At 44.5% G+C, this 576,716-nt stretch overlaps 9 protein-coding genes across 17 annotated transcripts; 4 read left to right on the forward strand and 5 right to left on the reverse strand.

The window, feature by feature from the left end:
- The first annotated feature begins 3,736 nt into the window (after positions 1-3,736).
- Positions 3,737-210,284, forward strand: SYN3 (synapsin III). 2 transcript variants are annotated; one of them, XM_087765028.1, is made up of 15 exons: positions 3,737-3,842; positions 7,278-7,352; positions 24,415-24,915; positions 38,744-38,801; positions 50,721-50,812; positions 64,011-64,167; positions 70,853-70,942; positions 173,618-173,680; positions 183,198-183,340; positions 188,196-188,270; positions 191,671-191,773; positions 197,313-197,447; positions 202,480-202,564; positions 204,062-204,359; positions 205,830-210,284. In XM_087765028.1, exons 3-15 carry the CDS (start codon positions 24,599-24,601, stop codon positions 205,960-205,962), a joined length of 1,749 nt encoding a protein of 582 aa, XP_087621154.1. In that variant the 5' UTR covers positions 3,737-3,842; positions 7,278-7,352; positions 24,415-24,598; the 3' UTR covers positions 205,963-210,284. The 2 variants fall into 2 exon arrangements, with proteins under 2 accessions (XP_087621154.1, XP_009472433.1); XM_009474158.2 differs by lacking the exon at positions 7,278-7,352 and having other exon boundaries at positions 3,755-3,842.
- Positions 73,949-115,727, reverse strand: TIMP3 (TIMP metallopeptidase inhibitor 3). Its single transcript, XM_087765247.1, has 5 exons — positions 115,257-115,727; positions 86,520-86,602; positions 79,991-80,102; positions 79,181-79,302; positions 73,949-78,543 (listed from the first exon to the last, which is right to left on the reverse strand). Exons 1-5 carry the CDS (start codon positions 115,378-115,380, stop codon positions 78,346-78,348), a joined length of 639 nt encoding a protein of 212 aa, XP_087621373.1. The 5' UTR covers positions 115,381-115,727; the 3' UTR covers positions 73,949-78,345.
- A 431-nt stretch (positions 210,285-210,715) lies between the features above and the next one.
- FBXO7 (F-box protein 7) lies at positions 210,716-222,787 on the reverse strand. 2 transcript variants are annotated; one of them, XM_087765030.1, is made up of 9 exons: positions 222,503-222,786; positions 220,947-221,244; positions 218,734-218,961; positions 217,218-217,359; positions 215,972-216,055; positions 214,784-214,876; positions 213,648-213,824; positions 212,917-212,954; positions 210,716-212,539 (listed from the first exon to the last, which is right to left on the reverse strand). In XM_087765030.1, the coding sequence occupies exons 1-9, from the start codon at positions 222,622-222,624 to the stop codon at positions 212,135-212,137; spliced, it is 1,587 nt and encodes a 528-aa protein (XP_087621156.1). In that variant the 5' UTR covers positions 222,625-222,786; the 3' UTR covers positions 210,716-212,134. The 2 variants fall into 2 exon arrangements, with proteins under 2 accessions (XP_087621156.1, XP_087621157.1); XM_087765031.1 differs by lacking the exon at positions 215,972-216,055 and having other exon boundaries at positions 222,503-222,787.
- A 5,360-nt stretch (positions 222,788-228,147) lies between these two features.
- On the forward strand, positions 228,148-269,016 carry BPIFC (BPI fold containing family C). The gene is made up of 26 exons (XM_087766009.1): positions 228,148-228,166; positions 230,460-230,585; positions 232,909-233,020; positions 234,799-234,927; positions 237,879-238,037; positions 238,767-238,830; positions 238,918-238,978; positions 240,520-240,611; positions 242,213-242,386; positions 243,364-243,417; positions 244,419-244,589; positions 245,226-245,293; positions 246,705-246,747; positions 247,758-247,824; positions 248,860-248,936; positions 249,483-249,549; positions 256,843-256,954; positions 258,645-258,800; positions 259,614-259,677; positions 261,449-261,568; positions 263,448-263,621; positions 264,330-264,383; positions 265,697-265,867; positions 266,414-266,481; positions 267,789-267,831; positions 268,828-269,016. The coding sequence occupies exons 1-26, from the start codon at positions 228,148-228,150 to the stop codon at positions 269,014-269,016; spliced, it is 2,634 nt and encodes an 877-aa protein (XP_087622135.1).
- A 4,356-nt stretch (positions 269,017-273,372) lies between these two features.
- RTCB (RNA 2',3'-cyclic phosphate and 5'-OH ligase) lies at positions 273,373-285,759 on the forward strand. The gene is made up of 12 exons (XM_087767505.1): positions 273,373-273,612; positions 273,761-273,839; positions 275,048-275,115; positions 277,318-277,417; positions 278,676-278,832; positions 279,451-279,607; positions 280,728-280,887; positions 281,206-281,381; positions 281,984-282,172; positions 282,649-282,759; positions 283,466-283,585; positions 284,663-285,759. The coding sequence occupies exons 1-12, from the start codon at positions 273,520-273,522 to the stop codon at positions 284,768-284,770; spliced, it is 1,518 nt and encodes a 505-aa protein (XP_087623631.1). The 5' UTR covers positions 273,373-273,519; the 3' UTR covers positions 284,771-285,759.
- A 20,885-nt stretch (positions 285,760-306,644) lies between these two features.
- Positions 306,645-307,211, reverse strand: ASCL4 (achaete-scute family bHLH transcription factor 4). Its single transcript, XM_009474160.1, has one exon. The coding sequence runs from the start codon at positions 307,209-307,211 to the stop codon at positions 306,645-306,647; it is 567 nt and encodes a 188-aa protein (XP_009472435.1).
- Positions 307,212-314,098: 6,887 nt separating this feature from the next.
- PRDM4 (PR/SET domain 4) lies at positions 314,099-332,965 on the forward strand. 3 transcript variants are annotated; one of them, XM_087766192.1, is made up of 11 exons: positions 314,099-314,363; positions 315,982-316,115; positions 316,764-316,949; positions 319,018-319,812; positions 322,912-323,061; positions 324,269-324,408; positions 325,161-325,246; positions 326,700-326,827; positions 327,387-327,701; positions 330,245-330,413; positions 331,769-332,965. In XM_087766192.1, the coding sequence occupies exons 1-11, from the start codon at positions 314,353-314,355 to the stop codon at positions 332,076-332,078; spliced, it is 2,424 nt and encodes an 807-aa protein (XP_087622318.1). In that variant the 5' UTR covers positions 314,099-314,352; the 3' UTR covers positions 332,079-332,965. The 3 variants fall into 3 exon arrangements, with proteins under 3 accessions (XP_087622318.1, XP_087622320.1, XP_087622319.1); XM_087766194.1 differs by having other exon boundaries at positions 324,290-324,408; XM_087766193.1 differs by lacking the exon at positions 314,099-314,363 and adding an exon at positions 314,709-314,730.
- A 1,685-nt stretch (positions 332,966-334,650) lies between these two features.
- On the reverse strand, positions 334,651-353,130 carry PWP1 (PWP1 homolog, endonuclein). Of its 3 annotated transcripts, XM_087766195.1 has the most exons (15): positions 352,947-353,130; positions 352,804-352,862; positions 350,284-350,438; positions 349,757-349,842; positions 347,283-347,379; positions 345,650-345,760; positions 344,778-344,908; positions 343,340-343,413; positions 341,169-341,265; positions 340,206-340,267; positions 338,316-338,427; positions 337,187-337,277; positions 336,236-336,357; positions 335,929-336,034; positions 334,651-335,194 (listed from the first exon to the last, which is right to left on the reverse strand). In XM_087766195.1, the coding sequence occupies exons 1-15, from the start codon at positions 353,010-353,012 to the stop codon at positions 335,079-335,081; spliced, it is 1,485 nt and encodes a 494-aa protein (XP_087622321.1). In that variant the 5' UTR covers positions 353,013-353,130; the 3' UTR covers positions 334,651-335,078. The 3 variants fall into 3 exon arrangements, with proteins under 3 accessions (XP_087622321.1, XP_087622323.1, XP_087622322.1); XM_087766197.1 differs by lacking the exon at positions 352,804-352,862 and having other exon boundaries at positions 352,947-353,092; XM_087766196.1 differs by lacking the exons at positions 352,804-352,862; positions 352,947-353,130 and adding an exon at positions 352,179-352,531.
- Positions 353,131-372,136: 19,006 nt separating this feature from the next.
- Positions 372,137-551,245, reverse strand: ABTB3 (ankyrin repeat and BTB domain containing 3). Of its 3 annotated transcripts, XM_087765463.1 has the most exons (18): positions 550,086-551,245; positions 446,714-446,863; positions 433,071-433,275; positions 421,123-421,275; positions 407,858-408,023; positions 404,369-404,458; positions 401,075-401,176; positions 399,870-399,963; positions 399,625-399,760; positions 397,724-397,944; positions 396,096-396,274; positions 389,628-389,699; positions 384,060-384,165; positions 383,156-383,258; positions 381,325-381,406; positions 380,249-380,317; positions 377,409-377,522; positions 372,137-373,553 (listed from the first exon to the last, which is right to left on the reverse strand). In XM_087765463.1, the coding sequence occupies exons 1-18, from the start codon at positions 551,038-551,040 to the stop codon at positions 373,344-373,346; spliced, it is 3,207 nt and encodes a 1,068-aa protein (XP_087621589.1). In that variant the 5' UTR covers positions 551,041-551,245; the 3' UTR covers positions 372,137-373,343. The 3 variants fall into 3 exon arrangements, with proteins under 3 accessions (XP_087621589.1, XP_087621591.1, XP_087621590.1); XM_087765465.1 differs by lacking the exon at positions 401,075-401,176; XM_087765464.1 differs by lacking the exon at positions 389,628-389,699.
- Between the last annotated feature and the right edge of the window lie 25,471 nt (positions 551,246-576,716).

Genomic DNA, 576,716 nt, shown 5'->3' on the forward strand with positions numbered 1-576,716 from the left:
TATTGTGGGTCCAAAACGAGCCCACATGGCTTGTATGCAGCCCAACCTACTCCTGCTGCTACAATGTCATTAGCGAATAAATGCTTTTTGCAAGGCTTTGGCAAACTACCAGGGGAAGGCGGGGAGGGGGCATGAAAAGAAATAGCCAGTCTCATTTGCAAGTAGATGACCACTTAAACACTTGTTTTATATTCAGCTCCAACCAATCAGAGGTTGGACCTTATTAGCAACCTGTAAAAGTGGTACCCAGGCACAAAGAAGATGACCCCATCAGGAGATCCACACCTCCAATTCAAGGTGCTGAAATATTACCACACCATCCCAAGTAAGGCAGACTGGCAATCAATCTTGGGACTCAAAGGGTGAACATGACATCAGATAAGGGGGTACTTATAACTTGAAAATAAATATTTATTATTAGTGTTTTTTTAATAATTTCTTGAACTTTTGAATCCCTGTAGTATGTATGTTTTTGCCCTTGCAAGTATTCTACTTGGAGTGTAACACTTGCAACAATACAATCATATATCTCTTCCTAAGTTTCTCAGTTACTTCTTGTTTTTATCTCTAAACACAGTTCCTCTCATCTGGGGATGAAGAAGGAGGAGGAGAAACTTTCACAATTTACTCCATTTGCCTGTATGTTTAAGTTTCCCTAATTTTGAATATGCTCCCACTTATTGTTCCTACTCTCCAAAAGGGGCTTATGCCCAGTGAGGCATCATTTCAAAGGAGAACACCAAACAAAGCTGCCAATGGCAATAAATTGTCTGATCAAAAATAATTATAAGGAAGGAGAGATCTTCCAAAACTACAAATTTTTCTGAAATTTTTCCAAATAAATGTTCTTTGTTTTAATCCAAAAATACCTTAGCTAATGCAATTGAGAACCAAAAGACTTCACTGAAAAATTTCTACTAAAATAGTGATTTTCTTAGAAGGCTTGCAACCACAAAAATGTTCAGCTGAAAAAAAATTTACACAGAAAACAAAACAAAAAAAAAATTACACAGAGAACCAGCTTTGGTGGAAAATATTCAACAATCCTACCAAGGATTTAATTCCTGCAAAAGACTCTTAGTACCTTGTCTTCCATTTGCTCAGCCTGTCAGCTTCTTCTGACACCTTTCATCCAGCTTTTTGTCTTGCCATTTTGTTCTCTCATTTGGTTCAATTCATTTCTTGGGGTCGGTGGAAGACTTTGCTCAGCTTATTCCAAGTTACGGTGGGTTTCCACGAGCATCAGCTGAGACCCTGCTTCCTTCTCTCCCTCCCCATTTACTCTGTGATAGTTGTCATTCACCTTTACCGCACCACAGAGTCATGATCTGCCTTTTGATTCGGTGCTTGTCTGCAATGAAGCCTCCTGCCACTTCTCCCACCCTGCCTCATGTGTGTTTATGTACTACTTTCTGCCACTTCTGTGATTGCTCTGTTGGGCTCTCAGCTGAGCACCTCTCACCAGAAGTAAATTCACATTAGTGCTGGGAGAGTTGGCTTGTGCCCTCTTTAGCCAAAGATTTGCTCCAAATTATTAAACCTTTTGTCAGGGAGACTTTGATGCTAGGAATTAACTTGAAAGGGATTTGATAACCAAGGGCCATATTCATGATGCGAAGCTCTCCATTGAAGAGCTCCCTCCCTGCCCCAGCATCTCCTGAATTTTGAGCAGATTCTCTAGTTGTCATGGAAACAGCCTAATTTGTTCTCTTTTTGTGATTTAAGTAAGCATCATGTAAAAACTCTTCAATAAATGATGCTAAAACATCCTGAGTTTTGGTAGTGACATTGGGCAACTTGCCATGTGGCTTAATTTAATTGCTCTGAAGCTATCACCAAGTGCATAATTCAAGGTTTCCTTTAACAAAAAAGCTCTTAAAAGTTTGGATGGCTGCAAAGGAAAGAGGAGGGTGGAAAAGAGCAGCTGCTATTCTTCGAAAGTGAAGCATCTTCAGGAGTAGGAGGGCAGTTTTGTCCCTTTTTGTGGCAGAGAAATCCATAATAGACAAAGGCAAAAATTTGGTCGGGACTCTTTTTTTCTCCTTAGATCACCTGGAACTTGGTGAGAAAGGCAAAAGCATCTGCCATTCCTGTGCCCTGTTCTCCTGGGGAAGGCAGCATGACTCTCCATCCTGCACCGGGGCTGTGACAGAGGTAGACAGCCCAGCAATTTAGAAGGTAGCAATAGTCATGGGTTGTCCCAGCTTCCTGCCAGTCCTTTGCCATGAAGGCAGTGCCTAAAGAGAGACATTGCCTTTAGGAAAACTGCTGGTCTCTCACCAGTGGTCTGCCTTTGTAGCTATGCTGGTACTTGCGCTTGACTTCAACCTTGTGTCCCTACTGCCTCTAGAGGCAGAGCTAAGGGCTACCCAGCCAGCCAGTCCTGGGAGATGAGCCAAACTGAGAGCTGGTGTAGGAGTTGCTTGAAGGAGTTTGAGCTCTATGGCAGATTTGAACCTCACATTATGATGATAGTAGGTATATAGGCTCTGCTGAGTAAATGTTAGCACAGGGGAAGCAGAGTGCAAAGCGTGTTCTTGGACTCTAAGGGACGCAGGCTCCTGTAAGGGAAGAAGAATGGCTTCTTCATCCTGCCTATTTATTTTTCAGTGACGGTGGAATGATATGGCTGTTTGTAAGTACTGTGCACGTGAACATGTATTAGCAATAGCTTTCAATATTGCTGTGAATGGTCATTAAAAAGCCCTGCTGGCTGCTTGGCCTGATCTGGGAGTGGGAGGGGTTGTCCCGCTGAGCTCCTCCACTTTCAACACTGGTCCTATAACAAAAAACTCTTCAGGCAAATGAGGTGGTCTGAGGCTTGACTTAGCAGTGACCCTGTTAAGCGATGCTGCAGTGTTCTGTAACTCTTCAAGCAAAGCATCACCTGAGGAAAAAGTGTTCATTTTGGGAAAACTGCTTCCTGGGAAATATAGGTGTAGTTAGTTGTCGCTACAAAATTCTGGTCAGGGAAAAAAAAAAAAAAAAGCAAAACAGAACAGCTTAGTCATTTGGCTTGGGGGAAAACTGCCACTTTGGTGTGTTTTTTTGATGTGGGGATTCAAACTCCCACAACAGGCATGTGAAATCACAGTTCCCGAGCCCTGCGTATATAAGCCTTTCTCTTTCGGGAACCATGTACTTGCATCCCTTGGGTGTCTGAACTGATGGGATGACAGCGCAGCTGCTGAAAAGAAGATATCGTGATACAAGGCAGACTCTTGCGTTTCCTTGTGATCTGCTTGTCTTGTCACTCCCTTCTGCAGAACAGTTTTATTCTTTTCTCACATCTTGCATTCAGGAAAGAGGGAAAGTGTTTGATGTGCTGCAGTATTTCTTTGCCTGGGCAGAAATCTCTGCATCCACTGAGATGGTAATGACCATTCACCAGGGAAATACTGTGTTGTGGGCTGGGGATAGATGTATAACAATAAAAAGAGAATGCCATGGCTTTAGGGGGAGGAGAAGAGGGATGGAATGGGAAATACAAGTGGGTAATCTAAGGTCTCCTTTTCAGGAGAGTGACAGATTCTGGTTTCTTTACCCGCCTGTCTTTGATAAAAGCCTGCCAGTGGGGGTGAAGTCTGTGACACCAGAGCCTGCACACCCTTGTTATTTTACTAAATTATTCATCCTGTTCCTCTGATAATATAGTTATAAGGAGGAGCCTAATTGAATTTACTGTCTAGCTTTGGCCAATAGGGTGATAAGGATCCAGCAGAATGGGATGACGGTGAATCCTGCTAGTGTGCTGTGAATGTGAAGCAGGAGAGACTGACAGTTTGTGTGCAGGAGGGAAAGCAAATCGGTCCAGGGCCCCTGGATTAGCAGACTGAGGAAAGGTAAGGGAGCGAGTGGGAATGGGATTTGTCAGAATCATATACTGACCCTGTGCTGCAAGGGTGGTTTGTTTATAGGAAAGCACTCTGCAGGCAATGTTTTCTTGCAGGGTTTGGAGGGAGCAGGAATGCGTGTGGTGGCACTTGCTCAGCGCAAGTAGTGTGTGCCTTTGTCTTTATATGTGCTGCAGGGGTTTATAACATTGGGTGTTCATTGTGCATGTCTGTATGGTGATGCCTGTGTTTTATGTGGATACAGCAGCAACATACGAAGCCTCTGCATTATAAATATAATGACAGGAGTCAAAAGGGAGAAATTACTTCATGGGCAGCATGGGGAAAACAGTACTGCTTCCTGGTTTGATTGAAAATGCCGAGGATCTTAGTGAGCTGTTTGCAAACAAAAAAGAGCAAGCGCGTGTGCATCTGTCTGTTTACGTATTGGATCTGCAGTGAGATGTGAAAATGGGAAAGAGGAGGTCAGACTGGAGCATTAGTCATGGCAGGTGGAGATAAATTGCAAGCAATCTGTGTAATCAGATTCTCTAACATGGAGAGTGCAAGTAAGTAAGAAAGTGAATTAATCCTATCTGCTGAGCCAGCTACACCTGGAAAGCAAGGTGGGGAATCAGGACAGGTTATCTGACTGGTTAGAAGAACTGATGACCAAGCTGTCCTGTTTGCCTGCTGCTAAAGTGATAACCTATTGAGGTGTTTCCACAGATTTGCTATCTCCCTTTTAAGGATGTGAAGAAAGGGTGAGCATCTCTGAGGATCAGGTTAGAGCCCACAAATTAATGTTATCTGGAAGGGCAGGAGCACATCAAGCAAATTAGCCTCTGCTCTTCCCTTTATTTCACTGACTTTGCTCTGATAATAAGTGAGTGCTAAACAGACAGGGCAGGTGGAGGAAGCTGGATTACAAATGTGACAAGTGGCATTAAGCCATGTAGACAGGGAATGTTGTTTGTGGTGATGATGCTATAATCGCACTTCTGCAGCTTACATCTTTGCAAGCCTTTAAGACAAGGCTGTCTGGAGCTGGGTAACCTTAGCCCAGCCACTAACCGGAGTGAGGATTGTAGCTTACTGCAAAGCATTAACAGGTTTAGCTGCCTCTCAGATATTTTCACCACCTCATTCTTTTTAAGCCAGGATCCAGAGGAAAGTGTTGTTGAGACAAAGATGTTGCTCACCTGTAGATATCTCTGTTGGAAATTAACTCATGATGAGTGCTGAGGGAGGTATGCTTTTTCTGCTTGCTCAGAAAGTAATAGCCAGAGGCTCCCTCCAAAAAGAGCAGTGAGGCAGAAAGCCCCACAGGGAGAAACAGCAAAATGGCTTGTCTTGGATTAGCCAAACCGGTTTGCCCAAATAAGTTCTTCTTCCCTGACTCCAAATCTCTTACATCAGGGGTTAACTTTCCCCTACCCAAACTTGTTTCTTTTCTGTGGTTTTCTCACGCGGCCTGAAAATGGGAATATCAGTCATGTTTGTATTTTCCTATCAGAGAGCATCTCCCTGCTCATATCTACCCTCTGCCCATGAGCTCTCCTGAAGTCTCTGGAATGTGCTGCTGGGGGTGGCAGGCTGAGTCTGACCCCCTCTGCCTCACAGCTTGTGTACGTGCCCCAGGTGAGACCGAAGGGGCACTCACCTGGCACAGGTACAAAAAGGCTCCATGTTACAGAGGATATTTGTACTTGATGATGCAAAACGTAAAGGGAACGCACTGCAGATTCCCATAGGACAGAGCCATGCTCTCCTCATCTCACCTGGAATAGCTGACTGAAAGCCAGGTCTATGACAGGGCATACACTGTAAGCTAGCAGTTTTTTGTCTCTTGGTTTCTCATGCCTCTGCTGTCCTTCAGCTCCTCTAAGTTAGAAAATACATGGTCATAGTTGAGTTTAACTCCAACTTTCAAAGCACTCACAGCAACAGAGTGAGCTGACAAATGAAGCAAAACAAGCCTGGCCATCTGAAAATAAACTCATCAGTAAAGTCGGCTTCTCTCCCCTTACCTCTGCCCCAGCAAAAGAGCAATAATTAAATAACTTGCTTATTCACGTACTCTAAAAGGCTGCAGAGCTTCCAGGTGCAGAACAGGAGGCTTTCCTTACTAAAAAGGGGGTAGATACTGGACGTGCTTGGAGAGTCCATCTCTCTGTGCATCAGAGGAAGCCGTTCGCATTTGCCTGTTTCGGGATACGTATCTTCCTTGGGAGAGGCACGCAGGGGGTTTGGCTGGAGAAGCATCCCTCTGATGCTGCAGTGGCAGTAGCCTGGCATTCGCTTGCAGCGTTTATCACCGGTTGGGCGACTACGTTGTTTGCTTCTGCCCTCAGAGTCAACAGCGAGGCTCAGGAACGGGCAAAATGCCAGCATATTCCCAGGGAAGCTTACGTCATTGCCAGTTCATTGGTGCCAGAGACTGTGCTGGAAACCTGAGGTTGCTTTTGCCATTAATTGCCCAGATGATTAATTCATGCAATGATATCATTTTCCTGGGTGGAGGTTAGGAGGTTATGTACTTTAGTAATCAGGGGCGTGATGGGATGCAAAACTTGTGCTCCTTATTGATGTTAACACTAATTATAAGCTAGCCACAGTGTCCTCCAGATCTCCAGATCATTCTTCCTCCCCCAGAAAGGGCACCATTTTTCTCTGGCACTCCACTCTTCCCCTTCCTTTTTTTTTTTTTCTCTTTTTCTTTTTGCATGTGATGTGTGAGCAATTGCTCTTATGGGATTTGTAGTATTGCAAATTCTACCCTAGAGGACTGAAACATAGTGCCCTTAACTTTTACAACTCCTTCTTAAGAAGGCTTGTTGCTTTAATTTTAACACTTAATTTGGGCTTTTTCTACCTTGCAAATCTCATTCCACCTTCCAAAAATTCATTGTATATATGTCATTTATGTTGTACTTTCCAGCAAGAAAAAAAACCTGATTATCTTCCTTTAAAAAAAAAGAAAAAGGGAAAAAGGCAAATTTGGTGTATTGTATTGTGGCATTCTCCCCTCAGAGGATACTGCTTTGTCTATAGGGGTGTAGGTTCACTTTTTAGTCAGTTTGGAAATTCTCCAGAATGTCAGGTTTTGCAATAAACACTCTAGGATGTTTTACTCTTTTTTGAAGTTTTTAGGCTAAAAATCCCTTTCCTGCCACTTTAATAGCTAAGCAAATAAGCCCAAGAATTCTCAGATGGGCATAACAAAGAGCTGCCCTTGCCCAGATGCAATTAATAGCTGATAAAGGTGCAGCAACTTGATCTGATAACCTATTGGTAGTCGAAACTGTTAACTCAAAATGTCAAACAAAACACCCAGGGCATTTTCAGAGCTGTTGTAAGAGCATTTTCTTTCAAACAACGTCACTGCTCTGCCTCCTGTCTCCCTCCCCCTCTCTCACTCCAGTGTTTCTCTTCTCCCCGCAGGCCACTGTGTTTTCTGCTGGCTTGTGTCCCCAGAGGTGTATAAAGCCCTGGATCATAAGTTTTCAAACAGACTCGGTAAGACCAAATGGAAACCTTCCAATTTCTAGATATGCTTGTTATTTGTGGAATAAAATGGTTTCCTCTCTGTTTAAGCAGTGGGGAAGCCATGCTCTTTCTCCATTCTGGATAATTTTTCACTTCTTCCCATCCTTCATGGTTTGTCGTGATATTCCCCTACCTCATCTAGAGATTAGAAAATGTCAAGGAATTTTTCTTGAATGCTGACAAACAGCAGAGATCTGATTAACAATTGTAGCAGATCTGTTACTTGTGCGGTACTGTAGACTCATATATTTATAATATGGTTATCAAGGAAAATTAAGTGACTATGCAGAACTAACGATGTCTGTATTAATGGCTGTCAGGTTCCAGACACTCATCTATTGTCTGTTTAATGAGAAATAATCCTGCTGTGTCTGTGCAGATCAAAAGCTAAAGTGAGGGTACAGTATGACTTTTCTGCCATTAGCAGACTACACTGGCCACAGAAAAGGTGGCCCAGGGCACATGCTTGTAATGTAGATCCTGCTTGTAAAGGGGGAAAAAATAATGAGATGGCCTTTGAAAAGTAGGAGAAAGAGTCTGTGATGTGGCCTTCAGGGTGGAAATGATCTTTTGTCCTGGTGACAGTGCTCTGTTGCAAAGGGCTGAATTCTGCATTGCCACTAGAGTGACATGAGGGGGAAGAAAAGATCGTCTGCTTCCCAGGGTGGCCTGTGGTGGGCTGTCATGGGGGGAGACAAAGCAGATTGGTGGGGTAGAAAAGACCCCTTTTCCAGGCTTCCTGAAACTGGGAGTATTGCCTTCAAATCACTTCTGAGAGAGTAACTGCAGTCATTTTTAAAGGCACATTAAATTTTGCTGTAAACTATCAGACTGGGATATGAACAAGACAGACAGCTTCTGTGTTGTACAATACCCCAGCCTGAAGAACATCAGCAGCATTATTTTCCTATGGGCCAGAAAAAGAAGTCAGAGTTTATGTTAAAGGAAGGAAAACGGAAGGACTGGAGAGACAGGTGAAGAGCTGTATAAAGTGGGGGAGAGGGGTGTGCTTTTTTTTGAAGAAGGAAATTTCATTTTTGCCAATCATTGTGGAGTTTGGCTGATATATTTTCTGCTCTCAGCACAAACCACAGCCAGCACTTCTTCCCTGTGTACTTCAACTGGTAAGCATGGAAAAGTATTGGCTACCTTATTTCTTCTCGTACACAGGAGCAAACACACACATGCCAACTCCTTTTAAAAGATAGCAATCAGTGTCTTCTGCCAGGTTCTTCATGGTTTGAAATGTCTGTTTGTTCGGCTCCCTTGAGTGTTACCTCAAGCCCTACGTTTTCATTTACAATTTAATTTTACATTTAGTTGACAATGGCACAAACATAGAAGGAGATGTTTTTTTAACTTGCTGGTTCTGGCCCTTTAAAACCACAAGGTTGTTTAAGAGAGGATACTAGTAAGCCACTTTTTGGTAAAAGTGATACCTAAAAGCATTCACGTTATTTGGAGCAGAATAAGAGGTTAGCTGATGCATCATTCCCATCCAAGTAAATGGAGAAAGTCCCACTCCACTGGGACTTAGGACTTCCAAGCCTGGTGCAAAGTCAGAAATACTTACGCCATACCTCTTATGTAGCCAATGCAAATTTTTTTTAATCTAGAAGGACTGGTAGACTTTCACCAGCACTAAATTAACTTCATAAGCAAACACAAGCATATTTACACAGGACTATTAGAAAAGCAAAACTAATAGCAGAGAACATTCAGCTCCAAGATGATTCAGACCTTTAAAATCTGTTGTTTAAAATATAGTAACGCTCCTTTTTTTAGATAAAATGCATTATTTTTAATAGAGGATATCTTTGCCCTGTGTGATTGGCTGCTTTTCTACAACACAATGAACACATCCGTTACGCTGTCATCTTCCTCCTCCACTTCAGTCTGTAACTTGCTGGGCTTAGAGTAAGGCTGAGCAGCCCTGTAGTACATTGCAGCCTAGGAACATGTCAAAGACCTTCTTGGCTACAGATGGTAAGAAATATAGAGCCTCCTTGGAGAAAGAAGTCAAGAAAATCAGGATTTGTCTCATTCAACTTATCAGCATAGCACAGTTGCTTTTAGCCACAGCTATAGAAGAGTGGACCAAAAAAAAAAAAGAAATTTGGGAAAAAGAATGATCACACAGTCCTGGAGGTGATGGACTGGATGTTTCTGTCCCTGACTGACTGCATGCACCTTTGATGTACTGTGTCCATCACAGGCAACTGCCAGGGACTGCGGACACAACATGTGGGCAGGGAAACATATGCGGCACCTGGCTGTTTTCTGAAGTGGGCTTGACAAAACCAAATAATCTGACAAGTTAGGAAGCATTTATTCTTTTTTTAGCCCCAAAGTGTTTGGTTTTGCTGCTTAATAATGAGGCTCAGTGCCTGTATTTCCCTGCTGGTTGCTAAAGCATTAATGCGCTTTGGTGAGAGGGGTTGGATGAAGCGCTGCAGCTCCCTCCAGCAGCTGAAGGCTGCCGTATTTAGCTTGATGCATCTATCTAAAATAGGCCTCTGTGTATTTAGTTAATATTGCGGGCAGGCTTTCTTACTTCAGCAGCCTTGTGAAGTTTCTTTTAACAGGAGAGAGAGGAGTAGGCGAGGTACTGAGGGTGCTGTTTTATAATAAAACTGAAAGAGGCTGTCAGGAATTAACATGAAGGTTACCCTGGTTTACTCTGGGCAACCTCAATAATTCAACAGATCCTTTCAGTCAGGGCTTCCCCCGCTGTTCCCCACAGGGGAAGTTTCGTTTATGAGAGTTTCTTGAGGCCATTCAATGCACCAGCTCCTAAGAAACATATGGCATAGGAGGGGATGGCGCCTGTCAAGAGCTAGAGCTGACAAACCCTATTAAAGTGCAGGCAGGCTTTTCCCAGGAAGATCCTTTGATGTCTCTGACTCTTGGTCACAGGGCTTTGGCTTTACATGTCATGCCTCTGCCTTGAAAGAAAGTGCCACCTCTTTTGCTAAGCCCCACAGCCAGACTGCGTAACTATTGTCCCCTCCCTAGGAGCAATGGACAGAAGGAGCAGGACGGTGCCTTCAGTTACCCAGGGCAGTCGCAGATCTTCTGCAAAAGTCATATCAGCTGTGCAAGACCATTTGCTTTCCACTGCAGTCAGAAAGAGAGAGGGATCAGATCCAAACCCAAAACTTTTAAGTAACTTTTAGTTCAGCAGGAATCCCGTTGAAGCTGATGAGAATTTTGCTTGAGCTGGAAGGGAAAGAATTGACTCTCTGCTTTCTGAGATAGTTGCCAGTTAAATAAGTAGCATTGCAAGTTTTTCTGTACACTCTGTTCTGCTAACTTGCACACAATATTGGAGTTTGATAAATGTTCCGGTAAAAGTAATGCAGTAATAAGAGGAAGATATAAGATATCTGCATTGCTGTGGCATTTCATCTTTTGGACAGAAAAGTTTTGTGGCCAGCTTTGATTGCCTGGAATAAATAATAACTGTAACATGCTGTTAACTTGTGATATCCAAACCTCATAATGCTTCTTCAACCCCGCTGTTAGAAGCAGTAAGCCAGCAACATTTCAGTGCAGCATCTCTCCACTGAAAGACCACAGCTCATTGGCTGTGAGACAGACTCTGGATACGCCATCTTTGAAAATTTGTTTGGAAAAGAATGCCTATGAATGAATGGGGTATTTGAGACAACATTTACACGTTACAAGAAATTTTGGACTATTTGTTGTGCTGTTTTGGAGCAGAAAATATTTTGAAATTGTAATATTTCTTTGAAATGAGCAGTCTGGTTTTCCACCTACTCTTACAAATATAAAAATTTTCAGCTGTACCATTCTTAGCCCAGCTACGTATGTCTCCCTGTGCTGTAATTCCTACCATACAGCCACGGCTGAAAAGACCTTAGTGCTTCTGTTCAGAAGAACCTACACCTTCAGCTCTGTCTCTCAGTCTGCCTTTCTCTCCATCTGGTCATTAGATGGTTGTGATCTGCTGAGGACCCTGAGGTAGTTCCGAGGTAGTTGTCCTCTGGCTTGAAAACAGAGAGGACATCAACAGGGTTTAATTCTTATTGAGGCATCTACAACAGCAACGTTCTCTAGAGCCTCCCCCACCTTGGACTAATAGAAGCAATAGCTGTTTACCTTCACATGATGCTGTAAGACCAGTATATTTTCCCAGAGCAGAGTAGGTGGTGAAGAATGAATAGACTCTTCAGTTGTCTAACCTCCTAAGTGCATGTTTTTATGCTTAGTGGTAGAGCATCAAGGGCTGTGGGCAGGTAAGAAAAACTCTGATATTTTTAAAGAGAGTATAGCATATGCCTGTTTCATGGTATGGACAGGGCTAGCAGCTGCCAGGGGGGAGGGGAGGTGGAATAAATCAGCAATAAATCTTTGTGAGCCTCTAAAAAGCACTTCTGAAACAGAAAATACAGCCAGGGTGTCCATTCTAACTAACAGCAGGTTCTGCGCTTCCTCTTGGCAAAACTTACGTTTCTTTGCTAACACAGAGCAGTTGCTATACTTACTAGGTGGGAATACTCAGTTACTAACTAGGTTTTCCACCACAGTTTCTCTAGCCAGAAGGTTCCTGCTGCTGCTTCGTTAGAATTAAGGAACATCAGGCAGGTGCTGTGATTGCATGGAGATGCCAGCAAAGACCAACAGTTTGATCGAAGTCGGCAGCCTCACTGCTGCTTGCTAGCAAAGAAAGTTTGGTGGGCTGTGGCTGGCAGCAACCCCAGGGGATAGGCTCTGCCATGAGGCTCAGTGATGAACAGGCAGAGGGAGGGCAGGGACAAGGCTGACAAACCAGCTGCCATTTTGTGCACTGTTTGGTGACGTTTCTTGTTCAACCTTCAGGGTAGCGCAAACTGAAAAATCAGCTCAGGTAGGGATTGCTGCCAGGCACTGACTAGCCCTGCAGATGATGCACTGGCAGCAGCTGCTGTCCAAGATCTAGCTGTCCAGGAGACAGCTGCTGCTTTACAACGTGAACATCTGAGCTCTTCTGGGGTGCTTAAGCAAGTGTCTTTGTACTGGGGTATCATATGGTCACGCAGTCCCTGATGAAGTTGGGAGATCATCACAGCTAGACAAAATGCTGTTTTCTTCACTCAGGCTTTCAGGGAGCTGCTGTTTTGCTCTTGCTGCAGTGGTGATGGCTTAGATACAGGCCTGGTTTGGACCACACCAATGAGTATTTACAAACTAGCCCTGGAGTTGTTTTTTCAATCAGAAATTATAAACTCACGCCCGGAGTTGCTGGGAGAAACTACACAAGCTGCACTACGTGGGAGGCCAAGCTCAATGATCCTAGTCTTCAAATCTATTTGATTTTTCACAAGTGCTCTGCCATGCTTTAGTAGTAATTGAAGAGATCCAAAGCAATTATCCTCTTTCAGGAATGAGATACTAATGATGGGGAGCTGAAGCAAGAAGAGAGTAAGTGATTAAGCTGATAATAGTGAAGGACTTTTATGTATTTGTTATCATGCAGTGTACATTATTATTAGTGCTCACAATATGACTCTCTCTTGCCCTGGTTTTACATGTGGATTTCCATATGAAGTGATTTAACCAGGGTTCTTCCTTCAGCTCTTAAGAAAATACATGTGGATGTGCAGAGTCTATCAACAACATGTGAAGGTGATCCACTACTTCTGTGGAGTTGACTGATGATACCAGATTTTCATAGCCTCATCACTCCACTCACTGGGTCATATTTGGATACTGTGTTTGCATTGGAGTAGATAGGAAAGGGAACAGAGATCCTTGTGTCTAACCTGGCTTATTTATAAAACATCACCCATGCACTACTTTCTTGCACAACTAACATCTTCTGGGTATCCACAACAGTTTTTGCAGTGATCAGCTCTGAAACTGGACTCCAGTGGCCTTAGCAGCTCTTACTTGAGCTGAGAACTCTGTATATTCTTCCATGTTAAAAAGTAATACAGTTTTCAGGTAGATTTAATTTTAAATAGCTGCTATACTTACTTTGTGTATTACAGAACACCTCTGCAATCTGTATTTATATCACTGTGCATCTCAGTCTCTCTCAAACTTGACCCAATTTAGCCTTTCCATGCTTTATTTAACAGAAATATCATTATACAATCGGGCACACTAAGGCACAAAGCAGTTAAGTGACTTGCTCAAAGTAAAAAGTCCATAAGAAAAAAAAAAAAAGTAGAGAAAGGAACCCCTCTTTCTATCCACAAAACCCATAAGATTGGTTTCCTTTTGTGTGCAGTCTTGAAATAGAGAATAATGTTTTGTGTGTTTTAATGTACTGACTGCCATACTACAACATGCAGGAAGATGAGCTCTGCACTTCAGCTCAAGCCTACGGAAAACACAGTATATGCAAGTGTAAGTGCAGGCAGAATTTGGCTGGTCGCCTTAACAGGGGGAGGCCAGGTTCCATGAGTGCGTAGCTTTGTGCAAAGCTGCAGGGAATAAACATACTGCCTTGGCCTGCTGTAGTTAACACCCTGCCATCCATGCCAGCCTCTGAAATCCTGAAGCTAAGAAGTTGTGCCCCAGGGTTTGGGGTTTGTTTGTTTTGTTTTGTTTTGTTTTTTTCCAACAGTTCTGTGACTGCATAGGGTTGACAAAATGATGCAGTTATTACAAGGTGGCCAGTTTCAACATGAAAGGTTTTAAACCCACGGGCGTTTATGAACCTGAGGACTCAGGCACCGGGTCTGGGCAAGCACTGAAAATAAACCCAGCAGAGCAAAGCAGCTCTCTGGCTATTACTCAGAGCTCTGTTGAGTTTGCTTTGGACTCTTCAGCTGATCTTACAGTCTACTTTTGGACACGTCTTTTTTTCTGTAAATACATATCCACAGTAAAAGTGGCTTTCACCAGTAAGCTTCAGTCACATGGGACTGCACCACTTAGCTCTGATCAAATACAGATTGTCCCACAGAGAAATAGGAATACTTAGCAATACTGCTTCTATCGTTGGCTATATCATTGTATAATTATACGTAAATATTGACTGCCTACCTGTCCTGCTAGTCAGGACACAAATGCAGAAAGGGAGACCCCAGTGTGGCTCTCAGATAACCTCTGTCTGAGATTTGTAGGATATCCCCATTTCTGTTCTGCCTGCTTCAATGCTTGTGCTCTCTGTAACCAGTTAGTCGTGCCGTATTTGTGCGTGTACCCAGCAAGAGCTCAGGCCAATGCATGTGGCTCGAGTTCCTCCCACTGCACCTTGCTCAGGTTGTCCAGCTGCAGAGCCACTGCATGCTCTCCCTTCCTCTTTTTCCCTTCCTTCTCTCCTTTCTAGGCTTGGGAAAGAAGTTCTGCAAGTATGGGAGAAGGAGAAACTAAAATAGCTGTGCAGATCCGTCCTTTACATTCCCAATTACAACTTGGTTCCAAGTACCACATTTTTTCCTCCAAGAAAGCTTTGGGTATTTTTCCCCCACTCATTGTGGCTACGTATTTGCCAGCCCTTGAAAGGCTTGGTGGTTGGGTTCTTAAATAAAGCTGGCCAGTTTTGTCACACTTGAAAGCTTTGTAATTCAGCTATTGATCAGTAGGGGAACCAGAACTCTTGAAGTCACTCCTGCTTGGTTCAGTGGTGCAGTATGCAGGCGTGTGAGCTGAGCCTTACAATATCTCTGCACTCTACAAAATAAAGCTTATCTTCTTAAATGAGGAAACCAAGGCACTGACATTGAGTGACCTTTCCCCAAGCTGATGGCAGAGGACTCTTAAAATCACATGCTTTACTTCCATGTCTGGGCCCAGCCCACTAGCCTACTCTCTCAGAACTTTGGGTCCACAATCTATTCCGGTTCCCACACTCATGTATTATATTTTCTGATGCTTTTTGCCTAAACATAGCTTCCAGTGTTCGGAGCCAATTATGAAGGGCTCCTACACAGTCCAGCATGAATGCAAAGACTGGATAGGCAAGCAGACAGCAACTGGCAGAGAAGACAACTTGACAAAGGACAGTTAGTGAAATAAGCTAATGAAATAATTTATTATTAGGCTTTTAAAACATACTTTCTAATTACAGCCGTGCACCTCTGGTGATACAACTCTTTGTTAACACATTATCCCTACAGAGCTGACATAAATTCTTAAATGACATTTGAAACCTGGCCAGATGCTTTATCAAGGAAGCAAAGCACCTGTCCCCTGACCGTCCTGCACAGGCTCCTGCTGGCACCGCAAATATATTTGGCTTGCAGCTCCAACCAGCAACCATGCTAGAGCAAGATCTCATGGACATTTGTGAGGCTGCAGCTGGGAAGCTGGCACTGGTAATGGCGCGAAGACTGGGGTGCTCAGTCCAGCTGTGGGAGAGGGGATTGTAACCCTTGCTGGGGTGAGAAGTGTGTGGGTACATGGTGCGAGCAAAAGGGATGTATTACACAAACCCACACAGCTTTTCATGTGTCTCCATGTGATCAATAGTAATGATGAAAAAAAGTGAAGAAAAACAGCTTCTACAAATACACAGTACAGTTTGGGCTGGTCATCACAGAGCTTGAGACAGACATAGCCAGCTGGACCCCTACAGTGCTTCAGATGAAGGTCTACCAATCCCTGTTTTCTCTGCCTCTTTGGGGGGAATAGTCTAGCCAGTCAATCCCCTACCACTTCTGCATCACATGAAAGAATTTGGCATCAAGCTATCTTAGAGTTGTGTCAGAAATCTTCCCCAGAGTGCAGTAAAACATTGTCTTTCTCTTCCATCGTCAAAATATATCAGTAAGTGTGCTCTAATTCTCAGCTTATTCTTCTCTTTGTATTAAGTGCTGCTACATGAGATGGGCATGTATGGTTAGAAAGCAAATGAGCACCTTGCCGCACAAAGGCAAATTACAGGCTTTATTTCTCCAGATATCTGCTGTTCGCATTATCAGGTTAGGTAAATCTCAAGTATTATAAGGGGTTCCTTGCCATATGGGAAAAATCTGGGAAACTGGGATATGATGGTGTCTGGAATGGTGCAGGGGGGAGAAAAGGATGCGAACGGCAGCAAAACTTAAATGGAATGTGCTAGCACTACAGACGGTTTAGAAGACTTCAGATGTTTGAAGGAAAACTTTTTAACCCCCGGAAGCATAGAACATTTGGGAAAGAAATTGAATTTTTGGGGCATTTTTAAAATGAGTTAGAAGCATTGATGCAAGGATTGCAGAGTTTTGTTTGAAGATATGTTATTTGGAAATATGCAATCCATTTTTATCTTGAAAAAAGTACATGTATGAAAAGTATGAAGTATGAAAAGTAATACAATTTGTGCTTCAAACAGAAAATCTTTCCTATCATCATCAGTTAATTAATAATTATCTCTTTGGTGTATATTATGACCTCTTAGTGAATTGTTTCTTCCCTTTCATGACCCGTAGCACTTTTTTCCCCCAACATATCTAGTTAACTCTATAGTGACAAAATATTCTGTTTACCTGCATGTTGAGTACCCAGTCTATTGTGGCAGAATTGAAATGCAGTATAAGGAAAATGGTATAGGAACGAGGAAGAGTATGTGTTCCTAATCAAGAGAGGAGCCCCATTAGCACTGGGCAGGCTGCTGCAGTTTCCTCTGAGAACCTGAGTTGTCACTCCCTAAGGCATCTTTTATCTGGACGAGCCCTAATGCATATTGGCAGGCCCTACATATTAAATACATCCAGTTTCTTGATTTTATTCAGATCAGCACTCTTCAAAGCAATGTGTCTCTCAGCTGAAGGAAATCCCTGCTCTATTAATGGCATGTCTGGTGCTACTTTCGCTCTTATCACCATGAAATCTGGACTTGTATGGTTACTGCAGGAAACTTAGAACATGTCTCTCAAACACAAAACATAAACTGCATCAGATCCAAGACTGGGAAGGAAAAAGATGAGGGCTTCAGAGCCCTGCTTGCTTCCTTCTTACAATTTCAACTGCTTAATATGCAGAGCATTTATCTCTACAAATTCTCCGGTTTGTACTGCTGTCTCCTGCTTTTCTTTAATATAATCTTGAGGAGCCACTTTGGCATGTGTGTAAGTATTAGCGTTAATGAAAGCATTAGTGTCGTTATTGCTTGGGGTTGGAATGACCACAATACTCTAGGGAAATAAGAAATGGAGACAGTACGCCAACTCAACTGACTTTCAGATGGAGATGGTTCTATAGTATTCAAGGATTAGCACGGGATTTCTTTGCCCCATACTGCCTGCTCCAGTTGAGCTGGGTCTGGCTTTGCTGATAAGCAAGTATTGATATTGAACAGGGACAGGTCACAAAAGGCCTCCCTAAGCTTGTCGACAAGGGAGTATTACCACTGAGACAACACTGTGGCCATTAGGTGCCAACAGGATTTGCACAGTGAGAATAAAATGAGGAAATAATGTATTGTTTCCAAGAAGCAGCAAATCATAATTTTAGTTCTTGAGGGTATTAAAGCCATAGAGTATTATCATAACATTCAGATTTATTTTTCACTAGAAAATTTTTCACTATTGTTCATGGCTTTAATCATCTTCCTTTGCAATCTACTTGAAAGCCTGATGATCTTACAATGACATTTTGTCATTTTAGAGTCTTTTTTTTCCTTCTTCTTTTCCTCGCCTGCCATTATGAAATAACAGGCAAAAGGGGAAACAGACTAACTTGTTTTCTGTGCTAAGTGTAGATCTTGGGAAATGGTCACACTTGCACTCAGTTTGGTATGCACCCCCCCATTATCTTCAGGACCAGATAAGGGAAACCCCCTATGGTGAAACTGCTATATAGAAAGTACTGACAGCTTTGCAAACCAAAAAAATAAATAAGATGTGTGAAGCCTAGACTTTTCCAGTTAAATAACCACCCAAGAAAGCAGAGAGGATTTTTTTAAGGTCTACAAGAGTGCAGCAATAAGACAAGAGAGTTGTTGCACTTTTGTATGTATCAGTGGCTTAATGAAGCATGTTGAACATTGTAAAGTGATCCATTTCTGACAAAGAGGCCTCCTAGCATCTGTGAGGATCTCTCTAAATGGAGAAATTGGATGCACAAGACACTGGCTTCTTGCAAAAATCCTTAAAGAGCACATTTCCAAAGGAAATCACTACTGCTGTGAAAGGCAATACAGAATTTGGGAAGCAAGTGAATTTCTGGCAAGTAACTGACTAACACACAACAGGGAACTCAGACTCTGGGTAGCATCATTGTTCTGATGGCATGCTGTCTCTGCTCCCCTGCCCTGCCACCCCCTCCAGCTGCAGGGACCTGACTTCTTGCGACCGCCTCAAAGAGACAGCATGGCTCTGCTGGTGTCAGTCATAGCAGATAACAATTTCCAGAAGTGTCTCTGGCACCACGGTGCACTGATTTTAGATGGAATTTGTGCTGTAGTTTTACATGCTTTGGAAAATTTCCACCGGTGTCTACGTTAGAGCTGTATCGTGTTGGTGATGCTTGGAAAAGATCTCTGCAAACTGAACACCAGCATGGAAACTCTCTGCTTTCCTCTGTTCTTTGGGACGGTATACAGTCTTTCCAGCTCTTATGCTTTTTGTATACGCTTCAGGTTTACAAAACATGGAGATTTGGTGGGGTATCCTTTTCCTTTTCTTTTTCTAACCCCTATTGTTTTAATTTCCTGATTTATGGAATTTCAGCTTGCACTGAAAAGTACTAAGAAGTGCTTGAACACGTGAGCCTCTTGAGTCCAAAACTCTGGCAAGTGAGGTAAACACCCAACAAAAGTTCTAATTCATTTCAGAACTAATTGTTTTATTCTGCTTTCAATTCTTTCCAAGAAATGCCAAGCCATGCAAAACTATGCCAGTCTTGGGAATGTTGAAGCCATTCAGGGTGAAACACTGAAAGCTTGACAATAATAAATAATCTCTTGCTTTCCCCTTTTTGAAAATATATGGAAAGCTATCCAGATGGATTTGGAGCTCCCTAACATGGCTGTCCCTCCACAGAAGTCCACTCCCACATTGTGTCAAATATGTGAAGGCAGAAAGGGACCCATGGGAATATCTTAAAACTTAAATATATGCCAAAGGCTATCCACAAAATGGATGTGAGAGGTATCAGTAAGTGGCTGTTGCCAGGTGAGGAGCATCCCCTCATCTTTCCCTCCACCACGGGGCAGAAGTAAGTGTACAGTCCCTTATGGCAATGTGGGGGGATAATCTCTCCACGTTGGTTTTCCATCTTGCTGCCCCCAGCATTGCTCCATTGAGGCTGTCAAGGGCAGGAATCAGACGCAGGCTGGCATGGTCATGTCAGTTCATTACCTAACGACATAGATAACAAGCTCAGGGGAAATCTAAGCATGGTTTCCTTCCCTCTGGATGCTCCCGCGCATTAGAAAGTAACCCGACAAGAGGTTTAAGTGAACATTTTGTTCTTGTTTTCTAACACATGTCAACAGGTACTCTGAGATAACTTGCAACTCTGTGGAGTATATCCTTGAGAAAAAGCAGGTAGGTGCCTGGCTGCTGTCAACGTGCTGAGGGAGCAGATTGCTTACCCTCCCCTGCCCTTCCAAAAATATCAGCCAGGAAGTTCAATGCATGCTAGTAAGGGGCTGACGGTGCCAGCCTCTTTGCTGTTGTTTTCGAGGTCAGCTCTAATTGACCTTCCTCTTGCTTCATTTAGTTGCCCACATTGTTTCCTTTTGATTCCTTGACTGTGCTCTCATTGTTGGGATTTCCATGTGTTCCCGTGTTGTCTTTCATTTAAGCCAATTCCCTCTTACTTCCTCCCTTTCTGCTGGTGCCTTCTCCTTCTCCTCCTCTCTCCTTCTCTCCTGCCTGCTCTCTTTCCTCAGGACTCACTCATTCTCCTATGCCTTGTTTATTATTTCCCCATCCTGAAATATAGCCCAGATCCTCAACCTGCAGCTCCACAGCCCAGATGCTCACTGTTTTCCCAGCTAGCTTTGGGAGCAGCTGTTTCACACAGCAGCAGGTTACTCCTGCGTGGTGGGAGGCAGCTGCTGTATTGCAGCTTGAGGAACTCAGCAGGAGCTGCTGCCTCTCCTGGAAGCAGCCCGTGGGCTGTATTTCAGCTGTGCAGGGGGCTACAGGCCTTCCTATGGGCAGGTTCATGCCTGGCACGGCATTAAGTAGGTGACTTGTCTCCATGTGAGCCATAGGAAGACACTGGTGTACACAGAAGCAACGTACAACTTGATGGTGTAGAGCCAGCAGCTCTCCTACCTGTGGCTCTGGAGTGACAAAATGCCACTTAGCAGATTTGTCTTGCTTCTGAAGGAGGTGTTAGCTCCTGGCTTTCTTTTGAAGTTACAGCCCTGCTTGCCTGCTAGGGTAGGATCTGTATATACACTGGGTCAATGCTGCGCTGCGTGAGAGCTGCATGCTGTGAGAGCTGCACAGAGCCAGATTTGGCCTGGCATGCTGAGCCCTCAGGATGTCCACGGGGAGTTTCAAGCAGTAGGAAAATGAGCTCCTAGCCTACTCAGCCTGTGCCTGTATGAAAACTTCTACTGCTGAAAGTTAAATAACAGCAAGTGCGCATGATGCAGAAGCAGACCATGAGGTTTTCCAGTAAGCAAAGGAATCTGCTGGCAGTTTACACTGCTCCCATTGTGAAGATCTCCTCTGTGGTGGCACTAATGGCAATCGATAAATCAATACAGCGAAGCCACCAATAACTTCATTTTTAAAAAAAGATAAAGTCTATTTTAATTACATTACCCAGCTCATTAGAAGAATGTATGTAATGAGAGGAGGACTGTCTGTGCTACAGCTTCAACAGACCCAAAGTCAAAGTTCCTGGCAGGTTTGCCATCCCCCATCCCAGAGTAGAGCCAGGCATTACTCTGCTGCACCAGTGTCATCCTGTTTGGATTTAGCCTCCGTGTGCTTTGCTGGAAGGAGATTTCCCTGTGACATCAGTTGCTTAGGTTTTTCTCTCCTTCTTTCCTGAGCCAACGGCACACAGCCCAGTCTTCGCAGCAAGTGGAGGCAGTGCCAGCCAGCAGAGGGCAAGGCCAGCCTCAGAGCAGCATCCCAAACTCTCTGGATGAGAGAGCTTTGCCAGCTCCCAGTGTCTCCAGGGCAACATCTTCCACTACCAAACACCTGGTGGAAAAAATGATGGGTGACTGTAAATATTGCTGTTTAAAAGGGTCCAGGAGGCGAGTGGTCATGGCCTTGCAATAAGTATGATAAATTGTTTATTGGAAACAGTGCACTGAAGGGCACAATTTGGGAAACCCTGTTGCGGAGGAAACCTGTGTGCCTTCCAAGCGCGTCATGGGATACTTTGGCCCTTCCCAGCCCTGGGACACCCGCATGCCTCCATGCCCTTCTTCCGCAGTGCAGGGCAGAGCAGAGCAGAGGCATTTGCCCGTTGCTTTACTTGCCGATGCTTTGTAAGGAGCTCACGTTCTTTTGGAGAGTGCAAATCTCGCAGAGGAGGAAGCAGCCATGCAAGCGCCTGGCAGTGGGGGAGAAACACTTTCAAGAGTATGCAAGTCCTGCTGGACCTTGTCTCAAGGATCCTGGCGTGTGAAAAGAGCCTTGTCCAGCCTGTATGGCTGGGGCCAGGTTCCCTCCTGCGGCTGAGAGCTGCCACAGCAGGAGCCAGCAGCTCTGTGCGATGCTGTGCTAAGCGTGCAAGGGGCAGGCATCTTGTGCTAAAACCACTTCTCCTGCAACTGGTATAGAAATTACGTCCTACCTTTTGCCAGTTAACGCCAAGGTCCTCCAAAAGAGCATACCTAATTGCCGTACACAGTAACAGGATAGTCATTTGGAGCCCTTCTGACAGTAGACAGACCTCTGGGATGCTCCTCTTAATCAGGACCAGAACTACTCTTCAGTGGACTGTCATTAAAGTGAGGGGATTTTTCTTATTTGTGTTACGCAAGGCAGAAAATTCAGGTTCCTGAGCCAAGGACAGCGCAGAGCATTTTTACCTAGCCTGTAATATATAAATCCCCTAAAGTCTTTGTAGTCTCTACCACTCTGGTCATCCAGGACAGGTAACTGTGGATGGCTCTGTGGTGGCATCCACAGTCACTGCAGTAGGACATGAGTAGGCCAAGTGCTGTGTGGGTATATGTATGAGGTGAGTAGCTAGCTCATAACTAATGGATATTGTATGTTACCAGCTTTTTGGAACAATTGCTGCATAAACGGTGCTACTGAAGCGCTCACCAGTGCATGTGTTTGCTGATGTTGTGCAGTCACCAGGCACGCCAGGACCAGGCGGGAAGTCAGCACAATGCCTCGAGATACGTTATCGACTGTAAATGTGGCAGGAAGTCATTAAAGATTTCCTGAGCTATTCCCTGGGAAAAGACTACCTCCAGGCTCCAGCAAAGTCAGACGACTTGTACTGCCAGGGCTGAGAAATCAAAAGAAAAATTGCTCTAATAAGCTGATGTCAGCAGCTTCAGCAGGGAGCCCTCTGCTCCAGACGAATCCTGTGCCCACGGGGTTGGGGTGGTGATGGATGACGAGATTTGGGGGACATGTGCCAAGGGACTCTTTGTAGCTTGCTTACTCCAGCCAGGCTCATCCGAGCCTCCCTAAGACTCTGGAGGCTGAGAGAGGTACAGGCATAGACAGGTCTGAATCCTTTATCTCTAAAGCTTTGTAAATCCCTATAGGTGAAAATAAATGGTATTTTATTTTAAGAAAGCTCTTTAGTTGCTCCATGAGCTCTCAGCCACAGCTCCAGGAGGGAGATTCACAGATGCCGAGCTCTCTTGGACCAACGAGGCAAAGACAATTTCCTGCCATCAGGAGGCAATCAGAGACTGGGACAAGAGCGTGAGCAGTGAGGGAGACCAAACCAGGCAGGTCAGGGCAAGGAGCCCCAGCGTTTGTAGGGGGCTCATTCAAAAAGACTTGAAGGGGGTTGGGGCATGATTTAACGATGATACCAGGAATTCATGTGACTCGTCTCACTTGATGTATGGGATAACTCTCACTTTTGTTGCTTCAGACACATCTGTCTTGAAAAACATTTATGTTACCAGCAATATGTTTCTATCTTCCCCCCCGCCCCACCTAAATGTCACCAACCAGCCTCTGGTCAAGACTCAAAGGCTGTCTCAGCAGATAAAAGGTCTTGGGGAATTACTGTGGAACTCTCATTTCTGGGCTGTGCCTACAGGTGCAAAATTAAATAAAAAAAAAAAGTGACTATTAACTCTGTGATATTATGTAACTGCTGAAAAACTTAGTGTTCTGGGTAAAAACAAAGACGTCATACTATGGTCAAGGGAAAAGAGCCAGATAGTTATATTTCACAGTGTTCATTTTCTTACTGGAAAAGATGAGCAGAGTAAGAGACCTTTCTTCTTAAAACAAAACAAAACAAAAAACCCAACAAGAGCCAAAAAAAAAAAAGTATGTGAGGTTTAGGCAGCCAAACTTCCAGTTTTGAGTACCTGCAAAAATCCTACAAGTGAACTTGTAAAATCAGGTAATCTGCTATGTCTAGCAACCACTAGTATGCACCTGGCTCAAAGTCTAATTTTGAGTGCCGAGAGCAGCAGGGACAGAAATGAGTAGTTTGAAGCAGCCACTGAACTTGATCAAGATGTGTATGGGGTTTTTTCCACTATTTATTTTCTACATGCTATTTTGATTTAGGATGTTTGTTCCTTAAACGCAGAGCTTTGCTTACAAGCCTGCCAAAGGTGATACAACTTTTTATCCCATTGGATCATTTGCTGGTTATTCTGTAACAAGCATGTGTTATTTCTAACACACATAATACCAGAAATGTGCTGTCTTTCTTTTGAAAATTAACATTTACAGTCAGAGTAATTTTTCTTTCCCCATAGGGAACAGTTATAGAATTGTTAGCCCCTAAGCTAGTGTAAGCTGGTCTGCCCCAACTTGAAAATGTTTTTGGATGAGAGAGAACCATGAAACATACTTTGTCGTATCTGTTTGTCTGTACTACTGCAGCATACTGCATAAAAAACAGTAGTCCTTTTTCCTCTCATTGTTGATTAAAGTACCCATTTAAATGGCCAAAAGAGTTTTTCTTATCTCAGACTCACAATATGTATCTCACATATATGTATTTGATGCTCTTCCCACAGGAGAGAAAGAAAATATAGCTGAAAAACAAAGGCATATTTCTCTAGCAGGATTTCAAGGGGGAAAGCCTGCCTGCCTGGACTGCAAGGAGGTACCCTACATACACAGAGAAAACTTCCCCAGGACTGGTGACACCGTTGTTCAGCCTCGCTCTTGCTGAGAAGGTTTCCACACAACGCTTCAACAATGAATTTCCTCCGGAGGCGTCTCTCAGACAGTAGTTTTGTGGCGAATTTGCCCAATGGCTATATGATGGACTTGCAGCGCCCTGACAACTCCACGAGCTCCCCGGTTTCTCCTGCCATGGAGAGAAAGCATCCGCAGCCACCACAGCCCTCGCACTCTTCCTCTGCTGGCACCAGCATCTTCAGCTCCATCTCCAGTGCCATGAAGCAAACCACACAAGCGGCTGCAGGACTAATCGACCACTCGGCCAGCCCCGCACCACCTCTGGCCCAGAAACCCAAGATCCTCCTGGTGATCGATGATGCGCACACAGACTGGTAAGTCATCACAGTCCTCCCTGCTGAATTCAGCTCTGCAAAGTTCAGGGGATGAGAGGGATCTGGGAAGCACGGGGCATCTGCAGGGGAGTACACAGATACTTTCACACCTAGGTCATCAACACTGGTCCCAGGTCAGTGTCTGTCCGGTGACTTGCATAAATGGCAGAGTAGGCTTTTCTCATATCTTTCTTGAAAAAAGATGTTCATGTGGTACTCATTGGCAAACTTCTTCATAGCCTCCATATATGAGCACACATAGGTCATTCTTGGCTCAGCAGGCTTAGCTGAGCTGTCACATCTAGCAAAGATCCTTAAGAGGTCACAGCTGAAGGTGTGTTAGTGATGTGGTTCAGAACCTTAGCCTACTGTTTGTGCTGACTCTAAAAATGGAAAGGGACTCAATCTCTCCAGCTCTCAATCTCTCTTGAGCTTTTTTCTGTATGCAAATTTGTATATAAATTACAGAAAGATAACCCAAGCTTACTATTACCAATAGTAATGCCTGGAGTTCATTCGCTGGTCAAGGGACCTTCACCTGCTAAGCACAGCGGCTATTGGCAAAAGGTAAGAACCTTTGAGGCTCAGCTAAGCCTCAAATTTGTCTTGTTCATGCAGGTCTCTGTTTACAAACAAAAGTTTAGAAGTTTGTTTCCTGTGATATTGGCAACAGAGGACACTTTCTAAAGTGTAGGACAACTGAAGTCTTCTGAAATGTTAGAGAAATGACTTACCACTTGCTGTGTGCTCCCTTTCAAAGTCGGCTAGTTCAGAAAGCTTTAGGCAAGCTGGCTGAGAGACTTATTTGGGGGAAAAGCCAGAGCATGTGTTGAGGAGATGCTCTTGTTTCATCTGCCAGCTTGTCACAACACAGAAAAAAGCTTTTAGCTAAGAGCTTGGCTCTTAGCTAAAAAGGAGCAATGACTGAGTACAACTAGGTCAGGCTTCTTCAGCCATCTTGAAGTAAGAAAGGGAAAACAGTGGGATTTTTCTCAAAAGAAAAACAACTTTTTAACTGAGTGGGAAAGTCCCTGATAAGATGGTCATCATATCAAACGTTTCACCATCCTAGTGTCTTTTATCACAGTAGCAGCCTCTTAATGCCAAAGAGTTCAATCGGCAGCACCAGTCTGGCTCAAGCCTGATCTCTCCTTCCTGGGTGCATCTGCAGGTCTCCCAGAAGGCTGATGCTCACCAACCTCTGTCTCAGCTTAGCGTTTTTGCAGTTCCTTGAAGATGCTGCCAGGTGGCAGTCCCTTAACATAGCATTCTCCAGCTGGGGATGGGAATGCCTCTAATGCACAGCTCTAGCATCTGGGGCTTAGCCGACACTGCTTTGTCCAAACACTGTAATCAGAGAGGAATGCCCTAGCTCAAAGGCCAATCTAGTTTTTCCTTGAGATTAATGGTGCTGAAGGTAGTCTGGGCAGGGGAAAGGATGAGGAGGGTTTGGACTCTGTTGCAGTGTTTTCATGTTTTAAAATACACACCACATTCAAATCCCTGCCTTTATATCTCCCAGCTGCTGTTCTGTCATGAAGACTTTGTGGTCTGTGAGCTAAGCCTTGCCCAAGGAGCAGCAGCTGGGAGATATAAAGAGGAGGTATGGCTACCCATGCTGTCTTCACTCCTCCACTCGTGTAAGCACTCCGTGCATCCTGCTGTCTTGGCTATCCCTCTGCTGTCTATAACTTAGCAGTTTCTACACGTGATGGGGGACCCCCTTCATTCCTCCCAGCTCTCTGCCTCTGTCCACAGGCTTGAAGATACCAAATAATGCTGCTTGCAAAGGCTCCCTGCCTTCACTCTCTCTAAGGTTGTGAGGGCACTGAACAAAATTAGTGTATGCATTCATGACCATATCCTGACATATGTATAACATGAAAACCAAGGAAACAATATTATTAACGCTTGCCTGCCACAGGTTTCCATGGCTCTTTGTAGCATGGACAGAAACACATACCTAGAAACTTCCCCAGCCTAAAAGTAGCCTGTGGTCCTTTCTGAGAGACCGTACCAGTGCAGCCACTCCAGTAGGCCAGGAGTGCTACTTGGCAGTTGATTTTTGTGTCTCCAGGAAACTCAGTGAGCCCTTGAGAGCAGCACTGGAGAGCAGTGGCTCTATGGCTCCATGGATGTTTATTCTTGGTAAGGTAGTTCTGAGCAATTCCAGTCATCTTCTTGGTCTCAGCCAGGGTGTTATGTATGAGTTCAAGCTGATCAGCCCAAGGCAGCAGTGCTTGCCTTGTGAGAGCACAGCTGAGGAAGCTGGTTATCCAGGAATTCTGGCTGTCCACTCTGCATTACATACAGAAACAGTCTCAGACTTTGGATGGTGAACAACAACCTATTGTTACTTCTGTGCTGGTGATTTTGGGTTTGGAAGGAGCATCATGTTTGCAATGCATTTCACCTCTGCCTGCTCTGGTTCTTGCTACTTGTGAAACCTTTGTATTTGGTTTTCAAGAAACCCTTTCCTTCTCTTTTTGAAATAGTTAACTCTACTAGAAAAGATCCCCAAGAAATAACTACTGAAGCACTACCTTTATTTTAAGGGTGGGGGGCTGCCACAATGCCTCCTCCCCCACAGCAAGTTACATGGGGTTTATAACAAGGACTAGCTTGTTCACAGACAGGAAGGGTGAGACGGTGGAATCTGCCATTTGATTTCTCTTCTCTAAATGAAAACACTTTCTCATAATTGGAGACTGTAGCAATATTGCCAAGCCAGACATTAATTTATCATCACTGTATGACAGCAGAAGCAAAGAGCTGCAATTGTGGATTAGGATGAGGTGTTGCACAAGTGCATGACGAAATGCTCTAACAGCCCAAATAGGCGAGTGCATGTTGAATGCACTTTAAAGTGACAAATGGCAATCCTTTCTATTTTTAAGGAGCTACTATGTCTCTGCTGGTACAGTAGAGCACTCAACTTCTCTCAGAGGTCTGGAGGAAGTGAAGAGCATCCATGGGAATACATGGCCTGTCATCCTTCATAAAATCCTTACCACTCTTGACATGCAATATGCTCTGGTTTGTTCCAGAGACAAAGTACTACAAAAATAACATGAGCCCCACAGAATATGATCAGCTGCTTTCTGCATTAGCAGCAGTAAAAGAAAGGTACGTTCTATTAAAAGCAAGGGAACTCACCCAGCTTTCTGTTAAAGGGGCAACATTTTGACAAATTTTCCATCCTTCTCCAAGACCCTGCCCTAGCGCATTGCAAGGAAGCACACAGTGAATCTGCCACATGCAGGATGTGCACGAGAGGAAAACGCTATCTGTACAGCTCCCTTGTGCTCTTGGCTTTGTCAGGCAGCCCTCAGAGGCACCCACAGTAGTGAATGTATCCGTGCATCAGCACACTAGGGAAAAACTGCTTCTCTTTAGTCGTTAATGGTACGTATCTCAGCTGGGTAGCCTCCTCCTGGAGAATGAGGCACCTTCTTGTGGGTTGGGAGTATCTGTGCCTTGGAAGACTTCCAAAAATGCATCCACAACTCACCTACAGCAGCTGCCAGAAAAAAAGGAGCTCAGACATGAATACACATGCGCGCGCACACGTACAAACACGCAGCAAAAGGGAGTGGGACCATGAGGAAGGGGGATGGCAGGACTCCATGTAATGGCAGATGGGCCAGCTCTGGCAGCCCGACCGCAGCCAGGAGGAAAATGTCCCACCTCTGGCAACTTCCTCGCCCGACGCATTAAGTAAAATCATGCTCTTGCTGGATTGAATTTCTCAGCAGATCAAACAGGATTTAGTACTGTTAACCCCCATCCTCTGTGAAATTGCTCAGCTTTCTAGCCTAATGCTTTGTGTTTAAACAGCTTATTTGGGAAGTGATCAAGTATAGGCTATAGTTAATAGGCTCCTATTAACAACATATGCTAAAAACATTGCTTTTCAGACCAGACAGCATAACAAAGTTGTTCTTGTTGCATTTGTTAGATATCTCAGTTGCATTTGCAAAATATCTCATGTCACTTTTCAAAGCCATTGGCATGATTTGTACAAATTTCAGGCCATTTCAAGTGCTAACAGAGTTGCTTGCTGTCTTGCACAAAATACTTGTGCCCTACATGCGGCAGTTCTACATGTGAGGATTGTGCCATGTTTCACAGAAAAAAAAAGCCACAGAGGATATTTTAGGAGACACAAAATTGCATTGCTGTTTTCCCATTTACTTTACAGCCAAATCTGCCTCAACATACTGTTTCCAAAAATTTAAAGATGAAGGAAGAGAAAAACTGTGATTAATACTGAATTAAATCCTCTTAATATATCTGAAATTGTTCTTTGTATAACAATAATGTCATGATTCAGGTCTAATTATGGCCTGACCTGACAGGATTACTGTTTTATACTGTTCAGAGGAAGTTATCAACCTATTTTTATTAAAATAAAACTATTTTTACTTCTGATAGTACATGACAATATTGAGCCTTAAATATGTCATTTGTCCAAAAATATAATTGGTCAAATAATAGTGTTCTGATACTGAATTTTAGTAACATGGGGCTTCCTAAATCCTAATTTTTTGCAAGGAATTCCTTTTCAAAAATATTCAGTGAGTGTCATGAGTCATTTCATGCTTTCAGTAGGCTGAAGATGATACACTAAGGCTCCCATTCAGAGGAATATTTCTGTACATAACTCAGATATAATGGGAAGTTTTAGACTAGCTTTTGGCTTTGGACTTCATTATCATTTATCTTTATTACTATTATTCAGCATTGATGCTTCAAGCTTGACCTCAGGAATTTACAGGTTAAATTGCAAAGTTTTGTCTATATTTCCTGATAAGAAGCCCAAAATCATCTAGTGGAACTGTCGATCTGCTGGAGGGTAAGAAGGCCCTACAGAGGGACCTGGACAGGCTGGATCGATGAGCCAGGGCCAACTGTATGAGATTCAACAAGGCTCAGTGCCGGGTCCTGCACTTCAGTCACAACAACCCCATGCAACACTACAGGCTTGGGGAGGAGTGGCTGGAGAGCTGCCCAGCAGAAAAGGACCTGGGGGTGTTGATTGACAGCTGCCTGAACATGAGCCAGCAGTGTACTCAGGTGGCCAAGAAGGCCAATGGCATCCTGGCTTGTATCAGGAATAGTGTGGCCAGCAGGACCAGGGAGGTGATAGTGCCCCTGTATTCGGCACTGGTGAGGCCGCACCTCGAATACTGTGTTCAGTTTTGGGCCCCTCACTACAAGAAGGACATGGAGGTGCTGGAGCGTGTCCAGAGAAGGGCAATGAAGTTGGTGAAGGGTCTAGAGAACAAGTCTTCTGAGGAGCAGCTGAGGGAACTGGGGTTGTTTAGTCTGGAGAAGAGGGGGCTGAGGGGAGACCTTATTGCTCTCTACAACTACCAGAAAGGAGGTTGTAGCAAGGTGGGGGTCGGTCTCTTCTCCCTAGTAACAAGTGATAGGATGAGAGGAAACAGCCTCAAGCTGCGCCAGGGGAAGTTTAGGTTGGATATTAGGAAAAACTTCTTCGCCGAAAAGGGTAGTCAGGCACTGGACCAGGCTGCCCAGGGAAGTGGTTGAGTCTCCATCCCTGGAGGTATTTAAAAGATGGGTAGACCTGGTGCTCGAAGACATGGTTTAGTGGTGGACTTGTTAGTGGTAGGTTAACGGTTGGAGTTGATGATCTTAAGGGTCATTTCCAACCTTAATGATTCTATGATTCTATGATTCTAACATGGTGGTTACTGACAATAAATGATTATTAATTAGCTTTTATTATACAGGGGTGACCTTTTAAGGTTTCACAAGTTCTGTGTAACTATGCGGCTATAATTTGAAAAACTTATAAGTAAAATTACGGTTTTCACAAATCTGGCTAAAAAACTTACATTTTCATTGTTTAACCATGTCTACCCAGGACTGAATATTTCTGGTCATATAATTCATGCCAAGTGTGACTTGAGGGCAAAATGGAATTTTAGGGAAAGAGGAGGCAACTTTGTGTTAAGTGTGTGTGTGTGTGTGTGTGTGTATGTGTGTGTGTAAGCACGCTCGGAAGCAGCATGAAGAGTTTCTGTATTCCCTAGCACACAGGCATAGGGGTGAAAAGGAGGTAAGGCTGTCAAAGTTATTCAATAAATTGCATTTATCACATCGCTTTCCAATCTGTTTTAGGTATATCACCATCTTGTCTGCCTGTATTTTTGTCCTGCATATGTAAAGCAACTTGGGATCTAGTCCTCCTGAATGAAAGGTGATACAGAAATGTAAAGGATTAGTATCATTACAAAAATAGACACAAGGAATATGGAAAATATTCCCCACCAGGTTATAAATATGCTAATGCAAGTCAAATCTGGGACCTTAATTGCTTTACCAGAGTTCCTATAAATGCATAGAATTTAACCTCAGAATGTCCTGCCTAGTCCCGTACATATTAAAAAAAAAAAAATCCCTCAGATGTATTTCTCAGGGTTTGTGAGCCAGATTTCTTCTGCTTGAAAGCCAGCAGTGCTGCCTCAGTGTTGGTTCAAGTTAGCCTGGTTCCCCTGCTCCTCAGGTTCAGGGAGGGCAGAAGTGAGCTGGAATAAAATGTTGCACAATCCTGAACAAAATGATACCCCTTGCAAACAGCTCCAGGCCATACCATCTAGATTTAGCAATGTAGAAATGTTCCAGCAATGTGCTATTTTGATAATGCGCAAAATAAAATTGCTGCCTCATGTTGTACTTAAAGCAGCCCCCCACCTCCACCGCCTCTCCCCCCCGCCCCAGTTCTTTGTGGCCAGGAGGAATGTGACCATGATGTAGCCTGGGTGGGGGATCAGACCTACAGCAAAGTGTTCTTCCTATCCTGACAGCTCGGAGAAGCACAAAAAGCCCTGCCCAAAAGCAATAGCGCTGCACTAACTAGTGCTTCTTCTCTTGGCGGGGGATGGCTTTGATCACCCTGTTTCATGAGCAGGAGGTGGCACAGGAAGACGCTGGGAGGCCAGTATTGTGTGGGACTCCGTAGTTCCTTGAATAGAGAGAGCAGCCTGAATGGTTCTGTCTGTGATCGTTAAAGTGCTGGTGGCTTGCCAACCTAGGTCTGCCCCAAAAGCAGACCTTTGGTTCCCTGAGAGAACGGGAGGATTCACAAAAGAAGATTTAAAAAACCCTTCTCCCTTCCTGCCCCAAAACTTCCCTTTCTGTGTACGTTCAAGCCAAGAAATCCTTCCAGCCCTGTAGGGTGGGACCTCGGACCTCATCAAGGACCTCACCACGAGGACTTCCTTTATCCAAAAAAACCCAAAACCACACCGCCATCACAGCCTGATATAAACCTCTTCAGGAGAGGCGTTTCTTTCCTTGGTGTGATCACATAACCAATAATGCCTCGGGGGTTGTTTTACAGTAACCAGAGTGGGCTGGGTCTTGCAGTTCTTCCCAGAAGGCAACAAAGGTGGTCTGTTCCCATGGCCCGACCTTGGACACCAACGACCTACCTGCAGCGCAGATGAGCTGGCTCTCCATTCAGTGGCTCCAGCAAGCCAGGTGGTGACAGCATCGAGAGCAAGGTGATCTCACCCCAGGGAGGCACGGGGCTGAGTGCAGCAGTACTGCACCCCAGGGCTGGAGCTGAAACTTTTGTGGAGCTCCTGGCAAAGTATTTAGGGTTACATTTTGACCCAACCCAAAACTTAGTTTTACCTCTTGGTCCCTTCCTGTCTGCCTGTACAGTGCAGGTACTCTTTCCTTCTTTCTGCACTTGCCTCTGGTCCATTTAACCTGTAATTCAGACCTTGTTTTCTGACGTGTCGACGCACACATCCGTCATGCTTATCCACCATCTTTAGCATCCTGACACCCCCCCACCCCTGACCCAAGGCACTCTTACAGAATAAATATTAACTGCCAACCAGCCCATCCCACAGCTGAACAGTGCATAAAGGTCTCTGGGTCAAAGCAGACATGGACAAAAGTTCCAGTAGGTTGCAGACCTCGGCATTTGTGGAGTGATTTTTCTCTTCCCTATGCCCTGGGCAGTCAGGACTTGACCATCTCAAAAGTCCTTACTATTTGCAGCTGGGAATTGCTAAACTGGGGAGAAGTGGTGAAGGGGTTGAGGTCTGGCCCCTGAAAGGAAAACCTTCCTTGTTTTCACCCCTGAAGAAAAAAGGGCACAAATGCATCTCTCCACCCCCCTCCCCTCCCCACTGCCTTTATAGCGTGTAGGGGCTGGGGAGGTCGAGGCATTCCAGCGGCTGCTGGCCAGTATCCTGGAAACTGCCTCCTTTTTCCCAGTCCCAGCCCCTTTTATGAAGGAGACAATGCAGACATACAGTGAGTGCCTTGTGCATCACTTGGGCCCCCAGGCCCTTTGACACAGGGATTTCATACAGTGGCTAACCCCCTCCCTCCCCGAGGTCCCCCCACACCCAATCCAGGGGGCTTCAGCCTCGCCTTTTCCGGGCTGATCCAGAAAGAAATTACATGCCTTATTTTCCCAAGGGGCTTGAGAGAAGTATGTGTAATGTGATTCCAGGGAAATAATTCAGATAATTCCAGCATTTACCCGTGGATCCCTTTTGGTTTATTTACCCATGTCTCTTCTTCACCATTTGTCTCTCTTCCACCCACTCCCTTGCCCACCTCTCCCCAAGAGTCCCGCACATTTCCCCTTTCCTCAGCATGTTTTGCTCTGGCCCCTCCGCAGGGTGGGAAAGGCTGCTTCCCACTCCAGATGAAAAGTGGTCTCCATCCAAAGTGTGGCTTGGCTTTCTTTGCTTGTTGTGTCTTGCTTCAGAGGCACAAGCTCAGTCAGAGAATTTGGAGGAATTTGCTATTACAATATCCTAGTACCCCTCTTTGGCACACTCCCAGAGATACTGAGCCCATTTCTGGGGTGAAGGTACAAGCCTGCTCCTGAGTTTGTAGCTCAAGGCCTCTGTCAAACAGCGATGCCCCAAAAAGTGCCTGGGTTCATTCACATCACAGGGGATTTGGGTTCAAGCTTATTTGTTTGTCTGAAGGATGGCTTCCCAGTTACTCCAAGACATGCTACCAGCAATTGCAATGACATTTGCTACATCAGATCCACTGAGGTCTCTCACAGGAAGATTTGAGCTATATTTCTTTGATCTCCTCCTATCCTATAAAATTCCTTCATGCAGGAGCCGTTTTAGAGGATACCTGAAGAAGTCCCATGAATTTAATACAAAATACCAGCCTGTGTTCAAAGCTGCATAATGTGTCATAACCTCTGCTTCACCTAGCTAATGGACCTGCAGGAACAGCTTTAAGCTTTGAATCACTGCACTCCTCCAGTCCGTCATGATCACTTCAGATCTCCTGCCCCTTCTGGCCACTCCCTTCCCGATGCTGAAGCTGGTGTTCTGCACTTTTTTTAATATGGGCTGCTGTCTAGTGACACTGTACCTGGGGAAGAGCTCCTTGGGCACTTTCTCTAGCTGATGCTTGATACCTGGGCATCTTTTCCTATTCCTCACCTCTGCAGAGCATTTTCCAGCCTGGCAGAAGTCCCCTGCTGGAATCTTGATGTCTCTGTTTCCCACAGATCCAGAGGAAAACACTGAAGCAGTCCTCTGAAGCAGCTTGGACATACTTCTTTGCGCCGAGAGAAAAAAAGCAGAGGGAAGAGAGGAAATAACTCCAGGAGAGACAGTACAAGCTCTGCACAAATCGTTTCTCCTGGGTTCCTGTGCCGAGCACGTGTATTGGCTGATGGGTTGAGCACTCATTGCACCTACATTTGTTTTAAAGCATAAAGAGAAGGCAGATGTAACTGGTTATTTATCGTACAGAGAGAAATTGCAAGATTATCTGTGCTCTTCTAACAGAAGTAGCTTTTGGCCCTTTGCTGCTGATCCTGGAAGCCCCTACTCCATGTGCAAGAGTTGTTTCTCTTGTGCCGTGTTTCCCCATGACACAGGAGTGGGGCAGGCTATGGGCATTAGTATGAAGGTGTAGGGGAGCATGCCAATTGGGGCCAGCCCTCGCATAGATGCAGTACAAGCTGTCCCAGCTGTTGGTGACACCAGAGGGACAAACTCTGGTATTCCAGTGTCTTACAGGTATGTTTGCAGTCTTGGATCAGTGCTGGCATCCCTTGCTCAGATAGATGCTTTGCAAACACCTAAGGGCACTAATGTTATACATGGACTTTCTGTGAATTAGCTCTTATGTAGGTAATCGGAGGTGAATTGATCATTTATTTTTCCCTGCTGCTATTAAGGATACACTCTGTATCGGACAGAAAATTGTGTATATGCTTCCTCCGGCCACAGTCGCTGAGGCAGACTGGGGCTGTTTCATGGCAGCTCTGGAAAATAAGCTTTTATTCTTTCCGAATTACTTCATAAGAAGAGGTATCAGGTTTCTTGTGGCCCTGTAATCATGTCAGGGCTGAGGCAGAAAGCAGAAGTTATGTTTGTCTGATGCCCTTGCACCCAGAAAATATGTCCTTTTCAGGGCATGCAGCTTCTTCATGGTGAAGAAAGAGGGGTTCAGGGCAAGTTTTCTCCTTGGAAGCCAAGATAGATATTTGGTTCTTTATCATGGTGCTTCCTCCCTCCCAGCTGGTGCAGCCACATTTAAATGCATTGCCTAGCACTGTAAATCCCACCCAGGAACTGCTCTTGAGCATGGCCCTGCAGTTTTCTTCAGTCAAAACATGTTTACATGCTAATTTACTGAGATCACAGCAACTGCACCACCCCATCTGCACCCTGCCTAGCCAAATTATAACACTGTGTTCTGGCGGGCTGAACATCTGACATGCTTTAAAATAAAGGGGTGGCCAGCCAAGCAGTGGTCAGTGTTGCAGGCTGCCTGGGAGAGGGGGTGGGTTTGCGTGGCCAGTGCCTTGCCTGGTATCTTGAGCTGGGGGATGCCAAACAGCCCCTCTCCCGGGGCAATGAGCCGCTCCTCTGATCACTGGCAGTTGGCTGTGCTGGAGGTGAATGGGGACACTTCTGATGCTCCCCAGAAAGGCTTTTGGCTGGTCTTCTGGGTGCCTCTCCCCTGCAGCACTACAGGCTGTCTAGATAAACCTGCAGCATGTCACTTCCTAGGCAGAAATCTGGAAGAGCCTTTCTCAGGTGGTTATGGGGCAGAGAGCATCCACACACGTCTTGCACAGTCTCACCTGTCAGAAATATCTATCTTTCTTTCTCCTGCATCCCCACCAGATCAGCGTGATCTTCCTTTCCTCCATCCTATATCCACTTCAGGGACCAGAAGCCATTTCCTACATTGCACAATACTGACCAAAAGACTCTTCCTCTTGCAACTGAAGTTTCATGATGTTTCTGCAGCATCAGCAATGATTCCGGCTTGCTTGAAATGTCAGGATCTCCAGGGTGAGGCTAAAGCCATTTTTCATTTCAACATGATAGCCTCTACTGCCCAGGGGCTCCAAAACCCCAGGTGCACATTGAAAACATCACTCCATCCATTTCAGTGATGTTTCAGTAAGAAGTGTTTCAGTCTTACCCTGGGTTGTGTCAAAATGATAGGCTGACCAAAATATTTGGCTGCAAATTGCTTAGCACCTGTAGTCTTCAGAGATACTCGGAGCAGGTTAACCCTCCTGGGGGGCTGTCCTTGAAAGAAAGTGATATATTGTGCTGTTAAAAGAAAGTTATCTGAGACACAGAATGAGACAACCTGTGTGGAAAGAGGGATAAGAAGGAGAGGCCACGCGGTGTCTAAGTCGAGGTCCCTTGCTCTACTCAAACGATTCCTCACGCTGGATGTGCCCTCTGTGTGACTATCCATGAGCAGAGCCAGTATTGTAGAGATGAGAGAGGGGATTTTTTAACCGTGTGAAGGCTAATTTCCTGGACTAGGCAGTGGAAGAGTCTGCTCCATCTGTACCGGACTGAAGACTGTGGTTAATCACACTTCATTACAAGCTGAAGCAAAGCAGCACCAAGGATTTTGCAACCAGCTGGTCAGCAAAGAGGAGAGGCCATAGAGGAAGGAAGTGTGTTTTATAAACGTGGATAAGGCGTGTACATTATGAGCATGCTGGGAATAAAACCAAGCTTCTACCAGTGAATAGTGCGCCTCGAATTTCAGACCAGTTCCTGTGGGCCCACTTAAAGCTTATTCCAGTTTTTGATAAGTCACTGGTTCCAGCAATATCCCCAATGTTTAGGAGTGAGGAATGTTGCCAGACCCTCTAGAGCCATGCCTCCAGAAATATGATGCAATTATTAAGTGCATTTAGGGTTCCTGTTTATTGTTAGAGGCGTGATGTCTCAGCTTGTTTGTTGAGTTGCTTTTTTTCATGCAACAGTCATAAATTCAAAAAAGGGAGGAAAAATGGCCAGAGCTCTGCTTTTTATACTGGACAGGGGTTGTTCGAGCCACTTGGTCTTGGTCACACCTGGGTGCTACACTGTCCCTCACTGACATCTATGCAGAGGTCTTATTAGCACCATGCTGATGGATGGGCTGTCTGGGAAGGGAAGCATGATACAGCCTTCAGATACCCTCATTAGAATGAAGCAGAAAACTTTTGACATTTTTTATGTCTTTTTCTAATAAAATGAAAACTTTTGACTTGGTTTTGAGCCAGAAGGACAAAACAAAATAACTTTTTTATTTACATTTCACATTTCTAGGGGAGGGGAGCATTCAGCTGAAACTGGTGTGTTTCAGTCATGGGGAAAATTGCCTTCCTACTGTCTCTCCTTTTTTTATTGGAACAAATAGACACATAGTAAAAATGTGAGCCAGGTTCTTTTTTTGCTAATACTATAAAATAGGGAGCAAAGCCGGCTTCCCCTCATTTTCCTTTACTTCTTTATTCTGTCCTCTCTTTGCCAATTGGAAACAGAATGCAGAGAGTTACTTTGTCTCTGGAAATAGCTCTTGCAAGGCTTAACTGTGTTTTCAATGCTTTCTAAATAGAAGAGGTTTTTGGAACCTACATGGTCTTCCTGAAGTTTTAGGGGGGGGGAGGTCTGAGAAAATAAATTCATATTTTCTTCTGTCAAGCTTGTTTGGTAAGGGGAAGAATTGGGGAGAAATATTCACAGGGGAAATTATATTGGCAATTTCCCTACTGACTAATCAATATAAGGGGCATTATACACAAATATGAACAAAAGAGCTAAAACTGCCTACCCTTTTCCTATGCTTTCTTCTCCAACACTACTGTCAGCCTTTCCCTTTCATGAACAACCAATCTTTCTGAAAGTGCTTTGTTGTCTGCATAGCATAGGCAATTAGGAGCAGAGGTGGTGGAAGGTATATGTCCTTCTCATGGTACTGTTCAACTCCAAAGCAAATGAAGTTTCTCAGTTCCATAGAAGAGATCCTTCATTAGTGACACTGTAGATGCAGATACTGTTTCTCTAAATCAGTAGCAGAAAGACAAACAGAATCAAAAAGCAGCTCTGTAGCAAGAGAGTAATAGAATAGGCTTCACAAGTACTTCAGCTGTGATGATAAAGATCCTTACTCAACATCAGAAGAAGTTTCCAATGCCGTGCCATATGTTGCTCTCCTTTTACAGAACAAAGATTAAGTATTAAATGAGATATAGCAAGGAATCATTGATTAGAGTTGTTCCTCTGGAAAAGATTAGGAGAGCATTTGGTTTTCAGTTTGAAAATAAAATGAAAAAGTCACAAGCCTTGAAGGAACTTTCCAATGTGGTTTTCATCTGGCTTGGCAGGTTTCTCCTGGAGAACAGGAAGCTGAAAGAAGATAGGAATTAGGAAAACATACTGTGACCCGGATAGAAATTCTTCAGCAACAAGGGAAATGCAGAAGCAAACAGTATGTAATGAAAGCCAAAAATCTTCTTTAACCATGTCTGTCTGTCTCGTTTCTTCTGCAGGGCCAAATATTTCCAGGGGAAGAAGGTGAATGGAGAATTTGATATCCGAGTGGAACAGGTCAGTGACAACTGAATTTGACTCTAAGAAATGTGTGTGGACAGGGCTGAGGTCTTAATGACAGATAATCTGTGGATATTTCTTTTCTTGAAGAAAGGAACTAACGAGGAGTTATAAGACACGTCCATTTTATAGAATTGTGGAAGCTATAAATGAAAATATCTTATTGGGCCATCCCTTCATCCTTCCTACCTTTGCAGAATCAGTTGCTATTTCACCTTAAAATGAAATTTTCTTTTCTGGTGATGGGATTATAATTTCTTCCATTGGAAGACTACCTCACAACTCTGTATATATGCTTGAAAAGGTGCAAAGCCAGTATGCCACAGCACATGTTGGTGATGTTATGTTCGACATGCGATGTATACAAGTCTTCTGACTTACCCTGATTTAAGCCTAAAACCTTTGGTTTAAGTACACAAAATAACTACATAAGGCAAAATCTTTTTATCTGTTGAAAGTCCATAGGAATAGTAAGGAGGTTCATGGCCTGTTTTCTGATGTGCTCTGCAGGGCATTGGACAAATTCTCTGTTTCTCTGTTAGCCTTGGCACCAGCCATTCATTTCAGTTGAAAACTCTTCATGTTGGGGTCTGTCCTCTCCTCTCTGTGTTGGTGCAGTGTCTGTCAAAACGAAGTCCCAGTATTGACTGTGACTTTGAATTATGTTGTCAAAGTAGAAATTATTATTAATAATTATCTGCAGGCACCTAACTTGAAAGCAGGCATAAGAAGAGAGAGAGATGTAGAGATGAGCTGGTGATCCTGAAGGAGTCATATGCTTATTTTATACTCATTAGGGCTATAAAACTGCTTGGATGGATTAAGAAACCTGGTGAATATTGTTTGAATGACCTGGTATTTTCAGTCTTTATAAAGCTGTTGATTCCGCAGTGTGTGTGTGTGTGTCTGCATGCATGTGTGTGTGTATAGAATTATTAATGTGGTGGTTTTGAAGACTTTCTCAGGACCCATTACCCTTGACAAGGTGTTCCTTCTCTTTTCAAAGAGGTGCTGTCCAGTTTTCTAGGACTATACATGAGCACACACATTCTGATCAAAGGCTGTGAACAGAAAAGTTAGCAAGTAATTTTTTTTGCAACTATGATACTATGAACCCTTCATTTTCCTCTTTTTTTTGTTATCACACTTGCCAGGACTGGGTGGTATTAGCAAGAACAATTCTTACTTGCACTTTCTTATCAAAGTCTTGATTTTGCCTGCTGCCTCAGTAAATGTCCTAAAAGAGAATAGGAAAAAAAAAAATTAAAAATCACACTTCTCGCATAGAAGCATGGAATCAAATAATAATTCAGATTTGCCTTTCAAACCTCTGATCCAACCTGCTCTGCCGCTCAAAGCAGGGTCAGCTTCAAAGCTAGACCTGGTACTCTTCAGGATGACCTATTAATTCTTTCCTAAACCTCCAGCCTCTGCCTTTCCCCTTACAGTCCTTCTCCTCAAATGTTATTGCACTTGAGGTCCTTATAAAGGAGCTGTCTTCAAATGGTTGGTGAGTAGAGAAGGGGAGAAGTGGACTCTTGATCCCTGATGGGTTAACCCTGGTAATTACCCTTGTCATCATCACTAGGTAGCTTATCACATTTCCCCAAGGACTCTTTCAGGGAGACTTTCCCAGTCTGTCTCTTGAAATTCTTCACATATGCTGAATGTCCATGTTTGAGACAAGGCACCAAATTGCTCCAAGCAAAGACCATAAGGCTGGTATGACTCTGCTGGTGAGGACCATTGCCAGGCCCCTTGCAGCCTTCTTTAAATACTCAGCATAGTGACTGCAGCGTTGCCCAAGGGAATGAGGTGTGCAGTGGGTAGGAGAGTTGAGGAACAATGAACAAGGGCCCCGGCTGCTTCCCCTCGCCCCCTCCCTGCCCCTCAGATCAGGCAGCAGAGCCTCCACGTAGCAGGCAGGGAACTGCTCTTGAACTCCCCCAGATCTTGAAATCAGAAGGGATGATCACTTTCCCCAGCTGGATCACTGTCAAGAGAAACACAGAAGCTGCATTGTCATGGGCAGTCCTCGAATCTGACCTCAGGCCCTTCTGCATATCATTGAGGCCAAGAGAGGGGCACGTCTTTCTTCAAACTCTGTCTTTTTGTCCCCTTCTTGTTTTGCCCATCCATCCTTGCTCAGTATTTCTTGATATTTAATTTTCATTCATTGCTCCTACCCCAATTATCTGGAGCCTTCCTTGCTTCTTCATCCTATTCCTCAAGCACAATCCAGAAGCCTAAACAGTTATGGAACAGGTCCCATGAGGCTGAACGTGGTCCCTCTGAACCTGAAAAACAAATGTTCTTCCACAGTGTCCTTATGGAAAAAAAAAAGCAGGGAATAATTGTGTTTACCAGCCTGGTCCACACCTTTCTTTTTGAGTTTCCAGCTCACCAGTCTTCACTATTATAACTGTCCCATGACTGGCACACAGACTGTGCCATGATGCACAAGCCCTAACCTGTCTGTTCAGTTCTGAATAAATTCTGCATCAGATCAAGGTTTGACTCTTGGGCACCTCTTGAGCCACTTGGTCTGTTCAGTAAGTTCATTTAGTTTTTCAGTTTTCCATTTGATCCTGCTGCAGGTAACCACACATTATTGACTCAGCCAGAAACACAGCTTGCCTTAGGAAATTTTTTTTTTACATTTTATAGGAAAAAACACTTCTGATCTGAAAAACTAAATAACAAGAAAGTTTGAATGGCAGAAAGCAGTGAAAGGAAATATCCAAATGTTAAATACTCTTGAAAAAACACATTGGGAAAAAGCAACTGCCCTATTTTTTCTGACCGTGCTAATTTCTCTGCCATTCTTCCAGGGTGCTCTGTAGTTGGTTTAAACTGAAGGAAGAGTTTGCCTTGTTGCTTTTTCTCTTCCTCTTTCATCTCTATCTCTATTACATCTTGATTCTTCTTAGCAAGCCATTTCAGCAATCTTTGGGTGAAGCAGAGCAGGAGAGTAGGTGATATTTTTTTTAAAGTCATGACATCACTTATTTGTAATGGAGCAGGAGTGCTGAAAGCAGTGCTGTCTCTCCCTCTCTCAGCAGCGGGAAGTCAGTTATCTAATCTGGTTATACACCCCTACCAGCTCTCTGAGCTGCCTCTCCCCCTTGGCTGTCGTCCGAGGAATGCAAGACGTATGTGATCATGCTGTCTCGCTCTATCTATCCCCCACACCCAACACTGCGGAAGGCATTGACTGACTTCAGCCAAATTGGAGGAACAGGCAGAAGTTTCAAGATACTAAGTTTCTACAAGAGGTGAATTCAGTTTGTATTAGACACTGGATAATCCACAAGGAAGAGACTGTTACATGCCATCCTGCTGCTCAGTGAGCTGCTTCTGTAAGTCTCAGCTTGTATGAAAATAGGTTTTATGGACTCTTGAAGGAGGTTTGCTGGTTCTTTAGCATAGAAATTAATTGCATGACCTCAATACCACCCCCAGGCCCTTGTTCTTCAGCTAAGTCCATTACCACTAGCAAGAGACATTGTGGGCACCTCCTGGTGCCAGTGAATAGGAGAGAGAGTTGTCAGGGACACTGCAGTGGGTACACCCTCTCCAACCTCTGTTGTCTCCTGTCATTCATTAAAATGAACGTGAGGCCTGACTTAGTTTCCACCTTTGTTTCTTCTCTCCTAATCTTCAGCGTAATACCCAAAACATATTTATTAATGTGCTTTAGAGGCTGCAGGATTTATTATTGCCCACCCTTGACTGAAATCCAGGCATGCAATGCCATTGCCTTCTCCCTGCTGGCTGCAGGCAGAGAGGCGCAGGGCTGAGTGAGGGCTGGGGCAGTGGGAAGCAAGTGCGAGTGCTCTCCTGAATCAGGGCCCCTTTTTCTTTGGAAGCAGTTTGGATTACATTTTGATTATTTGGATATTTTTCCACTACAAGTTCTTCTGCAGCAATGATAGTCATTCGTAAGACTGAACGAAACACTGATCAAAAAGTGAAAATCTATTTGACCTATTTCCACTAAAACCCTGATGGTTTAAGTTTTACTCAGTGTGGGTAACCCCCTAAGCTTTAAGGAGCAGCTGAGTCTAAAAATACTATCACTATTTTATGCTAAAAATAAGGTTCTTAGATTTTGATCCATGTTGTTGCTTTTACTTGCCTTGTGATTTCTAGCTTTGAGAACTGCAGTGTATATCATCTCCAGTTCTTTTCTCTAGAAATACAAATGCTAGATAAATTATTTTAGAAATGAAAAGTATAAGTTTGATTAAATGGCTCTAAGGCTAAGTTGAGCTTAAATAAGAATCTTAAAGTGCTGCAGGAGTTGACCATATTGCTTTTAGTTTCTCCCAAAATTAATTTTGCTTTTATCTTCTCAGTCCTTCACTGGCCAGAGCATAGGAGGCATTAGGAAACAGTATATTCAAGAAGAGGAGGAATTATACCATAGGCCTTATGCTCTGTCAAATGTTCTCCATCACTAGAGGCAACTGGTAGTAATTCAGCACCTCCTTCCCTACCCTCTCTGCCCTGTCCCAGAGAAAACGAAGCCTTGCATGCTCTAAGGGTTTCATATGACTCTTGAGGTTTCCCATATGGATCATAATATACCGCAGGTGGGGATCTCCTTGGGCGTTAGGTATGCCCCATGCACAGGGGGGATGCTGCATGGCTGTGCATCCACAGCACACCCAGGTACAAGCAGAAGAGGGCAGGAGAGCCGGGGCTGAGACAAGGACAGCCACAGGTCCATCGGACAGACCGTGACACTGTGGGCCATGGCCAGACGAGTAGGACACTTGCCACCTGTCTGGGAAAGAGAGATGCCCACAAAGCAGGAGATGTGCAGAGTGGGGTCACTGGGATGACCATGGAGACCTGACTTATGAGAGGCGGCCGAAAGAGTTGAATTTGTTTATCCTGCCAAAACAGAAGCTAAAGGAGACACGGCTGCTTTTAATAAATACACTGATTTAAGAAAGGGTTTCATGACATGGTGCCTGCAGTAGCAAGGGTTAGACCCTTTGACTCTGGTGGGCTTTTCCAGTTCTGTGCCCTGTGTTGACCGACAAGAGCCCAGGGGGGAGAGAGGAGAGCACAGACCTAGCAGGCAAGAGCAAGCAGCACTTCTTAAAGTCTGCCACCTTCGGAGTACCTTTCCTTCAGGTATTTCCCAAAGGCATTTTAATATAGCCAGAGACATCTTTCCTGGCATTGACTAATTGATGGTGGAGGGGGGTGAAAAGAGTGAACAGGGAGTCATGAGGCCAAAAGGTTCATCTCAATTTTTCTTCCTCTTGTTTGTCCACCCGTCTCCTTCCCACCATTTCCTGCTGTGACGAGGTGGGTCTGTCTGTCCGTCTGACACGCATTCTTCTCGCACAGCTCATTCACTTGTTCCCGCTGCCTGGTTTATTTTCAGGGAATGATATTCAGTGAACTCCTATGTACATGCTTCTGGAAAAGTCTTGTGGTATAGATTATGACTCCATTGGCAGCATTGTCAGGAAAAAAGTTGTACTTGGCACTCACAGAAGGTAATTGTAATACAAATCATGAATTCCAGCTCCATTGTACTTCCCATCCTAAAGAGATATTTTCATGTGCAGCATACAGTGGGCCTTTCAAACGGTAGAGCCTGATAGGCCCATGTGTGATGAGAGGAAAATTAGACTCCCATAAATAACTGTATAATTTTTATTCATCATATGCTTAGGGTTTCTTTTTCCAACTGAAAGCCAGAAAGCAGTTCAAGAACAGCAACAGCAGTTCTCATAGCTTTGCCACATACAAGCATTCAGAAACCATGAATAAAGGGAACTGGAGAAATAGCAAGAATGACTCAAAAATAATGAATTTCTTAAATAAATAGTATCTTCAACTTTTTTGTTTTTTTTCCATTGGCTTTTGGAGGCTTACAGAGTTCATGTTTTGAGCTGTTTCCTGGGATGAAAAGGTTTAGAAACGTGCTTTTGCTAGGGCTCCAATTTTTGGGCAGTCACACAACTTCTGAAAAGAAAATTTAAGAGGCAATTCCAAATGCCATCAGAGCTGATGCACCAAAAGGCACTCACACAGGTCAAAGCATGTGGGCCTTCAGCATCAGTGTTGTCTGTAGGCTAGGAGCATGCATCCCAGCTTCAGAACTTGTGAAGAGCAGTTGTGGAAGCTCCTTTGGAGCCACAGAGCAGCATCCCCCTCCCAGCTGGACCCTCTCCATCCTTTTCTCCCAGAAAGCAATCCCACGGCTGGGGGAAGGTGGGGAGCAGGGTACCTCCCCAAGAGAAAATGTCTCAGGAAAGAGACATGGGGAATCGGGGTGTATAATCTCTAATTCTGCATGCATACGCACACCAAGCACACACAGTCCCAGCCCTCCCCCTGTTCACATCCATACGATCTGTTCACCCTTCTGCCTGTGCAGGATTTAGGGATTGCTTACTTCCCCTCTGAAACGCTTGTAATGGTTGTAGTGAAATGTGCTGTTACAGGAATGCGGTCTGGTGTCTGCCAAAGTCTTTCTTTCCTTGTACATATTGGAAGATCCACCAAAAACTAAAGCATGAAATCCACTGAGGAATGTACGTGATTTGATTAGGCAGTAGTAATTCCTCATCTCAAGTGCCTAAGCCATGACACAGACCAGCCTGGTATTCTGACTGTATTTTGTGTCACAGGGCAGGGGGAGAAAAACAGACATGTAGTGATAATTGGTGAGGAGTTTCAGGAGCAAGACTGGGAGAGTGGAGAGCCCAGGTCAGATCACAATCAGCGGGTAGTGAAGAGCGAAAGGAGACATGGAGACTGGGGAGCTCCGGCCACACAAGAGACCCAGTGCCCTGCAAGCCACCTGTAGCTCCAGTGCCACGAGTCAACCCACCTTCCCCAATGCCCATGTGGGTGAGAGGGGCTGGTCAGAGTAACTACCAAACTCATCCTTAGGATCTTGATGTGAGTACTCTGCATTGTCTTATGGAAAGCTCCATGTTGTAGTGGTAGCTCAGTGCTATGATTTATGTGATGGAATAACCCCCCAAATGCCAGTGTGTGTGTTACAGCACATGGTGTGTTACACTGAGGAAAGTGCAAAGGTTCCCTGGCAGTGCTAAAACCCCTCTGCTATTTACGTGTATGTGCGGTATATATGCAAACGGAGGTATGTATGCAAATGATCACACAAGAGTCTAATATAACTTTGTGTCTCCCTTTTAAGCAATAACCAACCTGAGTAGCTTTTAGTTAGGCTACGTACAGATGAGGGCTTAGAAAGTTCAGTAGCTAAAAAAAACCCAATGTGCTTGTTGCTGCATGGACACACTAAGCCTGTTTGCTTTAAAAAAAAAAAAATCAGCCATCATGCCCCCAAAACACAAATCCAAAAAGCTGTCTTGCATCCCTATTCCTGCGTTCCTGTGCCACAACGAAGATGAACTGACCCTCAGCATCTGCTCAAGGAGCAAACTGGGATGCTTTCCTGGTGTTTCCCCTTGACATGCAGGGAGAAGTTTCATAAGGACATCTGCCAGATACCAAACTTATCACAGTACAGTTGAGGCTGGAAGGCACATCTGGACATCTCGTAGTCCAATAACCTGCTCTGAGCAAGTTCACCTAAAGCAGGATGCCCAAGACCATGGCCAATAAATGTTTTAGTATCTCCAGGGATGGAGACTCCACAGCCTCTCTGGGCAACCTGTTCCAGTGTTTGACCATCTTTACAATAAAAAGGGTGTTTTCTTGTGTTTACATTGAATTTAGTGTATTTCATTTTGTGCCCATCTCCATCTTCTTTACTACCTCCCATCAGGTTTTTATAGACATTGACAAATCTTCCCCTTATGCATCAGTCATCAATGGCAAATGCACAATATGGGGAACTGAAGACAAGTCAGTAGCCTGGACAAAGCAATGCAAGGATTACAGCAGATCTCAGCCAGAATATGAGTTAAAAATAGGCATGTTGCTGCACAAATGACAAATCCATACTGGAACATATGGACAGCAGTATTATATGTAAGATGAGTGGCGTTACATCTTACTCAGCAATGGTTATGTCTCTGCTGAAGGACCATGGTGAGTTTGGGCCATTACAACTCAAGAAAGTTGTGGACCTGTCAGAGAGGATCCCAGTGACAGCAACAACATTGGTCACTGTGCTGAAAAACATCACCTACAAGAAAATCTTACAAGAATGGGGTTGTTTTTGTCTAGGGAAAAAGAGAAGAAGGAAGGGTAAGTCTTCAAGCAGTAAGTCTTCAGGTTCTGCAAGGAGGAAGTAATGGACAAAAAAATTACAGTCTTAAAAAGTAAGGTGAGAGATTTAGGTTGGACATTGGGAAACCTTTCCAAGGTTGTTAAGGCACAGATTGCCTGAGGAGGTCCCTCATCTGTGGAAGATACAAGAAGGTTATGTAGTATCTGCACACAATGGCAGAGGTAGAGCTGATCCTGCCTTAGAAAAGAGAGATAAACTGTGTGATGTCTTGAGGTCCTTCCAAGCCAACTTTCTGTTATTCTATAAAAAATGCTTAAAATTCACCTTGAACATACGCCTCCCATGCAGCATTAAAAGGTATGGCTACCAAGCCAGGCATTTCTACTATCGCATGATTTAAAATTACAAAATCCTCCTTGTTTTATCATCAGCAAACAGAAACAGAAACTCTAAAGTAGCTCACCAAAAAGATCTCCAGCACCTAGAGAACACTGATGGGAGAAGCTGAGTAGCTTAAGATTTAGTCCAAATGTTCTGGAGAGATTTCTGAATCTGAATACCTGAAATAGGCATTTTTAACAGAACTATCCTTCAAAATATCTGTGGGCATCTTCCCAAATCTGGGCCTCACAGAGGTACAAAATATTTCTGCTCCCACAGTCTGTATTACATTATCCTTCAAGATGGATTGTGTCACGTTTGTCACACATGGTTCACTCTTGCCCTAAATGTTTTTGCAGCCACTGGCACCATTGCAAAGCAAGTATAAAACACCATCAGTCTAATGTAATGCCTTCTTCTATTCGATGAGTCTTAACGCAAATGACTCCGCAAGGCCACAGGGAGCTGCGCTCTCCTGTTTTATGCATAGTTACCTGTCACTGTATCTGCATGGGCTGCTTTCAAAGACCTCTTTGTCTGCAAGGTAAACTCAGGCTGGAGATGATCTCAGACTTTAAATCCCAGCCAAGGGAAGTCATCAGGCTACAAAACCCACAAAGTTAAAAATACAGGGAGCACTGGAAAATCAACAGGAAACAATTTCTGCTGACTGAAGTTTTCAGCCTTCTTCCAAACGCCAGCTAGCAGCGGCCTGTTGGATGGGACAAAGCAGCTACATGAAAGCAGCAGCGGTCCTTGACTTAGTCCATTAAAGCAGGACCAAATGCCAGGAAAAGATTAGGATTGTGCCTCAGCTGTGATTGTATATCTGGATGTTTCAGGGGCTAGGTAGCTGAGTCCTGCAGACCCTCTTTCCACTCCTCCCTCCTTGCCAGGGTGCCCTGGACAATGGCTGCCAAAGGGGATTTCTCCCTTTCTTCTGGCTCTTGACATTAGCAGGCCTGAAATTGGTCCTGGCAGTTTGGCATGAAGTATTTACCATCTCGGGGGATTCCCAGGCCTGTTTGGACGTCAGGTGTCTGAACACAGCTTTGTTTGGTCCGACTGCCTCAGGGCAACGCCTGTCAGACTGACTTAGTTAGATTGTAAGTGCCACCCATCAAATGAAGAGTGCCCATTTTCACCCCTAGCAAAGTGCAAAAGGTTTACTACAAAACCATTATGGAAAAAATTACAGAAGAAAAGCATAAAAAACATGAAAACACAGACCTAAAACTTTCCTCTCTTGCTCTGATGTTCACTTCAGATGATGCATCCCTCAGCTGCAGAAGCTGAAGGTCCAGCTCAGTAACACTCTGCTTTCAGAGTGGGACATCTCTGAGGCATACCCAGACAGAGAGGTGAGAAAGCCATCCTTTCATCTCGCCAGTCCATAGAGCCTCTCGAGCCCACATGCCAGCTGGCAAGCTTGCCTTGACCCACTGGGGAGCACACTGATGGTACCCAGGGCATCTGCTCTTGCTGAATTTGTTCAAGGTGGACTCCCCCCTCCCTACATCTACTGAGATTTTTTAAATGTATAAAATGTAAGTGCCTTTTAGAGGTACATATTTTCTTATCTCTGATCCGATATGATCACTGAAGAAGCATGGCTGTGGCCAAGGCAGCACTGTGCAATCTCATAAAAAAAGCCCAGCCAGTCACCTGAACTACTGCCATTCCCTGTGTGTGTGTGTGTGTGTGTGTGTGTGTATGTGTTTGAAGCAGGATTTATTTCTTGGCCACAGGAATTTTCCCCCTCCTTTCATTGTAATTGGGAGTTACAATGATGTAAGATCATGTAAGGGTGTTGCTTTAAAAAGTTTACACAGGGCCGCAGACATTAAATCTTATTACATCATTGGGTCACCAGTCCACGGTCATCGCTTTAAAATTATGTGGATTTTAAAAAAAGAAAGTTGGAAGTGATTTTTTCATTTGTCGTCTGGTCTCTGAGTCTTTACAGGTGCACTAGTTCTCCATTGGCAAGTTTTTTCCATGCGTTCATGAGGATAAAACATGCTTTTTTTCTTTTTTCTTTTCTTCTTTTTTTTATAAAAGTTGTTCCTGGCACTGTCTTTTGGTTCCAGCTAGTACAAGTATCAGAAGAACGTTAAATACTGCAAGAATATCAATAAAATCACAAGCATTAGCAACACCATCTGAGTGCTCTAATATTAGGTAGCCACTGGTTAGAAGATGATTTTACTGCTGCCCAGTCTCCATCATACTGAGTCTGAAAGAAACGCATTAACAGGAAGGGCAGAAGGGAAAGCTGTTCAAAGGGAGAAGACTATATTTTCTGTTTCAGAAATTGAAACCTGATTATTTACATACACAGGCACTAATTTAATATAGGATTCTGAATCCATATAGGTATGTTTGCATTGTGCTGGAAAGGGAGGACTGGCATGGCACAATAATAAGCTATGCTAGTCTGGGTCTACTCATTTGCTCATAAAGGACAGAGTTATGATTTGGAGCCCAAGTCGAGCGCTGATCAGCTAATCCTGCCATCCTCCTCCTACTGAGAGTGGCCTGAGACCATGAGTCTTGCTGGCATTCCTGTCTGAGGGGCAGCAGAGCCAGTGGCCATGAGGGAGGATTATCACACCTCTCGCCTAGTTAATCACTCTGATTTGTGTCTTAACCTTCACTGACACCCACTGCAGTCGTAATCGCCCCGTGCACATTGCCTTTTGCTCCCCATAGCTTAAATATTCCTTGCAAACATTTCCGGCCTTGTAAATATAAAGTGTTTTAATAATTAAGCAGTACTGTTAATATCCTACCCAGCTTTGCTAACCCTTTAATAGTTAAAATCTTAATAAGTAAACCGCATCAGGTGGATTTCTCTGCTTATCACCTTCCTGCAGCATAATGAGGCTTTTTAGCTATTTAGGGAGGTTTAAATCTTTTGTATTAGGTTTATAGCTGGCCAGTGGCATGGCAGCCAACTCAGACATAATTCTAAATGGATGTTTCCAAGTGGAAACTTGGAATTTGAATTCAAATGACCTTACCTCTTTTTATTATTATTATTCTTTCCTGTATGCGTTTTTCAGCTTGCTCATTCTTAATTCCTTCAGTACTTATTACTGCAATAAGCCTAATCCTGTATACTTGTACACCCCAAGTGTGGGAGCCGTGAATACTTCTGCAGACTCCCCAGGGCAAATCAGCTGTAATTGGATCTCCCATTGCCTCACGAAAAAAAAAAAAAAGAAAAAAAAAAGATGAAGGAAAGGCACATTCCAGCCGAAGACAATTCTGTGTCTGTGTCCATGTGTTTGTGTCTCTGCTGCCCTTGAGTAACACTCTGTCCTTTTGCTCCACTCCAGGCTGAGTTCTCCGAGCTGAACCTGGCTGCTTACGTCACGGGCGGCTGCATGGTGGACATGCAGGTCATGAGGAATGGCACCAAGGTGGTAAGGTGAGGAGCAACAGCTTGTCTTGAAAATCAGGCTTTCTGGAGCAATGTTGGGGCAAGCAGGATGACCTCAGAGTCTGACCAGTATCTGAACTGGGGCAGCACAGTCCTGATGACTTCAAGGTTTCCTGGAAGCGGTGGAAAGACTGACCTGACTGGTGGTTTTGTATCAGGTCTCAGTTGCACATTATGCCATACAGTCATTGTTTCCATGCAATCACAAATGCCTCCTTTTCAGGTTCTTTTTAGCCTCAGGCCTCCCAATACAAGGGACAATGGATCTTCCTTTCTCTTGATTTTTCTCTACTTCTGTGTCAACTAACCTTCATTGTAAACAGTGGCTTGCATTCATTAGCCTACCTGTGTTAGGTCCTGATTCCGGTGCAATAGCCACAAAGCCTTTCCATGATCCTGATCCTCGCAGCCTGATTTGCTCCTGAAATATCACCCTTTTTGTCAGAGATTCCCAATGCTCTGGCCTTGCCCTGTGGTATATCTCAGAGGTAATACCATATCTCTTTTTGATGGGGATTTCTGTCCCTACTAGCATTACTTCATAATTGCAGTCATTGCAAGCGGACTCTTTTCCTGAGCAATGCTTCCCCAATCACGCACCCAATTCACTTTCCAAAAGCATTGCTCCCCTTCTTTCTGACAGCAGAGTGCCTGCGATTTGGAGTTAATGTTAGATGCATTCTTACTGGTGCTACATAAAGAGCAGTGTAAGTTGTCACATCTGTGTATGACGGTAAAATGCCTCTGTTTACATAGCCCTGATACTACCTTTCACCCTTTTATTCCCAAGCCTACATCTTTATGAGTTTCTGTCATTACAACTTCTAATTCTGCATTTCATCTTTGATACAAGAGCTTTTCTTTGTTCGTGTTGAAATCTCATTGCTATTTCCAATCCATTTTTTCTAGCCTCCCTGCTTCTTTTTGTACAATTCTTTTGCGCTTTTTGGTGTATACAGCGTCTCTGTGTTTAATATTGTCCTCACATTTAATCAACGCCTCTGTTTGTTTGCTTCTAGTTCAGAAATAAAGACATATAATATAGCATGCAGGGATATTTTTGAAAGGGATTATTAGAACAGCTGAAAAACAGTGATTCTGAGCATGCTGGCCTGGCCTCAGTTTAATTTCTCAGGATGTCATTTCCAGTCCAAACAGTGCAAAACAACACTTGTCACTGTCAATTAGCTATGACTGTGGTCCATCAATTCATTTCAGGTCTTGACAGCTCTTAGTAGGTCCACAAGTCTCCATTCGCTCTTTGGTACAATTTCACGAGCCTCTGCTAAAAACTTTTAAGGTTGGGTCTGTTACATCCATTTGCTTTCTCTCATCCCACAAATGTCTGTTTCTCAGTGAAATAAAGCGTATGTCCCGTGAACCAGCCGCTGGAGCATCCATCAGACAGCGCACCATGTTAATGCATTCTTGTGTTCGCTTCCTCACAACGCTGGAAGGTTTCCCAAGAACCATTTCCTAGGTTGTTCACATCTCCATTTTCCTTCCCGTGCCTTTCCTCCCAAAGCCATTCATACATCTGGCAGAAAGATCTTGAGCTATTAAACTGAAACTGAAGACAAAATTTATTTCACAAGAGTGTCTGGGGCATGGTGTTCGTGTTTCTGCTTGCAGTAAATACACAGGTATGACAGCTAGCCTTTTTGAATGGATATTTATATATGAAAATGCATGTTTTTATGAATGGCAGTAGTTCAGGTTTTTTGTTTTCATTTATGCATATTTAAGGACACCTGCATTTGTGTGGTGGGAAGAGGATTTGGCAAATACATACTTGTCTGAATACCCAATTCATAAGGCATGTATTGTCCGTGGTTTGTTATAGTCCTTACAAGCACTAGCCGTTTGTTTACAGCCTGTGCTGATGTGCCCCTGTCCTGCCCAGCTCAGCGAGTTTAAGAGCTCAGGCCAGCCAACTTCCACAGCCGTTGCTACCAATACTTTAGAAGTTACAGAAATAAAAACTCTTCTTCACTTTAGAAGGTGAATTACAGAGCGCACTGCTACTGAGCTGTGTGGAGGCCCCTCAGCCCATCCACATGGGTGCAGCTTGCTTCCTGCTCCCTCCAAGTCCCCCCATCCCACCCACAGTGGTGTCCTGCCTGGCCACAGACACCCCTTGTGGTGCCCAGCCACAGGGAGACACCACGCAGGACACCTTCAACTCACGTGTGCACCAGCTCTGCTGCTGCTGATATTGTTTTTCCATCACTTACTAGGTCTCTGTTAATTATTAAGCAAAATATTCAGTCACAAATCAGAATGTTTCTAGATGGTGAGATATAATACTCATTGTGGTTTTTGAATACTCAAAGTCCTTGGAAATCCCACTGACAAGTTATAGGAAGCAAACACAACAGCATCTTGCTAACAGGCACATTTGGGATTGCCCCCCTGCAGGAGACCTGCCTTCTTCACACTCCAAAGTTAAGGCAACAGAGCGTGGCAGTTTAGTTGAAAGACAGTGAATATACTACAGACCAGTGGATTTTAAATCAATGAAATAATAAACGTTTATAACAACAACAACAATAACAATAACAATAGCAATAAAGCAACCACTGGGGTATTCTCTCCAGATTGAAATTATGTTAGCTGACAAACTACCTAAGAATCTATTAGTTTATTAAACTCTGTCATTTTGCAGCAGGTCTCCTAGGTCTTTCTTGAAACTGGGGACATCCTATTGTACATCTAAATCAAAGCTCTTTCTTTGCTGATCCCTTGATCCTTTCTGACACCCTGGAGTTAAGGCATTCTTTTAGACCCTGTGCTAACTGATTTGAGCTGCACCAGGAAAGAATTGTGGTTCTTTTACCTGGAAGATAAAGCCCCTAATAAGAAGGTATAACAGTCCTTGAAGCCCTACACTAACCACTTGCCTCAGGTAAATTTAAAAAAAAAAAAAAAAAGGCACTTTAGAAACATTATTGTTAATTAAAGAGAGCAAGGAACTGGCAGTATACAGACCTCCGTGACTACTAGGCTGTGTACCTTGAAACAAGTAGCTACAAGTAAGTCAGCAAACAACATAGCTGAAGCCAGACATTACTTTGCTTGCTTGATTTTTAAAACAAGTGTGTCTCCCAGAATTCAGTTTTACAGTAATAAAATTCTGGGTCTCCACCTCCTCTTTTTTTAGCTACTCATTTCTGCACATCTGTAGGATGGGATGCGGGATTTGATAGTTTCAGTGAAATGTGCTACTGGAGAGAGAGACTATCATCTAACAAATCTAAAAAATTGCATGTGTTTTTTTTCTGTGCCAGTTCCACCATGGTATGCGATGGCTCCATCAGCCTATTCAGCACATTTTCTTCAGAGTTAGAAGAAAAAGAGCTGGCCATGGAGTACCTCGTGCAGTCTCTAGCAAGTGCTTTCTTGTTTTTTTTATTTTATTTATTTCCTATTACAGGGCCCTGTAACATGTGCCCTGACTGAGAACAGTGCAGGGGGATGAGCTGGGCACCAGGAGCAGTGTTGGGCTCAGCCAGGGCTGGCAGCGGGGGGGTCTCCCACATGTTGGTCCTTGTTACCCCAGCACTTCTTTGGGTAAAATTGGCACCAGGGCTTCCCTAGTGAAAAGTTAAATATAGGAAGCAAGAGATGGCACTTATTCATCTCAAAGGATCCTTCACCAACTTACACATAGCAACCCCTTCAGCAGAGCAATGGAGTCATTTCTGGGTGCAATGGCTGGACTGCTAAGTCCAGTAAGTGAAAAAACAAGCGTGGGCTGATGCCTGCTTTTAAAGCACTTAGGTGGATTCTTCATCCTCCTTCCAGTGCAGGCACAACTTCCTTTTGCACAGGTCTACACACACACACACAGACAGGGTGAACCGTCTGGAATCTGATTTACCTTAGAAAGCTGTTGGGCTGTGTCACCTCTGCTGGGGTTAGATGTAAGGAATGGGATTTTCATTTTCACTTGTCTTCATTTCTCTGAAGGGCCCTTCATACCAATGTTTCCACAGTGCAAAGAGGCTGTCAGTGCTGGCACTGCACCCACTCTGAGGTGCATTTATGCTTTCAGGATATTATAAAAGTGTCTTAGTATAAATGAGAATTTGGGCTGTCTCTGCTTCTGACAACACTTAGACTCCCAAACTATGATCTCAGCCTCTGCATTAGATTAAATGCAGTCCTGGGTTTGCCTTTTGGGCTTTACAAGGCTTCAGCTATTAATTCCAGTAGATGTGGGAATAAGACAGGGATATGTTGAAAATCTGGACAGCTTTCTTACATGGGGAATACTAATGTCTTTGGGAGCATTTCAGACTTTTAAGGATATAAATTAATCATGCATCAAACTGCTCTCGTCTCCTGTCTCCCCGTGGAGCTGGCTCTTTTGCCATTGGGGCTGATCATCCAGGGGAGAAAGCACATTTTTGTGTGTCTGCATGGGACCTACCACAGTGGCGGCCATACCACTCACAGTGTGGTGTGCAAGCTCACTGTAATGCCACAGCACAGACAATGGCTGATGGACCAGGAGATGCCCAGGAGGGGCAGGACCCTGCATGGAGTAATGGCCCTGGCAAGTGGGGAGGGGTGACAAAACTGACAGCGAAGTGAAGAGGAGCTGAGCGGTATGGACAAAACCTTGCTGTGGGGAAGGATCTCTGCTGTGGAGTGGTGTTTGGTCCTACGGGCCTTGCCTGAATTTAGCCTGTTAGTCTAAGAAGGTGCATGTCTCACCCTGCTCGCCCTGGGTGATATGCCCTTGTCACTCGCAGCTGTGGTGGGGTCAGTGAATGCTTTGATTCCTCCATACAAGCGCATTCATTCCTGTAATTAACAGTGTCTTTCCTGGTGGTTCCAGCTGATTCAGTGCTTCTACCGTGCTCTGCACTCTGATAACAGGACAGCAGCCTGTTGAATCACTATCCCAAACAGACCAGGACCTGAAAGTGCTTTTTTCCCAAAGCATATTTTTGCACTGCAAGCTGCAGTACAATCACAGCATGAGGAAGCAAATCCTTTTACATGGGAGGAGTGGGAAAGAAACTGGCCAGCCCAGCAGCAGGTGTTTTCCTGCTATTCAGAGCTTGCAGACCCCAGGAGACGTGTACTCTGGCTAAAAACATCTGCCTGCTCCAGGATGAAAGACTCTTTAAAGTCCAGTGAGGACACTGTCCCCTGCCCGCTGCACCTTTTCCCACCTCAGTAGGTTCACCCACCCCACAGGGCCATTGACAAGCTGCCCCCTGAAAGAGGCATGTGGGTTTTCTAACCTACAGAGGCCATGCTTTCTCACTACACAGTAGCTGCACATTGCTAGGAGATGGATATTTTCTTGTCTCTTGAGGACTATTCATTCACAAGCGTTGGTGGTTTCTTGCAGTTCTTCTACAGTGATAATATCCAGGGAGGTCATGGGAGTAGCTACTGTCCCTGGACACTGATGTAGGATATATTGGTAGGCCCTAGGTCACTTTCCAGCTTCTTGTCTTCCAGGGACCTTGTGTCAGAGAGGAACCCTAGGTCCTGCCTGGTCCCTGTCTTTTTTATTTTAACTCTTGATCTAATTGAGGTCTTTTTTTAGAATGTCTTTTTCTATTTTTTTGTGCTTCCAAAGCAAAATTCTGAAAATTTCTGCAAAGATGCAGATGAGAGAAAAAATGGGAGAAACTGATTGGGCGAGTTTAGGTTTGTAGAAGCCAGATGGAAAAATATGTTGAGCGCATGGTTCTCCCAAGATTCACAGAATGTGCCACATGGTATAGTACAATATGTGCTATATATTTAACATTGAGCAACATTTGGGTAATATTTTTGTATTGATGGCATGGCAATCTGTAAATGTAATGGAGAAGCATGTATAACAACATGTAAGTTTTTGAAAGTGCACTTTAGGCAAAACACCAACGTTCCAAATGACCACTTCCCTTACTGAAATACCCTGCAGAGACAATGGGCTGGGACAAGGTGTCAAACAGGATAAACCCTAAGCAAGCTGCAGTTACTCATGAAGCAATTTAACACCTCCAGTAAACATTTATAAACCAAGGAATTATTCCCACTTGGGGGATGATTTACTATAATCTTTCACTAATATCTCCCCCCTCTTCACCTACCTGTTCCCATCCTCTTTCTTTTGAGCAGGAGCTAAAAAAAGAAAAGAGAAGTTGGAGTGTGCTTATTTATGTGTTTATTCTCAGTTGCTTCCACCTCAGCTCCTGCTGCTAAACAGCTGCTTGGAGGCCTGCTTCTCCCTTCGGGGTTTACTGACCTCCCAGATGAATAATGTCCCCCTTCACCTCCCCAGCAGCTGGCGCCCAGCCGACGTTCAGGCAGGATGCTGACAGTTATTGGGAAAGCATTTGGCATGCAGGCAGCTGCCAGAAAGCAAAAGTCACCCTGAGCAGACCAGGGTGGGGAGCATCTCAGAGACTAAACGACTCCCTGGCCCTTTTCGCATTTACAGTAATTCTTTCCAATAAGAAATGTGCTGCCAGAGCACTCATTAATTAGTTAATCCTGGACTGAATGCAAGAATGATTAAAGACTGTTGTAGATTGTTTCAGTCTTGATCAGCTTTTTTTCCCTTCCAATCCTGCCTTAATTTGTTTCCTTTCTACATGTTTTTTTACTAAGGCTTCTTCCAGGGAATGGTAAACAGAGAAGTGAAGGGCTAAGTCCTGCTACACCTGCGCTATACTGGTCAAGGTGGATCTTCATTAACGACCTGATATTGGGACAGAGTGCAGCCTCAACAAGCTCGTTGGTGGCAACGAGTTGGAGGGTGGGGAGTGACAGATATGCCAGAGGGCAGAGCTGCCATTCAGAGGCAACTCAACACCTGGGGAAATGGGCCAACAGGAACCTCATGGAGTTCAATAAGGACTATCGCAAAGTCTTGTGGTGAGGGAGGAATAATCCCGGTACTGCTGGGGGGCAGCTGGAGAGAAAACAGCTCTGCACAAAAGGACTGGTAGGTCCTGTGTGCCCTTGCAGGGAAGAAGCCCTATGGCTCACTGGGCAGTATTAGCAAGCATGTAGCTAACGAGACACTGTTCACATCTGGAGTGCTGTGTCCAGCTGTGAGCTCCCCATACAAAAAAGGCATTGACAAACTGGAATGAGTTGAGTGAAAGGCCACCAAGCTCATGAACTGGACTAAAGACATCCAAGGAGAGACTGAGAGAGGGCTTTGTTCAGTCTGTAAGAGGAGGCTGAGGGTAATCCACCTACAGCCATCAGGCAACTAAGAGGAGGGTGTAGAGAAAATGAAGCCAGACTCTTGTTGAAGGTGTGCAGTGAAAGGAAAAGTAAAAACAGACACAACTTGCAACAGGTGAAATTCTAATTAGAGACAATTTTTTAAAAGATTTCCACAGTGAGGGTGGTTAAATACTGGAACAAGTGCCCAGAGAGGCTAGGAGATCTTCATCCTTGGGAATATTCAGATTTTGACTGGACAAGACCCTGATCAACTTAATGTCACTTTGAAGTTAGCCCTGCAATGAGCGGGGTGTTGGGCCACATGATTTCCAAAGATCCTGTCTGACCTAAATTACTCTATGACTTTATTCTGTGATGTTGGAAAGTATTTGGGTCACCTTCTATAAAAGCTTTGGACCACAAGCATTTTGAAGGCAAGCTGCTGTTGGCAGGTGTGGTTGTTACTACTCTGAGGCATCGTCCAGGTCCACATGCTTTTCCTTCTCAAGGCTGATAAGTTTACAAACAAAATACATGGCAGACTTAGGAGACTGCCACAGTACAGTTCAGAGAGTATGTGACATGCGATTTTATGGCTCGTTGACCATTGTTCTGTGGCTGAGAAGCAAATCAGAGCATCTTCCAGGGTGTCCTTGTCTGCATCTAGTGGTACTGGTCCTACTTCAACCATGATTCCTGGTTCCTGTTGCTTTTGCTACAGTGATCTCCCCCACATCCCATGGGTTTTTTCCCAGCCATTCTCTATTACAGTGTCCCAAAATACCTCCTGCTCCTCTCCTCCAGCCTGGTAAAGAGAGGTCATTCTTTATTCTATGTTGCTTTCCTGTTTCTCTAAAACCAGCTCTGTGTTACCTTATTCATATAAGTAATCACATTTATTCTTTCTTTAAATAACTTCAGCAGAGTTTACTTCTTTTTGTGGAAAATATGACATGAGGTTTTGACTGAAATGGGATTTTTTTCTTAGCAATACTCCCATTTTACTATGACATCCAACATAACATTAAATCTAACATCGTGATAGGTGAAAATGTCATAGATTTCATATTACTTTTCAGTAATGTAATAACAATACTATTAACACCCAAATAAAGCACAAAAAAAAATTGTTCCTATTTGTAAATGCCATTTTCTCTTAGCTCTCAGACACCTGAGGCACTGCATAGTTGGAGGGATTATTGCACTTCTCAGGGAGTTGCAGCCACTTACGTCTTGGACTTGCGCCTCAGAAGCTTGCCTGAAGGCTCCATTAATTCCCAGCAATGCAAAGCTTGTTGTATCACATTGCTTAATTATGCACTTTTCTTCCTCTCTGAGTCATGCCAACCAGATAGGAAAGGCTTTGGAAGAGAACTTAGTCAAAATGTGTTGATCACTGGGAAGTGTCAGAAAACTGAAAAATGGAGGGTAGACAGAACCTGAAGTGAGAACGTGCATCTTCTTTTTCTGTTGACATGAAGGGCAAAGTGTCTTGTAAGACTGGCATTCTTTGAGAAAGAGAGCAGGAGATCCCATCCTTCTCCAACAGCACGGGCAAAAAGCTCTCTAAACCCATCATGGTGCTAAAGTATAAAGCAGGTCTACCCTTTGGTTGCAGGTGATTATTCACAGTGGAAGGGATCATTAAAAGGTATTTTGACAACTTAATCTATTCTTGTATGTTCTTTCTTCATGCCCATGAAGCTCGTTGTGCTTCAGTGAGAAAAGCTGAAGGATGAGGAAGCAAGCCAGAGTTATGGCTATATGCAGAAATAAGAAATAGGAAATCTCTTTAGGCATAAAAACTCTCAGCAGGATTTGCTGTCATCACCTTCTCTACTCCAAAGCAGGCTAGGGACCTGCTTTCTGCAGAGAAATGTTATTGATGATCTTTTCAGAGCTGATCCTTTTCTCATAATGAAAGAAGTTAGACACATGGTCACCAGAATAGCTACTGCTGCTCCTGAGATGTTTAACTTCCATATTTAACATCAGGAATCTCTTAAATTGTTTTATATTCCCTCATTTCTGACAAAACCATTTCCAAGACAGCTAATGCTGTCACAGATTTAAGGGTAGATGGGTCCAACCTAAGAAATTATATTCTGCAGTCAGATCTCTTCCTATTAGGTATTTTGGATCCAGGCTTTATACTTAGGTTTATCTCTAAAGTATAGTTTTACCACTAAGAAAGAAAGAGACTGCTAAAATGCATTGGAACAAGTTGAAAAATAGTTAGTTAAGTGCAAATAAGCATGCTGCACTGCAGTATCAGAGTCCAGGCTCAGGACTGGCAGCACCAGCAGCTTCCTAGCCAGACACTCATCATCACCCGGGGGTGATTGACTCTGGTAATCGCTGGCTGATCTCAATTGCCAGGAGGCTGAGTGGCTGCCATATGCCTTGGCTAGCATCTGGGACAAGGAGGCAACTACTGAAAAGGGAGATAAGCCACAGGGACCTGTGGGGGGCTGCTTCACTCTGAGGGTGGCCAGTTCAGTCGTGCACGACTCAGAGCCCTGAAAGGCTCATGCCATGCGTGACAGAGGCCATTGCCTGTGGCGACACAAGCTGAAAGGGAAGCACCTTCCCATTCCAGAGGAAAATGAAATCTCACCAGCTATTTCAATCTGAAAATGAAATTTTTCCAGTCTCCTGGATTTTTTTTTTTTTTTTTTTTTTTAAACAAAGGATTCTTGTGTCTCTACGCCACTCTGGGATGTGTTATGTGCATTTTAGTGGCCTTTATTTTGCCAGGTAGTGCTAGGAGCCAAACTCTAAATGAGAACTGAGCTCTTGGGGTCCAAGAAAGGACTTCTGTAAAAGAGTTGTGGCCAAAGATGGGCTCCAGTTTTCTCCTGGAAGCTTCATCCATCTGGCTATCATGCTAAGGAAGATTCACGACTTCAAGTAGGTGTCTATCACGCAGCCCAGGAAGGGCACCACACCAACATGCAGAGCACAGCTTATTAGCAACATGTTTTAAATCTGTGGTTTACCTTTAGTTCCATTTACCTAACCCGTCTCCCTGTCCATTAGATGTTTGAATGGGCTCTCCTGTATTCTTTCTGTGACCAAACCCATTCCCATGACCTGTCTTTAGCAGGGGTCTAGGTACAGTTTTATTCAAGACTGCTCGTGGCCATCTAAACTCTGGCTGGACAGATGTAGTGGAGAGGAAAGGTACGTGCTCCTGCCACAGCTCTCCTAGTCCTGCCGGACATGGGTGCTTAGGAGCTCAGTACAGTAGGTGCTACTGATTCTGGCTTACCCAAAAGTTTTGGCAACAGTGTTTCAAATGTGGGACTTCTGCCTAACCTGCCTGTCTGCCAAGGGTTTCAACTTTCTGTCACGGGAGATGTTACTGGGTTGGGTTGAACTAGCAAAGAAAACAGATATGCTACTAGCTATTCCAAATCCAAGGCTCGCTATGTTAGCTTAAGCTTTACACTCTGAGAATGAGCAGTAGCTTGCAAAAGTAATCTTCTACCAAAAAAGCAAGAATCCTTGTGTGAAGCAATTAAGTTATTTTCTCCCCAGATCACTGGTACCCCCAGTTATTCAGTTTTCACGCCACCACTCCTACCATGACTATTCATTTCCCTTTTACTGCCTGCTGTCCTTCCTAGCCCCTTGCCTCACATTTTGCCACTGGTCTCTGTTTCTCTGTTACAGACATCTCGCAGACTCCAGGGCTCTCCAGCTGATGTTTATTTGCAACTAGTCCCAGGCCCTGCACTCCTCTGCCTTGTTCTCAGTATCCATGGGAACACCTTCATTGTCCCAGGGCTCAAAGGGGTTCAGTGTCCACCTTCGCTTTAGAGATTCACTCCTCATCTGCTGCATGAGAGAGTGCCCTGCCTTCCTACACGATGCAGAGTTTGAGAATAGGCTTTTCTACATTAATTCTGTATTCTTGTGTCCATCTTCTAAGTTGAGAAACTCTTCCTATGCCAAGATCTGAAAAGACAAGTGCTTTTTTTCTAAACTTTTGGCTGGCAAAAGTAAAGCCATTGCAGGCGGTTACCCAGCCGCTGTGTGTCCTCCCCCCTGAGCTGGCCATGCTCATTTACGTGCTTCCTCCCACCACAGCACCATGTCCCAACCCTGGGGTGTTGGGGAAGATGTTCAAGGGCAAATACTGCTGCTTCCTCTGGGGAGGCCGGAGCAATGGTCTAAACCATGACTGTGCAGCCCCAATAAGTGCTGTTCCCTAAGTCAAGTCTGGGGAAAGACTTGAGCTGTAATAGGGACCATTTTCTTCTTCGTATGCTCAGAAAGCAGAATGAAGGAGGGACATACCTGAAGCTCCTGCCCCTTCAGGCACCACAACTGTTTAGTAACTCAGCGCAGATATCGAATCTTGGTCCTAGGAAGCTGATTAATCCTTCCTAAGGACCTGTGTCTGCCTCTGGGGTACTTTCTACACGGCAAGTCCAGCAGAATGGAGTAGCTCAAGCTTTCCAAGATTTGTATTCGCTTGCTGTTTCTCAGCAGGGGGTCACCACTTGCCTCACCCCCATTGACACCAGGGAGGTCCATAAATCAGCTGCACAGTGATAGCACAGCCCTCCCAATGCTCATTATGCATCTTGCAGCTGGAGGAAAGTACCACCTTTGGTGCCAAGTACATTAGGGAACATGCCTGGGTTTAAAAATGCTCCATGGGAGGGAATTACAACATTTCCAAAGCTTGGCCTCTTGCATCACAAAAGCAGAGCATGCTCCTCACCATGTTTCGGGCCATAACAAAAGCCCAAGGCCAACAAACAAAATGAACCGCTTTAAAACAAAGCTGCGCTGGGTTTTGTATACAGTGTTTGTTGCCACAATCTGGCCCAGAGTCACCATCTCGGATTTCCCTGCCAGAATGATGGAAATATAAATAGGGGCTATAAACCCGAAGTATTTCCAGCTCATACATCCAAAGGATAGAAATTATAGTCTCTTAGCAAGGAAAATGTTCAAGGGTAGTGAGGTAATGGGACCTGGTTACAGAGCTCATTTCTCTGAAAAACTTTAATACAGCATGGAAATTTTTCCAATGTCCTTGATGCAACCTCTGTTAGAGCATAAAATAACCCCTTGTTTCAGTGGAAAAGCCCCTTCCATGCCTTCGAGAATGCAATGCTGAGCTCCATTTTGGGAACAGTTTCTTTCCAGCTGCTGTTGCCAGAGATTCCTGAATGGCTCCGAAGACACAGCGTCAGCAAGGAGTGAAATCTGGCTGTTCGAAAGATAATCCGTTGCCTGTTGCTTACCTAGAAAGGGCCTCACTTTTCTGTGCATTTGCTGAGAACGGCTGCTGTTGAACCATAGGAGTCCCAGCTCCAGTCTTGCTAAATAATATTCTGGAAGTCCATGCCATGAGTCACAGCACTGGATGAGGGGCTCTGTTCATTTGATTAATTACATTACCATGCCTGCCCTTTACTTCTTGACTCATAGCCATAAGAGCCTGGGGTGTGCTGCGTATGTAGTAAACTGATTAAAGGGGGAATGTATGTCAATGTATGGATGTGTACAATAGCTTTTTGAAATCCCTTATGATCTTCCCACCCACTGGCATTGCTTCAATATCGAGTTCAATCATCAGGAAACAAACTCGCTCCCTCATCTGCGTCGCACATTTCAGCGAGCTTGCCAAATATGGCCAAGCTTTTAGAAAGAAAAGAGAATCCCCCCACCCGTGAATTTATGACCCTTGGCTCCACTTGGGGCTTGTTCCTGTGCATGCCTGAGTGACATGGAAACTGCAGCAAATCTGTTTGGCCTGTTTCTACACTCTCACACTTGTAGCTATGTTGGATTTTTCCTTTTTTTAATGACTAGGGGGTTTTGTTTGGTTTGTTACCTTCTAACGCAAGCAACACATGACAAGAGACCCAAAGAAGAGCAACATGTGTTAATGAAAAGGGGAAGGGTCGAAAAGAAACAAGGAGAGGCTAGAAGTGTTGCTGAGCATTTGAAAGTAAAACGTCACTCCCCTCATCTCTTCCAGGTCCTTCAAGCCAGACTTTGTTCTGATCCGGCAGCACGCCTACAGCATGGCGCTGGGAGAGGACTTCCGCAGCCTCATCATCGGCCTCCAGTATGGTGGCATCCACACGGTCAACTCCCTCTACTCCATCTACAACTTCTGCAGCAAGCCCTGGGTGGTAAGTGACGATCCAGCTCTACTGCATACCAACACTGCAAAGTAGATATCGGGTACCAATAAAGCACCAAACTCAACTTGCAGTCTGTTTTATACGAATTCGTCTCTTCAGCTTAAAATCACCATCTAAACACCCTTAGGAATCCAGCTGGGAATTCTTGGGGAAAAAACCTACCAGCACTGCTCCTTTTTCAGCCTCTAGTAATATCAAGGTGTTATTTCCTCACCCTGAGTAGGACGTTTCAGCTGTCCCAGACTCTAATGTGTCACAAACAGCTAACAGTACAGTAGCACCTAGATTTCTTGTAAGGCAGAGTAGATGAATAGTAATAGATCAATAATATCAGGTCAATAGTAGCATGTCTCTGTGCTGACCAAAACACAGTAAAGCTACCTTAAAAGAAACATTAACATTCGCTTTTTTAGAAGGTATCTTAACCGAGCTATTTCTAGCATCTTTTATTAGATGCACACTTATGGTATCCAGGTGCCCCAGCCTAAGACTAAGATTATCCATTCCTTGCAAAAGTGCAGCCTGCACTTATCTTCTCTTGTATTCTCTTCCTACTTTTTCTGGGTGGCACTTTGTTGTGAGGAAATTAGCTGAAAAGGGGAAGAAAGGTAGAGAGATGACTTTTTCAACAGCTAGGTCTAGGAAAAAAAGGGAACATAGAATGACAAAGAACTGGGAAAGAGGCAGAAGGAAAGGGGAAAGCATGTAGAGTTTTTCAGCAGTTTCAGAAGGAAATACAAGATTATCATAAAGTGTCGGTTCATTGAACCTGAAAGACTGCACCTCGGAAACACCTTGGGCTGAGTCAGCTCCTGGGGAGAACAGGACAGTGTTTTGATATTTTGCACTGGGAGCACCCTTCACCCATTCTTTAAATTTTGTCAAGTTCACTTAAAAAATCTCAGAAAACCTTTGAAAATATTATCATTGTCTTGTCTCAGCCCCAAATCAGAGTTTGTAATAATTCCCCCGTCCTGTTTTATAACCAGCTCTAAGTCACCAGGAACTGCAGGAGCAGGAGAACCAGAGGAGTAAGGCTGGCCATCATGAGCCAGAGGAGCAAGGCTGGCCATTGTAGCATCTGCCGGAAGAAGTCAGATGCCGATACCATTTTGGAGTCCACATCTGGGTCTTCCAAGCAGTTTCATCCCAAAGTGCCCTCTCTGATGACTGATGCTCGCAGAATGGAAATTTCCCTGTATTGTTCTAAGTCCGAAGCAGGGAACTACAAGCTATATGGATGTGACAAGGAGATGGGACTTTCCAATATGTCCCCATGGAAAACTTTTAGATACGTTTTTAGGAATTCCCCTTACTCATTGCACAAATATAGCTTGGGGTGAGATGGAATGTTTATAGCAAGTGGTAACTATCTTCCTCATTACCTAATGAAGTCTTTTTTGTTGTTGTTTTTTCCTTGGAATAAATATCCTATTAGTCTTCAGTGTGTTGACTGGTAGTTTAAATCCAGCTGAGGTCTGTAATGACTCAGGCTTTTATTTCCATGACTATGCAGTGTTGGATTTAACTAATTTCTTACCAAAAAGGTACCAGTGTAACAGACATGGTCTTCTCAGTTTTAACCTCTTTTATGACATTTGGGGGGTTTTTTTGAGACCAAAAGCAGGGTCCTGCCTTTTCCAAAAATGTTGCAGTGCAGTAACGAGAGTAGTGTGAAAAATCTCGCTTTTCCATCACTGTATAGGTGGATGATGCACATTTGGCCTCAGTCCCCATTTGAATGATGAGGGTTGCTGGGATCAGAAAGGGGAGAAAGAGAGGGCTCAAGTACTGGGCTCAAGTGCCAGGCTCAGTACAACACCTTTGCATTGTTTTCTACAGTTGGTCCTATGCACAAGGACTTGTTGACCCCAGTGACCAGACAAAAAGCTTCCGCATTTACACTGGCTTTTGCTGAGGGAGACAGTTATGCGGTCTATTCCATCTGATTTTAGGGTTGAGTCAGTCAAGGTTTAGTTGACATTTTTCAACTCGTGCCTTGTAATTACATTTCTGATGGTGTGCAGGAACCTTAAGATGTGACAGGCCTATTTTTAGGTATCTAAAATAAAAGAAAACAAACAAACTCAGCACAAAAGAAAAAGAAAAAGAAAAAGAAAAAGAAAAAGAAAAAGAAAAAGAAAAAGAAAAAGAAAAAGAAAAAGAAAAAGAAAAAGAAAAAGAAAAAGAAAAAGGAAGAGGAAAAAAAAGGAAAAGGAAAAGGAAAAGGAAAAGAAAAAGAAAAAGAAAAAGAAAAAGAAAAGAAAAAGAAAAAGAAAAAGAAAAAGAAAAAGAAAAAGAAAAAGAAAAAGAAAAAGAAAAAGAAAAAGAAAAAGAAAAAGCAGGGCTGGCAAGGCAGTGTGGGAGAAATTAGCTCTGCCAGTAACTCGGCTCTAGCTGTTCTCGGTTCGGTTGTGCCATGCTTTCCTCACAGGGAATACAGCTGGCTCAGACAACCTTCCTAGAGGAGTCAAGGAAACCACTTGTAAATACTTAGGTTTGCAGGATGCCTCCTTTCCCTTCTGCCCCTGCACACTAATCACCACCCAAACCAGCAATTGTAACGCACTAAGTAATCTAAGAGCTCAGATGGGATCTGAGCTCGTATTTGGCACCACTGAAATTTTATCAGGTTGAAGCTCAGGTAGAGATTGCACTGGGGCGTTTGAGGGAAGAAAGCTTCACTGGCAGCAGAATCAGAAAATTTTGATTTTGTGATAGCTGGGAAATGAGAGATAGGGACAGACCACTTGGGTGCATGTTCCACTCAGATTGCAAAACAGGCATCTTGAAATAAGGGATCTGCTTAACAAAGATTACTGGAAACTTTTTGGACCTAGAAAACAGTTGAGATACATGAAGAAATGAAATTAAATACCCCTGGGAAAAGTGCTTTTTACTCTCCCGTTTTATTTTTTCCAAAAATGGTTCCATTTTGTAGAAATGTTTATGATTTTGTGGAGGGGGATGGAAGTGAGACTGTTTTTCTCTGGCAATTTGCAACAATGTTTTTTCTCAGCAACTCTAATTACAATCAGCTGAGTTTGGGCTTGAGTTTACTCAAACATGCAGCCCCATTTTTTAATGACATTTGCCAGGTTTCCAGTACTGCAATACACAAATTTCTTCAAAGGTTAAAATTTGCATTAAACACAGGCACAGTTTGAAATAAGTGTTTCTGAAAGAGAAACAAACACATTCAGAGGGATCTCACACACAGCAAAACATCTAAGAAACCTAAGTTTTACGATGATCCCAGAATAACTGAGAAATAAGGCTACAAGCAGCCTAAACACAATGCTTCAATAATTTTTGTGTTATAAAAGTTACAATACAAAATACAGTGGGAACAATGCTCAGAGTAGTACTCATATTACATGGAGTAAGGTCTGTAATTGTAAGGCAACTTCTGCATCTGTAAGACTGCAGGAAATACAAAGTCTTGAAGATAGTCATCTACAGAGTCCAAGAGACTCCCAGCCAAACTCTTACTGACTGTCAAGGGATATAGGCTCCCTAATGACCTAGACACTTTAAAAATATGCAAAAGGCCTTGAGATTCTCTGAATGGATCTTTTTATTTCTCTGTAAAGACTCTCTGCAAGTAACTCTGATGTCCAACCAGCCAGGCAAGGTATCTCACTTAAAACCCAGACTGTGCCACATTGCCTTGCCCCATGTCTTGTTTTGCGGTCTGGATGCAATCTCACTAAAACCAGTGGAACCACGGAAAGTAAGAACCGATACCAAAATGTGGAAGGGGCAGTTATATCTAGCTGAGGTGCTGACAGTAACATTCCTACCCATCTAAAATGCACTGGGAGGTGCTACTTAAGCTCTGCTATCAGGTATCTAAGAGGCTGTTGCACCACATAACATGGGTGTCTCTATGCCAATATCCTGTACCTAACAATTGCCAAAACAAAGGAAAAAAAGGAGGTAATTGTCCCATGAGGGTCAATACTAAAGTCAGACCTTTTTGCAGGCTTGGCCCACTGGGGGTGTTCCCAGATGGGGCTGTCTCTCATGTGTCCATCTGAAATGCTTGTTATTTCAGCAACAGCAAAGAGCTGTATGCTTCAAAAGGAAGCCCAAGGAACAAGTCAGGACACTGTCTGTCAGCTGCACCGTTGTTCCAGTTATTTTCTTTGAGCTGTTTTCCTAAGATAAATGTATGTCGCCTCAATGTCACGGTGTCCATGTTTCGCCAGGGCTGCGTGCACGCGCAGTGAGGGGCATGGGCTGCTCTCAGCCAGGGTGTTTTTCCTCCTCTCCCTGTTTCTGTCGCAGTCTGTTTAACTTTTAAGCCCTGTTTGCTCACTTTGCTAGTTAAAACAGGGCTTTATTTTTCTTCTCTAGGATGTGCAGGGCTAGTGCAAGTAGTTAAGCAAGCTGTCCTCCTTCCCCAACGTCAATACTCTCCTTGCCAATGATAATTATTCTACAGAGGGAGTTTTTCTCTTATCTGCTAATGCATGCGAGGGGGTGGTGGTGTTAGTGATGTGATATGCCGCCTCTTGATATTTTCTGGGTTTGCTTGAATGCCACATTTTGACGTACAAGATTAGCAAAAGGATTCTTTGCATTTGTTGGCAAATCTGCTGGCAGCTGCCCCTTCAGCATGTGGCCTGGGACTGACACACACCTTGCAGCTTAATTTTTTTACATACAGGCTGGATTTTTTTTTACAACCATACCACCCTTTAACTCCCAAAGAGGTATTGCTTCTCCACTGCCAAGTGAATTTTCAACTTGTTATACAGAAATGCTTTTGCTTAGACTAGCCCAGTAACCAGGACAGGAGCCCTAATGTAACCACTCAGCAGCAAACATTCTCAGCAGTTCTCTCTTTATCTGCAGTGTAACCTTGGGGTTGCAATTTGGCACATTTACTGGCTTCAACCGTTGCTCGGAAGTGCTCAGAACATGTAAGATTAGGCAGCTTATGCTACTGGGAAGAAAGAGGGCTTTCTTTCCCTTCCCTTGTTTCCTAGATGTCTGTCTCCTTCCCTTAATCCATGTGTAACTTCCCTGTGTGTTACCACCTGTCACACAGGTGACACAAAGGTCTCCTTCAAGATGAATGCATCCCTAGCTTTGATGGGGAACTTGAAGGAACTTTTGTAAAGGACTTACAGTGAGACTTGGCCCAGACGGGAGGCCTTTATTAATTTAACTTGGTTTTACCCAATTCCAGCGGGCTTGGAAACAAGATGCAGTTTCTAAATTATTTTGCAAGTAGGACATCAATGGGGACTTCAGTCACATCTACCAGCTCAGCAGGAAACAAGATTCTTATCTATGGAGCAATCCCCAATCACTTTGTTCTCTTAATGTCCATGAAAATAACCAAGCTACCTTACTCAGCTTTACTCCCCCTTCTGCAAGGCTGCCAGTCTAACCACTTCACCCACACACCCACAGCACTTCCAGTTCAGCATTGCCCGTGGTAACGGGGCTGTACCGCTTCAGAGAGACAGCAGAATGGCTAGAGTTGTGATTGTAAAGAATCCAAGTTGCTCCTGAGATCCATGTTTCAGATACATATATCTCACCTCTTATTCTCTTTGGTATACCAACCCTTCTTCGGCAACATTTTCTGTTATGGTTATTAAGTTTCTTTCTTATAGTTTTGGGTTTTTTTTCCAGCTGATCAATGACAGATTGAACAGGGAGGCTGCAGACAATGCACAGAATAGTCTGCTCGCTTCACAGATGGCCGAAGCGGAGCAGGAATTTGAACGGAAATCAAAACTCAGTCCTACCATGGGGAGCTTTGTGTCTGGCTGAGCACAAGCCTGAATGATGAACAGTTTATAATAGTGATGGTAGTGGTGATAATGGTGAAGTTCATGCTGACAGGCTGGGACAATGGCAAATGTTTGCCCTTGTACGTGAAACACCAGCACTGTTGCTTTCCCCATTGATGTTACATACTGCTTTCTCTAGCTACCATCCTCACAGACTGGTGCTTCCCTCAGACGTCACTGGTAGGTGGGACAGCAGCAGCAGATGATCTCCCCTTTTTCCTGCCATGCATGGGGGGCTGTTGGGAGACCCTTGGTTTGTAACAGATGTCAGTTATGATTGCCAGTGGGTTCATGCTTGCTTGGTCTAACAACTCAAACCAGGTAGCACAGGCAATTCCCTCCAGTCATCTCTGTCCCTTAGCAATTCTCCTTCCCTTCGGCACGATGGGTAAATGTGCCTTGCTTTGATTTGGCTGTGGGGCAGAGATCCAAGGGAGATCTTTGGCTTATTTTGTCTCTGCTCAGGAGTGGTGGCACTGCTTTCCTGCCTGGTCACTCCTCTGAGCCCTTTCCTCTACCAAGAAGAGCCCCCTCACCCTCTCCCCAGCCACATTTGGAAAACAAAACTTGTTCATAGCAGATCTGTAACTAAACCCAAACGGATCCCCTGTTGGCTCTTGAAACCCTTCTCTGCTCTCTTGGGCCAAGATTGCGTACACAGGCTGGCTTGTCCCTGAGTAAATACAGTAACTTCATATTCTCTTGCTGCTCTCAGGTCAAGAAAGCAAGGTGGGAAAGGCATAACAACATGTTTGTCTCACCTCCTTCACCAGTATCAGAACATTTTGCAAGCACTTACCTGCTACACAGTAAGACACTGATATCCACTGTGTCTGTTTTTCTGTTCCCTCCCTCACCCCAAGTTCTCTCAGCTCATTAAAATCTTCAACTCGTTGGGTCCTGAGAAGTTCCCCCTCGTGGAGCAAACGTTCTTCCCAAGCCATAAGCAGATGGTGAGTACCTTTGCTTTCTTCTGGCTATAGGGTGGATGGGGGAGAAGCAACGAATGTCAGTTGGGCATAAGACATGGTGGTGGGAATGCTGGGAAGAGTCTCAGCTTCACTTCCGGAGAATTACTAGCTAAAAGCAATATGCAAAAAGCAGTGCTCGGAAACCTCTTCCCCTTCTTGCCTGGCCCTCCCCCAGGTCACATATGGACCCTGAAAAAGTGAAAAATTAGAACAGGCTCAACATCAGAACAAAAATCCATTGTAAAGTCTAATCAACAAAAGCTCATCCCTTAGAGTACGGAATCAGAAAAAGCGGGGGTTTTCCCCTCCTGGAATTGTTGAAAATACGTTGACGATTTGGGACATGGGCCATAAGAGATGTTTGTGTCACAGTGTTAGTTTGCTTGGTCTGTCACGTGGTTGCCATCCATGAAACATTTATCAGCCAGACGAGGTACTCAAAGCAAACCGGAGTTCTTGAAAAAGAGGTTGTTTTAGCTTGTAATGTTTCCTTTGCACAGCGGCCCTGGGGTCTGGTCTTCCTGTCAACAACTAAACACTCAGTGCCCTGTGTGGCTACTGGGCACGCTACCAAACTCTTAGGCCACCTTCCAAGAGATTTGCGTAGGTGCCTTTAGTCCTGGACAACACGGCAAAGTGAGTGCCTTTGTTTAAAACTGTTCATGTCTCTTATTTTCCCTGGGTTAAAAGGGTGGCTAGTCCTTCATGCATTTTTGCTCCCAACTTACATCCACGAATTAGTGACTCTTCTTACCTGGCTGAGGCTTTCATCTGATGAGACCCTGAGTGAACCACAACCCCTCCCCATGTGAGCCATTGGCTGTCTGAGCTTATTTCCCTTACTTGTGAACTCGAGCAACATTGGCAGCCCAAAGGTTGGGGTTGTTGAGATGTCAAACTAGGGCTCAAAAAAACGTTCAAACAACTCCTCTTTTCTCACGCGCCTGTTGCAACACTGTGGGCCAACCACAATGCATAACAGGGTGTAGGTACCTGATGGTGGATATAGGCACCTAGCGGGAGCTTCAAAATTCAAAAGGAAGCCTCATCAAGATTCTTGTGAAAAATCCCACCGGTGCTCGCTAGGTACCTGAATACTTGAAATGCCAGTCCTTCGTCTCTGTTCCAATACTCTGTTCTCTAACTGTGCTGTGTGGACCACAGCACTTCCGTACTTCACAGGCACGTCATGGAGGTAAGTGCAGCCACGAGCGCTGTGAAGCACTCAAGTAATGCAGCGGTAAGACTGGTATTATCATTTAAGACGTAAAGAAATGGATGGTCCTTAAACACGGTGTGACAGTTTGTTGCAGACTTCTAAGGCAAATCAGTTGATAGATCCCATTGCATTTAATTCCCACTGATTTATAAAGAGGGTTTGTGACACATGTAATGCTTCAGACAGTTGTGACTTTGTGTGACCATTACTTCAGGAATGGTATTTTTGGAAGACTTGATTAAGGTTTTCATTGCAAATATGTTAGCTAGCACTTTTAGCATTATTTTCTTGTCTGGAAATCTGATTCTTGATTCCTCAGCATGTAAATGCATTTGTTTTACCCGCACAGTAGTTTGGTTTAGCAGAGCACTGATCTTAATTTCACATATTTGTCATCTTTATAACTGATTACCTACTTGGAGATGCTATTGCTTACTTGCAGATGCTATTGCTTACTTTCAAAAGAATACAGGAACGTTTTTGAACTGTGGATAATCTCATGTGAACACAAACGCTATTGTTGATATGCAAGCTTGAGTAATCTGGTTAAATCAGTCACTCTCCAAACGTTTACACAAGCAACAATCCACTTGGGCAAATTCAGGCCAGCCCTTTGCAGGTGGGGGGTCTGCCTCACGGAATGAATCTACGCAACTTCTCAAGATATTTACTAGATGCGCCTTCACAGTATCCTGGGCTGTGAGAGGCTGAGAGAGTAAGCAAGCACTTAGGCCAAGCAAGCTGTGTTGCAGTCATCACTCCACAAAATACCTGTGAAAGTCGCTTGCCCACTGGTGCATCAGCTTCTCCCTGTGTCAGACAGGAATATCATGATCCCCCTTCCCCACTCTTTTCTTCCCTTTCCCGAGGCATTTTCAAGCTGTACCAGTTAGCACTTGTAAAATACGCTGTGGTCCTTTGATGGCTAACCCCCTGGAAGTGTTTATAACTAGTGTTATGGTTTTACCTCTTTGCAAAGTGATATAGTTTAAGCAATGACGTTCTCACATAAGAGATCCTCATCCTTCTATGTCCAAAACTTTCCAAAGCTTACTTTCTAAACCTTTGGATTAAATATACAACAGATTTTAAAATATGTTTCATTCTTTCATCTGTGTAGAGAAGAGATTTTCCTAAAGCAAAAGTGAGATAGATAAAGGGAATTTCTAACAGTAGGCCCATTTTGTGAGCATTTTAACTTAGTTGAGAGCTCTTTCTCTGAAGCTTCCTTCGCATGACAACAGGGCATTTTTAACCAGCCTTAAACAGTAAACATAAAGAGAGGACACAAGGCTCAGACGTTTCACAGCAGAAAAGATCTGAAAGACGAATCTCTCTTCCCTTTGCCAGAGGCATATACCTTTCTACCCTCCCCCCAGTGATCAGTTTACTGGAAATAAGAGCAATCTGGCAACTGTTCTTCTAAGGCCCTACTGGTGCTACATGACAGCCATAATGACTGCCTGGCTCTGTAGTGACCCCCTATGGCCAGTTAACAAGTGGGATACATTAACTTCAGAAGGGATTTTTTGCCTCTCCTGTGCTTATGACCCCAATAACAATTCTTAGAGAGGTCAACCTCTTAAAAAGAGGGAGGGACTCCTGGAAGGATCTTTGCCAAAGAGCAAGAATTGCCAGAGGTGGAATATCTGCTTTGGGCCCAATAAAACGGTATCAAGAAAGGGAAGGAAATTAATAAATCCACTTGCAAATCCATTTGTGTACATCTGAAGTGGACAAAAACTAATATAAGTGAAGCAGAGACAGAGTGTCTGTGATAGAAATAAAACCACTTTACTGTTTAGAATAAAAGGACACTATAAAAAGTGAACATTATGCAACATTACCTTAAAAGACAATATACATTCACTGAATATAAAATTTATAAATAACATGGAGGAAAACTGTAAACAGTGCTAGAAAATTTAGCAACAAATACATTCCTTCTGGACAAGATTTTTCACATGGGTTTGGTTCCCTCCCCAAGTTTCCATGACTATCAGGAACAGCAGAGTGGCTCTATGAAGGAAGGACAGTGTCAGAGAGAATGAGAAGCCAGTACAGGCAAAGCAGCAGCAAATGTTTAGTGGATTTTTAAGATTTTTCTCAAGACTGGTAGCCCCAAAAGATACTTATTCTAAAAAAGACAAAAAATTTTTTTAGTTCCCTAAGTTTTGTTCTGCCCTTCTAAGTATAAAATACATTATAAGTGAGATATACTTTCAGAGACATCTGAAAGAATGGAAACTTGTTCCCATGGAGGCCTTTACTTCAAAGAGTCTTTACTGTAAAAACCACAACAGCGTGTTTCCCATCACCCTGAGGTACCATTTCGCTCCGGCCAAGTATGAATGGGATACAGTGATATATTTAAGTTTTAGAATAGTCCTACCTAAAGGGTAATTCTTCAAAACATGGGACATTTAGACCTAAAATGGCAGTTTTGTCCCATATAGGGGAGGGGGAAGCCTCCCACAAGAAGACTTTATTCAAGGTACTCCATGCACAGATCTCCTTCTGCTCTCTACCCTCTCCATTTTGGAAAAGGAAAATCAAATCCAATCTTTCCCAAACCTTCAATATATTTTTCATATTGTTTTTAATTCTAAAGGGGAAAACACTCCCAAGCAAATAAGGAAAAATATCTATAAATAAGAAAGCAAATAGCAACAGTCTAGAAATGAGCTATGCATTTTAAAAAGTACTTTTAATAATGTTGCTATATCTAAAGCATGGTGGGGGGAAGCCCTCATCCTGTACATGTCCAAAGGTCACGCTCACATGAGCTGTGCCGTTGACAGTTCCTCTGACCTTAGGTTATGGGATGGAGTGAGAGGCGCGTCAGAGGTGACAGGAAGATACTTGTGCTGCTGCAAGCCATTGTATGCTCCATAGCCTAACATTTTGGGAACTTCACACCTGCCTCCTTCCTCACATCTCCATGCCTGGCGTTCCCACATACTGCATGGCCTGCTGTAACGAGGGAGAGAGTTTTGTCCATTGGCAGGCAGAAGTGACTTAGGAGGACAGAAGAAAGGAGAGCAGATAGAAAGGAAGAAGTCTTCGAGTCTGATTTAGAGCCTGTTCAATCCATTAAATGGCTCCCTCCCACTTCAAGGGAGCCTTCAGTCAGGTTCTTAATGTAAGCACAAGCTAAAGCTTAGCCCAAGAAATACATGTCCCTGATAGCATGCACAGAAACAAAATTAAGAAGCCTCCCAAAAGAAATGTATTTTTACTGGATTCTTCCCCCTCCTTTTGGCTCCACTTTTTTAATAGCCTTACAACTGTTTCTTTACACAGCAAGGGGAAAGATTTGCTACCAAACCACCACCCCTGCCGGTGTAGCTGTCTGCATCTCAGAAATATTTTACCCTCTGCAATACAAAATGGGAATATGCTTCATTTTCTGGTAATGCATCTGCTGTTTTGTTGTTTACAAAGCATATAGTTACATTATATCCTACTTAGGGACACAAGTCCTCATAGCATTAGAATGCAAATATTTTCACAATAATTTGAGTGCAATACTGTGATGTCTCAGCTAGCTAAATGAATCAGTGACAGGTAAAATATGCAGAGCTGCAGTTTAATGAAAAATTCAAATCAACACCACTGCATCGAGGTGCATTTTCATTTAGCCTTCCAAAGCTGTGAAAAGTGGCTGCAGCTCAAAGAGACGTCAGCTTTGTAAAGTTGCCTTGAGCGTGAGGAGGGCCATCTCCAGCGATGCCGACTCCACACGATGCAAACAGTGAGGGTGGCGAGGCCGGCTCCACTCTGCCCTCAGTGACCTTCAGACATTTTGTCAGCCGTGCACAGCTCGAACAGAGATTGCTCCACTGTGCCCAAAGCCCAACCCCATACTCTGCCAAAAGGGGCAACATCCTGACCCATCACCTGATCCTATGATGGGTGCTGTGAAGCACCCTACTCTCCCTCTCATCTCCAACCCATAATTTAGGAGTAGTCACAGGGAAGAGGACTTCTGAAAAGTGTTCCAAGCCTGAATCACAGGAAAAGCCAACAGACTTTCAATGTGTTTTGTGCTGCGTTGCCACTCAGAGCAGCTGTAAAAAAAAAAAAAATTACACAGCAGACCTAGGCACCTCTTCCATCAACTCTTTGAAAATGCCCTTTAAAGATCATGTCAAAAATGAAGCTACGCACTTTTTGCTGCAACAATTCATCTAGTAAATGGGGCATTTCAGGGGATGTACGTCTGGCAGAGCTCTGGTAGCACGCCCATCTCAGACACCCTTTCCTTTCCATTTGGCAAAGAGGCCTAACAACTCTCCAGTAATTGAGGTCACTGACTAAAATGCTGTATTGCCCCAGGCTGGAATCACTGCAACACTTTTTTCTGCTGGTGGCAGCTCTGCTTTCTAAGTGGAATGAACTGAAGATATATGGAAACTTAAGATAAATAATCATAATAATACAAAAATGAAGTTAAGCATAATCTTCTCCCTGCCCAAGCCCTCCCCATCCAAAACTCAGTCACCCATTTTGTCGGCACCCCTTCTTCACCATCATTAAAACTTAAAATACTTTTATTTGATAAGAAAAATTATATTATAGTTTTCTTAATAAAAAACAAAATAGAACGAAAAAACATCTCCAGTCGACAGCAAAGCACAAGACAGTAAGGCTCCTCCTCCCACATCACTGCAGGATATGGTGTGAGCACATGCATAGAGCTATGCTTAACAGTGCCTAGAGGGAAACACAGCACTCTACACAGAAGGAATCCTCTGGGCAGCTGAAATTTTATGATCCCAGCCAGCACTTATTAGGAGACCACTTTTCCTTGCCTAGCCCCCACACACACTTCCTTTCAGTATATAAACAAATGCAGCTAGTGTAGCTGCAGGGGCGGAACCGTGGTGCAAGGAGGTACAGAGGAAACAATGACTGTAGCAACTACTGCAGATACACTGGAGCTTCAATATCTTAAAAACAACTCACTGACTCGGAATGTCAATATTTCTGTCTTTAAAACACAATCAAACCATTCTTTTGTTTATAATACCAAAAAAAAACCCACATCCTGTCAGAAATAGCTTATGTCATTATGTGTATATACATCTTAGTTCAGCAAAACACTATTTTGGCAATAGATTTTTTTTTATAGTAAGAGCTCTATAGCAACTCTCCCCTTTCCCTCTTCCATGTGATTGATTTATAGTTGGTATTTTTGCTTCTGTTTGGTTCAAGGTGTTCACAAGCTGGTTTTGCTGGTGAAGCTAAGCTGCAAAAATTTCAGGGGCCAATGCTGCTCAAAACAGGATGGCACAGCACTTCATCTGCTCTGCTGTAGGTGGATTTACCTCCCTGAACATAGGGGATGGGGCTTTTGTTTTTTAAACAACAACAAAAATACAAAATACTCTCTGTTTTGTTCTGGGGAAAGCCAGAACTTCAAATGTGCTGTTGCATTCACACTGTGACTGCATTAGCTAGGACAATCAGTCAATAATGCTTTTACCAGATGATGTGGTCAGATACACCAGGTGAATTCTCCCACTGCTGGAGTCAATCACATTGCCAATCTCTCCCATAGAGGAGGATTTCTTTTGGACGTCATTTTTTCCAGAGTTTAGGCTGGGTTTCTTTTCATTTTGTTTCATTTGCCAATCTGATTAATGAAACCTGTTTTCCTTCAAATAGATTTCTCTAGATATTTTCAGCACTTAGTGCATGAGGAGCGGTGACAGAAAACCAGCGCATAGAAGAATACAGTGCCTAATTGGCGTAGTTTTTAGGTTTTTGTTTTCCTAAAAAAATAGAGATTGTATTGCTACAGCTAATGATACATGTAAGAGAGCAAGAGCTCCATCTTTTTTCTTTTTTTTTTTTTTTTCTTTTTTTTTTCCCTCCCATTTTTCCCTCTGGTGTGCAAAAGTAAGCTCCCAAATGTCGTCTGATCAAAATCAGTGGTATCAAAACATGGAAAAGGTGATTACAAATTCAGTAAGGTAGCACAGACTTTTTTTCTTTTCTTTCCTTTTTTTTTCCTTTTCTTTTTTAAGTGTTCGAAGTGCTAAAATTTGCATGAAAACAGGCACTAATTTCATTGTCATCATCATGATCTGGTAAGAGTTAGTGTCCAAAGGAAGATCAGCCACAAGTAAGGGAGAGGGGAGATAAGGAAGGGATAGCGTGCTCAGGGATCTGTGGCATTGATTATCGTTTTATCTGGAGGCGCCCATCCTCTGTACCAGCTGCAGTAACCTTCCATCCTCTCAATGCAGGCAAAGTGCTTCGCTTGGTATCCTGAGTGACCAAAGTTGGAAAGCATGTCCATCCAAATACACTCATTCTTGGAGGTGGCAAAGCAGGGCGAATAGTAGCAGGGCCTAATCTGCAATTGTAAAGAGCAATCAGGTAAGGCTACATGGAAAAACAACATTATATAAAATGTCTTTTTACCAGAGACAAGGGATTCACAATTCCACTCCCTCAAACCTTGCTTACTAATCCAAAATTCAGCCTCAGTTTAGTAAGCACATAAGCATGTGCTTAGCTTCACATACACAGGTAATTCCAGAGTCAAGCGGGCTTTTCAGGTGCAGAAAAGTTGAGCTTGTGTCTATGTTTTGGCAAGCCTGGGGCCATGAGCAAAAATCTTAGTGCCAGTGCCAGGCTGTGAGGTTTTAAGCGCTCAAAATGTTTACACAGGAAAAAAGCTGGACATATCTTGCCAAGTCTCTGGTACCTGATTTCATTCACCTGCAAATGATTCTGTGTGGATTCTGAAAGCCTTCCCCAACCACAATTAACTCTAACAGGGCACTAAAAAGGCATAGACTCTGCATTTTTATTTGATTGTCTCTTCTCTGGTCTCAACACTAAAGCTGAGCTTTACTTTTTCCCTGTAAAAACTGTTGTCCTCCATTTCTCTTCCTGGCTGTTCACCAGCATCATTGGTATTACCAGCCAGGGAAACAGAATTCTAGGGTTTGAATGTCTTCACGCCACCTAATTAGAGACACACATACCTTGCATCCACAGCCCAGATTATAACGATGATTCAGTCCTTTACGCTGGGACAGAGTCAGCCGGTCCCACTTCTCATACCAATTGCAAAGGCCAGTGTAAACCTTCCCTTCATACACACGGCCTTGAAAACAGAAACATGGTCACAAGTTAGCACTTCGCGGCTCAAGCACTTTTCTCGTTTCCTGAGATTGCTAATGCTCTCAATATGTTTGGCTTCAGTCACTGCTCAGCAACTGCTTTCTTTTTATTAACTGGTTCAGGAATCTCTGGCCAGCAAGATTACAGCACTTCTGTAAGTTAGGAGTGTTGTGCCAGCTGTAAGCACCAGCAACAACATGCAGGTGAGTAATGCTGTCAAGCTCCTCTCAACAACAGAGCGAACTGACACCTTCACTAGAAACAAGACTTGGCAACTGCCACATCTCTATCTCCTTGCATCCCCCCATCTCAGCAGCCTGCACTTCTCCAGCTCATTCCAAAAGGGATCTTCCATTTCTGGTGCAGCTGAATAGCAAACAGTTCCCTGTGACAGACATGCCAGCTCAAGTATGAACTGACAGCTGTGCACTGTCATACAGCATATTTGTCACAACATAGCTGGGTATAAGAGAGACTTTAGGAAAGAGAGGGGAATCAAGAGAGTAAAATGACTGTCAGCATTAAAGAATACTGAACATCAAAATACTGTTGGCCATCTTAACACTCAAGAAGCTGCGTATAGAGCTGTCTACAAAGCTGCCCATGTCCTTAGCAGGTGTATGTATAGAACAGAAGAGGTTTTGATTACGAAGAAGTACACTGTCCTTTACCTGTAATCAGATATTGATACTTGTTGACCTCCAGCTTGACTCCACAAAGACTCTCAGAGGCTTCTGTGTAGATGTACTGAACATGTGGCATTATCTGGAAGCCCCTGTACATCTAGAGAAACAAATAAAAATGCTTTAAGTCATCTTAAGATGACGACTTTTCACTTAGATTCTTCACAATCTATGTTCCTAGACTCTGGTAGCAAGCAGTGAATTTTTCATCTTTACAAGGGTGAAGGACTTACGGCACTAGCTGGACTTTGACGCAAGTCTCCCCACCAGCTCTCCTGGTAGAGAATACCCACCTGTTAACAAGCCATTGGAATTCAGCACAGGGACCACTTTTCTCCACTCACATTAGTTCCAGTGGCACTCAGTGAGCAAAGCGCCAACATTGGAAGCTCTGCCAACATCCTGAAGAATTTTTTTTTTCTTTATATAGCTCATAACTAGGGAGAAATTAAATTACTTCAAGTTTGGAATCTTTCTCCTTCATGTGATTTAAACAATTTCTTCCAAACCAAGGGATTTTTCTTTTAAACAATGACCCTGTTTTCCAGTGTTGCTGCTTAAGAGTTTCAAACCTTTGGCACGTGATCTATGCCAGACACTTCCTTCTCCAACACCTAGCATAAGCAACTCCTGCTGACTTCAGCAAGGATTTAATGTTTCTCTAACTAAATGAATGCAGAAATAGAATTCTACCCCACCTCCTAAAATTAGACTAGTACCGATGAGCACCATAAAGAACATATCATGTATATATAATTCTTCTATGCTCCTTCTCCTTTTTCATAATCTTTAAGTGGAAGCCAACATACAGTTCAGTTTAATTGAAATATGAACCCACAGATATAATGGCAGTTGGATTCAGGCAGAAATTAGCATGTGTCCCTATCTGACCTGACCTCACCACTGCAATTCAGGGAAACTCATGCACGCCTGTTAGTAGCATAAGGAAGTCTGTGCATAGCAATGAAACAACCACTGCATGCATACACTGGAACCAATAAAACATATCCTGATTTTGAAACATTTAGGATGATTTTCCTCCAAATTTCATCTTTAAAATTTGGTTATCTTTTCAAAGTATGCAGTCTCTCTTTCTTCCCCACCAACTGTATGAATGGCCAATGTTTAAACATTAAAGGAAAACAACAGGAGTCAGAGACAATCACAATTTCAAACCATTTCCCAGCCTATCCTTTTCTCTGTCAGCTTTATTGATAGAGAGCACATTCACATTCAGTTTAACTGGAAATATTAAAGTGAGACAAAAGAGGAAAAAAAATCCCAAACAATCCCAGAGATATAGATCCTTGCTGCTGTGTCACCTGAGTGGTGGCATTCTCCTCCATGCTGTATTCTATTTCTTGAAGTCCCCTATTACCCCAGGGTATGTGTCCCCATTTGTTCATCTTTCACTATTCCCCAGCTCCTTTAAGAACAACAAACCTTTTTCTTCTACAGAATTCATCTGTGCTATTCTTTCTGGTATTAGGGGCCTGATTCATACCTCTATGAAGTCAGTGAAAGGATATCTGTTGATTTAATGGATTTTATGCTAGGCCCAGATACTGCATACAAAAAACCAAAAAGCTACTACTAATTCTGCTATGCTGAGAGGTCAAACTATCTTCTGGGCATCCGTGGAATGTCTGCCAGATTTTTTTTGCTCCTTATATTACCCCAATCAGCATAATCTTATAACAGTATCACAACTCAGTAACAGCACTGCTGCGTACAGTAAAAGACATGCTAAAGGGTTTGCATTTTCCAGCCTTCCTTCTACACCCAGCAAATATGCAAGGAAAGCATTTTTTTAGATTAATCACACTGTATCAACAAAAGCTCACAGATCGTGTTTCGAATACACCATTGTGTCCATAAGTGAGCAGTCTTTCAATGAATATGGAAGAACTGAACCTTGCCTAATCTCCACTTTATCCCTGCAATTTTCTTGGTATGGGATGATCTACTCAGATTTTCCAATTATGCTCAAGATAGTTGGAGATCTAGGTTCTGGCACAAGAATCCTGTCTGGTTTTGGATGAGTTATTTAGCCCCCAGCACACTTTTGTTCCTCCTCTGTACAACAGCTCTGCCTTGCTTCACAAGGGTACTGTCAGGAAAGGCACATAGAATAAAGATCATGTGTTCAGACCCCATTCTAGCGGGCGTCACACCAAGAAGCTATGATAACAGTATCTAAGCAGATAAGACTAGCTAAGATAACAGCTAGGGCTGCCCAGTCTCTCCAGGCAGTGCATTATCTACACTCCAGAGAGCTGTATGCTGTGCATGTGCAGTACAAGTGATCTGTCACTCAGAGTGCTAAGCTTCAAGTAGTGTTAGGCTAATTAAATATCTGCGCTACAAAGTCTACATGTGCATGGGCACACTTTGAGCCCATTCTTCCCCTTGCAGAAAGGGCTATAAGCTAGACTAATCATTCTTCTAAGAAGGTGCTCAGGCCCTTCCTACAGGACCCTTCCTTACAGTCATCACTCCTTGCATCTTCTGCACCGTCAAGCTTAACATGACTGCCTATAAAGTAACTAGTGATGCTGAACTGGGGTTTGTTTTTTGACTCCTGGACCTAATTTCTTGTTCATGTTACCATCAGGGACAGCACTGTCAGGGTTGCTGAAGGAAGCATGCTCAGCCTCTCAAAAAGCACTTCATCTCACCCCTCAGTGACCCTCATCAATGCTAGCAACTGTCACGCTAATTGACCCAGTGCTGGGGGCAGACAGGGCCTGCCTCATCGTCTGTTGACTAAAGAAAATTCACCATGACCTTGGTTCTCAGGGGAGGAAAAAGAAAGTTTGGCAAGGGGGAATCTTCTACAGATGCGCTCTTTCAAAACAAATAAAACAATACCTTAAGCGTTATTTTTGGATACACAAAATATCCTGGAAGTGCTATTAGACCAGTCAGAAGAAAGCCAACCATAAAGCTAGCCTCTCTCCTAACTGCTACCCTCAGAGTCCTCCTGTCGCCACAAATGTGTATTTTCAGAAGCATAATGACAGGGAACAAAGTATTAACAAGCGTCACATGGTGGTGCCTGCTAGTGCTGCTCTATTTCCAGCTGTGTCAGCATTCCCCTTAGCAGCCCCCATACTGCCTCAGAAATGCACATCCAAATCCTGTGGTGGTTCCTCCTACATGATTAACTTCACCCTGTAACACTATGTTCCTCCCTCTATCCCTCCCATGTGAGGTCGCACTAGATACCAAGGCCCAGAGTCATCTTGCCTAACCTTCAGCTACCTAAAAGTTACACGATTCATATGAATTAGGCATCCTCTCTAATCAAACACCAAGGACGGGCACCTCCAGAACAACACAGCCCATCCTAAAATAGCTGTCTACAACTGGTCGGCTGAATTACTCTGGTGGTTCCTGTCTCTCTCCCTTGACAATCAAGAGAGCAGGAAAGACTCAACACTTCATTTTAGTCTGTCTAAAATTAAACTAAATTAATCCCACCTCGCTTCTTTTCTCTTGGGACTATCAGGTTTCACCCCTCAGACTCATTTTACAGATTCGCAACAAACTAAGGAAAGCCTCCTTGCTTCTGGCAGCCTGTGCAGAGTGCTGCCATGGTCAACCAGGACTGTTTGTGTACAAGGAGATAAGATACTTCTACTCCATGTTTCCTTTGCAGTTTCCTGAAATAGCTTTGGGCCATTCTCAGAATCCACTGCAGCACCACAGAACATGCAGGGTTAGATCAGTCCTGTGCAGATTTCTGACACGTGATCTTGAAATATTCTTAAATTACTTGAGCAAGCAGTGGGGGAAGGCAGAGGGTGCTTGAAAAAGCACAAGGCCTTTTCAGACAACAAACCTGAACGCTAGAAAGCCTGGCACCGTTCTGTGCCTGTGGGCTGACCTTGTACTCCAGTCCAAGCCCCAAGCTGGTTTAGTTGTGAAATTCAGCAACAAGTTCAGGAGTGTTAGTGAGAGCAAGAATCAGCCACAGCAAACTCCAAGGATCCCATGAAAGAAATACAAAGATTGTTTGTCACCCTTTAAGGCTCTCAATGCTTTTCGCAGGCAATTCAGTAGACACTGATAAACTAAATGGCTTGTTTATTTTTCATCTGCAGGTGCAGATGGGTTTACAGGTGGCCAAAAACCACTGAAATGTTAGTTTTATCTTCAGAGTTGTTCCCATGCAGCTGTGCAGAGTATAGGCCTCCTTAGTTTTCTTTTCAGCGGGAGGACAGTCAGTTTTCATTGGGGTGAGCAAGGGAGAAATTTGCTGCGTCATTCTGAGCTCCCTCACTGCATGGAGCTGAATCCCTCTTTATACTGAAGTCTCTAAGCTCAGCAGAAAGACAGCAGGGTTTCAAATAAGACACTTGGTTTGTTTGTTTATCAAGAACTATATGCTCCAGACATTCCAGTTCTGCTGAGCACTTTGACTGCTTCAGGTTCCTTCCTGCCAAAGGTCACAGTTAAATGTGCAAAGCAACATCTCACCAGCCCACCATCTATGCAGCGGGCATAGAGGCAGTTTGACCAACACACGAGCTCCCCTTTAAAATCACTCTCACTTTTGTTGGACACATAGCTTCCTAACAAAACACCGTGGAACTGCTCCTGCAAAAAGGCAACTGTTCGCTTGTGGTCTCGGCATGAGGACACTGCAGATTACTGCAGTATATGCTGTAACCACCCTCGCCCTGTGCTGCAGAATAACCCAATGAAAACAGCAAGGGCAGGCTCTGGCATGTTATTTAAAGACTGGCACAACGGTGTCAATCATGATGGTAGAGTGGCTGCTGCTCCACTCAACATGCTCACCTTGCCTGGGCTTATGCTCCTCCCCATGCCAGCAGACACAGAGAAGCCTTTTCTATTCATAGCATGGACACTACTGCAAACTCACAGGTCAGAGGAGGAATGCTTAATGCTGCTCCAGAAATCTCTGACACTGCAGCTCACTGGCTGACAACAGGGCAGGCTGTTAGGAGAGAGGCGAACGTTATGGTTGGTAAAGGGTAATAATTCATTTTGGGGACTACTGTTTTTCTAGATCACCACTGGACCCTGTTCATGGTCATGTTAGAAAGAAAGCACCAAACTCTTTGAACTAAGTAGCAGAAAAAGTAGGGGTCCTGGACAGATGTGGACAAAATCATAAAAAAACAATTGATGAAGTCACTGCAGCATGTGGACATTGAGTAGTTCTGTGAAGTGGGGTACACTGGCTGAGCTAAAGGGTGACAAAGCTGGACAAGAACTGCACAGAGTGCTGCAAGCCTGATGAAGCCAGGGACAGCCATCAGGAAAAAAAAAAAAAGAGTGGCAGCGTTGTCTCACTGTTGCCGACATAGCCAGTTGCCTTTTTTACAAATGCAAGTTAATTAGCAAATGTATATATTTCCCTTTGAATCTTAAAAACAAATTTTAAAGATGAAGGAAATTAGTAAGCCCAACCTCACGCCCTCTCATTCAAAGCACAAGCATTCCACTCTAGTGGAAGAGCCATGCCAGGACCAGATTTGGCTACGTGTGTGGTTTTGCGACAGCTTATGAAACAGGCTTTCCGTCTCCTCCTCCCAGCTTTCGTGCTTAACTATAAACTGCCTTATAAAGAGAGTTACTGTTACAAGGCAGGCAAGTGACTGTTTTTTTCTGAACCTTTACTTTGTCTAATATGTTTCAGATTTCTGCAGTCTCTGCCAAGCTTTTCCATTCCCTTTCTTTTTTTTTTTAAGGACATAAACCAGTCTTATGACTGGAATGGCATAGCCAAGAAAAACAATGTAGGGCTGATTTTTAGCATTACATAACAAGGGGTCAGTTTAAGAAGAAAAAAAAAAAAGGTCCAAAGCAGCAGGTTGAGTGCAGTTTGTGCAGCAAAGAATTAGAGCTCAGAAGAGAGGAACTAGAGAAATGAAGCAACTGGTGTAGGAGATCTACCTCTTTTCACCTCGGAGTCAATAGTTTATAGCTCTTCTGAGCTGATGATATTTGAAAGCTGAAGTGTTTGGTTTAGCTTTACATAAAAACTTCACTGTACGAGTTTCATTTGTTCTATACATGGAAAAAATTGCCATCATTCTAACTGGTGGTCAGAAAGAATGTAAAGGAAGAAAGATGAAGGACCACTCTCCCACGGCTGGCAGACCCCCTACCACCACCACATCTTGAATTTAATGAAAGTGCTGCATGGAAAAGCTTGCATTTCCACAGTCTAACACTGTGTATGTTGAACACAAACAGGACTCCAGTATCTAGAGAAGCCCATCTGGAATCTTTTACTACCAGAAATTTTTAAAATAAAGGAAGAATTCGGGTATTCAGCATTGTATGTCAGGAATGACCTGCTCCTGCTCCTTTCCCCTCTCCAGGCAAGTTTCTACCAATTGCTGGTTACCTTCCATTCTGGCTGACCAATACAAAAAGTTGAGGTGCTGTTATTTTAAGTATGCAAACTCTGTTCATTATTACGTGTTAATCAGAATCATTATCCTATCTACAAGCCTATGTGAAATGTCTGCAAACGTACCTTCATCTGCTTGACCGTGTATCGCATCGTTCCAAATGGTCCATCTTTCATGAGCTTCTTCCCCACAACTTTAGCTCGGATCACTGTCATAAGAGAGGCAAAATACAACAAATTATAAACAACTATATGCAACATTTAGGTTAGACCCTCCACTTCCAAAAAGCTACTTAGATAAATTATTCTGTAAAATAAAACAAAACTCCAGGCCAACCTTTCTCTCAATTTATTCTACATCTCACACACAATGAAGGCATGTAAAATGGGATGCCAAAGCAAGTATTTATTTAGAGGAAATCCAGTTCTGTATGAAGAATAAGAACAAGTATTATTTATGCTGAAATCTCACTGAGATCTCCAAAGCAGACTATAGCTGGGACCAAGACAGGTTAAAATCTTTCCACCAGGCCACTGGCATGAAGTTCATATTTAATGTCTTAACTCTCAACATACAGAATGGTGTTCAACAAGATACTACCTTTTAAATTGTTCTTTGGGTGCCCAATGCAGCTTCTGATTCCCAATAACCACAACAATACAGTACAGAGCACTGGAATATCCTGTATCTGGGGACTTCACTACAGCTACCACCTTTCAGATACCACAAAACTCCCAACAAATAGCTCCCTTTAACAACTGGCTACTCTGCAAAAACAGATTGTCCAGCAACCATCAAGCCCACAGTGAAAGCTGCCAGGCCAGCCAGAAGCCACTTGGAAGACAAACTAAAGCTAACCCATCAGACCTCATGTACACTGCACTTCATTTCTTCATGGATACGAAGGGGCAGTGTACGTGCATACATGCACGCAGCATCCAGCCTGACACAGATACCTCCATTGTACCACAGACGCACCACGGCAATGCCAACTGAGCCCAAGTCATCATAGATAAGGTTTTTGAGGTCCCTCAGATGGATCTAGTGGGTAGTTTACAGTCAGTGCTTAATGAAGAGTTCTCCTGCTCATCTATTTTTGGGGCATTCCACAAAAAAAAAAATACTGTTCCATCAATCCTCTTCGAAAAAGTTCTGCAATCACCTGCTCATCTCAGTAGAGGAGCAAGGCTTAGTGACAGGGCAGGCATTATTCAGCTAAAGTCCACTCCCCTAGAATGATCGTATCACATTATACAAGCACCAAAAGTGGCTTAATTTTTACAAGGGCTGCAGAAAATGAGACTGGAGAAGACCGATCCTGGGAAGAATAAGGATCACTATTAGAAAACCCTGTATCTCAAATGCCACTCATACAAACAACAGGACAAAAAAATTAAACAAGGAACTCAAAATTCCATCAGTCAAGAGAAACATCAAAACTACAATATAACCATGCAAATCTTATTCATCAAGCTTCTCACTACAAGGGCTACAAAAATTATCCCAGTAGAATAATCCAAAGAAAGCAACATACTCATAACACAACTGACAATGTCATAGTTATATATAAATCCCCCAGAAACTCCTTTTTTGTGGAAGAGGAGATATCAGATACTTTTGCATAAACCTTATACCAGTACACCATTGCAAACAACACACCTCTGCTGAATGTATCACCCAATGGTTCCAGACTACTGAAATCCAGCAACTAAAATAGACCACATGCATCATTTCCTCTGAGCCTGTGAAGGTCCCGATCATGACTCCGTGCACAGGACAGAGGTACTGCTCCCACAGCAATCTTTTGCAGTATTTCCTCTGTGTTTTGCTGAATGTACCATATTAATGCATCACAGAAAACAATTCATTAAAGAGCAGGAAGGCATGGAAGGGAGACAAAGAGGTGGAGGTACTCCTTTGCAACCAGGAAAACCCAACAGGTTATTATTTGCATTACAGCACTATCTAAAAGCAGCAACAAAGTTCAGGGATCCATTTTGCTAGGTATATAGTACATCAAACAAGCACCTTGTTGCTTCTTAGCTCATTTAGGTTTCCAACAGCTGTAGAAGCCCACTGGTAGAAACGGGAAAAAGAGGAGGCTAAGTTTTTGTTCACTACCTAGACCAAATTAATGAGGCAAAACGCTTCTCCTAGCTTTCTGAATAACCTGAAGAACAGATTTAAAGGAAGAGACAGGTCTGGATATACACACCAGTTCCTGGAACTTGTTCCATGAGGATGGTGTGAAATGAAGACAAACTCACTCTGCTCTGATTTATATCCTGTGCTTCAGCCAGACTTGTCAAGTAAATTTTAAACTAGGTAAGACAGTCCTGCTGGCTTTGATTCAAAGGACCAACAAAACCTTCATTCATTAAGTGTAAAATTCCATTCTTAATTTTTTTTCAAACTTCTATTATCCAATGGCAGTAAAAGCCAGTACAATTTTATTGATTCTTCTATTTAACAAGTTTGTCAGACTTCAATTTACTCCTTTCAAAATTAAGTACCTATACTGAAGCATGTCCTTGAGGACATTAATAAAATTAATTTCTTCCATTTGTTGCCCCCAACCACCACCACCATCAGTGGAGCTACAAAAACCAGACTGCCTCAGGGTCAATGAGAAAGAACACAATTTCTTTACGGCTTTGTGAATTACAGAGCGCTTCACTAATGCCAGAATCTATAGCAAAGGGTGTCAAAAGTCTTATCTTCATCTATTGTATATCTGATATGCTGAAATTGAAAAACCTGGTGTTTGCCGAATGCATCTGAAATCAACAATGAAATCTTATATCTTATTGACAATGATAAGAAAGATACTAGAAGGCAATATTGCAAAATGCTAGGGTTTCCAAACCAGAACACAGTTAGTATAAAAGATGACAGGCGCATTCCCAATTGCTGACAAAATATCTAAAAACCCATTTTCTTCATATACTTCACTGCTAGCTTGGCAGCCCTTTAACTTCTAGTTAGAGTAGCACAGCCACTGCAGAAAGAAGCCAACTTTGATTTATGGACTAATCAACAGCTTCACCACAGGACCACAGATTCAAAATGCGCATGTACACTAGCACATAACAGCATCCTGGTTTCAACTAATGCTACCCTTGCAAGCAAGTGGAAGGATCTGTATTTTTGTATTATTGTTCCCCACTGAAGTTAGAGAAGAACAATCATCCTAGCGAATTCACCTAGTAAAAACCATGAAAAACTTTAGCGTGCGCCATCACTTCAAGCTTTTTGTAAATGAGTCAAAGCCCTCTGTATCTCAGAGAAGTTGCCTTTATCACCCAAATGGTAACTTTTCTAGGTTCCTTTACCAAAAGGCTAGGACTGGACAAAGAACCCACCCTGCCTCATTTTTCCCATACTAAAGGAAAAGTCAAGCTTTTAGCCAAGGAGCAGAGGATACTCCAACTTAAGTCTACCCCTTGTATTTTGTGAGGCTAAATTCCCACCCCCCAAGGATTAGATGCATGTGGGTAACTGGAGAGAAATGCTGGAAGGACAGGACTGCTCAGAGTTTGCTCTTGCATGTCGAGCTTCATCACCCTAAGCCTCCACGCGTGAAAGCCACTTGCAAATCTGCCCGGAACAGAGCTCCAAGCTGCAGATCTGCAGCCACATGTTTCCCAGTTCCTGTCCTTGCTCCTTCAAACCACTGCTCACCAGTTATACTGCTGGACCACTCTTCATAGCTAGTCAGAAGATAAAGAACACTGTTCCTAACTGAGTAGGGGCCATGCATACTTGCCCAAGGAATTTTTCACCCTCTGCAAAGCATCAGAAATTTACAGTATTTCTGCTGCAACTTCAGTCTGTGTTACATTAACAAAGTCAACTGTTTACTTCTGGGGACTCCTACCACTTGAGCAGAATGAGGCAAAAGGTGCTGTGACTGCTCCCCTGAACTCCTTCCTTCTTCCTGAAGCTATATTACAGTCTTGCTATTACTGATGGGAAACTTAATCCCACACAAGTGGTCACCAAAATAGCTGCATATTTTTAAACCACAATTCCTTTGAAGTACTGCCTATGAAAATACTCCGAGATGAATGTTTTTCAGTACTTTGGGGTTTCAGGTCGGGTCACTTTGTGGGACTGGAGCAGTTGGCAAGGTCTCATGAGTGATTTGTAATTATTTATGAAAAGTTAAATTAGATGAGGATATAAATCTTGATAAGATAAGCACGGCAGCCATACCACGATTCAAAGAGGAGAAAGCATATGTGCTGCTTCTCAACATTTGACATTATTAAAAAAATGAGGGAGAGAACAGAGAGAAAGAAAACCGGATATTTAGTTGATATTCTAAAAAAAAAAAAAAAATTATTAAGAAAATAACAACCTGCTGTGTTTGAGGATGCAAGAAATACATCTAACAATGTATCACAGATGATTAATGCATTTATCTCTTTTCCCTTGCCTTTTCTTTTTTTTTTTTTTTTATGTAAACCAGCTCAGTGCTTAGGAAAACAGAGATGGCTCAGATTTGCCACAGAACTAGTATAGTGCAAGCAGCTAATGGTTTCTATTTCACTGGCATCTCTAGCGTGATACAAACTGTCCACATGTGCATGTGTACACACAAATGCACACAGAAATCACTTACATCTTTTTCCAAATGTCACTGGATGAGGTCTTATAAAAGGCAAACAAATCAGAATAGGCATAGGAGAAAAAGGCCCTACATGCACTTTTATTTGTGCAAATACACACATATCTAACTCAAGTACTCTTTAACTTTATCCCTTACTCTGTGGCCATTTTCTCACCGATTCATAGGAAGAATAGGCCTAAAGGTAAGATATGAAGCAGAAGAGGACACTGGCTTTACAGCTGAGATAGCAGAGGGCATTCTTTTCATGAGGCACGGAGTAGACAAATAGGCAATGACCGGTGTGAGGGAAGTGGACATATGAGATTAAGACAAGCATTTGCCAAACTGAGGAAACAAGATGGTGAAAAGACTTGTAATTATCAAGTCATTTCATCCAGGCACACCCTAGCTGCTACTACATGCATAGTAGCTCTTTTTCCCAACTGAAAAGAAAAGGCATCGACTGTCTTAGTTCAATCAAGCCTGTGTCCTTTATCAGGGCCAGCCACTAGATGGTGACACTATCACAAAGCTCACCTTACGTTAACGAGAGGGCAGTGGTACATGCACAACCTAACACCACAAATGCCAGCTGCATGCCCAAGTGCACCATGAGAACCAGACGCTTTCATGCAACTGGGCTGGTTGTCATCCATAAGCAGTATTTTAAGTGGAGGCACACACCCTTTAGAGACCAGGATTTGCTCCAAACCCATTTCCCTTGTGACCAATTATCATGAATGGCTCAGGAGAGTAACAAATACTACACTTCTTATTATTGTTTCAAGGATTTATTTTATTGGTGTGCAATATGAGTATTTTTAAGTGAGAGGTTTGGCTGAGATGCATGCTCACTGCATTTAAGTAAGCGAAGGATGTGGTGGATTCATGTTATTTACTAATGGAGACACAGGGGATAAGTTATTCTCTCAGTCTATTCTTTGACATCCAAATAGCGGCAAAACAAAATATATGGTGAGCAGCAACGTGGCCAGGAGGCTGAAGAAAGGCTCCCTCTATCCTGAGGCCACTGACTACACCAGGAACTGGACAGCAAAAACAACCTCCAAGAGAACAGCGCACTTGGAAATGCTGCCTTAACATTAGGCACAGGACATGCCAAGGAGGATGGTTGCCATTTTATTCATCCAAAGACTATACAAGGGCTCACTTCCAAGAGCAATTTACTGAAAACTTTTTACCAACTTTACTAGCAGCTCTCTCATCCAGCCTGTCTCACAAAAACTCCTTACCATGCTGGTACATGCTAGAGGGCTCACATCACACAGGGCTAAGGCAGCTGGTATGTTTAAGACTCCTGAGCATATCTAGCACACTACTGAGGTACCAGTTTATTGTGGCATTTATGGAGGGGTCTCCTAACCTGGTCAAGGCAGGACGCTTTTACACATAGATTTTCTAGCATTGGTGCTGATAGTGCTGCTAAAAAGACAGAATTGCTGTGTCTCCCTTGCTCACTCTCTCTCACGAGCTGCATTCCTCTTCCCATCCCCCTGGCTGATCTGTTAGTAATTATTACCAACACTCTTGGCCTCCCTAATAACAGAGGACCATAACTACAAGTGGATTGTGTCCTTTGGACTGGAAGTCTGGCCCAGGTATATGCAGCCTCTTGGGAAGCTCCATTAAACTGCCTCGTGGCGGTAGGCTTGTATGAGAAGCAAGCCTGTGGGGCTTGCTTTGGAAGTGGAACAAGAAAGCAGCCTCTCACCCATTCCTCCACTTCCACAGCAAAGCATAATGGAGAGGGAAGTGCTGATGACAGCAGGGGATTCATGAAGAGGGAAAAAAACAGATATAAGTCTCCAGTCTGTTTGATGATCTGTCTGCACTGAAAGTCACCTCCTCCTACACAACCAAAATAGAATCCTTTTACAAATTAGAGTATTGAATTTGAAGGATTCCTGCAAAGCATGAGAAGGATGAAAAAATACAATAGAGGAGCTTTCTCTTGCCTTGTTCCATCATGACCTCCAGCCAAAGCCACAAGAGCAAAGCAAATGTCTTTTGCTTTGTCTTGGAAGAAGCCAAATCCAGCTGTGCTGCTACACAGCATCACCAGAGAACCTCATCAAGAAAGCAAGAAAAGGTAGTGAAGTAAGAGTTTCACTGCTGGCTGTCTTCCTTTCATACCCCCCACCAACAAACTAGCTCTCATTACTGGCAGTCCAAATCTTGACCTCTTGCCTTTTCAAAGCACTCTGAGGAACACTGACTGAGAAAGAGCACCGCCTTCTTGACACCAATCACCTCTACCAGTCCGATAGTTACCACATAAATAGCACATGGGAAAGGACTTGTGCTTACTTCAGCAAGCCTGGTGGAACATTTTGACTAACAATAAAAGTCTAAATAAAAACAGGAAGGCAAGACATCCAGATAACTGTCCTTCCCATTTTCTAACCAGAACTATGACATTTACTTTTGGCCTTTGTTTTACAGATCCAAAAACCTTACCCTGTCTGTGGAATAGCAAGGCTGTTTGAAGGCCACCCAAAAAAGTGGAGGGCAATTAAATGGCTTCACCCAGGCCCAACCTCTGTCTAAAACAACTGATCACAATTACAGTTGCTAAATATTAACCCGTTTTCCCATCCCTGCAGATTTCTTTGTCACTGAAAGTCTGTTTGCACAACGTGCTGTACTTCTTGATTTCCAACGCTGCAAAATAAGGAGTGATACAAGTCTTTCATACAAGACTATGATTGCATCAGAGGTCCCATCACTTCAAAAAGTATAAACTGCTCTAGAAGGGCTTTGCTTAGGAGAAAGTTAATCCTCCCAACAAGACCACAAATTAAAGACACAAGGTTGCATAAAACAAGCAGAACTTGGTTTGTGCTTGGCATTTCACCTGTAGCTTATTAACTGGATACAATTTTTCTGATGGCAGCAGTAGCAAGCATTTTTCTTCCTCCCTGTATGGTGCATCTCACCCTATGGAAGCCCAAGCTCCCTTTGAAATACATTAGAATTGGAGAGAAAGGAGAGGTCTCTGTTAGATAAGAAACTGCAAATTCTCTTCTAGACATTTCATTCAGGTTCCTATATGCAATTTGGTTGAAGACTCTTCAGCTGCCCAGCACTGCCCCTGCATCTAACTCCTGATGTTAGCCCCCTTGCTTTCCAATCATACACAGATAGTCTCACAGAAAGGAGGGAGGAGGAAGGAGGGATCTAAAATGCATTTATATCCATTTACAAGTACAATCTTTCAGATCCATGTGTAGATGGTACGTTTTGTGCCAAGGGAGAGTAGCTTCAGGAAATACCTTGTGATAAACACAGAGAAGCTAAAGGAAGAAAAAAAGAAAAAAATATTCATTGTTACTAGCTATTACACCTACTAAATCCAGGGAAGCCAGGTAGGCCCAAGAGATTAGCTAGAACGGGCACAGAGTGTAGCTAGTTGAGACACTAGAGTTATACACATCACTAGGTTTGTCTCACAGCTTGCGTCAACAAAACATGCTAGGTTTGCTACAGATGTAAGCAGAGACACTGCAGACTACATAACGAGCGTGCTGACAGCTTTGAGAAACTTCTGGTAAAAGAGAAATAGAAACCAATGTCATTCCTGCCAACTAGCCATTTCTCTCCTTTTTGGCAGGCTTTTTTTTAACTTTCCACCTAAATATTTTTTAACTAGTTACTGTAAGCTGAATTCAGGCTAGAGGCAAAAGGCAGTAGGCAAGTATCAGAGTAAAGGAAGGAAAAGTGATGCAAGCGGAGGGACGGGAAGGGAGTGCCTCATGAACAGAGCGCAGTAGAGAGGCACCTTGCACCTCTCTCCAAGGGATGTTTTCAGCAGAGCGCATTTTGCCTTATTTTGTGCCACTGACAACTGCCAAAGAAAGAACTGCTTTCAGCCAAGGTTAGCAGTATTGGAAAGGTGGTTGTCAAAACCAACATACAAAAGCACTTGCAAAGCCAGCTTACAACAGTGGATAAAAATAACAAGCATATGACTCAAAGCTGGTCAGGCAATGCCCAGCTCAAAACACCTTTTCCATTTTCTTTTGGTCTACATAAGATTTGTGCAGTAAGATTTAACTCGGTCCTCACTTCCAGATCAAGTACTTCTAGACACAGTACATACAGGGTGAGGGGAAGACAGGCTGAGACAGGCAAGACTCTGGTTTCTCACAGGTCTTTGGAATTGCTCAAAGGAGCCACAGGTCTAAGCGTTCCACTCAGAGAATATGGCAGAGCTGAAGTGAGACCAATTAGGGGCAAATGGAAACCATATGCGATTTTAATGAAATGAGGAGCTGGTGCACATGGCTTACTGCTGCAGGAGCATTTACTGCCTGAAAGGAATGTGCATCTGGCATTGATCGTTTCCCAGCCCAACAAGTGAGCAGTAACATGCGAAGCAAACTGGAGCATATAATGAGAGATGAATTGCCTAAAGAAGTACAGTTAGGGGAGCAGTCTCTGCAAGGAGAAAACATGTCCTTTGCCTGTGATTTAGTGATACAGTTGCAAGTGTGGCTGATCTTCCATTTCCACAGATCATGATAATAAACTACAAGAACAAGTGCTAGAGTGACTAAAATGGATCATGTGATATTTTAAAGAACCTACTACAATCACAGAAATCCCATTCTGCTTCACATGGGGCAGACTTACTCTCTTGAGGTCATGGGCACTGCTTAAAGAATAAAGTACTGTTGATCCTAAGCAAAGGTAATATACAGTCCTCAAACATGATGTCTGTTGCTGCAAGTATTCAGATGACACTGCTTTTATGTGTCCATCAAAACGGGTACACAGTGAGTAGATTTGAGGCTGAAGAGGCAGGATAGATGCACCCTTCTGTTCCATTTTTTCTTTTTGACTGCAAATTTCCCAGGAAGTTTCAGTTCTGCTGAAAAAGAAAAGTCCTTAGCCTGCAAAGCTGTAGATAAGTTGCTCTATTGGGATATGGTCATTCCTTCTGCAAGCCGTTGCGTTGCAGCTTGATATCTGTTTCTCAGAACAAAACCACTATCTTCACCAAGCAGCCAAGAGACTGCTCACATACATCACAAGAGGAAGCGGGGAAAGATGGTCTGATCCGGCACTCAACCATATATACAGTGAATGTCCAGGGCTTGAAACCTTGATAATGCTACTTTGCATTTCATCTAACAGTGAGACATCTGCAAAGCCAGATACATAGAACTGGCATGTCTTTGCTCCTTAGTGCTAGATTTCCTCTGTGGGATATCCAGAGTTAACAAGCGTAATAAATTCATCACTGTACTTTTCAAGGAGGCAATAGAAAATTCTTGAGCCAAATCTGCCTATTTACTAGTCTTCCTTAACACACTGTGCAATCCATGAATGCACTGGGAGCTCACATCCAAACGGTCCAAAAGGAGGGGGAGGAGGAAGGAGAGCCCTGCTAAAGAGAACATCTGAAAGCAGTTTTCTTCTGTGCATTAGAAATAGGGCAGCTCTGACAGCCCATGTAAACCTTTCAAAACAGGGAGTATCAAAAGCCACAGGCCTGGACACTCCCTGCTTCAGCAACTTACTTCAGAGGACTCTCCTTGCTTCAGCACCTCGCCCAGCTGGGATGGGTGCCAGCATTCTGCGAGGAGGCTGCACTCCACTGATCACATGGTTCACACTAAATTTTGCACGTAGGAGCTAGAGAGGAAGAACCGTTTGGGAACATGTATAGATTTCAAGGGTACTGGGTGGGCCTGCAAATTCCTTCCTGCATTAGAAAACTTGCATTAAACTGATAGGCTAAGCAGCTGTCCACGCCAAAGAGGTATACATATTTAACCATGTCAGGCCTATATGTGCTGCTCTGCTGTTCCTATTTGTGCTGGACCTGACAGGACCTAGTATTAGGCTTGCCTGACCCTGGAATTAAACCTGCATTCAAATAATTTCTCCTGTGAGAAGCCAGTACCTTTGCCCACCATTCCTGAGCCATTATAAATTATTCAGAAACTGACAGCCTCTGCAGACTGTTCACATACACTGGACGTGTCTGTGACACAGTTGTGGTTTATCATAATGCTTAAGGAATTTACTAATTGCCGATTTTTTTAATGTCTATTATGTAACCACAGTCATTAATACTATGTAGCTGAGCCTAGCTACATGAAGAATTTTACACTGGAGTCTGAGCACCATGTAAAGACTTAGGTGTAGCACTCGGATCCTGATTCAGTGTTCATTAAAGCAAGTGGAAAACCTCCCTGAGACCTGAATCAGCCTCATGTACCACAATTCCCAGTCAGAGTACAGGTCAAGGTCAGGACAATATCAGGGCAAACCTCACACTGACCGATTTGCCCACCTATCTGCTTTCCAGGATCCCATGCAGTGCCCTGTCATAACTGTGTTCCAAAACAGCACCTTTCATTTTGGACCTTCAAAGGGATATCGAAGGCCAGAAGAACTCAGCGTTCATTTGTTGTGGGAGTAAGGTTAAAAAAAGAAAAAAAAAAAAAAAGAAAAAGAGAGTGATATTGGATATCTCATGAAAGAGGTAACGAGAAGACCTGGAAGTCTAAGAACATCTACAAGCAACAACTCTTTACATGAGTAACATAAATAGTGCACACTGTACGTCCTCTGGCTCTGAAGACACAGGATTTTCCCTGTGCAATGACACAGAGCACTGACAGCAGAAAGGGTAGGCAGACACTGGCCCATTGCATTTGTTCTTCAAATATTTTTCTCAGAAACTCCGTAACTGTCCTACTGACAGACTGGCCAAAGTTCTTCCATAGAAACTGCAATGAAGAGAGAAACAATATAACCATCTCGTTCTTTTATTACCCAAATTACCTTCATACAAACTTTTCATCAAAATTTCATGTTCATGAACAGCCCAACAGGCCATAATCAGAACAGATTTCCAGAAGTTGTGTGTCATGACTTGGACACTCATATGCATCCTGGTGCTCCCAATGAAACGTTAATGAGATACAACTCTTAGCTAGACTTCTCTAGGCACAGAGAACACACTGAATGGTTAACAATGCCTGTCTACCACCAATTGCTGAATTTTTTTTTGCACAACAGGTATTTATACAAATTCAAGACTAACCCATACTGTTTTATTCCAGTATTGCTACTTAATGTTTTTTATATGGAAATTCTCAAGTCTGACCATATAAATCTGATGGAGATTTACTTAAAGTGAACCTACCAGTCAGTTAGGTTACCTGTGCCACTGGAGTTTGAGAGCTTCGTAAAGTATTCTTACCAAAAAACTTTCATAAAGTTCCCATTTGGGGGAGGTAAGCCTGCATTCTGGTATCACTTCTTAGGTGTCCTTGTAACTGTTTAGAAAAAACCCAAAAAGTCACAAGACATGGTTGGATAGCCATTTCACAGCCACCCTGGCACAGTGATTGCTATTTCTGAATGCTCTAAGGCCCATTAACTGTTTCGGGAGGCAGAAGTTCTCTGGACACTGCACTGCTGAATGTTTACAGATAAGGGTAATCATTTCCAGTGTATACACTGAGCCTGACTTCTTCCTGCCTGTCTAGGTCTCCTGAGATGTTGCTGTAACAGGACTATTTTGGCAAAGTAATGAACCACCCTCCCGAGAGCCAGCTTTTCAGGGCTCCAGTTAAGCTTGCACCTGGAACGCAGGTGTAAGCATGTTTAAACATTGACAGGGAGGGAACTAACAGAAATACAAGTGGAAATACATCGTCTCGGTCCAACGGCACCAGCACAACCACAAACTTGTTTGTTCATTAATGCAGCAAACCCAAGGAGAACTGCCCATTGCCAAGGACTGGAGCAAGCAAAGGGTATGTAGATTTGTGTTTTAAAGGGAATTCTCAGCATTCAGAAAAAGCTAACTATAAACCACCGAGGACTAATGAACTGGAATCTCTCCCAGCTTGGGAGGTAGCATGTAACCTGATCAAAATCAGCACTTTCAGAAGGGGAGGCTGTTACTGTCAAACCATCAGGGATAGGATTGGTAGAAATGTTTCTGGAAACACTTTTTCCTGTCAGGAAACATGGTTTTACTTAAGTCACAAATTTCTAAGGAAAACATCAACTTCAGCAAAATTGTTTTTTTTATTTTTCTTCTCAGAAAAACTGAGACCTATTTTCATCCTGATTCAGCATTTCTCTTCAACTGCACTTGAAGTCTAAATGTTGATGTGAAATGACACCTTCGTTCAAAATGGACATTTTGAATTAACCCTTCAAAACATTAGATTCACATGCATCAGAATCCCTTTTTCCAGAAAATTCCATGCTGAAGACCCTGATATTTTCACTTTTACTCACATTTCAGATCAAATAAATTTCCACCATTTCAAAATTCTCTATGGAACAGAAGTTCTGACCCTCTCCAGCAAGTTTCTAGACCCTCTTTCACTGTATAAATCAGTGGTGACAACAACAAGCTCTAATGACAGAAGCAAGAGTAAATTCCATTTTTCCACTCATTTTTCAGAAGCAGCAAGTAAATTCATAGCAATGAGAGCTGCAGGTGCTGAGAACTGGCATCATTTCAAAAAATAAGCCATTATCCCCTATGATCTCAAAGATTATCTAAACTAAAATAAGCATTCAACATTAGAGATCAGTCCTTTAATTCATTGCACCAATAAAAGTCTGTCAACACTGCAGACTGTAAATGAACATAGACATACTAGAGCTATCTTTAAAAAGCTACTTAGGATACCACAAACACACTAATTTAACCTGCTCCTCAAGTAAAACATTGGCCTGCTGAGTGCTTGTACTTTGAGACTGCAGGCAAGTCAGCAAGTCAACTCTGTGACAAACGCCTTCCTACTCTCGTTTTCCTTTCTAGCAGTTTCCAACATTTTGAAGCAGTATTGTTTGATTGCAGGCTACTTCCTGAAGCTGCTTCCTTCAACTGCCTGTTGAACCCAGTGGGAATCTTTCCACTGATTTTAACTGGAGCGGGATCAGGCCCTAAATAAGTAGTGGTGGAATCCCTAGACTTAACGAACCGAACAGCTGTCTCTGCCTTTCCAAAAGAAAAGAGGGAAAGTTATTCCTGCAGCTGTTTTCCCCTAAGTGCCTTCACTCCAAACTGTAACAGGACTGGAGGGAGGGGGAGAAGGTGGAATTTTAATAACCCATTAAAAACGAGTATGGGCCATTGGGCAGCAGCTCTTTCAGTTCTACTCAAGCAGGGTCACTGCTGCCAGGCTCAGACAGCCCTAAGGGCACGGGAAAAGTCGTTGTCTTGTTTTCACATCTCATTCACAGAATGGATAACGAGGGGGAGGGAGGAATCAGCTTTTGGGTTAATTAGCACCATGAACAGACAGCTGCATTGTCATTAAAAGTTCAAGAAGTCGTCAGGGTCATCACTGAACTGCAAGATGTACACACACGCACACGAGGCACACGTCTAAGCCTGGATTTCTAGCAGCCTTGCTCAGCTCTGATTTTCCACTACCCCAAGGGAAACACTTTGAGTCAAGAACACTGAACTGTTGTAGCTCTGAGAAGAAGACAGAAGCCCAAAGGCACTCCCTCTGAATAGCAGTTGTTCGTCCCCGTGGAACTGCTTAATTTCACACTTAATATACCAACTAAGAATAGTTACATGGCTTTTTTCCCCTGAGAAAAATCAGAGGTGTGGCTTACCAATGTATAGTTTCATCTCCGCTTCTAATATTCTGCGGTATAAGCAGAACCCTAGCTAATAAAACCAGGCTATTGGTGCACACTGTTCTTCCACTGCTTCCTTCCACACTCAAGGAAGCTGAGGAAACGCAAGTGCATATTAGCAAATCCAGAAATGAGCATGTATGAATAATAATGAAAAGATAAAACCTCTAAAGTGACAAAGACTGCTATTAATAAGGTTTGGAGCAGTGCTAGCCTGGGAGAGTCAAAAGTTGGCTTAAAAACAAAACCAACAAATTATCCAACTATGCAAAACAGCCACAGATGACATTCTCATTGCCACAGTTTGCAGTAACATTTTTCTGGTAAGGGATTTTAGTGAAAATGCACCAAGACAAGTAAGGATTCCCCTGCCACCTTCCAAACAGGGCAGGGAAAAGTACAGCCTTCAACAGTTGAAGCATTACTGCTTCTATGAAAAGCAGACTGGCATTGCCTGGTCCTGTCAGCTGTAGCTTTGCTGCCAATACATTCTAAAACCAAAATGGGGCTGAAACCACTATCATTATAGTGAAATCTCACCAAAACATAGTTTTCCTTTTCTGGGTGAAAGGAACACAAGTCCTGCTTGCTCTTGCTATTAAATTGGCAGGCAAACATGTAGCTAGCTCATGAGTGTATAGTTCCATTCAGTGCTTGGTCTCTGCCAAGGGAAATTACCCTGGGAATACAGGAATGAGGTTTTGTTTGTTTGTTTGTTTTTTTATTTTAACCATGATAGCTCTGTTGATTCCAGTGTACACTGGTTGTCCACATTACTGAATTTCAGTACATTTATGACAATACAGCTGTTGCAGCAAGTCTAGTGGAGATGTTGCCATGAGGGAAAAATAAAGAGATATAGTCCAAAATTCAGAGGGAAAACAACATGCATCAGCATTTTGGTTCTAATTAATCGTAGAACCCTAGAATGGTTTGGGTTAGAAGGGACCTTAAAGATCATCTGGTTCCAACCCCCCCTGCTATGGGCAGAGACACCTTCCACTAGACCAGGTTGCTCAAAGCCCCATCCAGCCTGGCCTTGAACACTTCCAGGGATGGGGCATCCACAGCTGTCTGGGCAACCTGTTCCAGCGCCTCACCACCCTCATGCCCTAATTGCCCAAGTTAAGATGGCTCCTGTGAGCTCTGATGGATTTCATCAGAGAAGGAAGGCCAAGTGGGCTAAGCAGCTCCTCTTGGAAAACTCCTTTGAATTCCTTCCCTCCCATTCAGTACTCTGGGTACTTTTTGGAACAAAAACTCTTTTCCATGTTTTTCTACGCTGCCTCAAAGCACCACCACAATAATCTTTCAATAACAACTTCCATCGATCTTTCCTTGTTGGGCCACATATATACTCAGGAATGTATGCTGGAAGGAACCCTGCCACATGCTGACCTCCTGATGGCTTGATGAACAAATATAGAGCCTGCACAAAAATGTGAACCCCCAGGTGTGCCAAGACAACTATCACCCTAGAACCCTGTTCTGTTTGCTCTCCTGTCCTTCTGTCAAAAAGGCTGCCTAGTCAGGATGTGTGTAGGAAACATTATCAAATTCAGAAGAGGGGAGCTTTGAACAGCACAAAGGACAAAGTTTACGTCAATGGCCTAAGCTGCCATACTGCATAAAAGACAAACAGGAAAACAGTTTCTGAGACAGGAGGGAAAGAAAGACCCAGTGCTTTCCTTTACCCTACCTCTTCCAACAGCCATTAGTACTAGAGGAAATCGGTATGGGAGAAGGGCATTCAGAAACAAACATGAGATCTTGCAGGACAGGAAGGAACCTATTGGCTTGAAAACTTTCCGGTACTAGTGAAAGCTTTGTTTCCCATCCAGCCAAATACACAGGTGCTGTCTGCTTTTTTCAATCCACACTATTTCTTCAACCAATTTAAACTTGGCATAGGAATAAAGCCCAGTAAGGACCTGCTTCCCACTTTGCTTGCTGTTTTTTCAAAAGAGTCAGTCTGTTGGAAAGGACAGCTCTCCTTGGGATCAAGCTGGCAGTGCTACTCAAGCAGGCTCCTGCTAAATCACACAACACAGAGGGATGTAGGGCTCTGTAACACAAGGATTTATTAGTCCTAGCTTTATAGTCCCATAATTATTTGGCATCAGGAGAATCCTCAGAATAAAGTATGAGTAAACAGATGATTCCCATCCTGTTGGCCTCCCAATCAAACAGAAAAAGAGCAAACCAGAATACACTGGGAAACTCAAGAGATAGCTGCAATTTAGAATGCACATAGGAGGCAGATTAGACACTCATACTGATAAGTAAAATAGACTCTTGCGAATTAAAATAGCAAATGCCTTTAAAGAGTTTTGGAAGGAACTTAAAACTGTAGGGTTTGAATCAATCTCTAACTACGAGGAATTAGGATGACGGCCACAGAAGGGGGCTATGGGATAGTCAGGCTCTCCCACATCAGGCTTCTGGGAGGTATATTTTATCAGCATCAGAACTCCAGCCTAGCTGGATGATGCATATGACTTATTATAACAGGTTCTACTGCAGGGTGCTTGTTCCAAAGTAAAGGTGTTAAAGGTAACATACTGGTAAGGGTCATTGGCTGTTTGCCCCCAGGTCTAGTCAAGCTTCTCTCTGAATGGATAATATTCCATTAAAACCTTCCTGTGATAATTTGGGGCCTCTTAAAGTGCCGCCTAGGAGTTCTGTCTGATATTGTGGAATCCTCTATTTCTCTGCTTCTCTGTAAAGTGCCAAACTGTTACACAGTGGGAGAAAAGCAGGACGGCTGCTTAATTCTATTGAAAATATACTGTCTGTAGAGAAGATGGAAACAGACTTATTGAAGTCTCCTTTTTATCTTGATCCTCTAAGGAAATAACCAACTAAATCCTTAATCCCCCACCCCCTTGGGGAAAAAAAAAAAGAAAAGAAAAAAAAAAAAGAAAAGAAAAAAGGGACAGGTGCTGCTCTTCATTTGAAGAGAAATAAAACAAAGGGATTAAGAACTCATCCTGCCCTTACCCCCAGCACGACCCTTTGCAATACTGAAGCTCTCGCACAGGAACCGCTGCTCTTGTCTTCCCACACTTCTCTGGGTTTGTGATTTTTGCCCTGCGGGATGCTAAGGGAGGGCTCTGTATTTTGTGGCTATTGAAGCACTGTACATGATGGCTACTTAAGTGCCCCAGGGGTCATTGTGCTGTTTTATTTCCTCTTGTACTGATCCTCTTCACCAGTGCGTTTAAGGTATTCATTATTGCAAGTGCTATACTTTTTCATGTAGTGCAGTCCCTCGACTAGTGTCTCCTGTTCCTTCTTAAACCACTTTTCCCTACCCTCCCTTCTCCCAAATACCAGAAATTTTTCAGGTTTTAGCTCTGCACCATATGTAGTATGTTATTTATTGGAGGAAATTGTTTACTCAGAAACAGGCACATGTATCCAGAGGTAAGTAGGATAAACAGGGAAACTGTTTCACTCTTAAAGGACTCCCTCCATTTTTCCAGGGAAATTTAAAGCAGGGGACCCAGCAACCTCACACTTCACAAGTTAAAGCAGAGGACGCAGCAATCACGCACTTCACAAGAGTGGGTCTAAAGGCTGTATCATACTGTCACCTCAATCTCCTTTAATCTGCAATGTGCATTTCTCTAGACCTATGAAAGGTAGGCAGGATATTTATAGCAGTGTCAAAAGAGGCAGGAAGTAGGAAACTGGGGCGGGTGTTTGGAAAGTGAATAAAGGGCTTGGAACAGTGGGGCCAGCCTGGAACTCCTTCCCCCAACAGAATGCGGAGCTGAAGGAGAAGTGTCTGGGGAGTAGCCAGTTTTCTACAGATATCCTCTGGCACTCTCCTCCTCTACCTGTTGCCTTTCCAACACCAGCCATTTCCTGTCTTTCAAAGTCAAGTGGAAGTTTTCCATTCTGTGGTTTTCCTGTCTTGGTACAAGCAAGCACGTTTCTTCCCTTCTATTTTAACTGTTTGGAGACCAACACCAAAACCTGCTCACTAGGGGGAGAGCTTCCTATTTACAGCTGGTCCAAGAAATCTGAGATGGCTGATTAAACATCAGAGGAGCAAGATCTTTGCCTGTTCATGTATTCACTGATCATGAGAGATTGAACTTGTTGTCTGAACAAATGCTCCAGTGCTCTTCTATAGAAAATTAATGGACTAACATAATGCCAGCAGGCCTCCCTGCAGGCTGCACTGCAGTAACACCCAATACAGAGGGAAACACGGAGAAAAGGAAACAGATGCTGAAGTCCCCATACTGTAATTACAATACAGCACGAGGGAGTTAAAATTCATGTCCTTCAGGCTAGGCCAGCAGGAGGTTGGGTCATTTTGAACATGGCTCTGCGGAACAGAAGTACTCCTGTTTCCTACATGCTGTTGTGGATTTTTTTTTTTTTTAAATGAACCACCAGGGAGCAAGAAGTAATACTGTGTTACCTTCATGCCGTTGCACCTGGTGTAGCCATTACCATCTGTGCAAGCATTGTGCAAATTTGGTGCAAGTTATATCCGCTTTGCTGAAGTACCAGTGATCATGCAGGCCAGCAGAAACCCGGGCCTTTTCATGGCAAAGTCAAGGAATTAAGAAGGGAAAAATCTATGGGGTCTCTTTTTCATCCTTGGGCCCTTTCACGTACCTTTCTTTACCTCCCCAATAAACCAGTTGTAAGCTCTTAAGAACCAGCAGGATTACCATGCTCTGACACTTCAACAACAGATGGGTAACTAAGGAAGATTGTGGATTTTTGATTAGAGTATGTATTTTTGTCCAGAATCAATCACAAATAGGTGTTGAACAATGATGGCTATGCAGTTTGCACGCTCTCCTTTTATGTCTTGACTGCTGTGGGCTTGGTTACTACTTCATGTATATCAAAAGTACCTTTTGACAGTATGTTACGTCTGGCTTAATTTCATTTGCTTCTCCTGCTGCACAATCTGCATCATTTTCCAGCTAAGCTGTATTTTCCTTATAACTCACCTAGCGAAAATAAAAGGAGCCCCAGCCCTGCACACACACCCATGCAACATGAACTTCTCGAAGGGCTGTTTGAAGGAACTTTGCATTCATCTGAATGGAAGAAGGCAACAGCTTGGCTAGAGTCCAGGTAGAGTAAAGCGCATGTGCTCTGTCCATGGCCAGTCCACCCAACTAGGCTTTTTCAAAGCCTAAGCCTTGATTGCCAGTCAGAAACAAACATGCTACAGACTGTTAAGAGATCAATCAGTAGAGCATCAGATTGTTTTATATGGGTTCTCCTACTTATGTGTTCCCTGAAGCCACAGTACCCATTCACTCTCCTGGATGGATTAGATTCACCTTGGGCATGTCCCACATAGTTTCAGATGGGGTGGCCTGTCATGTGTCACAGCTAATAATTCTTCTTAGCTTGACAAGCCTGTATCTAGTTCTTCATCAATGCTTCCATACAACATCTCTCTCTCCTCCAGTAATCATTCTCTCCTCCTTACACTCCGAGACCAGTCTTTGAAGGGCCTTTGCCACTCCTACAGCTCCTAAATACCTTCTCCCATTGCAAGTTTCCCATTGAGCCTATTGCTGTGATCATCCTCTTCCCCCACCTGTAATAAAGATGGAAGTTTTCAGAACTGAGCCCACTGACACAGACCACTAGTTCCCGACTAGCACAACGCAAGACCTTATCCCCGAGTTCACAATGGCCTCCCCAACATTCTCCCCAATCATAGAATCATTTAGGTTGCAAAAGACCCTTAAGATCATCAAGTCCAACCATTAACCTAGCACTGCCAAGTCCACCACTAAACTGTGGTCCCCCCCCATCTACAGGTCTTTTAAATACCTCCAGGGATGCTGATTCCACCACTTCCCTGGGCAGCCTGTTGCAATGCCTGACAACCCTTTCGGTGAAGAAATTTTTCCTAATATCCAACCTAAACTTCCCCTGGCACAACCTGATGCCATTTCCTCTTGTCCTATCCCTTGTTGCTTGGGAAAAGAGACCGACCCCTACCTCGCTATAACCTCCTTTCAGGTAGTTGTAGAGAGCGATAAGGTCTCCCCTCAGACTCCTTTTCTCCAGACTAAACAACCCCAGTTCCCTCAGCTGCTCCTCTTAAGACTTGTGCTCTAGACCCTTCACCAGCTTCGCTGCCCTTCTCTGGACACGCTCCAGCACCTCAATGCCTTTCTTGTAGTGAGGGGCCCAAAACTGAACACACTGTTTGAGATGTGGCCTCACCAGTGCTGAGTACAGGGGGACAATCACTTCCCTAGTCCTGCTGGCCACACTATTCCTGATACAAGCCAGGATGCCATGGGCCCTCTTGGCCACCTGAGCACACTGCTGGCTCATGTTCAGGTGGCTGTCAACCAGCACCCCCAGGTCCTTTTCCACCAGACAGCTCTCCAGCCACTCCTCCCCAAGCCTGTAGCGTTGCATGGGGTTGTTGTGACTGAAGTGCAGGACCCGGCACTGAGCCTTGTTGAATCTCATACAGTTGGCCTTGGCTCATCGATCCAGCCTGTCCAGATCCCTCCGTAGGGCCTTCCTGCCCTCAGGCAGATCAACACTCCCACCCAACTTGGTGTCATCTGCAAACTTTCTGAGGGTGCACTTGATCCCCTCATCCAGATGACTGATAAAGATATTAAACAGAACTGGCTCCAATACTGAGCCCTGCGGAACACCACTTGTGACCGGTCGCTAGCTGGATTTAACTCCGTTCACCACAACTCTTTGGGCCCAGCCATCCAGCTAGTTTTTTACCCAGTAAAGAGTACACCCATCCAAGCCATGAGCAGCCAGTTTCTCCAGGAGAATGCTGTGGGAAATGGTGTCAAAGGCTTTACTAAAGTCTAGGCAGACAACATCCACAGCCTTTCCCTCATCCACTAAATGGGTCACATTGTCACAGAAAGATCAGGTTAGTCAAGCAGGACCTGCCTTTCATAAACGCATGCTGACTGGGCCTGATCACCTGGTTGTCCTGTGTGTGCTGCGTGATGGCACTCAAGACGACCTGCTCCATAACCTTCCCCAGCACCGAGGTCAGACTCACAGGCCTGTAGTTCCCCAGATCCTCCCTCCAGCCCTTCCTGTAGATGGGCATTACATTTGCTAACCTCCAGTCAACTGGGACCTCCCTGTTTAGCGAGGACTGCTGATAAAGGATTGAAAGTGGCTTGGTGAGCACTTCCACCAGCTCCCTCAGTACCCTTGGGTGGATCCCATCCGGTCCCATAGACTTGTGTGTGACTAAGTGGTGTAGCAGGTCACTAACCATTTCCACTTCGATTATGGGGGCTTCATTCTGCTCCCCGTCCCTATCTTCCAGCTCAGGGGGCTGGGTACCCAGAGAACAACTGGTCTGGCTATTAAAGGTTGAGGCAAAGAAGGCATTAAGTACCTCAGCCTTTTCCTCATCCTTTGTCACTACATTTCCCCTTGCATCCAGTAAAGGGTGGAGATTCTCCTTAGCCCTCCTTTTGTTGCTGATGTATTTATAGAAACATTTTTATTGTCTTTTACGGCAGTAGCCCGATTGACTTCTAGTTGGGCTTTGGCCCTTCTAATTTTCTCCCTGCATAACCTCACAACATGCTTGCAGTTGTCCTGAGTGGCCTGCCCCTTCTTCCAAAGGTCATAAAGTCGCTTTTTTTTCCTGAGTTCCAGCCAAAGCTCTCTGTTCAGCCAGGCTGGTCTTCTTCCCCAAGCACTGCTCTCTGCTGGTTCCTGGCACATTTCAGTCTCAGGAGGGATACCCCAATTCACCTCCTTTCTTCCTAAGATAAAAATGAGATTCTACATCTCAGGCAAGCTGTTGCTGATATTTGATGACGTTTGATGTTATTTTTTGCATATGCGCCTCTGCTATTTAACTTGAGTTTTATTGTCTGTATACTGTTTCTAAGGGCTGAAATTGCCCTTTGGAAAGGTCTTATATAAACATTAGCAGGAATCTGGACTATTCATAGTCAACATTTATTTTACCAGCACGCAACTCAAGAGACTTCTATCTTGTTTCCTGAAGACTCACAGAATCTTTTTTAGCTGGCAGAAATGTTGAATAAATAAAATAATCAGGGTTGTGTAAAACTACTTGCATTTTTATGTTATTAGACATTGTCAGTTAATGCACTAAATCTTCACTCTGTTCACTCAAGGGAACTACTTCCCATTACAGTAGAAGGTTAACTTTTTTTTAAGAATAGTTTTAAGCTCTCTAGTGTTTGTAACATTCTTCTTACAAACTTGAAACCATCAAGTCAAATCCAACTCTGATACAAGATGGTAAAATACTGATGAGACCAGTGGCACTGCACCTGCTTTACAAATTTATGAGGCTGGTCCAGTATTTCCTTTCCATGTTGATAACGGGGCCAGATTTTAGATCTAGCATAAGAGGGTATGAATCCATAGAACCCACTTTGGTCTCATTTACCTCAGGCCCAGCACCAGCCTAATACTTTCAAACAGCAGAAATCTGAAATTCACTAGTTAACATTCTTTTCTCAAGTTATTTCAAGCAAATCCACTTTAACCCTGGTTTTAAAGAAGGACCTAGCCCACTATGGGCAAATAAAACTGACAGCAGAGTCACCGGTGGGCAGAGCACTGATAATTTTGGCATGCTCTTTCAGGTATCTGCTTTAGAGGAAGAGCTCTGGGTTTTAATAAAGCCCCAGCAGTGTGCCTCCCTCCTCTGTGCTCCAAGTGCTTAAACACAGAGGGTTACCAAACACAGAGGGTTACCAAAGACGTTGACCTTCGGCTCTGCTATTTGCAACAAGTGTTCAGTGACACAAAGCTGAGGAAAAGTTAAGACAGTCTTGCAACAGTTCCAAATACAGTCAGCTGCCCTGATCAACCTTGTCTCAGAGAAGTCTATGTAAGGTGTAGTTAAAGAGCAGCAACAGCCCATTAAAGTTACACCAGTAAAATTTCAAGTGTCACATGTGGAGGTTCTTCAGAGGTTTAGATGAGCTACAGTAGGCCTTTAAAGTTTAATGAACTCTGCACTTGCTTAACTAATCGGTGCTTGAAGGCCCAGTTTGCCTCTCTTATCTTTTACACTATCATTCCACCAGTATCATTTAAGTTGCTTCCAATTTATGACGTCATGTGAAAGACAGAATCATACCCTGAAAGTCTAGAGCAATAAGGAGCACATCAGAGCAAAAGCCCCTTCATCTTGAACCAAAAAAACCCCTCATCATTAAAAGGAAACTCAACCACATGCACTCCAGACATTATTAGAACTGAAATTAGTCCTTCAGCTTAGTCCGGTTCCCAGCTGGCAAGCACAGCGTGCCTGGCCTTGCCTGGTAACTCAAACCAAGCTGTCCTCTCAGGTTTACTAGCTATTATGAACTTTCAGAGAGCATCCGGTAGAAGTTTCATTTAACGACAAGACCTCCTGCCCAGACCAAAAGGGCTCCTTTCTTCAGTGACAAGTGCTTGGTTAGGCTACATAAGAGCACCACATGGTATTGGAGCTATGAGGAAAAAGAAATGTGACCTCAACAACATTGTTACATCAAAAAACTAAGTTTTCAGCTTAATAGCTTTAACACCCAATTAAGGTCAAGGTGACTCACTGAGTGCTCCTGCTAAAGATTCTTGGTCCCACCCACCATGACTGTCAGAGGGATTATGCATGAGTACAGAGATCCATTTCATCAGATGCCAATCCAGTTGCCATATCTAAGAGACTCTGAAAGGCCAGGACTAACTGTACTTAGCGTCTTGGAAAATACGAAGTCCACTGATGAAGCTGAGAATTACTGTGTCACCTTGTGCCACTTCTATGGTCAAACATCCAAATCTGCTCATCCTGAATAACAGACATGAACAAAGCAGGCCCTTTCCCACCCCAGATGAAAACTTTTGCTAAACTCAAAAAACGCTAATACTGCATATGGCAGTACATAACTATGTTCCCATCAGCCCACTTCTTCCCAGAAACAACAAAGGAGCAGTTGTCAGCTGAGGAGTTCTCAAGAACAGGTGGGAAATCAGTGAAAATAAGAATGAAAGATGTGTCTACATAAAGCAAGGAGCTCTAAGACTCAAGGCTAGAACATCTGGGTCTCCACTGGCTCAGAGGTGGAGTTACTTCCTGCAGGAAATCTGGAGTAAGCAGATGCAATAGTAACAAGATACCAAAGGAACCTTATATAACATTCTGCGTTACATCTTCCAAACGCTAATTTCCACCAAATTTTTTTAATACATACATTTGGAGAAGTGAGAAACTCCAGATCCCAAAAGGTGATCTCTCTACTCTGCTATAGAAGGGAAGTCCAGTCTAAAAATGAAACCACATCATTACTTCCTCAACGAAAGTCTGATTCCTTAGTTAATATAACACTTTTGCAACCATTATCAGAACATGTAACCCATAAATTTGTTTGAAATTCATCTCAATTCAAAAGACTGGTATAATAACTAATTGGAGCTGGTTTATTTTAACTTTTTAATTAATTTGGCAGACCTAACATGTCTGCCTTAAAGGATAAGACAGCACATGTGACCTCACTACAGAGTCTATGTCAAGGCAAAGAATGCATGTTCAAAATCTCATGTATGATCAAGTTGTTCTGCATATCTCTTTTAGCTTATTAGCGAGAAGGTGGAATGATCAATTCAAGAAAACCAGTGACAAAAAGACAGGTTTTTAATTAGGTGCTTAGACTTTGGGCCAAACAAATTCATGAGCTTCCTCCTTTTCTCCTGTCTCTTGCTATTCCCATATCACATTCTCATTCAAAGGAGGCTACCCACTGCAGGTGGTGTGAACTTAGTGCTACGGGTATGGCAGGACAGAGGAATGAATGGCTAAGAGCTTACCTTCATCTCCCCAAAGCTTGCCAACTCCAGCTCACCAAGAGTGAGGTTATTCGGAACGGAGAGGGGCACGACCCACCAGCATCCTTGCTGAAACAGGCATTTCTTCCCCCAACACAAACTATAGAAAGGAATGTTATTTCGAGCTCCTTTGAACTCAGGTTAAGAGACAGCTAGTAGTGCCATAGCTCTTTTCTGAAGTATATGCACAAGATGAGAGACAGGTGTGGAGTGGACAAAGTACTTTTTTTATCACTTGCAGACTGGTTTGTCAAAATCCAGCCTGCAATTTCACATATTTTTCTTTTTTTTTTTTGAGGCGAGGTGGGGCAGAGGGGGCCAGGCAGGAGGTGTTTTTCCAAACCTGTGAATGCAACATTCAGCAGCCAAGCTCAAAAGTTCCTGCTGCTCCTGCAAGAAAAGGACAAACAAGCCCTTTTCATGTCAGCTATGTCCAGCTGGAAATGTCACAGCTTTGTCACAATGGAACAAAGCATGCCTGGTGTCTGTTCTTTCAAAAGGTCTCTTAATTCAAACAAAAGAAAAATATTCACATCTGGAAGGGGTCATAGGCAGGGGGCGGGAGTGGAGGAAGCAAAGTTCAGATGGCAAGTCATAGCAGTTGCTGTTTGTCTTGCTGTTTGTGTAATTATTGTACTGCCTGTTCTGGCACTTATCGATTCAGTTAAAGAAAGAAAGCCAAGAGTTAATACAGCGATTTTATTATTGATTGACCTCAGAAGGCCAGATGAGACACACCTCTTCACTTTTGTTCCATTCATCATGCTGGAACACTCAGGCTGAGTGAAAAGACCCCTTGTGACCAGTCTGGCAGTAGTTCCTCTCTCCCCCCCCCCCTTTTTTTTTAATAAAGGAAAAAAATTATTGTTGTGTATAGAGTCCAAGCTTCCTTTGGAAGACCACAACCTTCACTTTCAAAGGATGTACATATTGAAATCCTGCCCTTTCCAATGGGTTTATTTGAGCATCTGTTTCTGTAAAGATTAAAACCTTCTAATGACTGCAGAGTTGGGAGGCTGTATCAGAACTGAGCCACAGGAAGACCAAAAATTAAATGTCTAGTGAGATCAGATTAAAGGAGAAGAGAATAAACTTGAGAGCTGGACTTCACTGGCTAGGCATGAAAGACCAACAGTAAGAGCTTGCATTACACTCCTAAACTAAAAGTTTTCTCCTTCTTCAACATTCAGTGCTTCTGAAGATGAAAAGCCTCTCCTAGGCTGCCACCTAGCTAGTTAATTTCTTGTGTTGTTTTAGGAGCTATTTTAAAAATCTCTTTTGCTCCAGCTTTTACTGCATTGACTCCTCCCTTTTGAGCTGGTATATTGTCAGGAGTTTCAAGAGCGATAAAAACTTGCTGCCAAGTCCCTTTCTTCCCCACAATGTGTTTTATAACCCAGCGTGTAGTTTAGTCTGTCTAAACACTGCATTAGTACACTGCCACCAGTTTCCATGGAGATGATTAACTCCTCCAGAACCAGAAAGCTTTAGTGTGCTTTTTGCCCTTTCAGCACATGAAGAACATGACAGCATTTACTAAAACCAGCCTGCAGAAACATCACATTTTCCAGACAATTCTAGCAAACGTAAGGATTTACTTCTGCTTCAGCCCATCACACAGAACTGCGGTCTTAACCAAACTTGCATTTAAGTCATCTAAGAGAATGAGTTGCTCTTTCCCCTTCTGCTTCTCCTCCTTTGCATTGCCATGATGTCTGAAGGCATGACAGCCCCACTGACATCAACTTTTTGAACTACTACATCTCAGAGCAAAGCCAAGGCATGAGATATAATGAAGAGTACAGAACAGAGAAAGGAGAGATTAAGGAAATTACTTTGAACTCAACTAGAAATCGGACTAGAAAACAGAAAAACTTTGTGCCTTTCTAAAGTTTAGGAACACTGCTGTATGAAACGTCATAGTTTACCATACTCTGTCACTTATGCATTTAGCAAAAATATACTGTCAGTGTGTATTCATAAGAAAAATTTATTTAATATCATTTTAAGAAGTTGAATTAAACTGAAAACTACCCTGAATCTAAAATAGCATGACCTAATCAGAGCAAGAAAGTAGACCTTCTCCCAAAACGCAGCTAATGAAGTCCACATGGTGTCATCAGCTTTAGTTCTGGAAAAATGGTTTCCCAGTCTCACTTTCACAGAAAGGACAATCTCCCTGGCAGTTGCCACTTAGGTGGCACGCTTGTTGATCCAAACTATGAAAATGGCAACAGAACTTTGAATACTGCAGTTTCCTGGAAGAATTCCCCAGTATAAAACTATTTTATGAATATTTTCCAGGCTATCATCACTGAAGCAAACTGTAACCTTCCCAGAACTTTTAACATGTAATGTTGTTTTTGGCATTCAAGACCAGATACACTATATAAACTAGACATGAAAAACCAGGCATAACTGCAGTTTCTGTAGAAGAGTTAAAGGCAAGAGAGAGATTTTTTTGCCAGTAAGCTTAGCTAACTTGAAAGAGCCACTGGCAGGATTCATAGCAATGGGTGTTCTGCTGCAGTAATAATTATTTTCTATTTGACTTCCATAGCAGTTGCCACGTGAATTTCTTTGCAGACTCTGCTTGGAGTCAGTACTGTGTGGGTACCAGGAGTGCAAAGTCCCCCAACCCTTTTCACACTGTGCTACTAAGACAATCCACAGAGGTGCAAGGAGACTTCACTCATACAGTCTACTCACGACTGCTGAAGCGACAGCCTGTGTTTACCGTTATGTGGACACGTGTCCAGTATTAACTCAAAGGACACCACTAATTGATGTCATATACTTTGCCAGGGGACACTTACCAAGCAGCAACCGAATTTGGTTAACCACTACAAACAAACCAAAGAACTTGAGACCGTAGTCTCGGTTACCTCCTCCTCAGAAATTCTGGGTGTTCCCCTTGTCCCCTTATCTAAAGTTAGTATAGTGAAGACCCCTAGGGATGCTAAAACCCATAGCTGAGAACATCAGCCAGGATCCCATAAAAGTGTTTCAACTTTCCAAAAAGCATGCACGTTCACACACTTCCCACAGCTGCATGGATCACAACGTAAGATGCAGACAGCACAGACACTTGTCACCTGCTTCTCCAGTCCTTCCTGAAGTTACGAGTGCAGCACCACGAGCCCGTGTTAGCCGCACCTTCCAACACCAACCACCACAGGCGGTTTCCTGGCTTGAGAGAACTCACCCTCATCCTGCCTCCTATTATTTGTCACCAGGTTGTGGAGGAAATTTTGGCTGCCCACACCTCCAACTGTGCTTTTTGTCTCGCTGTAGGAAACAAGCCACTCTTACAATTACTGATTTCTTGAAAGCGTTTCTTGGAGAGGCTGCTGCCGCGGGACAGAGCACACCTCGCTCCCCGCCGCCCCTCAGGAGGGCCGGGCAGGGGTCCGCCACCACACACCTCTCCTCCTACTAAGCCAGGCGCATGAGGCAGCTACAGAGCCATACCGATCTTGAAAGGACAGGTCACCCGCCGCACCTCTGCTTTCCCTGGGCCACCCGCAGGATGAAGGCTTACCTGTGGCCACAGCCCGGCCGCTGCCCGCGCCCCCTCAGGGCCCCGCAGAACTTTCTAGAGGCGCAGGCTTCGCGCCGGCGGGGCAGGTGCCGCCTGCCCGCGCGAGGGGCCTCGGCTCCCCCCCAGGGAGCGCCCCCAGCCCCGGCGGGGCCGCTTCGCCCCGGGCGGCTGGGGGAGGAGGCGGCGCCGGCTGCCCGCCGCACTTACCGATGTCGGAGTTGCAGAAAGCGTCCTGCGGGTGGATGGGGACGCAAGTGCAAGCCTCCACCACCAAGTCCCGCAGGCTCCAGCTGCAGAGGAACACGACGAGGAAGCTCAGCCACGCCGTCATGTTGCCCCCGAGGTGCCTCCTCACTTCTGCGGAGCAGGAGGGCAGCCGCTGTTTTTGTTCGCCTGACTTTATTCTCCCTGCCTAACAGCCCGCGCGCCGCGACCGCCTGCCTGCCTGCCTGCCTGCCTGCCTGCCTGCCTGCCTGCCTGCCTGCCTGCCTGCCCGCCCTGCCCCTCTCTCTCTCGCTGGCCTCGGCAGCGCAGCCTTCGCTCGGCGGGACGGTGCAAGCCTGAAGGCACGGCAGGTCCGCGGCTCCCAGCGGCCGAGGGGTGCGGTGCGGTGCTATGCCGAGCGGTGCGGAGCTGCGCTGCAGCGCGGCGGGCCGGTGCGCGGAGTTATAGCCTCGATCGCGCCCTCTCGGGCTCCGGGGGCGCCGCCGCCCCCGACCAATGGGAGCCCCGCATTACCTCATCGGCGGGAGAGGCCCGCGGGCCGGGGCGGGGCCGCGGCTTCAGCGCCTTATACGGAATAGTGCGGGGAGCGCCGCGCGCGGGCGGCGGTTGGGCGGCCGGCGGCCGGTGGCGCAGGTAGCCGGCCGCTCCGAGAAGTCCCCCTCTCCGTCCCCAGCCTACGTCCCCTCCCGCCTCTGGTGCCTCCGGGGGGGTGGTGTTGAAACTCTTTTAAAAACTAGTTGCACCTCTGAGGTATCGGCGAGTATCTGTCCCGCGGCCGTCAGTGGCCGGACGGGTCTGGCCCCGAGGAGTTCCCCCCCCCCCCCCAGTCAGGACCTGCCTCCCCTCGGCCGCCCCACTCCGCACCTCAGGCTCCTGCAAAACACACGCGGGGTTGGTTGTTCGCTTGGAAAGCTTGGGGTGATTCCCTCGAAACCATCCTGGCTGGCTGCAAGCTGATTTTAAACGGGAGGAGGTGAAATAGTATTCTAAAGGGCTTTCAGAAAGCGATCAGAAAAGGCAAGAGGAGTGCAGTGTGTTGCTTCTTTTCCTCGTTCAATAGGCAGTGAAAAGAGGATGGAGGGAAAGAAGGACAAGACCTAGCTGAACTATAAACCAGGATTTTATCCTGCGGTTTTTAATCCTGCTCAAATGCTCCTTCTTCTCCTGTCACCCCACCACCACCACCCATCACTTCCCCTTCTTAGGGCTTTCGGTCAGAAAGAGGTCATAAACTGCTAAAACCGAGCTGGGAAAAGCAGCATCGTGTCTACCCAGGCACTCCCAACGTTTAATCTCAAAGTATATTTTAGCAGAGCAGCTTTAGTGGAATTTATAGAAAAGTCTTGTTTGTTTTGTTTTCCCTTATCCCCTTTTGGAACCATAAATTTCTATCAGCTGTAGAAATGTAAATGTTATAGAAGAGCTGGGACCGTAAGGAAGGAGATTGCCAGCTGCAAGATACAGCCAGCCTTATTATCCTGCAAAGGGGACTGAGGAATGATTAATCACAGTATCAAACCAGTGTATATAATGTCAGAGTACTTTCCACGGGGGTTTACAAGACTTAAGCATGTCTAGTTATAAATTATGCTGGTATTAAAGGCCAGGGACCAGCTGTCCTAAATTTTTAAATAGTCAGCTAAGTCTTTAGATTTACAATTCTGCTCCATCTGGGTAAAGCACAGCCTGCCTACACCTTTTCTTTAATCATACCGTCCATATAAAATTAAAACCTCCAGTCTTATGGAAACACAGGCTTTTATTTGGAGCATCAGTACACAAAAGCTTCAAGATGGGTGTTGCTAGTAGAGATCAAGGTTACAACGCTAACAGTAGGAAATGCAGGTTCCTACCCTTGCTGTGACACAGACAACCTGTGTGACAGCTTCGCCTCACTGCCCTCTTCGAATCCCAATCTGTGTAATGGGGATAATAGTGATGGGAGCTTCTCAGGAATGTGTATTAGTGAACACACTGAAAAAATCAGATGGTGTTGAGGTGCTAACATAAGTACATATGAGGCAGGGTATTAAACAGGACATTCAGTTTAGACATATCAGTGCCTCAATCATTGGACTCCAAATTGCAATATGAGAAACCCTATGCAAAAAACTCCTTAGGTACTTGGACTGCCTGCTCAAGGTACTACAGCTGAAGCTGAATCTGTCAGATTGGACTGTCATTTCAGTCGCACTGGGTGTAAACAAGGAACAACTCCACTGACCTCAGCAGAGTAACGCGGAAGAAAAATGAGGTGTGTCTGGCACTTTCATTTTTTCTTTGTTGTTGTAAAAAGTTTGATATCACCAACATCATGATACACCTGGTCTATCAGCATCTCAGATCAGTATCTGAGAGAAGTGGAGTTATTCCATAACCTGACACTGGTGTAAATAAGAGAGAGTTTGGCCCACGCATAACTAGATTATAATCACAGCTCCAGCACCACCTCCCTTCACTCTCTGGCCAAGTGACTCCTCTGAGTATGTTTCTTCATTTCTATAATAACACCTTTCCTGCGTGTTCTGAGGACTAACAAGCTGAATGCTTTGTAATAAGCTTTAAAGATGTTGGGTGCTGTGTGAATGCTAAGAGTGACTATAATACACAGATGCAGGACACGTTTAGAGGAGACTGAAAAACAAACCCTTCAGTGATCTTCTTAGTTTCTGAAAAGGGAGGGAAAGGGGGCTAGAAGTTACTGAAGTCACACAGGACCCTGCTCCAAGGCATGGAAGTAGCTCGTTTACAGTGAGACTGACCAAGCTTGTTGAAGTCATATGGAGTTTGTGCTGATTACAGGATCTAGTTCACTTTTCAGATAAAACCCAGAGAAGTAATCTGCAATTACTTTTCAGGATGAAAAGGAGTGCCACAGCTTGATCCAGTGGCAGGGCACATCTGTTTGGAAGGGATGGTGTGCAGGCTGTCTGTGTGTCAAGGCTTACCACTGTCTTTTATACCAGTACTTGAGAGGTGATCCAGAATTTTTTTAATGCATGTATTGGCATTGCCTGGAGTAGTAGTACCTGTGTTCGATCAGTTAGGACTTAGCTGATTCACATGCTTTTTTGACACCTAGATATTCTTTTGAAAAAGAGATGAACCTCTCTTTAGTAGTAGGGATGCAGGTTTTTAAACCAGGACTGAATACTGTACAATACATTTAAGACTCAGCTGGACGTGGTGCTGAGCCATCTCGTCTAGATTGTGCTAGAAAGGTTGGACCAGATGATCCCTGAGGTCCCTTCCAACCTGGTATTCTATGATTCTATGATTCTATGAATATTTATTTGCCACTTAAAGGGTACATTTCATACACAGACACCAGAGTGCTTTATTTTTGTAAATCATGGATAAATAATACTCAGGAAAGCTCAGTCTGGCCAGTGGCCTGCTGGGAGGCCTTGGTTAAATCATTTAACCTGCCTGCACATTCATTTTATCATCTTTAAATAGAGATATTGTATATTATCCTCTGATAATACCTATTAGATATTCGATATTAGCCTCTCTCCTTTGAGACCTACCAGTAAAATGCACTCTGGAAGAGCCAGGCAGGGGTTCTGAGTGCTTATTTATTTCAGAAAATTTTGATAATGGGGTCAAAGTAACACAGAAAGTCAATGAAGAAACTGAAAGGAGAACTCTATCTGAATTCATGCTATATGCCCTGTCTGCATGGGAGAAACTGCAATGAGAAAAAATGAAATAAAAACTAGCATTCAGCTCCTTGCCCAGATAAAACTTTAAGCCTTACATGGCCATAAAAAATGTAGCAGAGAAAGAAGGAGAAAATGAAGACCTTGATCTTCATATGAGAAAATTAAAGTTCATGTTTAGTTAATGTCACCAAATAAAGAAATCTATGTTCTTCCAGTCCTCCCCCAAGAACACACTGTTGAACACAATTAAGGATCTCTCTGCTTTACTGGGCAGCCACACCACTCCATGCTGTGATCTTGTCGGATCCCACAAGCTAAGCATGACTGGGCTGGGTCAATAGTTGGTGTGAAAATTCCCAGGGAAAGCCATGTCCTGCAGGTGTTGCTGACTGAGCGAAGCGGCCTTCTTCCCTCAATCCTGCGTGAATGTGTAGAGACAGTGCTAGGGGGCACTGCGCTGCAAGAGATGGTTGCATTTGTTGCGGATGAAACTAGCCTTCTTGCGATATCTAAAGAACCCACACTTTGGAAAAGGAAAGGTGTTAAGCTGGGTGTCTACACTTTGGAAAAGGAAAGGTGTTAAGCTGGGTGTCTTGGTTAAATTTCAGGAGAGAGAACGACCTTCTGCTTCCATAGATACACACTGCAGTTTACATCAGGAGCATATTAACAATACCATTTTCCTTCCACGAGTCCAGCTTGTGGCTGGAGAGGACCATCCCAGAGCTAGCTGCAGAGACTGAGGTAAAAACACTTTGGGATATTCCTTCAAGAGGCATAAGGTGTTACTGTAAATGAACTAAAGGCACCTTCACTTCCCTCCTGATCACATTTCAATGTGAGGGATGCCAGGTGCTGGCAGAAAGCTGCTTCTGAACTGACAAAAGCACCTGAATGTAAGTAGTACAGAAGGGCTTCATCAAACTACAGGAACTGCTGGTCAAAAAACAGAGAGAGAGAGAGAGAGAGAGGAAATAAAGGCAGGAAGAAAGGAAGAGAGGGAGGAAGACAGAAAGAGGGAAAGAGAGAAAGAAATACCCCCACTACCATCACCACGAGAGGAAAAAACCTTGACACATGTAGTGGCTGTAAACCCTCCAGCTGATCACCAGACCTCAGCTGGCTTAAACTGACCATGGCATGAATGAAGTCAGGAGAATTCGGCCTGCACTCCAAACAGTCCTGCCACCTCCATGAACAATATATTAATTTTAAAAGCTTCTGAAGTATAGGCATTTTTCCATTTTAACTTTTCCACAGTAACTTGACTCAATTCATCAGCATGGAGTCCTGCCATTAGCATTTTAAATTGTCCAGTTGCCAAGTTTTTCGAAGGCCTCTTCTTGTCCTAAAAACTTTTCTTGAAGTTGACGATCATCATATCTTTTACCCCAGCTCAGCATCACACCCTCTAGGAGATATCATTGTTTTTCTGCTTTTTTGCAGCAGGTGGGAAAGGATAGGTGCTTTTCAGAGCCATCTGATGTCCTTTTTTACAGCACAGTCACGCCGTGGCATAGGGCAGTACAGAGTGGTCATGCAGTGCATTAGCAAAAGATTCTCGTATTTCCTGATTATCTCCTTCTTTTCCAGAATGTCTGTTTTTTCTGACACTGTCCTTTGAGAATACTGCTTTGTTTAAAATGTTCATATTTGCTATGATTTCTGAGTGTGAAAAAGGTTGAAAAAAACTCCTCTATTAATTCCTCTGTTGTATCACTGTTCTTCATATGCTACTTAAAATAAGACTCTTTCTTGAAAAATGTCTTTGATTCTATAAATACATATGAAAAAAAAATCATTTGATCTCTTTCTCTGAGGTTGCAGAGGAATTATGTCACCTTCCTGTCTGCAAGCCAGACATAGGTAACACTCTATCCCATCCCAAGCTTTTAATTAAAGGTACCCCATTAAACCTTCATTAGCTCTAACGGTTCTATACTGTGTTCAGTCTTCAAGGATCCTTTACAGATTGTGCTTACAGAGAGCGCCCAGCCTGGGAGCAGACTATTGGCACCATGTGTCACCAGGAGTATTACATTATAAAGGACTGTAGAATATGAAATCACCCTCTTGGTCGTGCGGGGATCCTCCAGTCAGGCTGTGATGTGGCATCAGCTGCAGAAGGGCAACCAGGAAATATCTTTTAACAGCCTTATCAAACTGAAAATGTTTCCTGCACATGACTGCACTCTTTGGCCCCACTCCAGCAAAACCCTAAGGCACATGTTCAACTTTAAGCACACAAGATGCTCTACTGAAGTGAACAGGACCGTTTACATGCACAGTTAAATATAAGCTTAAGTGCATTTCTGGATCAGGGCCAAAGGGCTCAGTACCATGCAGGGTTCAAGCCAGGAGGCTGTGATTAGATGGTCTGACAGAGTCCGTGGGGGAGGACACGACGTGATTTGCTTGGCTCTACCTGCCTGTGCCTCCTTCGAAGCAATTAATTTTTTCTCAGTTTTGTTTATAATAAGTTTTTCCATTTCTCTTGCTTTCCTTTCATGCTGCTGTAGCCATTTCCAAATTGAAGCTTTGTTTTTCTTTTTTAAACCCTTCTAAACTGCATCAATAGCTTTAAGTGACTGAACAAAGAGATTTCAAATAGATCAAGTGCTTCAAATGGTAATAAGAGCTGGTGTTCCCAGAGCTTTGGAGGCTGGCACTAAGCAGAGAAGAGAGTGAGAGCGATTGAAAATCACTTTTCTGTTGTTCCTTTGTATGAACTGGTTTCTGGCTTATGCAATGCACAGTAATTAAAATGGCTGGAATGCCTTACATTTTTAAGAGAGCTTTAAGGCAGCTCTGTGGCATTGTGGCCAGCAGAGTTCATGAGTGGATTCACGGCTGCAATCAAGATTTGATGTTTCTATCAGCGTAACTTGAAGAAGACAATATCTGGGTAGAAGCCTTGGAGGGGAGTTTGAGGAAGAAGGAGCAGACACAGAGAAGCAGTGACATCTGCTACCTGCATCAGCTCCATCAGCAGCTATGGGGCAAGCCTTCCTTTCAGTGAGATGAGAGCCTGAAGGTTGGTGTGGTCATCAGAGATCTCATTGCTTTCTTTCACTGTAGCCTTAATGTCCTGCCCAAATTCCAGTGTGGGACAGCACTTAGGCGTTCTCTGTCTCTCACTGTAGTATCAGTTACTCACAGTGCCTCCTCCTAGGTACTGTACTGTGCAGGAAATGTCTCTTTCCGTGAGAGAAGGTTTGCGTTTGCGTACTGGCCGCTGCAGTTGCTGGGTGTACTTGTGGGTGTCCAAACAGCTCCCCGATGTTTAGCAGACAGAATGCCTGGCAGACTGGCAAGTCTCTCTGCTCGCAGCAGGTTGCTCTCCCTGTGATGAGGTTTACTCTGCTCGGCAGTGGTAAGGGAGTATCTTGCTGCTTTTCAGTCCTCCTGGCACAGTCCAGAATTTCATTTTCCTATTTTCCATTTTTGTTATTGAAGGTGGCTGGCCACTGCATCTCTGGTCTTCCCTCAAGAGCTGGCCTGGCTTCTCACAGTGATGAACGGCCACAGAGTAGCAGGAGAGCTGAATACAGCCTCTCTCAGAAGCGGAGCTGACTGGCTGGAGTTGACGACCTTTTTGGCATGTTGAGCAACCAGATCCTTCTCCCCTCACCTCTCTCCCTCTCACCAGCCTTCTGAGGACACGGAGTGAGCCTGCTCCCTCATCTCCCAGCATAATCTTTCTCCCCTTCTACACATCAGAGGGCACTGTCCGGATACAGTGGTCTCTACAACACTGTGTGAGTGTAGGGAAGTAGAGAAAGATCCCCGGCAGGAGACAATAATCCTGTATCTCTTAGACCATCCCGAGGGTAGCAGAGCTGCAGTCCCTCCATGTGCAGTAGCCCAGCCAGTCCCTAGGATGAATCACCATCCTTGTGAAAAGAAGGAAGAGCAGCACCAGGGGGCTGGCATTCCTCTTTTTGTTACATTAATGAGCCTGGAGACAGTGTCAGGCTGTCAGGCCTGAAGGAAGGATCTTCTCTTTACCCGCAGAACAGGTGAACAGGTGCAGCTGCAGGAAAGGTTACTGTCTCTTGCCTCTCCCTACACAACCTGCAAAAACTTCCTGCAAGAATAAGCCAGTCACTTCATCCCCATAGTCCAGCTGTTACTAGTTTCTCACCTGAAACTGCAAATAAAGGTGTTAGTTACGAGAACAGTCTCTAATGATGAGGATAGTGTCCCAGCAGGGAACGAACTCAGCAATTCTGTCATGCATGTCAGCACATGGGTGTCAAAAATGAGAAGCAGTTCCTCTGTGTGGAGATCCCAACAGAGATCGTTGCCTTGGCACAGGACTTTTTTTAAATCCAAATTGACTTTTTCAATGCTTTTGCTCCTGCATTCCCACATCAAAGCTGTATTCTAAACAGCAGCTGACTGCTCACTTACGGTGGGGCCTTCCCACACAGCCTCAAGGTCCTGGCCAGGAGAAGCTGGGAGATTTCTGATGTGAGATTTCAAGGACAGATCACTTTCTTCTCTGGAGCAAAAGGCAGCACTTCTGTTTCCTCACTCTTTTGGAATTTTTCTCCATAAATCTTGGCATACAGTGTGAGACAAAAGACTGAGGAGACAGTAGATCTGCAGCCTGGAGTGAGGACTCCGTCATTTGTTTATTGCCTTGCTCTTCCTGAGTGAAGAGCAATGCGTTCATCAAAGGACCTTTTCAGGTCAGCAGTGTGAGTTCCACACCTAATGTATTAACGTCAGGAGTGAGAAGATCAGTGTTTGATTTAGCAAAGATGTGTGAAAATAGTATTCTTTCTCCACTGAAGACAGAGGGAACAATCTACAGCCCCTGTTCCCCCTTCCTTTAACCTGAACGTCCTGAGCTATCCTTCAGTTGTCACTTTCTATGTGCTTCTGAGGGGTGTTTCAGTGGGGGACACAGAAGTATGCAAAGACATCACAGTGTAATTACAGAACCTTCCTGTTTATTTAGCGAAGTAGCCCGGGTTTCCATTTCATTGCGAGTGGTAACGGGTATTGTGCAGCAAGAATTAATCTGTAACCAGATGGCTGGAGGTGAAGCCAACAAAGAGGAACAGAGCAAACTTCCTCTGTTTTCCCTTTGCACTGAATGAAACTATCTTTACTAGAGACCATCGGGCTAGGATTATGATCACATGTTTTATTAGCAGAAGCTTAAGAAAACAGTGTCCTATACTGGCAAAGTTCAACTCCTTTTGATTTTAACTCCGTTTGTAGCAAGAGCAACATGGTAGCTCACAGTGGGGGTGCTCTTCCGAAGGGGAGGCACACCATGTGGGTAAATGTACTTGCACCCCACTGGTACTACCCAGAAAGAAAGACCTCCAATGCATAGCAGAGGCAGCAATGAGAACTACCCAGAGCCAGCAGGAACCAGGAAGACATCAAATGTATGTACAGATTGCGTACCAGGGGTTGAGCTATGAAGGTACCAAAGCTTGAACATGGGCCCTGAGCAAGAAAACACATCTCTCTAGCTCTGCTCTTAGTAACAGTGCCACCAAGTCTCACACAGAGTGTTGGCTAGGGGTTCGGTGTTAGCGCAAGTGCCCTGCTGTGGGAGCCTGGACTGCTCCAGTGCAGTGGTTTATCACAAGTGCTAAGAGGCTGGAGAGGTACTGAACATTTTTAGTATCCAACACTAGCTTAGTACAGCACATCCTCTCCTCTCCTCTCCTCTCCTCTCCTCTCCTCTCCTCTCCTCTCCTCTCCTCTCCTCTCCTCTCCTCTCCTCTCCTCTCCTCTCCTCTCCTCTCCTCTCCTCTCCTCTCCTCTCCTCTCCTCTCCTCTCCTCTCCTCTCCTCTCCTCTCCTCTCCTCTCCTCTCCTCTCCTCTCTCCTCTCCTCTCCTCTCCTCTCCTCTCCTCTCCTCTCCTCTCCTCTCCTCCCCTCCCCTCCCCTCCCCTCCCCTCCCCTCCCCTCCCCTCTCCTCTCCTCTCCTCTCCTCTCCTCTCCTCTCCTCTCCTCTCCTCTCCTCTCCTCTCCTCTCCTCTCCTCTCCTCTCCTCTCCTCTCTCCTCTGGTGACTGATGTGCCTATGCCTGACAGCTGGCTGAAGGGCTGCTCCACAGCATAGCTCCTGTTCTTGCCATCTCCCAGTATCTGCAGCAGTGATTTTAAGCAATGCTTAAAGCTCACTGCAAGCAGAGATTGAGCTCTCACCACAGAAGCCAGGGAGGCAGGAGGGCTCTCCCTAGACACCTAGCTGACATCAGTGAGGAAAGTGCTCTCTCAGTGTAAAAGTTCTGCAATGCACGGGAGGGGTCTACAGGTACTCATGGGATAATTCATGGAAAACAACCAACAAAGAGTCTGAGCAACAGCAGTTTCTACCAACAGAGAAGTAGCAGATTACATGTTCTGTAGATTACAACCCAGCATTTTTTAACCAAAATCTTGCTTCCTCTTCTCTCAGTTCAAGTTCAGCAGAACCACCACAAGCCCAGTGAGTGGAAAGGGAAGGAAGGGATGGAGGTCTGCTCAATGCAGGTAAATCCTTAGTGCAGCTAGAATAGAAAGCACTGATCTGGTCTCCCTTACCTCACAGGATAGCTATGGGTATACCTTCCAAAGGCATTGCAATTCTCTCTCCCACTGTTCAGATGATCTATTGCTGGAGAAAACCTTCTCCCCCTGATACTTGCATAGTCACTTCTTTTCCAAGGAATTTATTTTGCCAAAGAAGCAAGATCACCAAAAAGAGCACAGCCTGCCTCATGGAAGGAGAAGGAGCAGGCTAGGAAGGGAATTTTTTACTTCGTTTGAAATTGGTTTCCCCATCCGTGATAAACCTTCACCTCTGAACATCATATATAATGGCAACTAAGCCTAGGGGGGGTAGCATAACATTAGCTGTGCATGGCTGTAAGCAAATAGAACCACAGAGAGCTGGCTGAAGGAAGCAAAAACTTACTCCCAGTGAATGCGAGAGCATTTCCTTCTCCTCCTTGCAGAGACAGAACCTAGCTCCTTGACTTAGACAATGTCTCCAGCTCCCCTAAGGTGTTTCCACAAGTATCAATGCAATTACTTTAAACAATCCTTCTCTTTTTTTCCCTGAAACTATAATCTGAAGGACAGGCAGACATAGCCATTCAGTTTTATTTTGAGAAAAGGCTTTTGAGAATAGGAAGGAGAAAAGAGGAGAAGCTGGTGCTGAAAAAAAAACCCTTATTCCACCAGGCATTTCTGGGAAGGAGGAGGGAGGGCAGCTTTTAAAGCCATGCCTATGGCTGCATGTAAGGGATAGTTCTCAAAGGATTCCCTTAATCAGATTCTGCAGAAGATAGGCTGTCTCTCTGTAATTTGCTCCATGTCTTATTCTAAGGCCATATGCTCTGGTCACGTGAAGATTTACAGTCTCAAATTTACTGGCCTCAGAGAATCTAAAAGAATTATGCAAGAAATCATGTTCCGTGATAACTGAGGCCTCACACAGCCGTGCTTTCTAAAGACTGCTTCTAACTCGATACATGGCCCCTCTAGGGCTTTGTAAGCCCTTCTGGGGAAGAGGGAAGGGGAGAAAAAGGGGGAGCTGCTGATCATTGCCATATGTGAGAAGCATCCCTGTCTGCACGTGGGTGTGACGTCCGTGTTGTCACAGAGGCTGAGCTCTGCATAGCCCCCCTCTTTCCTGTTTCCAGTCAGCATCTTGCTGCTGGAGCAGGAATCCCATATCGCTCTGTACTGCAGTTACAAAAGAGGAAAATGATGGCCAGTGGAGGAGGAAGGGGTGGGGGAAATCCTCTTAAATAGCCATGTAGGATGTCTGGGCAGGGATGTGAGCCAAGAGTCCTCAGAGGCAGTAGAATAAGTGGGAGTTTAGCAAACAACCATTTTCTTTCTTTGACTAGTGTTCCTCAGAGACCTCAGCACTCCAGTTCTCAGAGCTAATTTTAGCTATTTGTGGTTGGCCTGTTCCTAATGTCCCTTTCCTATCTCTCACACACACTGAACCTTGGGATACTCTGTGGGCTGACAGATGACGTGAAAACCTCTAATCTGCAGGTCAAATATCAAAAATGAAGTGGGATCAGGAAACTGGAAGCTCGATTTGCTTTTTTCCAAATAAGGGAGATATATTAATATTAGAAGTTCTTAGCATACCAAGTTTGTGGGTTTTTTTTAAAGTATATGAGGGGAATGACTTATTCTTGAAAATTTTATGGTAACCACCAAAGATGTTATCATCTCATGGACACTGCCTTTCCTATGCAGACTATGACTGACATGCTTTCATTATTTATTGGCACTGCTCTTCTGTAGGAAAACCAAAACTACATTGTCCCAAACACTGTACTGATATGAGCAGAGCAAGCCCCTGCCAAAGGGCATAGAGTACATGTTAGAGAGGGTTCAGAATGAACACAGTGGCAATAAAGCTGTGATGCCAGGAGTGAAGGAGCTTGCAGCACATGGCCTTCATACTGCAGATGTCATGTTCATGGAAGTCTGAGTCTTACAATGCTTTAGACTCCTGTGATGATTTCATGTCAATACTTTATCTTCCACAAAATTTGCTATACAGTCTGTGATGAATCTGATGTCCAGAGGCATCACAGGGTACAAAAGGAAGTTAAAAGGCTTAGGATGACTCCTCCTATTTCAACCAAATTTTCCCAGAAACATGAGCAACAGGTGGCACTTCTTCTTCCCCTAAATTTCATGTGGATTCCCTCTCCTGATCTTCCCTCCTCTCCACATACAAAGCTGTAGAGGATGCTCTGCAGGCCCAAAGTGTATGCTCTGAATGATGTATGTGTGGGACTGGGGACAGTAAGAGGGCATATGGACACTTAAGGGATCTGGAAGAGATGCAGGCTTTGTTCTGTAAGAAAACTAAGTCCAAGGCCTGGGAATTAGATCAGTAACCTTATTTTCAGTTGCTAGATTCAAGAAGGCTTTGAGTCAGGTGAGGAATCCTGTGACGCTGTTTAGGAGGAGAAAAAGGTAGTTATTACATGCCTCAAGGACAGGAGAGCACTATTCCTTGAGCTGACAGAGGCCAGATTTATGTTATTAATTGGGCAGACAGCCCTAGTTTTGTGTTGGCCTGGAAATAAAAGACTGACTAGGATATCTTGGATAAGGCTAACTGTAGCAGGCTGCCCCGGCTGGCAGGAAGCAGTCAGTCTGCATATAACACAGACCTAATGAGCTGCCCATCACTCTTCTTCGCACCCTGCAGGTATTTCCCAGGTGCACAAGGAGCTATTTTCCACTCTCAGAGACCCAGCCAGGACACTGTAGTCAGCATCACTGTTAGCAGAGGCAAAGACAGGCTGCTCGCAGTAGGGAGAAGCCCAGCAGTGAGCAGAGCACGTGTGGGGGCACAGGGGCCATCTCATGTTGTCTGCGGTTTCCCACAGATTCCTGGGAGCTCTGCTGATGGCTGAAGATCCCCTTTATTTTTAAGGGCAGTGTTGGCAGCTTGTTTCACTTTCAGACAGAGATAAGTCCTATCCAAACTGAAGGACGGGATGGTGGGGAACCTCGCCCCTCCCCCCATCTACAGGTTTTCCTAATAATCCCTGGGCAGATGGACACAGTCATGTGAGTCCTTGAAACTCTATCCGTGTTGGAGGAGTAGCGGGTGTGGTGCTGTGGACACTGCCAGATATATGTGTTGCCCTTCACAGAGAAGCTCACTGTCCTCCAAAGACTGAATATCAACAAAATCCTTCCTGTGGGGACTTCCAGCTCTGCCAGAGCCAGCTGTAAATTCCTTTGAGGCTGAGACTAAGAAAACTGGAATCCTGGGAGGACCTTGGTACAGTTCCAAAACCATTTCCACTGAACATTCCCAAAAATATGGTTTTTCTGACCCAGGAATGTGAGCTCTGTAACAATGGCAAAGCTGAAGTCCTAGACCATTGGTATTAACTAGTATTAGCTTATTACTTCTTTGCACTCCGTCTGTCTCATCTAATATGAAAATCATTGTCCCTCTGGGAGACAGGCTTTTTCTTCCATTTTTGTGTAGCACCTGGCACAATGGGATCCTAGTATTTGAGTGGGGTGCTACCTCCATATAAACAAATAAAAATATTAGTAGGACTCCTAGTTTCTCTATTTACTGCTTTCTTTTTGAGTTCATTATTTTGGAGTGAACAATTGTAAAGCAGCTGAGTTAGCACAGCAAAGCTAACGGCTGCTTCAGCCAGGAAATGGCTGAGAAGGGGGGAAAACAGGGACTGGTGTATAAATTGCCATAGCGCAGTGAAACAGAAGCCATGAACTGGCACGGAGTGGCTGAAGCAGGAGATAGCAGAAAGGTAGCTACATACGCAGAGCGCGCCTCAGCCGGGCGCAACGAAGCTGGAAGAAAACTCCATTTGCTCTAAGGGAGGTGAAGGTACAGTCCTTCGAACCCAGGACAGCTGGTCACTCTGACCACAGGACCCACCAGCTGCCTCCTCGCTTGTCAGACCTCGTGTTTTTGCGCGCTGTCCCTCACCATCTGTTTGTCCTTTTTATGGGAGTGGTGCCTACCAGTTGTCACCCTCTGCACGAACCAGTTGAAAAGTTTGGCTCCCCTACTGTGACAAGTTTCCTGCATATTTTTTGTGCTTCCTTGCACGATACAATTTCTCTTCTGAACATTTGCAGACTTCCCCTTTTAAACGCAGAGGTTCTGGAGGAACCTAACACCTCTTGGAGCGAATGCATTCCCCAGAAGCCTCCCCCATCATGTTGTGGCCCCAATTGTCAACACTCTTCCCTCCAAGGATGGAGAATGCAATCCAGGCCTCCCTCCCCTGCCTGTGGTGTCTCCGAAGCAGTGAAGTCTCCAGCGAGCAGACAACCAGAATAGCCACCAGCATGCCGGGAAGGGCATGTCAAGGGTGGGAAGGAAGAGCGGCTGCACCACATTGTGTTCCAGGCACGTTTAGTTGGCAGATGGTCCCTAAGGGACTATCAGATGCTGACGTATGTTTAGGGCAGCTTCTGGGCTACTTGCACTCACACTGATAGAGGTAAGGCAAAATGATGCAGCTGCAGCCAGCTCCTAAGGGCTCTCTTCCTTCCCACCCCTTGTCAGCAAAGTCTGAGCAGAGCGGAGAACCCAGCTCCACATCACACCACTTATACTCACTGACTTCTCTGCCTCTTCCTACCTGCCAAAGTAGGAGGGTGGGTGTTTCAGTGAAATCTTCCCTCCAGGGTGAGGAAAAAGGCAGATAAAGAACAGCAAAGTGGTGTGCAGTGCTCACACTCTTCCTTTGCATCCTAAACTAGACTCACAGACTGACATGAGCGATCTTGTGCTCACGTGAAACACACACAAGCACTGAAGGGGGAAAGGCTGTCAGGGCTCTTCCCAGCTATAGAGCAGCCCTTTGACAGGACTGGACTCCCCCCCCCGAGATGAGAGGCTTGTCACCACCACCCCTAAACTCACCTCCACCCCCAAACAGCTGTTTTGCCAAAGGGTGGAGAAGCAGACCTCCTGATTGAGGGTGGAGCAGTTTGAAGAGGAGGAAAGCAGTGACTTCACTTTTTATTAAGTAATAGTAGAGCAGGGTGTGCGTCACTGAAAAACAAGACTTTGGGTGGGGGCAAAGGCTCTCGCGGCATCTTATGCATAGAGCCTTCCCCTTTGTGGGAAATAAGCAGAACACACCATTCTGAAGACGGAATTCAGAAAGTCAAAGATGTAGTAGGTTAGGTGCCTTATAATCTCATTTAAGGGGATCCAAGAAGAGCACCAAGGTGAAAGGGCACATCATGGCAAAGGTGGTTTGGGCTAGACTTTAGGAAACACTTTTTTTGGGGGGGCTAGACTTTAGGAAACACTTTTTTTGGGGGGGCTAGACTTTAGGAAACACTTTTTTTGGGGGGGCTAGACTTTAGGAAACACTTTTTTTTTTGGGCTAGACTTTAGGAAACACTTTTCTCCCAGAGGGATGGAGGACCATGGGAATAGATCAATTCCATGTGAACAGAACAGCATGGGAATTGATTCAAGTCCATGTGAATAAAATGGGAGTGAAAGAGTGGGGGACAGGGCAAGGCAGCACAGGGCAGCATCAGGGAAGGGGTTGCCATCTGCTTACCCTGGAACCCGGTCAGCTTTGGCTGGACACCAGTACCGCCACAGCTCAAAACGCCCTGCAGCCTTCTCTTACTCGTGTCATTCCTCTGTAAGGAATCTGAAACTCTTGGGGCGTATCTGGCTTGTCCCTTCCATGGTGCCAACACACCATTTACTATGCAAACAGGGCAGCTCTGGCAATTTTTATACCAGGGAGGATTCTTACTCTGGCAAGGGAATTCTTTGTAGACAGAATGGAGCTCCTCAAGCAGCACACAGGGGTCAGCTTCCAGGGGAGCAGACGGCACTAGGGTCTGTGGACAAATACCGTGGCAAAATAGACAAAGGTGTTTTTCAGAGAGAGCTAGCAGCAAGGGGACTGCTGTTCTTAGGTTGGCAACAGCCTCTTCTCAGTCCTGTGCTAGTGAATGAGTATCGTTAAGATCTGGATCTATCTCCCCAAGTAATCCTTTCCTTGCAGCTGACTCCTGCAGGACTGTATGGGCAGCCTCAGGCCAGTCTGTAGCTGCATTCCCTAGGGCCTCCCGGATTCAGTTGGCTTCTGCCAGTCCTGACTACTACTGGAGGAGTCTCTCAGGCTCGAGAGCAGTCTGGTATGTTAGAGATCATTCCAGGCTGTTCTCACCATTGTAAGAGTTAAAAGCAGTCTTAGACTCCAAAGGCTGCAAATGTAACAAACATTTTCATACTGCTTATACCGTTTATACTGCTCTGAAAGCGCAGTCTCCAGAGTGGCCATCAGAACAGAAGCTGTTTCACAGATGGCTGTGAGCTGGCTGTAGAAAGTCTTCCTGATGGCCTGGGCAATGCTGATGGCATCATCACAGGGTACCTCTGGCCCTGCTTACAGTGGGGACATAACCAAACCCACTTCTTTCCTCTCCTAGTCCTCCCAGGTGAAACTTAGAACACCTTGACACCATCCTCCAGAGACATAACAGTGTGGGGCACACCTACCTAGCATTCCTCTAGCTGGCACGGGTACCAAAGTGTAGTGCGTCAGTGCTGGCATGTGCCTCACTTGTTGGATATTTACCCAGGGCATGGGTATGCCTGGGCATGTTTGACCTGCCTTGAAGTCCAGGCTGTTGCATTTAGACTTGTGCTACCACTCAAATGAGTTATTTTATCTGGTTCCTACACACCTTCACATACTGCAACCACACATGGTGAGCAGGTCTCAGGCTCTGCTTAGCAGAAGTGTAAAAAACTGCTAGGCTGTCAAGTGTTCAGGCCCTTTATCTACCTTTTTCCTATATATAAACTGAAACCCCAGTTTCGTGGTACCAAGCTCTCAGTGGCTCCTCATGCAGACTTTCCCTAGAGACTCACCAAGGTTGCAAAGAACTCAAACAAAAGCAATAAGCCACTTTCCTCACTTCTGCCTCAAGTATATGAGAGAAGGGAAAGATAAAAAATGAATGAAGCAATAAATGTACCCCTTCTGCCAGACTGATTGACAGCCGCAAGGGCAGAGTTCAATTTCTAAGGGTCACTAATAAACAGAATTTTGTGTTCCCACTCCTAACCTGAGAAAATTAAATTAACTGAATGTCCAGAGAGCTCTACTTCCTTGCTCACAAACCATAAATGGCTTAGCAGAACAGCACTACTTTGGAGATAAAGAAGAAAAGGACAAAGGAACATAAATAAAATAACAGGCATCCACCAACTTCCCCAGCGATACTTGCCAAAGTCCTCTCTCATTGCTTACTGACGCAACTGCTACAGCAGCCCATTGCTTCCCCCTGCTCTAGAAATGCTCCACTCTGGCACTTTTGGGGTACTGCCACTCACCTGCTGGATAGCAAAGGCTTCTTCAGAGCTGGAGCTGAACCGGGGTGGGAACCCCTGGCCAGTCCATCTAGTTTGCTGTATTTTTACCTCCCAAGAGTGAAAATGATTACATCAGGCTAAGGGTGTTCACCTACTATGGGCACAGCTAGTCCCAGCTTTTCACACTTACTGAAATTCATATTATCGTCATTTTTATGAGATTATTATTGTTGTTTTCTTACAAAAATCCTCCCACATGTGGTAGCATATAAAAATCAGAATGCATAGGTATTAGGCCTGCCTCTAGGCTTTTTCAGCTCCTTTTCTATCCAGCTGAGGCCAGCAGAGCAGTCCTGCCCTCCTTGCTCTCCATCCTTCTGGGCCTCCTTGCTGGCACGCCAACAAAACATAAAGGAAACAACGGTGTCCACGTTAGTTCTTTGTGTCTTGCAGTCAGCCTGAGCATCTCATCAGGATTCACCAAAAAATAATAGCTGTCCTATATAAGCCTCAAGACAATCCTCTGTAACAATCTAAGATCTTGCTGTTATATCTGTGCCGCAGATGAACGAACTCAGAAAGGCTAAGAGATGCTAATGAATTTGTGACCAGTTCCAATGCTTTTCCACCCCTTCCCTGTTTTCTTAGAGTAGGCAACATTCCCTTCTCAAACCCAGGAATTAGTAACACTAATGACTGGATGTATCATCCCTGCATGCTGAGCGTGACTCACAAAGTCAATATGGCCGTAGCGGCTGAGAGGAACAATGCGGTGTGTTCTCAGCTACTCTTTTTGGCTATGCCGTCGCTGGAGCCCAGAACAAGGGCAATGATGTCATGGCCATAGGCTTAATGCGTAAGTAACATATACAATGCTACAAGCTTTCTGTGATCTATTACTTCCACGTTAATGTAACTTAGGGCATATATACACAATTACTTGCCAGAGCCAAGAATAAGTCATTTGGAACAGAGTCTTTTATTTCAGGCTTTTAACAAGAATACTTCTCAGTCCCAACAGGCTAGTTCTGGACAGGTAGTACCTAAATCAATGTTGAGCTATATAATTTAGTCAAGACCTCAGCTATAAAGACAAAAGTTTGGAATGTAGAAATGGGCAGACAAGAATCCCACTAAGAAATAGCTTACATTTTTCTGACAATTAACCATTGTTGCAAGTATTTACATAAAAAAAAAAAAAAGAGTAAGAAAAAGCTCTGAGGCAAAGAAAGAAATTATTCCCAGCCATTTTCAAGAAAATTACTTTGAAGCCTTTCGTGCACTTGTATTTGAACAAGGCTTTTCTCCATTAGCCTCTGAGTGGATGGGGGGGGGGGGCGGGGGGGCGTTGTTCCTTCCTTTCAAAAATGTGTTATGTGTATTTAGTGGTCCCTCAAAGGAGTCAGCGCAGGAGGGGGCGCAGAGGCTAAGCATACAGCGACATTGTAATCAGAGGCCAGTCGGTGGGTCACGCGGACAAGCTCATACTAGCTTTCAATTATCTATCTCGTGTGTGCTGATAACCATAGCCACGGAGTTCACGGCAAAGCTATGAGCAAGCATACTCCCCCAGGGAACTGGGCGGGTTTTTCAGCCTGCACTGAGCTCTGAGCTGCTACACCTATCCTGCTGTCAGCACCCAGCTCAGCTAGCCTGAACTCAGCACGGATGGGACTGCATGAGCTACTGCCCGCTTTCTGCATGGATAGCTGTGCCAAGGGTGACAGTTCCCTGCTTTATAAACCTCTTCCCTAACGTACTGCCAGGTGGCTTGCGGGTACCTCAGGTGACAAGGCCTGCCTGTGTCCCACATTATGGGCCCCTTTCATCATTTGCTGGGTTAAGCCAGGATTCCTCTGCCCAGCAAAACAGGGGAAGCCCTGAGAATTCATAACACAAAATCTTATCTCAAGGGAAAAAAAACAGAGGCTTGTGTGTAGAGGCTTGTTGAACTACACATTCCTGTAATAGTTTCCCAACGTTGAGTACCAATGGGACAGTCACACACTTTGCTGCATGTTCCCAACAGGCTGGAACCTTTATTTGCTGGGCAGGCTCGGGCTGGAGCAGCGCCAGTCTCCCCGGAGGCCAGCTGTGGCCCCCTGGGTTCCTGTGCCTCTGCACTGGGCAGTAGATTGGCAGAAGCTGGTGCAAAGCTGCCTGTCCGATTAAATTTGTTATTTTGCAAAAGGATTTAGCTTTGTTTGCTGGTTATTACTAAAGAAAAATCCTAAGCTGCTGCTTTAACCTGTGTTAAACCTTTCATGGGGTGAAAGAATCTGGTTCCTTTTCTTCCAAGTTGTAAACAAGGAGCAGAAACCTAAGAGAAGGCACAGAAAACAAAAAAGTTTTAAAATATTATTATTACATTCATTTTACTTTCCAATCAAAAAATATTTTTAAATTTCCTGTGCTAAAAGGCTGCCACATCAGAAGGGTTACTGAACTTAGCTTCTGAAAAAAATCTGACAATGGGTCATCAGCCGCTATCCCAAACATACTCTAGCTCCCACACATACCTTCTGTCTCTTCAGGGATGTGCTAGCGAGCCCATCCAGAAGGGTCTGTAGAATATAAAGTTGATGAGAGATGTCCATATATTTCACAATTTTTTCCTGTACAAACAAATCAAAGGAAGCCAAATCAAATAAACCACTTATTCCAAAACAAGCTTTCTGTACACAAGATTTGCTCTGGTTTAATTGAGCTTGCACCTGACTATTAGTTAAAACAATAAAATGTTATCTGTCAAGAAAGTTTTAGGTCAGCGGGGACTGGTAGGCTACAAAAGAAGATGACTGTAAATGTATAGTTCGAGCACAAACACTACGCTCAAATACTATTAGAGTTGCAAAGCCAGGAAGCACCTACAGAAAATGCCCTTACAAGGGTGGCCACTGAAGTGTTAAGTTCCCTTCTCTGAGCCCTGCAATGTTGATCATTTCTTTCACAGGATTCCTGCCACAGAATTTCCGCAATTAAAAAAATTAATATTTCATTCTTAGCTTTATCCTTCTGCTGAGTGGATGGACCTAGATCTTCTCTAGTACACAGGATTTAAACCATGCTGTGAGAGCAGAGTGACCAAAATCCCTTTTGAGTTCATGGCATTCAGCAAGATATCATATCTAACTGCTTCAGAAACATCAACAAATTTGTTTTCACAGCACTACAGTGGATGTTATGTATTTTGTAGATGAGAGGCTGCCTGCTGAAAGTGCAGAGTCAAAATATTTTGTGTACCTGATATAGAATGTCAAGGGCTTGGATTTTCACAGTTTCTAGCATGCTGCAGCACTTTATATTCAAAGCACAAAGCCCAGATGCAGTTGCAAGCATTCAGTCCCTTTTGCAAGTCGGCTGTGGTTCACCCATACAGGGGCTGTGGCTGCAATGCCAGCTTCAATAGCTTGCACCCCTGTCACCAGAGCCCATGCCTTCCCATCCTTGCCCTGCAGCAAATCAACCCTCCACAACACCCCCAAACACACCCCCCTCCCCTCTGTTTGTGGGCCTGTTCTGCAAATAGGATCAGGGAATCAATTCATATTAAAAATAACCCTTCTGGCCCTCAGAGAACAGTCTGGGACTGGAGGGTATGTCAGGCACCCAGAAAGCAAGGGATAGCCACGTCACGGTCACCTGTGGGAAATCTGGCACAAAGTAACTTGCCCAGCATCACACTGGAGCTGTGTGGCAGTGTCAGGGACACCAGCCAGCTCTGCAGGGCAGCAGTCCCATGATGGCTCTTGCTCCTTCTGCAGTCCCCTGCCTCCTTCAATGACTACCGCCATCTACTTTCCACAACACGTGAGGCAGGGTGTACTGCGGAGAGCTGTTCTGAGGCTTTCACAGCCACGAGTAGCCCTCAGAGCAGTTCCCTCTCACCCACGGAGCAAGGGACTGTCCAGAGAAACTATAGTCTCTGTGCTTTGAAATGAAGACAGCATCACAACCCATCTGCACAAATGTTGCCCGGCTAACTTCAATCCTGGATTTCCTAACTTTTTAAGCACTTGACTCCATAACCATTACAAAGTTATTACGCAGGCTTTTTGTGTGTGATATGTGTCCTCATTTAAAGTAACCTAGAATACAAGAAGAACAAGAAAGGGAGGAGATAGCTATCTGGGCAATGCCAAGGGTTGGAACAAATGCTTTCTCCTTGCTCTTTATGCTAGATTATTTGGAGATAAAGGAATTTGGAATGATTGCCAGCAAAGACTCCCCACTCTCAGAAGCGGATTGTTGTTGTAAACTGCAGAGTAGAACTAGCTGTTGGTTACTCACAGAACAGCTTCCCATGCAAAGTGCTGTTTTCTGTTGGGAGTGAGATGGTTGCTGTGATGTTCAGCACAGGCTCCTTCCTAACCCATGACCACTGCAAATAAGGGAATCAGTGACTCTGTTGGACACACAGAGCATGCGTGACAGCTTTGCTCTGTATCACTGTCTGGCAAAATCCTTTTTTTTTCTCTTGCGAGCAGAAATACATATAAGAGGTGACAGTTCCTCTTCAAGTATTGCCATCACTAGGATGGTCTGGGAGATGCCATTACTGACCTCTACACAGGTCTGTCTAGCTCCCTCCAGTAGGACCCAGTCCCAGACATAAGCTAGAGAAGTCTCAAGGCCTTTCTGACAGCTGCATGATACGTGGGATATCCTCATGCCTCCGGTTTCCTTACCTGAGACCATTTCAGCAGAGGATGGGACAGTAGTGTCATCCACTTTGCTTATATTCCTGTGCACTGAGATAACTCTTCATCAGCTCATTATATCAGCTTCAGTGAAGACTCATGTAACTAGAGTAGCACAGAGCCAACTATCACAGGAGCCAAAACCTGGCACAGAAAGACTAGCTGTTGTGAAGTTCACTAAAATAACACTCAAACTCTAACTGGCTCATCCTTAAAATCATCTTTTATGGCTTCTGACTTCCTTCTTTCATTGCATCAGATCCAAGCTCCTCATTCTCAATTTTTAGGCTCAGAATATCTGTGCCTTCCTGCTCCCAGTACTACCCCAGTCTACCTTTGGTTTCCTAGAAGTACCTTCTGAGGCTTACACTTTTCTCTTTGCGCTGTGCTGCTTCCTCCTCTCCCGCTCCAGAATCCATGGGACAGACTCAGCCACGGCCAACTAGCTATCCTAAGGGTCTCATGCAGCAGAAAGTCATTGTGGGGGACACTATTGAGGCAAAGTGACAGCAACCCACTTTCTGGAAGATTATCTGCAGTTAGCAGAGAGGGTGCACAGCCAGGCTAATCCAGCAACATACCAATCCCACTTATTCTGAGCCATGCCACTTCTTGTAAAAAAAAAATCCTATTGGGTGACAGCTGCATCATTAAAGATGTATTAACATACATGGGGGATTTTTCATACTTTTTCTACCTGAAACAAGTAGCTCTTATTTCCCATACAATATCCAGCCTTCTCATTCTCTTTCCAGAAGCTCCTTAAAAGCCCTGACCAACAGTTTTCCAGTTTGATATGCCATGCCCTTAGCCTAGATTTTCTTGTTATTATATGTGTCATTACAGTCTGCAAGATACTGAAAGGCAAGCTTGATATTTGGGTTTTCTGTAATGACCTCTCCATAGATATTTCTGTGTTACTGATAATAATAACCATAAAGATAATAATGCAAACAGCAGGAATAATGATAACTATAAGGTGCGTGGTAAAATTACTCTTGAAATCAGCCTTAAATTTGAACAAAATGTAGTAATATCCCTTCTGGAGAAGCCAGAAGCACTCTCCTTTTGCAGGATGAAAGGAGCTGAGGAATGTACTGCCTGGCACTGAATCCCTGTCCTCCTGGGCCTTTAATGGGTTTCCTGCTCCTGTAGGTTCAAAGAGCAATTACAGTCTCCGGCAAAAGTACAGCAAATGGAAAACAGATTCTTTGGCTCTCACTAAAATGCCAAGAGAATAAGTAACCAAAAGATGGAGGACTCGAAGTCACTTCATTGCAGCAGTTTACTGAGCTGAAGGGAAATTTCCCTCCCTTCACCCCCAAGGCGTCACCCACTTCCCAAGGAAGTCCCTGCCATGGGAGGTGGGTGGTGGGAACCCAGTGACAAAGCTGTGTTCGCACCCATCTCCCTGGAGGGGCTTATATTGGAGGAGAGAGATGATACCAGACTGCTGGAACCTGCCTCTGGGGTCCAGCTCCTTCACCTCTTTGTTGGAGGGTTATTTTGTGCCTTTGAATTGGCCGTCAGAGAGGAACAAAAGCAAGGTCTGGGGAGATGGGAGGGCGGCAAGGGCAGGGCAGCTTCCTTCACTACAGCAAGTCATCATAACCATATATCAAGGTATATATCCAGTACAAGGCAGCTGGATAAACAGAGACTAACTGAGGAACCAGCCTTGGCTGTCACCAGCCTGACAGTGGCAACACTTGCTAGCTCATCCAGAGAAAACAGCCACATGCCCTGTGCAGAGCAGGGAAGTTGTAAAGACAAGTGATGGAATATGGAGGAAAAAGGCCCTCAGACGGAGGATAATATTTCCAGAGAGCTGCTGGATGTATGTAGGACAGGAGGTTAATACATCAAGAAAGACTGGTGGGCATGAGTGCTGTGAGCTGCATACTAATCTCTTGTGAAGATCTGCATGGGCCACACAAGGTGGCCTCCAACAGGGCAGAACTGCCCACGCGTTTCCTCAGGGGTCTGCGCAGTCAAGTGCTTAAGGTTAAAAACGAAATCCACAGGTACAGCAGGACTGGGTTTAGGACCAGAAGAGCATGTTTTTTTCAGATCCGAGCTTTGATATAATAAAAAATACATATAGTCCAGGGTTAATTAACGGAAGGTAGTATAAGTACATTGTCTGTATAAAAGGCAGCCTTGTGTAGTTCTCTCTTACACCTGGCTCTAGGAAATGCATTCCCGTGATTGGTAACACCTGCAGTATTAACACACCACAGCACTGGTGTGTTGTGAGAGAGGCTTTTCTTCCCTCTCTGAGAAGAGCTATTGCTTTACCAGTAGGTTTCTGATTTGGTATTCAGTAAACTATGCCATACAGGGGAAACTAAATAAGCCTGTCTGAAGTGAAAAGCCCTTCAAGTTGCTTTGCATCATGTTTCGTTTCCACCTCAGATTACTTGAGATTAAATCCTATCACGGATGGCAGAGAGAAATAACTAATAAGTCTGAGCATCAGCAATAATACCAACTTTGTGCTCAAACAGGGACGTTCAGTATCCAGTGACAGTACAAGTAGGTCACCCAGATGGCTTAGCAACCAGAGAAGCTTCTCCGTTAGAACTTACTTCTGGCACTGTTCAGCCATACTGCACACGTATGGGATGTAGTTCAATACTGCAGTTTCTCACGGTGTAGAGAGGAAACTGTATCTTCATAATTACACAGTTATGATGTAATAATTGCCAAGGATTTCCTTGGTCATCTTATATTACAAATTGATGTTTCCTCTAGTTTTCCTTACTGTCTACAGAGGAAGAAGGAATCCGTTCTCTCCTTACCGTATGGATGTGTAATTCCCCTTAACCTGACAGGAACCAAAAAGAAATTGAACCCTAAAGAGGAGTGGTGAGGAAGAGATGAATGAATAAAAGCCCCCCTTATAAAAGCTCTGACGTGGATGTGTGACATGGTTTTCATCTCTGACGTCCTGCTAACAGACATGGACTACAGGCATAGAGTTTGGATATGAAATATCTGAATCCAGAGCCATGCACATTTGGACAGGGAATGTTTTTGGTTTGGCCCCATCTTTTCACACCAGGAAAAGGACTTGCAGCCAAAGCAAAATAAAGATGGATCAATTTAATTTGTTCACCTTTTGAAACTCTTCTAATCTATCTGGGGTGGGGGTCAAAGGCTGTTATAATTCAATATTATGACAGAATGCCAAGTAATTTTTTCACAGAAGAGGATGTTTTGAGTTAACAGGTTTGGACAACATAAGGTGAAAGTGGCCTTTTGCCGTGACAGTTTGTTTGGGTCTGTAGACACTAGCTACCAGTATCAGCTTCACTGTTTCTCTAACCCAGGCCTCATCCCTTCTCCTTAAACTGCACAACCTAAATTTCAGTTTCTATAGGTAAGGAAAGAAGCAATGTCAGAATGGGAAGGGAAAAGTAACAGTTTTGGAGCTTCCAGTACAACAGAGCCACCCTGTCTTCCATGAATGCCTAATTCCTGTTTGAACATTGTCTTTCCTTTATCAACCCCATACTGTCACACACAGTCTTTTTGATGAATCAGTATGAATGAATTTAGGCAACAATTCCCCCAGCGCTGCTTTAGAAATGTCTAGTAATGGTAAAGCTCCACTACCTTCTGGGCTCTTCAGTGCCAAGTTTGGAACAGAGGACTTCTAGGTGAGTTGAAAATCAGCTGGACCCCGAGACTGAAAGGGTAACAATGATCAAAGGCTTAGCATCTGCTCACAGCCAGTAACAACTGGTGTACTCCAGAGGTTGATTCTGCGGTCCATATACTTCAATCTTCAACAAGAACCTGGATAACTCAGAAGTGCACCCTCAGGATATCTGTGGAACATGCAAAATTATGACAGCTGACTGACACAATGAATGACATCTTCAACTGAGAGGGATCTAAAAGGGATCAAACATCTAAGGATTGTGCCAACAGAAACCTCATGAAGTCCAGTAGAGAGAAATGCAAAGTTCTGCACCTGAGGTGGAATGACTCCCTGCATCCCTACATGCTGGGAGCGAACTGGCTGAGTAACAGCACTGCTGAAAAGTACCAGGAGGTTACGATGGATGTCAGCCTGAATGAGCTGATAGCGCGTTGTCACTGTAAGGCAGCTGTGTTTGGCGCTACATTAGAAAGAGCATGGCTAGCAGATCTAGGAAAGTTATTTTCCCTACTGCCTGACACTGGTGAGGCTGCATATGCCATACTGTCCAGCCTGGAGCCTCTCCATTGCAGAGGGATGTGAAGAAACTGGAGAGCGTCCAGCAGTAGGCTACCACAGTGGTCAGAGGCCTGGAGCACGTGATCAGCATGGGTATGTTGAGGGATCTTGGCTTGTTTAGGTAGGTGAAGGGAAGGCTAATCTAATAGACTACAACTACCTGAAGGGTAATTACAAACATAACACATCCACATTCTCCTCAGTAGCATCAGATGATACAACATGGAACAACAGCCAGAAATTGTGGCCTGGGACATTGAGCCAGACATTAAGAAAAAATTTCCTATAAGGGTAGTGCAGCATTGGAACAGATAGCCCACAGAGGTCATAGAATATCCAATTTAGGCAGTTTTCAGGACTCAGCTATTCAAAGTTAGGGCTGACCTAATGATGTGCTGGCAATAGTACTTCTGTGAATAAGTGGGTGGACTGGATGCCTTCTACAGCTGTTTCAATCACAATATCTATTGTTCTGTGATTCTTTACAGTCACTAGTCAGTGGATTTGACAAGGGGATTTCCCAAAATTCACTGCCCAGATAGATTCATGTCCTAGCACAGACTTGCATCATTACATGCCTGACGGCCATTTTTCCTCTAAAATATGGTGAGCAGCATTATAGTTAGATTTCTTCACACCCAGCACCATGATTCTCATTCATTTTGCTGGCCATTGATCATGCTTAAGTAGAACTTGAGTTTGAGATGTGTACTCATTGGGAGTAATATTGGGATCAGCTGCACAATCAACCTCTTTTCTCTAATTGGTCCTTAGTCAGAGAGCCTCACTAGGCAGTAACATGGGATTTTAAAAGCTTACACTTAAGCCAGACCTTAAGAGCAAGCCAGACCCATTCTTGATGGTCAGAGACATCTTTTGGATTTTCTTCTTGGTCCTGAGAAGCTATAAAGACATTTTCAGAGGTATTCAGCCACAATGAAGAGATGTTGCCCCAAAAATCTTGAAGCAAAAGGCCAATTGGCTTCAAATAAGATTTTGTCATCTAAACCATCTCTGGAAGCCCATGCCTATGTCCCAGATGTATATACTATACCTATAAGACAACACACACTTACTCAGGTGACAGGAATACAAGAATCATTCCTTTGCTCTGACAGCTAAAATGCTCAAGCTATGTCCTCTTTTTACCAGTCGAGTCTCTTTATCACAGAGTAGCATCCTGTGAGAGTCCTGGCTATGTACACAGAACAATGACAAACAGCCAACTCTCTCTAAATCTGGTAACAGCCAGATCACAGCCCACATTCCAGTCAATGATCCTTTAGCTGAAAAGGCTGAGTGGTACCAAGGAAAAAACCTAAAGTGTTGCATTTTTTACAAAGAATGCAACAGTTTTACTCCACTGTTTATGACTGATGAATCACAAGGATTCAGAGAACCACTAGTTAATTTGTAATAATATTTGTGAATCAGAAGAGGGACAGTCTTGTGGTTAAGGCTGGACTGACATTCAGGATGTCTGGGTCCAATTCCTCCTAGTCTAGCATAGATTTTCCTTTGTAAGCATTGGCAGGCTGCTTAATCTCTCATCCTCAGTTCCTTGCCTATAAATTCTTTCATTTCTTTGACTTTTTGGCTGTCTGATCTGTTTAAGTTCTGAAGTATTTCTGTAGTTTCTGACATCCAGGAAAGTACAGAATAACAGGTATGATGTAACAAATTGTGCCTTAAGCTGCAAATATCTCTACAACAGCCCACAGGCTGGATTTGTTCACTTCAGCCGGCTAACAAACATATATTTGAAGAAACCAGCTGGACAAGTGAATGGTTAGCAAACACAGAGACTACATTCAAAAGTAATTGTTTATAATGAATTCTGTTAAATGCCTGCTGCTACTGTTACCATTGAAACCAGTGCCAGCACAGACATCTTTACTACCATTTCATGCAAACCCATTTTAAGTGATGGTACAGGTTTCCATTGGTGTTTAGATCACCTTCACTGTAGCAAAAACCCCAAGTATTTGGCTTTTTTCTGACCACCAAATGTAAACGAGGAATTTTATGTTTGACATTTTAAAACACTCTTTACAAATTGCAACATTGAAATGCTTATCAGTGATGTCTCCCAGGGCTGAGACCTCCAACTTTCAACATAGAACATAGTTTTGAAATTGAGCCTGCTGATTAAGTTGCTTTCTAGCCTGAAATTTTCAGAGGTTGATTGAAATGTCAAGAAGACACAAAAACAAATGTGGACATAATTATCTTATCTTACTGCCTAATTTCAGAAGAACTCTCTTGGCACCAGTAGGTCTAGATTGAAAGACATAAAATCAAGTATAATCAGGTAACATTTTATTCACTTGGCTCTTTGGACCCTAGACTGGAAATACATAGATCCCAGGGTATCAGAACTAAAAAATTATTTTTCTTTCTACCAGCAGAGTTCTATATCCTTACAGACATGTTAAAATCTGTCCCAAGAAAGTAAAACACAAATATAAATACACAAAGGGGATTTAATTCATAAATAACGCCAGGCTCATGCATGTACCTGGAATCAAAGACAGAAGGTGGATATCTACAGAATTGGGTACAAAGACCCTGAGAGAAAAAGACTGACAAAAAAGGCTTCTGGATTCCTATCAGAAATTCAATAATCAGGGGAAAATCCATGATATAGGGCATATGAGATTTCACACTAAGCAAGAAAAGGCAGGGTCCACCAAGTCCAGCAATGCAGTCAGGTGAACTCACTTTTTCCCTCATTGAAAACAATCTTCATGCAAGCCAGGCATCTTTCATTCTTAACTGGGTGAAGCTGTGTGTTGGAGTTAGTGGGACAGCATCTGTTCTGGGAAACGGCCTGAGCTGGAAAGGTCTTGAGCAGTACAAAAGGACAGCAGGACCAGACAGCCCGGTGGAGCTTTGCCTTCTACAGAAGACTGAGTGGAAAATAGCTGCATAAGCGTTAGCTCTGCCTGCAACGCTGAGAACAATACTGTGCTGTACGCTTGTCGTAACACTGGTCATTGTGCCCAGCTCTTCGTTATATTCGACTCTGAATGCTGTACTGCTACCAAATTCAGGAGTCTGCTTTTTGTGTAGCTCTACCTGTGTAGTTATAAACCACAAATCCTGAGGGACAAAGGAGCAAGCCCTTAGGGAAGTTTTTCAAAGTTAGTGGTAGGAGGTGATAGGACTCAATGAGTTTCCTAAGACTTGCTGTAGGTGGGCGAGGAAGGCTTATGGAGCCTTTGGTAGAGCTGAACTCTGAAAAAGCCTAGGGATGACAGGGCCTCTACAATTTTCCAAAGTTTACCAAAATCTGTGAGGTCCTATCAGTTGACCAGTCTTCTACATCTTATGAGCTGATGAGGACTTTTTCCCCTGAAGTCTCCAGAAGCCATTAAGAAGGTAAATATTCCTTGAAAGTACCATTTTCCTCCTTGTTTAGTTATATTCAGAAATTAAGCAGATTATCGGAGCAAATAATCAGTCTGAAGAGAAACTAGGGTTGTATAACCCTCCTGCATGATTCTGGGCTGGCAACAAAATGGTACAGCTCCATTTCCAGGGTGCTAACAAACACCAGCTGAATCTCCCACCTCGAAACATGGGAAAACAAGAACTGATGGGCTCATCTGAGAGCTCAGCCTCCCTGTTACCATATGGTGAATGTAATGACTTACCAAAACAGCATATTGTTGAAGAAAGGGAAGACAGTAAAAATAAACAAAATAATGTACTGTAAGAACAATGTAGTGTAAGGGCTAGATCAATCAATTAGCCCTTTCCTATAACACAACCATCATTTCAAGCCCTCTCAGTTTTTGGTGAAGCAGCTGCTAGTGCTGCTTTAGAGACACCTGCTTGCAGTTTCTGCTGGCCTATGCCTGACACTGTCACAGCTGGGTAGCCTGGCTTCAGCAAACCACACAGCATGTCCAAGCCACTTCTACCAGTGACTCTTAGCCCATTAACCAACCCTACAGGTTACTGCAGCTGGCCACCTGCATTGACTTTGACAACCACTTCTATTCTTCAGTAACACCTGTTTTAACAAGAACATGCACAGTTTAGAGACACATACATACTCCATTCTGTCCAAAGAAAGGTCTTTTGGACAACATATTCTAATCCATGTTTTAGACTGGATTTTCACTGCCCAAGAGTACTAGCTATTGCCTAAGACGAGGATGTTCCAACTCTTCCTGTGCACATATAGGTACCACCGCTTTGCCTAACTTATCACACATAATTAAAAGCTATAATATCCCTCCCCCTTATATTAGGGCCTTTTTTTTTTAAAAAAAACATAACTACTTTCATGATAAAACCTAATGTGTCAACTGAACAGACTCAAGCCTACCAATTCATCCCTCTTAGTCACTTCCCAAGATGGTGAGAGGGGACACTGCTCTCACCAGAGCCCCCTCTCCTCAGCAGATAGTCACCATCCCCTTCAAACTTCAGCTATTCAGCTCACAAATGAAAGCCTGCTTCAGTAGTTAAAAGCTGGCCGATGTTGGTGTTACTTACGATGTCTATAAAACAAAATAAACTCCTTCCTGTTAATCTCCATCATGGAAGATAATGACAGCAGCTACATTACGTGACACTTACTTGTGGGGAAATGGGCAGAGGACATGCGCTGATTTTCACAAAGCTTATACACAGCTTCTGTGCTTGTACCAGCTTTTGGAAACCACTCACCAAGGTTGGCTTCAAGCATGAGACCTTACTCCTGTCATTCCTAGACTGACCATTTTTGTTTCCCACTTGATTTTAAGTCTGATTCCTCAGATATCAGAATGCCATAAAAGATAAACAGATACAGTAGAAGACCAAAATGGGGAACAGCCTCACCCAGCTAATGACCAGCCATCAGAAAGTAGCCTCTGTCAAAGCAGCATTGTTTTGACTCAGACTCTAAAGTACACTGTGGCAGTGTAGTCAGGGGCAAGCCCTCATCCTGCCTTGAATGTAAATATGCATGAGGCTTCTTTTACCACATGTTTTGGGAAGCATCAACAGCTCTTGGCAAGCAAGAGGAAAGAGATGACTGAGAGACTTCTGGCATGCTCCTTGAGCTGATGTCATCTTACAGCCTGACTGGAGCTCTGAGTGCACACACTTAGTCACACACACACACACAGCTACCAGTTACCAAACTTTTGTTATGGCTAAAAAATAAATTAGTTATTTTTGGCTGGAGAGTTCTCCCTCCCTCTCAGACTTGCTACATTGCTTTCTGGCTCCAGCTGGCAAGGCAGCTGCTCCCTCCAGAGCACCCAACATCCAAACACCAGGATAAATCTGTCAGGGAGCAGCAAGAACAAGGCTGCTCCTCAAAGAGAGGTAAGCCAGGAGCCAAAGGGAAGCCTTGACAGTGAGGTCTCAGTCCCACAATGCCAAAGAGAGGCGAGCAGGGCAGACCCAGAAGCGATGGCCAGATTCAACCAAAAATTCCAGTCAAAATGCAGTACAACGGCAATGAGACAAGTCTGAGGTCAAGCCAGGAAGTCAATCAGTAGGTCAGGAATAGGATCAGGTCCAGCAATCACCAGGCAGGTCCACAGTGACAAAAATCAAGCCAGGAAGCCAATCCATAGGTTGGGGTCCAGCTCAATGGGTTCCAGCACCAGGCAGGGGCAGGGCTACAGCTGTACAGGAGACCAGCACTCCTCCAGTATAGCTCAAGCAAGGAATAAATGCCCAGGGCTGAGCTTAAATAGAGCTCCTGGGCCCATGGGTGTGGGCCCCAGGTGAGGATCATCAGGATCATTAGGGCCATTAATGAGCTCAGGGCTCTGACAAAATCAGAGGCTCCATGTAGTCTGGGATTATTTTGTATTTACATACTGCCTTCCAGGTGTTGACTCCTTACCCACATGGTAACTGACATCTCTCCTTCAACAAGATCCACTCTTCTAATCATACCTCCCTCCCATCCCTCACTGGGATGATTTTTCCTCTCCAAATCCGGTCATGGAGATCCCATCGGCTTTGCTCTCTACCATTTTCCAGTCTTTCTTTGTGACTCACATTAGACTTGCAAATGATCGGGAATAAGTTACTGGTTTGTGTAACTGAGACAGGTTTCTCCCTAGTGTAGGCTCAAAGGAAGTACACCTGAATTTATGTCATGCTGCAGTTATATATTTTACTATATTACATTTTCTTTTGTGTGTCCTATGGAGGATGTATCAGCTAATAAACTGAGGAACAGGATCAGGCTGAAAACTCTAGGTTTCTCTGGAAATGCCAGAATCAGGGTTGATCATGCAACTTTATTTGCTTCCCTTCTGCTTATGCATCTACGTGCCAGTCCTTGATTACCAGATCACATACTGGGTTTTTTTTTCACAAGTTTTCTGCATCATTTAATACCTGGTTCTGACTGAATGAGCTGTTACCTCATATTTTTTTGTCCACTATTCTCACACTATTCAAATGCTGTCCTGAGGTGAGAATTATTCTTTTACTCATGGGCATTTCAGTGGTTCTCATTGCTGAAGTTTCGCAAACAATAATCAGTGCACATTCAAAACATCTCTTCCAGCTAAGGGGAGATTATCAGCCGCATTTTATAAATGTGAAATAGAGCTAGTAAGAAATTAAGTTCAGATGTACTATATTTGAGTGTCTTAAGTGAGATACCTTAGGCCTTGTGTTTTCTGTCTGTGTAGCACTATTTAGCATTTTATATAATCATAGAGAAATTTCCACTGACTTCAGCTGCAACCATGACTGCCTGGCACTTGGTAAAGATAAGGGCTTGGTAAAGAAAAGGGCTGTTAGGTCACAGAGTCTGACTTCCTATATTTTACAGAGCTGTATCTATACATTTCACTCCGTTGTCCCTATAATTAGTCCAATAATTCAGGATTATCTGAAGTATAAAGCAAGTAGTCCAGGAAGGCAGCTAGTCTCTATTTGAAGACCTCAAGAGATAAAGAGCTGATGATTTGCTTGGGTTGATTTTTGAGGGGTGATTAATTACTCTCACTGTTAAAGCTTTATGCCAAATTCCTCATCTGAATCTGCCTAGCTTCATCTCACAGACATAGGTTCTTACTTCACTTTTCTCCACTGGATTAAAGATTTGTTTTACAGCTGGTATTTACTCCTCAGGAACATATTTGTAACCTGTATTCAAGTCACATGTCGAAAAGTTTGGTAAGCAACTCACTGATAGACATGTTCTTCAGCTCTTAAATAATTCCCGTTGCTCTTTTCCACACCAATTTTTTCTTTTTTTATATGTAAACACTAGTTCAAGACGTCATTCTCAGGAGTTAATTGCAGCAGGACTGAAAAATTTTCAAGTCAGTTTCCAGTGTTTCAAACTAAGAAGGCCAAAAATTGAGGGATACAACATTAATTCCTACAGAGAAGTGTGATTTAAAGGATTTTCTCAGAATTTCTCAGACTTTGTGGCACAGTTAGGGACAGAATCCAATTCACTAAGATGCCTTTCAGCTGTCTTAATCATCAAAGTGCCCTTTCTTTTTCTGCTACTCCCTGACTCATAATTTATGCATTTTCCGACTTTTGGAAGAAATGAAGCAGGGATCCTGCAAACAACCTCCTCCTTAAGTGGGGATTTAGCCTCACAGCAGGTCCACCTGGTGGACCCTTCTGAAGGGGACCTGTGGAAAAAGTAACTCACAGTCATGTAATTAAAGACTGATTCATAATGCTTATGTACGAGGAAGGAAAATGAAGGTTGCATTTCCTAAAGTTTGGGTGCTTAATTTTTGACCTTAATAAGGTTCTTTTCACATGATATATGGGCATGACGATTCCTAGGCTTACCACAAAGCAAATTGGAAAAAAAAAAAATCCCTCTGGCAGCCATATATTGGCACTTGCATGACTCACCAAGGTTGGCACTTTGACCTGCACTCCATGAAGAGCAGACATATATTTGCATTCATCACCTGTGGCCTTATGGACGTCTTCACAAATATTTCCTATTAGGACAGGACTGGTAACACTCAGGATGTTTAAAATCCACTCTGGGTTCTGAAGGGAAAAGGTCACAGTGGAGACAGGCTTTCCTTCCCTGTTCCCTTCAGTTTATCTGTATCATGCTGCGTCTGTCCTATCTTGGCTCCTTAGGCAAGTCCCATTCTCCTCATCCAGTTGGTTTTAATATGTGTCCTATTCTTCCCTGACTGAAACATCTTGCCCACTGAGTCCCAGTATTTGGCACCAGTGCCACTGGCCTTGGCTGACCCATCCGGTGCCTTTATCCTTGGCTTTCCATTCATGCTCTCTCCCCTCCCTGGCAATACTCTGCCTTCCTGCTTATTTCCTTTCTCAGCCCCCCTCCCCTGACACCTGGTTCATTCGCAGTGTACCCCTTTATTTCAGACTCTCTCTCCATCCCATCCCAGTTCTCTGTTTCAGCCTCAATCCCTGTGAGGTATCTGCCTTCCTTACGATACTTCTCCGCGCCGTGGTCTTCTTTAGTCCATAGCTCCTTGCCCAGCCACTCCTTGCCTTCCTCATTGCTGCACATCAGATCACATCTGTGCTGTCCCACCACACAGACTTTTTGTTCCACTGGTCCTTGTATACTCTGCTCTTGGCTCCCATCCTTATTCTTACCCAGCCAGACCTTTACTTCTAGTTTCTCTCTTCCATAGAAGTCTTCAATCCCAGTGTCATCATCTGACTTTCCATTGCTCCCTGTCCAAATCCAGCCCTTCTCCCCAGGGCTGGTTCTCGTTTTTTCCACATTTGCACCATGACTTTCACATGCAGTGCTACAGCCCTGACACTGGCCCAGCACAGGGAGTGAGGTATGCACACAGAAAGGGACAGATATGCAAAACCGTCACCATGAAGTAGCACATCCCGTCAGCTTTTCATGACCATAAACAGGTATCTGTCTGTGTGGCAACTCTTACCATGCTGTAAATGTAAGGTAGTTTATTTGCCTTTTATTGAAGGTTAGAGTGCCATGAATTACCCCGCCCCCATTTTTGCAGAGTAAGAATGAACAGGAATAATTGCTACATATCCGTTCACACAAAGTAATTTGCTTCCCTACATTTGTTTGTTCATGTTTCCACACCCACAGACTCCCTTGTTTCAGTTCAGTACCTATAGCACCCGAGACTTGCGATTGCAGGGGAAGATCTCGGTGAGCCTCTGCTCTTCAGCAATGTGCTCAGTGCAGACAGACACTTTGATAGGCTTGAGGTAGATCTTTGGCAAGACTGTGCTTAGCAGGTGCTAACTGCAGGTACTGGAAGTTTGAAACTTGACCAGTTTTGGCCAAATTTTCATAAGGACGAAGAAGTCCAAGGACTGTTACACTTCATTGGCTTTTTTCATAGCTGGAGTTGTCGGTTTCCCAAAGAAGTGGTCACAAGTATTCTTCACTATGAGCAAACCAACAACTCTTCCTTTGCTTGTGTGTGTGAGTGTATATGTGTAAGGGTATTTAGCCTCCTGGTTTACCTGAAATTCTCCATATATTCATCTCAAGGGAGACACTCAGGGTGGAATATTCTAGCCTGAATGGGCACGAGAAGGCAAATTTTTCAAAAGGTAAAACATCATCTTGTAATAAGTTATAGGCAGCCTGAGCATCACCACTTCTCTGACAATGCTGCAGTGTTACAGACCACTGTGACTGGCCGCAGAGACCTGATGGCATGTCTGCATGGAACCTGCTCATAGAATATATTGTTAAACATATGTACCAGTCAAAGTATATATATTTATGTAATGCAGTCTGCTGGAAGCAAAGAACAAATTGTAATTTCATCCATACAGTCTCCCACAGAAACACTTGTGATCTAAATAATAACAATAATAATAATAATAATAATAATAATAATAATAATAATAATAATAACAACAACAACAACAACAACAACCCTGAGCACGAAACTTTCTACATATACGCAAGCCCAGGACTATTTTCAAACATGCACTTAGACCAATATATATTAGCCTAGCATAAAGCTGGGCTGAGTGATAGGAAACACATGTTTCTTGGTACTTGTGGTTGCACAATGGTATAAAAAAGAGTCCTGACATTCTATAGGTCTCTGGACAATTCTGCTATTGATGTGTTGTGAGTCACTGCAAACAGACCATCGTATGTTTCTGAATCACTTCCTGTTCAAGGGGTTCCTCCACTTCTTCCAGAGATTGTACGCTGAGGAGGAATTCAGTGGGCTAAAGCCCTGGGGACCCATTCTAAATGCTTTCCCTTTCCCTTCCTTTCTGTGCAGCTGAATGACTCAGAGAGGGGATGACACCTTGAACTGATGTCACTATTCCCTTGTTGGGATGGGAGAACCCTATGGAGACTCCAGAAGGAAATTTAATTTTATGTTTTATTTTAAGGAGATCCCTTTTGTTTCACTTTGATTTATTTTTTGCTGTTGGCATTTTGAGGTTTATAGGGTTTTGGGGGGGAAGGGGTTTGGAAGTTAGAAGCTATGCTGTGATAAAATAAAGGATGTTTCAGCTATTTTCAAGACAATTTCAATGCTTCGTCTCTCTGTCCCAAAAGTCTTAAGGCCCAGACCACAGAAATGGCCATTAGATACATAAGTACCTCTGAGGCCTAATTAACTTTACAATTATTAATGCTTGTAGCTAGCTGCACTGAGATTCCTGGAACATTCATAGGTGCTTCTCTTAGATCTGCGCTGTTGATTTGGTGGTATTCTGATAACACAAGAGACTGCAATCTTAGCAGAAGACAGCAGGTAGACCATTACAAAACTAAAAGTCTTGTCTGATTTGGAATGTCCCAATAGTACTGCTTTGCATAAAAAGTAATATCAATAGACTGTTTTAATGTATTTTCATGGGGAAAAAAATCTGCATTTAAGGGAAATGGAATCTTCTACTATTTAAAATGCTCCTGCTTTTGTTTGACATTTCCACCAGAAAATGCTGTCTTGGTGACATTTTTTCAGAAAAAGATAAGCCTTGTGAATTGCAGAAGCCTTGCATTTCAAGTACTTTCTGGTTTGTTTTTCCCAAGTTATACTGGACTGATATGTGATCTTTTGGCAAATCAGTATTGTGATGAAAGCACAATCAGTTTCTGAGTAATTGCAAAATTATTTTGACTTCAGGAGATGCTTATCCTGAATGCCAGCTGATGCAGTACTTTCTCACTAAATGGCAGTAAACACTATTCCTGAATGAGCTGCACCTGTTGTTCAGAAATTATTTAAAGCGATCATATCTGAAGGAGGTGCACTTCACTGGTGCCTGATCTTCTCCTGTCCATCAATGCATAACGTGGGCCTGTGATCAAGGCAGTTGCTGCTACCACTTGCTTTTGGAAAACCTCTTAAAAGTACAATTCTCCACACGCATCTCTGCCAGCGAAAACATAGTATAGAATGCCAGATACATGTATGCAGCATAGTAACTAATATTCAGTCAGTTTCTGAGGTACCCTGTAGAGTTGCATGCACCTTCCCAAAATCCCCATCGATGCAAAAACATCAGCACAGTTACTGATGAGCACCTCTGAGTTTGTTCCTTCTTACTGTGCCATAATCTAGGATGCAGCTGCCTCAGCCAGCTCCAATCATTCTCTGCTTGAGACCTTCCTGAGCAAAATAACTGACCCTGTGATCTTCATCTCTCTGTCCTTTCTGAAAACTGGAGAAGCCACATAGTTTTTAGAGATCAAATGCCGATTTGTTACAACATCATCATGAATTCAAGGCTACCATTTCAGATCTCACTACTGCTTGCAACCGTTCTCTGTGTGTGTGTGTGTGTGTGTGTGTGTAGATCATCTGCTTTGCTTTCATGTAGGAGTGGATGGTTCCAGGACCTCAGTTCTTAAAGGTTTGTTTTACCTCATCTGTTTCTTTGTAGATGCGCCAGGCTTTGGTGTCATCAGTTTCTAACGCTGCAGGCATTCTTACTTCTTCAGTTTTTCACTGAAGGAAATCTTTGTAGCTGACAAACCACTGATCTTCTGTACAATCCTGTAATTTAACAATGCTAAATGCAGGTCACAGTTAACCTCCTTACTCTTTTCCAGTGGGTGGTTTCTTATTTTCATATTGCTTTCTACCAACCTGTTGTACTGAGTATAAATTTGGACTAGCAATAAAATGTCTCATACTGTGCTTCACCACAGACTGCTTCAACTCAGATGCACTAAACTGCAGTGCTGTGTCAGCCATTAGCTATGCCAGCTGACTAGATCTAGCAAAAATGGATACGATCACCTTTACGACTGTCTAGTAAGGCTGTCTGTGAAATAAATACCTAATTTCTCTGACATAAAGAAATTTATGCCAGACTGTGTCAGCTGACCACCTGTTCCCATGCCATGGGAGTTTTCGCTTGACTGGCCTGTGCTTTCGGTGTATGTGACAAGCCTTAACAGGTTCCCTTTCACTTGGAAGATATCCTCAAACTCTTTTTCAATTGTTTTGATCTTCTGCCTCTTTGGTGAGTTACCTCTTTAATGAGATGAAGGGAGTGGCATGTTTTTATTCGTGGATAATTTTTTTCCCTTGGTGTGATTATAAATTGTACTTCTTCCAATTTGCTAATTGCCCATGAATTTAGTCACAACTCTAATGGGAATTAGCTCGCCACAGTAAGTTCTGAGCTTCACCTATTTATGGTCAGTTGCCTATGGTTTTGCTTTCCATGCTAACATGCCCGTTCCTGGCAACACTTCAGCTTGCACCAACATCGACGTTCAAGGCACAAGCGTTTCATTTGCTTTTGAGATGATAGTGCTTTAATCCTCTGCAGCACCGCTCACCTGTCCCATGAAGAGTCATCTAAGGACATGGTGCTATTGTCCTCTTTGTCCATGCTGGGGAAGCTCTTGGAAAGTGATAGAAATTACTGTGGTTCTTGAAGGTTTTTCCAAATACCAGCCATTCTGCTGCCAGTCTCCTTTCTTGTAACAGCCTACATCCTCTGTGGCATGATAGCTGTCTTATGTAGGTTTTAGTCTGAATTAGGTAACTTCCTTTGGCTGGCAGATTTTAACTACATTTCCAAAAAATTACTCTGGCTACTCCAGTAGATTTTAACTGCTTTGTCTCAGGTTCCAGCCATGTTTGCTCTCTTCCTAGAGACTCAGCTCCCCAAAATCAAGGAGCTTGGCTCTTCAACCCCCTGACAACCAACTCTGCTGCATTTTTGCCTGGTTATTGTACTGTTTAATGACATATGGTTCACATGTTTCATTTTTATGTGGAAGCCAGTATTCTTCAAATTCCTGTGATACAGTGTCCTGGTGAGCCTCAGATGTCAGGCTTAATTCAAAACTATTAGAAGCATCCAGTACTTCAGCACCAGCTATTGTCAAAAATAAAGCCACCTCCAACTGTCATAGAAGCATTCAGCTGAAGAATCACTTAGCATCATTTCCCACAATCACTGAGGGCCACATATGGGCAGTGGAGGCCAGAAGGACACAGGGTATCCACACACCCACGCACAACCACTGCAGACCACTCCCCAGCACCTTAGAGCAAACCAGGTTCTCCTTGTCCTTGTTCCCCAGTATCTGCTGATAGACAACAAAACCCTGTTTAAACTTTCTCCAGTTACCCTCCGTACACCCAGGGAGCACCAGCTCCTGTAAGATCAAGCTCCACTCTTCCAGTCAGAGCATTTTCTTAGCTTTTTTTACCTATGGGCACCAGGGTGTTGCTCAAAATCAATTTCATTCAAGGGCTAGGATTCACCTAGCCAAACGCAGAGGTGTATCCTCTAGATGTGTATTATGCAGGTGTGTGTATTTGACCTGGTCACCAGCACTGTCTTTGTCATCAGTGGGGAGAAATACAGACATTACTGGGGAGCAGCTATTCTCAGCCTGAGGTACGTGTCTCAAATAGTTCAGACAAATCGGACTCTGAAACACCCAGTTTCTCTCCACTGATTGTAAAGTTTGTCCAGGCTGGCTGCTGCAGATGTAAAAATGCAGCTAGGTGTCTATTTCATAGGTGTCTAATTCTAATTCATAGGTGTCTAATGTTAGGTGAGAAGTATCTTACAGAAGGAGTGTGACAGAGGCTGCTTTATTCAGTCTCTCATTACCAACTCTTCAGCAGCAAATAACATAAACCTGGGCAGAGGAGTGGGATCTATCCTGGCACGCCGTGTGCAGGACACAGCCTTTCTGAAAGCCACTGCTCCCCTCCTTCTGAATGGCACCTACTCCCCAAAACAAGATACTAACATGGAAGCCTATAGGCACAATGAAAATGTCAAAATGGGGCACCAGCCTTCATTTTATAAGGTCTTCAAGCTTTGATCATGAAAGAAAAGCAGAGTGGAACATGAGCAGTTTCTCAGGAGCAGCTGCTGGAAGGATGCAGCCACCAGGTTCCAGTTTGCCAAGTTTCTGCCTCAGAGTGCAATCTTAGATATAACACTGTGTGCATCAAATATTACTGACATTTTCCTGACATTCCTCACAAACGAAAATGTGCATAAAATCACCCCAGTGAAAATCAAAGCAGGGTTTGTGTTGTACTGGTAGCAATGGCACAGGAAGAGAGTGTTGTGCCTTTTCAGCTCTGTAGACAAAAGCCAGGGGTCTGCCAAATTTTCTAGTTTCATTTTAACTGTGGGAAAAGAGTTACAGAAGAGACCCCAAGATAGTAAAAGCTGATCTACATACAAAACATGCACCATGCAGACTTGCAGTTGTTCAGCACGTGCTCTAGGCTGACGGGGAGATACATAAGCCTTCTAGCACAGCACCGAGCTCCAGCTGATGTATTCTCATCAGCAGGGGCAGTTGCCTCAGGCCTGTTGTCAGGGGTAGTGATGTTACTGTGATCTGGGAAGGGTGTAGTGTGCAGACATGCGGCTGTGCTTGCATCATGCATTGCAGGGGCGGTTACTACAAGAGCTGTTGCCTTTTGACCTTCCCCGTGACTCTGTGCTGACCGGGGCTACGTGGCCCTCGGTTGGTATGCAGCCCCTGCCAAATAATCTCTTGTTTGCTTGTGAACACCATCCCCATTGATCAGTTTCCAGCTGGCTTATATTGATTTAGCTTAATTCAATGCAAGTGTTTTGCATGTAGAAAAGGCTCCCTGAATGTTCCCATGAGGTCTAAATCAGTTCCTCTCTCTCTTGCTCTTTAAATCCTATTGTCACTCATGTGTAGCTTTCCTACACTCAGTACATGCCTATTCCTGGGGGGAACAATTGCCAGGGGCTTAATTTTAGAGAGGAATGCTCACCCTGCTGTCTGGGAATGAAGCCTGCTGTAGCCAGCTTCAAAGACTAGACAGATTTGTTGTTGAGCTCAAAAGACATCTTCCCCTTGACTGGGATTTGCTATTATATCTCTTATGCTCTCATCTTCCCTTTCAGTGCATGGCAGGGCTCAGGTGCTTTCCAGACTTCTTCCATCTTTGGACCCTTTCAAATGCACATATTAGGTGCTAGCAAATTCTCAGCTCTGCCTCTCGCCCGCTGAACATCACTGAGCTGACTGAGGATGTGGTGGATCTGACAGGATCCGTGCTTAAAGAATCCGTCATTTGGCTCTTCTGTTTACACAGAGCCCTGGCGCTCAGACAGCACACTCCTAAAAGAAGGGTTATTTTTAATTCTAATAAACTAGCACAGAAGGATAGAGTTCTTTGCGTTCTTCCTCACTTCACAATTTTAGTCGTAACGAAGGACTTCACACCAAATATAATAAAGGGCTGAACTATTTTTCCTGTGTGCCCGTTGTTTTTGTGACAGACATATGTTTTTGTTTATTTTTAGATTATAAAATGCAATTATCGTGTTCTCTGAAGTACACATGTAAAATTAAAAACATGTTGAGTCAACTTGCTGCTTAATTTATGTTAATTAAACTATTCAATGGGAAGGATGTTCCTGGTTAGGTTGCTTCAGCGGGATCTGGATTTATTCTTGGCTCTGCCACAGATTGCCTGTTTGATTCACGGCAAGTCACTTAATCTGCCAGTGTTTCAGTTCTTCATTCCCAAAATGAAGATAATTCTCCTTCATCTTGTCTGTTTTGACTGTAAATGCTTGAAGCAGTTTACTTTGCACAGCGTTCAGCATAGTATACCCTAAGCTTCATTTATAGTTGTATCTATTGATAATAGGTCATCTTGTCTCCAAGAAAGAAACACCTCTGCAAGTCCTTCCCAATGCACAGATTTGCAAACAAATATACTTTCCACCACACCCAGACAGGCAATAAGTCAGAGCTCTATCAGATCATGCTCAAAACTGAGTTTTCATCAGTGTAAGTATGCTGATCTCAGGTTTCCAAACCCTGGGCTTTTATTCTGGTAATCAAGAACTCCTCTTCAAGAAAAGCTTAGTTCTTAAACTTCGTCTAAGCTAAGAAGTTTGTGAAATCTCACAGGGAGTTTTACTACAATTCAGGTTCAGGCCTGTGGGTTAGGTAAGACAGAAACTCTGGCTTGAGCACACTTGGCCGGCACGCCTGGGAAAACTCAGTGTCATGTGAATGGCTGAAGGACCTGCTTCGCTGTGACGGTTTCTCACACTTCTGTGAAATAATAGTCTCAGAATAGGCTCCACAGGATCTACCCCTGATTAGCCTGGTAACTACTTAGGAGCAGTGATGATTTTCTATCACAGCTTGATGTATGTTCATTTGTGCTGACCATCTTCCCACTACACCCGCGTATGTCTGCTTTCCTGTTCACCAGTCGTGTTTTCCCTGGATGTTTGCCGTATGGTTTTGTACAATGCCAAGTCCATTGAAGACCTCAGCCCTAAGCTGGCAGCACTGGAGTAGCAGTTATCAGAGGAGGTGCCCTCTGTTTTCAGTCAGTGCTGGCTTTTGCTGAATCGTTTTCTCAAATTGATCAGCTCTATTGAACCCTGGATCTAAGCCCTTATTTCTCCAAACCTGGGAACTCAGGCTGTATTTGCAATAAAGAGGGTGAGCGGGAGCTAATGTGTGATGGGATTATACTGTTACTTTATTTCCTGACAGCACTCAGACAGAGTGTTTTTCAATGTCATCTACAGTCATTATAAGCCCCTCATAAAAGGCCAAGGTATCTGTGGGGCTTCCTCCCTTCCTGCTGCCTGCGTCTGCCCCAGAGCTGTGTAAAGGCCAGGTTACTCCTACAATTTTTCTACCTGCACAAAGTCCCAATGTAGGCACACTTCTATCAGCCTACAACTCCTTTCCTCACTTGACATACATTGTACCATCCTTTGCAAACGTAACTGAGACACATCTAACATGAGGTTCACTATGTGGGCTCAGGGTGCCAATCCCTTGCCTCGCCAGCTGGGCCTGGGCTGTCATGTCACAGAAGAGTCCCAGCGTTGCTCTGCTGCCAACACACAGGCCAGTTTTGGGCCCCATGCTCCACATGGACTTCCACTAAATGACATGCTTCCCACAGCCAGCCTGGCAGCAAGGCCCATGCCCCAGGCATGACCCAAAGGGACGAAGTACCCGTTCCCCACTGGCTTGTCTGATCATGTTCACAGAGAGGAACTGGCAAGGATAGCAGTAGCACTAAGCTTTCTTAATGTCATCTGGAGTCAGTATAAACCCCACTCATTATAAAAATTTCATGCACAGTTTAAATCTGCCCTGCTCATTGCTGGATACATTTGCCCAACAGCGTTGTAAGCTGCATGATGCAACTCACACTGCTCATGAATAACATGGTCATGCAGTAGACCTCTCTTGCTGGCTGTTCCTGGAGAGAAAAGTTCTGGCCACCAGCTGACACTCCCAAGACAGATCAGAATAATGAGCCTGAAATAGAGGTCACTGAAGTTCAGAGCTGGTTCAGTTTGCACCTGGGTATTTAATTCTTCACGTCTCTGGTTCCCATCAATAAGCTGTAAGCAAAGGAGAGCAGTCAGGAAACGGGAGCAGTAGGAACGAAGGATCAGGGTGTCCATGGGCTCCTGCCTCGCGTAACATTCATGCTGAATTAAAGGAAATAGCCTCTGCTTCACCCCATTTAGCCAGATCACTTGCAATTCACGCCTATTCCATACAGCCACTTCCGTTTTCATTCCTTCCTCACGATTCACTGAAAAATTCTCCCTCACTCTTTCCATAAACTGAGCAGCCTGTCTTCTGTTGAAGTTACAAGTCAGATGTTAGCTTAGCCAGTGATTAATACAGCTCTTGAAAAGGTCAGCTTTGAATCTCACTGCCAAGTTCACCCACCTCTCTGGGCAACTCCGTATACCTCTTCCCTTCGTAACATATTTGCAGTTGAAAATAATTAAAACGAATATGCTACTTTATATCTTTAAAGCATATTAATTGTAATCTTGCTCTTGGGTGTTGGGAAATGTTTTGAGGCTGTGCTTGGAGAAGGAGGACCTGTTTGATCCACCTCTGGCACGGATTGCTTGCAGCTCTGAAAATCTGATCTCTAGCTGTCTATCTAGTCCTGTGTACCACCTAACCACCTCTCGAAACAGCCCAGTGGATCCGAGGAAGTGAATTCAATATAATTATTGTCATCTATTGGTGGGGACACAGAAGAATCACATCAAATTTTACACACAAACTAAAGGGTCCTCATTCTCCCTCCCTCCCAAGCCAGGGCAGTCTTTGTAAGCCTGGACAAGTAGTCTCACCACATTAAAGATTAAAGCTGGGTTTGTCGCATACTGCACAGCTTAACTTGTCCCGGTTCTGTCTGGGCTTCTACATATCCAGTGTCACCAAGGAAGATGCTCTGCTCTGCATCTGCAAGCAGATTTTGCCTGTGAGTGTTTTTGTTTTCTTGTCCCTTTTGAAGTAAAAGAGAAAATGTGGGAACCATTTCTAAATTACCCATGCACCAGAGTGACAGAAGAAACCCAGAAACAGATAAAGACCAACAGCTGGAACATATTGTGGTACAAGGAAGCAATTAGCTTATGGCATAAAAGAATGAAATCACATATAGAAATGATTTGTGTCTCCTAGCATTACCTTAGCAACCCAGAAACTTTGGGGCAAATGAAGCCCGTGGTCCCAGGCCAGTGCTGGTGTGGTATGGAGATGTGCCACCCTAGAGGGAAGACTCGCAACCTTTCCTTAATGGTCTCAGCTGAGACCTTGCAGCCGTGTGGGAAGAGACAAGAGGGAAGAAGGGGTCAGCTGCTTCCCCTCTCTCCGAGCTTTCCCAACACTGCTCCAACTTCCTGGAAGAGCTTGCTTCTCCCTGCCGCAGGAATTCCTTGCAGTAGCTTCGGTCCACGTCCCCCTGGGACCTTGCGTCATAAGCTGTGTCACCAACTGCAGCCTCTTGGTTGCCTTCCTGCCCCCGGTCAGCCTCAGTTTGGGGCACAAAAGGCCATCCTCACAGGATTGCTTAAAAGTTGCATCATCAAGTAATAAAACAGTGAAAACACCTCAGGGTGGGAGAGGAATTTGAGATAAACATTCTTTACCAGACATTGCAAAAGAAACCATAGCCTCATCGAAATGAATGAGCTAACTCCGATTGCCTTCAGTGCGGCCAGGGCTTCAGTCTTTACGTGTGAGATGCCATGCTGCCATAGTGATGAGCTCAGGATAACATTAGCTGCATGAAGTCAGGCAGCTGGATTGATGGATGTAATCAAATTTCCTGCCCCAGTTACAGTTTTACCATCCAAAGCCTCAGTTTAATCAGTGGTCATACTCATAGTGGGATTTGTTTCAGGAGGGACCCCATTTACCACTCCCAGTTTCAGGGAGCTGGTTAATCCTTTCATGGGGCAGGGTTTGTATATCATGCCTCATAAACTCCCTACGTGAGGGTTGAGGAAGAAAGGACAGGATTTGTCATAAGTACTCCGCGAGCGTGTCTTCACAGCAGGCACAGAGATACCCAACCAGGTGGCTTCACCCCATTAACTTCTCACGGGTGGAGACCAAGGTCCAAAAACACACAGCAGCCAGACCCATGCATGCTAACCCCCCCATTCCCTCCCTAGAAAGGCCTGGGAACAGAAACACCCAAGCTGTCCCTGCATAAGCCATCTACATGTGGCTTTTTTGCCACATTCATCCAGCTCTACATTTCCCAGCTCCAAACTGGTGAGCCTGCATGACAATGTGCTTCATGAGCCTGTCGGCCTAGAGGATCTCCACGCAGTGTCCCACAGTGTGGAGTGGATGTGCCAGCTCCAGTCCCACTGAGGTTATGGAAAAATTCACTGCGTACAAAGGGTCACAGCAGCGTTCAAGCTTTTGGGAACCCCTCCCGCCAAGGACTATCACTAGCCCTGTGTGGTGCAGGATCAGTTTAAAATAACTTCACTTGAGCGCTCCATGGAAATCCCCTGCCAGTCACCCTCCTCACGTGCTTTTTGTTCTGAGAATCAACAGGCCTCAAAGAGCGGTCTCAGAAGAGGCCACATCTGTACAGAGTTTGCTTTCATCCCCACAAGGGTTCGCAAACAATGCCAGTGCCAGCCGGAGGTTTGCTGAATGGTATGAGAACCAAAGGCTTTCTTTGCTTTCTGTTCATCCATTAAAACCTTGTGAGTCAAAATTAAGAGGACAGGAGTGAGAGCTTTTGGAGGCCGTGCTTTCTCACAAATGCCTAAAGCTAAGTACTAATGAGAAAGTTAAAAAAAAAAGTCTGCAACCCATCACCACAGCAATGCCACAATTAGAGACAAATCCAGTGTGTGCTGCTTTACATTTATGATGCAGACAAACTAATTTAGCTAATTAGGGCTGTCTACAAAATGCATATGAAATAGTACTCTTTCCTCAAGGTCCAGTGTCAGAGATTCCTGCTACTGAAGTCCAAAAGCGCACAGACACACACCTGCTACTCTCTGAGCGTGGAATCAGCTGAGCCACCGCTGCATGGGAAGTTTTGAACATTTTCTTCATTGTCCCACCCACAACTGATGGGTGAAAACCCATCAGCTGAGAAGCCCGCAAGGATAAGTGTGTACAAAACTCTCTTTGATTTCAGAATTTAAGAAACAAAATGAAGAAAAGTGAAAAGCCCAGTTGGCTTCTCCTACTTGAGATTAAGTTTTATCTTATAGGCTTTGAGGAGTTCTAAACAGATTGAGGTATGATTTAGCTTCGTTGAGAGAGCAAACATTTTTTCTTTGTCAGTGCAAAGATTTTTTTTATTGTTGTTTAAAAGGAGCTCCCACTCCCCTGAAGTTTGGTCTATATATTTTTTTGATAGAAACTGTTTGTGCAGCACAAAAGCTCACCAGAGAAGTTGAGCTGCTGCATTTCTGAGGTGCTGGCACTACCTCCATGAGAAATAAAGCCAGGACCACTCTAAAAGACTTCAGCAACCAGTTCTGGAAAATAATTTAATGGCATGAAGTCTGATGGAAAGAAAAGAGGTAGAATTGTAATAAGGAAACAAGTACCCGTCTTTCCAGACTAGTTTCAGACTTCACCTGTGAGTGAGCAAAACGTTCGTGCAGTGATGGATGGAAGTGCGTTCGGTGACAACAGGTAGCACAGGCAAGTGGTGCCTCTACTCCTGTCGCCTCACCCCCTGTGCCTGGCACTGCCTCCAGCCAGAGTGCCAGGCACGAGATCCCCTGGTGAGCCCAAGGCCCTTCTTTCGGGCACATGCCCATTTACCTCCATGCACGTTTCTGCCCACATTCCAAAATCCTGTCTGGATCCCATGACAGCCTCAGTAATGTGCCTGGGAAAGAAACAAATACCTTTCTGTACTGGGCGTGGACCAGCTCACTCGCATTTGTCTCGTTTATCCCAGAGAAGTGGAGATATTGCCTCACAGATGAAATCAGCTCAAGTCTCCACCTCTTTTTCCAGTAAAGGGCGAACCCTTTCTCTCTAGACAAAACAGAAGAAGTAGGCTCACGGAGACCACAGCATCCTTTGCTGCTCCAGGCTTGCCCAAGCTAAAGAAGAGGGTCTATGTGTTACTCCAAAAGGAATTTCTCTGCTTCCTGCTGCTTGCCATTCCTGGCTGCTGCAGCCTGCGGTACATCAATGTGTGTGCTCAGCAGGGGAAAAATGCCACTGACCAAGGTGGTGGTTGTGAGATGAAAAAGGCTGATCCACACAGTGGTTTCTTCTGTCTTCCTCTGAATGCGTTCACTTCAGGAGCCCCTTTCTCATTACAGCTGGGAAAAATGCAAACAGAAGCCAGGCCCAGCTGAAAATAACTCTGCCTATGTCCTGTGTGGAGCCTGCTCAACTTCCCTGCTGGTTTTGACTCTTAATGGCAAACTAGGTTTTCCCTCAGCACTGAGGTTGCAGACAAAGTTTGCATATAGGATAGTCGCACAGGACACCCACTGAATACGGTTCTTCCACTTCACTGGAAGCTCTAATGGCTTTAGCAAACAGGTGGAGCATGATCGTGTCTTATCTCATGGAAGAAGCCACAAGAGGGAGACAAATACCCGTGTGGTGCCATTGTGGGCTCATGCCCTTAAAGCCTAGGTAGGAAAAGGTTTTCCCAGCTCTTGAGAGGTTTCAAGGTTTCAGATTATTTTCCTAACTCAAAGTCAAAATCTCAAAAAGCCTCAAGAATGAAAGATGGAGAAATAAAATTCATGTCAGAAAAACTTCCCTTTTACAGTTTGGAAGCATTTGATTTCCCCTTTGGATTAAAAAAAAAAGTTAATTAGCGCTCACTCACAGAATCATTGAAACATGACACTTTCAGCTTTGCAAATATGAAGTTTGCACTTCGGGACCCCATTTTCTTCCCCAAGCAAGTGCTGAATTTGGACAGATGGTGAAATAGAGCCCTTCCTACAGTTTTTGGCTCCTACCAAAAACATGTGATTTGAAAGTTCCTAAGAAATCTCAGGAGACACAGAGCTAATTCAATCATGGGATACAATGACTGCCTTTCATGTCCTCAGTGTCTCTGACATGAGGCAAAAATTATTCTGGATAAACATAGATGATTTTTATCTGGAGAAAGAAACTTGAAACTGTGAAGCACAAGAACAAGGGTGTAGGAAAAACAAGGCTCATACTTGGCCCCCACCTGTTTTAGGTGCCTACAAAAGATGCCACAACAACTTCAGGGTTCAGAAGAGCTGCTGCCAGTGTTCAACTCCATGTGCAGCCCATGGAGGAGGTAGGTCCATGGAATAGGGCTTTGGAGACACTTACTCCCCGTATTTATGTCCCAGAGCACAAAAAGCAGGGGATGTGTATCTCGCTGCCAGGCCACATTAGTGAAGTATTTGAATTCCTGCATGAGCCTAAGGGCTCAGAATGCTGAAAATAAGATCTGGCTGTAAAATAGGACAAACTGGACCTATAGCATAAACATGTCTCATGTGAGCTAATACCTGACTTTCCAGGCCAGTGGACAAAATAAATGTGGTGTAAATATCTGTGGCTGTAGGTGAAAAATGCACCCACTATGAATTTGGTCTGAAAAAGGTAGTCAGTGGAAATTATCATATGGGAGTGATACAACATATGGCCGCATGTGGTAGACCATTCGTCTGTACAACCAAAATAAAATACTAATGTGAGAGTATATGAAGATAGGGCATAATGTGAGATAAAAACTACTCTCCTGCTCAACCCTGTGAGACAGACTGGGGCTACATTAACAGTAACAAACCATACAGCGCCAGGCCCATTGTCTGGCAACTCTGGCATGGTCCAGCCCCAGCAGTGCTATCAAACTCTCTTAGCCTCCGAAGTATCCTATGGGGTATGGCTGCAGACTTATGCTGGTTTCCATGTTGTGCCTGGGAATTGTTTGGGAGAAAGCTATTTGGCTTGAATATGCTGGAGACCAGTCTAAGAATTTTACAGTACAGGTAACTCAGGGCCGTTGTCCTTGCTATGGCTTTGCTCTATTTACTAGTATAGATGTAGCCTGAGATGCCAGCTGCAGGGTGGAACTTCCCATGTTCCTCGTTCTTCTTTATGTCCCAAGTCCCTTGTGCTCTGGAGCATTAATCAAGATTACCAGTTGTGCTTTTAAAAAAGTATAAAAATAAAACAGGGATCTTTCAAAAAAGTCCGTCTATGACTGCCTGGTTCTCTGTGCTGCTATTTCTATAGCTCTGAGTGCTGAAGAATGGCAAGAAGGAAGGAGGCAGTGATCCATCGCCCAACAGCTTTCAGGAGCCCAGAGGGTATTTCAAATGTTCCAGTGGACCATGGTATCCTGTTCCCTGTACCTGGCAGCATCCGTGGCTCATTGCTTGTGGCCCTCTTCCTGCCAGCCTCTGACATGGCAATGTCAGCCAAGGCCGCATGGGGTCATTGGCACAGTTACAACAGCATGAGACTTACAGTAAAACATCAGAGCCATTTCTGTGTCAGGCAGAGTATTTCTCGATGAATGTACTAATAAGCCCAGGGCCCGCTTCTCATTTTACACTGACATAACTGCACCCCTCTCAAATGTGCTACAGACGGTTGTGAAATCACGACGAAGCCCTTGGGGCTGTGTGCGATTCTCCCGAGCTTTGCAGTCAGGGCACGCGGCTTCACTTTGTGTAAAAGCTGGGGTGACAACCGTATTCACTTTGCCCTTTGGAGACAGGAAGGCACCTGCAGCAGACTGCATGGTGAGGTTAGAGACCAGCAGTAACAGGGTAATGATTGGCTTCAGTGAGACCTAATTACTCCTGCGGTGCCTGTTGCTGAAGGTTGTTTTCCACTGTGAAGTTCAGGAAAGTTTTGTTCTCTGAAAAGAAACGCCGTGCTGCTCATTTTGAAATCAGTGAGAGTTCAGAGTTTGCCCCAAAAAAGGGACAGTCGAGCCTTCCGAGTGAAGAGAGAGCTCTGTCGGCCAGCGTTTTGTGAACCTTAGGGGTTCTTGGAAGAGTTATGCTTTGAAGACTCCAGCATAACTTCATAAAGCATTTTTTCCCTCTGTCTCCTTCCTGTGTCTTCTATCACAGCTTAGGCACTACAGTTTTTCCAAAGGTAACCCATCAAACAAAAATTCCTAGAGAGTTCACCACCCTGTCAACAACCGCTGTTCACCATCTCTCCCTCTGCAATGTGTTTACATGGGCAACAGAGTTTTCTAATTAGAGAAAAACACAGCAAAAGGTACCCAATTCAGGTCAGAGGGGAGAGGAAACTCAAGAGTTTCTTCTTCTCTTCCACTGCATCCTCCAAAAAATATTTAAAGTTTTTCAACATCAGGAGTTGGGGGAATGTATTCATTCTCCTAGCAAGCAAGGAAAGACAAGAGGCTTCCTTAAAGGCAACACTGCAAAATGCTGGCTAAGCAAACACCATGCATTAAGAAATTAAACTTTTTTATGTACTCATAACAACCTTTAAAACACTTTACTGTATTTTAAGATGTGCTACTGGGGATTTATTGACCAAGACTGTTAGATATGTGTGTGAATACAAGCACGCACACGCACATACCCACACATACTATATTATTTTTTTGCTGAGCATCTGCTTGTCTGGATATGTTCATATAATTCTCACACTTGAAGCTCCAAGGGAGTGAGAATAATATCAAATGCTCACACTCTTATCCTCCAAATGCTGAGGGGGACCACTGGGAACCCAAAACCATCCTGTCTCAAATAAAGGAGAAGTTAAGTAACATTAGAGGTGGAATTAATGACAAAAAATTCCATTTCATGTTTAACCCTTTCCGTTTGCTTCTGTGACCAGTTCTAACTGCAGAAAGTGTTAGGAGCCCTGAAACATTGGTTTGTGTTTTTTTTACTCAAGGATGTGGGGACTAAGTCATGTTGCTGTTGGGGTTTCTTTTTTTTTTTTTCTTTTTTTTTGTGTTGTGCTTTTTAAGAGCAATGATAGAATCAAAGGATAATTTTTTTACCACCGTGAAAGATCTTAGAATCATAGAATCATAGAATTGTTTAGGCTGGAAAAGACCTTTAAGATCATCAAGTCCAACCATTAACCTAACACTGCCAAGTCCACCAATAAACCATGTCCCTAAGCACCACATCTACACAGCTTTTAAATACTTCCAGGGATGCGGACTCCACCACTTCCCTGGGCAGCCTGTCCCAATGCCTGACTGCCCTTTCAGTGAAGAAATTTTTCCTAATATCCAACCTAAGCCTGCCCTGGCACAACTTGAGGCCATTTCTTCTTGTCCTATCACTTGTTACTTGGGAGAAGAGACTGACCCCCACCTCACCACAACCTCCTTTCAGGTAGTTGTAGAGAGTGATAAGGTCTCCCCTCAGCCTCCTCTTCTCCAGACTAAACAACCCCAGCTCCCTTGGCACTGCTGACTTCATGCTGTATCTCCATCTAGTTACTTGCTATGTTCATTCCTATCTGAAGCTAGAGATCTCAGCTCCAGTGCTAAATGAAATGAAAAGCCCATCCATCTAAAGCATTTTAAATCTAACCCTTTGCTTTGCACTCATTCCTGGTCCTCCCATTGCTCTCACAGATATCCAGGCCTGCAGCAGTGAGGTCCCTTTCAAATTATTGGATATTTTTTCTCCCCCAAAATCTTGCAATCAGCAGCCTCGTTCTTGCCTCCTCTTTATGCCACCTCCAAAACTTGCTAAAACTTTGGCATCTGCCCTCACAGTGCTTTGCATCAAGTCTGTAGCTTATTCCCACTTGATTTTACAAGCCTCCCTTACAGACTACTAAAACTACTGTGGACTAAATCATCCACCTTGTCCACAGCACTGATTTCATCACCCCAGCTCAGTAAAGCTCTGTAAATGTTAACCCATCCTAAAATGATACTCTGTCTCCTCTTTTGCTAGAAGGAGCACTGTTGTATTCCAGCTGCCATCACACCTATCAGTCACCATACTGCTTCAGGTCCTGCCTTTTACAATGCTGTCTTGATCCAACTGTTACTGAACTCGTCCTGTCACAAGTATCTCATCACTTTTCTCATCATAACCCCTGTCTCCTCCTTCCTCCAGAGACCCTTGAGGATACCTACTCCTCCTCAGGATTTACTTCAGCTGGCTTGGAAGCATAGGCCCTCTTTCCCCAGCTAATGATTTTTGTTTCATTGTGCTATAATTATAATACAGTAATGAATACACACGTGTGTGTTTTAAAGGAATTGGTATCACGTGTCTTTAATAGAGCACAGACGTTAATGCTGGCAACTCGTATTGTTCAACATGTTGTCCCATTGTTGCTTGTTGTTTCTTACACTATTTCTGATCTGGTAAACAGCAGAGGGGAAGGACTTGTCTGTCATAGTCACTGGCCACCACAGACCTCCATGGGGCCACAGTATTAATCCACGGAGTGAACCATGCTGCATGCAGTTGGTGATTACATTGACTCATGAGTAAGTGAATGATAGGGAGAACTACTGCTTCTCCTCCGTATTTCACTACACAGCCCCGACTTTGCCTTGCCTGGCAAGGCTGGCGTGCAACCAGTGCTGATCTTCAGCTCAGATTTTCAGTAAAATAGTTCCATAAACACAATGACATCGTGTCATGACATCATTACTTTCCTGTAGGTTTGAATCAGCTTGCTTGCTTTTTCAGGAAATCATATGTATTCACTGCTCTTCCAACTTAATTGACACCAGGAAAGTGCCACACACATTACTTTCAACATTTAGCTCTCAAGTGCATGAACAACATTCCCATAACCCATTAGGTACCCACCCAGAACAGACTTTGTCATCATACAAGTAAAGGCAGCTAAATAAACAGAAAGGTCAGTTTTAGAGTATAAAACCTTGAAAAATTCACAGTATTACTTCTGGGGGAAGGGTGAAGCAAAAATTATAGTACCTTGTGCTATGGGGCCTTCTGGCCTGATCGAAAACACTAGACACTATGGTAATACAATACTGGTGCCAAGAGACCAAAGTTTTAATGTCTTCATCTCCCATCTCCCCAAATCCTTCCTAATATTATCGATGATGTCATTGCACCTTGGAGTATTCATTTTAGCATTGACTGGAAAGGCTTTGCAAAAGAAAGAATAATACTGGAAACTGGAAGTGCATTGTATGAGATGAGATGAGATGGATAATATGAACTAATGCACAAAACTAAACATGGCAGAAGGAAATCAAAAGAGACATTCTGCGTTGTTTATGGACTACAGGACAGTACACAAAACACAGACCTAAGATCAGCATCTCTCTTGAGGGCATCGATGAAACAAAAGAGTGGAAAGAACTGTATTTATGGGATAGATCATGTTTCATCTAAGATTCCTCCCTTCAGATCAATTTATATCCAACTCTGTTCTACTGCTCCACCAGCAGTAAATGCAGAAAATAGTCATATATTTACAAGAAGTATTGAAAACTTCATTATTTGTTGGACAGGATGAGCAGATGGTGAAGAGGAAGGTGTCATAGTTTACAGCCATGTGTTTTCAAATAGAGGCTAATGTATGCATACCGGCACTCACTTTTACACACCAGTGTCAAAATGCTGATTAACTGCAAAGTGATCTTTGCAGTGATACTACACACAGAGCAGAGCCCTTCAAATGAGGGACTAAAATGATATACTTCGGGCCACCAGTGTGGTAACTTGGAAATAACTTCACTCCTGCCAAAGATGGCTTTGCTGAGTTCCTAATTCGGGATTCAAACTCCTGCTTGATGCTAAACAAGCATCATCTTACACCAAGTTCTAGACACATATGTAAACCTTGCCATCTCAAGACTTCTGTGTGACAACATCTGGGAATACATTTATAGGATTCTAATTCAAAGGTTCGAGTTATGCATATGAACTATCACCCTGCGTCTGATCACTGAGATAGCTTCAGTACCACAGTCCCATCCCAAAACCCACAGACATCATCTATACCAGCCCTGTCAACAGTTCATGCACATTTTAAAAGCATCAAAGTGTTTTTCTTCATTTTTCCAAGAAAAAAGAGCCCTTACAACACACAAACACACACATAGAAAGACACAGACTTATTTCTTTGCATGATTTCAGTAAAAACATGCTTTTCTTATTAAACTCTGGTGCTATCCTTTGATTACAAGCATCTTTTTCCCAGCAAATCTATGACTAAGTATGTGTAAATACTCATCTCGGGGGTCTGCCCTTGTGGTGGCTGTGGCCATCACCGGAACTTCTCACCATGTATGTGTGTGAATTGCCTCATAGTTGGCGTATACAATGCATTCTCCCTTCCTTCGGCTTCCCTATCCATCTGGGTGCTTGCCAAGTATGCTGGCTGGCCACCTTATTAGCAACAGAAATGGGACTTGAGTCCCAACAAGACGCTGGTGGGAGATGGCAATATCTCCCTTGGCTGCACTGGAGTTCAGCTCGCTTCCACCACTTCAGCAAGGGCTTCCTAGCTCCATTGTTGGGTGGTTGTGGACTCTGGTTGCTTTAGTCCTGTGGGCTATTGAGAGCTTTTGATTCCACTTAACTTCAGCACAGACTAAAGGCACTCCGTTGTCACTAGATAAACCCACTATAAAATGCAGCTAAGTGTATGTGCTGCTCTCTTTCATTGGTCCCTGCATAAGGCAGGTTCATGTACATGGAAATTTGATGGGGTTTCAGTGGCAGAAGCAGACTCCTGGCAAACCATGCACCAGCGTTTCCCTGGAGCTGCAGCTTTCCCAGCAAGGCTTCCACATAGTCAGAGCCTGGATCTGTGTTTCACCCCAAGCCCCACGCACTATGGCCAGCCCAAGTGGCTTGTGACTCCAATGTGCTCTGGCACCAGCTGGTCAACCCTACGCAGGATGAAGCCAAGCCTTACCAAGAAAGCTGAGCTTGTGTTTCCAAGAAGCAAAGACAAAGGGAGAGGTTTGAGCAGAGTGTTGTCATTGCCGGTGGTTTCTTCCAGGCTAGCAGTAAACTTGGGTTGTGTATTGGATCCCAAACTTTCTTTGCATGTACACAGGAAAACAGATGCTTCCCACTCCCGGGCCCCATGCTCGAGCCAGGGTCCCTCAGCAAAACCCGCAGGTAGGGTACACAAACGGGGCAGCAGAGACATCGCTTCCTGCCTCTGGCTGCTTTGAGCTGGTGATATAACATTATCTATCCTGCACACTTCTTTGGCCTCTTTGCCAGGGTATCAGGCCGGCTTGCAGCATGCAGCTTGCTTTTCCTGTGCGGTAGGAACAGCTGCCACCTCCGCTCACAAACAGGGAAGAGAGGCCAGGGCTTGCAAGCACTTTGGCTCAAACAGCGTGCATGGGGCATGGATGACAGAGCTGGGAATTGAGCCAGGTCTCCCAGAGCCTGAGCAGGTGGGTGCCCTAACTGCTAGGTTACTTTTCATCTTCCAGAATTAAAGGCCTGGCACAGTCCATCCATACCCCTATCTTCAGCAAGCCTCAGGTGCAGTCCTCCATTTGATTCATTTATGCCAGCAGCAAATTAAGTTTCAGGCTCTTACAATGAATTAGAGAGACGAAGGGGGAATAGAGCACAAACTCAAGTGCCTGGACATATGCTTAACTTTGGGGTTTCGGGATGGCCACCTATCACAATCTCTTGCCTCTTCTTCTGAAACAGCAGGTGCTGGTCCCTGCCTGTGCCAGGACTGTGATTTATTGCAGCTGTGTGCCCTTCTGTGGTCCAAAGAGGATCCTTCAGCTTTCTGTCTGAAGACAGTCCTCACAAGTGACAGAGGTTGTTTGAGAACATGATGCACTCACTGTTCCCCTCTCCTGTGACATTTCTTTACATAAGCAGCTGAATAGCAAAAGATACCAGTGTTCATTACTAATTTTGTTATTTATAGCAAGCTGCCACAGATGGAGACTGCAGCACCATTCTATCTTTAGGGCGTAGCGCCTGCCTGTCCATACAGACAATTGGTAATTAGCACAAGAACAATTTGTTTATCTGTTCTCAAACTTAAATAAATAGGGAGCCATTTATCTGTCAAAATTCAGCTCCCTGCCATTGTCAGTTCTCCAGGTTAACTGCTTAATGAATAGAGCACATCACTTCAGGCATTTGGGTGAAGACAAAAGTGTCTTTTAAAAGAATTCCTATTAAAGAAAATTAAATATGCAATAAATTAAATAATAACAGGTTATGTACTGAAGGGATAGCATTTAGATCACAAGAATCAGGAGAACAGGACAAAATGAAGATCACAGGGATGTCAAGCAGAGGCATAGAAATGGACCAACCAGTATGTAGGGCAGGCGTCCTGTATATATCCTGGTTCCTGCTGGCATGTGCACTTCCTACCAGTCCAGCCAGCCAGCTCTCAGCCGATTGCTCCAAGTGAATCCTTGCATGAGCATGAAACTGGGGAATAGAAGGCAGAGAGGATACTTGCAGTTCTCCAAGTAAAATCCCACACGTGCATTAAGATGCGCTTGCGTGGCTCAGATGGCAGGACTCTGCCCAATGTGAACACCACACAAGCCAGGGAGAAGACATGACATAATTTTTTCTATTTTTATTGCTGATCCCAACCCTTCTTTGTTCTCTTTTATTCCCTGTACCCACCCCTGAAGTTAGAGAAGAGAGGAAGAGGCTTTATGAATAGATGGGCTTTGTGAGTTGTACCCAAGGGTTGGCCCCTGTTCCCTCTCTCCTTGCCCCCATCGCTGCTGATGGAAGGAGAATGGGAGCTGCTGAGGGACTGCTCACGCTCACTTTAAAGGCCAAAGCAGTCTGTGTGGAAAAAAACAAACAACCCTTGTCTTTCGCACAATTCAGATGTTTTCAGCATCTGAAAATGTTCACTTACTCAAGCTTGCAGGTGCAGCTTTTTTTACATGAATATGAGTGTACACACATCCATACATACAGGGTGGGAAAAGCAAAAAGAAGAAATAAGAAGGTTTTAGAGGTTACTGCTATCAGGCAGCAAAAGTGGGTCAGATCTGAGGAATCTGCCTGGCCTCCATTTCCGATCCTATGGGTCCCAATGAAGAGCTATTTGCTTATTGTCCTACCACCTGGACGATCTTTATTTGACCTTTTTATCCTCCCATCACCATCCAGGAAGGGGATAAAAGCTACTAAATAACAGTAAAGTATTTAAAATTCAATGGCTGGAACGAAATACTAATGAGGAGCTCCTTCTTTTGTCTTTCAGCTCACAACTCCAAATTTCCCTGTAGTGGTCAAGCTGGGACATGCACATGCCGGAATGGGGAAGGTAAGTAAAAGAAAAAAATACGTGTAGCTCAGGAAACAGATATATGTGGCACAGCATTCCTGTGATCATACACGGTGTGTGGCCAGCCAGTGAAGGGGTTAAACCTCCCCACAGCCTATCTGGGTTGCACTGGCTGTTCCTGTGGGAGAAAAGGCCTTTTTCCGCTGTCACGCACTTGGAAACAGGCAGCCGTATTGGGTTGGAGGCTGTCTGGGATGCGGGAAGGGGGGTTGTGAAGAGTGGGGGAAAAGCTCACTGGGCTGAAGTCATTAGGCTCGTCTTTTATATATTTTCTCCTCTCCTGAAAGTGGTAATGTTGTTTATTCAAGCACCTGTAATGTGCAGCTACACCCCATAGTTCTCACAATGAGGAGCAGTGGCACTGGTCTTTTTGAGCGCATTATGATGACCTTATTCAATAAAATGGGTGCCCTTCAGTTATTTTTTTCTTCCTTGCAAGGAAGAACAAGACCTTACAAAGCAGAGTGGCTGGTTGCCTGCCAAGGAATCCTGAAAAACAGTTCACTCCCCAGAAGGACCTGTTTGTTTTTCCCAGGCTCTCTGGGATCTTTATTCTTCCAGTGAATTACCAGCCCCTGTTTCTTGGGGTGACTCGGCTCCCCTTTCAGGGAGGCATTGCCAGCACATTCATGCTGCACTTTAGCCTCCTCTTTCTTGCATATACCTTTTAAAAAAATCATCCCCTGTCTGTCTAAAACTTGATTTGTTCAGAAGTAAGAAATTCTGATGTATCACCTCTGAACCCAAATAGGTGGTACAAGAACTTTGTAACTGATACCCCTGTCACAGTGCTTCCCTAGAGCAGTCAGACCTTCTCCCAGCCTCACACTTTGCCTGAAAATTATATATAGATATGCCAAACTTAAACTTGGTACAGCCTGTTTGCTTGCACTCTGGAAACAGAAGTCCTTTCTGGCTTCCTGGATTGCACATGGAAGCTCTCATAATCTTTCTTGCTTTGGTTGCAATGCTCCCCTGTCTGGATGGTAGCTGCCGGAAGGAAGTGGGCTCAGATCCCTGGGCCAGTGGTGGAGTTGGCTTTCAGCATCAAAAACCAAACATTTAAATAAGCAGGAAATGTTTATTAAAATATTGGTGCTGCATATGTTAAACAGGCAGAGGTGTCATTGAATTAGAGTACATGCAGACAGCCTAGAGCTGCTTGTAGAGCGAGCCACTGAACATGTCCCTAGGAAGGATTTCATTAGCAAAATCTAACCAGGACAAACCAGGAGGAAGAAACCTCTCCCTGAGGAAAGGTTTCAAGTTCCTTGAGACCCTGCAATCCTGGATCTCTCTGACTGCTCGCAATTTCATCTGTAATGGCTTCATGTGTCTCTCTTGTGCAAAAAGGACCCTCAGTGGCTACAGAAATGAGGACAGAATCAGAGGAAAGTACCCCAACCTTAACAGTGTTTCCAGACAAAACTCTCAGCAGAATATTGAGCTGTTGTTTTCTGCAGCAGACACCACATCTTCTTCCACCTCTCGCTTTCCCTCCCATTTTATTCTTTAATGATGTTGATTTTTGCTGTCACAAGTTACAGGGGAAGAGGGTTCCTATTCAAACTCCAAGCACAATTGTATGCAGTGGTACAAGGGGGTTACGTAGGAAGTCGTTCCAGATGAAGATAGGCTGACAGCCAGCATCTTAGAAGAAAGAGTTGGTCTGAGGCCAAGTTTACTTTAGTCCATTATGAAATTACGGACTACTAGCAAAGTCTGGATGTGGATTTGGGCAGAGAGTTTCAACACTGCTCTGTTTAGTAGATGGGGAAGGTACAGGAAGGAAGGGTTGTTGACCTTATGGTTTTAGTTTGGGCCCTTCTCCAGCCACAAGCAGCCTGAAGGAAAGTTGAGACTGATTAAATTAGTCTTCTTGAAGTCCCACTGCATTTCATTGCATAGAGCAAAAACAGAAGAGAGAAAGTGAAAATAAAATAAAGAACAAGTCAGTTGGTTTAAAAGACAAGTAACAGGAATTTGTTTCATGTTGTTTTCAAGAGAATAGGGTTCAAGCCCAGGTGAGGCTGACAGAAAGAAACCACAGAAAATGTCAGGAGAAATACAGATAAGCAAAACTTGGGCATACTAGAAAAGTAACACCCATAGGTAAAAAAAATCAAACCTCCAATTAAGTAATTCAGAAGAGGAAAATGTCCAGGAGACAAAATGGTGGTTTTAACCACCATAATGTAAAAGCAATAATCAGTGATGATAAGGAGATTACAGAGAGCTAAAGGATTTCTTTGCATTGGTCTTCAGAAGTAGAGATGATAGCAGGAAATAGCAGGTCTTTAGCTGTAAAATATACTTAATATGGAAAGAGAGAGATTTGCTTTTGCTTTTGCTTTAGATGAGTATAAGAAAGCAAATGTTAATAAAGCACCTGCATCAGGTCATGTTTTATATAAAAGCAGTGACTGAAGAAGCAAAGGATAAAATAACCAACCTATTAGCCAAAGTACACATGTGAGTATTAAAAATAGTACTTACTGCAACAAATGATGCCAAGATAACAAGCCATGCACTTGTACCTGTAATGGGTGCTTCAAAGGATGTGAGCATTCAGATTACAATCTCATTACCAGCAGAAATTGTCAAGGAAGTACTTACATTCTTCTTGTTATTAATGATAAAATCACATGTAATGGGAGGCACCAAGACTTAGAAGAATGAGCAAATATGGGAAGTCCAGACACTGTTATTCTTTATTTGTACGGAGGCAGTGGCCATGAGCTAGAAAAACTCCAGACACAGAAAAGGCCTCTTCCCCAAAGAGCTCCACCACTGACTTGCAGATCATTTCACAGTTCTTCTTCAATTTCTCTGTGTTACAGGCCAGAGGGATTAGAATGATTACCTGATACTTATTGCTAATTCATGTTCATAAGGCTCTTGGCACTATAAGAAGTGCTGAGTGTTTATTTTTTTGCAATAATGGCTAGAAAGAGCATAATTATAATAGTCAGACTTTCATTTTCACATATCCTTTGTTTTCACAACATTTTCACAAAATTCACTCACCACATTAATTAATCAGAGGGCTGAACAGAGAATTCTCAAAGCTAAAATGAAAAATTACTGTGTTAGGACTTGTAAGAAACAGGCTCTATTAACTGTCTTTAGTTTGGAAGAGGAACAGTTAGTATTCAAGGTCAGAACAAAAAGGGGTGGCAGTATCAATTAGTGATAGAAGTGCTCTTGCCAAGTGATGCGTGCATGTAAGGTGCAGGTGGAGATGAAGAAAACAAATTTGCAATAAAAGGCATCTTTTGAAATTTCCATTGAGAAATCCAGAAACAACAGCCTCTCTGTTGACTTGAATGGAGACACCAGGAATAGCCTTCACCCAGGGAGACAAAGAGACCCCAGACAATCTTCTCATCTAAAAACAGGACATATGCCCCTCAGCCCCTCCCAGGACCATAATTATCCCCCTTCCAAAATTTGGAGTCACTCTATATCTCACTGGCACTGGAAGATCATAACAAATGCTCTGTGTGCTGCTGGTCCAATACAGTATTGACACAAATACAATATCTGTAAAAATATTGTTTAGACAGTGGTTTACAATGGAGTCAGCAGAGAAGGACCTTTCTCATGTTGTATTTAAGTTGCCCAGGCTCATGGGGTCAACAGTAGTCAAGGACTCTTCCTGGGAAACCATGGATGGACACTGAGAGATGTCCTTCCCTATGCAGAGCTGAACTATTATTCACCCAACAGTTCCTAAAGGTTAAGGCATTTTTAGGCATTGTGCAGTTTGAGCCTACCTACCCCAAGCATGGTTAGGGGTCTCTGTTGAATAGGGTGAGCACTACAGTGAGAAAGGAATAACACTTCTTCCTGACTCCGGATCTCACAATGCCAGAGCCCATGGAAAAGAATAAAGCTCTGAGTGTGTTAATATCTGCCATTTGTGTGCTAACATGACCCTAAAGTGCCCTAGGAACAGAGCCCAGCACTGCAAATTCACTCAAAGAGCCTCTTCACCTCTTCCTGATCAGATCATGAGAAGGAAACAACTGCCAGATCTGCAAAGAGAGGAAAAACAGTATCTGTTCGTGTGGCTTTATATATATTTATATGAATTTAATAAGTATATATATATTTTGTTACTCTTACTTTATTTTTAGACCTCTTTAATTAGGCCAGTTTAAGAGTCACCTCCTGTCCCCTCCTGCCCCATAATTATGAAAACACCTCCTCAGTACAAATCCTGGCTCAGATGAATTTATTACATTGTAGAAGAAAAACTTGTTGTTCATAATAACGTGGTCAGAGTTATTTTCTCTCTTACTGGATGGGAAAGACTTCTCTTTTTTTTTTTTCCTCTGGTATAAATATAGCACAAACTAAACAGAGCCACTCTGTAATGTAAAAATACTGCAAGCTTTTTATCAGGAAGGACAGCTCGTCACCTTGTCTCTCTCGGGACTGGAAATAGAATGTTCCAAAAGTGAGAGCTTTGAAAATCCAGTGTGCTAAAGAGGAAAGGAAGGGGAAAGGGCTGCCTCGGTTTGTCAAGGAACAAATATTTTCTTTTACAGAGGACAAATAATGACTTGACATGTAACGTTCACAACAGAGCAGCCCAATCACCGCATTCCCACTGACTCATGAGCGAGGAGGTACCACCCGTCTTGAAAATAGCAAAAGTATCCCCATTTCTTGCACATCAGTCTGGAACCTTTTGCTGGATGAAGAAAATGGTGACTGATCCGGGGCATCAGGGACCAAAGCTGCCAAGACCTGGGGCTAAGAGCAGCTCTTCATCATGAGAAAGTTAGTAAGGATTATAAGGCTTAATGCATTAAAGGCAGCATAACATCTGGAGAACTTCAATATGAGGATAATAAGGAAATGCAGACTTTGTTGTGTCTTTATTATTTTGAGGTGGGTCAAAGTTAGGCCTAAACTGAATGTGTGTTGGTTGGGTCGGGTATTTTCTGAGAAGGGGAGTATAATTTGGGGTACAGGGAAGGAGAGATTCAGGAAACCCTCTGTGCAGAGCCATTCCTGAAGACCTGCTGTCCCAAAATGGCAAAGGCACTACAGAAAGCCCAAGTGTGGGTCAAGATGGATGAAAAAATCACAAGCTTTGTGTGGCCATGCCAGTTCCTCTGGAGGAAAACACTCAAACATTTTTACAAGCCTACCAAGACTCAGTTAAACACCACGTTGCCAAGCCCGGCCCTGGCTCAGCCTTGAACACTTACCTTCCAGCTGAAACCTGCCTCTAACCCCAGCTTGGACACAGAAGCTGCTTCTGCAAGCCATCTCCAAAGCAGTGTGGGTTTAACCTGTGAGGCAGAATTAACTCTGGATGACACTCAGAGAGGCAAGGCTAGGGCAGCCCTAACAGACTACTATAATTATACCACTTAGGCTGACTGACTATTTTTTCATGTGGCCATGTAACTAATTGAAAGCAAAAGAGGACTGTGAGGCAATACCTTGCAGTGCTTAGGCTAAAGATGAGAGAGAAGTGCTGTAGCCCTAGGACCCTGGTGTCCAGGAACATCTGGGATATGCAAGAGGCAGTAGATTCAGGAACTACGAGACAGAGGAAGAAGAAATTTCTGCCCAGGTCCTTCACTGCAGGAACCTGTGCTCATGCAGGTCTCAGGGGTGGCTCAGGCTGCCTGGGAAATATCCACGGTGAGTTTTTAACAATGCCAGGACCCACTCTTCAAAATCCTGTCTTGCAGGAAGGCCTCAAAAGAAGGTCCACAGCAGGGATGGGGCAGAAGTGTTTGTTCCTGATCTGTCCCTCAGACTGCTCTCCAGCCAAGGGCAGCAAGATCAGTGCCTCTTGGGCAGGCTGAGGATGGGATCATGCACCAGCTGCAGGTCACGTAGTATCAGCCTCTGAGATGCCACCACTGCACAAAGGGACAGTCACATCTGTGTGAACATGTCCGCAGGGGTCTGGCCAGACTCCCCCCTCCACTGCAGCAACAGGGAGTGTGCTAGGGCATGGCTGGTGTCCCAGTTAGAGAAGAGAGCCAGAAGGGAAGCAGGGACTCTCCTGGGGAGATTTCTTATTCAGAAAAGGCATTTGTCAACACACTGGCCCAAACTCTTCACAACAGGTCACTAAAATGCTACAGCAAACAGCAGCTGATGGCTCCAGAATGAGTCTATTGCTGCTCAAACAGCCTGCACAGCTAAGCAAACAGGCCACCAGGGCAGGGGCTGTGTTTGCACTCGCTGTTTGCACTCCTCTACGCAGCTAATGGGATATTGCATTTATCCTAAGAAGGTTGCAAAAAAATAAAAGAGAGAGAGAAAAAAAAATTGCTTGCTGTTGATCTCTTTCCAGCTTCTTTTATCAGTTTCATGCATTGGCCAACCTGCTGTTTTAGAAGAGAGATTTATCCCTTATTAGGTAAATGGGTAACTGTTTGCTCTAGAATGATTTTTAGTAGTCCCTTCTTAAATAATGCCCTCTGGCGTCACACTACATGCACCCTGGCTTTGGTTATCTCTAGGGTTTTTTCTCCTGTTAGGAGAATGGATATTTTATTGACATGTAAAAGGATTACAAAGCAGGAGGAAATTAATTATACAAAATTTAAAAGTAGAAAGCTAATAAAATGGTGGACTTGATAGATAAGGCAGGAAAATAAATCTAATTTGACTGTAACTCGAGTGCTTCCTGTTTATGAAGTAATAACCATACGCTGGACTGAACCAGCATTAACCCAGGACACGGCTATTATTTTGTCAAATTTGGCCAGCTCTAAAGATTAACAAACGGTGGCTCAGATTTCAGCTTTGGTGTGATGACTATTTTGATGCCTGGTGGGAAATAAGGCTGTGATCTCCTAAAAGGGGACCCCTGTGAAGTGCTTTCTCCGAAAAGTCCACAGGAAGGGCTCTGGCACGGACCAGGGAAGATGACAGAGCTGTTTCCTGAGGACTGTGCAGTGGTGTAGCACTGTGGGAGTCAACTTCTTTGTTTTTCATTTTTTACTTTGTGTCCTTGTTGAGTCCCCCCTATTTAACTATTTACCCAGCCAAAAATCCTCAGCCCCATTGGAGAAAACACCTTCAAGTGCTTTCCCTCTCTCCCCACAGGGAGGGAGTGATGGAGAAGAGGAAGAAATGGACCTTTCCATAGCATGCTGTATTTTTGAGGAAACATCCCATTTAACAAGATGAGCATATAGCTCCTTTCTAGCAATAATAATATGGTCTAATTCCAATCTGGAGATGGTAGCAGCATCCGTTCCTCTGCCTCTGGGATGAATGTTCCTGGGCTGGGAATGCAAACGTTTCAGCCGGGGCCCAAAGACATCTGTTGCACAAGCGCAGCACCTTTTGTTTCAGATCCCACAAATGCCCTTGTTCCAAGTAGGTCATTATATAATGGCTTTTGTCTTTTCCCATTGCCAAAAAGATCCGGGAGAATATGTCGTAACACCATGCATCGCCTGCCCGTGCAGTCCCTCCTGCGATCATCTCATCTGGGTGGGACTTTCTCACTTGACGTCATTCAGCCCAGTGCTGCTCTTATCAGTGCAACAAAAATACCCAGGCCCGATGCAGCAAAACCCCCCTGGGATTTTGCAAGCTGTGCCCAGGCTGGGGGCTCCCCCTGTGCGTGGTGCTCCCCTCTCCTGCTCCCCTCGCTGCCTCCAGGCCTTTCCTACTGCCTCACCCTGCCCTGCCACACCAGGAGCAGCCGGCACCGCACTCAGACATAGAGGGGAACAACACAGCCCAGAGCAAGGCTGTTCCTCCTGGATGACGTGTAATGGTTGCCTTTACATTTCCCCTTTGTGTTTGTTATTTCCTTTTTTTTTTCCTACCCTCCCACCCCACAGACGACTGTCGTCTTCCTCTGCTCCTTTTCTCAGCAGTCCCTGAATAGCGAGAGCACAGCCCTCACTATGACAAAAGGGAAGAGGACTAGGGGTGTTTGGCATTCAGCAAAAGGAGGAGGAAGGACCAGGCCTCTTTTCTTCTTATTCAAGCATCTAGAAATGGTCACGGGTCAAACTAGTTGCACTTTTCACCTTCCCCACAACCTGTCCAGTTCTCAAGAGCTTTTCTGCACCAGGATGTGGCTGTATCTTTGGCTTCTGTTACGGCTGGCGCCTATAGAAAACCATCTAAACAGAATAAAACAGGTTAGAAACAAGCTTGTCCTCTGTTCTCTAGCGAAGATGGCTCCTGCCCTCTCATGGTTGAAGGCAGATATGTAAAGCCACTTGTTTGTTCTTTGCGAAGAAACACCAAATACCATTGCACGCATTTCCTTCAGCCGGCTCCACATAGTCTGGCATCACCCTCCCTTAACACACACAATGACACAACTGGGAAACTTTTCTGGGGCAGAGACTGACCGGTTGTCACGAGCAAGTCGACACTTAGCAAAGCGGGGCTATAACCCCCAACTGTGGTATCAAAGTGTTACCAAGGTACAAAGTGTAGGTAATATATAAAGAAAGTCACTTGCTTGCTCACCCTTTTCACACAATGTTGGTCTGTCTTCCACCAATTAACCCACCCTTCCTGCATCCATCCAGCTCTAAGCAACAAGAATTGCATGGATTCCTCTGATGTACCAAGCAGGTTTTTGCCAATAGACTAAAGGCTGGGTCAATAGTATGAACGAGGTGAAGTTGTCCACTATGTTCTTACTACCTGCTTGTTCAGTTTTCCTCTGCCAAACCAATTAGCTTTTGCAGAGATTTGATCGTATCATTAGAGCTTCCACTGTTTTGGTCCTTCTTTCATCAGAGCATTTCTCATAACCGAATACAAATCCAGCCAGCTTCTCAGAATATCTCCAGCTTATAGGCCACTGCACTCTCATTTCCAAGTACAACTCAAGTCTCGCACCCAACCAGCTGTCCCACACATGCTTCCATGGCATCACGCTCACACAAATCTCCCCAAGAATCACAGGCTCCCCCAGAGACATCCTTTTCCTTCAGAGCTTGCTTCCAGCCAGGAGACCTGCACTGCTCCTCAAAGAAAGCCTGGAGGGGGGTTAATGTGAAATGCCAGGGAACTGAAGCCTAGAGGTGGCAGACAACCAGCTCTCTTGTTGATTTCCTGGCATTGGTTCCTATTTCCTGACCACCCAAAATACTCTGTTTTCATCCATCCCAACATGGGAAATAGCAGTTCCAATGTTTGAATGCAGTAATGCCCCTTAAGAGATCAAATATTTTTCTGAAGCATCATAAAAGCAAAGAGCATTAGCAAGAGCCATCTGGGCAAAGGTCTAGCTGTCTCCTTGGTGCCAGGTTTCCCAGGGCTTGTGCATGAGAAAGGGGAAAGGGGTCGATTTGCTCTGGGCTGGGTTGGTCTGGGGAACTTCTCTCTTTAAAGCACACAATCCCTGCTCTGTCCTCAGCTCCGTCTGTGTGGTTTTTAACTGACATTGTGCTATTCAGGTGCAGAGATGACTTCTGCTCACAAAGTATTCCCGTTCTTTTTGCTCTTGTCACTTTTTCACTGGATTTTGGCAATCAAGGTCAAAGTTGAGAACCAGCACGACTTCCGGGACATGGCCAGCATAGTAGCCATGGCAAAAACCTATGCCACCGCTGAGCCGTTCATTGACTCCAAGTACGACATCCGAATCCAGAAAATCGGCAGCAACTACAAGGCTTACATGTGAGTGCATGACTATGCCGGAGCGAGACGGGGGGAGACAGTGCTATGGATGTGATTCAGTCAGTGTCTGCTCTGGGCAGGAGTAAGAAGCTGACTTAATTTCCTTGAAGAATAGCCCTGCTGTTCTCCTCCCACCTCTGAACTCAGATCCCTCATCCACTGATTATCTTCTCCATTACTCACCATCAGCTCATTGTTTCTGGAAGGTAAATTTCTCTCTACCTGTTTCTGGGATTCAGTTAGTTCCTACTATAACAACTGTGCTCTGCCACCACCTATCACCTCTCACCCCTGTTGTGAAGGGCTCATCTTTCCCAGCAAAATCCTCCAGCTCCCAGTACCTTCTAGTGGGAACTGAACGCACCCCCTTCCCACCTGGGAGAAACAATAAAAAAGATTGAGCCAGCTGCAACTCATGGAGTCCTACAGTCTCCAACCCACAGCAGCACCCCATCCTCTCCCCATCTGGAGAACACGGCACCACAATCACACAAGAGCATGAGGAGCACACGGCACCACGTAGGAACGGCCTCAGCCTGGCCAGCATGCAGGGTTTCCATGGGCATTTTGCGTGTATGCTCCTTGAAGAGTACAAAGGTGGGAAAGGAGGAGAAACATTTATGTGGGTGCCTCAAAGCTCCTCCCTGCCCCATGAGGTAGTGAGGGAGGTGGCATGAAGGCAACCCTCAACACTGGTATGTTTAAATATTTTAAAAAGTGTTCAGCCAAACTTCAGTAGTCGTCAAGCTCAATTAAAGATGTAACCACATGAGTCAGTAAGACACCTGTTTCTTCTTACTGCAAATCAGTAGATGAGAAAAGCCAAATAGCACAGCTTCTCCAGAAGCTCCTTATCCAGCCACAAAATTCTGGACAAGTAGACAGCTCCAGCAGCACATTCTTCAGGTCACCAAATAAATTTCATACGTTACCCAACACCCACAACACTGTGAGTTTTGGGTCCATGTTTGCAAACCCCCAGGCCACAGTTCTGGTGAAACATAGTTAAATAAGATAATCAAATGTACATGATCACATATTTTTCAGCTATAGCTGCCTAGAATTCCCAGTTGGATTCCTAGCACAAAGGTATTTAAGTAAACTAGATAATGACTGAGTCATATTCTTCATGGGAAGGACTTGTGGGACACTTGGCTACTTCATGAGAGCTCATTGAGAGAAAATTTGTTTTAAATCTGATCGGGTCAACAATCGCACAGTTGCCTAATATTACATTAACATCTCAGGGAGTCTGGCTCAAATTGGCCAAAGGAAGGAAGGTTTAAAATATCAATAAAAATTCCCTATTCCTGCCAACCTACCCAGCCTTGGCTCCAGAGCCTGCTCCCAGCCTGCCTCCAAGTGAAACAAAAGCCCAGTTAGCCTGACCATATCCTCTCCCCGTTTATTATTCACACTCACCACGCACTCATCCAGACAGGGATCAGAAATAATACCAGATGATTGAGGAAAGAAAGCAGTCACACTAAGAGCTAATCCCACTTGAGACTATAGCTGCGCAAACAATTGTTTGCTAAATGAAAAATGTTTTCACATGAAAACAGCCATGAACAGGAAACACCTTAATAAGAAATGAAGCTTATTAGCAAAGAAAGCAAGCAGCAAAATTCACCCAGCAACTTGCTAACCCAGCAGGTTGACTTATATTGAGAGAACCATTTATGGACATGAGCTTCGGAGAGTGGTATAGTCAGTCCCATCAGGGGCTGTTCCTTCTGTCCCAGCATCAGACAGAAAGTTATTTCTATGGTATAAGTCCCTACTATGTCCAAGGACAGAGGTAAAAGCATCCAAAATATCAGAACACTCACTGGTGTCTCAAATAGGAGACTCAAAATCATTAGTCACTAGTCATGCTAGCAAATCTCAGCCTTAAAGGCAATTACAGCATCTGCAGTAGCATCATACTAAGTGAATTGCTTTGATCTGTGAGCCATGGAATCTACCCAGTATTTTTATACCTTCACCCACACATATAGACTTTAAAAGCCCCCTTCCTTCTGAGAAAAGACTGTGTACCGAAATTCTCCAGAATATGTTTACTTTGCACCAAGCATCTGCCAGAGGGAGGATGCGGCAGGGTGACTCATGCATTCCTCCCTGCCTCAGATGTTCAATGCACTTCCTTCCAGCCCATGACCCAAGGCTTGAGTTCAGTTTCCCATTGACTTCAGTGCAGTGACTCCAGATTTACACTGCTAACAAACACCTACTTAGTCCATGCCTTGGGCCAGTCTCAAAACAGCAGATAAGCAGCATGTGATACATGCCTAAAATTCCACCAAATATATTTGTCTGTCATTGTAATACTGGTGAAGAGAAAACACAAATAATGCTCATGTGGCAGGGGAAATTGGGGAAGAAATTATACTTCCACCCTCACCCCAACTGGGGGCAAACAGAGGGATCATTTCCAGTTAAGACTCATGAAATGTTCACTTTGCATGAAGCCAGCAGCTGCTGACTTTCAGGGGTGGGATATTCCTTGCCATCAGCTCTTAGTAAGAGGGTAATATCCTTTCCTTTCTAGTTTCATGAGTGTGACTTCTGATTTTGTCACCTCAAATGTCATTCAATATGCTTTGCAGGGCCTACAACTTCAACTGTGTGTAAACTACAGGTACTTTTAGACTGAAATGGCCTGGGAGATGGTGAATATAGGGTGCCAACAGCCCATGATCTGCTAGTCTATCCACTTACCCTAAGCAATGCCAAAGTTGTGTCGGACGCAAATCGGCTTAATTTACTGATCTCTAAAACCTTGGGGTCCTTTCCTTTAAGATGCTGACCATACACTGATGCACCCCCTGATGTTTAGGATGATTGGAAGCACTTTGACTTTGAGTCCCTGAGAGAAATGGTGTTTGAGGCAGGGCATTCTTAGGGAAAGATCTGTGTTTTCAGTCTCCTTTTCCACCTCAGGTTGAAGATGAAAAGGGAAAGAAAAAAAAAAAGAAGAATTTGGTGGCACACTTGACACCTGAACTGCTCAGACATGCTTGGAAGAGTGATCTTGACAAAGGCTGTGGTGTAGGAATTTGGTGACTGGTCAGGAGGGCTTCAAATGAAGCTTTTCCATTTAAAAACAGGGAAGTTCCCTAACAGGAAAGTTAGGGATACAGCTGAGACAAATATTTTACATCTTATGCCCAATATTGGCTGGAGATGGGTAGGTATAAACAAGTCAAACCAATCAGCCCAATAGCCAAAGCAGAGTTCTTATTTTGGGAGCTTTCCCACATCAAATGTCCTTGCAAAACTGCATAGCTGTGGCTTGGTTTTCTTAGGCACGACACAGCTGCTTACATTTGGTATGCCAGGTACATTTTCTAAACACTGATATACAATCATCTTGTCACCAATCAGACTCCAGGAGTTCTCATCAGTACTAATGGGATTTTTGATACCATCTGCCACTGCAGGACAATTTTCTGAACCTAGATGTTAATAAAGAATGGTTCTTCCCATTGCAGAACTGAAAAACATAATCCTAAGAATCCCATGTCAAAAGAAAAAAAAGAGGCTGAGGGTTGAATACTGACCTTACAGGCCATCAAAGGGCTCATAACAATCAAAGCTTGAGGAGGAATCCATACCTTTGCTTAGAAAGTAGGGCAGGAAGATGGACATTGCATGAAGGGAACAAAGAACAAGAGTCAACTATATGGAAACACAGTTACTCAACACAGTAATCATGTTCCTTTGGCCCCCCTTCCACTCCTTTAAATATGGGCTACAAAGACCATTTAAATTTCACAGCAACTATACATACCACTTTAGAAGAGAAATGGAAAAAGGACACCAGGCTGTCCCTCACCAGAGTGAAGGGGAACCTTAGGTAGTCAACTATAATGATCCAGTTTTACAGTCTAGCAGGACATCAGTATTACCACTGCTCCACGTAGTTTTGCAAGTTCAGAGTCTCTTTTCCACATCATGCTGAAAAGGTGAGAGAACTGGCATGGAGGGTTCCCACAACCTCATGTTGAAGTGCTCGATCACACCTCATACTCCCCTCCTAAATCTCTACCTAAATCTCCTTCAATGTGGAGATGCTCCCTGGATATATCCTGTCAGCTTGTTGACTTGTCCTAGCTTGTACACTATGCCAGGGTTATCTGTGCAATATTGTTGCAGCAGGCTGTCCAAGGTCTGCCCTGTGCCTAAGGTCAAGAAAAGGAAATTTTTTCACCCCTTGATGGACGATGATGAAACCCAGGATTTGCCAGCAACAGTACCTTTTCTGGAAATTAACCATCAGTTGCAGCTAACGAGACTCCAACCATTTTGCAGTTATAAATTCTCCAAGTCCGGATACTGTGAGCCACAGACAGGTCAATGAAAAGTGAGTGAAAAGAAGGTATAATCATATTTTCTATGACTCCAGCACAATTGAAGTCAAAGTTAGGGAGACCCACAATGTCATGGCTGACATTTGTGAAGCTGCTCAGGCAGATGTTTAGCAGTTGCTCTTCCACAGATGGAGGATTGAGAACACAAGGGTGATTATCCCAGAGATCTTCTACAGACATTTCAGGTCTCCTGGGACTTATATATAAAGAAAGAAAGAAAGTACTCACAGAGCTTGATGTGTGCTCAAGATTCCTTGGAGGTTTCCCTGTCTAACTCCTCATTCAGTCTTTCATGAGTCTGAACAACATATCCTGTATGGAGTGTTGTTGAGGCAGGATTTGGAAAGGCTTCTGTGAGGAAGAACCTCGCCTCATCCCCTCCTGTACAAGCACTGAGTCAAGAATGAGGACTACAGTATGAGGGAGGATGGGGCAGGAGTGTATTTTCATGTTCAGGTTATGTTTTTGGTTTGTTTTCCTAGGAGGACGTCCATCTCTGGAAACTGGAAGGCAAACACGGGTTCTGCGATGCTAGAACAGATTGCAATGACAGAGAGGTAAGGAAGAGGGTTTCAAGACAGTATTAGCTATTCTTGGGTTAGAAGGGAGGAATTGTATTTCAGACTTCAGTTAATTGAGAGAACTGGTAAGTGAGGTCTCCTGGGACGCTGGATAAAGAAGTTTAAAAGACCAAGTGTTTCCTTAAAAAAATACTAAGGGCACAAAGGCAAACTGTCCTATTTTGGAGAACAGACTGGAAGTACAGGTAGAGATCAACATTGCTAAATCATTAGATCTTCAGTGAATGTAGCCACAGGAAACAAGACTGGCATACTAAGGTCAAGCACATGAGCACAAACATGTAGGGATAAAATCAGAAAGGTCACAGCACAAAACAAGAAGTAACAAGAAGTTATTCTAAGTACATTACTAATGAGAGGCAGGCACAGAAAAGTGTTTTTCTTCTGCTCAACAGAAGGAAAAATCTGTCAGCTGAAGTGTTGAAAGTGCTTTTTTGCATTAGTCTCCCAAAAGTGGACAGTGTTTAAGTGAAGGTGTTCTCACTGCTGAACAGAACAGAAGGAATCATGCGTCTTACAGACTAAAATTTGCAGGTGGTACTTCCATATATTCAAATCACTGTGATATTTGCTAATATTCTCAGTGCATGACATATTGTTGACTCATGGCAACATGCTTTGCTGTAACTCCCAAACCCTATTCTGCAGAACTGCTGTCAAGTCACTTGTTCTCCATCCTATTTCTTTAAGTAGATTATTTGTAGATTTATAGAATCCCTAGATTATGTATAGGCACTCATCCCTGGTGAATGTAAGGTTTTTTCAGATTATACCCCCAATTTGTCAGGATCATGTTTAATTCTGACTCTGTCCAGGTTTGGGCACCACATTTGAAGAAAGATAGCAATGAACTGGAGAGAGCCCAAAGGACAATAAAGGGAATGCTCAGAGGATAAAACATAATCATCCTATGAGAAAAGAATGCAGCAATTGCTTATGTAATTTGCCTCCTTTTTCAGTTAGCAGACCACGGATATTTTTCCAGTAGAGGTGTAGACTCATGCACAATGAATCTATGCCTGCAGTGCAGAGGTTTGCTTTCCTTCATTAGCTGTCACAGAGCTGGAAGAAGCTGTCCACAAGCTGAACACCACTTCATCCTAAAGATGAAAAAACTTAAAGGGCACAAGCTCTTCAAATATATAAAAGGCTGCTAATAGGGCATTACTCACTCGTTATATTACTATTACAATACTATAAGAAATAATGGGCTTAAATTACAGCAGAAAAGGTTAGTTTGAACATTTCCTATATTTCCTAACAGTAAGGATAGCATAGCACAGAAATGGATTGCCTGGAGGAGATGGGGAATCTCTGTCCTCTTTCAGACCAGATTAGAAAAATGTCTCCTCTTTGGGGTACAAGAACTGTGTAAGTGATCATCTAAGGTCCCTTCTGCACCTTTAGTTCTGTGAAACAGGGAAACCAAGCCAAGCCCCAGATCAGATGCTGAAGGTGACTCTGCAAGACCCTAATAGGATTGTGGGAACTGGACATTATTATGCATCCTGACTGTTTATAACACAGCTGAAGCCAGAGAGACAAAGGGTAGACTTTCCCGCATTGCAGTGTTGTACGACTAAAACCCAGATTCCTGCCAGCCTGTCATGCTGCATTTTGAAGGTTCATTTTATAGATGTAGTACCACAATTCACCACTCTAGCCTTATCCAGCTACAAATGCAACAAATCCCATTGAAATCTGTGAGTCATCAATGCATGCAACAAGCCAGGAGTGTGCTGAAATGCTCTGATGAGTAGGAGCAACCTGAAGTACCTACTGTACTGAACAGTAGCCCAAAGGATTGACATGTTCAGGTAATACTAGGCAAACTGGCAGTAAATCCTCTGCAAATGGTACCCCTGATGCATATGCATAAATACGCTCTTCTGTCCCATAACACTGCTATTCCACCCCAGCAGTCCTGATGCTTCCCAGTGCCACCAACATTGAAGACATGTAGCTATTGGTGTCTCTGGCAGTGGCAACAATTCCCTGAGCCTGGCTGCTGAACCCAGACACCTAGAGATGTCCCTCAGGAGGAGAGGTGGTTCCCATGATGGTGCCCTTGGGTGTGGGACCACAGCAGTGCAGGAGGGGGGCTGGCAGTGCCTCCTGCCTGGCTCACAGGGTCCACAGTTCTCCTCCTCCTTATGCTACTGACTCATCCTCAGGCGCTCTCTTCCTCAGGGGGGCAGGGGTGAACGTGCTCGGTCTCCTCATTAGGGATAAGAGAGCACTGGTAGTCATATAAGCCATACTCTTGCTTCTTCCCACAGACATTGTGTTCACACAAGTTGATCATTATACTGTCAAGCTATGGGGACTCTGGCTGGCTTCAAGGACATAAACTTGTCCTTTGGCCAGAACAGCTCTTTTCCCAGTCCCTGCAGGGTCTGCAAAATGTCAGTGTTTTCATGAGACTGCGGCCTTCCCTCCCCTCCCCACATCTTGTCATAGTCCTGCTTACAGATCTGCTGTTCTGAGATTATTATTTTTATTTAAATGGTCGGGACTGTGGTGCAGCTGCACAGGAAATAAAACCAGGCCGCCTCATTCCCTCCTCATTTCCACAGCGGGGGGATGCGGTCCCACCATAATACGCCTCTTGTCATTCTCTCTCCTCCTCTGACACCAGGATAGCTAAGGGGGCACCCGCCAGGCCTGGCCCCTGTTCATACCAGCTCGCGTTCCCATTCTGGGACAGCTAAAGAAAAGGGATACAGCCTGTAGCTCTCCCTCTGACAAAGCAGTGCCTGGTCCATGTGATGGGACCGCCTGGCTAGGAGCAACACCCAGGGGATAGAGTGGAGGGAGGAGACTGTAAAAGGATGAAATTGAAAGAGTAAATTGTAAAAAGCAGGAGCCACTGGGTTACAGATCAGGGAGGGGGTGGCTACTCCCTGCTAAATTCTGCACTCACTTTCCGATCCTATTCCAGCCCCAACGTGCAGGACATCTTATCAGGAGAAAGCTGCCTGCATAATGGAGGGCTTTCAGGCAAAGCCAATACAAACGTTAAGGGGCCAACAGTACTGGGAGATTAAATGAGCTAAATATTTATAGCTTGGCTAAATGACAACCAACTGGTGATCTGATGTAAATACTGAGGAGTGAAAGAAACGTTTTAAGGTGGCTTTGAGGGCAGGATTGAAACAGTCTGAAATGAAGGGAAACTTCAGGAAAGATTCTTTTTTTGCTCCATCTCCTGTGCAAGAGAGGGAGGCAATGACACAGCAAAGCATATGAAGTACGCCTTGTGATAAAAAAGGGCTCCAGAACTGATTTGTGCTCCTACGGGCCGCAGGATGAGTGGCTGTATTTGCTGGACTCCAATGACAGCTAATCCTAGGCCATGCCTCTGTGGTTTCTGCAGGTACAGACTCTGGGCAGACGCCTGCGCGGAAATGTTTGGAGGTCTTGACATCTGCGCTGTCAAAGCTGTCCACAGCAAAGATGGAAAAGACTATATTATTGAGGTGAGAGCATGGGGAACCTGAATGCAAGTCTCCTTTGGGAAGTGTATCTGCAAACACGCTCCCTCGGTGTTCACATGCACCAATGTGCTCGCTTACCCCTGTGTGCATGGTCCAACAGTCACTGCTCCTCAGTGCCCACCTCTTTCCTCCAAGCTGTGGCCCACTGATATGCAAGAAACTGATTTAGTCCCAGCTAAACTGGCAGGTATGTAGCAAGGTGTCAGGGGTGAAGTGTATTCATTTCTCAATGTGGACTGCGAAAGGAAATGGACAGACTGCTTGGCCACCCCAGCTTTCCGGCTGATAGATCTTCACAGTGCAGAACCTTACCAGCATGGGACAGATATGAAGCTGCCTTCTTATCGAGCACCTAACAGCCTGCAAGTGTTGCTGGCAGCATCCAAAGTTTGGTGTGTCTCAGTGTACCTGTGCCCCAATACCATCCTTCCTTGGCTGCTAGTAGGGATCAACAGCACCATGAACAAATGTGCCCACATTAAGCCCAACCTGAATTCAGGTGCCAGACAATGCTAGCGCATTAGTCATGTTAACCTCCTCCCATTACCCACACAGAGGTCCAGCAGGTGACTCAGTCCATTAAAAATCTCAGTTTCTCTGTGAATGAACCTGTTGTTCTCCAATCACTTTAAAGGGAACCTCAATAATAAAAATCCTAGCTGCATCTAATTTAAAAGAGCAAAATAAATGGTGAGAGTGTAGCAAAAAGGTCCATAAGTAGCAGGAACAATTTAATTTAAAAAATAGGTGTATTTTCTAAAATCTTTTGCCCGGACAGCATTCAGTACAATAACAGACCAGCAAGACAAAGCACCACAGAGTTACTATGGGCAGTGTGGACTACAAACTTTTGTGTTCAGAGTTGGACAGACTGTGGATCTGAGGGCTAAAGTTCAATGTGCTCCTTGCCAGGCCAGGAGGCAGACGTGGGAGTGGGGTGGATAGCACACTCAGGTCATCCTAACAGGGCAAAGAAGGAAAAGCTGGTCAGAAAATCAAAGTGGAAACTTAAGAGACGCTCTGGGGGAGAGAAGATCTGGCAAGTAAGCAAGTGCCTCTGTCACTATGTGACTCAAAGAGGCACAGCATCTGACCTGCTGTAAACTCCACCGACACAGGCCGGCCGAGGAAGATGAGCAGAGCCAGCCTATGGCTTCATGCAGGGGTGCTGACACACTGGAAAGCTATGTGTGGGAGAGCAGTCCCACCCGCTGAGGGTTGGGATGCTGATGAGAACCACATGAGCCCTCCAGCGACTGCACATTCCTGCATTATATATCTGCTCTCCGGGGAGGAGTGACCTGTCAAAGGCCATGTGATATAAGCAGGCTGCCAGCAACCAAATGCTGGTGAGCCTCTGTCTTTCCTGAAGTGATGGGGCCACAGCTGATGGGTCTGCTTCTGTATGCAATTCATCAGCACCTAGAGGAGCATCCCCCAGAGCAGGCTGTCTCCCTGCCATGCACTTTTATATCTCTATGGACGTGTAGCTGAGAAAGGAAGGGCAAGAAAGCAGTCTTGCTAGAGACGACTGTAAGGACATTTGGACTGTGTCCATACATGGTTAGATGTAAGACATGGATTTCATATCTCTGCATCTATTCTTGCATAAAAGCCTACGTACGTGCACACATGGCTAATTCTGTGCTTAAGGATTATATGCGTCTGTCTGGGTATACCTCTGGGTTTTCACATCTGCCCCTGTGTGTGACTGACTGGATGAAAAGCACATCCATACGCTAACAGCCATCATCAGCTTGCACACACAGAGAGAAATGCACACTAGTACTCCACTCTGAGACCAAGGTAAAAAGCAATGGATCTAATATGATACAAATCAGAAGAAACACATCAGCTTCAGATGGGTCATGCTGAATTATCCCAACATCTAGCAGGCATTCAGATGCCAGGCTGATGGACATTGTCGGGAAAGGAGTAGAGTAGTGCAATACAAAGAGCAGAACAAAGCCAAACAAGCACCTTTTCTACTTTATGCAGATCTGAGGGAGATGCTGACAAGTAATTAATTGCCTCCAGCCTACTTCCTGGGGTACTTTTCTTGGTCTGAAACCGATCCTTTATTTTGCTTTTTTCTTTTGATAGTGGGAGAAAAAAGTTATTTGACAGTGCGACAGTTGTATTTTTCTTGGTGAGAAGGAACAGTGTGCTGTGACATTTTACAACAAAGCACGCCTAAATGGGCTGAACAAATAAGGAATTTGCACAATGCAATTGCAGGCAGTAATTAATTTTCACAGTGCAAAGCAGTTCTCTAGGAAAGATTTGCAGAGGTAGTGATGGGCAGTTCTATGAACTGAGATTTATCACAGTGGTTTGTTGCAAACAGAATCAGATTAAGACAGATGAGTTATCAGAACAGCACGAGAGCAATCTTGCACCCATGGTATTTGCTGTTACTTGAACTTCACCTTTTCTTTTTCCATGGCAAACAGCAGAACCTAGTACGTTTCTGCCCTTCAAAGCACTAGCACGCTTAAGCACCATTTTCATGGCTCATATTGAAAACTTTGAAGAAAAATCAATAGATTTCTTCAAAGTTTCATTCTATTAAAAAAGCTGTGAATTTAACAGTAAATGCTGGTACTTCTTTTTCCTCTGCTTTAAAGAACTTTGTCACTCTAAGGGGATATTCAGCATGAGTAGTCAGCACTTGACCAGAAGGTCAGATCCTCAAAATAGCGCAAGTTTGGTACCACTGTTAGCAGCCAGATTCTCAAAAGAGCTCAGCAGCATCTATGGTTTAATAATCCCCCTCCCCCTCCCCTTTTTCGGTAATCTAACCCTTTTCCACATCTCTGCTATGCTGACAAATATGGAGTGAATGGAGGGCAAGTAAAATGATCCATGGGATTTATTCTTCCTCCTGGATCAGCTAAGCCCTACCTGCCATGCAGCTAAGCTGTGTTACTAGACATGCTCCTCGCTGCCCTGCAAGAAGCCCTGCCCATCCCTTCAGCACTGCCATATCATTTCTTTTGATATGTCTAATCATCTGCTTCCTTCCTTCCTTCCCTAAAAATCACCTAACACCCCACTCTTGCACATCAGAGCATGGAATAACAAGTCCAGCCTTCAGGCTTCAGCGTCAGATAGGCGCAGGGGGAGGAGTGGGATGGGGTTTTTTCCTAAGTCTCTTCTCTGCCCGGCCGCTTTCCGCTCTCCCCTCGCACACCTTATCAGGCAACAGCAGCTGCATCAGGAGCAGCCATTGACCTTGGGCAGCTACAAAGGCCGGGTCCATATGTGTCAACGTCTTCTTGTCTTGCCCAGCTGTTCTGTGATCTCCCCAGGAAGAGATGAGTGCAATCTGTCTGTGATTCACATAGTCCTTCCAGCTGTTTGATTTATTTCAGCATTAGCATTCATATCTGCCCAGTTCCATAGCAATTCCCATTTCCCAGAGGACAGACAAGGTGACATCTCATGCTCCTTTTCAGTTCAGTGGCAACCAGCTGTGTTGTTTTGCCCACAGAAATCACTGCCATTTTCAAAGGCCTTCCCTTATACATGTGATTGTTCATTCCCGTATTTGCAGTCTCCCACAGCTCACGTTCCCCTGCCAAACACGACACAGCAGGAGAGCAGATACCCTCATCCCTGGTGCACCTTCACTGGTTCAGGTGGACCTGCTCCAGGGTTCATTCCCCCGGTGCCTTTGTTTTATAAAACAGCATCTTCCCCTTCCTCTCCAGCCACTACTGCCACAGAAATAGTGAAAAGCAGTTCTTAAGGTGGGGAAATGAGGGGTTCGGGGTGTTTTGACCAGAGCTGTATCCGAGTGACTCGCAGGGAGGGTTAGGGAGTCAGGAGCTAGGCTTCGCTGGCCAGGCTGTTAGCAGAGTAATGGCATCATCTAGTGGTCAGACAGGTCCCTCGCACGGGGCGTTGCAGGGAGCGGGGACCTCTTTTCTCACACATGAATTGGAATTACCAAATGAAACGGGAATGCTTTTACGGTGGGAGTGGAGGGGAGGAAAATCTGCACAGGAACCTGCTGGAGGGCCCCCAGGAGCCCCTGGCTAGTGAGACACAGGCGCGAACTGGCCGTTCCCTGACACTGCTCAGAAACATCTCCTTTCCCCACCTCATTTTTTAACAGAGAAACAGCGAAGTGGATAGTGGAATGAAAAGCCACTTTGTGTATTTAGCTGAGCTCTGCCATCTAATTTTCTAACCTCCTGACTCCCTGGGTCAAGTAGGCCATGGATATAAACACCAACTCACTCTTCATGCAAACCCCAGTTAAAACCTCCCAGGCAGCTTCTCTAGCGTTCATATGAGACACCTATAGAAATGAATCCAAATTAATAGTTATTCTACAAGAAAAGACTAGAATACAAACTCGATTAACTCACTTCACTGATTTCCCCTACTTTAAATCTAAAAAAAAGGGTGCAAAACTTTCCATTTCACCCCAAGAGTGGACTCTTGCAGCCTTGCCAGGGTGGAGTGCACTTCCGATTGTTATCTGAGCATGAGTCAGTGCCTTTCTTGAGCAATGCAACCTTCAAATCTGCCTTTCCAGGGTTTTTAATGTTTGGCTTAAAAATAAAAGCAAAATAAAATACACTCTTCCAACCCTGACATTTTGGTACAATTATATTTACCCCAGCTGAATCTTAACTTCATCATAGCACAGTTCTTCCTGTGGGATTTAGCTAATGTTTGCAAAGCACTTGATTTATGATGAACTGTTGAAAATTATGTTTAGGGCTGCTATACAGCTGAGGGTCTGCTGTGTTTTCATTATTATTGTTGTTGTTGTCAGACCATTTCTTACCTCAAAGACCCTTTGACAGTTCCCTTTCCCCCATCGCCACAGTCTTGCTTCCCAGCTTTCCCCAGCACAGTTGTAGTACTTGCTTGGGAAGCAGTCGTATCACAACGTTATCAAGAAGACAAGCAGAGAATAAGTTTACTTTCCTGCATTGGGTGCTGTTGCTTTGGTGACATCCAATTCATTACACATCTGTGGTGTTTATTTCCCCTCTCAGGGTGCAGTGCTTTGCATTGATTAATCCCAAAATATTTCCTGGTTTCCTCCAGTCCCTGTTGCTCTCATCTCCTCAGGCTTCGGTACATGTTGTTTCCCTTCTCCTGTGGGCCTTTCTGCTGCAATGTCACCCCCAAGTGCTGTGGGACAATGCCAGAGAGACCTCATCCATCAAGGCATCTCCTCAGGACATGTGAAGAAGCAAGCTTGTGTTTAGTTGATTTAGAAAGCCTTCAGCCACCAGACTGCTTGGCTTGGCTTGGCTTCCAAGTTGTGAAAGGAAGGAAGATGGGGAGTGGGGGGAAGTACATGCCATTTCCAAAAAAACCTAAGTGAAATCCCACACCTAGGAAAGTCAAGCATGTTTCAGCATGGAGGGGAGCGGCGACTAGAGGTGTTGACAAGGATGCTGAGACACAAAGCATGTTAGTGTGAGAGGTGAGCTGAAACAGGCACCTGCTGCCAGGAAACCTCCTTACTAACTGTTGTTTTTCCCTCCTGTGGTAGGTGATGGACAGCTCGATGCCCCTGATTGGGGAGCATGTGGAAGAGGACAGACAGCTTATAGCCGATCTGGTTATTTCCAAAATGACTCAGCTTGTCATCACTGCTGGATCTACACCGTCACCGCTGAGGCCTTGGGTATGAGCAAATCGAGACCTTATGGCCAAGTTGTTTTCCTGAACTTTTTCTCTGTCTCCTCCCTGTGGGTGTCAGGCAGTCAGACATCTCAGAGAGCTGAACAGTCCCATATGGGAGTATATTGGATAGATTGACTCCTGCTCCTCCTAAGAAGTCTCTCATAGACTCTTTGCAGTGGGTGCCCCTAAGAAAACCCTCTCTGTCCCTTCCTCTCCTTCCATGTAACTGTGGCATCACACCAGTAGTGTCGTCCATGCATCTAGACATTCTGGCTTGTTAAATTCATAAGTTCATATTGAAGACAGCCATTTTTAGAGGTGCTTGTAATGCCTGACTTCATCTCCATCTAACACCATCTCTCAGGATAGGTTTCATTCCGATTCTTGCATCCCTGATGAAAATCTGTGTTTCCCAGAACGGAAAGTGGGAATCTTCAGCAAAAGTTGTTCCATTCCTTACTGCAGCCTTTCTTCTTTGGAGATGCCCTTCACCCCCTTCATCAGGAGGAGGCTTGACTAATGCTCAATTCATATAAGAACCTGTCATTTTTGCATTTAAACTGACCCCTTAGTGCTTCTCCTGTACATTCCTTTTGACTATCAAATGCATCTAATCTTAGCACCACATTTCCCAGTGGCAGTTCTGTATAAATGAAACACACCAGAGTATAATCTGTGCCTCCAGGTGTATGTGCTACGCCTTTTTCAGTATCTAGCAGGGAGTAAAGCATGAAGGTTTGAGTACAACAAATCTGTACAGAAGAAAGGACAGGAGAGTAAACAGGCTGAGGGATAATACTGACTGCAACGCACTGGAACAGTTTCCATTTCCACTTGAGACAAAAAATGGGAAAAAGGACTTTATGGTTCTCTGGCTTTGTCATATGACAGTCCACTCCTGCTAAACCAGGCCCCCAGCATGAAGGGTATTCAGGGTAACTCCAAACCAAGTTTTAGCTAGAGTGAGGGCGTAAACATTTAATAGACACTAAAAATGCTTTGAGGCAGGGAAAGCGATACAGAAGGGACAGGATTTACTCTGGCCAAAGTGAAATCAACAACTGCCATCTGAAATAACCAAGATAGAGAGTGTGTAAACTAAGAACAAAGGGGAAGCCAACAGAAACTGAGAACATGGACGGATGCATCTGTTGTCTCTGTAATACACTGGTACAGGATTGGATTGGATTACAACAGACTTAAAATAGGGCCAAAATAAGAACAAAATAAATTGTCTTGGAGCGATAGGGTGTCAAATAGAAAAGTTAAATAAGAAAAGGGTCTTCATCAAGAATACAACCTACAAATATCTGTATACAAAATCAAGAAAATTAAAACCACAAACATGTTAACTAGCGTGTTTTGCTATAGAGAAAGATCTTGGTACAACAAACTGCAGAAACCGCACAAGCTGCAGTTATTAACATAATGCTATAACACCTGGTTACAGGTGTGCAGAGAGAAGTAACTACATGCAGAGGCTGGTAAGATGCAGAACTAGATCTACAGGCAAGGACTTCACAGAAGAAAGAAAAATAACAATTCTGAATAGAAGGACAGCAGTACTGAATACATAGAAATATAAATCCTTGGATATCCTATGGGTATGCATAGGATATCTATACATATTACTGGAGCTGTCCATACTAGTCTCTGGATCAGGAAAAACTGAGAAATTATGAAACTGAGTGCACAGCATTGACAGAGGTGGAAGAAGCAACAAGTCATAATAATGTGAGACTACAGCTATCAAGAAGCAAGTCAAATAGCACAGTGGGACAGCAATTCAGAGAGAGTTCCCCATCTCTGTAGATGTCTGCTTCCTAGAGCTGCAAAATCCAAGTGCAATAGGAAAAAACACCTTGACCTAGCCTTAAGAAACACCCAGGTACAAATTCAGAAAGTTAATATATACTATTAGGTTTGATGTCCAAGGGACAGATGTGATATCAAAAAGTAACAGTATGACACAGTTAGAAAAGGTGATTTTAATAAAATGAGAAAATTAATCGATTCCCTAGCATTAAAAGTAAAGCTGTATGGACATTATTTGAGAGACCATTGTTTTCCAGAATGCATATATACATTTCTGATCTGCTTCTGAACCAGGAATGCAAGAAATAAACTTCTAGAGTTAAGTGGTAAAGTGACAGAGGACATTCAAGACATATTGGAAAAAAAAATCTTCCCAATTTGGAAATCTGACATGTAAGAAGTCCTTTATGCACCACCACGCAAGTAATAAAAGGAAACATAAAAGGGATAGAAATTGATTTTGAAGAACAGATAAAGGGAAGAATGAAACAAATTCTTTGAGTTCATCAAAAGATGGAACCCTACCAAACAATTGGTGGGCTCTATGGATCATCCAAAGTTAAGGGAGAAAAGGAAGACAACAGGGATGCTGTTGTGACTCTAGTAAATTTAATTGCTGAAAGTGGGGAACTTTTTAAACTAGGTATAGTTTTTCCTGATAAGAAAGACAGGAGTGAGAGCAAAAACAGTGATTAAATCAGTGTTGACTGATACTTTAAAAAATTATTAAGCCTCGGGACCCAGGTGGCTACATCCAATGAACTGAATTTAGGAAGTGACTAAGCTGCCAAGAAAAAATGTGCAATTTCATTAGAAACAGTTTTTGCTCCAGAGGATTGGTGTACAACAAATACAAAATATGTGTTTAAAAAGTTGTAAGGGTTATGGACCTTATGAATTATCTCAGACAATAATTTAAAGAATAATACAGAAGACTAATAAAACAACAGAACCATGGCTTAAGACTATCCACCACATATTTTTTTTGCAAAGAAAAATGTCCCATTAATTTCCTTTTGATTCTTTTCCCATCATTTATTTTAGAATTCTTTCATAAAGTGGTAGATAACAGGCAATCAGTCAAAATAGTGCAGCTAGACTGTCAAAACGCCTTAGGCAAGGTAACAGACAAGTACTATTAAAGAAAGCAAGCAGGGAGGGGCTAAAAGGCAAAGTTTCATTGTGGAGCAGAAGCTGGCATCCAATAAAGCATAGATATGAAAGATTCTAATTCTTGTAGTTAGCAGAGGGGATACGTAAAGAATACCAAGCCTGGTCATGTTGATAATTGGGTTAGTTGAACCCAGGACAGGATAAAATGTTAATGAAAACATTTTTTTCATGGCTACAACAGGAACTCTGGTTTCATGGTTACAGCTGCAGTTCTCTCCGCACCTCACCTCTCTGCCCCACCTCCATCCCTTCCTGTCACTGTTTCCCTTCCAAAGGCAGAAGACCTTGGGCTGGCCCTCACCCCTTCATCTCTGAGCCTCAAGATCCTGTTTTGCCTTCATCTCTGAGAAGCCTTGGGTTGGTTGTAGGCAAAAGCCATAGTGGTGAATATGAGATCCGATTCCCTTTCTTCGGCTGGTCTACTCAGGATGTCTCACAGCATTAGGACAGTAAATTTTCACCAACACCAAGGGAAGGTTTAGTGTCCCAAGCTACATAAGACTAGAAGCCACAAATGGAAAATTCCCAGGTTTTCCTCCCTGTCCATTTGGCAAGTCCCAGAAAAACAGTATAAAAGATGGGCTGACAACCTCATCACATTAATGTTAGTCAGTTGAAACTCGTTTCAATGCTTCCAACTATGAACATTTCTTCCCATTTCCCAAATCACTTAGCTCATTCTCCTGACCTTCCAGGAGCCTTGAAGACCCCTTTATCACTGTGTTCTCCATGTAAATAATCCAGCATGTACCAGCCTATCTGTCTCCAGCTTCCCCTGCTTTCATAAACAATTTTGTGCAACAGGCTTACTCAGACTTTTGTTAACCTTGGGCCAGCCCTTTGTGCAACAGTTCTGTGTTGCTTAATCTGTTTTTAAAAATATCCATCAAAAAGAGTAAACAGTGAGAGAGAAGAAAGCACAGATGGCACCAACTTATTTGCATTAGTCAGGACCAGGGATGGCAGTGAAGAACATCTGACAGAGCTATGTATGTTAAGTCACCACAACAGCAAATGAAATTCTGTATGGAAGACTGAAAGGTAAACTAAGCTGGTGGTAGAGAGAGGGAGAACATAAACAATCTGTAGACCTTGCAAGTGGCACTAGCCATGCCCCTTGAGAAAGACATTGTCACATACAGGCTAATGAAAACCATTGCTCAGCCTATGGTTGTGTTGACAAGGGAGAAGCAGGAAATTAGGATGCAGGAGAAACGAGCTGGTGATGTATACAGAGAACCCAAATACTGTTGCATCTGGAATAATGTAAGCAGACCTGCCTCTGGCATCTGCAGAAGGAATCACAAAGCTGGGAAAGAGAAGTGGGTGATGAAAACAATTAGGGGCCTGGAAACATTCCCATGGAGGGACCAAAGGGATTCAGTCTCTTGGCTTTAGAAAGGAGGTGAATGAGAGAGAAGACAGTAAAGGTTTGCAAAATAATGAATGGCCTAGCAAGGGCAGGTTGTGAGAACTATTCTCAAAACTCAGAACAAAACAATGGAGTTAAGAAATGGGAAAAGCAGTGAGGCTGAGAGCTGAACAAGACTCAAAGGGTCTGGGTGTAAATATCAAAACAAAATATTTGGAACTGTTGCAAAGATTTTGTGGAGCAGATAGTTAGCTTCATGTTTCAGGGTTTAAGCTGGCCCTTGCTTATTAGCAATCAAGAGGACAACCCTTAGGGTAAAGAGATGATTACTCCATAGATGTTTCCATGGTTCATCCCTCCTTCCTTTGGAACATCTGGTGCTGGCAACTGTCCAAAATGGGAGATGGGACTAAGAGACCCCCTCCAGCCTGATTGCCTAAAAAACATTCTAAATTATAACTTCATTGTTATTCCCTGTGAGCAAACAACTTTTATTTTTATTTATTACTCAGCTCTCCATCTTAGTCCCATGAGATTTTACCAGCCAGATGCTGCATGTGTGTGTGTGTGTGTGTATTTTTAAGGAACACTTCATGACTCCGCAGTTCCTATATTACCTCAGGGTTTCTCTTTGGGGACTCTGTATTAACTGGAATGGCTTTTTTTCCTCTAGCCTCCACAAGTTCAGCCTGCATCAATGAAATCTCAGACTGGACCTCAGCTTGGACAACTGTCCCAACCACGGCCTCCTCCCCAAGGTACAGTTCTTCAGGCCCCATGACAGCGTGGACTGAGACATATCAGTTTTCCTTCGAAATAAAAGCTATCGGGATAAAGGTTTCAGTCATTGTTCGAATTCACTGACAAGGAGGCAGCAAATGCAGTGTGCTGTTAAAGCAGCAGCTATCATATTCCACAGCAGCTCAGAAAGTGGAGTGAAACTGATACAGATCCAGTTGACACTGCTGGCAGGACTTGGCTCAGCGATGTGAGGCCACTTGAACTGGCATTGGAGCAGAATTCTGGGCACAGAGTGTATTTGTGTTTGCACAAAGCTGTAGTGGCTACAGGGATTAAGAAGTGATGGGAAGATGCTGGTGCTGTCTGTCAGGCTTGGAACAGACACCAACGTGGTGATGCCAGGATCCTTGATCCATCTGTACAGGTGTTCCCCTCTCAGCAAGAGCACACCCCCAGCTCCTCCTGACAGCAGAAGCAGGTTTGACTTATGTGGTTGGTCAGAACAACAGATTTGGTTTATTGTCCTGATTTACACCGAGGTGATGAAGCACAGGGCTCCCCTGTGAGTACCCAGACCACACCAACTACTCAATTCACGTAACCAATTAGACCCTCCTTTTTGCCACCTTTGTCCTTTCCTCTCTCCACCCCAATCTCCTACCAAATTAACACCCACCTCTAATTACTTTTTCCTCAATGGTCACAGTTTCTCTGTATCCAAAATTTGGTATTTCTGGTACCAAAGGCATCTATGTAATCTTCACGTTATACACTGTTACTGATATGATGACGTAGGAATTGCTGGCCTTGCAGGATACTACTTCCCCATCTGTCTCCAGTACTCCCTTTCAATTCTCTGTGAAGTTTTTTCTCACCTAACTCCTCCTTGACCACCTGTGAAATCCAGCCAGCCCTCACAACACTATCTGTAACTTTTGTCAGCTTCTCACACTGTTATCTGTCATGGCCAGCAATTTCTCATGTCACATCCAATTATTTTCCACATCCACTTCAGTTCTGAGAGTCTGCTACCAATATGGCTGAAGCCACTTGCTGATAATGCTGGAACAGATATATGGATAGTGATCAGGTGCACAGTCTCACATCAAACTGCTGGGCCCGTGAAGAGACTGCTGACCCAAACCAGCAGATTCAGCTTTCATTTCCTGCAGGGTTGGTTCTCCAGTGATCCTTCCTTCCCAACACAAGAAGTGCTTGCCAAAGATAAGAAATATTAGTTACACAGAAGAGTACAGCACATTGAAGTGTCTCCCTTTGGGGAGAGTGGCAGAGCTTCTTTAGTGCTGAAGGAAGTAGAGAAGTGGACCACAACTCTAAAGACATGGGCATGACACCAGTTTTAGGCCTATGAAAGACGTTTTCCCTTATCCTTCTGCATGAAGATACTCTGAATAGTCTTGTCCCTTAGCAAAACCCATTCTCCCATACAGATGCTCCTTGCTTGTTGTCCACCACATGCACTTCCTCATGTTTGTGTCTACATGTCCCTTCAGGTGGACCACGCCAGCCTCAGGGATCTCAGCCTCCACGGACAAACGCACCTCCACAGCAGCGGCTCTCTCCTCAAGGACAGCAGCCCCAGAGTCCCCAGTCCACTTCACCTCAGCAGCAAAGGTCACCTGGATCTCCACAGCAAGTCCGATCAGCAACTGGGTCCTCTCCAGTCCAGGCTTCCAAGACAGGCGTGTTCCCTCCACAGCAGCCTAGACCTCCTGCTCAAGGCCGGGCTCCTAGCCAGCCAAGCCCCACTGAAACGTCCAAGCAGCAAGCCACCCCACACCCGCATCTGAAGTAGGTGCTCTGTTAAACTGCTAATATCTGTAGATATTAGAATAAGGCTGTCAAAAAAGTACCCTGAGCTGGCATGAAGAACACACCACCTGTTGTCAGGCAGTAGTCCCCAGGGACAAAGGCCTGGACAACTATGAGTGACTTCAGAGGTATATATGCCTGGGTGTAACAGGCCATCATTGAACTGTTGTCAGGAAGAACAAGTTGCACTTGGCATCTCTAAGACTTCACATCCTTCCTCTTGCTCATGCGCTCAGAGTTAATCGTGTGCTCTACCCCAGCCATATCAACACAGCTACTACCATCCCAGCAGGGTGTGTACTCCTTACAGGCTGTAATCCACACATTATCGGCCAGAAAGCTCAACAAGAGTCATTCCTTCACTATTCCCTGAATGCAGGAGCCACACAGGGTTCTTTACGAGGCAATTTTTTGCAATTGGTAGCAAAAAAAGGCGGGGGGGGGGGGGGGGGGAGGGAGTGGAAGCAGCACTACTCCTATATGTAAAACTCCAGATGGTGACCCTATGTTTAAACGCTCTTCTGGAGCAGAGCACGCCACTGAATTATTGTGGATCTTTGGTAGAGGCCTTTGCTGCCACCCTTCATGGAGCATATCTGACTGGCACCATGGCAGGAAAGATTGGCAAAAAAATGGTTGGTGTTGACAAAAAGTTGACACAAGAGCAAACTGGTATGAACAGACCATAACAAAATATAGGCTAGGAATGAGAAGACAGTTTCTAGACAGCAGAGGAGCGATGTTCTGGAACAGGCTTTCAGTGATGTCTACATTAGCAAAGCAAACCAAGACCAGTGGACTTAAGGATCAAGATGTTGGTGCTAAGGACGCAGTCTCCACACTATACATATTTCAGGTACTTTAAGTGGAGAAAATTGGGAGGTTTACTTCAAAAGCACAGTCCTGATCTGAACTTAAACACTAGCAGATACACACCCAGCAGAAGCAATGTGGCCAACCGAAAGACCTGTGTAACACAGCTGACAGTCAGAGCAGACATGCCAGGGAGCGCAGGCAACAGCACGCATTGCAGGGGACATGGCTACCAACTTGCCCAACCCCTTGTGCTCTCACATTTGAATGGACAGCACCACCATTCATGGTGCGGCTGATAAGAGACAGGTGACCCTCAGTATGAATCCATTCTTCTGTATTAGTAGTGAAATTACTTAACTGTTCCTCACAACAGTTAGACCAAATGGCAATTGCATGTTTTTAGTCAGATGTTTTCATAAACACTTACTGGTCTGGACTGTGATATTGGAGCCACCTGCCCATGCCCCATCCTCTCCCTTCCCCTCATTCCCGGATGTCTTAGCATATGGAGATTCTCCTTGCTTACCTCTCCTTTTATCCTTGAATTTGTCTGTGTGATGGAACACAAAGCATCCGTAACCAGCTTTGAACTACCGCCTTCTCCTGCTGAGTCTGAACTGTTTTCCATTTCAGCAAATCGCAGTCCCTGACAAACAGCTTCAGCATATCTGAGTCATCTCAGCGGGGAAATGCCAATGAAGACGAAGCAAAAGCCGAGACCATCCGCAACCTGAGGAAATCATTTGCTAGCCTGTTTTCCGATTAACAGCCCTGCAGCTGGATCTGTGCTTTTGTCAGCCATCACTCTTCATACAAGCGTACTTGATGTCATCTTGGAATACGCTCAACGGTACCCAGCAATTTACAACTAAATTTACAACCTGGGTAAAGGGAATTTAGAAAACTATAGTTGTTTTAATACAAAGAAAATATTATAATAACGGTCTGAAAAGTGACTGTATAAAAGTGGCACTATTTCATTGTTTTTTGTGCATAACCAGAATCACATCTTGACCAAGTTGTAAAACAAATTTTACTCTTGCTAACCCCTGTGGAGTCAACACAGTTATGACAGTGCAAACTATATTTTATTTTGATTTGTATATAGTCAATACAATTGCTAACTTCCAGTTACTGAATCCTTGTTGAGGTCGAGCTAAAAGAAATATATGGCTTATTTCAGAAACAGATGTGCAAAGACAGAGTCAGGAGTAAGTATTCATTGACTGATAAAGCGAGCATGCTTGAGCATGGAAAACGCAGTGAACTGTGGAACTTCATGATACCAACTTTATAAAAAGTCACTTTTCAGAGCAAAACTACGTTCAAGTTAAATATGGTACCAGACATCAGTAAGCGCCAAAGATCACATGAGCAGGTCATCCAGACGGACTGCTGGTTTGTTCCAGATCACTCTGCTCATAGCAGATAAAACGCCTCTGTTTCATGCCTTGCATTTATGTCACGTGCACGTGATTCCTGAGTTCTGAGAGAAAAATGTCGTGTTCTAACCCTGTAGCCTTAGCTCAAAAATAACCTGAGAAATGGGCCTTCCACACAAAAACCAGCTTCTTCCCCTGCCCCTGGAAACACCAGAGTTCACATAAATTCCAGACAAAACCCAGCTAAACTCCAAGCACTTTGGTGACTTGGTCACATCTGGCTAAGTATGTCCCCCAGGAACATGCTTAATTAATAGCAGAGCTGATGAAGTGCACATACTTGTGTGCTGAGTGTTCCATAATACAGAATGGACAGACAGATGGAGTGAAATCCTGTCTCCCTCCTTGAACTCCCATTGACTTCACTGGGGTGAGTGCAAAATGAATGCAAGGTGACAAACCTGCAATAGAACACGAAAACTATCCTTTACAAATAAGATGAGCTGGGGTCCATCTGGAGACACCAAGCCATGGGAGGGCATGTATGGGATTGCCCCAAGCAGGTAATGATCAGTATTAGTCCTCCCTGACCACCCCCAAAAATTATTCTTCCAGAGAAGACAGAGATGGATCTTTGCCAGGTGTGCTTTTCCTCTAAGCCTGCAATACAGAATGAAGCTGTGTATGGGCACATACACTAGAACTGGGACATGGCAAAAACCAGGAATGACACAAGCTACGTTCACAATTGAAAAAAACACCTTGGATAAATCAATGTATCTATGGCTATTTCTACCAGCTGAGAACCTACCCCTTGCACTGTGCTCATTCTATTTATCACACACCTAATGCAGGCACCAGTCCCCGTTGACTTTTCTTCAAGTTTTGTCAAGTACTTCAGTCACAAACAGTGCATACAGCTTCAAGGCCAGACTTTTGGCTTTGTGCTTCCCTTAGCAACTTCACCTTGATGACACTGAGGAATGCCCAGGGAGGCAGGGAGGTCAGTAAGTTAAAAACATTTGAGCCAGTGGCACAGATGTTTGCTGTCACTTAAACAGCGAGATCCCCAAAGCAGCAAAAGCAACAGCAGCATTTGCCATCTTGGATCTTATGATTCACTGGTGGGAATAAAGCCAAACAAGCAATTCCTTCCTGCATAGCACCTGTAATGAACATCTAAATCCAATGCAGTCATCTGGACCTTGTATGACCTACCCCTGAGCAGGCCTTTACACATACGATGGCTTTTGTGACCTGTGCACTTTCAGGCAAGTAACAGCATAGCTTTTCCAGGTTGGAAGGCTCTCGAGAGACTCATCTGGATCAATGATTTATACCCCAAGTTCAGTATTATAGAACCGCCCTATTCCCTGATGATTTATCTTCTTTTTTTTTTTTTTTCTCCAGTTCTATGTTGTCCTTCCAGGTTTGCTAAGCAGTTTACAATGTAGCATCATAAATACATGTCATAGTCTGAGGAAAAAAACAGACCCTGCTGTTTTGCAGTCTCCAGGAGCAATAAAAGAGTGACAAATGGCCTTGAGCAAGCACTGTCCCACTGGCAAGAACAATAGCAGATTAACAGGCTCCACTATATGGAGAGGAGGTAATACAACCCTGGTGGGAGAGGATTTGCTTCTATAACACTTCCCTCAGCATGGTTTATGCCTTTCCCTAGTAAATGGTCATCAGAGATGCAAAGACAAAAATAAAATTTTACTGCCAGAATCCTCAATTGCTCTATCCCCTGCATGTTTCTATGTCTCTCTTACCAACACAACCTATACAAAAAATAAGTGACTAGTATGGCATGACCCCATAAATCGACCCCAAGTCATCACTGAAACCACAATGGTTGGATCATTTGCTGATGCTGCATTTGAACACAGCAGGGCTGTCCTCCAACAGACCACAGGAAGAGGATAGCACTGTTGACTTGATACCCAGCAGTGACTCAGATCTCATCATTTGCCTGCAGCTCCCAGCTGTCATCTTTCAAGGGACAAGCAAACACAATGGCATCTCCCCTCCTCCTAGGTCCAGCTTGCAAAACCAAGTAAAAGCAACAGGCACTCTCAGCTTAACTTGGTTACTCCTATAGTTCCTGAAAACCATCTTCTCTTCTGTCCACAGAAGTGCTTTAATGAAAACACTGAGTTGATTTCCTAAGTTAAAATGATGAACCTCTATACTGTGTCCTATAAATGTTCCAACAATACACTTCAATCTACAACTGTGATGCTCACATACTAGATGTTGTGGCTAGCAGGAGATTCACAAATGCATCATCATACGTTCAGGTTATCGCCTTTGATGCGGGGTTTCTATTCCAAAATCCCTACCATGTAACAAAGCAAGAGAGAGAGGGAATACAAGGGGTATATTCTCCATTTTATGAATGGGGAAATAAGGTATACCCAAGAGGTATTTAGGTACCTAAATATAACAGCTGGAGTTAGGAGCAGTAAGAAGGCAACAGAGAAGCTGGTGAATAGAAGTTACATTTAAATCACAGGGCAGACATGCCCCACAGCATGCCTTGGGATCTTTCTCACACAGCTGTGAAAACTGAGCACCTGGTCAGAGCTTCCCTTTTGTCCTGCATGCTTTAATTTTCTTCACATGGAAGCCAGGAAACATGAATAGATTTGTGTGTTTGGATCCAGCCCAAGAAGGAGCTGGGACACAGCTAAGACACCCACTCATATCCACCACCTGGAAAATTAATTTACATGTTGCTGTTTAGATACAGACTGAGAAACATCTTGACTTTCTTGTAATATCTAGGTGTGGTATTTCAAGAGGAATGTCGCTTATGTTCCCACGCAACTACAAGTCTTGTGTACAGATAAGGTTTAGAAGAATAGCAGTCCTGCTCCAGTAACTGCAGCAGTATTTTCTTCTCTTTCACTAATCACAGGCAGGTACATAAGACCTTACACCCTGCATATGACCCAGTTACTTCATCTGGTTGGCTTAAGTTTCATGAATAAGATAAAACAATAAATAGAAAAGCCAAGGACAATAATTCCCTATTTCCAGGTGACCATTAGTAGCAACCCTAACGGTGCTGGATACAGATGAACAGTACAGGCAGGAAATGCCCATCTTCAGGCATTTCGTCTTTTACGATTTCTCTTCTATAGGGTTTGCAAACAGCAATGACACTCATACCTCGCTTAGGAGGTGGCGAATAAAGAAAATAAGCAGCTAGTTTTCAAATATCTCCTCTGTTTTCTCTTCTAACTTTATACTGTTGGTCCTGAGATACTCACTTTATATTTCATATCCTGTTTTATGAATAAAGGGAACTCCTCTATAGGAAACTTGACAGTCAGGTTCCTTTATCTTTGGTTCACAATACCTTTACTACAATGTGAAGGAACAATGAAGAAAGGGAAGGAGTATCTTCAGGTCACTTAGTGGTGTTATCTGTAAAAAGGCTAAGTTCATTTATTCCAAAACAAACATTCAAGTGACAAAATCCAGGATAAACAGAACCTGTGGCATCAGCCTGGTGGGAGGATGATGATGATGTCTTCATGGCAGAGAGGGCCCAACTCCAGAGCAGCACGGGGCATGGTAGTAGAGCAAGCAACATGACTGTCATCAAGGCACTGGTAATGTGAGTACCACTGGTGCCAAAAAACTAACGTATCTCACACACACAGAGATCATTGGTCCCAGAAATAGCTTGAAAAAAGTGAAAAGAGTAAGTTACAAATTATTTTATCAGTTAAAGCTGTATAACCTTATCTGAATATTATGTATGCATTTCTGAAGCACTCAGGACAAAGGTGGACATTTGTCCACACCAAGGACAAAATGGTGCAAGACCAACGCAGTGTAGATCTCCCTTTTCCTTTTTGTAGTCAGTGGAATACAAAGAATTACTAAGCTCTAAGAGGCCTGACTATACGCTTAAGCGAAAACTCTGTTGGAACAAGGCAATTCAACCACTGCAGGCAAATGTTAAAAATTGCGGCTAATCTTGGTATTGAAGGGAAACCACTGTCCCCCGACTCTATACATACACACTCTTAGGTGTTTAATCATGGCAGGATTTGCACTGGTATGCCATTGCTGTGAAGTAGAAAAGGGAAGAAAGAAGAAATACAACTTTTGACAGCAAAATAAAGTATTATATTTTACTTCCACTGGAATTAATGGCAAAACTTCCTGACCCTACTTAAGTCAACTGATTTTATACAAAACACAAAGATGAATCACCGAAATATCACCTGAAAAAGCACATAAGTATTACTGATTAAATAGCTTGTATTTAATAGGAAATGTCATTCCATTTCCACTGTTGGAATTTCAAAAAGATTTTAGAAAATAATATCAGCTGTCACAACAGTCATCAGTACCATTTGCATTTACAGAAACGCTGAGATCAATCCATTTTAAAAAAATATGTAAGAAATGAAAAGTTCTAGCAAAGTTTAGTCATTCCAGTCTTCCTTTAATGGAGCTCCAGCATCAGCTTGCAGATCTCATCAGCAGACTTTAACAGTCGTCTTGTTAGTTGCTCATTAGTTAATAAAACAACACTTGAAAGGTGCTCATAACATGCTACAACACATTTCCTCTTGGCAAGATGTATTTTGATACTTAAGTAATGGAATTAAATGAAATTTACTGCAGTAAAGTGAGAATTCATTCTGCTTCTGCTGTGATCCCATTTCCACTGCAACCAGGTCAGCCCATCTAATTCCTTAAGTTAGGCAGGAGGAAAGATTTATTTTTGCACCGGTTTTAGTTCACACACAGTAAATGCAGCCATGTACTACAGCTCCTTATTTGTAAAGTCAAGGAGAACGACAAAAGTTTTGCTGCTGGTTCTTTGTAAAATTGCCCTGCTTCTGTTCAGACTTCTGAGTTGCACTGTAGCATGACTTTACTCAGTTGTTTGTAAAACGAATTGATTTGTGTTCTAATATTTCCATTGTAAAGAAAATCCCTTCCCTGTATTCTTTGTGTATTAAGTAATAATACAAAAATGCTTTTTACCTAATAAAATATTAAAGGAAAAAGGAAATGTCATCTTTGAAAATTTCTACAAACTCACATCTACCGTAACAGCGGAACATGGTAGATTTTTTTGTTAATAAAGATTATTAGCCAGGTAGATTTGAAACATCATTTTTCCTGGCAATTTAATAAAACTCTTCAAATAAGACAGACAAGAATAGGGTTTGTATTTAAAGTGCTCTTTATCTGATGCAGCAAATATTTGGCCGGTATCCTTCTGGTCTCTAAGTAGCACTTCACAGATGATTAAGGGCAAGGCGGGGTGGGGGGGTGGGGGGTGGGAAGCAGAACAAACTGTTCTAAGTTGTAGCTCTTCGTGAAATAGACCTTAGTGCCAGCTGGTACAGCACTACGGGAGCATAAAACAAACCCAGACTTTGTGGCTGAAACATTACCATGCACACATGTTCTTGCCACAATCTGAAGAGAAGGCAGATGTTAGTGCCTAGGATTTGCAGTCTCCTGCAGTTAGAAAGCAAGCTCGGGGTCTAGAAAACTCACTGAAGGAAAAAGCAGCAATCAAATGAATGCACGGCGAATGTCCATGGGGCGGCCCCGGCTGGGTCTAGGTGGAAATCTGTCATTGGGACCAGCTCGTCCTGGAAGTGTAGGGTTTGCTCCAGGCAAGGAACCAATTGGGTCAAAATGTGGTCTGAATGGAGGAAACTGGCCTGGTGCTTCTCCTGGGCCAGGAATGAGTGAGTTAATTGGGTCTCCAACATACGGAAGTGTTGGTCTCTCATCATATTCTCCACCAATGATCATTGGGGGATAGATTGGGTTTGATGGAAACGGGTTGGGAGGAAAAGGATTAGGATAGAATGGGTTGGGATGAAAGGGGATTGGATGAGGTGTAGGGGGCAGAAACATCATGTGCCTCCATCTCAGGGCCTCCTTCTTCTGTTTCAACTTTTTCTTGTATAGCTGCAGACAGAAACAAAGGCATTTTAAAGCTCTATAAATGCTTTGTGTTCCAGCTTCAGCAATTGAATTCAGTTTTGCAGCACTTCATAGAAAAGCACTCCTCATCAGTCTCAAAACCCAGAACAGCAACTGGCCTGCCTGCCAAAGACCAAACACTGCATCTCTGGAAGACCCCTAACCCATGATCTGGGCATGCATCATGTAACTTGTTGATGCTGTTTTCTCCTACCCTGATCAAATTCAACATGTGTACACAGAACACCACACTTTTAAACTCAAATTTAACCCAAAGTTACTGCCTCCCAAAGTCTATGTTTTATCCTTCAATTAGCCCATGGAGACTAATCTCAGAGAGATTATGTAAAAAAGCCACCTACTTCTTTCCAGTCTGTGTCACGAGGCCTTGCAATAGGATCTACAAAGAAAAGCAAAAAATTAAGAAGAGCAATCTATTTTATTTTTAAGTAGCATTCATGCCACAGATGCCCACAGTTTTGTCAAAACTTGCAGAAGAACCACGAGATGAAAAAAACACTTTTGGTCAATACATTTTTCATAAAGATAATGCATCTTAAAAAATATAAAGCTCCAGGACCATTCACTAGGTAATCTACTTGCACACCCATTCTACATAAAGTATAATCTCCAAGTGTTACTGAATAAGGAGAGAAATCCCAGAAACACTATCCCCACCTTTGACTTCTGACAGCACTTCCCTTGATCACTTTATTTCTTCAATATCTTGTGAGAAATTATAGCAGGAATATCTCTTCCCTCCACTTCCTAATATCTGCAATAGCCGATACATCAATGTAGCCAGAAAAACAGATGAAAACAAGGGAAATCTGCACTGCACAATGGGAAGAACTACGTGGTCCATCAGTAACAGCTCAGCAGATTGTCAATAGTTTTCATGGCAGAAAACTGCGCATCCACCTGAATTACACCTGACCAGTTGTACTGGTTAGCGTCACAAATGACTGCTTTTACTCACAGTGTTTAAAAACCAGAAGTGGCTGCCTGAGGAGCCTCTTATCAAAACCTGTCAGGCCCTAATCCCTCTGTTCATATGAGAATGTAATTACAAAAACATGTGTCTCAACGTTACCTCGGAAATCTCGCAGATACATAAACCTCCATAGAAGCTGGTCATTTGAAGCTGCATAAAGATCACGGCAAACAGCAGAAAGAGAGATGAGTGAACGGACATCCAGAAGTCTGAAAATCCGAAGCTTGAGCTCAAGAGGAAGGACCACTAACCCAAACACATCTGGCAAGTTCAGAGCTACAAAGAAAACAGAAGCATTACCTAAGTGGTGCAGAGTTTACTCTACCTCTAAAGACCCCAAAAGAAAGAAAGGGCATTATAATCTTTCCCTTAAATCATTTCCCTTTGATGCCCGAGTTACACCACTTTTCTCGGAAAGTACTGTGACGTGACTTCTTATAAAGCAGATCTCTTGCAACTCTAAGTACATTTACGGAGCGTACAAAATAGGCAAATGGCACTTTATACTGACCACTATTGGCCACTGTAAGCCTAAGAAATATTCCACACACCTAACTATGTTTCTAGGCTACAGAACAAAGGAATAGGTAAAGAAAAAAAGACCTGCCCAATTTCATGAGGTGACAGAAAAGAACATTAAATACAGAGAACATACTTCACATAAAACCTTCCCGCACTGAAGTCTAGAGGGAATTCCATTGAACAGTCTTCAAAATACAAAGCTGAGACCTTTTCTGGCAATACCTATGCAGAAAAAGCCTGGCCTCCTACTGCTCCACAAACACCAGCTTGGGTTACTTCCTACCATCCTTTCCAGGCCCTCAATGACTGGTTACTGAGAAGATCATTCCTGAGGTTAGACTTCCAAATATGATGCTATATAAATTTTTCTACTTTGACAAAAAAATGGATCAAAACTACAGAACTACTGCCACAAAATCATTGTGGTATGATTTTCGCATCACTATGTGGAAAACAGCCACTCCACTTCAGTCTCTTAAGTGAGACTAGAGCAATCAAAAATTAAACCCAAATTATCATTACATTAACATTTTCTGAGATACAAAGATTAACGTCATTTCTTTAGAATGTGTAAATTTCTTTATGCTTACTCTTTGTATACCCATCACTGAACAGCTGTTTCTAACACTTTTCCTTTGAGGCTTTAGATAGACCCCCTTCCTTCCATCCTCAAAAATCAAGTACCATCTCTAATTATACATATTTTCTCTCACCTTGTCGGGCAGCAGCCAGAAGAGAGTAAACCAGCTGGTCTTTAAAGAGACGGGATAATTTCTGAAGGTCTTTGTAAACACCTGCAACCTTTTCTATCAAAGAAGAGAGGTAAAAAGCTTAACTTCAGGAGGTTGTAATGCAAAAAATATGCAAGAGCAGAAGAATTATGGTTTTCTTATAAGCAGAACTGTAACCTGCTTGTAATCTTGATGGAATCAGCTCTGCAGCTAGAGTGTAACAATCGTGCAATAAGTAACTAACTGACAAACTACACACCAGTTCCATGGTCAGGCTAGGCTTTCCTTTGACCTTAAAAAGCACCATTAAGAGAAATACTTGAGTTCTTCAGAAACAAACTGACTCTCAAGCCGTCAGAGCTTCCTTTGTCAGATTTCAAAGCTCGTGTTTAACATGAGCCTATTCTGTAAATGCTTGGAATATTCATTTTTCTGACAGGAACGTTTTTCCATGCTGTTCTCTCAAGAAACAGGAGCCAGAAGACTTTACCATTATATGAGACATATTTCAGTGCTCAGTTATTCTTCTAAAGTCTTTCGACTAGATTTGTGCATCAGCCACTGGGGCTACCCAGGACACAGTGTAGGACACTGAGTCAGCCTCAACTGCCAACAAAGCATTTCACACATACTTCAGGGAACAAAAGGCTAGTCAGGTCTGTGCTTACAAGGATCCACATCTCTCTGCCCTTCTCTCCTCCCCTGCCTTAGTTTTCCCTCTAATTTTGGCATTCTGGAGAGAGCTATGTAGTCAGCACATGTTTTCTGACAGAAAGAATATGACAATTATGGTGCCACAACAAGAGCGTAGGTACCATCAGCCTCTGAAGTCCTGAACTGTCAGGCAGAAGTGGGGTATAATCCAGGATTGCTGCCCCAGAGATTCACACATATGCTTAGGACCTCATAAATAACAGGCACATGGGCCAGAGGATGGCTTGGGCCTTGCAAGGTTCTTTCCTTACACAGTTAATCCAATAAATTCGAACTGTTTCAACAGCAAAATGTGAGTAAATGGCTACACTCCTTTTACCACAAAGCTATGACTCACCTAAGTGATAACCACGTTTTTACTCTTTTTTGCTATTCTTTACCTATTTGGTCCTCTACTGAAGTACAGAAGTACTTACTCACTATGTGACTATGAACATCATAATAGCTCAATCATACCTGGCTCCTGAAAGCAAATGAAGGATGCTGGCAATAGCTGTATTCTTTTAACACCTTTAATCTCTTTGTTGATTTTTAATGTTGCTGCAAATGTAAGGGGAAAAAAAAGACATTTCAAAGTTTAAAACACATTGAGAGATGACAAAGATCACTTCATTACTGCCTTACCCTTCGGAGGTGTTCTACTCTCCTCCCTTACCAGATTCCCTCAAGGAAAATTTCAGAAAAATAAAATGGAACTTAAAATAGGGAATAAACAAAGAACTTGGTGACAGAAACCAAGCACTGCCTTCAACAATTCTATCATGTGGAAAGAGAAGTAACACAGCTAAAAGAGGTACACAGCAAGCCATTATAACCAGCAAGCCATATATAAGAAATATTAACTAGAGAAAGACTCAACAAGCTTACTAGATGAACACTATATGCATGGTAGTTATCACACTGTCCTAAATCTAACCTTAACCTGACTTGGTTAAAACATTTGACTGAAATGTGTACACGTTCTGAGAAAACATATGTGCTTACACAAACTGGCATAATCAGTTACAAGTTTTACAAATAAACATAAAAATTTTAATCAAAGATATCTTGAAATTAGAACCAAGTCCCAATTTAATACTGGTTCTTGGAATTGCTCAAATGCTAAATAAAATATGAAAAAGAAAGAAAAAAACAAAACCAAAATGACAAAAAACTCAAAAAACCACCAAGTGATATGGAATTTGCTTCGAAAAAATTAAACTTCTTTAAATATTCTGGACTGAATAGCTTAAACTAAATACAATTTTTGAGACCACAGTTAAACTGTTAGTGTGCTACAGGGAAGATTATATATTAAAGCTAAAGAATACATAGTCTGGAAGTTGTTTATAAGTCTTGCAAAGAAAACAAGACAAAATACTGTAGCTGGAGCAAATCTACCTCTTTTAATGTTTGGCAATGTATACCAAAGTTCCTATGAAATGAGACAAGAAACAGATTTCTACAACATTACAATGAAAAGGCCAGCTGAATCCCCTAAGGATTGATCTGTTATGATTAGAGGGAGAGAAACAGTTAACACCAAGACAGGAAATGCCAAGAATATTCAGCATCAGGAAGCAGCATCCCTTGCGCCTCAGCAACCTGGATAATCAAGGTGCAGTTCTAAACAGAGTGCACGAAAGCACATGTAAGTTTTCTCTTACTAAACACTGGTGATATTTAGCAATGTGCATTCAGGAGAAAAACTTGACTAACTTACCGTTAATAGCAACAAGATCTCCCAAAGGCACACAAGTCAAACCAGCAGAACCTTCTTCGCAAAGCGGGTGTGTGTACTGTAGCTTATAAACACCATTCCCTCTCCATTTCTCTGGCATAGACACTGCCTTGGCTTCTGTCCCCTAAAAATACACAGAGATAACACTGCCGTACTTTAGCAATGTACCAAGACTAAGGGGTGAAAAAAGAGAATTAGAAGTTAGGAACTGCCAGAATGCTGCTTGCAATTCAGATCTTAGTTTAGACCCAATGCGCATTATGACACATTCTATAATTGCATGATTATATACTATTTTCCCCAAGACTAACAGCAAATCTAAGGAGAAGTTTAGTAATTTTTTGTCCTGTCCCAGTTTCTGATAGGGAAGGTTGTTCAGTGAGCAGACTCACACCTATTTCTTTGAGACATGTACTTCATTCTGTCATTTATTCCAGCATTCTGACAAGTCCTGTATGGACGTTAATTTACTGCATAAAAAACATGTTATTGCACCTTTTCTGTGAACTTATGAGGTCTGATAGGGCTTGAAGAATCATAGCTTGAAATCCATTCAAAAATCTCAGTGGACTAACAGTTTTTCCTTTCAATTTCAGTATGAAAAGGCTCAGATGGAATCCCAGAGGGGGACGCAACATAACCACAAGTACAAGCAGACTCTCCTGTCTCTTAAATCTACACAGCAATCATCTCCTCTCTTCCAAGCCTACTGATTGACATAGACACTTTTTTCCCCAGTGGCAAGTATCTTTTTCAGATAGTATTTCAGGCTATAGGAATGCAATAAACTTAGCAGATTTATTAAACTGGTATTGGTCAACTGGACACCTAAACTGACCCCTTACATGCACGTAGTTAACCTCACCGCAAGAAAAAACATGAGAATTTTAACACCTTCCCTGCAAGCAAATATTTTTTTGCATGTTTAGCCACGTGTTAGTAAACATACAATGCAAATCTTGAAATCTAAAGGGAAAAGGTGAATTCACACATTGTACAGAGGTACTGCCATAGGTGCTTTACTATGAGTTAGCTATCTCCGTAGGTTAGTGGAACCAAAGCCTAACTGAACTCAGTTGAAGTTAATATAGAATTGGAGGCATTTTGTCAGACCTAGGCCTTGTTAACCACCATTTGAACAGGATACCATTGAAATGACCCTGATTCTTAAGGCAGTGCTTCAAAGAAGCGCTACCACCTAAGCACATTTACACAAGCTCAACAGTGTAAGGCAGAAACAGGAGGTTATCAGCTGGGTCCCAGTGAGGCTGAGGACTGAAAAAAACCACAGAGACAGGCCTCTTCTCTCACACCTAAAAGCTGCTCTAGTCTTTAGCCTTAAGGCTTACTGGTCAGGCAAATTACAGAAGCTGATACTTCAGCAGCCCATGCTGCTGCTGACATACACAAAGCCAGAAGTGGATTTTGACACATTCCCATGATACTCCACAGCTTCCTCATACTGACCAAGAAATTTCCTAATGGGTTGTGCACCTACCTGCGGTACATAGCCTGTCTCCATCATGAGAAGATGTACTAGAACGATCAAGGCATCAGTGGCACTGGTACACTCAGCAGAAAGGTAGAGCATCTCTAAGGAATGTGGTATTTCACCATCAGCGGCTTCACTGCACAGCATGGGTTCGGAGGGATAGGAACCTGTACCTTCTTCCAGGTCAACATCTTCTGAGACTAATCCAGAAGGAAATTCTAGGCTGGATCCTGCCTTCAAAGGAAAGCAAAACATACCTTCATTCAGAAAATTACGCCTCTATATACATCAATACTATTCGTCTGCTTATTCCAGTCCTCACAGGCACCAAGTCTGCTCTGCTGATTTCTCATGCAAGTTTTACAGATTCATTACATCTCCATTTTCTAGCATCCCAGCTGGACACTAGGATTATACACATAGCCTCTGTATTTTTTGATATTTATAATGCAAGCCCTTCATAAAAGGGTCTGTCATTTGATTGCATATACTACTTGAAGATAAAATGATAATATATTAAACTTTCATTAGAATTTTCACAACATACACAGGAATAATTTACTCACTGTAGTACCACCATTTATTTAAATATAGCCAATATGCATGGGAAGTAAGCAAAATGGTAATTTGGACTGCTTAGAAACACAATAGACCTAAATAGCTGGAAAAAAAAAAAATCATCAATGGAGTATATCTGCTGACACTTGAGGAGCTCTGTGGTTTTATTGTGGCTTCCTTTCTTCTACTAAAATCACACCCTATTTTTACATTAACTGATAAAACTACCCACAGACACATTAAAAAAAAAAGCAGGAAAACTATAAAAAAAAAGGAAAACTATAAGCAGATTTACCTAAGGGAAGGGTCATGAAAGGGAAAAAAAAAAGTCTAAAGGAGCTGTAGCTACTGCTCCCCCACATCTATGCCCAATAGCACAAGACACCCTTACATTTGTATGAGGCTGGCATAGCCATCCACCCGTGGAACTTCCCTTCTCTCATTAACAGCAATGGACATAGCCCCAGTTAAACATAGATTTTCAGACTTCTAGAGCTCTTCTATATTGATGCTTAGTTGCTTAGAAATTTTCCTGCCATCTTTCATCACAATTTTGGAGGAAGATGCGAGAATCTTTCATCTTGCCTTCAAGTATTAAATAAATATGAAACAGATACTTCTGCACAGCTTACTATGGTCTGCCTGACAGACGTAAGGAGCTTGCATGCCCACAGCACCACGTAAGGATTATTGCTGCTGACAAGAATCAGTGGGACAATGGTCCAACTACATTTTCTTCCATTACTGACAATTCTTTTTATCCTAAATCTGAATTTTCACACATGAAAACAATATTTTTAAAAGACCTCATGTAAAGGCTGTATTAAGGGACATTTTGTATTTGAAATTCGTTCCAAAACAAAAAAACCTACTTGCTTTGAAAGAATGTTGGAAGACAATTTCTTCCCAGCTTCTCAAGCTCCTGCCTAGAACAGACAGGATCATATAATGAGACAGATCATGGCACTAGGCTGTACCTGCAGAGTCTCCTCTAGGGAGACCATTCACCACAGGACGCGGCAGTTGGTGGGAGCTGTTATCTGCTTAACTATTGTATGTACTGTCACATGGGAAACAAACCACTGAGTAATATGAAAAAATTTGCCTATTAGCTGCATGAAGCATATGGGGTCATACAGACATACACCTACGAAGCATGAGGCAGGAGCTATCTCAGCAACACAACCTCCATGCACAAGACAGACAGGTCTCACTCTATGGCAGGCCTTCTGAATCTCAGGGAGCTGTCATAACCCATTAGAAAGGAATCATGCACTCATCTTGTGAGTGGTGTTTCCAACCGGCAGTGCCTGTTGCATTTGTTCAGTACCTAGAATCAGTTTCCTTGAGAAGACAGCACCAAGGAAGGTAAGAAACATACTCCTAACTTCCTTACGGAAAGTGCATGTTCCAGCAAAAACATTAAATCCTGTAAAAATGTCAGACTTGAAACATCTCAGCATCTCTGAACTAGCTTCTGTGTCACAGCTAATATACAATGAATAGAGACAAGTTTCCATCCAAATAACTGCATGTGTATCAGGCAAGTGTAAGGAGCCAAATATTCTCAAGAGATTCTCTACTATATAGTATGACAACTGACACAACAAGATACCTTCTTTTTTGCCTTGTGTTGTACAGGGCAATTCTCATGTACTTACCCTCTCGTCACTCTTTTGAACTTCCACCTGAGCTTTCTGGTTGTCAGATTGCTCATTCTGCCTTTCTTCTTTTGGACTATTGGCCTGACTTCTGTTGGGGATCAAGGTCGACGGCTCATGACCATTCTCAAGCGAGGGAGGAGTAGAAGGAGGAGGAGGTAGGCTGGGTTGTCCATCTGCTTCTTCTAGTAATAAGCATATCAAATCACCAGAAACAATCCCATATGAAGCTAAGGTCTTCTGATCTTCTGTGAGAGCATCTTTTCTGTTCAATGTTATTGCAAACTCGGTATCAGAACTGCAAAACAGAAAAAAAAAAAAAAGTAACGTGGTTGGCTGCACCTGGGTAACTGCACACAGACGTATAGTTAGAAATGCATAGCACATACTACAACAGTACTATGCCATGGGTTTTAGCCCATTAATTAGCTATATATTAAAGGAAGAGTTAGGAAAAAAATATGGTATAAAACTACTTCCCCCATGTTTCTCTCCGAGTACATTTTAAGTAGCCATAGCTGCTTGGTAGGTATAACTTCATTTACAGTAATTGTTCATAAAACAGTTATGAAGGAATGCAAACAAGTGCCCTCCAAACTAGAAGCCATCACACCTAACAAAACAAGCTTTAAATAAATTAATGGCTGACATTATTTAAAAAGAAGATACTGTTGCAGACTCAACCATCTTGCTCTCTGATTAAGCAAAACGTTCATTTCAAAAGGTCAGCAGCTGCCCTGCAGCATGCTAGCTGCAAATGAGTGTAATAAGAAAAGATGTTTCAGGACAAGCACTTACCAAAAAAAAAAAAAAAAAAAAAAAAAAGGCGTTTCTTAAACGGATTTTGCAGGCTTTACTCTCCTATAAAGGCTGCCACGAGTTCTTCGTACATAAAACGTTTATGAAACTTAAACCCAGAGATTCTCCAAGAAGCCTGCAAAACTATAAAACTGACACCCTACAGCCGCGTTCGTAACGCAGAGGCCACACGGAAATGCGAGGCAGCTCTGACTGAGCCGCAACCCCTATTTCACAGCTGAGCATTTCCCCAAGTCAGTTTTACTTTCCAGTTCTGTAGGAACAGCCGGGAACCAAAACCCGCGAACGGCCGCCGCGGCCCGCCGCCCTACCCCCGGCGCCGCCGCAGGGGCTGAGGGAAGGAGCTCAGCCAGCAGCGGGCGTTAACGACCCCTGCACGAACTTCGGCGACCTCGGGTACAACCTCCAGGCCGGGAACCTTTTCACCCCCCGGTGCCCCGCCGCGGGACGCCGCACACGGGCCCAGCGGCCACCGCGCCCTCACACCGCGGGGCCTGGCCCCGGGGCCGGCGGCTCCCACCGCCCCTTCCCCCGCCCGCCCCGCAGGGGGCAGCAGCGCCGCCGCCGCGGGAGGGGGGGAGATGGACCGGGCCGCCCCGCCCCGCCCCTCCCCTCCCCCCGCACCGCGTGGTACGGCCCCGCCGGCCCGAGCCCCGCGTGCGCGCGGCCGTCCCCCGCTTTGTCGTGTCGTGTGTCCCCCCCACACTCCCCCCGCGATGGTTCGCTCCGCACGCTACCTGTACCCCCAGGCGGGCAGCAGGGCCCGCCGCAGCTGCGCGCGCAGCTCCCCCAGCGTTGGCTCCGCCCCCTGCACCTCCAGCGGCGCCGTTCGCTTCTGCAGCCGCACGCGAAGCTTCATGGCGGCGGCGGCGGCGGGGACGGATCTCCGGGCGGGTCTCCGCGCCCGCCTCACGCACCGAGCGGGCCCCGCCGGGTGGCGGCGGCGGTGATGGTGGCGGCGGCGGGGAGCGGGCGCAAGGGCTGCCGGGGCGTGTCGTTGTTTTGGTTGGCGCGGCCCCGCCTCAGCCCGCCCGGCCCCGCCCCCCCGGGGCCCGGAGCGTTCCCCCAGCGCGCCGCCGGCCGCGCGCCCGATCGGTGCCTCGGCGTGCGACGGCGTGGCCTGCGCAGCGGCCGTGCCCGGCCGCGATCGATGATTGGGCTCTCCCCGCGCGTGCGCCGGGAGGAGTCGCACGCTCCCCTCACCCCCCAGCGCTGTGGGTTGCTCCTGTTCGCCTCCGTTATCGAGGGTGCTTTGCTGCTCTTGTTCAGCAGCGGCTTATCCCCCTCCACGGTTTATCCCCGCCGGGCCTGGAAGGGGATAAGCCACTGGCGGGAGTGATTTCTGCACACTGGCTGCCTGCCGCCGTGCTAAGTTGTTGGGTCGGGCCGCTTTTCTCTCTTCCCTCCTCTTCGGTGTAATAACCGGTTTAGATGTTATTCTAAAAACAAAAATGCCAGGGAGAGCCTATTGCTGGCTGGGAATTAAGCTGTTGGCGAAGTTCATGGAAACGGGCGCTCAGGGGAGGGCCGAAGGAGGACACTGCCCCCAAGAGCGCTTTGCTTTATAAAGGAGTGTGTTCTTTTAAGGCAGACTACTCGGTTGTCATCTCGGAGGTAGTGTTTTAACGCCTGCAGTCAAATAATCTCACCAAAAATATAAAGTGTCACGAACTTAAGTTTACTGGCTTTAGTTCCCTTTAATCTGTCACACTTGGAAAAAAGGTTCCTCCCTACACCTTAGGTCTTGTCAAAAACTATACTTGACTTCATCTAGAAATAAATACTTTCCAGAAGTGTAATGTCAATAGGGGAGAACTGTAAAAGGCACAATTTATTCAAGTTTTTACTTTGTTTAATGAATTACACTACAATTCAGAGAACAGTGAATTAAGAGGTAACTTTTGAACAATGCTTATTCTCAGATTATCTTGTTTTTCCTTCTAATGATACAATTTACTTGCATCACATTTCTCCACAGAAGGAATAATATGAGGAATATGAGGCGCAGGAAAATTGGGGTACTCATGCATAATGCTAAAATAACAACAGGTAAAGAACTTTAAAAGGCCTAGGTTGCACAGCTACCATCAAGTACAACTGCTTATTATGGCACTATTCACATCGCTTAACCCTGTATTTATAGGAACAGCCCTGTCTGTGCTTACGGGGCCAGTCAGAAAAAGGAGACTGAAACTTCAAAAATTCTGTTCTGGGCTATGGGGGAAATCTGATTTACGCCATCTGAACGTGGTCGTCCAACCCAGGTAAATGTGGTTGCTAAATTTCACTTCACTTTAGAGTTTGCTGTCAAATACGTCTAAAGTTTAACGGCAACCATCATCTGCTGTCAATATGTCAATAAATTTCTCAGTGGAAAGGAGAGGCTTGTATTGAAAAAGGTGATAAAAGGAAAGGCAAAGAGACTACTGAAATGGAAGAATACCACTCACTGAACAACCAAAGAGCTCAGGCTCATGACAATCAGCTTGGTGTTACACACTGGGCCCTCAACTGTGAGCATTAAAACAAGTGATTTCCTGAGAAGCTTGCTGCGGCCTTTGCCACTACCCCAGTGTGAGAAGTGCTTATGCAGTCATCATCAAACGGGGCCACGTCCTGGACGAATCCAGACGGGCAGGTTGTTGCGGCAGCGGGGGATCGGAGCGGAAGGAACGTGTGAGGAGGGATCAGGAGCACCATGCCTGTCAGAAACTCTGCTTTCCTCTCTCTTGAAGAGGGTTGAAGCCAGAGTGACTTATGCTGCTGCCTCAGCATCGTGACCATTTTCCATCGGCCGTGGATGTCCTGCTCTCTTTTGTCCTTCAGTTTTGTCCCTGTTCCCGCCACCTCCTATGTTCCCACTGGCTCCAGGGCAGCTTAGTCTGCACTCTTCAGAAAGAGAGGAAGAGGCTTCCCTAGTATGAGAAATGTTCATGGGTACAGTTGTGATGTTCCCAGCAGAAACACCATTTCAGTAGCTTGCACAAGCTAAAGTAATTGTGTGAAGTAAGACAGCTCAGTTTCTCAGGAGCTGGCTGCTGGCTGTAGTACTCATTAGGTAACCAGCTACACCAGTTATACATGAGCATTTCTGCTGGCATTCTGCTAGATTTTCCTTTGAATTTTATGAGTCATGCCACGATGTAAGGTTTAGACACATTTTCCACACAGCACTAAGTATTAAACAGGCAAAGCTCCTAAGAAACAATCATGATGAAAGGCTAAAACATTTTCCACAGCTTTCAAGTTTGTCTGTGCAGATTTCAAATTACCCAAAACCACCATCATTTTTCCCTCACATATCACATCTTTCTAAAAGAGCTGTTATTTGATGAGTAATATTTTTCTCCACCATTTTCATTTTGTCTCAGTCTGCAGGCAGGAGACTTCCAATGGCCACGTATGAAGTTGACCTCAGGCTAAGAAAGGCACTGTGTCAAAACAGTACAGGAAACCTGTGTGCTTACAAGCTTGAAGAAATGGTTGTATACAGAAGAATTTTGACTTTCAGCATAGTTCACCCTTTTCAGAAATTGTGATTTTTTTAAGTCTAATTCATTAAAATAATACACAATAGGGTGACAAAAGAAGGCTCTTTATCAGTAGCTCAGAATGGTTGTTAAAGGTAATGTCATTTCTCAACTCAAAGTACTTTATTCAGGGTTTTTCTCCCCTACATGGTCAGTGTAAAACACAAGCAATAGAAGCCGTTCCACCATAGAAGTAAAACCCTGTTGATAGCCCTGGTGGTTTCTCTTGAGAAATTTGAAACTTAATATAGCTGTAGTCCTGTTGACCTGCAGTCAACTTCCCATGGCAGAGGAGAACTATAGAAAGTAAAGGTCTCTTTGGTTCAGTTACGTACCCTATGGAATTTTTTTTTTTTCCTGAAAGCTAAGTGTAGTAATAAAGCTGGGAGCCAGCGGACCTTTTCCATTATTTTTCTTCCTGTGTTTGCCACTACAAAGAGTGTGTTTTATAATACGTATAAATAAATGCGTATGTTTATCTATTAACCCTTATGATATTGATATTTTGAATGGCTAGGGTCACACTGAAAGATGTGAGAGGTGGTGGAATGAGAAGGAGAAGGGTATGAAGGCTGGAGTATCATCAGGAGATCTGTCTGAAGTACCATTTGAAGCATACCGGTGTGGGAGGAGGTTCGAATCAAAGCCAGTGGAAAGAACTTCCTAACTTCTTGCAGCTTGATGGCGGTCAACTTTGCTCCTAAAAGGTATTTTAAAGCTCTTTATGCTAGTGCTCTATAGTAATACATTTAGTGGAGCTCTGCTTTACACCATCTCAGGTTGGCTGTCTGCAGATGACCCTTAAGCAGTGTCTGAAGTTCGCTCATGTGGCTTTTCTCTGTTTCTGATGAAAATCTTGGTCATATGGAGCAAAGGACTTTGCAGTGGGTTTTCTAGGATTTGCCAGATTGCTTCAGACCTTTTTAGCTACCACCATGTTTTCTTGGATTTATATTTTTCCTTACAGTATTGAATTGCTGAGACTTGTGTGCAGAGCAAAAGTCTTTGAAGCAGCACATCAAAGACAGAGTTTGGTATCTTTGCATTAGCAAACCAAAATCACATTTTCTGGATAGTAAAAAGAGGCTCCACCCATGGAGGAAGATTCTCAGAGGAAGATTTCCTATGTCTTGTGATGAACCAAAGGGGTCAGATTTTTCTTAGTGAGATTACTGCATCTACCTTCTAGGAATCCATGGTGACTTCTTGCAGGACTGCAATTTATATAAAACCAGGGTAGAGGCTGCACAGGTTGAGAGAGTGCCTCATGGTGCTGTCAGCTCCATGAAAGTAACTGGATGGTTGTACAAGAGACTAATGAGTGAGCCAAACAACTGGAAGAAAAGCGGCAAAGAAAGCTTAGAACAGACCTACACAAATGAGGGACTCAGGTCTGAATCTGGGCAGATCCCAGACAAATAATGCCTGGTGCATTTCTGTTCAAGGTCCCAATATTTCTTGCTCTTCCTTTGTCTCGTGGGGACCAGCTTAAGAGCACCCTTAAAATTCTTAGCTGGGAGGGCAGTGTGCAGTGCAGAGCTAGAACAAGAACACTGAGCGTTTTTTGCTAAGTGGACTTTGGTAAAAATGAACCTAGTAGTCCTGGCTTGGGTGCTAGGATAGGGTAGTTACAGAGGTCAGCAACATGAACTCAATGGATCCACACAGTGGGAAGTGTTTCTTTCCATCAGTTCATCAGACAACTGCCTCCCAACATAGTTATCCATTGTTAACAGATTCTATGTAGGCATTGCAGCTATGTTATCTATTTTGCAGCCTGGCACAGATTATTAGTTCTCTGGCAACTCTGCTCCATGGCTTTGAAAGCCTTTATGAAGGGCATCAGTAGGCAAGCCGTGCTCAGGAAAAGCTGTGGTAACACAGTGCCTTTGCAAGGCCTCCAAAAGACTGCGGGGGGGGGTGTCCCAGGCCTACTCACACATATAACCAGTGGGGGCAGGGGTGGCCGTTGCCTCCTATGGATTCTGTTTGAAGATTTCATTGAGCTAGATTGCCTGCTGCCTCATGAGTTGGGAAGTGGATAGCATTGTTTTCCACACTGAATGGAGGAAACACTGAACAGGAACTTACTGGAGTTTTTCCATGGGTATTTCCAATGCAGAGGTGGAGATCACCTGCTTTTATGTCATCTGGCAAACTCCTGTCTGTATCATTTGCTGGTTTCTTTAAGCATTCATGCCAATATATCTCTCCTATCAACCATATAAATTTTGTATTCCTTTTCCCTCAGAGGTGATTTTCCATATGGAATATCAGTGTATAGGAAGGGTTAAAATCTTGAAGCTATTGAGTCCTTTTTGATTTGACATTGTTGAGTGAGCTGCGGAAAGCCTACCTGTTCTTGAGCATGCTGCAGAATAACTAGAAACAATGGAGCAAGTGAGAAACTGAAAAATCCAGTCCCAGTTCTGTGATAACAGCAGAGATATTTGTGAAACTAAAGTGCTCTTTCTGGACTTCAGGTTGGGTAGACACTATATTTGCTACTGTGTTTGAGAACTGTTTGTCTCGTGTTTGTTAACTACTGAGGTTTCTTTTCTGAATTTTTGGAAGTGAAAGAAATTCTTCTGTGGGCTGCAAGCAGAGAGTTTTGTGTAGGACCAAGGCAAGACAAGGACAAAATTCTTTTTCAGAGGTATTCTATTCTATTTTGGAGGTTGGTCAGTTTAAGATAGTGTGTTTTTATGGCTGTCTTAAACCTGTACGAGACAATGATAGTGACTTTGTTTTCGCATCAGAAGCTTTCTTAGTTCTTAGGCAGATTTCAGCTGTAATCTTTAGTGCAAGTTTTATTTAATGTTTTTGCAGACTGTTCACAAAGGAGAGACCAAATGTGCTATCTACAGACTGGTAAGTAGAGTACTTCATTAGAGTGAGACAGGTACACAGACTGAAACAAAGGAGGTTTTCATCTTTTTCCTCTACTTAACTTACTTGAATACACTATCTCTGAGAAGACAAAAGAATTAAGAGAATAATTTACATCGAGGAATTGCTTGGTGCATGCTCGGTTACTAAAGATAAAAATCAGAGCAATTTGTCTGCCATCTATTGTCATTGACAATGCAATTGGCAGCTCTGATTTAGACTATCAGGGAGCTGACAATTTCCATGTCCTTAGCTTTGTCTGTCTCAGTCATCTGACTAACCTTGTACAATCAATCCTAGCATCTGACAGAGGCTTGGGGCTTTGATGAAACCAAGAATATCAGCCTTGGAGTGCAAAAGAAACCATGAATATCAGCCTTGTTGGTTTGAGAAAGCAATATGAAATGATACCATCTTTTACTGCCATGGCAGTTCAGTTGTTTGTTCTTTCAGCTTCTCACCTGGCATACACTTAAGGTCCAAACAAGAACATATTAACTACAAAGCACGGCAGTGACTAAGATTGCTGTTTTCTGTTCCTCAATGGGAATGAAATTCAATGAGAATGAGGTACCTCACCTGCATCAATGCTTCTAGCAATCCTGCTAGATAAATATCTAGTAAGTATCTGTGTACTTTAATGATAGAAAAATCTGTCTTTCTGGTTTTATATTGATTTTTAATTGACCCTTAACAATCAGGATGGAAAGTGGCATGTTTGCAGGAACAGCTGGGACACTTTTTGGAAAAAGTTTAAAATTTGTGACTCCAGCTGGCTCTTCTGCATAATATAACACTGCTACCTTAAAGTAATTATTTATTTTGAGTTGCTTAAAATAGAGAAAACCAAAAGGGTATAAGAACTAGAGTTGAAACAACTAATTAAAAGGGGGATTTTCAAAATTTGTCACAACGTGGGTTATGTTTTCAGAATGTTTTTTCCCTGCAACCACTTTTTCTTGCAAGTATCTTGGGGTAACTTTGTAAGGATTCCTCAGAGAACTGATATCAGGGCAATATTGATAATGCATTTTGTCTGTCTTATAGTTCAGAAAGCCACCGAAGAGCAATATTTTATGAGGTACTGGGTAGATCTTGGATTTGCAACCATTTAGAGGCTGACCTGATAATATTAATTCCAACGCAGAAGTAAGACTACCAAAGGGTCATGGGTTTTGGGGTTTTTTGGTGGAGGGGAGGGTTTGTGGGTTTTTTAAATGCATGTATATGTTTTTTGTCAGATTATGGAATGAATTGTCCAAGACAATATGGTACTTGTTAGAAATCCAGGAATGACCTTATAGGCTGGAATACCTGGGAAACTAGTAAGACCTTTTTGCTACTTATTAATTAGCATAGTTTTGTACATAGGCAGGTACCATGATCACAATCAGATATGTTAGAAAAGGACCTTCAGTGGTAAGGCCAGAGTAAAGTTACCATAGGTCCCTAATAAACAATTTCCTAATGCAGCACTGGGAAGACTTGAAGTTGTCTTGAGAAACAGTATTGTTATATCTAGGAAATCGAGCAGCGGCTGTCATTGGTAGTGAAAATCAGGATGAATGCAAGAATTTTGAACAAAGAAACCTTACTTTTGTACTAGGAAAGTGTAACAGAAAGAAATAATTTGTCACAGCTTTTGTGAATCTGTTGTGTGGTTATGTCCCACCATGCAGTGGCTCACAGTCTTGCTTTGCACTCAAAGACACTGTGCTGCAGGCTCGTGCCAGGACACCCTTCTCTACTCCCATGTGATCACCATGTAATTCTCATGTGTGCTTTCAGTTTGCCATTGCATTCCCTTCTTATGTGACCTGATGTAGTCAACGATGTCACGTATCAGTGTTTGGATTAAGTCAGAGGTTTGTGTGTAACAGGGAGGCAAGTTTTGTAGGGAGGTCTACTGTATTTTGCTGGAGGACAGACCTGCTCCTCCTTGGCTGGGATTGCCCTGTCTTGTTCACTCTGCAGGAGGTAGGACAGAAGGTAAAATAAACCAGCCAAGACATGGGTGTGGGGAAGGCCTAGAGTAGTGGAGCAGAACCATTCAGTCTCACCAACAGCTAACACCTACCAAAGTGCTATCCAAGTAATCGGAAATCTCTATCTGCTACCACACTTAATGCTTCATGCAGTAAAATGACTGGCTAAACCTCTCCTGACCACCCACCCTTGTCCCAGTTTCACTGAGGGAAGTGATGGATACAGATTTTTTGCAACTCATGGTATGCATCATTTATGATCATGTTTGCATTGTAAATGTTGTTAACAGGTCCCTGTGACAAAGGTGAAAAGATGCTACAGACATGGTATTCCTTCCTGCTGTGTTGGCTGTCCTTGCAGCTTGAGGCTAATCCTGGTCTTAAAGTGAGGATTACTAAGAAGGGGCTGGACTATGGTATGTCTAACATTGCCAGAAGTTAATTTATGATAAATACTCTATGCACAGAATATAGTTCCTTAATAAAGGTACAATGTAGAAACAAGCTTCTTAAATATTGAAATAGAATATTTTGTCACCTCACACCAGGAACACCCTTTGTCTCTTCTCTCACTTATTTCCTTCCTTTTTGTGCACCCCAGGTGTGAGTTTATCCTTGCGTTGCTGATTGCATTCTCCTACAGTCCAACAGTGTTTCTACTACATTCCTCATATTGATCTACTTTCTTAGAACCAGAATGAAATTGTCATGTAATTGCTCCTTTCTTAAAAGTGTCAAAAACCTGATTGGAAGTGCAATATTTAATTGACGATAATAAGACATAATTTGAAAAAAAGCTTACAATTTTGGAACAGACATGTAGCTGCATGCCTTCACTCTCATTCTTCCACTTGGTGTGGGATAGCATCTGCGTGTGCCATTCTTTCAAAAAAATCTAGTAACTGTCTGCCATAGTTCTGCCCCTTAACAGAATATCAGCAATTTCCACAATATATTTTCCTTACTCTTTCTATTCATGCTAACTTTCACTGTCTCTTACCTAAGACTTACTCCGTGGGTGTGGAGGGCACACAGTATAATTTCAATCGTTCACAGAATTAACATTAATAATAAAGGTTAACAAGGCACAAATTCAACAAAGGCTGGGTCATGCTAAGGATTAATCGTCATTTATGTACTGAACATGCTGACAGGTAAACAATGGAGTTGTGAGATGAAAAGTAGAAGCTCAGGATTTATGCCTTTGAGATGAAAGCAAGGATCAGGTCCACTTATTTCTCTGTATGAGCATTGTTTTAAAGGCTTTTGAGGAGTTGAGAAGTGCAGGGCAAACATCAGTCACCCAAAACAGAACTGATCTCCATATCTTTTTATGACACACAGGAGAAATCACTCCCTAGGGATCTCTCATGCCTTTAGAAATGAGAATTCAGCCTGGTATTTCTTAGTGTGAGCCCAGCTGTTTTTGTGACATTCAGCAAAGCCTTCAAATGCTGAACAAACAGACTAAGTTTGCACACCCCTGCCTTAGTAGTAAGAACAGACATTAACTGTGCACCTCCCAAAGGTACTTCTTGCATTTGAAGAGCATGGTGCCTGTCATGTCTTCTCCCTTAATATGAGACTTGAAGGCAGAGGCAATAGATCCTGCCTGTGTGCTTCTTGCCTGCTGCAAGAACCTTGAGAGAAATTCCACCTGGGATCACTGGCTGTCTTCACTGACAGTTGTAAGAGAGCTTTAAGTTATTTCAGCCAGAGCCCATATTTTGCTTTGGAGGCAGAAATTCCCAGGGAATCATAACTTACCTCTCCTTCATAAAATATGCATTTTATAAAAAGGTATTCCAATGTTGAGTTATCATTGATTTCAATTCTTTTTTAATACATTGAAGTCTGGGGGACAAAAAAACAGATATTTTGTATTCAGCAACTCTGAGGCCAAAAGCTAAAGAAACTCATGCTAAAAATATCTGAAAGCAGGACATCATTCGGTATTAAAGTTTTAGCAATGTCTTCATCAAAGATGAGCAGAAAGAAGGAAGACACAAGGAATCTGGGATTTAAAGATGTTCTGTTTGTTGATGATAGGGTCTGTGTGTATTATTAATGCACAAGTAGCACTGAAGCATTCAAGAAAGTAGGGATTCCTTAAAGCAAGGAGAGACGGTAAGGAAAGAAGTCAGAGATCTGCAGCATGCTCTAATGGATAAGGTGCAGTGGCAAAACATATGTACTCAGAAAGAAACGGGAAGAAAACATTTAAAAGGATTGTCTTTAAACCTCAAACAACTTCCTGTACACAAGCAACAATCCAGATAGTTCCGCATTTGACATACCAGCATTTCAGATGCATATATTGCACTTTTTCCGTAAGTAAACACTACATATAGAAGTCATCTTGCTACTTCTTAACTGGCTTTTTCATTCAACAGGTGTGAGACAATCTGAGGTAAAGGTGATGACCAAATGTTTCCCAAGGCTTTCCACATTGTCAGTGAAGCGAAGGAAGTATAATGGTTTCAGAAACCTGACAAGAATTCTAGAATATAAAATACAACTCCCGGACGGGATGATCTTGGTTAAAGGATTTGTATGTGAGGCTAATAGAAGTTATAAAAGGGTGTATAAGTAGTTGGAAGGAGGTCTAGGTAAGGGTTTAAGAATCAGAAGTTTTCACAAACTATGTTAAAAGTGGTTAAATCATTTGGCAGTATATCTGGACCTTTGGGTGCCTGAATCCAATCTGCAAGGCATGTGCTTTCCTCTGTCCCCTTGTAGGCAGGAAGGTCGGGATGGAGCTCCTGAAGCAAGCAATATTGAAAGAGACCTTCCCAAGCTGGAGTGGGCAGGAGAGTTTCTCCGTTGTTAAAGTCAACTATGTTATTTCAAAGTAAGTAAAGGAAGTATACGTTTCAAAGTTTTAGGATGAAACATTTTATTGTATTGTTACTGCATAGTAATAATCATGCAGCCTTTTTTTTTTTTGTTCAGTGTAAAATTTTAATGGTTCATCTAACTCTGCTCCCACTGCCCAAACACTGATTTGTTTTATAAGTACTTCCTTCTACCACACTCAGAGATGAGCTTTAGAAAGCTTCTGAAGGAGCACCTTGGCTGGTTTTTTAGTTGGTTTGTCTCAGAGTTTGGGGCAAGGCAGGTGGAAGCATGGCTATGACACAGCAAGGGGAAATGGGTGGGAAAGAGGGAAGAATCAGTGTTATTAACAGTCTGCTACTATGAAGGACCTGTAGCAGTGAAATTAATTTGTTTGTGTTTGATGAGAAAAAGCCGACAAAGCGTTAAGATGAAAATGTGTGCAGGGGGACAGTGTATCTGGGCTGAGGTGGCAGGAAGATGATTTTTCCAGAATCTTTTTGGATGGATTTACAATGGTAAATCAGCATTTTGATTGTATTATACCATCCTTGCAACCTTAATCCCTGCACATCTGAGAGAGCTGTGTTTGGACAGTCCAGAGAAGAAGAGACTACGGGGTGGAGATTTGTGTGTCTTATTGCATGTCCTCCACTGTCTGCTGGATGGTGATTATAGAGAATATGGAGCCACATTCTTCCTGGATGTACACAGTGAAAGGATCATGGGCAACAGACATAAGTTACCTCAAGAAAAATTCTGATTAGAAGTTAGGAAAAAATGCTAGGGAGCACCAGAACAAGGGCCCAAAGAAGCTGGGGAATCTCCATCCTTGGAGGTGTTCAAGACTGAAGTGGGCAGGGCCCCTGAGTTGGCCCAGCTTTGAGTAGGGGGTTGAACCAGAAAATCTCCTGAGGTCCCATTCCAACCTGAATTATTATATGATCTTCAAAACCCCAATTCATTCTGCCAACTCCCATTTTCCATTCTTCAAATTGGCCGTCTTCCCAGTGGATAATCTGCTTTTAGCTCACTGCAAACAAGATTACTAAAGGCAGCCTTACTGCTGCCCAAGATGTTATTGGACAATTACGGTCATTTTCACTAAAAGTAGCTGGTGCCTTCTGCCCCGGGGAAAGTAGATTAAAGGCAGTTGTTTCAGAGATCTCTGCCAGATATCAGGAAACAATGAGGAATGTGTACTACATGATAAGATTATCGCTGATATCTTTACAATGTTCAGCTCAATTCAACACACCCATTTGCAAGACAATATCCTTGAGTATCAGAAACATTTATTTTAGGAGGGAAATCTTCAAGGAAGATTTTGTTTAGAAAAATGGATCCTCTCCAGAGCCCTTTGCTGAGGCAAGGGAGGGGATGATACAGAATGGGGAAAGAGAAACTTTGATGTTCTTCAGCAAATGCTAACATTCAGACAATATGGATTTATTTATGGATGTAGCATCTGAGTTTAACATACAGACTTATTTTCCCCCAGCAAGCACATTTCACTTTAAGGAGTTTGTTTTATTCCCAAGGGGAGGTTTTTGTTTTGGCCAAGCATCCTTTTTTCCCTGGGCAGATATCATGAATTCTTTTTCCAAGGATGCTACTAAGTGTAATGGTACAGGTGTCTTTCTTTCCTAAAATATACAAGGGTCAGTCATTTCTGAGGAATTCTTTTACCAAAGCATAGACTTTGCCTTTTATAGCAGAAGGTTTTGCGGTGATCACAAGTCCTTTTTACTCTTTTGACATGCAGCCTAATATCCCCCTTTCTGTATTCTGTAGGCTCAGAGTTAATGCTGTAGATTTCCCAGAAACCTCTGCTTCCTTTATTCCTGGCACGGGCATTAGTCTGTCAGCGGCACATGCTTCTGCTACGATCAGGGCAGACTGGAGAATGAATGCGTGGCTGCTGTAAGTATCGTACAGTGCAACGCAGGCACGGGGGACAGTTCTGGGAGAAGCATTACAAATAAAATTCAGAAATCTAGTTGGTAATTATTATTTTTCAGGTCAGATATGCTTTATCATTTAACAACAATCTATTTGAATAAACATCTTAAGAAGGAAACATCCTCTGCCAACTAATACTTTTTTTTTTTTTTTTAATTATTCTACCCCACAGGTTGTCTTTTTGGGAACTATCAGTCAGACATCTGTCAGCATGCTCAATTTGTCCAGACTGTATATTACATGATATTACATGAATATTCAAGACCAGAGTTTGCAATGGCCACATTTGTTACTTTCTTCGTACAGTATAACCGGAAGGTTGACTCTGTAGCTAATTATCTATTTGCTGGTACAGTGTATATTTTCTTCCAAGTATTCCTATTAAAGGAAGGGCACTGTCACAATGCCAAACATTCAGAACTTCGGAAACTCCAGAATTCGGGTCACTATGGGAAGCTGCCTTAGCTTCATGAGCCTGTGCAGTATGAGATTGTCTTTAATTACATGATTGCATACTGATTTTTCCACTTTTTTATCTCAGCATTTTTGCTATAGAATTTTAATATAATATTCTAGATTTTCTTGGGGGCGGGGGGAGAGCTAAAACTTCTGGGATATCAGAAAAGTTTGCAAGGTGCTAATCTCTACAATTTGGGTTAATGGAGTAACTGGTAACAGCAGTAGGCGTTGCTCTGTTTGTGAGCCAGGTAGTACAGCAAGGTGGATCACCAGGCTGCAAGTTTCACAGCATGTCCTGATTTCAGAGGAGCACGGACATGCAGTTCTGCATTCAGTCTCAGTACTGGTGGCTGGAGACTGCTGTCACTGTGCCCCCAACCTGTCTGTTGTTCCTTCCGTCATAGCAGTATTGTGAGGAAAAGGATACTGTGGTCAGCAGGGCAATTCAGCTGTTCCTAAACAAGAAACCGCCTCTCCCTCTTGCTGAAAGATAAATGCCTGGGCATAATCTGGAGAGACCCCAGATGTATAAAACTCCAAAGACTTCACAGACAGAAAGGGAGGCAGGGAGCTGGTATGCAGGATTTGGCAGGGCAGAGCAGATCGTGGTGGAGGTGGTCAAAGCCAGCTTTGGTGGAGTTTAGGGGGTGAAGGGTTTTTCTTGCCTTTTTGAGGAGCAGAAGGAACAATGTGTGCTGCTCTGTTCAATGTGATGTTTTGTGAATGGCTGTAGGTTTAGACAGATCCAGAATATGCCCTACTCTTCATCCCCTCCATTCCCTAGTCCTAGATGTTGCTTTCAGCACAGCAGACTAAGAGGGGCCAGCTGAAAATGAGCTTTCCAAGGGAGACCATTGACAACCCACCCCTCCTGGGCTGTTTCCAGGGTCAGTAACATGGGTCTTATCACAGCTTTTTAGTTGTGATAGTGTTATCCCTGCATTTCCAGCTCTCACTGTAGCCCTCCTGTCCACTTTGTCCCAGAGCACTCTGCCAGTCACAAAATCTCCTAGCAGGCCCTTTGCTCCTGGAGGCCTGGAGCTGACACCCTGCCTCAGTGAATCAGGATTCCTCCTGAAGAAGAGCAGATAGAAGGGTGCAGGAACAGAGGACCTAAGTAGCTGGGCTTCTCCCCATCTCCCAAGCAGCCCAAAAAGGGAGGAGGAGGGCTGAGATCCTTTTGTGATGGTCCTTGTCACTGAAGTATGGGTAAACCTAGGTTGGAAGGATCTCTGGAAGTCATTTTGTCCAGCCTCCTGCTCAAAACAGAGCCATTACCAGACTAAATCAGGTCAGCTGTCTAGTGGTGTTGTTTAGCCAAGGATGGTGATGCCACAGACTCTCCAAGTAACCTGTCCCAATGCTGCACAATCCTCCTTGGGAAAATGTTTTTCCTAATGGCTTGTGCGATAGGGGTTTGGTTAGGGACTGGAAAATGAAGGTCTGAAGAGTGATGCTTCCTCCAGATAGCCACTTGATGCGTGTATACAGACTGAAAGGTGGGGTTGAAAATGGTAGTGGTGGTAGGAGGGACTTTGTGACCGGTAATACTACTCACTGGTTTGGTCAGGGGTAGTCTATGGTTTGGGGCTGGGTTAAGATCTTTTGGGATTACAACCTCTTTCCCCAGGATTTTTGCTTAGCCTGAAAAATAAAGAGAAAAGCTGAGAGACTCATGATTTGAGCTTCATATTGGGCTGGGCTCTTTCTTTGTAGTGTGGTGCAGCCACTGTAGTAATGCCTGGGAAAAGAAAACGTGAGTAATCAGGATGAAGGGGTGAAAAGTGATGCTTTTGGTGCCAGTTCTGTTATGGTAAATGAGGTTTTTATAAGGCTATTCTAACATCCATTCAGCTCTCTGTATCCTGCTTGGTTGTTCTACAGCTTCTACAACTCCTAACCGTACTCCTAATACCTAAATTTGCTGGAATTTAGGCATAGGGATATTTTTGTTGGGGTCTTCAAGGGATTTTTACAGAAAGGAGATGGAATGAATGGGTTTCAGGCAGGACAAAGAATGGAGGAATGTATACTTTTTAAAGGGTCATTGAAAATTGTTACAGGAAAGAGGAAAGTGGAACAATTAAAAAGTTGAGAACCACTGGGTTATATATTTATTAGCTAACTGGCTTCTGCTGCTGCAGTCCCAGAGGCCTTCAGGGTGATCTGTCATGAAGGACTGGAATGTCTTGTGCTGCTGTGAAATTGTCACTTTTTTGCAAACTTGTCAAATCCTGCACGACACTGGAAAATTCATGTCCTGGAAACTCATGTATATAATCTGGTTTTGAATAGCATGCATGTCCCTAATCTACTTTAATCTCTAGAAAACGCATTCTTCATTCTATATGATAGAAGCAAAAAGTCCTTTCAAACTTGATTTACAGGTAGTTTCTTAAATTGTTCCCTTAAAGCAGATGTTTCCTTGACTGAGTTTGTTTTTTTTCTCTGAGCAGCAAAGACCAAGGAGGAATTACTGTGTCCATCTCAGGACTGTTTATTGCCGTTATCTTCAAAGTGTCAAGGGATAGCACAGGGCGCTTGTCCATGCTGCTACACAATTGCCAGCTGAGCATTAATAGTGTAAAAGTCAAGTTAAATGGAGGATCTAGGTATGTACAGTAGATTTTCTAATTACTCTGTGGGAAGTAGCAGGGTTTGTAGCATAAGGGCCACTTTTCAAATTTTGACTTCTAGGGATCCAGTTACAGGATACAACTAACTATTGAAGGCTATGAAAATAGATTTTTAAAGGTCTGTTTTCAAAACCAGGCTCCTTTCCTGAGTGTGTGAAGTGTGGTTAATCTACACTTCTTTGTGCATGTGCCAACAAATGAGCTGACTAAACATATTGCATATGAAAAAAATGCTATTTGGGCATATTAAAGAATACAAGATTGAAAATGGAGGTTTGCAGATATGAAGGTGGTCTAGACTGATTATGCCTTTTGACAAGCTGACCTACAATTTCAAGAATAAAACTTTAAAAAGAAAATATGAAACAATGTTTGTAGTTCTCCTCATTTTGATTTTCTAGAATTTTTTTTTTGTCTAACTCAAAGACAAAATGTGGCTAATTGAGTATTGTTTATCAACACATTAACATGAACATTCACTACTTTGCAGATTGCCTTCTAAATAACTCTTATGAGACTCAGAACTCCCAGCATTTGTCTGAGACTCACAAATTAATAAAAACAGGCAACTGCACAGTCTGCCAATATCACTGTAATCGCATCTCATTAATATAAATGACATTGATGTCCCAGTCTGCCAGATTTTATATTTCAAAGATTTCAATCCGTGGTAAAAAGTCATTGTGTTCATTTCCTTTCCTCCAGCTGGATCTACAGCTTTCTATCTGGTTATCTTGAGAAGCCCATTCACACCAAATTGGATAAAAATGTAAGTTTGCAAAGACAGTTTCAGCTAGTGAAGGGAGGAGTTGAAATACAGCCCTTACATTACTGACTTGTCTCTCTCTTCATATAGCTATGCCTAAATATCAAATACAAAATCCAAATGATGGATGCACAGCTAAGAAGGCATAAGGGTGAGTTGTTGATAACAGCTTTTTGTTAAGTAATTTTCACAGTGCTCAAATTGTAGCCTTTTTTATTAGATGGCAAACCATTCCTGTGTTCATGGTACAAAAAAAAGTGAAGGAAGAAAAATACAGCCATTGCTCTGTACCTTAACCTAATCCAGAGTCCAACCTAGAAATCTCCTGCATGCACCTTATATACAATATTCAGATTTCTTCTGTGTCCATAGCAAGTAATCTTTCAGCCTGTTGTAGCTGACCTGTGTTATTTCCTTAGATTTTTGAGATGAACATTTTTGTGCTGATCTTGGTACTGTGGACATAAGAAAACCTGAGTTAGCAGTAATCCACTAAAGAGCTAGCAAACATCCCTGTAAGATCTTGTAAACCTAGTATGTCTTGTTTTGAGCTTGAGTTCAGTGAGATGATAACAAGATGCTGCAGGAAGACAGTGTCACACTAAGCATGCTTCTCTTCACACCAGTAACAATTCCTGTGTCACTCTTGCAGAGACATGAAGATAATGGATATCTGTCCCCAAAAAGCATATATATATATATAAGATTTTCACTTCTATAATAAATCTCACAGCTTTTCTTTTTTTTTTTTTTTTTTTGCTTTTTGGTTGTTGTTTTTTTCCAAGACTAAGAATATATGTAGTTTTTGCCAATTCAAATTCATTTAATTCACTTAAGTCATATAATTCAGGTCAGACAGTTTGTTCCCACTCTTCACTTGCATTGTGGATATTTCTATTGTCTGGTCTGCTGTTCAGAAGCAGAGTAAGTAGACTTCTGTTTTTCCTAAAATGGCCTATACCTGCCATGTGCCAAGCAGTGGCAAATATTACTGAAAATCACGGTCATCAAGAACATTTTCTTATGCAGCACATACCTAAACACTTCAGGCTCAAGGGCACTCCAAGCTGTGCTGTCGTATTGAGGAGTTCATAATCCCTGTGTGAATTCACCATTTCTCTTTAAACAGATCTGTGTTGATACAGTTTTTTATACAGTATGAACAGACCGTACAGTGCAATCACAAATAACAACCAGACTGAAGTTGCATGCGAGTGCCTTTCAGAAAAAGTCTTCAATCACACTGATAAAGTGCCCTCTATTGTTGTGAACAAGCATCCCTTGTCTTCAACACTGATATGTGTAAAATGTGCTAATATGTCATCTTTCATAGTATTTAGTAGTATTTACCAGTATTTCACTAATCATATAGGAGAGTTCAGTTCTCTTGTGCAAACACGTAACAAAAAAGGGGACTCTGCCCTAGATACTCCTTCTTTCACTGCATGGGAGAGATTTCTGAGGAATGTATTCAGTTGTGAACAACAGGAGAACAAGGCCTAAACCAGGAGGAACTGGTGACTTTTCCAAAGGGAATACTCTCACTTTTTCCCTTATAACAAGTTTTTTTTTTTTTATTTTCTTCTTCATATTCATCATTTCTATAATGCCTTTGCCTTTAACTAAACAATACCTGTTTGTGATGTGTTTTTGTAATAATGGCTGTTTTGTTTTTGTCCATCATTCTTCTAGTCTTAAGCCAGATTGATGCCTTTGCACAAATAGACTATTCCCTAGTTAGTTCTCCAGCAGTCTTCAAATCACACATTAACTTGGATTTGAAGGTAATTTGTCTTTTATATCAGTGTGCTTTCTAAGACCTTTCTGATTCTCTTTTGTGTTGATTAATTTTCTTTCACTACAGTCTTACTCAGCCTCTCCAATATTTAATTAGAAAAGCAATAAGACATTTGGACATTTTGGTCAAGAGCTATTTTGGAAGTCAGATACGATTGTTTATTTAATAAATTAACTGCATTTGTTAATTAACCAAGCTATTATTTAGAATTAAATTATTTCAGAGTTGAAACCCTTCAGATGTGCTTTATAAACAGCATAAAGGTTTTCTTTAGCTACACAGGTTTTCCACTGCCGCTTGGTCTTCACCTGTTACCAGTGATACATAATCCATGATGGCTACCAATGTGATTGCAATCCAAAGCATTTATTTTGAGATGACTCAGCATCTTGTATATGCACAGGTCACATCCCAAAAAAAACCAATTCTCACAGACAGTCCTTGAGCAGCACACAGCAGTTCCTTTCTTATCTATTTTTCACCTTTGTTGGCAAGAGATATCTCAGCAACGCCCAGCTTTTCCAGCAGCTTCAACAGTCCTTGTAATTCAGAGCATCCCCATGGCTCTCCGAACTGACTTCAGTTAAGAAAGATGTGCTCAAGCTGTGGTTGGAACTCTCCCTCTTGGTTATTTTGTTCAAGTAACTTTTACCACCCACAAAAATACTCTGCAAGCAGGATATCCATAGCTTAAAAGTACTAAGCAATTATTTACCAGCTACTATAGCTAACTAAAACTTACAGGCTAAGCTTTAACATGCCAACACCCCGATGGGATACCAGACGAGTCTTTGTAAGTCAGTTATTAATCATTTAAGGAAGTTACTGGTTTTCAGTACTCCTTGGAACAGGCTGATTCTTAATGGTTATGAATTGCCATCTTCCAACTCAACTTTTTTCTTAGGGTTTTATACCTTTCCATGTCAGTATTTTTCCTGTTGAATCTTTTAGCTACTAACCATTAGTGTCAGTAATTACACTGCTTACTGTCTGTTCGTACTTTTCTTGTCTTACATTGGCCTGAGCTCACATACCCTCTCACATTTTAAAAATTATTTTCTTAGTATAACTGAACCAAGGTCCCACACCTGTGCTGAACCCAAACTAGGTCTTGGAGGACTGGCAGGTGGACCAGGGCTAAGAGTTAGGTAGTATAAAAGGCTCCTTTATGTCCCTGTCCTAAGCAACTTCCAGTGCTTTTGGGGTGTCCCTGAAGATTTTCTTGAAATGTCACCCTTAGAATTAAATTTAAAAATGTGTCTTTGCCACAAAAGAAAGAAAACTGTGGTCCACAGGAATTCTTTTTGTGTCTCATAGCTGCAGTTCAGAATACTCACTTGAATGCTCAAATTCAGACTTTGAAAGGATGGAGGCCAGATTTTCTCTGTGATTCCTCTATTTTTCCAAAAGAACTTGAATTTGCTGATTTTCAGGGCATATCACAAACTTATCTGCTTATTTCAAGTTTTCTTTAATGTCAGGCTTTTCTTCAGATTAGAAAGAACTCTTTCTGTTCAACCACTGCTAATGCATTCTGACAGATACAAATGTTTACAACTAGAAATACTTGATAATGACTCTTTGCAGGGCACAGTCTATCCAGTAGGAAATCACACAGACCCTCCCTTTGTGCCAGCTCCGTTTGCTCTCCCAAACCAGGGTGATTCCATGCTATACCTGGGAGTCTCCAGTTATTTTCTTAAGTCTGCTTCACTGGCTTACTACAGAGCAGGGGCCTTTAACATCACCATCTCCAAAGAGGTGAGTATAATTTGCATGTAATAGAATTACAAATATCAGCGTTATGGATAGTCAGCAAAGGAGACTAACACATTATGTTTGCCATTTCACAGAGATTTGGGTCACACTTCTACCACTTGTAGGAGGGATTCATGACATTCATTCTGTATGTCATCATTTAAAATGGTCAAAGTTTCCCTCAGACCTAAGTCTGAACTTCTTGGCAGCTCTAGGCAATGAATGACAGATATAAACATCACAGAGTTGGTGTGCAAGGAGTGGCAGAAAGAACCAAAAAAAGCTTTTCTCTGAATGGATTCCACATAGGAAAGGAAAGGGCAAGACAGGAAAAAGTGTACTGAAGCCACAGTCTGCTGCATAGAGGCCCACAGCAAATGTATTGGCTCTGTTGAGAACTAGAATAAACCCTCAGACTTAACAGAGCAGCAAAAGGAGGCAAGAAGCAGATACAAGGAAGCTAAGCTTTCAGCTGTGGGGAAGAACACACAAGACTTCTCTCAGAAATGTTTTTTCCACGCTGGCATTAGTAGTCAGAGTTTCCAAGAAGTTTTGGTAACCCGAACAGTGCTAAGAGGGTCTTTATAAAAATTGGTGACATAAATGGCACTGACAAACATCATCACAGTGGTCAGCAGCAAAAGGGCAAATGAGATTTTTGAGTCCTACTTCTGACAGATTCAGTATATTTCATCTAAGAAAGTCCCGAAGGCAGGAAGTGAGCAGGATGCCACGTCTGTTCTTTCAAAGAATAATGCTTGTTCACTGGTACGTGCTTCTGAAATATGTCCATGAGAAATCTGTCTCTCTTTTGTCCCACAGAGTCCTGTGGGTTCCCTAGGAATCATTCTGGGGCAAGGAAATACTAAATTAAAACCTGGATTATCTAAAACTAAAGTAAACAGGATGGGTTTTTTTTCCCAAGGAAAACCTCATCTTCAAGCTGATATAATGATCTAATTTATTTCATTTGTTTACAGCTTGCTACTACTTTTAACGTAAATACCGCCTTATTCCAAGATTTTGTTCCTGAGGTGGGTACTTTTACTTGTACAGACCTTTTAAGAAAGAGCAGTAGCTAGTGTTTCTTATGGATATTATCGGTGTACTAGCTCATTTACAAAAGTTTGGAGGAGACAAGGAAACTGAGCTGGTTTATGATTAGTGCAAGATTCAAACATACATGTCTACCCCATCATAACTCTATGTTCTTCCTAACTTTATCACACTAGTCTTTAGTCATTCTCTGCCCCTCTAAGTGCTGTATTTGCTCTCAGTCTCTGAAACAGTTATAAAGACTAAGTGGTAGACATCTGTGAGATCAGTCTCCTTTTATTCCTGTTCAGGGTAATGGTATCTCTGCTATTGGTAGCCTGACTTCTCTATGCAAAGATACCTGATTTATGACTACTCGAGATTATATACAATGGGAAGTAATAGTTATGAGTAGCTAAGTTTATAAATGTGATGCAAGAAATTAAGATACTATGAGATGCTTTAAAAATCTCTAATATGGCAACTTTTACTATAAAACTATGAAATTTGGAATCTGTGGCATTGCAAATTAAAGTTTTGTCCTCCAGGAGTTTCTCTATTTTTCAAAAGATTGGCTCTTTTGGAAGGCTGCCTCCTTTCCAACTTCTTTATATTGTCAGGGTCGTGGGTTGTTTTTTTTTTACTGGAATCACTCATTTCCCTCATTTCTTTAACGTGCAGTTAAAGAAAATACATTTTTCTTTCTTGTATTCTTGAAATACATTTTTCAGGAACAACCTTTAAATTATTTCTTTATATATGTTCAGTATCAGTGGGTCTAAAACTTCATAATTTGTTTTATGGTCTCTGAAAATCAGAGTATATGCAATGCTAATTTCATCATTTCAGTTGGTGTAATTAAAATGAAGTATTTTTAATGTAGGTTAATTAAAAAGAAGATTGGTATATAGCACCTGATTATGATGCAGCTGCAGAAACTGTAGCTTAAGAAAAGCTTAACTCTGCATTCAATGTTTTTTTCCTTTTTGAAATTCCACAGATTGCTCTGAGTTACACAACAGCATGCCCAGTGCTGCTGAAGCTGATGGCTACATCACCACCTGTGGTCAGTTTAAATGCAGACATATGCATCCTACAGATCACTGGCTGTGTAAAAGTGTTTGCTGTTCTGCCAAATTCAACCACCCAGTACATCTTTACAGGGAATCTAGTAAGTAACATGAGCTAGAAGATAACATTCAGTGCTGCAGCTGAACAAATCACACAGTAACATTCCAGATCCTTTGAAAATCATAGAGATCAGCATAAAATAGCATATACTGGTCTGCCACAAATATGCATACTGTTCTGTTGCATTTCACAGGGAAGAAACATGCACCACATATTGTAGAATTTAATAGGCAGGTGTAGAGAGCTGCTTATGAAAGCCCTTTTTTTCCATGTGGGAGGTTGAGTGATTATTCAAGAATAAATTGTAATATATAAAAATGTGATTATCTGATGCCCAGTCTTCCTAACTTGTTTGTTATAAAATAGTTCATTGTGTTCCCAGACATCTTTTCATTAGGTTGAAAGTGAACCAATTATGTCAGCCATGCAAGGACTTAAATGATCCTAATGATAAGGAGGCAATCAGGGCAGTATAATGACTTCACTCACACAATCTCAGTCGCTGGCAGAAAGCAGAAAATTCACAAATGATTTCACTATCTACATGTACTGACCAAATAAAAAGTTTAGACATTGTGTTTCCAATCAGAAAAGCAATTGCATTTGTGCCTGTATCTAAGACAGTATCTATCTGTGTATACAGTCACAGAAGACTGTTTTGTTTTTTTCCCTGCAGACAGCCAGTACCAGAGCCAATTTGACAATAACCAAACAGAAGTTGATTATCTCATTACTTCTGAAGAGGTAACCAAGGAAAATTCAGAAAGCAACATTAATGATCCCAACATTAGGACACAACAGAACTTCATTGTGTCAGCCTGACAGTGCTTGTTTCACCATGAGAAAAAGAAAATTAGTTACCTTCTTTCTTACAGGGGCTCTAAGATACTTTTGACTGTTGGTCTAAATCTTGCAGATGAAATATAATGACATTGTGAAATAACCGTATGTCTTGTGCAACACGATACTACCCCTTTCTGTAGGTTAAATACCTTTCCAGATGACAATGTTAAATTTATTGGTTATCTTAAAGGCATCTGTTTCAGTCTGTGGTGATGTTGGAGAACGAATTTCAGTAGTTTATTCAAAACCCTCTAAATGTTCCTGCCATGCCATGTCTGAGAATCATAAACAGAACTACCAGAGTGCAAACACTGCACTGGACCACTGTAACTAGCTCTTTGTGTGCCTTCACAATGAGGGGAAGGCAAAAGTGAGACTATATAGCATATACTGCAACAGCAGACACCGTGCCATCAAACAAATGAGACTAGGAGGGTGTCTGTGGTTTGAAGCAAAGCTCAGAGCTTTTTAGATTTTGCTTAGATCTTGCTGGTTTTGTGGTTATCTACAGTTACGGGTGTTATCTGCTGTCTTACAACAAATTTTATTCACACTTCAAGCTGGGCTGGGTTTACAGCCCCTTTCTCCCTAAATGCACCAGGCAGGTAGAAGCACAGACTTTCAGGCAAGTAGCCCACATTGGTGTTTCTTCTTGTTAGCTCTATACTCCAAGTTGGGGCAGAATTCCAGAATATATGATATTTTTTAACCTATTACATTTTCATTAAAGAAAAATGTGAGCAGCTTTTTCTTAGTTTTGGTCACTGGACCTTTTTAACAGGAAAAAAGGAGTTAGAGTGATCAGAGCCTGCCAGTGTAAGTTTAAGAACTAATGGTGCCACTCACTTAGAGCTTTTGACACAAGAATGTGTTCTGTTCTTCAAAATGTTGCTTTGCCCCAGGATTATATTTACAGTGATCTGAGGATGCATTACAGGCATCAGTGGAAAAAGTTAGGAAGTCATAATGGTTAGGAATGGCTATGAGTTTATTCAAATCATAATGAACAATGTGTAGTTCAGCCATTACAGGAAATGGCAATTCCAGAAAAAAATTATTTCCCAAGTCTTATAGTCACAGCCCAGGACTACACATGACTGTAGGAGGAGATTAGTATCAGAAAGATCCCAGTGATTATAGAATTCATTTGTAGTTGTGCCAGTTTTGATTAAAAGCTGTTGGGGATCAAAGAGTCTTTGGCAAAGTTAAATGTGTGAATCAGCATGAAATCAGTATGAAATTCCACAAATGAATCTTCAAGCAGTGTGCATAACTTTCTAGTGAATGCTCTTCTTTTACTTATTTTCCTCAGGTTCCAGTTCTCCCTGCTGCACTCCACTCTTGGCTTCTCTGAGGTAAGTTGATGGTTTCAGTACCTAGGAAAGGTAGCTGAGACCTTCAGAGAGAAAAGAAATTCATCTGAACATGTTGCTGGACAATTCTTGGTCTGTCTTGGGGATATCATCTGCCACTGCTCTTTCTGCTTTGAAATAGTATATTCTCTGCTTCACTTTTTCTTTCTAGTAAGAGGAATACCTCTTGGAGTGTTGTTTTTTTTTTCTCATCAGAGATTCGAAATGTTGTGGAGTTATTACCGTGTAACATTTATTGAAACAAAGAGAAATGTCTGCCTGGGTCTGCATGACCTAGCAAGCTGTCATAGTTGATTCTGCTCACTTCTGTATCCAGCAGCACAATGGCAGGCATGGGGCTAGCACCTCTTCTAGCAGCCAGCCTGAATTCACAGCTGGATTGAGTAGGCGTCACAGTTGGAGTGAATACAAAATCAGGCTTAAGCTCAGTTTCAGGAATTATCTTGAATGACTTCAACCAAATATCATAAAAGGGGGTTCAAAAATAGGGAATAAAAGAAACACCATGCCACTGCTTAGATCATTCAGTGTAGACTGAGAAATGGTCAGTGCGAGTCTGCAGCAGCTCAGCCCAGCCTACATCTTTAAGTGAAGGAAGGAGGACACTAATCACAGTGACATAAGACAGAGCACAAGGACAGGGTGGTTCTTGCCACCCAGCGAACAGTTCACTTCTGAGAACTGAGTCCTGGCAGCTGAAATGGGCTTGAACAGATTTCATTCCTAAAGTTAAGGTTCAACCCAGATGCTTAACATAGAGGAAAAAAAAGACTTCAATTTAACTTATTTTGAGAAAAATTGACACCTCTTTGGCATGTATATTTTACATTGTTCAGCTGCAACCTAAACCAAAAGAGATCTTTTTTACCTGAGATTTTCTCTGTTCTGAGCTTTTTGCATGTCATTCCAATTCTAACCCTTCATCTCCCCCATCAAGCTGCAATCCCACCGGCATCAGGCAATAATCACCAAATATGTTTTCCCCCTCACAGCAGACGTCACTGGTGGAGAACTTTCTGTCTTATGCTTTACGGAGTGCAGTGATCCCAGTAATCAATGGTAAGGATTATGGCCAGTTCCTGAGCACAATTGGTGGGAAAGCAAGACTGAAACCATAAAAGAGAGTGTCCAGCTTTAAAGACTGTGTTATAGGAGGTTTTCTGTCCATTTTGCTACACTTGGACAAGTCTACTCTGTGCTGGACTTCAGTCCTGGTCCCTCAGTCACCTGGATCAGGGGCTGGGACAGACCAAGTCTTGGCTCCCTTACAAACACTGGGCTTGGGTTTCCTTTTCACTGGATGCAGTGTGGCAGCAGAGCTGAGACATACTCGAGTCTTGTCCTGACACAGAATCAAACCACGACCAGCGAATGGCCCAGACTGGGGAAGCACAGAAGTACACTTCCATCCTGGGGCTTAGGGGTAGCATCTCTAACTTTATCACCTCCCTCTACCTTTGTGCTTCACCTGCTGCCACAGGCAGGACAAAGTAGAAAATCATCACAGTGGGTTGCAGAGAGTAAGGGATGATGAAGAAAGAGGTGAAGGTGGAAAGAAGCAGATGGAAGAGTACAGAAGGTGCCTATGAGGTAAACAGAGGTGAGGATACTGCTGAGGAAGGAAGTGAGCTATTGATGAGGAGAAAGGAATGAAAGGGAGGGATGCAAAAGTCAGATGTTTGGAAAAGCAAATAGCAATAGAGCTGGGGCTTGATCCAGAAAAGCAGGGATAGATGAGAATAAGAGGGACCAACAGGATTAGAAGATCCGGTAGGGAAGAAAATGAATGGAAGACAGAGAATAAGTCAGAGTGGGAAAAAGCAGAAACCAGATCTTGTGGGGCAGATATCTGGAGAGGAGCAAAGGCAGTCAGATCCCAGTGTCAGACAGCTGAGAGATTGTAAGAGCCTTGTATGCAACTTTTTCACAGGATTTTTTGCTTTTTAGCAAATATGAATAATGGCTCCCTTGAGAGGCACAAGGACAGCTGATTAAAGGGAAATTGCTAGAAGAAATTGAGGTCCTTGAGAAAGATGCTTCTGAAGTGTATTTTATTATGACATTCAAATGTATTTATATTTGTCCTTTCTAAAGATAAACTAGGAAAAGGATTTCCTCTTTTTAACTTGGCCCGCACTACCCTGACTGGACCTGTAATAAAAATGAATCAGGTAAGAAGCCTGATTTCTTGTTAAAGAATATTGCTTCTTTTTCAGGCCTGCACATTTGTGTGTGTTCCAGAGTTGGGTAGATCTAAATGTTGCTAATAGTAAAGCTTTAACTATACACTAGATATAAAATCCAAACTCTGGATCAAGAATGAGCCCTCCACCCCCCCACCTCTAGCAGTTGTAGGTTATAAAGGGTCCCTTTGCCCTTTGGGGTATGCCAGCATGGGGACAACACAAGGACAGCTCTGCTATCCCCAGCAGGCCTTAGGAGCACTGAGTGTGTGGCCTCACTATGACCATTCTTTAGGAAGGCTCATAAGCAACCTGAGTGTCTCTGTGGTAAGTGTTACTCAGCCTTTTGGAGGTTGTATTAATTTACATCAGAGCCCATTCCTAACATAAAGTTAACTACAGTTCAGGAGGCATAAAGCCACTCTTGTCTCCTGCCCTGCTGAGGGGCTTACCATGAGATCTCGTCCCAGAGTACTGACCCTGAATATGTCCGTCTGAAATTTAAGGTAATTTTACATGTTCTTCTTTCCTCAGGGTCATCTGGTGATTTCTGCTGATGTTCGCTACAAACATAAAGAAGGGGGAGATGAGGACCTTCACAGTCACTCCTAATTAAACAACAATAAGAGGAAAATGTTGTCTTCCTTCTATTGGCTTGTAGGGAGTAGATGCTATAACATTAGAAGCATGGCTTTTCATCACTATTTTTAATGTTTTAGTAAAACTTCTTAATCACTTTTCACAAACTGAATCTGTTGGGTTTTAGTACAGTGAGTGTAGCTGACAAACTTGCCAAGAGTGCACCCTGCCCATCATCCAGGTGGCATTAAAAAGTATTGGTCACAGTACGGATTCCTGTGGGACCTCCACTAGTTAGTGGACTTTGCTGATCACAGCTCTTTGATTCTGGCAGTCCAGCCAATTTTCCACCTACCTCTCCAGCCCATATGTCACCAACTTGGTGATGAGACTAAGGGAGACTGTCAAAGGCCTTGCTGAAATCAAGGTATAGAACATCCACTGCCCTCCCCTTGTCCACAGTACCAGTCAGCTCAACACAGAAAGGTTGGTGAGGAATGGTCTGCCCTTGGAAAACCCATGCTGGCTGCCCCCAGTCACCTTATTATCCTTCATGTGCTTTAGAAATGGCTTCTAAGACGTTTTGCTCCATAACCTTCCCAGGGACTGAGGTGAGATTGACTTCTCTGGATCATCCTCCTTGACCTTGAAGACAAGTGTGATGTCTGCCTTTTTCCAGTCATGAGGAACCTCTCTCAAGTGCCATGACTTTTTGAAGGTTATAGACAGCAGCTTCACAATGAGATCAGCCAGGCAGAACCTTCAGCACCTCCAGATGCATCCTGTCCAGTCCCATGGATTTGCATATGTCCAAGTGGGTTAAGTGATCCTGAACTCTGTCTTCCTCTGCTGTGGGTGCTGCCTCACTCCCACAGACTCTGCTAAGAGCTCAGCGACCTGGGAGGCCAGAGGACAGGTCTTGCTAGTAAAAATGGCCTTTTCTATGTCTCTTGTCACTAGTTCCCCAGCCCACTGAGCAATAAGACTACATTCTCCTTGGCCTTCCTTTTGCTATCGATGTACTTACAGAAACCTTTACTGTTGCCCTTCACCTCCCAAACTAATTTCAGCTGCAACTGAACTTTGGCTTTCCTGACTTCATTCCTACATGTGCAAGTAATATCTTTGTGCTCCTCCCAAGTAGCTGGTCTCAGTTTCCATCTTCTGTATGCTTCCTTTTTGTGTTTGAGTTCACTCAGGAGCACCATGTTCATCCATGCTGGCCTTCTGCCACAGTTGCTCAACTGTCTGAACATTGTAAAGGATCGTTCTTATGCTCTGAGGCGGCTGCCCTTGAAGATTAGCCAGCTTTTCTGGGCCTCTGCTCTCCAGGGCAATTTCCCACAGATCCTGCCAAGCAGGTCCCTGAAATCTGCTCATCTGAAGTCCATGGTTGTAATTCTGTTCTTTGTCTTGTTCGCTCCTCCCAGGATCTGAAACTCCACAGTCTCACGCTCACTGCAGCCAAGGCTGCCCTTGGCCTTTATGTCATCCAGCAGTTCTTCCTTGTTTCTGAGTAGCTGCAGCTCTTCAAGGGTATCAATCTCCAGATAATTCTGTACTTCCCATATTTGTAAAATGGAACTGGAAGCTTTCTTATGTCTTATGTCAGTGTCACCAGAGACATACAACCAGGAGATATTAAAAGTGTATGGAAAGGAAAACTAGCCTACAAATGTCACACTACAGAAAGTTCAGTTCCAACTTGGGACAGAAATGTGGCTTGTATTTGATTTTTAGCTGAATCAGTTTATTTAGCTAGCTAGCTGCTACGGTTTTTTACTAAAAAAAGCATCCTAAACCCAAAGAGCAGTAAATCACAGCAGGGCTTCCAATTCTTTGTACCCTGTCGTTCGTGAAAAGTGACTAGAAAAAGAATGGAAGAAGAAGAACTCAAAAGAAATGGAGATTTTTAAATAGTTTGGTGTCCCTCATTGGTAACACTTCAGGCACTTTCTTCTGCCTATTTGGGAGACAATTCATGAGATGGGGAAAAAAAGAACTAAAGCCCTGGTGCCCATCTTTTCTCTCTTCCAATGGGACACGACCAAAAAGTGCCATGGTTAGATGGGCCTTTTCAAATCAGAGCCATGGCTTAGCACAGTGCTGCCCATTAAGCTCTAGTCCTCTGGCTGTTGTTCACAAACAAAGCAATTGTTTCTCCTAGGACTAAAGAGGATACTGTATACACCAACAGTTCCCCTGTATCATCCTATACTTACCTACTGGTCAGTATACCATTTTTGATCTGGTATTATTTCCCAGTTGACAGAAGAATGGAAATGATGCATGTCCCTCAGACTAGAGCACATGGAGAAAGGGGAGAATTGGGGAGGCTGAGAATTGGGGAGGCGGGGAAAGGGGACTGCTAGAACACTGAACCAGAGGCAACAACTGGAATGCAAAGCCAAAGTCATTTGCAGAGATGCAGCAACAAGTCTCCATTGATTGCCGTACTGATAAGCTCATATTAGGTAAAAAGGATCACAATCCATATCCCCTTTAGCATATAGATTGAAGCAAATGCTTGGTGGCTCAACAGAGAAAACTGAAATAAAACATTCCTTTCAGAGGCTCTTTGTAACACCTTGAAAGGTGAAAAGTTTGGGTGTAGAAACTACAGCATATCTGAATGTGCTATCTGAATGTGTCTGCAAGCAGACATTTGGCTTTCACTGCTATATTTTTAGAAAGAAATGATGAAACTGTTCTGGAAGTCTTAGTCTGTCTTTGTTAACTTTTGCTGAAAGTTTCACTGGGTGGTACTCCATTAGAAGAACCATAAAATGTTAAAAGGATATGATGAGGATAAGCTGAGATAGTTTTCAGACAATTCAGTTGTTTGTAAATCTTGGAGATCTATATGGATGGAAACAGTGGAGCTTTTCCCTTGCTTTGAAGGAACTGCAGAACTTGTGCAAAAAAATTAAAGGAGAGGGTTATGTAACTGAGGGTGTGATTTTTATTCATCCTCCGTTGCCAGAGATATAAATAATGAAATTATTATGCACGTGACTCCCTGCGGTGAATGTTAAATCTGTGTAAAGTATGAGTATTTGTTGACTGACTGACAAATGTCTCTACCCTTTTCTATTCATGGATTGCACAATGAAGTGACTCAGATTGTCCAGCAAAGCGCTCCATGCCTGAGGGAATTTGCTTGGTTTACATGCAAGCTAACTGATTAAATCACCTCTTCGACAAGCCAAGTAGTACTGGTTAGCTGAAGTACTGATTAACTGGTTAAGCAAGCAGAAGAAATAGAAAATATTGACTGCAAGGACTTGATACTATGTATTTGCACCATACATATACACTATAGTATATATATACTATAATATAAATATACTATATAATTTATGGTTTTATGTATCTTGAGCACTTTCAGAACAGATGGGCCTAGACAGTTGTTTTCCATCTGTTCTTCATAGCAATGGCACATTCATTTATTTCTTTCACCATACAGACCTGGCTATGAGTATCAGTCCTGTGGAACTACTGGAATAGTCTCCACTGGGGTTTCCTCTCAGGTCCACCTGAAAAGTCAGTGCCGAAACGGTATGCCACAAAGGCAGCATATCACCCCGAGCTCAGCATCCCGGCGCCTCAGCACCCCCACCCAACAGTTTACATTGCCCTCTGCTTAGTCCCTAAATGAAATTAGAGTGATAGATTTAACCTGGGACACCCAAAATAGTTCAGGACGTGATTACTGGAGAGGCCGCTCCCTGCGTGATACTGCTGAAGATGGCAGCAATTGGCTCTCTTCAAGCTCACAGCTCTTTCCTTTAAAAGACGGGGTCGTGGCTGCAGAGGGTTTTCCCTGCAGCATCCTCAGCCCTGTGGTCTGGTACAGCAAGGGTCTTCTCTTCAGCCTTCGGAGGAGAGGTATGGTAATGAATACGTTGTGATTACTCTTTGTTGTGGAGTGGCTTTGTTGGGAAGAGACAGATGTAGCTACATCTGCCTAAATTTTGAGATTTTAAGTTATAAGAACTATGCCTATGTCAAAGACGCATTTCCTTCCAGTACTTTTTGTTCTACACACGAAGCGTGTTTCTTTTACCTCTCAATTTCTGTCAGTTAAAATTAAAAAGAAAATATTAGTCATACTAAAAGGCAAAGGTGTTCTGTGGGATTACCTCAAACTGTCTGTTACACAAAAATTAAGTCAATGTTATGTCATAATTTTGCAGTTTGCTTAAATTGTGATATGGCTGAAAATATTTTAGATGTCTGAGATGTATTATTACCTCTGATAATGAAAGAGCTAGTGAAAGATGCAACAACATCCAAACAATTTTTCAGGTATTGGGAGAGAGACAATTGTCTGTTTCTAGATGGTTTCACCCCAGCTCTCCAACAGCCCTGTAGTAACTAAAGAAATTTTTTACATAAACATAGTGCTAGAAAAGACACTCTCATGTATTTTCAGCTGTCCATAATGCAGTGTAGTAGCTGGGAATAAGGAAAACCATAATAATGTGACCTGTTTGCCATTCACAGTGTCAACCTCAGACAACAGATAACTCCACAGAGGACTGTTCCCAGCTCTGGAGAAAAAAAACCAAAACCGTTCTCTGATTTTGTCCAGTTTGGTTTTAAAATTCTCCATCAAGGTGGCTTCTCCCACTCTCACTGGGAGACCTTGCTGGCAGCAACAGCTTCTGACTTTCACACTACATGCAGCCCGTGGTTCATACAGCATAGCTCCCTCTCAATTTAAATCCAGTCACAGAAGCCCTTGGGATGGGCATTTTCTTCACTCATTCACTACCCCTGTGGTAAATCCTGTAGCGCCACCAAGAACTACTGTGTGACGCGCATGAGAGGGCAGGGAGAGCCAAGTGATCATCCACTGCAGAGCCCACCAAGTACAGGGGAAATGCTGGGACATGATCGTGGGTTAGCTAGTTAGCCACGATTAGTGGTGGCACCCATACATTTTCTTTTCTGCTTGTTTTTTGGGGCTGTTTTGTCTTTTTTGGGGGGGAGTGGGCACGCATGCTGTTGGTTTTTTTCATACCATCAAAGGGAGTGACAGGTCTCAATCACAGTATTATAGAAAAGCTGCCGTTAGCAGAATTTAATGTCAGAAAGTAAATTGTCTCTGGTTATTGACAGGTTACTTGCTGGCATCTTCCAGAAGATGGGTGTCTTTCAAAAGGCATCTGTGTCTTTAGGGTGTCTTTCAAAAGGCATCTGTGTCTTTAGGAGCAAGTTCTCTTTGTGAAGAATGACCAGGAGGTGTGGGGACTCCCCCATTAATTGAAGGATCACCCCACAACCATACAGTGATTCGTCACCACTGGCACATAATATATATAACTGGTATAGGTTCAGCTTACCTACCTTGGCCCGCCTCAGCAGCAGACATTGAGTCCTAGAAGGAACATGAGCACTCCCCACAGGGCAATTTTTTAAGACAGATGGGATATATCCCTCTCCACTATAAAGATGACTGTCTTAGATGAGAGACCTAAAAGTTTTGAATGGCTCTAATTAAATAAAACCAGTCCCACCCAGGTATATTGGGGAAGGACAACCTTCTGTGAATTATATATTTTTTTTTTTGTCCTGGACATTAAGTCACTTCCAGGCTGTGAGTATCCCCGTAAAATTTTCTGAGAGGAGATGATAAAAGAGCAGAGTCCATTGCTGATGAGCCCAAACAAGTTAAGGGAAACAAGAGACTAGCAATAATATGTAAATTTTTTGTAAAGGCACTTACGTTGTCTTTATTAATTTGTTCTTATAAAACACTTTGAACGCTGAAGTCCCTATCTGTGAATGGAGAACCAGCCTATAGCATGCTTTAGACGAGGCTGGAAATCTCAGGTGCATTTAAGTGAAGAAATATAGGCACAAAAAAGTAGTGGGGAAAACATGATAAAATACCTGGACTGTGACTTTAAAGAGGTCCAAAATGGGCAGTTTGAGAAGTTAGGTCATGGCACGCAACCCTATTAAAAAATCAGTGGTGATGTGACCAAAATAACAGATAAAGTAGACTGATGGATTTCTTTCAAGATTTTTCCTTCTTCCCCACAAGACACTAAAAAGGATCCTTTGGACATCTGGAATAAGAAATACAACCCTATCATGAGCAAAAAGTTGTTTAATGGGAATGAAAAAAGCAAAAATATATATCCATTGGACCATGAAGTCTGCAAGGAGAGTTTCTGGATAAAACTTAATGCATTTATTAACATGCAGACTAGGGGATACAAAAACATTGTCTACTGGCACAAAATTATTTTCTTTTGTTGACTGTCAGGAGGGAACATAAGGGGCTTCTCAAAGTTGTGACTAAGCTCTTAATAAGTGGTTCCTAAATGGGCCTATCTATGTCTATAACTAAATGAGCTGATCACGTTTTTCAGAGTGCTAAGACCCAGTGATGTCTGCTGAATCGCCAAGGAGGCGCTGACAGCTCCATATATTTTCGGAAAAAATAAGCTACTTACTTCACTTGCTAGAGGAAAAAAAATACACAGCCTAAAAATTCAGTGCCATATCCCTTTCAACAGGGTTTGTCCAGGTGGATGTATCCCAAGTGCTTTCACCACTCCCTACGATGCTGAATAGGCTGACTTTTCTCCTCTACCCTGAGGAGCTCTATTTCTGTAACAGTCTGTGCAGAACAGGTCCTCTCCTCCATGATTGCTGGGTCTTCCTCTTTCTCCATTCTGGAGGGAAAGCTGGTGTCACAACAGCTCACTTCAGGGGGCTGGGGAAAGGGATCACAGCCACCACATGACATAGCATGAACCTCTACTATAATTATAAATATTTATTAACAGGTCCTGTAAAAAATGAGGAAGATGGTGAAGATTTGCTGTTCTCTCCTCCTCTTAAGTTTGCTCAGTGGGCAACTCAACGCCAACCCTGGACTCAAAGTGAGGATCACCCAGAAGGGGTTGGAGTATGGTATGTGTGATGTTTTCAGGAGCTGCTGGTGGTATTGCATTGAACCCTGATATGACAGATCTAGGGAAGCGAGGGCAGTGGGAGGATATGACCTGATCACAGGCTATAAAGAAAAGGAAAGTTTAAGAGCACAATATAGCAGATACAGTAAGCTGCTTGACAGCATTGTACATCATATTGAGATTAATTTGATTTCAGATATTGAATCAGTAAGTTCAGTTCTTGCCATGACTAGGAGTGAGATCTGAAATAGCACTGCTGGGTCTCAAATAAGATACCCTCTTCTATCTGACTCTGTCTGTCCCATCTCCTAAGCCAGAAGCACACAACTATAAACTCCCAGACAGTATCAAAGGCAGCTGAACTGATCACTGTTTTCCTGTAGCCAAGGAGGTTGGGCTGGAAATCCTGAAGCAGAATATGGAGAAGGAGCATTTCCCTGATTTGAGCGGCTATGAGAAATTTGGGCTTGGCAATGTCAAATACAACATCTCAAGGTAAGTATTCTCTCTGGGGGCAATTTGTGTTCGACTGAAATTTGAATCTTGTTTTGTGTTCACCCTGACTCATGAAATGCAAACTTCTCCTTTTCTCTCCCTTACCTCCCTCATGCTCTAGAATACACGTCACTGCTGTTGAATTCCCCAGTGCTTCCATCTCCCTCATACCTGGGACTGGGATAAAACTGGTGATTGGAAATGTTTCTCTAACCATCAACATGAACTGGAACATAAGAACGTGGATGTTGTACGTACAGCCTCACGTGTCCTGGGATTTTTCTTGATGGAGAATATAAAGATAAAAATGCAAAGTTTAGTTTTTCTTGTGACCTCTTCATGGCAAAGGTGCTTTTTAACAGCTAGCAGCAGTAACCCAGGAGACTGGTCCTTCTCAACAGGGCTGCTGGCCCCCTCAGACATGAGCACTGATAAAGAGCCCATGGCTGAGAAGCACCTCTGCGAATAGTAAAGGATTGATGCTCTAGCTGAATGCTGCCATTGTCCAGCCTGAAACCTAATGACACATTTAGAAAAACTGTAGTACGGTGGGTCACAGTCCAGTATAATAAACCCTCCCAGTGCAGCTACACTGTTAGAAACCTTGTGCTATGCCTCCAAGAGATACAGCTAAAAAGCTGATAGAAAATGGACAAGCAAATGGCAATATCCTTAGAGCAGTCTCCACACCTTCCTAGTCCCAGGCTGTTTCAGAGGAAAGAAATCCCTCCTCCTCTTCCCCACAACTCACACTACCTATATTGCTAAACTGACTGAAGTACAGCAGCCCCTGATCTGCACTTCTGGGCTTCTGCTGTCAGGGACAGCAGGGTTGGCTGCCTGCAAGGGGAGGGGACCCGGGAGCTGAGGGTGAAGGCATGGCAGGAGGGGCAGTGCCCTCGCTGGCAAGCGCCCAAGACAGGCAAGCAGAGCAGGTTAGTGGCAGTGGCCAGGAACAGCCACCAGTCCAGATTGCCAGGCAAGTCCATAGTGAAGAGCCAGGTCTGAGGCAAAGCCAAAAAGTCAAGCCAGCAAAGCACTGTCAAGATTAACTAAGTACAATGTCGCACATAGGTGTACCTACAACACAGCTCGAGGAAAGACCTGAGCTCCAATGCAGCTCGTAAACCAAGGGTAGAGACCCCCAATGAGGCTTTTCACAGCTCTTTCTCATAACCAAGCTATGAGCAACTTGATCCACAATAACACAGCTTCACCATGTTGGAGCTGGTCTTGAGCATGGGATGCCAAACCCCTGGGAGGGGTGGGGAAGAGGACACAGAGCCCATTGGGGCACTCCAGGCGCTAACGTGGGTTTGCATCGACCCTCCTCAGATATCAACAGGTTAGATCCCGGTACAGCTCTCTTGCCCTGTCTTATATCAGGCATATCCCAGTTCCCTCTGCTGTTGTCGCAGGTCTGGGAAGTGGAACAATATACTTTATAATAGTGAATTATCTACTTTCCCAAATGCATCATTTTCCAGAACTCCTAGCTGGAAATCTGTGTAGAATACTATTTTTTTTGCAGACGTAATAGAATCTATTTTTGTTATGAGCAATGCAACAAGAAGTATTCAGATAGATAGCTTCATCTTCAGTGAACAGAAGAGTCCATTTAAGAATTGAGTCTTGAACATTCATTAAAAATAGTTTTTTCAGTTTATTTCTTTATTTTTACTTTATGCAGCAAAGACAGTGGAAGAAGCACAGTGTACATTTCAAAGGTGTTTGTTACTGCAATCTTTTCAACACCTCTGGATAATGCAGGTCATACATCAATATCACTTACCAGCTGCCGGACAACCTCTGGTGATATAGACATCAAGTTGGATGGAAAAAGTGGGTAAGTGGAAAAGATCTGTATATACTCTGGGAGAAAATAAGTGTCAATGAGCGGCACAAAGAGAACTTCACAAAATAGGGCACCTATTTTGGCATCTATAGGCATCACGAGTGAGAATCAGGGCCCTAATCCAGTGTTAAAATGGCCAAATTTGACCATTGTCCTTGTATTTGTGCACGCTGTCCCTTGACTAGACGATAAATACAGCACTTCTGGTCAGATCAAACAATCCCTTGTGCTTCTTCAGCACCCACTTCTTTCCAAATACTGCTCTACTCTTCAACTCTAGGTAGAAGTGACATGCTTGTACTATGCTTTAAGTACTCCTAGTCATAGTGCTATCAAAACCGAACAGAACCAGACTGCTGTCTGTTGTGCAGACTGCTGTCTGGTTACAACCCTGTGCAACACTATTTCATTGTTTTCTTGTACTTCTCTCACTGTTTCAGTACAACTCTTGTCACCTGGTTTTAGGTTTGGGTTTTTGTTTGTTCACTTGTTTTTACTTGTATTGGAAGTTCCTAGTGCAGAGACTAATTAATTATTTATTCTGTGTTTGTACATGCATGATGGTGGTAATATGAAGAATCCCATAAAGATTAATCTACCCAGGCTAATTGGTGGGATGCCTAGTGGTGAAATTATCTCCTTTTAAACAATGGCTCTCTGATAGTTGTTACATTTCAGAAAGTTCCCTTGTGTATTAGAATATCATACTCAGAGGCCATTAAATTCATGTTCTGTGGAGATATCTGATTTCCTGTTAATGACTGTAGTACTTGACCCATGAATTGCTTTCTTCCTTTCCTCTAGCTTTCTGCATAACTTCTTTATCAAGTATCTGAAGAAACCCATTCACAGGAGCTTGGTCACTAACGTAAGCCTTTCAAATTGTGTAGGGGAGGGGTTTAAAGAATGACTTTCACAAGTCAGTGCTGTAAACTTGGCAAAGGAAGAACTAGAAAAATAATATAGTCCTATTCTGGTCTGATCAGCACAGTCAACATTTTGCCAGCCAGAAATGCTTCCAGATAAAGTGCCAAGTTCATGGCCAAGATATTGACTAGTCCACAGCTAGGTTCAACTAAGGCAGCAGTAGGGCTGGAAAATGTATTTTCCCATTCCAATGCAGAATAAGTCTCTGCCTGTGTACCTACAGGCATCCTGGGGTTTGGGTAATTTTTATACTCAGCAGACACAACACAGATTGGGTGATGCACAGAGAAACTGTAGTACATCGCCTGATAGTATAATATATTTAAACTTCATCCTATCAAAGAGGTGAGTAGTTCTGATGGCAACCTGCCCAGGGCCTCTGAGAGGAGACAGAGCTTGAGATGGCTGTGATTCTGCCCCAGGACAGGAATCTCTCCTGTGAGACCAATGTGAGATCTCTGTCTCCTTCTTGCGCTATTTAAGGCTGTGGTTTTGTCACCCCCATCAGGCTGCCTTTGGCAACTTCCCACTTTGTTGCCTAAAGGCAACTCTGACATAGGAGATGTTTACATTGCACGAAGTAGAAACCTTGGGGAACCAGGTAGCTGAAGAAAAGCTAGTTTAGGTGTTTTGACAAAAAAATGCTGCAATGTGTGTCACGTAAGCAGATAGATTTGCTAGCACACAGGTAAGAGGTGCTTACCCACGCTAATTGGGCCGTAACTTGAGTGTGCTTTTATACAGTCATGTCCCAACATCAGATCTGGGATCCAGTTGATAGATGAAGACCTCCAATCACTGAATGGTGAGTCACTAGTGATATCTTTTCCTTTTGCTTTCTCTCTCCTGTTTAGTGAAATTCTGCAGTTTCCTTAACAGTAGCTGGTCAGCAAAGCCTCCAGGAGAGGTATAAGACCCCACATTCTGTCTGCTCCCTTGCTTACAGGACCACAGTTAAATAAAGGGAGTGGTACTTGGACAAGCAAAGGATATTTCTGAGAAGCCAAGGACTTGGGCACGATTCTCAACTTGTGAATGTGACAGCGTGCACCCCTGTTGTCAGAAACGCCACTTAGGGGCCACACAGCACTGATGCGAAGGCAGTTTTCCCTTCCCTCTCATGCTCTGAGCCCTCCTGCACACATAGCACTTCACAAGCTGAAGCCTGCTCCCCTAGCCTGCCTGGAAATTTAAGTCTTACTTGCCAATTTTTCGAACTTGCCAAAGGCAAAATGAAAAAGCTCCTTTGTAAAAAAGCTTCTCACTTTAACCATTTTGGGTTAAATTTGCAAGAGTTTAAGGCACCTAAAGTATTGGGCAGATACAAGTACCTAAGCTGATCAGGCATCCACCTTTTCTAGGAAAGTATTTGCAAGTTAGAGGCACTTTGGATGCTCTCAGAACTGCTGACAAGAAATCCCAACACCTCCTTATGCCCTGAAGCACTGGCATGGCCATTTCCTTTTTCTGGTTAGACCAAATCTACTTTTCCACAATGAGAAAACATCATACAAACTAAAGAAAATGGTTTAAAGAAGGTGCCTTAAAGAAGGTGCCAGTAGAAACATCAAGCTTTAGGTCAGAATGCATGTTAGGAGGTCCCTGGTTGTGTTTTTCCTTACTCTTTGGAACAACTTGTGTCATTCTCCTTCAGGAACTGACTTAGTTTTAAGTGTACATAAAATTCTTCCTGTCCTTTTTGTAATATTCAGTATTTTGCTTTATCTACCACCCTTACAGTCCTAATGCCAATTGATGATTTGGCTGAAGTAGACTACTCCTTAAATAGCTTGCCAGCAGTATTCCAACCATTCATTGACCTGGACTTAAAGGTAACTGCTTGTAGTGCTATTTGCCAATATTGCTATGGTTTTTATTATTGTAATAAATAATGATAACTGTATCGTCATTTCTAAGATGAACATGATTGCTGTTCTGAAGATTAGGACTCAGTATCTGAGAAGACAGAAATTTCGAAGCACTACTGCATTTGTTATTGTAATAATTTTTTAACAATCCTTTTGTGAAACGAATTATTTAAAAGCCACACCTTTTTTTTAATTGCTGTTGAGTTGGTTAGAGCAAATAGAGAGCAGTAAAAGTTGACTAAGCAAGTTAGAAGAAAAAAGAGGAAGGGAAAGGAGAGAAAGGGAAAGGTATTCAACTTCATCCTTCTCTTGCTGTTGATTAATATCTGGGACTTCTTTGTTCAGTCAGTCGGGGGAAGATTTCTACATATTGCACTAACTAGATGTGTCCCCTGTCAGATGAGAGAGGAAAAGAAAGAGCAAGACTATAGGAGCAAGAATAAGCCTCTGGCACCTTGAATGGGAAGACAGATGACCCTTGAAAAAGCATAGGAGCCCAAGGAGTGCTGCTGAGTTTGAAGGCCTGAAAGTTTCTTGCAAATAAAGGAAAAAATCTTATGTATTGAAACTAAAATCAGACTAATTCCTAATTCTAAAATGACTTGATTGTCATTCTGTGTAAGGTGATTTGGTTGAAGGTAGTTATCATCATCATAGTGCCCAAGATCCTTAATTAAGTTTAAGATGCCTTGCACTAGATGCTCTACAAAGGGAGAATGCAAAGACAGTCTTGTCACAAAGATCTTATAAATTAAGTATAAACAAGAGACAATAGGGAAATAAGAGAGGTGGGAACACAAAGGAACAATAAGCCAGTATCAGTTGGTATGGTAGACACTGGTCTCTACAGCTGCTGTCAAGCTCTTCTGGGTATTGTGGCAACTAGATTTTAAGCAGGGACTTGAGGAAGACTAAAGAGATAACATCATGGCTGTTTACAAGAGCTACTCTCCCACATAAGATGCAACATGGGGGAAAAATACAAAGCGAGCGACTGTTAAATCCAGCAAGTGAGAATTGAATGGGGAGGTCATCGGCAAAGTGACTCAGCACTTTGTAAATGTTTTGATAGTCCTTAAAAGGCAACACAAAATTTAGAGACAGATGGGGAGGAGCTGAGAAAATAAAGACACACAGAATACATTTGAGATGAAACATAAAGGGATTAAAAAAAATCTTAACCTCTCCTCACTTTAAACCAGTTTTACCTTTTTGTTTAATATGGATGCATTTGAAAGTATTAGATCTGCAAGCTTTGGCTAATATCATGGGTAGTGCAAAAGACAACATAGGTGTTTTTAGGATTGTCTGACATAACTTTCTCTCATAGGCATTCTTTTGTCTGCACAAGTTACCGACTTGCTTCTGGGTAGAATCAGGTGCTAATTTTGACCTAGAAAGACCTCTGGTTTTAGAGATCCATTTTGTAATTGAGACCATTGAATAGCTCTAGGAAGCAGTTCTCAGATTTAAATTCCTGGAGATGGAGAAAGGAGAAAGTAAGGCTTTTCAATAAGGACCCTTAGTCATACTCTTCATGCAATATGTAGACCCTTAATTTAGAGGCTTTGTTTTCTGAGGTGGTAGACTGTCTTCAGTAGGTGATCAGCATCTCAAAAGGTAGATCTCAGGTGTCATCTGTGAAGGTGTGCAATCTCTGGAACTTGTCTTCACCACCTGCTTGAAAGCACCAAGGTTTCAGAGTGTACTACAAAGCCTATGTACTCATTTATACACCAAATGAACAGCCTGAGCAAAGGAAAGGAAAGTAGCATCAATTGTCTACAGTCACGTTAAAGTCATATTTTTACTCTGAATTTTTCTCTCTGCCAATACCTTGCAGGGGATAGTCTATCCAGCTGGAAACTATTCTGGCCCTCCCTTTGTGGCAGCTCCCTTCACTATCCCAGACCAAAGCGACTCCATGCTCTACCTTGCCTTCTCTGAGTATTTCTTTCAGACCTCCTCATTTGCTTACTACACTGCAGGGGCCTTCAACATCACCATTGCAGAGGAGGTGAGTAGGACACAGAGGAATGGGGTCAGAGTGGCTCAGGTCATCCAAGATGGGGCTTTGACCTGACAGTTGTCAGCATGTGGCCTTATAAAGCTGCTAATTGGCCTGTGAAGTCCTGAGACAGTAGATCATAAATATGAGGGTATTGTTATGCTCTTTTATTTATGCTCTATATAGATGCCTCAGGCCACAGCCAGAGGTGCCAAGTTCCACTGAGCAAGGTACCAAATACTGGCAACGTTGCTACAAAAAAGAAGGGGTTTGTAGACCTGAGGCACAGACTTTTCTGACATGAACAAAGGATCTACACTGGGGAATTTAGCAGCCTCAGCGGCTGTTTTCTGAGGGGTCTTCACAGACAAAGTACTACAGGGGCCATGGAAGCAAAGCATATGTCAAAGTACAGTAGCTGTGGCTTGGATGCTGGCACACTTAGCTAGCCTGTCTCCAGGAGATCCAGTAAGTCCCAAGACCTATTGCAGCCCAAACTATAATGATACTAAGTGTTTGCTTTCCCAGGAAGTATTTTGGCATATATTATTGGGAATCAGTTTTACGTATACTTAGTCCCTTAAAAATGTTTCTGAGAGCAAAAGGTACACAATTAAAATATCATTGAAATGACAGTAATAACGCATTTAAACAAAAGCCGACTGTGAAGGTCAAATCTGGTAAACTCTTCCATCTTTTTTTATTTTTTTTCTCCAGACTTGCAGCTATTTTAATATAAGCACAGAGGTATTTGGCAGTATCATCCCTGAGGTGAGTATCATTACTTCCACAACCTCTTAGGAAACCACCCAGCATACGTGTCAGAGACCTCACCTCATACAACTCAGATACACTTTGGTGTATCCCACAGGCTTGTAGGGCCAGCAGGGCTCCTGCGCTGGAGTAACAGGCACATGTATGCCTCGTAGCAGCAGAGCAGATGGGCCTTGTCACCTCACACCCCCACAATGAGTTGAATGACTTGCAGTGTTACCAAACTTGGCCCAGAGTCTTGCACATGAATCTGGGCACTGTGCCCAAGCCACAGTTGTTCTCACCTAAAACCAGGTCTAGGCAGGAAAAAGCTTCCAGTCATGGGCCCTGCTTTGAGAGACTTCTGAGAGGGCCTCAGCCCAGAAATAACACCTTTCTCCTGCCCAAACCTGCATAATTGTCTTTGCTTCACTGCTAGCCTGTGACTGACTAGAAGAAGGGAATGCAGTAAAGATCTGGGCAAGTACTATAGTGTCCACGTGCAGGAAACCAAGCTAACAGATGGGCAGGAAACATTACATCTATGGATCAGACAAGGCAGATGCACAGGATTTCCATTTATTTTAGGTGGAGGAGATGAATATAACAGGACAGAGAATATGAGCGTGCACGGCTTCCACCAGCCTTCTCAGACAGAATGAGAAACCAAGAATGAGCATAAGAGACCCTAGGCCCTGAATGCTGAGGTTGGATGAAATTGGACTCATGGTTCAAAGAACTTCACATCCTTGTTTGCTTCCCAGATGATATTAAGTTCTGCGCTCAGAAATCTAAGAATGCTCCACGGGCAGTCATCATATGGTCTTCTCAATAAAATGCCATGAGCATTGATGCTAATATTCCACCCCCTCTGTTCTAAGTAGTGAACTTGGTGAGCCTACTTGCTCTTCAGAAAACGGACAGAGTGAGGACAGTCCAGAGCAGGAACCTGTCTCATGAGATGGGTGAATCTCAAAGTGAATGACTCCTGAGCTCTTTTATTATGTGGCATCACATTCATGTTCCATTCCTTTCCTGTGTTCACAAATGAGTATTTAATTTCTCTCAAAGTGATATAGACGAAATCGTATTCCTAGAGTGGAAGGAACTTTCCACTGCATTCCTGATGTGGCCAATACTGTTAATTTATCACCACAGAAAATGTCTACTTCCAGCTTGCTTGAAAGAATCTTATGTTGGCAGATGTCCTTAACCTCATCTTAAGGAATGACTTAAAAATGATTGCTTCAAGAATGAGAAAATACGGTATTCTGATCTGTTCTACAAGAAAAGCATTTTTCTGTCTTTTTTTTTGTCTTGGAACCTTACAGGTAGCCAAATATTCAGTTACACCCTACCCAGTGATGTTGAAGCTAATGGCTACTGAAATCCCTATCATCAGCTTAGAGCAGGATTCCTTCACGGTAGAGATTCAGGGCTCCATGGAGGTGTTTGCTGTTCTGCCAGACTCAACCACCCAGTCGTTGTTCACAATGAACATAGTAAGTACAATGCACAAGGTGACCTTTAACTCAGGGTTAAATATGTTTGTTCATTCCTTCTGTTAAAACTCTGTACAAGAAACAAAGCGCCAGATTCCTAGTACTTAAACATGCAAATTACCCTTAGTCACAGGTGGTGCTTATGTGGCCTCACATAACCTACAGAACATTTCTATGGCGAAGAACATTTTCCTATGGACAAAAATCCAAACATATAGCGACTCTGATTAACCAAAGTTTTGTTCTCTGGAATGACAGTTCTGCAGGCATGAGTCATGCCTCTTGGCAACTTGTTCATTTAACTGAAAATGTCTTTGATTAGTGAAATCTCATTACCCACATTTCAGCTCTTGTCACTGCCATTCAGATAAGCAGACATTTACTATGTGCAGCCTTGCATGGACCATGGGCTAGGGATAAAGTTGCATCTACATGAAACAGCTTCTGTACATAACTGGGAAGATGGTATTTCTGTATTTGTGACTAATTCATAGCAAGGGTCCTGGTTTTTTGTGTCTGGTAACCCATGGTTTCTTTCTTCTGCAGGCAGCCAACACCAGCATTGCTCTGAATATATTTGACCAGAAATTGATGGGCTCACTATGTTTGAACAGGTAATACAACCTGGGATGGAAGGGATTTCCAGCCATTTGCAAGTGTTAGCAATCCCAACATTAGCAGTTTAAGCACGTGATCAGATAATCATAATTTAATGAATGTGTTTCCCTGGTGAGTTCATCTGCATTAGATTTGCTAATTCTGTATGTGGCTGTATTTGTACAGTTTAGAGGAGTCAGGAAGCTTCTCTGTGACCACTGGACAACTGCCACAGTCCCCAAGGGACTGCCTGCCAGCTGTGGATTGCTGCAGGGCAGTGGTCTCCTTGGACTTCTCTGCTCCTGACATCTACTCTCCCCTCTGAGCTAAATAAATGAAGTGTGCAGGGCAGTTATGTTGACCATGAATCATCTGAAAGCTTCCCTCATCCCTTTCCAGCTGGCAAGATGCAACCACCTGTACCACTAGGAAAGTGCAGAGGGGTCCAGGACATGGTAAAGAATCCGGACCCCTGCAGTTCTCCTACACTGATATTCTTATAGCAGAGATTCTCCAGCTAAGGCACTGCAACTCCCAAGGGTCAGAAACCTGGAGACCAGAGGCTTGGGCATTTAGACATCTAATATGTCACATTTCATAGAGAGAAGCTCTGTATACCAGGACCTCACAGCTGGGAACTGAGACCCTGATTTCACAAAATTCCTTTGGGAAGACGGTTATAGGATTAAGAATATGCAGAGTTCGTCAGGGCACAGTAATGTTAGGAATTTAAGGAGGACAGTGCTGTTAGCATTTTTTTTGCAGCAACATTCAAAGAGAAAAAACTAAAGTGTGCTGAGAGCTGGTTCTGTGGAAACTCAGCAATCATGTTTTGAATACACGTTCGGATACTTGAATATGTACTAATAAGTATTTGAATTTGGAAACAGAGACATTAGCAACACAGCCATCAGCAGCAGTACCATATGATGAACAGAATTTTTCTTCCCACCCCGGTAAGGCTCATATCAAAGCATTATGTAGATGTACCAAAATCCTTGCAAAATATCCGAGAGCCTGCAAGTCCTTGATGCTAGTTCTGGTAAAGTCAATTGTCAGTAGGATTTCCAAAACACAGCACAGAGGGAGAAGCACACTCATATTGCTGACTAGCATACTCTTTTGCATGCATGCTCAGCAACGCCCTAAGAAAACCACCTCTTTCTCTATGAGGCAGTATGCATTGCATAAAATATATTGCTTCCAAAGTCTCTTTACAGATGTTTCTTAAGGCCTGGAGCTCTACAGCAGTGACTGCACATGACTAAAATAACATGTGTTTATCCTTTCTAGTGACTCATCTTTTTTCACTTCTTTCCCTCAGGCTCCAGTTCTCCCTAGCTCACTCCAATGTTGGCTTTTTCGAGGTAAGTGGATAGTTTAAGCACATAGGAAACACAAACCGGGAGTAGCAGTGATAGCAAGGCTAAAGAGTAAGCAGCTACATTTTATTTGTATTTCTAAATCATTTGGCTTCATTCCTGGGTGGCTCTTTTCCTGTCCTCTGGCAGGCACCTCTCTGCTGCGGACTTAAAAGTATATTCTTTGGGGCAAGTTAGTGCTCTGAAAATGAGATATTCTGTAGTTCCCCTGACTGGTGTATCATATTTCATCAGTAAGCAGAGAGAGATCTCAAATAATAACAGTGAATGCACAGCGGTAATCTGAACTGTAGCAGCAGACGGAGCGGTGTGCTGTCTAAGCGATCACATGCACGACTGAGGCAAAGGCACTCCATGTGGTGCACTGGTGCTCATCACAGATGCTCAAAATTACAGCAGGGAATGGGAGCCAAAATACTAGTCTCAAATGCCTGAAATGGTACGCTTACAGGCTTAGAGGGGAAAACCCTGCCTCCACAGAGAGTCATTTAATTCTGAGTACGATCAATCCCTTCTGAGTAGCTGAGGAGAGAGGATTAAAACTGTTCTGGTCCTGCTTTACTATTGGTGATAAATTATCTCACAAATAAAGGAAATAGACTGTTTTAAATGAAAACATTGTCCAAGCATGATGAAAGCCATTTGTATTTTTCATCTCACTTCCTTTGCATCATTCCAAAGACTTAAGATCCAAAGTTCACTTGAGTTTATGACTCTTTTGGGCCAAATGAGAGCTGAAAGTTGAACATGAGCCTACTAACTCCAAGATTAGGGCATGACAGTTCTACCGCTATCAGGAAGAGATGTCTAACTCAGATTTCTTGTCTGTGGCAGATTTCGCTTCTCGAGAACATCCTGTCTTACATTTTACAGACTGAAGTAATTCCATCAGCTAATGGTAAGGCTGTATTTCAAAGCACCAGCTAAAAGCTTCCAGCAGAGTGAGTGATCGTAGGAACTTCTACTGACTTCCTGCTTAAGTTTCCAGTTCCCATCAACTTGAGTGGAAAATCACCATCAGCCAGTAAGCAGTGGAAAGGAGAGATTGATCTGAAGGAGTTTAAGTCTGTCCTCTCACTGACACTGTTCTGCAAAAAGGGCAAAAAGAGCTTGGAAACTCATAATTCATCTGCCTTCGCCTCACTCAAGGTGGCCCTAATGCATCAGTGAGAAGCATGTCTCTAGCCTGCACACCTGCCTGAGGCCACTGTGTGTGAAATGTATTCCTCTTTATTAGACCAGCAGAGGGTTTTTGCTTCTCGTAAATCTTATTTAAGGCCCTGGAGGGAGACATAGCTTTGTGCCAGCAGCCCTCTGTACTGGGATGAACTTTACCTTCCTTAATTAACGGAGACAAATAGGAACAGGTTCTAATGATGTATTAGAACATTATTAGAATTATTACATTATTATTACATAGAACAATTACATTATTACATCTATTACCTGTATTAACAACCCCTCAGGGCACAAGGGACAAATCACTAAGTATCTAATATGTTGAACATGAAATGCCTTGGTTTGGCTACAACAGGTTGCCAAGAGAAAAGCATCTGTAATTCTTTTTCCCCATTGGTAAATGAGCATCATATCTACCTCCCAGGGCTGCTCGTGAAGACTAAGAGGTTAATTGTTGTAAATGACGTAGAAATCTCTGGATAAACAGGGTTGTTGAAGGGCAGGTATTTATTATCTTTCCAATGCATACCTAAATCATTGTGTTTGTCTCTTTTTTTTTTTTAAGCTAAACTGTCAAAAGGATTCCCTCTTCCCAATCTGGCCAATGTCACCTTGACGAGACCTCACATTACAATTGTACAGGTGAGATTTTGACACTCTTATGAAAGGCTATCCCTTATGAAAGTTTATCATCCTTTTTTTTTTTTTCCCCCCATGGTTTGTTTGGGTTTTTTTTTTTGGCTAGGCATTTTTTCACCTTCTGTTTGCACAAGAAACTTGCTGGATTTGAGCTAGTTAGGGAGTAAAAAGCCCTGGGTTTAAATTGAGATCTGTAATAATGGTAAAATCCTATTAGAAACAAATTTATCCTTCTTTCAGAGGAAAAGTTAGAACTGAATACATTAACCATGGAGTGATCAAATGCACAGCTTGCTCAGCCTTACAAGCTGCAATTCAGTGTGAAAACAGGTTTACCTTTAACATTTTGTTCAAGTTTGGCCAATCAAAACAAATTAGAATTATCACTATTCTGCTGCATTTAACAGCAATAGTTGAAATACGAAAGGGAGGTGAATTCAATTTTGTGTACCTAGGGTGACTGGATTTTGTTAATAATTGGTGATAATGATGGAGGCTAGTAGTCAAAAGTAGTTAGTGAGCTCTCAAAGTATTCTCTGCCGTCTGGTTATTCTTCTCCAAATCTAGCCCTTAGTTTGAACATACAGAATGCTGCTAGACAATCAGTACAAGGGCATTGCTGACAAACAAACTCCCAGAAAACTGGTAAGCCTGTTACATTTCTCCACTTGTTTACCAACTTCTTAGTTATTTTCAGCTTTGCAGTGACAGTCTCAAATCCTTGTTTGTGGTTAAGCACAAAGCACAACTCAGGAAAGGAAACACAAAGGTTGTTTTTAATTTTTCTTTGCATCCCACATACCTGGCAGCAGCCAGCTATGCAGTCCCTACAAAATATAATTGCTTGGAGACTGCTTTCAGTGGCACTAGTTGCCAACAGTCTTATAGGCTAATTATGAATGAAGGATTTTAGTGGTTCTGTGGGGCCCATTCCCCACCTCACTTTCTCTAACCAGCCTCCTCATCAGTAACTAGGAATGAGGGAGGACACAGGAGAATTGCTATGCCCTATCAGCATGAAGGGGATTTCTATTTAAAAGCGAGTTCTATAGTCTCCACTTCCAGTCCCGGTCTATTGGCTATGGTCAATAGGAAGAAAGATAATTCTTCCCACTTCTCATAGATAACCATATTAGACTGTGATGGGCTGCTCTCTGCAGGTTCATTGCTCTGTATGCACTGACAATGGGGGAAGCTTTAAGGACAAGTTTAGATTAGATGGCTAATTCTTAAGTGGCTCAAATTAGGTAAAAAAATAATCCCACCTTGTGATGATTGCCCAATTGCCTCAAGGCTCAGATGAACTTTCCTGGGTAGGCTGTATGATCTTTACATGTCCCTTTTGTTGCTAGCATGGTGCAAAGGGATAGCACCCAGTGAAAGATGGGGCTTTTTTGCAAAGTTCAAAGGACAGAGTTTAATAAAACTAGTTACTTCCAAGGCTCAGCTGTTCTCAGTAGATTTTCTGACCTTACACACCAGAATCGAGTTGAGAATTAAAAAAAAAAAAAAAAAAGACAAACAACAAAGCCAACCAATCAAAATAAGACCTTCAATTTGTAATTCATGGCACTTCAGTGACTGTTCTTCTCCCCACAGGGATACATGTTGATTTCTACTGATGTCCACTACAAACACTAAAGGAGAACAGAGACCATTTGCTAAGCATGAACTTCAAATCAATAATGTGACTCTGAAGGCTAAACACTGTCCAGTTCTGCTGAAATGTGTAACTTGTGCTCTGACAAGGGCAATGTTGTCCTGGTTGGGGGTGAGGGGGGATGCGGGGAGGCAAAGAAAGCGGATGGAATGGTTAGGCTGTACCGTGGTGGTAACAAGCAGACCCAGAGGAGAACACGTGACATATGCTTGACATTATTTATTCTGGAGTTTAACTGATGCAAAAATGTTTTTAAGATGAATACCTCTCTTGAAATACAGTCTTGTCTAACACTTCCAGAAAGGTGCTGCAGTCTCTCAAAAGAAGGAAAAGTACATTGTCAAAATGCTGCTACGGCAGATATGCCTGCTAATCAGTTTCTACTGTAATGATCTTAAATACCTTCCTTCTGAACACGATGCATTAAGTATGAAGTGAGCCCTCTCCAGAACCATGTCAGACTGGGAACTGTCCCAGTTGCAATGGGAACTAAAAATCTTTGCAGTGTCTTAACTAAACTCTTAACATAAATCTTAACAAAGATGCAGAAGCAGTTTGGGAAGAGAGACAAAGTGGCACTACTACTGCCTTTAGTAGTTACTCTTCCCCTGCGACTCTTCAAACCCTTGTGTCTGTCATGCCCCCTGGTTAGCATTGCTTAGCTGGGTTACAGGCATTTAACTCCTTGAATGTTTCTGTGTAAGTCTTGTAAGTCTAATCCTCCAAGATCTTTGTCGACGTTTCTCTGGACTGAAATAGTTACAGATACTTTACTTCTTACTTCATTTTGGTATGTTGGCTTACCCTCTTTCTTTCTCCTCCTTCTTTTTCAATACTTTATTAGTGTGCAAATCTGAACACAGTTCTGCAGAGGGATATGCCTGCCCTGCGACACTTAGGTGCTTGTGCTTTGGCCAAACCTGGATGGGAAGCCGGCTCAGGCCTCCCAAACTAGCACCAACAGGGGAGAAACAAAAGCTGGGACGCCACAGCCCGCTCTGTTCTGCTGCTGTCATGAGCCCCAAACCACCCCTGTCCGAAGCCCCATCCACCCGGCATTGTGCCCAGACCCTACCCATCCCCATGCCTCTCACTCCTCAAGGAGCCCTTTTGAAGCCAAGACTGAAGAGCAAAAAGCTGTTTCCCTCATGCTGAGAAACGCAATTGGTGATGGGGTGCAGGCAGCTTTTGCCTGACCGTAGCTGAGCAAACCCTATCCATCCGCCTGCAGCAGAGTGGTAGCTAAATACCCCGCAGGCCGAAACCGCCCTGTCCCAGGGGGGCAGCGCACACAGACACGGGGCTTTTGTTAGCCACGGGCACGTGAAAAACCACTTGTTCCTTAGAATCATGGAATGCTTTGGGATGGAAGGGACCTTTAAAGGTCATCTAGTCCATCCCCCCTGCAATGGGCAGGGACATCTACAACTAGATCAGGTTGCTCAGAGCCCCATCCAGCCTGGCCTTGAATGTTTCCAAGGATGGGGCATCTACTGCCTCTCTGGGCAACCCATTGCAGTCCTTCACCACCCTCATTGTAAAAAATTTTTTCCTTGTGTTTAGTCTAAATCTATGCTCTTTTAGTTTAAAACCATTCCCCCTTGTCCTGTCACAGCAGGCCCTGCTAAAAAGTCTGTCCCCATCTTTCTTATAAGCCCCCTTTAAGTACTGAAAGGCCGCAATAAGGTCTCCCCGCAGCCTCCTCTTCTCCAGGCTGAACAGCCCCAGCTCTCTCAGCCTCTCCTCGCAGCAGAGGTGCTCCAGCCCTCTGAGCACTTTTGCGGCCCTCACGATAACGCCCGTCCGCCAAGCCAGCCCAAACGTCGCATGCGGTGCGAGGGAGGAGGCGGCCAGGTACACACCCGACCTCCTTCCCCCCAGCAGGGCCCGGGCCCGCACTCCCCTTCACGCCCTCGCCCCACGGGGGCGACGGCAGCCAGCGGCCTCCCGCGGGGCGCCGCGGCCCGGGCGCGGCGGCGTCAGCGCCTCTCCCGGGCAAGGGCCGCCAGGGGGCGCCGGCCGCCGCCAGCTCCGCGCCCTCCCGCAGTATGTTTGACCCTCGGCGGCTCCTGTCCGCTGCCTGCCGCGGCGGAGGCGGCGTGACCCTCGGCGGCCGCCGTCGGTTCCTGCCGTTGGCCGGACGCTGGTGGCCGCGCTGAGGCGAAGCCGCCGACCGGAGCCCAGCCGCCGCCGCCATGAGCCGCAGCTACAACGATGAGCTGCAGTACCTGGACAAGATCGACAAGAACTGCTGGCGGATCAAGAAGGGCTTCGTGCCGAACATGCATGTGCGTGGGAGGGGGGCTGGGCTCAGCCAGGAGCCCTCGGGTGCCCGGGGCGGGGGGGGGGGGGGGCGCGGCGGAGTAGGGGTGGCCCGACCCGGTACCGGCTGCAGCCCCGGCCCGGTGCCGGCCGCCCTGACAGCTCTCCCCGCAGGTGGAGGGCGTTTTCTACGTGAACGACCCGCTGGAGAAGCTGATGTTCGAGGAGCTGCGCAACGCCTGCCGCGGCGGAGGTGCGTCCGGCGGCGGGGAGCGGGGTGGGGGCCCCCCGAGGCGGGGGGTGTCCTCACGCTCTTTGCCGTGGCCTCGAAGCCCTCACCGGGCGCCTGGGTTCTCAGCGCGCTGTCCGCGGGCCCTGAAGGGAGCAGGATGCAGCAGAGGCGGCGGGGGCAGGCCCGGTGCACGTCCTGGCTGGCGGGTCTGGAGAGGCAGCAAACAGGAATGAGTTTTCTCGCCTTGCCACCACTGCGGCCTGGTGAGCAGCACAGGGACATCACCTGCAGCTGCAGTGTGTCCTGTGCCCAGATCAGATGGGTGGGCAGAGCCTCGCCGGCTGCCCTCTGTGCTCCGGAGCATTTCCTGAATGGCTGTTCTCAGAGCTTACTGTGGTGGGGGCTGTAGCCCAGGCCTGTTTGTTTTGCGTGGGCCTGGATCCTGATATGACAGCAGTGCTGGTGGTAACACACCTCCGTTGTTAGCACAGAGCGGTCTGCATTGGTACTAACACAGGAGAGGGAGGACCTTAGCATAATATCTCATTTAATAAAACTGCAGGTTGTGCATAATGCTAGGCTTTTTATACCAGGTTAGAATACTCGTTGGTGGCTGATTTGTGATTTATAGAATCAGAATCATTTAGGTTGGAAAAGACCTTTAAGATCATCGAGTCCAACTATTAACCTAATACTGCCAAGTCCACCACTAAACCATGTCCCTAAGCCCCACATCTACCCATCTTTTAAATACCTCCAGGGATGGGGACTCAACCGCTTCCCTGGGCAGCCTGTTCCAATGCTTGACAACCCTTTTGGTGAAGAAATTTTTCCTAATATCCAATCTAAACCTCCCCTGACGCAGCTTGAGGCTGTTTCCTCTCATCCTATCACTGGTTACTAGAGAGAAGAGACTGACCCCCACCTGGCTACAACCTCCTTTCAGGTAGCTGTAGAGAGCAATAAGGTCTCCCCTCAGCCTTCTCTTCTCCAGACTAAACAACCCCAGCTCCCTCAGCCGCTTCTCAGAAGACTTGTGCTCTAGACCCTTCACCAACTTTGTTGCCCTTCTCTGGACACGCTCCAGCATCTCCATGTCCTTCTTGTAGTGAGGGGTCCAAAACTGTTGCCAGTGTTTTGAGCAACCTCTAGAGAAAGTGCTTTGTTGTGTTTACCATGGTAAATTATCAGATTACTTACCTTTTTTTTTTTTTTTCTCTCTTTTTCAGGTGCAGGTGGCTTTTTGCCTGCTATGAAACAGATTGGGAATGTGGCTGCACTACCCGGCATTGTTCATGTGAGTAACTGCTCTGAAAATTTGCTCTTTTTCTGTTCTTATTTGCTAGGGATTATTGCCTTCCAAATGGGAACTCCAATGTGAGAAAGGGGATGGACCAAAATTCTTTTCAAGACAGTTTGTGGGTTAGGAACCTGTCTCTGAGTAAGGAGTGCTTGCAAGGGCAGGCTGTAAAACTAAGTTATCATAAAGGGAAGTGTTCACTTACTTCATTGACTGTGTTTTGATGTGAAGCTTTTTTAGCATTGCTTTATGCTGTTTTGGTTTGCTTGAGCCACCTTTCCCTCACTGCTCATATTGTCTGTTTGTTGTTTTTGAGTTGCCTCTGCTGACCTGGAATGCATGGAGAAGTGAGGAGAGAGTAGGAGGCAATATTGTTGTCTGTATTACTGTTACTGCCCTAATGTTGGTAGTGAGCCTTCCCATGCACTCAACAGTGTGGTAACAGTGTAATACACATTGAAAAGTTCCAATTTCTGAGCGCTTTCTGGGTGTTCGGGGCTTTTTTTTTTGTTTGCTTAAATAGAATCATGGAATGCTTTGGGATGGAAGGGACCTTTAAAGGCCATCTAGTCCATCCCCCCTGCAATGGGCAGGGACATCTACAACTAGATCAGGTTGCTCAGAGCCCCATCCAGCCTGGCCTTGAATGTTTCCAAGGATGGGGCATCTACCGCCTCTCTGGGCAACCCATTGCAGTCCTTCACCACCCTCATTGTGAAAATTTTTTTCCTTGTGTTTAGTCTAAATCTATGCTCTTTTAGTTTAAAACCATTCCCCCTTGTCCTGTCGCAGCAGGCCCTGCTAAATGTCTGTCCTCATCTTTCTTGTCAGCCCCCTTTAAGTATTGAAAGCCTGCAATAACGTCTCCCCGCAGCCTTCCCTTCTCCAGGCTGAACAACCCCAACTCTTTCAGCCTTTCCTTGTAGCAGAGGTGCTTCATCCCTCTGATCATTTTCATGGCCCTCCTCGGACCCACTCCAACAGGTCCATGCCCTTCCTGTGCTGAGGACCCCAGAGCTGGACGCGGTACTGCAGGTGGGGTCTCACCAGAGCAGAGCAGAGTAGAGGGGCAGAATCACCTCCCTCGACCTGCTGGCCACGCTGCTTTTGATGCAGCCCAGGATACGGTTGGCTTTCTGGGCTGCGAGAGCACGTTGCCAGCTCATGTCCAGCTTTTCATCTATCAGTACCCCCAAGTCCTTCTCCTCAGGGCTGCTCTCAATCCCTTCATCCCCCAGCCTGTATTGATAACAGCGATTGCCCTGACCCAGGTGCAGGACCTTGCACTTGGCCTTGTTGAACCTCATGAGATTCACACAGGCCCACTTCTCAAACTTGCATATATAGCTATATAGATATATATATGTAGATTGTGGAGTGCTGTTTGTGGTGTCCTAATCTAAACTTGCCAGGCTAGGTATACTTTGGGCTTGTGGAGCTGTGTAGAAGCATGCTCTTACTTTCTTTAATTAGTAGTAATATGAAAAGGTTCAATAAAGAGAATTCTTTTCTAAATTAAAATGACACAGCTCCTGTCTCGTCCTATGCTATCAGGATATCATCCTAAAAGGATGACTTTTTCTTCCTTACAGGGTGCAGTCTTTGGTCAGTGTTCGATGACACAGCTAAGAAGAGAAAATGCTGACATGTTTTATGATTCCATTCCATAGCATTGAACTCTTCCCGTGTTACATTTACAGTATTTAAATATTGCAGATGTCTCTAGATGGAGCTTGGTGAAGACGAACTCATCTTCACTCTTATGTCTCTGCTTTATGCTACTCATAAGCTATTGCCTGCCTAAGTTTTGAGTGCAAGGAGTCTTAAGTTCAAGAAAAAGCTAGGTTGGAATTCAGTTTGAGGCCACAATTCCTACATTTAGGTGCTTAAGCCCTTCTTAAGTTTTCTTGAGATCTGGTCAATAGAGCCAAGAGGGCTTCTCGGCTGACTAGGCACTGGGTGTTTGCTTCAGAGTGAGATCTGCGCTCTGCTTTCTTTGACTGTCTGTCCTGTAACTGCAGGAGTTTCGATACTTAGTGAATTGATGTGTTTACTCCATCTACATCTGAACATCCATACTCTTTTTGGTAATTTGTTTGCAGATGTGACAACCACTGCCACAAGGCAAAGCATAACTAAGGTGACACTGTGCAGCATAGAGTTTCATAAAACTTTAACATTTCCTTCATTCTCTTTCAGAGATCGATAGGCCTTCCAGATGTCCATTCTGGCTATGGGTTTGCCATTGGCAACATGGCTGCCTTTGATATGAATGATCCTGAAGCAGTGGTTTCACCAGGTAAGGATGACTGACTTAACCTGCACTGAGAAATATCTGGGATGACATAAAAATACTTTTTGAAATGGCAGGTCTTTACAGTACTTTATATATAGAACCAAAGGAAAAAATATGTGAATTATAGGGAGTTAAAAGGTGCTTAATTCTTGCACTCAAATCTTTATTCTTTATGGAGCAGGTGGTTACACTGAAAACATCTAAACAGTACAGAGAGAATTGTGTTTTTGGCTTGGGCTCGTGATATCCCTCAGTTTTGAAGGGAGAGCACAAGACTTTGAACTTGGGTTTCACTAGGTTGATAAAGAACTGACTATTTTCTTTGAGCAATGTTTGAAAACATCTTTTGAGAATATTTCTACACTTTATTAAAAATGTGACCTTGAAATATGTCTGTCTTTTTAATAAACACCTGGATCTTTAATTACTGATGGTCTGGAGATGCTTTTGTGGTTGTCATGAAACATGATATTCATGTTTCAGGTTTGCTTCAGGCAGTTCCAGTGTTCCTGATTGACTCAAACCCAAGATCTCTTAGTCTCTTATCCCCCCTCTGATGCTAGTTAATACCAGAACCTTCATAACTAAAGGTGGCATGATTGATCTTTCACATTAGGCCTTGCCCTGCAGTATTTATTTTTATTAAATAGTAAGAGTTAAGCAAAACACTAAGCACTGAAGGTTAATATTCCTTGTAAGTATTTATCACTTATTATAACTAGTTATTATTTATTCCAGTGAAGATTCAAAAAGGGCTTGCTTTCAGGGACTTGCTTTTGATCTTACATCAGGGAGCCATGCTAAGATCTGTCAGTTTTCTTCTGACCTTAGGCAGAAGAACAGGAGCATTCTCTCTGCTTTCTGTGGACAATATATTTTATAGTTTTGTCTGCTTCTCTTTAACTACTTGCTGGAGCAACTCTGTAAACAGGGAGCTCTGTAGGCAATTGTACAGCTATGTCTGCAGAGCATATGCTCGAGACTGAAAAACTGTTTGGTTTTTTAAGAGTTTTCAAGTTTTTCTCTGCAAGAGTACATTTTTTGCTGTCTTGAAATCCAAGGCATCATGTAAATCTATTAAAATGAAGTTTAATGCAGTTCTTCCTTTTCCCCAGTATTGTGTCAGGAAGAAGGTGTAAGATCACAGCATTCAGTACATACTCCCTGTCAGCAGGGGCACTGATTTAAGATGAGTATTCAGCAAGTGCTCACCATCAGCACGCTTTCTTTATGAACTCCATGACTTTTTCTACACTTCTAGGTGGTGTCGGATTTGATATCAACTGTGGTGTCCGCTTACTGCGTACAAATTTGGATGAAAGTGATGTGCAGCCTGTGAAGGAGCAGCTTGCCCAGGCTATGTTTGACCACATTCCTGTTGGTGTCGGTTCCAAAGGTGTCATCCCCATGAATGCCAAGTAAGAGCATGACTTTGTGCACACATCACTAGAGGGGACATCTCTGGTGTTTATTTTGATGAAAGATTCATCAGTGGGAGACTTTAAGGAAGAAAAAGTATTTCTAAAACTCTTTCCATTCTTTCTGCATGTGTGCTTCACCAGGAGGACTGGCATAATCATCAGTGCACAAAGTCAGCTGTTTCTTCCCCCATTTAAAACCCTGAAATACCTAAAAGTTCTTGAAAGGTTCTCATTTCTTTTGACAGAAAACCTCCATGAATGTAAAGGTATTTTTTTGAAAAGGATAAGAGAGAAAATAGGATATTTCCCACACAGCAAAGAGGAAAAAGTAATGACCTATCTAAAGTTAATATATTTGTAGAGCTTGCTTTTAAAGAAGCATTAAGAAGTTGGACTTCTTGTTAGGAAAGTTGGGGGCTGATCATAAAATCATAGAATAATTTAGGTTGGATGGGATCTCTTGAGGTCATCTCGTCCAACTCCTTACACGAAGGAGGGCTAACTCTGAAGGCAGGTCTAACAACAAAGTCATATCAGGTTGCTCAGGGCCACATCCAGTGGAGTTTTGAGTATTTCCAAGGATAACCACCTTATGTAGGTGTTTGGTAATTGCAGGGATTTGGAAGAGGCGCTAGAGATGGGTGTGGACTGGTCTCTCCGGGAAGGCTATGCCTGGGCAGAGGACAAGGAGCACTGTGAGGAATATGGAAGAATGCTGCAGGCTGACCCCAACAAGGTCTCCTCAAGAGCAAAGAAGAGGGGCCTGCCTCAGGTAATGTTATGTTTCAGGAGGGCTGTGAGTGCTCCCAGGGTTCAAATGTAAAGGTTAGCGGGTAGTTCTCTAATTTTGTGTCTTTTCTTGAAACTCTGCCTAGCATTTCTGGGCAGGGGCAAATGTGAGATGGTGGGGCTGTTTCTGAGTAATTCATGACAGAACTGTAACAGAGGGAAACGATACTGGGCATACCCAAGGTCCCCGGGGCCATCAGTTTTTCATCAGTTAACACCTGGTGCTGGAATTCATGTTCGGTGGCATTTACCCATCCAGATGTAGTTTTGTTTTTAAGAGACAGGCAAGTTATTCTGCAACTTTTCTCCTTGTTTGCTCAGCAAGTTAATAGCAGGGCAAGGAAGGATATCATGATAAATGGAACTAGCTCATAACTTTGAATTGCAGTTCAAAGGTTGGATTTTATTTCTATACATAGTATCTCATTGCTCTGAGTGGAACACTTTTGAGATAGCTATACTAATTCTACCGTTTATAAAGCTTTCTTTTATATGACTTCTTGAGTTTTATGAATTGTGGTGCTGCAAGGTTATAGCATTTTAACCTCAAAATAATCTTATGTCCTCAATTTTCACATTTGCCTTGCAAATAAGTGATCATCTGTTACGGAGTTGAAAAAATTTGGACTTGGAAATGGAATATCTTGCTTTAATCTACTGAAGGGTTGTAAATACCTAACTAACAGGATGTTGTAACTTCCTTGTGGAGTTACAACCAAGTATAAGACTATATGTCTGCCTTGCCTATACAAATTGGAGATGAATTCTCAATACTCTGTACCCTTCCCATCTTTCAACTAGGCCTAAGTAAGTTGGAAAAAAGTGGCAGCACAGTCTGTAGATCCTGGTCCTTTTGTTTAATCGCAGTCTTGTTCCAACAGTAAAAATAGTTATAAATCTGAACAAAGCGGACAGTGATGATGCTACCGTGTTCTACTTCCTTTCAGTTTATATAGGGATTTTTTTTTTCCCTGGATAAACTTTTCTAAAACCAAAACCCTGCTGTAGCAATTTGCCCTATTGCCCATATTCCCGTAGCTCTCCCCTGTGCTCCCAGAGGCTGCTTTACTAGCACTGTCTGATCAGTGTGTTGTGATTGGCAGCTGGGGACCCTGGGAGCCGGAAATCATTATGCCGAGATCCAGGTTGTGGATGACATTTACAACGAATATGCTGCCAAGAAGATGGGCATTGACCACAAAGGGCAAGTGTGCGTGATGATCCACAGCGGCAGCAGAGGCCTGGGCCACCAAGTTGCCACAGGTATGATCTGACTGGCGTAGGTACTTGAAGAGAAGGAAACTCGTCAGTGTGATCTTGTTATTGACAGTAAACTCCAGCACCAAAGAGCATTTCTTGCAGTATAATTGCTGAGTCTGTTCTGAGTTGCCTTGACAGGGGTTGTCTGTTTGCAAACACTTGATAATGTTCTGCCACAGATTTGCTTTTGCATTTGAGAAGAAGCTGTAGGTTTGACCATCGGACAGATAAGTTCAGAATATAAATCATAACACCCGTGTTAATCTCACAGATTGAAACAAAATTAAGAAGTCATTTAGATTTACTGTTTTTATTTCCCAGATGCATTGGTGGCTATGGAAAAAGCTATGAAACGGGACAAAATCATAGTGAATGATCGCCAGCTGGCGTGTGCCAGGATTGCCTCTGCAGAGGGACAGGATTATTTGAAGGGAATGGCAGCTGCTGGAAATTACGCATGGGTCAACCGCTCTTCTATGACTTTTCTAACAAGACAGGTAGGAGCAGAGTTGTCTCTGATGCAAATATTTTGGTACACATCTCCTGCTTTATCGCAGACATATGGAACACAGAGTAGCTGCAATATTTAACGTAATTTTCATTTTTGTGCTTTTTGAACTATGTTTTCTGGAGAGACTCACACAAAGCTGCAGTCATGGCAAGCCATCTAAAATCTCTCAACATCACTGGGTTGTACTTGCAGAGCCACTCTAGGCAATACTTTTGAAAATGCCTTGAACTGGAAGAAGCGGATACAAGAAAATTGTTTTTACACTGCTGAAGCCATCTTTTCAGAGTTGCAAGAATTTGTCTAGCTGATATCTGACTGAATTCCAGCATTAAAGCTGCCAATGGGCAGATAAACAGTCTAGACAGTCCCATTCTGTCACGCTCAGCACTGTTGTATTCGATTCCATTGTGGCTGAATTTGACTGAAGTTTCTTACTGGCCATGCCAAGTGTTTAGGTCACTGACTTATCAGTAAGAAACACTTTCAAGCAAATTTGTTCCTTTTAATTCCTAAAAAGATTGTAAATTTTCCACATGTACACAGCAGTTACCTTCTTGTATTTCACATCCTGATTTGCTCTCTTTTTAGGCTTTTGCCAAAGTCTTCAACACAACCCCAGACGACCTTGATATGCATGTTATCTATGATGTGTCCCACAACATTGCCAAAGTGGAGCAACATGTAGTGGATGGAAAGGAGCGGACTCTGCTGGTGCACAGAAAGGGATCGACCAGGGCCTTCCCTCCTCACCATCCTCTTATCGCTGTTGATTATCAAGTAAGTTTAGCTGTGGGATAAGGAAATTGGAAGAGAATTCTGGATGAATCAGACAATTTTAGGGTCCCTAACAGAGATCTAAATGCTGTGAGTTCCTTTTTTTAAGCTAACAGCACTGGAACCCTAATGGGATGGCAACATTCTGCTTGTCTGTGTGTTAGAACTTTGGGACACTGAGCTCCCTCTTATGCCCCACACCCACAATGGCTGGAAGATCATGAAGGGAAAGAAGTGTCATACCTAGGGCAGGCTTCAGTGATTTGTCTTGTCTGTCTGTTGGACACAAGTCTTCTGATCTGCTAGGCTACATCTTTCAGTGCGGCTAGTTCTCCAGAATCCTTGATATCAGGCACCCAAGGATGCTCTGAGGGAATAAGAACCTGACCTCCTTTTCTGGAGATATGGTTGCTCTCAGACTTTTATTAAGAATGAGTTTTTTAGGCTTTTTCTTGTGAATTAATACTTTGCATCCACAGCTGACTGGACAGCCTGTTTTGATTGGCGGGACTATGGGCACCTGTAGCTATGTTCTTACTGGCACAGAGCAAGGCATGACTGAGACCTTCGGAACGACTTGCCATGGAGCTGTAAGTCAAAAAGTTGTTTCAGAAAGGGATTGGAATGGGACCGTCAGCCAGAGAACAAGGTTGTTCAAGGGTCATCCAGCGTGTGATTCATCTGTTGGTCATACAAGTAGAGAGTAGCCTTGCCACAGTAATCCCAGCCCAGGAGGACTGCAGGCTAGAAGTCCTCTTTGTCCCTTCCTGAGTAGTTTTGACTACTGCAGAAAATTTAGGGGGTGCTGCTTTATACAAGGCAAGTGTTAGGATGAAGTTGTGGAGAATGAACTCCTCTTACCAAATTCTGGTATCTCTGAGCTAACAACAAGGATTAACTGTGCTGAGGCTGTCCATGTAAAACTCCTTAGTAGTTAGAAGAAGGTGTTTTCTCTCCTGTTATTTACAGTGTGAGACAGGATGACTGAGGAAGATAAACAGCTTCCAGTAAAACACTGACTCCTGAACACTGTCTGGCAAGTGGTTTCGGTAAAAGACACTTGCAGACTAGTATGTTATACACATGGAACTTTCCTAGCCATCATACCAGATGTGTGATTTTGCAGGAGCCCATGACCTGAAGTCTAAATTAATTTCCTGGTTTGTGGTTTACTGTGGTCTGTGCTCTCAGCCATTCTGTGTTTACTTACCATGTAATAATGTTTTTCTTTAATAAGAAAGAGTTCTGTTTTTCCAAACCACTACAAAAAATAGAACTAACAAAACTGTTGTCTAGGGTCGTGCACTGTCTCGAGCCAAATCTCGGCGTAACTTGGACTTCCAGGATGTATTGGACAAGCTGGCTGACATGGGCATTGCCATCCGTGTTGCTTCTCCCAAACTGGTCATGGAAGAAGTGAGTTTAATACTTCATTATCTGAGAGGGAAAAGGGAGTCTTGCTCCTTGGCTGAATGACCCTCCCTGACTTTATTTTTTGCAGTGCTAAGTGATCGCTAGTACTCTAAATATACAGCTTGTGCAATTTCTGGTAGAGCTATCCAATTTTTTGGAAAATAATGTGAAGTCTTCCCTGTCCCTAAAATCGTGCTGAAAGGGGAGATGCCTGTTTGACAGGTTTTAGGGGGTATGTTTTTCCTCTTCTGCCTGGCGATACACATAATTACTATTGACCCTGAGAAGTCTTTGTATGAGCATCACAAAAGTAGTTATTTTTTATGGATCCTCTTCTTGAATTATGTTCTCCCAGCTTTAAACTTACTGTACACTGCAGCTGTCATGTAGATTATTAGCAGCGTATGACAGATCCACCTCTTCTAAGATGATCTCCTATATTTGCTCAAGAAAAAGAGAACTGTGAATGGCTAGAAAACTTTGAATATTATGACTTCCAGTTCTTCTGCATTAACATGATAGAATGTCTTTTCTGTTCACAACCTCACTCATAGAAGCGTGTTAATCATTTGGAACTGTGCTGTTATGGGTGTTGGTGTTGTACAGACATGTTGATTGCATTAAAACCTCTATTTAAAGAGCAGCTTCCTTGCCAGAATGCTGGAGGGGGAAGCTCTAGAGTTCAACCCTGATTCCTGTCACGAAGGGGCAGATAAATCTTAAACTCTCTGTAAGGAGGAAGCTGGAGTGACTTCCTGCCAGATAATAAGGCTTGACATTCTCACATGGTGATGGACTGGATTATCCGACAATATAGTGAACACTAAACCAAAATAGCTAGTATTTTATCTGAAATATGGTGAAAGCTTATTTGGAAAGCTAAGTGTCTCATAGATTTCTTAGACACGTAAGGTGGCCAGATCCTCAGCATGTTCACCTACTTCTATACCCTCAATTCATATCATTCTATTTTTGTGAAGAGATATGGGGATATCAAAAGCCTACATCTAACTTCCTGTGACTTTGGGTTGTTTATAGTTTTGTCTTTTTTTTTTTTTTTTTTCTCTCTTCCTCCTCCAGGCACCAGAGTCTTATAAGAACGTGACAGATGTGGTTAACACCTGCCACGCAGCTGGCATCAGCAAGAAAGCCATTAAACTGAGACCTATTGCTGTTATAAAAGGCTAGGAACTGACAAGGCAGCAGAAATGCACCGACATCTCCAGGCCTTACACAGAACTGACTAGAACCATCATCTTCCCACACCTCTTGGACTCTAGAATGCTCAGATATCACATGGATGGAAACACAACAGTTGAGGATACCCCTATTTTTAACCACTCCTAGGCACAATTAATGCCCCTGCCCCCCTCCTTGTTATATGGCATTATTTTCTTGTGAGGAAAGGGCAAAGAAATAACTAAGTCTTGGTTTTTATATGCAGTCCCACCCCCATTTGCCTCGTGATTCCACAGGCAGGACTTCAGTCTTGCCTGAGTCGTCCGTAATTGCTGTGCTGCAAGATCACCTCCATCAGCAAAGAGAGCATATGAACCAGACCTGCTGTCTCCACACCTGAGTGCCTGGAGCTCTTTCGGCATATCGAAGTACTCTGATAGGCAGGATAGAGCGCTTCTGGGCAGGGAGAGGTTGCTCTGTTTGCAGATACCTTTATGCATAGTCTATATTGTTGCATGTTTTGTGGCAATGGGGTAAGAAATATGGAGTTGGGAGTGGTCTCCCGCTTGAGTTGAGAGGGACTCGCGAGGCTTGAGGCACAGTCCTCCCCTCTTCCCCCACCCTCTCCCATTTAACACAGCACCTGGTGTGCTTGGCTCAGCACAAGTAGGTGTTCTGCAGTCTTGTGGAAATGCTAGCAGGACTGAGTATGTTGCTTTGAAAGGTTTTGTTTGCCCAGTAAAAGTTGTGACTGAACAACTTATAGATGTGCTAATCCAATATTTTGCGAAGTCCTAAGCATGTAAAAGTTGGATTGGGTAATATTGCTCACTGTGTCCTGCAGCTCTGATTCAAGTGAGTCCACTTGCAGGGTGAGGGCCAGTACGATGTGACTTCTGATGTTTCTTTTACATTCATTAACCAAGACTGGAGGGGAAGCTGACCATCCCCACTGGATCATTTTGGGGATTCCAAATAAAATGGGAAGGTGGACGCTGCAGTGTGTCTGTGTCATGTTTATTATGTGGCTAAAATGTCTGTTGTCTACTTTTAAGTACGTATCTGAGCTTGAAACCCACCACATCTTGTGACTTTAGTTGATTGATCTTGCAAAGAAACGTGCAGATGGCAGAATTTCTTGCAAGACAGAAGAGAAGGGCAATGCAGTGCTGTTTTCTCAACTTGGTTATGACAAGAGTGTGATAGCTATGATTTGTCTTTCTCAGGGCCCGCTGGGTCTGCCGCGCTGGATAGGGGATGGAGCTTGCCTGTAAGCCTGTATGCAGACACAAGAGGGCGGCTGGAGGAAAAGAAAACCTCAAAGCAAGAGTGGAGCCCTGCCAGGGACTCGTGTAAAAGGAGCAGATAGTGATTGATGGACGCGAGTGCCTTTTGATGAAACATCCCTTTAAGTTTAGGATCTTAGCCGAAACCTGTTGATCTCAGGAGGCGTAATGGCATTTTACTGTCTTAATCACTTTGTGCTCATTGGTTTCTTAAGTTCAAATACTGTATTTGCTGCAAGTTCAGAAGCAGCACATGCAGTAATAGTCACGGCTGTGAGTCCTTTGTGAGTCTGACTTTAAAGACAGTTTCTTGTTTTCCTCTGCTTTGTCCAGTGGAATTGTTCCAGATTACTATCTCTGAGGTCTGAGACAGACTTGCTGAATTTCAAACAAAAATCAGTTCACTTAGACATGTGAATTAGCCTCCAGTGACTGAAAGACAAATTGTTGGTCTCAAATCTTCTGCAGAAGTGCATATTCCATGCACAAGTTTCCGTCTAGAAATATTTCAGACTCTGATGTGGAATGCAAGGGAACCCTTAAAACATTCATATTTAAAAATAAAGAAGCATTTCTCAAACACAATTCTCCTTTCAACTGTTACCTACCATTGCCATTAAGAGACAAATTTCTGCTTGTTGTAAAAAACTGAAATCTTGTGTACCATGGAGGTGCTCTCATACGTATGCCTTAAGCCTCTTCTGATTATCAGTGTTTATGCAGTAGCGTTTAAGAATGCAAAAAGTGCTGTCAATTTTGGTTTCCTGTTGCAGAGCTAGTACTAGTTTTTGTTATATGTTGTGCTGTATGGAGGAGAGTGCTGGTTTCCTAACCACTTAAAAAAGTAAGAGTAAAAATGTAAGATATCTCCCAGTTCTTTGTTTAAACCCGGATGTTTTTCTAATTCAAGTCTATCTTTTTTCTCCAACTAGGGCTGTCCACTAGCTTTTTTTAACCTGCATTTAAAAAAAAAAAAAAAAAAACCAAAATAAAAACTTGGTAGGTAGGGAAGGCACGCAGTATTAAAATTCATATGCTGAAATACAGGTGGATCTGCAGAAGCATCTTGGCAACACCAAAGAGCCAATGCGGTTATTCAACCATCTCTGCTTCCATGGAAGGTTACTGAGAACTCAGAAATATCTGTTAATGTACGATGCTCTTCCCTCCCTTCCCCAAAAGACTGAAAAAGCTTTGGTGAATTATTGTTAGGGTCTTTTTTTCTTCTTTTTTTTGGTGGGAAACCGCAAGTAGGAGATGCAAGTCTACAGCACACCCCTGGAGCTGTTGCACACCTCTGGCCAGCTGCAGGCACTCATCTATTCCCCGCCTGCAGCAGAAGGTTTACTGGCTTGCACAGGGTGTCTGCGTGAAGTCTGCCTTCAGCCAGTGCAATAAAACCAGTCCTCGGATGCAGGCTTCTTTTTAGTGAGAACAAATAGGTCACTGCATTTATCTTACTCTCCACTTGAGAACAAGGTGTTTTAACTTACAGATTGGACCTGCCAAAACAAATCTACTGCCTCTGGGAAGCAGAAGGTATCATCTCTGGTGGTGGCTTCAGGGGCACCTTCCTTCTCTCCGTGCTCGCAGGGCTTGCTGCAGGGACTGGTGCTGTGCAGCGGCAGCGAGCATGGGCCGGCGCTTCCTCTCTTGCCAGGAACTGACTGTCCGCCTGCGCTCAGGAGCTTCGGCAGGTGCTGTTCCCGTCACCCTTAGCATAGCATTAAAGAGCGAACAGAAAAACGCTTTGGGGTTGTGGTGGTGGCGGATGACACTGAAAAAGAGCCCTCTAAATGCATCCCCCGTGCTGGGGGTGCCGTTTGCCAGGGTGCAGTGAGAGGCAGAAGGGGCAGCGCTCAGCCCCTGGGCTGCGTGGGAGCCCCCCGGGAAGGCAGCTCCTCCCAGCAGTGTTGCAAACATGGGGACCCATGCTTCATTTGCCATAACAGATGGCATAGCTGGGGTGCAGCTGATGGCCTCCTTCTCTTTGACTTGGTTAAACTTTGTGTACTCCAGGGTTTCCTAACTTCCCTAACTCGGCCTCCCCCAAGGGAAACCAGGACCCAGCAAGCTACACGCTTGCGGTGTTGCCTGCTGTGGTATCTTTGTGCTGTATCGCGCACCCCGCTGGTTGGGAGCCTGGTGTCTAACCTGTGTCATGTTTATCACCGTCCCAAGTCTGTTGGGAGCTTTTTTTCTCTGCTCTATCTTTCCTCTCCCTGCTTTAAACACGGCTCCACACACACTGCTTCCTCCTCCGCTGGTGGTCCCGGGCTGGTGTTCTGGCCCAGGAGGAACAAGTGATCTCTGACACATCTCTGGCGCAGGCACCCCCGGCCTCTCCTCCGCTCTCCTTTGTTCCTCTCAAACATAAACACACTTAACTGGCCTCTTCTCTTCTCCCTCCGCCCCCCAGTCTTCAAAGCAATCAGACAAAGCAATATCCCTCCTGCAGCATGTGCCAACACGCTCCCCGGATTGCTGAAGGAAGGCTTCAGTTAAGCAGCGGGCCCTGCCTGTACCTGGCATTTGCTTTGCTCTCTTGAGCCCTGTCCTAGCGTCAGGGGTTTTGATTGCCAGCGCCTCAGGTTTTCTGCCTGGAGAGGTGGCAGTGGGAGGCGTACGACAGAAAAGCGGGAGCTCTGCAGCTCCCCCAGCCAGGGCGATAGCCGGCGCAGGTGCTTTGTCCCCTGCGCTGTGGGAGGAAGAGGAAGATGGTAACCTCCTGGCACCCACAAAACACCAATAATTATGTGGTTTCTGGTGGTGGGTTTTTTGTTGTTTTTTTAATTGCAATATGTAACAGGAGGGTGGGGGTCATTCCCTGCAGGGGGGGGAGTGCCAAGCGGTGTGTGAGCCGAGGGAAGGGGGGAGCTGAGAGCAGAGAAAAGCCCCTGAAACTCCCTGGGCAGAGGTGCACCTCGGCCTCCTCAGGCACCGAGCAAGCAATCCCCAGCCTGAGCTGCTGCTGCTGCTGCTGCTGCTGGCTTTCATGGTGCTGGGCACATCCCCATCTTACTGCGCCCTCGTTCCTGAAACCCAGGAGACTGCTTCAGATCACGTTATATATAAAGTTCAGAAACCAAAATAATCACTAATCTTAATTGCAGACATCAGGACGAGGAAAGGGAAATGGAGTCATCTGCCAGCACTTTATCTAACATTTACTAGCCTAGCAGAAGACACGTAGGGGCCGAGCTGCCCTCCCTTAGAGAGGGAGGTGTTTGAGTCAGCCTTGTGATGGAGCCTGTTCCTAAAAAGAGGTGCCGGGGCAGCCTGGATTGCTGTTCCCCCCATTCCCCCTTCCCCCGCTGAGCTACAGCCAGCACCCAGCACCCCAGCTTTCTGCTTAGGCTCAGCTTTGCCCAGCAGGCGGTTGGAAGGGGGGGAAGCATTTTCCTTCTTTCTCTTCTCCCTCTGTGCCTGAGGAAACGGTGGCATCAACTCTTTTTTTTCCCCTGTGCAAGTTGTGCCTCGCACTGGGGAGGCAAGGTGGGAGCCCAGGCTCTTCCCCTCTCCGTTTTCAGACCCAGCGAGCCAGCATGGGGTGGGAAGTTGGGTAGGTTGGGCTTTATGCTCTTCCCTGTGAAGTGCAAACCCGGGGAACCTGTTCCCCACCATGTGTCACAAGGGGAAGCAAAAATAGATCGGGAGGGGGCCCCTGTGGGTGCCCAAGGGGAGGGAGGGGTGCAGCTCCCGCAGGGGAAGATGAGGTGGTGGGTGTGTGCGCGATAAGGTCCAAGCCCTGATGCGTTAGAGCAGCAGCTTATTACCTGAGTCAGTTAAGTGGTAGATTACCAAACCTGAGCACGCTCATAGCGAAGAGCCGCCCAGGGAGAAAAGCAGGCTGCTGGCGGTTGTGAATATACACACCCAAGGACAAGACATTAGGGTTTTATGACAAAATTTAACGGGTAAAGGAGGGAGATGAAAAGCAATCAAATGCCGTACTTGGAATAACGGAGGAGGATCTGGGTCGCTGAACCCTGCCTAGCCTGCAGTGTACGAGAGATTGCATAAAGCTTGGCCTTAGCTCTTCTATGTCAGCATGAGCACCCAAGCGTGCTTCTGCCCCAAATTGTTGCTCTTCGCCCCTCAGGGCAGAGGGAAGGCATAGAACAGCCACCAAAACCTCCCTGGGCCCTGTGGGCAGCACCATCCCCCTCTGGTAAGCAACCATGAGCCCTTCAGGTTACTGCAGTCGGGTCTTGGGGTACCGGTGCCATGCTTCATTTCTGTTTCAGTCCTCAGGTAGCAGGCTCCAGGTTGTACTGCCAAAAAAAAATAAAATCCCCTAACTTTTTATTACCTTTTTTGCAGTTCCAGGCAGAAGGGAAAGGTGGGTTTCCCATCTGGAGGAGTGCCTTGCTGATAAATCACCTGGTTACCCAGCTCTTGGCTTTTAAGTGTTGTAACCTGTTTGTGCTTTTAATCTTTAAAAAAAAAAAAAAGGCAAGCTGGTTTTTTTTTTTATTTTTGGCTAACGCTTATTATTGTTGGGCTATAAATTTGTGGCATTCACAGACAAGTTATTAAGCTTTAAAATCATAGGTAGGCTGATCAGTTCCTCCATTGTTTCTCTGCCAAACCCTTAACCACTTCTTGGATGAGGAAGAAAAAAGTATCACTGTAAATTATTTTTCCCCTGGAGAGTATTTATATTGTAGTTGTTGCTAAAGGGATTTTCTCCATTCACCTCTCATAGGATTTTTTTTATCGGGCAGATACCTAAAGGACCATGACAAGCACTTTCTTCTCCATTTTGAGTTTTTTGAGTATTTTGTGTATTTTCTTCTCCATTTTGAATTTTTTGAGTATCTATGTGTTTTGAGTCTAGCCCAGAAAAGATTTTGCCTCCTTCCCGACATAAGCCTGTGCATGTCTGCAGGGCTGGAGCTCCTTCGTGGTGGGGGGAACTGAGCCCTGGAGTGGAGTGGAAACCTATCCACCCATGGAAACCAATTTGCCCAGCCTGGGACTTGGGGCTGTGCTGGCAGGAGGGTGCCTTTGGGTGCAGACAGCGCTGTGCAGGCAGTGCTGGGTACTCTCCTCTCCCAGGAGCCTGCAAAGCCAGTGGGCACCTCCACAGTGCAGAAACCCCTCCCGGGAAGGGGTCTTGGGGAGGGCTGCAGCACCCGTAGGGCAGCCGGCCAGGCCACGGAGGGGTGAGCAGGGCGGGAGACCCTTGCTCACAGGCACATGGCGTGCTGGGGACTGCGTGCTGCTCTGGAGAGTGGGTGTCCCTCCTGTTCCCCCCATCCCTCCCTGCCTCAGTCCCAGGGCTGCAGGCGACCTGGGCAAGGCCTCCACAAATCCCATGAGTTCAGGAGACATGCAGGCTTCTGGCTGCTTTTCCTGCCAGACCCCGCAAGCTCTTCCATTAATGGTCAGTGGATGAGACAGAAGTTTTATCTTGATTGAGAAACATGAAGCCTTGTTTGTGAGACAAATATTCGTTTCCTTGTCTCTCAGGCAGGAATTCAAACTATTTGATGATTATCGATAGCAGCCAAGAGCACCATTGCTGTCTCCTTTCCTCCCTGTTCCTCTGGCAGAAAGTGAATCCTCTGTCACAGACCGGTTCCTGGAGAGAAAAGTTCGGTGTAAGGCTGAGGCATTCGATTACATCTCCGGAGAGCAGCTTTCTGCACTCTGATCCATCACAGACTTGTCCAGCCTGTACCAAGTCATTTCATCTTCCTATGTCTTGGTGCCTGATCTGCAAACAGGGATAAAAATCACTTCCTTTACTATCACCTTTTATCACCTTTTATTTATGTCTTTCCTATTTAAATACCAAGCTCTGATTCAGGGCCCATCTCCTTCTGCACCTACGAGTGCTGCTGAGCACAGCAGTACCTCTCTGCAGAGCCCGGCCTCGGCTGTCCCGTGCTCAGCACCAGCCCCGCAGGCATGCAGCAGCCCTGCGTGCCTGTCTTCTCCTGCAGCTTCTGGCACTGCTGGAGGGATGGGTTCATTCCTGCCATGATCTAAACTGAAAGCAGAAGAGCCTGTAAGCCGTTCAGGGTTTCAAGTAGTCATTGCAAAACTTTTAGAAAAGTTTTTCATAGTCCTCTGGCTACAAAGCAGAGGCTCTGAGCTAGATCCTCACCTTAAGTTCAGTGCCAGCGAGGTGCCTAAATTCCTCTGTGCTTTGAGGATACAGGACCTAGGCTTGTGTGGTGCTAAATGTGCCACCTCGCTTTTGCCACCTGCATGTCTTCACATGCTAAGAGACAGAAGCTGAGAGAGCGTCAGATTGGTCGTGGGGATGTTTGAGTCCCACTGTCTCCATCACAATGAGGATGAAGACACAACGCCTCGTTCCAGCATACAAAACCCCACTGAGTGGCTCTGTCTAGGTGCAGTCTTGACTTCTCTTTGCAAGAGGAGATGACAGCATGAGAGCAGGCTGAATCTAGCAGAGGGGTGAAACATGGACAAGAAGTACTGGGAGGGCAGCCTGAGAGACCAGAATTGTCCTCTGCAACTTGCAGCATGCCCCATGCAATGCCCAGGAGCTGACCAAGCTGCTGGGGAAAGTCACTGTCACTCAAGGAAGTGCCCTGCTGAGCATCCAGGCTGCACTGCTGCCCAAAAAAGCAGCCATGAGGCAAGCAGATCAGCGAGGGAGAAACAGGAGCTCATAGCTGAGTTAGTCCTAATATTAATGTCAACTGCAGAGGCAGGGAAGTCTTCCAGGGATCTTCCCACCATACTTCTACAAGTCTGTCTCAGCAGAGACCAGTGTCGCTTGGAGCAGGAGATTCAGGAAAAGGGGCTGAGGTGATCCTGGAGGATTTGAGTCCTCCTTTGTCCAGACTCCAGACATGTTCTGGGTGTGAAGCAAGTTAATGAAGTTTTCGGACATCTTCAGTTCTGCAGACAGCCAGCAAAGGCTCTTGGAGGACTTCTCCTGAATGTCCCAGTGTGAGGCCAGAACTACCTCCATCTCCCTGACCTGCGAGGGTAACGTCTAGTGTGGAGTGGTGGCTGGGTTGGATGCTGAGCTTTAAAACCATAATCTGATGCAATAAAAAAACATACACTGTAAGAGAAAATAATCCTGTGGCAGCTCCTGGCCGGCTCCAGCTCCCTCTGCACAAAGATATTAAAGCTGTGCACAAGGCAGCTTTAAGCAGAGAGGTTTCCACCAATGGCCTAAACCAGCTCCCTCTGGCTACTCTCCCAGTTAAGGCAGTTTTCCAGGGCAAGCTGGGGTGCCATGAGGTGGTTTTCCTCCAGCATATTTTTTTCTTGGTGATAAAGCATATTTGACTCATCTAGACTTCATGTCAAATTCATCGGGGGGGTTAGTTGGGAAGGTGGGAAAGGAGGGCGGACTGGGGAAAGGGACAACATTTGGCTGACATTGACAGCGACAAACATTTTTCAGCAATGCGTGTCAGCACATGGGGTTTTGTTTCGCTTTACTTCATGAAGGACCTAAAAAAACCCGGAGATCAAACCAAAACGCTGCACTTTGGGGAAGAAAACAGTTAAGGGAGGCCTTTGGTTCCAGCGGGAAAACAAAACAAAAACAAAACCCTTGTGGATCAACCGGAAATGATTTTCTTCTTCAGCTACTTGTGCTTGCCAGGGAAATGAGAAATTAATATTGCGCCGTAAGGAGTGAGAAGAGCCCCGAGGCCTCCCTAGCCCTGAGTCAGCAGCCGTGCGAGGGCAAGCGGCCACCTCCGCCATCTCTGCAGCACGCAGGGCCCCTCGCGACGGTGCCCCCTTAGCCATGTCCCCTCGTCGCCCGCCGCCTGCGTCCGCCTTCCTCCCGGCGCGGGGGAAGGCACGGCCTCCATGGCACCGCCGGGGATGAAAGGCTGGATTCAGTTTGTTTTGTGTTCAACCTGCCTTTCACAACGCCCGGCAGACCCACCTCCCCCCTCCCCGTCTTTGGTGACTCATCCAAAGAATTTTAATCTCCATGGTCTGTCTGTAGTTGTAAAATATAATACCAATGGAGTTGGGCTTGTTTATCCCGAAGCCATGAAACTGTTGTCAGAAGAAATTGATACACGCTACCGAGGGGAAAAAAGTGCTGCTGCTGGGGAGGATTTGACTTGAAGACAGCACTTCAAATGGAAATTTCCCTGTTTGAAGTGGATACGTTTTTCATCTCTACGCCTGCCTTTTCTTCTACACTGCAGGAGCGAGGACTCGCAGGGTCTGTTTGCGGGAGGATTAGCTCCCCTTGTCTGCAGAAGGTGTCCACTGCCAGGCCGCAGGTGCCCTCACGGCTCGCGGGAGCCCTGGAGAAATGGTGGCTTGGGGCGAAGGGGCTCATGAGGCCCGGCTTGGGAAGCACCTCGGCCTCTGCCCTCCCACCCCACCTCTGCAAGCCCGGAGCCCTCCACATCTGACCAGCACTGGGCGCAGGGGATCTGCCCACGTAAACACCGAGCGTATCCTAGGCACTCCAGATCAAATCACAAGGTCTTCCCCTTCCTTCAAAGACATGTGAAGCCTAAAAGAAGCAGATCAAACATGTAAATTTGAACTGAGATTAATTATACATTTGCAATGGGGAGGGGGGTGAGGGGGGAAGCCATTAAGGCTTGTCTGCATTAACTATGCCCGTGGGGGTGTTTCTTTGTCTTTGCATGCGATGATACTTCATGAGATACCAGGTCTGGTTCCACCAGATCTCTGGAAAAGCCTTAGAGGCTTCAGGAAACTCTGCAAATGGGTTTCAGCAGGAGGCAGACAAGGAGAAGGGAAGTGTCGGCACCGCTTCCTCGGAGCACTGGAGCAGCCTTTGTTGGGTGGCTGGAGGCTACTTCTCGGCTCCGGGATTTCAAACAGGTATAATTATCACTTGGATAGGGTTCAGGACTCGGAGGGAGCTGCCAGATCTTTCATGAGGGGGTGAGTTTGTCCCGCTGAATCTAGGATAAAAAAACAAGAAAGAAAGGAGGGATATGATTTAACCATGTAGGTGATGTCTCACATCCATAATGTGGCAGGTAGAATATACTCCTAGTACTGTCTGATAGCCTGTCTTATACACACTTTCCCTTTGGAGCATCTGTGTTGTAATATTTTTATATATATAACCTGGCTGAAATGAAGAGGTACTGGAAATTTCTCTATAAAACCTATTCTCGAAAGAGCTCCACCCCAAAAAGTCTCAGAAAAAAATAGCATCTGATCTTCTAGGGATCTCACTGACTCTCCAAAGCTTTTGAGCTTTTTTACTCTGCCTTACAAACTGCCTTTCCTTAAACTTCTCCAAGTAAATTCTAAGTCCAATGGATTTCCAGTCACACTTTTCATGGTGTGAATGCCTTAAACCTTCAGATCTGCCAAGTCGCTTTCCTAACGGTGCAATCAAGTCACTGTCAATATTTGAGCATAAGCTTCTGGACTTTGTTCTTAGTATTAAAAGTTAGGGATAGCTGAAAAGAGGGGAATGCTTTCAGGAAAAAAAAAAAATCAAAGCTGCCTCCATTTTGCAGGCATGGTTCAATACAAATACATTTTTACACTGTTTTCAACTCTATTCGTTCAAACTGAAAATGGCCTTCAGAATTATTTACAGAATAAACATGGTCTTATCTGTAAAACTTATTTCAGGTATCAAATAAAATACTTCGTCCTGATGATTCCTAGACACAGGTTGTTGCTGCCATTGTCATGCTGGAGCGACACATTATACTGGACACTTATACCAGGTGCCCCTCTGCCCTGCCCCATGCTCCAAGCTCCCAGTCCCCAAACCTTGGAGGCTGCTGTAGTAGGTGCTCTGTGATATTTGCCTCATGCACGTCTGTGCCCACACTTGCATGAGGGCCTTGATTACCAAACTCTTACTTTATCTCTTGCAATTAAGAATGGTGAAGAGAACTCACCAGTGACTTTCCTAGAGGTGTTCTTCTTACCCCATGCTTCAGCCACGAAAAGTCTGGGCAGAGATCCCACTTGAGACTTCCTTCTTGGGAAAAAAAACCCTGAGACCGTGAATGTGCCCTTAGTGCCACCTTCCTAGTAGGCCCATGTGGATGAAACCTTGGGATCCTTTCCCAAGACGTCAACAGGCATCTCCTTTAACTCAGTCTAAACTCTTTTTTTTCCAACCGTTCCTGTCCAGCTGCTCTCTGCAAATGCTGGCTCCACACAAAGCCACACTGGCCATGTCGCTCTCACCTAATCCTCACTCTGCATGACCATCTCTTGCCCAGCCACAGCTTCTGACACCCATCACTCCACATACACAATAACTTTATTAGGTTTTGTGGTGATTGCTAGGTGATGAAATTACCTATACTGTGACTTTTTCACATGTGAAATGTGCTCTTTAAGACAATGACCTCAGTCAAATTCCAGTAAAGTTTGCAGAAAATAACCAATGCTAAAAAAGTTTTACCAAAAAAAATTTTAAACATTTAAAAGCAACATTCTTTTCAATCACAAAGCCAACATATTTCATTCATCTCTGAAAACGCTGACCATCCCTACTACAGAGTAATTCAGCCATTGCATGATGATGGTATCACTGCTGGTTTTTTTGCCCTTTCACCACAAGCTCCCATAGCACATGCAGATACAACTTGGCGCCCTTATGAAACTTGCTTTTAGCAAGAATTGAACCAGCTGGTAACTGAATGAGCTTCTCAGACAGGGTACTATAAACAACATTTAATAACCTTATGCTTTATGGGCTTGTTAACATAAATGGAACTTTTGAAGGTTTCATAGCCCTGCAAAATGCAAAACTATGGAGCACGCCACACATAAACAGCAGCAAATGCCTTGCATTTGTAGAGCATGTCACACTGACATGCTGTAGGTGCTCAACTTTGATCTCTCCTAACAGGCCACTTGGGGTATGCCACCACCGCTTGCATGGGGCATTGCCCCTGCGAACTGAGAGTGCAGCATTACCCAGCCAAGTTGGGAGCCTGTCATCGGAGCCAGGAAGCAGTAGTGACACTGGGCAGAGCCTGAGCACTCATTTGGGTCTTCTTTGTGTTTGCCTGGCTGCAGTGATGGTCTGCATTAGTCAGCAGGAGGGAGCTGATGGCAAGGAGGACGCCAGTGGCATCGTTGGCATGAGAGACTGGCAGAGAGATCTCTTTGTCCCCACCCCCCTCACTATACCTGTACTATATGAAATGGGATGGGATGGGATGGAATGGAATAGATGCAGATGCCAGCTCTGCAATACCAGAGCTGGGTAATGTGCAAGGGCAGATTTATCTATGAGCACAGGGGACTCAGGTGCTTCCACTCACCCAGGGGACAAGCAGGCCAGTGAGCTCATGGTAGCTCCACAGCTGCAACCAGCTCCTGGTAAAGCAGTATAGGGGCAACCCAGTGATATTTTCCAGTGAGATGGGGCAGGATCTACTGGTGTTCCCAGCAAAAGGAGGGCCACACTGTTGTTGAAACAGAGGGAAAACCCCGGGCTAAAGTAATCTGGGTTTATCACTCAGCTCCTGATGGCAGGTGGGCTGAGCTCTGTAATCATCCCCTCCACTCCCCAGCTAGAGCACACCTTGCTCACAACTGCTCAGCACTTCAATAAGAAATACGCTTGGAGGTATTTTGCAATGATAAATGAGAAAAGACGAATGAGAAGTGATGGTGGGCAGATAAATGTGGTGTGTCTCAGGTGCGGGCATCCAGACTCACTGTCATGCAAATGCTGTGGTCTCAGTCATTTTTACACAATGGCTGGTGGTCAAATCATATTGCTGCTTCTTTTCTGATAGGGGTTGGGCTTTTTTATTTTAATTTAAATTTTGCTTATTAAGCAGCTCCCTGCCCAGCTCCTGCCCAGCTGCCGCGAGGCACGTCCATCTTCATCAAGGGCCACATGTAATGTGATCAGCAGAGAGGTGTTAACAAGAAGGGGTGCTAAAATCAGGCTGCTGTATGAGAAGGACACAAAATACACAGCCAGGACATGCCCCTATACCCTTGCCCCTATAGCAATAGCCAGGGCTACAGGGGCAGACAGGAGGGAGGAGAGGAAAACGATGGGGATCGATGACAAATGGCAAAATGTAAAGAAATTGGGCATTATCACTATGATGTAAACCTATATCCACCCTCTGAAAAACACTAGCCACAGGAAACAGCCCTTCCTATAGTCCTGAGCTTGACAAAGCTTCCTATCATGACCAGCAGAGCATGACTAGCCCACAGCTCTCTGATTCCTCTTTCTAACAGATGTGTTACTGTGTTGAGTTGGACGTTCATGCTACAGATTTTGTCCCTGTCCCCTCATCCCTGTTCACAGAGCCAGCGCCCTCCTTTTCCCCTGTGATGCCCAGTGCAATGTCCCCATGGTTTCTAGCAGCACTCCAGACTCACGGCATGAGGGACAGAGGAGGAGGGAGGAAGAGCGGTGCCAGTGGTGCAACTAGTCACTTAAGAGAGACACCTCCTGTGCTTGGCCTCCATCCTGCTCCACGCTCCTCATCACAGCTCTCGTCCTGGTGCTGGGCTCCTCTTACCCTCCCCACTATTCTGTTTTCCTCCTTCAGGATTAAGGCCCACCCTGCAGTTCAGCCCCAGCCTGCCCCACCTCTCATTTCTGCCTCGTGACAGAAACAGCAGATGCAGCCGATCGTGGCCAAGCTTGTGAGGGATGCCTGAAGTGAGCAAAGCCTCAAGAGGCAAAGCTGAGTCCTCCCTAAACTCATGGCACCCCTGGGCTAAAAATGCAAAGCCAGTGCTCCAGGGGCAGGAGCACTCCTCCCTCCCAGTGGAGGAGGATGAATATGCTGGGGGAAGGAGAAAAGCACTTTAAAAGGTGGAAGACACCCACATTGGCTGGTGGTGGGTCCAGGGAGCGAGTCAGGCCTCTCTCTAGCACTGCCCATGGCTCCCTCTAAGTCCTGGTCCATGAGAGTTGCTGCTTTGCTTGTTCTCATTAGCATTTCTGCTATGCAAAATCTCACAGCCTTTTTATATCTCCACAGGGTTTGCCTGCAAATATATTATCTTGAAGTCTTTTTTTCTTTTTTCAGGAATTAATCCTCCCCAAAGGTGTCATATCTAATTTGTTCCTATTTCCCTTGTTTCAGCCATGCAGCTGATTTGATATCAAGCAGTGTACCACATGTCAAACCCACTTTCTTTTCTCCCTCCCCCCTGCCATCCTTCCTCCTTTTCCCGTGCACAAACACCACAACACACACGCCTGTGTTTGTACATCTGCTTATTTCACTTATACATTACACAGTTTATTATTGGTTTCATTCATTAAGCACCAGTGAGCTTTAACACCTCTTGGAGTGGGGATGCACACATCACATCCGCCTGAGTGTTCCCCTGGGATAAACCCTCTGCAGCTGAGCCTGGGACTTGTTCGGTGCTTCTTAAATTTAAAAAAGCAACATCTAGAGAGCAGCCTAATATAGCATAATGCTGGCAGTAAAGCAAATACATAAAAAGATGTGAAAATTCCATTTCTTTGTAACTACTTGTTCTCTTTGTGATCTCGGTGCAGATGGAAGAGATTGGTTAGGATTCAGTGCTGATGGCTGACAGCCCTAGAACACAAAAATCTGCTATATATTCCCAGAGCCATGCTGCATCAAAATAAAATCACGGGGACAAGCAAGGTGCTTTGTGAGAAGCACAGCAAATGCAGCTTGGCTTGGATTTGTGTTATACATTCCCAGAGTTCACTGCCCACTACCTTCCCTGCATTTTCAACCCTTCAGCCTCTCACAGTCCATTTATTCAGCTTCCCCCTCCCAAATCCAAAACTCCCTCAGAATACTTACATTTTCATCCCCTCGCTGCAGTAGAACAGGCAAGAGGCAGCATGTTATACTAGCGCAAAGCACGTGTGCCCGCTGATGGCTAGCTGGTGCCCATGGGCTGGCTGACCATCAAGCGGGTCAAACTGAAAAGACAATTCAGCGTTAGCTTTCCCCTCTGTAAGGACTCAAATTTGGCATGTCTTTCTACTCTGATGGCTCCAGACTGCATGGACCGTGTAGGAATTTCATATCTTTAAGACCTCTATCTGCAGTCATATCTGAAGTGAGCCAAGAGGTCTCCAACATTTTCAAGGGGGAAACTGGCAGAGAGATGTATGGACTCTCTTTTAGGGCTTCTTTTAGCCTGGCTAAAAAATGTGCTCCATACCAATATATCTTTTCATTTCCTGCACCTGCAAAAACATAATTGATAAAACCTGAGGTCCATGGTAACATAGGCTTTATTCTTGGTGCTTCAGCAAATGCAGGCTCATTCTGAAATGACAGCGAGTCCTACAAGCCCGGCTTCAAAGCTTTTGAAAAAGGGCGAGGGAACTCAGAGTGAAATACAGGCTTGCTGGCTGCTCTCCACCTCTGTAACCCACAATTTTGGGGGTATTGGCCCCTTCGGACATATCTAAAGACAGCGGTGGTAATGAATCGGAGTCTTCAGCCACCCAGCTTCACAGATGGGTGTTTTGACATTGACAAATACCCTCACTTTACATGAATACACCCAGTTACGACTGGAGGTGGCTAAAAAGCAGACGTACTGCCTGTTCTCTGTGTCTGCCCCAGGGACTGTGGCCTCCAGCAGTTGAGTGGCACGGGAATCTGACCCAGCGTGAAGCGCCACAGCTCATCACCCAGAGCCATAAGCCCTAAGCTGGGCTCTCTGCCTCTGCCCAACCCCTATTCTGAAAAAAAAAAAAAGAAAATTAAAAAATTGAGAAATTTGATTTGCATTTTAAGACTCTCTTCCTGTGCGGGTTGGCTGAAAATCAGTCAGAGGTTCAGAAGCTTTTGGAGACGGGATGTCTCACACACAGAGCATAGTCTAAGCTTTGTTTCCATTGGAAAGCAGACAAAAAACCACTAACGGGCTTTGTCTTGGATTCGCAAGGTGTGGGATTGCACGAGGCTCCTGGTCTCCCCAGAAAAAGCACAGTGGCAGAGCTCTGCTCCAGGGCTGGGTCGTGGGTGCCCCAGCCTTTCCAGCTTGTACACATGCACTTACCATGTTTCTTGTGTAAATCATGACAAATAAAGGGAAACCAATCAAACCAATCTTTTCTTGTGCTTTTCCTCTGAAGTGTATCCAATAAACCCAGCCTCCACACATACCTGTACTGAGTCAGGTTTTAGTTGTCGTTCATTTCATTTTTCAACTCAGTTTGCAACTGGGCAAAGGTTTTTTCTTCCAAGGCTGTACCTCACTGCCAGACTATAGCTCTGAATCTTTATTCTCACCCTCAGCCCAGACCTGGCAAAGGCAACTATCCACACCCTTCATATACTCAAGTAGCTGCCATGGTGCTGGTTGTACCCTGCGTGCATGCTGCATGCTCAGGCCACGGAGGGACAAGTTCTGGCAACAAGGGTGATTGGTAACCAAGCCTAGGTGTGCCACCAGGTGACTTTCACACAGAGCTTCATCCAGCCAGAAGAGCTCATTTCATTTCAGTGGGAGACTTGCTCCTGTCAAGCCCTTGTGGTAAGCCCCCAGTAGAGCTGAGTACTACAGCACTGCAAATAGCACCTGTCTTCTTTTCCCAGGCCCACTTTTTGACTTGGCTTTTTAAATGAGAATTTTTTGAGTGATACAAGAGGGTAAGGCTACTGAAGTGTGGATGCTAAAACAGGGCCTGCTGAATCCCACTCTTAGAGAGCAGTAGCTTCCATCCGAACACCCACCTAGGCAAGTATCTCCTTCCCAGAGTGAACCAACAGCCCTTTACCACCCTGCCATCCTCTGCCTCTCCCGAACCCCACTGCCACCCAAGCACAGCTGGGTGCTGGGTCCCCAACCCACCAGCTAGCTGTGCCTGCTATGCTGATCAGACCTCAGGGTCAGTGGAATAATTATACAATGTGGATATGAGTGGGTAGGGGAAAGGACACTCTGATGACAAAAAAAAGGTGGCCCTTTCACTCCTGAAAAGCACTACCAGTCTCTTGCACAGCACACTAAATGAACATGCTGGTTCCTATTGAGTTGCCAGGGTCTTGGCTCAGGGTAGCTGAGTCATAACATTTTCAGCCAGCTCTGGGACATCTTCTGAGCAGTGCCACCTTGCCAGACTGGTGTAAATTCCAAACAAATGTTCTTGGCAGTCTGTGCTCATTTCACCAGCATCCTAGCCTGACCCCTCTCTGTATTTGATCCACCATTGGATCCACCATATGGAGATCCACTGAGATATGGAGAGACACCTACATTTAGAAATACCTTCACTCCTCTAGTTTGTTCTTCCAGTAAGGGCAACTTGGAGAACTTTTCCATTGCTCTTTCAGTGGACATATTCACAGCGAGGTAGAAAAAAGTGAGCATTTATAGCAGATTTTTACTTACAAGCACACCTTCAGGTTGATGGAGAGTGTTGTTCATCTTGTGTTTACAGAGCTTCCACATCTACAGCTAGACATCCTTGCAGAAGAGCTAGGTACAGCTGCAGTCTTACCATTTTGCTGCCCCCCGTTTGTCTGAAACAAATTTACCTCTTACTCTGTAGCCATGTATCTATATGCTGAGGGTTACGAGTGATGAGCACCCTCTAAAATTATATTCGCTTAGACTCTGTTTTGGAGAGACTCACTAAGACTTTGCTCAGCTATAGTGACTGACCTCAGCTAACCTCAGCAGGGCTCTCCTGTTGGTACCACTTGGGAGTCTCTCTTCAAAATGTTTTGGATCTTGTTTTGCCTCCTTCCCAAGTATGCTGGTGACAAACGTTTTCAAAGATTCTTTATTTTCATGTGGATGTTCCCTGTTCATTTATTCCAGTGAGATAAATTGGCCCCCACTGGCCCTTGCTTTACTGTCTGAACATGACTTTTCTATAGTACCTTCTGGTTTTCTTTGGCCATGTTATTGACACTGGGTAATATAACATGAAAGGAGTGTGGATGGGCTTTTACAAAGAAATCAGCTAAATAGCTATTACAGGATTAAAAGCAATCCCATGGCCAGGATTACACATCTTTAAAATGCTGATAATATCAAGGAGCAAATGGATTTGTAATTTAATGGAAGAAGAGGGAAGACTTCAGATGTGCGTTTTTTTCACATTTGATAGAAAGATTAAAGTGTCTGCATTTGGTGTGCAGGAGTTTGATAAAGCTGTAGCACGGTTGCCTAGGGATATCAGCGTTCGACTTTCTTGTAAATAGTAATTGCGCCACATGGAGAGAATTCTTCTGGTCAACATTTTTATTAAAACTTTAATTCTCAGGGTGACAAGTTGGATCATTGTCTGCTTTCAAAGTCTGATAATGATACACTTTAGAAGCTTTGAAGAAAACCTTTGTCTAGACAGAAACAGCTTACGAAAGCTTTTGAAATGTAGCATTCACTTGAAACCTTTGTTGATGCCTGTAGGAAGCACTGATCCATATTTGGGAAATCTTGAGTTGTTTTCTACTTCCTTGTGCTAAAAGTGTGCAAGAGGTTTGCATGACAACAGGAACTGCGAGAAATAAAAATGTACAACTTTCCTAAGGAGAGTGGTTCAACCTGTGACAGATTTTTCCCACAGAAAGAATTACCTTTTCATCCAGAAATTAATTTTCCTTTAAAATTAAATTAAGCTACATGTGACATTCTGGCTTTTGCATCTTCAGCATTGAGGTTGGATTCGCAGGTATTTTAAGGACATCTCCAGAACTGTTAAAGATGTATAATCTAAAAAAAAGTAGCTACAGTTTTACTGAAATATAGACTTTTAACCAGTCTCCTTCACTTGAGGTCCAGAGGCCTTTCCCAGAATATTATTTTACAAAATCTGGGTTTGATTCTGACTGCAGACTAGTAAGGATATGCAACAAATAAACCAGTCCCACCTAGACGTGCAGCAGATGAGCCCGCACCTCACACGGGAAAAGACACCCTACAGTGGCGACGGCCAAGCACAGGTCCAGGGTGTGATGCTCTCCACTTGGTCAGACTCCCGTTGAGGAACATCCCACGTGAGATGAAGCTGAAAGGGGGCAGAGCCATGACCTAGTCCACTTCTCTGGCCAGCCTAACTAGCTGATCATGGAGAAGGTGGCATGCTGCACCATCTCTCTGGGATTTGGAAATCAGAGGGTTATGGCTCCTAGATATATCTCTGTGACAGCCATCTGACCAAAACATTTATTTGGGGCATTATCTGATGGCTCCTGCCCAGGAAGTAACAGTCATTCTGGTCACTTTTATTTTTAGTGGTTCAGCTTGATTTGGCTATTTACTGTAATTATATGTATATTAACTGCTTTTCATCTTCAGAGTGCTTTACAAACAATGACATGTTTCACAGAATTTGTCTCAGGTACTCTGAGAAAGTGTATGTTTTTCATAGATAACAAAGATTTAATCTCTGCTTTGAGGGAGAAATGCAATTCAGGCTTACTGACAGTTAGCAGCAGCACTGCTGTATTTCCTGAAATCTCAAAACTGAGGCAGAGAGAGGTTGAATCTCTTGTCAGAGACTGCAAAGGGAAGGAAAAAAGCCAAAAAATAATGGATCTCAATCAGACATTCAGACCATTACCTTGCCCTTCTCCCTTTCCTTGGATAACAAATATAAACACTTACGCACTCAGAAATGAGTGCTTCAGCTCTGGATCCTTAGAGAGAACTGTCCAGGTAACTAGACTTCTACTTTTTGGGTCTGGGAAACAGACCCTGCAAAAGTAACAGCCCTTAGAAAAACAAAATAATCATTAGGAAAGGAAGCTGGCTACCACAGAAAGAATAAAGAACGAAGCCTGTGACTGCCATGGGCATTTTTAGCAGGGCTGCTTCAGTACAGTCAAGCTGAGCGAACAGTTTGCAGCAAGTCATTTGAACAACTCATTTAGGCTTTTTCCATTTCTGAACTGTGTGTGATTTGCCTACATGTGTTTGTTTTTCAAGGTTATTGGCTGTAAATTAAGAAAAAATAATTGGGGTCGGAGCTCCAGCAATAGCTAGACCCAGACTTGGACTGCAAGTACTTGAAGGCAGGCACCCAATAGTTAAAAGTGTATAAATGATCAGAGTATTTTTCTAGAAATCAGCAGCCTATTTTTATACCCAATAATTTTTATTAGATGCCCACAGCACAAACCTGCTCTTTATCTAGATTTAAGAATCTAGATTAAAAAATTATTTCATAGGTAGCCGTTCATATTTACTTCCTATCCATTTTCTCTATTCTTTGCTGAAAATTCATTATTCCTGCAAACAGTGCTGTCCCATTCCATTATCAACTGAAAGTGAGAAAAACCCACAGCCTGGATTAATTCAATTTTTTATTTAAATGAAATGTATGGACACATTTTGAGGTATTTGATCAGTATTTGTTCTTATTTATACACAAGTATTTTTTCAGGTGTTCAGTCAGCATATCATGAAGCAAAGACAAAAAGATTCAAAACCATTTCACCAACGTGAGGACAAAAAAGCAAAAGTTTGAAAGGTCTGTGGAAAGTGTGTGGGTAAGAAAGAGTTTACCCCATATTCAGAATGGGATTTAAGCACATAGCTAAATGTTATTTAAATCTGGCTTTTGAGAAAGGAAGATTTTTGAGCAATTTGGAGAAAAATTCTCATTTTAAGAAAGTATGGTCCAAATTAAACATTTCATAGATTTTGAGATAATAATTTTAAAAGGTGCATTCTTTGAAAAAGTAACACAATATTCTAAGCAAAAGGAGAAATACCTACATTTTCATGCAGATGTAAACGGATATATTTAATGTTACCCTTTTTGTACACACCAGTACCTAACCATTACAAGAACATATTTCTAAGCATATAATCTCTGACCTGTCAAAAAGACACAATATCAAGACTATTTTGTCCACAAACTCAATTTTCAGAAAAGAAAGAAAAAGGCTGGCAACACTTTTTCAGTATCATGAGCGGAGCTTTGCTTTTGAAGGTGCAGTTTTACAGAACTCCGTTTCCCTCTTCCTAGCATTGATTAGAATGAAAGTGTTAGATTTTCTTTTCCTGAAAAGTATCCTTCGAATAATCACCAAATAGCCAGTGCCCAATGTATGAGTTGCTTCTTACACTTCAGAAGATGCCATAAAAGAAATTAATTCCCAAATATAGCCTTATTTATATTAAAAAATTGTCTTTTCAGAAATAGAAGTATTTCTGTGAGCTTTCTAAAAATTTTAGGGAAAGACATTTTATCTAAATCTTACCTTTCCCAGTCCAAGTGTTTGCAACCCAGTGCATCTCAGGTTAGCAGTCAGGAAAAACAGACAATAAAACTTACAGGAGGAAGCAGGAGAAAGGGGAGGGGGATTTCCTGAAATGGATTTATCTGGTTTTGCTGTGTCATCGAGTGCAAGGTGAAAGAAAATAGATGAACAGAATAAAAGCTGAATGAAAACTAGAATGCAAAAGTTGCTTCATTTTTAGCAATCCAAATAAAGTATAGTAACATAGCTGAAGCAACCTGAGAGATCTCTGTTTGCTTACGAATCATCTTTAGGTTTTGTACAGACAACATTTAAAGTCCTCCAACAGATTGAAAATACCTTTTTTTTTTTCCCCCTAGCTGTTTTCCCTTTTCCTGGTATTCATTTTCAACTGTAGAAAAATCCCCAGGGCTTTAGATCTGGTTTCCAGCTGAACTTGAAGGTTTCTGTCTCCAGAGAGGCTGTTTCCTAGCTGCCCATCTCCTCAAATTCACTGTAGGGGGATGAAGCTGAAGAGGTTTTAGACTCTCCATCACTGTTGCACTCCCGCGGGGGACCAGGACTGGGAGCTTCTGGGAGCTCCTTGGCAGAGAGCATTTCCTTACTGTTAGACCCTAAGGGATGGCAGTCCAGCAAGCTCTGCAGGTGTTTGATGTAGCTTATTGCAGCTCTCAGGGTCTCCACTTTGCTGAGGCGCTTGTCAGCAAATTCCTTGGGCAGGTGCTCTCTCAGGCGTGTGTAGCCCTCGTTCACGCAGCGCACCCGCTGCCTTTCCCTCTCGTTCCTCTTTCGAATGAAGGCAGGCTCAAAGGAATAGTCATAGACACCCACGTAGCCAGGGAATGGGATGTAGGAGATGTGACCTGCGTGCCCGCTGTAGGCTTGCTCCCAGTAAGACGGGCCCAGATGGAAGGGAACCCCAAAGGGCTCTCTCAGGGGGACCCCATGGGGATGCACATGGCTGTTAGCCAGGGACATAGCTCCTGGAAATGCAATCCTGTTCAATAGTCCATCTTCATCTTTCTTGCTGTCCATGCTTCTTTTTTTTCTCACCAGTGGAATGTCAGCTCCTGAATTTGGCTTCCAAGTCTTGTATCAGTCCAAGCAAGGAGGAAACATTTGTATAGGTGCTCTGCCCCGCAGGCTGCAATTTCCTCCCGCGGTGTATAAAAACTCAGATCTCAAAGCACTGCTAACGACTCATGAGGTCCACTCTGTGCCTGGAAATCAGCTCTAAGCCTTGTTGTTTTTATAGATGTAGGATGCCACCTAATTTACAGACAGGTTTTGAGGACCATCGCTCCACACTTTAAACCCTTCTTTTCCTCTGATCTTCATATTTCAAAAGATAATAAGAGGGTTCCTGTGTATTCCTTTTCTCTCCGCTTGAAATTATGACCATAAGAGTTAATGCCAAACATAAATAATCTTCCAGGCTCTTCTCATGTATTGTAATCCACAATATCGTTTGATATAATTGTCTCCAAAAGATGGGTAATTTGCAAAGTTTACAGGGATCTTCAAAGTTTTGGCAGAACTCCTCCCTTTCAGGAACCAAGGATCTTCTGTCATCTGAAAACTACCCAAAGGCTTTTCACAATGAAATCCAAAAGACAACTGCAAGCTTTGTTGTTTCGGCTGCTCTGGTCTAACTGAAACAGCTCACAAGCAGTTTGCAAAACTTAAATGGCATGTCTCTAGCTTTCTGGGGAAGCTGAGAAATCTTCAAAGGAAAGAGTGCTCTCTTGTGGTTGCAAGTCATGTCAGATCAAGAATGCATACGTGCAAGCATAAGAGGAAAACTGCTTTCTTTGCCCGAAGAGAGGCTTTTTCAAGAAGTGTTTCACAAATTGAACATGAGCATTTTCAAAAAAATCTTCAACATTTTGCGTGTTTCTGCTCATTGCAGGAATGTTCTGGTCATCACGATGAGCACCTGCCTCAGATAAACAAATACACAGGTGATGCTCTGATTGCCCCCTGTGTAGCTATCACTAGATGTTATTGGCTTACCTGATGGACCCGACACACTGCTTTAACTGGGGAGCTGAAAAATCCCTCTTGGCTGTGCCAGATCTGTGCTGCATCCTCCAGTTTGCCTGCAGCTTGCCGAGGAGAAGAGGTGGACACAAGACAAGGCCTTTTGGCGGTATAACGACATAATGTTCTCATCTGTGCCTTTCCTCTACAATATCCTCTTGTGTTAGGATCTTCTTCTGCAGGAACTGGAGGGTCTTTGACTTTTCCCACGTTGGTGTTCAAAAGCTCCATAGTTATATTTTTTTCTGAAAACGCATCTTCACAGTTAACTGAACTTCTTTTTTTTGCCACCAACAGTTTGTTGAGTTGAACGTTTGGCCTGGGAGAGCTGTGGGAAGGGACAGACATGAAAAGGTACAGGCACGTAGGCTCTATTAAAACTGTTCTTTTGCTCAAAGTGAAAGTTTCCGCCCTGCTCAGTCTCTCATGCCAAACTGCCTCAGAAGCATGAGTAACTGTAACAACATCCTCCACTCCGAGAAACACATCTATGTCTCTGCTGAGTCAGAAACCAGCAGCAATGATGTCAGCGTGCATTTTCAAGTCAGCCTTTCTATCTTTGCTGGCCTATCCTGCAGCTTCGAAAAACAACGGTAATCTTCGAAGTATGATGAACGTACAGGCAGAGCATTCCAGACAGACATGAGTGAGAACAATCCTGGACCCTGGTTTACGCCAGGGGCAGGATCAGCACCAAAATGGCTCAAAAACCAGGGCAACTATCCATCTACTTTCGCCTCCGTCACTGACATTGCCTAGCAAGAGCTGCTGTTTGAAGCTGGAGGTTTTGTAGCATTACCTAAGAGTTGGCTAATGCATTTCATGAGGGGTTGAGATCTTTTCCAGTCACAACTAAATGTCTTTCTAAAATATGTGCCATAGCTCAGATGGAAGGTATGGGTGTGAGGCAAGAATTACTGGGGAACGCCCCATGGTATGTACAACTCATTTCAGATCAAATAATCAGGAGAGCCTTTCTGCCTTTTACAAAACCTTTGGAAATGGTTGAACAGTATGGGCTTTTCAATATCACTTGCACTATAAGCTTTGCTGTCAGAAAGGTCTCCAAGTAGAAATGTTTTCAGAAATGAATGCTTAAATGAAAATAGCTCATTCACTGTAGCACTGAGGTAGGCCAGGACTTAAAGTTTTCTTAAAACAAAGAGGATGTTGGCCTGTAAGCAAATAGCTGAAGTAGGAGAAGGATGTTTGATTTGTGTCCATCATTAGATTTAAAACACTGTTCTCTGGCGGTATTCCTGTAAGGAAATGGAAGCATGCCTCTTGGGGGGTCTCAAATGCCAGAATGTTTCACAGCCCTCCATGACCTTGCCAGAAATCTAGCCATGTTCAAAAGGCAGGGTTACGTTTCAGTTCTGTCATGCAAATGCACTACTCCCTGCCGCCAGACCTCTTTTCTATGTTTACTGTAAATGCAGGTCCCTGGCACTTCCCAGAGTGTCAGAATTGCACCTGTGCTAAACAGACATCTGCTCTTCCTACAGAAAAATCCACGTTGTTAATTCTTTAGAGAAATACCTGAAGAAAAATTACAAGTAAATGTTATTTGTTAATCTGAGTGATTGAAGCTGATCTCACATCAAATGGATTCTGCCGTCTGATTTTGTTTCTGTGCAAGAGAAATAAGAAAATATGCCACAGGCTTTTGTTGAACGTTCTATCTTCTTGACAATCTAATGTCACTTGATCGGAAAGGGATTTGCCCCTGGGCAGGGAGCCAGCACAAGGCCAACACACCATTCGTCTCGCTGAAGGTCCTTGCTGAGAGCACGAGCAGAATTAAAGCAATGTATCGTTCTCCTGCCAACCTCTGCACAAAGCAGACCCTTCTCAACCTGTCTGCACATGCAGAGTCAGTGAAAGTAGCACGACTAGCCCACCAAAGGGTAAGGCTAATACACATTCCTTTTAATTTTAAGAGTAAGTTAAGACTACATGGATAATGTCCCTCTTCTAAGAAAAGCCTTTGATCTTCTTTTTACACTGTTTCTCCAATTAACTCCTCTTCACACCTTTGCCCAGATGATGCTTTGACTCCAGAATGCAATATCCTCCACGCTGATAAGAAGCAGATGGCCTGGTTTGCTTTCCAGGTGGTACAAATCAGGTGTTATTCGCTGCTCTACAATGGCAGAGAAGTCCTGCTTCAAAACTATTGCAAGAGGATATTCAGGCTCTGAGGTTCTGGAAGTTGTGCTGTTTCTATTTATATTGTATGTTTTGCTTTGTTGTTTTTTTTTAATACAAAGTTTAAATAGGGACTCTGGGACATTCCTTACATACTCCATTGCCTGTGGCATTCAAACAGGTTCCCTTCCTTCTCTCCTTCCTTTTACTTCACTGTACGCACTTAATTACCCAGCTAAAACTAATAGAAAATATTTCTGACATACCTAATAATAAACCATTGAGGCATCTTCTTTCCAGATATAGCTTAGTTGTGGTTTTAATTGCATATATCCTAACACAATATCTACAAGAATGTAATCTTTGTACAAAAGAACCCTCAACTTGTTCACGCTCCCACAAGAATCATGAATAACACTACTGACATTACACAGTGATTGCTTTGAATTACTTTGAATTACTCAAAGCAACAGATTCTCCTTGACACTGTGTCCCTCTGCATCTGAAATAAAAGTAATCGGTGGAAATATTCTAGTAGAAACACAAGAGTCAGCTGAACACATGCAAGCCCGCCTATTTCCCAAGAGATGATGTCTCAAGTATTTTCTCTGTGAACACATTACTGAGAAGGAGGAAGAAGAAAATACGTCAGGACTTTAAAAAGAAACCCTCACAACATTTTGCATTTATTATATTTTACTGTGCTGTAATTATACTAAATTCTAGTATTTATTATACATATCATAGCTCGTCTGGGCTGTTGCGATTTATTAACAGATATAAAATTGTGAAATTAACAGTTTCTCATGTTAGCTGCATACGACAGAATTACAGTAATAACTGCAATTTAGACTGAGATTCAGGAACACAAGATTGAACAGTTTTGTGCCTCTCTAATCCTGTTTTATCCCTTAGCATGGGCCATCACTCTCCAGCTCTATAGCTAGAAGTGAGAGCTGCACCTAACCTACCCAGGTTTCATACTGTGACTATCACCAAAATATGGGCCTGCGAAGTGCTGACAAGTCGATAAAAGGTGGTGAGAAATGTGGATTTTTGGTGTTGGCTTCAACCATTGCTTTTTGCATAATCTGCGTCCAGTGTAATTCTGCTCGCTCTGAGAAAGAGCCCAAGGGCAGGTTTGCAATAGCAGAAGAGAACTAATGGTGTCGAGATGTGGGCATGGCCCAGCCGGGACTGCCACGCATGCTACAGAGAAGGACTAAGCATGCTTACTGCATCTCTTTCCCCTGCGGTTTCATAAGTCTCCCTTATCTTTCAGTACGTCTCCGGGATCTGAAGATAACTTGAAAAATAGCTCTGTAATTTGTTCCTCACGCAGCAAGTGCCGCTATAAATGTCAATAAACTAAGCGTTCGGGGTCATAGTGCAGTTGTCTTATCAAAACACTTCACATATAATAAAAGTGTTTGGTATATAAAAAATATCTTCCCTTGCAGAAGAAACAGTTCTCAAACGTGTTTTATCACGATACCTTGGGTGTGCAGAGTACATCTCTGTAGACTCAGATTAATTTCTCATTCGGTGACACTTCATATTATCACTGGCTTCCTTTGATACTTGTGCTTTAAACTGGTAGTTAAGATATCACTCATTCAAGGGAGTAAAGCGACTACAAAAAAAGCTGGAATCTCAGAGGACTCCTGTTTGACAGTAGGAGAAAAGACTCTTATCTGCGTATGACTACATCCAATCTGGTTCATAGGCTCAAAGTATTACTTTCAGCTCAGATAGTTGAAATAGCGCAAGGATTTCAGCGCCAGGGCAATTCTGCGGTAGAATTACACTATCATAATTGGCATTAAGACAAGCTGAGGGCTTGGTATAACCTAGTGTTTCAGGACAGAACTGAAATGTACTGATTATAACTGCAAAGTTGTAATGATGACAACTGAAAATGTAAGGTCTCCAGTCATCCCCTGTGTATTAGGGAATGCAATGGGAAGAGAGAGACCTTTGGGCTTGTAGTCATTTGCTGGAGTTTCTAGGAAAGATGCAAAGTATTAGCAGCAATGATGTGACTATGTGGCACTACACACATCCAAACGAAGCACAGATAACCTTCCCCATCACAAGCTTAGCAGTCCTGAGGACTTGAGTTTTTTCTTGACTTGATGAAATAATGTTTGTGGTCCTATACAGATATACTCGATCATAGTTAGAGTAAGGATTTTCTGGCTTAGTGGAGAACAGGAGAGGTTGTGGGATACGTGGTAAACTAAATGAGGTCATTCTTTTGGTCACGAATGACAGAGACCTGGATTTACTTTGCCTAAATGTAGTTCTCTAGAAGTTATATATTTAGATTAAACTAATTACGCAGGTCCCAGTTACAGGCCATAGACACAGAGAGGCAGCTCCAAAGGGGATTCTTCTCAGACACCTCCCTCAGGGTGGAATGAAGCACTCTCTGGGGCAGCCTTTTCCTCTCCTTCAGCTACAGAGAGAGCTTGAAGAACCACCATATACCAGGTGTCTACCTTTCTGACAGCTAAAGCCAAATGAGGAGAGCCTGTTTCCACCCCTAGAAGAACCGATGGGTTTGTACTGAACTGAAACAATGCTTCCAGATCCTACATTTAGGCTCTTTAGATCAAAAGGGAGCGGGCAGAAAAATACCGTAAGTTTCCTCCTGTGCAGACATCCTATCAAGGGAGGTCTCATTAAATGAGGCATCGTTTAAGCATCAGACACGATCAAACTACAGAAGCACATTACGGTGTTTGAGGAAACGGCTATTCACCCCAGCACTTAAGGAACTTGTAGATTGATCGGAGCAGTGTATGTGATGAATATCCATGCGTCACGGGCAAAAGCGAGCTACAAAACTACTTGCGCACATGAAGAGATTCCTTTGCAATGTAGCCTTAGCCGGAATTGTACATATGAGCCGTAAATCATACATAATTGAACAGCAGCTGATGTCCAGAAGGTAGCTGGGGAGTATGGGCTGATGGTACTGGAGGCCGTGAAACGCAGCCCTCTAATGACAGCAAATACAAGGGCGTGATGAGAAAGCAGGGAGGTAGCTGGGACTACCGCGTGGAAAACCAGGAGCAGCCGTTGCGCCCTTCTGAGAGAAGTGGTATGCGAAACCACGGGCTGAACGGCAAGGGCTGTCGGTCAAGGGCTGTCTGTCAGCTGGTCAAGGGCTGTCTGTCGGCCGGTCAAGGGCTGCAGGCCGGCCGGCCAAGCCGGGGATGACACCTTAGGACCGGAGAGTGCCAACTGTGACGCTCCTCCGACAGGGGAGAACCGCCGTGTACCCGGGCAGCTCCCGGGCTAGAAATAATGTGGAAATGCGGCGGGGAGGTGGCGGTGAAAGGGGTTGAAAGGCTGCCGAGGTTCAGCGAAGCAGGCCGACCCGGCCTCCAGCGCGGCGGCTGGTGCCGAGCCCGGACAGGCAGCTGGCAAGGGCAGCGGGGAGCCTGCCAGGCGGTCAGGGATGGCCCGGCCTGACAGGGAACCGGGTGGACGCCACAGGCACCCCCGGCGGGCCCCTCCGCGCCAGCACGGCGGAGGCGGCCGGGTTCGGGCCGGCACCCAGAGCCGGGGCCGTCGCGGAGCCCGGCGGCGGCAGGCGGGAAGCGGCCGAGCCCCGGGGCGGTGGCGCCGCTTCCTGGATGTAGCGCGCGGCGGCGGAAGCGGCCCCCGTCCCCTCCCGCCGCCGCCGCCGCCGCCGCCGCCGCCATCACCGCCGGCCGCCGCCGCCGCCTCCTCCTCCTCCTCCTCCTCCTCCTCCTCCTCCTCCTCGTCCGCGCTCCCCCGCCCGCGGCCGGGCCCGCGCCGCTCGGGGCCCCGCCCATGAGGCGGCGGCGGCGGCGGTGGTTGCGGCCGGGCCGTGGCTGGGGCCGAGGCCGGGGCCGGGGGCAGGCGCCTGCCCGAGGGGCGGTGGCGGGCCGGGGCTGAGGGCCCTGATGCGGCTGCAGCCGCGGCCGCTCCGCCGCCGGGAGAGGCGCCGGGCCCCATGCACCCCAGGTGAGCCCCGGGAGAACGGGGGGCCGTGGGAGGCGGGCGGGACCGCGGCCGGGCGGAGCGGAGCCCGGGTACCTCGGGCCTTGCGACGGCGGCGAGCAGCGAGCACCCCGGCCGAGGGGCGAGGAGGGGAGGGGGTCCCTAAAGCGTTCAGCGCCCCCCGCAGGGCCCGAGGCTTGGCCCCGGTGCTTCGCCACCCCTCGGTCCCGGGGCGAGGGTGGTGGATCGCTCCCTCGGGCATCACCACCCTCCCGCATCAGCCGTTTGGGCCGGGGAGGCGGGGGATGCCCCCTGCCCCGCCGGGTGGCCGGACCCCTCGGCGTCGTCCCTGCGAAGCCGTCCCTGGAGGCAAGCGGGGCGGCTGACAAGGGTAGGAGAGCGCGCGAGGCAAAAACTGGGCAGAAGCGGGAGGCAAGTCGGCGACTCCGTTTGTGGGGCTCAGACCTTGGGGTTAACTTGCGTGACTTTGGTGTATTTAGCCGTTTTTCCGGGGTGAGCGGTACCTTTCCTTACCGGAGCGGCAATCCAAGCTCCAGCTCTCCGTCAGTACCGCAAAGCTGGGGCCTGCTGCTTGCAAAGGGCACGTGAGAGGCTTGGGTCAGTGTGGAGACTGTTCAGTCTTGTTGCCAGGCTCGTGACCACCGTGGGGTCTTTCTGGCCCTACGAACCGCTGCTTAGAGCTGATGTGTGGGCAGGAGTGCCAGGGTGGGCAGAGCGAAGGCCAGGCAGAGCTTGCAAAGTTGTTGACAAGTGGGAGGTGACCGTGTCTCCTTGGTGTCCCCACCCCCATGGACTGGACCCCAGAGGATGGATGTGCCCCAAGCTGGCATGTTTCTCCCAAGGCTGGGGTTTTGGGTCGTTCAGCAGCCTGGCGGTTTCCACAGCTCTGCAGCCACTTGTGTGGTATGTGCCCGCTTGAGTAGCTTGAGAGGTGCAGGCACTCAAGAGCCACTGGTTGATAGCTCTGAAATAACGTCATCCATGGTGCCAGTTTTTTATGTGATAGGAGCATGTGCCATGTCTGCAGAACCAGACTGAGGCAACCTGTTAAAACTCTATACAATGGCTGTTCCGCAGAGGTGACTCTTGTCCCTATTGGCCTGGTTCAAACTGGTGGTGAATTAGATGTTTTGTGTCCATTACCAGTTTTAAGTGATCTTTCCCCCTCCTCTCCCCTGACTTTGGTTTTTGAACATGAATGTGGTGCCCAGAAGTCATGAAATATAAATCAGATGCCGTTGTCTGAGTAATTGTGACATTCAGCTTGCAAATCGATCTGTGTTCACAGTACTTTAATTGCAGTGGCTTTGACTACAACGAGTGAGACTTTGTTTTCTGGATGGCAAGGAAAAAGCTATGGTCTGATTGTTTTTTTTTGAACTGGCTTTCTAATCCTGGTTATTGCAATCCAATATGATCAATATGTATTGATCATGATGTGATCACAGTGTGAGTGATTGATGTGCTTTGTGCTTAGCTTTCTAAGGCAGAGTTTTTATGTCTCAACATCTGATTTTGAGTTTGTTTACTCAGCCCTTCCTCACCACAGTACAGTCAGTAATCAGGAATGCTCTTGCTTCTGTTTCTTTTTCCCCTCCCCTTTCTGTTCCCTGCTCCTCAGAATGAATGAAATGAACTTGAGTCCTGTAGGGATGGACCAGCTGACCTCATCCGCTGTGAGCAATGCCCTGCCGGTCTCAGGGAGTCACTTGGGATTGGCAGCGTCACCCACTCACAACGCCATACCAGCATCAGGTAATGGGGAGAGCTCCCACAAAGGGTATTGCAGCTCACGCTCTGTGTTTTACTATCGCAGGAATGTTTGTAACTGGGTAGCAGTGCTTCTTCTGATAGCAAGTCATGTTTTTAGCAGATAATGAGGTGATGTAGAATTGGGGAAGGGTAGACCATAAACCATTGCTTATGGGGGCAAAGCAAAAGGGATGTGTACTTACCAGGTTTATGCCTTAACGGGAGTCACATTTTGTTCTAATGGGGTGGTTTGCACTGTGGTGGGAGGGTGGTAGGAGAATCCTTTGAAATACTGACTGTAGCTGCAAATCTGTCTCCATCTATGTCCATCTTCACTCAAAAAAAGTAAAGCAAAACTGTTTTCCTAGCTCTTTTTTTTCAGGGGGCTACACAGACAAAAGTCCATTACAATTGTAAAGTAGAAGCAGGCCCTACGTGTAATGTAGCCAAAAAAGATTTAGCCACATTCAGGCATGCCTCTCAGTGCTGTGATAACTGTGATCCTTTCTTTGAAGCTTGCCACCTTACTTTGACAGTATCATACTGTACTTCCATAGGGAGCTCCTGAGGAATTAGTAACTTCTTTGTTAGCTTGTGTGTTCATAAGCTCAAGTAGTTCCATTGAAGTTAAATGGGCATTTTCTTTTGCAGGCTTGCCTGTTGCAATTCCAAACTTGGGCCCCTCCTTGAGTTCCTTGCCCTCTGCTCTGTCTCTGATGCTCCCAATGGGTATTGGGGATCGAGGAGTGATGTGTGGTATACCAGAGAGAAACTACACCCTACCTCCGCCACCATACCCTCACCTGGAGAGCAGCTATTTCAGACACATTCTACCTGGTAAGTGGTCTGGTGCTGATGGATGGGAACAGAGAGAGAAATTGTTCTAAGAGCCACCTGTTTCTGCCCTGAAGCAGGCAAGACTGACTCTTTTGCAGCGCTGTAAATTCCTGGAGTTTGTCTGGAGTCTATTGTGTTTTTTACACACCTTTATTTTCAGGTCTCTGTTTCTGTGTATGTATATGAAAAGAATTGCAGGGTATTTTCTGCTTAAACCAAACCTCTAGTCACTCCTCCTGTTGCTTTGTTTTTAAGGTTAACAGAAAACAAAGCATGCCGGGTTTCTGTCTCAAATCACTTTAGTTCGAAAACTGCTGCTTTTTTTTTCTCCTGTAGTCTGAAGCAGTACTTGATATGTGTGTGATGGTAGGTTACAGTAGTTCAAGGCTCAAAAAGAGCAAACCATCAGCTGAGGAGTTTGGGCTCTTTCCCACCTCTTTAGCCCATGGCATAGGTTTTCTTCATTTTTGTTCAAGGTTGGTTTCCGAAGTTACATACTGATTTCTATCTTGATTCCTCTCTCTCGTGTGTTTTAGGGTATAAATGTAGAATTTTACATGTTAGTATATGAAGACACAGAAATTCGAGCTTTAAATGTAGTCCTTGTTTTGTTTTGTCGCTAAGATTGACAGGGTGGAAGGGGGTAGATAAACTTCTTCAAGGTCACACAGTGAGTGTTGTTGGTTCAGCCTAGGTTAGGGAAAGAAATATAGCAGCCCAGATCTTGTCAACTATCTGATGACTAGTGGCTGAACTTGCCAGCTGCTCAGGAGTAACCTTTCCTATTGCATTACATGCCTGTCCATTTTGTGGGCAAAAAGTAGAGGAGGAGACAGCGCATTTGAGGACCGAAGGTATTTGCCATTCTTCTGAGCTGGAATAATTTATTCAGAAATGTACTTTTTCTTTCTAGGCTGCTTGATGTTTAGCCTAATGTTTCATAGGACTCTTCTGTCAGTCATCTTACTGCCTTCAAGGATCCTCCTTGTTCAAGCCACAGGGCAGCATAGCATGCAGAAATATTTGATGCAGCTTAGCCATTTTTAATGGGATTATGCTTCAGAAAGAGTATCCATGCTTGCATGCTTGTAATAACGGACATGTTTGAATGGAAAACTTTTACAGAACAAATGGCTTATAGGGTTCAAGGCCGAAAAGAAGCATGCTGACTCAGATCTTTCAGAATCTGCAAAAATCTGTCTCTGCTGGAAGTACTGTTTACTTGAATGTGCTGATGTATTTCCTCTAAAGATTTTTTTTTAGCTTTGTCCAACAAGAGAAGTTGGTAGTATGTAAATACAGTTTAATATTTCTTTGCATCTTAAGTTCCAAGGTTGTTTGACATTGAGGATCTTTCCAGAACTGTCAGAAAAGATGTTAGTGTTTCTGATTTAAATTTAACTGGGCTATTGTTTTAGGAGAAACAAGATACTTTTCATCTAAGGAAAGAGAGCAGATGACTCACGATACCTTTGAGAGACCTTATCTTGGTCCTTCAGAATTGCAGCTGATGATCTCTGAGATGGACAGTTGTGTCACTTAGCCTTAGAGGAAGGAAGTAGTCATTGTTAAAACTAAAATACCGAAGCAAAAAGGGTGTATCCTGGAGAACTGTTTCTGCTTCTCCTAGCAAAGATGAACGAGGGATTATCAAATGTTAGGTTCCACTAGCAGTCCTTCATCCTTTGTGAGCTATTTCTTGAGAATGAAACATTATGTCTAAAATGCGAAGAACCTCTTTCTGATTCAGTCTCTGTACTGAGGAGCCTAGGTTAGATGCTGCCAGAAACTTGGCTGTTCAGAGTTTGACAAATAACTGGCGATTTGCTTTGTTGGATAGAAGCTCTGCATTTGTTGTCAAATGATACTTTGACAAGAGTGCTGGGTTGGCATATGTTTGTGAGCCATGTTTTAGAATTAGTGGTTTTTAATTGGGCATAATGTAAAGAGCATGTCTTCAGGGATCTAGGTCTTAATGTACTATGCCACGATGATCGGGTATTTTTGTTCAAGATTTGAAAACTGATGTCATCTCACTCTCTTCTCTTTCCCCCTCTCATTCTATCAGGTATCTTATCTTACTTGGCTGACAGACCGCCACCTCAGTACATCCATCCCAACACTATAAATGTTGATAGCAATCCCGCATTGTCAGTCTCCAGCAATCCCTCGGCCCTAGATCCCTACCAGCCCAGTGGAACCGTGGGGCTGGAGCCAGGGATTGTCTCCATGGACGCCCGCACAGTGAACACGCATGGTGCTCAAAATCTGCATCCTAGTGATGGCCACGAGGTTGCGCTGGATACTACAATCACTATGGAGAGCGTTTCGAGGGTAACCAGCCCCATCTCTACAGATGGGATGACAGAGGAGCTTACGATGGATGACGTAGCCGGGGATCATTCGCAGATCCCGAATGGCTCCCGGAGCCACGAACCTTTAGCCGTAGACACGGTGGGGAGTAACTTGACATCGGACGCTGTGGGACATGGCGGTGTCATTCCCATTCACGGTAGCACTTTGGAACTCCCTGTCGTCATGGAGCCCGACCACATCGCCGGGCGGGTGACAGGAATATCGGACAGCACACTAAATGACTCCATTCATACTGTGGCCATGAGCACCAACTCTGTGAGCGTGGCGCTCTCTACCTCACACAACCTAGCTTCCCTGGACTCGGTAGCCTTGCATGAAGTGGGCCTCAGCCTCGAGCCAGTGGCAGTGTCTTCCATAAATCAGGAAGTAGCCATGGGGCCAAGTCACGTGGATGTGTCTGCAGACAATCTTGCCTTCGTACCATCCTCTCTGCAAATGGAAGACTCCAATTCGAACAAGGAGAATATGGCAACCTTGTTTACCATATGTGAGTGGGCATTTCCTACTTTCTTGGGGTAGGGTTTGTTACGTAGCTGTTGTCTGGTGGGATGACAGGACTCTTGTTGCTAGTCTTACAGATTTCTGGTGAAAGAAACTTAGTTATTTAACAAGTCCATGAAAGTTGGAACATCTGTAGTGGCAGATAAAACTCGCTGAAACAATGCTAGTTGGAAGTAAACATAATAGGATGTTTTAGCATTGTTCTCTTTGTATCCATCTCCCATGTTTCCTTGAGGTTGGCAGCTGAGTTCTTTATGAACCTCTTGCTTTTTGTGGATATGCTGATGTTATGCTTTGCAATGAGACTTTTGTTTTTTAAAGTCACATCACAAATGACTCTTCTTGCTCCATTAAAAAAAAATAAAAGCAACAAACACCACCACAAGCCATACATTTCATTGAGTGGGTATAGTTGTTGAGTATGACGTTATGTGATTTTGCAAAATTTTTATTAAAACGCAAACAGTCATCATGAAAATGTCCTCAAGAGGACCTGCTGGAAAAAAAGAGCAGAGAAGGAGGGAAGTTTTTAGTATTTCTAATTATTCTCATCAAAGGACTTCAGTCCAGAGGCTAGTTGGTCTCCTAGGAAGAGAGGAGCACTGGATGTTGCACTCTGTCAATCCTGTCATCATTCAGGGAGTGGTGTTTGAAAGCTATGAAGTTCTCATTTGCTGGGACAGAGATTTGAACTTCAACCTGCAGCACGTCTGGCTTCCCACCACTGAAGCGCATGGCCGGCTTTTATATTGCTGAGCGCTGCTCTTGTATGCAATCTGGCCCTACAACTGCCAGAGCCTTATGACAAGCTTTGCCTGCAGAAAATTTTTTAAGAAATGGAAAGGAATAGTGCCTTGCTTAGCAATGGGAGAGGTGCAGTTTAGTGCAAAGTGCCTAGTCAGACATTTGAATTGGAACTTTTATTCTGGGGGATAAAATATAACTTAAAATGAGATGAGTGTAGAACTATGATGAATTTACATCTCCTAGAGGAAGAGTTTTACAGTTGATGCACTCAGAAGTTCTTACAAGCATCTTTTGCATGTTGAACAAATAATGATGAAAATACTATGATATCCAACATGCTCGTGGTGAAATCACTTCTCCTATTCACCTAAGTGAGATTTGATGTGCCATCTTATTGTCACTATACTTAAAGTAGTCCTAAGCTGTTTCCCAGGTGATGTTCCTCGTTGGTAGGATGTCATAACGGCTATTGCATGCCTAGTGCTTTCATGTGATTTGCAAAAAAGGTCTTTGACTTGGGAAGGTTTAAATTTTAACTTTTTGTTGTTGTTTTTAAACTTCTGAAGAAAACATGAGTTTATGTCCAGACAGGTGAGAGCAAGGAGGAGGTGGTGTTTGAGCCTCTTGGTGGGTTCTCCTCACTGAGATGGCGGGAATCAGGGCCTTTTTCAGAAAACTTTTTACACTGGTCCTAAGTGGGAAGAAAAAAGTGCGCCTTTGCTACAGTCTTAAATGTTTGTGGAACTTTTTGTGATCATCTTTGCTTACAGTTCTGGGTACCCAAATCAGAGAAGTAATCACTGTGATTTCCCCCCCCCCCCCCCCCCCCATTATTTGGGAAGGACAGAAATGGAAAGGAAATGGTATATTTCGCTTCCTGTAGAATGTAGGGTTTTTTTTTCAGCTTCTTAAAAATGTATGAATCCCTAAACCTTTCCAGGTGGTAGTGTCACATGCCTAGAACTTGCTTTTCTTCCTCTTTGCCTCTCCTTGGGGTTAGTCCACAGACCCATAGTGGTGTGTGCTAGGCAATGCTTAAAAACAACTGTTCTAAATAGTGTTTCTTGTTACTCAGGTCTGGTTGTTGTCGTTGCTGTACTCCTACATGTCATCTGTGCACATGAAGCAATTCTTATATGGGCGCTACCTAATAATTTTCTAAGTACCTTCCTACCTGTAATTGTGTAGTTGCTTAAACTGTATTTTGTATGGGGTCAGATTCTGGTACCTTGGTGTATGAAAGGAGTGTCCCAAAAATCTCTTCAAACAAATAGTAATGGAGCTGCTGTTAATGCCTGCTGAAAACTGCTTCTACCTTTTATACTGGAGTTGGGCCATCAAGAGGCAAAGAAGGTCTTTGTGGAGATTCTGCTTAATTAGCTGAGCATCTTTCTTCAGAAGAAAAATGATTTATCAGGAGGGTGGTTGCTGAGTAGGTGTTGGTTGCTCCATTCATAGAAAATTAAAATGATGTAGTTTTTCTAGATGAGAGCATTTTATGCTGTACTTTTTCCTGAATTTATTAGACTGAAGACTTTCAGTGGTTTGATTTTCAGCAGTACTTGTGCTGAATGACAGATTGGGAAAGTGATGCTACTGATTCTTCTTGGGCTTTTGGTTTTGTTCCATTCAGTGGCATCCCTTAGAGGTGTACTGTATGAGTTTATTGCAGTAGGTCCTTCAAAAGCAGCAGTGAGGTCAGGTTTTTGCTGCCGTGAAGATTTGCACATTGTTTGAATTTAAATGGAGATAAGGGGATTTGTGGGTTCAAATTAGAAAAATTTTAGAAAGAAGACCTTACTGCTCCTTTGCATGAATATCCTTGAGGTTCTACATGCAAGCAAACTCTTGTGTTCCTAGTAAATTCCAAAAACGTAACCAGTTAGAAAGTGTTTGGTTTGGTATGGCTTGGATTTTTCTGCCAATAAATGTCGTTTCACTTGTGATCAGAGAGAAAATGGTTCTTCCATCATCAGCATTACTGCCAGCTCTGAGGACACTACCATCAGTTTTGCAGTAGATTTGATGAAGAATGGACTCTGTCCCATTGATAGGTTGCCCCTGTAGGGATAGTCTAGAGCCTAAACGATTGAGGAACATCAAGAAGGCAGGTGGAGATCCTCATATGTGATCTGAATTGGATAGGAACTGTACGTTGGTGCCAATCTGACTCTATCGTTCGTATTCTTCTGAGTAAAACCTAGGAAAGCGGATGAGTTAAACCACATAGAAGCAGCCTTTGCCAGGAGCTGAGCTGAAACATATTGGTAGGGAGCTGATTCCACCATGGGGGCTGTTGCATCTTTTTAATCTGTGTTGTCCCTTCCCCTCTCTGCAGGGTGCACACTGTGTGACAAGGCATATCCATCGGACTGCCCAGATCATGGGCCTGTCACCTTTGTCCCTGACACCCCGATAGAGAGCCGAGCCAGGCTTTCTCTCCCTAAGCAGCTTGTCCTCCGGCAATCTATCATGGGAGCTGAAGCGGGTAAGAATCAGATTACTATGTATTTCTATGCAGCAGTTTAAAATACACTCATTGCCTGAAATCAAAAACCGTAGGGAATTTAATGCGGGAAAAGAACACTGCAATAAAGAGGTGGTTCCCTCTTCTGTAATCACCCTGACTTACATTGTGCAAGAGCTTCTTGTCCTCTGGTTACTGCTTAGACTTCAGCTACACTCTAGGACTCTACTGCCACAGAGCGTTACTGAAACACTTGGTATGGTCAAGCACAAGCAAGGTATGGTGTTTAGTTTTTATTGTGTGCTAAACAGCCCAGGCACAGTTTTGATAAGGAAACGTTACAGCAATTGGAGTTTGGGGGAAGATAACAATTAGAAATAATGGAGGAGATTTCTGTCTGCTTGTTCATCAGCTTGGTTTGCTACCTGTGGGTCTTCTGGATACTCTCACTGGAGAACTGATCACGAATGCCTCTTTTCCTCCCCTCCCACCCCCATTTACATTTGGCATGTAGACTCTGACCTTGTCATTGGATGTGGACCTTTTTACTGTATTTCCCACCATTGTCACCTGGAAATCGAAGAGTACAGTGCAATACCTGAAGGATCTGAAGGCTAGAGAAGAATGTGATTATTGGCTTGCTTAGCAATGCTGCTTGTTGAGAGTAGATTACATCTGTTCTTTTCAAGCTGCACTAGTTTCCAGTTTATTCCTAAAAGTTATTCAGTGTATTCATGTAGACCTCTCTATATATAAATGTTTAATAATAAATAATATACACGCAGGAATCCCTCTGCCCATGACAGAAATACAGCTGCCTCTGGGGAGAAATGCAGAAGCTGCTTAACAATGCCCAGCAACAATTCTGGAAATGCCTGGGGATTAGGTAGGCGAAATGTAGTTACTGAAACTAGTATTTTCTGCTTCTGCAGAAAGTGCCATGAAAACTTTAATTGGTACAAGTGGCTAGGATCTTAGTTTTATAGCTTACTAAAAAGTAAATTACTTGCTTTTGACAAACAAAATAAATATTTGTAATTAAAACAAAGCGGCTCCCAATAGCGTCATGTGGTGGTGGTGGTTCTTGTCTCTGCCTTAGGTGTGTTTTACATGTGAAGTAGAAGCTTTGATGATCTTTTGCCTAGATATTACCCCTGGAGCATTATCTCATAAACCTCCCACCTCTTTGTTATGCATGATTAGTTGTTAAAATAAATGATTTCTGCAGATTTTGGTCTTCTACTGATAGGTGTGTGGACACGAGAAACCATTCCTGTAAGGACTTGTTTTGGACCTTTGATTGGGCAGCAGAGCCATTCTCTGGAGGTGGCTGACTGGACAGACAAAGCAGCTAGTCACATCTGGAAGGTCAGTGGATGTTATGGCTCACGGAGTCTGCAGGCATGCCTTTATCTGGTGAAAGCCACTGCATGACACAGCAGCTTTAACGTTATCATCCTTGCCAAAAATCAAAATTAATGCAGTTTGATTGTCTAATAGTTAATATCAGCGTAGCAGAGCTGTATACCATGTAATATGCTGGTAATCAATCCTGAATTACAATGAACTTCTTTAATGCCTTTTCTTCTAAAGGGCTCTGTGTGGTTTCCTGTATTTGTGTGGAGTTGCAGCAGAGATTTTATATGAATTACTAGGCAGCACTTGTTTTTTTGGTATCATTGTTTATTGAACGTTCTCCCAGGTGATGAATGATTTGTTTTAGGAAAGCTGCTTTAAAGCTTTCTTTTTCACATCATTTCATGTTCAGAAAGTAAAATTGATCTCTATAAATAAAACATGTACTGTTTGCCCAGATATTATGATTCACAAGAGTTGATTTGTAAGAAAAGCAGCCAAATGCATTTCTGCTGGGAACTAAAGGTGGTGTGTGGGAAAGATGCTGATAAACAGTTTTTCTAGCCTCCTGGGTAGCAGAGAGGTCAAGATTCCTGTGTGAAGGGGAAGGTAAGGAGTAAGAACAGGGCCGTGGTCTTGGCAATGGCAATGGAGGCCTCCTGGCTTCTTCTAGATAAATACATCCTCTGTTAAAGAAAGAAGCTGGCTTTCACTGCATTTGTTGCTGTGTTTTGTCCTAAGATTGTATTTGTTTTTCCTGGTAGATCTATCACAATGGCGTCCTGGAGTTCTGCGTCATTACAACTGATGAAAATGAATGTAACTGGATGATGTTTGTACGCAAAGCCAGGTGAGAACCACCTGTACTGTGCTAAGTAGCTTGGAGTCTGAGCTGCAGGCTCGTAGGAGGCTGTGCTGGAGGATGTGCCCTGCTGCACTGACTGCCCAGATGGGTAATGAGCTCGGGACTGAGGGACCTTCAGGAGTTACCTAGGCATCTTGGACTGGTGGGGAGAATGAAACAGAGCACCCAGTGGAGTATGTTACAGAGAAACCAGTATGCATGCTGTAGTAAAACAGCCCCAAACCTGCCCACATACTTTGTTTCCCTTGTTCTAAAGCTTTAAACCAGGTTCTTTTTGTGTTAGCTTACTGTGTATTAGTTTGTTATTGCCTTCCCTCTGTCCCATTCTTTTTGGATGCATCTGTGAAGATGACATTGATTGTCTTTTTGATTTTAATACTTTATTAGCAAAGTGTCCCTGGGTTCTTTTGGCCAAGTTCCAAGCTCTTACAGCTCACAAGAGCTGTCCTTTTCAGTCCTTCTGGAGCCTGTGATGAAAACTGTCCAGACTGGCTTCAGTATTGCTCCATACATGGTCCACTGAGAAGGCTGAACCTTTCCTATTGCTCTGTGACACAAAGTAGGTTTCCCCTGCAATTAATTTCATAGTTCCCGTATGCAGGAGTCAAGAAGTTAGTGCTTGATCTCCCACTGCAGTGGGGCAGAGCTTTTGCTGGTTTCAGATACTGGGAACAAACATATGCAAGATACAGCTTCAGAAGATGAATTATCTCGTCTTGGAAATGCTTTTCAAGAGTTATTTTTGAAGATAATTTTGCTTTAAGACTTTACTGATATTTATTTCTCCCTCATGTGTTCTCTATTTCTTAAGGGGGTTAATATGAAAAATATATATATTTTTGTAGTTTCGTAAGAGATAATAAACTCTCTTCTCTCAGCCCACTCCAATGTCTATTAATAATTTTCTCAGCAAGATATTGCAGTGGTGTGAAGAATGTATCATTTGGTGGAGCAGATTGGCTCTCAAGGTCCAGTTTTCCTTTCCTTTTCCTTTTCCTTTTCCTTTTCCTTTTCCTTTTCCTTTTCCTTTTCCTTTTCCTTTTTCCTTTTCCTTTTTCCTTTTCCTTTTTCCTTTTCCTTTTTCCTTTTCCTTTTTCCTTTTCCTTTTCCTTTTCCTTTTCCTTTTCCTTTTCCTTTTCCTTTTCCTTTTCCTTTTCCTTTTCCTTTTCCTTTTCCTTTTCCTTTTCCTTTTCCTTTTCCTTTTCCTTTTCCTTTTCCTTTTCCTTTTCCTTTTCCTTTTCCTTTTCCTTTTCCTTTTCCTTTTCCTTTCATAAAGGACAGAAGTGACAGACATGAAAGTTTTTATAATGTGCTGACAAGCATTGAGGTTCTCTCGTTACCTATTTATAGGAATTTCCTTCTTTTTTTTTTTTTTCCTCTCTCAAAAAGTCATTATTTCTGGAGGGCTTTTTTTTCATAACTCTCGTTATTGCTATAGGAACCGGGAAGAGCAGAATCTGGTAGCTTATCCACATGATGGAAAAATTTACTTTTGCACCTCTCGGGACATCCCGCCTGAACACGAGCTTCTCTTTTATTACAGTCGGGACTATGCACGACAGCTTGGTAAGTAAGCGCTCATCTTTGTTGGCTTTGCAGACAGTACTCAGCTTGAATTCTCTTTTAGTGCAGTCTCTGGGCACGGTGACATGGGAGGGCATTATGTTCCTTCTCAGTTCCTAGTGGTGCATGCCATGGTTTCCTTTTACATTTCATGACTACAGGAGTACCATCGCAGAAAAGAAACATTTCACTATCTAATTCCACTGATCAGGAGTAAGAGATCGCAGTTTCAAAGAAAAAGGGTTGGTTTTCTTCTGTTCACCCATCTGGTGCTGAGAGTTTTGCTAGCTGAAGATGTTCCTATCCTCCCCCACCTTTCTTTGTGATAATTTAGGTTTGTTGGAGTTGTGCTCAAAACCATTCCAAAGCTTGGCCCCCAAAACATTTGAAATGGCCTACAGAAAAGAGCTGAAAAGCAAGCACTGGAGCTGAAAGGAACGGAGGGGAAAACCTCTGCAGCTGGCTTTGCTACCACAGACAAAGCGTTTTTCCACATGGATCATGCTCGCGCTCTGTTAGGCCTTGCTGTGCCTCATTAAACGTGATGCTTTTGTGCCCAAAGGTGTCCCTGAACATCCGGACGTGCACATCTGCCACTGTGGAAAGGAATGCGCTTCCTACGCGGACTTCAAGGCCCACCTGAGCAGCCATATTCACAACCACCTCCCCAGTCAGGGGCACAGCAGCAGCCATGGGCCAGGCCACGGCAAGGAGAGGAAGTGGAAGTGCTCCATGTGCCCCCAGGCTTTCATCTCGCCTTCCAAGCTCCACGTCCACTTCATGGGGCACATGGGCATGAAGCCGCACAAGTGCGATTTCTGTAGCAAAGCTTTCAGTGATCCTAGCAACTTACGGACACACCTCAAGATACACACAGGTAAGGGCTGGGGACTTTATAGAGATGCCTGTGCTAGTAAAACATTGGGGCAGGACCTGTTCTCTCTGATCCCTTGGCCAGTTGGCAGGGCATAGCTTGTGTCCATAAATCTAAGCTCTTAGAAACACAGAATCGTAGAATGTTTTGGGTTGGAAGGGACCTTTAAAAATCATCTAGTCCCATCCCCCTGCCATGGGCAGGGACATCTTTCAGGTCACTCAAAGCCCCATCCAACCTGACCTTGAACACTTCCAATGGTGGGGCATCCACAACTTCTCTGGGCATCCTGTTCCAGTGCCTCACCATCCTCATTGTAAAAACATTTCTTCTTTATGTCCAATCTAAATCTATCCTCTTTCAGTTTAAAACTGTTGCCCCTTGTCCTGTCACTACAGGCCTTGGTAAAAAGTCTCTCTCCGTCTTTCTTATAAGCCCCCTTTAAATACTTGAAAGGCTGCAATAAGGTCTCCCCAGAGCCTCCTCTTCTCCAGGCTGAACAACCCCAACTCTCTCAGCCTTGCCTCAAAGGAGAGGTGTCCCAGCCCTCTGATCGTTTTTGTGGCCCTCCTCTGGACCCACTCCAACAGGTCCATGTCCTTCCTGTGCTGAGGGCGCCAGAGCTGGACACAGGGCTCCAGGTGGGGTCTCACCAGAGCAGAGCAGAGGGGGAGAATCGCCTCCCTCGACCTGCCTTTCTAAGAATGGCAGCATCCTGACCATCTATAGGAATGATCTCCAGTCCATACTGACCCCAGCTAATGCCTGGGCACTGCCTGAGAGAGCGCTGGTTGGCATGGGACAGGACCGCGCTGGGTTCAGTGGTATGGGTGCTTATAGAACAGTATGTAGACCCGTGTTCTGTCTGGTTGTGCCATGTCTAAAAGCATTTGATGAGTTGAAGTTGATTACAGTGGGGAAGAAGTGTTGGCCTTCGCATGGGAGACAGAAACCCTTTGTTCCCACACAGCAGATCCAGTGCTGGCAGCTACAATAAAACAAAGGTTCCCTTCTGCTCATGAGAAAAAGCCAGCTGAGTTGGAGAGCTTGTAATGTGGACAGTTGTCCACTTAAATATGGAGCCGAGATCTTTCTCCTCTTTTTCCTACTTGAATTGTTTTTCATCTTAAGGAAATGGCACAAGACTGAAGTTGCTGACAGTGGGGTCAGACTGATGTGGATAAGGCTCAGCTCTGTCACTTCTCAGAACTGAGGTCTGAATATGCTGTTGACTTCTGTAGGCATTTGGGTGTCACTAGAGGCTTTGGGGATAAATGGAGAATTGCCAGCAGATCAGTGAATGAGAGCTAAAAGAGGAAAACAAAATAGTGGTGAAAAGTAAGTTTTTCAGCTGTGTGAGAAGAGTGGAAATAGGAAAAGGCATGGATTTAACACAGAGCGAGGACAGGGGAGAGGGTGAAGGTCAAGTACAGGCCAGCAATAGTGTGGATATTTTTGCTGCTTTTTTTTTTTTTCAGTAAGGTTGAAATAGCTATTGGGAATCACTTAATGCAAATCACAAAGCTGGAAAGGGACTACAGCTAGGAGTTCAGTGCGCGTGAGCCAAGTATAGGAAGCTGTGGGCCCAGTAGTGAGGAGTTTTAATAAACTGGTCAAGTACAAATGTGGTATGCACGACTACAGAATACTCAGTGGGACAGGGTTTCAAGTGGTATTCAAACTTAGTCTGAAGTCAGTGGCAGGCAGGGGTTTTGAACTATTTCTGACAAAGAATAATGGAAGAACTACAGATAAGTGGAAAAATGGGGTAGAACATAGAAGTTATCAAAGAGCCAGTGAGCTTTGTACCTGTGTGTTTGTTAGATAAGAGAACTTGTTTTTCTAGACAAAGGCAACGCAGTGCATCAAATATGGTTGGGCTCCAGTAAGGCATCAGATACAGTTCCTGTGGGAAATTAGTGGGGATGGGGATGTACTAATGTACAGTAACTAGATGGCAACCATGGTTACTATTAAAAAGGAGGCTACCATTATTTTTACTCAAGAATTCATCTTGGATAAGCCTAGTCTTGTTAAGTGTTTGCCTGAATCTCTTTGCTGGAAAATTTACAAGTCTACTGGTGATGTTTTGATATGCAGAACAGGGAGGTACAGTTGGTGTAGACAAGAAGCAGAAAGTCTGTCTTACAGGAAAGGCTGACTGACCACAAGCATGGGAGGAAGAGGAATGAGTGGTGTTTAGAAGGACAAAGTGCAGAACCGTGCATCACATGAAGGGCTCAGTGGTTCGAAAACATAGCATGAAGTGGGTTTTTTGGCTTGGGGGCATGGGGTGGGGAATGAAAAGCTTTGGGAATGATGTCGTGAAGTCAGATGCCTGTTTTTTGCATAGCTAAAGCTAGACTAACTAGGTAGGCCTTTATGCCGAGTTTGAAGGGACTGGAGTAGAAAACGAGTCCTGTTCACAAAGAATCTGCCTTTCTTCAGGGTAAAATTTTATTTTTCAGAAGTGGTCAGGCTTGTTTGCTTACTGTATTTCTTGGGACGCTGACTGTCAATTTGTGGGTGTACGTATGTGATCCTAGGTCAGAAGAATTATCGCTGTACCCTCTGCGACAAATCGTTCACCCAGAAGGCTCACCTGGAATCGCACATGGTCATCCACACGGGGGAGAAGAATCTGAAGTGCGATTACTGCGAAAAGCTGTTCATGCGGAGGCAGGACCTCAAGCAGCATGTACTCACTCACACGCAGTAAGTGATCTCGCAGGATGCGTTGCACTGGCCAGTGCAATAAATAACGAAGCTCAACAGCCCAAGAGAGAATCTCTAGTTTGCAAGTAGTTGGGCCTAGGGAATACAGGTTCATCCTCTAAAATGACAGAGAAGTCAGTCTGGACAAATTCCTTGTTACTGGCTGAAGTTGTCCTCTTCTAGTGTTTGCAATATTTTAATGACACAGTGAATTCCAGGTGTGCACCTTGTCTTGTGAAATGGCTGAGAACTGTTTCCACATCCCAAAGTGACCGTGAAAAATCCTAAACTCCTCAGTGTGCCTTTCGCCGAGTAGCTTGCTAGTGAAGTCTCCCTCTCTGCTTGCCCCAGGGGCGGGGTGCAGCCACTCCCAGCTCTCACCTCCCCCCAGGTCTCATTCCTGCAGTTGGTCTCCTGCTCCTCCTGCAGGGAGCTGCCCACCCCCAGGTCCTCCTCCGGTTATCCGACCCGTGTCTCTCCCAGCCCCTCAGCTCGCTGCAAGGCCAGATCTTTCCTTTTGCTGCGAGAATCTCTCCATCCTGTTCAGTTACTCCCAATCCAAGGTCCTTCCTTAAAGGCTGCTTGCCCAAAGCTAGTCCCTCCGCTTATTTAATTTTCAGCATCTGGTTCTTGTACTCACTTGGAATCGATGGCCGCTTCTGTCATGCTGTCTAGGAGACAGCATAGCGGAACTAGCATGAGCGAGAGAGAGGCAGACAGACAGACTTGCTTTCCTGCTCGTTCTTACAGCCAGAGCCAGGAGCACTACTGCTGGGAGGTGTTTTGCACAGTTATCTGCAGAATTTGACTGTTGCAGTCTGGTAAGCCTCTGCTTAGCATTTACAGACTGAGGATTATTAACACTCAGCAGCTTTGTTTTTCTTTTTTGTTCTTTTTTTTTTCCTCCCATTTATGCAGGGTGGGAAGCAGGGAGATTAACCTTTCCACCAGGGCAACATCTCTGCCCCTGCCAAAACATGGAGTTTAACCACAGTTCGGTCTTCCTCAAAAAAAAAAAAAACCAAACAACCCTTGTAGAGTTCTTTCGTTAATTTATCATCAGGAAAGAAAAACAGTTGGTTGCAAGCTAGCCGTTAATCCAAAAAGCCTGACTTTTGCCAGTAATGTTGGGGGGGAGCAGAGAAGAGGGGCTTTGCGTACGTACCGTGTGAGAAAACTGAGCAGTATTTACACTGTAGTGCTGTTACTTCTGATCCACTTCTCCTTCACCCACATTGAAAGATTTAGGAGTAAGACTGACCCTTTCACCCTTCCTGTCACCACCACCCCACCATTTAATAAAGTATCAGCCGCCTTGCGGCAGGAGCAAACTGTAACCTTCTCGTGTCTTGCAGAGAACGGCAGATCAAGTGCCCCAAGTGTGACAAGCTGTTTCTGAGGACAAATCACCTGAAGAAGCATCTCAATTCACATGAAGGAAAGAGGGACTATGTCTGTGAAAAATGCTCCAAGGCTTATCTAACCAAATATCACCTCACTCGCCACTTAAAAATATGTAAAGGCCCCACATCCAGCCTGTCAGCCCCAGAGGAGGAAGAGGAGGAGGATTCAGAGGAGGAATTAATAGACTCTATGAGGACTGAAGACTGTAGGATTAACAATGGAGTCTATTCAACAGGTGATGCCCTCTCTGGACACAAATGAAGAGAAGAGAGAGAGAAATTTTCTTAGATGTTAAAATGGGGGAAGGAAAAAAAACCTCTTCCTTGTTTCCCCCGTCAGCAGCGTATGTCAAATGAGGAGTTTTCCTTCTGTTTTGGTCTCCGCACTACCACCGCTTAATAAACTCTGTAGCCAAAACACCGAATAAGAATGGATCATGCACGTACAAGTGAACAGTTGCTAAGAAGGAAATATGAGGCAAGATTTTTTCACGCTCACTGTGCGTACTTCTTTTCCAAATCACTCAGATTAATCCATCCAGCGCGGGGATACATGACACACCTTGCATAGCCCTTTGAGTTAAGAGCCACAAACCAGAAATGTAGTCAAGTGATTGCCGTGACCTGTAAGCCAACTGTCCTTAACTGCCAAAGCCGTGACAATAAGAAAAGCAAACAAAAAAATGGTGGTGGCAGTCGATGCATTTTTCTTTTTAATACTTTTTAATTGAAGGATGTAGTTTGGCACAGAGCAAAGACTGTCAATGCTCAGGTTTCCTTCTAAAATTAAAATTAAAAAAAAAGCTTTTGTTTAAAAAAAAAAAAAGACAGTGAAATGAGCATTTGCAGACAAAGCAATTACCCCACTACGGGAAATCAAAAATGGGCTTTTGGAGAACGGTTGTTGCCTCTTCTCACTCTAGTTCACTAGAACATGTAAGCAGGTGAAGAGGTGAAGACTGTATAGACTCAGTAAGGAAGAGGCTTACAGCTGATCAGACAGTGTTTACAGTATCTATTACTTCTTGTGCTGTAGACCTTTTGCCACCTAGAGTGATGGGAGGGTTTGCTGCTAATACTATTTATGGAATCAAGATGTATTTCATTCTGTTGTTTTCTTTTAAAAAAAATTAAAAATGTGGCTCTTTTCTAATGTTCTTTTTTAATATTCACACATTCTGGAAAAAAAAAAAAAAGTTTCCTATTTCTGATACCGATGCCAAGAGAAATAACACCACTTTTTCATCATCTGCCTCTCCCAAGCTTTCCTGGGATGAGGTATGGGTAGGAGCACCTCCACGAACAGGCGCAGCTAAGAACTTGTCTTTAAACATTGTAGACTTGCTGTGTAGCGCCTCTGGCTGCGCTGAAAAAGAAGAGTAAGCTGAGCTCTGTTCTCTGACGAGGTAGCTGGAGGGTCACTTGTTAAAGAGGCTCCAGTTCTTGCCCCAGATGGCCCAAGTTCAGCTGTACCGCTCCCTGGATGTTGCATTTCTGAGAGAGGTTCTTCAAACCTGAAAACACACAATGCCTGCCCTCCGAGACCAGTATGTGAATAAAAAGCTCCAGAAAGACAGGATGAGGGATTTTGTTTAGTCAAGGGAAAGATGCGTTGCTTCCAGTAACACAATTTCTTCCTAAAACAAAAAGCAACTTCTGGAGCTACAGTGCCAATTAATACCAGAGGTAGAGATAACAGAAATTACTACCCTCAAAGAGCTTAACACAAAGCATTTATTTCAAATTAAAGCCCTGAAAATCTTGCAGCTTTTCAGTGGCAAGCACTTGGACAGGCAGTTCTGTCCCTTTCACCTTCTTAAGCTTCACAAAAGCAGTTGTTCGTTTGTTGTCCACACCGTGTTCACTATTGCTTGGCAGAGAAGGGGTTGAGGCAGGAATCCCAACACGTCCAAAATTTTCTTGGTTCCTGCAGAGCCACGCTAAACACTTGTCACCAGACTCGAAACAGCTAAATTGGATTTAGAAGCAGCCGCTTAACTTCAAGGGATGGGAAGGAAACCTGCAGCCCTGCCTCTTCCCCATGTGCAGCTTGTACTGATAGAATTTATCTGCTTTACCTCACCAGAAGGAGTTACAGTGAGCTGGGGTGGAAAGCTGTGGTAAGATCTTGTCAGCTACACGCGCTGACACGTACAGCTGCTTTGATACCAGTTGCCTTAATACCCAGGGCATTTTTGCAGCAGCAGCAGACCTTCCAGCACGTGGAGAGGGAAGCACTTCACAGGAGGACAAGAGTAACTTCTGGCCTGGGGTAAGGCACTCGGGTGTTCATTTTAAACGTGAGGAAATTGAGTCACATTGGTTTAAGTCAGTGGTTAGGCTGATGATACTCAGAATGTTCCTCTCTGCCTTCAGGTTCCAGGCAGCAATGCCTGGGAGGAGTGAAGAACACGAGTACGTAACGTGGACAGCTCTCACCAGTGACCAGCTGAGATCCCTAGCCTCGCTTTGTGTCCCGACAGCCTCTCATCCTCTCCCGAGTAGTAGCTCCTTATTTCAGTTCAAATTCTCTTTACCTTTGGAGCTTGAAGAAAAACCCAATACAAAGGCAACATCCATAAGCTCCAGTGCTGTGGAACCAGGAAAAAGAAACCCTTGATCTGATGGGATACAGCTGGGATATTTGTGGTTTGATATTGGTGATCTGAGGAGTTACAGATGTATTTCAAGATTCTACTCAGGGACTCCAACTTACTGCCCAAGAAATACTCTTAAGACTTAAAAAAGTTACACAGAAGAACTTTTAAAATCTGTGTTAGAAATCTGTAAATCTAGCCCTAAATTAAGGATAAATTATCTATTTACACTTGTCATTTCATTCAGCTTTTGTTTATTTATTACACAACTGTTGTCTGAAGTATTTTTTCCTTATGCCTTTAGAAGAGATTTACCTTCTTTCTTTGCAGTATTCAGCAAACTTCTGGTAGGAGCAGGATGCTTTTCTAGTGACTATTTCATTTTATATATCAACTTTGCACATAGTAGCCCCTGTTTCAGGGATGATAATCTCAGGCAAAAGTAAGTGACTTTTAATCTTTCAAAGCCAGTAATAAAGGCAGGAACTTCGAACTGCTCACTTAGAGCTTAACCACATCACCGTGTTTCTTTGTCTGAGATGAAGCAGCCTGCAGATTGCAAGACACTAGAGTCATTTCTATGAACTCTCACCAAACAGGAGGATTTGTAGAACGCACATGGTCGCAGTCCCATTAATTGCTTTGATTTTGTGATGTTTGGTCCATCATGATTCCATTGCTGTCTCCGAATCGTTGCTGCTACTGCCGGCCGTGGAGCTGCCAGCCACGGAACTGGCACTAGCCAGAACAAGTCTCTCTCTGTTTCCAAAAACTTCATTCACTGCAACAAAGAGAGGGGATTGCTTACATGTTATCGTTCCAGAGACAAGAGTGGTACAGCAGGTACAGCATGGCGAACATCACGGAATGGGAATCCTCCTGACCTGGTGCAGTTTTAAAGCCTTACCCCGAGTAGGGAGTTGAAGTTTACACGTCAGAACAACCTCCCACATACGATACTTAAATTACTAGTCCTGTTATTTCTCCTCCAGAGCATCTCTAGAGGTTTCCCTGTGCATAACTGCTGTACCTAAGTACTGTGAAATGGATGAGTTTTGTAGAGCAAAACATTACGTTTAAATAATTTATGTCTGGTTTTAGTCTCTCTGGTTTCCACCAAGCTCTGAAAAGCCTTCTGCAAAAATTCAGGCCGTTTAGTTACATGTAGCTACGACAACTGATCAAAACCAGTCCTCACTTATATTCGTATAGGTACTCAAGAATGTAATACTTGATTACACCAGGAACATTAAGAAAAAAGTAAAACATAGGTATTTTAAGAAATCAGGTATTATACTTCAGCTACAAGAAAATAAATCATGTGGCAAACAGTTCTCCAAGTTAGAAAAAAATGCACATTTTTTGAAGCTGAAAACATAAACACATAGGCAGTCTTGGGGTATTTAAAAATATTAACCTACGGTTTCTCTCAAAGCCACAATACATTACCGAATATACGAATACACCCTGGGGGCAAGAGGAGAGCCACAAGATTCAAAGAAATGAGAATGTTACCTGCAGAAATCTTGCTTATATCCCAAACACGCAGCCCTTGTCGCTCTCCTCCAAAGGCAAAAACAAACGGGAAGTCAGGGCAGCAAGCTGCACAGAAGAGAACACCCTGGGAGGGAGGCAGAAAGAGGAGGATTTTTTTTTTTTTTTTTAAATACCATTCTAAAATGAATTTGTCATCTGAAAATACTTTCACCAAGCAAGTTTTGACAATGTAAGCTCTGTAAGTTTCCTGACACTTGCTTTGTAAAGACACAGAATTAAAGTCAAGAGCTGCTAATTACAAACAAAGAAATGAATATTACTCTACCATTTTCATATTCCTGGAATGGATTAAACTTGGTCTTTCTCCCAGGATATCCCAAATTTTCACATATTTGTCAGCAGATGATGTCACAAGGCACCCTTTGATCTGACTGCTTAGTTGTAGCCCTGGAAGATGAAGAGTGCAGCAGTGTGAGAGCACCAGGTAACCACTGTTTCACAGAGATGAGGATACATTTTGAAGTGAAGTCATGAGAGCAAACTTAATATTCTCCTCACACTAAACTCTGTTCCCGCACAAAGGAGCAAAAAGTTAATAATTAAGTTTCATGCTGCCACTGCTCCCTGTAGTGAGAGCAAACTGACTTCAGGTAGGCCTGGTTCGTTTCTCAGTCCAACAACAGGGCAAAGGTGCTATTGTTCTGCTTCTTACTTCGCACAACCTGGCTTCCTCAGGTAGTTTTCTTCATTCATTTGCCAAGGACCGTCTCTTTTGCTATCCAAGACGATCTCATTTTAGACTCCTCATCAAGTGCTTCAAGTCGCTATTTAGAAGCTCCTACACTGATCAAATAATTAAAGTAGCCTCAAGGAGGCAGCGTGAAAACCTTCCCATGTGCCATACCTAAACCATCTCCAGACTGAATGTCAGTATAAAATAATTATGGCTAGAGGAGGTAAAAATGATCATGGACCAGATTGCATGGTTTTTGTTCTTCCTCACCCAAAAAACCACAGGGAGTGTGGCCCAAGTGAACAGATCTGTTTTGACACGCTTATTCATGATATTCACTGAGAAAAATTCACTGTTGTTAAAATACTTTGCTTACAATGGCTCCTCAGCAGAGATCTGTTTCATGCGCCAGCTACCCATGATTAATACGCACAACTCTTATCTGCTAAGCAAGGAACCACCACCACCCCACTCCTATCGGTTTAAGACATCTTCCAGCCGTGCCTCGCCACTGGGGACAAACACAACACACGCACAATTTACCTGACACCTCTTCATCGTGAGCTTTCAAAGTAAACAGTGGTTTATCAGAACGAGCATCCAGACAGTACACAAAGCCATCCTCTGTGCTTGCCTAAGGAAACCACAACATTTTAAAAACAAACAGCCGTAGTCATTCATTTGGAAGGAAGCTCCTATGAAATAATACCCCCCCTCTATTAGATCCCTGTGATTTGAGACAGACTTACACCACTTCTCAGCAGGGCACATTACACAGTGCACACAGCTCTGCATCCCCAGAGGCAGACTCCATCCAGCTGGTGCCCGACCTATTCTACGTACCTGAACTACGCTGCAGGGATTTACATGGAAGTCTTAATCCTATGCAAATTTCTTAAATTGTATTTTGAAGATGGTTGCACTACTAAGCTTGGCTTTCTCGTTAAGCAATGAAACACAGAGCCTTTAGTCTCTTAACTGTCAGTTCAAACTTTCTGGAGCCATCCTGTGGCTGCATAATAGCCCTGTGCAAAGCTCAGTGTGATTATGCTGAGAGATCTACATCGTAAACCCAACAGAACCGAGCAACTGCTTTTGTCGGCTGTATACACAAAGCAACAGAGAACTAGACAGCCATTGAGATAATAAAAAAGAAGATTTGTTTTTAAATTCTTTTAAAAAGTTTTATTATAAAAATCTCGATAAAACCAAGGTATTTTAACTCTACACCAGACAGGAGGACAGTGCCCTCTAGCGCTGATTTGAAACACTGACAATATTCAGGATCTTGGTTCTAATCAGCTACTTCTCAGCCGCAATTGCCTCATTACATGAAACACAACAGCAGCTATGCAAAGGAAAATATATCCCAGCCACTGAACGCTATAACAACATGGCAAAGAAGCCACCTCTGGAGTAAAAACACATCAGCATCAATTGCTTTTCTACTGTCATAATGAAGATACCAAATATGTAGCTGGTCTCAATGTACTTGTTGAAAAAACTACTTCAAACCATCCTCCCACACACTGCATTTTTGAAATACGTAATGCCAACAGTCCAACTGTCCATCAGGTCCACTATATGATTCAGAAACATTATGAACACAAAAATACAGGTTAAATGAAATGGCAACAGTCAACAGACCAAGAATAGAAGAGCATGTACTCACTAAGAAATTACAAGGTGAAAAATGATTCCAGGTTACTCTTTCAACCTGACCACTAAACCGCCACATTCGATGGTTATCTTGTGGGTTTCTGCAATCATACAGCACAGCTGATCTACGGGAAAAAGTGATAGGAAATTAAGAAAAAAAATATGGCAGAATACTTTATGAAGTTTGTTTTACTTCATCTACAGAAGGTCCATGTGAACTACAGTTCAAAAATTAAAATGGAAACAACTTCACTATTTAGTCTTCCAACTCAATTACAGATGAAAACTTCTGAGATAAGCACAAGCTTTTTCCATATGCTTCAAAGTTTCATCTTGGTTACAAACAGCCGTTCTATTTAAGCAAAGAGAGCTCCAATTTGCTCAATACATAAAGATACTTATCATACAGGAGACCATAATTATGCAAATACATCACTTAATTATGAACAGACTTCAGTAAAGTCAAGTAATGACTGTTCAAAATAATGCACTAATTAGGAAATCAATTTGCAATACATATATAAACATTTTCAAATATGTTTTAATAAAAAAAAAAAAAAAAAATCTTTACAAGTGGTCAGGGAAATGCTACTCCAAAGAGAGAAAGAGCAGATAAGAGTTAGTGGGTCCTTTGGGATTCTTTACAGGCTTGTGCTCAGCCTAGTGGCGGCAGAACCTGTCCCAACTCAAAAAGCTCCTGGACGCAAATGCAAGAAAGCAGTGATGATGTCACTCTCACAACATCTCACCACAATTTACATCCACAATGTAACCCGCTCCCACTCTATCCTATAATTAAAGCCAAAGAAATGCGATCTAGATTTCTCAGCTCTTTTACCAGGCATTTTACAACAATGGGTTTAGTACATATGCAATTTTTAACGGTCTGACTTTCAGGTTATGAAGGCATCTGCCAATAATTATTGACTAGCCTGTGGTCCTGGGAAGCTTTACAGGAAAAACCCACGAAGGCAGTCTACTAGTTCATAGACAGTGGAGGTGTCCATGGGCTCAAAGGGCTAGCTAAAAAGGGATCGAGAAGCTGGTCTCAGTGTTTGGACTTTTTTCTTATTTTTATGGAAGGAAGTCAAGGGGGATGAAAGTGGACAGAAGCAGGTTACTAACAACAATAAAGGGTTTTTATCCGACACTTTTACTCAAGCAGATGTAGCAAGAGCATAATACAAGCCAGAGAACATAAAGGCTTGGCTAAAGATTGACAAGTCTTGAAATACTTTAACACAAGGACAAAGTCTTAAAAGCAGAATAAAAAAATTGATATATATAAAAAAAAATCATGGTTATAGAACAAAATTAAAAAGTTACCCCTAGGAGATGGGAGAAGAGAGGGGAAGTTTTTTGGCTGGCAGGGCTTATATAAACTAGCAGTTACAGCACTAGTCCAAGTGTGCAGACACAAACCATTTCACAGCATCTCCAAGCTGCAGTCACAGGAGATGGCCTGTTAAACTTTGGCTATGGCATGCCCATCAATAGAGGCTGTAGGGAGCGGACTGGGATTTTGAAGTCCCTCATGCCCCCACCCTGGTCTTGCAGTTTGGCAAAACCTTGCCGAGTTTTCACAGGAAGGACCAGTGACACATTCCCGACGCAGAAAATGCCATAAGGCCAAATTAAGAAATAAATTCAGTTTGGAGCAGACACCTGGCACAGAAAATGTCAGTCCAGATGGTTAAAGGATTTGGCTAGTCCTGAGAAAGAGGTAAGGAAAACTACATTTTGGCCACATACAAATCTGGTTACCTTACTGGAAAACAAATAATAGTATCACTCAAATTTGGCACAGTTATAAGCAAATGAAAACATGAGGCAACTTAACAGGCTTAGTTCAATACTAATACCCTCCCTACGTGTAACACTTCAAAATATTACCCTGACATACTTATCGTAAGATCCAGAAATAAGGGTCTGAGTTTCAAATGGATGAAATTGCACTGTCTGGACCTAGATAACAGAAGATTTTATTTTTAAAAATAAGCATTGAGATATAATACACATATACAGGACTTTTCTTTGAACAAACAGGGTACAACGCCCCCTCCCCAAAACCAGAACATTTCCCCGGAAAAAAACCCTCCTATTAAGCTTGTTGATACTCAGATTTCTCATAAAACAGTCCAAGAGATGCACATTATTTTTATTTCAAACACCCCCACCCAATGGAAACAAGATATTTTCCAATATAATTTAACTGAACGGAACCACATGCCCCCTTTTCTGCCCTAGATATTAAAAAAAAAAAAATAAGCTGGAGGAGGTAAAAGAACAGCTGCTTCCAGTTTGGCAAAAAATGCAGATGTCAGCAAAAAATTAAAATCAGGAGTTTGCCAAGGGCAGCGTCTTTGTTAACAGCAAAATAAGGTTACAGCTATTAATAACTTTCACATTTTCATTACTATGAGATGAATTTGTTTCTGAAGTACCCATTACTATGGTATTTTAGTATCATTTATTTTAAACCTTTCTTACCTACAACAAACTGTAACTGACACTCGTTTCCTTTAAGAGAGAGTTACAGTTTGACCTATGCTCAGAGATCTACTTTTTGTAGCTTATACCAGCATTATTAGTTTCCCAACCATCAGGGCTTTCACACAAAAGGCATTTTAAAAACTGCTGTAAATCTTTGCAAACTTTCTAAAGGGTAAGTTAAATAACATTTTTAAAAGCAAATATGGCGCTGTTCACCAAAGCAGCTAATTCAGAAATTTAAAGAATTCTGCACAGTTGTTAGAAAATTACAGAATTGTTGTTCTAAAGGTTCACTACCAAGCAGCTAATGAAAAACTGCGGTTATTTTTTCTCTGTATTTTACAGTGGAAGAAACATAGCAATTATTACATACCTTGTCTGTATGTAGCATCAGGCTGGCTGCTGGCTTACCCACAGACATATCCCACAGAATCACAGTATTGTCAGCAGACGCGCTTGCTAAAACATTCCTGATAACGGATCAAAAAACAAGGTTTAAAAATCTTTATACAGATACAAATAAATAACAGTCAAAAATCCAAAATACGTACAGAGCCTGATTCTGAGATCAAGTACACTCTGGTCTACAGACTATGTATCTCAAGCCTGAGGGATAACTCCCTGAAGGTAATTCTAAGTTACAAGTAAAGACTACAAACAAGCTGTATTACATTATATTAGTACAACACTTATTATTATAAGTGACAGTTTTGCTTGTATCCCCCCCCGACTTAAAATATCATTACTGGAAGATTTCTTGAACAAAACAAAGCAAGAAAGGCTTTTAAGCACTTCCTTTGACATTAAGATAGTATTTTTGAACACTACCTATGCAACTTAGTTTTATTTGCATATGCATACAGCCAAGAGCCAGACAAACCTGTTTTTAAAATATTTTGCTCTCCAGTATCTGAGTGTTTATATCACTACTGAAGACCCAACACTACATCCTTCATAGAATGCTGAAAGGAACTGCTAATATTTGTTAGTTTACAGACCCCACATTTCAACTTAAATTTGACCAATTGTGTTAAAGCAATAAACACACAGTTTAGAAGTTTAATCAGAAAAAACCTCAAAACATTCCCAAAGGCCTGTCAAATACAGAGTACAATTGCTACCATTGCTCTTAAAAACAGATCCATTACCTCAACATGCTGTTTCTGATTGAAACCGCTCCACCCACACCTTCCCCCCCCCCCCCCCCCCTAATACTAACCAAGTGTTTCTGACTGAAAGAGCTAACATTCTTCTGGAAACACTGTTCTCCCAAACAACGTTAGAAGGGAAAGTTAAGAAAATGCATAGTGAAGGCTATGAGAACATTTTACAGTAACATCATTATGACCTACAGGCAGAAAGTTATTTATAGAGAGCTGTCACAGTATGTCTTGCTTAAAAAAAAATCATCAAAACATTTAAATATAGCTGCTCCAAGGAGTTCCTTGTTTTGCCCCTGAACTTCCCACTTCAAGGCTGTTTTTATTTCCTGAAAGATCAACCAGTATCAATGAGTTCGTAACTCGGCACATTACAGAATTATGCATTCCAGACACTTAACTATTGCAGCCGTAATTTTTGTGACTTGTTTCTATATTATCACCAGACAACCGCTTCTAGGTAGATGAAAGCTACTCTTTTTTAACACTGATGGAATGATCGCTACCACACTCTGTGCATATGTATAACTGAAGAACAATAGACAACACGCTGTAAATTAAGAGTGCAATTTATGTACATTTACTGCATGTCTATGTGCGTGTTTCCTTCTTCAGTGTCTAGATAACAAGCATTTTAAGTGAAGGCTTACACCTGCTCATCAGGAGTATGCGGACTTGACTATCTTCAGAGACATTTACGACAGCAGGAAAAAGAAGTTTTAAAAAAATCAGCCCGTGTGCGACTGGAACAGTTTCAAGGCCCATGCTGAGGATCCTCTGACAGCTGAACTGTTAAAAAAGACCGAAGCGATAAAGAACAGCAGCATCGTTGCTAGTTCATTCAAGCAACAGGGAATTCTCTCTGCCTAGGATAACCCAAAGGTCAGAGGCATTTCTGTAACTGTGCTATCAAGGCTTTTACACTCTCTTTTCTGTTCACAGCTCTGGGGAAAAAGCCAGAGGGGAAAAAAAACAGTGTAGCAAGGACTTCCTTCTATAAATCTACTTCTATCTGTTGAAATGGAGTTTTAGGTCATTGGCAGATTGGCACAGATCAGGGCAGCCCTTCTGCTTCTCCAATTTGTGCATCTAACTTAAATGTAGCCTATATATCAAATGGCTTAGACCCACCTTAGCCCTGCCCTCATCTGGACAGCTTGCAAATAAAAAGTGATCTGCAGCAATATATAGGTTTTTAAAAAAATAAATCAAGACTTCTAGTTAAAAAAAAAGGGGGGGGTGTATTTTTGAGAATTGATTCATTTCAGCACTGCTTTCAAGTTCAATGTTATACTACACAAGATTTTGGATTTGTGTGAAAAATGTATGCCTAATTAAGTATACAAATTTGTAACCATCCATTGTTATTCAAGTATTCTTTTACCTGCTTTGTTTATTCCATGAAAGATCAAGCACTGCATCAGTATGTCCTTTCACTGTCTCTTCTGAAGATAAACTCTGTGTATGCAGACACAACATACTTTTGAAAATTACAGCTTCAACGGAAATCAAGCATTACAACACAGTAGTATGAACTCCTTAATACCTTCACAAACAACTTCATGTTTTAAATTATTCTCACTTGCTGCAACAAGGCTTTTGATAGAACTCTCTCTACAGTACCTGCACCTCACCTCCTAGCCCAGATCTCAGATTGCTCCATTCACAGCTGGTGGGCTTACAGAACTGGTTACTCCCTTCAGGCTAATAGAAGAAATTTCATTGTCTCCAGCTAATGTGCAGCTTCTTCAGCTTCTTTCTAAACACTCCTGGAAGTTCCCTCTCCCTCCTCTCAATTAACTGATCTTTAGGTCCTTGTAACTGACAGTTCCTACAAATTCTAATTCAAAATGGTTAAGCTTCAAAGTTCACTGGGACAGCAACTGGAAGCCATCCATAAGCCACCCCATTCCAGGCTTTAATTATCCATACAGAGAACAATTAGCATTTCAAATTGAGGTAACATTTATGAATGGTTTCTTCAACAGCAATTCTGATAACTCAGTGATTTTCAGAAGCAAGTTTCACAGAACAAATTCCCCTTCCAAGGATATTTTTTCTATGGTTTTTAAAACCAGAAGGTCTGAGAGCTCAAGAAGTAAACCCCCTTCACAACTACACAGAGTGGTTCTTTAGTTGACTAATACTGCAGTGCTCCTTTATTTGGGAAACCAAGATTAGCTATATACCCAGTGTTCACCTTCCCTATTTACTCTAGTCAGTCTTTAAGCACTTCCTGAAGCATCTACTATAAGCAAAATCCAGAAAATTTAAGTTATGTTATCTTCCATACTTGTTTTACATACCAAAGAATTTGGACAAATCATAACAACACATTCAGGCATACAACGAAGGTCAGATTCATCTCACATAACTTAGCATCCAGTCTAAACCTCAGTCTTCCTCTTTGGTAGTTAAGGTTTTCTCTGCAGTCCACTGAAAGAAACTCAACCATTCTCTGGGGGTGTCTCTATGCATTCACCTTAAGACAATCTCAATGACTAGCTTTTTATCTATTTTAGATAGACAAAGCTAACAGAGGTGAATCCTGAGTGAACGTATTTTATTAGCGTCAACCTTGTCCTTTATTGCTCAATGCCTTTTTAACTCTCTGAGTCACAGGAAAATACTAATTTTAAGCTATTGCAGACGACCATGACATTATCTTCTGTAACCTGTCTAAACACTATCTGTCAACATGACAGGCGGAATTAAACCAGATTATCTATGATTTTTCCAGTGTAGGAAAAAAAGGAATAACGACATTATCCTTACTCTAAGTTTCCTCCATCCAACCAGATAAACCATTTTGCAATACTTACTTTCTTTCCTTTCTTTTTCTTCTTTTTCTCTTTCTTGCCTCCAAGAGAAAAGACTGGTTCTAAGGATTCCACTATATCAAGGTCCCAAATGTCAATAACCGGGGTCATGTTACCCACTGCAACATAATTTCCTACAAGCAGAAACCCAAATGCAACCACATTTATTTAGAGTTATGAAACAGCGTATTTGGCAATCCAGCTGTTGCTTATTTCTTTGATTAAGAAAAACTTATACTTATGTGCCAGAATCTTCTATTTGGCCATCTTTGATGATTATAAGTGACAACGAGCAATTTAAAAATATCAACTGACAGCAGATGTTGCCAGAAAAAAATGTACTTGCTCTCCAGTACAAGTAACTGTTCAAAGAAGCTGTATAAAGTTCCACATGTTTTGTTTGCTTTTATAAGGAAAGAAAAACAAAAACACATTCCCTGTGCTATGGGGGAAAAAAAAATATCTGTAAAACACAGGACAAAGGTTACTAAATACATAAATATATATAAACTTTGCTGTGCTTTACAGTTAATCAACTGCATTGGCCATAATGATTTTGAACAAAAGCAACCTTTCATTTGCAAATGCAAAATAAAGCAGATTAGAGAAGAGCTTGCTCTGGTCTGGTAATTGACAATAACTTAATTATTTGTAATAAAACCAGTGTTTTAGTCAAATCACTTGTTATGGCAGCATCACTAAGATGACTGTATCACCAAACCAAAAAAACTGATATTCAGTTTTTCCATCTTAATATCTTGGTTGTATTTCTGTTCATATCACTGGAGGAAATTATTTAGTGACAACATTACATTTATATACTTTTCAAGCAAAAAATATTTAACTGGACATTTACAGTATCCTTCGTAATTTACCTAGTGATTCATCGGGACTAGGATCAAAATTCAACCACTCCAGACTTAGAGGGTAAGCAGGCAAGATAATATCGTGATGTACGTAAAATGAGTTCTCTTCATGATTATAAACTGAAAAAGAATTGAAGATACACAAAACATCAGCGAAGAGGAAAAGCAAGCAACTATAAACAGTTCATTTCTGCAAAAGGCAGATGTGGCCTCCAAGTAGTAATGTTATGCCTCGCAGAATTACACAAAACAAACATACTCCTGTGTACTTTAGATAAAGAAGTGGCACGTTCAGCAAAGCTTAGACACTTTATTCCTAGCATACTTTGCTACTTTCTTTGTACGATCACTTCAAAATACTTTCTACATCAGGATACATTAATGAGGGTTTAGACGTTCATTTTACAGAATCAGCAGGTTAAAAAAAAAAAAAGAAAGAAATAATTCCAGATGCAATCAAACGGGAAATTAAGGTAAAAGACAAACAGTTTTCAAATTAGAGGAAGCTGAAGAAGTCTGACGAAGTTGCCTTAAGCAGGTTGTAACTGAGATACAGGAAGAGTTTTGGTAAAGCAATCATATACTAAACACAGCATTCCCTTTAGCCAGCTATTTTTCTCCTTATAATAAAAGAATTTACTAACTGGATAGCAGATAAAACCCATTAATTATTTTAATAAAATGGTATCATCACACGCACAAAATCACTGTGCTGTTTTTAAGTGCACGTGACAGATACTCAGATACTAACCACTCTTCAGTTAACTAAGTAGTCTTAGTAATTAACTGCCAGGGCTACCCAATGTTATAAACTGCAGAAGCCTGTGCTATTGTTTTTTAAGTTTATACAGGGAAAATAACACAGTTAATAAAATTTCTAAACACCTCCAGATACAGAAAATGCCAGATGCTGGTATCGGAAGAGATGCCTTCAAACACTTTGGTCTTGCTGTTTTCTTAAAACAGAATACTTTGCTTGCAGAAACATGTACCATGGCAGAAGTAGCCAGAAACATTCCCCCAAAGAACCACCATAAGAAAAGATGGTATCTTCAGCACACTCAGTAGTACTCCTTGCTGCAACAGAAAAATCCTTTACAAAGTAAAGCTAAACCCATCTCTAGAACAAGTGGTATTCAGACCTTATTAAGGATCATCTCTTCTAAAACTAAGATGATAAAGGTGCTGATTCTTCTACTCCTAGCAGTGGAAAGCACATTTAAAGAAGCAAGGAGAAAGCAAGGAAGAAGGAAAAAAACCCCAAAAAACAACAACAAACCACTAGAGGAAGCTTGCATGATATGGAAAGTAAGACTGTTTGGAAGAAAGATCGTATGTTCAGAGAAAAAAATCCCATAGTGTTTTCTAAGTGTCATTAGGAATGAAATAAGGAAAGAAAATGCTATACAGCCTGATAAAGGCACACTATCCTCTAAATAACAGTAACTGCACATTAAATACTCCAGTTCTGGAAAGTGGCAAAAGCACCATGACGCAGGAAAGACAACAAAACACACAGGGCAGATGCGGAGAAAAAAGACTTTGAAAAAACACCTCCCCCCTTCTACACAACCATATGGAACAGGATAGGCAAGACATATTCCTGAACTTCACTGTAAGGAACAAATCCTATGTTACTTACCGTGGACCTCCAAACTACAGCAGTCTTTATCAGCTCTGCCACAAAGGACAAGGTTGTCACTGGGCTTAATCAAAAAGTCCTCCTGTTCATATTGATCCTGAACAGCAAAAAGGAGAGACAACGGATGTTGAGCAAAGCACATAAACGCACAAAACTCCACATGTTCAAAAGGCTGAATCAGTAATAACTTCTAACCGCAACTGAAAACACTCAAAACCCAACACCCTGCTGCCCACCCACCTAAAACCATCTTATGGTGGTAAACAGAGAAAGACAGGAACCAGACTTAATCATGGGGAGATTGAGTAGTTCTTGTATAGACTGAAGGACTGTTTCTGTGGACCTAGGTGGATTTAGAGAGATGTTTAATTACCAAATATGAAACCATCTTTTGAGGCTACCATGATGCAGCCCACTGCTGAAAAGAGAATCACCACCAGGAGCCCACATACGTAGCTTATTTCCCTTGTGCTCTCAAGCCTTGAGCGTTTATGTAGTGCAACAACTTTTTACACAATAAGCATATTGTAACTGCTTCTCACATGCAGGAAGCAATTCCAAGAGCATTAAAGCATTGTCTACTTTCTGGAAAATATTACCAGAAAAGTACTGCCTACAGCTATACTGGGCATTCAGCTGTACCAGAACAGATGTAACCTCTCATCTAATTTTCATTGTTACTGAGGAATGGAAGGCATTTGGGGAATTTTTGTTAGTGGAAAACTAAGAACCCTACATAAAAGTCAATAGCCTTACGCAAACAGAGTACCATCCTTCAAATATACAACACATACAAGGCTTTTTGGACTTCCTGTTGCAAGCTTTTAATTTCTTTTTTATTCACTTCAAGCATCTTTTCAATATTTGAATTCTATCAAGCACTGCAGTTCTTTGAATTAATCAACTTAATGCTGCACAGTACTTAGTCTTCAACAGTACTAGTAGTAAATACCGAAAAACAACTTAAAACGCATATCGAAACACTAAAAAGTATTCTCCTTCAGAATTTGAGGAAAGGACTTCAGTGTAGGAAGAAAGGCCTGAGAAAAAGGTGTTCATTTTTTCTACATCTGGAACAAAGTTAGGTTTTTTGACACAGAATAAATGCAGCTCATATTCTCCCTGAATCCCTGTGCAAAACCCTCTTTGACTACAAAAATCACTTTTAAAGCATTTCTCTCCTCTACTGGTACACAGGAGCAAGAAAAATCATCAACCAGCCAGTGGAACACAGAGAAAACATACAGTCCCTCAAAGTGCACGTAGCAAGTGAACTTGTTGTAAAGATAAGACGCATGCCTTCCTCCTTGAGCTTTGTTACAGTATGTGAAGTCACCGTAACGACTCCTCGTCTGAGACCACACGTGTTTGACAAAGTCTCCTGACACACAAACTAGATGTTGTGGTAGAAGCCTACAGCTACTCTTTTCTTTCAATCTTACTAGCTTTGTAAAGAATCCAAAATAGGACAGCACCCAGAAAAGTCTCAGAATCTTTATGCTTTGAAGAGGCCTCAAAAATTCACCTACTCCATCACCCTGCCCCAGATGATCATGGTCTCTCCTAGTGGCTCTCTAGATTACATTGTCTCTTCTCACACAACCTCACCTTCTAACTCATTTCTGGAATCTCTCCATGTAAAATAAGTCAATTAAAAGTTGCAATCTATCCTTCTGAACTAAACTGCGGGATATTCTCTGGAATCTCTCCATCTCTCTTCAGAAGGAGGCACTCAATATTCCAGCTAAGGCAATACCTATGTTAAGTAGAGTAGAAGGATTACCTCATGTCTTGCATGCTGCATCCCTGCTCACCAGAAAAAGACAAACAGGCTGCATAACAGGACAGTGCTGTTGACGCAGTTAGCTTGTGTTAGACTGCAGCCAGAGACTTCTTCACCCCCTGCAGAGCTCCTACAAAGCCAGCTCCTGCAAAGATGTTCCCCATCGGATACTTGGTGGAAACCAACACAGGCAGAAACAGTCAACTACACAGTATGCTGTGCACATACGCTTCATGAACAGGGACATATTTCTTCATGACATACCCCTAATTTGACATGTAGCCTGAGTCCACCTCAGCTTGGTTTCTTCCACAAACTGGTGGAAGGTATAAGAGCCTTGCAATCTGGGAGGTTTTCTAATTTGGGTCGTTAGTGGCCTCAGATACTGAGATTTGTTATTTCTTCAGGCATTTTCTGGGTCCTAGTAGACAGCTGACAAACCACCTCCACATACAGAAGCATGTGGCTTAAATAACGAGCCAGTTCACCTTAACATCTGACTTAAATGTAAAAAGCACAGGCAGAGAGGACTGCACAAAGCAACTTTAAAAGAGAGTTCTATCTGATCAAAAATCTGGCACACCTTTGGAAAAGGACTGCAAGCACTTACAGACCCTAAGACAGTGTGGAAAATCTAAATCATTTTTAAGTTTATGCTGTTTAAGATATTTAACATTTTTAAGGTACTTACAGTGGTTTTTAGGGTGACGTAAGGATCATGATCATTACTCCCATATACTGCCAGAGTAGCCAAAGAGTCTCCAAGTGTCAGATCACCTAGATGAGAATTTCAGAACATTTTTATACATGTCAATGACAGGTGAAGTTAGAAACTCCTGTACCAATACCTGTATTACCTGTATTGCAAAATATCAGGAGTAGGCTAAATGAACTTCAAAGTTCCAAACATAAGAACCTCAGCAAGCTACACTGCTTAGTGCTTTCAGGGACTTCTGCTGCTCTGCTCCAGCACTACGGCAGGGGGAGTGACAGTCTTTCCAACACTACTCTCGGTTCTAGCGTCAGGGAGGGTGACACTGAAACCTTTCACTCACTAAATGACTTCCAAAACTGGGACAAGCAAATAATTAAAAATGTGAACTTCCAGCATTTGAAACATAGCACTGTGTAGTTTTAGGATACTAATGTCTTAAGTACAACAAGAAGTGAAAAGCTTCTTCACTTACACTGCATATCTGACATTCAAATTTTTCTTACCTGTGTATTCCTCTTCATCATAATTTTCCAAATCATATTCATCCAGTTCATTATCAGACAGGTCTTCATTTTTATGAGAAGACTTAGCTCTGCCAGGAACGGCTACATTCATGTCACATGCCATCTGGCCTTCATCGCTACCATCAGCGCCATCCCTGTTTAAAGATACACGACCCTGAGAAACTGTGACAGACATTTAGAATGCTTCCGGGTAACTGCTTAGGGGACGGCTAACAAGATTTCAGCACACAATCCTCACTGTTCACAGGGGTTTCAAGTCTTTATGCCAATAATTCGGAAATCCATTCACTCCTTTCCTATCCTTTCCCAAAATACAAGGCGCCATTATTCTCAGGCTTCCAGAGAAAGTTTTTCTTTCAAAGTTTTTGTGACAAAATGTGGCACCAATTTTGCTTGACAGAGCTAAACTGTGTGTCTAAATCCCTTTCTCTTACCTTTTTTTTGTGGATACAATGCTCTCAACCTCACTTCTGTGCGTTCGCATGTGCCCAATTCATTCCTTCCTTTTTTATTTCCCCACCCACAGGCCCTATCATGTGTGATGACTCTTGCATTTCTTCAAGATTTTTAAGAACCTATTTCCTCATACTTCCCATACTTATATTAGAAGAAAAAACAACATCAAATTCATTAGGTAGGGACATACTGTGGATTACTTCTTATGGGGTAAACCATGCAACACCTAGAAAATGCAGAACTTTCATGGCAACAATTCCATATGCAAGGAATTCAGTAGAAGGAAGTGTACATCAAACACTGGCTGAGGACCTAACAGACATCTCAGATGTCTCAATGGAGAAGGCTCCATAGGAACTCATTCCTGCTGAATACACTGCAGTTCCGTCCTTCTGCATGCAAAATTCCCAGGTAACAACGAGCCAAGACAGTTCTCACAGACATGTTCTAAAGTAGATATCAAAAACCTATTTTTATAATCTGTTCAGTAAAATAAACACTTCACGTTACCAGTTTTTACACTAGGAAAAATGGGTAACAAGACAATTAGAGATTCTAAATCTGAGTTTGATTTGTGATCGTTGCCCAGGAAAAAAAATGACTGATGTTGTAACAAATCCTACAAAGTACCAGATCTTATAAAGAGATCATAAACCCTTTGGTTGTTATGGATGGTCTTTAAATTTCTGTGCCGAAGTTTAACGCAACACATAATTACTAACAAACAGCACCTCAAATCTTTCCATGTTTTTGAAATTGCAAGAGAAAGGAATCCACTCAAAAAAACAAACGTTCACATGCATAAAGGAGAAACGAGTAACACCACAGATAACAGAAACATTAAACATAATTGGTTAAGAAATTAACATGAAGAAAGAATCTTCCAAACATTTAAGATGAGTTTGGGACCACTGAAAAACAAAACCAGAACAAAACACGTTCTGGGACAAAACACTCTGTTCAGCAATAGTCACAGATCCATCTAATAGAAATCGGGTGGATAATATTCACCCAACTATAGAAGCTTTTACTGCTACTTGTTGCATCTGTTCAATCACACGTACTGTGGTATAACCACACATCCTACGTAGCTGAAGCAGAAGCCTAAATCTATGAGCAGATCTAACTGAAGAAGGCCAGAAAATGGAATAAGACCTCAATACCTCATCTTTTTCTAGACAAAAGAGAGCCATTTCTTTATTGTCATCCATAGATTATGTTTCCTAAATCCGCCACTTCTGTTATTCTTTTCATAAGTTTATTTACCTTTTGCTTAAAAGCAGAGCGACAAAACTTAACACAACTACACAACTAAGGACTTTGAGTGCTGAGTGGAGAGCCATGATGTCTCCCGTTTCATATGTGAACCGTAAATACACCCGAGTGACGTTTTGCCTTTTTTGCCAAAGCACAAATACCAAGTCATTCTGAGCTCCACTGCGGCCTCCGGACTCGCTTAGATTGTAACGTCTCACCCTCAGCATCCACTTTTTTACAGTCATTTTGGGACTTCCATCTCGGTTTGCCACACATCTCTGAAGCACCCGTGGTTACGAACCCAACTTCTTATTTCCTCAGCCTAGGTGGGAACGGCAACTCCAGCGAGGACCGGGCCCCGAGCGAGGCCTCTGCAGACTTCACCTGAAACGCCCAGCCACTCTGACGGCGCACGGCTGACAGCTGAAGAGCCGCATGGGAACACAACCCATGTTGCCTTATCCTCGACGAAGGCCGGGCATCCGATGTTTCTCCTTTCGCTCTCCGGACAAACGTCACTCCCGGGACGCCAGACTGACTTGACAGAGCGGCTTCAGGAGGGACTCGTGCTGGCTGCCGCCCGTCTCCACCGCTCGCTGCCGCTTCCCGAGCCGGGCCTTCAGCGAGCCCCCCGGCCTGCGGGGCGGGCTGGTGCCCGCGGGCGCCCCCTCCCCTCCACAGCCCTGTCAGCGGCGAGGCCCGGGGGGGCTCCCACCCCCTCCCCGGCCCCAGCCCCGGCCCCGCCCGGCCGGCCGCCGCCGCCCCCGCCCCGCTCCCCCGGCTCACCCCAGCCTCTCCTGGGCCTCCTCGATGAGGCCGTTCAGCTCCTCCTCGCTGAGCTGCACCTGCGGGGCGGACACGCAGAGGGGTGAGGGCGGGCGGCGGGGGCGGGCGGGGGTCCCTCAGCCCGACCCCCGCCCCCCACCCACCTTGTCCGGCGTTTCCTTGGCAACGCCGCAGCGCACCCAGGCGGCGCACGTCACGGGGCAGCTCATGGCGGCGGCGGCACGCGAGCGGTGCGGTGCGGTGCGGTGCGGCACGTGCGAGCGGCTGCGACGCGCCCCGGTGACGTGACCGAAGGGAGCTCCGCCTGCAACGGCGGAAAAAACGGAAGGGGCGGTGACAGAGCCGCGTGAGGTCATCTCCGAGCGCCGGGAAAGCCCGGAAGGAGGGGAGGGGCGTTGGCCTACAGGGGGGTTGGCCTTCAGCGGGACGGTTGCTATGGGGCGGGGGATGAGGGGGCGGGGCCTGTGGGGGGCGGGGATGAGGGGGCGGGGCCTGTGGGGGCGGGGGATGAGGGGGCGGTGCCTGTGGGGGCGGGGCCTGCGCGTCCGTTAAGGGGTGGTGGGCGGGCGACCGTTATGCGCCGACGGTCCCGGCGGGCCGCCCGGGCTGTTCGCACCCCTGGGCCAAGGGGTGGCGAACGCTGGGTTTCTGACTGAGCTTGCTGGGAGACCGATTGCCTTCAGCAACAGTTGCTCTGGTTTTCATAAAAGTGATTGCGGAAAGGTGCTTAGTTGCTTCTCTTAATTAGCCCAGGCTGTCACACTCGGTGCCCCTGCCGTCTTTAGCCAGGGCTGGGGCCAGCTAGGGCTCTAAGACCCATTAAGTAACAGAAATTAATGCTTTGCCATGTAACAGGTCCTCGTGCAACCGCTCCTCCTGGGTGCTCAGGTGAAGCAATGGGCTGCCCCACCTCCAGGCTCTTCAAGTCCTTTGCTTCCCGCGCTGGCTCACGGCTTCCCCCGCTTGCGGGGAGAGACCTGCCCCGCCGATGTTCGCTTCCGCTTTGGCTCTGAAATATCCCAGCAGCGATCCACCAAAATTAAAGGTTTAGAAAAACCTTTTTGTTACTGCTCTCTAAAATGTATTCAAGGAAAAGAAACCAGCGCGCTGAGCAAACGGCGAGAGGGAGTCGCAGGAAGCTGTGAGAGACTGGCGTCTTCACAGGAGGTGCTGCTTTTTGCCCTCCCAGATGTCAGCGTCATATACTAGCTACCTCATTAAATCAGAGAAAATGGATAAAATATCAGCTGGACTATATAGGAAGGTAATCTCTTACTAATATGCAGAGATCACTGCTGTTTCCATCACTGAAATCTTAATTCAGGGGATAACTACAAATTACATGGATGGGAAGCTGAGGTTAGGGGAAGGAGCGTTTCTCCTGGTAAAGCTCAAGGACTTGGCAACCGAACTTCAGCTTGGCAGCTAGGATGGCTACATTATTTCATCCGCATGTCACTAGACAGCACCACTGTAGCATTTTCATTATTTAATCCTGATTTTTCTGTGGTTCTGGCACGAGAGAGAAATAAATATCTGTCAAAATATTGCTACCTCTTATGCCCCCCCCCCCCGTTCATTTCACCCATTTGCTGCATTTTGTCTTCATGTAGACACAAACATACTAAGGCAAAAGCTGTATCTTCCCTGCTGTTCCTTGTAGTACCCTGTAGCACAGGCACCCTAGTCCTACCTGGGTTCTAGATAATTACCAGTCTTGCATTTTGGTGTGCTTGTTTTTCTGCTGGGCTGTTATTATTTGCTTTGCTGGTCGCCTTCTCTTACGGTGTTGAAGAAATCCTTCTTGTCCTCCCACGCAGGAGTTGGCTACAGTTTGACTGTCAGTCTTCCTCCAGATTCTGAGGGAAGTTTTGTGTAAGCGGATGCTGTTCCCAAAGGACAGGCAGAGGGGAGCGTTATGCAGCAAAGTGGAGGAAAGCAAGGTTACTTTTCAGTGACTGTGGTTCCTGGATATGTTTTTTTGCAGATATATACATTTACAGTGTGGAGGTTTGCAGAACAAACACTTGAGCCAGACTTGTTTTTACTGAAGCAATACCCAGAGGGGGCACACATGCTCCACCTTCCCTCCCACCGCATACATAATCACAAAATAGCAGTGTACCGTGGTGAGGCTCAACAACAGAAGTACCAAAAAAGAGACTTGGAGACGGAGGAAGGAAGGAAGATAGGTAGCAACTGTGCACATGGATATTACAGCTTAGAGACCTGCAGTTACTGTTAAGAATTTTTCTTCTCTTTTGAGAGACAGTCCATAAATGCTGGGTGATTCCAATGCTTCTTTCCATCATACACTTGCTGAGGATGTGGAGCTGGGTCTCAGGGTCTTCTTAGGAAAAGAAAGACTGTTCTATTAAACATATTCGTGTTCCACAGTGCCTTGGCAATCACAGAGATGGGATTGAAAGAGTGGTGCCCCAGGCGTGAAGCTCCCTGCAGACACCTGAGACGATAGTAACGATAGCAACTGAGCTCTAGTGCAGTACAGCCCACTCACCCCAAGGAACCATCCAGGACAACTCATAGGTCATAACACACCAGTAAAAAAATGGTCTTCTTGGTATTTAGGGTCCAAAGATGACTCAGCCACAGAGGTGTAAGGCTTGGGGAAAAAAAGCAGATGTTCAGTTCTTAATTTGGATGGAATTCTGACACAACCGTTGGGGGAATTTTGGGATGAACCCAAAGAGCTATCCTAATCAGGAACAAGGCTGTATAGCTGACAGAAGTCTCTCTGAATCTCTGCTAGGTGGAAGAAATGGCTGTGAAGAAAGATACGTGCAACAGGAGACAAGGACTTGAATGGCTGTTTCAGAAAGGGTGCAAGGACCAAGTTCGGATCCTGTGGAAATCAAAGGTCTCTGACCAGAAGAATTGTCATCAAACATTCTCATGCCAAAGCCTGTTCCGGACTGGCCTTGGGCCTTTTCTAAAACCAAGCTGCTAAAACTTGAAGGCTTAATTTTTTTTTTTTCCCCACTCATCAAAGATCAATCAGATAGAGCAGTATTTCTCCTCCAGAGTTGGTTTGTGCCTGGAATCTCTCGTAGACCCATTTCTTATCCTCTGATGAGCAGAGCCGAGTTTCTTTTTCTCCTCAGCAAAGAGGACCTCAGCAAAGTAAGGCAAGACTTGACAGTAGTGATTTTCACTGCTTCAGTTCAGTCACTGATTCTCGTGTCAGAAACTTTTGCCCGTCTGAAGTGAAAAGCACTACAACATTGCCGCTAATTCTGGATCTGCATTTGACCCGTCCCTACCTACTGCTTTTCACCTGAGGATGCAAGTGCCAGATAGTTCGCACCAACAGGAAGTGTGTGCCTGTGTCTTGTTCAAGGTGTCGTCACCCACATTGCGAAAGGTTCAGCTGGATTAAGTTACCTAGCTCAGCAGAGCAAACTTTTGTTCTGGTGTGGATTTACCAGGTCAAGAAAAGCAGGGTCAGTGGGAAAAGTCAAAGACTCCTCCAAAGGGGTGGGCCAGCTTCTTTTTTAGGGGCTGCATCAAGGTGCCTAGAGAGCTACAGTGTTCCTCTTCACACTAAGTAAGGGTGGAAGAGACAAGAGAGCTGGTTGATGACGGAGTGATGTTGAAGCAGCTGGTGCCAGCAGGCTCTCCAATAACTATTTGAAAACTTGAAGAGCTCCAGCATCCAAGGCTCTGCAGGGACCTTGATATACCTTGAATCATGAAACTGTCAGAGACACTGTAAACATTTCTAATATGACAGCTGGAAGGTACTACAAGGCCATTAAAAGGTTCATACTGCAAATCATACAGGCTGTAAGCAAGAAAACAAAGGGAATTTTATGTGTTTTGAGAGAAGTTATGCTGTAGGCTTATGGCTGTGGTTCAGCTGACCTCTTCGGATGAGAAGAGGGGAAAGGAACTGATACGCTAGCATGGCATCTCACTCAAAAGAAAATTTCTGTTTTCTCAGATGAGCTGCAAAGTATTAGTGTTGCAGTCCCAGAGACGCTGAATAGCTAATAGCAAAGTCACAACATCAAGAAATCCTCTAACTTAGGAAAGAAAGAAAAGAGTACTTAAGAGTGGCTTTGAACCACCAAGGGCAGCCATAAAAGTCCTCAAGGTTACCTTTTGATTCTCTATTTGCATTCCCTGGGTGTTTCTGTGAAATACCGAGCATGAATAGTGGGAGGAAACCAAAGGAAGATCAGATCTCAGCAGGGCAGCATCTTGTCAAGGGAGACTACATACCCTGTTTGCACACAGCAGCATAGCCTGGAGGGAAGAACTCTTGAACCGCTAGCTAGTTAAGGTTTCGGGTAGTTGAAACAAGGCTGCTTTGGTTTTCTTTCATCCATCATCTCCTTAAGGAGTTCTCTGGGAGAGCACCAACCTCCTCACTTTAAAAGATAAAACGTCCTTGTGCTAAGGCTTATTCTTCCAGATCTTACGTATTGCTTTTGGTGCTCTTTGCTTAACTTTATGGGATAAACTAGGTCTGTCACTTATCTTTTAACTATGTCTAGTAATAAGTGTGATCTCAATGTGAACCAGATACACATTAAAGGCATTAAATCCTTATTGGGATACAGTGAACGTATTATCAGGGCAGAGAGGCATGCTTACGAAGCATCTGCTTCCCCAAAATGTGTGCTGAGAGCTTGGGAGTGAGAATCCCATCATCCCTGCAATGAGTGCTGTCAGATAGTGCTGGAACCAACATAAAGGAAGGGAAAGAAATATCCTCAGTGCCCTCTCAGCAAGCTGGAGAAAAGATGGCTGGATATGGAGAATAGTCACGTTTGCCGCATACAGCCAATAGAGAAAAATAACTTCAAATGCATTGGTCTACCAGGATCCCGGAGCAGAGAGTTGAGAGGAAAAGAGGTGTGCGGGAGACGAAGAACCAAGGTGCACATGAAGGTAGGACTCAGTCAAGGACCTCGCAAGCTGTTCTTGGCCAACTTACACAGAGAAAATGAAGGAAGTTGAAAAGAAGCATAGAACGATACAACATGCTAAGGATCTACTAGTAATGGAAAGTCAGTAAACATATGGGTATGGGGAAAAAAACAGCTGGCAGTGTTCCACGTGCTGGGACTCAGCCAAGTTACGCGAGTTCTGCTCCGTAACGCTTGTTCTCACAGCAGGCGGGAAGTGGGGACTGTGTGCATTCCCCAGACGTCGCTACGGCCTCCAGCTCCAGGCTTTGCCAACCGGAGGCCCACAGTGTCAGCGTACACTTGGCTGAGCACCGGGAGAAGCGGCACGTGCGCTTGTGGCAGGGCTGCATCACGCCTCTGAGGGCAGATGGACGCATCAAAACACCTGAAGACTCTCACCCCTCCAGCACCATAGGAGCGATGGGAGACATTAGGACCAGTATTTGTCTCAACGGTGGCATGTCTTTATTTCCTCCATATCTAAGTATATTGTTCAATACCGGTTGCTTCAAGTATTCGTTATTCCAGGAAAAGACTCCAACTTCTTACACAAGCCACCGGGCTTATAGAGCAGAGGGGCTGATAAGCTCTAGGAAGGTAGCCAGGCAGTAGGGTTGTGCTGCGTACGGCAGCCTCCCAGCCTGCAAGGATACGTGCGCAGGTTCTCAGACATCATTTACCTTGTAGCCTTACATCTTCATAGCAAAGGTTAGAGATAGCCAGCCCACACGCCTACTCTGGAACAACATCTTCCTTGAAACATTCATTAGACAAAGTGAAAGCCACTGCAGAAATGTTCATTAAAATATAAGGCTCTGTTGACATGGAAAAATTTAGCTGATACTGCTACACTCTAGGAATATGCCTGTATAAGCCACTATGCAGATTTAAAAAGAAAAAATTCTGAGTGGTCTAAATGTTACTGTTACTTTCTAAGTAGTCAAACTGAAAAATACAATGATCTTTTTTATGTTTCACAGATGCCTCTGCTACTGATTCCATCAGTAGACCTACATCAAGTACTTCTGACAGTGCTTTTGCCTCAGAACAGAACCTGAGGCTCCTCTAGGTGAGCTCTAGTGTGTGGCAGTGGTGGTTCAGACATTGCTGCCCATTTCTGCCCCGTAGAGGAGAAAACACAGCAGTGGGCAAAATGGTCTTAAACCTTAATTAGCTCAGCAAACGTGTGTCATAGTCCTCAGTCTCTACATGTTAAGATTGTCCAGAAAACCTCAAAAAAATTTGAACTGAATGTAGCAAAAGCACAGATGAGTTTACAGAGAACCCAGGGAAACAGTGTTAACAATTATAGCTGAACTTCCCTCTTTTTCTCAGTGAAGAGTTAACTCAGATGCCCAGAAATAATGTTTTTAAATTGTTCCGCTAACACTGGTTGGGAAAAGAGACAGATTATCCAGTTTGCTACATTTTTTTTTCCAGATACTGGGGAGGCAGGCAAGAGGGCCTAGATCTCTTACAAAATTTTGACAACTCTAGGTTCCCTACGAGCTGCTTTTCAAACTCTGCTCCTGGACAGCTGAGTTTGCAGAGCCCAAAGGCAGCTGACAGAGCCACGATCCTGGTCTGGACAGTCACCCGGTCTGGCGTGAGCGCCGTCTCACTCGCACGACTCACATACGGGCCACACGTGAAAGGTTATTACCACCTTTTGCCTCCTGGACCAACCTGTTTCTTAATAAGCTGGTACATCATGAAGAAAGGACTTTACTCCAAATCCACTAAAACATACAAGACAGAAAACATTGTAAATTAATTTAGAAATGAAAAAGTAAAAAAAATGCTAAAATAAAAATATTTTTCAAAGCCTGATTCTTACGCTCATGCCAAAGTTAGTCGGTTCCCTCTATTTACTTCTGCCTTCTCCTTGAGACACTTATTTGTATGCACTTGCAGCAATGTTGTATAATGAAGAAGCTTCCAGCCTTTTGGGTCTTCATGCATCCAAACTGCCTGGGTACCATGCATTTGCAGATGCTTAATTTTAAGCACCACAGAGCTCCATTCCTGGGTCTTACATGCCCATTTTTTGCCAGGGCTGAGAGAAAAGTTTTTGGGAACAGCCTCCGTGTCGCTTCTTCACACGCACAGCAACCGTGCTGAGGGCAGCGTATGGGGGAAAACAGCACCAGGGCTTCCAGAGGTAAAATGCGTGTGGTTTCTGGGAGATGGTTCTTGGGAGAACCCCAGTCCTGCTGCTGTCTGAAGTACCTTGAGAAACACCTGAAGAGGAGAAGAAACAACAAAAACACTCACAGCAGCCATTTCCTAGGCTAGAAAACAATGGAATTTTTATTGAACAGAGATGGCTCATAAACACGCTCAAAGGAGTTCCACCTGCTGTTCAGCAATATTCATTGCCATCTGATAATAATCTATGGGGGCAGCTGTATAAAATAGGAATAAAATACCAAATTGCTATATTCATCAATAACTTTGCCTTCCAAATACAGAACCGTATGTTATTTCAAGTCTGAAAATAGACCACAATTGTTAGCATTTAAACCAAACCTTTATGATAACAAATATACAAAAAAGGCAGTCAATATATTAAACATTTAAATCAATAGCATACATTTCTCAGAGGTAAACATTGAGCAAACAAAGCCACCAACGATGTTCAGAAATCAGGTAAAAGTTTCAAGGTCAAGCTCCAAACACTGTAGCTTTCCTAAAGCCATAGTGGTATTACACTTTTATCTAGCCCCTAAATTGAAAACTATGTAGCGTGGACATTTGAAAATATAACATTGGCTATCTGGCAGGAAAATGGAAGTTTCTTAAGTCCTCATTGTATTTATATCGCAGCACCTGCAGAGACAAAGGGCAGTAGGAGTTAAGCACTTTGTTTTGCAAGGTTGGGGTTTTAGTTCTGTTATAGATGAGGGCAGCAGCGTCCTCACACCAAACATGAATTCCAGCACTGACAAAAGAGAAATATTGGCCTGACAAACTGCATGAAGAATCAGCCTTGCAACTTGCGTTAAACAGAATGGGACTTGTCTACCTGCCTCTTTACTGAAAGCCTGTGCTATTTCTACGGCACAGAAGTCTCTTTCAGTAGTTGATCTAATGCCTGAGTTTGAAAGCTTGGGATACATACCTACGCTCAAAAAGAATGTGACAAATTTACTATCAATAAAAACATGTTTTAATGCCAACGACTAATAAAAGTTCATATTGCAATATTGCTCACAACATAAATGTACAATTTGCACAAAACATGGCTCTTCAACATGAATATTTTGCAAGCCACAATACATATATATATATAATATGTATAATTTCTTTTCTTTATATGCCAGAGTGCATGCAAAGAATTTCAAAGCAGTAACACAACAGGAGCAATCACTTGTTTACAGGTTACTGAAACCATTCAATACAGAAACACCGGGATATTAGATAACAGACAGACAGATAGGTAGATGTATGTACACACTGCTTTTTCGTGGACCTTCCCGCGTTACACCAGAAGTGTGGGTTCCTTATAAGCTCAGGTTCCTATGAAAGACTGATCCAAACAGGGCTCTGAATGTTCTCCACTCTCTTTGACCATACATCACTTCTGTTGGAGACGACAGCGAAGGAGGCACTTGTCCTTTAGCCAGGAGTGGAGGCAAGCAATCTTCTCCACGGCCAACATCTCTTCCAGTTCCTGCTCCTTCATTTATAAGCAGTGGGTGGTGAGCGTCTATCCATCCTATCTCTTGGCTGATCCCAAGCAGTCTCCTGCAGCCTTTACAGTTGGAAACCCAAGACTGGAGAACCTGGATCTCCTAAACAGCAGTGCACAGCACCGCCACCGTTCTAGTTCTAGTCAGATATGTACAAGGAATGACACATAGCCTCTGGTTTAACATTTACATAGAGTATATACAAATAAAGCTATTCTATCAAGGTGCAAGTTTATTATTCTCTGGTGTGTTCCAATGAAGATTTCTTAAAAACCTTTATACAGACCCACCAGGAGAGTTCACACAAAGCTGACATTTTGTCATAGTTCATTACGTAGGCTTCGTTCTGCAAGCTCCATAACGGAAACTCCCATTACTTTCCCTTGGAGTTCTGCCTGTGTACAGGACTGGATTTGGTAGACTATAGTCATGTCTAGTATAATTTCTGTGACTTGAATACATTTTTAACTGGGGTAAATTGGCACCATGTGGGTTTTTTTTCCCAGGAAGTCATCAATCTCTGTGAAATGAAGCAGGACATGTAACTGGACATCGGGGAGTTTGCAGTTCATGTGCCCAGTCCAGCTTTCCTTGCTTTTGGTGGGACTGTGGTATGTGAAGTTTGGCCCTAAGGATATGTCTGGAAGTCCTTGGCACTATTTTACACTAGCTGACGGCAGGCAATGCCCTCAAACAAACTTAAAAAAAAAAGACCAAGTGTAATCTACTAAACAGTAAACATCAGACTGATCCACTAAACAGATGGATATGGAATGCAACTTGTCTAAAATTAGAATGGTTGATGTTTTCTCAGGCAGGTCTAAATTCATAAAAATCTTTCCCACCCCACGCAGGCCTCATTCTGCAGCATGTCAATATATGACGCTTCTAATAAAGTAATGGGAAATGCAAAGGCTGTGATCAACAAGCAGAAGGAAAGCCTACCCTCTCCCATTTCTCTTCAGCAAAAACCTCAAAATTGTGCAACTAACTCATGTAACATAAGTACATGTTTATTATCCCTGCTGAAGTAGGGCTGCTGTGTGCAATGACAGCAGGATTTGGCCTTCAGCCTTTATGGTGTACCAACCACAACTGTGCAGATGACTGGATGGGAAATTATATCTGCTAGTGCATTAAAAAAACGCATAGAGCCTTGCAGTAACTCCCATTAAAGATTCCCACTGACTTCATGAGAGAGAGAGAGTAGACTTTTTAACAAGTGCATGTTATCCACCACGGGAGTTAAGTTTTTCAAAAATCTTTCTCTAATACCATTTTCCTCCATTTTGTAACTTGATTATAATGAGGCACTCAGAGCAGAGGCTTTGCACATGTCCTCTCAAGCTAAGGGGAGTATTTCACACTAGAAACAAAGATCCGGTTAATTTTTCTCTTTTTCGGAGTAATACAATAATAAAAACCCAACTTGCTGGTTCCACATGCTGCCCTGCATTTGCACAGTGTTAACAAAATGACATCTAGCAATGACAAATGAATCATAATCTCACTGGAGATTTTAAAAGGATCAGCATCAGACAGAATGGGGTTTAAGATAACCTAAGGTGCACTCAGAGAAGACCGTTTCAGAGTTTTCCCAACATTTATGCTAAAGACCTAATTATGTGATAGAACACGTAAAGCTTTCTGATCTTGCCGGCTGAATACATTATGCTCAAGGGAAAATTATGTTCATTTTAGAAACAATAATTAAAAAAAAAATCAAAAGAAATTAAATACGAACACACATTTTAAAATAATGCTTCAGTTGTGGACACAGTGGACAAAAGCTGCCGCTTCAAATTATGGCTAAGCTCCCCTATTTTTAATACATTCCCTTCTGCCTCCTTTCAGAGTGCCCTCAGTTAGTGTCTTCAGTGGAACGGTTTGCTCTGGAACGCTAACAGCATCAAACAGGCAATTTTCAAAAGCATCTGACAGACCTGAGAGACCGACATCTTCCAATGAGCTACAGATGCCTATCTGTCTTTTTGAGGAAAACTATTTGGTTCCAGAAACATTTGTTTTTCTTGGCGATACTCATTCTCTGTTGAAAAACATCTGCTATCCTCTTGTCTATACTCTGACTCTCTGCTATTTTAGAGGTTGAACATTCATAAGTGGATAAGCAAAGGGGAAGAATGTTTCACCTGTGTTGTCAACTGTAGATGACCTCAAACATGCCTGTGAAGTCACCAACCAGTATTTAAGCTGCATCTGTGGGATGGAGGACAATATCTCTCTGTTTGTTGACGATTACTGTTGGGTCGTGTGATCTTTCATTTGTTTCTCAATAAAAAGTGAAGTGAAACCTTCCCATAGAACCCCAACAATGGACGGCAGAAACAAAACTACTCTGCTAGGAAAAAAACCAACAAACTCATAACAATTATAACAAATGCAAACCAATCATAACCATTCCTGGGTTTATATTACACAAATTAGGAGTCTGCCTAAAAGCTGCAAAAAATCAAGATGAGCTCGATGGTTCTGCACCATTCTAGAAACCATCTTACTTCTAGCACGTCCTTTCCTCTTCTTTTCATTTTTCCCTTCTAGCTTTAACTTCAGAGACACCTCAGAGAGAAGTGGGAGTGGATGTGAAGAGGGAGGAAGGAAGGAAATAGTTGTCCCACAGACAGTGCTAGCTCTTCTGGTTTTTTCAGGACGCTCGCGCTGGGATTTCCCCATTCAGCTGTTGTTTTCAATGGCAAACCTAAAGATACAAGCCCAGCCCTTCAGAAGCGGATGACAGAGGAAGGATCTCTTCCCCGCTTAAGGATCAAGATTGTGCTTTCTAATTACAGATACGCGTTTGGCTCGGAAAGTGTGAGACGCGCAAAGACTTCAAAGGTGACACAGTATGAGAGAGAGATGGAAGACCGACCTAGTCCACAGACTAGAAAAATCAGTGAAAAGGCTTCCAGCAATTTTAATGGGGCAAATTTCATCCTGCTTTCATGTTTGGTTTGTGAGTGTTACAGCACAATTTTAACTTGTGTTTTTCCTAGAATGTTCATATATCCTTCATTTAACACGTAGATTACTTCTTGAGCCTTGTATCAAATATTTATAAATGCTAAACTAGGTACAAAGTGAAACCTGTTTGGGAAAGTGGAGCGGAGGGAGGTTTAGCTGCACTAATGGATATTGCATTAATGCTTAGCATCAAGGAAGGCTGACTGCCATTAACAAGAAATCTCATTACAAACATGATTTCACGCCTCATAACATATCCCGTAGATCTATTTACTGTCCATCTCTCGAACATACAAACACACAAAGATAACTATGGACAGAAAACCCAAAGCATTTCGTATGCTTAACCTCTTCTTCCCAATAAAAAACCCAAACAACACAAACCAAAAAAATCACAAAGAAGCAGAAAATGCACAGCTTGGACGATATAGAACAAAGTTTTTTACAATGCCACTTCTGTCCTGAGTGACTTAAGATGCTTTTCAGACTTCAACCTAATCAACAGCCTGCTCTGAGGATAACTAATGCATAAGTGGTATAACAACAAGCTTTCAGATGAGTGGGACTGAAGGACACTGCAGTAACCCACCTGTTACCGTGGCAGGGTGTGTGTGTGGGAGAATGTTACATTTCCTGTGGCTTTTTTCTGCTGCTCTTCATTATGTGATGATTCAAAAAATGCAGGATCCGGATCACTCCGCTGTGTGGTAGTTGGCAGAGTGAAGAGAGAGCGGGGGAAAAGAGCGTTGACCTTATCTTGGGGCTGTAAACAGCAGAGATGCGTGATCCAACCTTCCACATAATGCTGAAGAGATCAGCAGAAGGAATGTCCTGCATTGCAAAGAATGGGATTTACTTATTTATTGTATGCATAATGCTCAGGCACCTCTGCTCCCCATTGGTATTGCACATACGGCTGTACAGCAGCCGCAATGCTCAGAGAAATACGGATAGGAAGCAACATAGCAACATACTGGTCAAAATGTACTGATGGGACTTAAATAGGTCAAGTTTTTCTAGTTTTAATTAGACTTTATCCAGGAGCATGAGGTCAAAAAGCTCCTGGATACTCTCCTTTAGTCCTTGTATACTTCAATGGATAAACATGAACTCAACTCAGGGAAGACAGCGCATTTTACCACGTCCCCGAACGGCAAAATTAAGTCACTGGCTCAATAATTGCAAGGCAAAAATCAGTTCCCAAGCTATTGAACCGACTGTCCCAAATTTGTCTATCCGTGGCGTACCCAGGCTTGACCAGGTTAAGCAGGGTATTTGATCAAGCGAATGCTTTGATGCTGGGGAAGCAGCTTTCACTCCGACGAGACTCCAGTGGCTTCCTGTGCTCCCCACTTCTGCCCCAGCGAGGCACAGCCAGCGCTGGGGCACAGGGGGCTTTTGACCATGCTCAGGGAGCAAATCTCAGCCCGCAGATGTGCAGTGGGCTCATTAAAAGCTACACAGAACAGAGAGAACCAGACTTTTGAAAGCCTCTCACACAGTAAGCTATAGGATAGTCAATTTATCCACTGCTGGGAAGGGGAAAGGGTAAGGCTGGACTCTCTTGAACCTGTGGCTTGAACATGTCCAGATGTTTTGAACCACGTTAATCCATCCCTGCCAGAACATATGAGGTGTTAAGGCTTTGACCTTAATTAATTAAAATGACCTCCTAACGCATTGGCTTTTTCTAAGGTGGTTTTTTTGTGTGTGTGTGTGTCTGAGCATCTCCATTCTCTAATGTGGCTTATTTTAAACCATGAATGATTTCTGATTGGGTATTTCAGAGATTTTTTTTCCTTGTCTTTGTTTGCTTTAGAAAGGCAATAAGAAACAAGATTGCCTCTCACTGCGCTGGGCAAAGCCGAGTAATGGAAGTTTTAATGAAAACACAGCAGCAGAGATGATGGGAAGTGGAAAGACCAAAGTTAACCACACACAAAGGGGTTCAGGCAAATTCGCTCTTGCAGCTGCGGCAGCGGAGATATTTATAAGGACAAAGAAAAGCTACCAATTGCTACAGCTCCACGGCAATATCTGAGCAGTGGGACAAGTATCTGAGCGAACCCTTTGTGTGGGCACTGAAGAGACCAGAGCCAAATGGGCTGGTTGGGGATGCCAAGCAAGGGGTGGGAGATGGCGCTGCTTCATCCTCTCCTCCTACCCTGTCTTCTGCCCTCCCCTCCCCTTTGAACGCATGGAAGCTCCGAGTTGGAGAAGAAATGAAGCAGGAAATAGGGAACACTATACCTCTGAAATCCAAGGCAGAGATCTGGGGTTAGACATTCAAGTTCTTGTGCCTAATTGTTTTCCCTTACCGAGACCTCTTCGTCAGTGTACCATCCAACAGGGACAGAAACCAGTGCCTACCCTATGCATGCCCGTTCACACGGTGCCATCACCTCTGCAGGGTAAAATAAAAAAAAAAAAGAATAAAACTGTAAGCCTGAAGAAGGATGAAAAACACCTCTCCAAAGGAAAACAAATACCAAAATTGCTGTTCTGGTATATCATGTACAATCAGGTGGACAGATTTAGCCAGCTAAACAGGATAGCTTACAAACCGCAAGATGTTTGTAGAATTAAACCTATCTAGCCAATGCAACCTCTCTAGTAAGTTGCTGCTGTGTCTCCTCGGCGTTCTAGTGACAAGTAGTCCAAGCAAAGCACAAAAAGCATCATCGGTACCAAGTCTACACTAACTTGAGGAGAATGTGAGACACCACATTTGAACCCTCTGCCATGTGCCTAAGATAAATACACACTAGGCCACCCATGGCTGTTCCATGCAAGAAGCCTTGAGCCAAGCTGAAAGAACGACAATTTAATGGCAACAAAAATAAATTGCGTACCCCCTCCTATCCACACTGAGCTTGCTTCCCCAGTTCTTAGGCTCACTGGAGGCAGCTGACAAATGCCCACTTGCTTCTGTGGGTTTCCAGATTTCCCCTCTGCTTTGGGCACTGCATTCATTATGTTTTCAGTAGCGGTCGCATTGAACTCACGGACCATTGACTCACAGCTGAAGACTCAGCTTCACTGTTTTTTGCCCTTGGAAGCCACCTATAAATGGCAGGTCAGGTGCAATCCTACTGAAATGTGATAATCTGGTCAGAGCGGGCAGCCCTAGTTTTCACCCACTGAAGATAACGGGCCTTACCTCAAAATAAATAACACGTTAAAAAATAACAAAACATTAATTTTGCTATAAATGTATGGAAGATGTGATTGGAAGTGCTGTGAGTTAGAGATATAAATGTGCTTACAGGCAGACATCTAAAATTAGCGATGTTCTCATCTATGGGGTTTCAGATACCATTTGAGTGCTATTTCAAGGCTAACTTTCTGCAAGCTAGTTTATTAAACATTGGGACAATTCCTAAGCAGTTTTTTTAATGCTTATGTATTTCAACATCTCTGGGCCAGGGGATGAAAGCAACATTAGGCCCTTCATTTCTGTAAAGCACTTGCAGAGCCTCACACGAAAGACACTTTATCAAACAAACTAACTTCAAGTCTTTGACTTTAGATAACTCTTGTTCATAAAAAAAAGTATCATCCACTGACTTCAGAGGCAGCTTTAGTGAATGCAGGCTTCAGGATGTCACCTTTCAGCAATATTTTTAAGACAGAGCCAGCTCCTGAGGGACACTGAATACCTCCAACTGACTTTGACACGTTCTGCAGGTTCTCAGCTTCTCCTAGGATTTAACCCATAGGCACCAGTACTAAGAATAGCTTTTTCTTTAGGGTGGCCTGAGCCTTGCCTCCAGTATGTGGATGCCTGAACTTTAACACCACCTGTATTCTTCCTGAACATCAAAAAAAACATTTAAACAGGGTCCTGCATACTGGAGTCCCACAGACCCAGTTGCATTGCATGCCATAACAGAAACCTCTTCTGATTTTGGACAGGGATGGGGAAGGAAGAAGAGGTGCCCTTTCTTTTTTCTCACCACACCACCTCAGAGCATTTATTTCAGTACAAACTGAGGATTTCCCTTTTTCTTTTAATCGTCGAAGAGCAGCACATCATGCTACGCCCTGAAACAAAACTAGAATTTCCAAAAGCCCCCAGCACACCACGCACTGCAGCCCATCCAGGGCTTGTGCAACGTCTGGTACGAAGCCAGCGGCCAGTGGACAGTCAATACAAAAAGGCTCAGTGTCAAAAGCAGCATGTGGAGGATTCAGCAAGCAGCTCTCATTAGTGCCAATAGGAGCCTGGGTACTAAGCCTTCACACCTCTTTAAAGATGTTTGCTCTGTCTTTAATAGACATTTGCACAAATCTACTCCGAAGCTGAGACCAAGCAGGCAAAAGTTTTAGCTGGGGGAAAAAAGTCTTCACAGTTACAAAGCTGGCCCTTTTCCAGAACGGAGAGCATCTGGCCACCAGCTGTGTTTAGAGGACAGCAGGCATAAGGAACAGATCAGGGGAAAATCTGAGGAACAAGTAGACAGTGCTGAAATTTGTGAAAAGAATACCAGCCTTCCTCTCTGATGTCCAAAACCTTTGCCCTCCTACTTTCCCCATCCTTTTCCCAGCTCTCAAGCCAATTTTTGGAAAATCACCCATTCAGGAGAACACAGATACCCTTTCCAGGCTCGGGAAGGGATCCAGCAGGGCTCTAGAGTAAAAACCTGGGAAGTGTGGAAACTGGCAGCATGTGAGGTGAAGTGGAAATACGAGGAAATTCTGGAAACTAAGGGAGGACCTCTCCTGCAGAAGGCAAGATCTGCAGTGAGGCAGGGGCAGGATGCCTGTAAGTCCTCAAATATTACAGCAGTGGATTAGTATAAAAAAGACAGATGGAAAAGAACAAAAACAACCCTTCACTCATTACAGGCTGGAAAGTTACGATTTAAAAAAAAAATAAATAAAAAGAAAAAGAAAATCACGAGTTTTTCTAAGGATGTCGTATTTTTCTCCATTTCACTGAGATTGGGGGCAATATTTTCCCCTCAAAATTTGTAAATTACTGCAACTCATACAAAGACTGAAGAAGCAGAAGGCTTTTTATTTTCTAAGATGATAACATCATCTCTCTAAAAAATGCTAATAAAATGCTCTGCTGGAAAGAGCCTTATCTGATAGGGACGGTATACATGGGCACCCACTGAAATTCACACTGCTTTTTAGATTAAATTGACAACAGAGCCCTTCCCCCCAGCCCCAGATTAATGGAATGACGAATCCATGCATGAAGCCACGTATAATAAAGCTTGGAGATTATGAAACAGGCTAGAAGACAGGATCAGAATTGCAATTGATCTTGATGAAGTGGGGAAATTGCCCCAATTAAAGCAGAACAAATTCAATAAAGACAAGTTGAAAGTGTTACACTTCGGAAGGTGTAGTAAACAAATGCACAAATAAAAACGGGAACTCCTGGGAAAGCAGCAATGAACCACCCAGGAATTATAACGGAAGACAGACTAGATCAAAGTCAGCCATGGGATGTTCTTATAGAAAATATTCCGGGATACATTTTCTGATATGCTTTACATAAACCACAGGAGACAGTTAGTTACTCTGCTTTGCTTGTTACTGTATAAAACCTCTGCTGGAGTACTGCATTTTGGGGAAACTGGGGAGTCATGAGGGGAATGACAGCAAAAATCAGAAACTTAGAAAATACTAGCAAAGGAACTAGGAAAGACTATACTAGTGCGGAAAGCAGGATAATTCCTCTCATACACAGAACCACCTTGTAAGAAGATCTTGTAAGATCATCTGTTCTTCCTGTGAATCAGGGCTTGAAGGAAAAGTGGTTTGATTTGCAGTAAAGAAATTCCGAACAGTCTCTTAGGAAAACCTTCTGATTACGAGGGTGGTGAAGATCATGGATCCCCGTCACTGGGCCTTTCAAGAGCTTGCAAGCTGCACGTTGTCTGGCGTGGTTCAGCTAGACCTCACCCAGCCTCATGGCAGGAGAGGTGAACTAAAATCGCAGTTTTCAAACTCTGGTCAGTGAATCCACAAAGGTCTGCTGACTGCTTCCAGGAGAAATGAATGCCAGGGTTACACAGGGGCTGGCTCTTCTGCTAGCAGAAGTGATGGGGGGTCACAGGTCAAAAAAGAATTGAAAATCATGATTCTTTTTTTTTTTTTTTTAAGGTTCCTTTCAGCTATACAGCTATGACTTCGGGATTACCAGTGTTGCAAAGGGCAAAAATTATTCCCTTATAAATCAATAGCCGCAATCCCTTCCTGTAACAGCTTTGAACGACAGTGTCTTGGGGCTTGTTCTCTCCTACCATTTGCTAGAGACCAGGAAAGAAGATCTGGCAGCAGCGGTGGGTGCCACACTTTCTGTTGTGCTCAGCCATCCAGATTCACAAGCCCCCGAAGGAGCAACGGGACTCACGAATGTGCGGGCCAAGGCAGCTCTGCTGGCAGACCTGCGCAGTGTGTGTTTGGAGGCAGTTGCGCTCTCTCGCTAGAGCCTTTAGCTCGCGTTTGCCTTTGAGTGCCCAAACACAGCGACCACTCAGTTCATGTACAGCTACCAAAGGACATATTAAGCCCTTTATCTCTGAAAGAAAACCAGTAAATGTTACCACAGATACTCTCAACTCATCAGAAGAACGACTAGCACACAGATATCAGTGTTTCCTTCCTAATGAGTCCCAGGCAGGTTTCTACAAATGCTCAAAAGACATCACCTTCCAGGGGCAGCCTGCGCACACAGGACTCTACATCCCTTACCAAAGCACAGTTAGTATCTGAGCTAGAAACAGGGGCACAACACTTGTGGCTATCGTTACAACATCAGACACCAGACTGCCTATCCACAGGTATACCTGTGGGCACGTTTCACAGAAAAAAGCTACTTTGCCTATGGATATATGCGTATGCAACTCCTGATGACTTCGTTGGGCACTACGCATGTACCCACGGGGAGAACTTTAATATCACGATCGTTGTCTGAAAAACTTTGCTATTTTAAAGCATGAAGCCGCAGGGTGAGGTCTTCTCCTGTCTAGTTATCATTGGCATGGAAAGATGGGTTTCTGTGGATGAGGAGGCACACCAAATGACAACAAGCACGCCTGCATGTTGCTGTTGCATCAACCATGGTCTCGCTTCTCTAAGATCACAACATTCACACAGAAGTTGCCATTACCTAAATGTTCCAGGCAACATCTTATGTGAACATCTACTATGCAGAACAAAAAAAGTCTAATTGTCTGACCTGCTGTGTCTCTGCGACATTAGTGGCAGTTTAGACATCTTTGTAATTTGTTGCAGAAACTGTAGAGGCTTTAAAAGACCAAGCACACAGGAGGATTTACGCCTCAGAGGCATAAAACAGCTTCCTACCGTGTTGATAACTAAAGCCAAAACTGTTCTCCGAGCATGCCAAAAGCTATCAACATGGAAGAGCACCCGACGTAGATACTTCAACAAAAGAACAAGAGGTTAACATGCACTGTCAAAATAAAACTTCTAAAGTCTATGAACTGGGCACAGTTTCTGAACGGCATGCTAGAAAATAAATATATTAATGTCACTTTGCCATGGAGAAGGCAACATCTTTGCCTACTTCTTGCTGTGGTTTTCAGAGACAGAACATCAGGTATGTTGTTGCATGTAGCAGATCTGTCTTGCTAACAATATGCTGCAAAATAAATGAAGCTTTGACATTAAATCACACCCCCCATCCCACCCCACCCAAACCCTGCATTGCAGATAACCTATACATTCTCAGGATACAGTGAGAAATCATTCTATAGTACATATTTAATTATAATTTAAAAAAGTCTAACTCAGACACAATCTCTGGCCAGTAGCAAAGTATCGACACATTACTGAAGTAAAGACCGGTTATTATCCCTTCACTGTAACAAACAGAAATCAGCATCTCAAGAAGGGTCTCCAGGGGTATCATCACAATCAATCGCACCAAATTAAAAAAAATATGCTAATTTCACAAATGAAGTTTGACAAGAAGTAACATTGCATTTGTCTTGGCGAAATGAAGCACGAACGTAACATTTCACAGGTACAGTTACCATGCAAATGCATGTTGAGTTTGTCATTGTTTTTAACCCCAAATCACGAGTAGCATGCAGTTCTCCTGCCCCCCCGCCCCCCAACTACTGTATTAGAGATAGTCTGGGTAATGTACCTCTTTGGTGTAACCATAGCCTGTTAGGCAAGATTATACCACCCTAGGAAAGAATACAAGCAAAACTTGATCATATGTATGTTTACACAATGTACATTTTTACCATTTAAAAAAACCAAAACATGTTACATAAATTCTCAAACACAGCTCTGTTGAAAATGAAATTTTAAGCTTAAGAAATAGTTTTTAAACTACAAGGCCACCCCATTTTTTGTAACGAACAATTTAAAAAGTTCCCACCCCTAAAAATCTGCCAGTATATTTCCTCTGCTGTAACAGTCTTACCCACTCTCTAATACAGTTGATCTTTGCTCGACAGCAATAACAGTTCTTACATTTCTTAAATGTACTAGATAATGGACTCCGGGATAGATATAGTTCTTAAACGTGTAACACTGGAACAAAACCGCCTTAAATGATTAATCGGGGTGTTCCCCGGCACCACCGCTCAGGCAGGGGCTTCTGCTGTTCACTGATGCGAGTTCTGGCTTTTGTTGGCATCGAGCTCCACGACCACGCACGTGCGTTCAGAACTGGAGTACAACAGCGATTCACTGGATGCTCTTGTATCCCGTTTGCTCAAAAACATGGAGGAGCTTTGTTTTCTGTATTCCCTCATCCAAACGGGGCTGCAGCCCCAGCGCAGGACCTTTGGCCAACACAGAACTATTTGGATGCGAAGTAGAATTTTTTAATATTTTGTTTTTGTAGTCGTTTAAGCAACTGCAACGGGTTTAAGCAACTGCAACAGCAGACTTAACTTGCAGGGTCTTTATTAGAGGGTTACCGTCTTCCTCAGCTTTATACAATGGAGCCCTTTGAAGAAGACAAATGAATTGACTGAATCCTTGTGGCCAACGTCCTCTGTAAGTCCTGTAGTACATTTTGACCAGACGTTTCTCCGTTCTTGTCATACAACAGCTGTTTGAAAGCTTCATTTTCAATGAGGACCATCATATTTTTTAGAAAGTAGCCTTCACAATAGGAAGATAGTTCTGTGACTCCGAGAAACTACAAGAAGTGAAATTAGAGAGAGATAACCATTCTGATAAAACCCGCTCAACAAATACAGTGCATAAGAGCTGCACACAAACAAATACACAAACTAAGCCTTTGAGACAGGCACCGTAGCACTTACAGATACATATGTGGGAGGGGAAGGAGTTAATCAAACAGTATTTTATACTGATGATGCTGATCACAATTCCATGTTATAAGGCAATGGCTGTTAAGGAAACAAACTTCAGGGATGAAGCTTTGCTCCCTTGGAAATGAGTGGGAGTTTTACCACGCAGAGTTCACTAGACCCATGATTTCATTCTAGAAGTTACACCCTAAAACTATAGGTTTGGGACAACTTATGACAGACCAAGTTTAATGAATGCCATCCTTAGCAAGGATCAGACACATGATCTGCCCTGCAAAGTTTCATGCTTCAAGGAATCTTTGGAGGAGAAAAGGAGGTTTGCAGAGCATGTGGTTTGGAGCTGTCAGTATCCCCTTACACTGAACCACGTCTGGGTAATAGGCAGGGATACTGTAATGTGTGAGAAAACCTTAACTGTGTGAGCAAAAACGTATAAGCAAACCTTAAATGACCCATAGTGGTCATCTGATGGGTGACCTGTACTGGTCATCACCCACTGGCTAGATCCTGTGGTCATACAAGGAGTATAGCCGTGATATTCCACTATAGGTGTAATTCTGAGCCATGCAAGTGTAGAGAGCAGTGCTCAGCCCAACCTCCTGCCCACGTACACTCCTGCTGGGTCCGAGCTCTCAGTAAAGCAGGAACCTTTGGCTGTGAGGAGAAGCCTGAAGGTCCAGAACTGCTGGGTCATTGCATAGCTTTGGGTCTGGACTGGAACAACTACACAGCAGTGTTGCCCACCAGCACCTTAACATCACGTTTGGAACTAAGAATGGAAATTGCTAAATAAATAAATAAATAAAATTAGAGGGGAAAAAAAAACCAAACCAAAACCGATTAAGACTAGGTAGGATCTGTCTTCCCAAGGAAAATGAATGAATTTAACTTGATTTCAAACCATGCAAGTTTTCATCAAATTATGAGTGCATTATTTTGCACCTGGATGTGAGAGCATGTGTGAATTTGTATTCTTCTCTGAAACACTATTCATCCCTATTCATTATTTCAATATATTTATGACGTTGAGGAAATAATGTACTTTTCTTTTTCAGATTTGTTCTGAGGCCCAGATTGCAATCTGTGCAAGGGCTGAGTGTTTTAGGCATGTATTTGAAACTCCAGATGATTTTGTTTGGAGTTCGGGGGCATTCACGTAAAACACATGATTAGTGGTAACTAATCAATCACCATTATAAATCCAATTTTCCCAGTTACTTCATTTCTTTCTGGAAGTAAAGAACAGTGACAAAGGCTTTGAAAAACGAAACCCTTAAAGTGATACTAATCAAGTAACTGCCTTTGTAGATGTTGCAATTTTAAGAATGGAAAGCCCATGGGGATGCCACAGATGATTTTAATACTCTCGATTCAGTTTTTAAATTGTAAATGTGACCAAATCCACACTGTGTAACCTTCCTACCAGTACTTCACCTCTTTAACACAGGATCTCAATATCTTTTTTTCCTACAGCTCCTTTTACACAGCTCACCACCCTGCTAAACACTGTTCTACAACCTAGGCCCCCACCACATACAGCTTTCCAAATGTGTGCTCACTTCGTGCTATGCTTCCACCAAATCATATCTTTCTCCCCATTATGATGACAAAGACTCCATGTGCTCCATGTCTCTCTGGGCCAACCTGCTGCACATCCCCATATGGAAAAGCAGGTCGCAGCATCACCCGAGTTCCTGCAGGTGCAGCTGAGCTTGCAAAATAGCAAGGACTAGAAACGGTACCTACGACAGGAGCAAGTTATTCAAAACCTGCTCCTGGCTGATGTGGCGGTTCCTGGCTTCAGTGCCTGATCATCTTATTCCCATCCTCACTGCAGTCTAACACGAGCTTCTTCCACACTTCGGAGAGCAACATGGAAAGGCAGACGGCTGGCTGACAAGCTGCGCTCAAACTGCCTGTGAGCTCCCCTGGCTTATCAGGACCATCTGGCCTCTTCCGCCACATCCCATTATCTCGTATTCACATAGCAAACAAATGAAGCTGCTGTGTGACCGCAGCACTCTGGGCAGAATAATCTGTGCTCAGATTAATCACCTGCACATCACACAAACCGGGAGCAAAAAGATGGAGCATCTTCTCTGCTCTGCAGACAGTGTAAGAGAGAGGTATCTGAACTAGATTTAAATGTGCTAATTCAGGTCCTGCAAACCTTCTAGCTACAGCAGTATGAAACTTAGCCCTTGTAATTTACTGGAAGCAGGGTAAATTAGTCCATGCAGAGCTCTAGTGTGATGTGGCTTAACTAATTCCAGAAGTCAAGATTACATTCACATCTCGCTTGGCTATCTCTGCAACGCACTTCCCACATCAGTGCAAACATGACTCTGGCCATAAAAGCCTCTCAAGTACACCATTTCCACTGACTCCGCTGGGAGATGCAGGCACAGAAAACTTGCAAACTTGGGCCCTTGCGGGCAAACAAGGAGCTGGATTTAGCCACTGCATTTGTTCAGTCCCAGCATCGCCAGTGTACAAGTTGCTAAGACAGGTCTAAAGCTCGGTGTAAGAACATTCTTCAGTCAGGATGTAAATAACAGCCACATTTCACAATTCGAAAAAACCGTGATTTTTAAAACAAAATTATTCATTTTGCTTTTAGTAACAGTAATACAAATCAAGAAGTTCCCACATGAGCTAGAAGATAAATCAAATGTTTTTCAAAAGTTTCCTGCACTGCTGATTTTTTTTCCCTATTACAATAAATAGACCTGCAGATATACCTCATTTCTTATTCATTTTATAGGTGGAAGTTTATGCTATTTCAAATACCGATTGCACGTTATCTGTACATCAAGACCTAACGTTACTACTCTCTGTAGGAAATACCTGGTGATGGGAATGCAGGTCAGATCTGCAGGGGTCTGGAGCAATCTGCAGGATTACTCTGTTCAATCAAACCTCCATGTCACGCTGCACCGTTTTATCTTTCGTGCAGACCATGTAAGTTATAGAAAAAATCACCTAAGGAACGCTTTAAAAATATTTCATTGCAACTATTTGTGTATCATTTCCATCTTCCAAGTGAAAGTCTAACCACTAAGCACACAAGAGAAGGAGAAAAACTGAAACTAATCAATGTGGCAACCACCTCCATCAATGAGCGAAAATGGGTTTTCTAGGTCAAAAAATGCCATGCTTTTATGCCTAATGACTTAGGCCCCCTCACAAGCTAAGTAAATAATTTGATTCCAGTAAGAAGCTGCAAATCTCACCTCTCCAAGACACAAAATTCTCATTACCATTCTTGCACAGCTCGGAGACGTTGCACTTTGACAACGTGACATTTTTATGTATTGACAAGCTGTCACCAGCATTGAGTGTATCACCCCAGCGGGCTTCAGGCAGGAGGGAACAGGAAATTGTAAAGGGAAAATGCATCTTGGAAGGTGAAAGAGAGGTCTCATTCAGTTAGGTGATTCCTGTTGAATAACTCAGCAGTTTGGGTTGCCATGATAAGGGATAGGTCTGCCACGCGGTGGTACGCTCAAATTGAGTTTGAAGCACTTAGAGACGGGGCTGAGCAGTTGCCACAGATGCTCTACATTATTTAGGACTGTCACCATATTCGGTACCTATTAGCCACTCAGTCCCAGTAAATAACACATCTTAAATAAATAACAAACTCTCACTACTTATAAAACTGACCTATGAGTATGACGACAGACACATAACATGCAAGCGTATGTGGTTATTTTTACCTTGGCATGATTATAAATATCCACGCAGTTTTCTGTATTAATGCTTTTTGCGCAAATGATCTCACAGTGTCGTTGTAAAGCTTCAAGCTGGAAAAATTTAGCAGCAGAGAGAAGCTAAAAAAAAAAAAGGCAAGGAAAAAAAGTCAAAACCGCTGAGTGATAAAGAATTGGAGCTTGCATCTTTACTGTTTCCTTATATTTTTTTCTCTGCCCCTGCTTCAGTTTTCATGTAAGTACTGACAAACAGTCAGAATGAGAAGGCTGCTTGATTGCTTCAACCCTTTGCAGTCCCCTTAGACCGCGCTGTGGGAAGCTGTACATGGAGAGACCACCACAGGCTGCTCAGGTCAATGTGCTGACTTTGGGATGGCGGGGGATGGCGCGTGAGAGAGAAAAAGGACATGGGAGCTTGGAGAGTCTTTGGTCACTTCGCAAACATGACTCTGCGAGGAGGGATCCGCAATTACATTCCAGGAAAAAAGGGTTCTGCTTCAACCGTTCCCCAGGCTCTGCCTGAAACAGAGCACCTGGGCTGGATATGGGGATGTCAGCAGAAGGGCCAGGACCAAGAGTATAGAGGAATTCAAACCAGATGATGACAACCACGCTGGGCAGTCTTAAAAATCGAGAGGCAATAAACCTCAAATCTGTCACCTCAGCAGGCTCAAGGAAATGGAGTCAGATCTCCATATACTCCTTGCTCCGGTGCGAGGCACTGCCTGGTTAACACTCATGTTAGTGTCATGTGTCTGTATTGCTGCACTACCACAGGTCTCCTGCCATCAGGACTCAAGCTGACCTCCCTCTTCAGTGATGTGTCCACCCCATGGCTATGCTACCTGGACTGCCACTGCCTTGGGGATCTCTGCAAGCCACTGTACACTGTGGGCATGACCTGAAGCCTGTGGGGTGAAAATAGCTTAAATTTTGAGTTCTCCAACTGATTTCAGTAGTGCTAAGATTTCCCCTATTGCACCCTTTCTGTCCTTTTACAGCTGGGAAAAGGAATTTCATTTTCTGCATTTCCATGGTAGGTAATCACCTCTGGCTCTCTGCTCTGGCTTAGGAAGCACGCTGGGGTTCCTCATTGCTTGATACCTTGCTCTAACCCAGCCAGGTCTCTTGGGCTAAGGTGTTTAGGCGTTTATACGGCCCTTATCATCTAGGACTGCATGACAAAAAGTTATCCTGTGAATCCCAAAAGGGCTCTCATGCTGCTAGGTAGGAGCACTGGGGAGCAAAACTCTGAAACTTTCATGACATTATTTTGACTTCTTCTATGCAGTCTGCTCAAGCTCTGCTTTAATCCCATAAATAAAACCAAGTGCTGGAAATCTGCAGTGCTGATGTGATAGCAGCCAGCTGGCCCCAATTATGAATTGCAGCAAAGATTTCTGTGGAGTATTTCTGGTGCTTCTTGTTATCATATTTGTAATAAGGCAAGTTGCTAAATGCAGTTTTGAAAGATAAAGCCAAATCCTATTCCAGCTGCCTCTGTGGCTCAAGCAGTCACGTGCTGGCTTGTAATTACTTTAAACTGTGAGGAACCGTGGCCAGATCTGTTATCAACAGATCAATCAATCAGTCATACATTCTTGAGTCACAGAAGTTTTGAGATGTCACAGAAGTAGAGCAAGCAGCCAGCTGAACTGCAGCACAAGCTTTTTAGCAGCCTAGGTGATAAGACACGCATCTCTATAAAGCCATTGCACTGCCTAGTCTGAGACTCCTTACTTCAGAAAGGGTTAGAAATTCAGGAGCTTCTTTCAAAACTATGAGTGAAATAGAGAATCAGTGACCTTTTCCTGTAAAGCTCAGAAAGTCAATGCATGTACGCTTAGTTAAAAATCCACTGCCTGCATTGGAGGGGGATAATTACAGTCCGGACTAGTACCATCCTCTGGCTGCCAGCAGGGTTGGTACAGCTGTCCCTGTACCCATCAGAATTGATTCACCCTGGCTACTCGTACCCCACAGAGTCGCTCCCAGTTCCTTGTTAGCAGTACTTTGGTAAAAGTCAAGCCTTGCACGGGCACCTCAGACAGTACTGTCATAGGGACAGACTAACTAATGTAGGCAACAATGAAACATCATGGTGGCAGACTATAATCTGTACACTGATGCTTATCAACTGTTTAAGCTCTGATTTTAGTATTTACTGGCCTGTATTCCTTTTGGTTGCCATAATTTGGTGACTGTCAAGAGGAAAAATCCCTGAATGACTATCAAGAATTTGCTCAAATATCGCTAAGTTCTGTACAGCCGGAGTCGTTAGGCTGATCATAGCTGGCAATGACAGCACACAGTATTTGGAAGAGGATGACTTAGCATCCATACAGGTTGTGGATGTGTAGCTACACTGAAGGCTCAGTCAGCTCCAGTTGGCTTTGTCTGGCTTTCGCATGTGGATGCAACGGCACTGGATGTTTTGCATCCAGTGAGAAAGGGGCAAAGAAGTCTCTGTATCTCAGGGAGCAGCTTAAGGTTTTATTCAGAAAATGTGACAGTCACATGCTTTGCATTTCCTTGAAAGAGCCTCTCAAAGCATCTAACTAAATATTTTTATTTCAGATTTTTTTTGCTTGATGATCATAATTTTTCTAGTCTTTCTTCTCTGACAGTCAACTTCATACTGGCAAAAGTCACCATAACGGGCGACCGGCAGAGAAGGAGACGGAGTGTCTCTCGCAGGACTGCGGACAGCCTGGGCACTCTGGGTGAGGCACTGCTGGCTCTTACAGGAGTGCTCACGTCTTGCCCAATGGCCATGTGCCCTTGGGTGAACGGTACAGAGATCACTTAGCGTTGCTCCCACTGCAATTAAGATAAATGTCTCTTACCTCCATAATTTCATTATTTTTAATCAGGAGTGACTCTGCACCTCCATAATAAAGATACTGCATAACCAGCTGTAATAAAACAAAGGGAGTGTTTATAAAAAGCAATCCAACACATCAGGGAACATGGGGTGATGTAAAGATGGCAGGCAATACCTGAGGCTCTCCACCACCACTAAGGATTTGTAGATAAAAATGGCCCAAACCTCCTGATTTCAAGATATATTTGGTTACTCTCTCTGCACAGTTCAATGTTCGCTTCTCACAGGTCGTCTAACACCTCAACCCTCACCAGCCACATTGTCTGGACTTACTGGTGAGCTCCAGACAGTTTGCAGGAAGCTGATTAATTCATTCTGAATTTTCAGTGTATTTCCCAGTATGTTAAATACATCATTGATTCAGGAAAATATAGCATATATAATGGTTATTCCCTTATTCCTTCCCTGGCAATGGCAGCCCCACCTTCACCCAGCTGTGTGTAGGCATGCATGGATGATGAGAAAAGAGTGGGGGAGGCTTTGCACTGCAATACAAGCCAGCTAAGATCCCTCTGCAGTGAGGTTCCAGCAAGCCTAAAGTTATTGTAGGCAGCTGGGAATTATCTGCAGTGGTAACAGTCAATACATGGAACTGTCTGAGCTCTGGCTCAAATAAAGGGAAGCATATACACGTACACATTACAGATACAGAAAGCAAGCTCTGTATTTTCATGGCAAAAAATTGATTGAACAATACTGCTAAGGAAGGGAATGAACCGTGTCTCTTCCGAGCCTGTCCATTAAATACAGAAAGAGCCAACAAGAGAAAAAAAGAATCCAGTGCTTTACCTTGGCACGCACTGCTTTGTCTGCATACCCCGTATAAGTGAAATGCACGCTATTGTATCTGGTCAGGCATGACATTTGCAATCAATAGTACTCCGCACCTTAGTGTATGAACAGAGATGAAGCCTGTGCTCATGAAACCACTACCCTGAGCTACGTGTTTACCAAATACATACGTACTAATTTGGACAGGGCATGTGCGATGTTCCTATTACATGTTCCATTCAAATTCAATGTGAGAACTGACTTTACCTGAAAGATGGGGTACTTCACATAGTTGATCTCAATACAAGCACTATCAGATGAGGGCTTGCTAGACAGCAGTGCTTTAAACCTAAATAAAAAGGAGCAAGATTGAAATACCAGCCCAATTATCTCTGTGAAAAAGTACAGTGAAGTGGAAGGACAGCATCAGCTCTTGCAAAAACAGTACGCTGAAATGAATGGATTTGTCACCGAAAAGCATCAAGATTTAGGCACTGACATAAAATAAAGTTCAAACCAAAAGGAAGAAGCCTCTCTTTTAGGAGATTTCAATTTGAAATTTTGGAAAACTACATCTAAGATCACAATAGAATAAAACGTACATAGGAAACTCAGATACTGTAATGATGCATATTACAAAACCAAAATAATTTTTTTTTCCCCTTGGAAGCAACATGATCTTTTAGGAAGATTTGCAGCATTTAAAAACTGCACACCTTCTTTTTTGAAGGAGATAAATTTTGGCCTATGTCCGTTATGCTGCTTTAAAAAAATGTTTTGGAACACAATGAAACAATTACCCTAAGACTTTTAATGCTTCTATACAGGCTCAATACAATCGTGTAAGAAGAGGCAGGACAGAAAACTGGATAGGTTGCTATTCTCTGATTATCAAAACCTGAAATTCAGACACAAGTTTGAGGAAAAAAATACATTTTAAGTTAAAAATTGCAGATTTATGTGAGACATATACATATGCAGCAATCTAGTTCTCAAAACTAGATACTCCCATTTGATCAGAAGGCAAAAATGGGAAATGCGCTCTCAGGAACATCTGCCCTTGTACTTCCTCTTTTTGATAATTCATCTGACCTTCTAGCAGTACTGCAAAGCTTGGCTTATCTATCAAGACCAGCATTTGCTGGATGGTAACCTTTTCCGTATCACAATTGCATCTTGTTAATTAAAAGATGGATAACATTGACTTGCTTTTACTAGTGTCAAACTCTACTATGAACACAATTTAGTAGGTTTAAAGCTGGAGTTTGGAACGTGTTTGTACCTCTACCAATACGCTCTAAACCAAAATACCCATTTTTTAATCGAAGGCAGGGTCAGACACTGCAGTTGCTTTATGCAAATCTCTTTACTCTGCGCTGTGGGTTGGCAGCATATCCAGCATGAATTCCCACATTGCTCAAACTACCCAAACTCAGTGGCTTGTCCTTGCCACATCTTGAAATAAGCCCTTATGGAGGCCCAGCTAAATTTGTTTAAAAGCACACCTTTCAATTGTAAAGCTGTGTACAAATAACGTTTGTGAGCAATTTTAAGGTTGGGTTGAGCTGGGTAACCCACGTCCAGCCTTCTGAGCACAGAGAACAAACTATAAATACTGCCTTTGGATACAGTATGATACGTTTCATAGTTATTTAATTTTATTTTAAAAATGTCAAATGCTGTCCAGGAACTGTGTGATAGTAGCTAAATTTTCCTGGAGACTGCCTACACTGATGTGAGGCAAGATTTAGCCACTCACAGGATAAATTATTATTAAGAATCAAAATATTAAGACTCCTCTATGATTAAGAGCTGGATGCAGCAACGAGCTCCATGCAAGTGTGCCTCAGCGGAATGAAATCAGATGCATGGCCAGAAGCATGGATCATTTACTGGGTGGGAATCTAGTGATGGGAGTACTTGTTAAGTGTCCTGCAGATCAACCGGAAACAAGCTGTTGAGATGTTCTGCTTAGGAACAACTAAGATTGGGCCATTAGCCCTCAAAGAATCTTAATGGCGGGGGGGGGGTGGGGGAGCAAGACCACAAAATTAAATTCTATTTTTGTTAAAAAACAGAAACATCTCTATATTTTTACCTTGGTGATGCAGTAAATAGCAACACTCTATGTGCATAAAATGGTCTTCCTTCCACCAGAAATGTAACATCTGACATCTCTTTGTTGTTAAGAAAATGGGGATCTAGAATCGCAAAAAGAAGGGGAAAAAAAAAAGCCAATAACTTTAGTTTGGAAGAGGTCATGAACGTACAGAATATTTTCCTGTTTTGACAAAAGAAGAGAATAGCATAAAAGGATATCGTTTTTAATGAGTAAAGCTCATAAAGCTATTTTGGACAGCCTGAGACAGAAGCCCCCCAGACAGCCACGTGGAGTTCAGACGAAGGGAATTCAAAGCTCTGAAGTCTGTGAGGACCTTTGCTGAGATGACAGCCAGTCATCCCCGCCACACAGAGCTGGCACAACCTCCCAGCTCTGCTACCCAAAGCAAACTGCAGTGGAACGGATGCTGGAGGGCCCTATGCTCATTTACGCCCCTCTCCCTGTCTGGGGAAGTCTTCGTGCCAAGGGGAAGAAGGTCCTGGAAAATCACTCTGGTCTTCTCTCGGTCACATTAAAACAACCCGGGCTCTGTCAGTAGGGCTGGGAGGGCTGTGCTGCTGCGGCATCACCCGCAGCCAGCCATGGCGGTTTAAGATGTGGAAAGACGTTTGGCTCTGGGTCCCAGGCTCGCATCCCAGCCTAATTAGCAACACAGACAAATCTTTGCAGATTTACAGTCCCACTCCAACGCACCTGATGACCCTGCTGATTTCAGCAGGAGCTTCAGGTCAGGCTAAGTTTGGGACCCTTCCTTTTTCTAGTTCTGCCTTTCAAATTCAGGTTTTTCTCTGACTCGTGCCCCCTCAAGCACCCGGCCAGCAACGCAGACTTCCCACAGCTCTCCTTGGAGAACCAACGAGTATCTTCAAGTCACACTTACCTAGGCGAGAGGTCTGCTTGCGCTTAATTTCAACAAGCTTTGGAATAGGGTAGGGTCCATAGCAATGAGTGAAAATGACAGAGAGCTGCTGGCTGATCACTTCATTCTAAGCAAAAGAAAACAAATATATGCAATGTAAGCTTAGTATGCAAGTTAATATCAGTATGCAAAGGAGATGTTACATTCTCAAGAATTGCCTCTTTTGAAGCTGAAGAATGTGATTGCTGAAGCTTTATTAAAAATCAGAGCTTAGGATTATCTGTATTTGTTAGAAACTGCAATTCTCATTTACTTGATTGCTATGTCTCCTGTAGTAATCAGTTAAAATGAAAAGTCCTCTCCTTGGACCAGAGGTGGTCTCTTCCTAACAAACCCCACAGCCCTTGTCCCCTCTGTAGAAACAAAGCTCCTTTACAATAGCGATTCCATTTAATTTGCAAACTCACTGTACTGGAAAACGACTTTTTGTTGCTTTTTACAAAATGGTCATTGGTCATGTTTTAGAAACCCAGAGCTACCAAACAAATATAGGTGCACAGCCTGCATGCATTTCCTACGCACAGCAGTCTCACAAACAGACCCTCCCTTGCAGAGTGACAGAAGCATGACAGCCTGTCCTTGAGTCTCCTCATTCAATCCCAAATGTTTCATTAACGTGCCCGTATACCACTGGCACTGACCTGGGCACTGCTGTCCTGAGGAACCCGCCAGACCTTCACAGAACCAGGTCTGGCCCCTGGCTTTACTCATCTCTGCCCAGACTCCGGGGGAAAGGCACCCACAGGATGCTTTCCTAAGCGCCTAAGCAACTTGAGTATTTGCATGCCTAAGCTGCAAGGATAGCGAAAATGGATTTAGTGCTTAACTACCTAAGTCACAGCCGAAAGCAGGATTTAAAAGCTTTGGCAAATTCTGTCCCACTCTTTGCTGGGAACCGGAGCAGGTCTAGCCAAGTTCAATGGTGCCACATGGCTAATTCATGACGATGTCTTTTAACTACCCTGTTGGCTGGCGATTCCCTTCCACACCAGGAAACTGTGAAAAGGTGAGGCACTTAAATATGAGAGGGTCCAAGGCCAAGGAAATAAGCAGGTAAGGAAGAAAAACAATCTTAATATAAAAATTTGAGGAGTGTAGATGTTATACTAAAAATATCTCCAGGCTTATAGAGCAGAAATTGAAGCTTTCTCTGAGCACGTTTCAGCTCAGTTCTAACAGCGGTGCTCCTTAAATCCCACAAGGGACAAGGAGGAGTAGCAGAGATCCTGTAATGACTCCCTTACTGCATCTAATCAAATGGGGTGGGAAAGAGTAGAGCTGTGCCCTCACAGGCACACGCTGATGTCAAAGGAAATTACATGCGCTCGCCCGCAGGCAGGAGTTGGCTCCTATTACTACGTCAGATGTAGCATTAAAAGAAACACTAAGATAAGGGAAATACTGATACTAAGAGACACCATTTAACACGGCACAGGGACCAGCCCTCAGAGAGGGGCTTGCTGCTGTCGCTCCAAGACAAGGAGGATGTCCTGCGCTGGGAGCATCTCTCTGTTCAGCATCTTCCAGCAGGAGCTCTGCAAAGCGCTTCACAAAGGGAGTGAATCACAGGGCGAAGAGAAAAGGAAGATTTAAGGCCAGATTTAAAGAAGGAAGTGACTCAGCCGCCGCCGGGAGGGCTTGGGGGGGAGAGCTCTAGACAGACAGGGCAGAAAGAGCAATGGCTTCTCTGCTCGGAAGGGCTGTGCCGAAGCGCCGTGGCTGACTGAGTCAGCCAGGGAGGAGCGCGTCCGGGGGGATGCTGATTACCAGCAGGGCAGCTCCCAGTTGGATCCAGTAGATGCTAAGAAGTCAGTAAATGCAATGGAGGATGGGGATAATTCCGCAGTTCAGAGCGGATGGAAGCTTCTGGAGAGGAGAGAGGTATAATTGGAAGAGCAACACTCACCTTTACCCGCACTGAATAAGAGCAGAGTAACTGCACTAAAGCACATAGCTACTGGCAGCTCCCTCTCGAATCTGCCAGGGTGCACAGCTCCTGTCTATACCACTGTGGTTTTAGTGGATCCATGAACTCACCAGTCCCAGCCACAGCTGTGCCTGGGCAATAGCTTTGTAAAAACACACATATAAGTCAATAAAGACAACGCATCTCCTTCTTCCAGGGGTGTCCATGGGAATGCGCCGATGAAAAGTCTGGGTCTCAACCTCCCAGTGCTTCATTAGGAGCTGGAGGTCTCACTCACAGGTCCAAGCCATGGCACCGCGTACCGGGACACCCAGGTGCACCAAGACCAGGGAAGAATGGGCCACACCCAGGCACACAGGTGCGAGAAGGGGATCCCTGCCCGTAACTCCAACCAGCACGATGAACGGGTCACGCACACAGAAAACTCCATGGGAATCTGCCTACACAGGCGAGGTGCTGCCAGCTCCCTGGGTCACCAACGGGGCACGAACCCTGTGGTGTGCAGATACAAGCCCATTGTAAAACCACCTTGCCACTGACTGCCCACAAGCCTGTGAAAAACCTGGTGTAAACTAAGCTCCAAATAGCTCAAGATGTGATACGTTTACATGAGAGATGCTTAAAAACCCTAAGAGACAGGTCGAAGAGAAAAAAAGCAGCATCAAAGAAAGCAGGGCCATCAAACAGACGGTGGCTCGATGCACTGCAGAGCTTCAGAGCTCCAACACAGGACACTGCTCTCATTTGGCAGAGAGGAGGTTGGAGACCTTTGGCTTCTGTTGATAACATTGAACACTTACAATGCTTGCCACTGAAAGACCAAAAAATCTGCTCAGCTAGAAAGCTGAAGCATGCGCTCATTTAGAGTCATCGCTAACAAACAGCAGCAAGTTTTCTCCCCGAAACACAGGGAGGGGAGCGGTGAGGTATTACAGCAGAGCAAGCTCGCTTCCCACACCACCCTGCACACAGCCAAGCTCACAGGGCTGCGCCCCACAGAGCCTCTGCTGTCTTTCCCAATAAACCAGGCAAAAAGAGGCAGCAAAGAGGAGAAAGAAAAGGGATGCTTTTGGCTGCAACTGGATGGCTGGGGAAAAAAATTGGCTTTTTTTAAGCCAAATCCTGCTCTTGGAGCAGGCTGAGCTGGGCTGCCTGTGAAGTAACTGGGAACAACTGCAAGAGTCCACAACCTGGGGCACTAGCATTGCTCTGGCAGAGAGGACAACATGTCCAGCCTATTCAACCTTCCCCTTCGCAAAGTGCCTGTGCCAGGAAGCTCAGAAGCTGCCCTGGTTACCACATCCATCCCATTTAAGCACCAAGCTGGATAATTCTTCTCTATTTATCCTACCACCCTACCAGCTGACTGTGAAAGAACAGCTGTAAGAGCTTGCTGCAGCAGTTGTGGGCGGTGATATTAACACTGGAGGAGCAAACTGAAGTTTGTTTTCTTGCTACGGTTTGATGTTGGAAAACATTGTGCCAGGATGTGCGAGGCTGAGATCTGGAGCGAGGCCAGCTTCCTTTCAGACATGGGTGATCATTCGCAGTCAAAGGGAGATGATGTGCATCTTCTACTGTGGGAGGGGGAAGAAAGCTTGGCATAGGATATAATAAAAATATTTACCTAGCCATGGGGTAGTTTACAGATAGGCAAGAGGGAACAAGGGACAACAATGAATCTTCTGAGGTAGATGGTGCTTCCAGCAGAGAGTTGGTCAGTGAGCAAGCAACTTTGCTTTGTAGATACAAGCAGTCTCCTGACTTAAAAGCATTCTTCAGCAGAGATCTAAAGGAATTCCCCGCTCCTGGTGAGTGCACTTGAACTGTGAGGGGAATTCATACATTCTTTTGAAGCAAAGCTGAAGGTTTTCAAGTTGCTAGAGCAGAGATGACTATGCGATTGATCTGAAAAGAGGTGAAGACCTGGATGGGGAATGCAGAGGTATTTTTTCCTAAATGTCCATCTGATGAAGATCTGTGACAGGACTCAGGAAAGGCTCCTCCAGACTTTGGCACATACCCTGGGAGAGCTTGTTCCATTCCAGCTTACCCAGTTCAACCCAGCCTAGCCATTCTGGGATGTGATCCTACAAGGTACTGGACACAGCTGGGAAATACACAGCCGGTTTTCTTCAGTAGCTGTGCAAGATACATGTCATCTTGGTGGCTATGCTGCGAACTCTCAAGGGGAAAACTCGCGTTGGATTCAGCAGTTAGGCTAAGGTTTTGCTCTTCTCTGATCACGCTTTGCTTCAGCTGCCTCTTCTTCGTAGGCTCCCCCATTCCCACACCACATCTCTCTGGACTGCTCAGTTCTCCTTACTGGCCTATAGATATCCCACCACCTCCACGTGGCTGCCCTCTACAGTGGTAACAAGTTAGGCTGCTTTTCTTTGCCTCTGAAATCCCAAGTAGTACTTTGGGTTTTCCTTCTATTGATGTCACCCTCATCAGCTCAGCCTCATTAGTGCTGTTTTAACCTAAGTGTGCCAGGCCCTCAAATTCCTCTACCACAAAGCCCCAAAACCAAAAGCTCACTACATTAGGCAGAAAAGCTAACCTTCTGGGCTCGGTGTCTGCCTGTTAATACACACCTCCCCAGCACGCAGAGAACCCATGCTGCTCAGGGAACAGGGGCACTGGCAAAGGTATCTTTTCTCTCCCTGGTCCTGAGGATGGTGGGGGGGCCCAGCTCTGTACTAAATGCAGAGTGCCAGAAGCGCTCCTTCTAGTCACCCATTTCACACGCAGTCCCCACCAGCAGTTCCAGCAGTGGCAGAGTCTCAGGATACCCCAAGCCCATTGAGGACTCATCCATGAACTTCCTTTCACGACACGCTGGAATACCCTTGAATTATTCCTGTTTATGCTCCCCTCTTACCAGAAAGAGACAATAAAGAGTGAAGCAACGCAGAGGGCTTTTCGCAGACCCCCAGGCCTGAGCACTCAAGTTCTACGAGACTTTCTTCGCCATCTCTCTGAACTTTTTCCATCCTTGCCTAGGTGTTTCCGTTATGGTCCTCGCATATAATTCACTTTTGCCAGCTGCCTCAAAACTGATTAAATGCCACTTTAGAGGGTCACTCCTAGATGATTAAGCAGCATACACATAATCAATATTAGTCAACAGTTGCAAAGGTAGGGAAGCCCCAGAGGTTGGAGATACAGTTAGAGGCAGTGAACTGAGTAACAAAATGGGTTTTGTTAGTGCCGGGCTCAAGTCCTTCCACTGCAAATACAAACGGAAAAGAATTAATCACAGGTAAGGCACAAATGGACCTTTCAGTTAGCTTCTGGGAAAGCTGCCAAGCCTCCCTTTCAAAAGGCTCTTTATACCACAGCTGTGCATTGTATGTAAAAAGCTCAGATCCCCAGGCACAGTCTAATCCCTGGGTGACAGCCCAGAAAAGGGCAGGTGTCACATCCATGGCATTTATTTATTGTAAATGAAGAAATGGCTCCTGCCTCTGGGAAACATTTTAGAAGGCAGACAGGGGGTAGGAAAAAAGAAGTCAAACCTGTGTTAGTATGAAGCTGAATCTGTGTTATGAAAACATGAGACAGGGTTAACAGTCTGTTATTAACATGCCACTCGGTACCTGGCGTTCGCATCTCACATGGAGAATGCACGACGTACATGTGTGGATAACTCGCGTCCTGGTTACTCTGAACTGTTTAGACACAGAAGTACTACAAATGACAACAGGCAACGTTACAGATCGCTGCAATTACCTGAGAACAGTGAAACCTGCCTTAAGAAATCACTCAAAGTCCCAGACAAAAGATCAATCACAGAGAGCAGGCTGGGCACTAGCTAACACACAGAAGGGCATTAGCCACTCCGTGAAACCTATAAGCAGGCACTTTAGCATCCTAGAATGCCTTCAGGGTTATTTTTAGTGCACGTTTGGTGTGTCTGTCTCCCCTGTGGAAAGCCCACATTTTTCTTCAGTTAAAGTATTTCAGTCGTCAGCCAAAATATTCCATTTTCAGGTGTTAATTTTGTCAAGAAAGGTAAAATATTATGTGGAGAACAAATATTCTAATGAAACCTGTTATTATAGTAAAACCTCAATTTTCTGTTGAAAAGCAGTCTAAACAATGAAGTAAAATTTCGCACAGCATAGAGGGGTCTTTCCTGATCCGTCTCCAGGCCGGAGAAACATACACAGCACTCTGCCAAGGGAGGGCTTTCCCCTAGGAGCTAAGCATGACCCAGTGCCCACCCGTGTGCCATACAGGGTTTACCTCTCCCCTCTAGCCTAAGCCCTTCCTGCAGAACAGGGTAGCCTGGCTTCACACAGCAAAACACAGCTTCACTCAAGCCCATCTTAAATATTCATTTCAGCCCATCGTGAAGCAAGGGACAAAAAGGGGAATTTTCTAGCGCCTTCATCTTCCAGTGTCACTTTCTAGATCACGTGCAGACCTAGGGGGAAAGCTGGTGTTTGCTGAGCATCGTGCTTGGACTTTGCAGAACAGACGCATGAGCCGAGTCTGTTGACATTCTCTGAGGAACTTCTGCCGACATTTGTTTTAGAGGAACTAAATCCAGAAAGACCACAGCAATAAAGAAACAGGATACCCATCTCAAGCTTCAGCTTCTGCACATTTTGCTGCAACAGAGCAGTCAGGTGTTTCAGCCTTTCCTGCTGCTTTCTGTTTCTTGGAGATGTGAGAATTCTTTTTCAGTAGTTACTGCATCTGTGACAGAGGCTACATGCTGCTATTTCTGAAAAGATATATTTAAAAAAACCTCAAACTTTACTTTCTAAGAGTTTTGGGATTCTAAGTGGCTCAGTCACTGCTGAAAGAGCACTCTGGCTTTTAAATTACATAGGCCAGGTTTCTCAAGATACCCACAAGGCTGAATCCTCTTTGAATTTTAAAAACTGGTTATTGTTTTGAATTGTTATTTGTTCTCAATAACTGTCAACACCAGACTGATGGCTGCTATTCAAACAGCTCAGCCTTCCAAAAGAGCCTGTGCACTCCCGCAGTTTTTTTCAGCGGCAATTTGTAGACTTTGTGAAACTCTGCAGGAATTTTAAATTCTGAGGAAACATCTTTGCAAAGTAGTTTCCTGCATCTTTCAACGAGCTGGCTGCACAGTGTGACCGACACCTCACTAATGGGCTAAATTTTAAATAGACTACCTTGTTACTGATGGAAAGGATGAAGAGAAAGCTGCAGAACCCAACTGAGGAAGGGCAATGCAGGACCCCTCCCACGACTTTTCAAGCTGATTTTGTCTCGGACAACACACTAGCAGGAATACTCATAGTCCTTAGCCAAGTTTTCCTGGTGTGAAGCATCTCTAGTGCCAGGCAGAGCTTCAGACAACACTTCAGCACATGCGCTCAGCGCACACGGGGACTAACGCACACACATCGGCAACGCGTGCCTGCAAAGCATCCAAGGGAACAGCAAATAGCAGCTCCTTGCCCATATTACAGGGAGAAAGTTGTAAGAGAAATTATTTGGAATTAGAAGATTGTTATTTTTTCTCAAAAAATTAAAAATTTTTTCTCAAAAAATTTTCTCTAAATTGCTCTTTACACAGAAAAAGCAGTGGATGAAACTGGCTCATAACCTCCTACTACTGGCAACGGTGCTGGCTCGTCTGCATGGATGGAGCTGGGTGATTTTAATGACAATTCAAGCTCATGCTGAGCTCCGGAGTGGAAATCTAAAACCAACCTCCTCCAAAGGCCAGACATGTTTAACTTCCAAGGTTGCGGTTTTGAGTCTCTCTCTTTTCAGGCTGTGGAAATGTCAAGATCAAACTAAAACAGCTCCAGGATTTTCATAGACAGGGGACAAAGAAGCATCCCACACGTTCAGCACGTTATCCTCAAGAGAACCTCCCTGCAAAAATGGAAGAGCTGACCTGTGAGCCCCACCTTGGGCACCACAAGCCCGCAGATCCAGATGCAGCCTCCACACAGCTCTTTTAAAAATCTCTATTTAAGAGGGGCCCAATCTCCAAGCTGTGGCCAGCTTTCAAACACATCCACTCCTCAGGCAAACATGGTCCTCTGACATGGGGCAGGAGGGCAATCCAGCTCAGAGCCAAGCTCAAGCAAAGCAAACATCAACCTCAGCTGGAAGCAAAGGAGAGCCTCCAGTGAGAAGTTTGGGGATTTCCCCAGGCCACGAAGGGCACGACACAGATACTGACAGGCAGGAATTTGGCTGCGTCTTCCTATCCTTCTTCTGTAACAAGATCTCCAGTGTCATCTTAGCTTTGAGGGACTCAAATCTGCTCTATGCAGCAGCCAAAGTTTAGCTGAGGGCTACTCACTCCCAGAAGTGTCTCTCTGGGTTTTGTCTCATGCAGCCCTGTCCAAACCACTTCTAGCAGGCTATGCTTGTGTGCTTGTCTGCCAAAGAGATTCAATCCATCCCAAAATGGCAGCGCCTTTCCTCCTCATCTGGTGGCCAAAATCCACCACCACCAAGTCATTGACAGTTTTAGTGTCAGAGCTTTCCCAGTTCGAGTTTTGCTTGCTCTTAGGAAAGTGCCTTAAACCAAGCTCTCTGTGCCCTTTCCACTGATGCCGCTTTCTCCAGAGTACCTCGTTTCTGGTCTTTGGTTTGGTAATGACCCAACCTCACTGCACGACAGCAGGATCTGTGGGGGGAGCGAGCGCAGAGCAATTCTCTGCCTGTTCTCGCAGCTCTGCCTCGCCAGCATGGAAATACTGCCACTTCTTTGCTCTCCATCCAATTCTCAACGGTGCAGCTGATAAAGACATTTAAAGGCATGAAAGGAAATGAAAGCGCTCCGTCCCGCTGGAAGCCACCAGGAGCTGGATATCAAACCTTCATTTGTGCTTTTGGAAGTCTTCCTCCAGGGCTTTAGTGCAGCAGCGAACAACCGACGTGCAATCTATTCACTGTTCTCCCCCGCTTATTTCACAGCTTGAAGAGAGGCGATAAACCTAGGGACACTTCAGCTCAGCCAGTTTTGCCTGATTTGCCAATTTTTGTTGCCGTTCTGTGTTCCAGCATCAGGACTTCTGCAAATTTTATTTTTATTTCTATTGTCAGTGTCCCAGCACATAAATGGGAGCAGAGTGCCATCCTGCCACCCTGCAGGACACCAGCATCAGTGCTGGCTGGTGGCAGAGCTCCCACATAAACCCTCACATCTGGACCCTCTAGGAACAGGCATTTTAAAAAACATCTGTAAGACAAAAGGGATTCTATATATCTGATTGTGTTCTTGTAGGTATTGGTTATTTTTTCTTTAATCTTTTCATTTTTGTACTATCTGGCCTTTTTGCATGGCCTGGGAACCTGCAAGAACATTTTGTCTGACAGTACAAAGTAGAAGGTGGGGGAAGAAGGCGTGCTTCCTACTCTGAGACTTGCCTTATGTTTCTATGCAATTCTTGGAGAGTTTCTCTGGCCAAATTACTCAAATTACAAATTGCCGTCTGGCTTATCCAGGTTGTCACAGCTTCTGAGGCTGAGACTGTCACTCTATGAGGCACTGAAAATCTGCCTGTTTAATTACCTCGGTTTCCCTGTTCGTAAAGGGAAGGTAAGATCTTCTTCCACATCTCAACTCATTAATACTTGTAAATTGTTCTGAGATTATGGGATAGCTGGAACTATTTATAGGAGTGCAAAATGCCATTTCTATTAGGTGCAAGTTGCTATGCCCTTAAAATACACTGAGCATCATAATATGTAGCAAATGGGACATCTTGTTTTACATCAGCCAAGAAATGCTAAGCGGCTCTGTGCTTCCTAGTTGCTTATTTTATTCTTTTTGCCCTGAAAAACTCATTAAGGAAATGTACTGGGCCAGACTGTGATGTTTAGCAAGAGTCGTAATCTCTCTCGAAGTTCCCAGCCCACAGGGAAAAGGATGTCCATGTGAGCAAATCAAACTCCTCTCCCGACAGCTCTACAAAATGCAGAGCTTTACAATTTGCTGTCAAAAGAGAGGGATGTGAGCCACAGTTACGGTCCTTCTACACCTCTTAAAGGAGATTTCCATTCTGTGGGTATACATAAAGAACAGTCTCTGCTCTCAGCCCTTCCAGAGAAGGGGAACAGAAGATCCTTTGAATCTCAGCTTTCCTCAGCTGCCTTCTACGGAGTGACCAGGAAGAACTTTTATTGGCTCATTCTCCTACAAATGAATTTATTTTGATTCCTTCCAAAGGGTTGCATAGAGTCTGTCCTCATTTCTGTCTGGAAGAGTTTTGTGAGAGGCCGTTTCGACAAGGCCGCCGCAATAATTCATGCCATTTGCAGACAATTTGTAAACCCTTACAGTGTCCCAGAATGATTCATTATTTTTCTAAGAATATGAAGCAGTGTATGTGTGTGTGTTTGTGAATATGCATGCTCATCAACAGTGAAGACAGGCAGCTCCCCTAGGCCCAGAGGCAGGAATAAAGATCAGCACAGATTTCTTCTTTGTCATGTAGGGTTTTTGTGGTATTTCAGTTGTTTCACCCTTCACATTTCAGGTTTTAAATGAACCCAAAGCAGAAGGTAGCAGTCTTTTTTGTTTCCGTGTCTCCTACAAAAGACTCTGGAAGACCCAGTCTACCATGTCCCAAAGGTATAATCCTATGTAAATAACTTATTCTAATGATGATCATTGGCTTTGGCTTCAGCCACTCAGAAGAGCAATTAAAGCCATCCCGCATCCTAGATTACAAGGCCTAAACTTAATCTCCGTTAAGTTTTCAATACGATTAGTTTTATATCAGCTTTCAAACCAAACAGCACCTTGATGGTAGTTTCTGGATGAACATACACTAACCCAAGCAAGTTCAGAACAAGGAATCTACAAATCCTAGGATTTGGAATGATTTCCTAAAAGCTATCTCAAATATTCTCCATAAACACCCATCCAATACAAACTAATCCCAAAGGGAAGGCTCATGGGAGCAAAAATCAGAGCAATTGCCAGAACAAATGTTCAGGATTTGCTTGGGACTGTAGTCCAAGCCCTCTTTTGCAGCAGGATACAAGAAAAAAATCCATGTAGGCTTTCCCTAGCTGTACTAAGTCTGGAACCTTTTAGTATTGAGCACCAGAACCTCTTCCCTTTTCACATTATTTAGGTTATTGCTGCAGGTGCTAAAAATTATTTGCTCCCTGCTGTTACACATACAGTTGGGTGAGAAATGTCATGCACTTCCCAGTTAAACAATTAGAAGACCATGCCAACATGTATTGTGGTGCATGAGAAAAATAACAGCAATCCAATTCTTTTGATGCTTTTCATCACTAAAATGATTTTCTGGCAACAGTAAAGTTGACTGGGCATTCCTTGGGAGCGACTGACTGTCAGGGGGACCAGCAGAGAAGAGACTGTTGGTTATAACAAGTTTTAAAAGGAAGTATCCAGCCTTCACTAGGTAAGACATTTTCCTCTCCTTGCCTGCCTCATGATCATCCCCTTTGCTATTATACTTGCATACCCAATGGTACCTCCCTCAAAAGGTTTTGTTAAGTCTGATTTGTCTGGCTAAGAAAATGCCAGCTGAAAGAATAAACTTGAGGAGGGTGCAAGTACAAACACTCACACAGAAGATTTTAAAAATTATCCTGTTGTGTGGTTGTAGAAACCAGTCTCCCCACAAGTTTAAGAGTCCAAATCCCACATGAAGGGAGGAGAAAGTCATGTGAGAGGCTAAAGAAATCCAAAGCAAACATGAATATTAGCTTTGTTGTACAGTCCTGCAAAACCAGCTGGGTAAAGTTACTCTTTGGGTTGGTTTGGTTATCAACATCTCTTGCCGTACTGCAGTGACCCTTTTGACTTTAATTTCACCACTATGCATCAGCTTCTGTTGTCTCTCCAGCTTATTGTTAGCATCAGTATTAAGCTGTTCTAACAGGAGGTGTGATTAGCTTGTGTGGTTTTAAGCCATGATTCCACAGTGAAAAAAACCTGATACACATAATACAAATTATAATAATCCTATACAGTCTAAACAAGCTTTGGGACAGCTGTGCAAAAACAATATTGAAAGCTTTGTCTCTTATGGGATGAGAATGAGGCTGATTTCTTTAAAACACATAATTTATCCTACCTTACTGGCTTTCAGGATCTCAAACATCAGAGGCAAGCCTTGTGTGATGAGCTCCTCTGTGTACTCTTCTTCCTGAATGGACTTGAATTCCTTTAGCAAGCACTGGATGAGGGGTCGTCGGTGCTGCTGGAAGGACGTGCGCAAGGACTCCAGCCACGTGTGCAGTGTCCAGGGAACACCTAGAGATGGGGGACAGAGCTCATTCCCAGCTTCAGAGAAGGATGTGCACTTCTGCTTTTTTACCTTTAGTTATGTTAAGATTTTAAGCAAAAGCTGCCAAATAACCCTAGAAATCAAATTCCTATTTATCCCTGATTGAGAAGGCTGGTGGTTATCAGGACATCCCAGACCGAATGCACAGAGGCTTTCCTCCAACTGCTAAGAGAAGACTGTGGCCTCTCTGCTCATCTAGCCTTCAGCTTCTCTGCTGAGACTGCCAATTTGTGGTAATTGCTGTGGTGCTCTGTGATGCAAAAACCTTTTGGAAACTAGATTTACATTAGCTCATTTGTTTGAATGTGGCCCTGGAGAGCCATTAAATGGTAAAAAAACCAATTTTGGTCACTACCCACCTGGATTCAAACTGGTGGTCTTGAGATTAAAACTTTCTTTAAGTGCTACCCCATGTCCTCTCCTGATCATTACTATTTTCCCTAAACAGCACTGGGCAAGTTAAGCAGATCAGCCTTTTCAAGTAGTTTGTCATGGCAGAACCACTCTCCAAGAACTTAAAGGGAACTGCTCCCCTGCACTGATTGAGAAAGCACACAGAGCTAATGTACCTCTGCAGGCACTAGGCTGGAGGTGACCTAGTTTCTGCTCTTGCAGAACGGAGTGGGAGGAAACACAAGCGTGGCGTTTGGCTACAAAAGCTTTTTCCTTCCACTTCAGCAAATGTCCAGCACCTGGAGAGCAGCCCCATTGCTCTCCTCTCCCTTATCGCCCGGTGCTTTGCCTGCTCAGCCCAGCCGGTGAGCCACCGCTCAGACCACTGCATGCCCCAACCCACAGCAGATGTCTCCAGGGCTGGAGCGGTGCACCAGGCAGAGGCGTGCCAGGCACCCAGGTCTCTCTCTGAACGCAGATTAGCAGGGATGGTAAACACACAGTCCAGACTGATTCCCCTCCATGCTACCCAGCCACCCTCCCCACAGGCAGAAGGGACTTCCCAACAGGCTGGTATGATGTTCGAGCTCCGCTTTGGCACAGTTAGCACACCGAGGAGCCAGTGCCCCGCTCCTGCTCTTTGAGGCTCACAAACCTCAGAAAATAAATATGTTTTCATGGTGGAGTGCTTTATGGTGGAGTGCAAAAGAGGAGCTGTTGGAGGCGGCCTGCGGGAGCTGAACGCTGCCCCAGAGCCTTAGCTAATGCTCTGCCAAGCAGCAGTGAAGATGGCTGCCAGCGGAAACCACTCCATCCTGCAGAAAAGTACCAGTGGCTCCAGAGTGGGGTATGCTGTGGAGCCAAAATGGGCTGGGAACCTGCCAGGTCCCCCATCACCTTCTGCTTCCACAGGAGCTGAGGAAGATGCAACTATAGACGGGCTGTTGCTTGAACCGACAAGAGAGACGTGTTTCTTTGAGCGGTCCCTCCCTGGAGGGAGAGGAGAGGGTGCCAGGACTGACCTATGCTCCGTATGTCAATGGTCACATCCACATAGCCGTGCTCAGCGCTGTGGTACATGGCCTCCTTCAGGGCTTTCAGCTTGGCCTTGCTGTTGCGGCTGGCGCAGAGCGGAGCTGCCGCCGAGTCAGGCAAGTCTGTCCCCTCCGCCAGGATCTCCTCCAGTGACAGAATATCGCTCTTCTCCTTCTCCGGCTGAGCAAGCAGCTTACGAAAGACGTTCCTGTCAATCACAGCACGACAGAGAGAGGGAGAGAGGGAAAGAGAGGGCGGGAGAGCAGAATCAGCGGCTAGGCTTTCGTTATGGCTGAGATACTTGCTGCGATGTGGCAAGTTAGGGCACCTATCCAGGAATTACTCCAATTAACGGTAGGACCAGCTGAGAGCAGACCTGAGGCAGTCACCGCTCCTGCTAGCCCACCTGCATTGCCTGGGCCACGTCTGCAAGATGCTGTTGTCGTGACAGGAACCATACAGATGTCGCACGAGTGGCGGCATCTCGTGGGAACAGAGACCCGTGAGCTAAACATGACTCAAGACTTCTTCCCACAATCAGGGAAGGACGAGGTGCCTCTGGACAAGCTCTCAGGACTTTCACCATGGAGGCCACTTGAGAAAGGACCTGCCTGGAGCTACCAAAAGCACCACCACTCGATTAACACTCAAAGCAGTCTGGGAAAGCTGGAGCAGCTAGACATTCAACGAGGCCAGTCAGGGCAGGTTCAAGCACGTCTGGGACTACTCTGCAAAACCACTGATCCAGCTGGGCCATCAAATAGCAAAGCCCAAACTCAGAGACTCAGTGCCCTCAGGTTCATACCAGCACAACCTCATCGATCTCAACAGAGTCACTCTCGGTTTCTGCAGATGTGAGAAGAGAAACCAGGGACGGGCTGGCTCCCATCCCACCTCCCTCATACTCCAACGTCCTCCCTGCACCTGCTCAGACCCCTGTGTGGGGTGGCAGCGGGGCATGGCACACCCCAAACAAATTTGGGGCAGAGAGGGAAGGAGGAGGGAATGTGCATGAGCAGTGTACAGGTAGGAACGTAAGAGCCAGGGCCTGTGACAGGCACAGCCAGCAGCCAAAGCCAAGGAGAGCCCCAGGTCCTCCTTGGGCACGCAGCTCCCACTCACGCCGGCTGGCAGCAAGGCCAGAGCAGTGAACGTGAGACTCCAATAACCAAACTGTCCTCTCTGTCCCAGGGATCCCTCGCAGGCTCCAGATGGGCAGCGTTGTGCGAACCCGCCCTGACATGCCATTAGCATGTTGTTAGACTGGCAGCTTGCCTCTAAGCAAACAGACGGTAGGTACTGTCTCTAACCTGTATCTATGTTCCTCTGGATGGCTACAATCAGAAAAGTAGGAATGTGAAGGTCATAATACTAATCCATTACACTGCAGTCAACTCCTGAGCGTTGCAAGATCATGCATGCCAGGTGCTCATTTCATTACTTTTTTTTTTTTAAATTTGCAGCATACATACAACATTAAGGCACACGGGACTTTACAGTAAACACAGATGCAAAAACTCTGTTCAACAACAATTAAGGTTGCAGCAGTACAGACACAATCCGCCCCAAACCTGAGAAATATGTCAACAAGAAATTCAGAAGGAATGTCTTTGGCATTCCTTCTGCCGTCACATCAGCTACCATTTAACGAACATCACATTGCAACACACCACGAGGAGTCCCCTTCCTTTTTTTTTAAATCAGCTATCAAAAAGCAGCTTGTACCACCAGCTGGTTAAATTCACATGCTATCAAAAAGCCTTACATCTCTGCTCAGTTGGTGGCATGTTCAATTGTTCATGCAGAACTTTCACTCGTCTGCTCAAACCAGATGCCCAGGCAAAAAATAAGCACTTGAAGGATGCCACTAGACTTGTTCCCACTCTACCTGTGTCCATGTGCAGCAGCCTGACTGAAAGAGTTCATGTCACCTTGAGGAGTCATGGAAATGCCGTTCCTGTACATTGTTCCTATCATGGGGTCAGCTCCTCGCTCCAACAGCAAACTGACCAGTTCAAAATTTCCTGCAAGTCAAGAGATGTATTTTTACTTCTTTTAAAATCCAGTATTTGCTCACCTAAACCACAGATCCTGACGGAAGAATTCATTACAGTGGAAGGAGAAAGTCCTTACCAGCAGCTGCTGCCAACTGTAAAGGAGTTTCAGAGTAATTTTCCTCCCCATGCTCCAAGGAACCTTCTACCTTTGCTCCAGCATCCAGCAACAGCTAGAAAGAAAATTCACCATTTAGAGCAACTGGGGGTATCACAGCCTTCAGAGTTCATGAACAGTGACGAATGAGAGTCTAATGCTTCTTGTTATCTGCAAACCAGATAGGATGGAAACAAGTGACATGCAAATTCTGCCCATTGTTTCACAGAGGCAAACTGATTCCTTTTTTCGCTCATTTTAAGCTGCCAGACACCAGGAGCACTAGTGTCCAACTTCAGAGCCAAAAAAGGTGTAACCCAGTGTTTCTGAATGGGAAATGGGGTAAGGTCAGTGTTAGGAAGTAATGCGCTGAAGATGGAAGTCCTGAAAATCAGCCCGACAAGCATCCTTCCTTCACAGTCTTCTAGAAGCCCAGCACCATCCTAAAATGGATCAGATTTCAATTGCCTCCATCTTTTATATAAAGACACGGCCAAAAGAAAGGCAATTCTTAAGAACCGATCGCAGTCCAAAAGCTGTGATCTCCATCGGGGACACTTCCACATAAATAACAACAACGCTGAAAACAAAAGTGGCCAAGGAGAGCAGGATGGAGCCTGCGCTCCAGCCCCCTCTTGGCCATTTCTGTCTCGAGGCCTTCACAGTTTTGGCGCTTCACTAACTGTGCCATAGACACAGCTGTTTTGAAGAACGAACCTTCTCGACTTTTGAGATGCCAAAGCACAGAACCAGCATATCCCACGCAATGCCTCACTGGGGTAAGGAGAGTGAGTGCTTCTCCCCCTTGGGAGCAGCACAAGGGCTGTTGTCCACCTCTCCCCCACCAAGGCAGCGGTTTTGTGTTTGCTAGAATATTATAGTGTAAGAAAGTGTAATGAATGAATAAACAAACATATAAAACAAGTGGTCAGGAAGGAGCACAAGGAGTTGTCAGACTTTCTTTGGTGCAACTTTGCTTTAAAACTGTCCTGTTTAAACCTCATATTGGTTAAGGTTTGAACACCGTATTCGTTATATAATAGGTCTATTATATATCAGTACACTCTAGAAGAAGCAGAAGTAACCAATATGAGTATGACAAGAGGATACTGGTTTGAGATGGATGTAATTAGAACTGAAAAGGAGAAACAAAAGAATGAGATGCAGGTAGGGAAATACAATAATACCTGAACTACAGGAATATGTCCATGCAACACAGCAAATGTCAGAGCTGTCCAATGGCGGGTCTCAGGGTGGACGGATGGGTATTTATGAGCAGTACTGACAACCTACAAACAAATTAAAGTTATTTTTTTTTAAAGACCTATATGTAATAAAATTCAACCTGCCTGAAAGCCAGGCATGTGAGGGAGTAAGTGAAATAGAAAACCTGGGAAAGGTGCTTTATAAAATGATTGGCTTCATTTTTTTCCTGCAAAAATTTTCTCAATATTAAAACTGTCCATGCTGAGTTGACAGCTTGAATAGTGTTCATACCAAATGAAGTCTTTTTACCAACTACTGTAGCTCCATCTAAACCACTGGCCACCAGATACTTTTGCACAAGGTCAAAACATCCACAGCTGGTTACAGCAGCACACACTGGGGAAGCAGGGATGGATCAGGACGCTCTACAGCTAAGGACCACTCCCACTGACTTCTCCAGACCATGTATCAACAGCCCCGGATCTTGGGATTGCTCCAGGCCCAAAGAAATTTTTTCCACATAAATCAGTATGACTTCTGTCACTGCCGTCATGAAAGACACAGCACGAGCCCTGCGCTAGAGTTCACAGCTGTGCGTCCAGGCTCCTCCTCTCCCACGGGAGTAAAAAGACAGCTGAGAAGTGATGGGGCAGAGTGGTATTTCAGAGATGTTTTACGAAAACTCCTTTTTACTGCTGTCTCCTGTCTGAGTTGAGTTAAAAGAGCGGGGTGGTGACAGTTAAAAGAGATGCAAACTATATCCTTAGAAAACAAAATGGTATTTTTCACATTGCTTGTTCCATTTTCTAAGCCGTAGTGCCTGGTGCCTCTAATGTAGACATTGGGGAAGATGAATAACCACTCTTTGCTTCAGCTTCCCTGTCTTAAAAATGGGGGTATTAATATTGATGAGGTTCACAGAGATGGTAAAATCTAATGAACGTTTGCAATCCGAGACTGCACACTCGGACGGAGTGTGACACTAAAATTCAAAATCTTATTATTGATCTTCAGAGGAGAACTAAAATTAGAATAAAAGATGCACCATCTCTCTGTCTCATCAGCCAGCTATGCTTTCGCTACCTTGTCTGAAGTACTTTTATCCATGTAGGGGAGCAGGGCCAGTTATTAAATGCTTGGTTGCATTAGCAGCTCACATTTCCAAGCGCCACATGCAGTGTTTTGCTAGAAGTGCATGACCAGGCCCTCAGTCCCAAGGACATGGATGAGGGCAAAATCCGAAAAGCCCATGCAGATCCCCCAGCTTGCCAGAGGAGTGGATCTGCACCAGCACCTGGCTGTTATCGCCCAGATTTGCCAAAAAGAGAGCTCAAAGTGCCAACAGGAGAAGTGTGCCGGTGTCTGAGCACAGGCATGGGGCTTCTTTGTGTCTGAGATTGCTCAGAAGGAAGAGGATTGAGCAGCTTGAGCCTTGGCATTTAGGCTGGGGAGCAAGAGCAGTGGAGGGTGAGGATGGGCAGGGTCCAGTGAACGCATCCAGCTCCTCCTCCAGCACAGATTCCCACCACTGTTCGGGGCAGCCCACGGCAAGCGGCAAAGAAAATGAAGTCATTTTAACTCCTTTGCTCCTTTTTTTTTGGTTGAGAGTTCTCTCCAGTCGACACAGTGTTGGCAAAAGACCTGTGGTTGACCAAGCTTTTAAGGCCTCAGTTGAGACTTGCTGAGCAGCTACAGGTCCCACTGACTCCACAGCGAATTGCAGCTTCTCAGCACATCTGGAAATGAGTCCATTTTCACTAAAGATTGGCAATCAAAAGGGGAGGCACCCAGCATTTGAGGCTACTTTTGGAAACATATATATATATATATATAACTGATTTGCAAAGTGAAAGGGGGAAAATGATGCAGGCACCTGACAGAGTATTTATTTTTGTTCATGGTTGATTTGCCTTTTTTTTGCCATAATTGCCCAATTTGCACAGTTGGTTGTGGTGTGCACAAATCATCTTATAATTGCACACCATAATTATTCACAGTTCTTGTCCCAAAGTGTTTTCATTTGATTTTAGAGCAAACACTCGACAGAAATGAATCAGGGAGGTTCACATTCCTCACTGGAGCTGTTCTCTCAGATGTCAGCAGTTTCACGAAGACAAAACTGTTTAAATTTGCATTTGGTTCAAGTCTGAAAGATTACTGGGGCAACTGGGAGGACTGCTCCTAATGAAAACTTGTCCTAGGAAACAAATAATGCGATCTCACCTCTGAGCCACAGGCAGGGTAAAAGGAGATCAGTCTCCACGCCCATCCAGTCTTTGGTGTGCCTATCGAGAGTGCTAACAAGGGTTCAGGTATTCAATTATTGCCAGCTCAAGGGTGGTGTGCTTGAATTTGGGAAGAGGTGAGAGTAGAACTGAAATCATCAGCTGATTTCACATAAGCCACCGACCAGCAATCAGATAGTAACGACTATCAGGCTCTTACAGGTGACATACATTTCTACTTTTAAATTAGATTTTTTTTAAAGTGCAAAACGTCTGGCTGAAAGCAGTGACTACAATTTATCAGCTCGCTCAAATCCAAACAGAACAGATGGAACACAGATAAGTGAAGCAGACAGCTTAATTTACTCATGACCTCAACAAATTGAAACTGGAATCATTAACAAATAGTTCTTCCGCGGATTTTCAAGCGGCTCTTTAAAATGTACATACCTGCATTGCACAGAGTCGGACCACAATCTGCTTGGTGGACAGATTGTGTAAATTTGTGATGTGCATTCATCAAAGAGACATTTATATTCTGGAAGCTTCAAGCTCCTTATCCAACAGTTTTTAGCCCAAGGCACTTTGTAAAACAAAAGAGTGGAACCTACATTGCACTCGTGTGCTGGGGATGCTTAGCTGGAACATCCCAATGCACAGAAATGCTCAAGCTTTGGCAGGTTATCAGACGGGTATTACTTTTACCCTCTTCATTTTAACTTAGCTGAGATTCAGGGAGTCCTTCCAATATCATTAGAGCTGTGCTCCATGCTGGTGCTAACGCCTGTATTCATTTGCAGTGTGCAAACACAACTAAATCAATATTACCTGTGGGGTAAGTCCAATGACTTGACCTCTTCTGTGCAGTGAATCCCAATATTAACCTAATGCAGTTTGATTTCACTATTCATTTCAAATGGTGCCGTCCAGGTTAAGACAAATTTATTTTCTTTCTAATTCTTGGGATTTTCCCTCCGCTACAGCTTCAAGGGATAGTTTAAGATGTAAACAAATAACAGAACAAAGATACAACCAACAAAAAGTCCTCACCTCAGCATTCAGATCTGCTCCAGCATCTAGCAGCATCTGCACCATAGCCTCATCACCCCTGACACAAGCATACATCAGTGGAGTCATGCCCTAGTCATTTTTTGGAGTTAAAAAACAAAGGAATTGACAAATTTAACACAGAACTCTCTTTGATTTTTTAAACAATTATTTAAGTATATATCATCAAGACTAACAGTATGTATTTAGAGAAAGCCATTACCTCTGTTACAGACATGCCCCTCAAACTAGCAAAAGCCAACCATTTTTGTAAAATCTCCATTTTTGTTGTCACTTGGGTTGACTGTGGCTTGTTTGTTTTTTTTTTTTTTTCATGTTACCCTTGGCATCCTCAGCATGGTGCGTGAAACTAGGCTTGTCAACCTTACCTCCATCTTCATATATTAAACAAAGCATCTTTGCCTTTGGGGCCCCAGCAGAGAGATGTTTTTATCAAAGAAACTGTATTTCCACTGGTATTTTGAAAAGACAATAATTTTATCCAGTTTTCTATGATCATAGTTTCATAAAATCTAACTAACTTTTTAATTACCAAGACCCTTTAAAAACATCCCAACCTCCTCTTCAGACAAGTTAGATTTGGGCACAGCTTTTTCAACACAGATACCATAAGAGGCTGGAAACGTAAAGGCTTTGTATAGCACTCCCTAGCAAACAAGGACTTCATTTTAAATGAAATGCCAGACAGCATTGTTCCATGTTGCTGGCTCTAGGAAAACATGGCCCTGTTTGGAGGAAAAGTAGATTAAGTGACCCTTCACTACAGAACCACCACAATGCAACTTGTATTAATCTGTAATACCTGCTGCGGCTGATCACCATTTCCCTTAAGATAAGTATTACTGTGGCTGTGGTAATGAGTTCAGATGAAACCATGAAAAAAATCATTAAATCTACTGTAAATTATAACAGAAAAAGCTGCTTATTAAATACAGTAGGGGGTGTTGATCAACAGCTACCAGTTGTTTTGCAGTAAATCTACCGCAGCATGCAGCTACCTCTAATGCATGTTTATAGCCTACCTTGAGGTCCCCTGGTAAATTTGCTGTCAGACGATAGCCTGTTTGCTGTTTAACCTGAGTGCTGCCATGAAGTGAAATTATTTTCAGAGAAACTGGAGGTGCCCAGCACCGCCAGACACAGAGCTGTGACGCTGCTCTTCCTAGCAAGAGCCCAGCATCACTATTTTTGCTGAACTACCCCATTTTTCCTATTTCAATGCAGGGCTAAAGGTAGTGGGTGCTTAGGTACGTAAGGGCTGCCCTTGTAGAAAAAATACAAGTTAAGGTTTGTCCCTGCAAGGTACTTAGAGCCCCCTTGAAACACACTGAGCATTTCACAGGATCAAATCTGCAGTGTACGTATGGAGATACAGAGTAAGGGAACAGGCATTTGGGGCCTCATGCCATTAGCAAGAAAAAACAAGTTCACCCCAGGCAAGGAGAGTTCTTGGGTGACTTGAAGTTACTTGCAAAGAGATTTTGAAACTACTTCAGCTACAGTCAGTAGCAAAACATTTCCTTTGGCAGTCAATAAACACTACAGGAACAAACAGCACCATGAGAATTACAAAAAATTATTTTTGGGCCTTGAAAAACGGGGATGAGATAGCAGCTTAAAATTAAATACATGTTCCTTCAACTATTATTTCAATTTCTGTAAGTGGCGTCATTCGATTATTAAACCAAGTGTTTAGCACAAGGAGTCTAATCAGATCTGAATAAAAGAATTTGAAAGCCCCATGCTGGGGCTCCCCCCTGCAAGATGCAGCACGTGGGCAGCTGTGGCGAAGAACCCCACTGCAATGCCCAGAGCAAAGGGTCTGCCTGGGGACCACACGGGACATTTCGGCCCTGGTGAAGCTGAAGAAGGACTTACCACTGAGTAAAAGGGGCCCAGAACGCCATGCTGCAGTATTGGGGCTTTAAGGAGTTAAAGAGTTTCTAACCTCCCCTCCCCTTGCACTGCTGCCCCTGCTGCTTTTGCCTCTGCCGGTCCCCCAGCCTTGCGCTGCAGCATTGCTCAGCCCCCTCTCTTTGTACGTGGGAGGAATGGATTTTTAATGAGCCCATCCTTAGTGTTCAACACACACACAGGAACATGGTAACAACATGTACAATCAACACTAAGGGCATTTGGCTTTTGGCAAAATAAAAAAATGGCTTTTTTTCTTTCAGCCTTGTATCACTTAGGGCTCTGTCCTACAAGATGTGGGATCCTACAAGATGAGGGATGTTTCATCCAGTGAAGCATTTAAGCACAGGCTTCACTTTCACTCAAATAGGATGTAAGCATATGTTCAGAGTTAAGCATATGATTAGGTACTTTGATGAATCAAGCCAGAAAGTTCCCAGGTTTTAGCCTAGAGGACAGAGGAAATATGCTGTGAAAAGTTTCCAGGTTCAGACTAACTTAAAATAATAATAATTTTTAAAAGTATCATGTATGAACCTTGGAATGAGCTCTCTGATACAGTCTTTTGGGGAGGAGTACTGTTCTTTTCTAAAGCTCTTCTCAAACAAATCCACAATATGGACTCAGACTTAAGCTCCTGAACAGCAACATAACTCACATTCCCACAGCAGCTTTCATCTCAGAGGACCTGAACCCACTGACAACCCAGCTCCTGTCCCAAGCAACCACTTCAGGGGTGGCAGCCACCTGCTTCTTGCCAAAGGGGATGTCACAGCTCTGGGAACATTCAGTGGCACTTTCATCGGGGGCACCAGAAAATTCAGGGAAACTCCATTTCAAAAGGAAATGGTAAAATCTGTGGCCATCGTTTCCCTCTGGGAAGGGGGAACCACCTCGGTGAGCATCACAGTCCAATAGACTGCTGCCAGTAGGCAGCCACAGAGGCAGGTTTATCCCCGGACACAACCACCAGCCTCATGGAGATGTAACTCCAGGGAAATTTAGGCTCCTCAGTTGGTGCACATTGGCCACGTTGACTAATGGAGTGGTGACATTGCAGAGGGACTTTCATGTCTAGAAGGTCAGTTCAAACCGGGCTCAACTCAGTTAAAGACTGACAGCGATTAACTATTGCCTGACAGGGTTTGATGGTGCACATGACATGCATTGCAGACCCCACGGCAGTGTTAAGTGGAAGGACATTCACCTCACAAGGCCCTGCCCCACACCACTGTTCATGGCACTGAAGCAGTTTTAAGTATTCAGATCAACGCTAAGCTCTCTTGGGATCTCCTCCTGGCTTCAGCCAATTCAGTTCACTGTTAAGATGACTTAAGGGGATACAATCGCCCTCATGCTGAGTTACCTCACTACTAACAAATCAATACAACTCGAAAAGGCCAAACTTAACATAGATGTTCACCTGGCGGTGCTTTAACTCAATGCAAAGTAATGCAGGGAAAGCATGTTTAGTTGAAAGCTTGGGCTCATTTTCTGTGATAAGCAGGCAAAACTGTCACATTTCACAGTTGCTTCTTTACGTTTCTATCTCGTTACCTGTTCACTCATGCTGTTAATCCCATCCGGCCCCAGCAAGGATATGGCTTGTTTAACCAGATCCGTTCGGCCACAGTTGAGCATCCGGAAACCCAGGTCCTGCTTGAACTTCGCTTCAGTGGCAACTGCATCCAGTTTCCGAGACGCACAAAAACAGTCGTCGATTCTGTGGATGTGAGAAATAAACTCCCTCAGAGGACAGTCAGAGGACAGACCTCACTGTCCCTAGGAAAATAACACTTTGCCCTATCTTTGAAGGATGTAGGTCATGCACATACTCATTCTCCTTTGACCTGTATGTTTCAAGGGAAGTGCTGAATGGGAAATGCTAATGCAAGCTAATGGAGATTGCCCTTGGTCTATCTTTCAAGGGACAAGCCATACATTTTATAAAAAATTTGGCAAAAAACCACAGCTTTCACTTGATTTTGCTTCCCTGTTTAAGCAATGCACAACACATTCTCACCCCAAGTTGTCTCTCTGCACGGCAAGGTGATCCAGTCCCCCTGCTCTCTGAAAAGTTTCAGTGGCTTCAGTAAGCTTTGAACTTACATCAAATGGATGTATAATCATTGACAATACAACAAATGGAAAATAATGTCACTCCAAGCACCTTCAAGGATCCTACCAGCACAGCCCCAGTAACGGGGAAGCCTTTTTGGAGCAGAAAGTGCAAGTCACAGAATCACAGACTGGCTGACGTTGGAAGGGACCTCTGGAGGTCCTCTGGTCCAACCCTCTTGCTCAGGCAGGGCCACCTGCAGACAAGCAGGGCACCATGCGATCAGGGAGGAAAAAGCAATCTTGCCAGGTAAACGTGGCAAAATGCCACAAATCCTTGCTGGCTGTGCATAACAGATGGGATGTCATTCTTTTAAGGTCTTATTCAAAAGATCCCCAAACTGTAAACTGCTCAAGTTATCCATTTCAAATGGAAGAAGGGCTAGGAGTTATTTAGCCAGCATGTGAATCTGCAGCTCCAGAGAGAGCCAGGCAATTGCAATCTGATGTTTATCCAACTCAGTTTCATCTTATTAAAAGACAGATTTGCTTTTGTTTCATGCTGCGGAGTGTCTGGGGCAGAGGGTGGAGTCCAAATCCACAGCACTTTTGGTGTGAACTCGGATAAAGGACTGTTTGGAAAAACATCACTTTCATTATCCAAAAATGCTAGGTCAGAAAATGAGGGGCTACTTATGAATGAAAAACAAAATAAAGATCAAAAGTGAAAAAGTCAAACATACATCAAATATTTGGTTTCTATTTTATACGCTAAAAAATGCAGCAAACCAAAAGAAAAATATGAACGGTACATCATTATCATTTAAATTTCTTCTTCAAGATGCTTTATCAGAGCTTTATAAAATATATAACACTGCTTAATATTTAACAGCAATAGGCAATGAATATGCTGTTTATATAGAAGCAGTGGTATGTAGTAATAGCTACCACCCTTCCTCTTTCAACAGAGGAAGGAAAGTGAGATGAAAAATACAAAATATTTTGATCAAAGCTTCTGCAGGACTTAGTACTGAAACTGGCATCTGAGCTCAAGCTTGCTCTCTGCTGTGTTGGGCCATGACCAGTCTGGAAGACAACAGATATTTTGTTGATGTTCATTCTGCCTGCTCAGTTTGGGTTTTGACTACTAAAAAGTTGATGTCCTAAGAATGCAAACAAGGTATGTCTGGAGTATCATTACCCAGGGGAACAAGGATGGCGCTTCATGACAACAGTGTGCTGCAAGATTAATGCACAACAGTCAGTCACAATAAATACACTGTAACAGCAATAACAGATTCCGTACCAGTAATATGCCTACAACAGAGATGAAGAAAGCAACGCATAGCAAGGCTGGGTTTTCTGCAGTAGTTTCTGAGCGAGTTTAAGGAAAAAGCAAAACCAGCACAGATATGCAGGGCTGAGCTCAATGACACCAAGATCCACAGGAGCAATTGCGGCTTTAACACGTTCACACCGTATGGCACATTGCTGACACAAGAACTACAGCAGCATTTGGTACTTGTTACCCCCATAGCATGAGATGTCAGAGATCATCTGTGCCCTCCTTTACCATACGGCATAGATAAAGCATGCTCAGAAGTTCGGTGGTGGGGGTTTTGGTGCACGGAGAGAGAGTCTGGACCTCCCTGCTCCAGCTGGCCATTTCCAGATGACTCTGGTCTGAAAATGAGCTGGTTCCTCAGCAAAGTGCAGCTATGGAAAAATCTAGACATCCTCTGAGGACTGCAGAGGTGTCTGCTACTATGAATCATTGCCTGTGTTAAGTCACTGCTTCATCATTTGTACTGAGGTATATAACATACACTCTGAACAAAATGGGTCAAATTCAGCACTGGCAGAAACAGGCAGAGCTTCACTGACGTCAGCCCAGCTTGGTGCATGCAAAACACTAGTTGACTATCTCCTCTTTAAAAACAGCAAGATTTTGACCTGGGTTGCACAGCCACACAGGGAGGAAGGAGGAACAAGGACCTACCTCACCTATCATGTATGGGCTGCCCAGATCTCTACCCTGGCGTGGGTTCAAAAATTACTTCTCCAGGTAACTCCTCCATGAGTTGGCTCTGGTCCCCTAAAAGCACGTCAGTTCACCTGCTTATGGCCAAGGAAGGGGACTCATTAATTACTGCTGATATTGGGCATGAGCAAATTAGTACTCCTTAATCAAGTTGGGGGATAAGGGTCTTGGTCCAAGGGCTCCGGGATGCTACAGCTGTACAAACACTGCAACACCAACACCGATGCAGAGGAGTGCCTGAGCTGCACAGCCGCTGGGCAGCACTGACGAAAAGGGATCTAGACCAAGTACCACAAAGCAAGAAACCATAACTTAGTGCCATTACCAGTGGCCCACTGTCTTTTTATACCCCAAAAAGGACCCATCGTGAGTGCGTTATAGCCCTGATTTACAGGCAAGGGATACGATATGGCAAAATTTGACATAGGTCATTGTTGGTGCCACCATTGTCCTATGTTGACTAATAAAATGGATAATGATCTTACTGGGGAGTTTAATAAAACAAGAGCATGATGCAAGGGAAAGGAACAGGGGATGCATCAGAAGAGAAAGCATAGCAATGTCTCGAAAAGCCAGAGAGATGAATGAGTTCGGGAAAAGGAGATTTAACATGCACAGATAAAAAGCAGTGAAGAGACAGATCAAAAGTGATCAGGAACTACAAGTACAGAATAGGAGAACACAGCATCACTTTTAACACTGGAGAAAGCCAACTGGGAAGATGGTACAGCAGACAGACTGAGCAGTCGCATTTCAAAATGAAAGCTGAAAAATAAAAAAACCAAACCCAAATCTATCAAAAAATCAACCCTAAGCCACCACAGCACTGCATTTGCTCATAAGTCCTCTTTCATACCATTAACTGCATGATGTTGATTCATAGAATGATAAAATCGTTTAGCTTGGAAAAGACCTTTAAGATCATCAATTCCAACCGTTAGCCTAACACTGCCAAGTCCACCACTAAACCATGTCCTTAATGCTCTTCTCCCCCTCCTCTCCCTGGGGGCACTCTCAGGATGGCAGGACATCACCACCCTGGATGCTAGCTGGGACAGGTGACTTTGAGGTCCCCGAGAGGTGATACAGTGACAAAGGTAGGACTGGCCAGCATCCTTCAAGGCTGATAGCCTCTCTCAAAAACATTGAGGCTCATAGCCTCTCTCAAAACATTGAGCCCGTTCTGGATTGCCCTCCAGCAACCCGTGGGGCTGGGCAGGCTCCTTGGCCCTACCACTGCTGTACACATGCTCCCACTCCCAGAAATGAGAAGTAATATGCTTGAATTAATAACACACGGATCACAGTCCCCGTGCTCAACAGCAAATCCAGCCCTCTAATTCAGGGGTTCAGTCACACAGCCTGTAAACTCCCTAACTGGGCCCTCCCTACCTTGAATCAAGCAAACAATTGCCTTTATAAGTAAAAGGAAAATTAGAAACAGGTGAAATATTCTTGATTTTGTATTTGTAGCAAAGCTGTGACCACATTTTTTAACTCACAATGCAATATAATTTTCTCCAAGTCCTCTTTTAATTCCTCACAGACATTGCTTCTACAGCGGTTATCTTCAAGATCATTACAGTGTTGCCACTGCAGATAATTAACTTTACTGTGGCTTTATATGGGGGATGCCATGGTAACATTAATTATTTGCAAATGGTCACTGTCAAATGCTGCACGGTGACCATGACACTCTATCATAGTCCAAAATACTCAAACCTCTGAAAGGAGTCAAAGATAATCTTCTTCATTTATAATGGGACCTAGCAATACAGCAAATTATTTTTATCTTTTCCCACACTGACGTTACAAAAACATAATGCAGCACTTCTACAGCAACGGTTTAAATGTAAGGTTTGTTTTGTTTTTTGGTTTTGGTTTTTCTTTTTTTTTTTTTTTTTTCATTTTCACTCGGACTGGCTAAGATAGGGTTTGTGCCGATCTTTAATAAATTACTCATGGATTGAATACATTTGGGAAAACAGATGATTCAAAGGCAAAGTGTTTCCATTGTAACTGATAGACACAGCAGCTCTCTTATTACATAGCTTTTCAATTATTTGTTCTTTGGGAGGGGATTATTGCTATAGTCAGTAGTAGACAATTAAAAAAAAAAACAACAAAATAAAGCAATGCTCTGTAAATGTTACCAAAAAAAAAAGTAAGAACATCCTAATCATGTTTTAAGTTCTACGTGCTGGCATAGCACACTAATAGTTGATTTAAAATAAATGGAGTGCAGACTACGATGAGCAGCAGGACAAATGCTCCCCTCCACTGAAAGGCACAGATCATCATCCTGATAGCCAAGCACCAAAACCTTGTTTGTCCACCTGGGACTCCATCACCAGCCCTTTCAATTAAAAGAATGATAATCTATTAATTAAATCCATCTTTTTTTGCTCTGTGGAGTTTATTCAGTCTGTCTCTGTCCTAAATATGAATGAGGTCTTGAGTCGGAAATTATAGTTCAGCTGTTTGGAAGTCTGGAAGGAGTCATATTTTAGCCAGCAATATACATGCATTTGCAATGCTGAATTTCTTGGGGTCAGGGTTCACAGTTTTGATCTGGGTATGCACAGCCCGTAGCACAAAAGGGTCCTGTTCCTTGCCTGGGGCTCTTCAGTGAGACTACAGACACAAACAGCAATAGCAGGAGCGGCAGACGATTTGATTTAAATTTGTGAGCACTCTTTTTTCCAATGTGGTGCTTTAAAAGGGACTATAATGCTGATATTAATAGGACTGCAATCTAAATACTATATTGAGACAATTATTTGCATTTTTAGTTTTGGAGAGAGGGAAACTTAAGCACAAACATGTTGATCAAAGTGATAAAGAACACTGCTTTTTAATACAGACATAAAATATCTCAATTTACTTTAATCAGGAGCCAAATTAAGACAAGAAAATAAAAATAGATACTTATTAGCCAATCTCTTATTCTCAAAGGCCTGAGAATAAACTGGTTACAGATCTGGAAAATACATTTAAAAAGTGATGTCACTATCAAATCAAGACCCAAATCTGTATTTCAAAACACTCTTAATATTACAGTCCCATGTATATAGGCCAGCAACCACGTTCAAAATTGAATCTGACTTCAGATTTTGAACAAGGCCAACATATCATAGGAAAATTTCGGTACAGATTCATCTTTCATATAAATAGATAGCACAAGTCTTCACTAATGAGTGGAAGCCAGTATGTTATCCGTATCCTGATTATTGTATTCAGGAATGCATATAGAAACAGAGCATATGAAACACTGATGGACTTGCTCGCAATGGAAAAAAACCAAGAAGGCTGGGTCCTAAAGCTTGTAAAAATACAAGTGTGTTCTGTCCTAAAGGGCAAGGTCCTCCCCTTCAATAATTTTTTTATTACGGTTGTCTTCAAGCAGCCAGTTGGCAGGAGAGGTTGAGATTCACCTCAGGAAACCTGTACTCTGCCTTTTAAGTAATAAAATCTCCTTCATCCACTGGCATCATCTGCCCCAAGGGACTGCTGGATTTTGTCAAGTAGCTTGTTTGCTACCACTTGCTCGTTTGGCATTTTGGTGTCTAATTGCGGCAATAGCCATGGCTGATGTTAAAGGATTAGTGAAAACTTGTGGGAAGAACAAGGACATTCAAGGAGCTAGGCAAACACCAAACGTCCCTCCTTAAAAATGGCTGTATCTAATTAAACAGCAGGATTTCTTCGCAATATTCTACTCCCTCTCCAGACACTCAGCCCCTTACCCAGTGCATTTTAAGGGAGAGCGAAGAGCAGTGGAAATATTTTTCTGCCTTCAAATCTCTATTTATTAAAGTCTATTTATATTTTCATGCTCTAGTACAAGCACAGGATTTCCATAAATAAAGCATTAAATGCAACTCTTCCTCTTTCACTTTCAAGTTAGAACTGCTTATGTGTGGTATAGTATTAAGATGACACGGCAAATGGTATAGACTGCTCGGAAAGAACAAAATAGCACATCTTCCCTTTATGTTGCTGTATTTTTCCTTTGCGACAGTCCTAAGAAAACTCTCTAGAATGAGCCAAGGATGCTCCCATGTTAAATAAGCTTTACTCTTGAGTTTCATAATCCTGTTTTCCTAGAGAGCCATCATTAAGAGGGATGGTCCCAGACAGAAAAGCAGACTTAGGTATTCTCAGGCCAAGGCTAATTGGAAATTAGGACTGATTTTCCATTACAGACAGGTTTTCAAAGGCACTCAGACACTGCACTTGCCCGGAGACCTTTCCGGATCGGAGCTGTAAACGCAACTCGGAGCCCTGGGTGAGGCTGCGACAGGGCAGCGGCTGCAGGAGCATATGGGTCTGGAGGGTTAACAAACCCAGTCCTATGCTGCAGCAAGGCTCGGATCCATCTACACTTTCAGTTTGAACTTACTCATGACCTGTTAATATCCACATATTCTTGTGTCCGCGGTGCCCTTTAAATAGGGCCCTTTAAATGCCCGCAGTGTTTACTCCTGATATATTTCTAGAGAAGAGTCACACATTCCCTCAGCACCCGCTTTGCTCAGCTGAATGAGCCCCTTTCTTCTAGTCTTCCTCCATGAGAACATTTTGTCAAAACTCAAATCACCCCAGCCCAGTTCTCTGCACCTGCTCCAATGTGAGTATTTTCTTGATCCGGACACATGATTTGCGATTCCACATCACTTCCTACCGCTTCCACATACAGAGGCACCAGTATTTTCCCGCTTCTACTGGAAATGCCTCTCTTGTTGCATCCTCAAAATGCATTTGCTTTTTTTATGGCTAAGGAAAAAGCCACTTCTGTGTTTCACAATCATTCTGAGGTAAAATACTGCTCTACAGTTTTTACTGCCACCTTTCCAATATGCAGCTCCCAATACAGTATATATTATACAGTATATATAGTGTATATGCTACATATGCACTGCAGTACGTATTTTTCTAATTAATCTCCATGTGTTTGCCTTCCATTTGTGGAAAACCGCATTTCACCCCATTTCTTTTGTCCCAGCCCTCAAGGTCATCCACTTTTTCCTGGATGATTTCCCAAACATCCTCTGTCAGGACAATGCCTCTCAACATTGTGGCATCAGCAAATTTTAGCTTCATGAGCACACTGCCAAGATTTGTGCCAAAGCCCTTTCTGAAAATTAAAAAAGACCAGTTTTTGAGAGGGAGAGCTGAAGATCTCTGCTTGTAACTCCACTGCAGCCAGCCCAGCCCTTGCCACCTCACTTGAAGCCAGCCTCTGCTCACTTTCCAGTTCCTTTACTAATCCCTATCTTCTCTGGCTTAACTAATAGCTCCCTGCATGGACTGCATCAAATCGTTCACTCAACTCCAAATAGATGAAATCTACTGAATTTCCTTGGGGTAGAAAATCAGTTATCTTATCAAAAAGTTATTAGATTAGTCTGGCAAGATCTATCTTTAGAAAATCTGTGTCACATTTTATCCCATTTTTCCCTCAACAACATGTCTTTAATCAGTCTTTGCCTGAAAAAACATTCAAAGGCCTTGCACTAACAGCCTGGAATTTTCCTCGGATCGTTTTTCATCCTTTTCAAACGTTGGGCATTACTATTATTAATCCTTAGAGTTATAGCACCACTCTGGGCTTTGTTAAAAATATTTCCCTCTGACCCTCTGATTTCATGAGGCATCTCTTTCTCATCGCTGGGATAGAGGTTATCTGGTCACCCCAATTTGAGTGCATTAAGCTGCATAATTTGTTTGCCTTTTGATTACTGTTTTCCCATTTTCATAACCTTGTTGCTTTTATTTATTTTTCCTTTTCCCCCAAGGATTTTCTTCCCAAAAACAGAGGCAAAATATTCACTTAAGTTCTTGGCTGATGGCCTCTGTTGGCACTGATGCACACCTTTCACAGGTGCCTCCTCAAGGCCAGGACTTAAAGATACCAATTTTACCTCTGTACTCCTGGAAGAGAGGAGAAAAATGTGTTATGTCCATGGTCAGGAGGAGAGATAGGCCCAAGACCCACAGCCAGCCAGAGAACAAACGGGATATTTGCTGCCCAAACGGTGAGCCCAGCACCCTCGGGGACCCCAAGGATAACTCAGAAATGCTGCTGAAGTGCACGAGCAAGCAATTAAAGGGGATCAAGTCATGGATCTCCATCTGTACACAGGCACAAAGCCCTGTCACACTGGCTCCTGCTCTCACCAGCTCTGCCTCCACCAGCAGCAATGCTGCCACCTCCAACTAAATTTGACTGGAACATAATGGGGGGCTCTGACCGCACCAGTGGGGTCGGCATGCAAACCCCACTGCCTAGCTCTGTCCTCTGGGGAACAACCCCAATGACCAGGGACTGCAAACAAGGGACTGCGATGCACCCTGGTGGTACCAGAGCCTGAGGGGTCTCCATGGGCTGTACATCAATATGGGATGGGGCAAGAAGAAAACAGATCCCTGTGGAACTCCACCCATGAGGAGCCTGATAGCAAAAATGCCATTTCCAAATGCTGCCTTTTGGGTACAGCTGCCAAAAAGGACTTCAGATCTCTTTACAGAATTGTCCCAGGCTCCTCCTGCCAACACCTGCCTCCAGTGAAGCAGCTGTGGCCTGTGGTGGACGGTAATGAATGCCACAGGGAGCTCCTGGTAGTCACTACGAGGACTGAAGATACTGCCCACCTGATTCCCTTCAGCAGATGGCAGAGGCCTTCTTGGGGGCAAGGGGGCTTCTTGCCAGGCCCGGAAACACCCGGGAAAAGCAGCTTTCCCCAGAGAGGCCAGAAAGTGCATGACTTTTGGAACTGAAGAGGTCTGAGGCAATGCTGAGGGGAGAAGAGATTATTTCAAATAACACATGAGATTGCCCTTTATGGAGGGGAATTGCAGTCAGGTCTCCAAGACTGCCCCAAAGTGGATTTTTCTTCAATTTTTACTGATTCTGGATATCCGAATGAACATGTGTGCATGCACACACACTCACATCCCCGACTATATCCTTCTTTTAACCTCTGACTGGCCAGAAAATAGCCCCTTATCCAGTCAGGTACAGAAGTGACCATGTGACAGTCCTCAGCATGACGTTACCATGTCTCTGAGTTCAGTTTGTTCCAGCATCTTTACGTCCTCCAGGATTGCCATGATATATTGCAACCAGAAATGAAGCCACTGACCCTGACAAAAAGCACGGCCGCCTTTGTGCTGAGCAATACAGGATGCTTCTCCCTTGCTCTGTTTCTCTGCCATCAGCCTCCAGGCCCCAGATGTAGTCATCCATTAGCAATCCTCCCCAGCACGTCTAACAGATTGTTATTTTTTTTAAAACAAACGTCCCACAGAATTGAGGAAGAAAAGACACGCAAAGAGCTTCTTGCGTTTGGGTGGGGCAAGTGGAAAGGGACCCCTTGCAGACGCGATGATGAGGAGCAGCCAAAACCAGGCATCTGCTTGCAGCCAGCCAGACGCAGTGCAGTCTGAGAAGTGACACTACCTTTTTGCAGCAAAAAGGCAGGTCAACACAGTTTTTACCACCATGCCCCTTTCTGGCAACAAATTACCTTCATCCCTGATGCCTTCATTAATAAAAGGTGCAGAGCACCCACCTTCACCAGATTTATGCCAGCAGAGAGCTACTTTGCACACAGTTCTCTACTGACTACGTCCAGCTGCCTCAGGTGGCCCAACAGGACCTGGGTACAGGTGAGGCTCCTCCTGTCTGGTCTCCCATTATGACAAAGAGTATTTTGGACACAATTTGGGCTTCTGTCTCAGCTAGCTGTCGTGCATCCAGCAGTCAATCCATCTGTGAAACCTACCTCCTTGCACAAGGTGGAGACACCTACTCTATTTAAAGCTTCCGCTCCTGAGGGAAGGGGAACATTTATATCCCTGCTCATCTCCCAAGGCTGGGGAAAGGGAAGAAACTTTCTGGCATGTCTGCTGCTGTAAAATGAAGAGAGATTAGGAAGGAGACAGTCAGCTCCTGCCTGATTCCAGCTTCCCTCACTCCTCTACCCAGAGCAAGAGCAGCTCCTCTTTCAGGAGATGAAAACATTGCAAGAAATTAAGGCGAAGGATTTTTAAAAAAAGATCAGAAGAGGGGAGAAAGAGAGGAAGTACTGGAATGAAAGGCAGGAAGAAAGCAGAGATCATTTACAAAGCCGCGTATCGGGAACCTCACTGCTGGAGTATGTGATTGTGCTGGGAAGTGTCACAGGAATCTGCTGGGAGACCTCCATGCTATAGTTCAGATAAGAAACTGAACATTTGGTTTTTATCCGAACTGATCCTGAACTTCATAGCCTTTGAGATCCTGCCAATCTCTCTCTCTCCCCCTCTCCCCATATGCGTGTATTTCCAGCATGGAAGCTGATTTTGCTTTATGCGTTTGCAATGACAGGTCGTGAATCAACACAGTGGAATGATGCAATATCACATGGGAGCACGGGAACTTTTGGGTTCAGGTCTCTATATTTTAGGGACCACAGAAGACTGCTAAGAAAAGCCTAGAAATTGAACCAGTTTCAAGGTTCTACTTATTAAGCCATTTCTATAAAAGTCACAAAATATATCAAGCTTACTGCATTTAAAATCCTCCAGCTGTCATCCGTCACACAGCTTATTTGAAAAGCCATCCCCTGCAAAGTTGTCGCGTTTTTCCCTCCCTCCCAGTGTTTTCATTTATGGAATTGATGCTTGCTGAGGAGTTGGTAGTTGGAAACCCTCCCTCCCTAATGGGGAGGCATGAAAGGCTGGCGCTCAGCTTAGTGAAAAATGAGAAGTGCTGAGGGTCTGCACTGAATACAAATAAAAAATTACAAGCTGCAAGGTTTCAAATTAACATCCTGATGCTTCACATTATTCTTCAGAAAAGCTCGGTCCTTCCTTTGATCTCAGGATTACAGGCAGCCGGGGCCCGATTCGCAGCTACGCAAAGAACCTGCTGCACTACACTGGCAGTAGGCACAGACCTTAAAATAAAACCCAAAGTACACAGACACTCATTTGTAGACCTCTACCAGTGCAGTAGAGCGAGATCTTCATTTTGGGACATCAGGGGGTGAATCGGGCCCCTGCAGTCAAGTGGGCACGTTGCAAAGTCTGGTCTCTCTAAAACCCAGAATTTGTCTCAGGAATGATTTCTCTTTTCACTCCCGTCTGATTAATCCCAGGCTCCGCTCTTCAGGTGCGCTCTCCCTTGCAAGACAAGCAGGGCAACAGCTACCACATATATTCTTTATGAAATGAATTCTTGATGGCAACTTTAAACTAAATGCTGATTTGTTCCTCATAATTGATAAATTCTTATGTGGCATAATACAACTCACCCCAACTTCAAATGATTTTGAAACTCGTGAAAAATTGTCCAACAGTTGATGGCATATACACACTGACAAAATATAACTTTAAGAATGGTATAGTGTGATTTTTTTAAATCCACCAATCTTTAACTGTATCTACCTTCATTTTTAAGACAGAGGATGTAGAGCAGAAATATTATTGCCTAATTTGCAATCCTTATTTGCAGTCCTACCTAAATACTGGAACAGGTATTAAATTAATTAAATTAAAACCAAGTGCTAGGTCTTCAGAAAGGACATAGTACCAGTAAGTCCTGACATATCAGTAGGGATGCAGAACGCTGCACTTCTGGAAATGAGGGCCAAGATGGTCACACCAAAGGGAAGCAATTACAGCCAAGATCTGAAATCTGAAACGCTCAAGATTTCACTTTCGAAATTCAACATATTTCTTCAATTAAATATTGAATAGCTGCAACTATAAAAAGCCTATGCAGATCTCGAAGTAAAGTATTATACTCTCTGGTAAAAGAGCATGTCAAGGCCAGAGTCAACAGAAGGCAGCTGCTCCGATGCAGGTTGTCCCAGCTAATCATGTAGATCATCCCTCTGCTTTCTGTGTTGCAGAAAAGAATGCACCTACTGCTGTATGAAGATGCAAACTGCGGAAAATTGGGTTTTATGTACAAAATTTGTGAAGCGATAGCAGTGAGTAATCTCTACTTTGGCAGATTCAGAATGCCTTTTCATATGAAAATCAAACCCAAATATATTCTTGACTCCAAAACAGCCCTAGATCATGCTTTTATACCTGTACATAATAGTAAGGCAAAAGAGATATTAAAAACATATCCTGGCAATAAATACTTTAAGACTTCATTAGAAAACCAAAAGGTCACATCTTACAGACGAAAGAGTCAAATTATCTAGGCTGACATTTACAACTAATTTGAACCGACATTAGCATGAAAAATACAATTTTACTGCAAGAGGTAGTCTTACCTATAAGTTTAAATGTGCCCTTTAAGCATTAATGGTGAAAACAAAGCACTGAAAAATATCTGCAGCCCTGCCAACTACATCTCAGTATTTTATAGCAAAGCAACGTGAAGCAGACAATTAGCAGAATATTTCAGCCTCTCATTAGCAAGCAGAGCCTAATAGTAAAAGAAAAAAAACCACCACCACCATATGAGCTCTAACGAGCAGATTGCGGGCTCGATCCAGCTGTGAGATATTCAGGCACCCATTACCATGCAACCGGCTTATCCATGGATGTGAGCAAATATCAGGAGCCGATTTTGCAACGCACACAGCGGCGAGCCCGAGCATCCATGCACCTCTCAAGGCAATAACAGAGCCCTCTGCCTGCCTGCCTGCTCGCTCGCTGTCACTAGGAAAGAGAGACACATTTTGCACAAAGCAGCTGATTTTTTTTTTTGTGGACTTACTTTAACTGTCGAGGTTCGCAGTCAACTCCCGGCAGTAAGAGCCTTGCTGCCTGCCGTACGTCATCGCTGTCCACCGAGAAACTGCGACGGTGCCCCGCGTGAGCCACGGCAACCCGTATCCACTCCATCAGGGGAGGCAGCACAATGAACGGCCTGGGAAAGCACACAGACATGAATGCTACGGTACACTAGCATCAAAATAACAGGTATACAGCAAGAGAGGGCAGTGGGGTGTGTGTGTGCATGTGTATGTATGTGGGAGAATATATATATAGAGAGGGAGACGGAAACAAGCAAAACGAAAGTATGAGAGAGTGAACTGTCTCAGCAAATTTCAAGCAGGTCTAAATCAAGATGTCTCACCCTGTCTCTGGAGCAGGATTATTTGAAGAATGAGATTCATGACCCATGCTCATTTATGGGGCTCCTCTGAGGTCTGTGCACCCGCCTGGCAAGCCCTGCCCGCCCCCCCCCCCCCCCGCCCCATCCTTCACACAGTGTATCCCAAAAAGAGGGCAGGAGCCTGGCACAGGACCACGTCCTGCTCTGTCTGACGTGCTGGGATCTGTACTCTCCCCAGCCACTTTGCAGCAGGGACAGGAGAATGAGCCAGGGCAGAGAGAGGGGATGCCCCCACCCCAGGATGCCAGGGATAGAGAGGTGACGCGTGAGGAGGTCTCCAGCATCTCCTATCAATGCAACATGCACCTTGTGCTCAGCACTGAAAGTGGGGACCTTTGCAGCTGACCACGCTGTATTATTGAGGTTATCTGTGAGCAGCATCAGAAATCTGACTGTTTTGTTTCACTTTTAGCAGTATCAAATCACTACACCTTTGGGTACCAGCTCTTCTGCCACTTGAGCAAAAATACACAAAACCACCCCCCAAAGTGGATGGTGGGACTCTGGACCACAGCCCCCACTCGAGCAAAGCATGGACGCTATCAGAGGCATGGTCCTTCACTCCGCAAGACCTGGACAGCCCCATGTCCTAGCGAGAGCTGCCCAAGCCTTAGGTGAAGCACACAGCATACAGTTTGCCCCATCTATGCTAAAAATTATATGGGGACCAAGAGAAAAATGACAAACCTTTAATGAGAACCATAGCTTCAAGTCCTAGTTTGGAGATAAAAATAATAGAATATCTGCAGCTGAACATCTTGGAAGGTCGCTGCCTGTTAGGTCAAGGTGGACAAAATCCCCAGAGCAATGCAGGCTGCCCAGTGAGTTTTCGTGCCTGCTTCATCTCCTAGCTGGGGTGTCCAAAATGGGTGTCTCCTCCATGGCTGCACACAGCAGACAAAGTCTACGTGGGGAAGGGATGAGGAAGGGTAGAACAAATCCTTCTTTATAAAAATATAATATAAAGTTCTAAAAATTGTAAAATCATTAAAAAATAATAAATCTTTCCAAGAGCTACTTGAAAACTACACTGAAAGTCCTGTGTTTACTCATGGCTGCTGAAAACTATTTAGACACAATGAAACTGTTTCAGCCACAGTGTGAAGTAGATACCATGGCTAAAGGATGTTAACAGTGTTAACAGAGATTGCTATAATACTTAAAAAAAGAAAGAAGAAAAAAAAAAGAGAGAGAGAGAGAGAAGGAAGCGACAAAACTTGTAAATGACTACTGTCCTCAAGGAATGTCTGTAATTAACCTGCTCTTAACTTCTTCTTCTGAACCTTTTTCTTTTGTCTCATTTCCTATGTGCCTCTCTTTCCCCTCCTCTTTAACTGTATATTCCCATATTCCCTCTGTTTATTAGATCAGTATATCATCCTAATACTGGAACTGTTCCTTTTAGTGCAGCAGCATCCCCTACTTTTGCTCCCTTCACTTCTCCTGCTCCTTTTCATTCGATATTGCTTTCCCTTGCTTGCCTTCCCTGATGTGGTCCCTTTTCTCGGAGGGAAAAAAAAAAAAACAGAATAAAGTGAAGTCTGGATTAGGTGCCCAGTAGGCAAATAGTTTACATTTTAAATATATAACTTTACCCCAAAAGGATCTACACCCTGAGAAAAACGATTTAAGAGGATGTTGATTCTGGAATATCCTTTTCCTATTTATAGCTCTTTATGCCATTTATTTCTCTTTTGAAGACTTGACTTTACATAGCTCTGATATTAATAGTCTTAAGGAAGGATGATGTATTTCAAAAGCACCAAAGGACAGAGAAGCCCTGAGGCCACTAACTTTCCCTGGGTCGCCGGGTTCCTAAATCTCATGGGCACTTAAAGGAACAACCTCCTTTTGAAATATGACATCTTTGGCTGACTTGCCACTTTCATCATTATTCTATTCAAACACATCTCCATCACCTCAAGACAAGGCTCCGTTTGTTTCCAAGGCTTTTTGCTTTCCCCAGACCTGCCACGGCCATGTAAGGAGGCAGATAAAGACAGAACACCTTCTCCCACAGCTCCTGCAAAACGATTTCCATAACCCAGCTCATCTGTCCTGATGGTGACAGTGGCGGCGGTTAGAGGAGGGAGAGGGGAGAAAAGCAGAGGTGTATCTACTCCTGGAAGGTGACCTGGGAAGCAGGTCACCTGCTCTATGTGTCCTCGGAGCAGAGGGGACCCTCTCTCGTGGCGTTAAGTAGCTGGGGACAAGTGATCGGTGGGAGTTGTCTTCATCACTTGCTGAGCAAACAGCGGAAAGGGAGCTGCAAATCACACTAGAAGTGTAAAAATGCATATAGCTACCCACAAAACTTGGTGTCAGGAAAACAATTAAAAGGAAACTCAATTCTAGGTTATGGTTTGCATGAGTGAACGTGGTCAGGATCACAGAAATGAAGATAGGCTTGTACAGAGCCTTCCTATAACATCTGCTGGGCGAACAGAAGAGCAGAGGGCCATGCCTGAACAGGGGATTTTGGGGTTCACGCTTTCTTCTCGTCTCTCATGCAGGTCAGAAACTCACCCAGCAGAAGATCTGCCCCACCACATTAAGGAGCGTAGCAAATAAAATTATTTACAGGAACTCTGATAATCACACTATAAAATTGCATTATTTCCTTTCCTGGTCTTGCAAACTTCAACCGAGAAATAGAAATGAATGCGGCTATTTGGTGCAATAAATCCCGAAAGGGAAGAGAATCAGTGTTTGGCAGAAGCAGGGCGATTTTCTCTAAAGGCCCATTTCAGTCCATACGTGAGGACATGGAGTTCACTCAGAATATATTACATTTCTTTTTTCCGAGGGAAAAAAAAAAAAACATCACTGCATATCTGAGCATGTCAGGGAATTTGTATTTTGAAAAGAGAACCAAATATGGCTGAGTGTAATAGGTTAAAAATACCCTTCAACAGTCTATGCACCACATGAAGGGGATTTGTTTTTTTTTAATGCTGTTTGTGTGCCAAAGGAGAAAGAGGAACACAAAGTTATAGGGAGGTGACAACCCACAAGACGTGACATCAACAAGACATATTTCACTTCTCAAATGACGCTGTGCAAAAACAGGTTAGGCGAATGCACCACATCATTGGCGTATACACTGGTTTATCTCCGCTGTACAAAAGCAGGTAACAACCAGGAGAGTTCGGTACTTTTGTGTTCCAGAGCAGACACATAGCAGATAAGTCACCTCGTTATATGTTTTGGAAGCATGCACCTTAATTAAATTAATCTAACCATGGTAGGAATGTGCTGGGCTTGACTCTGCCTAGACGATGTGGCAAGTCAGGAGCAACTCAATTGCTGCAGAAGCACCTTACAGGGGTGCGGGTCAGCGAGCACTCTGATCTCCTCCTCCAGCCCATCTCTGTATCTCTGCTTAACTGTAAATGCATGCTCCCATCCTCTTTAATTCACTCAAGTTCAAAGTTAAGCATGAGCTTAAGTAATGTCCCAGATAAAGTATGGATTTTGGCACAGGCTTGTATTTTCCTGAACTGTCATCTAAGGGAAAAAAATGTGCCAGATGGGGATGCAGGGAGAGGTCTCTGCACAGAGCAATGCCCATCCCACGCAAAAGAGCTGGGAGGTGGGGGAGGGATGCCAACAAAAAGCAGATCCCAAAGGGCTGGACCCTTGTGGGCACTGTCTCCCCAGTCCTTGGCAAGGGGACAGCCGGCTCCTCTTGGAGCATGCCCTCCCCAGTTCCCTACTTGAACAGAAAAGGGAATTATGAGCGCCTCACAAACCCTTACATTGCCGGTTCCTCCCTCCACACAGCATCCCTCCCTGTTGCCTCCTGCCGCCCAGTGCCTCTCACATCTATTCTAGGACAGCTCGGGGACCCGTGAGCTCCTGTGCCTTGCAGACATCTGCAGGCAATACCCAGCAGGGATGACCGCTTGCTTTCCTCTCCTGTCCCAGATAGCACATGTCCTTCTCCACACTGCCCTCAGACATGGCAGCTCCCTGCCAGCACCCACCCACGCCTCTCCCTAGCACGCTCCCCTCCGGAGCAGGGCCAATGATCCCACCGCACCCAATCGGACCTCAAACCTATCTCAGATTTTGCAGGGCCGATGTCCCTGGGGCACTTGAATTACAAAATGTCTCATCAGGAAAGCAGATGTTATGGGAGGGGACCTAAACATAAGGCATAATCTGCTCCAATCGCGCCATCTTAACCGCAGGGAGGGATTGCCTAAAACTCACGCAGCACTCCAACACGTGCAGCAGTCCTGGGCTGCCCACCATTTCCCTCCTTGGCTTGCTGGCGCAGGGAGATACTAAAAGTCCCGTCATGCATATACAACAGCTCAGGCTTTTTCATCATCATCATCATCATTATTGTTATCAGTGGCAGTGTACCTGTATATAAACAGGAGGAATTGTCGGATGGAAGAGCATGAGAAATGAGCACTGTAAAATGCAATAGGGTGCTACACTATTTTTGCATGTGTCTGTGAGGAGACCAATGAAGCTTTTTTTGGACACTGCCTCCTGCAACGCCAGAGTTAGAAAGCACTACAGCCAGCAATCCTACAAATCCCAGCTCCCAGTAACCCCTGGCCCTGGTTTTCCCCTGTCCCTACCACCTTTGCAGGGTACAGACTCCCTGCTGTCCACTGACCACAATTTCATGGTCCACCTTGCCACCCAGTCCTTCCAGAGCAGGGCCACCATGCACACCCAACCTCTTCTTCTTGACTTCCCCACAGCTTAAGCAGTTCTTCCTCTCCCCAGTTGCTCCCTCTCCCTTGCAGAGAGTAATCCACCTTTTCGGCGGGACCTCCCTGTCCTGTCTCACTCTCTCCTCCCAGTTCCCACTATTGGGGTGACACCTCCTGAGCTCCCCTTGGGCAGGTGACTCCTTAATCATTTTTGCCAGGCGATGAGAGTCTCAAACGAGGGATTCTTGCCCATCACCTTCTCTGGTGTGCAGACTTAAACCGCCTTCCTGATGGCATGCTCATCACCTTTGAATGCTCCTCACCCAGGCTCAGTCACCCTCCACTGCCATGGCTGACGAACCCCGGGCAGGCCACCACCCCTCGCTCACGGCAGAGCCTGCAGCACGCACCAGGTGCAGGAGCTCGTCAAGTGCGCACGAGAGACTTCCCCAAATAATCACGGTGCTCAAAGAAAAAAAATCATCTTTTCAAGTGCAGCACAGCAGCCTCTCTATTTCCAGGGGCACTTCACATTGCTCTTCTTCAGACAGTGAGCCCTTGCCCCACCACAGGCACACACTCACTGTATGTATTAAAATTAACCGCTACGGAGAGGACTGGCTTGATGGTCTGTATCACGATGGGAACATAAAAATTCCTGAGGGCTAATCCTATTCAGATATGAATTCCCACAGCCGCCTCGTGCTCTCCCTCCCTCAGTTTCACCAGCTGTGAAGTGTAAGCAGCTGTACAGACCTGACCTCACTTTAACTTAAATACCTTCTTTATGGTTCAATTATTGCAATTGCTTTGAATTATTTCTGTTTGCAGGATCCTTTAGCTACTGAGGAGGATGCTGTTGTGGTATGCGTTGAGTTTCTTCACTCACTCCAGCTAAGGAGTGGTGACTGCAAACCTGCATGGCAATGGCAGCCAAAGCGCTCCACGCAGGTCACTCTTGGTTTACTGATTGCTTTTGCAATTTCAGAGTTAACAGCGCTTCTGAGAAGCAGAAGGCTGTACTTTTGCAAGAAAAAGCCTATCTAGACAAAGGTAGGGAGATGTTTCTGCTTGCAGATATGAGTCAGCAACTTTAACATCATGAAAAGACCTTTTCGTTTGTTTGATTTTATGTTTTCATGGGTGGTTTTTAAAGAAAATCCCAGCATACGAATTGAAAAGCATTCTCACTTCTGACAGTTGTCATTTAGAACATATGACAAAACCATATATGCAATGCTAGTCTGTATTTAGCGTTATTGGAGGACACAAAAGCATGTTTCTTCCAATGTTTAGCATACATTTCAGATGGGCTTCTGGGCTGCAAAACTAATATTTTATATTTACACCATAAGCGACTTGTCTTCCTGGCGAGGAAATACCTCCTGATGCCTTCAGAAAGCTGCCAGCCCCGCTCCCGCCCAGGGACCCAGCAGCACCAACTGATGCACCACGCGAGCCCACGCAGCTGTCCCACGCGAGGCAGCTCCTCCGCCACCCCAGAAGCCCAGCCACGGGTGACCCAAGTAGCCAGCCTCTGAAAAAGCCAATTCTGCATTTTGTTCAGGCTGAAGGATCAATTCTCCTTGCTCTCACACAAGCCTCAGCGAGACTGGCCTAGGCAGAGGGACGGTTTACCCTCAGGCTTTCATGCACCAAGACATCGGTGCTCCAGAGTCCACACAAGGGCATCTGCAAGTCACGTTTTTTGACCTTGCATCCAGTGTTCGAATGCGCCTCTCCTGCCTTAAAAACATTAATGGCCAAGACTTGAAACACAACCGAGTCACAGTGATGACTCGGCCAGCAACCACAATGGGGAAATATTTCACAGGCAGCTTTGACATCAGATTTGACCTGACTGGCTGTGGCATAAATCCCTGAAGAGACACCAGCGTTGGGAGCGCGGCACAGAACAGCACGGGTAACAGGCTGTTCTCACAGTGCTGCATGCAATTTTCTCTTTTTAAAAAAATCCTATAGCCACCCCACGGACAGTGTAAGTCTAGCTTGATAAACTGGACGTAGAATACAGCCCCAGCCGAGCAAGCATATACCATCTGACAGCCGAGCTATGAATACTGCCTGAACTATTTCTTGTAACATGTGCAATCTCACACACTGCAGGCAGCTGCCAATATAATTTCTGAACAGATTTTTAAAAAGCAAGAAGTTTGATATTTAGGATGCAAATCTAGAGGATTCACCTAAGGATGGATTTGAATTTCTTTTCAGTGGCTCCCAGCGAAATCAGTCCTAGTGTTAACTTTGAGTTCAGCGAGGCCACAGTTTTACCATCTGAAGTTTCCAATTAAGTAGCGGATAAAACTATATAGGGTTACATAGGGTACATCTTAGTGGTACATCAAGCACGTGTAATGACTTCTTCAGATGTATGTTGCAAGGTGAATAGGTTTCATAGCAGGAGTTCACATTCCAAGTGCTAGAGCTTTATCTGTTCTTCATCAGCGTTCCCCATCATTCCCTCCACTCTCTGCTGGCCTTTGCTGGAGACTGCCCTACCCGTGGAGTTTGTACCACATAATAATTTAAATCAGCGACATTTCCCTAGTTATCTTCTTACTGAAATTGTTCTACGGGTATAATCTGTACAACAGACACAGCTGTACCAGTTACGAAGGTGCTTTGGATGAGTTCAAGTTATTTTATAGCAGTGGAACATTCCTCTCATTAAGAGGGCTGTATCATATTAATTACCCAGGTACACTAATCCAAAGCATGAAACAAAATTCAGATGATAACCCCAACCCTTCCCGTTAATGACAAAGGACTACAGGCTATAAATTGCACGTGTGCATGTGTGGGGGATAAGTATATCGGGGGGGGTGGGGGGTCGGTGGTGGAGGGCGGTGGTGCGTGTGCGCAAGGCAGGCAGAAAAATAAAAAGCAAGCAATAGCCCGTGGGAGTTTCCTAAGGGATTGCTCTGCATACAGGGAAAAATAGTGAAGGGAAGTGAAAAGAAGGTTAAAACCAGATGCGTATCCATCAACTCAATTAAGACTCGAGGGGAAAAGCTAAAGGCTGCTGGGCGGTACAGGGAGTTAATGCTCCTCCAAGACAGAGCGGCAGAGGAAATGCTGGAGAAGGAACTTTGCTGCATGTGAGCAGAATTAATGGGTGGTTCTGGACCGGCTGAGCTGCTGAGCCACCGCTTCTCAATGAGTTGTTAATGGGGAACATGGAGAGTTAGGAAGTAATGAGGACTCTGTCAATACAGCTGTGGATAAAAGTGGGTAAGGAACCACTTAAGGAAAAAAACCATCACACAAATCTGCAACTACAGATTCTGCGCTTTCCGGTGCTTAAGAAATTACTTGCAATAATTTTGGAAGTGTTATAGAGGCTGAGAAACAAAACACCACCACAGGACAGATCCTTTTATTAAACCAGAAGCGGCAAGCAAGAAAGAAATCTTGGTAACAGTGGTCTCGTGTACAATTCCTTTTTTTTTTTTTTTTTAATTCCCAGGAAAGCAAAAGAATGAACAAACCTAAATAATCTGCAGCCACCCACAGGTGGAGGCACCAGAGCAGCACTGCTTCATAGGCAACAACCGGCACAATACAAATGTCTCCATTGCATCCCAGCTGGGTCCATTAGGGAAGGGGGACCCCAAAGGTCTAAACCCCCTCCTGTACCTCCACGCCTGCCAAAATACCTGTCTACATGGTACCCGGGGCCATTAGATAACCCACTCCAGCAGGACTGGCTTGTGTTGGTGCCAACAACACAGCCAAAAAAAATCAGAGGGCTTCTGCCAAAGTGACCCGATTAAAAGAAGAATATGAATTTGGAGTGGGAGGGGGTCACACACCCATCTGATAGTTGGGTTTGCTGGCATTAGGAAGTGGGGAATCTTTTCTAGGTTTTCTGAGCAATCCTGGCCACTTTCCACCTCCTCCCCCTCCCATGAAAGCAGGCCCCCTGCAAGAGCCTCACTGTATAATCATTTTCCCCTTTCATTTTATGTAAAGACAAACACTATTAAAAACACGGCACATTCTTGTTTCTTTACCTCCATGAAGAGCAAACACAGAGAAACGTTCCCTAGAAAATACTCCCTAGAAACAAAGCACCAGATTTATTCAAAGGTAAACATCCCATTTTACGCATCCCCCAAGACTTTGAGGGAGGTACCGCTTTCTGTGCTAGAAAGTGCTAAGCCAGGCAGGACCGCCACCATACCAGCTTCCCTCCTGTACCCAACCTGCAAAAGGACACTCCCTAATTCAAACCAGTTCAGAGCCGAAATTCAGGTGGGCTGGAGATGGGCAGGAAGGACAGGAGCTGCTCTCATGGGGCCGCCGAGCCCTGCAAGCGCCAGGGGAACTCTCTGGCCACATCCCACAACCCTCTCCACGCTGGCCATGCACGATCAGGGAGGAGGGGGCCAAGACGGTAGCCAAGTTGGCTTCATGTAAGCCAAGGACAACCCTCATTTCATGGAAATACTGCCTACAGCCAGATCCGTGCAGTCCTGGCTTCTCTGCACCAGCTGGGACACAGAGAGGCCAAGGATGGGGAAAGATGCCTGGATCTCCTTGCTTCCTTCTGGGCTTCTTCCAACATAAAAGCAGTTGCTGCAGTTGGAGAAGACGACAGAGAATACGGACGTAGGTATGGCACAAAGCTTGCAAATATTCTGCGTATAAAAATGTCATGTTTAACAAATCCACTCCCCCGCAACGCACAAAAACTGATCGTGGAAACTGAAACCGCCAGAAATAATTTGCACCACAAAGCATGCTTGCATGTAAAAAAAGGCTGGGAAATAGATAGGAAGGCGCCTCAGAGCACTAAGGAGAAGTCAGCTTCACTGATCTCTTCTCCGGGCAGCACAGGACGGTTGCGTCCAGCTGATGAAGCTCCAGAGCACAGCCCCATGGAAATATCTAGGCTCACGCTTAACCCCGCATCGCTCCCACTCCAGCGCTAAGTACTAATGCATGTTTGATTAGGCAACAGGAGGAGTATCTGCTCCTTCCAAAAGTGACCACAAGCTCTTGGCAATAACAACGAGTACTTGCTCTGGCCCTAACCGCACACCGCAGTTGTTAAACTGGCCTGCCAAAGGAAGACGTCTTGCCAGACAGAGTATTCAAAATAAAGCAAAGAAGAACAACCGCTTTAAATAATCAGTCTTTCAAGTGCTCTAACGAAGAGAACATGTATTAAGGTGACCTCAGAGAAAGGAAAACCTATTAAAGCAAATGCTAAAAGTGATTTTTCAAATATTCCTGCCCTTTTCACTTTCCACAGGGAAGTCTGCAGATATCTTACAAAACCAGAGCCTCAGCTTTATTCACCTTTATATTCCCACTGGTTCCAGTGGCATTACTCCCACAGATGGGGACCAGAGATCAGGTGAGGGTTATTTTCTAATTTTGGTTATTTTTTTGTGCATATTAACCACTCTTGGACACAAGTTAGGCCTTCTGCAATAAAAAGGCTGGATGACAAACCATGAAATTAAAAATAATTTAGAAAAATGAGAAAATTCTGGATTCTTATCATCTCCCTTCTGTTTTTGTCATACTTTGGAAACAATAGAGCAAAAAGTGACAAACAGTTCACAGAGCGACCCAAACTTGAAAAGAAACAAAATGCCATCCAAAGGCAAATGGCAAAATTCCCAGTAACATCATTAATGCCAGAGTTTCATCTTGTATGCTTTTCTTTGAATCCATATAAAAGTATTTCATTGAAGATATATTGTATACCATTTACGATTACACATACGATGAGATTCTCAAATGCTGCTTTTCAGATGCAGACCTCATACTGAAACAATAACCAAGCCCCATATGCACGGCTCCCAGGGCACACGTGCAGATCAGCGTTTGGCTCGCGCATACAGCGCGATATATACGTCGGGATGTAACCGTGGAGCCCAGCTTGAAAAAGCAGTTTGCATTTGCACCACCATGATACCCATCCTAAAAATGAATACTAGCACTTTCCAAGCACCAGCCACTCCTCTCGTCTCCATACTGGGGAAGCCTGGTTTAGGGCCGGTGAGGAGCATGGCAGGGAAATAGCACAATGTTCCTCAGCACACAAGGGGAGGCTTCTGTTACTAGAGGGTTTGCTGGGCTTTTGACAGGAGATGGCTTTATTTTCTTGGCCAGCAACCTGTCCCAGTTGCTTTCTGCAGTGCCCAGGTGCAGAACTGCCCTGCGCTGGGCGCCCCGCCTGCCTGCCGGCATTTGGTAACCCCATCACCAGCTTCAGTGGCATCTCCTTCTCACCTTACAGGCGAACCCTGAGTCAGGAGGGGGCCTCAGGCATGCCTCCCCTGCCCTGGCCATCCTCGGCAGGGGGACAACAGCAGCACAGCCAGAGCCTGCCACATCCCTGGACGGGGCAGCCCCGAGGTTACCGCTGCGCCCGGGTACTTGGCACGGCTGAAGCCCAGCATCTTTAACAACCTCTCCTTTCCACACACTACTCTATTCATTTTCCACTTCCCCAATCGCAGCTGTCAAGCCCTATTAATACGTAGAAAAAACACATTTAAACCCGAACCTGCTAGGCCAGAAATAGAAGTTCTCATTTTCTTTTCCAAAACACAGAAGAGCTGAGCAACAACGAAAGGAAAAGGAAATCTCTCCCAAGTGCACATCTGGAACCAATTTGCTGTATGTAGCCACTGGGTGTCACTTTTGATATATATTGGGTCAGCCACGCAGCGCTTCGGCAAGAGAAACGGATTTCAAAAAGGTGATCCTAAACCAAACCAGACTGCTCCACGGCCTCTCACGCGCAAGCTGTAATTAGCAATTAGCCAGTCAGGCTGATTTATTAACAAAACATCTTCACCATGACATTAAGCACCGTGCAGTGGCTGTTACCTCTCGGTCTGCAGTGTGACTTTTGACGGCTCCACGTTAGGGTTTTCCCACTCCATCTGTGGGCAGTGCATGAAGTAGCAGAGGGTGTACAGAGCCTCTGGCTCCCAGTAGAGCGATCCCTGCTTCTGGTGCATCGGCGTCCCGTTCCCGTGCTGCTTGGCGTTGAGGGGCTGGAGGTGGTGCATCGCTCGAGACACCAGGTCACCTGGAAAAAAGCAAAAGCTGGGTGAATGCCAGGCTTACAGCTGCCTCTCCCCAAAGTTTTCAAACCAAAAGGCGTGCCAGATTGGTTTTCCCTTCCATTTAACCTCACATATGCAAACAGTAAAGGATAGGACAGGATCCTGTGCACTGCTCATCGCCGGGTCGGACTTTGCCTTATGGTTTATGCAGCATGGTGTGACAGACCTGGGCTGCAGACAAGCCCCCTACAGCCTGCAGGAGACGGGTTTCTGCAAATATGGTGTGTAGGCAGCACCAGGCTGGCCCATCTCAGCACCGCCAGGAGAGTCAGTATGCCAGGGCTGGGGTCACAGCCACCTACAGGCAGCCCCTGCAGGCTGCCAAAACCCCACAGTCCCAAAAATGACCAGCGGCAACAATGAAGAGTGGCACCAAAAGCCACATGCTCCCGGGCAGAGCGCGACAGAGAAACGCAGCCCCTTGCAATGAGGAAGGAGGCAGTCAGATAATGCACAGAGCACTGCAGGAGAGTGCAAAGGGACACATGGGTGAAGAAAAAAGGGGGGAAAAAGGTTGCTAAAAGACGATATCAGAAACGTGCAACCAAAATTACAATTTGTAAGCCCAAGCCGAGCCTGGAAAACTTCATGTTAGCAGAAGAGCGAAATCTGTGAAGTAGGCTGACCCAGCCCCTCGGGTTTCCAGAGCACAGAAAGTGGCCCAAGAGAAAGATGCTCATCGTCTCCCCTGCGTCGACATGGTTGTGGGCACTTCCTCACAGGGCGGGTATGGGAAACCAGCCGCAATATGTAGACCAGGATCAGCAAAACCAGCAAGTGAGATTAGCAGGCAAATATACGGGCAAGCAGCAGTGAGTCTCTTAGCACAATACTCATTGTAACTAATTAACTAAAGCATCTCCCTCCGAGGCAGTGAATTTCACGTTTGTTGACTAGTGACCACTCTATCAAAGGCAGGGAAACAACTGTGGTTATAAACTGCCTGTTTTCACATGTTCAAATCACTCTGAGAGTGCTTTGGGGGGAAATAATGATCTTGGATCAAATCAGATGGCTTGTTTTAAATGAAAATCTGAGCAAGAGCCCTTTGGGTCATTCTTAAGCTATACAAAAGTGAGTGATGGGGAAAAGAGGACATAATTTCTCAGTGTTAAGAAGAAGTCACACACTTTCTCTTATTTGCTTTTCCCAAGCAACCATTGAGCACTGAAACTTGGAAGGAAAAGTTGGAAATGTATACCCAGGTAGGAACATGGGGCGGGGGGCTAGGCCGAATAATGAACTCCTGGGCAAACTTAAAGGAGAACCATTTTGACTGTGTGAAAGGCAGAGTACAGGGTTTTTTTGCAAAGTCCCACCCCTGTGAACACATCACAGCACATCTCCTCTCTCCAGCCTGACTCGCACAGAAAACGATGCTGCCGCTGTGATAATGTGCACCAGGGAGAACAGAAACATCTCATTGAAAAATACTCAGCCCAGTCCTCCAAAAACACAGCCTTAAAACCATGAACAGAAGAAAACCGCTGGCATAAGAAAACTGCCGAGTCCATGATTTCAGGGTTTTGACACAATTTTTTGCTGCACTCTGCAATATTCCTCTGATTCAAAGCTTTCATTTAAAAATAGTTTCTGTCTTTTCCCTCTGCCAGGAAATTGTCATGATAGGACCAATCTTGCAACCCTGCATGCTCATAATTTCCGAGAGAAGCTGTGCATGTGGAAAGCCTGCAGGATCAGGTCCACAGCAGAAACAGATGTGCCTCTAAGATGACTCCCCAGTCCTGCACAAAATTATCTGCAGGCAACCAGAAGCAGCAGTAAAGTCTGGGACCCCCTTCAGTCAGCCCACTCTGTCACAGCAGACGTGCACTGCCAAGCCTAGCACGGGCCAATTTAACTGCTAGCAACCTTGCTGATAGCAAAAGTAAATTCCTCTCTTTTTCTCCAAAAGGCAAAAAAATTGCGTAAAAGTGCTGGCTGCCACATCCAGCCTTAACAATAATAGCAAAAGCAGAGAAAAAGAAGCTATACTAGATTCAGCCTTTTCAGACCCAAGCCACTAGGGCACTAAAGCATGTGGTTAAAGTTAAGCACATGACTAGTCTTATTGCAGTGGATTGAGACAGCAGGCACCAGAGAATGTCTCTGACTTCTGTACCGAACAATGAATAAAAACCAGGATGCAATTTAGGCCCAGATGCAGGCAGCAGCATTACTTCATCCCCATTCCTCCCCGAGCGCTGGGGCAATGCAACTTCAGTGACACATCCAGCGCCAGAGGAAGCTGCATGGTGAGTAAGGAGGGAAAGCAGCAGCAAGAGTGATGTAGGCAGGGTGGGCAGCTCAGCATCGCTGCTGATGCGAGGCTGGAGGAACTCGAGCCTCACTGAAATCAATGGCAAAGCTCCCATCCATTTCAATATGCCCAGGAGTTCACCGTTTTATTCTGTATTTCTTCAACTGTTTCTTAAGAAACCCAAACCAATTCATGCCATTAAAGCTGAATTAATGTTTTTTATGTTTAAGCCTCATTTAATTACATTATATCAAGAACTGATCGGCTTAGATCTTGCTTTTGCCTTTGCTATTTTATCTGTGGTTACATTTCAAATAAGTTCTGTATTAACAATTATTATGACATTCCTCTATTAGAGACAACTCAAGGCTTAAATAATCAATACCTATAAAACATCGAGCTTCGCAGAGGACAGTAAGTCAGCATAAAAAGCTGCATTATGATCTTGGTACCCAACAGGCAGAGCACTGGAGGCAGGACAGGAATCTCTGCTATTTCATTCTACAGTGTAACCTCGGACAAACCACTGCATGCCCTGGTGCCCTTTTCCTCCTCCAGCTGCATCCAGTTACGGTGCAAATTCTTCAGGGCAGAGACTGTGTCTCAGCTTATCTGTGCACCAGGATCAGTGTCGACAAGGGAGGAGGGTGCCGAAAGGTGCACGCACGCACTGTACGGTAGTACTTACGCACACGCTGCAAAACGTAGCGTAGTGTAACATCTGGTTCAAGATGCACGTGTGTTGTTTCAATCTTTACCATGCTTTGCTGCCTCTATTCTTCCTTGCTAATATGCTTTTGCTTCTCCATTTTCTTCCAAAGAATATCCAAAAAGTTGAAATTCTCTTTGATTCTGGCCAGGGCACTCCAGAGTCCATGGATATAAAACCAGCTCCATGATGGGCTCACTGATCTGGTCTCCAGCAGTCAGCCAACTCGAGTCTCATCTGGGAAACTCAAGCTACGTATGCTCTCCTTGCCAGCTGTAAGCGCCACAGTACATCTGAACACTGAGGGTAACCTTGAATTTGTGGCCAAGCATAGAGAGGGAAACATAACTTTGTGTTAGCCATCTCTACTCCTCAGAGCCGTGTTCAGCTACAGCAATGCTCTGCAAGGTGACGTTACCTGCTCGCAGCATTGCTGGCTCTTCTGCATCTTTTTTGGCCCTGAAAACTTGTCTCAGATACATCGAGCGAGCGCATCTGGAAGGCCAAGAAATTCCCGAGTGCATCGTTTCCAAAAAAACCCATAAAAAATAAAAATTCCAGCAGTTGAGTTGATCCTGTAACTGCAGGGATGCGGCTCCCAAGGGCTGCGGCATCACAACACAAGGGCTCGGCGGGGATCCCTGCCTCGCCGTCCCCTGCGCTCATTCTCGCCCCTGTACCACCGCCTGCAACCCATCTGAGGAGCAGCCTGGGGAGCCGATCTGCCTGACAAAAAACCTTGCCAATTTTATTTTGTTTTTAATTTAAACCAAATAAACACTTCCACAATTTATGCAACCTAAGCCAAACGAGCCAACGCACAAACTGCTCTGCTGGCAGAGCCAGGGAGAGGAAGACAACACGTTGTGCGGGGTAGACACAAAATAAATGAACAGTGAGGTGGGAGGATACTTGAGGATATTTTTATTGCCAAAGCTGGGAAGCCAGAACTGGAGGGCAGGCTCCCAGAGGGCAGCAAAGGTGGTGGCAAGCCCCAGGCTGGCACCGCCTTGCAGCCCTGGATCGGGATGGGGAAGAACTCTGGCAACAAGGCTCCACACTGGAGCTTGTCAGCCCACAGGAGAAACGCCGTGCCTCATGTGCCGGCTAGCAAAGGACCCACAAAACCATCACCACACCGCAGCGTGTGGAGAGCTGCCACTGTAGCTACCAGCATTTCATCCTTTGCATGACTAAAGCAGGGCTTGCCCATCACTGCTGCTGTCAGCTCAGCACAGTTTATGAACGCAAGGTCCACATACATTTGACTTAAAGACTGAAAATATTATGTAATGCGCATGTTGTGACACAGGCCTGGTTTAAGGCAATACTAAATATTTAAGGAACAGCTTCACTGACTTCAAGCCAAAGATGTGATGTGACAGGGAAAGTTAAGCGGCGCCAGTCTGTATGGGGGTGGTATATTCAACAACATACTGCACTCAACTGGACAGCTCAAGCCCTCTCCACAGTGACCAGCTAAGCATTTTTTTTTACCGTGTTTGGCTTCGGTAAAAGCTATTATCACTGCTCTTACTATTTTAGAGCCCAATATTTAAAAAATAACACATCCATTTCCAATTTGGTAACAGAGGAGGGGGGAAAAAAGTAGAAAAGCAAAAGTAGGAGGAAGAAAGAGAAAACAATAGATCTCCAGTGCCCACTTCTGAGCAGCTTTCTGAGGGATTTTATGGTCTGTCATGATGGACCTAATCTTGCAAACATGCCTGTTTAGGAGCAGGCTTGCTGCTTTTACAGGGATAAATTTCCACAGCCTAAAACATTCAGCTGGGTGTATGTTTGCACACCCATGACCCAGAGGTGAATGACGCTGAGCTGATCCTTACACGGCCACTCCCTATGACACCAACCTCAAGTTTTTCTTGTTCCAAAAGCATGTCCTAAAACCACAAGAAAAACTTAATGACGATATTTTTACACACCGAGAACAAGCCACACAGTTCTTTGGCCTGTGTCTTTCCTTCAAAGCCCAGGGGAGGGAGGAGGATCTGTTGGCACCGCAGCGCTCTTCCCGCGTGATGCCCTGCTAGGGCACCCTGCGAAGCAGCAGCGGGCCACGTTTCTAGCACGACAGCATCCTGCAGGCAGCACCCATCAGTTTGATAATGGTGGTCTAACCATTCCCCCAGCTGTCCCTGACTCCAGTATGTGTAGCCTGCTCTCGGGACTCATGCCCTGCAGCGGGGCATGTTGTCAGCAGCAGTGTTGCAGCTTCGCTTTGCTACCTGGATGAATATTTTCTCCTGCGTGAGTGGGACAGAGCCACAGACTGGAGTCACATTTGTCCTTCAGAGCCCTTAATGTCCTCCTGTGTCCTGTCCAGACCATCAACAGGAGAAGTTTTGGCCAGGGAGCTGCACTCCAGATGACAGCTTCCCCAGCATAGCTGGTAGTTTCCAAAGTTTGCCCCCTTATGAGCACGAGCCAGGTGCAAAACTCACTTTCTTGACCTGGATTCATTTCACACCTCAGTATAAAAGTCTTGGGTCTACAGCTTTTGCTCAGGACCAGTTCTGGGGAGACTGTATTGAAAACATGAATTATAACCCTGAAAACAAACCAAGGTCTATTCAATCAGACTGCTACCTGGTAGCCATGGCCATCCTGCATCCTTCCCATATAGTAGCTAAGTCTCTCTCCCTTTCTCCCTCCCTGTTGCCTCTGATTTCTACACCAAAACGATGCATTGCTACAGGTCACCCCAGCATATGCCTGTAAGCACATGAATGTGGGTGAATATGAGTAGTTGAACTGTGTCTCCTGTACCACGGCAGACTGCCTCCAGCCATCCGCTCATTCAGCTGCCTGAGCCATCCCTACACTCTTCATTTCAGCTGCACTGTTCCTCCATGTTTGCTCTGCCTCCGGTGTTGCATCAATCTCTATGTTTCAAAAGCCAGCTGAGCAAAAGCTGCTCGAGCAAAATCCTTCCTCAAATGATTTATTGAAGGCCTTTCTATCGTTAACTCAAGATGACCCATCTATACCAGGAACGGAGAGTGCTAGAAGCTAGGGTGGGTGCACACTAGAAAGTGTTTAATATGTATTTCACTGTGCACATGCTCTTAGCAAAGTATCTTCAAACAAAGCTATGCTATTCTTGGCACACAGTATATTCCAGATTCAAGAGCCAGCTGCCTCAGGCTGTGGGTGCGCTTGGGGTGCTGTAACCCACAGTCAGTGAAGCATCCCACTTGCAACAGATTGACTGTTGAGCACACCTTGCAAAAACCTCCCCATCTCTGCCATCTCCGCTTGCCCACGTCATGCCCCTATGTGAATTTGCTAATCCAGGCAACCTTTTCTTCTCCTAACACCCATTCATCTCTCCCACAGAAGAGCAAATGAAGGAGCTGTGGTCCCAAACTCTCAGTTCAGCACCAAAAGACAGGATCCGGATAGGAGCAGCCCATTTCCTGACAGTGGCTTCCCTGTGGCCTCCCACAGATCGTTTGACCTTTTATCTCCACTTATCCCACGATCACAAGAAGCTTCTATTTATATTACAGAGTACGTGTTTGTGTGCAATTTAGTGTTTGCAAAGCCTTTGAAGACTGAGAAATTAGGGATTAGGTATATCACATAAAAAAGCCACAATAATAATTAAAGCTTCTCAAGTTCGCATACATATTATAACAACACTATCACCTTCAAAATCTCCAATCCAATGTGGCAAGCATGATGTTTGTGTTTGATTCCCCTTAAACCACGTCAACTCCAAACAAAACAAGCTTTAACTCGGATGAGCTATTCATCTGCCCACCTAATGCAGAGCCTTCCCTCTGCAGACCACCACTGCCTTATGGACAACCGTTCCTCAATTTGCTTTGGCCTGACATAGACCCATGTCCTCAAACTCCGAATTTAAGAGTCCCCCATGGCTGAGCAGGCCAGCTGAAGAGTGCTCACCCTGGCCTGACTGATTGCCTGTGCTCTGCACAGCAGGGATGGAGGACTACAAACCTAAGGAAAGGAAAATGCTGTTTTAACCCCGAGTGTGCTGTGATGCACAGGAGTTCAGGGGTGAATAGGAGTCTGCACCTCAAGCGTGATGTACACAGGGGAGTCCTGAGCCGATATATTGGTGTATCAGGGAAGGGCAGTGGAGCTCCACATCCCCCACCCACCAAGGAGATGACTTTTGCCTCTAACCATTAAACCTGAGCGGGCTCAAACACACGAGGTAGAAGCCCCAGAGGAACAGAAACACCTGCATGAGGAGAGACGCCAGCTCAGCCCCCAGGAAGGAGAAGGGGGCTGAGTCCCACCCCATGGGGGAAGCCCCAAAGGAGCACTGACAGCAGATTGGGACCCCTGCAAGCGATGGCTGCCTCTGTTCCGCCCCTGTAAGCCAAGATAGAAATCCACCCCCCGGTGGATTCACAGGCCAGTGAAAGGGAAGGTAAAGGCTTAGCAGTGTGTAGACTGGTATTTTCAAATTACCCTCCCTCCCGCTTTGTTCCCACTGATAAATAAATGTATTTCTTTATGGTTTATGATAATGGTATCTCAGGGGGAATGGAAGAAAAGCAGGAGTTCGTTTGGGGCTATTAAGTAACCCATAACCCTTCTTGTGCACAGACACAGTCAGCAAGTGGAGGCTCAGGTCCATCACTTGGAGGGGTCTGCAAGGGGAACGGAGTAGCTGCTAGGGGAGCCTGCAACCAGCTAGCACATAATGGAGGCAAGAAACTACCTACCATTTAAGCACTGCATTAATCTGTCTTGTGTTCTCAGCTGGGGGGCGAAGGGGCACCTCAACAACTTCTCTTTTTAGCTTTTACAACACAGAGCAGATGACGCGTGGATCGCAGCGAGGAGAAACTGCAAACAAGAGGCCCAGAAAGTGGTGGGAGAGCAAGGACATAGAGATCTTGTGCAATAACCCAGCAGAGGGCCCTCAAAAACTAGGAAAAGTATCACCACATCTGGAGAGTGCCCACACAGGCTGCCAGTCTATGGCAGTCCCTACGCTGAAGGGAGCATGACCATCTGAATTGCAGGTTTCGGCTAGCATCTCCACTTAGCTCAGCACTGTGCTGCCTGAACCAAACCGTTCACAGGGAATAAGCTTTGGCCTTTCTCTGTGGTGCTGCTTAGCCTGAGAAAAATATCTGACAAACAAGGCTTTTGTCCTGGCAGTAAATAAGCAGAGCACTTACAACAACCCTTCTTCTGATGCCACCCTTCCAGCAAGCACCTTTACCCTAGCATTTCCTTCTAAGCCCAAGTTTAACCTCTTATTTACAGGACATGAATCCATTTGTACAGCTCCTGCAGTGCTCCTTCCTGTTGGTTGCAGAGGATTAATCGAGACTAGATGAAAAGGCAAGGGAGGAGATGCCGACTTTCATCATCTCCTCAGCTAGGGCTGCGAGGAGAAATGAAAAACAGTATCGGTACGTCCAATCACATTCCTACTTACACTTGAAGCAGTAACCCTTCCTTTCATCCCTAAAAGTGTGCCAAGATCTACTGTGAGGCTGTAATTTTGGAAATACATACATTCAGCACTGCGGAGGCAAAGAGAGGATGATGGGGAAGGGTGGCATTTTTCCAGTGGCAAAAAGGAAAACCTTACTGAGACCTGAGTGGTGATGTGGAGGAAATACCGACCTGAACATCACATCTGGGAGCTGCTCTAAGTTAAACACTGTTTAAAGGCTAAAAAGCTCTGAGATCAGCAGTGTTAAGTTGCATCTGCATCTTTAGATTATCCTAGTTTAAAATAAAAATGCCTACTTGTGGTTAACGCTCAGAGTAATACCACCGCTGGTCACCATGTTTTGCACAAGACTGGGTGCCCAACTTCCTACCCAGGAAAGCCATGGTGGATTGGCCATCGTTGGATTCAAAGCAAGCCCCAAATATTCTTCTGCTCTAACCTGAAGACACGTGTGAAGACACGGTTTGAATGACATCCTAAGCCACAGTTTACCCCTCTGTGCAGCTCAAGAGACACAACCCTTCTGCAGCCCTGTGCATGTGCCTCCACATGGAGTGGTGGTCCCAGCTCGGCCCTACACCAACACCTTACGGTCTTCACCCCAAGGCACTGAGGGAGGAATATTTCTTGGTGCCAGGATTGGTGCCCAGTGCCCTCTAAGGCTCTACTCTCCCTTGTTACCACCTACGTGCACATGCAAGAGGGTCCTCCTTCAGCCAGCAAAAACACCAGCAACCTCCAGTTGTAAGCCTCACCCCTTCTACATCTGGTCTCCAAGACGGCAGCAGTATTTTTAGATGGGTGATGAATAGGTGTGTTGGAGTGTTATGCAGTTAAATATAACATAAACGTCTGTGGATTGCAAACATGCATATAAAGAAGTTAGGAAAAATATTCAAAGGTCAAAATGCAGTATCATGGGATCTCTCAACAGCTCTCCCTAATATTCCTCTCTTTTTCTATTCAGTCTACTTATTTTTCCCTGTCTGAAGGGGGAGGAAATAAAAGAGAAGAACTAGAAATCTAAAAGAATTCCCAAAACGGGGGGTGGGGTGGGGCCAAGACACCAAACCCAAAAACCAAACAGATCTATTCCTCTTCTCCTCTAGGTCTGGTCTGGAAATACAGGCGATTTTAGGGAAAAAAAAAAAACCAAACCAAAACAACACCCCCAAAAAAGTCTTGTGAAATATTTTCTCTAAGATTAAACAGTGAAATACTGTCAGGCTACTGTTTAAAATCCTATTATTTTTTGCTGTGCTTCAGTTCTTCCCAATGTTCTCTATGTAATAAGCATTTCAAATGAAATTACATTATTTTAAAACACACTGTAGTAGGCAATTACAATTCCTGAATACTAAATGCCAATATAACATAGACCAAATTTATTGTTGTTCCTTAACTTTGTGCCATGTTCATTATATTTTAATGAATAAGGTTTCACATTAATTTTTCAAGCCTTTTCCTTGGAATCACACGTTACCACTGTAATTGCGTTGCAGAATTAGGTCTCTATTTACATTCTCCTCCTAAGACCTGGAGACAAAACCTTGCTTTGATTTTTCCCTTAAGTCAGCAACACCGCCTCTTCTTCCTATTTTCAGGAGAGCAGCCCAGGGCCAGCGGCGCTACCTCGCCCGCCGCCGCCAGGCAGGGCAGGGCTGTCCCAGCGACGACCAGCGCCCGCTGCCTGCTAAGCCCAGGAGATGTGAGCAGAAGCACCAGGCAAGCAGGGTTTGGGAGGGGACTGGAGCAGCATCCGCGAGCCCGGTTGCACCTGCCCAGTCATGAGGACCCCTCAATGGCAGCCCAGGTTGACCTCCTCTTCTGTAGCACTCCCGGAGGGTGCTGCCCTCTCTCTACGGTTGTGTCCACCATCCCACTTTTCCCCAGTTTTCTCTCGCATCTTTCACCCCCCAGGGAGACACAGCTCACCCAAACGCTCTTTTCTAATACACTGACAGCATTCATGAACAAACGAAGACGGCAGATGAATGAGAGCATCATGTGTAGAAAAAGGTAAAGGTACCACAAGATGCAAGGCTTTTCACCTTGTGAATCTATTTTCCACCTGAGACAAACACAAAGACCATGAAGAAACTAAGAAGATTTGAGCTGAAATACAGGTGCTGGGCAGCAAACGGGTCCCGTTTGCCAGCTGTCATCCTTCATGAAACAGATTCAATTTCCCATCTCAAAGCCTCCAGCAGCTCAGCAGCCAGCCATGTCGCTGCGTGCAAGGATGCTGGGCAGAACTGAGAGCAGGGGAAGCCTTTCCTCCACAAGCAGGCGTTTGTTAATTCTAGTTATTCTGCATACTTGCAACACTTTAATTATTAATGTTGATAAACTATAGGAAATCTCATTCAATTAGAATTGCTTTTTTTTTTTTCCTCTGAGATAAAATTAAATTGCTTTATTGCAAGATCCCTCTTTGCCCTTGTCTTTTGTGCTCTTATGAAGAACACAGAAATGAAGTCCTGGCTCCTGGGATATTGCAAGCTGGCGGGACATTGCAGACACATGCTTGGGGACTGCCCACTCTGATGGTCAAGCCTTTGCCCTTGCTACTCACTCCTGGTTGCCATCTCCTCCTCCTCCCTTCACAAGTGCTATCCTCTTAATTCCCTCCTAGCCAAAGAGTCTTCCCCCCCCATCTTTATTAATCCCCACAAAAGCAGGGGCTTTTACGTACCTAACCTTTTCCTCATATCCCACTTTCTCCATATCCTCTTCCCTCTCCACAACACCACTTCTAAAGCTTTCCATCCCCCTCACACCACCAGGGCAACGATAAATCCTCCTTTGCCTACTCCCTCCTCACCAACGCACCCTGATTCCCAGGTGTTCCCCCCTGGCTTCTCCCCACTGCTCAGCATTTCTGCCCCCACGCTGTGGTTCCCCAGCCTCCCTCTGCAGCAGAAGCTTTGCTGTAATCTCCAGGTCACAGCCTCCGCTGATGTCAGAGACAGATACACAAGCACTGAAGAAAGAGAAAACTCTTGTTGTACCCCCAACCCCTCCCTTTTCCTTCCATTTTAGGATTTTTTCCCCCAAATCCACAGGGTTCTGCCCACTGACACGACAGGCCTCCCTCCACATTTCACAGTTCAGTTTTGAACTCTGCACCGGCGCTGCTCCATGGCAAAGATTTCTACCCAACTGAGCATCAAGCCTTGGAAGCTTTGCCAATTACCACTCCTCCTACCGCTTCTTCCCCAACATGCATCTGCTTGCAGCGGCTGGGGAGGTACCCTCGATGGCTGTCCAGAGGGCTTTCTGGAGGGCTACCAGCGTGCTGGAGGTGCCAGCCTCTCTCTGACAGCTGCATCTAACTCCCACTGATGCACTCTTTTCTTCGAGTTGGCCACCCTGAAGAGTGTTTTGCCTGTGTTTGCAGTCAACAGACATACAGAAAGGAAACCCTATCAAACAAGCATTTGAATCTGAGGTAGACCTACTTAGAGATGATAGTTTTCTGGAAATCAAATTGGGGGGAGGGGGGGGGTGTTAATTAAGGAGTCTGGCTTTTTGGGTTCTGTACAGAGGTTCAAAAAAATCCACAATTTAAAAAAAAAAAACCTTGAAATATCCACAGATTACTTACTTATTAAAACACAACCATATATACTTGAACAAAGAAGGCTGTATCATGCATAATTTAGCTGGCACACAGACAGTACTGTTGTGTGTTTCATGTGCGTGAAATAAATAAGCATAAATTACTTAATTTGAATAACACCAAACACCTGATTCCAGAGACGAAGCAACACTTCACGCTAAGGCATGTAAGTGCTCTTGGCTTGTTGACGTTTTACCAGAGCAGAGAAAAATTAGCAAGCTGAAAAAAGAAATTCATTTTGTGGCTTGCAGACAAACATCCACGGTGCCTCCACACGGCTCATGAACAGTGCGTAAACTAAGCCCTGATGATATGATGGAGCTACAGAGGAGACTCCCGTTACTACAGAGAAAGCTAGGAAAATGAACATGAGATCCTTAGGCATGTTCTTTACAACCCAGAATTGGGTAATAACAACAACGATAAGCTGGGCTGCGTGTATCTTCATAGATTTGAGTCTTTTCAATTTCCCCTCAAAATTTCTTAACAGAACTCAGGAAATAAAATACTTGATGTTATTTCTGACAGACCTCAGCAAAAACCCCTTTTTTGCCTGAACATTTCTGTTTTCCCACCCATAGCTTCATATCTCTATACTGTAAACATGTGATTGGAAGGCTTCTCTCTTAATAAAAAAAAGATTTTAAAAAGGCACTTTTGGTAACTTTATCTCCATGTCACATGAGGATTCACGTGGCATTTGCCTCCTACAATTCATTTGTGCTGAAACCAAAGCTTTCAGATTTTTAAAGATAGCATAGGTTCTCACATTTCCTAAAAAGTGTTTTGTTTAATAGCAAATAATTTATCTTCCAGGCGCAAACTCCTCTGGCGCAGGTTTGAGTTGCGGTTCTTTCCTCTGCTGGAACTGGAGAAGGAAAGGCAGGGCGAAGGACCCTCTCTAACACACATGGAACTAGCTCTGCTTTAAATTTGTGATGATATTTCCTTCACTTATTGCAACCTTCAGCTTTTTGCTTGCCCATCTCAAAACAGGCATCCCAGTGAAATGAGACAGGACACCAATACGACAGCCGTTAGCGAGTCTGGCCAAGCCGTGAGGTGCCCTCAAACACAACACATGGAAGATGAAATAAAGCATGTTTCACCTTCAAAAATGAAAGCAGTGTATGCAAACAAGTCATACGCATTGCTGTGAGACTGCGCGAGACTTCTCTCCTCCTATGGTTTCGGCTTCCAAACTGTCCATGGAGCATAAGCATGGCTAAATCTGCCCCAGCATTACACGTGCCCCCTCATCTCTCCTCTGCACAACCAGGCGATGCAACTGAATTTGACTTCGAGGAAAGAAACCCAAACATTATCAACAGCCTTGTACTTACTGAGTTCAGCAATGCTCCCCACGCGCGTAGCAAGTAAAGACTGCTCGATGGTCCTTAGCTCTGACTGGCTGAACATCTGCACTTCCCCAGGCTTGTTTGACCTTTGCTGGTCTTTGTGAAGGTTCAAGCTGTCCGGCAGGCAGAGAACACCTAGAGTGGATAAAAAGAAAGGAGAAGCCCAGTGTAATTTCAGCCAGTACGGATGACTTTGCTGCCACCACCACATGGATTTGGGGACATTCCAAGATGCCGCCTGTGTGTGCAGAGCTCAAAGACAATCAATGTCTATAACTCAATGTCGCAGATGACTCGTGCTCTCAGAAGTGACCCTCGTTAACTCTTCTGAATATCCTCAAGTCACTTACGACATCACTTAGGGATAATTCCTACAGAAAATCCTAGAGAATTGCCCAAGGAGGAGGTCAAGAGGGTTCCAAAGAAGCCTTCTATAAACTACTCCGAATGCATAAATATTTATTAAAAAATAGTATCTCAGCGACAGAATTCTTAAACGTTGGCTTTAAAATTATATATGAGACAGACAATACATTTACAGGATTTTCCTGTGAGGGGAACTCCACCAATTGCCAAAATAATGGACAGCGTCAAGATGCTCGCGGTGTCATTGATGGGCTTCCTGAATTTCTTTTGTAAGTACAACTCCTGGAAATTGAACTGTTTGGGCTTCAAAAGCCCATTATTCAGAAGCCCTTACATGTGTCAATTTTTGTGGGCCAGGGCATAAGTAAAGCTACTGACATAATTTACATACACATTCGTTCAGGCACAAAAGTCACTTTCTGCCATGACATCCAAACCCTCAGGAGTGGATAGAGGACACATATTTATTAATCAAAATCACTGTCATGCTAAAAACCAGAACTGATTTACAAGAACAAATGCTGCATTACCATCCTTGGGTAATAGATGCATGGAAGTCCAGCTTGGAGAGCAAGCCCTCCTCCCTTCCTGCGGTCTATAAACAGCCAGCTATGGCCACACTCTCCAGAGCATCACCTTCCCAATCCTGCTCTGACACACACAGGTGGAGACCCGCTGGAGGCAGTGGAATTGTACCTCTTTACGATGACTAGATTTCATCTTATCTAAGATTGTGTGATATGCAATAATTACCTCTGAAAACAAGCCAGCGTAGGAAATGTCTTTTTTCCATTAGCTTCTACTATTCCTTCCTTTTAAGCACAGGGGAGAGGTTCTGCCCTATGGGCCAAGCAGACTTTACAAAATACATTAAGGAAGAGGTACATATTTAGTGGTTTTCTTCACGGGGAAGAACTTACTTAGTTTCCCAGCTCAGTAAACATATGGCACCTAACTCTACCAATCAATAATTCCGCCAATAGGTATAACATTGGAGGTCCTGGGCAGAACGTCTACCTTAACCCCTGTTTACTTCAGTTATGGAAGAGCCCCACAGACATCACTGCTTTGGAGCACTGCAAGACCAGGTGACACACCTGAGAGGGGACGTTTCTCAGCCACCTTGTTAGCTCCAGCAAACTGCTTTGGATTCCCTCCTCACATCCATCTCCTCCCTGCAAACAGTTCAGTCTAAAAGTTGTATTTGCAGCACGGACCTGAAAAACATCCCACCCTGGGAGGAGAGAGGCGACGCAGGTTCAGTGAGCACGTTCAAAACAAAAAGCAGGGGTATAAATTGGGAATACCGGGACCGAAGATCTTGTCCACCATGGCCATAAGACAGCAACCTAAACCAGGATCACCCTCTGCACCCAACAGCAACACCAGAACAAATTCCCTAATAGCCTGTTTGAACGCTGGAGATAGAGGAGCAGGAGCAGCCGTAATCCCAGCCCTGGCTCCGTTCCCAGGGTTGTAACAACCACAGTAAAACCATATGCACGTGTGGAAGGTCACGAGCGAGGAACACGACTCACGAGGAAGCGCCTTGGAGAGAAAGAGCAGGACATCTGACACAGCAACAGGGAGGAAAGAATTAAAAGCAGAAAGGTAAGGGATAAAAAGTGACAACGGCTTATCAAAGAAGCTCTCCAAATTCTCCTGCCGTCGCTCAGTGGCTGACTCGCATGAACACTTGGTGCACTGATCAACATTTATATTCTGGGGATGTAGAGCGCTTAAGAAGTACAACACCTGGATTTAAAATGCAGACTTGCCTGCATATTTTAATAAGTATTCTCTCTTAGAAATCTTTCTCATTTATTTAGATTATTCTTTATAATTTTAATGGATAGAAATTAAGGCAAAATTGGAAGTCTTCCCTGCAGAAAACAGATGTGTACCTGATCTAATACTCGAAGAGATTTCTAAAATCAAGAAATGGAGCACAAACAGCTTTATGGCATCTTTAAAAAAAATGAATATCCAACAAGAAAATCTTTTTCATTGAAAACACACCTTAAGTGTGGAAAAAAATACTGTTTTAAGATACCTTTACAAATAACATTCAAATGGTTTAAAATCATAATATGTAGAGGAGATACTTCTCTGAGTGATTAAAGCAGCAGGATATAGACATTTTATTCTCTATTTTGTCTATGAGTCCGTTCCCACAGCCGGGCCTTTCCCTTACAAACAGCCCCGATGATTAATTACTCTGTTCTCTAGCAAAGGGAGAGTATTCTTAGGTTCTTGGATGAAAAGTGCAAATGAAATGCAAAATGTGCCATTGTTCAAAAACTTAGCAAATTATAGGATACGTAACGCCAAAGGGTTTTAGTTGGGTTGGAGATTAGTAAAGGCATGCGATAGCCAAACATCTGATATTTATATGCCAGCTTCAAAACTATAATTGACCACAGCGGGTGACCAGTGGGGTGATGGAACATTGTTTATAACTCTCATAATTTTGCTGGATCAGATCTGATTTTCGCCAGTATGGAGAAAAAGAATTCTACGGCTCAGGCATGCAACTCTGCCAATTTTCTACCTTCAACTGTTTTCCCCAAAAATGATTAAAGAAAAGTGAATAAAGTGCTTTTTAGAAGAAAAACCCACTCTCTTTTTGTCAGTATTTGATGTAAAGCTCAAACTCACTTGATGAAAGACTATGGCAGGGAATTGCTCCCTGGCAACAAGAGAGCACGCCAAATCGAGGGAAGGGAAAAAAGGTAAAAACTTTGTGATTATGAATATCTTTTTTTTTACAAATAGAAACATTTAAATAAGCACCACCAGCTTTTACTGGTTGGCTACAGTTCACCTTCCTTATTTTAATTCTCTGCCGACTGGTATTATCCGTTTGCTTTTTCAGCCATGTCTTCAGCCATACTGGGTTGAACTTGATAAACAGGTGAGGACCTCAAGTTTCCAATGGCCTGAAAAACAGGACATTTTTTCCCTTGTTTTCTCGCTGTCACTGCCAGTGCTATCTGTCATTCCATACCAAAGATTTCTCTGCAGTATCTTCAGAAATGAACAGCAGTATCTCTCTTTTCTCTCGACTGGCACTGTTCAATGTCCTTCCTTTCTGCACAGTTACTCAACCCCATGCACTTCTTTGCCCATTATTTTATCCCTCTTCTTCCCTCCGATTCACTAGAGTGGAAATTAAGCAGTCAGTTGCTGCCTGATGAATATGGGGCCAGACTCACTCCGTACGCCCCTGGCTGCTCCGTGCCACCCAGAAACGTACAGCAGCCGTACATTGCATCTATCATTGCTGTGAACCACTGGAGCAAGGTGAGACAACCAAAGCATTCAAGTGTATTTGAATTTTGTCACCTCTTTCGGTGCTTCCCCTTGTCTGTACCCTCCTTGGGGCAGGGATCTGTTTAGGACTTGTCTACAAGGAGACATGCGGGCCATACCCGAAACTGCTTTATTCACTTTGCCCTTGGCCTCAGGGTACCCTGCAGTCTGTAGGTGAAAGACTGAAGAGAAACGCAGAGAATACATTTTAAAATCAGCAGGATGCCAAAAAAAATCATAGTGACAAGCTCCTAATGCTCCCCCTCCCAAATCTCTAGAGAAAAAACAACATCATAGGGAAAATCCGATGCACAATTAATACACTCCACATTTTTCCTGCCCTCTGGTCTCAGCTTAAACACAAGCCAAAGCTCAATCCCCAAGGACTTAAAAATCCCAAACCAAAGAAGTATTGCACAAAATGACACAGCGAAGACTGAAGATGCCCAAACTTATAAAAGAAGTAGTTATTTTAAACCTTCATGCAAACTCATCCGAAGCCAGGGGTACCTGGTAGCTCTCTTCCAGTTTCCCCACACACACTCCCACCTCTTGGGCTTCATTGATGCACAGCCTTCCATTGCAAGGCAGATTTTGGCACAAATATACATACATTCCTGCGTACTCATTTCAGAGCTTGCCACGGAGCTGCCCGCGCTGTCCTTTTAGCGTGACAGAAGTGTGCATGCATCACGCAAACATCCCAAACGCGGTGCCCGGCAGCAGCCCCAGCAGAACTTGTCCCTGCTACTCAGTGCCTCCCCAGCAAAACAGCCTGAAGGACCTGATGGCCAAGAGTAACTCCAACACTGGCCACAGCAGTGGTTGTGTGACCTCTTTGGCTTTCAGGGCAGGAGAAATGCAGGAGTTTGTAGCCCATATGTTACCCAAATACAGAGGAATCATTAAAGAAATCTAAGCCCCCTCCACTGTTCCTCTATTTAGAGAGCTATCTGTACTTATTTATATACCAGCTGTTGCAAAACATTTGGTTACTGAAGTGCTGGCACCTATGGTGCCCATGCTCCAGCACTGGCAGTTGGACTCCACTTTCTCTCAGGCATAGGAGGCTGCTGGCTTTCCACAGACCATGTATTGCTGTTGGCACAGCGCAGCTATTTGCATCGTGCAAATGCAGATCAAAGGGCAAAACAGCAAAAAATAAGACAAGCAATCTTTTGTATACCACCATGAATGACTACACAATGTGGAAAGCAATAAAATGGCAAGTCTTTTTATTAGAATGGGCAGTAAAAGTTCTGGGCAAGGCTGTGTTGCACCCTCAAACATCCCATAGTTTGGTCCCAAACCAGCTTTGCCACCTAAAGCAGCATTTCAACAGCGAGTGCATCTGAGCAAAAAGAGAATGAGAGAGAGACAGAACTTAAACTTGCAGTTGCAGTTACTGCAGGTCTCAAGTTACTGCTCCAACCTTCCTCTTCTCACCTATTATAAACATACTTCAGTACCATACACCTCCTATATTTGAAGCTTTTATTTGTATTTCAAGGAGTTTGAAGACATTTAATCAAGCTATTGTTTGACCATACAGCAAATTCACCAAGACCAAATGATATCTCAAGTGTCACTTAATTCCCTTTTATATATATATATATACACACATAAAAATACACACACACACAAAGTGACAGACCAAGGCAAGGAAAGAAAAGCCTGCACTGCCTACATTCATGGGCCTGCAATACCTAATGTCACTCACGTTTCCAATTGTTTGCCTCCTCCCTCTCCTTTAGTATTCAAATCCCATGGTCTAAACCAAAACAAATTTCTAATGGCACTAAATTAATAAAAATGCCCACTGGACAATGTGATTCAAACGATCTGTACTGAGGCATCTAGCAGAAACCCAACACAAATGTGTTTGTTTTGACTAAAAATATAAGTGCTGTAAATACTAGAAAACATTCTTTGCACACTTCAGTACTACCATTTGTTCCTTTGGAAAGGGTGCCAGATTTCTCTCCATAAATTAATTTAGAGTCTGGATAGAAGCATGAAGGTTTTGCTGCTCTTGTTATTTTTCTTTAATTAAGGGCTCCTACTTTCAAGAGAAAATAACTCAAAGTATCTTTGACCTCCCTCTTTATCTATCTATTACATCTTAAGCAAACATACATATCTGGAAAACAGCTTATACTCCCACTGCAAGAGAATAGCTGGATCCTACTAAGAGTTTATAGAAATTAATTAAGTGTGCAGGATAGGTATCAGGCAAATTGCTCTACAAAATGAGCCTGAAAACGGTAGTTAACCCTGAACAGTCCCCAAAACGTGGCACCGCACGTTGCTCAAGTAAATGCCGACCTTACATATGAGGACATTTAGGAGTAGGAAATCCACTGAATTGTCATAACTTTTTTTTATTTTTTTACACAGGAACATGGGACTAGAAGGTCTCCGAGTCCAATCTCCTGCTCTCATAAAGAATTGTGAAGTTCAAGAGATCACAAAACATCCAGTCAAGCAAATCCCTTTTCTTCCACAAGCTCCTGTACCAAAGTATTTCCCAGCACCAGAGAGCGTTCTTGAGATCTCAGCATAAAAGCCTACGGGAAAGAAATAAAAGGGTCAAAAGTACTGCCAGCTGCCTTTGCAATAGCAATATGCTTCACTACGTGCAAACCCCACATGGTTGGTATTCTGACATGCAGAAAAACTCTCCTGACCCCACATTTGGTAATCGTGGCAACCATGCGTACGTGAGGATGATGCACCATCCAGGTACGCACCAGATTTTGAAGCATGGTGTGGGAACACCAGCACCATGAGCTCAGCATCCCGACATCAACACGCAGGAGCTCGTGAATACAAAGTGACAGAAGCCACCACATAGAAGCTCAAACTCGTGGAGAAACCCTATGGCCTCTGTTGTTTGAAGCGACCTGCACTGCGACTCCTTAGCTCAGCCTGTCAACCTGACTGGCAAGACAGATGGAAAACATCTTGACTTCTTACAGAAATGAGACTATGGGGAAAACCTTAATGCTAATCGTATCAGCCAGTGTTTTCAGTTAACGGAAGACCTGGAAAGCATTCAAGGCAAGGAGTGCAAAGTGTCTTCTTTCCACACATTCCAGCCCGGTTAAATAACAGGGAGTGGCTTTGCATGGAGAAAATGCAAAGCGCTTGGGAAAGCTAGGTCGTGATATAAAGTTTCCAGAATAGGAGTCTTAGAGTAGGCAGAGCAGCCCAAATGAGGAAGGGTGGAACAGGCACAGGAATCAGATGCAAGAGACTAAAGGGACACTACTCTGTGTGTCTTCAACACCTACTACCCGAAGACATTAATAAGCATTACCAGCTTTACGCTTAGCCTCAAGACACTGGCGTTAAGCAGGTAAGGTAACATTCATGTCCAATTTATAGATGAAGTGAAAGTAAAGCACTAGAGAGCTCAGTGACTAACTCAAGGTGAAATAAGAAGTGTCAGAGAAAACCAGGAAAAGAGCATACGGCCTCTACTTATGCAGTTTAACCACAAGAGATCACCCTTTCTCTCCTGGAAAAATCAGTAGAAGAGCAAACGAATAATGCTTAAAAATGAAAGAACTGAGAGCCCAACAAAATCTGCCAAAAAATTATCAACAGCAGCAACCACTGACAAACGACAAACAGAAGTTGTACAAACTCTGCAGATTTTGGGTTCTCACCAGCAGGAACTTCACTTCCAGAACCACTGGAAGAACGGTCCTCTGAGCTATGCATGGGCAACTTCTTTTATTTCATCTGGCCAAGTTTGGAGGTTTTGTCTGAGCAGTCTCTGGCTCCTTGCAATTGGAAATTTTAGTAACTGTATATCTGCAGAGCAGTTTTTTCCAAAGACGTGTGATCGTTTTCAGGGCAGTATCCCAGCTGAGTTGGATTTGATTTCATCAAAAGCCAGAATGGATGATCATCATCCAAAGCAGAGAGCACCTCTGTGAGATATTAGAGCAGATGTTATAGGAAGACGAGATAATAGAATTATATTACAACACGCAACTGTGACATCTTTTCTTGTAAGGAGTTTCTTAGCACAACACATTCTACTTAATTAGGACATCCTCCTTATTAGGATCCTTCTAAGGCAATCATTTTAGCCTAATGATAATGAGCGGCAATCACTGCTGCTTAAAATGGCATAGAAGTAACAACAATTCAACTAAATTAGGATATGTTCTGCTAGTACCAAGCAGTTAAGTGGTGCACAACCAAGTGGAACACAGGATGGATTTGATTGTTTAGGCTATATACTACAAAACAAAGAAGAATCAGAAGATTAGATCCCACTAAACATAGATATTAAGCTCCCAAATCACCAGCTACAGCTTTACATTTATTTTTATTAGCATATAGAGAAAGCAAAATCTTGGTCCTGCCAAAATCAATTGCAAAACTTCAAAATCCTCAAAACCCCCACAAAGAAAAAATACAAAACCAGTGAACGTGAAGCAAGCCAGTCCACAAGCAAGAGAAGAAACAGAGATCCATATCCTCATGCTTATACCAAGGTCTCTCCCAGTTTCCTGAAGTGGTCTTTGTGGTACTGCTGCCAGGCAAGAAACAGCAGGTGCTGCTTACCGGCGTGCATCCGTGGGCAGGACAGACAACACATGCGCTGACGGCACGGCGAGCTGCACCTGATGCAATGGCTGTATCCCCTTCCCTTTCACTAGCAAGGGGACTGATGTGCACTGCACACCTTCACCTACCTGTGATTTTCACCACCCCTCTTCCCCGTGGATCACGAAGGGGCATTTTATCAACTTCACAACAGGAAAAGTGCTGAACAGCATACTGTGCTCAGCCACGATATTCCACTGTCACCGTGACCATAAAAGTTTCAGTGCAAGTTGTGATTTTTTTGGCAGAGATGTTTGAGCTGACACAGAGCATTTATTTCACGCCGAGTACCCATCAGCTCGAGATTACCCTGCTCTAAGCTATGTTGCCCCAGAAGTAGTGATTTGGAGAAGAAAGGGGTTTTATCGCACTCTTTGACAGGAGGCATCTAGATACAGAAAATAAAATTTAAAAATACCAGTATCATCTTCCTTCTCTGCTACGTGCAAATAAATAATACATGCAGCAATCAGTATCTCGATACAAGCAAGAAGCTGATAGATCGTAGGGAATTTGCAGAAAGAAAAGAGCATGATGCACGTGTTGGCACTGCCAGCTAGTGAGGAAGCTTGGAGAAATGTGGATTTGATGGTACCCAGTCTAGCCACGCGCTGCCTCTTCCAGCTACTGGCAAGTACTCAAGATGGCAGACACATACTCAAGGGGGAAAGGATGTGCACTGGTATAAACATGGACTCTGGGAATGCACAGGAGTCATGCAAAAATGGATTTGGCTAAAAAAAGGCACAATCCTCTATTAGACCGAGAGTTTGCAGAAAGTCTAAGCCTTTTATGTCAGTGAAAACGACAAAGAACGCATTAACAGGTTTTATTTTACGGAAAAAGGCCTGTCAGCTGATAACAGCACAACAAGAGGATTCGGTGATTCATAGCTTAATATGCTTTCCCAGAGCTTGTAATTTCCTTCATTCATTACTGTCAGCCCCCCTGAAATGCCCAGCCACGACAGACGACTTCCCCTTCAGCAACCGTGACGTGGCCACAGCCCAAAAGCCCAACGGCGCTGAGGTGGCGTCTCTCCTAACCCAGTCTGGTCTCCTCCACTATTGGATAAACAAAACACCAGCAGGTAATGAAGCATCATCAGATAGGTATACCCTCAAGTCTCTTTTTTATGAACTGTGAGTTTCTTGTAACGATACTGTTTTGGACTTCTTGAGAAGAGAGACTGTTTAAAGTGCAAACGAATAACCCCATGCAAGCACATAATCCCCCACTTTTTAAGACATACTATCCAAACAGGCTCCTGTACCAGGTACTGCAGCTATAGTAAAGTGGTACAAAATGCTTGATCCAAAAGAGCATTTTTCCCACTGCTTTCTGTGTGCCACCATTCCTTTGGCATAGGCACCATTCGTCAAATGCCTTCAAGGGCTGGATCCATCATTTCAAAAATGCCAATGTGCTTACAATTTCTGAGCAGTTGCACTGAATACTATACAATACACTTGGCAAGAATACTTCGAATATCTTAAAAAACACCTCCTCCATTTGCTTCAATATTTGTAAAGATTAGTATGCTTTTTACAGGAGAAGGAATTGTTTGCCAAAATTCCTCCTTCTCCTTTGGAACATCATCAGCTTATAGAAACCCCATGAATAATAAATACATAGCAGAGCAGACACTCAGCGCTCAGACTGAGCACGGGGCATTCCCATCACCATTACCAACTGTACCCTTCGCATTTCACAGGCGGGCATGGTGGCAGCAGCTGGAAATGGGATGGAGGGGAGCGGGATGAGGCGTCTGTGGTCTAGGGAGCAATCGCCGCCTTGTACTTGGGAGCTAGTTACGTATGCAAAAGCTTATGCAAGCCATATGTAAAGGAATAAGGATGGTTTGCAATTCAAACTGGTGAAACACCTGACTTTATAAGGGTGGGGTGACCGGCTGATGGGAGAATAACACCCCTTTCTGGGGAGCTGGGTGCTTGCTGTTTGCTCTCTAAGTCATCTTCCACAAACACCAAGGCCTTGGGCTCTAGCCCAGGGAATGTTGCCCTAATATCAAAAAGCAGCTATCAAAACCCATCACCATCCTTCAACTTTGAATAACTAAATCATCAGCCCCAAAGGTTTCTGGGAGGGCACTAGGGTATGTGATTAACTAAAATAATAAATAAATAAAATGAGTAAAATCTGCAGTCAGTAGGGCATAAAGCTGAAAACACTGGACATGTAGGGGCTGCAGTGAAGCCCCCGGGACTATAGGACACAGGTGAACAAAACCGCCCTGCTGCCGCATGTTGCCGTGCTTCAGTGGGGAAACGCAGGCGGCCCTGGCAGAACTCTTACTGACTTTGTAAGGGTCGGGATTTTACCCCTGAGCAATGAGTTTTGGGTAAACTGGAGCGTGCGGAGCCCACAGTAAAGGTTAAGTAATTAGAATTTCCTTTCAACTGCTTGCACAGATGAATATCAGACTAGCCACTCCCCCCTCACCAAGAAAGCCCACGCTTAATGAAAGTAAAGAATAAGATGTTTTAGAAACACACGCTTTTATTTACTGGCTTTAGGGCAGCATCCCATCCCATCCCAAGCATTTACTATGCTCCCTCCCACCCTGCTAAACACGGCACTGAGCAGAGCAGGATAAAAACCACCTGCCCTTGAAGGCATACGGTACAAGACTATGGCTATCTCCTGAGCTGTTGACAACCCCAGCGCAGGACGTGCCCTACAGCCCCCTGCATACCCCCCGCGCCCCCCCCCAAGCCAGGTTTGGTGCATCATCTGGGGTATCCCTAGGCAGGCGAGACATTCTCACCTGCAAACACCTGAGCTCAGGTACCGACAGCTGTGACCTAGGTGGGACCAAGGTACCCAGCTTCCATCTTCAGCAAAGGAATAACCCTCTGTCTTCAGCACATGCTTCAACGGGGTTTTGCCACGTATTTAAAGCCAAATACTCACCTAAAAATTTCACTGACTGGAAACCCTGGATGCCAGCCAGATGACAGTCCTTTCTAAAAGTAACCTTTACATTCTTCAAAAATTCCACTTGGCTTACTAAATAGAAATGGCTTGTTAATAGCATGTATTTCACCATCCAGACCTTTGATATAGACACCTACAACAATAAATCAGCTCTGACCAGTAAAGGTTAACCTATACACACACACACACACACACACACACATATATATATGGTAAAATCATTACAGACAATGAAAAAAATTTACAAGAGACATTAGACTATGTCGCTAGCATACTTTTATGACCGCTTGCCCTGCAGATTGGCTGGCTGAACCCATTTCAAATAATTCAGGTTTTACAGAGCTGATGGACATCCTCTTCCCCACCCAGCTATAATACAAACTAACTGTGTTCAAGTGCATGAGCTCATTACATGCTACCAGTTTAACTGAAAAAGACTTTTAAAATTACTTTACAGAGGTTTAATACTTATTTTTGATTCCTGCAGGGTATCCATTTGTACATTCTTAATTTTGTGATACCAAGGGGGAGAGACTCTTTATAAGGGCAGATAGCGATAGGACAAGGGGGAACAGTTTCAAACTGAAAAAGAGGAAATTTAGATTAGATGTTAGGAAAAAATTCTTTACTCAGAGGGTGGTGAGGCAATGGAACAGGTTGCCCAGAGAGGTTGTGGACACCCCGTCCCTGGCAGTGTTCAAGGCCAGGTTGGTCCGGGCCCTGAGCAACCTGGTCTAGCGGGTGGTGTCCCTGCCTATGGCAGGGGGGTGGAGTTAGATGATCTTTAAGGTCCCTTCCAGCCCAAGCCATTCTATAAAGATACACAGTTTTCTTCATAAAGTATCTCATTCATTTTTTGAAAATGATGCCCTCTATTACTTTTTCCAGACAGAAAAGGCTGCATACTTATTCTCAGAGCGGTCAAAGGTCAAACCCCATTTTCATTTATGCATAATCTTCAGATTTGAACCTCTGCATTATTAATACCCTCCACTTTTTCACCTAGACATTCACACACAGATCCACAAACACCAAAAACCTTAGAGTAAAGGAATATGATCATCTCTACAGCAGACCGTTCTTCAGCGCACTGAACAGACAGCAGTTAATAAAGAAACAGATGCTCGCTATTTTATCCTTCTGGTTCCATGTGGTCTTTGGCATGACTTTGACACGACCACATCTTAGCCATCCTCTGCTTCGAGTAAAGCACGATGCTGTTCCCCATGGGCTCACCGCTTCCCACGGGTGCCCTCAGAGGGACAGAGCCGCATCCCGAGTGGTGCCTCGGCCGCCCCACGGCACTGCTTCACCAGCCCTTCCCCAACACTCAAGCACCAAAACTAGGGTGGGGAACAAACCGCGGAGCAGCTTTTCCCTCACAGCCTTGGTCTTGGAAATGGCTGAGCCAACTCGGCTGAAATTTAAAAAAAAAAAAAAAAAAAAAAAAAAAAAAAAGTATTTTTAATCATTTTGGGGGAAGTGACTGCCCTAGAAAAAGCTAAATGCAGTTGGAACATATCAGAAGCAACTGAAATCGGGGACATAGAATGATCATCAGCAGGTAGCCGTAACAGTAGGCCATGCTAACTGCCTCGCCAGCTGCACCTCATCTGCTGATTTTATTTAGCCTTTTCTCTTTTAAGCAGACTGAAAGAAACCAAACAGTATTTGGAAACTTCCAGACATGGCTTCAGTGGGTCAGCATTACATAACTGATAAGCTGACTAAGCAGCAATATACACTATGAAGGACATAGAGTATAAAACTTGGAAATTGATTCAAGTCAAAACCCCAGATAGAGAAGAACCCCCAAATAATAAACCAATACAAAGTAAACTCTTCATCACACTCCATTTTCCCAACAGTCAACTAAACTCCATTTCCATCACTCAGGTACCGTCCCCAAACAGCCGCCTGTTCATGACGTCATTTCTTCCCTCATCTCACTTGCATACAGATCTCCCCTTCATTTTTCACCGGCTGTGCTCATGACAGCCACCTGCTCCCTTCCTCAGCATCTTTTCCAGGGCTACAACAGAGAGATGCCCAGTCCTTTTACTGTGAACATCATCTTATACCTGCAACAAACCAAGCCCATGGTTCAGCCTGGAAGTCCTTGCTGGAGGTGGTTACAGAGACTAAACTGAGTAAAGCTGTACTTAATCCAGTCACATTCGTTGTGCATAAGCACAACAAAACACTCCTTGGTTCATATTTCTTAATATTAACAATGATATGAACCACAAGGAATTATAAAAGTTAGAGAATTATGAAGATCATAATATTTGGAAAAGACAGATTCAATGAGAACTACTATTTCATAGCATAAAAGCACACCATGAAATGTTAATTGCAATGCACAACACTGCAAGACCTACAGGAACTACAAGCAAGTTTTCATCGTCTCAGCGGCACGTCATGAGGAAAATGAACAAAAATAGACTAAATTTCTAGTTCGAAAATAAAATAAGTTTGTAATTAATTATTTTAATTATATTCTAGTGAACAGGCAGAACTCTGCAATTTAAATCATTTGTAGATCCATGGCCTCCAGCCATGAGCGGACAACACACTACCATTGACCCTAGCCACAGGGACTGCTACAGCAGGCCAAGAGTGATCTATGAGCTTCATTAAGAAATTAAATAGAGTTCATACATACATATATATATATACACGCATACACACACAATGTGAAATTAAAGTAGGCATTTGCATGCACTGCACTTCCCAGAGAGTACACTCTGCTGGAGAACTGTCACGTACTTTGAGCTTGTTTGCCTAAAAATATGTAATCAAGAAAGTAATTCTTAACTTGCTGCTAAGAGTTTGAATACGCGTTGGACTTGGCTCTGCAGAGAGATGCCTGCAGGGCCACCTCCACACGTAGCCCTCTTGGTGGATGCTCGGCGGAGCCAACAGACAACATGCAAAAAAAAAAAAAATTAGTTACAATGCCTGTCCCCTGTTTATCTATGCATTCATTTCACCTCAAGAGTTAACAGGTAATAGGATCTGACTCTTCTCCTAAAAGCACCTGTTTTCGTGGGAGGGCTTAGCCACAGCACAGCGCTGACGATGCTGCCGTACAGGCATCTGACAGCTCCTGAACATAACGCACAGACCGCTAACCCATCAGCAAGAAAATACCGTAATTAAGTAAATCAATGCAATTTCTCTCATTGCTGTGGTCTTTTAAACTAAGTTTTAGTGCACTGAGAGACAAAAATATACTAACTACAGACTATTCATAGGCAGAGCTAAACTGTTCATTTAAATGGGAAACAATATCATTTTCTCTTGCACCGTTATATATATGTTTCATAGACACAACACTTGAAAGACGTGTTGCATATGGGTCATCTTTTCCGACACGAGGTTTGCGTAGGAAGACAGACAGTTCTTCTGGCCCAAATACCTCATGTTAATCATGTCTCTAGGTGATTAACGATGGATTTAGTGGACATTCAAAATGGTTTGTTGAGTAAGAAAGTTGCTTCTTACTCTGGCAGAGGTGGAAGCAGCCTCCCTTCTCCCCATCTCCTGCAGTGGAAGGGTACGGTAACACCAATATTCCAAAACACGCAGGTCACCATGAATGCAACTGCAGCGGGCAAAGCCTTCAGTATGAGAACTGAAAGACCACATTTCATGAAGAGGAATTTTGATAAAACAGGTGAGCTGCCTTTTTTTTTTTTTTCCGCATGTGGAAATTGTTATTCTTGGTATTTCCAGAGCACAGCAAAGCACTGAAACTTTTTCATTTATGATATCCATCAGTTCCTTCCTCAGACACTTTCATCTTTGTTCAGCACTCAGGTGGTATTCTTTGTCCACTAAATATAGCTAGGGAATTTGACAAGTTTTTATTTAGTTTCCAAAATCAATTGTGCATGTACACCCCACCGGTATTAATTTAGCATATAATCATGGGTTCTTTCCCCACCTCTGCTTAAACAGCCACTACATCCAACTTTGAATTCCTGACCATTTTTAGTGTCAACTGACAAAAAAAAAAAAAAAAAAGTCTCCAACTTAAATGGTTTAAAGGGACGAGTGTAACAATCATGGCAAAATCAATGATGATGTGACAATCTGAAAGCCTTTGAGACCAGTTCTCAAAATTACAAACATTGGGAATTCAGGTTTTACCCTACATTCAACCCCCTACACATTACAAATTCCACCAGTTCGCATTTAAGGAACTCCAAGTAGCCTGGACTTTGCCCTGATCATGAAATGAAGGGGACAACTGGAAATTCTGAGACAAGGTTTTCTTCTTCAGATACAGCTGGGAAGAGGAACTGGAAACCATCCTTTAGTTTTTGTTATGGACTGATCATAAGGCTGCCATTTGCTAAGTCTATCCACCAGAGTTTTTATGCAACAAACGTTTCAGAAGTGATCCGATTGAGAAAGGGCAAGTCCAGCAGCATGGTTTTCCCCAGCACATTCCAAGACAGGAAACAAGATGAAGACGCAGTCAGACTGCCCTGCACTGGTTTCTCAGGATCCATAGCCTTGATCTTCACCACATGCTTTTGAATCTTTCCAATCTGAATTGTTCATACAGCAAAAAAATACATTCGGGGGTCTCAACATCATGGTGGGGGGGAAGAAAAGTATGACTCCTAGAGACACTGCTTGCAACTCTAAGGAGAAAAACAGTAAAATATTTTTGGGATTACTTCAGAATCATGGGAAATATACAGGATGAAGCAATGGCTTTCATGGGCAAGTGGAAGTATGATTAAAATGTCCTCATGCACATAACTCAAGAGTCAGCGCAGAGCAATATGATGTAGACAAGAGAGATAAGAAGCTCGTGAACGGTGGTTTATCAACAGGACATACAAGATTAATGCAAGCAGCTATAGAGAAGGAAAACAATAAAAACAAACAATGGAAAATAATCCTCACACTAAGCCATTCTGCATGCTTTTGGGGAATGAACTGACAGCTGAGTGTGCAAGTAACATTGATGTGATCTACCATCCTCTTACTTTTTACAAATTAATAGTAACTGACTGGTGTGCATGGCAGCAACACATGAGGACAGCTCTGTTGAAGCAAACGCCAGTTTGCACTTAATTTTAACTGTACCACACACCTTAATGTAGGTGCTTCAAAAGCAGACTAACCAAGAAATGACTCTGAAGCAAAGCAAGGAGAGACATTCAAAAGACGTAATACTAACACAGAGGAAGATTACACATCTTAGAGGCAGCTAGAACATGTGGGTCTTCATCCCAAGAAGACAACGTCCGGGACAAAAAACAAGACAATGTCTTGTCCAAAGACAAGAAATACATTGTTAGAGACGAACCTAGACTAGGTGTAAACAAACACATTTTTGTCACCTCTAGCTGGATAAGGGCAGTTCATCTACCGATCATGAAGCCTTCAGGCCCTGGCAAGCCCCAACTCGTGCAGCACATCGCCTCAGCCACGCAGGCTCCTGCAAGCGCCTAAGCCACCACACTTCCCCCAGAAGTAACAGTCCCATGGTGTCCCACCACCTTGCAGTCCAGGTGCAAGGTACTTGGCTAATAATAACTACTTATTTGGCTAACATCCTGTTTGGATATCAAATCCAAAGGCCTATGGGACACGCTGGAAAAGTTGCTGCTGAGGTGAGCGGACCGGGGATGTCTGAATGTGGAAGGTGACTTCCGTAGGCATGCAAAATGCCTGCTGTGCCAGAGCTCGGCTGGTGGAAAACACCAATGAGCTGGCTGGCCAGGGAAATCCTGTTCCAGCAACAGCTCCCCACCGGTATGTCTCTGCATGTGCCAACACCCGCTCTTTATTCAATTCCGTCCGCTGGTTTATTTTGGCCACCGACCAAATCTCCACATGCCGTAGCCCACAGCCAGGAATCCACGAGGGCGGCAGGGGAACAGCACGGGGGTGGATGGCACAGCCACACCGCTGCCAGCCTGAGAACGGGGAAGCCAGCACCGCCACCGAGCTGGGCTGGCTCCTCATCGCTTCGGGAGAGCTCTGCAGCGATCGCAGCTCATGAGAATGGAGTGACCTCCTTCATCCCGCCAAGGGATGTACGCGACATCTGTAGGTGCTGTGGTTTGCAGGCTGTGGTTGCAAGCAGGCAAGCACGGAAACGGGCTTGTTTTTTTGCAGATCACACAGGCGAGGGCTGCGTGGGCATGCTTGCGTAGCCGTGCTTGCTGGTGAGCATCCTCTGGCTTTGAAGAGCCATCAGCACAAACCAGCCCCGCGCTGGCGGCGGTTTGTAAAGCACATTGGTAGGTTTGCTTTATCACCACAGACTCAACGCTACTGCAGATGACTCTCATAAAATGAGATACATTGCTGTAATAAAGGAAACAATATTTACCAAGATACTTGGAACTTTATTTTCAATATATATCTTCAAAGCAATTAACTAATATTAGGGCATTAATTTTCCTCAGACCTCTGTGATAAGGGTGGGTAAGGTTAGCCCTCTCTTAGTTTACACAATTAAGGTGTAATGCTTCAAATCTGCCGCCCTGAAGGGGAGCAGAGGTACCGGTACCTGCGACGAAACCAGAGCTCAGGTCTTAATGCACCAGCCCAAACCCCCTTCTCTACAAGAAGTGAAAGAGCCGGCAGCAGGGTAAAGCCAGGTGCAAGGCACTCCCTGGGAGAAGCCATCAACGCAAGGCTCACCACCACAACCACCAAGAGCACGCACCACGAACAATGCACCCAGCGAACGTTTTAACATGTAGATCCAATGAAGGTTTGTTAAAGAAGCAATGCTCCACCTCAATGCCACTCAGAGTGGCTTCACCCCAGCATACGTACGCTGACACTGGGGGCGCTGCCCCTTATTTACATCACTGATGGTCCCAAATCAGCCCAAAACACTCATCATGATGAAGAATGAGGGATATCCAGAGGAGCATGCTGCACAGGTGCAGCGGCATAGGAAGAGGAGCTTTGCTCCCAGGGGGAACGTACGCCTTCTCCAGGTCTCAGGATCTTCTACAGCAAGCACAAGCCCCCCATAGCACACCTCCCAAATGAGCTGGGAGCCAGGAGTCCCACCTCCAGTCACAGTCTGCCATGGATGCCTGCGTGGCCTCCATCAGCCCCACTGACCTTCACATGTCCCGGTTTACCCCTCTGTAAAACAGGTGATGCCATGATGACGGCTTGTTTCAAGAACGTTTGGAAAGCACCTTGAAAAGTCCTATGCTACATAAACAGCCCCCCCCCCCCAGTAGGTTTATCAATAAAACTAATTCTCAAAAGAAACAGTGAAAATGGAAAATGGGAGCTTCATGGTGGCTTATTTAAACGCAGGGGGACAATTTGGCCTTGGTAGCAGAAGGGAGTGCGCTCTGCTCCTCAGGTGCATTTCAAAGACACCTCTGCTATGCAGAGGTGAAAATGAAGTGCTCTCAAAAAAACCACTCCCCTCACCCAACACTGTGGACTGTAATAAATCCAGATGTCTAATATTTCAATTCTTAAAACCGTGCCTTGTTAAAAACAATAACAACAAATACCAAACCCAAAGTCAAAAGAAAAATGCGAGGAGGAAAGCACGCTTTATATTCATTAAAGAGCTCACCGAACTCCACAGCCTTCTTGGGAGAATCTAAGGAAAGCGGGGGGGAGAAACCCAAAAAAACCAAAGTACAGACGTTTCAAATCATACAGAGCAAATATTCAAGGGCAGTGAAATGTTATGAAGTAGCTTAGTAGAACTGTTTAACAGTCTCAAAGATACTTTTAAACATTTCATTATCGGGAAATCCAAATGTCAAAAAATCCAGAAATTGACTTAAAAATAAATACATTTTTATGAGTAAAACTGGAGTTCTTTCAATTGCTGCTTCATTTCCACAACTTTCAGCACACACTCTGCTCTAGTCATGTTGTCAAACTTTTCTCTTCAAACAAGGAAAACAGAAATTACATTTTCCTGCATGTCAGAGGAAAAGTTCTCAAGAAAACCCAGCATTCCAAGAGCTGGGGCTTTAGGAAAACCATCAAACAGGCAGAGACCTTTACTGACCACATCAGCCATGGTTCTTAACTGGATCCTCACTGGTATCTTAGCCATTCAGGCTGAGATTTTTAGTAGCACCTTTCATAGATTTACAGGCAATAAATCTATCAAAGCTGCCTGCTCTTCTTTCATCGGGGGGGGGGGGGGGGGGGATTATAAAGAAGAATGCCAAAGAAAAGCTCCTGGCATTTGCAAAGGAAAGGGAAGACAGTGAAAGTAATTCAGTGCTAGGAAAAAGAATCCGTATTGGTAGAGTTGATAAAAATATGAAATAATACAAATACCTCTTGTCCTGTGACTGTTGCATGAAATGTCATTTTTTTGGTCAGCTGTCCTGTGACCTTATTGTTATTTCTTAAATTGCTCCAACACTTTCAGCTTTGCCAGTATTAACACAGAGAAACGCCTGCAGGTTTGGGGACGGAGGTACAGCCACCAGGGCTGCGGGCCAAGGGCTGGAGCATGGCCCCACTTGCCGCTGGAGCTGGCTGGTGGGACTGGCGAGCCCAAGTGCTTTGCAGAATGAAATAACCCCTATCAAGGTCATGCTTTGAATGCAAACATGCCACAAGGAACTTAATAGAAATTAATGATTGTGTAAAACATAGTGATTTTAAATTTAGTATACAGCATTGGGATTTGAAAATTTAGGCTTGGGTGTCACAGCATTTCCTTGGTTTCAGCTTTTTCTAAAGATGTAAAAGCACCACCTTCTCGTTCTTAAGATAAAGTTTAATGAAAACACCAAGGGACAGCGATAAATTACTTTAACTCGACCACTGATTTAGCAGAATATTCTTAACCAGATGAAGCCCACAGGAAACAGGTTTCAAACAAGGCAAAACTCATACCAATTTTATCATCACCACAATAAAGATCAAAGATGGCAGGACTCTCTTTATTTGACAGCTCATCTGCTTTTTGTTTTTTTAAATCCCACCATAATGTACCAGATCAAGCTCTCCATCACTACAGTGAAAAATGAGAAGTAATGCCAAGAGTGACTAAGACTACAACTGAGCAAAACACTCGGGAAAATTCCGTCCCCTCTCTCATTCTTTTTTGGGTATAACTAGATCTCATCAGCAGCTTGCTAATCACTCACTTCCAAAATCCCAACAGGAAGCGGCGGATGCCAAGGGAGCCGTCCGGAAGGCGCACAGCCCATCCAAACAAGACCTCTTGCTCTACAGCAAAACACACTTATCTCTGCAAAGCCTTTGTTGAACCACCCCAGCTGAAAACACATGCGGATGACAAGCATTTACAAGTAATTTAACCTAAAATTCGTCGTGGGGTTTGTTAATCTTTGCTGGAAACACCATTTGGCAACCATACCCAGCCTCAGTGACGGGCACTCCCGATAACACGCAACAAAGGCTGGCAACATTTTCCATGGCAAGCTTTCATACAGATTGCTAGAAATTTTTTCAGACATGCTTTTCTCTGTCATTTGATGTAAACTTTACATCAAGTTCAGTAAACTTTTGTTTAGTGAACTCAAGGAACTCACTTTAGCAAAAAACATGAAAGAAAAATATCCATGAAAATCTGAAAGACGAAGGCAGTGAATAATTTGACCTGCAAGCTCATGTGTTGACCAGATTTTCACTGTAAGACTAATCACTGAAGAAAGCACCGAACGGCAAAATTCACTCATCATAAACTTCAGAGATTTCAAGAAAGCACTTGACAGACTCCATCACTATTCACTCTGGAACATCTTGAAATGTTAGGCTTGCCAACAAAAATAATTACATCATCAAGCCTTTATACCAAGCTGCAGCTTGAATACTTAAAAGTAAATGCAGATTTAAGTACAGGGTTCAACATAAAGGCTGGTGTCAGATCAGCAAGAATTCGCTTACTTCTGTAGCTGGGCACTGCAATCGACTTCCCTGGGAAAACAAACATAAACGTAACAATATACGGTTTAACAACAGTCTCATTCAAAATCCAGCCATTGCTGATGTCCCCAAGCCTTCCAAGTGTATCCTACCCAACACACAAGACTAGCAAAGGCCAAGAGTTGCATCCAGCACTGGAGGAAGATGGGGTTAGCAGCCTGCTACAGGAGAAAAAAATGTAATTAAACCACAACTTCTTAGAAGAAGTGATGCAGTTTATACAGTAATTGGCGGTAATTCACAGTCGTCTGGGATAATTCCACCAACTGAAAAGAGGGTATTTGTGCCTAGCATCTTAAAGAGGATTCACCCATTAAAAAAATGATCTATGGCTCAAACTCTTGAAGACTACAAGTCTTCAACTCAAAATGTTATTCCTGCCTTGATATACAGACAAGAAAGCTGTAAATCTGTGAAGGGTACAGACAAATGCCGTTAGAAGCAAATGTATCAGAAAATCCTGGGTATAGCATAAAATGAACTGATAAGAGATGCAAGGGTTTGCTCCAAGGCTGTCTCTTATATGTAGGGTCATCCAGAAAACGGGGTGGAAACATTTAGCAAGTGTGGTAGGGATGTAACTTGAGCAGAAGGGGGGGGGGGGGGGGGAACCTGGAAAAATAGAAATGACACTGGAAGTTTTGCAAGCACAGGTGGGCTTTCTGAAGTAGTTCCTCCTTGTCTTCAGCTACAGAGGCAGATAAAGAGCTGCATCATTAGATCCTGGCCGAAGCAATGCAGACACCACAAAGCAGTAATTTTGCTCGTGTAACGGCATCTAGACTCTGGGCTTTTTGCCGGCCAGGCTTTGCCAGCTGGAGGTGGTCACTCTTTGCCAACAGCCACACCAGCAGGACTTGGCAGCACCAACACGGCCTCAGCCTGCATTATACCTCGTCCCCAGCGATCGCGGGCTGCCGCTGCGCTCTCGCACGTGCAAAAATACAGCCCCATCTTGCACCCTTGGAAACGATCATTCACAGCAAAACTGCCCACAAGCAAGCACACGGGGAATAGCAATAAATCTGTCCCCTCGTGCAACTGATCTTTGCTGAACTAAAGGTTTTATAGAGCTGCACTACAAAACTGGGGGATACTTAAAAGTCATTGCTTAAGAGACAAGGAGCTTACCAACTAGAAATGAGATGTGACGTGAAGGGATTCCTTCCTTCTGTTCTTACAATTTTAATGTTTCTATAAATGTTTTACATACAGATACTATCTGTCTTTATTGTAAGGTTGTAAACTATGAAGGCTAATTTTAAGAAAAGAGTGAATGTTTAAAGGAATATAAATCCCCCTAAATGGCAAAGGCAGTCTATACCTTATAATATACTACAGCTACTAGCAATCCACTAGCATTTAAGTGACCAGCGTGAGCATGACCTGGACTAAAATTAAACTTCACAGCCCAGTATTACATGGCTGACAAAAAATGCACGTATTTTAACATATGCACCAAAGAATCCTAAAAACTCAAAAGAAGTCCACACATGCAGGAAAATTATTGTACTCATTGATATATAGATAACAAAATATAGAGACAAATTAATACTTTTGGGTCGATAATTCACTTACGTTACAACATATATTCCACACACAACTCAATCAGAAAACATAATTTTTTGGAACAACTTAGTTAACTGTATGCCCAAACCACACCAAAGGAAAGCTAAAGTCACAAAGTCAAGTATTCTGAAATTAGGAATTGCCAGATTAAATTTACTAGTGCGATCATAATTTTATTCTCTTGTGCATGTGCACTAAAACACATGGTTTTATTCCACTGCTAGTTTTTTTCACAAAACTGGCAAGAGACCTGAAAAAACTACTGGAAAGTTGGAAGGACGGTAGAAAGATTACAATGATTAGTTCCTGATTCTAGAGTAAAACAATAACAAAGAAAGAAAAAGAAACCCAAACACCCACTGTGTTTCCTTGTCCTCGTGTCACTGAGATGGATGGCTTCACACCGACATGTTTCCAGCATACACTTAGCCACCTTTTCTCTGGCTGAACATGTACAGAGCGGTACCTTCTCCTGGGAGGAAAAAAACCCCAGATTTTCCATCTGTAACAGGTAATATTCCAGGGAATATGGAAACACAGGACAAATATGCTTTTGCGAAATACTGCTCTGCAATGCCAGAGTTTCGTTCACCTTAAGTAGGACAGTTGAACACCCAGTAAAACCCAAAAAAGGAAGCACCTGAAACTACATCTCACCCTTTATTCACTTGCCTTTAAAATGATAACCTCTCATTAGAGGAACATCTCATTAAATAGCCCATCTGGGTCATCGTGCAGGTTCTTTGCTCTAACAGGCAGCACAAAACCCCGGAGAACTCGGGGACGGTTGATGTCCAAGATTTTTCTTTGCTGCAATGAGCAAAGATTTGCCTGGTGTCTCTAAGGACCCTGACGGCAAGGAGGTTGGGAGCCTTCAGTTTGTCCTCTCCATCATTAAATCTCCAAGGGAAGCGCTGTCTTTCGTTATCACCATCATTAGCACTTCCTGGCGACTACGAATTCGGTTCCTTGAATCACCTGTCCCAGCTCTACTGCTAAAATCCTCTGGAGGAGCTTGCTGACTCCTTCTAACTCCAGGTAAAAATGTTTGCATTATTACAAGTTATTTAAGAGGATCTTTACAAAGCACAAAGAGCACACGTTTCAAGGACAAGGTTCACCAACAGCATAGGGTGATGAGCATTACAGCACTGCTGCAGTCATTTTTTTAACACCTAAAGAACCACTTGCGGGTCCGTACCTCCCAAATCGTAGGTTTATTTGAGGCCAGAAGCAGGGGTGACTGAATCGAGACTGGTGTTTGTGTCCTCAACAGCAATTCTTTGGTCGTTTAATGATCCTCTCTGACCTTCCCACACGATCAGTAGCGTAAATGTCACCTTGGTGAAACACCTGATGAACAAATCGAGAAAATCTGAGAAGGTGCAAGACAAAAAACAAAGTGTCCTAATGGCATTTCTTTCCCTGAATGCCACAGAAAACAGAGCCCTGCTTGTAGGCCCAAAGGCAACAGATATTAAACTGCCCTTCTGATCATCTCCCATGTATTTCCATGTGTAGTTGCAAGCTCAGGCACTCAGCTAATACCAAAAACAGACTGAGAGAAAATTTAATGCTTCATAACCTTAAGACGGTAAATGCTTCCAGACCAAAACGAGGTAGACTCAAGACTGCTTACACCACAACAGACCCTTACGGATGTTTTTGGAGCACGCACATAGTAAACAAACAGCCTAAATGTCAGAAAACCTGTTGATTTAAGGCCTGGAGTAAAGAGAGCATGCAGTTACCCGGCGGGACAGCAGCTGGATGCTGCTGCAATGCTGGCACACTTGGATGAGGACATCAAAAAAAGCCAAACCTGACACCTACAGCTTTGAAAGTAGGAACAAAACAACACCTTCCTTAAGTAGACAAGGAAGCATAACTTAAATTCCAGCTTGAGATTCAAAGCATCTTAATAAAGCAGTGCGCACACATGAAAAAGCAAAATGTTTTAAACCTTAGAAAGTGCCTCTTTGAAAACTCGTATTTTGTTTTTGAGAAGATGCACTTTGACACTCGTGTTTTACGCCACCTTAATTTCTTTTGCTGTTTTCTATTTCATTCAGGGAGGACAAAAAGGAACACGAGTGGCTCAGACCTGGAGAGAAGTACCCACACCACTGGTCTTTTTGCACCTGCAACAGTGTGCAAGAGCAAATACCCCAGATGTTTTCCAACCCTCCCTCCGGCTGAGACCAGCGAGACGTGCATCCTCTCCTGGCTCCAGCTGTGTCCCTGACAACATGATCACACCAGCCTGTCTCCATCTGCTCACGGCAGCTCCCCAGCTGGAGACAGGGACTCCCCACAAGCTGCCAGCTGAACCTGACAGAGTCACCCAGATGCACAAATGGCCAGGTTTTGCAATCGGAGTGGGCTGGGGAGTGGGCAGATGAGCAGGGCGATTGATAGCTCTGCAGGGGGCTGTCATTTTTGGCAAGATGTTGTGAAAACACCAATGCAGCTGGTACAGGGAAAGGACCTCTACCAACGGCTTGACCCTCTCAGTAGGTAGCCACCACGCCGGCCATGACTGCCTGCATTCATGGGTCCAAGGCTCGGTGCCGTTTCCCCCTGACCGCACACGGCATTACACCAGGGTTGGGCCATGGTACCTGCGCTTCATTAACATCCAAAGCAAAAACTATCCAGAAGTGCAAAACATTGCGAGTCAGGCCAAATCCTCCAAGTTGAGTGGTGTTTTTCTCGGCTCACAGAAGACTGAGGAGGCCATTCATTAGCTGCAGCCTTCACCCATTAGTTTTGTAATCTGCAAAGGCAAAATACTGCTGAGTACTCATATTAGCAGGAAGTCTTAATGAGGGTAAATGCTGGGAGCGTGCCTCAAGAAAACCAATTTCCTCGCTTAATTTGGACAAGGTGAACCTGACAAGAAGATACTGCAGTTAATACTTACTCCATGACAGAAACTCAGCGCAGATGGAGGCTGCTGGCTTCAAACTCAGGGCTCCTCTTTTAAAAGCAGCCCCCTCCAGGAGACCTCACCCTTTTTTCTGTGGATTAGGTTTATCCGTCCCTCAAATGAAGGTCAGGGAAAGGTGAGGTATGCTACGAGGCATGATCCCACATGAGACACCCTCCTAGAGCAGGTGTGCACTGGGAGCATCCTGCTAGGACAGGCAGCTTAGAGAAGTGGGCTTTTCTTAACACTTAGGCTAAAGAGCAATTTTACAGTTCTACCTCTCTTTTTTCCCCCCTTGTCCACCTTAAGCAAAATAATTACCCTGACAACAGGCATAATTCGCCTTTACATCCACACTTACACACAGGGCTTCTGCTGGCACAGATAGCCCAGCCAGAGGTAACACAAAGTTTAAGGATCTGGTACATTTAGCATACAAATGCAGCCAGCACAAGACAGACTAGGCAAAAGTGGTGCAGGGTTTTGAGGCATATGGTCCTGAATGTCTGAGTGCTACCTCTCACACATCTCCATCATCCCTTGTTTCTTCTTCATGCACAAAAAAGCAACTTAAATTATCAAGAAACCTGTTTTCCTTGCAAACACAAGGCAGATTCACTCATTTAATGAAGAATGCCTTTCAGATTATTCCTGGCTATCAAGAGACATGGACTCTATTCTTAACTTGAATAAACCCTAAAGTTCCAAAATTACCTCAGGAGGAACACACAGGCTTCCGCCCTGCAAACATATGCATATGTATGTCTTTGCTTAATTGAACTGTTACTCATAGGTATAGATGTTTGCAGAGCTGGGGCCTCCACCTCTTTGTATTCAAGTTGCTTGACAAGTAAAATGCAAATGAGGTTATGTGCTGCAAATGCAAATTAGGTACTATTGATAAAAAGTTACAATTCAGCATGGAGGGATTTAAAGAGAAAATATTGAGGGCTATATTGAAAGAGCAGAAAAATTACGCATTTTTTTTAAATGTTTTACGTTTTCTATTTATTCTATTTATTTCCACCTATTAAACATTTTTTCTATTTATTATGCCTTAAAATGGAGCACCTCGCCTTGTTTGCCAACTTCAAACTGCATACAGATGCTGAGACACTATTCTGCCCATTAAGATGTGGTTTTCACTACTAAAAATTAAAAAATTCCCACAGAAGGCACCAAATCAGGGCGATGGTGAGAAGGTGAGAGAGGCAGGAGTGACTGCTGTGCTGAAAAGCTCTGTTGTGTTCAGCCACATATTTTTCTCATTTGTTTAGTCTGAAATTCCTCCTTCAGTGACTCTGGATTTGTTACCTTTTCGGAAGGCACCAGGAACATCTGGACTCCATATGGCTCGCAGATACTCTGTGCCAAATGAAGCTATATTCTGTTTTCTAAACCCTTTATTTCTCCCAGTATTGCCACCGACGAGGTTTTAAATATCTCCGCAACGGACTACAACGTAACCTCAGAATCACTCGGTTTGTTGACACAAATTCCATGGCAGTGCATCAACTGTGACTGGGTTAGCTGGCATTTTTTGCCTTGTCGTCTTTTTTTTTTTTTTTTTCTTTTTTTCCCAAGATTAGGGTAATACAAAGGAATATATACTGAGAAGGCAGTTTAGCAGTAATGTCACCTGCACTCAAGGAAGCTGTCCCACCAAGACAGAGGAGGGAAAAAGGTCATCCTGATGGTCCTTGCATGAAGAATTATACTTCTAGATAGAGAGGTAAAATTTTCCTTTGGTCTCCTAATTTCCGGCTCTTGATGGCGCTACCTTGAGTTTTCTTCCAAAACAGTAAAAATTTTTGAAACTCAAGTATTGAGGAAAGTGGCATAACCTTGTAAAAGTATTTCCCTCTCCCTTAGCTAAAAAAAGAAGAAAAGAGAAAGCTCTTATTTGCCCCCTCCCTGCTAGACATTTCTGCATCACAGCATCTCCCACAGGTCTCTCTCATATCCACCACTGTTGGACCTCCAGCTTCTGGAGAGACAAGGGGCTGAACTGAGGTTTCTGCCAGCCAAACCCACTGATGCAGAGCTTTGTACCACCTTGAACCTTGACAGAAGGTTGTTTTGCTGTTCCTCACTCTCCAGGAGGGATGCAGAGACCCAGAAACACTCCACTAATTATTTGGATACTGTGCCAAATCCAAATGGGATTTGAAATATTGTCTCCATTCTAGAATAACTGGCAATCTGTGTATTTTTTTCCTGCTGTACACCAGGTTGATTCGGAGGTGTTAATCTCAGCAAGGAACCCACTCAGGTTCTTTATACTCAAGCAAGTATCAAGCCCTGGATCCCAACAACCACTACATTGCATCTGTCAGTGTTAGAGACATCATGCTTTTCCCCGAGTCATTATGTTTTGCTTTGTCATTAACAAAGTCCATCTCGGTATTCAGGTACTAGACTGAAATGGGGAAGACTGGGGTCCACTTCTACAATCTCCTCAAGGGGTCTTGGACAAGACATCTGTGTGAACCTCCAATCTTCTCCTGGCCCTCATCTGCCCACAAGACACTGGGCTTGCAGGGAAAGGAGTTAGTCTTTCCCAGTGCAAAAAAAAAAAAAAAGAAAAAAAAACAAACCACCACAAACGTGTCTACCGTAATGCAACCAGCAGCAGCAGGACCTTCTGGATAAGAATATAATAAAATCAGTGACAGTCACAATAGCACCTAGGTTCAATTGGTAGATGGGCTATTTTCAGTGTTATTCCCGACGTACAAGGCAAAACCACAACAGCTTATCCCAGTATCCCAAATGCCGATGATTCAAGTAAAACCCACCTGTGCTCCTGGTGTGAATTTACTACAGCAAATCTTCCTTTTCACAAATACATCTCTGTCACTAAGGTCATATTTAAATTCTGCAATAACCTTTGCGTGAATTTACCAATGTACAGAAGACTGCACCTTCCTTTTCTTTCAGGCCAAGCACCTTCAGTGCTACTAACCTCCTTGCCAATAAGGGTAACAGTGCTTAAAGATGTGTTTGCACGCAAGACTCTATTTACACCAAGTTGTCTGCGCACGTGTAGCTGTTACACTGTGCAGCACAGCACAAGCGCTTGCATCCCCCCGGGCATTGCGCAGCCCTCCACGCAGTCAGCAGCAATATTAATTCAGCCTTCACAATCTGATGGGGCAGTCACCCCGCTGGCTCGACGGTGAACCTGGAGGGTAATGCACACCACCACTGTCACAGCAATGCTCCTGCGTGTCACCGGAGCAAAAGCTCGCCCCGGCTGGGATGATTTCAGCGGCTTTACTCTCCCCTTCCCAGCTCTGCTGCGCACCAGACGTGGGAGCCGGGCTGCGGTGCTGTGGGACCGTGCTGCACGGCTGGGTGCACAGGCAAGCAGGGAGGCATGGGGGGCACAGGGGCTGCACCCCCCCCTCCACTGCAGGCTCCTCCTGCCCTGGTCCCATCCAACGAGCAGCCTGACAGGCTCCAGCAGGGCTGCCCGCAGTGTTAAACATCTACAGGACGGAGCCCTTGCTAAGAAGACACAAACGTCCGATGACCCTTTACCATGTTTACTGCTTCCTAGAGGCTGCACAAGAAATGCTGCTTCACCTCCAGTGCTTTCAGCACCTACAGATCTTCTGACCTCTGCTCCTGGGGTTCAGAACTGAAAGGTGCTGAGTAATCAGGCTCTCGTCCAGGATGACGCTTAAGGCACCTCCTTGAACTCTCCAACACTATTCGCACCTTATGAGCTTAAAGGCTTTGCTGGGTCAACACTTCCAAGCTCTGACACCAGGTGCACCTCTTTGCCACCATCCACGCAAACAGAAGCAATGTGCGCTTCTCTCTCGCTCACGTGCCCACGTGCATCCCTGTCCTTCCAAAGCACACAGCAAAACAAAGAGCTGCCCGCGTGCAAACATCCCCGAGAGGAGGAACCATATGCGGCAGATGCTGCTGCATTGCTTAATGCATCATTTAAAGCCTTTTGGGGACTGTACCGCCGTGATGAGTAATTTGGCTAGAGTATTATCCAGAGATCGTACCGTGTGGATTAGGGCACTTTGAAGGTCACTAGCTGGGTCAAAAGCAAGAAAGCCTTGCTAAAACCAGAGCTTACCATCAGCACAGTAGAACCTGCAATGAGAATGAGAGCAGAAATGGGCTCTGCCATGCTGAAACGTTTATTTCTTTCACTGCCAAGCCTCCTTATTTACAGCCTATGTATAAAACATACTGCAGATCTGTCTGTCTGAAAGCAGAGGCTGGCAGCACCCTGTCTATTCGCATCCGTATCTGACCCCGGCTTCAACTGCTCTGCCAGCTGGGCTGGGTACGAAGTCAAATGCAAGGAGGTTAGCAATCACAAACCACATCTCCACCACCAACACCTTTCAACTGCCCCATGGCAACGCAAACATCACATCTGAAAATGAGATGAGACAATCTTAACTCATCTTTAACAAAAAAGAGTCTCAGGTCAGCGGGGATGGCGACTGCTCAAGTGCCGCCTGGATTTACACAGCTGTAAACCGCGGCCACGCATGAACCCAGGCAGAAAGGCAAGTTCATGAATTATGAGCAAATACGGCATGCCAAAACACATCAGTCATCATCAGTCACGGACAAGCCAACCGCCATCAATTTGTAACGTTGACATTTGCACTAAACTTATACAAACAATCAATCCAATCGCATGGCTGACTGGAAAAGGAGATGTCGGGTTTATGTCATTTAACACTGGACTTTTCACTGAATCCGAAATGCTGAAAGTAAAATAAAATTGACGGAGGGTCAGTGCTCTAGTCAAAAGTCAGATAACTGGCCTTTGCCCACTAGAGAAAATAGATTAATTTACCCGTTAATTCTTCTCTTGAGTGCTGCCGGTGAAAGCCAGGCCAGTAGCCACCTCCACGTACACGTGAAAACCTGAAAAGTTTGTTTTACTCAGCAGAAAACCTGCACTCTTCTCACAAGGAAGAGCACAAGAGAAAAAGTTATGAACATGAACATTTTTAACTAGGTAATGAACGTTTTAAATCAATACAAGTCTGTACGAAGGAGCCATAGGCTGGCACTCCTAATAGTGGGGCAAACAATGCTTTCGTGAGGACTTTTAGAGAAAAGCGTGCTTATTGGCATGTTGTCTTTAAATTACTATTATCAGCTATTAGACATTATTTAGCCTCCTAATTTCCTTCATTTTAGGACTACTGATTTTTTCACTAGGATGGCTTGCAAAACTATCTAGCGTCATGCTTCTTGCACCACGGCTACGAACTGCAGAGCGTCTTGCACTCTCCTTTCTAAGGCAGGAACAAGTATTTCCTGACAGAGCGTTTTGGTCAGAGTGCACTGAAAGCAGAGGAAACTTCTGCGGTTTTCTTTCTCAACTGCCACACAAAAAAGGACTTCCTTGCGTTTGAAATTAAAAGGGAACACATACCTTCCAGATAGCAGAGTAACCTTTGCTATAAACACGAGGTGAATGCAGCTCTTGTTCTAAAGGCTGCACGGTTACCGATAACAGTTCTTCTTGAAGGCTTTAAACCAAAACAAAACAAATAAAAAAAAAACCAACCAAACCCAAAACACGCTGCTGTTCATTTGCCGGAACGCTTTTGCTCTGCGCCTCGGATCCGTCGCCGCAGCCACATGCCAATGCAAAAGCAAACCATTTCTACAAGCACAGAAGGTGCCCTCTGGGAACGGGCAACCACCTTGGCAAGGTGTGTGATTCCCACCACCCAGCAGAGCATCCCGAAATCACCCCCTGACCCTCAGCAGGGTGATGTGCTGCTGCCAGAGCTGCAGAAGGAGCCACCTGGCCGTGTGGGTGTAAGGCAGGCGTACCCAAGTCCGTGCGAGCACGCGGATATAAAGGTCTCGATAAGACAGCATCTGTAATATTTGCTCTTCAGCCAGCACTCCTCTCCCCTTCCACTACCTACATATAAAATTGGGCGCTGATTCAGCCAAGCGCAAAAACACCCACTTAAATTTCAGATGGTAAATACTGATTATAGGCACACTACAAATATTATTGTTGTTGTTAAAGGGAGGCACAGGATTAAAAGCAAGCGCAGTGCTGAATCGATGTCTTGCTCTCTTTTTACTTGTATCTAATCCTACATCTGAGCCAGACCATAAGCCTTGAGCACAGAGAGAAAAAGCACTCTCCTGCAACTTGAAGATATGTCCCACACAGAAACAGGCACGTGAGAAAAGGGTTAACTATTTATGTAACATTGGGTACAACCTCAGGTTTCACTTCGTACTTGAGATTCAGAGCAACTCTAAAAAAAAAAAAACCAAAAAAACAAAAACACAACCAAAACTGTCAGATATTCTCCCTCTCTCTGGGGGAAAAAAAAAAAAAATTAAATAAAAAAAAAGGTGGGAGTGGGGGGAAGGGACATGCGTACAGTGGCTGGAGCTGCATGATGGGGTGGTGTTTCTTAGGTCGGGATGAGGCCCTGGGAGCCTCCCAGTTTTCCACTGCCACTCCACGGCAGCCACAGGACCAGCGTGGCCCCACTCATCGCCCTCCAGCCCTGGCTCTAGGCTCCCCCAGGACTCTCCTCTCCAGGGCTTCACCTCCAAGCATCCTGCTTCGATTCTGGGCCAGCGGTTCTGGACGGCGAACGAAAGATGCCAACAGCATCTCCCAGACTTTCCTTTTCCCTGGGATGTGGGACCTGGCCATGGGGCTTTTCTTGCCTGGGAAAGCAGAGCCTGCCCTTCCTCTGCCACGGTGACGACTGCCGAAAGAAGGGCTCCAGAGTCAGGATCTTTCAAAAAACCTTATCTGAAGGGGCAGGAAAACTTTGCTGACTGTTTGAGCAGTTAAACCACATGTGTCCCTGGCTTCCGCGGGAAGGAGGAGAGCTATGCAAGCCCTGTGGGACACGGAGAGCGGCCCTTTGCTGCACCCAGCTCTGCGCAGCAAGTAATTAGTGCGTTTTCAGGTCGATACGCTGTGATTGATTTTCCTCTCACTTACCGACGTAAACTGGGAATAATTCCATCACAGTTGATGTAAACATTAGTATAAAATGGGTTTAAGTCGGAAAAGCGCTGGGTTGACTGTGTTACTGTATCAGAAAGCCAATTTCAAAAGAACAGTCTTTATTTCCTTGTAACTATGTCTACATCAATAAAATTGCCATAATTATCTTTATTTGTTCTAATGCCGTTGCTCAGGTTCAGACTGTAATAGGAAGTGCTTTCAAGTCAAAATCCAAAGGCCTGTGAAAATCCACAAGTTTCCCTCTCACGTGCCACAAGCTTTATTTCTGCAGAATACCCAGGCTGAAGGTGTCACCAGCCGTAACATATCCAGCACCCTGAGCGATCCTCAGGCATGAACACCATCATCTTCCCCACCTTCGTGCTCCTCCCTCAACAGAAGTGGAAGTGCTTCTCCTGTTTCCTGCAAGGATAGTCAGAGAGACTCTCCTTTCGAACACGAAAGAGGATTTCTTTCTGCTTAAGGCTCACAAAGCAAGAGCTGATGTTTCCTACTAGCTGTAAAGAAAGTACAGATCCTTTGCCATGCTCAAAAAAAAAAAAAAAAAGGTGGCTTAAATTTTATATATGAAAGGCAAGTCCCCATGCCAGGATCTGATGCTCGCCTTTTGCTGTGCGCTCATGCGGGATGTCCCATGCCACACTCAGATAAGGTCAGAGCCATGCCGGGGTCCTGCAGCGAGGGACGTGGAGGGGCACTCAGACGGGGACTGTGGCAGCAGGTCACCCCGCAGAACCAACAGAGGATTTGACAAAGCCCAGGTTTAACAGACAGTTCCCACCCCCAAAGTAGAAGAGGAATTTTTTTAAATACTCTGGAATAAAATGAGAAAAACTTCTTGCCATACTTTGAAAAGCACAGAAGTTTTTCGTGCCTGCTGCTGAGCAGAGCCGGGGCATCTCTGCTGCCTGAAACCCAAAGTCAGGTGCTCCCATGAAAAGTTTAAGTCCACAGTTGCCATCAGAAAAAGATTGTTCTCCAAAGGTTTCTAAAGCTAGCTGCTATTTTCTGTGAGATTATTATCATCATCATCATCATCATTATTATTAAGTAAGCCTGTTCAATGCCAGTCCTGAAGAAGACAGAACACAAAGCTTGAGCTCTCTATTTGCGTCCCATTTCTCTCAGAATAAACAAAGTACATAAAAGCATAACAATGCTACCAAATGCAGATACGAAGCTTAGCAAAACATTAGACTGTCCCACCAATTATGATCTCTCAGTAAGCCAACATCTGTGGGATCACTCCTGGGCCTTTTAATTTAGCACGTCTTCTAATTAAAGAAAGATTAACTGTACTTCCAATAATTGCTCCTCCTCCCTCTGTCAGGCTCAGGCTCCTGTCTTCCTCCCAAGCCCCCAGGGAGGGCGGGCTAACCAAAAACACATCCACCACAACCCCTCTCCCACCCGCAGGCAAAGCCCCAGGGCACCAGCTCCACCACAGCCCCAGCTCTCCGGGAGAGTGTCTTCTGAGCATCTTCAGCTGAGTCCCAAGCAGGGCAACAGCTGGTCGAGCATGCTTGTTTTCCACATGCTCTTCTCCCTGAAACGCAGGGGAAGAGACCTGGAGCCTTCACTGCTTCTCGCAGAGCCAGTGGTGGGAAATTTGCTTCCTCCTTCCAAAGCTTTGGTCCGGTGCCCAAACTTAAATGGGAAGAATCTTGACATTTGAGCCAAAGATCGTGCAAGGCAGTCTTGGATGAGCCCACAACCATCTACTCATGCCCAACGCTATCCCTTGTCCAAAGGGCCCTGCCATCTGACTCTGCTCATCCATGGTGCTTCCCTGCGACTCCCCAGAGGCTTCCTCAGCAGCCCCCGACCTGCGGCTCTTTCCAGCCAGATATTTCAGGCACCAAGTTCCCATTACAGGCACCGCGAGGTTACATGCCTACGTTGGTTTAGGACCCGCACCTCAGATCAGAAAAGCCCGTCTAAAAACTCATCCTAGCAGCAATGAAACCAGCCATGCTGGCAAATGGTCTGCACACCACACACACGAATACATGACCCCAGCCACTCAAGGATAATAATGAGGTCCTTATTTGCAAAAAATAGAACTAGGAAAACTCTCTATCTCATTTATCTTGATGAGGGAAAGCACCTGGTGTTAAGCAAGTTTCAGGAGTGGCAAGTAAGAAACCGACCCTCCTGTGGCCCTGGCACAAATCCCACCCCTGCTAATTTCCCGTGGCAATGGATGTCCCAGCATGCTGTCCCTTGAAGAAAACTGCTGGTGAACAGCTGGAGCCAGCAGTGACCAGAAGAGGGTCTGCTGAAATTTCCACTTGTGGAAACATCATATAAAAGAGCAATTCCTTTGATAGACACAGTAGGGGGAAAAATAAACCAAACCACCCTCTCCCACAAAGTGCAAATATTCAAGACTTATCCGACTGCCGGTGAAGTCTCTCATAGATGGTGTGTACAACGACAGGAGAACCATTATGCTTCAGGGATGGAGGTTCATTGTCTGTCTGGCTGTGGCACAGAGACAGATGACAGACAGACTGCACAGGCAGGGCTGTATTACACCTCCCCACACTGCCAGCACATGGCAGCTCCAGTAGGTGCTCTGCCTATTTAGTTTTTTATCTTGTGTTTGGGAAAGGTTTTACTGTACACAGCTCTGGCTTCCACCAGTGCCAAGAGCTACTCATTTGGTGTGCTTTAAGAGTGTTTTTAAGAGAAATTCGAAGAATGCCTGAGGAGGGCTACTTATGATGACAGGGCTTTCAACTCACCAGGTCCTGGACTCCCCAGATCCCCGCACCCCCTCTGGATCCCTATGCACACCAGCCTCAGCAGCCACAGATTGTATCTGCTCACCTGCTCCTTCTGATACACAAGTAGATTTTTTCCCCCCATGGTCAAAGGGCCACGAGCACATCTGCTAGGCTCAGCCTGCACCCATGCAGCTTTCTGGCAGCCCTCCATCCCACTCGCTTGCTCCCCAGTTCACCAAGAGATTTACTTCCTTGCCAGGAAGCGCACAGAGCTGGAGAGGATCCGGCAAGGGAGGGTTTGGGAAACCTCCTAACTACAAACCAGGAGACGAGCCCGGATGCTGGGAGCAGCTGCGTGTCTGGCCAGGCATTCATGCTACAACAGCTGCACAACACAGGGTTTTTGTAGGCTCACTCCTACCCAAACCTGCTGTGCCCTAACCCGCAGGCCGATGTGCAGGTTGGGCTCAGCCCATGGCCCCAGCACGGGCACCCCGCCGCTGAGGGGGCACCAGGGCTTCCTTGGCCCCAAGGTGTAAGCTGGTCCTCGACTACCTCCCCATCACCAGAGGTGCCCCGGGCTCAGGGCCACCCTACCTCAGTCACTGCCAAACTCTGCAGAGCTTCTGGTGTACAGTTTTTCTGATGTAAGCAATAAGAAGCCAAAATCAAAACATATTCAAACCTTTTTCTTCATATGGCTTACCACCAAAATGGTGGCTAGCCAGCCCAGGAATACTAGTTCTCCCAGTAGAAGGGACATGAACAAGTCACCCCACCCCGTGCCATATCAAGTTTGAGATCCGTAGCGACCACTAACTACACCAAAAGCAATGCGCCAAAGGCTTATTCTCATGAAAGCTCATCAAAATGAGCAATACACCCACTGCACTCAAGAGAATTTGATATCAGACAAGTTTTACATTTCTCCATAGAATAAACTCTCCCTCACTCCCATTCAAAATCCATGAAGAGAACCACTTCATCAAACACCGCTTCTTTTTTACAAAGTTTTGCAGAAGGCAGAGAGGGTTCACGTCGGATCCACTGCAGATTTTGGGTGTGACACTGGTGCGCTTGCTGTTCATGGGTCTCACATTTGCAATCCCATGAAATACCACCTTCTCCTTGCCACCCACCAGTCTCCTTCCCTTCCCATTTGATCTGAAGCTCTGTGATACACTGAATTCACTTCATGTCTGCATGTGGCAAACCTAGCGTGACATACCTCCTGGGCAAGGCAAAGGCTAAGTCACAACAATAACAAAGGTGGGCTGTGAATCACTCCTGTCCTGTGTGGAACAAGATTTTATTTCTCCTCTTTTTCCTCCTCCACCCATCATTGCAAAAAAAACTTCCAGTATAAGACGTGAGGCTCAGCATAGCTCTGCTGCCGGCAGGGTCAGCCCTCAAGCACAGATTACCTTTGCTCACAGATGATGCTCTGCAAAGAAAAGTGTCTCCACGACAGTTTAAAATCCATCTTTCTGGGCGGTCTCCCTGCAAAGCTGAAGTACGAGCCTTTTGCATGTGGGAAAACGGCACTGCTTGTATGCAGACAGCTCCAAACTACAGCATTTTAATGAAGGGCTGGAACATGTTCCAGCTTGTGTAGTAACAGCGTGTAAAACAATTCCTTTAAACACCTGCTTGCGGTACCTACCTGAGTGCAGCAGCAGGACGGGGAGAGGGAGGCTCCGCACTGCCGTGGCTTCCCGCCACTGACCCCTTCTCTTGCCTCGCCCTGCTGAAAAGGAGGGGTGTGTGGGGCAGGGCTGGGAGCAGGCAGGGGGTCAGCCCTGTCCCCCACGCACTCGCCACTGCGTGTTTCACTCCAGGGGCCACCCTGCACTGCCACGGCCTCCCCGGGCAGAGGGGAGGCCCCAGGAACCCGCTGCTCCTCTTCCTTCACCTCCGCCACAGCCCTTCTGGGGGCTTCGGCCCTGCTCTGCGCATGGGGATGGGCGGGGAGCGGGACACCCCCCCAGAAAGCTGCTGCACAGAGCCGCCTTGCTCCTGGCAGGAAGGGGAGCCGGTCAGCATGCTCCCAGCTCCACCAGTAACACCACACCACTCCCCGTGACTTAAATGGGATGGCTGGGTGCCTGGCAGCTCTGCAGGCCTGTGTTTGTAACAGTCATCTCGGCACCCCACTCTGCAGAGAGTGATAAACATCATCTTAAAAAAAAACAAAAAAAAACCAAAAAAAACCACCAAAAAACCCTCTTAAAAAAAAAAAAAAGTATTACCAAGGAACTGAGCTTTCTCTTGCACACGTTTTGTTGGTTTGGTTTTTTTGCGGGGTGGGGCGTTGGGTTTTTTTAACCAAAAATATAGTGCCTTCATTGTGCAACGCCAGGTGTGAATATCACATTTAACATTTAAGGAATCTGAGACTGTTTAAAGGGAAGAGACTCTGTTTTACCCTACAGGCACAGCATTCGGAAGGGCAGGCAAGCCAGCTCCAACCTACACCACAGTAAGCATGGCTGCGAACAGCATCACCTGCACCCAGGACATCACCTGCAGTGGTGCTGGCCAATCCTGAGGTCAGCACCTTACTTATTTTTTAAAAGAGAGGGGGGCGAGAAAAGAAAAAAAAAAAAAAAAAAAAAAAAAAGGCTCATCTTACCTTGTGACTACAGCCACAGAGCTTGGGGCCTTCATCACACACACATTAAAGGCGGTGAATTCGTATTTACAGGGCAATTTTCGTCTTCTTACTCGGCTCAAAGCAGAATGACTCCTCCTCTCTATCCCTTAGCAACTCCTACTCCCCAAAACCTAAATCAACCTGCCTGATTTTTCTTTTCTTCTTTTTCTTTTCCTCAGTCTTGGAAGTTTGGACTAAAAGACAAAAGGAAATGGTTGACAGAGGAACTAAAAATGGAAATGTGGAACCTCATTAATCAACACGAAGAGCTCTCAAACATGAAGAAATCCTGACAAGGGAACTTGTACAAACTCCAGTATACTGCTTCAGACATCCTATGTAAATGTATATGCAAATGTATATCTTCCTGAACGGTCTCAGGGGGCACATGCCCCACATGCCTGGATTTGAACTCGAAGGTGCCGTCCCTGGTCCCTGGCCATGCCTCCCCGCTTCTCCAGCCACTGGACCGCCCCGACAGCACATCCCCTTCGGCGCTGCAGCAACGAACAGGACAAAACATGGCGACCCCGACCACTGCCTCTTTCTCTACGCGGCCTTTTTTACCTATTTGAACTCACAATCCAGGGGAAAAGGACAGATTATAAGCTTTACAGTGGAAATCCATCCCTGAATTGTGGTATTCTCCCTCTGCTCTGCCTTACTTGCTCTTACCCATAGCTAGACCAAAATACAGCCAAATTAAGATCCAAAATCCTAAAACAGGACAAGGGCAAAGGCTTCAGTGAAGCTGAGCTAAACGCAACCTTTTATTCTGTGTTATAACATTGCTTTGTCATTCACTGGCAGCCAGGAAGGATGCTGCTGCTTCCCTCAGAAACTTGCCCCAGTCTGAAAATTGTAAAATTGTGAAATCCTTTCTGTTCTAACCCGCCTGAATACAGCCAAGTTTCACTGTGAGGTTCAATCCATTAGCTGATTAAAAGCTATAGATCATGCTGTCTTGGACACATTCAGGCCATTATGAATAAGACCTGTCAGAAAAGCTTCTAGCACAACCAGTATCTTTGAAATTGCTAGGGCTACAGTTAATAAAACTTCACGTTCAATCGTTCTTCAAGCCCACAATACCAACAAGCAAAGAAATTTATGGTGTTCTTTGAAATTACATATTTAGAAGTGAGTTACAGGTACAGCAGCTTTAATTCCCAAACAACTACAAAAAAGTTATCCCAAAAGAACACCAAAGCCGTTGTTGTATGGCAGCAAGTCTGCTTATGAGAATTGCACACACAAAAAAAAAATCACTGATTAATTCCAACTCCAATTTGCAGATTCGCTTCCTATAGACTAAGCAAAACTTTGAAGTTTCTCTATAGATGACTTTCTTCATATCCATCTGTTTACTCTCATCACTCCTAAAAAACATTAAAGAAAACACCCTTCTAACCAATGCATCTAATTATTATTGACCGCTCTTGAAAGCCATCGGTCTACCAAGAGCAGGATTCAAAATAAGAAAAATCAGAATAAATAGCAGAGTTTTTCAGGGTTTGCAGATAAATGCTGACTGCTAAACATCAGTCGCTGTTTTTCAGCATTGCTACAAGAGCTCTTTCCAAGTCACCTCCCCATATGCCAGGACTGCCAGGAATAGTCCCTGGTATTCAGCAAGGCACTTCCCTCATGCTTAAAATTCACCTCTGCCACCGAGGGTGGGAACCTGCACACCCTGCACACCTCTGGAAGGCCCCACCACTCCCGTGATAGCACCAAAATGCCACTATCTGTAGCTAAATTAGGCAAGTAAATTAGGAGAATGCAACTGGTTTTTGAACATCCCTAAGCTTACTCGGCTGTCGCCTCTGACATAAGTTCTCTCTTGACAGGAGAACAAGAAAACCACTGGGTCTCCTCTGCCCAAGTAAATTCCCCCTCATTTCTGTCAACTGAGAACTTGGTCCTTATAAAAGCACTCTACAAATGCACCTGGATATGTCACCCTCTTTTTATTAATGTCACGGCAAGCCCCCTATTACAGAAGACTTACAAGACTTCCTAGGGGCTCAGCAAACCTCCTCACTCTTTCAAACTTTCTACGGTAAGTCAGTCAAGATTGTTCATTTGCACGTTACAACGACATTTAAGCACTTGCCTTTTAGAGCAGCAAAACCTAAACCTTGTCAAATTGCTAGCTGCACATTATTTACCTAAATAATTTATCCTTATATGCTTCACATGATCTTCGAAGAGGCTGTAAAGGTTCCCAGTGTATTCAGTATTCATGGCCAAGAAACAAATAGTTTATGCAAATATTTTTAGCTCAGTTTTCATTTGCCAGCTAGCTACCATGTCCCCATCACAAGCTCACAGAAGGCAAAGAAAAGACTTGGTAATTATTTATAACTCCTTCTTCACCTGCCATTCTGAATGAATGGTACCCTGTGCGTATTTGCAAATGTTCTGTGACCTTGTGAATTATTTCATTGTAGGATGAAGAAAAGCAGCTTTTCAAGGTGACAGGGAGTCATTTACAACCTGCATAGTCTGGCAAATGACTTAAGTGCAACTCCACACACATATTAGTGTTCTTCACGTGGTATTATTTAAAAATGTATGCTTATTGTTAAAACATCCTTCACTTTCAGAAAAGCAAAAAAAATACGGGGGGAGGGGGCGATTACTTGTAATCGTGGCTACACTTGCTCTTGACAAAATCTTATCCTACAAAATATTCTTGGTCTTACTACCCCATTTAATAATCAGCTAACAATAAAGGTTACCAGAGCTTGTCCATTTTGAACATCAAAGAACTTAAATAACAGTAATTATCCCAACTGACAGGTCACAATCAAAATATCTAAAACTGGGGGTTTTTTTCTGCTGAAACTCTGAGGATGAAGAGAAGTGCTTCTCCAGGAAAGGGGCTTAGAGCAGAGCCACAGAATATGAACAGCATTTATTTGCTTTTGAAAAGGGAGGGACTTTCTGGGCAACAGGAAGGGTGGTTTTAACCCTTTTTCACTCTTCAGTTCCTAAAAGCTTTCCAGTGGCACCACAGGTGCACAGTTCAGTTGAATGCCAACCAGCTTGCTTGGTTTTAGACTTATTTTTGCAGAGACCTCATAGGTAATCCATTGTAAACTACCAAACAGATGTTGAAAATTGCTGTGCAAAAGGGCTGGGAAGCAAAGCAGCCATACAAGCAAATCCCATGGGGGACAAGTCAGATAATGTCCAACTACCATGGACATCAAAGGAGAATCCAGAATTTACCGGATTGTGTGATTTTTTTTTTTTTGACATTTAGACTTTTTTCCCCCCTATACCCACGATTTCTATGCATGCATTCTGTTATGCCCTTGCTGATGACCCGCTGTCACCTGAAACTGGAAAGAAAACACAGCATTTATCTCAAAAGGAAACAAAAGAAGTGATCACCAATACTCCTAGAAGCCTCAACCTCCAAAAATAAGAACTTGATTTCTTAGGGCACCAAGACTGTGAAATAAGGACATAAAAAATTAATAGAATGGCAACTTGACTGATAGTACCAAGTCTATAAAAGAAAGTTTTCAAGACTCATGAGCTACTTCCGTCAACCAAACACGCTCCTTAGTTGAATTCATATATATCTACCAAACGTTACCAAAAAAAACCAAATCCGTGCCATCTGCACTTGGAACAAAAAACTCGTATAACTGAAGGACAAGAATAATCAAAGGTCTGGACCTGTGAAAGAAGAGTGAAGTGATCAGATTTGCTCTGAGGTCAGCAAACACATCAAAGGTTGCTGCAAATAGAAACCAACTGATTTGTTCTCTGCAATGACAGTGCACAGAACAGGAACTTATGAGCTCAAACTGCAGCAAGGAAGATCTAATTTAGGCACTAGGGAAGGCTTTTTTCCAATGGTAAAGATAACTCTGGGCAGGTTTGCTGAGGGTGCCTGGGGAATTTCCCCTGTTGAAGACTTTTACAAACTGAATAGGCAAACTCTGCCAAAAAATGGCAAAGATATCCTACGGGGTATAGAGGGGGTGGACTCCCAAAATAATTGCCAGAGCTATTCTTATGAGCGTATGTTAGATTCCTGGACTGAGAGATGGCAAACATCATTATCAAGAACAGAGATTAGGAGTTCCTCCTGTTTGTGGGCGAGGACAGGAGGAAGGACAATACTGACCGAAGGGTGGAAGGACACCATTTGCTTTCAAAACTCTCGTTGGCTGGTAGTGCGTAGGCTTAAGATGGTAAACTAATGACTCCATTATTACCTAAATGGTTATCCACAATACATGCATGGCTTGTTTAGTGCTAAACACAGCCATTTTACAGGTGAAAGAACACGAACAAGGTTTTGACAAATAAACAGACAACAATGTGTAGATCCTTCTGTCTCAGGACCTCAAAGCACTTCAACCAGGCTCCCGCTGCGGGTGCTGACATTCCCACTTTACACAGAGAGGTGAGGCAGAGCTTGGTTTTCTGCCTGCAGCCAGGTCACGGTGACAGGAGGTACGGACACCCCAGGTGACGGGAGGTACGGACAAAGCTTTCACGATCTTCCCATCCTCCCAGCACTGTTTTAACCACAGTGAGATTTCCAGCCGATATAAATCCACTGACTTCTTGATGACTACCTGAGGTCACAGAGCATCTTCCCTAAACTGAAGAATGGCAGGGACTTTAGAGGGTTGAGAAGTAACTCACTGGGGAAAAAAAAAATGGGTCTGAAATCATCTGACCAAAGGCTTTCGCTGGCTGCCAGGAGCTCAGCAGGCTCTGGACCTGCATTAGCTTCCAGGTCCATATGTCTGTCTCTCAGGTTTTTCCACTAAAAACAGGGGTTTAAAAGACTAGAAAGCCACCATTGATGAACATGGGAGCCCAGCATACGTGCAGTGTTTCAGCCACCTCTGTCTGCCCTCTGTTTTGTATTAGAGGACATTTATTAAAAAAAAAAATTGCCACGTGAGTGTATTTATAAATGAGTCAAGTAGCATTTCCACCCAAATCTAATCCTAAAATTACAAGTACACTTCCGACAGCACAGCTACCTTTGCAGTAGCATCTGCTCCAAGCACTTGCTTGCGTGTTTGCTGTCCTCAGCGAACAAGACAATACTGCTCTGGTGCAAACGGAGGCTTGGGAAAGGAGATAATGCCCGAAACCATCATTTCTCAGGCTCACCAAAGAGCTGGTACAGATTTGATAAAACAACTATTGAAACACTGACAGCAGTCAAAAGAGAAATTTATTCCTTGAGTCTCATTTCCAAGTTTATGAAATATGTTGGACTAACAATCATTCACTGCATACTAGCAACACTTTAGAAAAAGACCTTTTGAAAGCCAGTCACCGTAAGTACCGAGGGTCACTCACTGCCCACCGCGGCTTACTGCTCACGAGGACTTTTCAGATGACTCCAAGGCACCAGCCTTGTCACCAGAAGCTTTATTTGTACTGTGCTGAAGAAACACCAAACCAATGTGTTGGGTTTGTCCAAGGGACAAAGACTTAGCAGCACACAATGCATGCCTTGTGCAACGATGCTCAGCTCCAGGCTTTTCCTGGAAGACATCACTTGCTCACACTGGGTACCACTTTCCTACATGGTTTTGAACACAGGTTTCAGCAGAATCCTGAGAATCAGGATAACAAAGGCACCCAGTGTGCCTAGCGGACATACTGGGTGCCTTCGTTATCTTGGTTCTCGGGGTCCTGCCGCCCACCAGTGAACACTTATCCAGCCATTCCATCCAGGTCGCTGCATGCAACGTGACCACCATCCTTGCAGGCACCCAGCTTTCAGGTCCAGCATTCCTCGGCACCACATTTCAGCAGCAGGCTCTCAAACGAGGACAGATCACAGCCCTGTTTTTATCCCTGGAGGTTTAGCCTCTGATGTCTTACCTAATCAGCATGCACGCTACATCTTCAGACTAGCCGTCTGAAGACATCTTCAATACATTTCAATCACTAGATTGCCCACAGAGCTGTTATTTTCCTACCTATTTTAGCGGCTGGAGTAATCTGAAAACATATTTTATCTAAAACCTCCTCCAACCTAGTAAGATTTTACCGCGTGCTGCATTCGGTACATATATAGCCATGAAACACGGATTTCCCTTAAATATTAACATCAGCTCTTCCTACCCAAGGGATCGCTCCTGACAACATGGTAAAAGACATTTTCCTGTCAAACCTCTGAATATGGAGACATCAATGCTATCCTTCAGGGTAGTCCCCAAAGTTTCCAAGCTGCCTAAGGAGCAGCTGCTCATCAGAGATTTCTTTCCCAGGACAAAAAACTTCTTCGAGCTGAAAATTAAATTTAGTTTACCTTTTTGGGATCTCTCTGTGCCTGGGAAGTTTGAAGCTTTACAGGCACAACTAATAGCAGGGAAACTCAACATGGGACACAACAGACCAAACAGGACAGATTTTTCTATTTCTCTCCCCTTTCCCTCCCTTCCTCACCCCAACACGCCTCTTACCACCTCCTTGCAAGTGATGGGGTGGTAGATGATGAGGAGGTCCATCTTGAATCTCAGAATCTAATAACCCCCCTCCCCCCAAAATCAAAACGTCTCAGCAAAATGGCTCAGCTTCAGCAAAACAGCATCGTTAATTATTTAGAGGAAAAGTGCCAAAAATATTCCAATTAGACTCAGTCCTATTATCCTCTTGCAGCTGCCTCTGCTGAGGAACTTCCAGAGCTCTTTACCCTGTGTACCTGAGATCTTCAAACTTTTCTAAAGGAAAATGAATAACAAAAGGCACCTGAGTGCCTGTCTGAAAACTGTAGCTCTGGACCACCTACAAAGATGTGGCACTTTGTGCCCTGTGGCCTAACACTTTCTCTCAGTTGCAAGTATACGCTGAATCCAATAAATTTACGTACAAGTTTGTGTCTTCCATCATTCTTGCTCGTCGTCTTAAGGATGCTGCTATTTTATGTGCTGGTTTTGGACATCAACTCAACATTTAAAAAAAAAAAAAAAAAAAAAAGAAAAAGCTGACAGCTAATTTAGGTTTAGGTTTTCATCGCCCACTCTGATGGATGGGATCAGGTGTCCAAGTCTGACTTGGAGAATGTGGTGCTTCTTGAATGTATTTCTACATCCATAAAGGCCGTATTATAATCATGTCAACATTAATACTGAGCCTACTGCTACCTACTGAAAACTAAAGGCAATATTACTGAAGAAAGCATCTATGGACTATGAGATATGATATAGTCATCTTGGCATTTTTCTGAATGATAATTCAGTTGTCTCCATCCTAGAGATAAGCAAGCTTTGCTCAGGTCAATCAATCTGTTATCAAACATAATACAGCTATTTGGAGTTCCAATTAGCAATGAAGATTAGGTGAACATCAGTTTAACTTTTTATGTATTTACATATAATTAATTTTCATGTGAAATGTTACTTCATAAAAAGATAGTCTATATGAATGCCTCTTTTTGATTGCCTTGCATGGCACTGCACCTTGGTTTTCGCTCATCTAATACAGCTTTACTGAGTGCTCATGCAACTATTTGCTTATTCTGAACGCAACGAAAATTAAGATTATTTCTAACTGTTCATGTTAAATGTCCATTTGAAGATTTCTCGTACCAAACCTCTAGACCTGAAGTAGGTCAACTAAAGTACAGTTTTTCAAGGGTTTTGCTCAGTGATTTTCATGGCTATCTTCTCAAAATCAAAAATACCACCCAACATGGACAAGACTTCAGACCCTACTAAATCGTAACTATGCAATGGGTTTTATATTAAGTAGCTGCAAACCCAAAAGCAGGCCAGAAGAGAATCGTTACTGTCATTTATTAAATCAACAGCATAAACTAACTGGAGAAGGTCTGTGTTTTGAATTACACCTGCACTGCACCTTGTGGAACTGCACCTCAACTTCAACAGGGTTTCTCTGCAATGCTGCACGCTGAACCACCACCACCACCAGCAAGAGACTGGTAACACAACCCATGGCGCATCTTACTGCTACTTCTGCAGTCTGGAGAATACGATCCATCCTCAAAACCTTTAACTGCAATAAGATATTTCCAGGTACTTCGACAGAAGCTAACTTCTTGAAAAGCACACCTAACATCACCGTTCTCTAAAGCTCTTCCCTTCAGACATCATCTATTTATACACACTTAGGCATCAACTCTAGAAAGTAAACTACAAGCTTCTGCTTGCCAGGGGTGGGGAAAAAAGATGGGTGGAAAGCATGCTCTGATTTGAAATCCTGTATTTTCCTGTCTTAGCAAGGGAAAACGGAGGAGAAAGACACACGTCTCCGCTCAGCTCTCCCAGCCCCATCGGCCCATCCATCCTGCCTGTATTCCCATGTCCCACAACTGGGGCACCCCAGCTCCTGCCCCATGAAGTGCCCAGCCAGGATGGCTCCATTCCCTGCATCAGCCTGTGAGCAGGATCCTTCTGAACTGAGCACCATCATTCCTGACCTGGTCTCTCTTGTTTGGTCCCCGGCTATCAATCGCCTCTTGCGAGAAAACACCTTTACGAGCTCCTCCAGCTGGGGCAATGCCTCTGGGACTGGTTCTTTGGCTATGCACCACAGCAGCTCCCCTTTGAACCTCAACCCCACCGCATTGCCAGAAACGCTGTCCCCACAGACTCTTTTCATAAGAACAAGCGATGACTCACTGAATTAAAGCACCCTTAGTCCTAGTGGCTACAAATTTAGAACAGAACTGCAAAGATTTCTGCTGAGCTTCAGCCTGCCCTTGATTTGCACCCAGCCTTGCAGAAAAGCATCCCAACCCAAAGGAGGAAGGATGCTTCACCCCGCATCACCCGTGTAGGTGAGCGGTGGGGAGGGCAAGGGAGGAGGCTCCACACTACCGGAGCTTGGCAGGGAGGCTGGCCAGGCCCCCAGGGGAAGGAAACAAACAAAAAAAACCCTCCCCTTGTTCATGAGCTGGGTCCCCAGGGCTGCTTGCAGTCACGAAAACCACTGTTCTGCCCCCGCAGCCTCAGCCCTAGAAGTGGTGTGGGGACAAATGTCCTCAAAACCCTTTGCCACTGCCAACGGAGAGGACCCATGGATAGAGTCACTAGCCTCTGGCAGGGTCTCCTGCCCCCCCTGCCCGGGTCTCTGCCACGGTGTTCAGCTGCTCTTCTCCTCCAGGCAAACATTTCCATTTCCGCATCACACCCGAATCTCCTCCACAGTCCCTTCCCCAGCAAATTCGATTAGAGCTACACGTTTTCTCACATCCTTTAAATAAAGAGTGGCTTATTCACATCCACAGTTGCTCTCCTATATGTTTGTTTATCCAACTATTTACACTGGCAAGCAGTCACCCTTATAACCATTACAAACTAACCATTGGCGAGACCAAACCAGCGTGTTGTCCTGCAAACGGCCGCGGTCCGCTAGTCCTGCTGCAATAACCAGCTTTTTGCACATACTCATTTAAGCTGACATTTCTCCCGAGCAGTTTCATTATCCTGACCCTCAGCCAGCCAGTCCATCCCCCCTTGGGAAAACTCTGCCTTCTTGATTACCTCGTTCCTTTGACCCGTGGCAGGTCTGGTCCTGTTTGCATTCAGCCTCCCCGGGCCATGTAAAACCAGGGGGAGGACGGGGGGAACCCTACAAGAGGTGCAGGCTTTATATGCTAACAAGTCCCACGTTAGCGCTTGAGGGCTGACAGGCAGCGGGGTGCAGGCAAGCATTGCTGCAGGGCAGGTTTCAGGCACAAGCAGGTGCGTGGGGCTGAGGGGCATCTGTGCACCTCGCTAATGGTCTTCAGGCAGGACATTTCAGCACCTCCAATGTGACCCATTAATGACTTGCAGGATGCAGTAATGAATATAGGGCAAATAAGTCAGCGCGCACCCAGCAAGGCAGGCTACTGAGCCCGCACTTCCAAGAGAAACCTCAGAAATTAGACCTTTGCTGTGTTAAAAGTATTGGCAACGGTACATAACTGTGTTTCCATACATTTATAGACATTTCCGTCACCGCTACCGCTGACTGTGCCTGTATTTCTTGGACTAAACTACAGAAACCGCCACCGATACGGCTGTTCCAAGCCTATAAGGAACGGAGCGTGTGGTGGGTTTTAAACAACACCCACTCTATGCTATTTATTAAATTACCGGGGTGGTTTTCCAGAGACCAATTTTGCCAGTCTTGCTCTTTGCTTCAGCAGTGCTCCAATCAAGTGAGAAATCAAGAGTCAACTCTGGGATCAAGGAATTACTTAGACAAATGGAAACCTGGAAAAGGACCTGAAAATCAACCAGAAAAAGGACCTGAAATTCTCCCTTAATCACTCTTTCAATACTATGATGATAAGAGGCTTATTTGTGCTTTTTTTCATCCCTTTTGAGAAGCAAGGGAAAAACAGTGAAACAAAGAGTATCAAAACCAGGTATGAAATGTCACCATGAAAATACAGCACAGTTATGCACAGATAAGCAAAAAGAAAATACCAGTGATAACAGGTGTTTGGCAGGGAGGGGATTGTTTTTGCACTGCAGAGAAAAGCAATTAGAACTATCTAATATCCCAACCACTTTCAAAGGGCTGATTTGTTTGATTTTTTTTTTTTTTTTTTTTTAATGGTGGCAGGGCTGAGACAAATTTTGCCAACATTCAAAACAAGTTTTTGTGATGCTCATAACACCTTCCCACTGGAAACGGAAGGCAGGTTGCTCTCCATCGGCACATACCCCGCAGGTCCCTACCGACACATGCAGCACCCGCAATGCATCCCTCTCTCACCCAGAGAAGAGGCAAGAGATTTTTTTTTTCCCTAGATAATCTGAGGCTTCTTGGGGAAGCCCATGTATTATTCACTAAAAATTTCTAACACCCGTTAAATTATTGCTAAAGGTTAACATTTAATATTCCCCACGAGAACGGATGTGTTTTGTTGCCCTTCAGAATAAATGTTTGTGGTAACATCTCTCTAAGCGCAGGTTCCCCCCCCCACACACACACCCCAAAGAGGAAGAGCGAAGAAGAGGGATGGGGACCTTGCCCTTCCCACTGTTTTCCACAGTCAGCTTTAATTTTACTGTTTTGAGTCAGTCCTCAGTACCTGCGGTCATTAAGAAAGTCCTCGACACGACATAGCGATAGTGAGACTGGCTGGGGCACTCCGAGTTTACTTTTCTTCAGAGGGGATGGGGGACACCTCTCAAATGTCAAAGAAAGGTTAGGGAACACCAGCTTTCAGCCTGAATTACCAGATGGAGTGAGTCATCTCCCCACTTTCACATCCGCCAGCACAGCCCTGAGGTCAGCGATGCTGCGGATTTTACGTGCAATGACGCAAAACACCTCGGGGCTGGACTTTCCTGAGGGACGGAGCCTGCTCCTGCTATATACTCTTTAAGAGGGCAGCAGCTATGGCACCCCATGGAAGAGCAGCCTAGTCCTGTGCAGTTTCTGCTCCCCGGAGCTGTGGCTACAGGAGAAATATCCAAGCAGTTCTGCACAGATGTCCTTCCACCTTTTTTTTAACTCCTCATGCTGCCAAGTCGAAGACTTTTTCAGCTACGTGGTTCTTTTTAGGATCTCTTCTCCTTTTCTTAATTTGTGGAGAGCCCAGAGATTTAGCATCCTTGCCCTACGCGCTCCTTCCAAAGGAGCAGCAGAAGAAATACCTGTGTGTCCCAGGGGAAGGAATTAAGCTAGTATCTCACTGCTCGCATCCTTCAAGGTGATGCTGACAATAGTGTCTGCTGTTAATGCAGCTGCAATAGCTTATATATATATCAGTGCTGGTACCCAGCTGGAAACATTCAGAAGCATTGATCCCAAACTTCCCAATGCCATCACTAAAATTTATGGCCGGACTACCTCCTGATCATCAGCATGCACATGCTGCCTGCCTGAGATATGAATATTTGCCATCGCCCCCCCCCCCCCCCATCAACCACTCTTGCTCCTGCAAAAGTAGTTCATTTAAAGTCAGTGGGATCTATGAAGCAAATTTTCAGTATCCATTCCACCCTGTTGATAATGTCTATAAATTACTTGGAGAAACCAGCTGTAAAATTGCTACATTGCTGATGATATGAAACTGAAGGGAGTAGTAAATACAAAGCAACCACAAGAGAGATCCAGAGGGATTCAGATCACTCATGTAACTAGGCCAGTACACTGAAAATTAAATTTACTGTGGAATAAACGTAAACTATTGCTCAGTTACTGGAAAACTGCAGAAGCAAAAAACCTGCACTTCTGAACTGAAGCACAAGAGAACAGGACCATGAAATAGCAGAAGACACCCATCAAAAATCTCTCTTGAAGGGACAAAACTAATCGAGCAGAGCTGTCGCTGTGATGGGATCTGCGGTAGCTGGGAACGGCACAGCCCTGGCAGGGGGCTGAGCAATTTGCTGATCACACTCCACTCAGAGGCTATAGGGCAGGTATGAGAGCAGGCTGCACGAGAAGGCTGCAAACAGAAAACATCCTTTCTTAGCAGGCAGAATTGCTGTTTGGTTGCCAGCCCCGCCGAGGGCAAAGCGGGGATGGGACGAGAAGCTCCCAGACCCGCTGGCCATGCCTGTGGCAGCCAGAGGCAGACCCCAGGCACCTGAGCCCAATGAAAGCTCTGAACTGAGAAATGCACTGAGGCAAGGGAATGCATGACAGGGTTGTGGATATAAATAACAGCTTCCCAGATTACCTAAGTAAGGACTAATTTGTCTCGAAAAGGTATGCAAAATCGCCTGTGCCTTACTTCATGCACCTGTTAAACCCGTAAGAGCCCCGAGGCTGGAGCTCAGGGAGAACGGGAGCACAACACAGCAGCCTGATGGTTATCGGGGCAGCTCCACCACAGCTGTGACACTGCCCAGGCAACGCTGCGGCACCAACACCGGGAGCCGAGGGAGCAAGATGAGGGCACCTGCCTGCCCCGTGGACCAGGAGCCCGTCCGCGAGGGCTGCTCCAGCAGGGATGGCCACCACGCAGCAGAGGGGAGGAAAGGGGGATGCTGATGCGGGGGTAAGCCAGCTGCCGAATCTGGTCTTTTCCCAGCACGACATTTTTCCAAGGCTCTGCATTTCACCTACTTTGTGCAGATCCTCACAAGGACGGGGAGGAGGCGCGCCTGCCACCAGGCAGCTTCTCTGCCAGACCCCAAATCCCCACTCCCAAAATATCTCACCTGCACCACGTAATGTACTTCTCCTTAATCTCGCTCTTGGAAATATCTGAGCTATTTTGGTCGAAATTCCCTCCCACTCCAGAATTCAAATAAAATATACAGAAGCAATGGTTTTGCTGACCTTCTTTGGGAAATTTCAGCACAGGGATTTACAATTTGGCAACACAACAAACAACCAATAAAGTCCCAAAGTGTAAGAAGTCAGTCAACAGACTTGATTTGTAGACATCGTTCCCTGCATTGCACATTACACAGACATTTTAAAACTACAGAAGCAGAGACAGGATCCCCACTGTAAAACATGTAAGAACTGTCTAGCGGCTACAGAGAAGTATGTGCTGCGCTTTAACGTGACAGATCACCAGGTTGATGTTCCTGCCTCCAGCAGCAAGCAATACCTGACACTACAGCAAAAGGTGAAAGGCTTCAGTGTTGCCAGGTCCTGAACAATCCCCTAACGTGCTGGGTGCCCAAAGATGCTCCTTGGCCATTTGCGGGACCAAGGCACCCAGGTGACTGTGCAATGCGGCAAACCATCTCCCCTCATCTCCAGAGAAGCAGTTATATCCTGAAGCATGCAATTTGTTTAGCTCTATTTTCATATGCATAACAGAGTAACTGACATAAAAATTATGTAATCCCTAAAAAAAAAAACAAACAACAAAAACCCACACAACAAAAAAAACAACCCACACACAAACAAAAAACCAAAAACATTTCAATGCTTGACTCAACGGCATCTACCAAGCGTGAGGGAAGAGAGGAAATTTAAGGAAAAGATTAATTTTTAAGTGGAAAACACAGAATGGCCTCAAAAAGTAAAATGATTATGATAAAGAACAATATTGAAAAGGTAATTAAAAATGTTATTAGACATAATTTCAGGAGAACAGAAAATGAAAAAATAATCAGCGTTGATAAGCCAAATCTCCCACTCTTAGATGTTCTTTCACATGTGAAATTTTATTGTCTATAAAATCTGTACCACATTTTGCAATACAGAATAGAAAAAGCTCAGGTTTTTTTCATTTTCCATTTTCTTTTCAGAAATGTAATATGGTTAGCTGACTGCATTAACTTAATCATTGCCTCTAAATCCAAACAGGAATTTCCCAAACGTCTTTTCCCTTCTTTACTCGGGCTGTGCCCCTCTGCGGCAGCCTGCTCTCTCAGGGCAGGGACGCTCATGCCTCCCAGGTCCCCTAGGGTCCCTTTTGAACCCATGGCCACCCTCAGCCCCGTTTGAGGGAGGGAATGAGGTTTCCAAAATGTTGAGTCTCTCCGAAGTGAAAGAAAATTGACAACGAGACACAGGGTCAGAAGGAGCCAGTGGGCACGCTGCCTCTCGCCTGCCCGCAGCCAGGGAGGATGGGAGGGGGCTGACAGGAGCCTGGGGACACAGGGACAAACAGGGGGCACAGGGGGTTTGGCGAGGAGGGATTTGGGATTTCCGTGCTCGGGTGACACAAGCATACACAAATCCATGGGGAAAGCTGCTTTTAACAGCTAATCGCAAATTACTCGCTTTCCGTCTGAGGCTCTGCTGGTTTTTCTCCTTCTGCCTGATTTTAGCTCCTAACTCCACACCAAGCACCAAGGCTTCTGCTCTAGGACCCCGCTGAATCACAGTGCTAAATTGGGAGGTCTCCTGAAACGCGTTTTGCCTTGCAGTGCCCACTGCAGGATTTCTACCAGCAGCACCCAGTGGAGATAAAAACCCCAGCAAGCAAATAAAGAAACTGATGGGTTTTCTTTCTCTCCCTCTCTCCTGATGAGATTTCAAAACAGACATCAGTTCATGAATAAAGAAAAGGTCGGTTTGGTTTTGTTTCTAAGATAATGAAGTTTTGCGTATTTTTAGTGCCAAGGAAAACAGACACATAAGAAAACAAATGAAAGCAGCATGGATGCTAAAATTTCCATTTTCCTGAGCTCCACCGCCTCTAGGCTGTGGCTGCATCTTCCCACGTTTTCACAAAGGGATCGACTGGGTCTTCCTGGGTGCCCACGTACGTGATTTTAAGTCATACTGAAGTCAGTGGGATGAAGGCACATGCTTACATGCTAAATTTGAACAGCTCAGACCCCCAAGGACCTTAACTCAGCCCAGGGCCTCGTTTCAGAGGAAAAAAATCAAGACCAAAGGACAATTGTCGGACCGTGAGATCTCCCATGCTGCCAGAGCAGCTGATGGGAATTTAAAGGCTCTGCAGAGGAGGAATAAAAAGATGGTAGGAGAGAGTTAACGCCTGTAGAAAGGCTTGAAATGTGGCAATCAGAATAACTGCATTTGTATGAAAAATGCTAAAGATTACAAGCTTTGCCACACAGGTAATTGAGTCTTGGTTCTTTGCAGCTTACAACGAAACCGAAGAGAAAGGTGAGATGGATGGTAATTGCCACAGGTAAGAAGTCTGGGTGTAGCTGTGAATATACTGGGTCAATACTGATAAACGCACCAATCTATATGGTTTCTGACACGAGGCACTCTACTCTCGTGTTTGCTGAAGCCGAACTACTACTATCTCTCACCCATTCGTTCTCCCCCCAGAAGCAGCAGCATGCAGGAGGACACCTTTGCCCGAGCAGGGCTGGTTTGTTCAAACACACATGGCTACGCATGCATTCGTGCCGGGGCACCTAAAGACATGCCACTCATGAAAGCTCCAAATCCACCCCATGGCACAGGACAAACTCACAACTCTTCCACAAGCAGACTTGGCTTTTAACGTGGCAGGTAGCAACAAAATAAAACGTCTACCCCAACAAGCAAGTTCGTGTTTAGGATGTTAGCTAACACCCTTCCAAGTCTGTTGTCTACTCAAAAACTGTCCTTACCAAAGGCCTGACCTTACCAGAGCTGAGTGCATCCAGCTTCGAGTGAAGCCAACACCTATCTTGTTGGCAACTTCAGTTTAGCAGCATTAAAGGTGCTCATGTTTCCTCAATGAAGGGGCAAGAGCCCTGTGGGAAGAGCTGGTGGACAGGTTTCTGAGGGAGCAACATTAACTTCTCTAAGTAGACTGCACCTCCAAAAAATAACACCAAAAAAAATCTGTGCATGTGTTTGCATGGAGCATGGCTCCCTTCTCTGGTCCCAAGCCCATAAAGACATCTTTAGCTCTTTCAGATGGTGGATTGTCTGCGGGAGCCACGCTTACAGAAGAAAAAGAAACGCTCAAAAAGTATAAATGGAACCATTAATTTCTCTCTGTCACTAGCATTTTCCTCACCACCAACCAAGTCAACATCTCAGTAACTATTTATTTACACCCACAGCACCCAAGGATTCATTCCAGAGCCATTGGAAATAAATTCCAACCCCTTGCAAACAACTCGCACTCCTCCGCTGACTACCAGGTCACCCCTGCTTGAGGGTCTTTAAAGACACAGGTCCTGACCTGGAACTAACACCTCAAGCTCCAGCTGCCACTGCAAACATCTCCTTCAGTGCTCTGGGTTCACTTTACCACTTAAAAACTCACTTTGAAATGATCTAAACTTACAAAAGTTGAAGAGTTACATTTGTGGAGGAACGTCACTTGGGCCGTGTCTCAGTAAAGCAGGTACTGAGCTCCTGCTGCCAGCACTGGGACTCCAGCACGCACCTCAGACCCAGCAGGTGCTCAAGTGTTTCCTCGATACTGGGACCTGGGCTTAAAAGAAATTTTAGCCACGGAGCCACCCATGGTAGTGCCCACCAGCTGTGCCCAGCAGGGCACAATCACCCCGCGAAAGCCAGTCCCTGCCACCAGAAGCCTGCAGGATCTACAGTGGAGGTCCTATGGCCCTTCCCAAAGTGATCTTCATCTTTTTCCCATTAATTCCACCTAGTTTTTCCCCTGCGGCTGCATTCATCACTATTTATGTCCCAACTGACTGCAAATAATTGATCCCTACCCTGCTCTGAAACTGTTGGGTTTTTTTAATGTATTTATAGATACTGTGTCTCTTTGCACATCCTAAAGCTAAGGCTCATCCTTAGCCTTTTCTATTACAAGCCTTCTGCTTCCAAATCTTTTCTTTTTTGTTATTTTTTTATTGATCCCCTCGGACCATTTTCTAGTATATCCATTTAGATTAACAATGGTACCCAGAAGTAAATATAGCACAGGAAGCAGTAACGGCAGCAGAGCGCAATAAATTACCCTGCTTTGCATCTGATGTGCCCACTACTCACTAGCAACCAGCAACTTTGGATGCCAACTCCGAGGGAACTGCGAGAGGCTTGGCTTTCAAAAAGCACAATACATCACCTCTTTGAAGTACACGGGGGTTTTTTCCACAAGCAGTACCCAGTATCAAGGATCACTTCTGAAATAAAAACAAAAAAAAAACCACAACCCAGCTTGTTATTTTAAGCAGACTTCCCACAGCTGGAGATGGAGGTTCAAACCTCAGTTCTCTGAGGACCATACTGCGGGAATGCTCAGGTAACCCATCCTGAGCCCCTGACTCTTCTCTGGGCCACTAACTCTGTACATGCCTTTATACTCTGTATATTTAAATATTCGTTCCTGCCTGAATCATGCTGTGTCTTTGCTCGCTCTTTTTTCAGCAGCTTTAAGCCATTTGTCTGATCACTCCATAACAGACTTCATTTTAAACAAAATCAATGAGCACCTTTTTAATCTATAAACCACATTTTGTGGCATACAGACCCCTTCCAGGGCTGCCCACATACCCCAGAGATAACTCACAATTTTGCATGGACTTAAGTCCATCCCTGTTCAATGAAGTTTTTCTCCAGTTTGAAGGCCAAGGACTCCCTCACCCTTACTAAGCACAGTGCGGACAAATCGGCAAGCCAATGCACAGCCCAATAAATGGGGAGAGGAAATCCATCCCTTTGGTTATAAGTCAAACAAAGAGCAGAGCTCCTAACTACCAGTAAAATTAAACCAAAATTGAAGCAAAAATAACCTGTTGTGGTTTTTTTCCCAGGTCAACCTCTTTCAGAGGAAATGAAATATTCCCAGCTCCATCACCTACTTTCACCAAATTGTGCATCCCTGCAGAAGTAGTACTGCAGGCGCACCGTGCCACACAAGTGCAGCGAGCCCCATGCTCCTGGGAAGCTCTCGTCATGCTGTATGCCCACACCTCTGAATGGTCCACACTCAAGCTGGACATCCAAAGACATGCAGTACAAGACATACGCACTATATATCATACGTATCCACTGTAACTTCTCTGCATGTGCTACGTAGATGGTCTCAGCATGCGCAAGAGATATTTCAAAGCATCAGGACATGCCCAGGACTGTCAGGAACAACAACAAATTTACAGTTCTCATTCCAGCACGAATCCAGAAAAAAGGGACACATCCGGAAAAATCTGAATTTAAAGTGACTTCTCACTCATGTTGATAGAAAAAGAATGTCACAGTGGAATAGGCAGCAAAGAGCCTTCCAGAAAGACAGAAAGACCAAAAATAGTACCTTTTTCCTGTAGCCAGGAGGCAAAGAAACATGCCTACTAAGAAGCACCAGCGCATCTCCAAAATTGCAACTATGGATAATACGTTCTTCTACAACAGAAAGCATCATGCTAAGGATCATGTTCTCTTTGAGTAAATCAAGGGATGCTGTACACATGTACCACACAGACCCACTACTGCAGTGACATTCTGGAGGACCTCAACACTACGTAAAACCTTGAACCACAAGTACTAGGGAGCCCCCCCATGTGCCAACAGGAGGTAAGACCTCGTTGTCCACCCAAATGAGACCCTACCAATGGCTACTGCACACAGTCTCAGCCAAAAAGTCGCATTCACATGCCTCCCTCAAACCAATGCCACCATATCCACCTTCAATCAATAAATCCCAAAAAGTGGTACTTCTGCTGGCTAATCCCACCGGACTGCCAGTCCGGCACTCGGGGCCACTGCCATCGCAAAGCTGTTACAACATTATGTTCAGACATAAGATGGAGAACAGCCTGACGCAGGCACAGCAGGCAATGCCAACGCCATCTCAGAGCAACCCTGCAACTTGCAAACTCAAAGTGCCAAAGTTTGCTCTGAATATTCAAGACACCTAAAGGAACTACAGTCCAGAAAGGCTTATTAGGGTACATTTTCTAAATTGCTGCTCATCGAGTCTCCCCCTTAAATGAACACTGTGGATAAACTACAGTTTTCTACAGAACCTTTATTGCCTGAAATGCACTTTTCCCACAACTTACTTTGCATATTTTTAGCTATCATGGCATGTAGAAAATGCTCACCTCCTTTGGCAGACTCGTCTCCGTCATTTTTACCGCCAACAGTCTTGTTTGCTTTAAATAAGGACAAGCCCCAGGTAAAAGCACTTAATTATAATGCTGTATGGTAACCTGGCGTCTTGTGTGATTCCTGTATTTGCAGACTCAAGACATCAGTTTTTACAGCATATTGTTAGTCTTCAGATAATAAATGTATTTCATGTCTCCGATTACCAGCTATTGCTGCTTCTTACTTAATAAGGATTTGGGAGAAAAAGGGAGTCCATGACAAATGCACCAATATACATCAAGAAGCTGTGTCTTTGTATTTCAAATAAGAGTGTAAATGGTACATAAATCCTTCCATGAGCTGTCGGCGCAAGCATCAATTTATCACTGGCGTATGAGGGGGTAAAAGGGACCTGTGTCTTCGGGGGATGTCATGAAAGAAAGCTTCCGCACAGGCCTGGTCCTGAGCCCGCCCAAGTCAGCCAGGTCTCTACAGCCTCTCCAGGCTGAGACCAATCTAAAATCCACTCAGCAGTCACAACATGAGCAGAAAAGCCCTGTCATATCCCCTCATATATTTTCTCCATGACATGGAGGACCTGCTTGAATAAACTAGATGATACTCCAGTACATCTTCCATCAGTTAATCCTTGGGCAAAGCTTATGTTTCAGGGGCAACTGTGGCAACAGCACTAGGATACTAAGGCTAATTATTTAAATAAAAGACTGTCTGAACTGCATTTATAGCAAAAAATGTTAAGTTCGAGTTTAATATGTTCTCCAACACCTTCCCCAACATGCTGTACTTGCCTGGCCAAAGCTCCTTTGACACACATAACCAGTACGCAGGGTCAGGGGCTCAGATCAGCCAACCACAAAGGTTTAAACTTCATCTGCCCACCGCCCTCTTCCCCCCTAATGTGTGACTGGCTTAAAAAGCCTAATGTATATATTTTCAAACCATAATTCATTTTATTTGCTGTCAGGTTTCTAAGCCTCTAGAGCACACATGCTTCCTATTTTTGAGCTCCTTTGCGCAGCCACGGCATGTAAAAACTGACATGTGTGCGGTGGGGGTGGATTCTGAAGGAAGGAGGAAAATTAAACGAATGCAGCAATTCTTCTGAAATCCCACTGTAGTAGCTGGGTCTTGCCAAGGAGTAAGGAAACAGTCCCTGAAACACTAGCAATAAAAATCACAGCAGCTGGCAATAGCGTCACTATGCAAGATGCACAAAAGCACCAGCATCCAGACCTCAGTAAACTGGAGGTCTACGATCATCACCACCACATAGCATTGAAAAAGGAAAACACCTGTAGGTTATATACCAACAGCAGCATGCTTTCAATGCTGCTTTCTTGTGCCAAAAAGGAAAGCAGGTTTAAAATCCACAGTCAAAGACAGATTTTGTGGTCACATTTTCAGTCACGCTGGTTCTGTCCCCAGCACCATCTGAGCTGATCTGAACCAGAACAATGTCAAACCCTTCCGTTTGTCTTGCTATTTCTTCTTACTCTGAATTTCCAAACTCTCCCTTGAGAGGCCAGGAATAACCGGTTAATCAAAACCACCCTGTGGTTTGGGATAAAAAAAAAAAATGCTAACAGCAATTTTTTTATGAATCTAGCATTCCTGCTTGCAATCCACAATAATCCCACTTTAGTTACATGATGGTATCGCCCTGCTCTGGGTGGATAAAGAACTCATACTTTCCTGTTTACATTCAAGTTATCAGCTGATATGCTAGAAATAAAATAAGTATTTAAATCCTTCCTACCTAATTCTTTTAGAACACCACTATATTAAAAGTTACATCATTAAATAAACAGTGGCCCATGGCCCCAACTAACCAATGCTTTCCACTGAAAAATTCTGCTTTTTTTATTTTGTTTTTGAAGGCAAGTATTTAACTCTTAGCTCTTTGGTTTATCCTTGTTTATGAGAAAAGTTGTTTCGAGTAATCAGATTAATAATGAATCATAGAATCGTCAAAGTTGGAAAAGACCCTTAAGATCATCGAGTCCAACTGTCAACCTATCCCTGCCAAGTCCATCTATACCATGTCTTCAAGCACCTTATCTATCCGTTCTTTAAATACTTCCAGGGATGGAGACTCAACCACTTCCCTGGGCAGCCTCTTCCAATGCTTGACCACCCTCTCGGTGAAGAAGTTTTTCCTAATGTCTAACCTAAACCTCCCCTGGCGCAGCTTGAGGCCGTTTCCTCTCGTCCTATCACTGGTTACTAGGGAGAAGAGACCAACCCCCACCTCACTACAACCTCCTTTCAGGCAGTTGTAGAGAGCAATAAGGTCTCCCCTCAGCCTCCTCTTCTCCAGGCTAAACAACCCCAGTTCCCTCAGCCACTCCTCAGAAGACTTGTGCTCTAGACCCTTCACCAACTTCGTTGCCCTCCTCTGGACATGCTCCAGCACCTCCATGTCCTTCTTGTAGTGAGGGGCCCAAAACTGAACACAGTACTCGAGGTGCGGCCTCACCAGTGCCGAGTACAGGGGCACGATCACCTCCCTGGTCCTGCTGGCCACACTATTCCTGATACAAGCCAGGATGCCATTGGCCTTCTTGGCCACCTGAGCACACTGCTGGCTCATGTTCAGGCAGCTGTCAGCCAACACCCCCAGGTCCTTTTCAGCCAGGCAGCTCTCCAGTCACTCCTCCCCAAGCCTGTAGCGTTACATCGGGTTGTTGTGACTGAAGTGCAAGACCCGGCACTGAGCCTTGTTGAATCTCATGCAGTTGGCCCCGGCCCAACGATCCAGCCTGCCCAGGTCCCTCTGTAGGGCCTTCCTACCCTCCAGCAGATCGACACTGCCACCCAACTTGGTGTCATCTGCACTCAATCCCCTCATCCAGATCATCAATGAAGATATTGAACAGGACCGGCCCCAACACTGAGCCCTGGGGAACACCACTCGTGACCGGCCACCAACTGGATTTGGCTCCATTCACCACCACTCTCTGGGCTGGGAGGTCCAGCCGGTTTTTAACCCGGCGCAGAGTGCACTTATCCAAGCTGCGTGCAGCCAGCTTCTCCAGGAGAATGCTGTGGGAGACAGTGCCAAAGGCCTTACTGAAGTCCAAGTAGACAACATCCACAGCCTTCCCCTCATCCACTAAGTGGGTCACCTTGTCATGGAAGGAGACCAGGTTAGTGAAGCAGGACCTCCCTTTCATAAATCCATGCTGGCTGAGCCTGATGCCCCGGTTGTCCCACACGTGCCGCGGAATGGCACTCAAGATGATCTGCTCCATGACCTTTCCCGGCACCGAGGTCAGCCTGACTGGCCTGTAGTTCCCGGGATCCTCTTTCTGACCCTTCTTGTAGAAGGGCGTCACATTTGCTAGCTTCCAGTCATCTGGGACCTCCCCGGTTGACCAGGACTGCTGATAAATGATGGAGAGTGGCTTGGCCAGCTCCTCTGCCAGCTCCCTCAGTATCCTCGGGTGGATCCCATCTGGGCCCATGGACTTGTGCGCATCCAGGGGGAGGAGCAGGTCAGTGACTGTCACCTCTTCAACAACTGGGACTTCACTCTGCGTCCTATCTCCATTTCCCAGCTCAGGGGCCTGAAAAACCCGAGGATGACCAGTCTGACTATTAAAGACTGAGGCAAAGAAGGCATTAAGTACCTCAGCCTTCTCCTCATCCTTCGTGGCCAGGTTACCTTCTGCATCCAACAAAGGAGGGAGATTCTCCCTGGCCCTTCTTTTGGCACTAACATATTTATAAAAACTTTTTTTGTTATCTTTAACAGTGGTGGCCAGTTTAAGTTCCAGCTGGGCCTTTGCCTTTCTGATCTTCTCCCTGCATAACCTCACAACATCCTTGTAGTCCCCCTGAGTCGCCTGCCCCTTCTTCCAAAGGCGGTAAGCTCTCCTTTTTTTCCTGAGTTCCAGCCAAAGCTCTCTGTTCAGCCAGGCCGGTCTTCTCCCCCACCTGCTCGACTTGCGGCACATGGGGACGGGCTGCTCCTGCTCCTTTAAGATTTCCTCCTTGAATAACATCCAGCCTTCCTGGACTCCTTTGCCCTTCAGGACTGCTTCCCAAGGGATTCTGTTAACCAGACTCCTGAACAGCCCAAAGTCCGCCCTTCTGAAGTTCAGGGTAGCGGTCTTGCTGACATGTTGCAACTCTAACTTAAAATTTTCATGGGAAAATGATTTATGTGCTTCCGTTGTTGAAGACTGATGGAAGATGTGAACCAACCTCTCTTTCACAGCTGCTGAATATGCAGAACCTCACTAGAACTTGTCTACTTGATTATATACCAATTTATGTTTATGTAAAACTTAATATGAATATATCTTTGCCTTAAAGGCAATAATCTGTTCCCCACACACATAACTTCATTCTGTTACTGAATGCCTCCCCTAATAAATAATTGCAATAATTAATTTTTATAAAAGTATTCTCGAAAACTCTCAGGCCATTTTTAACCAGAGAATTTTGACATTACACTTGCCACATACAAATGCTGCAAAGAGATATACTGTTCAGCTTTCCAAATTGCTACTAAATGCTTTGTAAAGCGTTGCAGTGGCTAACTCCTTGCCCGCCCCTTTGGGCAATGTATTTCTGTAACCTTCCCAACCTTTACACAAAAGAAAGCAAACTATTCCTGCAGAAGGTAAAACAGGGAATTCTATACAGGATTCTCCCTTCTTCGAGAGTCTCCATCCATTCGTCATCCATGAAAACCTTATTATTTATGATTTCTCCTTCAAGGAAGGACCTTTTTGAAAATGAAGAATATCCTGAAGTACTGTTTTAGAGGAAAAACAACAAATAGAATATTCAAGATCAGTAAAGCAGCTCTCTGCACAAAACTCACATTGATTTTATTAGGTTACAACCCAAGGAAATTCCTGTGTTGGGGAAGAACCCAACAACGACACAAGTGCTACTGACAGCCAGATGTGCAATAGCTAATTTTTGGAAAAGAACAGATCCTCCAGAAGTAGCGGCATGGAAAAATAAAGTATGGGAAATCCTTTCTTAAGGGAAAATAAAAAATAAAGAGTTGACAGACAGATGTAAAGCTGAATCTAGCTCACACTCATAATGTATGGTTTTAATTTTTTTTTTCAGAATGTGAACAAAATACACGTGTAGTAGAAAACATTTGCTGAATACAAATTACATTTTTAAAGGTAGCAAAAACAATTATTATAAATTTAAAAAAAATTCTTAAATTAAAATTTCCTGTGAGCTACAAATGGTCTAGCCCGAACTTTCAAGATGCCTCATTTTTTTTGGCTTTCTGACAAATTCTCTTATTCTTTCTCCTCATCAGGCCATGATTTTCCTTCTGCCTCCTTGTTCGAGACATACCTCACAGAGCTAACATGTAAGTGGCAGCCAACATCCTTCCATGTGGATTTATACAGGTCACACGAGCAGGAAGACATTCAGCCCTCCACCATCATTCCCGCTTCCTTTTTCCCCTCACCGTATCCGCCACTTGTTGCAACTCCATCATCGTACCTTGAAAGCTGACAACCAAATGGGACAGACTCAAGCTATCACTCAGTTAGCCTTCTGCCTCTCAACGAAGCAAGAGGGCAAAGGGGGAAATGAAAATGAGCCAGCAGGCAGCCATGTGGAAGGATCAGCTTCAAGCGCTGCCCGCCTGCAGGCTTCCCATGCGATACCCGAGAGGCTTCCTAGTGCCCGAGCTCTGCATCTGTACAGCACATCCTAGCAACAGCTCCCTCCTTCAAAAAGTTGTTTTGCTGCTGAGAGTAACACCTTCCATGATGAAAAGCACTAAGGACTTGATAAAGGTCAACACTGCTGTGCCCATGGTGAAACGAGCTATTTGCATGACCTGCCTCCAAAGCACCATCAACATGGAGCCGTCTGACTTCTTGGGGTTTTGCAGGTGTGACAGCTCACTTAGACATCATACATTAAACTCCAGCACTACCGCACTGGGCTCCACAAATGAGATGGAGTACCCATTCGACTATGCAGCACACATACCTCTGAACCCATTCCTGGTGTCTGCAACCCAGCGGAAGGCCATCACAGGCAGAGATGGGACTCATATAAGCAGAGCTCTCCTAAACAACCTTGTATGAGGAGCGCTATCCCATGGACTATAATTTAAAGTAAATTTTGGCCAGATGTGGCTCAAGCTGTCCTTCCCTCCACATGCACTGAGCAAATCCCAGCTGCCACCTTGCAACACCACCGCCACTCAGGCGTTCCTCTTCAAAGCGCTTCCCAAACACTCACTCATTAATCCTGCCAGCACTTCTGAGAAGCAGACACCTCTGTTATCCCCAAATTACTGACTGGGAAGCCAAGGGAGGGAGTTGTAGGCTTGAATATTCAAGAGGACCGTGAGGCATTAAGGGTGGCATTCAGCTGCCCTAAATTCCCAGGTTCCTGTACCTAGACGCCGATGGCCCTGGAGGTTTCTGGAGGGCAGCTGCAAAGGGGTGAGTGAAGGGCAGGGCAGCCGCAGGCACTTCAGTGAAATTAAGCATCAACACAGTCCTCAACATCAAATTCACACCCTTAGGCTCCTTTGAAAACCCCAGTGCTGGAGATGTCCTCACAGGGATGCAAAGACCAAACTTCCGAATGAGAAGCCCCCAATCTCAGCCTTGCACTCAGGACCACACAGCCGTCCCCTCTTCGCATCATCACAAAATAACACGAACCCAGGCCTCCACAGGACAGACACAACAACGCACCGAGATCAAACAACCAGGTGAGCAGACACCTGTATGAACTCATACCAGTAAATACAGGTTGCACATCTTCAGGATTTTAACCAAAGCAAGAATATGAAAGCTCTTCCCATGGCCTGAACAATTCACCTACACTGGCCAAAACAGGTGAATTATGCATTTATTTGCTGAGTGGGAACACAGGTTCTTTTTCTTGTTCTTTCTGTTTAACACCCTTGACTGGACAGCCCTTGAGCAAAGCGATCTAAATTTGAAGCTAATCTTGCCTCCAGTCAGGTGTTGGACTAGATGCTCTCCAGCAGTCTGCTCCAACCCCAGTTGTTTCCTGACTCTCTCTGCCACAGCACTGGGACACTTTTGGCACCGGTGATTTGCAAGGCTCAGAGTGCAATGCTACAAAGCATGCACCCGTCCACAGCCCACTCCTCCCTTTGTGCTCCTTTCTGGTCTTGAGCTGCTGAGTCCATGTTCCCCTTAAGCTGCTATAGGGAACCACTCGTTCTGCACCAAGGGATCCACATCTGAAGGCAATTCAACCCTTCTGAGGGTTGACTTAAATCACCATTAGGTGAAAAGCTAGTAAAATGACGCGTTTTGGAGAACGAAAGCACACAATGCCACAAACCCAGGGAGCTGGAGTAGCTTCAGGCAACGTGGCTCACAAACGAGCAGCAGACTGAAGAGCACACAGCTAGGAGGAAGGCAAACAAGGAGACAGAAGGAGAGAGAATGAAGGAAGCTGCAAAGAAGAGCGAGGATTTTCCTTGGTCACTATACAGAATAAGGCAGATTGTCAACTGGTGCAAACTGGTCAGACTCGTCCCCGTCTGCAGAGCTGGCCACGCTGGGGATGGATGAAACACAACCGTCGGTGATGCGGCTCTAGGAAGGAAAGCCAACTGGTGTTTTGCCAGGACACGCACCCAGCTGCTGACAATGCTGACTGTGGAACATCCAGTACCGTTTTTTCCCCTGTTCTTATTTAAAGCATTTCTACAAGGAGCACAAGCTCCCGTGCCCGGTGTTCAGAAGTCTCAGTGATGAGCACAATACACAAGTTTTTACAGCAAAGAAAGAAAAAACAAACGAGATCAATGATTTTCTCTGGTCTAACCTTTCCCTCAAGCTGCACTCATCACTGCCGGCACATACAAATCCGGCGCACGTGAGGCTGGAAGATCTACTGCAACAAGTTTTCTCTAGTCCTGCACTAGTTTAGTATTTCCAAGCAGTCTCTGTGCCTAGTGACACACAGAGTACTTGTCTTCTCATATCACACATAACACGGCAGGCAGCCGCTCCTTAAAACGGTGTACTTAAATACAGCTGATGTGGAACAATTACTATCCTGTAAAACGTTATAATGGAAGAACTACCAGAGCCTTTTAGTACAATTCCAGAAACGATACAGCTCCTTCTGCCTTCATACATTAATTGCACTGAAATTGCATCCAATGAGTCCATGCATATTTAATCAGGTCTGGGGCTGCTGAACACACTGCTATTGCATGGGGTGTTATCAGCCAGAACTATAAATTATTAACTTTGCCAACTAAACTTCTGCTGAATAATTTTAGGTTGTCGGTGCGTTGTTTGAGGCAAAGCTTGCTTTGTGTATCCCTTTATCATTAATATTCTTCCTGGGTTTCCTACGGCACTGAAGTGCTGGGAAGGGTCACTGCTCAGTTCAAGACAAGGCCTCCTGGGAGGATGTGGTGCCTCAGACAGGCTGTATTATATGCCATTGCTGAATATTTTCCTAGGCAAAGCACCTCCTCTTGGGTCATGTCTAATCTCATCACTAATTATACCTCTTTGTTAAGGCCAAAGAACATATCTGGTAGTCATCTTTATTAGGCAAAGATTAATAAATAGACATGATCCTGCTTTTCAGCCTTCCAAGTAACACGTAAAGCATGGCTAAGTGCTAAGAAAAAACACGGGGAACAGATTTAGAAGCCAGCACAGCCCTCCCATCCAGTAAACGAACCCACGCCTTCACAAGGCTTTGCTCATTAAACAAAACGAGGTTCTGACAGCTCCACTTTGCTCCTTGTACTCTCCACTGAGCTCACAACGTGCAGCCTGTGGCAGGCGCATGCAGCTGAGCCCACCGGCTTCGCCCCTGCTGCGGCAGGCAGTGCCGGGCTCGATCGCCACCTCTGCTGCCGGCTTCCCAAGTTGCCCCCGCCATCACACCCCGTTTGCTTCCATCCCTCTCACTGCCATCCCACCAAACAGCACCCGACTTCTGCAGGCACCTGGCGGGCATTTGCAAGTGGGGTGCCGGCACTGGCTGCTGGCAGGAGTACACCGGGGCAGCCACATGCTGCTTCTGCAGAGTGCTGCGGTCACCTCCTGCTTACACTTTGCTCTGCAAGGAGCATAATGGATCTCTGCTGATGCTCGCAAGAGCTATTATAAAACATACATATAAAATAAGATACATAACAAGCAGCCATGTGTGGGTATAGGAGGGGTGCTACCCAGAAGTGATGAGAAGCAGAGTTGTCAAGCTCTTCTTCCCAGCTTTCCCACACTTTTCATTAGGGACAGCGGGGTTAAAACCATCAACCCATTTGCTAAACTCATTTTTTTCCCAACTGTATCAAGATTTATTCCAGGCTGCCAGCCCCCAACTACATGCATTTTGAGATTCTCAAAATAAATGCACTGTCGAGGTACAAACTATGTCTATCTAACATTAATTATTATAAATGCTAATTACTCACTAACATGAAACACTCCCCACGAAAGATACAAAATATATATCTTTAGCTGTCAGCCTGCGCAACAGCTGGTGGAGCTGAGCGTGGCAGGCATCCGCGTACCAGGGGTTCTTCCTGACAGAAGGAGGCAGCCTTACAGCAAGGGTCTCACACGCAGCATTACAAATCAGTAGACCTTGGGGAGAAAAATGGAAATTTTGAACCAAGGAACAAAACCCAGATTGTATGCAGACGAATGTTTGCTACGGTGCCGTTTATTGAGCAAAGCTGTATGTATCAGCTCATAGTTGCTGTACCTCCCTCTAAGCAGGCACTCTTTACCAAAAAAAGCGAAGGCAATCCATGTTATCAGCACTGTTAAGTACCATACGAAAGCAGTGCCCAACCTACTGCTTGGTGAACTGAACTCAATGGAAGTCCCATGGAAATCGGCACCCTGGACCGTAATCCCCCATGTGCATTCCCATCACAAGGTTTACATGTCATTTGTGTCCAAATTCAAGGAAACCAGTAAAAGGAATCACCCTAGCTCAGCTGACGCAAATCTCCTGGCCTGGGCAGCGCTCAGTCAGCCCAGGAACATTTACATGCAGATTTAACTGGTTTGTTACGGGCTTTGTCATGCTGTCCATTAAATGGGTGTAACTTGGGGTAGGACCAGCTCCCACCCCTGCATCCAAGCGATCCCACTGACCTCTGTGGAAATCCCACGCAGAAGCCCACCAGCCCAACCCTGGCCCTGGGGAAGTCCCACATACGGGGCTGCTTCCAGCCGAGCTCCTGCTACACCAACCCACCCGGCCTGCAGGTCACAGCGCAGGCCAAATACGCAAGAGCATAAAACCACATTTCTGGCACTTGGCAGCCTACAGAAAGCAATCCCATCGATCAGTGCCATCATGCAGGCTCACACCACCATCTCTTTTTCTCTCAATGGCAGCAAACACACCATTCAGCGGCTCTCCCAAAAGTCAAAGAAAAAAAACTCATTTGTTACCCACCAGCCATATTCGGCCAAAGGATGCTGGCAGAGCAATTTGGGTACACAGCAGCAGAGATGCCTGCAGGGGCAGCAGGCTGAGCGCCAAGCGCCCCGAGCTAGAGGACAACTCGGGGACAGCATCTGAGGCTGGGGCAAGCAGGGCTTCTGGTTGTGTTCAGCAAGGAGGGAGACTTCTTGGAGGCCAGTGGTGGTCCAGGGGTGCAAAAGCTGCCCCCCATGCTGCGCATGGTGGCCACAGAGCCCTGGGGCTGCCCAAGGGACAGGGCAGAGGAAGGAAGGGCAACGCGGGGTGCGGGAAGGTACAGCCAGCGGAGAGCGGCACAGCAGGCTCCCAGGGGAAGAGGGTGCGTTCCCTTCTCCTGGCCCTCTCTGCAGCAATTTGGGATGCAAACGAGGTCTGATGGGGCGTGAGAAGAAAAGGTACTGAAGGAAGAGACACCAAGCAGCTAACTGCTGCAAGGTCTCACCAACCAACCCCACCACCGTCCTGAAGCTTGCACAGACGAAGACCACCAGTGCCAGCTGCAACGTTTCTCCAGCTGTTTCCTGCATCTGGGGTGTCTGTCATCTTTAAGCTAAGTTGCAACATGGCACCTCAACAACCGCTCTGAAATAAAATGGATCTCCCTACCACAAGATCCGGTCACAGCTCTGCCTCCTCACCGCCAGCCGCTGTTCACACTCTCCTCTGTATGCGGCACCAAGAGCCACGTGTCCCTTAATACCCACATGCTGTGACACAAGAGCGCGAACACTCAAGTACTGCTGCACCAGATGTCGGATTTTGCAAGGTCATCACCGAACACAGATTGGATAATTTGCACCACTAGCTAGTGCCATATTTTGCACGTAGATAAAATATGTTCACAAACTCCCAGCCAAAACAAAAATCAGCATTTTAGGAAGAGGAAAGCGAGGAGGCTGAAGGCCAAAGGGCAGGCAAGAGCTGCTGGAGGAGGTGAGCAATGGGAAGGTGTTTAACTGGAAGTACAGGGAGGATGGACGGAGGGCTCGTCGAGGAAGCCAAAAGGGGCCATCACAGCAGAAAACGCTACATCAAGAGAAGACAGTAGCTGAAGACCCACGCCATACAGGTTTGGCTCCTGATACTGAAACATAGCACACATTCAAGTCACTCTTGGATGGAACGAGAGGAGGGTTTGAGACAACCACAAGTAAGGAGAAGTACAAAAAGTGGGCTGAAGCGATTGAGGTACAACTGGTTTAATTTTCAAATACAGCTGTGCAATCGAAGCACCTCCCATCTGGGGCATGTGGTGAGAAGCCACCCCAAGCCCGCTCATGTGGTTCATGAGGTCACCAGAAGCCCCAGCTCAATTACATCCTTCTTTTGGAGCTACTTATTACCATAATACACCATATCTTCTTCTCTCTTGGCTCCTAAGTACAAGTATTTTAAAAGGCCTACAACCACGCTGCTACTTTGACAGCTTTTGAGAACAAAAAAAAAACAGGAGAGAGAGAAGGACGATTGCCCACCTAACAAGCTTGTCTCCAAAACACAGGTTTACAACACAGAGCCCAGTTTCTGCCCTGACATGCATTTGTGCTGTAACACAAATTTCTCTGGAGTACCGTGGCATAGAAGCGTAGATGATTCACCTCACAGCGTTACGCTTTTATATAGAGGCTGTCCTCTTTCCATTTTTGAAGAAAAGGGTCTGCTGTTCAGTAGCCAAAGGCCAAGCCAGATAAATGCTATGTCTTAAATCCTGAATTAAAGATATTGGACAGATACGACATCAGATACCCAGGGGAGGCACCAAGAAAGACCCCCATGGTCGCATATGAGAGCAGCAGTCAGGATCCAACCAAAAGCCTTTGTGACAGAAAAAAGAAAGCACTAGGAGGCAAGGATGAACACTTGGTTCAAAGCATCACCACTGTATTAAAGGGAAGGGTTAAATTCCCATCCATAACGAGTTCACCCTGCTGAAGTTTACCTTACCCCGAGGTTTTTGTTCAGGCAAATGCCTATTGATTTCATCTTCAGTGCAAAAAGTGGCATCTTCTGGCCAAAAGACAGCTCACAAAGAGATTACAAGGTTTGATTTGAGAGTGTATCAATGACAGCATGGGTTGAGCTTACGTAATTTAGGAGAACAGGAGCAAGCCTACCCCCACAAGACTAAAAGGCTGAAACCCAAAAATCTATATAGGAAGCTGTGCTGCAACTGGAAAGGACAGGAAAAAAAAGTGGAGATATCATTTATGGTTACTTGGAATATGTGTAAGTATTTCCCACTACTGCCGAAGGGCTGTGAAACCACGGGAGGGGGAAGCCAGCTGGATAGGTGGGACAAAACCATGCTCAGAAGAGCGTGCAAATACATGGTACAAGCTGCAGCAGAACGACACGTCTCCTAAGCTGCCGCTTCATTTTCCAATAAGCATCTACCTCTGCTAAGCACAATACAATGGTATTTGGGTTCCCCAAAACAAGTAAGGGGGAGGATGGGGGAGGAGAGAGGTGGATTTCTTTATTATGGCTGAGAAAGGGGACAGAGGGAAGCGAGATTGCCAGTGACAACATAAAATGCTGCACAAACATACACAAACAGCTCCTTTTTTTAAAAAAAAAAAAAAAAATTATGTGCTTTGCTCATGGCCACAAAAAGCACTGCACTCAGCATATTTATGGTCTGTGTATTAGTTTTCCACATTAAGATGACTGCCAGTGGCTTCCAGGGCTCTGAAAACTTAAACTCTCACTGGAACGCAGCTTCTGCTGATTTATGTTTGCATCATCTAACCTCTGTGAACCTACACTGGTATCAATGACTAAACTGCTCTGAAACAGGATTATATCATTTCTAGCACAAGCAATGTGTGTAAATATTGGACTTAAGTTTCCAGAGCAGTCCAGCCAGAAAAACTAACCCTGCATTCGAATGGTTGGAACTGGAAACAACATGCAATTTTTTTAAATAATGCATAGAATTTACTGTCACAATTTGCTACATTTATACAAATACATATGTTTCTATACACACTTGTATGATGCATGTGTATTTACTGTATCTTTACGTAAGAACGTTAGGGATGCTTATGTTTACCTGTACCTGCATTTTAAGAACCCTTGCAATGCCCCCAGTCATCTCATACAAAAGCCAACTTGTGCGAAATACAAAAAAAAGAAAAAAAGAACATCAAATCACAACAGCCTCATCTTTCAGTGCAAAAAATTTTTGTTTGTAATCAGATTTCAAGCATGTCAGCCTGTTGAATGTAAACCTGTATAAAATTCATTTTTTGGAAATAAAAGTATTACCTAGCTCCTGCCATAGTTCTCAATCTAACAGTTGTCCTTGGTTCTGCAAGGAGGAAGAGTTTGCCCATGGCCACACCACACTCCTGCGAGATTAGACCTCAGGGGTTCATCTGATTCATTGCCTGACTTCTGCCAAGCCATGTCCTCTCTGTGTGCCCATCAAAAAACACTTCACTGGCCCAGAGGACTTGCCTGCAGAGCTGCAGTATGGCATATACTTTCGACTCTTCATACCTGGCTCCTTCCTGTTGACCTCCAATTGACTTTTCCAATGGGGCATGGCTGCGCTCGTCTCCGGAGCCATCACGTTTCACATTGGGATGGAGAGTGCAGTTGGTTGCCTACCTTCCGCTCTTGCGCTATTTTGGTAACCTTGCCGGGACACTTATCTATCAAGTGGAGAGGGCACTATATATGGGAGCATCTACCAATGCATTCAAATCTTCCGGCCCATAAGAAGCAATCTGATCCCCACCCCACCGCATCAGCAGCCAGTAAATGTAACTCCTGTTACAACAGCTGACAGACCAAAGCAGAAGTAACAGCACACCAGGCAACGGGATCCCCGGCAGGTGCTTTCCTCCGCCAGTTGTTGCACGAAGGGCAGGAATGTTTACCCGGCCCCGGTCCACTGCTGGTGAGAAAATACTTCCCCATCGCCCTCAAGAATGGAGCGTGCAGCACGGCTTTGGATGTCAAGCTGAAATAGTTCATTTCAGTATGGAGTATTAGGTCCTGTCCCTTTCCCCATCCAAGCAACCCTGCAGCATCTTGAAGCGTGGGGCCCAAGCCAGCTCCCAACGAATTCAACAAGAGCTTTTCCAGTGACACACCCAGGAGCTGGCTCGGACCGCAAGTGACCATGAACGCTGTCCCAAGAGGCTGGAGGAGTAGGTGGACATTTGGTGGTCAGTCACCACCATCCAGGACCAAGCACTAACTCAATATACAGACACTGACACCCTTCTATATGTATGCAAAATACACTTTGCCCATTTTGACAACTGCAGTTCGGTTTCAGTTACTGATAACGAGCAGGTAAATGTAATATAGCATATTAAGCAAAAATAAAACAATCTTTTCTTCAGTTCCCCTCTTGGTAAATTCTTTCCTGCAAAGTGGAAGGAGGCTAATTTTCTCTTCATGTGGGAATTATAAAGGCATGCAGATTAACACTTTTACTCTATTTTCTTGTAAAAGCTGCCATTTCTCATAAGCTGTATTAAACCCTAGGCTCCAAGTTTGAGAAGATGGTGCTGCTCAATGCTGTGAAAACAATAAGACTGTGTGCATGGCTGTGCAGCGTCCCCTGCCCTGCTGGAGCTAAGTAAATTATAACCTTCACTTCTTTCAGAGGAACAGTCCCAGCTGCAGAGAAATTATTCTTTCAAATGACAATATAAAATGATACAGTCAAGCTGCCCAACTTCATTCCCGGAGAGATTTTTTCTCAGGATGCAATCTGTTCAAGTGGAGGGAGTTATCTGAACATTGCATCAGAATACAGAGGATAGAGTTGTTAGCAGCGGTTTCAACCTCTTGCAGAGATCGTTCCTCAATATACATGGAAACACTCACGCACAGTTATTAAAAAAGAAGAGAGTCACCCTAAATGTTTTTCTATGTCCCTGAGGGGCTCCCTGAATGAATAAATATTCATTCATACGTTTCAGCTGTTGCAACTGCAGCAGGCCTGGAGGGCAGGATTTAAACTCAGGGCTGGGGGAGGAGGAGGGGACCACCCCACCATGAGGAAAATAAAGTGTCATTTCCAGTGGACAGTATTTGAGCCCTGAGAAACTCAAGGTGGTTGCTCCATCACAGAAACGTCCTGCAAGATGTGGTCACCAAGCCTGGTCTCTATGGCTCAAGCCACCAAGAGTGCTCTGCAATTGAGTCAGGCCTCGGTATCACAGAAAAGCCCTCATGTTTGGGTGCTACAAAATCCTTCAGTCTAGCTGGGATGCCACATCCTGGGCTTGGCTTGAAGACAAGATCAAGGAGCTCAGAAAGATGATAACAGATAGAAATATTCATGGCAATTGGAGAAAATGTGTGGGAAGCAATGTAATGTGGAGACTGTAGCTGAGGGGCACAGACCCCAGCACCAGGCTAACCTGAAAGAGTTTTGAGGTGCTGGACAAAAGCTGCCCAGCAAGAAAGTCCATCTTGCAGTGAAAAAAAAACCCACACATGGTTTGAAGACATAAGCTCTGCTGCTGGTGCTGGGTGTGTGTGTTGTTTGGTTTGTTCTGGTTTTTGGGGTTTGGGGTTTTTTTGTGGGTTGGGGGGGGCAGTTAAAGAACACTAAGCAAAAAGACATTCTCAGTAGCTGGTTGAGGGAGAGAAAAGACAGGGGAAAAAAAACATCACATCTTAGGATTTCTATGCCTACATGTTTTTTAACCTCGGTGTATACTACCTCCCATCAGGAAGATGATGTTCCCTACTTCTACAAAGGCCAGTCTCCCCCATACACAGGTTTGCCCTGACTCCTCTATGCCACCACAAATACTGTGTCCATCCATCTCCACCAGTGAGCCATTACCCATCCCGCCAGAAGCAGCCATGCTTCACCAGGCAGTGCAGCACACAGGAGGTATTTTGGCCACCTTGAGGACACGAGGACTGTCTGTACATATTGCACAGGCTGCTTTGAGCACATCCCAGCTGAGTGTTCAGTTTAGGAGGCACAAGGAAAGGGAACCAGCACCAGTTGTCTCACACAGTTAAAGGCGATGCTGTACCTAGTGGTACTACCGGGGAGAAAGCAATGGTCCTCCCTGTCCATATGCACCAGCAAATTCCCTAGTGTCACAGCCCACAGGCTGGCCAGTCCTCACAGAGGGCAACGTTGGCAAGATGGGCTGATGACAGAGAAGAATACACGTCAAATAGCTGATCACATCTTGCTCGCTCACTATTCATATATACACGTTCGTCAAACTGCTTTTTGAGTCAAGTACCTCCTTCCAGCCAATGGGTTTGCTCTTGCAAAAGCATGAGGACAACCGTAAAACAACAAAGCAACAGTATCACAGGTATTTACTAATACCTTCACTGACATTCACATAAAGCATTTTGCAATATCACAGAGGAATGGGGGGAAAAAAAACCCACACACAATCAGCCTGTATTTATGGGGGCTTCTAGTTTCCAGTATAAGACACAAACCAGCACCCCAGGGACTAGGCTCCTGTATAGCATGAATAAAACCAGGGTAAACCTACCTGTCCGGCACATGTGAGAAGGTAGATGCTACCAAGTCCAAATCGGAAGCCTACAAACTCTGTTAATCCATGCTTATCTTGAGTTACCCTGCTGGAAATGACTAACTGGGCTTGGGCTAACTCATTTCCAAGAAGAACTCACTCATCACTTAACCTTTACCAGCTGTGAACTCCCAGAAACAGGGAATGTGACCTTTACAGGATGCAAGCACACAAGAACGACTGAAGGGGCCATAGGGCACACATTATCAGCAAATGCACCTGAAATGTAAGGTAGTTTGAAAAGAGACTAGCAAGTCTTTGCTGGCACCCTGGCCACAACCCTCAAAGGCCCTACCTTCTGTGCTTAGCCCTTGTCTCTCAATGCTTTGATGAGCAGATAGGCGATCTTTTAGGTTTTTTGCCATGTGAGCATAACAGGGAAAAAAAGCAGCAAAGCTTCCTGTGTCAGGCCATTCATGCAACACAGGCAGCAAGAATTAACCCAGGACAGCGGTGCGAACGGGTTGAAAAGGGTCTGTTAAGGCTGGAAGCACACTCAAGCACCAAAGCAACGGATCAGCAGGGTGCCCCCTCAGCCAAGAAACAAGACATCTAACATCATTTCCTTTTCCACTTTCCCAGAACCTTTGAAAAATGGCATAAAATGAAGAAAAATACCATTCCCAAAATGATTTCACTTTTAAGCTGCTTGCATTACAGAAGAACGTACAGTAAGTTTAAGCGTGACTTCCAGCCAGAGCTAGTTCCCAATAGCATAACCAACATCAAGAAAGAAATCCAGGTCCTTTCTCATGCTGCCTCAAGTACAAACCAGCTTATTTTATCCCAGAGTACAGGAATGCTAAGCAGGTCCACTTAAGAATGCATTATTTGCTCTTGGACATATTCTCTTGTAGTCCTGGAAGGCAAATAACATTTGCTTTCTGCAACACATCAAACTGAATACTCGCATTTGATTAGCTAGTTATGTGAGGTATCCTCAGGCTTTCTCTGCTCCTCTGCATTTTAATAATCTCTTTTTAATTTCTGGCTGATAGTATTTTCACCCCAAGTGTATTAGTATTTCCACACACCTATGCTAATTCCAACACCGCAAGCGGCTGCCCGTTCTTCTTCACTCTCCTGGTCTTCCTACACTTGCCATCTCGCAGCTGCTGCCGCTATGTGAAAAGCATGCCCAATTTGCCATCTTCAGATAACTGAACACGTTACTCTTACTTCGTCAAGGCCACTTGTTAATGCATAGAAAACTTCACAGAGACAGCATCAATATTCTTTCACGCTATACAGCCATGTCTCAAGATTTTTCATAGCTTGAGCATAGATCTGCTCAAACTATGTAACCAATCCATTAGTGCCATATGAAAACCATTTTTTAATCTTCTTTTTCTGCAGAATGAAAAATATCATAATGCTAAGCTTGAAATAAAATTATGATTTGTACTTTAATTTTTTAAGTATGTATTTTTGCAGATTTTGCTTTAAGCCCCCATTGGTGCCTGCAATTCCTTGAAGCATTCTTATGCTACACCATATGAAAATAAACTGCATTTATCCCCTGCAGAGTCAATCCGCACACCAACGATAAACACCCTAAGCCTGCCTCTTTTAATATGCGAAACTCTGACCTCAGATGTATATGCAAGGTTGCCACTGACTTTAATGAAGACAGGAAAGTATATTTAAGGGCAAAATTGGGAATACAGCCTGGTTTTCCTCAATATTTCACATAACCACTCCATCAGATTCCTAAGGGCCTTTTTACCCAGGCCTCTGTAATGAGCTTTTGTGAGCTACACCTCCCAGTAAACCCCTTTCCCCCTTGACTCCAAATTTCAGAAACCTTAATTTAACTCAGAATAGAAACAGCAACTCCAGAGACCATTTCTAATCCCACGTATTCTTGTGATGCCGCTTTCTAACACCTTGCTCTTTCATAGCCTCTGCTCACCCATGTGCTGCAGCACACGGAAAACAACCCCAGCCGGGCATTCAGCTACCCCAGGGTCAGGCGTGTAGGGAAGCTTTAAGGCACATGTCAAAACCATAGATAAAGCAGGGATTTGGGGCAGCAGCACATGATACTGCCCTTAGAAGACAACTAAAAACGTCGTCGCGGGTGATGTACCCGTCTCGCAAGCTCAGCTCACTGGATGGGGCTCGCCTAAGATGGCTAACGTCGCTCCAGGACCTTGCCACCAGCTGGCAGACATTTGCTAGCATAGTTCCTAATGTATGGAAGTAACTACACGGATGGTGGATTTTGAGAAAGAACAAAGCAAACTAAAACATTCAGCCTGATGGAGTGAAGCCGCTTTCCAAAAGAGGCTCCTCCGAAAGCAGCACTGCTAGATTTATGTTCCTTCATAAACCAAACCCACATTAGGCCTCACTGAGACCAATTCTACCCCTGTGCCGAATGACCCGTTTAAACAATGAAGCCCATCACACACCAAGGATAATTAACATAATGCAGAGTTTCCTCTCGAAGGCGTTAAGCCCGGGGCCGATGAAGGCAGAGATCACTGCTGTGGGCCAGCAGCCCCCGCAGTGGGGTCCACCTCCATGCCAGCACCCACAGGGGGATGAGGCTTCGGTTACTCAGGGGAAACTGCAGTGCATCCCCACCTCTCCTTACTCCAGAGAGGCCTGGTCTGCAGCCCAAACCCTTAAAGTTCATCAGCTACCCACTTTCTGCCTCCTCCCCTGCCTGCTGCAGCTGCCCCGGTTGCAGAGCAGGGCTCAGGGCAATTCTCCCAGACAGCAGCTTCAGTCCCCATCCCTCTTCCAAGCTCACAGGGAGTATGGTCTTCCAGGGCATCCACTTATGTCCTACTCCTCCCCTGGCCCCCCAAAAACATTCCCCTCCTTCCATAACACAGGAATAACAAAGCTTCACCGGCTCATAGGGCGATGGCAAGGAGGCAAGATGGGCTCCCCCCAGCAGCAGGGACCAGGGGAAGCCCTTGGACATGTCCCAGGCACGGGGCAGCCACACACAGGTTCAGCTCCCGGGCGCAGCGCTGGCTTTAGGAGGGATTTCAGGTTTTGCAGATGCCTGCTGCTGAGAAAGCATTTCTATTGTGCAGAGGGGTGGGACGGTGAGTAAGAGCCCTTCAACACCCAGCACGGCTTTGCACTGCTTCCCTGTTTTCTGGGTGGAATGCCAACTAGAGATAAACTGGGCTTCATTACAGTATAAGTTATGATAGTGACGCTGCAGAAAAAGAAATGGTTTTTATTTGCTCCAGCTCCCTGCTGTAGTTTCCATCAGGCACAGAAAAATTCAGATAGCACAACCATTTTCAATTCAAGTGCTCCTGCTGTGCCCTCACCAGGACAACTCCCCAGGGAGAAGTTTTGCTATTGCCAGTGACTGATAATGAAAGATTAAACACCATACTACCCCACTTCCAGGTGTTCGGCCTGATGTTTCAAGTAACACCTGAAAATAAAAAGCAAACAACATTCAAAACTCCACCATCTTTTTCCAAAACGCTTGCAACCTCTGCATCTGATTTTGCATGTGCTCTTTGAGATGAAGGTTATTTGAAAGACTTACATTCCAGGAGTGGTTGCAAAGCGTGCAGGTTATCTACGGTGCTACTTGCACGGGTTAAAAATAGCAGCTGATAACACGATACAACACTTCTGCCCTGTTCTCAAATACCAGAAGTGACAGGCAAGGTAAGAAAAGATTAAGGAAGTGCAACTGGATTTCACATTTTATTTCATTAGGAAGACCAAATCCAAATCTTACATTCAAATCCTAGAAACCATGCAATGCCAAACCATCATCACAGCCTCAGGGCATTGCCCAGTTGAACCTGACACAGACATCGCCTCAAACTCTCCTTGCACAAAGGGGCTTCCACAAAAGCCGTGAGATTCGAAGGGTTACTAATCTGCTGCCCTGTTAAGCTGTGGGTAAGCTAAGGCACAGACAGGGCTGGTAACTGGTAGGTGCTAAATGAGTTGAGCACCTTGTTCATGCTTCTAAGAGCAAGCACGTTGCTGCCACACTGCTTCGATGCGGTGCTGAGAGCAGACGAACAGGGTACGGCCCCCCGTGCTGCTATGGGGTGAGCACTGTGCCCACTGAAGCACAATTTCCATTCACAGACTGGGGGACACACACACACGCACCCCTACAGTGGGTGAAGCAGATGAGATGACAAAAAAAGTCACTTAAACTAAATAACAGTTCACTACTCAACTACTTAAACAGTTTTTTCAGCAGGTCAGAGCCTCCGACAAGAGCCTCAGTGATTGTATTTCAACTCCAACTGCAGCCATGTGCAGAAAACAGTGCTGGAGCTCCCTGCGCTAAAACCAGGTAGATGTCCTCGATGCAGCTGCAACACAAACCTGCTTGTTTTCATTGCCAAAAAACGTGGACAGAAAATAAAACTTTCAGTGCCAAGCACCTCTTCTGGCTTCAGGGTAGTGACAAAAGCAAGCCATGAAAAGAAGGACAAGCTATGATAATAACAGTTTAACTCTCTCTTAAATAAACGAGCACAGCAGGGACAATTCAAAACCATACAAAAGGTGTAAACCAGCCGGATTTCAGGAAAGATCTCACCCGCCATTCGGCAGCCTGATGGACTGAACAGCGGTCGTGCCAGGATGGCTCTTGGTCCTCAAATCTCATCCCACCCCTCAGTAATGACATCTTGCGCTGGCCTCTGGCATGTCACTTAGCCTGCCTTCCTGAGCTTTTCCATCTATAAAATGGGAATAATCACATTTAATTTCCTTGCAGAGCTGTTATTAGGGTTAATTAGCTAATGTTTGTACACTGCTTTGAAAAACGTAGGAGTGCTCTCTCTCTCTCCTTCTCTCTCACTTTCTCTATATATAAATATATGATGTCCTATTATCATAACTATCTGTGCCAGTGGGAAATTTTAATTGCTGAGCTAGCTCTTGGGAAAGACCTGCCATTCTGTAATATATAGGTCAGAGGACTTTGTGAACTGTGAAGGTAACAATAACACGTTTCAATGGGGAATGCAATGAGACATGAGGTAATGCTAAATTCGGTGCTAGCAGGGAGGTGTTTACTAAAAACCTGGAAGAAAAATCTTGGTGGCCCTTCTGCACGAACCAAGTACTAAGGAAGGGACCAACAATCTCTCTCCAGGAAAAAAAAAAAATATATCTTCAATTAAAAAAAAAATTGAGAAAACAGTAACCTGCATTTCGAAATGCAAAGGATAGGATACCCTAAAGGCTAAACTGGAAGAAATACATGTGAAAGCCATTCCATTGCTAGAAAGAAACAAGTGGGTCAAAATAAATGGCTCCTCTGGCTCTTGGCATGAAGCAAGCTCATTTCTTAAATGAGAAAAGAAACAAGAGAGGAAACAGAAAAGAAGTTATGAAGCCTGAATATACGCTGGAGGTAAAATATTATAAGGCAGAAAGTTAAGGGGACAAATAGTAGGGTTTTTGTTTTGTTTTTAGCTTGAAAGAGTAATGGGAAACAAGTATATGTTTTTTATAAATATAACCAAGGAAAATACAGGGGAGAGAATGGGTCTATTGTTGAACAAGGCAGGGGATCACATAACAAGAATCCAGACGGATGAAGCACTCAGTAGTTATTTCCCTATGTGTTCTGTACAAAGGACACAGAAGTATTAAGCAGGAGATAAAATTCATTATCTAGATAAGCCTGGGAAAAAAAAATTAAGAAGAAAAGAAATGTGAAAGTATATCCATTTAATCAATGTGCCAAATTCTTTCTGCAGCAAACATCTACTGAAGTCAATGGAGTTAAACAAGGGATAAATTTAGCCTACATTTTATAACTCAATAAGACCAAATGACGTGCACAGAAGGGATCTGAAGAAACCAAATATACACTGAGACCATAAAACTGCTGTTGAGCAGTCTTGAACTCATATGGAACTAGCAAGATACGAGCAGTCTGGAGATAAACAGTTTGTAGAAAAGAGGTAGGACATGGGGATGGGGTAAGACATAGAGTTAGGAAATTCCAATCAACTCCTTTATTAGAAGAAATAAAATACACAACATAAAACAGCATGATGAGTAAAAGAAAGGTTCAATAAAGAATGATTCTGCCCAAAGAAACTTGAATGTCTTCCAAACATGCAAGTGTCTCAGAGGGAACGAATCCTAAATTAATTAAGCAGGCTTTACTACTTATTCCTATGGGATTACAAACATACACTATGCTTTCAACAATAACCCCACAAAACCAGAGAGAATGGGAAAGTCCTAGGTCATAGTCTACACTCATCTACACTGGTGTAAACCTGGACAACATTCACTGGCTGCCACAGATTTAGCTCAGCAGAGCTGGAAGCCAAGGCTGGACCAGACTTGGACCCAATCCCTTCACAGTGTGAACTAATGCTCTTAGGAAAGGTGCTAACTTAGCACACAGGGATAACAATGTTCTCGGCTCGTCTTGGAAAGCAAAGGTGCACAGCATGCCCCTGCACACTGCCGTTCACACCAGAGGAACCATAAATAAATCACTGAGCGCAGTCAGACCTCACGCTGCCGGACAGAGGAGCTCGTTATGAAGACTGATTTGGGTGAACTCAAAACTGAATTCAAATTATTGACTCTATCCACTGGAGACCACCATTACCCCTGGGAACGTGCCTGGAGATTTTCAGTCATTCATACAAATCACAGATCCGCATCTTCTGTTAGTGTGCTTACTGTGAGCTTAAATAACGCAGGTGTACCAGAAATGCGGGTAAACTAGTCAGTCAGCACTTTAGAATAAACGTGTGTCGTACATATATATATATATATATAATTTTTTTCACAATATTTTAATGCAAAATTTTGCCTATTTACATTATTGGTAGAAGAGGAAGAAATTCCTATAGCACCCACAACTTTTATGCAGAACCACTAGATCTCCAAATGCTGTCCATGTGAAGAACACTGTATGAGTGTTTTTACAAAAAAATTACTTAAAGACCAGAAATATCAGGCAAAATTCAGGATCAAATCACATTTACGAAATGTACCGACCAGCACCCGATGACAGGAAGAGGGCTGATGCACATCTGCTCCAGCTCTTACAGCCTAGTAAGAAAACCCATTTTACCTTGATAAGTGCCAAGGAGGTCACCAGGCGATGGAGAACCACAAACTTGGGCGAGGACCAAGCAAAACCATGCAACAAGCCAGCAGAGACATGCACACTCAGGAAGGGTAAGTCTTCATTCGGGCAAAACGCACAGTTAAGACGGTCATGCCAAGGCTGTGGGCACGTCAGGGGGAGAGAGGCACAACTGGGGAGATGCCACCAAGAGGATCAGCAGGTTTAGGAGGCACAGGGGCTTTGAGGAAATTTCTTTATAGTTCAGAGAGAGAAGAGGAAGTGGAGACAATTTACATGTAATTGAAAAATAGCAATATACAGCAGCAAGGGGACGGATAATGTACAATAGATGAAAAGTCATAAGCAGCTTGAAAGAAAGATTTCTATAGCTTACGGTAGAACGGTATCAGACCAAGCTGCCAGGGTGTGGGCTTCCTGGCGCTTACCCAAACAGCTCCTCTGCTGGCACTGCACCTCAAAATTGCTTTTTATTTGACGTTAACTGCCCTGCCTGTGGGGGGTACTTTGTAAATAAACAATAACACACCAGTAAGCAACAGCTCCCCACAACATCATCAGTTGTTCCCTTCAGGGAACTCCCCATCACGCCCAACTCATCCCTCGGTCTCCCAACCAGCGCCTAACACACACGGGAGGGGACTAGGACCTATGCGCCATCGTGCCCTTGGCTTTGAAGGGATGCAACGCCTGACGCTTGCCACGGCTTCCGCGCATCCTGCTCAATAGCTCCGGCAAGCTATAGGGGGTTTCAAAGCCAGGCCAGGGCTGCCACAGCAGCTGTCAATCAAAAGGCCCACAACACAGTCATTTCTGTTTCTTGGAGGAGTAACTACAAGTGCCTGTTGTGCACTTTGTGTTTTTTAAAGGCGGCTTACCTTGTCGAGACAGGAACAGGAAAACAAGTTTATTCAGGCTCACCCATTCTTTATGGAGTTCATGGCCCTTGTGGAAATACCTTTTTCCTCCCCCCCCCCCGCTCAGAGATGACAAGCATTTCCAGAGCAAAGGCTGAGGGGGTGGATTTGCAGGACATCTACCCTTAACCTGACTTCATAGGAAGTCCTGGGCCTTGCAGAGAGGCTATTTCCATCTGTTGTATCAGCAACTCAGGGGATAAGCCTGGTGCCAGGTGGCTTAGTCAGGGATTATCAAAAGCTGGGCTGCTCCCCATGTCTCTTTTTAGCTGCCTCTCTCCACTCTCGGTTCCTGGGACTCCTTGTGCTTCTCTGAAAGCAAACATCAAGCATCCTTCCCACAAAGCCAGGCGTTGTGGGCTTCGAGACAATGCCAGGTGATGCATCAGGAGACACCGACTCCATGCTCTTAAGAAATCACTGCACAATGGTGCCGAAAGCCCAGTCTTTCGGTGGCAATGAGCCTTGGCACCAAGTGTCCTACTGGCAGTGTCACCAAACGAGCTGCAGGCAGAGGGCACCCCCTTCCCATTGGCCTTGATGTTGGCTTTGCAATTTTCCAGGGCTCTGGTCAACACCAGGAGCTCTTGCAGGCCATAGGGCTGGAAAAGCAGAGCGCTAAGAGGAAGGGAAAGTCTTTGGAAATACGGTTTTAGTAACTTTGGGCCTGTATCAGCGTGTGTCTTCCAGTGACAGTACACAGACTTATTCAAGATGATCACTGTTCATTTCCCTTTTAACCAGCTGCATGGTGTGATGATGTTTTGAAGTAAGTTGGTGCATGATACATATTTGGCAACCATTTACGAAGCACAGAAGTAGAAGAGGAGACAAAAACACTCATCCTAGAGTGCTTGCATCTCCTCCACTGGCAATGTGGTGCTGATTTGCTCTGTCCCGTAACCTCCCAAACTAGTCAGATGTTATACACGTTAAAAAGCTTACATCTAACCCATATGTCCATGCTCAGCAGATCCAATTTACCAGCATAAGATCTGTGGCCCCAGTTAGGAAAGAACTTTTATGGCTCCTCCACTGTCCCTGCACAACACAAGTTTCAGCCCAGCTGAAGGATGAGATAGAAGAGAGATCGAGAGAAAATGGAGGCGACTCAGCCAATAGAAGCCAAACTGCAAAAGCTAGAAGTTGTAAAATGCTATGGACACATTTCATGTCATCCTAAAACAGCAGAACCAAGAGCATCTAAAGAGCACACTATTTTCAGCAGCACTGACAGGAACTTGGAAATTAAAATACCAGACTATGAGTGCATCCACTTGGTTTGCTGGCCCATATGGCCAAGGCAATTATCTCCACTCATTTCACCTCTCCGCTCACTGGAAAAAGGACAGATTTGGAAAGAAGGATGGAAAAATACTGCTTAAAAAAGAGCAACAGTTTTTCACAACCTCTTAAAACATTTAAGCATATATTATCTCAAAAGGATATCAAATAGTATGATCATAGGCCATGCTAAACTGTGCCATCTCATAATGCGCAATCACCACCGTGCAGAACCTGTATGGGGTAGATCAATCGCCCAGCGGGGTACCAGGGACATCAGAGCATTCTGGGGCACCACAGCACAGCAGGGACAGCCTGCTGCTGCAGTTTCGGAGAACTTCAGAGGCTTAAAGAGAAAAAAAAAAAAAAAAAGTATGTGACTAAATGCTCCCTTTCCTGTTGCTGTTTGCACGTTATTAAAGGGACAACTCCATTTTTAAAGCACTTTACAGGTCACCTTCAAGAATGCACCATGCATACCCATGCTGGTTTTGATTTCCTAACCATCCTTTAATTCTTGACAGGATTGCACTGCACAGCCTGGTGTTCCCAACTTTCCTCTGCATCATGTTATGACTCACAGCAAAAGTGGCTACCTGTAATTCTCCACAGCTATCCTTGTAGGTATTTCACATTTTTAAAGCTACGGAAGTCTGAAACTCTGGAGAAATAGCAGGAGGGGGGAAATGGCTGCATAGCTCTAATTCTAAGTAAACACCACCTTCTGGCAGATGCCTACCCTACAGATGATATGTGGGGAGCACCAGAGACCACCAGCAGCATGATGACTCCTAATTAGTAACAAACAGAAATGAGAATGTATGGAATGGGGCCTGTGCCCGTGCGCAATAATTAGTAACACGCCGCAGCACGCGTGACATGTGACACTGTCACTCCAGGAACCTCCCGTTTGGTGAAAGAGGAACAAGGTTAGACCTCCCAACCCAACACGCGGTTTTAGTTTTGACAATTTACTCAAAGGATGCATCACAGTGACGGCTGAGGAACATCCAAGCTGGACCTTACGTCTCAGGCAAAAAAACCCAAATAAGCCCCACTACTTCCCGCAGCCTGTGGATTTTAAATGAAACCTCATGATCCAAATTTAGAAGTAAAGCAGAAACCTTGTGAAGAAGCCACTCGTTGGGAAAGCCTGGGAGTGCTGCCTTGGACATCATTAGGAAGGTGTCTAGCACCAATGCAGGCAAAAGGCCGCGCACAGCATGCCTTCGAGGAACAACGGCACAAGGGACGCTGCTACCCGTGCGTTAGGAGAGACAGCTGCCGCTATTGCTTCCAGTCAAATGCACTGCAGCTCCCGTTACCGCCAAGTAGTGGAGAGCACTTTTATGTGTCATCTTCACCCACTGTTAGCTTTAACAATGCTTTCACCTCCACTATTTACACGCTGAAGAAAGAGAGGGGTGCCGGGAAGACAATTCACCCAGAAATACCTGCTTTTTAAGAACCCACCCTTCTTACTTTCCTGAAGCGTATGCATGGGTAAAAATAGGCAGCTGGCCTTGATAGCTGGTGAAGCTCTCAAACACTGAACAGATTTGCTGCAACCTTCCTGGGCACCGCACAAAGCCCATCCTTCCCTCCAGACACCCTGAAAGGTGTGGGAGGAGAGCCATGCAGTGGATATGCTGTGGTTTCTAACCGCATTGCTCTAGGGATATTGCACTAGATAGGGGTGGAAGGGTTCCCCCCCCCCCCCGTTCTGTGTTTCAGTCTCAAAATCAACCTAGCCATGAGTTTACTGATGAGGACAAGGGAGGAGTGAATGTGGCAGAGGGCAGCACCTAGGAGCTTATCACCCACTGGAAGCGCAGCTGAAGAGACTTGCAGTTGGCACAGCATCATCCAAACAAGAAACATGGGACTATCAGACTCAGATACAGCCGCTACTTGAGGAAGAGCGAGACAGAAGGAAACTTTAATTCCCACGGAGCTCACTCGGTGCAGAGTCACAGAAGAGGAGGGCTGGAAGAAGCCTCCAGAGCTCACTCCACACACAAACTCAGTGAGTGCTTTTGTCACAGGAACATTATTCACTCCTTCCTGCTTCCTTTTTATTTCCTTACAGATCACAAACCCAACAGACATCTACAATGACTAAAGAAGCAATTACAGGCATGCCAGTGAAATACTGCAAGGACAGAATTACTCTGGATTCACGGTACACCCTCACCGCTTGCTGACGATTGTATTTGGTACAGGCCTGACTGATCCCGTTGAAGCCGTATCAGCACACACCCCGCAAGGCGGTGGAGCAGCACCGTGCCTCAGGTACCATCAACACCTTGCAAACCATGGAGTCAGATGCTAAGCCAGGTTTTCAAATGTGGGCAGCACAAGACCATTAGCCAAACCCGTGCAACTAACAACTGCATGCTTTTCTTCGAGGCATATCAACAGCTGGCCCTACTGAAGACAGGATCTAAGACATCTGCTACCCACATTTTGAGGGGATCCTGAGCTGAGTGGATATAGAAGCTACTTAATGCGATGTTCCTGAGCAACCAAAACCAAAGTTCAATTTAGTTGGTCAATCAGTTGTCTTAATTTCCACAATGCTCCTGGCTAGATGCATTTTCTCTTCCACATGCACATGCAATTCCAGCTGCTTGGCCTTGCAGTAGACAGCAAGCAAATACAAATTTAAATTTAAATTTACATTTAAATCTCAGGCAAATTCAGATTCGTGCAGTGCAAACATACGCACCCTCATACAGGCACATGCATTTTCCAGCAACTTAATGATTCATTGCAAGGGAAGAGCCTGTTTGTTTGTTTTGCTTCAGGAACAGGTATTGATCCTGACACCCAAATAGCATCTTCTCAGGAGAGCAAAGTTATTCCCCCTTGTCTATGTCTTTTTCCAGATAGATGTCTCGGCATGAAATGTTACACTGATTCCAGGTGTCTTTAGAGGTTCAGTGCATGTGGGCAAGAACAGAAGGGACAACATCCCATGTTCCCACAGCACGGTAATTGCTGCTCCTGTGGGGATCTGCCCTTCCTTGCCACTTTCCTTAACCCTTACTTTCTCTCAAGGAATTACTCAGGTACGTGCAGGACAGCAGATGATGCATAAATCTCCCCTCAGTTTCCACTGAGTTTAGACATTCACTTTGCACAAGTCAGAAAATGTATTTGGCTTTTTATTATTTTTATTTAAAGGCCTACAGAACAACATAAATCCCTCCTTCCTTTTCTGGAGGAGCCAACAGCACTCGTTAAGCCTTCGGGTTCCCTCTGCTGCCATAAAAAGGTGCAGAGTTTCTGAATGCGATCAGCTGCTGTGCAAAGGCCTTGCTGCAGTCTCGGAAAAAATTCAGAGTTCATGTACCTCCCAACAGAGCCTCCTGCGGGATCGCTCCAGCCTCCCGGCACTGCCAAGCTGAGGCAGGAGACGGTGCTGGCAGCAAAGATCACCTCTGAGCAGAAAGGCTTTCAGAGACCCTCGTCTGGCTCCAGGTCTTTGGAAACAACTGGGCTTCAGAAGTGACTGTCTACACAATGCATGAAGCTGAAAGGAGCAGTCTGTGTCTGCAAGGCAGATCAAGAAGTCAAAGTACTTAAGCTTTTGCTTTCTACTAGGCTTCCAAGATACTGTCCTTGAAGACATTGAAGCCAGGCATCCTGCTAACAGAGACAGAATGCTAGACACCAAGCAGAGCATCTCCTTACAGGCCCATCAGCCTCCCCAGACAGACTCACAACTAAGAAAAAAGGGGAGCACAGAGAGCCCAGCTACCCAGCAGCTCTGCATGGTTTCCATCTGGCAGAGCCCAGGGCTGGAGCAGGGCACTGAGCCAGGCCAGGCATGCCAGGAGACGTGCCATTTCCATATATGAAGGCAGTACCCACCTCTGCTTTACATCTCTTCCAGCTTCCCAAGAGTCAGGGAAAAAAGCTCCCATAGTCAGGCAGCTGATGCTACACCAAAATGAGAGGAATCAAACTGACTACCGCCATAAGTAGCTACAGCTGCACATACCAGCTGGTGCTCTCCTGCACCAACAGTGAGGTGACAGCAAACCTCAACATCCCCAGACTAAAATACCTGCAGCACAAGTACAAGGTTGGTTTGTGCATGCTCAAGGGAGGTGGTGCTTCCCAATGCTACATTTACACATGTAAAACAGAGGCAAATTATCGACTAGCTCTCAGCTTATCTAGCACCCCGAGGCAGCAATACTGCCTAAAAGGACACCCTGTCAGAGAATCGCTTGCATTCACCGGAAGACGGCATCGGGCAACCTGATGGCAACAGGCTGCGGCATATTTGCTAGACCTGGATAGCATCCCCTAAGCTGCCCTTGCAAACGGGTGGCATGCCAAAGTTGTGACATACTACGTGCTAATGGCCCCATCAGTCATTCCATTTTGAGGTATTTCAAGCATATGTGTTGTAAGGACAGCTTCAATCAACAGCAGCACTTCAAACACTGGAAATTGTCTAAGGAGGGAAGCGCTATATGAAAGTTCAAATCTAAGAGATGTTTTTCTCCGACAAGCACGCTCCAGGAATAGAAACCACAGTAAAACACGGTGATTAACAGAAGGATGTATGTATCTTTTCTAGGTCAACTCTCAATAACTTGAGAAGATACCAGGTCACAGACTCATTTGGTAGGTTGTGGGGGTTTTTTTTGTTTGTTTGTTTGTTTTTTTAAACACAGCTATATTGACTTCAATGGAACTTTTCCATTCTTCAACCACTAGATATGCCTGATAATATATTTGACCTAAATGGAACTGAAGTAGCTTTCTCTCACAATAATGATAAGCCTAAGAAAGATCATTGCAGCATGTCCTCATCAGATATTAGGAAGCAGAAATTTAGGAAAGGTTTGCAGCAAGACTTGAGGCCATGAAACTAAATTCTGCTTTCATTACCAGCTGCTGAGTTTTAGGCTTGGACCTGCAGCTCAGAGTCTATGGACTGGGTAAGGGAAAAATCAGCCAGTATTTCCATGCTTCTCTGTAATTTGAAACCACCGAGACATCTCGGGGTATAAATCACACAGCTCTATAAATAAAATAAATTATTATTTTGTACTCCTTGGAAGAAAGCTGACACCGAATTCATGTAGCAAATGTAAGAAAAAATAAGCCTGGCCTGTGGCCCAAGCACATAAGAAGCTCCCCCTTGTTCCTGGGGAGGAAGCTCCACCACCACCATAGGCTGGCTATGCCCTTGGGGGCTTATGGCTACAGGTAGTCTACAATACACTAAACGTCTGTCTGTACATAGCACCTTCAGGTAATGAGGTGAATGTTTATTAACAGAAAGCGCTACCAGCAAAATTCCAGCAAATTCCCGTGAAAGGGCGAGCTCCTCTTCTCAGGTAATTAAATGGTGAATCTTCCCAGTAAGTCCCAGTCCCAAGTTCACATCACATGGATACCTATGACTGCTTCTCTATGCTACATAAAATGTCCCACTTTTTAAATGCACGCTGTCACTTCTGCAAACTGAAGTATGACCTCTCCCTGGCACAGTCTTTTTAAAACAAAGCTGCTACATACATGTGAAAAAGCAAGTAACCCACTACCAGAAAATACTTAGTTTTGTATAAACCAATTATCCTCTGCGGCAAAAAGATCAGATAAATACAGTTTTAAAAGTGTGTGGTTATGAAATGATTGAATGTATCGTTTTGGCTCTTTTATAACAAGTTAAAAGATAAAACTGAAGAATTCTTTCATTTCATAACAGGAAAGAAATCTTCTAACAGAAAACTGTCACTTAAAATCCCTTCATAAACATCCTGTTCAGTTTCAAAGTGGGGGACAAAGGTGCATTGTAAAGTGCTTTAAGACATTTATTGCCTTCTATTCTGGACCCGCCCCCCTTGACAATACATAGCAAAACACGCAGGACACATCTTGGAGCCCACTGATACAAAACCAGTGAGAGCTTTGCCTGCCAAAGACATCGGGATCCTTGGGGGTGCCTGTAAACCACCGTGTTTGGAGCCCGAGCTGCAGTTCCTGTAAGTCTCCGTCTTCTCTACGTGACACAAGCATGACTGTTAAGTGAGTTTACAAGAAATAAGAATGAGCGCATGAAGACCATTTCTCAAAATCCTTGGGAAACGGGAAGTTGCATTTCTTACCTAGTTTCTAAGCAAATGAGATTTACATAGTTGCATGTGTCTGCCAGTCCCTCCACCACCCCCAGCAACCTTCCAGCTCACGGGTAGATTTCAGCTAACTCTGGCCAAGGACTACAGCACAAGCAATGGCCACTGGCAACTGCATTTCTGCAAGTGTTATGGAAGCAAAAGATCTAGGAGAGACTATACCGTTTTCCCCCACGGAGGGGAAGGCTGGCAGCAAGCTAAACCTTTCTCGGGCATTGGAGAAGTGAGATAGGAGTGTGCTGAATGACACAAAGATGGAAAAAGCTTTCATCAACCCAACCCAAGTGCGAAGCCCTCCTCATCACTCCACCCCTGGGTTTTGGCCACAAGAACAAATAACAACTGAATAAACCATGGAGTCTACTCGCTGTCTCGGCAGCCCATCCTGCCTCACAGCTTGCTCAGCCCTCCCCAGAGCTTCCTCCCCACACCGTGCTTGGGTACCACACAAGGGGCCACCATGAGCCAGCCTCCTTTCTTAGCGAGATCAAACCCTTCCCAGAGGGCACAGCACTCAGGCAAGAACCACCAGCCCCTCGGACAAATTCAGTGCTGTTAGAAAGATGACAGACCTCCACCAAGACCTCGGTCCTGTTATTCACAGTCCCATGGGGAAAGACATGGGGGCAAAACCTTTAAGTCCGCAGCCCCTCCGTGGCACTTCTGCCCCCAGTCAGTCCCCACGGTTATCAGGGAGGCACAAAACACAGGCCTGAGAAAGCAGAGCACCAGCCTCTTGCACACCGCTAGACAATGAATGGAGAAACCCACTCCCGTCATTTTCAATTAATGAGCCACATTTTTATTTTTCTGTGGATTGTCCCAAGGGAACAGGGTAAGGCTACTGGCTTCCTTGCAGGGAAGAGGCTAAGCTCAAATGCCCTGCATCCACTTTTAAGAGAAACTGTTCAGAGCACTTAATTCCAATAAAGCCACAATTAATTGTGCTACGGTATCAGTAAGCACACTGGTTACACCATTAGAGCCCATTATTTTCCCTCCAAGACATTACATTACTACATTATTGATGCGGCAGTCCAGTGTAATGAAGCAGTGCTTTGCATCTTTCTTCCTCCTGAACACCAAGTTCACAGTGCTATAGCACCGATGCCAGATTTACTGAGGGTTTTTTTTCCAGTAGGTCAAAAATTCCAGTTAACAACCTAAAAAACAGCTGCGCAAGAAGTTAAATACCTGTTCTTAATCAAATGCAAATGCTTGGGTTTCTATTTGATACAACTCAAAATTACAGCTATTTCTAAATACCCTGCTTCAACAGTGAATATTTTTACCTCATCTGGACAGACTATTTTCAGAAAGGCATTCGAGAGAGATTAAGCCAGAATGCAGTAAATTAGCGAGCTGCTTACGTAAATACTGAACTTCTTTGAAGTTAAGGGGGGAAAAAAAAGCAGCTATATCTAGAGGGTCACCATTCCTAAGGCAAAGAGCACATATGAAAGCCAGGGAAGGAAGATTGGCCCGTGTCAAAATTGCAGAAGAAAACCTAGAGAAGTTATCATGAAAGGAGCTCAGAACAGTAGATCATTTGCTCCTGCGGCTCTTACTCGTTCACAGGACTACTGAAGGGAATAAAGTTTATTCGTGTGAACAATACTGCAGGAAGGAGCCTGTGTTTGCAGAGCACCCAGTCAGCAGCGAATGGTTCTGCAGCGCAGAGCAAGGCCAGGAACGCCCACCACGTCTTGTGCAATGCCTGGGAAGGCTGTCCAAGCGAAGCTTGGGCTAAAGCATGAAACAGTGTCTTATATTACTAATTGCAGAGGAAGTAGAGTATTAATATAATCTTTAGAATGTGCATAACCCCAGCACATTATTTCCCAGTCACTCCCTGCAGTATTCAGCTCCACAAACCCCCAGTAGGTCGCAAAAAGGAGAGGGCTCTTTAGGGTTATTTTAAATTTACTCTCTTTCAGTTTCATTTAATATTCTTGCATCCTGGCTCTCTACAAAAAAAATAGGTGGCTGATCAGTTCCCGCTTTGCCACTCACTCTCTTGCACGGTGCAATCACAGCTTCCCCTGGGTGCCTTCTTTCTGGACCAAGTAACACCACTCCAGTTGACTATCGCCACACCGAAATATTCCCCCTGCCCTCCCCCCCCAACTTTAATTATCTTTTCTGCTGTTTGCTCTATTCTTTCTCTTTCTGAAAATGAGGCTACTGAAACTGAACTAATTACTCCAGGCTCAGAGGATGTTTTATGCAGGTGCTGAATTGTTCTCATTTTTCCTTATGCCACAGCCAACACTCGTGTGTTCAAATATCGACAACTATTTCAGTGTATCAGTGCCGTGCCAGCAGCACTGCAAACCTTCATGGGAAACAAGATCAGAACCTGGGCCCATGATGCTCCTCAAACCACAGTCAAGGAAAGTCCTCATTTTCTCAACGCCTCTTCCCTTAAATGCTGTCCTTACCCCCAAAATGGATGTTTTCCCAGGGGCTCATCCAACTCAGACCCTACTAGGCCACAAAAGGTGTGAATCGCAACCCTAAAGACCCCAGCATGCCCACAGCACCTTCTTATTCCAGCTGGGGACGTCTCAGCAGCACTCTCGGGAATGTGCAACATGGATTGCACAAGCTGCCCGTGGGCCGTGCAGCTCCTTTCGACAGTACAGGTCTAACTCTGCTCAGCAACTAGCTTTGTAGCCAGTTTTGCAGTTTGGGTGTGTTTGCACTGTTTGCATGAGAAGAAGCTATTAAGCAGGCAGCAGCATTCCAGGTGAACTCCCAGGGAGTCTCAAAGCATAGCCCTAGGTTGGGCAAACCAGAGCCATCTAATCTCAAGGTAACACAGGCAGTGGTGAGGGTGGCAGGGTCCCTTCCAAAGGAAAACCTTGCCATGGCTGCCCCTCCTCACTCCAAATGAAAGATAAGTCACCTGAGACAGCGGCCGATGTCTGAGCATCCAGGGCCAGCCCAAAACCTTAGAAAACACTTTGTGACTCACCAGCTCCTGCCTCTCACTGACACAGTCTGTAATTAAAGGTGTCTCGATAGAACCTCACCAGCCCCGATAAGGCGGTGTTTTCCCACCCATCTGATAACTGCCAGGTCTCCACAACCTCAAGCCCCATCTCGAGCCTTTCTCTCCCCACCACAACCCTGGTCAGCGGAGAGGAGGCAGAGCCTGCAGACATCAGCATCCCCATCTGCTCTGGCGGTTTGATGGCTCTCATCACCACAGGTCTCCTTATAAAACCTGCCAATTATCCCACGCATACACAGTTTCTATGTGCCGAAAAGAGGTGACAGCCCATATCCTTCCTGAAAATCAATTAAACTATCTGTATGCTTAAGGGGGAATAAGCTTTGGCTAGGGTATTTTTCTCTTGTTGTATTTAATCTTGCTTTAGAAGCTATTCAGCCGCTACAGTTTAACTGCTGATGTATGTCAGACAGACAGCGTCACCGACTTACCTACCTTGGCTCCCAGCTTTTGGCTGCAAGAACATTGCCACATTAAGTTCAGCATCCTTTGCATTAGACAGGTGTTTATCTCATTCCTACGTTTAAACCTGTAAAATAGTTTAAATTACTCGTGCCTGTCTTACCTGTGATTCACCAAACATGCTCTTTAAGACAGAAGGCAAGGCATCATATGCATTCACACAGGCAGGAATTTGTCATTAAAAATAGTCTCCACATTGCTGGTGTCTGCCCCTGCATTCACCCAGCTTGCAGAACGGTCACTATCCAAAAACCATTTGATTCACAACGCAATTTTTTGTGAGCACGGTGGTAAAAGCACAACAGCAGGTCCTAACTACTGAGGGGCAGGTTTTGAGGTTTTTGTTTTATTTTTCTATGTTAAAGGAATTGTGTATTTTGAAAACCCTCCTCCTTACTGAAAGTCTGCCAGATAATTAAACTGAAGCTCTTATTTTTAAAATCTAATTTACTTTTGAAAACATATGCTGCTGGACTATTTTTAGGATTTTTCTTATGTGGGCCAGCAGAAATAGGCTAGCCAGTTAGCACGAGGGCTTATAGGCTGCGCCAAGCAGTCTTTAAAGCTGAACACCATGAATCAGTAAAACCATGAAAAAAAAAAAAAAAAAAACAAACCAAACCACATTTTCCTTTCAGATTAGGAATAAATATCTACAGTGAGGTACTGATATTGATCTTCAGTTTTGAACAAGTTTATTTTTAGCAAAACTGAATCTGGGCCTACAGCTTTGACTCAAGAGTTTCTTTAATTTGTTCCCAAATGTGAGAGTTCGTCCTGGTGTTTGAGGGACTGTCCTCACCACCATGATCAGTGGGAATGTTGCCCAGGTTAGGAGTACAGGATTGGGCTTAGCAATACCTTTGGAATATCTTGTATCATACATCACTCCACACAAAGTGTACGCTAGAGAAGTGAAATAACACCAGTAGCACAAAGATAATTTTTCTGAAGTACTGAGTTTTGTGACCCTTATTTTATAAGCATCAGGGGAAGTAACAGCATCAGAGGTACCTGCATCTGGCCCCTAGCAGTTTTGTGCACTATACTGCAACGCAGAGCAAAATAATCTACCTACCCAGACTTACAGTGAATGATTCAGTGAAACTAATTTCTGTGATATGCTGGCATGCAAAAAAATGTCTTTGTATTACAAAAAAAAAATCTTCTTAGCATCCTCCACAAAAAGCATCTCAGTGGGTACCCAAAATGACTCCAACCTCTGAAATCTCTCTCCTTTCTGTTGGCAGCTATTCCCACCAAAGGGCTGGGAGTTCACCATCAGTCCCCGGGCATCTGGCCTGCCTCGCCGGTGGCAGCTTGCCTTGCTACCGGCCACATCCTCTGCTTTGAGGTGATGGAGGAGCAAAGATGCTTCACCCTGGGGTGAAGGGCTTGCAGCCTGGAGACTGGATATGGCCCACAGCCCCACAACCTCTGTTTTTCCCCATTCCCTGCTGGGTAACATCCCTGGAAGAGTTTGCAAGGCTTGCTCAGCCCTCTGCAAGGAAAAGCCGACCTTCCCAGACTTTAGCTCCTTGTTCACAGCCAAACACAATATATTAGCAAAGGCACTACAGCCCGGCAGTGTTTATCCAAGACTACCACGGGGCCAGAGAAACTGCGAAACACTGTGGGGTGCAAAGTTTCCTCCAATTATTTGACCGCCTTGAAAATGCAAATGCATTCACCATACCTCTGCTGCAACCCCGGCCCTGTTCACTTCCCCCACCTGGGAGCAATATTTCATAGCAGTGCAATTTAAAAGCAGGGTGTTTTTATTAATTTTAAAGCCTCAGACCCTCACAGGTCCAGGTGCTACTCCACAGCACTCAAGGACAGAAATCCAGTCCTTGAAGAGGCCTCTTCTCTAATCTTCTTGGGGATTCCAGTTTGCCTGCTCACTCACGAGCCTATCCCGAGACCTTTATGGCCGCGTGAAGTCCACGTGCCGTTCATATGACCAAGATCTATCCATGTAAGGGCTCTGGGAGCAGGCTGCAAATCTGTTGACCCAAAGGTATTACCCATCCCTCCCGGCTCGGCTGCAACGCCTCCCTGCGCTCCTATCTCCTGGCGAGCATCCCGCCGCCCACACATCCTGCAGCACCGATCCCTCCCTGCACTTTCACTTTCAGCTGCCTCACAACACCAGGGAAAAAGAGCTTGTACCTGTCTCCCATGCTTCCATATGGAAGCATCGTGAATGGACGTATCAACGTCCATTACTGCCTTAAGGCCAACAGTAGAAAGAGCCCAGCCCTGAAGTGTCACGGCAGTGAAGCTCCCACCAAGCAGATGTTATGCTCACCGACAACAGCCAGCCACGCGCCACCACGCAGATTTATACCAGGTCTGTGTGAGAGCCACTGGGATCAGAATCTGGCCCAAAATTTCTGAACAAGTAGGATGCCGTTTAACACAGTGATTGTAAATGGCCTGGAACCGAGCGGGGGGAACAAGTCCTTCCTCCCTTACCCACCTCTGCCAGCTCGGTTCAGCAGGGGCACGATCACCTGCCCTGAGGCCTGCTGGTACAACTGGTGTAACTGTCTTCCTGTTCCTTACTACCAACCCAGCATCATTTAGCTCTAAATCAAATCACAGCAGATTTATTTTCCTCATCAGTGATGAGCCAAGAGAATCCCCGTAGGAAACTCCAAGTGTCCTAAGCACCTTCTCAGCCCCCAAGCTGGTCCATGTATTTACCGCAGGATGCCAACAGCCCTCGTACAGTGCCATATTATAAAACCACCTGGGCTGTTTCCAGGAATAATTACACCAAAAAAAGGGTACTGCTTACTATGCACTGAGCATAGGAATCAAGAAAGAGAATAAAATACCATCAAGATGACAGGCACCGCTTAAACAGAGCCCAAGAAAATGGGCATGTCCCATAAGCCATGCTGTGCAACTTCCTCCTCACCCACAAACTGCCATGGTAAGGGAGTGTGATGACTCGAAAGCATCAGTTGAGTGTAACAGGTTAAATTAATTAAAATAACCAAGACAAGCATCTGCAGCCTCAGCAAGGTATAAGTGCCTGTAACCCATCCATGCTGCTGAACTGATCCATACCAACAACAGCTCCTTGTTCTTCAGCTGCTCCCAGAAACATGCTCCTCACTCCTGCTATCAAAACGAGCCGACAGCTGCCTTCTCACTGACTCATTTCACCTGATCAGTGGCCTCCTCTCTTCTGTTTTTACAGATGAGAGATGTAGCTTTACGGAAAGCAAAAGGAGTGACTGACCACCAGATTATATCTCCTCGCAGCCTACAACAGCAGGATTGCTGTATTACCTTCTGGGAAACAGGGAAGCTTACACGCTGACAGACAAATGTGGCCATGCTGAGCCCACTGATAGGAACTCTTTGTTGTAGGAAATCCCTGAAAGCAAGGACAGATTGAGAGCTGCATTTGAGGCTTCAGCTGGCATGGTCCCCTATAACATCTGTGGGTTTTTTTTCAGGCTGTCTCCTTTGAACACCTCTGGCAAAGTAACTATAGGTTAAGCTGACTACACAAGCTCTGGGGTAATTTTGACTCCATCCATGTATCTTTTAAAATCTTTAAAATACTTATCAGGTGCCTAACAATTACAGATTATATGGAGATGGTACAGTAAGTTGCTTTCGGTGAGGAAGAAAAAGAGAAGAGCAAAGGAACAAAAACCCCCTACTTTTTCGTTACACCCTGCTGAAACCTCCTATGCCCAGGGCAAAGGAAAACACCCTGCAGACAGAGCCACCGGTAGGAGCGCTGGGACAGACGGACTGACAGGATGGCACCACTGCCAGGGTTGGACACGACGGCCCAGCCGGGAGACTCAGAGAGGCATCAGCAAAGTATTGAAACTGGGAGGAGACCGGGAAAGCGAGCAGGCACTGATGCACGCTGTGAAGATCATATAGGAGGTTTGGGAGGCGACAGCACTGGAAAAATCGGCCCACCACACCGAGCAGCTGCTCGTTTCACTGCCCAGCATTTAATGCTAACACTTGGTGTTAAAGGAGGTAAGAGGAACAGTCTGCCGGGCTCCAAGCAGCCGTCTCAGGCCAACCTGCTCGGGGATGCAAACGGTGGCAGCGCTGCTGCTCGTGATCCCCGCAGCAAGAGAGCACGTCCCGGTGACAAACTCCCCCATCCATCCCCTCCTTGCTTTTTCTGTACAGTCTCTACTGGGCCAGCAACAGAGCTATTCTGGGTGGAAGCTGCTAGTTTCAGCAAGCCATCTGAAAGCAGTCCCTGCTCTTTTTGCGCTACACATTGGCCAGAGGAAATTACGCCAGGCAGAGGATTTAGATCCCGGCACCCACGCGCTCCAGGAAACGGCTCTCTTCTCTGGTGTCACTGAATGGAGCGCGGCTTGCTCCCTTCACACCTTCATTGGGGTAAGGTCGGGGGAAGACCATAAAGCTTTCCTCTAGCTTCTGAGAGGAGAACCAGGACCCTGTCCAGGACAAGGGAGAAAAGGCTCAGGCTGTACAAGTCCCCAGCTGGTGGGTATTTACTCTGGACCACATGAAGATTTCTGACTGATAACCGACAGCTTGGTTCAATACGCACTGCACGAAGGCTGACACACTAAACGTGGCTACGTAAAGTAACTTTGAGCAGCTACAGAAGAGAGAGCATTTGCAGTAGCATTAGGGAAAGCTGCAAAGTTGTCCCTAACGCTCACCTGCACCTTGTGTCACCGGCTTACACGAGGGCTGAAGACTACATGAAGCCTGTTACCATTCAAGCAAAAAAAAGCCAGGAACCCAACATACTGCTAAAATTACACTGTTATTCCCCTAACATGCTCCTTGTATATACAGTCATATTTCCCAATCATAACGCCAAAGCCTCATTTACATCAGAAACTAATTGGTATAGCTGCAGCCCTAAAACTCCTTAGCACGGCCACAGCTATAACTGCTATTAAGGTACTTTCCAACATGATAAACAGAATAATCATATTGGCATACATCATCTTTATGATTATTCTGGGTGTTTCTGGTATAACCGTTTCTGGGATTTTTTTTTTTTAAATGTTATACTCATAACTGAAACAAATTATATGAATAAAAATGTCCAGAGGGAAACAAACTTTCATCAGCCAGTCAGTCAAACAGCAGCCTCCCACTGGGTCTCTGCTTCCTAGTCCCACCATTGCTCCTCAACCCTCACAAGGCAACAGAGGTCTGCAATGAGCGCACACACGCTGGGCGTCCGTCTGTCCCACTCCTGCTAACACCGGGTGTTCAAGCAACCCACCCCATTCCAGGGAAGGAGCACGGTTTCCGCATTGCCATCCCACCTCCCACCAGCATCAGTGGCCACAAGCCACGACCAAGCACAACTTTTCGCCCTTTGGGCAGGCAACTCTGTCTCCCATCCAGAGAGGGTACAAATACACAACTTGTTTAGAGAGGCTGGGGAAATTTGCTTGGGAGGTTGCCAGGTAAGAGAATCGAGCAAAAATACATATCATTTGTTGCACCGCTACTGATGTCAACCTCCGGGCAAGGGACTCAAGTGCCCAGAAGCAGATAGGAAAAACACAACAGCAGAGACCCCAAACTATAACATACAGGCACATATAAGAAACGTCGAACTGTATTCCCTATTTTTTTTTTTTTACTAGTGAAAAATAAGAATGAAATATAATGGGGGGAAAAAAGGATGTTCTTAAAACTGCAGTAAAAAAGCCCAGGAAAAAGGCATGAAATTTCATTTTGTGCCCAAATATTCCGCTATCATCCTAGCTGAAATAAGCTTTAGATTGATTTTTACGTTGCCCCTAAAGCCGTAATAGCATCTCGAATGGTTCAATTACAATGGCAAGCAGAGAAGTAACAAACAGATAACAGTATGCTTGCCAGTAAGGGACGGTAATGGTCTCTATACACACACACACACACACGTATACATGCATATCAACTTATAAGCATCAACTGATTTGGTTAAGCTGGGCTAATATATTGGTATTGCTTATTTGCTTGGGGTCCCTGTAGTTTGCCTGGATTAGGAGAAGAGGCTGAGGTTAAACTGAGGTTAGCTGACACGTGTCAGCCAAGCCTGACCTAATCCTGGGTTTCTTCCTAGTTGTTGTGTCTTCCTCTCTAAATAATATTAAGAATAGGAAGAAACCACAGGGATGCAGTTGGGTTCCAAATAACTATTTTTAGTAGCTGTACACAAACAGACAAGGCCGAGTTGAGCACGCCGGCTGCTCCACAAAAACCTCTTCCCCGCGATCCCTGGCTCTCTGGCTGTCTCCATCGCAGCCTCTGCCCTTCCCACCATGAGTCCTGCAACACAAGAGAAGGAGACCCCCAAGACTGCAATGAACATAACCTGTTTTCTAAACTCTATATTAACCTAAGTGTTGTCTAACACTATTCCTCCGCCTGGTAAAAGAGGACCTCTGTAATACAGCGTAGGTGACTTTGAGCTACTTGGACCTGCCATCTAAGCATCCCCCGTGAAAATGAAATATGTGGGCTTACTCCTACGATTTGTGCTGGATCCAAGACCTGGGGAAACCTCCCAGTCATCTCAAAGCAGCTCTCAGATCTGGCCTAAAAGTAGGGGTTCGATGAGCAATAAAGAAACAAAAATAATATAGCTTAAACCGCAGAGGTGCCAGCTTTTACTGCCTTTCATTGAGTACATAATATTTTGCTTCCACTATTTCAAGGGAAATAACACTCTGCGTGACTGTTACGGGATGTAAAACGCGTACTGTGCTGTTCAGACAGAGCTCGTAATTGAAACATTTGAGTGCCAATGAAATCCCAAACGTAAAGTTTTTAATTTTCATTCAACCATGACATTAAAATTCTGCTTGTGCAGGGGGGAAAAAAAAAATTACTACCTCAGAGTGCTTTTAAGGTCTATTCTTTCTGATATAGTAACCGGGATAAGCTCAGCCAAGATGCCAGCAGCTGCTGGCATACTCCAGGAGCTTGCTCCCGACACCGCTGCCTGCTTCTCCTTTGTCATCCATGCTCCCGTACCACAGAAGAGGCTGTCCGGAGGCTTATCAAGGAGATGTGGCCTGCTGCCTGCAACGCACGAAGGAGTGCCACCACCTTCGTCCACGTGCCTTCAGCCCTGTGCACAAGAAATGAGCAGGCACCTGTTAGAGAGCAGGGCTCCTGTCGAGGCAGCTGTCCGAGCTCGGGCCAGACGTACCCGAGACAAACCCAGCAGGCTGAAGCCCCCAGAGAAAGAACCGGTTCAGACATCTTTGTCTGAAGGCGCATGACCATCATTTATAGGAAGGAGAAGGTTATCTTGCCATCCTGATCTTATTCAGCAGCTTCCAAGATGACTGGGTATGACATCAGGCTAAAAAACCTCAGCTGAAACCACTGAACGCTCTGCACAGCTGACAGAGAAGCCCTGAAAGGCTGGTTTGTGTCTTGCAGATCCTCAGACCATCTTCCCCAACATTCGTGTTCACAAATGACATTAGAGCAATCTCGGACTACATCATACACAAACCCATGTTCCTCACATACTCGCATCCCGTAATCTTCACGGCTTGCCTGTTTCGCTGTCCAGATAGTTTAAGGTGTTGAGTTTAGCCTGGAAAATTTTTAAAGGTTTGATGTTTGTGTGCCAGAGAGACACTGCCTCTCCCCCCCCAAAAAAACACCTGCAGAAAAGGTCCTGCTAGGGGGTCTGCTTTTGCACTGCTTTTCTTTCCCCCCTTCACTCAAATCATATTGGCTGTGGTACCTCCAGAAAGGACCCTGCCACCGCTTCTCATCCACGTCTGATGGACCAAATCCACAGATTTCAGTGGCTGTGTGCCCACGTGCCACCCAGCTGGGGAATGGCACCCAGATTTATCGAACCTCCAGAGTACAAGACCTGTCTCTTCTCCTGCAGCAGTGTAGAGAGATGTGAGGAGAAGTTTTTTACCTATGAAGTTGCTTTATCGTGGTGTTTCAAGTACTGAGCACAGAGGAAAGATGAACTTGTGGTTATGCCGCTATACAGAGATATAGCTTCCAGCAGTCCTAGCCTCCTACCACAGATTGCCCAAATAGTTTTGAGCAGGTCAAATAATCTCTCACATCAGATTTCCCCACCTTTTAAGTGCCTGAGAAGGAAACATTTGCAACCGACCATGGAGCACTCAGACATCAAAATGGTGAGGACTATATAAACAGATACATATCTCACCGGTGAAGAAAGAGACTGATGTGTTTAATGGTTTATAATGGCTGTTTTAGTTGCCATGAAAGTACTTCAGAGCATGCAACGCGTCCTTGGATTAAATCTAAATAAACATAAACAGCAATAAAAAATGGCTTTTATTACAAGAAGGCCTGACTCCTGTTTGCACCTGTAACTCTAAATACATATTAACATGATATCAAACTACGTATTTTAAGATGCTAAAGAGCAAAACAACATTACAGTCATTTGCATAGAAAACAATGACACAGGGAGAGAGGTAAAACAAAATGGACAACTTGCTTGGGTCTGATTCGAACATCTCAGAAAAATGCCATTTGCTCGAGTCAGGACTGAGCTACCAAGGAGATTTGTGCCAGGTAAAGCTACAACAAAATGGAGACAAAAACTCTGAATCGGGTCCCTGGAAAGGTGATAAACGAGGGCCAGGATGAAGTTCATTTAAATCCACCGAGCTGATATAGAGGGAGTTAGAGACAGACGCAAAACAAAATGAAAGGCTCGGTCGGAGCCTGCACAGCCAGTGCTGCAATGTCAGAAACACAACACAGTGCCATCTGAAACCCACAGGCACAGCGCCGGGACTCGAGGAAAAAGCCAACGGTGGCACCCCTGGGGAAGACAGGCCTGCCCGCAACAGCGCTGGAATAAAGCGCAAGGGTCCTGCAACGCACCCCCCGCCAGCAGATGCATTTGCCAGGGGAGGTTCAGCAAGCCTCTGGGGAGGGCATCCACGGCTGGAGTAAAACCACTGGAGGGAGGAATATAACGGAGCCGCATCTATTTACAGCGGGGAGGAGGATTTGCCCCTTTCTTTTGCTCTTGCTCGGCATCCTCCTTTGGGTCTCTTATGGGAGGGAAGGTGTCTTAACACAATAGATGATTAGCTGTAATGCATCCTCTGTGGCTGTAACAACTTAACAGGGCTTATCTGCAGACCTGATCTAGACTTCCAGTTATCCTTGTTCTCCCAGTTCCCTTTCCCCCCCCCAATATTTGCATCTCAGCTTGACAGGTATTTCGTATTTGAGCGCAATAAAAGTGTTTGCATGTGCCTGCGCACGCTTAGGAGGAGACAGGAGAAAACCACCCGATTGTAAGTCGGATTCCCTGAGACAGGGCTCGTTTCCATTTTCCCTTCCCTGGCAAACAGAGGGAGCTGAAATGAGAAACGTCAACTTCGCGATCCTGCTCTACCGAATGATAACTCATTAAAAATACTGGACTCTTCGTTTAAAAAGGAAAAAAAAAAAAAAAAATCCCCAGGAAGCTGATGCATCACCGTGTTGCATCTGTGTCAAGCTCTGGGTAAACAAGCAGCAACATGAATGAAATCTGTCCAGAAAGACTGCATTTCAGCGCCAACCACGCAATCTCTGGCCAAACCACTGCATATGTAACAAAGTTTGATCGCGCTTGCGAGCGCTCCGCTGCGCTCCTGCCATTTCCTGCGGAAAGCTGAAGCTCCGAACGATGCCTCTCCCGCAGCCCTCGCCGACAGCCCCGACAGCCCCGACAGCCGCCCCCCAGCGCGCCCGCGGCCCCAGCAGGGCCAGGGCCAGGGCCGGGCGGGGAGGCGCGGCAGCTCCCTCCCCGCGCTCCGGGCCGGGCACCGCCGGGAAGGGGCGAGCCCGCCCCGCTGCCCCCCGCTCCCTCCCCGGCGGCAGGTGCCGCGGCCCGCCCCGCGCCCGCAGGGACGGACAGACGGACTGACGGGCGCCCGCCGCGGGGAGGGGGGGGGGTCCCGCCCCGGCGCAACAGGTGGTCGGCGGCGCCCGGTGCCGCCCCGCAGCCGCACTCACCGCTGGCGTTCTTGCCGCAGATGAGGTGCTGGTAGGGCTGCAGCAAGCCCCAGAGCTCGGGGTCGTTGTTGACCGTCTGCTCCAGCGCCTCCAGGGTGAAGCGGGGCGCCTCGCCGCCCTCCTTCTCCTTCTCGGCCGGGGCGGCGGCGGCGGCCGGGGGGCGGCCGGGCGGCGGGAGCGGGGCGGCGGGTCCGGCCAGCACCCGGGCGTGGATGTCGCGGAAGAGGCTCTCGGTGCCGGCGGTGAGGTAGATGGCGGCGTGCTCGTGGATGCGCAGGGCCACGCGGCTGTCCACCATCCAGCGGTAGAACTTGCCCACGGAGAAGGCCAGCCCGCAGCGCGCCGACTTGCCGCGGCTGAAGCGGTCGCCGCCGCTGCCGCTCATGTTGTAGAGGGAGAGGGCGCCGAGGGCGGCCGCCGTGCAGCGGGCCGCCAGCGTCCAGCCCAGGACGATCTCCATGGCGCTCCGCACCTCGTGCTTGGTGCACTTGGCGAAGCGGAGGCTCAGCCGCTGCGCCTCCCGGGCGATGCGCACCAGCGCCCGGCTCACCAGCGTCGAGAGCCGCGCCGCCGCATCCCGGCTCCCGGGGCTGGCGGCGCCCGGCGCCCGCGGCTCCCGGCGCGGCGGCGGCAGCAGCAGCGCCTCCACCTCCTCCAGGCTCCAGGGGACCTCCTCAAGGTCGGGCAGGAGCCGGGAGCACTGCTGCCCCGCGCAGTCCAGCACCTCGGAGTCTTCCGCTAGGACGGTGTTGACGGTGTCGAAGCTGTTGTGCCGACTGTGCATGGAGTCAGTTAGGTGCGGCCAGCAGCTTCCTCCATAGGGGTACGCGGGGTGCGAATCCGAGCAGCAGAGCGACAAGTTGGAGGAGCGCACCGAGTCCGCCGCGCCACCATACCCGGAGTCCAGCGTCAGGTCTTCCAGCGTCCTCACCGCCGTCTTACCTCTCCGGGCCATCGCTGCACTTCATGCTGCACCCGCGGGACCCGGGCGGGGAGCGGCTCACGGGAAAGCGGGGGGGAAGAGAACAGCGAGGGGGCGCGGCGAGACTCGCCGGCCGCTTCGCCCCGCCGGCCGCAGCCTGCTGCTGCCGCCCCGCTCCGCCAGGCGCCAGCGAAGCGGCGGTGCTGCCCGCTGCCCGCGGCCCGGCTCCGGCTCCGGCTCCGGCTCCGGCTCCGGCTCCTGCACTGCGCCGCGCCGCCGGCCCGACACCGCACCGCAGCGCAGCGCCGGCCAGGCGGCGCGGGGGGGCGGGGCCATGCAAAGCGCCGCCGCCTGGCGGCCAATGGGGCGGCGCTGGCGGGCGGGGCCATGCAAAGCGCCGCGCCCGGCGGCCAATGGGGCGGCGCCCTGCGCTTGGCGGCACCTCCCCCGGCCTCCGCGGGGCGCGGAGCCGCGCCGCACCGCGCAGCGAGGGGCGGGAGGGGGCGCGGCCCGGCGGGCGCAGCTCCGCCGCCGCCGCTCCGGTGCGCGGCGTGTCCCGGGGCCGCCTGCGCCCCCCGGGGGCCGCAGCACCCTGCCGCCTGCGCGGGGCCCCCGCCCGGGCTGCCGCCTGCGCGCGGGCAGGACCCCGCGGTCCAGTCCCGAAGGCGGGGACTCGGCGTGTTGCAAGATGAAGCCTCGGCCCGGCGGCACCGCTGGCAGCCGGGTGCGCGGCGAGGGTCGGGGAGGAGCGCGGCCTACCGCGTCCCCACGCACCGCGTCCTCTGGTCCTCCCGGCTGGAAACAGCAAGGTGTGATGCCCGTCTGCGTGACATCCAGCACCGCCGCTCCTCAGGCACATAACCTGGAGCCCTGCTCCGGCCCTCGCTGGCCCTTCACACCAGCAGTTCCCTGATGCTGCTCTAAACAAATGAAAGGCAGCACAGAGAGCATGAGACAGTCGAGATGATGTTTTGAAACCGAGCAGAAACTGCCACGTAAGAATACCAGGCATGACTCGAGTCAGGAAGGGCGATTTCCAAATAATTAAAACAAGTACAATAAAGCCCTTAGACATTCTTGAAATTAACCCCCTACGTATCACCAAGGGTTTGACAAGTAAGATTTGTATTGGGCTTAGGGTGCATTTACTATGCACATTAAGATTTCTTGTGCAATATATGGAGAATTTATCCCCAACTGATCTATTTTAATCTTACATTGCTAGGATTTAGCGTTATCAGGAGTTGGCTGGCTAACAACCCAGGCAACAGACTGAGAATGTATATGGTTGTGCGTTCTCGTTTTGAAGAAATGTTATATCCTTTTAAGTGTAAAATACCAGCGAAATTCTATCCCTTTAAGGATAAAAGCCTAGCAAACACATTTCTCTATCATGCCAACAGAGGCGGCCAAAATTCTTGAGCAGACAAGGCGAGTCATGTAAGAGATTTCCCCATCCAAGGGAGCAAAGCCTGGCGAGCCTTCAACATAAACTTCCTACAGGAAAGGCACAAACGCAACTACAGGTAGGCTCGTTTGTCAAGCAGGCTGGGGAAAACTGTGACACCGCCGAAGACGCCGAGAGGGGGTTGCCTTCCAAATGAAGTCAAGTGCTGTCAGAAACTGGTTTCTCAGCATAGCCTCGGTCCTTCCACAAGACGCACCATGCACAATAGTTTTCCACAGAAATCCTAGATGCTACCGTATCCTGATAAAAAATAGCAGAGCCGAGGGCAGGAGCAACCTGAAATAGAGCCACTGTCATGCTGCAAGTAAGAAGTTGAGGCCTACGCTGCCGGCAGCAACTTGCTTTGGGGGGGGGGGGAAGGATCATAAAAAATGTGAGCATGCCTTGAGAGTAAAATCCTATGGACTTTGTGGCAATCCAACTGTACGTCTCGCAGTAGAGCCCTCTGGTGTCTTCAGCCCTTCAGTGCAGTGGCTGTTCAAAAATCACATCTCCATTTGGTAGGAGAAGGAAAGCACCACCAGGACCAAACCCCTCGGGATATTTATTTTTCTAATAAACTCCATTCATTTGACTCTGTCCCTATGCTTTCGCAAAGTGTTGCAACTGCTCACGCTGAGTGCACCTGACAGCAGCTCAAACTCGGGGAAAGCCCAAGTTTGGGAAGTTTTGTAGCAAACAGTTTGTTGAGCTTCACCCACAGACGAGGTGGGTGTCCAGGGAGAGTGGAACAAGTGAGCTGGGTGGTTTGTTCACCAGCCTTTGCAAAAAGCGGTGCTTCAGAGGTCAACACCAGCCTAAAGTATTGTTTTTAGGCTACAGCATTGAAACGAACAGGAGAAATGAGAAGTGGACAGTTGTCTCAGGCTGCATGCACACTCAGGCATTTGTATTACTGACTCAGAGCTAGTTTGTACTTCAAAAGAGGTTGGGGTTTTTTCGTTTTAATTTGGAAAGCAAAATATTAGGCTTTATTAGAGATTTTGTAGTCACAGCGAGATGTGCATCGCCTCACACATGGCTGTTTGATTCCTGGTCACACTCCCAGTTCAGAAGATGTTGCGACACTTGGACACAGCGAAGGCATGTCGGCAGCACCGGGCTGGTTTAAACTTTCGAAAGGAGCAAGGAGAGCTTCTGACTCATTTCTTCAGGAGACTAATTACCTTCTCATTGAAAGGGCTGGAAGTTCAGATCAGCGCAGAGTGGCCATTTTAGAGATCTCTGGTGATCTTCAGCACCTGAAGGATCTCGCCTGCCGAGGTGCAGATGCCCCGGCTACTGTATCTTGGAGCGAGCTTCAGCGTAATTTGGAAGGGCATCTGAAAGTGCTCCTGAGACAGGGTGACTTCGTTCTTGAAGCCGCCCTGGGAAAAGACAGGATCAAACTGTCTGGAGGGAAACACACCCCTGCAACAAGTCCGGCGCCCGCATGGGATGAGCTCCAGAGACAGTCCTCAGCTTTAATCCAGAAAGGGCACCACACCTCTCCTGCCTCAGGCTGAAAGTCAGGTGTCTGCAGCTGTACCCCACTCCGCAAGCCTTACAGCTGGGGTCATTTGCCTATTAGACAAAAACATCCACTGAAGAAAACAAAAAGTCCCTTTATATGTCAAAGGCTAGGGGGGGGAACAATTTTCAGCTTGTTGGAGACATGGACATCAGTTATCCTTACAGAGAATTCAGACAGGGACTGATTAAATACCATTCCAGGATGATAAGTGCCAGCAAAAACTCTGAAAGAAGGAACTTGAACCACATTTTTAAAAGGTGCTCAGGGCAAATTTAAGTGAATGGGTAGTTGGAGTTTGTATGGAAAGAGCACTAAGTGCACAATTCTTTCCTTCCCCACCCAGTCAACTGCCCGCAAATGGCATCTGCTTCAGAGCTATAGGGAAAAACATGACACCAAACAGGCTGCCGGACAGAACAGGAATGTACCTAGGATCAGGCCGCTCCATGGAATTTCTGTATTCAAAATTCAATATGTGCTGCACTGCAGCAACAGCTCAGATCAAAAGCAGCGTTCCCAGGATCTCCCAGCGCTATCTCCAACTGCTAGGAACAAGCGGTGAGGCTTACGAGGGCCTTGCCTATATTGCTGGGGAAGTTGGAGTGCTAATGTTTCTAATCACTGGGGGTTAATTTACAAAGCAAGGCTGTAATCCTGTACCTGTAAAGCAGGTGTGAAATGCGCATCCCTAGCAGAGAAGCCTTTGGGGCTGCAGCATGTGTACAGCCTGCTGCAAACACACCACCGGCCTGTCGGAGAAGGAATGGAGCGCTGGTATCAGGTAGCATCGTCCCTGCAGGGCCACCGGGTGACTGCTGCCAACTCTTTAGACAAGCAGGCTCAGGGAGATGACTCTGGAGTTGCTCCTCAAACACATACAGCATCGAAAGGAGTGGGGATGAGTGACACAACGAGGCCACCGGCTCGCTAGCCCGAAGGGAGGCACTGGTGGTGCCTCCAGTGTGAGTGGGAGGGAAGGACGTGGCGGCTGGATGCCATGCCACCCGCTTTTCCCCTGATCAGCCCCATCCTGCTGATTTCAGCAATGATCTGCATTAGGACCCCCGGCAAGGACTCAGCAGGAGCTATCGCCCCGCAGAGAGGGCAAGGTTCAGCTGATCGGCTGCTTCTCTTGCAGACACTGAGGAAGAGGGCTGCCCCTGAATTTCCGCCGGCTATTGCTTAGCCAGGGGCATCCGCCCGGCTGTTCTCATCTGCTGTGCAGAAGCTGCAGCTCCTGCTTCCCACTGAGCTCAAAACTCTTCCCGACTTTCTTCCTGCAGTCCCCACACCCCCATGCACTGAGAGTGGAGGTCAGTTAGAGATGTGTAGACTCGTGCCTGGCATGGAGGGGAGCAATTACTCTGGATTTCTCAGAAGCTGCTAACTGGGGACACTCAGAGAAACCACCAGCCAAAACCAAACCTCACTGCATATGAGGACGCTGTGGAGCCCATGGCCGTGGTACATTTTGGAAGCCAAAAGCATAAATGAATTCAGAAAGAGATCTGACAAATTCCTGGAGGGTAAGACCACTGGTAACTGTTGAACACAATGATGCACATGCAACCTTCACCTCAGAAAGTTTCTCAACAGCTGTTTGCCAGAAGTGGGGAGGTTACGCCAGGGGAAGCAGCACTTCGTAATCACTCGGTCCCTCGTGGGTCTGTCATTGGCGGCTGTGAGAGACGAAAGGCTGTGCTGCAGAGACAGGACCAGAGCCCCCGAGGCAGTCCTTTGGTTTAAGCCCTTACTCCCACACCAGCCAAGGACATTACCACCAGTTCACAAGCGCAGCTTGGTTCAGAGGTCTGCACAGCCACCGCCGCAGCACTTACTGTCTTTACAAGATGTTGGATCTTGTCCTTTGTTCTAAGGAAGGATCGACTGCAATGTCTACATGAATCCTGACAGGTTTTAATCTCTTCTTTTCCTAAACCATCCATGATGAAGACCCTGCAGCTTCCCTGGATGGTCTGTTTCCAAGTCCAAATAGTCTCACTGCTCGAAACAGCCTTCCTAATATCGAACATAGCCTTTTCTTTGCTACAAATGTAAAGAATAAAAAGATGCTCCTATACTTTGTTAGTGGACTGGACTGGCATCTGTGTCTCATTTTATCTTAGGCAGTACTAAAAGCTTATGAGCCAAGCAGAATATATATGTTGTTATCCCCCAGCCAGCAGATGTAGGTGCTTCTCACAATTCGCTATACCACTCAAAAAAGCGCAGCAGTGTTTGCATGCTTTATGTGCAATAAGATTATACATACCTACTATGTTTTGATCAGAACTAAAAGAAACAGGAATAGCAGGCTTCCCAGAAGATGGAGACAAGGAAAGACTCTGTTCAGCCGGTGGTAATTTCCATTCCCACCCAAGGCACAACAAACCTGGGTAAGGGATATATGCATGGGTACATGAGAAAACAATTTAAAGGTGAAATCTAAAGTGACAAACATGCTTGAGATCAGCAGCGACTGTCGAGTTAGCTGGCCATTTACTCTTTGCTTGAGAGGACATCCAGCATAGAGATGGTTTAACCTACTCTACCGTTTTAAGTAATTGCTCCTCCCTGTCTATCCGTCACCACTGAAATCCTCTTCATAGTTGGTAGTTCAGGAATGACAGTTTTGTCTCCTCAAGGAGCGGAGTGCTCAAGGACTCAGCCCCACAGTTAGGCAACCACACTTGCTGCATCCTGATGCTGTGAGGAGTTGACAAGCTGGGTCTGGTTCTCACTTGGACCCCGGTGTGCCACACGGTGCATCTGCTCTCTCCTGGGCGCTGTATTTGTTAGTCCTTGTTTGCAATTCAAGAGTCAGTCCTGATTTAAAAAGAAGTCATTTTTTTGTGTCTTAAATACAATTCTTTATGGTACTGTAGTCCACACATAGTCTTAAGTGCAATTTCAGGAGGTAGTTTCTACAATATGACCTTTCCCTCTGGCAAACCTGCAAAGGGAAGGGTGAGAGAAGGACGTGAGCTGTGCTCTCCACTTTCCCCACTCATGAAGATTTCTTTTAAAAGAGCGAAGGGAAAAATGGACTGCAGAAGGTTATCTTAAAAACTATTCACACCTCTGTCTCTTGCCAGTACTTAGGACTTACCTACATTTCTGTTATTAAAAAAGGATGATGTCAGTTAAGCCTATTCCCAGACGGTGCTATTTGACGAAGGAAAGTCCCAGGTAAAGACTTCCTCAATTTCCCCATCTAATGCTTTTTTTTTTTTTTTTTTTTTTTTTTTTAAGGGCGCATTTGCAGATAAACAAATGACCTCACCATCCACGTAGGAGATCTCTTCTGCACCACAAGCTCCCATCCCCACCGTGGACCCGGCCACGGCTGAGGTCCCGCTCCCTGCCTCTCCTCGGTACCACACTGGCTGGCGGGTGGGTGGGCAGCGAAAGGAGGAGCCCCAGGCTGCAGGTCAGCTGGTGCCATCTCGGAGGGGAGCAGCTCTTCCACCACCACCTTCCAGCCCAGTTCCAGGAGAAGGGGCTTTGCACACAGATTCCCAACCTCACTTCTTTCTTATTTAAGCAGGCAAGGATTTTTTTCCCCTTCCTCCCCCAATAATTGTGCCAGGCATTAGTGAGCCCCAGGCCTACACAATTACAAAGCATAATTAAGATAAAAGAGGCTAATACAATTCCCTGATACTAAGTGAGAACTTCCTATTTGTAGGCAAATCCCAAGAAAAGCACAGAGAAGAAGTCATTTTAATATGAAGAGGTTTTTTTCTTCCCTTAAAAATAAGAGAACAAAACCTAAGCATTTTGGCATAAGATAACATTTAAGGAACTGAGAGGTATTGTGCCATTCTCCTTCCTTTGTCCTAGCACTTACAACTTCTTTTGCACATTTTCCTCCCATTTTTCTTCAAAAACTGATCAAAGCTCCATTTTTTTTTAACATTGCAGCATTCTGTTCATTCCTTGACTGACCAAAAGTATTGCTGAAATGCCCATAAATAAATTAGCAACCCCCTCCCCCCAACTCGCCTCAAACCTAACAAGAAGTAACTCCAGAAAAACTCATATTGCTGTCAGCGCTTTGCCTTGCAGAGAGATGTTACATCACTGCAGTCTACCATATTCAACAACAAACTGTGTCTTGATACATGGGAGAGACAAGGGAGCATTCTTGCTAGAAGTTTACATTAAAATATTTTTAAAAATTAAATTGTAAATATAGCAACATACAATACAAACCCCTTCTTTTTTTAAGATTAATAGTAATTTTTTTAAGATTAACAGTAGAGAACACCGTGTGATGAGAACTAGCATTACCCAACTCTATCATGAGGTGCATTTCATCACCTGTTTCATCATCCCGTGGGGCCCCGATGTGGTGCAGCGCGGTTCAGCGTAGGTACCCTGGTGACTCAGAAATGGAGGGTACAGCAAGATGGGAAGGGAAAGGCCAGCTATCCACTTCAGGGAATGCAGTTGCATGAGGTTATGATCAGTGTAATAAAATTGAGGACTCGCCCCGTGAGGGCTGTGGGCTCCATACGGGAGCAGACATCTCCTGCGAACCCACTGCGGCTTCCGAATCAAGTAACTGTGTTTTCAGGAACTGGAAAGTTATTATAGACTCCTGATGTCACACATGGTGAAGGTGTGAGCAAATCGTAAAATATTTGTGGGAAATCTCCCCTCCTAATGGACCCGTAATTCGCACTTTCTCCACCCTGTCCCCCTCTTTACCTCCCATTGCTGGGAGTAGACAAACTAGTTATGGTCTGCACAGGGATTATGCTTTATCCACTTTATCCAGCCAGCGACCTACTGGAGTTTCATGTACTTTAAGAAATATGAGCTACCAAACTGCCTCTTCCAATTTTTGTAATTTCAAGTATTTCTTGCATTTGCAGATGCCTAAAGGCTCAGGAAGCAAGCACTGCAGAAGCAGGGGGAAGGGCTGGGAGCCATTTCTGCTTCACATCACAAGCTCTCAAATGACCTGTATCTCGTTTAGAAACCTGCCAAAACACCTTTCCAAGCAAACATCTTTTTCTCCTTTCGGAGTCCCCTGTTGGATATCTTGATATACCTTGATGCCAGGCATACGCTGATGTCAGCTGCAAAGGGAAAATAACATTTCCAGTACCCAAAGCAGGGGCTGGGAAGGGCTCGCACTTGACAGCTGCTGGATGCTGAAGGAGACTGTAGATACAGGACAGGAGTCCACCCCGGGCCTGGGAGGAGGTGTGGGTTAAGCAAACACGCAGTTTTGTCCTCTAGTTACAAGGACTGTGGAAGGGAAAACCTAATGACACTCTTAGCCCCTGCTCCTGTCCCCTGCCGGCAGGGTTTGCGCCCAGGAAAGCGCCCATAAGTAGCTGCGAAGCATATGCTGCAAACACAGCACAAGCTAGCTGGGGCCCAGTTTGTAAGCAGAGACGGTTTAGGCCCTACTAAAGACTAATTTTCTGATTTTTTTTTTCTTTAACTGAGTTTAAGGCAGTAAAACAAGCTCTCCTCCACAGACTCTGAATGCGCAAAGCCTGTTACCCCCAAGCACAGAAGCTCTGTGGTGATGGTGACAGCCCACTGCCTTCCTCTGGGTTCAGATCTTTATTTCATCTTAATGTTAGGAATTCATGAGGTGCATTCTTGCACCTCGTCAGGGAGCTGCGGATGGGCTGGGAGGGATGGAGTTGTCACAGGTGGCTGTGCTGGGCTCCCAAACCCCCTTGGACTTGATGAGAGAGGGGGTGAGGAAGGACGGGACCTGTTTCTTTGGGCCACCGGAGGAAGCAGCTGCAGGAGAGGTGAAGATGCAGTGAGTCAGTGGAGAAAGGAGCTGCCAGGGCAGATATCCCAGACACCGGTGAGGCTCCAGTCAGATCTCAGTGGTAGGTTTTCCCAAAGAGAAAAGACAACAGGGGGAGGGAAGACACAGATGCTTCCCTTTTGCGCCCACCTCCACGTAGTCATTGCAGTGACCAAAGGAAAGAGCAATTGTTTTTTTGGAAAACCACATGGTCTGTATCCTTCAGCAGCCACATGCTCTTGGGGAGATACCCCCTCCCAGGGCATGGGGCTCCGGGGTGGGCACTGATCCCGGCGCCATAAGGGGCTGACCCTGCACAGTCCTACCTGTGTGGAAAAGAGAGGGCTCATTTTAGCAGCACAGCCAGGACACACCAGCCAGAGCCTGCTCTGGCCTCCACAGACCGAGATCCTCTCCCTAGTCCCATCGCTGCTGTGGTACTCATGGACTTGGACAAATCGCTTCATGTCTCTGTGACTTTATTTTCCAGCTGTAAAATGGAGATAATTATATTGACCTGCTTCATAAAATGCCTTGCAAATGCTAGAACAGCAGCTAAGTACTATCACGATTATTGTATAAAGTAATCCATTATAGCCCCTAGATGCTGGAGAAGAAATGAATGATGGCTGGAGTCCACATAAACACTGTGTTAGATCAATGCAGGCACTATTACAATGTTGATCTGGTCTCCTGGTGCGTGTTCCCACAAATCCACATGGGGATGAAAAATCCAAACATATCTCTTGGCTGACAACTGACTGAAGCTATGTTGCAGGGAGAAAGAAAAATCTAACCCCCTTGCACAAACCAAACTACATCGTTCCTGCTTTGATCACGGAAGGAAGGAAGTTTTTTTGGCCGAGTTTTCTGCATATGAAAAGAATTGTTTTCAGTTTGTTTTGGGGGTTATTTTTGCAGATGAGCCATCTGAGTTTGATATGAAGAAGGCACCCTACCGGTGCATTTAAATGTTTAACATTATGTCAAAGTGAGGCACTCATCAGCTTTAAAAATTAAAAACTGTCTGGGAACAAGAGCACTGTCCCATTTGCTAACAATGGGAAAGAAAAATCCCAAACTAACCGCCACGCAAGCTCAAACGAACATCTCCTATACTCCATCTAGCAAAGAGGCAAACTGGAGAACGATTTCAAGGCTTTTCTAGGAAACCTGCAGAAGAAACCAGCTTAATTCTATGCTGCACTAAAAGCCAGCCCAAAGCCACTTGCTACTTTGTGGTTGAGAAACTGTCTGCTTCCAGCTCTCCCTCTACACCCTGGTCATCACCAGTCAATGCTAATTAAAGCATTAGAAAAGCTACCCACAAAAGCAAAAGACACTTACCGTACTCAAACGGAAATGCATTGATTTCTTTCTTACAATGCCACAACCCGTGCATTTTTCACGAGGGCGCGTGACAGAGGTGCTTTACCTGCTGGTGAGCAGAGAGCAGTTGTGTGCTGTGAGCTTGCCCCGGGTGGTGGGCATCAGCCTCTGCTGTGGGTACCAGCATCTGCAGTGGCCCCACACCACCCAGTTCCCAGCCCAGCAGGCACGGAGCTGCAGGACGGTAGGCGCTACTCTGCCTTTTCCAAAGTCCTACAGCGAGGAAGGAGAGGAATAGGTTTATACGAATGTTTTCTTCTCCAAAGAGACCAGTGGAGAAGCTGGCTCCACAGCCCCTGTGGTCGCAGGAGGCTGCGTTCACTGCACAGCGCTACTGGCTCAGGCATCAGGATAAGCATTTAGGAGATGGACTCCCTGGGGTCACCGTCCGTACAGTAAGTCTGTGGTAGCCTCAGCGAGCACAGCAAGGTCGGCATGGTAGCTGTCTTCAAGGACAAGCTCAACAGGGTGCCTGTGATATTTCACTTCAGGGAACACACACAGCTTGCCACCGGCTGGTTCCTAAGTACCAAGGTGGCTATTACAGTCCTTCCCAGGGCATTTCAGCTGCTGTGTATGACTTTTCCAGAGCTGCAGAGCACAGCACCTAACTAATCTCCTAATTAGAAACAGAAGGCTTCATTTTAATGCGATACCTTCCTTCATTGTACACTATGTTTTAAACTCACGATGCATTTCTTGAGGAGACCTGTGGCTTCCTGATACATTCTCATCCTGCGAAGGAAAAATACCCCAACGACATACCAGCAAATAGAAAGAATATGTATCTCAGTGAGATTTTTGACTGCAAAAACCCATCACCTTATACAAAACAACATATAGCCCAGTCATCCCCCAGAACAACAGGCTGTGTGCGGGGTAAAAGTCCATGATTCGCATTTTCAGTCACATGGCCCAAAATCAGAGGTCCAGCCTGAGATTTTGTTAAAGATTTCTTTTTCCCCTCAGGCCTCACATATTCCCCTTGGTCTCAGCTGCTGCTTTAAAAAGCCAGTTCCTCCAAGGCAGGGGCGGGGGAACACGTGCAGTATTGGACAAAGTCTGCCAAAAATATAAAATATTGGGGTGCTTTGTCTGCGTATATACAAGCATCTCTGCCCGGTGAAGGCACCGAGTTCCTGCTCAGGATGTGTAGAACTCATTTATACAGTGAAATACTTCTTCTGCCATAGTCCAAGTTTCTTATTTGAAAAAGAGATGACATTTATTTAGTTTGTAAAATAATCCGGCAGCACATATTGTGCCCCTCTCACAGCTTCTGGAAGAAAGCCCAATATACACATTCTTACAGATGTAAAAGCTTTTCTGCCATCACTGGCAAAAGTATTTGGAAAGGGTTTCAAAATACCCGTATCAGCAAGATGCATATGGCTGATTTCTGTTTGCATGGCTCAGACAGTAGAAAGCAGCCATCATGTAAAGGAGTGGTAAAAAGGCCTTCAGTTACATGTTAGGAAACAAAGTGACTGCAACAAGATTTCAGTGGCTTTGCTAATGGGAACCAGTCAGTTCTTTCAGTTGTTTGACAATACCTAAACCAAGAAAGTTAGATCCAAAGGCAAATAAAATAGCCCGTGCTTCACACATCACCCACAGGCACAGAAAATCTTCTGTTCCCTTGGGAGAGTCCGTGCCCCAGCCTGGTAATCCCCAGCCATGCCGAGGCACCAGCTGCACCGCAAATGGGACCAGGGAGCTGAGCTGGTGGGAAAAATAATATGGAGAAAGCAAAAGGGCAATGGGGAGGGTGTGAGATCCACTCTGTGACGCAGTTCAGTGCTGGGAGAGCCCCACGCGTGGACACGGCCAGCCTAGGAGAAGGGTGGAGAAGCAGTGAAGCCACAAACCTGCGTGGTCATAAACAACGTTCAAAGCCGTAGCCCAAGCACAGCCACTTCTTGCAAAGCCATAGCCAGAGCGCAACCGCTTCTTGCAAAGCCATCGCCTCAGTACAGCCACTTTTTGTCTCTCCTGAGATTTTCCAGGGTCAGGCTAGATCACGGTTGGAGATGGGAAAAGAGTGCTCATGGGCAATATCAGACATGCACCGAGCTTCGTGGCCATCCCCTTCAGATCCTACCGTTACATACGTGCAAGGGACCACATTGCTGATGTAAAAATTCCCTCTCTGTAATCGCTTAATCCCAGCTGTTCCCACAGCAGCCATTTTTTCATGAAGAGGTACCCTTGCCATACTGGCTTGAAGCATGAGAGTGTTTAATTGAATATCTGATTTCTGGCAGTGGCTGATCTTGGCTTCTTCCGAAGAAATCTCAAATATGCTCCGTGACACATGCTACTGGGCAGCAATATGTTGTGGAGGAAGATTTTATTTCAAAGATGACTAGGTCTCAACATGTCTGTGAGTAGATAGGCTAAACAGTGTAATTGCGCATCTGTTTTTTCTACGCATGTGCCTCCACCTGACATTTCCAAAATTTAAATGCTCTAAGCACTGACCTTGGGGCAGCTAAGAAGAGCTAGATTTTTTACAATTTTCTCAGCATCAAACATATTTTGCCTGGCGCCTCTAAAAATACATGTACATGGAAACCTAGAGGCAAATAGTTTAACAAATTTGAAAAATGGCTGAGTAACCTCCCCCCACGCTGGTAGTGCTGCAGAATTATTTCTATTTTTGTGAGGTGAACTGGAATGTTTTTAAGCCTCATTGAGACTTTGCCCCTCCTTGATTTTGTATTAAGCAGAGAGTACTCAGTAACTCTTTCCTCATTGTCCACTGTTTGATATCTTCCTGCCCTAATTCTAGATTTCACAGACTCTTATTTTCATCTTCTACTAAATTCTAGAACACATTTTGTCTTTGTCTGATATACAAATACATATACATATCTGTATAGCCTATTTTTGCATTGTCCTTCCCATGAGGGAACTAAAATAAATGCCACATTCAAAGCAGTGCTTATTTTCCAAGTAGTATTAGGTTTCACCCCCCGTACTGTGAGCAAGGGATTTGTTTGCTTTTTGCTTTAACACAGCCGCACGCTGGGTTTCCACCACTGACATACCTGCGTTCTTCCCGGGAGGCTGCCGCTAATTCCATCACAGCCAGATGAGAGAGCAGTGAATATTGTTCCTGACAGGGTTATTACTTTGTACTTAGGATGCTGAAACATTTGGAAAAATTATTCCAATTTCGGTGTTTATTCATATGGTAGGATATTACTGTTCACCTTTACTTACTTTGCTTCCACAAGTGACACCACACTCTGCCATTAATCCTGTGTGACAGAGCTGCTCTGCTGCACATGTTGATAGCATCTGTATGAAAGGAGGAACAGATGATCAAGCCACACATAAACCACCTCCAGGGCTGAAATTAAGAATAGTCCTTCCAATGAAACGATAAGGATCTGGAAAGGGTTGACATTTTTGTAATGTACTGCTGATAAGACAAAAATCCCACAAAAGCTTCTCAGTTCAAGAGTATATGGAGGAATGCTGAAAGTCGTAATACACCGCTCTTCTAGAGCATCCATAAAGGATCCAGCTGCTCAGAGCTAAGGAACTTTCGAAGACAAATGAAGAACTTTTTCTGCCTAAACACTTTTCAGTTTAGCAAGTTCTGCCTCCAACTTACCCAGGTGCTGTAGGCAACCAGAACAGGGCAAGTAATAGATTTTCATTTTGATGCCAGTTCTAAAAAAAAAAAAAAAAAAAAAAAAAGGAGAAAAAAATAGTTTGTGGATGAAGCAAACATTTTGTTCAGTCTGAACATTTTGGCTTTGAGCCTTTAAAACTTCCAAACCGAACCTGCAGGATTTTGAAATAAAGTTGTGGCAAATCAGAAGATGTTAAAAGGAATGGTTCAGCTGCTTTGAAGTTTGGGTGCTCATTTCTCCCCCCTTTTGTGCATATGAACAATTTGACTAAACTGACATTTCAGTCTCCAAAGTGACATTTTCTTTCCAAGAAAACTTTTGGCCAACAAAATGTCATCTCTCTGTGTAGCAAGCAGATACAAAGAGAAAGCTCTCCAGTTTGTATCCCTTTGAGTGGCTCCAACAAATTCTCAAAAGTAAAAATGAGATGTGAAACCCAAAACCCATCACTTCAGTCCAAGCGAAGTACATACAGCCAAAGTAAAGTAATGAAGACAGTTTTATGCTTACAGTAACTACTGACTACTGGTATCCACTTGCTAAGCTGAGGTGGAAAACCACCCCGCTCCGGAAGGTAAATTCAATATAAAGCTCTCTAAAAATTAATTCATATAGATCCTCCCTCCCGGGGAAGAAGCTTCCTGTTGTGAAGTCCTCAATGAAGAGGACTTATGCCAAGCTGGGCAGAATAACTCCCGTTGCAAACACCATCCCCACCCTGTCCCATCGTCCTGCTTGCACAGTGCCCTGCATCCCGGGAAAGCTGGGGGTGCAGGGACAGGCTAGTGCAGCCATCCCCCTCGCTGAGGAATGGGGAAATCAGGAAAGTCCCTGACGGGGAGAGCCCCCTGACACCCACGTAACTGTAGGGACTGTGTCCCTCTTAGATGTGAGCAGAGGTGAGACGCAGCCCTGAGCAGGCACGCTGCTGCTCAGCGCACCCCGAATAACTCTTCTGCTGCTGCCGTGCTTCACTGGTGACATCCACTGCAGCACCTGTCTTAAATGTAACAGGCCTGAAAGTAGTCAAGTGGCTCTATTTAAAACTAAAGAGGAAAGTGCAAAGCTTTGAAGTCAGAAGGTGTATAATGAATTCAGCAAAACTTTGTATTTCAAAGCCGGTTCTATTTGCAGAAGCCATCTGCTCAGAGAAAAGCTTGAACATGCACCTCTGACAGGAGTCAAAAGAGTTGAGGGAAACAGTCTCACTGAGGATGTTTCACATCATCCGTTCCCACAATATCTGAAATGTCACTTTGTAGTGGAGCAGCTTCCATCCTTATATCAATTACAACATTTACATCCAGCTCCCCCGGGGTTGCTGGCATTTGAAGCGACTGTCCAGTCCAGTAGCTCCCAGCAATTTCTAATGAGATATGCCAATAAGACATCACTGCTTGTCCCTCCTAATGATAACTGTGAGCTCTCTGGAGCTTTCCCTTAAGCCACTGTCTTACTTATCCCCTTATTGAGGATTATTGATCTTCCTCTCTCCCCTTGCCAGCGCTCAGCTTTTAAGCCACAAATCCAGAGATGGCTCCATCCAGGAGGACAAGAGGTAGTGCGATGTGCAGCCCTTTCGCAGGAAAGGAGCGCAGCCCGTGAGCCAGGTTATCATCATCGGCAGCAAATGCAAACCTACCCCTTGGGCAGAACCAGCAACGGAGGCAGCTTCTCCCAAGCACCACCTCTCCAGAGCACCCATCAGCCGTACAGGTTTGCAGCCCACAACTAGAGCTTACATTTCTGCAGCAAGGCAAAAAAAAAAGATAACGTGCAAAGCCTGGAACAAGTCTGTTTAAGAATTCCCTCTGATATCACTAGTCTTTCATACAGCCCATAAGAACCATTAAAATTCTCTCTGATAACTGGCTTCCCGAGAGCATGAGAGCCAGGCGAGACCACGCCAGCCACAGACTCTACCAAGATTTCTCCTGGCTTAAAACAGACCCTAAAATAAGCCTGGAAGTCATCTGTGAAACCAGCCTATGTTGTAGACTTTGAAGATTAGTCTCTGCATCACAAGGAAGTGAAGAAAAGCAGAGGTCATTCCCCTGGGAAAAGGGTGAAAACCATCACTGGAAGCTTACATCAGCCGGGGCAGCCAGAGGGAGGTTGGCCATGGCCACTGGCCCTAGCAGAGCCTGGAGCTGTGTGAGTGCTGACTGCCCATGGGCAGCATTGCTCCAGGTCTCTCCCCAGCTGCATTGCTGGTGCTTACAGACCTGATGGGATCATCGCTGTCTTTGACAGTGGACGGTAACCCTAATGGAGGCAAAGGTTATCAAGGAGAAGGAGAGTATAAGCAGGCAGAGAGAGACAGATAACACAAGTGTGTAAGACTTGTTTTATTAGAAATCAGCTTAAAACCAGTTTCCTCTCATTTCTGAAACCACGGCTTTCTTGTAACATTCACTGGATGCAGCCCATTGCAAACGTAAACAGCTCCCACTGCTATAGTATTTCACCTCATCACAATCTTTAGTGTATTTTGCTTTAAGTCATTCCTGCCAAATAGTTATTTCTTCATCCGTGTTGGTTTAGTTAAGAAGTACCAGCCTTTGCTCACCTGCACTCACATTCATGCCTGTGGCATCGGGTGGGAAACCAGCCCCAGCACCCTGGTGCAGCACGTCATGGAGCCCTTCTAGGAAACACTCTGTAGCGCGTTGAGGAAGGAAAGTGCAGTGTTTTTCCTTGATGGCCTTGAAACAGCAGCTTTGAGCTTCTGCAGTTTTGTCAAACCAAGAGACTGATTGTTTTCTGTGCTTGTAGCTGTGGATGAGTGCGGAGATAGAGATCCTCCTAGCCGTGACAGCAATTCAGAGGGGTGCTTCAGAGCCCCTGGGCTATGCAGATACGTGTAAAGGTCCAAGACACATTTGTAACCCTGCAACTGAAATGAGGTTGCAGGCAGTGGCACACAGTCCCACCTCTGATCTTACTGTGACTCCAGGAGAGGAAGAAACTCCATGCTTTCACTCAACTGCTCGGACTTCAGCTGGGCTCTGTCTGCACGAAGCTCTTCTTGGGTAAGGTCCTTGTCAGTGCCTGCACGCCCTGCACATCTTCCAAGTCAACTTTCTGGTAGTCTTAGAACGGCTGCTGTAAAGGAAAGAGAAGACTCACTCTGTGACAATTCTAATAATAATAATAATTAAAAAAAAAAAAAAACAAAACAAACACCCCATTGGTATTTACAGAAACAAATTCAAACTGGATCCTTCTATTAATACTTTGTGAATTATCACAGCATCCTAACAGGATCCCAGACCCCACCCGAGCCACATGGCACCTTCTCCAGCTGGTTTCTGCCAGGACAAACCTGCACAGGTACAATCCTCTCTAAAATGCTGAAGCTCAGCTGCTTCTCACTGCTGCACAGTCTCCACATCCATCCTGCTCGGGCACCTCACAGGAGCTGGTAGTGAACTTGTTCTACTGATGCCTAGTGCTAATTGCAAACAGAAGAGGCTGCTTAACATGGTGTAATCCGGTCCCTTTTAACTTCTATTTTTTGGACAGTGCAATTTCTTTCTTGTTGTTTCTAGATTTTGGGGGGCTAATTTATTATCTGGACACCTTTGCTCAGGAGGTTACCACCTTCCCACTTTCAGCCCAGCTGCCGTCTTCAGAGGCACCGGGCAGCCAGATGGGCTGAGAGATGCACACGTCTATTCATTGGCACTGCTTTTCATGAAGGGTAAGAGAAGGATATGGCCAATACCGCGGCTGTTTTTTCCACCTTTTCTTTCTAAAATGGCAGTCTCACACATGTTATGGGGTTATTCCAAACTGAGCATTTTTTGCTTTTTCCTTCTCAGATACAAACTGAATTGGCCGGCAGAGCAAGCTGCTGCAGAAGTTGTCATTGCTAGTGGTTAATGCTGGGTTGTAATGCATAGAGGTGGGCACTGGACACTATCTAGAAACAGATGCTTTTTGGCCCCCAAAGCTTATATGGAAAGATGGGAGAGGGGACAGGAGCATCAAAAGCTGAAACAATTTCTGAAGGTGGACAACAGCAGCAACCCCTGGTTCAATACTCGGACCCCAGACCATGGCCATAGGGGCAGAGGACACCCTCTCCCAGAGGGAAGCTGCCTCGCCATGGAGCCCAAAATGTTGGATTTGGAATCCAGGGCACTTGCTCCCAAGACTTTTTAAGCATATACACCAAGGAGTCAAGCAAGTAAAACAACAGCTGCCAAATTATTTGCATTCCAGCAACATACAACTGAAGTGCTAATACCTACCAGCTGTACCTACGTGTCAGCTTTTTGAAACTAAGATTGTTTCTTCGTTGTACCAAGACGAGGAGAAGAAGGTCAGCAAAGACACACTTAGTCCAGGCTCTGCACTGATAAGAGGGCTAGTGCAGGCTCTTAGTTCTTCCCTGCTTGAGGAAGTCTGAGAAAGCAGGAGCCGGGCTCTGCTTCAGCTCAACCTGGCATTAAAACAGCATTCTTCGAAAAGCGCCTGCAATAAAATAGCATCTTCTTATTGAGAAGATGTGCTCCCAGCAAGGATCAGGGTCATATCTGCTGATTTTAATGACAGAAAATGAGCTTGTGACATATTACTTGTGCTATCATTGCAGAGTTAACTTGGCCAAGAGATAATTAATGGAAGATGTGTGGTTGAGTCCCCTGTGCTGCTCTGAAAGTCGCAGGCTGTAATTGGTACCACTGGCTCTTGTAAAATAAACTGTACTCCTGATCCAGCTCAGAAATCAAAACATGGCACTCTGAAAGAAACGTTTTACTTTAGGAAGTGGCCTTCTGATAAAGTGATTTTAAACCTCAGAGTGTTTTAAGCAAGTTTCTGGCTTCCAGTGCTGTTACTCTCCTCAATGTTGTGCTATATACTCTCTGATTTCCCTGCCATGGCTCTGTGCTTAATGTAGCTGGTGACTCTTGATGACGCATTTTGATGCATTCAGCACAACCACACGCTATCATGAACCAGAGATCACCATATTTCTGGCTGTGGAGCTAGAGTAAACATGGCCCTGTGCCCAGACAGTGTTGGCGGTGGCTGGAAAACCAAGACTGAGAGTATAACAAGAGAACTGGGAAAAAAATCTGCTCCACTGAAAACACGGTGCTGGAGCAAATCTGTCGTTGTTCAGCGTACCGGCTTTCAGGCACCCCGGTTTTGGTGTCAGGAGCGGGCACTGCTCTTCCCATTTCCCTGGCTCCTTCCCACTCTTCACAGTCACTCAGGAACCATTTCCCCATATCCTACTTACTCACATGTATCAGGCAGAGCTGATAAGGAATGAGAGGAGGGTCTGATAGCTGAGCGGCTCTGCCACAGGCTCCCTGTGTGGCCTCATCATGCCGTGGCTCAGTTTCTCCCCATAAAATGACTAACAGCACTTCCTTACCTCCCGGGGGGGTTGGGAGGATAAAAATGGTGACAGCCTCAAAGTGCGAAGTTATTACAACCATCCGTCCAGAGAAACTGTCAACTTTAGCACGTAGGCTGCTATCAGACGTGGGGCTGAGAGCATTCCCAGCGGCTGCCCTGTCGGATAGAGCACGCGGCACGCTCCTCTGGCATAGGTGCCTCTGGGCTCGGAGGGTTGAACAAACTATTTTCTGCCTTGGAGAGAGAAAGTAAACCTCTTCTACCAGGTTTCTCCTTTTCTTCCAGGAGAAGGCAGCAAAGGAAACCTCTGCCACCCTGGGCACGCTGGGGGAAACAGAGCAGGGGCTTGCGCCCTGCTCTGCGACAGCCCCCTGATGGGAAGAAGCTGAGAAGCCGTACTGGGAGCCATACTGGGAACCTCTGCTCCTCCCTCCTCCACGAAAGCAACAACTAGGTGTGGAAAGATGCTGTCAAACCCTACACCACATCAGTTCTTGCCACCAGCGCTCCTTCGCCTCTAACCACTCTGAAAAGAAGCACAGTGTAAACAGTCTAATAAGATCTATTCCAGACGCCTGCTGTGGTGCATCAGGAGATTAACATATTAACTCTGAAAAGCCCACTAATTTTAAGGAGAACTCTATACTTAAACTGAAAGAAGTTTTGCAGAGATCAGCAGAGTTCGTCTGATGCTAGGGAACCAGGGAAACCTGTTAACAGCAGACTCGGTGGATAATTGAGAGAATTATTCAACCCTGCTTTTAATGGACCTTGGATTACAATATTGCATGGGTTGGTAATAATTTGCTCCTAATCTTTTCAAATACACACTTGCAATGGTTTGTTTATTGCTAGCTTTTGCCTTGCAATCAGACAAACATGGGCTCTACTCCTCCTGGAGCTCCAGCTAAGCAGGGTAAGCCAAGTCAGACATTGCAAGAAAGATTATGGACAAATAAGTCTACCTATCTGATGCAGGAGGTATGTTTTGTTGGGGGCGTTTTTTAGACATAAAGTATTACATACAATCAGGCATCGAAGTATTACTTGATAAAAAACAGAAGAAATCAAACAGCTCAAAATTATACAAGCTAAACTACAGGACCTGAGACGGAGACCAAGGCAGCCCATGGGGCAGGGAGGAGCAGAAGCAGGGACGCGAGTACGCAAGGGAGCTCAGCGCAGTGGGTGGGAGGGATAAGCCTGCCGAAAGGAACGGGACTGGCACCACGCCCGACATACGCATCCTGGAGCCTGGAAGACTTCCCCTAAGAACCAGTTTCACAAGCAAAGCTCCGTCAGTCAGACTGTCCCGCTGCCGTGGCCAGTTGACGAGAGCAGCCTGCCTATGGCCGGCTGTGTCTTCCAGGCAAAGGGGAGGAAGAGGCATGTGTTACGCCTCTTACACCGCGGCTTATTTGTTTACATGCTTTCAGCCATGCTATGCTCATATGTTTACTGAGCTCTACAGAAATCAGCAGTGACAATAAATACGCTTTCACAGCCAGCTGCTCCCATGCCTCCTTCACTTGGCCAGATAAACAGACAACATAGACTTCATTTTTACTATCAAGGAGCAGTCACAAACAAATGTTGTGAAAATCTTGCCCTGAAACAGTATGCAGAGCAAAAATTAGCCCTGGAGCAACTGGATGTTTGGGCATGTTTCCCACTTTTTCATCCAGACACACTAAGCAGCAAGAAAGCTGCTGAAACCGGAGAGCTGGGAACTCCCCTGGTGGTACAGACCCGGCTGCAGAGGGTCTGCAGTGATTGCTCTGGAGCAGCCTCTCCGTGCTCCAGGGCAAGCAGCGCAGCTGGAGAAAAGAGGGACAGATCTAGGGCATGCTAGGCTGTCAGGGAGCTGCAGCAAGGACAGCACGATGTGGCTTGCAGACACCAGAGTCCCAGCTCACCCCAGAAACCACATCCTTGACCCTGGTGAGCAGCTGACCTCTCCTCATTCCTGAGCAGCACCGCATAAAGCGCCCACTTGGGACAACCACCTTGATTTAAAAAGCCAAAAAAACCAAACAAGCCAACAATTCAGGAGCCCAGGGCTCCTGCCTTTCCTCACAGTGGATTTATTTTGAAGGCAGCTATTCTTATTCCCCCCGCCCAATCTTGTCAGCCATGGTCCAGGCACAAGCTGTTTGGCTAAGGTGGGCTGTTGCCCCAGTTTTGTCCCGTCCCTATCTTTCACCTTTACTTCACACGAGGAAGATGTATATTCCATTTCACATAAGCCCAGGCGTATGTGAGTGATTATGTGTGACCAGCTACATATAATTATATTAGATGTAGGCCTATAAATGATTCATTAAGATCTGTATCAGCTAGTTATTTAATGTGTCCTGCTCATTAAAACTTTGTGATAAAGACAACTACAGCTTTTTGTAATTATGCCTCTGGACAGTGCGATGCACTTCCAACTAGTATTTGCAATCCTGGGTGTATATTGACACTTAAAGTAGCATAGAGAAATATAGGTTAACTGCTGTTCTTAATTGCTCTTCGTTACTAAGATTATTGTAGAATTTCATTGTACAACACCCTGGGACTCTTCTGCATAGCACACATTACAGGCACCGTTAGGTGATGATGCTGTACACTGCATTATCCTTTTGTATACCTTAGAAGCTTGTGAAAAACAAAAAGAAAAAAGACTATTTCACCTAGAAGGAATGTGTCTGGCTTGGCTCATCTGGGGGGCAGAAAAAAGTGGACCAAAGACATGTTTGAGGAAATGCAGCGTATTTTACCCTACAGGATCAAATTCGGCATTTCTTTCTCAAGCCAGAGATCCTACTAAGCTCACTGTAAGCTTGTCTTGAGTAAGGTCTACAGATCTGCGGTCACCATATGCTGGATCCGGCTTCCATCAGTGCCAGTAGGAAGAAAAACCATGACTCAGAAAGCACATTAGGCCCTGTTTCATTGGTCAAAAAGGGAGCTACACTAAGTTTCCGTCAGTGTAACTAAGTAGGTCTAACTCAGTTTGTCTCCAGTCTTGTTCTCTCAAAATACATTTGGCGTCAAAGCGAATATGCCTACATATGAAACAGGTAGGGTCTTTAAAACGTTTTCTTGGGATGGCTATCAATGTAATAAGACATCAGTAACAAGTGATAAATGCTAAGTAAAAGAAGCTTTTCCTAAGAAGCTTACGCTAAGAATATAAATCTTGCCCCACTACCAAAAGACTACATTAAGTGTCATCCTTCTAACCTTGTCGGCAGCCTGATATCACTGCTAGGATAAATGTAAGATCGATCGCCTCGGTGGCTCTTCTACTGCAAGTTCTGCTTGGCTGATCACGATGGAAGGCAACTGCCCTTGTGTCGACACTTGGCGTCTCCTGGGAGGATGTTCAGCTAGCTCCTGTTGTCATCGGAGCAGGGCATGTTTCACCCAGGGGAATGACTCAGGTATAACTTGTTGGCTCTTGTTAGCCACAGAGCATTGCCTAAATCCTAAAGTCTGCATCCCATGGGAGCATTGCACTAATCTAATCTGTGGTTAGCTTCTACAAACACTAATTTGTGAAGACACAACGAAAACTATAGACAATAGAAGATATGTCTATCAAATGCCTTTTTGTCTCCAAAGGTGACCTGGTATAGTCTGTACCACTGTGGCCAGCACCAGTAACTCACCAGGGTAGGAGAAGCATGAAGTAAGCTCCATGCTGACCGTAAATGCTTTTTTCTCCCCATTGTCTCTTTCGAGCTTCTCATATCCAGCCTCATTCACATGGTACTGCATCCTAGAAAGCTACTGCAGGACAGAGCTAGAATGCAATAGGTGAAGAAAGTCTTTAAATATGACTTTACATACATTAACAATGTTTTTACTGACTGACTGGTCTTGTGCCTATAACAGCATAAAAGTAGTATTTGAAAACCTTGGCCATATCAAACAGGCTGTCTCTTGTACAAGAAAATTAATGAAGCCCAGTTTCCTACAGACCTGCGTCTCATATCTTATGGTGGCTCTTCTGTTACTTTTCAGTTGCTCTCATGATATAGTGGACACGATTAGTCCTTAGTCACTCTTGTCTCAACTGTTCTTTGGCATGTCGTGAGGCCTGAGTTTCAAGTTAAGCTCTTCAATGTGATAACAGCCTCTGACGATTACTCAGGGGAGCACTCACGGTGTAGCTTTCTCTTCTATGGGAGCATTCCACAGGGTATCTCTATCCAGTCATCTACTTTAATTAAAGTGATAGGAACTTACCTATGTTTGAGACTCCTACTGATAGTTTATCAAAAGTGATTCAGACTGGTCAGTCTCTATTTAAATAAAGAGGCACAGACCAAACAAGTGTTTAAGTCTCAAATCTCTCATGAGACAAAAAAGTTCACAAAACAGGATAGCTCTGCGTGTGCCAGCTCCAGCCTGTGATGGCTGTGACGATGCCAGCACGTTGTTATTAGCTTGTAGAGAAGGGATCTGGGCTTAGAAAAGAGGGGGACAAAGCTGAAGCTGTTCATCAGTTCCTCAGCAAGCACCACCTTTCTCCTGTCTTTGAGGGATGTGGGATACAGCATTAGGATGAGCAGATGTTTAAACTGAATTTAAGCTCTGCTCCACTTGCCCTCAGCATAAAAACAAGCACACAAGTATCACAATGGACTTATGGCCATGATGAGCACGGTCTTTCCTATGCACGTCACTTTTACGTCTCAGACATCTTTGTTCTTTAGGAGCATCTTGCAGAGTGGCCCCACTGAGCAGCAGTTCCTCGGTAACAAGGGAAATGGGGCAGCAGGCAACCCACAAAGGGCTCATCTATATGTGGCTCTGCTCCATTTTTCCAAGCTATTGGTATGGCCACCTCAGTAGAGCACACAGGACAGACAAGAAGAGGTACCATTTCTATCAGGAGATAAAATCCAGTCAAGCTCACCCTACCTGAAACTGTATGGAAAGACAGCTGTCTTGTCCCCGTCAAGGTTCACACTTCAGCAATACTGTAGGGCAGTAGCTGCCAGTGAGTGAACGGCAGGTGTAGACAAGGCTCAGGGTTAACTGCAGACATGAATGCAAGGCCATGGCAGCACAGAGATGGAGTACAAAGAGGGTGTGATGGTAGCTGGACCCAGCAAGCTTTCTTTTGACATGAAATTGGAATAACAGCAGCAGGAATGCCTAGAGCCTGAAAGGACAGGGAGGAGGAGAGTCTGCCTGCTACCCCACATGGGCCCTGCATTAGGACGGGGGCCATGTGCAGCACAGAGAGGGAAGAAGGAAGACTCTATAGCCACTTACTGTGCCCCTGGCTCAGCAAGTGGCTCCATGGCTGCAAACAGCGTTGGCACAACTCAAGACTTGCTCCGTTTTTCGCCTTGCATATTCTTGGGGTGCAGCAGCACTGCTGGAAAGGGCACAAATTCCCATTGCAAAACCTACTTCACTGAATAGCAGAGGCACTCGAGCAGAGGAAATGCTGTTTTCCACTTGTGCTGCAGTATTTCCCTGTGGCCTTTGGGTGACATCATCCTGGCATTCTCCTCCAAAAGCAGGTGGTTCCAGGCATTGACTGATGGTAGGAAACGAATTATCATCTCCCCTGAAGAGATATGGAAACAGAATAGGATTACATGTCTTACTCAAGGGCCACGAGGAGAAATGGGGTCAAATCCAGAATTAGAGCGAAGGTGCTCTAACAATAGGCTACAAGCTATAGGTTTGCACGCTGTCTAGCACAATGTGGCCGTAATCCTGCTGAGGCCTCCAGGCAACACTGCAATATGCATCATCATAATAATGAGTTTCTAATCCCAATCAAATGCCCAACCCAGTAGGCACCGCCTGACTCACAGAACGGATTAGCTGACAGATTGTAAACAATAGTTGCGGGAGTTGCTGAGCCCATTATGCAATCCTTTTATGCTGAATATACAGAAATAGCTGAGAAAATTAGGAGCTTTTACTGAGAACATAAGTAACTGAGATTTTCAAATATAAGTAATGGGTGTTCTCGTTCTTCAAGCCCTAGGGATAACCCATCAATATCATTGCACACCATTCCTAACTCTTGAATCAGCCAGATTAACAAGGATGGGGACTCATGTTTGTACCATGAGACAATAAAGACAAGCTACTTACAAGACAATCCTCTGAAGCATCCAGACTGGGCCCTCCTCTTCCCATGAATAGGTCCTACTTTCTTTCATCACAAAAGTGCCTCTGTCACAAGCCAGAATGTGTGGGAGAAGCAGGAGGTGCATGGGAAAAATCAACAGAAATTAGAGAAATTAAGATTTCTTTATGAGAATGAAAAAATTGGAGATCAAATACATGTTTTTCTATTAAAATGCATGCTACTAGCCTAGAATTTAATTCCAGGAATAGCTGAGAGCTGGCATCTAGGAGACAGAATTGCTTGAGTTACCGTAACTCAAGAGGAACTCGTCTGAGGACAGGCAGCTTGGCTCAGCCACCAACAGCCACATTACAGACCACACTCAGTCTAATCACTGTGCCATTCCACCGAGCTTGGGCGTCATCGTTTACCTCACTGCAGAGCTGCTTAAA

The sequence above is a fragment of the Nipponia nippon genome, unplaced genomic scaffold (genome assembly GCF_047370975.1).
Source record: "Nipponia nippon isolate SJK-2023a ecotype South Korea unplaced genomic scaffold, ASM4737097v1 scaffold_3, whole genome shotgun sequence".
NCBI lineage: Eukaryota > Metazoa > Chordata > Aves > Pelecaniformes > Threskiornithidae > Nipponia > Nipponia nippon.

Excerpts from the sequence above, each read along its gene's own strand:
- PRDM4 (XM_087766192.1), top strand. Across the intron at positions 316,116-316,763 it reads CAACGCCATACCAGCATCAG|GCTTGCCTGTTGCAATTCCA; the intron begins GTAATGGGGAGA and ends TTTCTTTTGCAG. Across the intron at positions 327,702-330,244 it reads ACACCTCAAGATACACACAG|GTCAGAAGAATTATCGCTGT; the intron begins GTAAGGGCTGGG and ends ATGTGATCCTAG.
- RTCB (XM_087767505.1), top strand. The coding sequence starts at position 273,520 with ATGAGCCGCAGCTACAACGATGAGCTGCAGTACCTGGACAAGATCGAC. Across the intron at positions 279,608-280,727 it reads AGAAGAGGGGCCTGCCTCAG|CTGGGGACCCTGGGAGCCGG; the intron begins GTAATGTTATGT and ends TGTGATTGGCAG. Across the intron at positions 282,173-282,648 it reads TTATCGCTGTTGATTATCAA|CTGACTGGACAGCCTGTTTT; the intron begins GTAAGTTTAGCT and ends TTGCATCCACAG.
- FBXO7 (XM_087765030.1), bottom strand. The coding sequence starts at position 222,624 with ATGAAGCTTCGCGTGCGGCTGCAGAAGCGAACGGCGCCGCTGGAGGTG. Across the intron at positions 217,360-218,733 it reads AGACAGGCTATGTACCGCAG|GGGACAGAAGCCAAGGCAGT; the intron begins GTAGGTGCACAA and ends GTGTATTTTTAG. Across the intron at positions 216,056-217,217 it reads AGATCTTGTTGCTATTAACG|CAACATTAAAAATCAACAAA; the intron begins GTAAGTTAGTCA and ends TTACATTTGCAG.
- BPIFC (XM_087766009.1), top strand. Across the intron at positions 259,678-261,448 it reads ACAGGAGCTTGGTCACTAAC|TATTTTGCTTTATCTACCAC; the intron begins GTAAGCCTTTCA and ends TGTAATATTCAG. Across the intron at positions 266,482-267,788 it reads GGCTCACTATGTTTGAACAG|GCTCCAGTTCTCCCTAGCTC; the intron begins GTAATACAACCT and ends TCTTTCCCTCAG.
- SYN3 (XM_087765028.1), top strand. The coding sequence starts at position 24,599 with ATGAATTTCCTCCGGAGGCGTCTCTCAGACAGTAGTTTTGTGGCGAAT. Across the intron at positions 183,341-188,195 it reads AGCAACTACAAGGCTTACAT|GAGGACGTCCATCTCTGGAA; the intron begins GTGAGTGCATGA and ends TTGTTTTCCTAG. Across the intron at positions 202,565-204,061 it reads ACCACGGCCTCCTCCCCAAG|GTGGACCACGCCAGCCTCAG; the intron begins GTACAGTTCTTC and ends ATGTCCCTTCAG.
- TIMP3 (XM_087765247.1), bottom strand. The coding sequence starts at position 115,380 with ATGACGGCGTGGCTGAGCTTCCTCGTCGTGTTCCTCTGCAGCTGGAGC. Across the intron at positions 86,603-115,256 it reads TTTCTGCAACTCCGACATCG|TGATCCGAGCTAAAGTTGTG; the intron begins GTAAGTGCGGCG and ends CTCTTATGACAG. Across the intron at positions 79,303-79,990 it reads GTATCAATATCTGATTACAG|GCCGTGTGTATGAAGGGAAG; the intron begins GTAAAGGACAGT and ends TCTGTTTTCAAG.
- ABTB3 (XM_087765463.1), bottom strand. The coding sequence starts at position 551,040 with ATGGCCCGGAGAGGTAAGACGGCGGTGAGGACGCTGGAAGACCTGACG. Across the intron at positions 433,276-446,713 it reads GGGGAGCATTGCTGAACTCA|GTGACCTGGTGTCTCGAGCG; the intron begins GTAAGTACAAGG and ends GCTTTTTTCCAG. Across the intron at positions 421,276-433,070 it reads GTCACACTGCAGACCGAGAG|GCCGTTCATTGTGCTGCCTC; the intron begins GTAACAGCCACT and ends GTGCTTTCCCAG.
- ASCL4 (XM_009474160.1), bottom strand. The coding sequence starts at position 307,211 with ATGGACAGCAAGAAAGATGAAGATGGACTATTGAACAGGATTGCATTT.
- PWP1 (XM_087766195.1), bottom strand. The coding sequence starts at position 353,012 with ATGAGCTGCCCCGTGACGTGCGCCGCCTGGGTGCGCTGCGGCGTTGCC. Across the intron at positions 345,761-347,282 it reads CTGTAGTTTGGAGGTCCACG|TTTATAATCATGAAGAGAAC; the intron begins GTAAGTAACATA and ends ATTCTTTTTCAG. Across the intron at positions 337,278-338,315 it reads TTTCACCTTGTAATTTCTTA|GCAAGCACAGAGGATGGCTT; the intron begins GTGAGTACATGC and ends TGGTTTCCTTAG.